Here is a 555,654-nt window from a genome sequence, read left to right as displayed (position 1 = left end):
ATGTCTCATCTATTAAATACTTAATCATAATTAGAAGGTTAAGGCATCGTTCGTGTTTTACACAATTTCAGTATCCCTGTACCACAATGTACTCCAGGAGGACTTTGAAGATACATTGACCTTAAGGAGCTTATATTTAATAAAAAGAAGAATCAATAATATTTTGTGGGGTTTTTTAATTAAATTTTTAAAAAAAGAGACAACATAATTGCGGACAGTCAATTTGACTGGGTTGATAAAATAAGTAAAACAAAAGAAAACTGATAAATTCAGAAAAGAGTATGAAGGGCTAGAGTAATTAGAGAAAGTTTTGGGGGATAGATTCGTTTAAGCCTACGGATAAAGAGAGGGAAGGACGTTCTACATGAGGGTTTTTACATGTGGTATATGTCAACAGTAATTTGGGTTGCTTTTTTTTTTTTTTAATGTATCTAGTCTATGGAAAAAGAGAGGTAGAAGATATGGGAAGGGATGCAACCTTGGGAAAGCAGAATAATTATGGAAATTTCCTAGACCTCAAGTCAAGCAAAACTAACTTTCATTTGAATCCTTACACACTACATCCCATCTTCCTTAGCCAAACCTTTACACAATCTGATCCCCTTGTGAGGAACACATCCTTCTTATTATCACTTCTTGGTCTCTAGTTTCCTTCAAAGTGCATACAGCTGAAATGTCATCTGTTACATGAGGCCTCTCCTGAACCTTTCAGGTGCTAGTGAAATTTACCTAGAAAATTTACCTTGTATTAATTTGGTGTATATTTTACATGTAATTATAGCTATACATGTTGTCTCCCCTAAAGACGAAAGACTCCTTAAGATTAGGGACTTTCATTTTTGTGTTTATGTGTCCAGCATAGTGTCTGACACATTACTGATGCTTAAGAAATACTTATTGAATGATTAGCTGATTTGTTATTTTTCTATTGACATAAAACAAGCTCTTATAACAGAGTTCAGTGACTTTTTACTTACTGCTTGTTTACTGGTTGTTTAAGATGCTTTTCTAAAGGTCATTGGGCAAAAACACTTTGACATAGTTGACAATATCAAGATTGCATTTCAATATTTATCTTTTGCATTTATTCAAAGATTACTCAGCTGTATTTTTTTTTCTTGTGTAGGAGGTATGGTGAGTATGAACATACCCTTGAAACCATAACAAACCAAAATTTGGGGCATTGATTCTGTATCTTTGATGGATAATGTCCACACCCATTAAGGAGACACAAAGTAATATGTTTTTTCACACTTGCACCTTGTTATACTGACCAGGCTATTTCAAATCATGTCTTCAACACGTATCTACATGTGCTTTGGATTTAAAGTGACTGTAGCATGGAAAATATGTTTGGTTTGCCTTATAAAAGACTTATCACAATACTTTAGTTAAATAGTACTTAAATGCATTTTATAAGGGTGAAATTTTAATGAAAAGATTAGAAGTATTATAATTCCATTTTAAATGGCAAATGCTAAGGAAAAAGAGTAATTGAAAGAAATTTCTATTTTAGTAATATCTATTATTTGGTATGAATTGTAGCATTAATTAAATGCATTATCTACAAAAATATCAGTTAGATTCTTATGTTATACTAGAAATTCTTAGATTCATTTGGTCAAAACAAGGAATTACCATCTAACCTTGCTTATCATTCAAAGAAATTGGATTTAGTAGCCCAAAAAAATTCCTGTCAACATGCTTCCTATTTGTGATAAAATATTTTGATCCCATACTCACTTTGATTTTATAGAGAAGCTGATACCTGCATCTCACCAGAGAAAATTGGCTCACATTCCTTTATTATGGAGTCCTAATAGACTTTTAATGAAGTGTGGAACTATTAGAATTATTAACATTCCAGAGTAAAGAACTTTATCTTCTTGTAGTTAATTCCCAGACCCTTCCCAATCTTGATTCCCAAAAACACCCCCAAAAATTTGACCACTAGGGGGCCCTAGTCATATATAAGACCTAAGTCATAGATGCAATCTTACTTTAGAGGTGAGAATTTCACCTGTTTTAATTCTTCTACACATCTTCTCTATTACCAAAGCCCAGGAAAGGAGTAAATGATAATGAAAGATGATATATCACTGAGTCATCCATGTTATGAAATACCCTAGGGAACAGAGTGATTCTACACAAAGAATGAAGAAATGGGACCTTCAAAGCAGAAATTAATATGAAATTTTGTGTTTATAATGCTATTTTGTTCATTAATTGTTTCATGTATTTTATCTTCATAATAAGATTAAAATCTGTATAGGGATTGTGTCTTATCAGTGGAAGTAGTGAAAACCAGATTTGTAGTTAGAGAAGCTTAGTCTGAAGAGTGCTCTGCTACTTGGTATTAGTGTGTGCAATGTAGGTCACTTAACTTCCCTAAGTCTCAGTTTTCTCATTTGTAAATGAATAGGTTAGACTATATGCTATCTGAAGTCTCTTCTAGCTTTAAATTCTCTTCCTCTATATTTTATTTAGAAATTTTTTTTTTTTTTGTATTTTCTTTGTGCCAGTGCCAGGTATGTAAAAATATTTCTTGATTAATTCATGAGATAATAGTAAATATACAAATTTATGAATGACCAAAAAAAATAAGTATTACAAATGTTAATACCAAGAAGTTTATAAGATCAAGAACTTAGAGCTAGAAGGGAACTTAAACATTATTTTTCCAAATGAGGAAATTGAGGACTAAAGAAATTGAGTGATTTATCCAAGATCAATAGTGGTAAATAGCAACACTGGAGTTTAAGTCTAGCTCCTCTCATTCCAAATTCAATAACTCTCCCAAGGTATCTATTATATTGCTTAAGTGTTAAGAAGTGAGCTTAAGTTGTATTTTTAAAAATGGGAAAGGGATGGAATATAACTAGAAGAGAGGGGAAGGTATTACTGTCAGAAGGAAAGATGGCATAAGAATGAGAAAAGGTATGAAAACACTAAAGTGTGAACAACAAAAATTATGAAGAACATAATACAATTCTAATCCATATGCTACTCAGCTACTGATTCACATAGATTGAGTTCAATGTGGAAATATTTCAGACAATTGTAGGTTTCTTTGTAGATCAGGCACTAGATGTAGGATCAGAAACAGTATGGTTCAAATCCCACCTGAGACACTTATTATCTATGTCAGATAGGGCAAGTCATTTACTCTTTCTGTAACTTAGTTTGCTCATCATAAAAAGGAGGGAATTGGACTAATTGACCTTGTGGATCCTTTCCAGTTCTAAATCTAGATTATTATGATCCTATCTATAATTAATTTAAAACTCTGAATTATTAGTGTTAAACTGACATCTAAATATCCAGTGGTCACAGTACTAACAGACAAGAGAGAAACCATACTCTGAAATAGTGAAATATTTAATTGTGACAAAACTACAAAGAAATAGAAAACATATCTCATCATACATTCCCAAGTAAACAGGATAATCTTCCTTTCTCTCCCTTTACAGTATTTGAGAAATAGTTTCCAAAATTTGTGATAGTGTTGGGAAAGGGTTTAGGTTTCAATATAGTCAGTTGGAACAAGGATCTTCTGAAGCTATAGTTGCTAACATTTATTGTTGCACTGTTTGAATACTATTCTAACAGCCCTCTGCTAATCTACTGAGATTAGATATCTTCTGGTATGCTTTGTGGCATTTTGAGAACATGCCAGAATTCCATATTTCTTGGACACTAGAATTCTAATACCTCATGCATCTTACTTTTAAACATCCATCTTCTTAGAATATATTTGAACCTCTAGAGTCTGTACCTCTTCACATAATTATCAGTACACACAGTTTTGTGAGAATTGAAATACTGAGAACTTGTCATACTTGTCTTTGAGAGCCAAAGTCCCATAGGGAATGTTCTTCTGTCTTATCTGCAACCATAAACAGTACTCTTTTCCCTGCCGTGTGCACAGAAGGAAGTTAAGTTAATCTGTTTGCTCCCAAGGAAAAAAAAAATAGTGTCTGCAAAAGACATCATAAGATACAAAATTCAGATAGTATATAATCATTGCCCTCAAGGAGCTTACAATTTAGTAGGGGAACGTTGGAAATAAGTGAAATGGGAAAGGAGGCTATAATGTAAGTTGCTTTAAGTGATTTTTTAAAATGTTGAGAGGAGTCTAAAGGTTTATAATTTTAAGTATTAATTGGATTTGAAAGGTAGTTAAAAGCAGTTGCAGGCACTTAAGAACTTAAATGCTGTGATAACACAAGAAATAATTCAGAATATTATGTATAAGAAAGAAAAACAGGGAAGAAGCTATTTGAAGAAGACAATTTAGAGTCTCTTTTAATCATCTAAATAGAATTAGTTTGTTCATTTAATGTCACAACTGTTATTAAGTACCCATAGGGAAAAAAAAATGTTGTTGTTATTGTCCTTGTGGTGGTGGTGGTTTGTCCTTTTTTCTCAGAGGAACATGACATTAGGGAGGTGATGGCATAACATGCAAGTGAATTAGATTTAAGTGAGGGAGCGTTGTGCAAGTTTACTTGCCTTACTTTCCCCTCCACGGCTATCTAGATCCAGACGACAGATGGCCCTAGATTCAGTGAGAGATGTTGACCTTTCTACTCTAAGGTTTTGAACACCTCTCAGTTTGACTGAGGCACACCCATTTAGTGATTAAGACAAGATAGAAATCAAAGAATGGCCTCTTTTCACCTAGTCAAACACACACACACACACACACACACACACACACACACACACACACACACACACACACAAAATCTAAACAACAAATAAATAAGTAAATAAATAAATAGATGTGGGAGGAGAAAGCCCTCAGGATTTCTGGTCAAAACAGAAATGACTACTTCACTGAGTCAACTTGGGGCTTGGCCAATCTATGAGAATCAGAGTCATTTTGTTTTAGGTCTGGTGCTTAAGAAAGAAATATGGGTTAGTTAGCTATGCGGAAAAAAAAAGAAAGTTTTTAAGAGATTCTGTAGGTAAGGGTATAATACCTTATGTAGCAGAGATTAGGAAAGGAAGGAAGGGAGGGAAGGAAAAAAGGGAGGAAAAGAAAGAAAAAGACCTAGGAGAAGGAAGATAGGGAAAGAAGGGAAGAAGGGAGAGAAAGAAGGGATGCAGGGAAAATATAATTTAAGGAAAAGAGCACTTCCCTAAATTCATAGAATTAAATATCATTCCTACCAATAAATAGTCAAGCAAGAAACCCTTCTACAACATTCCTAGCGAGTAGTAATAGAACTTTTCCTTGAAGATTTCCAGTAAGTGGGGAGGGGGAATCATTAAGAAGCCCTATCCCACATTGTCCTTCATTTGGACAAAAATTCTGCTTTTGACCAGCTCTAAATGTTAGGAAATTTTTCCTTATGTAACCTGAGTTCCAAAATCCATTGGTATGGAGCTCTCTCCTCATTGATGGAGACCACTGTTTTATGCTGACATGAGATGGAATGAAGTTGACTAAAGTGAGAGAGACACCTTATATCTTTGAATCTCTTCAGATTTTTGGATTTCAAGTGCTCCTAGCTTCCAGCTTTGAGAGAGATGATGGAAAATAAAAAAAAAAAAAATTCCAACCACTATAGATAGGTTGCTGAAGAAAAAGATTCTGGGAAGTCTCTATCATAACCCTATCCCCAACTTGCTTGCTACACTAGTGGCTTCAGGGAAATTCCCCTTGGGTAAGATCTGAGACTGTCTCAGGTGAGCTGAGTTACTTAACTCCAAATATAAAAGCTCCTTCATTCCATTGTCTAATATATATTTTCCTATGTATACAATCTTGGATTTCTGTTCAGACTTGGGTTTTTTGGCTAGTTAGCATGTATGTCCATTGTAGAACTAATATATAGTGGGAAAGGAGTCAAGTCTTAATATCAAGTTTAAAATTTTGATCAGAGATTAGCATAAATCTGAAAATCACATACCCTAGATTAACTATTTAATGAATCAGACATATGTATATTTCTAGTCTAGTATTTCCTCTCTCTGAAGAGAGTAGAATTGCCAAGCTTTGGACCCCCCTCCTACTTCATTTCCTGGAAGGAATTAAAGTTTTCCCTGCTGTAAGAGTAGAGAGAGAAGAGGCTAGAGATATCTATTGTCCCTTTAAGTCACACTGTGACACTTCCATGCTACATATGGGTGATAATAATCCTCACATCATTATATCAATTAACAAGCATTTAAGTGCTTGTTAAGGCACTAGGTTAGATGATGGAGCTACAAAGGCAAAAAATGGAATAGTCCTTGTATTCAAGGATTTTAAATTATCTCAGGGAGATTTGTGCATAAATAAATAAGTATAAAACAGATATAAAATAAATTAAAGGTAATTTTGGGACAAAGAACTCTAACAACTGTGGAGCTCAGAAAAGACTAGGAGTAGAAGATATGTAATGGAGTGTGGAAGAATAGTATGCTAGGTATAAAGGATAGTAAATACAAAGGCAAGAGATAGGAAATGAAGTGTAATGTGTAAAGAAAACCAGCTTGGCTAGATTGTAGAGTGCAGTTGGAGATAGAAAGTATAAGACTGTATAAGAATAGTATAAGAACAGTGGTTCTCAAACTTTTTAAATAGGGGGCCAGTTCACTGTCCCTCAGACTGCTGGAGGGCCGGACTATAGTAAAAACAAAAGCCCACACTCTGTCTCTGCCCCTCAGCCCATTTGCCATAACCCAGCAGGCAGCATAAACGTCCTCAGCTGCCACATCTGGCCCAGGGGCCATAGTTTGAGAACCCCTGCTGTAAAAGTTTGGGTTTTGAAAGTCAAACACAAGCATTTGTATTTTATCCTAAGGACAATAGAGATCCACTGGAGTTTTATTAAGGAGGGGATATTGAGTTGAATTGCTAAAACAATGCATAAGGAAAATCACTTTGGCAATCATAAGAAGATTACATTATTTACAACAGAAAGACCAGTAAAGAGGTCATAGCATCACTCAGGTAAGAAATGATGAGGGTCTAAGTTAACATAATGGTTCTATAAGTAGTCAGAAAGGGATGATGAGAAATGTGTAGAGGTAGAAATAGAAAGATTTGACAACTGATTGTATATGTGTGGTGAAGGAGAATGAGTATTAATTTAAATATCTATCTTTCTGAAGCTCCCTGTAATAGCTCCTAATTCTGCTTTCTAGGGACAAGAAAGACATCTAATCCCTCCTGCTATATGAAAGCCCTTCAAAAATTTGAAGTTAACTATTATGTCTCCCCATATTATCTTTTTCAAATATTCTCATTCTAAGTTTCTTGAGCATCAGTTATGTGGCATGGTCTCCAGTTCTCTCAGTGTCACAGTTACTGGCTTTTGGATGCGTTCAATAATGTTCTTCCTTAAATTAAGAATCTGTACTAAAACCATAACTCCAGATGTTGTTTGACCAGAGAAGAATAAAGTGAGATTATTTTTTTCTTTGTTATGGACAGTATCCCTTATTTAATAAAAACTTGGCAGGTATATATTACAAATATATTAAAGGATCTGCTCTATGTGTTGTACATGATCACTCAACTTCTTTCCATAGTCTGGACAATAGACATTCATCCACTGGGTTTTTTTTTGTTTTTGTTTTCCCTGTGTGGGCGGTTAAACTGAACTTTTTTGTGTGACTAAAAATCTAATTTAGAAGACTTTTGATGTTATCAGTTTGAATGCTATCAGCACAATGTCATTTGCAAATAAGAGGATTTGTAGAACCTCACTACTTATAGGCAATCATTTTTCCATTTGGACAGTATACTACCAGTCATCCTCCAAAACAGTGGTAAATACCTTCAGAAACATAGATTTTCCAATTTTATTACTCCACTGATTTTATAATCATAAGCTCATAAAATATCTCCATTGTCATAATATTCAATAAATCTCATATGATTTTAATGTACAAATGTTAGGGAGACATCTTATTGTAGGAGAATCTTTAAGAGAGAATTCTGATCTAACAAATTACATTTTAAAAATAGTCAACAAAGAATAAATACAGTAGGATATCCTCATCATCAATTGTGTGACTGAAAAGATGTAATTATGCTATAGAAAGTATTTCATGAAAGTCTGCCCATTTTTCTCCCCTCTTTTTAAACTTTCACCAAGGATATCCTCAATGTATTAGAAATTTTCTCAAAAAGATTTTTTTAAGAGAATAGGAATTAAATATATAGGTTGGTAGTGATTATTAATGTTTTCTTGATCATTTTTGATTAGTTTAAGAACATCTTTAATTTTTACCAAGCATTTCATACTTTAGATATTTTCATATCAATCTCCTAATGATCTCAAAATTATGTCAAATACAGCATGGACCTCTTCTTGTTTGCTTAATTTAGTTGATTTCCCCCATTATTTCTTTATTATTATTTTTACTTCTATATATAGTATGTTAGGGATTGTGATATTAGTTCAAAGACCAGAAGAGACTAATTTGTTACAATAATCTTGCCAGATTGTACCATATATCTGTATCTTGAATCCACATTTCTACATAATAAAGTGGAGAATATACTACTTTTTTGATCCTTTAGAATTTGCTTGATTATCTTTCATTTCTTTGCTTCCTGACCCCTATTTACCAAAATCATATTCTTAAGTCTTTAAGATTGTTTTTACAAAATTGATAGCTTATACATCTCTCCCAGTTCTGACCAATTCATTCTGCATCAGTTTATACAAGTCTTTCCAGATTCCAGATTCTTGAATATAGATTCAGAGCCTTAACCAATTTCTGTTCCCAATTAGGAAACTCCCTTACCTAAGTGAAATATATATGAATGAACTAGATAATTTTTCTATATCTGGGATTCATTAGGAATTCTCCATCCTAAGTATGGCATCAATAACCTATTTTCAAACAATCTTGAAGGTATAAAATTTTTTCTGTTCAGTAGCCACTCTAAGTATGTACTCCTATTGAGATTTCTGCCATAATCCAAGTATCCCTCACATGATTAATCCTATCTTTGTTTGTGGCCCAATCTCTGTTGGTGTTGTCTAGTATATGTGTGTGTGTGTATATATATATGTGTGTGTTTATTGCTCTGTATAGTAAGAAAACTCATGCTTTTACTAGCTTTCCAAATATCAATTATCTATAAATCCTTGAACTTGGGTCTTTAATTTGAATTATGAGACCAAATAAAGCATTTGGGTAGTATGAAGTGATAATGACTAATGTGAGAAAAATCAGGAAAATAATTCATTCAAGACAATAACATGGAAAGAAAAACAACTTTTAAAAATTTTAAATATTTTGATTCTGAGCATGCTCAGGAGGTAGTCAACATGTTAAAAATACTAGGACAAGTCTCTATTAATGAAGCTGATAGCTCAAGATTTGCCATATCCCCTGGTAGCTTGCAGAGATAATATTATCAACTAGCTATCCATTTGTTTTTCTTGGAGCCATTGTAAACATTCAAGAAAACGTGCCTTTTTGAGATTTTACTATAATAAAATTGATTTGTTATTGGTATCTAATTGATCATCAAATTTAGCTCTCTATTTCCTTCTGGGAAAATTAAATACTGCGTCATAGCAAAGGTATGATTCCAGACCCTCTGATTTCTATAGCACTTATGCTATCTCAGATGGTCATTGCTACTCAATTACATATATTTCTCCAGCAAAAAATGCTAATGGCTAATAGTCATCTCTTTTAGAAAACAGAAACTTTTAACATATGAAGCCACTCTCATAAGAAAAATTGTTACTAATTGACCCAGCTAATTTATAATACAAGGAGAATAGAATCAGCATTACAAACCAGAATTTAGGAAGTAAGTTCATAAGCTTGCTATTTCTTCCCTCTAATAAACATCCCAAACCAAGTCATACAATGAAGGTATAGAGATCAACTAAGGGTTCTTAGTTATGATTTACCAAGAATCCTTTTTCCTTGTTTCTCATATTTGAACCGATTTCTAAATTTTTTTTGAAAATTTAATTTTTCAAAAAAATTGTGAAAGACTTAGTACTCTGATCAATACAATGATTCATCCCAATGCCCAAAGTATAATATGAAATATTATCTACCTCTAGAAAGATAATTGACAGACTCAGAATGCAGATTGAAGCCTTTTTTTTTCATTTATTTTTCTTGCTCTTTTTTTGATGGGGGAGAGAATATGGATAACGAAGAAATATGTTTTGCATCATTGTACATATATAATGAGCATCATATTTCTTGTCTTCTCAAAAGATAGTGAAAGAACTGAAGAGAGGGAGAGAATATATAACTAAAAATAAAAACAAAATTTTAATTAAAAAAAAAAGAGAAATGCTATACCATTCTCTGTACAGAACTGAAACTCTGAATAGGTATACTTGAATCTGAGAATTCAGAGCACTTAAGGCTAATTACCTATTTGATGTGAGACAATGGCTTTATTAGCACATATTTGGATCACGACTCTTCTCATCTTTGGTGCTTGCTGAATGTTTGGTAGTAAGATAATCATAGGTAAGGATTGGAGGGCAGAGGGAGAGAGGTCAGAGTCACTTGGCTACAGGATGAGGAGAAGAAAGGCTAATAACTCCGGACTCTAGAATCCAGGAGAGATCTTTGGCAAGCCTCATGGCAGCTTGTCTGCCTCCTTCACTTCTCCCCCTAAAGACCAAGAACTTTAATTTATCTTGACTGGCTCATCCTGAAGCCCTCCAGGGAGCTAGCCTGTACTTTACATTTGGCATCAAGGACCTTAATGAATGAGATGAGGTGAGATCTTTCAAGACAATTGTGAAAATCAAATAAGGCTTCATCTACTTCAGAGTTTGAGTAGGCCTGAAGGTCTTTGAGCATTGATTCAAGAACATACTAAAGTCCCCTTCCTGCTATACTCCCATAATATCATTTTCTCCCTATTTCAATCAAATACGGGCAACTATGTACTTATTGGTCAAGTTCAATTTCTTGGGTAGTTCCCAAGTTTAGAATGTATGACCCTCATCCAATGAGGATAAGAGTCAGTGGTGGGAGGGGTATTGCGTTATTTTAAGTGTCAAAACTGTCCTAAAAGGTACCTCCTCCCTTCAATTACCTGCTCGAGGTGATAAGCTTTTACTTTGTTCCTAGAAATCTCTCCAGCCTTTTTTTTTTTTTTAAATGGTGACCCCTTACCATTCTGAGCCACACACTAATTTCACTGAAGAAGTCCCTGTGACCAGGAAATAAGGTAAGTATTGAAATAGAGAAACAGGGAACTTACTTTGAGAAGGATTAAACTAGTAACTTTCCTTTTCTAGTGAAATGTGGCAGATATTAGGAAAAGATTCTCTTCCACCCCCATACCCACTCCCTCTATAGCGGGAGCTCTATAGAAAGCATACTTAGGTTAATAAAAAGGCAAGGTTTGGTTGTAACTTGGGAGCAGAGGTGGACTCTTGGATTCATTAGAATGCACATTCTCTTGGTTCTTCAAGGAAGATGAACTACAGGCAGATAATTGGAAACTAGTAGGAGATCAACTATGTGAATATAACAATGATAAAGGTCCTGATTCCATTTCTAAGGAACCATTTTATATATACAACATAATACAATTGGCTTTAAAAAAATCTCACAAGTTATAGAAAAAAGAAAAGCTCTAAGCAGAACAGTCAAACAAGGAAGTATGAGGAGAAAGAGGAAGAGACAGGAGAGGGGAGTAGAAATATCACCGGAGGGTATGAGGAGTTAAGTGAACTTGAAGGGCCTGGCAATTGTCACTCTCACAGCCCAGCTTCAAATCTGCCTACACCCAAGTAGGCTCTTGATCCTCCCCCATCAACTTCACCTTCCTGGGTGAAGGAAGGAGGAGGAGTGAGAGGGGCAGTGATATCACCAGCACCTTCCCCCCAGCAATCATCCCCTCCTAAGACTGGATTGCAAAAGGTACTACTTAAAGCCAAAGAGGAAGGACAGAATACAAATGATTTGAGAATAGAAATTTATCCTGTGATTGAACAGCTTAACTCTTCAGGTCAAGAAAGGAGAAGATACACTCCTTTTAATCTAGAAATTATCAAAGATCTGAAAAAGGCTTGCACTCTTTATGGGGCTACATCATCTTATGTTAAGATGTATTTAGAGAATTTGGCTTATGAAATTTTAATGTTTAGTGATTGGAAATCTATAGCAAGGACATGTTTAGAACCTGGACAAAACTTCTTGTGGCTTTCTGAATATAGTAAGCTCTATAGGATACAAGCCCAACAAAATAGTCAAAGTGGAGTTAATCCTCCAATCACCTATGAACAACTAACAGGTGTAGGTTCTTATGAAGACACTTCAGCACAGAATAATTACTCCATAGTAGCATATGAGCAAATTGCTTCTGCTGCTACCAAAGCATGGGGCTTTATCCCAGGTAAACAAGACAGAGGAGAAGGATTCACGAAAATAACATAAGGGCCAAATGAACCCGTTGCTGATTTTGTGGGACGTTTGCAGACAGCTGTCATACAAACTATTGATGAAAATGCAACAGAAATTATGATAAGGCAACTTTCTAAAGAAAATGCTAATGAGATTTGTAAAAGAATTATACTAGGACTACACGAAGATGCTCCTTTAGAGGAGATCATAAGATGCTGTGCCACAGTGGGCACAAATGCTTTTTATAGCTAGGCTCTGATGCAGACTTCCCAAGATCCCAACATGGGAAGACAGGGTCCCTTTTGGCAAGGGACTTCCAGAGAGACTCATCAATGCTTTCAATGTGGTAAAGTAGGGCATCTGAAAGCTCAATGTTGGCATAAAGACAGAGTGAGAAAACAGAGTGGGAGAACAAGACCCAAAACCCCATGTCCAAAATGCAATAGAGGTTTCCTTTGAGCATCAGAATGTAGGCTGATTCTGGGAAATGGGATGAAGGGCCCAGTCCCAAGGCCCCAAACAAAAAATACTTGGGGCATGATGGAAGCTGATGCTATACCCAGAGAGCCTTTAGAAGTTCAATACCTAGACATAACCAATCAGCCAGGAAGCTATCTGATGGGAGAAAGGGATAACAATTGGGGATAATAGAGTTGTATGTAGCTGGGAAAACTGACATACTTCCTGGAGAGGTGAAATCTGTTCCTCCCTAATCCCTTGCCTCCAGGCACAATAGGCTTGACCATTTCACCTCCTGAGAGTGCTTACAAAAAAGTGTCCATCCATACACTGATGTGGGAAACTGGGGAATATGTAGATAATATCCCAGTCACTGATACAGGTAGACAATGTGTGACTTATCAACCAGGAGAAGTAGTAGCAACAGGTTTACTGATACAGACTCCTAATAGGCAATCTCGTGATAGTTGCCCAGATTCTGACTCCAAGCAATAAAACCCACAAAAATACTGGACAGCAGCTGTGACAGCTGACTGACCTATGCTCATTATCTATATAAATGGCTTATTAGAAGGATGGGTAGATACAGGTGCAGATGGTTCAGTCATTAGAGGTGCCAACTGGCCCAGTCATTGGCCAAAGATAATGGCAGATACCTATATGTCTGGTGTAGGAGGATCAATAGCAGCTAAAATTAGTGCTACCTCTTTGAGATGGACATTTGAAGGCGAAATAGGAATTTTTACTCCTTTTATAGTTGAAAAAAATCCCCATCAATCTGTGGGGAAGAGACATTTTCCAACAATTAGGGTTAAAAATGAGTACTTCAGTTTTTTAGGCAGGGCTGCTGTTGAAGGCCTGCCAACACTCACCTATTCCTATTCAATGGAAAACTGATGTACCAGTGTGGATATAACAGTGGCCCTTAGGTAGTGATAAAATTCAGGCCTTATTAGATATAGTACAGGAGCAACTTGACCAAGGACACTTACAACCTTCTCTCAGTCCTTGGAATTCCCCAGTATTTATGCTGAAAAAGAAATCTGGAAAATGGAGAATGTTGACTGATTTAAGAAAGGTAAATGAACAGATGGAAACTATAGGAACTCTTCCACCTGGACTTCCATCTCCTATACAGCTGCCTAGAGAATGGCCTCTTTGGGTTATAGGCATTAAGGATTGTTTCTATTCTATCCCTCTAGATAAGGAGGATATAAAAAGATTTGCTTTTTCAGTGCCCAGCACTAACTTAGCTGAGCTTTATAAAAGATATGAATGGACAGTTTTGCCACAGAGAATGAAAAACAGCCCTATTATGTGCCAAATGTATGTTGCTGCTGCTCTTACTCCAGTAAGAAAAGCATTTCCAAAAGTAATGTTATTATATTACATAGATGATATATTGGGATGTGCACCTAAGGAACAAATGTTAGAAGCATGTCTACAAAAGACCATAGAAACACTAAGGAACTACAAATTGCATATAGTTCCAGAAAAAATTCAAAGACATGCTCCTTGTCAGTATTTAGGATATGAAGTATACCCTAAAGTGCTTATAGTACAAAAACTCTCCTTAAGAACAGAAAAGCTAAATATCTTAAATTACTTTCAGAAATTGGTAGGAGATATCCAATGGACGCATCCAGTATTAGGCTTGACTACCTATCAATTGCTACCATTATATGACATTTTAAGGGCAGATAGTGCTTTAAATTCACCATGCCAGTTTACAAAAGAAGCTCAAGAGGCTTTGAGGGAAGTTGAACTGGCTTTATCCAATGTGGTTCAAAGAGTCACTCAAAAACCCTTTTTGCTACAAAAGAGGTACCCATACCAGTCCTTCATCAAGGAGATAGTGTGATAGAGTGGGTGAACCTCCCAGCACAACCAGAACAAAGCCTTCCTCCTTACCCAATGCTTGTGGCTAGAATTTTATTAAAGGCCATTAAGAGATTTATTAAAGGCCATTAAGAGAGCAGTACAATTATCTGGAATAAGACCTGACAAGATATTTACCTTTTATACTAATGCACAAATTAATGTATGCTGTGAAACCATCACAAAGTGGCAAATTTTATTGGCCACAGCTGCAAATTTTACACACGAGTTTCCATTAAAGATATTACATAATTGGCAATGGATTCTTGAAGAAAAGGTTTCTGAGGTTCCTCTTAAAGGATCAACTATTTTTACAGATGCATCCAAACATATTATTTGTGCTGTATACTCTAGTGAATTAATTATAAAGAGAGTAGTCAGAATTCCTTTTCAGTCCACTCAGCAGAATGAATTGTATGCAATTATTCTAGTTCTTACTTATTATCCAGGAGATATAAATACAATATCTGATTTGGCCTATTCATTAGGTATGATATAAAGAATTGCCACAGCCCAAATAAAAAATTTAACTTCCAATATATATCAGTTCTTTAAGGAACTTCAAGAGCAAGTGAGGAAAGTATCCAGGTAAGATTTATATCTTGAATGTCCACTCTCATAGTGGACTTCCAGGTCCTATTTTTGATTCTAATTCAAAGGCAGATAGCCTTCTAACTATGTTGGCCAATACTCCTTTATTTCAGAAAGCCCAACAATCTCATTCTAAATATCATCAGGCTGTTCAAACTTTATGTTTACAATTTGGAATAACAAGAGAGGAAGCTAGGAGCATAGTAAAAGCTTGTCCAGCTTGCCTTTCTTTCCATGCTTCTACACTCCCTCCAGGGAAGAACCCTGGTGGTTTGAGACCCAATGAAATCTGGCAAATGGATGTGACCCATTATAAATCTTTTGGTCGTCTGTCTTTTATCCATGTTGTGATAGACACTTTTTCAGGATTCACTTTTGCATTATCAGCAGCAAAAGAGACATCCAGAATGGTCACCGGATTCCTTATATAAGCTTTTGCAATTATTGGTGTGCCAAAAGCAATAAAAACAGACAATGGACCTGCATATACTTTTAAAAATTTTGCACACTTTTGTGCACAGTATAAGATTTTACACACCACTGGCATACCTTTTAATCCTCAAGGACAGGCAATAGTAGAGAGGAGAAACAAAGACATTAAGGCACTTCTCCAAAAACAAAAGAAAGGAGGAGCCACGGGTAACCCTAGAGAACTTCTAAATCTAGCTCTTTATACTATTAACTTCTTTGACAAAGATGAACTGGCTCTGGCAGAGGGGTTATAACCCACCAGAAGGGCAGTGTCCAGTGCAAGCAGCTCCACTGTCTTTAGATAATCACCAGGTGATGTAGAGAGATCCAGAAAGTGGTGAATGGAAGGGACCAGATAGGTTAACTGCTTGGGGGAGAGGGTTTGCTTGTATCTCTACAGATGGAGAAGGAATCAAATGGGTGCCAATGAGCCGTATTCGCCTTGTCCATGGGAGAGAGATGGAGCAGACCCTTGAAATGAAGGAGAAGACCCAAGAAACATCAGGTGGTTCTGTTGGTGACTGTATCCACCACTGAAAGAGCCTGGCAGTTATGCCAATTGACTCATGGACATCAAAAATTGTTAATGAGACTTATCCAGAATTTTAAAATCCTCAGGAATCATTGGATTCTCTTTGACATGATAAGATTGTTGTAAGACTTCAAAATCTGCAGGAATCATTAGATTACCTGACACATGAAGTAATGGACAATGGATTGGTTTTGGACTATCTCTTGGCTGCTGAAGGAGGTGTATGTGTGACGTTGTTTACACACCCTTCTTCTAGGACTTCTGGAAATCTTTTACAACACCATGTTGATTCACATTGTTTGTTATACCACTACTTGCATGCACAATTCATGTTTGTTACACCACACTGAGCCTGTGCCAACTGTGGGGAGAGTCATCACATTGAGCCTATGCGTTATTACTATGTGCTTGTGTAATACCTCCCATGCTGATGGGCTTGTGCATAGTTTCTAGTAAGACACTTCAGCCCAGAAACCCGCCAGCAATTCCCACTCCCCTTTGGTGCTTTTCATCTCCCTTCCTGAGAAGTCAGGGAGGGTGTGATCATCACCTTTTTAGTATTTTCTGTAAGAGAGCCTACCAACTCCCCGCCAGCCTTGGACAGCTCAGGTAATCTGAGGGTATCCTTGTAAGGGTGAACAAGATCGCACTAGGAGAAAGGGGGTCCCACTCATGGCTCTAGCCCCTCATTGCTTGCCTTCTTCACCATTTCAGGTGGACAGGCAGTGCTTCCAATCGGGAGTTGGGGCTGTGACCCTTAACAGTTTTCACCTCCCTTCCTGAGAAGGTAGGGGGAGTGTGATCACCCCCTTTTTTGGGGGGTTCTTAGCTCTCTGAGAGTCAGGAAGGGCGAGACCACTTATGTTGTAAAACAAAGGAAAGCAGGAGATGTAGAGGACTGAAACTCTGAATAGGTGTACTTGAATCTGAGAATGCAGAGAACTTAAGGCTTATTATCTATTCAATGTGAGGCAATAGCTTTATTAGCATATATTTGGATCTTGGCTCTCCTCACCTTTGGTGCTTGCTGAATGTTTGGTAGTAAGGTAATCAGATAATCCTAGGTAAAGATTGGAGGATGGAGGGAGAGAAGGGAGAGTGACTCAGCTGCAGGATGAGGCAGAAAGAGGTTGTGAATCCAGACTCCAGAATCCAGGAGAAATCTTTGGCAAGCCTTGTGGCAATTTGTCTGCCTCCTTCACTTCTCCCCATAAAGACCAAGGACTTTAATTTATCCTAACTCTGGCTGACCCTGAAGCCCCCCAGGGAGCTAACCCATACTTTACAATACTCTCAGCCAAATATAAGTGCTCCCAAATTCCTCAATAATTCCTGGTAGTTTTCTCACACATAATCAGATGATCAGTAATTGTCATCCTCCCAAGCCTCTCCTAAAAGATTATCACTTAACCAAGTAAATATAATGCAGGTGTTTTAAAGCAAGTCACTTAAACCTATTTGCCTCAGTTTCCTCATCTATAAAATAAGCTGGAAAAGGAAATGGCAAACCACTTCAGTATCTTTGCCAAGAAAACTCCAAATGGGGTCATGAAGAGCTGGACATGACTGAAACAACCAACAAAAACAATACTCCCAGTTAGTGCCAGAACTAGAACTAGAATCCAGGTGTCCTGACTCCCACTCAAATATCCTTTCTACCCGACTACCTCTAGTTCAATCTCATGTCTTATAGGTAAGAAAACTGAGGAGCAGAGCAAAATAAGTTAAGTGCCTTGCCTAAAGTTACATAGGAAAAAAGTGATAGGTACTGGTTAAAGATCAAATGAAATTATTAGCATTAATTAAAATTTTTCTAAAAGTGTTGACACCACTGATAAAGATTTCTTCTGTGATCCTCACAAATAGTGTGTTGTGTGTGTGTATGTACTAGTTACACTGAGATGAATTTTGAGGCACAGAATACCAGATGGAATTAAACAGGAAGCCATAAGCAATTTCTACTCTAAATCAGAAAGACATTTCAGAAAATGGATTAAGCCTGAGATTACTTAGGTAGTCAGGAGTATCATTGCTCTATATTTTAAGGAGTTTAGTACCTAAGATAAAGAATTTCTTTCTGGATAAGAAAGGGTTTGTTTTAGACAATAATCAAATCGCTCTTTAAAGATAAAGACTAGGAAGGTTTTTATTTTCTTAGGATCCTGACTCAAGATGTTAAGAGCTTCTCTTTTCTAAAAGAGCTATATATAAAACTCTTGGGGCTTTAATCTCAAAGATCATGATGGAGCACATTCTTCTCATGAGGAAGAAAGAAAATTCTAACTAAGAATTGTAGCTGAAGCCAGAATTTATTAACAGAGAGAAGCTTCACAAGTACATGAACAGTGGAGTTGCTCCTGGCAACAATCAATAGTGGCCATTGGCTAGCAAATCAGTCTGGCAGAGACTACATGGCTTGTAGAACTATGTAATCAGAAGAGATTGTGTACCCTGATAAAACTAAAAGAACAAGTTTAAAATGAGCAATGTGACATGAACACATAGGGTACCTTAAAAGTGAAAAGCCATAACTTGGGGAAAACTTCTGTAAATTTGGTGGAGAAAGTGATTATCACATGCTATACAACATGCAAGTCAAGTCAACAGCATTTACTAAGTACTTACTATGTACCGGGTATTGTGCTAAATTCTGGGAATAAAAATATAAACAAAATGGAAGATAGTTATCTCTCCCTTCAAAGAGTTCAGATTCTAATGGGGATAGCACATAAAAGAAAGCTAAAACGAGGAAGAGGGGAAGGATGATAGAAGTCCCTGAGAAACCATGTTGAAATGTCAAGAGAGTAAGGAATGGAGCTAAGAAAGGATTTGAAGAAGATAGGATGCTTGGCCTGGGACTTGTTCAAAATGGAGATTCTGTTAAGAACGTATCGATTAGAAATAATGGGATACAGAGACAGAGGGATCTTCCAAGGTGAGAAAGTTGCTGGAACCTGGTAGAAAAGTCAGGAGAGTCAAGAGGTAAGCTAGAAAAGAAGTAAAGGAATGATTTATTATGCACACAAAATAAAAATAATGTAATTTGAAAACATAGAAAACACTAAGAACTGATGGAATTGGGTAAGGCTTCAAGACGACCTGCCACCTGAGATGAAGTTCTGAAATGCAGGGACACAGACATCCATGGCAAATGTAACAATGCATGAAGAAGAAAAAATAAACTGGGACAACTAAGTGGTACAACAGTTAGAACATCAGGCCCTATATTCAGGAGGACCTGAGTTCAAATTTGCCTCAGAAACTTGACACTTACTAGTTGCATGACCTGGGTAAGTCACTTAACTTCAATGGCCTCACAAAAAAAAAAAAAAATGGCATGTGCACAGGACTCCTATGACAGAATTTTCTCACATGAAGAGTTTAAAGAGCTTGTTTCTAGTAGCAGCAAATTAGTAATGTGGATGGGTGTGCCTTGGAGAGACTATGCCATAAATATAACCACATGGCTAAGAGAAATCTTTTCCTATTGACTATGTAATCAAAATGAGGGTCATATTTATTTATTTATTTATTTGTTTAATTTTTTTTTTTTTCACAGCTTCTCCTTTATTTTAAGCAAGCATACAACCCAAGAATTGCTAAAGGTTCTTAATGTTAGCAACAGAAAACAGAAAGACACAATAAAGGATTGTAAATAGCTGGAGTATAACACTTGAAATCAAGATTTTGGGATGATAATGGTGGTTCAGTTGCTTCAGTCATATCCAAATCTTTCTGACCTCATTTGGGGTTTTCTTGGCAGAGATAAGGGAATGGTTTCTCCTTTCTTCTCTAGCACATTTTGCAGATGGGGAAACTGAGGAAAACAAGAAAAAGTGACTTGCTCAGGGTCACACAGCAAGTGTCATGAGGCCAAATTTGAACTCAGTCTTCCTTATTTCAGGCCCAGCATTCTATCCACTGAACCCCTTTGCTGCCCTTGAATTTAGGAATACCTAATTCCTCAGAACCTTACTAGATCTGTGAACCTGATTAAACCCATTAACTTTTCTGGGCCTCAGTTTCCTTATCTGTAGAAGAAGGAGATTATATCTGGCTTCTCAAGTCCCTTTCAGTATTAAGTCAATGATCTTGTGCCCCAACTTCCATTTCTTAGGAAAGGCTAATATACACACCTGCCATCATGGTTGGTCTTTGACTAATAATAATAATAATAATTGCCTTTATGTAATGATTTAAAGTTTAAAAAGCACTTTACACATATCATTTTATCCTTATATCAACCCTGAGAGGTTGGTACTATAATTATCTCCATTTCACAGATGAGAAAATAGAGAACATAAAGAACTATGGCCAAATCTAAATTCAGAATAGTCAGATTAATCACTATGCTTAGTTTTTCATTCATGGGATGGGCTGGACCAGTGCTGAACTGGAGAAAGTACAGTAAGGAGGATGGAAGAGGAGGGTGACCTTGAGGAGAAAGAGAATAAGAGAAAGCATGAAAATTTGTTTCTTCTTCCTCTCCCCATTACCTCAACCAATAGTCCTATCAATGAAATCCTTATCCTAATAATGGGATGAAAGTAAAAGCAAGGAACATGTAATAATGAGAGAGGGAGAGGGTCATATTTAAAAAAAAAAAAAAAAAAAAAAAAAAAAAGCTTGAGTCAGCTTTGGTCTAGTTTTTTTTTTTCCCTTACAATCTATTAGATTAATTCTCATAGTGTCTCTATGAAGGACCTGGAAGGGGAAAGTTTGTCTTGAGCATTCTTCCAAAACATCCCCTTGTCTAATTCCAAGGCTATGAGACCCTGTGTATTAAGACCTAGTTTCTGTATCTACCTCAGGCTGGCCTGTATCTACCTTCAGAATTTACCTCCTTTGTTTTTAGGAGAGGAGCATCTCAGTAACTAGGTTTCATAGCCAGCACAACATTGTTGCTCCAAAAAGCAAGGGAATACCATTGGAAAAGACCTTTAGGATTTAGCTCAGTGATATTTGAAACAATTATTCATCCAGTTGTTATTTTTCACCTGGATATGAATCTGATGGGACCAATTCTATAAAAAACATGAAACTTATGCTAAATTTGAGAATAGAATTATATTTTGCTTCCTTCCATATTCTCTATAATACAATCACATTGGAGATCATTTGATTTCCTAGCTTCATACCTTTACAATGGCTAACCTTCATGCTTGAAATGCTTTCTCTTTCCCTATGTCTACTGGATTCTCAGGCTTCTCTCAAGATTCAGCTCTAATGTGAAATTCTTCAGGAGTTCTTTCCCGAACCCAACCCACCAAACTCCAATTGACACATTATATATCTTGTATGTACATACTTGCCTGCATATTGGCTTTCCTATTAGAATGTAAGTTCCTTGAGGACAGGGACTGTAATTTTTTACTTTCTTTGTATTTTCAGCTCTCCACAGAGCCTGGCATTAGTAAGCACTTAAAAACTGTTAAACAGACTAAAGCTCTATTCTAGGGAGGGAAAATCTTCAGCATGGTGTGCCTAAATTAAGTCTCCCTAGGGATCGAGATGGGATAAGAGAAAATGTGACTCTCCCAGGCATATAAGGGAAAATTGATAGCTCTTGAAAGAAAATATGCCTTTATAAAAGCTAATTGATGTTAAAAGGTTAAATGGAACTGGGATACAGTCAGTATAGGTAATAATGAATTAAGGAAAATAGGAAATTAGGGCTTGAGGTGATGAAAACAGAGAAAACAAATATACCTGAATCTGTCAGAATATTTTACAACACCGAGGGGCAGACATAGCCCCCTGGCTCTAAAGGAGAGTTGCAGTTGTCCTAGTGCAAGGAGGACTATGGATTTAAGTGTGTGGAAAATGAATTATTATTGATACTTGAATATCTGCTTTAATAACCTTATTGCCTCTTTTGACATTAGCAAACTAATAATATCTACTTATATTTGTCTGGAAAAAGAGCTTGAATTTGGGACAAGAAATTGAAGAAAGAAAAAAACTTTTTTTATTATAGCTTTTTATAAACAAAACATATGCATGGGTAATTTTTCAACATTGATCTTGCAAAAGCTTCTGTTTCAACTTTTCCCCTCCTTCTCTCTACCTCCTCCCCTAGATGGCAGGTAGTCCCATATAGGTTAAAGTATATGTTAAATACAATACATGTATAAATATTTATACAGTAGAAAGACAAAAACTATGCCAAAAAAGACAGAAAAAATCTTTTGTTTAGATGAACTAGGTGATAGTTACTTCAATCAGTTCATCAATAGACATTTGCAAAATGCTTACTATGTGTCAGGCACTGTACTAAGCACTGGTGATATAAAAAGAAACAAAAGGTAGTCCTCAAGGAGCTCAAAATCTAATGTTTCAAATATGTTGTTATATCATTTTGACACCTAGACCTGTTGGGTAAGTGTTACAGCAACTGCTTCCATTTATGCCAGATAGCCCCCCACCTTATTTATAAATTATATTCCTCCCCTCTGTCTCTCTCCAGAGGATTGATTGTATAAAGGGTTCATTTTCTCACTTCAATCCTTCCAAACTTCCCTCAAAGCTTCTGAGATATTTGCTTTTTTTTAAAGTTTGTTATTTTTATTTAAAGTTTTAAGTTCCAAATTCTATACATTCTTCCATAATCACCCTCTTCCTTTGCTGAAATAGTAAGCAAGCAGATACAAGTTATACATGTGCAACTAAGCAAACCATTTCCATATTAGTCATTTTGTACAAGAAGACTTGAATTTTAAAAAATGAAAGTGAAAAGTAGCATGTTGCAGTCTATATTCAATAAATATCACTTCTTTCTCTTTTGGGTATTTATAATGGTAAAAATGATTTAGTCATTCAAAGTTGTTCTTAAAACAATGGTGCTATCACTGTTTACAGTATTCTATTATTCCACTCATTTCATTTTTTAGTATTTTGCCCAAGTCTATCTGTGTTTTCTTAAGATCATCAAATACATCATTTCTTGTAGCCATAGCAGTATTCCATCATGATCATATACCACAACTTGTTTAGCCATTCCCCAATATATTGCCACCACAAAAAGAGTTGATAGAAATATTTTATAATATATAGATTCTTTTTCTTTTTCCTAATCATCTTAGGAAATGGACCTAGTAGTGGCATTGCTAGGTCAAAGTATGTAGGCAGTTTAATAACTCCTTGGATATAATTCCAGATTGCCCTCCAAATGGTTGGATCAGTTTACATTTCCACAAACAGTGCAGATGATATGATGATACAATTGGAAAACTCAAAAAAGATTCAACAAAAAAGTTAATTGAAACAATTAGTAATTTTTATAAAAGTTATCAAGATATAAAGTAAAATCATTAGCATGTCTCTCATTCTTTCTCTCTCTTATATACACACACATACATATTTGCAAGAAGAGATAATAAAAAATACCCCATTTAAAATAACTCTACACAGTATAAAATATCTGGGACTACAACTAACAGAACAAACCCAGGAAATATTTGAACAGAATTATAAAAAAATTTTTATATAACTGGAGAAATATTCATTGTTTATGACTAAGCAGGTCAATATAAAATGACAATTTTATTTAAACTAATTTATAATTCTATGCCATTGTAATTAAATTATCAAAAAATTATTTTACTGAATTAGAAAAAACAATAACAAAATTCATTTGGAAGAACAAAAAGCAAAGAAGCAAAGGAACTAATGAAAAACATGTAAAGGAAAGAGGTTTAGCAGTATCAAATATTAAACTATCTTATAAGTAATTATGAAAACTATCTGACACTGAATAAGGAATAGAAAAGTAGTTTAGTGGAACAGAGTATACCTATAATTTATAGCAGCAAATAAATATAGTGAGCTTGTATAAGTTAAATCTATGCAATTCTTTTAAACATATTTTCATATTTGTCAACTTGTGCAAGGAAAATCAGACCAATAGGGGAAAAAACACATGAGAAACTAACTAACCAGCAAAAAGGTAAAAGTACTATGCTTCTGTTCTCATTCAGTTTCCATAGTTCTTCTCTAGATGTGATTGACATTTTCCATCCCAAATCTATTGAATTTGCCTTGAATCCTTGCATTGTTGAGAAGAATGAAGTCCATCAGAGTTGATTTATTATCACATAATATTGTTGCTACTGTGTAAAATATTATCTTGATTCTGCTCACTAGAATTCATTACTTAGTAAAATTGTTGGAAAAATAGGAAAGCAATCTGGCAGAAATTAGGCATAGACCAGTATCTTATATTATTTAACCAGATAAGATCAAAATGGATATTTGACCTAGATATATAGAGAGATATTACAAGAAAATTTGAATGATGTAGAATATATTACTTATCAGACTTATGGACATCTAAACAATTTATGAATAAGGGATATAGAGCAGTGTGAAGTGGAAAGTGGAAACTATTATTTCTGTGCAAGGAGTAAAATACTTTATAATTTGGCCAAGTATTTTTGTCCAATTCTATAAATTGGTTTCATTATGCTTAAGTCATATAGCTAGTTTTTGATGGATAATTTAAAGGGAAGGAAAGCAATAAACAGAGAACCAAAAGAACAGAATACACACTAACTACTACCACAAAAAGAAAGTGAGTGGGAATTAATGGACAAACAAGAAGTCTTGATCAAACCATAGGGAGTCATTGAAAACATACATTTTATAATTAAAGAATCATTTAAATGTACATGATTATAAATCAAGTTCAATTGTTTGAAACTATATTTAACATTAATTCTACAATGATTAATTTAAAAAAGAATATAAGTGAGGAATTCAAGAGATTTTTTGGAGCTAGAAACAAGTAGAAACTGAAAAGATATAAGAATTGAGGAAGAAAATAAAATAATTAATATTTTCCCAGAAGTTTAATGCTATCAAAGGTCATAATTAAATAAGACAGCTATAATTCGGAATGATTTTGCTCTGTTGTGGTGATATTAAAAGAAGGAAGAAAAGGGAAAAGAAAAAAGATACATGAGAAAAGAAAGGGGAAAGAATTCTGTTTTTCAAGTAAGAAAGGCATTTTTATTAATCAGTTTCTCCCACTATGGAAGATGGGACAAGAAATTTGATTGGGAAGATACCAACACTCTGACACATAAAAATCCGGTTAGCAGCTCTTTTTGTAGTGGCAAGGAACTGGAAATTGAGTGGATACCAATAAGTTGGGGAATGGCTGTATATGCAATGATATAAATGGTATATGTAATATATTTGTTATATATATATAATATATATGTAATTGTTCTATAAGAAATGAACAGCAGGCTGATTTTAGAAAGGACTGGAGATATTTACTTGAACTGGTACTAAGTGAAGTGATTAGACCCAAAAGAATATTGTACACTGAAACAATAACATTATGTGATGATCAACTGTGATGGGCTTGGCTCAAGGAGGTGATTCAGGCCATTTCCAATAGAGTTTTAATGGAGAGAGCCATCTACATCCAGAGAGAAGACTGTGGCTACTGAACATGGATCACCACATAGTATTTTCATCTTTTTTTATTGTTTGCTTGCTTGTTTTTTTCTTTCTCACTTTTTCCTATCTTGATCTGATTTTTCTTCTGGAGATGATAAATGTGGAAATATGTTTGGAAGAACTGAACATATTTAACCTATATTGGCTTACTTGCTGTCTAGGGGACAGAGAAGTGGGGAGAGAGGGAGAAAATTTTGGAATACAAGGTTTTGCGAGGAGGAATGTTGAAAATCATCTTTGCATGTGTTTTGAAAACTAAAAAGCTATTATTATAAATAAAATACAGCTATATATATACAGGAAGAAAATAGTAAGTGAATTGACAACAACCTGTCTTTAGGATTATGACTGGGAAGAATAGACATTTTGGTTAGTTATCTATAATATCCACTGTTGACTAAGCATTTAGGTTTCAAATCTAAATACTTTGATGATATGAAGTTATTAATGAGAGTACTTCCTTCTATGGTACCAATTACAACTTATGTATACTTCATTATGTGCTATTCTTGTATATTTTTATTCAGATCTGTACTTTGGTATGGGTAACTACTAATATGAAATCTCCTACCACTGGAAAGTAACAACTCTATGTAGTTTATAATATTTAGAGTTGTCTGGGTTCTATGAGATTCAGTGATTTCTCACAGTCTGATATTCAGTACCAATAGCTACTAATCATTAGATAGAGTTCAGTACCTTGAAATCATCTTGCTGAATCCAATGCTGGCCCATTATCCATTAGTTGCCTCTCAACCTTGTCAATGTCTTCCAATTAATCATTCTATCCAATGTCCCAAAGGCTTCCCTCTGGATTTCTTAACACTGCATGCCTAACAGTTTAGTAAATATATCGTTTCTCTCACTTTGTATAATGAGCCACTTTTTCCAATTATCCATCATGCTGATGCCTCTTCTCTGATGATACCAAATCCACATTGGTAATGCATTGCAATATATTTATACATACCATGAACCATTGCCCTTTTGGTGATCCTTGATTTCAGCTCTTTGGAGTCCATAATATTATTTGATTCATAGCCATATAATTTCACCAAAATAATATTGTTGTTTTAAAAAAAGAGCTGGATTTTTGTTTTAAGAAGAAGTTTGGGTTTATTAAAAAGCTAGCTTACATTTTCCCAAAGACAATACAAGGCTCTTTCCTCTTGTTCAATTCTAGGCCCTGTTATTGTTTACCTATAATGGTTGTCAAAGATATATTGTACTAATTTAGGACCAACTCCAGATTGTCCATTCAATTATATTTCATAGTGTAGACAATAGACCTTGATATACTTAGTTTTTGCTGCATGAATAGTCAGAATCTTTTAAATGATCATGGATTTCCTTTTATAAGAGCTGCATTTTTCTTTTTTTTTTATATTTGACCAAAAGGGATATTCAGAGAAATTTAATTGTACTTAAAGACATCATAGACAATGAGCTAAAATAAATACTTGACACATATCTTTAAAAAGGATTTACTTTTTTGTTTTAAAATGACAAATTTTTATAAATTAACCACAAGTGTATACCTTATCATCAGCTTAAACTGATCATGAAAGCCAATTGATTTTTAAACATTTACTAGATATGATCCATATCCTTCCTAGGGTATTTCCAATATGTTATGATTATTGTGGGGAAAAAAGCTTCCCAGATTTTCCACATGGGAAAGTTGTATCAGCCAAGCAAGATGATATGGACTATGTATTTTCTTTTTTTTTAATATTAATTTTATAATTATAATTTTTTGGCAGTACATATGCATGAGTAATTTTTTACAACATTATGCCTTGTATTAATTTTTCCAAATTTTCCCCTCCATCCCTTTACTCCCTCCCCTAGATAACAGGCAATCCCATACATATTAAATATTAGATACAATATATGTGTGTAAAACCAATTTTCTTGTTGCATGGTAAGAATTGGATTCTTAAGTAACCTGGGTAGAAAGACAGCAGTGCAAACAGTTTACATTCCATTCCCAGTGTTCCTTCTCTGGGTGTAGCTGTTTCTGTCCATCATTGATCAACTAGAAGTGAATTAGATCTTCTTTATGTTGAAGATATCCACTTCCATCAGAATATATCCTCATACAATATCATTGTTGAAGTGTATAATGATTTCCTGGTTCTGCTCATTTCACTCAGCATCAGTTCATGTAAGTCTCTCCAAACCTCTTTGTGTTCATCCTGCTGGTCATTTCTTATAGAGCAATAATATTCCATAACATTCATATACCATAATTTACCCAACCATTCTCCAATTAATGGACATCCATTTATTTTCCAGTTTCTAGCCACTACAAAAAGGGCTGCCACAAACATTTTGGCACATACAGGTCCCTTTCCCATCTTTAGTATTTCTTTGGGATATAAGCCCAGTAGTAGCTCTACTGGATCAAAGGGTATGCACAGTTTGATAACTTTTTGGGCATAGTTCCAAATTGCTCTCCAGAATGGCTGGATTCTTTCACAACTCCACTAACAATGCATCAGTGTCCCGGTTTTCCCATATCCCCTCCAACATTCTTCATTATCTTTTCCTGTCATCTTAGCCAATCTGACAGGTGTGTAGTGGTAATTCAGAGTTGTCTTAATTTGCATTTCTCTGATCAGTAGTGATTTGGGACACTCTTTCATATAAATGGATATAGTTTCAATTTCATCATCTGAGAATTGTCTGTTCATATCCTTTGACCATTTATCAATTGGAGAATGGCTTGATTTCTTATAAATTAGAGTCAGTTCTCTATATATTTTGGAAATGAGGCCTTTATCAGAACATTTAACTGTAAAAATATTTTCCCAATTTGTTGCTTCCCTTCTAATCTTGTTTGCATTAGTTTTGTTTGTACTGAAACTTTTTAGTTTGATGTAATCAAAATCTTCTATTTTGTGATCAATAATGATCTCTAGTTCTCCTCTGTTCATAAATTCCTTCCTTCTCTACAGGTCTGAGAGGTAGACTATCCTCTGTTCCTCTAATCTATTTATGATCTCATTCTTTATGCCTAAATCATGGACCCATTTTGATCTTATCTTGGTATATAGTGTTAAGTGTGGGTCCATATCTAATTTCTGCCATACTAATTTCCAGTTTTGCCAACAGTTTTTTTCAAATAATGAATTCTTATCCCCAAAGTTGGGATCTTTGGGTTTGTCAAACACTAGATTGCTATAGATGTACCCTTTTTTGTCCTTTGTACCTAATCTGTTCCACTGATCGACTAGTCTATTTCTTAGCCAATACCAAATGGTTTTGGACTGCTGCTTTATAATATAGCTTTAGATCAGGTACAGCTAGGCCACCTTCATCTGACTTTTTTTTTCATTAATTCCCTTGAAATTCTCGACCTTTTATTCTTCCATATGAATTTTATTGTTATTTTTTCTAGGTCATTAAAATAGTTTCTTGGGAGTCTGATTGGTATAGCACTAAATAAATAGATTAGTTTGGGGAGTATTGTCATCTTTATTATATTCGCTGGGCCTATCCAAGAGCACTTAATGTTTTTCCAATTATTTAAATGACTTTATTTTTGTGGCAAGTATTTTGTAATTTTGCTTATATAATTCCTGACTTTTCTTTGGTAGATGAATTCCCAAATATTTTATACTCTCGACAGTTCTTTTGAATGGAATTTCTCTTTGTATCTCTTGCTGTTTCATTTTGTTGGTGATGTATAAAAATGCCGAAGATTTATGTGGATTTATTTTGTACCCAGCAACTTTGCTAAAGTTGTGAATTATTTCTAATAAAATTTTATTAGACTCTCTGGGGTTTTCTAAGTATACCATCATATCATCTGCAAAGAGTGATCTGCATTTTTCTAAAGAGTTATGCAATCAATACAATGTCATTGTAAACAGAGCTATTTTTCTATCTGTAGGGAATATCTCTTCTATTTAGATTTTTAGAGCTGACATTCTCAGTAACTATATCTTTTGAAAGCATGCATTTTTCCACTTTTATATACTTCTGATATTAATCATCAGAGGATTATTAAATAATGGTATATATGTTGCTATCCATGTCAAAGAATTTTATATGATCTGCATATATGTATGAGAGACATCTGATATATTTTTTTGACTTGTCAAATCATTTTTTTTTACATCTGGTGAATAATAATCACAGTGATAAGTATTTCATCCTTTTCAGTCAATTATGTGACTATAAAAATGATAAATATCATTTCAGAAAATATACCTAATTTCCTTCTGATAATTTCATTAAAGATATTCTTAAAGCATGTATAAATTTTCTCATTAAGATTTTATAGAAATGATAAATTAGACAAAAAGATAAAGTTATTGATAGCTTCTGAATCTTTTTCTAAACTAGTGAGAGAATCTGACTTTTCCAATCATTCTTTGTCATTCTCTCTTTTAGATATATTGAAAAGATACTGTGTACCAGTAAGTATAATGTGAAATAAAATTAAGTTAATAATAGAGGCATGGACAAGGTATAATTTGAATTCTAAGATGGGAATATATTACTCCTTTTTCTAGGATAATTAGGAAAAAATTCACTGAAGAAGTGCCATTTGACTTGGATCTTGGGTAGATTTCAACAGACTGAAATGAGGAATAGGATGCTATATGGATCTTCATTATATGAAGAGGAAACTCATAGTCTAACCTAGTTTTGATACATATACCTAATCTAGATAAAATAGAAATGATCTAGTCATTGAAATGGATAAAGCAGGCAAGAGTCTTGGGTATTTAAATTGTTCTATAAAGTTGGGACATATTTAACATAAAACTTCTGCACCATTCATGTAATTGTGGAAGTCTTTTTTTGTAGAAATTGGGTCAAAGGACGGAATGGGTAGAAAAAGGCTGTTTAGATAGCATGCTAATGACTAACATTCATTGAGTTCTCAATGGTGAATTTGCTGCTAACAAGCAAATTAACAGAGTAATTTAACTTCAATGATTTAATATATTTTTTAATCTTAAATGATAATGGGTGACCATAAACTGCACCAATGAGAAAATAAATACAGAAATGTAATTATATGTACCTGTTCACAACTAGTGGTATAATGAAAGGTGCACTGGCCTGAAAATCAGAAAGTATTTTGGTTCTAGTTCTTCAACTAATAATCTAAGTGACCATAAGCAAGTTGCATTTAGTCTCATGACGTTAGCTTCTAGGTTTAGCTGAAATATTTTATTTTAGAACTGGTTATATTTCCCTCTTTCTGTGTTTGTGTATATACACACTCTGTGTGTGTACATACACATGATATATACCATGTAGAACATATACATACAACATATAACATACATACATATATATATTATATACACATGCCACACATATATATTCCATTATACTATATTTCACATATACACATATATGGAAAAGATCACCATGTTTTTAATAAGAAAAATGGCCACATGGAAGATATTATTACTTATTAATATGCTTTTCTCATTTCTATCAAGTCTTTCTGAGAATGGAATTTCTACTTATTAAGTACATTACCAATGAAGCATAAGAATAGGCTGGGTTTTTGTACATGATTTTCTATAGTGGATTATACATTTTTTAAAAAATCACATATGACAAAAAAGGAACACAGACATATGCAAAGAAGAATTGTCCCAAATATTTACCATTCAAAATCACTAAAACCCAAAACATCATTTAGAGGAAAATTTGAAAATGAACTATTCCACAGTGATTCTCCCCACCCCCACCAATGGTTTCTATTTAGTATTCTATGCTTTTACTTTTCCATATTTCTCTTTCATCTTTTTCTTATTGTTTTTCATATAATCTCTGCATTGTATATACTTGGAAAATATAAACTGATTGTAAATAATGGTAATATTTCTGTTTTGATCATTAATAGCCTGCTTCTCTTGGATCTTTCCACTTTCTTAATATCCAAACATCTTTCTCTTGCCCTCACCTATACTGAGACTAAAAGAGTTCCTGTATTTTTAGTTTAACTGTTTATAGTGAGGAAAGATAACTTATTCTGACAGATCTCATAGGACTAGTTTGCTCAGGTATACCATACAACTTTGTATATATCAGATAAAACAGGGAGTGACCCTGTGATTTGTCCCTTAGTCATTTTGGGTTTATATGGTGCAAGAAGAAGCACTGATCAGACCTGTTATTCCTTTCATGCTTATGCAAGGGCTTATATATGAGAGTTAGCTTCTGTTCTCCACTCCAAGAAGTCTTTCAATATCTATCTATATACAATTAGTGAAATATGTAGTAAGCCTTTGAATAAGGTTAATGGTAAAATGTGATTACACTGTTATTGTTATATAATGCAAATATGATTATATTCCCAGAAAACTTCCTACTGATTAAAATTATGATTATGAAACATTACCAATTTTATTTTTTCACCACATTAAGTCCTTGAACATACCAAAGCTTATTAACAAATCACATCATATCAAGAATGAAATGAAGTTCTTTCTAAAAAGCAAATAGTAGTTATTTCTTATGTTATATTATTCATTTATAATCATTTTTTGCCTCAGTAAATTACAGAAATCTTCTTAGACTAGGAGGATCGTGGATCTAGGACCAAATGGGACCTTATACTCCATTTAACTCAATCCCCTCATTTTATACATCAAAAAATTGAAGTCCACCCAGGGAGTTTGAACAACATCCCCAAATCAGGTAATATTTTGTTATAATATTATCTACATGTTCTGGGCATCATTTATAATTTTTTTCTTTAACCAGTAGAAAACTTCTTTAGGAATATATTGTAATGACCTCTTCAGTGTGTTATGTAAACGTTCTGGTGAAACAAGATTTATCCTATCTATTTACCAACTGTTCTAGACACAACCAAAAATGCTAATTCATGGGTTAGACAAATGGTTGGTTGAATTACTCTAGTTGGAAATGTTATTTTGCTTTACTTATTCTATATAGTCTTCCTTTTCAAATAGTATTGTTTTAAATAGCATATGTTATGAAGTAACATAACCGACATGCATACTGAGCTTCAAAATGAGAATGAAAAAAATTCATTGATGCTACTAATTTACTATATAGCCTTAAGAAAATATCTTAACTAGTTTTCAGCTTAATTCTTCCTTGACAAATGGCAATCTTAAATCAGACCTAACGGGGATATTATGAAATACTTATATGGAGGTGAGTAGGAAAAGAGACACAGACATGGATGATTAATTCAGGATAATTGAGTAACTGGATTTCTAATTATTTTCTTAGAAGTTTTAATTTTACCTTTCCTCTTCTGAATATTTATATAGTGCTTTGTAAATCTATCCCATTTTCTTTTACTCTGCCAACTTTCAGTTTTTCTCATCTTCTCATGCCTTTTCTTTCCCATTTAGTAACTGATTCTACTTTTTTCTTTTTCTATTACTACCTCAACAAAATCGGAAAGTGATAGTAATTGACAGAGATTGCATAGATGTGTGCCTCTCTCAATGCTTGGTGATCATTTAGTTTAAAAAACCTGGAAAATATAAACTGATTATAAATAATAACTAGAACCATTCTAATTATTTAAAATTTATAATGTATGAAACAGAAAAGAAACACATGAAACATGAAAAGAAAAATGTAATCTATTCCTGTAGTGACTCTACAATGTGGTTGAAAGGGGAATAGATATTACTAAGGATTATAGGGGTTTTAGAATATCTATAACAACTCATTTATATATAATTATTCTAAATGATATGCTTGTTCAATTACTAGTGAATCAACATACTACTAGAAGAACTTAATCATATCGTTACTGACATTTTTAAATTAAATTAAATCATAAGATACAAGGAAGCTAATAGATTTCTCTTCTTCCTCCCCATGTAAGTTAGGCTAGTTCCTTGATACAATTTCCTAGTAGCCTTTTGCTAAGCTTCATCTAAGAGTATTAAAACTCCCATGAGGAATTGGAATCCTTTAGAACTGACTGATGTCCCAAGGCCAAAGGACTCACCACCTCCCATCATACTTATCCATCTATGTGGATCAGTTTACACAAGCTAAATAGTACAATATCTTTATTGATGTTACTCAGGTGTTCTGGGATGGGCCTAGCTCAGGTCAGTTCTCTGACAGTTTAGGTTACATATTAGAAAAGAATTAGACACCAGATGATGATCTAACAATGAACAAAAGGGAATTACTTAACCTTAGCAGGAGGATATTCAACAAGAATAATCACTAAAGGCACCTCAAGTTGATTCATCTAAGTAGAGTTACCATTTCTGAGTTGCTCATCATGATTCAAGAACCAAATAGCAAAGAGCTTCTGGAGATCATTGTAACTGCTTTAAACTCATGCAATTAGAAACTGATGTCTTTAGTTTGAAACTTTAATCCCCTGAACGAAGCAATACTTAAGATGGTCTTGACACTTTTTACAGAAAAATTAGCCTAATTTGCATGAGGGGAAAGGTTAAGATGTTACTTCTACCACAACATATCTTTAGCTAAACTTGAGATATTTTGTAAGAGACTCTTCTAATTGGTGCAGAAAATCTAATAGAATACTTTGTGATTGTATGTGTGGAAGAACTGTAGAATCTTTGGGGAGATATTTTTCATGCAAGTATTGAGAGGGTATGCATAATACCAGACTCTCCTAAGGAATGATTTAGAAACATGGAAAGAGACAGATAAGTATACAGACAAATTGATATCTCATATTTGGGACATGTTGGAGAAAACAGTTCCTAAAAATTTCTCTAGGGAATTCATGGTATTTGCCTTTGAGTGAGATTAAAATTTCTGACTCTTGTTTGAGATGAGATACTTTTCTCCCAGCAAGAGCTTATTTACTATATATTTTCTGATATATTCTAATCTGTATAACTTTTCTGATTTCTGCTTATTGTTTAGGTAGATGCTTTACTAGTCTTTTGTGTAACTAGTGTTTAGTAGAAAAGGGTCAACCAGGGAGGTGTAAATCTTGGTTATTCTACTCATTTAAGGGATAAAAAGAAATCATGGAAGTTAGTGGCTTTTATTATGAATATATGTACATCTAAGTCAGCAGTATTTAGTGGGGCAATTTTTTTGCCCTGTTCTTAGAGGGTTTCAATGCCTTTTATTCTGTTCGCTGAAGAATGTGAATGCTCAAAATTTCATTCACCTGGGAGAAGGGTGGGCAAAATTCCAGAAATATCAATGTTGTCCCTGAATCATATCTAGACCACTCATGTGGATATACATATTCTACATGGGTAGAATGTATTCTACAAATTCTATTCTACATGCTTTCCATCCTGTGTATAAGTAAATCTTTGTTAACAGTTGAATGATCTATGAGTATCATGTTTCATTCTAATATCTAAACTAAAAGGATACAGGCTTTAATCACGTCTACCACCACCCCTACCATTACAGCAATTCAAAGGTTCTTCTTTGAAATCCAAATAAAAGTCTTGATGAAGTTGATTTTATTGTAGTCAAGGACAGTGAGACACATCATTTCATGAGACAATTCATCATCTCTCATTTCAATGATAAGCATTAAATTCAAGGAACATTTCTAGAGTCTCTAGACAATGGAGATATTAAGGACAAACTGGAACATTAACTGAATTCAAGGAATTTACAATTAATTGAATATAGATTAAAAAATTTAGAATAAAGATTCACATCTAGTATAACTAATATTAACATTACCCCCCCCCAACAAAAATACCATATTTTTCAAAGACAGGAAATAACAGATTACCAAAGTGGGAGTCATTTCTGAATATGTGCTATTAAAATAAAAAAAAATTAGAAGAAAGGATAATGCTAAGAATATATAGCATCCAAATAAAAGAGCTTTATCCTGACATATATAAACAAATTATTGTTGCTACAAAATAAAATTGGATTAAAAATAGTTGTGGATATGGATGGCCATCATTTCCTGTGGAACTAACATATTGGAGTGTATGGAAAGACTGGCACCTGAGGTGTTAGGGTTTGCTCATTCTTCAGGAGAGCTTTGGTGCCCACCTTTCACCCAGATCTCATTTGTGACTTCATAAAGCTGTAGCATGCACTGGCTACACCCTGGTAAAATTATCTTGGCAAACAGGATAAACCAGGTTGAGGGTAACCAACATGCCTCAAAGCCATTGATGATTTAGTGAGGTGTCTACCCTAAATGAAGAATGGGCCTACAAGAACAATCTGTTCCAACAGCCATTAAGGCAGCGGAAGTAGACATTGTAGAGCACTTAGAGCTTGTTCAAACACTAAAGATGCTCAAGATATTCATTGTACCCTGAATCACTGCCAATTGTCTTGACTTTTGTCCCACTACTGGACTTCAATGACTTTGGAAGAGCTATTGAGGCTGAAGACTTTGCCCAACTCTGCTTCTCTTAAATCCAATTTCAGCGCAAATCAAGACATCATGTAATGTCACTGATACTCTTTAAAAAATGAATGATCAACAATAACAACAATAATAATATAAAATATCCACTATAAGAACTTAGCAACCATCTTATCCAGCAAACATTTGAGCTCTTGTCAAATGATAAGTGAGTTCTTTTAGGGCAAAAATTATTTCATTCTTTTGTCTTTGTATACCAGTGCATGATACACTATATGATACATAGTTAGCCCATAATAAATGCTGATTGATTGGAGAAAGAATGACAACCAACAACACCAATTTATAATTATGAACTCACTTGCAAAACGTTATTCCAGAATATATGCAAAAAAGAAAAAGGGTCTGTAGAAATTGATGCAGTTATTAAACTTGAATTTAGAGGGTAAAGAATGTGGCAGGAAAAAATGGAAAAAAGATCTCTCTATAGATAGATTTGGAGTTTTTCTCATACAAGGTAGATTTCCACATTCTGATGTGCAGTTTCCAATGTTCAGTAGAATAAGGTGCCACTTGGAATAAGCATATCTGGTATTAGCCACATATGGAGATATTTATGTAGATAATATCCTAATAGCATTTTGTTTTATATCTAATCATATTATTTTGCTTAATAATTAATTTTGTCTGCATTATGATCCTCTACTGCAATCTAATCTTCATGAGAGTGGGATTATGTCAAAGGACCACAAGTGAGACCTTGGAGGTCAATTTTCCCAAATAGAATATACTCGATTTCTAGACTTGCAAAGAGCATTACATAAATGGATAGATGAAGTTTGTTCCCTTTCTCTCCCCCCGCCCCCATATGGAGCATAGACTCAAATGAGTTTTGGACTGCTCTCCTGGCCGCCTTTTATGCTTTCTGTTTCCTTCCCAAAGAGGTGATTGCACAGGATTCTCAACTGGATCTGTTCAAGTTTATGAGTTCAAATGGTATCTAGAGGTCTTAAATACAATGTTAGAAACAGTCTGTTGTGGCAGTTGAAGAAGTAATTGATTAAAGAAGTGGTTGAGGGAGAAAGTCAGATTGCTGAGAGCCAAATGAAAGGTTAAATGTTTAATCAGCTGTCCCACAAACTGCTTTTATTTTGATGAAGTATAAGTATCATCCTCTCAAAAATTGCAATAGTTCAAAATAGAGTTTCTGAACACTGTTTTAAATTTGTTCTTTGTAAAAATGCATTCTGAATGTCCTATGCTTAGCATTCCTTTTATGTGTAGTAATAAGTAACTTGTCCCACAGCTGATTCATTTGTGAAAATATAGTACACAGCTTCACCCCTATCCTGCTGCCTCTTTAGGCCACATATTACAAAATAATATTAAAACAGTACTTTAGTTTGGAGTTTTTGTCCAGTCTGAATGAAGAAACCTTTATGTTTGGATTCCAAAACAATGCTCAGAGCTAAATCCTTCCCAAAGACCTATATTCCTAATTATGAATAGGGTAAACAAAACGAAAAGGACAATATGTAGATACAAGGACTAATAATGTAAGTGAAGAATGATTTTAAAATTACTCTTTTTGGTCCTGTAGAAAAAATATGGCAGACCCGGACAGCTGAAAAACTCAAATAGTCCTGAGAACAGTGGACTAGAGTAAGCTTCTCTGAAGCTGGCTTTGACTAAAGGATTCTTCTTATAACAGATCTCCAGGACCTCTGCCTGGATTTCTTCCTATTCCTTCCCTCCCCTTACCAGGGACTACTAACATATTACTCTTCCATTACAGTTTTCTGAAACTGTTCTGGCTGAATTTTATCTAGGGCTTTGTTCTTATACCTTCATTGATGTCGTTAGTTTGGGGCCTGGTTAAGATTTGGCAGACCTCAAGCTTTGTTTCTGAGGAGCTGAGATGGATACAGCTGGAATGCCCCTTTTCTGAGGCCAGGTGCAAGCATCCAGACTTGGGAAAAGCTAGGGACACTGATGGGTTTGGCCTGGAAGTATAGTGCTACATTTCCCAGAATGGCCCCAGCTCTTCTTCTTGCAACCAAAGACCTATAAGGAGCTTCTTACTTGGAGGAGTTCAAGCAAACTATCTTGGCACTGCCTTTGAGGTCTCCACAGGTAGCCTATGCTTGACTCTCAAACTGACCTGGAAATTTATCAATCCAGAGATTTTAACAAATCTCTAGAAAACTTTTTCTGTGGATTTATGGTTTGGGTGGAACTATCTAGAGAGAATTAATTCAATGACCCAGTAGAATGGTACAACTCCAACCTCAGTGGAGCATTCAAGAGTGGATCTGGAATCCATTGCTTTCTAGCACTGAGTTATCTTTTCATAATATCCATCATCAGGCATATATTATGGCCAACTTTGATCACTTATTCATGTTTTCTCACATTTTAACTTAGATATTAAAAAACTGATCATAACAGTCTGTGGTCCTTCTCAGAGAGAGAGCAATAAGAGAGTGCATTTTGAGCCTCAGAGAGAGAGAAAAGGGACACCAGAGACAGGCAATAATGCAAGGGGTGAGAGGTTAGGGGGCAAGAAGGAGAGAGAACAAGAACCATTCTGGAAGGCAGTTTTTTTTGGTGGAATCGTGAGCTTCTTCTCTTCTTCCCTCTTCCCAACCCCCCTCGTCCCCCTTCTCCCCTTTTCCCCCACCCTCCACTTTTTCAGCTGTGGTAGGTGTCTCTCTCTCTCAGGTTTGTGCGCAATGGGTTCCCATTTTAATTAACTCCATTCCAGCAAGAACCCAGAATCCATCATTTTCTCCCAAGTATGAACAAGGACTGACCAGGCCATTATCAGAAGAATTTTTACTTGAGTTAGCACATTTTTTGAACAATTTATCCTGTGACCAACCTAAATGACACAGGAACCAGAGAAATATGGAAATAGGAAGAAATGGATCTTTAGATCCCATAGATCCATCTTTGGATGACAGGGTTTTAGAGGAAATTCCCAGGTTCCCAATTTTATAGCAATAATCAATCGTACTAAGTGGATTACACAACTTACAAAATTGATTCTGACATGCCAGACTGAAAGACTACCAATCAACAATGTCTTCTCTTTTTGCCTTTAACATCCTGCCTAGTAATTGATATACAAGACACAATTAGAAAATTAACTTGATAAACTACACTGTGTAAAGTGAGTTATTGAGACCAGCACATTATAGCAGAAAGAATATCCCCTGTGAGTCATAGGAAATAAATTTAAATAGAACTGTCACTTTCTTATGTGATTTTGGGCAAGGAAGGCCCCATAGGAAGGACTATTTTTCAGAAAGATAGACTTAGATTGTAGGGTCTTTTCATCTGTAAATCTTTGATGTGACACTATTATGCCTGACAAAAAAAGTATACAAATACTTTAAATCTCTAGTTATAACTTTTCATGACGCCAGACCATATCGTTGTTTTGGCTCGGAGAGATAACATTTTCCAGAGTTAAGGCCCAGCAAGCAATCTGTGCCCTGAGCTTGGCATAGCAAGAATTCTTTGTGCCCAGCCTCTTGATGAGTAAATCCTAGAATTGTTTCACTTAATTAGCATATTGCTTTGACCACTAAGGTGTTCTATGAGCTCCTTTTGCATTCATGTTCAGGTCATGAATGCCTGTTACAAGTCAAACTTATCTCACTGTTGCTGTTATCCCTCATTTGTCAGGGATACAGCTCACTGTGTAGCCATTAGTATAAGTACTGAGATTTTCTCACACTAAAGGAGGTTCCCCCAGTGGAGAGGGACCTGAACATATGTCTAGTTTCCTTCCTTGGTTACAAATAATTTCCTACAACATAGAAAATAAGCTTCTGTTTTAGTCTCTGCACGTTGTTCTTGACTGCTCTGTCTATTCAGTTCTGGCCTCTGTAGGCTAAGAGGATCTGTCCAGTTGACAGGCTTTTAATATTGGAAATTTAGTTGTCTCTCACGCAAAATTTGACATCAGACAATAATTTACCATATTTTACATGGATATGTAAACTTCCCAAAAGCCCTACTCATACCTCATCATGTTGTGGCAATGACCCTATTTTCTCAGTGTCTTTGTGAAGGGAACACTTAACTTTTTCAAATTTTACCAAAGCTCAGAAAGTTTCATGTGCAGTCCTGGTGAGGACGGTCTAGAACCTGACAAATAAAAAGGCAATTATGACTAGTGACTAGTGGACCATTAAGTGAAGAATTCTTTGACCACAGTAAGTCATAGAATGAAGATACAGAATGGCTCTCATTTCTATGCAGCCTTTTCTCAATTCTGCAAAGACAGAGGCCAAGTAGTAGAACTAGGGGTAGGAAGATAATACAACATTGCTTTTAGAAAAGAAACAAAAATTTATCCAATGACCAATAAGCTGACATATTATCGAAACATCTAAAATGTACTGATATGAACAATCTCTATGGAAATAAAACCAGAAAACAAAAAGAAGGCCCAAGCAAAACTGATTAATTCAAAGGTTATTCATGAAGAAGTAAATCAATTAGAAGAGCTGATTGAATTGTGCTTGCAAAGTGAAAAAGGTTTTCTTTTTGTTCAAGAATCTATTTTTCTCAAAGAAAATTAAAAAAAAAAAAAAACTTTGTCATGTGTGCAGCAGTGTTGGAATACACAGGAGAGCTGTTTTTGAATACACAGGAGCTACCTAACAGTAGTTGCTGGAAATCCAACCCATAATGGATCTCTTCTTGTGAGAGGATGATACAAGAAGACTGAGAAGCAGTTGCTGTTCTCTGACCTGACTCAGAGGCTATTGCATTGTCTGACCTCTCTCCTCTTCCCTCTGCCTCCAATTTATTTAGTCTACAACACCTGTGTCAGCAAAGGCTTCCTTACAAGGCATCCTTTAGATCACGGGTTCTCAAACTATGGCCAGCGGGCTAGATGCAGCCCCTGAGGACGTTTATGTGGCTGGCTGGGTTATGGCAAATGAGCTGAGGGGCAGAGACAGAGTGTGAGGTTTTTGTTTTTACTATAGTCCGGCCCTCCAACAGTCTGAAGAACAGTGAACTGGCCCCCTATTTTAAAAGTTTGAGGACCACTGCTTTAGATGCTATGATCCACAGCTGTGGAGGCTCTTGGAGAGTTGACCTGTCCCCTTAACACAGCAGAACATCAGGGAGGATTAAAAAATATAAATTTACATTTTAAGAAAGAAATATAATATAATATATAATAGAAGAGATTATCTTTTTTTTTTTTGCTTCCTTGTAGGTTATTCTTTTCTTCTCTGCTGTGCATTTTTCATTTTATTCTTTTTCCCCCTTTTTCATCCCCACCTCCTCTAAGCAGGCTATAGTTAAGTACAGACATTTTATATATACATATATATTTACACATATCCAAACATATACATAGCTCTTTACACACATATCCTTGCAGTTACATGCAAACATACCCACCCAAACAAACCCATAAACTGAGATACATACACATGCATACACATACATACACATACATATGTGTAATGCCCATATCCATTTGTAAATATGCATCTAAAACATTAATATGGCTGACATCGATTGAATCTTTAAGTTTTATTTTGTCTAATATCAATGATTACTAGCCCTACCTTTTTTCTAATAAATTCTACTCCTGATTTTGTTGTACTGTTTATGTATAACTCTTATTTCTTATACTTGATATTTCTTCTACTTTATTTCTACCCCTTAACTTGCTCCTTTATTACTTAACCTTGCTCCACCCATGGATTCCTCTTATCTTCTCCCCTTTCCCTTTCTTTCTCTCTTTATTCCATTTCCATTAATCTATACATCTTATCCCACTCCTAATAATCTAAATACTCTTCTATACCCCATCTTATCCTGTCATCCTTCCTTCCCTTTATCCCTTTCCCATTGATCTGCACATGTTGTCCCTCTGCCATAAATCTACATATCCTTCTAAACCCCATCTTATTCTATTCCTTCCTCTCTTTCTTTATAGATTTTTGGAGGATGCTGTACCCTTCATGGTATGTGTGTGTATGTGTATAAACAAATAAATAAGTAGTGTTCCTGTTTAACCCATTTCTCATGTGAACAGGTTTTCAAAACTACCAAAAAAAAAAAAAACAAAACCAAAAAAACAAAAAACTACCAGCCTTCCTCCCCCTCTAATGTTTCTGTGTTGGTTCTTCCTCTGCATCTTGTTTGTATAATATAATTACTATTTTTACCTTTTCCTACACAATTTTGCTTTTTAAATCAAGTCATACTCAATTCTGCCCCAGTCTTTCTTTTGAGCTACCCAATTACTAATGTCAATCTTAAACATATGGTACATGTTTCCATATTACAAAAAATTGTCCATATTTTCTTGAAATTAATCTTTGAAGCTTTCTCTTGATCTGTTCTTCAGATCTATCATTTTTCTTATGTTTCACATTTTGTTCTACTTTTTCATGCTTTATATGTTACATTTTCTATTAAGTTCAGGTTTGGTTTAAAGTCATGAAAATCTGCAAGTTCATTAAATGTCCATTTTTTTTGTTCAAACTTATGGATAATTTTGCTGGATATGATATTTTTGGCTGAAAGCCTAGTTCTTTTGATTGCTGGTATATATAATTCTAGTATCTTTGGCCTTTTGTTGTGGCTGGTGATAAATCTTACACAATTCTAATTGTAGTTACAGCATATTGAATATTTGTTTCTTGCAAACTTTTCTTTAATCTGGGGGTTTCAAAATTTGGCAATAATACTCCTATGTGTTTTCCACAAAGGATATCTTTAAAATGGTAATAGTAGATTTTTTCTCTTTATATTTTTCCCTCATGTTTTATCAGTCCAGTATAATTTTCTTTACTTCTTGCATTATTGTGTGAAGGTTCTTTTTTTGGTCATAGCTTTCAGGTAGTTCAATTATTCTTATATTTTCTCTTCTTGATCTGTTCTTCAGATCTATCATTTTTCTTATGTTTCACATTCTGCTCTACTTTTTCATCCTTTATATTTTGTTTTGTGTTTTATTTGTCTCTTATAGCTTCACTGGCTTTTCCTTTTCCAATTATAATTTTCAAAGAATTATTTTCTTCTTTTAGATTCTTTTTTTAGTTGGTTAATTTCCCTCCCCCCTATAATTTTCTTTTTCTTGGATAATTTTTGTTTAATTTTTTTCCTCCATTTCTCTCATTTAATTTTTAGCCCTTTTGCAAACTTCTACAAATTCTTTCTAGGCGTGTAGCTATTTAACATTACTCTTTGGGGTAGAAAAGGCTTTTTTTTTTTTTAACTTCACTATTCTCTTCTGAAGGTGAACCCTAGGTCTTACTTATTCCCATAGTAAGTTTCTAAGGTTTTCTTTGCGGGTTCTTTTTTTTTTTTTTTAAATGAGAAGTATTAGTGCAAGTACCTCTAATTCTAGGTTTGAGGGGATGATGCCTCTAGCTTCACTTCAGCTCTTCGCTCTGACCTGGAACCCTAAACCAAAAGTGGTTCTCCCTCTTTAAGTGTCTGCAGTGTCCCTAGATTGTTTCTGCAGGTACCGGCTATGCTGGTTCCTTTTGATCCAGGGATGTGTATCTGCAGATAGCTGGTCCTGCTGTTCCTAATCAGCAGAGGTTCCCTCAGACTTCCTGGATTCAGTCTTGGACTCCTCACGCTGACTTGGAGATAAAAGTTCTTGTGGTTCATGTTTGGGCTTCAGCCAAACCAGTTAGCTCCAGGGCTTCCTACTTGCTGTTTCTTATCTAGCCTTGAGGTGTTTTCACTTCACACTGGCTAATCTCCCGGCTTTAAGTTTTCTTGAGTTATCCCAGGAAGACCCCTCTTCTGCCACAAGTTTTCTCTATTTTTTACTGATCTAGGTTCACCCTAAGGTGAAAATTTGTTGTTTGTGGGGAAAATTTGGAGAGCTTGAAATTTTCTAACTTACAAAGAATATGAACAGTCAATTTTCAGATAAAAAAAATTCTTTTAGTTATATCAAAAAATGCTTTAAATCACTATTGACTAGAAAAATGCAAATTAATTCAATTCTGAGATACCACTACTCTCTCAGATTGTCTAATATGACAGGAAAAGATAATGGCAAATATTGGAGCAGATATGGGAAAACTGGATACTAATACATTTTAGTGAAGTTGTGAATTGATCCAATCATTTTTAAATTTTTTCTTTTCAAACATATCCATGGATAAATTTTCAACATTTACTCTTACAAAACCTTGTGTTCCAAATTTTCCCTCTGTCCCCCCATCCCCTCCCCTAGGTTGTAAGTAATCCAATATATGTTAAACATGTTAAAATATATATTAGATTTATGTTAGATTTAACATAGGTGTATGTATTTATACAATAATCTTGCTGAATAAGAATAATCAGACCAAAATGGAAAAAAATGAGAAAGAAAACAAAATACAAGCAAACAACAACAAAAAGAGTGAAAATGCTATGTTGTTGGTCCAACTATTCTAGAAAGCAATTTGGCACCATGTCCAAATTATGCTATCAAATTGTGCATACCCAAACTGCTGATCTAGCAGTATCTTTACTGGGTCTGTATTGAAAAAGATCATAGAAAAGGGAGAAAGACCCACATGTGCAAAAATGTTTGTAGCAGCCTTTATGTAGTGGCAAGGAACTGGAAACTGAATGGATGCTTAGCAATTAGAGAATGGCTGAATAAGTTATGGTATATGAATGTTTCTTATAGAACAATAATATTCCATAACAATCAGCAGGATGATTTCAGAGAGGCCTGGAGAGACTTACATGAATTGATGCTGAGTGAAGTGACTAAAACCAGGAGAACATTGTACAGAACAACAAGATTATGTGATGATAACACTGATGGATGTGGCTCTTTTGAATCAGGCCAGTTCCAATGGTCTTGTGATAGAGCCATTTGCACCCAGAGAGAGCACTGTGAAGACAGAGTGTGGATCGTAGCATAATATTTTCACTCTTTTTGTTGTTTGCTTGCATTTTGTTTTCTTTCTCCTTTTTTCCTTTATGATCTGATGGCGCAGCATGATAACTGTGGAAATATATATATATATAGAAGATCTATACACATTTAACATATGTTAGATTACTTGCCATCTAGGAGAGGGGTTGGGAGAAAGGGAAGGAAAAAAATTTGGAACACAGGTTTTGCAAGGATGAATGTTGAAAATAATCTATGCATATGTTTTGAAAATAATTAATAATTTAATTTATATTAATTAATTAATAATTAATTTAATAATTAATAATTAAATAATTTTAAAAAAAGAGAAAAAAATGGTAGGCTGAAATCAAACTATAAAGGATTTTAGCTGCATTTTATCCTAGAGCATGTGTGTAACAGATTCCTAAGCAAACAAAAGACAAAGTGACATTAACAAAGTATTCAGCTCCTATACAACACTGTCTACAAGTATAGAGTTTCTTAAGCTTTTGGAGGTTAATCTGACTTTAGTGTCCTCATGTGTAAGATGAAAGCTTAATTAAATGATCTCAGAATTCTTTTGCAATTCTAAATCCTGAAATCTTGATACTTCAAATCCTTTAACTGTAATTCTGATACTAAATGTAAATAGTCCCTGGCCTTGCCTTCAAACCCTGGGGGGTTGGGGTGAGGGGTTGTGGAAAAAGAGAAATTAATAGGGGAAGGAAAAGAACAAACAAAAATCTTTTTTTTTTATATTTTAATGTTACAAACAAAATGACATATACAGAATTGCATTGACAAAAAAACCCAGAATTGGAAAAATTAAGGAAAGAAATTATAATATCTAGAATTTATCTAATACTTTCAAGTTAGCAAAACACCTTACAGCATAACACATGTTTGAAAAGATTTAATGCAGTTTTGAGCTTCAATCACTATTAAAGCTTAAAACTTCACCAAAACTTTTGTGTTACCTTGTCCTCATTTACTCTCTGTCCATCTGGAATTCCTGAAACTTGATAAGGATATATTAAATTAAAACGAGTCGAGGTGAAGTGAGAATTTCAGGTAAACAAGAGTAGCAGCCGGGCACATGAAAATTTATCTAATCATATTATGTAGCAGGTGCAGCGGATAGGATGCTTGACCAAGGCCAATAAGATATATTCTAGATGTTTGTGGCAGCCCTTTGTGGTGGCCAGAAACTGGAAACTGAGTGGATGCCCATCGATTGGAGAATGGCTGAATAAATTGTGGTATATGATTATTATGGAATATTATTGTTCTGTAAGAAATGACCAGCAGGATGATTTTAGAAAGGCCTGGAGAGACGTACATGAACTGATGCTGAGTGAAATGAGCAGGACCAGGAGATCATTATACACTTCAACAATTCTATATGATGATCAATTCTGATGGACGTGGCTCTCAGAGATGAGAGTTCCAATAGAGCAGTAATGAACTGAGCCAGCTACACCCAGGGAAAGAAGTCTGGGAGATGACTATGAACCACTACATAGAATTCCCAATCCCTCTGTTTTTGTCTGCCTGCATTTTTTATTTCCTTCACAGCCTAATTGTACACTATTTTATTCTTTTTGTACAGCAAATACAAGCTGCGACTCTAAACAAGTCATTTGGCCCAACCCCAACCTGTTTTCTGATAGCATTTGTGCCGCTAGTCTGCTGAGAAAGCATTACACAGATATTGTTATTATTACTGAATAACGTGGTCGGGGTGTGTAGGTTCTCTTGGAGAATGACATGAGAAAAGATCTTTAATTAAAGCTACATTGGGGAAGAGGCAAGTCTTGCTTGTGGAACATCTAAGGTTAGCTTGGGGAATGCAGTCGCAGGAAGTTGCGGCAGAGCTGGGGCCTGAGGCCGGCACGCAGGCTCTGCTACCATTTCGCTACAACTTCCGAAGAACGAGTACCCGCACTGGAGAGGGAGCCAGGATTTCACTTGGCAGGGAAGAGAACTACAAGGGCGGGAACAAGACACGGGGAGAGGGGGAGGAAGAAACTCCGTGGTGGGGAAGGGGAAGATTAAAAAAAAAAAAAAAAAGAAAAAAAGATGATGTCACCAAAACGCTGATAGCGGCTTCCTGCTGGATGGCTTTGGGTCCTCCCCAGAGACAAGGTATTGCCAACCACTGTTGTAGCAATGAGACAAAATCCCCCTAAGTCTAAATGATATACCGGCCGTACTAGAGCAGTTCAAAGGCGGAGTCCGTGTGTACGTGTGCGCGCACGTACTCGGTCAGGAGGCAGAACCGGCGTCACGCTTGCGTCTGCTTCAATCCCGACTAGTGCGTTTCCGTTTACCAAAAACTACCAATAGGAAGCCGCGATTTCCATTGCGGGGAAATTCAAACGCCGCGGCAGAAAGTCTGTGTCTGGCCTTCTCCTTTCCTCCCTTATTGTAATTCCCCGGATCATGAACTCTACTTCGTGGGCCCTTGGGGGCCCCTCGGCGTCGTCCGGCTCGTGGGGGCCGTTCGCGGGTGCTACCGGGGACGGTGAGATGGGGCGAAGGGGGTGGGGGGAAGTGGGCACGAGAGGGGGTGACGGCGGCTGCCGCGTCCCCGTTGCCCGTTAGACCAGTCCAGGACCTGCTTGGTAAGGCCGCGGAAGGGTCGGGGGCCTTAGCGCTGGGATGACGGGACAGCAGCGCGGCCTCCTCCGGCCCCGCCAACCCCATCTCAGCAACTTTCTCAGTGGATTGGGCCTGATTTCGGGCGCAGGGGGGCGAAGAGCCAAGTTACTTTGGAACGGACCCGAAGGTGGGTCAGGGACCCTCCTGGGAAGATAAGCTGAGCTTTCTGCTGGGGGAGACTGTCCTGCTGCCGCCGTGGGCCGAGGAATGGGAGCACTAAGAGAGCTGGTTCTCAGTCACTTCATGAGAACCGTGTGGCCCTAGGAAAGCCACACTTCCCTGCCCCCACCTCCGTCCCAGACCAGTTCCTCATTTATGAACTCAGGGAATGGGCCTAGGCGTCTTTTCCAGTGTAAAAGTTTAATGCGAGATGGAGCACGTTTTCCGCAACTGCCTTTGTCTTGCGCTGGCCTTGTGTGGGTGTAGAACGTCCGAGCTATCTGAGGCATGATGTTTGCAGTCCGACCTCACACTAGCCTTGGTGCTCCGCCTTGTAATTGATGGCGAGATTTCTTTTGGAAGTATGGGCTCCAGTCCCTCTGTTTTTGTCCGCCTGCATTTTGGATTTCCTCCACAGGCTGAGTGTACACTATTTCTAAGGCCGATTCTTTTTGTATAGCAAAATAACTGGTCATGTATGCATATATAGTATGTAATTTATACTTTAACATATTTAACATGTATTGGTCAACCTGCCATGGCAGGGGCGGGGGGAGGAGGGTAAAAATTAGAACAAAAGATTTTGTAATTGTCAATGTTGTAAAATTACCCATGTATATATCTGGTAAATAAAAACTATTAAAAAAGAAAGTATGGGCTCTAGATCATGAGCTCTTAACCTATTTAACCAATTTTGTATTTCATGGACCCTTTTGGCAGTCTAGTGAAACCTTAAACTCATAAAATACATAGAATTACAAACAATGAAAATATGAAAAGCAGGTTCATGGTCTCTAGGTTAAGTAGTCCTGATCTAGATAAGCCTCAGAAGACCCAAGAGATATATATTAATACAACAGTCCACTCCCTCTATTTTGCAGTTTTGATAGGAAATAAGTCCCTATATCCTCTCCAACTAATATTTGTAGTCAAATTAGTAGTTAAATGAGACAAATGACTGTTGACCCTATGGATCTTGGAGCATTGCATGGGGTACCACAAAGGACAATTAGGTGACAGGGTGGTAGGCCTGGAAGGGTCCTCAAAGGCTATCCAGTCTACCTCTCCCCACCTTGTTTTACAGATAAAGGAACTGAGATACAGATGGCTAAAGAGTCAGGCATGACCACTATTGGAGAGCCTAGGGGCAGGTGATTGACAGATACTGTGTACCATTAGATAGAAACTGTAAAGAGACATCCTTCATGAAAGCCCTACTTGGATACCTTCTCCGGATGAGGAAGTGATCCTGTCTTCTCTGAATCTATGCCTAGAAAAAATATAAAGATATATAAATGGCCAGCGAAGTGGAACAGTGATAGAAGAATGTTGGCCTGAAGTCAGGAAGACTGAGTTAAAACCCAGGCACAGGCACTAACTCTGCGACCCTGGATGTTTGTCTCAGTTTTCTCATCTGTAAAATGAACTAGTGAAGGATATGGCAAAGCAAAATCTTTGTCAAGAAAACCCCAAATAGGATTACAAAGAATAAGGCATGACTGAAATGGTTGAATAACAAGAGAGTGTAAGTTTTAGTAGCTAGAGGAGTTAGAAGGGCTGGCATATGATCTACGCCAGACTTTGTGTTAGTTGTCAGAATGTCAGCCTAATTAATTTCGGAGAAGTTTATTAACAGAAGATTAAATACAACATTTCATAAAGATTGTTAGTAAATAGTTATGGAGAAGTGTGATGTACATAGATGGCAAAATTATGCATGTTAATAAATTATCTATACTTCAGACATGTTAGAACTTTGTGATTATCAATGCTGAGAAATATTGTGGGCCAATTAATATTGAAGTCATATAGTCAAAACTTAAAACAATTTATCTGTATGAGTATTCTGTCTATTGATGCTAGTATAACAAGAGTTCCATGGGATGCCCTTTTTTGAGAAAATTCTGCATGAAAATTCATATCATTACCAATATGATTATTTACAGAGGCAAGGTTTCTTTAAATCTAACTCAATGCATTTCATGCATTAAATACTCTTTAGATTCTGGGCATTTGGTAGAAGGCTAGAAGAAAGGACAGGAATAGAATCAGACAAATCAGAGGGAGGAGAAGAGAGAATTTCAGAACAATTATGATTGTATAGCTTGCCTATTGCAATGATGTCCAATTAAACCAAATTAGAAAGGAAGAAACTCATCAACACTAAGAAAGACCTAGTTGGTGAGCTATTTAGTTTGGAATATGGATTTACTTCATTGCTTCTCCATATTTAATTACATGCTCAGGCAGTTCTACAACATATATGTGTAAGGGAAAGGGAAGATTTACAAAAGTAAAATGATATTTTAATGGCTTTATTCTCATTTTAAGTGTTTAGGTACAAACTGAAGTTGCTGGAAAGAAATGAAAGGCCAGTATCATACATGGAAAAGATAATCTTCCTACTTTGATCCTAGAAGCAGTATAATTGGATTAAATTAAGCTGTTTTTCCTTTTATGTTTAGAAATGGAAGATGAGGATCTAAGTGGTAAAGAATTGTCAACGATCACTTCCATTATGAACAAAGTTAGAGATATCAAAAATAAAATTAAGAATGAAGATCTTACTGATGAATTGAATTTTAATAAAGTCTCTGCAGATACTTCTGGTAAGCACTTTAAAATTTCATTAACAAGCATGTTATTTAATGTTTTTTGTGGCAAAAATGAGAACTTTTTCTTTTCTTTTCTTTTCTTTTTTTTTTTTTTTTTTTTTTTTTTTTTTTTTTTTTTTTTTTTTTATTCATTTTTCCAAATTATCCCCTCCCTCCCTCCACTCCCTCCCCCCCGATGGCAGGTAATCCCATACATTTTACATGTGTTACAATATAACCTAGATACAATATATGTGTGTAAATACCATTTTCTTGTTGCACATTAATTATTAGCTTCCGAAGGTATAAGTAACCTGGGTAGATAGACAGTGGTGCTAACAATTTACATTCGCTTCCCAGTGTTCCTTCTCTGGGTATAGTTATTTCTGTCCATCATTGATCAACTGGAAGTGAGTTGGATCTTCTTTATGTTGAAGATTTCCACTTCCATCAGAATACATCCTCACACAGTATTGTTGTTGAAGTGTATAGTGATCTTCTGGTTCTGCTCATTTCCCTCAGCAACAGTTGATTTAAGTCTCTCCAAGCCTCTCTGTATTCCTCCTGCTGGTCATTTCTTACAGAGCAATAATATTCCATAACCTTCATATACCACAATTTACCCAACCATTCTCCAATTGATGGACATCCATTCAACTTCCAGTTTCTAGCTACAACAAAAAGAGCTGCCACAAACATTTTGGCACATACAGGTCCCTTTCCGCTCTTTAGTATTTCTTTGGGATATAAGTCCAGTAGTAGTACTGCTGGGTCAAAGGGTATGCACAGTTTGATAACTTTTTGGGCATAGTTCCAAATTGCTCTCCAGAATGGCTGGATTCTTTCACAACTCCACCAACAATGTATCAGTGTCCCAGTTTTCCCACATCCCCTCCAACATTCATCATTATTTGTTCCTGTCATTTTAGCCAATCTGACAGGTGTAGTGGTATCTCAGAGTTGTCTTAATTTGCATTTCTCTGATCACTAGTGATTTGGAACACTCTTTCATATGAGTGGAAATAGTTTCAATTTCATCATCTGAGAATTGTCTGTTCATTTCCCTTGACCATTTATCAATTGGAGAATGGTTTGGTTTCCTATAAATCAGGGTCAGTTCAAATGAGAACTTTTTCTGCAGGGTCTCATGATGGATTTTTGATTTAGCTTTCCAAATGAATAGGGAAAGAGTCATAAGATATAAAGTTTGGATTAAGGGGAGTAATAATAGTTCTGCTGATCTTTACCTTGGGCAGAAAACATCGGGAATTTTATGTTCCTTTCTGGATGTCACTTTTAGGAAGGACAATGATAAGTTGGAGAATACCCAGAGGAAATTTACTTGTATGGAGGACCTCAAAATTATTCCGTACAAGGATTGGTTGAAAGAAATGGAGAAAGTGGAAAAGTTTAAAACTCAAGAAAAGAAGATGTAGGCGAGACATGATAGCTAGCTAATCTTCAAATAGTACTTAGGACCAAGTCCTGATTATATCTTTTTACCTGTGTAATCTCTAGCAAGTTGCTTTAGCTTTTGGGCCTTGGTTTTCCTGTCCATAAAATAAGTTAATCTATAAGGTTTCCTATGACTTAAAATCTTATGTGTATTAACAACTTATTTAATTTGTATATCTGAAAATGTATTGATTGTTCCATGCAATGGATTTTCCAGATACTCAGAATTTATCCTTTAAGTACAGAAAATATTTTGATGCTAGCATTTGTTTCTTCTTCTTGTCAGTTGTCGTCACTTGTGCTATTACTTGTACACTCCTATATACCTTATTATAAACTACTGTTTTGCTATTTTTATAGTTCAAGAAATTGAATGACCAGTTTTGATGGAATGTTATGTAAAGAAAGACTAGTAAGGTCTGAATTTTACCTCTCAGGCTTTCTCTAAAGTTGTATGAACTAACTTTCATAGAATCTCTGAATTAAAGGAATTTTAAGGTCATAGATTTAGAGCTCAAAGAGATTTTAGAAGTCATCTAATCCAACCTCAAAATTAGCAAATTTTATTAATTCCTGGATATGTGATTTTTTTTTTTTCCCCCCAAGAAGAGCTGATTAATGCCTGTATACATGGTAAGTAGAGAAACTGGAGGCAGGTAACCCAGTAGGGAGGCTATTGGGCAATCATGAGTTAAAATTAAGGACCCACAATATAGTAAAAGTAGTGCAACTAAAAGACATATCAGGTATAAGAGACAATGATAAAAAAAGAATTGAAAGATTTTGGTGACTGGTTTAATATGTGGATGTAAAAAAGGTTAAGTTAGTATTGAAAGCATTCTTGACAGCATTAAAAAGTAATAGCTAAAAAGGAGAGTAAAATAAAATATAAAATCAGACACAATCTTAAGAAGAAATGCTATACCCTTTGATTCAGCAGTGTTACTACTGGGCTTATATCCCAAAAGAGATCTTAAAGAAGGAAAAGGGACCCACATATGCAAAAAATGTTTGTGGCAGCCCTTTTTGTAGAGCTAGAAACAGGAAATAGAATGGATGCCCATCAATTAGAGAATGGCTGAATAAATTGTGGTATATGAATGTAAGGAATATTATTCTGTAAGAAAGGACCCACAGGAGGATTTCAGAGAGGCCTGGAGAGACTTAAATGAATTGATGCTAAGTGAAATGAGCAGAACCAGGAGATCTTATACACAGCAACAAGATTTTATGATGAACAACGCTGGTGGATCTGGTTCTTTTCAACAATTCAAACCAGTTCCAGTTGTTCAATAATGAAGCTACACCCAGAGAGAGAACTATGGGAAATGAGTGTGAATCACAACATAGCATTTTCACTCTTTCTGTTGTTTGCTTACATTCTTGTTTTCCTTCTTAGATTTTTTTTTTCTTTTTTTCTAGATCCAGTTTTTCTTATATAGCAAGATAACTATAAATATGTATACATATATTGGATTTAACATATTTAACATATATTGGCTATCTGCCATCTAGGGGAGGAGGTGGGGGGAAGGAGGGGAAAAGTTGGAACAGAAGATTTTGCAAGGGTCAATGTTGAAAAATTACCTATGCATATGTTTTATATGCATATGCATATAAATAAAAAGCTATAATAATAAAAAAATTTATTTAAGAAAAATAAAAGAAATGCTAATAATAAAGCTAGTGGAGATGATGGAATTCTGGCTGAGCTATTTAAAATCCTAAAAGATGATGCTGTTAAAGTCCTATGCTCAATTTGCCAGCCCCCGATTTTTTTTTGAAAAGCTCAATAGTGACTGGAAAAGATTGATTTACATCTTAAATGACAATGCCAAAGAATGTTCAAACAATTGTGTTCATTTCATATACCAATAAGATTATGCTTAAGATCCTACAAGCTAGACTTCAGCAGCATGTGAACGTGAATTACCAAAAGTACAGGCTGGTTTTCTAAGAGGCAGAGGAACTAGAGACCAAATTGCCAACATTTCCCTAGATTATAGAGAAAGCAAGTGAGTTCCAGAAAAACACCTATTTCTGCTTCATTGACTATACTAAAGCCTTTGATTGTATGGATTGCAACAAAATGTGGCAAATTTTCAGAGAAGGGAGTTTAAGATCATTTAGCTTGTTCCCTGAGGAACCTGTATGTATGCAGGTCAAGAAATGGCAGTTTGAATTGAACATGGAACAACTTACTTGTTTAAAATTGGAAAGGGGTGTAACAGGGTTGTATATTGTCACCATATTTATTTAATTCATATCTACAGTACATCATTTGAAATGCTAGGCTGGATAAATCAAAAGCCAGGATGGCTGGGAGAAATAGAAATAATCTCAGATATGCAGAGGATATTACTTGGTAGAAAGTGAAGGATTAAGAACTCTCTTGGTGAGGGTAAAAGAGAGAGTGTAAAAGTTGACTTGAAGTTTAGTTAAAAAAAAAAAAAATTAAGATTATGGCCACTGGTCCCATCACTTCCTAACAAATAGAGGGAGAAGAAATAGAAGCAGTGTCGGATTTTATATTCTTGGGCTCAGAGATAAGTATAGCCATTAAATTAAAAGATGCTTGCTTCTTGGAAGAAAATCTTTGGCCAATTTTCACAGCATACTAAAAAGTAGAGAAATCACCTTGTTCACAAAGCTCTACATAGTTAGAGCTATGCTTTTTTTCAAATACCAATATTTGACTGTGAAAGTTGGATTTTAAGGAAATCTGAACTGTGGAATTGATATTTTAAAATTGTGCTGAATAAGACTTTTTCGAGTCCCTTGAACAGCAAAAAGATCAGATCAGTTCAATACTTAACAGAAATGAATTCAGCCTACTCTTTGAAAGGACAAATAATGAAGTTGAAGCTCAAATACTTTGGCCACATAAAGAGGACCTGGGACTCATTAAAAAAGATCTTGATGTTGGGAAAGATTGAAGGCAAAAGGGGAAGGAGATTCAGAAGATAATATGGGTAGTGTCATAGAAGTAATGAACTTGGACCAACTTTATAAGATTTTATCCACTTATGCCTCTTACGTTCTCAGGGTCACAAAGAATCTGAATGAACTATACTGCTACAAGTGGTACTATTTAAAAGAGGTCAAGAATTTAATATCAACCCCTTTTTCCAAGATAATGATGAAAAACATAAACTCCACAATTCGCTAAAAATTCTACATTGCTTTTAAAAGTTACTTATAGGAGAAAGCAGCCCTGTATACCTGAGTTGCTTCTGAAGATATCACTGTTTTAAAAAGCATAATCCTATACATAATTATACCAAGTCATAAAGAAAAAGGTCAGCAAATCTATTTAAGAAGCCAGCAAAATGTAGTAAATTGAGCACCCTTAATAATCAGTAGAATTGGGTTTGAATCATCATGAGCATGTCTCAGACTCTCAAACCCTTAGCTTCTTGAACTGTGAGACAGATAGTCTTTTGCTATTTTTTTCATACCTTTAAGTACCATAAAATGTGAGCTGATAAAAATAATTTTAAAAATTCTGGGATTAAAATACAATTTTAAAAATTTTGTTTTTTTAATTCTATGTAAATTATCTTTGGGGCAGCTTCGTGACACAATGCATAGAGTGCTGGATCTGAGATCAAGACTCATCTTCCTGAATTCAAATCTGACCTCAGACACTAGCTGTGTGATCCTAGGCAAGTCATTTAACTTTGCCTCAGTTTCCTTCTCTGTAAAATGACCTGGTGAAGGAAATAGCAAACTATGTTATTAACCTTCACAAGAAAAGTAAACAGATAAGAGTCAGGATTAAAAACAGTAAACATAAAACAAGTTATCTAGAAAATTCACAGAAGAAATTCAATCCCTGATGCTTGATAAGTTTGATATATGAAAATTATGATTTACTAAAACTTTTATTATAGACTTCTTTATAAATAGTGCGTTTCTTTAGAATTTTGAGAATTGTGAGCCTCTATAGATATTTTTAAATCTGCCTGCTTAATAAGTGTTTTTAAAGCTATTTTACTTAACACTTTTCAAGAATGTACTGTTTAAAGAAATTCATACCTTTATCTAAAAGCAGTGCCAATAGGGTAGGACAAATGGCATGTACATATACTAAGAAGATCTAGATAAAGGAAATCATAAATAATAAAATATTAGATGAGATTCAACAAGGAAAGAACTATTACCTACAAGTATTTTAATATATTTTAAAAAGTGATGATCCATATTTTGGGTGATAGAAGTAGCCTATTTAAAAGGCACACAAATTCAGAATTAACAATTTTTATATGGTATCTAAGGTTTACAATATATTTTGCATATTTTTATCTTGATAAGCTTAGTTGTCCTCATTTTGCTGATGAGAAAACAGCGAGAGATTAAATTACTTTTATAAGATCTCAATAAGTGTTTGAGGCAGGGTCTCAAATCAAATCTTTGTGAGTTCAAGTCCAAAGTTGTATTCACTGTACTACCAGCTGCTTATAGAGGTAGGGTAGCTTTTTAGCTTAACATGATGGTTTTAAGTGCCACTGAAAGAAGGCTGATACTTATCACAGATGTTTGATAGAGAATTTTGACCAAAGAATTGATGTGTAATGTAATTTTTTGAGTACTATATATGCTAATAATAGTACACCTTGTGTTAAATGAGCTAATATACATAAAAACACTTTACAAACTTAAAGCATTATGTTAGGTTATTATTTAATTGTGTAGTTTTTCAGAAGTTACATATGTTTCTGGAGTTATTATTGGATGTAGTATTGTTTTTTAGAATTTATGTATTTTATATAGCTTTATTTCTCAGTCATAATAGTTCATTTTAATCATTTTGTTCAGACAATTCAGGAACTGTTAACCGAATTATGATGACAGCAAATACTCCAGAGAACTGGTTAAGCTTTTTGCTAAAAATAGAAAAAAAAAGTGTTCCTCAAGATGATGGATTTCTAAATAAATTGATTGGCCGTTATAGTCAAGCAATTGAAGCGCTTCCTCCAGACAAATATGGTCAAAATGAAAGTTTTGCTCGAATTCAAGTGAGATTTGCTGAACTGAAAGCGTAAGTATTAACTGTAGTATTCACAGGTAAGAATAGGGAGTTCATTTCTGACTTTGTGTCACAATTGACATAAAATTCTTCCCATTATGTAGGCAATAATTGCTTGTGAGTTAGTCTGTTCTATGTTATCCAGATAAATTTAGATAGTTTTATTTGTAAATACTATAAATATTTCAGAATATCAAAATAAGTATAAAATTATTATTTACAAATGTTAATGTTTTTATAAGTTGTTCAAAATATATTTTTCTGAAATTCTTCCTTACCTTCCATTTTTAGTATGTTGTTGCTAAGCAGAAAAATTGTAAACTATTTTAAATTTAAGTAAATGATTCTTTATACACTAGGTCTAATTATTTAGGAAGAAAGGCAAAGTTAACAATGCAGTTTTATACAATCATTTCGTACTTAATTTTATTGATGTATTTATATAGACTATTCATAGAAATGACTTGAAAAAATGTTACCACAGAAATTATTTGTAAACAGTCTTTTCTTAAAACTTTTACACAAATGGTAACAAAATCTTATGCCTACTAATGGCTGTTTGTCCAAGATCATTCAGATTTGTCCAAGATATAAAAATACTGGATATACAGTTAAAATTCATAGGTATATACATAATGGGTTGTATTCTACTTTTATTCCATTGCACAGAAAAATATATTATGCTGAAAATCGGTATTCTTAGTAATACCAGTATTACATGACAGCCTGAGAGAACAAACCCTTGAGATGCTCATATTTTGAATAATTACTGATACTATAAAGTTAACTTTCTGTGGCACTTTTTATTCTCATCTAATTCCAGTCTTCATTATGACATCTTACAGTATTCAAGAACCAGATGATGCACGTGACTGTTTTCAGATGGCCAAAGCTAATTGCAAGAGATTTGCTTTTGTGCATGTATCTTTTGCACAGTTTGAACTATCTCAAGGTAAAATAAAACTGGTTATCTATGTTATAAATATGTCTTATATCTAATCTTTGAAAGATTATTTTATTTACCTGTTTATAGTTCAATGCTTTGTATCAAATCAATATAAAATGAAGTGAGTTTTTGAGACAACAGGTATAAAAGCATAATATGTCCTTGAATTTGAAATGCTATTTAAAAGCAAACATCAGAGATATAGGTCATATGGCCAAGAGTCCTTCATCATTCAGGAAAGAAAATAAACATTTGAACCATGAGGATGTTCTTTTTTTCCCAAACCAGAAAAGTATTAATCCTTTTGATTAAAGGAAGCTTCGTGGAATTAAAATAACTGAGTATCTGTGGTGGAAAAGACATGTCTCTCCATTTAGAAATGTAATATTACCTATACATATACTGTCCTTATCTGTTTTAAAGTGTAATTAATCAATTCTCTTAAAAAAAAAATTAGCTTTGACTCCTAGTAGGAGCTGATCCTACCAATTTGGTTCTTTGAGTTATTCAGACTGTATAGATACAGTTAAAGTTTTCTGGTGCCTAAAGACTATTGAACTTAACACAATGCTTGGTATTTATCTGTTAATTTGAATGGTTGTGCCCCACTCTTGATTTATGTATTTTAACTTAAGCTTTGTTCTGTCACCTGTAGTCTCTGACTGATGACTTTCTGATTCCATATTTTCTTGACCAACGGCTCCTAATTCCTCTAATTAAGCTTTCTACTCCTCTAATATCTTTTATGGGATAGCAGCAGGACTGAGGCTAGTGACATATAGCACTCTGGGTCATGGTTGATAAAAAACTCAAAGCACAGAGGCAAACAGGAATAAGACTAGAAAGGGCAGTGGATAACATGGAAAATTGGAGTATTTTGCATTCATACCTTAAGCCTTTCAAAGTTTTCCTTTACAATGTATAAATTGTTTTCTTGGATCCACTTATTTGACTCTTTATCAACTCATATAGACCTAAGTTTTCTCTGAAATTATGCCTTTTGTCATTTTTAAGATGCAGAAATATTCTATTATATTCATGTACCATAATTTATTCAGTCATTCACTAATTGCTAGGTAGCTAGATTCTTTCTAATTTTTTGTTTTGTTATGCCAGGAAATAGCATTGTGAATATTTTGGTATATATGGTATTTTTCTGTCTTTGACCTCTTTAGGTTGTTTTTCATTAGATTAAAAGGTATGAACAATTCAGTAATTTTACTCATGTGATTCCAAATTGTTTCCTAGGAGAACTGAATCAATTGAAAATTCTGCCAGTTTTATATCACTGTGTCTTCCCACAGCCCCTCCAATGCTATTTACATTTTTAAAAATTTTGGTAATTTGATGAATAGGAAATGAAATTCTAGAATAGTTTTAATTCACATTTTTCTGTCACAAATTAGGTGTCTACCAGAATCTCACACAGTATCCCACAATAAGTTTCAAATGGGTGCATGATTTAAATATAAAAGGTCACAATCTAAACAAATAGAGCAACTAATAAGTTACTTTTCAAATATATGTATAAAATAAAGAGTTCATGAACAAAGGATAAGGAGAATGTCAAGATTAAACATCAGATTGGCAAAAATGTTAATTTTGGGGGGATTGTGGGAAAACAGGTACCATTGTTAGTAGTTAGTCCAGCTATTTTGGAAAGCAGTTAGGAATTATGCTCCTTTAGCTTGGTAATAACACTTCTAGGCTTATAGTCCAAAAAAGATTTAAAAAAAAAAAAAAAAAACCCCTGGCATTTCTTTATTGTAACAAAGAACTGGAAAATGAGGAGGTATGCATTACTTGGGGAAAGCCAGATAAAGTAATATATGTTAGAAATCATAGTTTCAGAGAATCTCAGGAGGATTAGCGTGTATTGTTGAAGAATGAAATAAGCACCCAATAAATGGTCAAAGGATGTAAATAGGCACTTGAACTTTCAGTAATCATTTTTTTAAAAAAGGTACAAATTACTAATAGAGAAATGCAAATTAAGTCAATACCCCACATTGATCAGATTAGCAAAATTGACAAGAATGGAAAATTATAAGTATTTGGGAGATATTGGGGAAATGGATCTATGAATGGACTGGTTTAGCTATTTGAATTCTGGAAAGTAATTTGAAATGACCAATTATACCATTACCCTAAAGAGATCAAAGAAAGAAATGCTCATAAAAAAAATAAAATTTTATTGGAAAACCAAAACTGGAAACAGAGTATACATCATTTGAGAATGGTTGAGCAAATGATAGTACAGGAATATGCCATGAGAAATGACAAAACTTTATTTTAGAGAAACCTGGCTTAGACTTTTATGAACTGATAAAGAAGCAAGTAGTACCAAAAGAACAAAATGCAATAATGACATTTTAAAGACAAAAAATTTTGAAATACTTAAGATCTCCAGTTAATGCAGTGACCTATCATGTTTGCAGTCAAAGTACTATTAAAGAATTTTATCTTCTTTCTGAAAGGCAGGTGATGGATTCATGGTATAGGATAAGATGGTACATTTTTGGTTAATGTGGGAATTATTTTACATGACTATATATGTTTGTTATAAGGTTTTTTATTCTTTCGTTTTATTCTTTTCGTTTCGTGGGAGAGAAGAGCAAATAAATACTTGTTAATTAAATAAAATTTAATTTTAAAAATAATTTTGAAAAGTGAAATAAGTAAAGAAAAATAATTTTGAAAGACTGATCAATACAGTGCCCAAATATTATATAGGAGAATTGATGATAAAGCTTGCCTGTTCCCTTCCTGATAGTTAATAACTTCAGTTACAAAATAAGACAGTTTGGGAAAGAACTAAATTGGGGATTTGATTTGTCTGAGTAAGTGTATTTATTATGAAGGTTTATTTTTTCTACTTTTAAAAATTTGTGGGTGGGGGTATGGTTGGGGGTAGACTTGGGAAGGAAGATAAGAATAGAATTATCAGAAAGATAAGTGAAAAAAACTCATTAAAATTTTTAACATATAAGAAGAAAGAAAGTAGATAAGTAGGATAGCTTTAAAAGTTACATGTTGAATTTATTAGATATATTTTAAAAGGAAGCTGTGCATGTTGGACACAGTTTTGTGTACAATGCACTTTTTCTAGTGTATAATATGTGGAAGCATTCAGTTTAATTTTGCTAAAGTCAGAATAAAAGATTTAAAAAACCTTTTAATCATTTGGGAAGAGGAGATAGAAAATAACAATAGAATGGCAAAAAACAAAAGTATCATAAAGCAATTTTAAATTAAATAAGTAAATATAGATTAAACAAGTTAATTTTGTAAGTTTCTTTAAAAAGAAAGCAAGCTGAAGGTTTGCAATTTTGTATACAGTCTTGTATGAAATCTTTTGTATATGGAGATATTTAGTGTTAAAGTTCAAAAGTTTAAAAAAGCTTAATTGCATTTCTTTTATTGATTTTGCATTTTCCATATGAACTTTTGAGTTTATAATTTTTATTTTTTTTTTTTGTTTTCTTAGCATATGGCTCATAAGTGTTAGTTTCTGTTTGAGTCTTCTCTTTATATCTTCCACATCAATGAAACATTAATGCTTAAAATTAATTTTTTTGATACTTTTACTTTATTGTTAATAACGTATACTAAATTAGTTTAAAGGCTCTACACTATTAGTTGTAGTACTTTGTGAAACAGTACTTAATATTTAGTGTTAATCAACATCATTTATTAAGCAACTCTTTTATGGCAGGCATTGTGATAAATGGTAGTGGTAATGATCTGAGGATATTTACATTTTTTGAAATTTGAATTATCTACAAAAATAAGTCTAGTTATCAAATGACTGGTGGGCAGCAATAGCATAGATGGTTACAAATGATTTTTATACTTGACCAGGGGATTATTTGGATTTTTTGCTTCTTTTCCCTGTTATCTACAGAACTATTAGCTATATCTTTATTGCTACTCTAATGCAATTTAGGATTAAGCCATATCCAAAGATGGAAACCACTTTCTAAGGTCTTGTTGATCACTTACAGAAGATTTCCTTAATTGGGCCTTTCATACAACAATAAACCCAGATATAGCACCCCTGAAATTAAAAGAAGAAAATAATAGTTCTTCTATGCTACACAGGAAAAAAAGACAAAGTGTTTATAATTGTTAGGTCTGTGTCACTATCTGTGAAGTAGTTATTGAAGCATATGAAAGAGTAATACATGTGATTTTCTAAAAATTATCGAGTTTTGGTTGCATGTTTAGCAACATTTGTGGATATATTTTGGTTTTGATTTAATAATACTTTCCCAAAAAATCCAATTACAAAGTAGATTCCTTGAAAATAGTTAAATAAAATCATCTAATAGCATGATTGTGGCTAATAGTACATTGATGCATATTTATTGAGAGTGTGTGTGGGGTATGTATAGTGTGGGGAGAATGATGATTCAGGTGACTTCTATCCTTAAGGGCCTTATAACCATATCAATTTTTTAAAAGATGAGCTAAAATTAAAAATTTATGTTGTATGAAGTAGGTGATTAAACTATAATCTATAATGTACATGTTTCTGGAAAATGCTGTTTACATATTATATTTCATAAATTGTAACCTTTTTATAGAAGTCTTAAAATGCATATTAAAATGTATAAAATTTTACTCTTATTAAGTTTTCTGCCTCTTCTGGTTGCTTCTATTCTCTACTTTCACTCTGAAATTACAGATAGAGACCTCTGTTTATTTTCCTATTTTCTGGTTATAAACTAGAACTGACTGAAAGAACTGTAGTTGCCAGGGGGAGGAGGGAGTATAACAAAGGACAAGGTTATGGTCTCAATGTTGTTTTTCATTGCTTGTTAGGCAACTTTAAAAAAAGTAAGCAGCTTCTCCAGAAAGCTCTAGAATGTGGTGCAGTCCCACAAGAAATGTTAGAAAATGCCATGCGGAATTTGAATCTACAGAAAAAACAGTTGCTTTCAGAGGAGGAAAAAAACAACTATTTAGGTAAATCTCAGTACATATTTTCCTTTTTGGTCTATGGTAGGCACTTATAAATAAAAGATTCAGGATTTTTTTTTTAAGTATGATATGTATATGTTTGTGTTTATGTTAATAAGAGTGCATTAGAAACTACCTTTAAAAAGTGACTTTAAAACTTCAATATAGAAAGGACAGTGAATCACAGAGTGATTCTGTGGGGATGAGAATGGGATCATATGTCATTATAAAGCTAGGTAGGGTCATTTCTGAGTTCAGACATTAGCTTTGTGTCCTTGGCAAATCACTTAATTCTACTCACTTTCATTCAAAATGAGCTGAAGGAGGAAATGACAAATCACTTCAGCATTTTTGCCAAGAAAATGGAGTCTTGAAGTTTGGACACAACTGAACAGCAACACTATTGAGACCAATGGAAGCAAATTTAAAATACAGGGCAATTTTCTTGTTAAATTTTTGATGTATAGAAGGGTAATTTGGAATTAAAGACAAAAGCATAAATTATATTCAGAAGTGACATATAGCCAATCATGTGCATATATAAATTAAGCTTTTTTTTTTATATTGTTTACAGCAGTTCCCATTTTAAATACCCAGGAATCATTCCAAAACCCACTTGGAAATTTACAGAATAGAAATATTAATTCTGATTCCAGAAGGCTATCTAATGTGGCCAGATTTTTATATGGGTAAGAAAATTAAGTTATTGAAGATGTCTGTTCATTATGATTTTGCATAGAAATTATACTTTAAAAATTTGGTTTATTTTCTTCTTTAGGGAGAACATACCCCCTCAGGATACAGAAATGAGTAGTAGAAATCCCTTAAAGCAATTAAACAAGTCTAAACCGGTAAGAGTTTTAAAATGTTTTGTGTGGCATGGTAAAGATGATTGTGAGGGTTTGGGCTTTAGATTTTATTTAATTTCACACCTAGTTATTTCATTCTTTCCCAAAATCTCTAGTCATGCCCATTTGGAAGAGTTCCAGTTAACCTTATAAATAGCCCCGGTGGACCTGTGGAGAAAGATGGTCTGGCTGGACAGAGTTCTACAAAAAGGTAAGATGTGTTGTCCATGTCTTCATATGCACATGTACATGTATATATATTTTTACTTCTAATATGTTAAGGAAAGGTATTGAAATGGTCTTGTCTTATAGACTAATAACTACTTTTTTTTTTAAATCCATGTGGATGCGCAGTCAAAAAAATCTGGGTTAAATTCTCCCTAAGTCATTTATTAACTGTATGAATGGACAATTCATTTAATGTCCTTAGATCTCAGTTTTCTCCTCTGCTAACTACTAATGTGCCTTCCAGTTGTAAAGATTTTTGAACTTAGGCTCATATCCTGATTCATTGTTGGAAGTCTGAAACAAACAGTATTTTTATTCATGTGAGGAGTTCACATAAATGCAGGGATCCCCAAAGCTTTTAAAGCTTAAATAACTTTGAATCTATATGGACAGTGCCTAGGATACATCCACCTTTCAATTATTACTGATATATAAGTAGTAGTTGTAATGTCAATCTCGTCACCACCACCTGTTTTAGTAACAACCATTTTTGTTAGAACTCATATAACTAATGTGAATTATAGCTAAGTCAGTGTTAACAGTTGTGTATTGTGTTACATTGAATATGTTATGGCTTTCTTTGGTAATTTATTACCTTGCTAAAATAATGTGTAGGAAAAGAGTGGTATTATTAGATAGACTTTATCTTTTGTGTTTTCACAAAGCTTTGCATCTAATAGATAATTTTTATTCTGTAACTGCCTTAAAAGAAGGAAGTTCTTTTTCAGTACTGGAGTGGCAAATGGGAGGTGATTCCTTTCTAGACCCTGTGATTTTGGGGTCAAGGAAGCAATAAAAGCATATTATTTTGGTTCCAATTGGTTAAATTATATGTGCTAGTTTTTACTGTATATTTTATTAATTAGAGGGGATGACGGTTGAAATAAAAGTTTTGGTTTGAAAGTTAGTCTAGAAGAGCCTTTCCTAAGAAAATACCTTTTAGACTTTGCCTGGCTATTGTAATCAGATCCTCAGATTGGAAGGGTAACAGAAATGGCTATTAGTTCATATTTACTTTCCAGTTTTGTATATAAATATATATATGTGTATATATATATATAAAGAGAGAGTATCTAGGAGTGTACCTCTAAGAGAAACCCAAGAACTATCTGAACAGAACTTAAAACACTTTTGTATTAAATATTTTTTAAAAATTCATTAATATTTTTATTTTATTAATATATTAATTTTAATTAATTAAATTATTATGTATTATTTATTATATGCATGTATATTGTATATAATGTATATATGTATGTATTATGTATCTACATACTCTAAAATATGCAACAGTTTTCTTTGTAGTAGTAGATAACTGGAAATTGACGAGATATATCAATTGGGGTATAATTGAATAAAGTGTCATATATAATTATAATAGAATGCCTCAGTGCTATAGAGATGATTAGCAGGGTTTTGTTTTTTTTTTTTTTTTTTTTTTTTTTTTTTGCATGAAATAATGCAAACTGAAATGAGCAGGACTAAGCATGCTCAATACAATAACAGCAATTTTGTTCAAAGGACTTAGGTATTTTGAGTAACATGGTCATTCAAATCAACTTTGAAGGACTTTTGAAGGAAAATGCTTTCTCCATAGAAAGAACTGATACATGGAAATGTATATTATATAGTTTTGTATGTGTGTGTGTATAACATTGAACTTTCTCTAATGTGATATTGGGAGGAAAGGAAGGAAACAATTTGGAACTCAAAATGTATGCCTTCCCTCTCCCCCAAAAGAAAGAAATGAAAGAAACAATTATTTAAGATCATATAGCCAGAGCTGGAAGAAATTTTGGAGACTTTAATCTAGCCATTTCATTTTTCACATAAGGAAAATGAAGCTCAGAGAGGTTATTAAGGGATTTGCCCAAGATATATCTCTCAATGGAAAAGTTGAGATTTGAATCTGATTTTTCTGACTCTAGATTACTACTCTATAACCTATATCATGCTCCTCTTATTGGGCATCTATTATTTTATATAGTTATGGATATATTAATTGTAACACATTTTGTGCTCAATAGAAAAGAGATGAGTTTCTAAGATGAATGTTAAAGTTGTTTTCTTTCATGGATGACAGACAAAGCCCTGGATCAGAATATCAAGATTTCAATGTGCCAAAACTGGAAGCAAGTGAAGCTGATTCATATGAGTTAAAAAATATAAAGGTATTTCAGATTTTTAGTCTTTATATATTTAAAAAAAATAAAATCCTAAGTTATTAAAAATTATTTAGATTCTTTCTAGTCATAATATTACAAGTTAATTGTTTTTTGTGTTCTGAAATTTACTACAAAAATATTAAATGACATATATTCTCATATCCTATGTGGTCCCCAGCAACAGAATTTGTCCTTTTCTTGAAGATTCATCTTTGTCGAGCAGAGGAACTCTTAATCAAATGGACAGTAAAATGGTCTGGAGTGGCTATTTGAACAGAAATTGTGGGGCAGGGAAAAAGAAAGCTATTTTACCCCTTCTTATATAGTGTGCAGTAATTAAAGACAAGGAAAACAGTTCATCCTGCATAATTTAATATTTTTTTATAGTTTTGTGTTTAATGATAAGTGATTTTAGAAGTATACTATTTAATTTAATGATTTAATATTATATTGACCAAAAAAATGTTCAAGTTAATGTAATTATTTTGGGTGAGGAATTAATACTAAAAAAAAACAACTTAGAACTTGTGGTCATGAGGCACCATATATGCATTAAATTTCTACCCTTTCTTAAAGCTAATATAGTTTAGCCTCAATAAAAATGATTCATCCAATATTAGCCTCTCTATAGCTACAATTACCATACACAGGTTTGTCTTAACTGACACTTTATAAATATGTGTTTGTGTGTATGTGTGTGTACACGTGAAAGTGCTCAATAGTAGATCTTCTGATCTTAAGTTGAATTAAGATTTTTTTAACTGAAAAAAATGATAAAAGGTATGTTTATCAGTTTACTTTAGTTGGCATTTTGAAGCTTTTCAATCATTTCATGTAGATATTTGAAAATATCTACTCTATGAATTTTCAGTTATCCAGTGACAAGGATTCAGAGCTTACAACTGATTCAACAATGACACTAAGGAATAAAACAGAATCTTGTCTTCCAACCAAAAAAGAAGGTAAGGGATCCAAAGTAGAAAAAAAGAGAATGAAATATTTCAACTCATTGTTCTTTATCTTTTAAAAAATAAAAATACCACAGACATTTTTTTTCTTGCCTCCATTAAATGAGGATTAGCTGAAATAACCAGTAGAAAGAATAATTTTTGTCTATAGATAGCTGTATATTCCTTCACCACCCTGTTTTTTCTTGTGTCTTGGTGAGTAGGCATGTGTTGAGAATTGTGGAAGAGTTGGGGGGGGGGGAAGTATTGTGTAAGAATTTCTTGATAATTAGAGCTGCTCAAAAGGAAAATGGCTTTCTATGGAAGTAGCAGGTTATATATTTAGTTTTCAAAGGGACGCTGAATGACAACCACTTGAAAAATTTTAGAAGGGAATGTTTCAGGTACAGGTTGAAATAGATAGCGTCTAAACACACTTCTACAAAAAAAAAATTTAACTCTTTGAGGAATAATCTGAGAGAGAAGTACTGAGGGTTTTATATAAAAGATTATTTAACATGAAGGAAAAAAAGGATGGACAAGTTAGTGCAATGATTCTTGATTGTAGTGCAGTTTGTTTAATGGATTGTCCAGTTGTAACTCTTGTAAAGTACTTGACTAGTATTTGTTTTTCACCAAGAAATAAATCTGATAGTGTGACTGATTTCTGTTTTTCTTTGTGGTTTCTTCTACAGTGTGTATAGTTTGCGAAATGAAAGAATTAACTCTAGGAGTATTCTTTCAACCCAAGTTGGAGGTTATATATTTTCCTAATAAAAAGCACCAAATAGTCCTGGACATATAACACTAAAGGATAAAATATTTGGATCCAATTGCTTTGTCTAGTCTGTATTTAAGTGTTCTGGTTGAGAATAGATTTTATCTATCTAGTGGAGAAACAGGGAGAACTAATGTTTTTATTGGTTTCTATAACAGTGAAACCAGTTGTCTGACATGGTAAGGACTTAGTGTTCATATAGTATCATTTGTGGACTATCAGTATTTGAAAGAAAAATACAATAAAAATAAAGCTATATTCAATATATTTTAATTTTTAGGATCTGGTAGTACCTCAGGGTTATGCTTTTGAATATCAATGATGATTGTTTTATGCAGATGGCAAAATAGTGCCGTATAATAAATATAAGTATAAAATAACTTTGCTGGTTGATTAGAGACTGAAATACTAAGTAATATTTTAAAGTGATAAAATAACTGGATTAACTGGATAACAATTAACCATTGTTTTTCTGGTTATTAGGAGTTTTCTTTGTAATATTATATATCCTTTGCCTTTGGGAATTCTGTAGTGTGTAGGTCAAAATTAAAGGGCAAAGAAAAATAAAGACTTTGTATTTCTTTACTAGTGAAATGGTTGCATATTTACTTTTAAATAACTAATTGGAGACACTCATATCAAAAATAATAAAGTTCTCTTCACTAGTACTTGATCTTTTACATGATGACATGCCAAAGATATATTATGGATTTTTAGAACAAAGAGAAACCTTTGCACAAAATTTTGGTAGCATCCTATTAATGTTGAGATTTTATTGTTAAGTTGTTTATCTAAACATTGTATATTAATACAATTTTCAGAAAACAGAGTGCATTATCAAGAACCAAAAGTACCAGAAAATAACCAGATCCATCGACTGTCTAATTTCAGTAGTAATAGTAACAGAAAATCAGAATCCTTAAACCAAAATCCTGTTGCAACTTCTAATCATTGGCAAATTCCCGAGGCAAACCGAAATGCCTTACCAGAGGTAATCTTTGAACATAATTATTCCTGTTGTGTAACACAAATGTATAATTCTGATAGGCTTTATTTAAATACCATTTCAAAAATATCATAATATTGCAACTGAGATTTCCTTTGCTGGTGTATCATACTTAATGGACTGAGAATTAAAATGGAAAAAGTTTTCAGTATATTGAATAATTAAAATTTTTGCTCCATATATAATGGTCTTGTATGTTTTGGGAAATCTTTAAATTATAAAAGATAGTAAACATAATATTGGGTAGAATATAGAAGTTTTTAGGAATAGATTATTAAAACTAAAAAGTATTTTGTTGAAATCTATATAGTCCTTTATTACTGAGAAATGAGTTTTCAAATTTTTAATTAATTTAAAGAAATTAATTAAAAGTAGAAAATAAGGGGCAGCTAAGTGGGACAGTGGATAGAGCACTAGCCCTGAAGTCAGGAGGACCAGAGTTCAAATCTGGCCTCAGACACTTAACATTTCCTAGCTATGTGATGCTGGGCAAGTCACTTGCTCAGCAAAAAAAAAGAATAGAAAATAAGGGGCATAAAAATAGGTGCAGATTATCATTGTTATGTGTGAGCATTCTTTTTTCTGTTTTTTCTATTTTCTATTTTGATTATGTAGAAAGCTTAATAAGCAGAGTTGAATGTGAAAATCATTTTAAATTTCAAAATGTTTGTTTTTGGTTTAGCAAAAACGTTCCAGTTTTGAACAACCTGGCCTAACTATTTCAAAACAGTCATCACCAATAACAGTTCCTAAAAGAATTGATAACAAATTTGTGTGTAATACACCCAGCAGCAACAGCAGCAGCACATTAAATGACTACATGGCCTGGTAATGCCTTTTCCTTTCATATTTATCTTTTTCAATGAGTTTTCATCTCAGTTTATCATTATTATTATTAATATTATTAACATATATGTCCTAAACCTATACAGATGTTAAACCTTTTTCTTTACGATGATTAGATAGGGGTAGATACTCTTTTTAAAAAAGGTACTAGTGTAAGCAGTGATAGGATTAGTTAATGACTAATGAATTTGATGTCATTTCTGATTGATCTGTAATAGCTTTGCTTTCTTTAAGCTTTTAAAAAATTTTTTTTCAAAACAATCATAAATTATTTTTTATTCCTCCTAAAGCAAGCCACACCAAAAACTCAAAATCAGAAAGAAAAAGTAATTAGCTTTGAAGGACAGGACAATTGAGAAGTGGGGAAAAGGAGGTTCAATTTGAATACTTTCTGAGTACTAACACTGTGCCAACTACTCAGAATAGTAGAGTACTTGACGTTTCTGCTTTGATTAAGACAAAAAAAGTGAGGTTCTTTATGAAGACTATTATAATAGTGACAATTCAGACTGGAAAAGATTAACTGAACATAAGTGAGTAAGAAGAATGGCATAGTGGGGATAAAAATATAGACATGGTGTCAGAGAGACTCAGGTTCAAATTTTGGCTTTATCATTTATTTAACTCTGTTACCCTGGATAAATAATGTAACGTTTCTGAGTCTTAGATTTCTTGTTTTTAAAATATAGGTGATAATAGCTGTGGTAATTCTCACAAGGTTATTATGAGACTCAAAAAAGGTAATGTATATATAAAATTCTTTGTAGATTTTAAAAGAGTCATATAAATATTAGTTATGCAGACAGTCATGACTTGAGTCCATGGTCCACAGAAGGCTACTAAATACAAAGTGTGATATAGTTGAAGAACACAATTTCCAGGACTTAAGCAAGTCTAATACTTTTTTCAAAGAAAATGATCAAAGAAATAATATATTAATTATCAGGGGGTGTGTGGCAGGAAAACTTCTAACTCCACAAAAACTGGCAAATCTAGTCACGTTTTTAAAGCATGCTTTGGAAATAGATTTGAGTGTCACAGTGCCCTCTGGTTTCCAATGCATGTCACTGTAACTGGTCATCCTTGTGAAATTGTTTAAATATAAAATTATAGTACCTTAGCATTGGAATTGAATTTAGAAATTATCCAGTCTACTTTGCCATGGATTTAATGTGCATATACCCCCCCCTCCATGGCTATGTTAAATAAACTTTTCTGAGCATACCTATTGTCTTAGCCTAGTAGTCAGAAATGCTGTATGTGATGTTATATTACAGCTTAAATGATATAAAGATCAGTCAAAGTGATGAATTAACCTGCCTTGGGAATACGTTTTAAAGTGCTAATAACAGTAGGATATTGAAACAAAAAATACATTGACAGATAGTAAATAAACTTTTTAGCTCTTTCCCAAAGCTAAGTCTTTATAAAAAACAACAACAACAAAAAAAAACCTGTTTGTACTTATCTTAGTTGGTATTGTTAAGGGCTATGAAGGGACCCCCTGAACTTTGAGTTGCCTTTTTTTTTTTTTCCCCAAAAACACTGTTTCCAGCACTTGCACTTGGTCCTGAACATATCAAAGATGAAGCTCTCCCTAACCACAGATGATATAATTTGTTGTTTGGATCCCAAATAATACCAAGAATTCCCTGAGTGTCCTTGGGAGGCAAGATAGATGTTAGTCATTTTGACAGTGAAAGTAATTGTGCAGCTGGAATCCTTTGTAGATAAGCTGGCTCTTTTATATAAGCAGTCTAGTGGTTCCCAATAATTCAACCACTCTACCAGTTCAAATTACATCAGGAGCAGTGGTCTCTCAAAAACTGTTTCATGTTGAGGATTGTCCCAGATGCTCAGTCCAGGTAGGGCATGGGTGTGGCTGTGCTGCTTGCTACCAGAGCTTCAGATGGGCTAATCCATGTCTCAGAAGTAAGTCAATACCTGTAATTTGACCAAAATCTAAAACAAAAAACACAAATTTAACAAATAAAGGTCAGAACAGACTGCTACAAAATGTGAAGAGGCCAGCATGAATTGGCCAGCAGCTTAACTTTCAGCAAAACAGGATAAAATAGCTTTAATTCATTTTTACTTCAGTTAATTGTCCCACTAACTGTTAGAGGGTGGAGCTTTAAAACTCTTAAATAGCATTAACCATAATCCCAAGGAATTTTACTTCTAATAATAATTTACTTCAGATAAATCTTAAACAGATATTTACCATAACCTTCTATTTATAACAGTAAGAATTTCTCTCGGTAAGTTCACTTCTTTCATATCTAAGTAGACAGTTTCACAAGTGAATGTTATACATACAAATCATTTTGCTTTTAAAATACCCAATACACAGACAAATATTCCAAATTGCATGTTGTCCATAGCAGAAACATTTTCAAAAGGACAAAGAAATATTTTCAGAGGCTCTTTAAATGACTTTAGGATGACCCAATACAATCAATTAAAACTTAGAATATCCTAATGCCACATAAAAGAATCCTGGAGGTTCTTAAAACTATTAAACTTTTAGAATACCATAACCTCATATTGATAACATTAATAAATTTATTTCAATAAGTTCACAAGTTATCTTAAATATATAACAGAAACATTTACAAAAGGACAAGGAAAAACTTATTTTCAGAAGCCCTTTAAATGATGGGGATAACCTCAGGATACATTCAGTTAAACTTATACGGAATACCCAATTCTTTGTAAAAGAATCTGAAAGATTCATAAAAATATCCTTTAAACAGTAGAAGCAATTAATATTTGAACCAGCAAGGAGCTGAAGTTTATTTAAAAACAACAACAAAAAACCACCATCTTAAAATGGGGGGAGAGAGATTAGATTGTCCCTTTCCACATGGTTGCCCTTCCCCCATTCCACCATGCTTTCCAACCCCAACTTCTCACAACTAACCTGTTTAGGGTTCCATTTCCCCCAGGATCCAATCTGCCAGTTAAAAGACAGGCCCCAACCTCATGGGGTATCGCCATTCCCATGGGAAATGGCAAATTCACTAAGGGTTTATGCCTTTTTGTTCCCTATCTCTGGAAAGCCATTTTTCTCTCTTCCTCCTCTTACACAATCTCTTCCTGTCCCATCTGTGTATCTCTCCTCCCAATGCCTGTTTGTTCAAACCTTCTCCAAAATACTTTAAATACTCCCAAACCGATAATCCTTCTTACTACATGCTCCATTTAAACTTTTAATTACTTTTGCAAATCAATCTCTCTTGTCCCTTGTCTTTAACTCACTTTTTAAAAAACTTTAAACTTCAAGATTCGCAAATAACTGAACCAAATTTCATAAAACTTATACATGTACTCAATAGAGCATAGTTTACAAATTACCCAATACTTCTAGAAAACAACATACTTAGCATTTAAGTAGGGAGATACGAACAAATAATCTATATTTTAATTTAAAACCCAATCAAATACAGCTTTAAGATCCCAATAATATAAAATTGCTTTTCCTGTTATATTTCAAATAATGAATTTCACTAAACAGCATAGTTTCTTGGCCCCACGTGGCCACCATTATTCCTAATGGAGTATTCCTAAGCTCCAACTTTGGCCAGAGTTGGAGCCTTTAGAAAAGTCAGACATTTACCTAATTACCATGTGATCCCTTTCAGGCAAGTTAACAGGACTTCAATAAGTTCATACTAACTAAAATTGCAATATTGAAATAACCCATTCCCAAATTTCTTAATTTTGCAGAGCTCCCAACAGGACAAACAAGTCACACAGAACACACAGACATAGACTGAGCAGTCAAAATGTTTCACACACAGGCCAGGGGTTATCTGGAAACCTTAGAATATCCGAAGGAAGTTGTTGCAGCTCTAGAGTCTTCCCTCTCAGAATCCAAACGGAGCCTTTTTAGCCTTTCAACCATTTGGTGCATTTCTCTGCCTTCAAAACTTGAGCCAGATGGTGTCTTAAAAAGATAACCAGATTTATACTCTAGAATGCCTAGAGTTGTGCCAACTATTACACAGAACTAGATGTGTCTTAGGAGACACCCAGGTAGTGTCCCCTGTGTCCAGAATTTATGCCCGTCAGCATTTCATTATTCTGGGAATCCAGATGCTAGCACAGACAGAACAGAACCGGTCTTAAGACATCTAGACTTGCTCTCCCATGGCCAAAATAGTGTGTCCATTGTTGGGCTTCAGGCACAGTTGTGGCTGGAAACTGCTCTCTTTCCCAGAGGCTTTGGAAAAAAATCCAGAGGGCTGGCCTCTCCAAGCAAAGAACCCAGACCCCCAGCCTCCCTGAGGCTAAGAAGGAGACCCAAATGTCTCTGTTTGCTAATCTTGCCCTCATGTTCTAATATCTCACTGGAGTCTCCAAAATGTAATGTCAGAGAAAATGAGGCAACATAGAGATTAGAGAATATTTGATAATTTATTTAAAGGGAGAGATTTACTGGGACCAAATGGATCCATGGTTTGGTCCCAGGACTGAATGAGACTATCACCTCCAAGAATCCAGCAAACAACGTGTATTCTAAATGACATACATATGGCTCAGACTTGGGGTAGACTGAGGCAGGGGTGTAGTCAGGGTGCTGAGAGCAGGAATGGGACTCTGACAATCTTGTTCTGACAGGGTGAGGGGAGGCATGGGAGATATTTGATAATTGAGATTACAGAATGGGGAGAGGCACCCAACACTCTGATGATGCCTAAGGTAGAAGGTTTTTCTCCTTATCTGGATCATTATGATTAGGAGGAAGGGGTGATTGAGCAGAACAGTTATAAACTGAGGCAGAACAATTAAGAAGTCAGGATATTAGGGAAACAGGACAATAAAAGAGAACTGTGGCATAACATTGATATTATAAGTTGACTTTGGAAATATACTAACTTTTCTAGTATAATAAAACTAAAAAACATATGTAAAACGTTAATATTTTTTAACAATACAATAATTTATGTCCTAGTTTTAGAACTCCAGTTGTGAAGAATGACTTTCCATCCGGACATCAATTTTCTACTCCTTACAGCCAGCCTTCCTACTTACAGCAACAACAAACACCAGTTACTCCATTTCAAAGCTTACAGGTAAAAAGAATTTAATTTTAATTTAATGAGATAATATTTGCACTTAACCTAATACCTAACATAATATAAGTAAGTGCATATTCTCTTTTCTTCTTCCCTTTCCCACCTATGATGATAATTTAAATATATTTTACATGTATTTGTTTTCATAGAATTTTTAGAGTAGGAAGAAAATACAAACCTAATCTATTCTAACTTTCCCAGTATACAAATCACTTCTGCAGCTCCTTGATAGTAATATAATAATAACTTGAATATTTCTAGAAATAAAGCAGTCATTATTTTTATGTATTCTGGTTTTGGACTGTGCTAACTCAAAATCCCCATGTGCCTAAAGTTTATGAACCTAATTGATCTGATTGGCTCTAGTTTTTACTACTTATTTTGATCTATTTTAAAAACACTTAATTAGCTAGTTAAAAACACACTAGTTAAATATTTTTACGTGAGGTCTAGTGAATAGAAAGCTGGACCTGGATTCAGGAATATCCTGACATATACTGTGTATGTGACTTTTCAAGTCATTTAATCTCTCAGTGTCCCAAGCAACTTATTACAATTATACTTTTTATAGCAGATATCTGATTGAATTGGTAATTTTGTGTGTGTGTGTGTGTGTGTGTGTGAAATCACATATCTAGTTTAAAAAAAATTATAGTTAATCTATTAATCTATAGCTCAGGGTTTTTTGTTTTTGCTTTTTAATCTAATGATTTAGTCTTATGTAAATTTTAGAGCTGGAAAGGATTTTAGAGATAATTAGGTTTGATTCCTTATTTTGTTTGCCTCTGAAGCGAATAGAGCTGTTTTTAAAGAGTCTTAACCAATAGGGTCACTGTATTGGTAAAATATAATATTCTGCAGTAAAACAGACAATTTATGTTTTACTGAGTGAAAATAGATTACTAAGAGTTGTCTTTACTCCTTCGGTTTCTCTTTTCTTAAGATTTCAAGATCATTTTCTTCAAATGAATACATTTCAGTTAAGGGAAGAATTTATTCCATATTAAAGCAAATAGGAAGTGGAGGTTCAAGTAAGGTAAGTAATGGAGCTACATTTTAAATCACATTTAGTAAGTATCTCCTAAGTGCTTACTTAGTACTTATTACTTGATACCTCTTCCAATAAGATATGATCCCTTCCCAGAAGGTATGCACAATTGATTGGGGAGTCACATAATATACTTGATAACAACATATGGGGTATAACAATTCTGACTAAGATTAGTTGCCAGACAAATGATGTGTAAATAATTGCTGGAGGATAAAAAACAAAGAATAAAGTTCAAAAGAAAGTGCTATCATTTCTTTGTTGTTGTTGTGGTTGGGTTTTTTTTGTTGTTGTTGTTTTTATAAATTTAGTTTATGATGCTGCATATGTCTGGGAGGCCATGTGATGTAATAAGAGTACTGGGTTTAGAATCCAAGGATGTAGATCCGAATTTTATTTCCCTTCTTCCCTACTCCCATCTCCCATATTTCCTGTTTCTGTCCTCTAAACCTTTTTTCAGAGCTCTGAAATTTTTCTTGGTCCTCATAATTATTTCTTTTTTTTTTTTTTTTTTAATATTTTTTTCTTTTTTCTTAATTTTATAATTATAATTTTTTTTGACAGTTCATATGCATGGGTAATTTTTTTTTACAACATTATCCCTTCTACTCACTTCAATTCCTAATTTTCCCCTCCTTCCCTTCACTCCCTCCCCTAGATGGCAGGCAGTCCCATACATGTTAAATGCGTTATAGTATATTCTAGATTCAATATATGTGTGTGGAACCGAATTTCTTTCTGCACAGGAAGAATTGGATTCAGAAGGTAAAAATAACCTGGGAAGAAAAACAAAAATACAAACAGTTTATACTCATTTCCCAGTGTTCCTTCTCTGGGTGTAGCTGATTCTGTCCATCATCGATCAATTGGAACTGCATTAGATCTTCTTTTGGTTGAAGATAATCCACTTCCATCAGAATACATCCTCATACAGTATCATTGTTGAAGTGTATAATGATCTCCTGGTTCTGCTCATTTCACTCAGCATCAGTTCATATAGGTCTCTCAAAGCCTCTCTGTATTTATCCTGCTGGTCATTTCGTACAGAACAATAATATTCCATAACATTTATATACCATAATTTAACCAACCATTCTTCAATCGATGGGCATCCATTCATTTTCCAGTTTCTAGCCACTACAAAAAGGACTGCCGCAAACATTTTGGCACATACAGGTCCCTTTCCCTTCTTTAGTATTTCTTTGGGATATAAGCCCAGTAGTAGCACTACTGGATCAGAGAGTATGGACAGTTTGATAACTTTTTGGGTATAGTTCCAGATTGTTCTCCAGAATGGTTGGATTCTTTCACAACTCCACCAACAATGTATCAGTGTCCCAGTTTTTTATCATGGTATGTGGTGTTAAGTGTGGGTCCATGCCTAACTTCTGCCATACTAATTTCCAGTTTTCCCAGCAGTGTTTGTCAAATAGTGATGCCAAAAGTTGGGATCTTTGGGTTTGTCAAACACTAGATTGCTATAGTTGTTCACTATTTTGTTCTGTGAACCTAACCTATTCCACTGATCAACTAGTCTATTTCTTAGCCAGTACCAAATGGTTTTAGTGACTGCTGCTTTATAATATACTTCTAGATCAGGTACAGCTAGGCCACCTTCATTTGATTTTTTTTTTTTATTTCCTCCCTTGAAATTCTCGACCTTTTGTTCTTCTATATGAATTTTGTTATTTTTTTCTAGGTCATTAAAATAGTTTCTTGGGAGTCTGATTGGTATAGCACTAAATAAATAGATTAATTTAGATAGTATTGTCATCTTGAATATATTCGCTGGGCCTATCCAAGACCACTTAATGTCTTTACAATTATTTAAATCTGACTTTATTTTTGTGGCAAGTGTTTTGTAATTTTGCTCATATAATTCCTGACTTTCCTTTGTTAGATAGATTCCCAAATATTTTATACTATCGACAATTATTTTGAATGTAATTTCTCTTTGTATCTCTTGCTGATGGCTTGTGTTGGTAATGTGTAAAAATGCTGAGGATTTATGTGGATTTATTTTGTATCCTGCAACTTTGCTAAAGTTGTGGATTATTTCTAATAAGTTTTTATTAGAATCTCTGGTATTCTCTAAGTATATCATCTGCAGAGAATGATAGTTTGGTTTCCTCATTACCTACTCTAATTGCTTTAGTCCCTTTCTCGAATCTTATTACTGAGCCTAGCATTTCTAATACAATATTGAATGGTAATGGTAATAGTGGGCAACCTTGTTTCACTCCTGATCTTATTGGCAAAAGTTCCAATTTATCTACATATGATGCTTACTGATGGTTTTAAATCTATGCTCCAGATTATTTTAAGGAATAGTCCATTTATTCCTTACACTCTAAAGTGTTTTTAGTGGGAATGAATATTAGATTTTATCAAATGCTTTTTCTGCATTTATTGAGATGATCATATGGTTTTTGTTAATGTGATTATTAATATGGTCAATTATACTAATAGTTTTCCTAATATTAAACCAGCCCTGCATTCCTGGTATAAATCCTACTTGCTCATGGTGTATTATCCTGGGGATGATTTTCTGTAATCTTTTTGCTAGTATCTTATTTAAGATTTTAGCATCAATATTTATTAAGGAGATTGGTCTATAGTTTTCTTTCTCAGTTTTCAACCTTTCTGGTTTAGGTATCAGTGCTATGTCTGTGTCATAAAAGGAATTTGTTAGGAGTCCTTCATTCTCTATTTTTTCATATAGTTTATATAACATTGGGGCTAATTGTTCCTTAAATGTTTGGTAGAATTCACATGTAAATCCATCTGGTCCTGGGGATTTTTTCTTAGGGAGTTGATTAATAGCTTGTTCTATTTCTTTTTCTGAAATGGGACTTCTTTCTCTGTTAATTTACAATTTACTTCTTTCTCTGTTAATCTGGGAAGCCTATATTTTTGGAGATAGCCATCCATTTCACTTAGGTTATCAAATTTATTGGCATAAAGTTGGGCAACTTTAACTCCTTATTATTGCTCTAATTTCCTCTTCATTGGTGGAAAGTTCCCCTTTTCATTTTTAAGACTAACAATTTGATTTTCCTCTTTCCTTTTCTGATCAGATTTACCATAGGTTTATTTCTTTTATTGGTTTTTTCTTAAAACCAACTCTTCGTTTTATTTATGAATTCAATAGTTTTTTTACTTTCAATATTATTAATTTCCCCTTTTTAATTTTAGAATTTCAAGTTTAGTATTTGATAGGGTTTTTTTTAACTTGGTCTTTTTCTAGCTTTTTAAGTTGTAAGCCCAATTCATTGATCTTCTCTTTCTGTATTTTATTCAAGTAAGCCTCTAAAGATATAAAATTTTCCCTTATTACGCTTTAGCTGCATCCCACAAATTTTGGTATGATGTCTCATCTTTGTCATTATCTTGAGTGAGATTATTACTTGTTTCTATAATTTGTAGGTTCACCCAATCATTCTTTAAGATTAGATTATTTAGTTTCCAATTACTTTTTGGTATATTTACCCCTAACTTTTTGTTGAATGTAGTTTTTATTGCATTGTGATCTGAAAAGAAAGTATTTACTATTTCTGCCTTCCTGCATTTAATTTTGAGATCTTTATGTCCTAATACATGGTCAATTTTTGTATAGGTTCCATGAATTGCTGAGAAGAAAGTATACTCCTTTCTATCACTATTCATTTTTCTCCAAAGATCTATCATACCTAATTTTTCTAATATTCTATTTACCTCTTTAATTTCTTTCTTATTTGTTTTGTGGTTTGATTTATCTAATTCTGAGAGTGCAAGGTTGAGATCTCCCACTATTATAGTTTTGCTGTCTATTTCTTGCAACTCTCTTAACTTCTCCTTTAGGAAGTGAGATGCTATAGCACTTGATACATATGTGTTTAGTATTGATATTGCTTCATTATCTATAGTACCCTTTAGCAACGTATAGTTTCCTTCTGTATCCCTTTTAATTAGATCAATTTTTGCTTTTGCTTGATCTGAGATAAGGATGGCTAGCCCTGCTTTTTTGACTACACTTGAAGCATAATAGATTCTGCTCCAGTCTTTTACCTTTACTCTGTATATATCTCCCTGCTTTAAATGTGTTTCTTGTAAACAACATATTGTAGGGTTCTGACTTTTGATCCAGTCTGCTATCTGCCTCTGCTTTATGGGAGAGTTCATCCCATTCACATTTACAGTTAAAATTACTAATTCTATATTTCCTGCCATCATATTATCCCCAGATTATGCTTTTTTCCCTTGCCCTCCCTGAATCCCTTCCCCAGTATTAAACTTATAGGCCCCATTTGTGTCACACAGACCTCCCTTTTATAATATCTCTCCCCCTCCTTTTAAATCCCTTCTCCTTTTTTGTATCCTTCCCTTATTATTTTCCTCTTTCCTTTTCCTCTCCCCCTTTTTAATGAGGTGAGAGAGAATTCTCTATAAAACAAATATGTCAATTATTTTCTCTTTGAGCCAATTCTGATGAGAGTACAATTCACACAATGTTCCTCCCCCTCTCTAAATTCCCTCAGATATGATGTTTTCTTTGCCTCTTCGAAGGATGTAGTTTCCCACTTTTTGTCTCCCCTTTTCCAGTTTTCTGACATGTTATATCAGTAAAATCAAATTATACATGTGGACTTTCTGTATATCCACAACAGAAATACAGGTTTCAGGAGTTCCTTTTATCTTTTTCTGCTGCTCTTGAGTCCTGTGGTTGGAGATCAAATTTTTTGTTTAGATCTGGTTTTTTCCTTAGAAACAAATGGTATTCATCTGTTTCATTAAATGTCCATCTTCTTCAGTGGAAGAAAATGCTCAGCTTAGCTGGGTAAATTATTCTTGGCTGTATTCCAAGTTCTTTTGCCTTTCAGAATATCAGAATCCAGGTTAATGTGGAGGCAGCCAGATCTTGAGTGACCCTTATTGTGGCACCTCGGTATTTGAATTGTTTTTTCCTGGCTGCTTGTAATATTTTTTCCTTAATATGATAGTCCTGAAGTTTGGCCACAATATTCCGTGGAGTTTTTTTTGTTTGTTTGTTTTTTAGGGTCTTTTTCAGAAGGTGTTTGATGAATTCTTTCAATGCTTATTTTACCTTCTGGTTCTATTAACCTCTGGGCAGTTCTCTTTGATGATTTCCTGTAAAATTAGAAACTAGGCTCTTTTTTTCATAATTTTCAGGAAGTCTAATAATCTTCAGATTATCTCTCCTAGATCGATTTTCCATGTAAATATTTGACGTTTTTCTCCAGCTTTTCATTTTTTTGTTTTTGCTTGACTGATTCTTAGTGTCTCAATGAATCATTCATTTCTATTTGTTCAGTTCTGATTTTTAATGAGTTATTTTCTCCATTGGCTTTTTTTTTACTTCTTTTTGTATATGTCCAATTGAATTTTTAAATGAGGTGCTTTGCTCTATGGAATTTTTTTCCATTTCACTAATTTTTTTTTTTTTTTTTTTTTTTTTTTAGTGAGTTATTTTCTTTTTCCAATTCACAAATCCTACTTTCTTGGGAATTCTTTGTCTTTTCCAATTCACAAATCCTACTTTCCAGGGATCTTTTTAACCTTTTCCAATTCACAATTCTGTTTCCCTGTACTTCCTGTGAATTATTTATCTTTTCCAATTCACATTTCAGAAAGTTGTTACTTTCTTGCATAGCTTCTCTTCTTTCCTTTCCCCACTTTTCTTTTAACTCTCTTTTGAGGTTTTTAATAGTCTCCTCTAGGAGAGAGTTATGTGATGGGGTCCAGGTAGCATTCCCCTTCAGTGTATTATCTGGAGATTGTATTCTCTTAGTTTCCTCAGGGGTTACAAATCTGCTCTTTTTGTATATAAAAGCTATAATCGTTCTCTTCATTTTTTTTACTCATTTTAAAAAACCTATAAGGTCTGCTTTCAGGGCAAGGAGGTTACCAACTTTCTCTGCAGAACAGGGATAGGTATATGGAAGGCAGCTGTCTTGTTAAAGGGCTGCAAAGGTAAGAGGGTGTTCTGGGAGAGAGTTTTCCCCCCAACCGAAAGTGATTCAGAGCTAGTTAGCAGAACTGGGTTGTGGAAGTGCCCAGTAAAGAACCCCTGCTGTGTGGCCTAGTGACTGCCCTGAGGCTAGAGGCTGAATAGTCAAACACAACCCCAGACCAAAGCCCCTGTGGAGCTGTGGATATTAGCAGCTGAGGAGTAAATAGCCCCAGCACAGAGACCTGAAGTGTCTCTGCCCCCGAAGCACAAATCACTGCTATGGAAGTTTCACTGCCTCAGGCTGAGCCCCACACTGTTCAGATTAGAGGCTGCCCCCCCCCCACCCTGTGTCCCCCTGTTGTGCAGCTTCTTAACTTCCCCAAGGAAAATCCCTGAAGAGCAGAATGGGGCTGCACAGCCTTGCAGTAATCTGTGCTGAGTCACTTCTGGTTTTTTGGTAGCTATAGGCAGACTTTAGTTTCTGGTGTTTTTTAAAGTGGCTTTGATTTCTCTGCTGATATGCTGTTTTGCAAGCAGAGTACAGCAATCAGCCTATGTCTCTGTAGCTTTTCTTACCCCAGAGGCCTCCCCAGCTTGATCTGCATGATATGCTAGCCTAGTTTTAACCCTGTCCACAGCTGGTCTTTTTCCCCGCCCCTCAGGACAGACCTTTTCTGATGAAATTCCAGATTCTCTTCGGTTGTTAAGTTGTACTTCTAATCTTCATGGGTTTTACCAGTCAAGTGCTATTTTTAAGGCTGAATTAAATAGTTGGTAGTGAGGGTAAGAGAGAGCTTAGAAAGTCTTGTATGACTTCTGCCATCTTGGCTCCGCCCCCAGTCCTTATAATTATTAAGGTTATCTATTTCCTTTTCCTTGGTTTTGCTTGTGCTGTGCTTATGTACATGTACCCACTGTATATTTTACGTTCTTGGAGAATAGAAAATTTTCTTTTTAGGCTTTCTGTAACCAAGCACTCAAAACAATACCTTACATTTAGAAGGCTCCTGATAAATGTATGTTTAATTGGATTCAATCTGTTTGGTTGATTTAGATTTAGATACAACAGGCTCTCTTAAAAGAAAAGGCTATACTATGTAGGATGTCAGAATTAAACTATCTGATAGTTTTTACAGTAGTTAGATTAAATACAGCTCAACATATATAGAGATAGTTCCAGATCTGGACATAATTATCAATTAAATTGAATTATTTTATGTCTTATAAAATATTCAAAAGCCACTTTATAATATTATAATATATTGAGACATACAATATCACATTAAAAAATTAACTAGGATCATAGAGTTAGATTTGGAAAGTATTTTAGTGGAGATGTAGCTCACTCACCCCATTTTACAAAACAATGGTTAGATTAGGATTGTGTTACTATTTGCATTACAAAATGTTTTGCATTTAAAAAATTTCCTAGAACTTAAAAATAATAAGAGGTACATATGCATTTATTTTTTGTAAAATATTTAAGGAACCCATCTCATGTTACATTGCCAAATTTTCGAAACTTTGTCCATATATCCTCTTGCTTTTTTTTTTTTTGTTGTTGTTGTTGTTGTTTGTTTGTTTTGTTTTGTCTGCCTAAGTCTTTTTAACTTGAGCTTGTTTATTAACCTCATATTAAATTTTCACACCTAAATGCTGATAATTACTAGGTATTAGGGTAAAAGCAATTCATTCAACTAATTTATATTCAAGTGTAAGTGGCCAAAATAAGCAGAGTTGTTTACATTTTTAAAAGGAAGAAGTACAAAACAAATGAGTCTCTTGCTCATTGTATTTCAAGCCATATGACAATCAACAAGCTTTTACTAATGCCTGTTATGTGCAAGAGGACTATATTTGTCCCTGGAGATACAAAAGAGATCAAAGGCCTTTCTCAATTCTTTCTACTGGTGCCTTTGCCATGAAATTACTTTCCATCTACTATATATCCTTCCTATTAAATGTGGTTGTTTGCATATTGTCTCATCCTTTGAAATGTGAATTCCACAAGGAAAAGGGGATATTAATGCCTTTCTTTATATTTCTAGCACTTAGCACAGAGCCTGTTTGTCATCTGACTGGTTGCTCTCAAGGAACTTACATTCAGTTTGAGTGAGATAAAATATGTATGTGTGTGTGTGTGTGTGTGTGTGTGTGTGTGTGTGTGTGTGTGTGTGTGTGTGTGTGTGTGTGTAATACGTAATAAAGTAAGACAGGGATGTTAGATAACTGGCTAGCATAATGGATACAGTGTTGGACTTAAAAACAGGAAGAATTAGGTCCAAATCTTTCCTTAGGCAATTATCTAGCTGCATGACTCTGGGCAAGTCACTTAACTTCTCAGTCTCAGTTTTCTGTCTGTAAAATGGAAATAATACAAACTTTCTCATAGAGTTGTGAAGTAAATGAGATAACACAAATAAAATGCTTTTGCAAACCTTAAAAAGCAACATCAGTTCTAGCAAATGTTTTTATTGAAAGATCAGGAAAGTCTTTGTATAGAAAGTGGTACTAGAGTTACATCTTGAAGGAAGTGAAGGATTCTTTGAGGTAGAGGTGAGGAGAAAAGAAGAGTATTCCTGTCATGGATGATCAGTACATAGGCATTATGGTAGAAGATGGTTTGCATATATGATAAATAGGTAGAAAGCTAATTTAGCTAGATGAGTTCAGGAAGGGATGAAATGTAGAAAGAGGCTGGGAAGATGTATTGGGACTAAGTTATGAAAGTCTTAATTTAAAAGTCAAATAAGGTTATTTATGTTTTATCTTACAAATTGTAGGGAGCCTTGAAATTTAAAAAAGTATTGCTAGGTTTTGCGAGATCTGTACTTGAGAAGGGAGGAAAGGAGAGAGAAAATATACATTTATATAGAGTCTACTATGAGTGAGGTACTGTGCTGTGATTACTTTTTTTCTTTTTTTCTTTTTTTTTTTTTAACTTTTCATTTAATTCTCATAACAACCCTTCAAGATTGTAATGCTATCCCCATTTTGCAGTTGAGTAAACTGAGGCAGACAGGTAAAATAATTTGCTAAGGTCACACAAGTAGTAAGCATTGGAGGCAAGATTTTTATTCGGAATCTCTTGATTTTAGGCCCAGAACTGTTTTATCAGTGGCATTTTGGCAGAGCAATTAGGAGTTTGTTTTACTAGTCTGGTTTGATAAGGATCTAAAAATGAGAAGGTAGAATTAGCAGGACTATTCTTGATGTTGTTATTAAGATGGGGTCATCTAAGCAGGTTGATAAAGAGGTAGAAGATATGGGAAAAAGAAGAAAAAATAATTGAGGAGAGGAAATGGCCTATTAGGATAAGGGAGATATTAAAAGGACAGGTAGAAAGCTTGCCTTTGACAAAGGAGGTCCATTGTTATGTCTCATCAGGAAATTAGGAGATATATAGAAGATTTGAGTTGAAGAGGAGGAGCTGAGGAAATGTATTAGATGAGTTCAGGCTTTCTAGTCAGTCAAAGGCATCTGCTGAGGAGGAAGGGAAATGATCTAAATAAACTCTAGTAGAGACTATTTGTAGGTAATCAATAAAAGACAAAAAGGTGTTTCTGATCAATGCTGAGAATCCTTACTGAACTGATGATTCTGGTACCTTTCACATAGAATAGATTGAATCTTAGTGGATTTTAAAATGTTTTGTGCTTCTTGGAATGGCATTACCTCTTTAAATGTAAAGCAAATACAAAGGAAAATGAAATGTAAGTTCTGAAATTAAATTGTTTATTTAAAGTGTTGTGTTAATCCTGTTTACAAGGTTGAAATTGCACAGAGGTTGATTCTCCCATCTGTGAAATGAGACATCTGCTAGATGGTGTGGTGTCTTGGAAGCAGTCTTGGATTTAGAACCTGATTTATATTTAAATTCCTACCCCTGTTCCTTAATATGTAATGTTGATCATTTTTCTAATCTCTGTGGACCTCAGTTTCCTCTTCTGTAAAATGAGAAAGCTAGATTAGATCATCTATTTTAGCATTCCTTTCCAGTTCTGAAATTCTAATCCTAACCTATAGTTAGTTCTATGGCTTTGACTTCATAATAACTCACTCATCTTTTATATGATCTTTACAACTATATGTCTCTCACATGTAATACTTGAGTATAAATTTTCAGTCCTTTAGGTAAAATAATCATGCTGACAAATTCTACACTCTTCATTCAGTGTTCTATTTTCTTTTTTTTGAGTGAAGACATAGGCTTTATTGTGTAAAAGTAACTGACGTTTCCAAAGTGATTCTGACAAAATTTGAATTTCCCCATTTCACAGAAATTTTAAAATCAAATAAGTTAATGTCAACAAAGTAAATATTTCCCCAAGAAGTTAGACCCTTGCAAATGTCAGCATTAGGTCACTGATTCTGCACTCAGGTCATATCTAGTTGGCATTAGGAGTGTTGTCACAGATTTGTGATTAAGCCCAATCTCTTAATTTTACAGAAGAAGAAACTGAGATGCAGAGAAATTGGGTGACTTGGCTGGGTCCCCTGAGGTGGGGCTTGGCCCTGGTTTTCCCAGCCCAAGCCCTACCTGCTAGGCCATGCTGCCTGAGGAACACAGAGAAACAAAACAGCTCAAGCCCCCCGTTTTCATGCAAAAGGCCCCCCTTGGAACCCACCTGCAGCATCAAGTCCTGGAGAACCAGGATGGCCTCTTCCTGTCCCACTCGATGAGCCTCTTATCCTGGTCTTCTGCCAAGGGAGTTTTTCCTTGATACAGGACCACCATTCCGATTGTGGGTACCTTATAGGACCTACCCCCTCTCTACTTCCTGATTTGTACCATCTTGTGGCGGTAATGACTCTAATGTAGTAATAACCACAATGGACGTGCTTCAGTTTCAGATGGCCACACTCAGGACACACGTCGATGTTGTTCTTTACTTTAATGAGCTTGTTGGGGTTTCTTCTCCTGCACCGATTGACTTCAATGCTGTGCCTATTTGGGGGGGGGGGCGGCCATCCACACAAAACCACCTAACAGGCCCGGAATCTCAGCAGCCCCATTGGCATCTGTAGGGGCAGCGGCACCCCTGCCAGGGCTGGCCCCCAGGAAGGGCCTGGAAAGCCAGCAAAAAGATCCAAGGGAAGCATCTTCTCCACCTGGGCCCAGCAGTTCTGTACCAAGCACACAGCAGCCTCTGGCCACGAGGGCAGGGTTACTCGCAAGCATGCCAAGGTCATGACCATGGCTGCCCTGTGAAAGCTCATTCAGTATTCTATTAAGAATTTATTTTCATCAAAAAATTGCCTCCCTTTCTTAGGGATGAGAATAGAATTTTGATGATTTGCCAAAACAACATATTTGTATGTGTGTATATATTATCTTTCACAGGTATTTCAAGTATTGAGTGAAAAGAAGCAGATATATGCTATAAAATATGTGAATTTGGAAGAAGCAGACCCGCAGACCATTGAGAGCTATCGGAATGAAATTGCTTTTTTAAGTAAACTGCAACAGCACAGTGATAAGATCATTCGACTTTATGATTAGTAAGAGAAAAAATAATTAAGACTTTGAAAGAAACCTAATTTAATTTTAGTGTAACATTACATTGTAACAATTTTTTTTTTTTTAATAGTGAAATCACTGGCCACCATATCTATATGGTGATGGAATGTGGGAATATTGATCTTAACAGTTGGCTTAAAAAGAAAAAAACAATCAATCCATGGGAACGGAAAAGTTATTGGAAAAACATGTTGGAAGCAGTTCATACAATCCACCAGCATGGTAATTTTAAAATAGATATTCCTCTATACAAAACAGTTCTTTATCAGAATATTAACTCCTCAAATATCTGTGTGTTTATCTAAGGTGACATTGAAATATACATTAGTTAGCAAGAATTGGAGCATTTAGTTGGTGCAGTAGATAGAGCACCAGTCCTGAAGTTAGGAGGACCTGACCTCAAATCTGGCCTCAGACACTTGACACTTCCTAACTGTGTGATCCTGGGCAAGTCACTTAACCCCAATTGCCTCAGACAAAAAAAAAAAAAAGGAAAAGTTAGCAGGAATTTATATTCAACTCTTAATATATTTCAACCTTAAGCATACAAAGAAAGGTAAAATCCACAGCTGCTCTTAAGGAGTTTAGAATTGAATGGGGGACGGGGGAAGGAAACATGCAGATAACTGTATACAAACAAAAGGTATACAGGATAAATTGGAAATAATAAAGGGAAGATACTGGCATCAAGCAGGATCAGGAAAGGTTTCTTGTTGAAGATGAGATTTTAGCTGGGACTTAAAGGAAGGTTAAAAGTAGAGACTTAGAAGGAAAAGTATTGTAGGCATAAGACAGTAAAAAAATGTATAAATAGGAAATAGAAGGGTCCTCATGAAGATCAGTAACCCTGTAGGAAGGGGCGAAGCTATTAATGATTTCAGTACTAAAAAGAGTTTTATGTTTGATTCTGAAAGTAATGAGTCATTTGAGTTTATTGTTTTAATTATTTATTTTTCCAAACATATGTAAAGATGGTTTTCCACATTCATTTTAAAAAAACTTTTTGTTTCAAACTTTTCTCCCTCCCTTGCCTCCCTTCTCCCCAAGAGAGCAATCAATGTGCAGTTTCTTTTAAGCATATATCCATAGTTGTCATGTTGTACAAGAAAAATCAAATCCAAAGGGAAAAAACCATGAAATAGAAAATAAAAATAAGCAAACAAATAGCAACATGAAAAAGTAAATAATACTATGCTTCAATCCACATTTAGTCTCCATAATTCTCTCTCTGGTCGTGGATGGCTCTTTCCATCCCACGTCTGTTGGAATTGCCTTGAATGACCTTATTGCTAAAAAGATCCAAGTCATCACACTTGATGATCACATAATCTTGTTAATTGTGTACGGTGTTCTCTTGGTTCTGTTCACTTTACTTAGTATCAGTGCATGTAAGTCTCTCCAGGCTTTTTTGAAATCAGTCTGCTACTCATTTCTTGTAAAACAGTATTTCATCATATTCATATATCATAACTTATTCAGCCATTTCCCAGCTGATGGGTATCCACTCAGTGCTTTTATTAAAGTTTTTAAATGGTGGTAGGGAATGACATGGTCAGATATGTGCTTTAGGAAGATCAATCTGACAGCTGAGTAGAAAACAGACATATATACATTTAGTGAAAGAATAGAACTTATAAACTATTCTGTCCTGAGTTAGATTATATTTCAAATTAAGTTTTCTTCTCTGTCTCTCTTTGTCTCTTGCTTTCTCTCTCATTTATACACACACACACACACACACACACACACACACATCATATTGTAAAGCACATCTCTCTTCGTATAACAAAATATAATTCTTGTACCCCTTCCTGAGCTAGCATTATAGCAGGATTCCACTTTAAACTTTTAAATAACAGGATTCCATAATCTTTTATTGGAGTTTCTGAGATACTTTATAACAACTAATGGTTTAATATTGTTTATAATCTGTGTACTTAGTTTATTACAACATGAGACTCAAGTCAGATGATTTCTTTTTAAAACTAAAAGGAAAAAAAAACAACTAAAAAAACTAAAACTGTTTTTTTAATGAAAAGTATCCACCAAAGGGCTGTGTATTTTCTTTATTTTGTGAAAATTTCAAATATTCATACCTCTTTTTCTCCATTGTCTCACCAGTCAACCCAAGCAACTATTATTTGTTTATTTTGCGTATCTGCTCACATGATAAAATGACCAGAATTCATTAGTGATAGAAAGAAAGGTATTTGGAAAAATAAGTAAAATTATTGAAGCCATGGCTAACCGGAGTCTATTATGTTCATCCAATTTATTATTGAATCAGAGCTTTTTTTTTTTTTTTTTTTTTTTTTTTTTTTTTTTTTTTTTTTTAGGAGACTAGAAAGGCAGGCAGAAAAGACAGAAGATTCAGAGAAGAGTTTTAGAGTTTTAGTGCATTCTTAATAAATGTATACCATTCTATAACTTCCTGCCATCTCTATTAGGAGCAAATGGAAGGGCCATTTTAAAAATATTTTGGTTTGGATTATGTTTTGATTTGATTTTTCTTTGTGGCAAGGTAAAGATATTGTCAATCTTAGTTGGGGTTTGACTAAATGAATAACATATTCAAGTTTTACCTAATAAATAGAGCTAAAGTTAATCATCTAACTTTCTCTAAAGAACCTTTTCCATTGAAATAGCAAATGTCTAGTATAGTGGAAAAACTGCTGTTGGATTTGGAGTAAGAAAGACCTGAGTTTGAATTTGGCATCTAATTAGCAATGTGACCATGATGAAAGTCACTTAACCTCTTAAAGTCACTATGTCCTTATCTGTGAAACTGGCAGTCATTTATGTAAAATATTTTTACATAAAAAATTTGTGTAAAAAAAAAATAAATATGACATAAATGTCATATGTTATTTTCATTATTAGCTAATATCAGTTTCATATTCTACATGATCAGGGGTTAAACTGTCTTCTAAATCTCTGAAATTGTGTTATCCTCAGGAACAGGTAATAATGTCCCTTCAGGTATTTTTGCATTTACTTAAACAACATAATTATTGTCACTTGTTGGATAATGCTCATATACAATATGATTTTGTTTACTAAGTCTTTGTGCCCTGAATTATCTAGCATAAGGCTGAGGCTAGATAGCAGATACTAAAGAATAAAATACATGATTCATTAAAAAAAAAAAAAGTCTTGGCTTATGTCAGCAAGTGGCACAAGGATTTAATATCTGTATGCATAATTTGTGTTGTCTAATTGTGTTATGATTTTTATTTTGGAGGCATTGTTCACAGTGATCTGAAACCTGCTAACTTTCTGATAGTTGATGGAATGCTAAAGCTAATTGATTTTGGAATTGCAAACCAAATACAGCCAGATATGACAAGTATTGTTAAAGATTCTCAGGTAAGAAAAAAAGTATTGTTTGTTCATAGTATAGGATTAATTAAATAAATTTAGTAACATGAGTTCATTTACAAATTTAAATTTAGATATTTTAGTAACTAGCTTCTCAACTCTTCGTGATTCCTGAGTGCTTGAGCTTATTTATGCAAAAAATTTTAAATTATAATAGGATATTACTTTATTGTTTCATATAAAAGCTGAATTTAAGGTGTTTCATTTTCTACTTTTGTTATTTGGCAAGTAGGTTGGTACAGTTAATTACATGCCACCAGAAGCCATCAAAGACATGTCTTCTTCAAGAGAGAATGGGAAATCCAGATCAAAGGTATTGACATATTTATTTACTTTATTAGCATATATTCACTATAACTAGAACTGAGCTGCTAAGCAAATGAACTTTCTAAATAACTGATATTATTCAAAGTTATCTAGTGATTTTTAAAGCTACTTTTTCTACTACAGAAATCTATTTTGTTTCCTTTTTAAAATTATAGTACTGTGAATAGAACGGTCAGTATAAACAAACATTCAAAAAAATAGCCACAGAATTCAAAAGAATTTTCAAATAGTTGTGGTAATATTAAATTCTGTCCTCACCAAGAATTAAAACAAAAAGTTTCTCCTAAGGGGAATATTTTAAATAATCTGGTCACATCATGTGCATAGTAAAATACAGTATGTAATTGTTTTTAAGTAGTTTCATTGGTGACATTAAATTAGTCACAAAATATCTTGAGGATTTAGCTTTTTTTTAACCTGTAAAATAAGAGCTCTAAGATGGTGATTCTATAATTTCTCTCTTTTTTAATCATCACAGAAAATTGTGATTTATTTATTTCATTATATATATTGGAATATCCAATAGCCAAGTAAAGGTTTTGGTGAACCTTGTCAGGAATTTTGACAAGTTCCACTAATAAATCTTTTTATTTTGTAAAATGTAAATGAAATAAACTAATTTATGACAGTGATGATGTTTCTTCTTGGAACTTATTGGAATTTAATGTTTAAAAATGAATATTTTAAAATTCTGTGACACCTGATAATTCTGGCAACTAAATGGTAGTAAATAGTTTTGAGCTTGGAGTTAAGAAGATCTTAGATAAAGTTCACTCTCAGATCCTTCCCAGTTTTGTAAACTGGGCAAACCATTTAATTTCTAATCAGTTTCTTCAACCACAAAATAGCACCTCCTTCTCAAGCTTGTTATGAGAATTTATAAAATGTACTGTGCCTGGCCCATAGTAAATTCTTATTAAATGCTTGTTTCCTTCCTTCTGTGAAAATGCATTTAAATTGTTTTTTTGTTTTGTTTCTTTTTTATGTGGGGTTGTTTTTTTTAGATAAGCCCGAAAAGTGATGTCTGGTCCTTAGGATGCATCTTATACTGCATGACTTATGGGAAGACTCCTTTTCAGCATATAATAAATCAGATCACTAAGTTGCATGCTATCATTGATCCTAATCATGAAATAAAATTCCCTGAAATTGCAGAAAAAGATCTACAAGATGTGCTACAGGTAACTTTTAAAATACTTTTATTTGTATGTTTTTGTATATATGTATGCTTGATGAAGATTAAGGAGTTTTGATTTGTTGTCTTCTAATTTAAAAACATATGTGATCTATTAGAAATAGCATAACTATTAAGAAGAGTTGGTGATTTACTATATTACTTGATCTCTACCTCCACTGCAGAAAAGTATTTCTGCAAAGATATACATAATTAAATAATTTTGGAGATTTAATTCCAAATTCCTTTCTAGTATGGAAGAAACTATTCACCAATTCGTCTACAATGCATTAATATACCTATTTTTCCATAGCTAAGGCTTTTAACATTTGTCATTTTTCCTTTTCTTTTCAAAAGAATCAGTTTTGTTGTTCTAATGGATGTGAGATTAAACCTCAGAGCAGCTTTAATGTGCATTTCTCTAATTACTAGTTTTTCATATACTTATGGATAGCTTAGATTTATTCCTAAAAAGGTTTGCTTATTATATCCTTTGAGTTGGACATTGGCTCTTGTTCTTATAAATTTGAATCAATTCCTTAAAATTATATGTGCAAATTAAAGATTTATACAATTTTAAAGCTCCTTGAAAGCATTAGTGTGCCATTAAAACTATTGTCTATTTGGAGGCTTCCCAATTAAGATCAGAGTAATCTATCAGCAATATCATCACCACTATCCATTGTCAAACAAACTTGCTGAAAATATTTCTTCCTTAGTTATTTGCTTCCCTCCTAATTTCATCTAAATAGGTTTTAGATAGATATTTTCTAATGGCAATATACTCATATAATTGTCCATTTTCTTTTCTGTTATCCTCTCTTTTCCTTAGTTTGTTATAAACTCTTTCACTATCCATAGATTTTAATAGTGATTCCTGTCTTGGTCCTCTAATTTGTATATGCTGTCATTCTTTATGTCTTAAGTTAAGTGTCTATTTGGAGCATATCATGGTATCTGGTATGAGATGTTGATTTATACAGCTCGTTTCAGCTAGACTGCTTTCCAATTTTTCCAGAAGTTTTTGTAAAATAATGAGTTGTTACCCTAGGTCATTGAATTTATCAAAATATTAAGCTACTGTGTTCACTTGTTTCTGTTGTTTATAGTATATCCAGTCAGTTCTTTTTATTGACCTTTTTTTTTTTTTTTTTTTTTTTTTTTTTACCAATATCAATCATTTTGAGGATTAGTGCTTTTAGAATTATTTCATAGGTACTGTTGGGTCCCCTTCTTCCCTTTTTTCCATTATTTCCCTTGACATTCTTGATGATTTTGTATTCATTTTGCATCCGGAAACTTGCTGGTTATTGTTTCAGTTAATTTTAGTTGAATCTCTAGAATTTTGAGAGAGAACACTCAGGAAGAAAGGATTCAGATTTGGTTTCAGACACTCTTAGTCTTGTGAACATGCTCAAATCACTTAACCTCTGCCTTAGCCTCCTAAAGTATAAAAAAGATAATAATAGCATCTACTTTCTAGATTTGTTGGTAGGATCAAATTAGATAAGTAAAGCACTTGGCACAGGGCCTGGTACATTAGATGTTTAATAAATGTTTCTTTCTTTCTCTTAGTAAACTATTATTATTTCATCTGCAAAAAGTCATAATTTTGTTTACTTCTTTCCTATACTTATGCCCTCGATTTTTCTTTTGTCTTATTGCTACAGTTAACATTTATAACATTTAATTAGTAGTGATAATGGACATCCTTGCTTTACCTATGATCTTAATTGGAAAAACTCTAAAATCTGCATATTTAATGACACATGAACTCTGCTTTTAAAGAAGTTTTTAAATTTCTTGAATGTTTAAAGGAAATCTGCATGTCTAGGAGGTGGTCATGTTATAATTATTTCTCTGAAAGTTAGGGTGATTAATGTTCAGGTAAGCAAGTTCTATAATGTTGAAGCAATTAGTAATTTTTTTCTATGGTGAATTTATGGACTTTACCATATGTAAGAATAATTATTTTTAAAATAATACTTTTTTCTTCCTCCTCATAGTGCTGCTTAATAAGGGACCCTAAACAGAGAATATCTGTTCCTGAACTCTTGGTACATCCATATGTTCAGATTCAAACTCAGTCACAACCAGGTAATAAAATTTATGCTACTATCATGTGTTAATTAAAATATAATTATGACTAAATGTAGAAAATTAATAACTTGCCATTTTCCCAACCTTCCTTCTTTCATATAATTTGATACTTAAGATCTACTATTCATCATTTTAGATACTCTCCCATTGAAAATCATAATCCCTTTGTGCCTTTTTTCTTGAACTTTCTTGAACTTTTCTCTATTTTTCAATAAATCACTTGTAAAGGATCCAGCCATTCTATTTCTTTTAACCCAGAGGTGCCAATGACATTTGGACTCTTCTTGGTAGCTTTCATTCTCACTGCCTGATCAACCTGCTAGACTATTAGAATCTCAATTATTAAGCTGTCAATAAGAAATATGTTCCTATTAGTGCTTGGGGGTTTTCTTGTGCTAATAGTTATTGATTTTAAATGATGTAATAACTTTTATAGGTAGTCAAGTGGCTAAAGGAACCACAGAGGAAATGAAACATGTTCTTGGCCAGCTTGTTGTCCTGAATTCTCCCAACTCCATTTTGAAAGCTGCCAGAGTAAGTATGATTAAAATTAATTGTCATTATAGTTATTTGGTATAGTTTGTCTAATCAAAAAACTAAAAATAATACAGTGCAAAGAAATTGTGTGCGCATTTTCTGACAGATTCTGAAGTCCCTTTTAGCTCTCTCTGTGATCTAATGTTTCTGCATTGAAGTAAGGAAACAGCACAGTATAAAAAAAGGACAAGAGACTAGGAGGTAGGACACAGATTCCTGGATTCTAATAGCAGATTCACCTGTTCTTTGACCTTGGGCAAGGTGCCCATTGGGCCTGCTTTTCCTTATCTGGAATTTAATTAAGTAGTAAGCAGTATATAACCATAAACTACTTTTTAGGTATGGATGCCTAAAATATTTAAATGCTAGAACTTCAACTAAGGTTTTTCTGGTGCTTTATCCTGATGGGTTATTGAGTCTGAGCCCTCCAAGCCTGTGCCAACAGTATAATTGTAGGAATTCTTTACTTAGACAGAGACTTTGATGAGCTGCATATATATTGTCCAAGGGCTAGACTAATAAAGTTCATAGAAGCTAATTATCAGGTTGTTCTCAGTGTGATGAGACAAGAACTCTCAATGATTATTTACCAAATTTTAAAGAGGATTTGTGATCTGCATTGGTGCAAAGAATACTCAAATTTTAAAAAATAATAACTTTTATCAAGACATGAAAAACTAACAGAATGGTGTGAGGCCCTGTGAGACCTCTTTTTATATAAATTGCAGTGTTGCAACTAGTACTCAAAGTCCTAACTGTGGATTTCTACATAGAGAAATGTAGTGCTGTGAGTAGTGTGAAAGGAATGGATATGAAATAGGGAAAGAAAGATTTGGCAACTGGTTAGATATGTGTCATGGTGATGTTAAAAGTCAAGGATAATGCCAAGATTGTAAACTTAAATGACTGAACAAATGCTAGTGCCTCAATAGAAAACTGGTAAGTTTGGGAGAGGAGAAGTCTTGAGGGGAAAGATGAGTTCTTTCTGAACATGTTGAATTTATGATGTGTGCAAGTCATGATGTCTGAAATGTTCAATTGACCGGAACTAGAGCACAAGAGATAGTAGATGGTGAGATCACCAAGTGAGAAAGTATAGAGAAGAGAGAACCCAGAAAATATCCTTGGGGTGTAGTCAGAATTGGTTTAATTTTCATTTTTTATTTACAATGTCCCAAACTTGAAACTGCACTCTTGAAATGCTGTGTATATTGTGTCAGATTCTTAAAAGAACCTTATATATTCTAAAGGTAAAAATGAACCATTTCTTTAACTATTTTTTACTTTAGATAATAGAATTTTTGGTAACTAATATACATAATGCAGAAATTCACATAATTATTATAAGAGGCTATGGTGCATAGAAAATATTACCTCTTTTTTAAAAAAAATTTCTCCTGACACTTACATGAACTTGGTCCTCTCAGTACTTTTAAAGGTAGCAATAAAGTGCCAGAATAGTACTTTACAAAATAGATATTTGGAGAGAAATGTGATGTTCCATAAAAGCATTTTTTCCCATGTTTGACATGTAAAGATAGTTAATTCTGTATGTTTATTTTTTTTTTTTTTCAGACTTTATATGAACAGTACAGCAGTGGTGAAAGCCAGGATTCATCTTCATTTTCCAAATCATATGACCAAAAATGGAAAAAGAAATGATAGGCAACTTCTGATATGTATATAACCTGTCACTTTTGGTAGATATATATATTATATGTCCTACTTGGTTCCCTTGATATTTCTTACAGTCAGATAAATTATACTACAAATTGAATTGTGATTGCCAGCAAAAAATATTCTGTAGAGGATCCTAAACAGAAACTTGTTAAAATAACAACCACTTGTATGTGTGTGTGTATGTGTGTGCATGTGTATATATATATGTATATAATGTTCTAGAAAATTTTTGTTCTTATTTGTAAATCTTAAGTTGTCTTCTGCTGTCATTTCACACTTGGAGTTGTTCTTGGTTGGAAATACAAAATCTTAATGTCAAAAAGCATTTGAAAAACTATGTAAATAAGTTTTTGCTATATAAAGAATGTTTTCAAATTTGTGAATTTTTTTTTTTTTTTCCTTAAACAAAAATCAAAAGTAATTCTTTGCTGAAAAATAAAAGTTGATACTAACAAGTTGGAAAAGTTTAGGTTCGGGAAGAAAAAAAATCATAGCTTAAAACCTCTAATATTTTTAGATAAAATAAAAACAGTTTATTTAAAAGTTATATATAGGTTGAATAAAGAAGGTCTCTGAGGGCCTTTCCAGGTCTCCTATGTTAAAAATAGCTCGGGGAAGAATAAATTGCAAATGGTGTTCCATTTGTTTGCGCTGAGGTAGTAATGGTATGAACTATATCTCTGGAAGCATTCATTGCTCTTTTTATGCACAACCTGTGACTGCAAGATCTTTAATTTCTCTTTTAGATTATGATACTAGACTCTGGAATTACACAATCACATTACTTTTATTGCTTCAAGTCACATTATCTTGAGTACCACTGCTGTAAGATTCAGTGCTTTTCTGTGGGTAAATAAATAATTACTGTTTTTTAATTTATTTATATTTATGAATTCATGTTCAGTTGAAACTTATGGGTTGTCTTTTAAAAGTTACCTTTATGGTATTATTTTATGATACTAATTTGTTCCAGTAGTTGCAAGCTTTTCATTTCACATGCACTTAAGTGCATTCAAAACTAAAATACTTAAAATGGATTCTTCATGCAAGGCATTCTACTAAAAATTTCTTCTGGGGAAAATCCATTTCTAAATAAAGCCATTATGTGAAATTCTAGCAATTGTGTTATATTCAAAAAAAGTTTACCTCTTTGCTTTAAGTAAGGAAACAAGATTATCTTGAACTGCTTTATGTGCTGTTGGGTTTTTTTTCTCCCCTTAATCTTGACCTAGACTTTTAGAATTGCCAAGCTACAAAAATATGCTTAGGAGGTAAAAAGCGAACAAATAAAAACATGAGTATCATTATCTCTCCTGTAATTTTACAGCTTTTTCTTTTTTTTAATGACATCTACCCACTGATCAGGCTAAGGTAATAAACTTTTAACAGTATTCATGCTGTCCCTATCAAGTAGGCAAATATTTTTTAAAACAAGCTCTTATAGATTCAAAGTCAGGCTTTGTCAATGAGCTAGTTATTAGATCATGGCTAGCATTCACTGAATAATTCCCAGTTTCAATATATTTTTCTAAATAGCATATAAATTTAGATGTATTAAAGTCCATACAAAATGCATGAGTTTCAAATAGGGAAAGGACAGAAATAGAAAATACTCATAAGGGCTTTCCATGAAGACTTCCAAATTCACTAGGCCATATTAGCTTTAGAAGAAATGTTTTTCAAATCATTTTACTATAGCAGTTTGTAATGAAAGTGTGGGTAATCTCAATAGTACATATGTTTATAAAATTATAGATCTATAGTTCTCTAGTTTTCCCTGTCATGGCTTTAGATTTCATGCTTATAACTCTTACTCTTTCTTTAAAGCATTTTGTATTTTAGCTTGGAGTAGATCCCAGAAAAAGACCTTATTCTAATTTATAAAAATGCAACTCAGCTTTAGATCTTAGAAGTAACACGTGTAATAGCCTAAATGGTAATTTTTAACAGATTAATCATCATTGAACATGTTTTATAAATTAAAAATGTGATTAACCTAAACCCATAAATTTCCCAATGTCTAACATAACACTTCAGTCAATATTGAATAATGACTAAAGCAACAATTTAATATCAACCTGTGTACAGATTTTTTTTTCCTCCTTTTAATATTAAAGTTCCCACAATATGCTCTATAGGACAGCTAAACACAGTCTCCATGAATTGCAATCACAGCCTTAGGAGAGCTTTGCTTGTCAATCAGGTGACAATTGAGCAATAATATATACCTTGTGTAATTTGGAGTCAAAATCTATGAAAATATATTCATGACACTTTAATAGGTGTTGCAGGCTACTAGGTGTTATTAAGTAGCCTACTGCAAGAGTTTTATAACTGAAAAAGTAATTATTTAAGCAAATCGTTAAGATTTTTTCCTCCCTGGCATCCTATTATGAGCCTCTTATTTTTTTCTCTATTTGGGTTTAAAGCCCTACTGTGTATGATGTCTTCATTCTATTGAATTAAGATTCACATACTGCTAAAATGAGCAGTTTTTGTCATTCTAGCATGGAACTATCTTGCAAAGACCAGTTAAGAGGCTCATCCACCAAAATAATATAAAATGATAGCAATTATGTAGCATTTCACAAATAGTACCTTATTTTATTCTTATAGCAATCCTAGGAGATAGATGTCATGGTTATTATGCTGATTTTACAAAGGAGAAAACTGAAGCAGGCAGAATTTAAGAGATTTTGCTTCAGTCTTAAAGCCAGGAGGTGTCTGAGGTAACATTTGAGCTCAGGTCTTTCTGAGTTCCAACATTAGAAACATTTATTGATTGGGCTTCTCACTTGCCTCAAAAGGTTGGCTCCAGCAACTTATGAAACTATATATTAACACTTAAAAGGGATACATAGAATCTATGTAAGCAGAGTATATACTCATTGATATCTCAAGTTAGGTGTTGAACCTAGCCAGATTTTGACATTCTCTACTGATATTAATAAGGTATATAGGTGACTCAAGGGATAAAATGCTAGGCCTGAAATCAAGAAAACCTGGACTCTATATTAATTTTCGGTAGTCTCAAATGTTTTTACATAAATCAACACATCACTTCTCCCAGGTTCTAAATTCACATTTCAAACAGTACAGTTTGTTCATTTTAGAGTTAAGTAAATCCACACACTCCAATTTCTTCTCCAATCTACTTTGTGATTTCTACATTCTACCTTCCAAGTCTTCAACATGAATAGTAAAAACACAAATTTAGCAGATGGTTTCTTTATATTTGTATGATTCTTAGATACCTTGTAAAGACAGGATGGTAAGTTGGAATGGGGAAAACATTAAATGAATATCTTACATCCACTTGGGGGCACTATCAAGCAATTAATTTCAGAAGTTCATTAAACCTCGTTTCATTGATAGGATTTGGATGAGTAGGCATTGTAGCCACACTTGAAATTGTCTTTTCAGATTGACTTTCCTGTCTTATTTCTGGTTCTTGAGAAAATCCACACAACACAATCTAGCAATTGCATGGAAATTGAACATGAGTGTTATATAATTATTACAAATGAATTCTACACACTTCAGATTTTTGTTTTGTTTTATATTCTAAAATTTATTTTATTATGCTTTAGCTCTAGATATTTTTACTTCTGTAATGAAATAGAACTTCCTGAGAAAGCAATAGCAGAACCATCCACCAACTCACCTTGCTGCAATTGGAAGTGAATTTAGAAGGGCAAATGCTATATGTCTCAATCTCACTTAAATTCAATTCACTTGCAAGTCAAAATATCACTATTGTTGTCATTGGTTCTTATCTAGATGAAGGACCAATAGCAACAGCTACAAGACTGGATTTTAACTCAGCTCTCTGACTCTAAGCCCTGTACTCTGTCCATTGTACTACCCAACAACCTCAAACAGGATAACCAACTTTGCAAACTCCTTTCTTTGTGTGTTCCAGGGCAAAATCAATTAACTTTTTTTTTTCCAGTTTTAGTTTCTGTATTTGGAAAATGGGGATAATAAAACCTTTCTCCCAGGGGTGTAATGCAGATAAATGAAATAACATTTGTAAAACAATTTGCAAGCATTGAAATTAACCATCATCAATAGTAATACAAGTAAAACCTGTAAAATCATCCTTCTCTTGAACGGCAACTTCTTTATATCTTCAGATTTAATTTACACTGAGAATGTCACTATTAATGTGATTTGGTTCCTCTAGAAATATATCAATTTGTTAGTAATTAGCCAATGATCTTACATTTTGAGTACCAAGTGTTCAATTAATATTTATAGATAAAAATCAACAAGTGATCAAAAGCAAAACCACAGTATTCTTTCCTCAAGGAATTTAGATTCTCTCAAGGAAGCTATATACAATATAAAGTAATCATGAGTTTTTTGGTTAGGATTAAGGAAGGCTTCATGTAGAAAATGATGTGCAGTCTTTTGAAGGAAGGAAGGTAAAAATAAGAAAAAAATAACCTTCCAGTAACTAGGGATAGAGCACTGTATGTGAGAAATAACAAGAATGTCAGTTTAGCTTAGTAGTAGAGTAAGGGAAGGAGACTAATTAAGTGATGCTAGGAAGATAAGTTGGGCCAGGTCATGGAGACTCCTGTTTAGAAGTCAAGCAGAGAAGTTTATATTCTATTCTAAATGCAAATAGGGAGCTACTGAATTCATTGAGTGGCAGACTTATGCATAAGGACAATTATTTTTACCACTGGGTGGAGAATGGGTTGGAGATTTGAAGTAGGGAGGTCAGTAGGGTGATTTTTGCTATGGTCAGGGGAAAAGAGGATGAGAGCTTAAATTAAGATGTTGGCTATGCAAATAGTAAGAAAGGGATGGCTGTGCAAATGTGAAATGTTAAGATTTGGTGATTAGATATATGGGATGAGAGAGAGAAGTCACAGACAACAATGAAGTTGTAAACCTGGGAGATTATAAAATTATTAGTGTTTTCAAGACAGAAAAGGGAAGTCTAGAAAAAGATTGGTTTTGAATTTAAAGATTATGAGATTTTTTTGAATGATTTATTTGAGAAATTCCTTTTTAGATTACTTTCCTAAAATTACTACGTTATCATAGATAGATACTATTCTTTATAAATCTATGTATCTGTTATATAATTATTTGTTATCTCCTCCATTAGAATGGAGCTTCTTGAGTGCAGATAACATGTTTTGGCTTTCATTGTATGCTCACTGCTTAGCACAATGCCTAACACACAGTAAGCATTTCATAAATGTTTATTGACTGACATTCATTTCAAATTTCCGAGAGGCAGTGATGATGTAGGACTGGAGCACAGGAGAGAGAGTGAGACTGGATATAAGGATATAAGAGTCAGCTGCATAGAGCTGATAATTAAACCCATAAGGGTCGATTTGATGAGATAATTAAATTGCAAAATTTAGACAGTTTGGATGATCTAAAAATGGATTCTTAGCACCCTCTGAGCCCCTTTTCTTCCAGTTGGTCGTCATCATTGTGACAGAGAAAAGGACCCATATGGGATTAAAGTTTGTATTAAAATTTCTTCTTCAATTCATAGATTGTTATGACCAAAATCTATCATCCAATCGATGTCCACCTTATTAATGAAGTTCCTCTCATCCACTGTTTGTGACTGGGACTTATGGTTTAGAGTAAAAAAAATCCAAGTTCACATCCAGCCTTAAATACCAGCTATGTCACCTTGAGCAAGTTTATTAACATTTGATTCACTTTTCTCATTAGTAAAAGAAGAATAATATCCCCAACCTCCTAAAATTAAAAAAAAAAAAAAAAAAAAGCATCCAATTAGATAAGGTATGAAAAGCACTTGCATAGTGTTTGGCCTCATATAGTAAGTGCTATAAGTAAGCTACTACTGTTATTATCAACTAGAAAAAAATCAGCAGAATTTACATTCTGCAAATATAAATGTTAAGAACCCAAGGTAATTTCCATGTCATAATGAGGTATTAGAATAGAAATTAAAGCTGTAAAATATATCTCCTGGTAAATAAAAGATTGGAAAAGAAGGTGGGTAGGGCAAATTACCAAGATGAGAATATTAACAGATAGTTCAAATGACATACTTAGTACCCAAGAGGTCTGATAAATTGAATCCCTTTCACTGTCTCTCCCTTATTGAACAATGAAAAAAGCAAGGAAAAATAAAACTCTGATAATAGCCCAGCACTGGTCATACCAATGTATGTATATACATGCACCTACACCCTACGTATGCATGTATATATATAAGTACATATACAGGTTTGCTCATCTATGTATGTCTGATCACATACAATATATACATGTCTCACTATATTTTAAGCTTATAGTATATTTTGGTATATTTTATCTGAAGTCTTTTTGACTTATGATTTATCATTGTATTGTTCAATGTTCTAAAGTCTTTTTGAGGTTGTTTATCTTCATAATATTGCCATTGTATATATCATTTTCCTGGCTCAGCTCACTTTGTTTTGTATCACTTTATAGAGAACCTCCCAGTTTCTTCCAAAACTGTCTACCACAGGGCTGAAAAAGATCCAAAGAAAATCCTGCCCCTCAGTGATTGAATCTTTAAGTTTGATTTTGTCTAAGATCAATGATGCCCTACTTTTTTTTCCCTAAGAAATTCTAATCCTGATCTTTGTTATAGTGTTTCTGTATAAATCTCATTTCCTACCTCTGCTTACTCTTCTACTTTAATTTTGCTCCTTAACTTGCCTGGCTATTACTTAACCTCCCCCACCCATGAAATCCTCCTTTATCTTTTCCTCCAACTCTTTCCTTCCCTCTTTATCCCATTCCTATTAATTTGTACACCTTATCCCTCTCCTATATTTATCTAAGCAATCTTCTATAACCCATCTTTTCCTATGCTACTTTTCCCCCTACTCTTTATCCCTTTCCCATTAATCTATACACCTTGTCCCACAACCATTACTCTATATACCCTCCTGTACCCTGCCTTCTCCATGATCCCTTGCCTATTGTCACACTTTGTCCCATTGCCCTAAATCTATACATATTTCTATACCTCATTCTTATATTATTTCCTCCCTCCTTATTTTTTTTTTATAAATTTGGAGAATTCATGGTGTTGTCTATTTAACCCATTCCTGACGTGAGTAGATTTTCAAAACTATGAGCTCTCCTCCCCACTCTAATACTTTTGACTCTATTTTTCTTCTGTATCTCATTTATATAACGTAATTACTATTTTAACCCTTTCCTAGACAGTTTCATTTTTTAAAGTGAGATTATATTCAATTCCGCCCCAATCTTTCTTTTGAGCTACCCAAATTCCTGATATCAATCTTAAACATATGGTATACATTTCCATGTAAAAACATAAACAATTTGTCCATGTTAAGTTCATTGAAATCTTTGATATTAGCTCTTAAATGTTAAATTTTCTATTAAATTCAGGTTTGATTGAGATAAAGTCCTGAAAATCTGCAAGTTCACTGAACGTCCGTTTTTTCCCATTCAATATTATGGATAATTTTTCTGGATATGATATTTTTGGCTAGAGGCCTAGTTCTTTTGATTGCTAGTATATATGATTCCAGGACTTGCTGTCTTGTATTGTGATTGCTGATAAGCCTTATAATAATTCTAATAGTAGTTCTAACACATTTGAATTATTTTGTTTCTTGTAAAATTTTCTCTTTAATCTAGGAGTTTCAAAATTTGACATTAGTATTCCTATGTCTTTTCCACAAAATATTTCTTTGAGGTGGTTATCAGTGGATTTTTCTATTTCTGCTTTCCCCTCATATTCTATTACTCCTCACTTTTTGTTTTTTAATTGGGAAAAATTTTGCTCTTCTCCTGCAATTTGGTTTCTATACTGTTCTCTTGGCTTTTTCAAAGAATGCTGGCTGACAATAGCTTAATAATCATATACCCCCCCCAATATTTTCATTATCTGAAGGTGAAATTCATCTGGTCCAGGTGATGTGAATCTACCATGGTCAACTAGGTGATTCCTTATCAAAAAGGCCTTTCTTGCCTCCCAGTTGTGAATGCTTCCCAATTACCTTGCATGCATCTTGTACATCTACCAGCAAGTATTGGACATGTTGCTCTACACTATGGCAACAAAGGCAAAAACAGAATAATCCCTGCCCTCAAGGAGCTTATGTTCTTTTTGGAATAAGGAAGTAGATACAAAATGTACTTCTTTCTATTTCCATTTAGTTTTCTCCAATGATCTATCATACCTAACTTTTCTAGTGTTCTATTTACCTCTTTAACTTCTTATTTAATTTGTGATTTAATTTATCTAGTTCTGAGAGTGCAAGGTTGAGATCTACCACTATTATAGTTTTGCTATCTATTTTTTCTTACAGCTCTCTTAACTTCTCCTTTAGGAATTTAAATGCTACACCACTTGGTGCATATATGTTTAATGTCGATATTGCTTCATTATCTATGCTACCATTAATATAATTGACCATATTAATAATCAAATTAATAAGAACCATATGATCATCTCAATAGATGCAGAAAAAGCATTTGACAAAATCCAACATCCATTCCTACTAAAAACTCTTGAGAGTATAGGAATAAATGGACTATTCCTTAGAATAATCAGGAGCATATATTTAAGACTGTCAGTAATCATAATATGCAATAGAAATAAACTGCAACCTTTCCTAGTAAGATCAGGAGTGAAACAAGGTTGCCCACTATCACCATTACTATTCAATATAGTATTAGAAACGCTAGCCTAGGCAATAAGAGCCAAGAAAGAGATTCAAGGAATTAGAGTAGGAAATGAGGAAATCAAACTATCACTTTTTGCAGATGACATGATGGTATACTTAGAGAACCCCAAAGACTCTGCTAAAAAGCTATTAGAAATAATTCAAATTTTCAGCAAAGTGGCAGGATACAAAATAAATCCACATTATCTATGCTACCCTTTATCAAGATATAGTGCCCTTCCTGATCTCTGTTAATTAGATCAATTTTTGCTTTTGCTTGATCTGAGATCAGGATGACTACTCCTCCTGCTTTTTTGACTTCACCTGAAGTATAGTAGATTCTGCTCCAGCCTTTTACCTTTACTCTGTATATATCTCCCTGCTTCAAGTGTGTTTCTTGTAAACAACATATTGTAGGATTCTGGCTTTTAATCCAGTCTGCTATCCACCTCTGTTTTACAGGACATTTTATCCCTTTCATGGTTAAAATGACTAATTCTGTATTTCCCACCATCTTGTTAACCCCAGATTATGCTTTTCTCTTTCCTTTTCCCCTTATCCTCCTCCCCAGTATTAAACTTATGAGCACCACTTGCCTCACTCTTTAGTATCCCTTTCCCCATAGTAGAGTCCTTCCCCTTTTCTTAAATCTTTCCTTTACAATTTCTGTATTTCCTTCTATTTAGCCTACTCCTTCCCCTTTTGCTTTTTCCCTCCCCCTTTTCAATGAGGTGGGAGAAATTTCCCTGTAAACTGAATTTGTCTAATATTTTCTCTTTGAGCCAATTCTGATGAGAGTAAGATTTACATTATAATTCATTCCCCCTCCCTCCCTTCTTTCCCTCAGATATAATAGGTTTCCTTTGCCTCTGTGAGATGTAGTACCTTCACTTTTCCCTTTCACTGGTACAATTTCCTTTCTACCTCTAGATCCTTTTTTATATTATAACAGTAAAACCAAATTATACATGTACCTTTTATGTATACCCATAACAGAAATACAATTCTCAAGAGTTTGTTTGTTTGTTTTACCTTTTTAATGCATCTCCTGAGTCCTATATTTGGAGGTCAAACTTTTTGTTTAGCTATGGCTTTTTCATCAGAAATAAATGTAATTCATCCATTTCATTGAATGCCCATCTTCTTTCCTGGAAGAAAATGCTCAGTTTGGCTGGGTAAATTATTCTTGGATGCATGCCAAGTTTGTTAGCCTTTCAGAATATCAGATTCCAGGCTCTTTGATCCTTTAATGTGGCAGCTGCTAGATCCTGAGTAATCCTTTTTGTATTTTAATTGCTTGTTTGTTTGTTTTTTTCTGGTTGCTTATAGTATTTTTTTCCTTGATCTGATAGTTCTGGAATTTAGCCACAATATTTCTTGGAGTTTTGATTTTGGGATCTCTTTCAGTAAGTGATTGATGAATTCTTTCAATGTCTATTTTACCTTCTATTTCTATAACATCTAGGCAGTTCCCTCTGATGATTTCCTGAAAAATAGTGCCTAGCCTCTTTTTTTCCATCATGATTCTCAGGGAGTCCAATAATCCTTAGATTATCATTCCTAAATCTATTTCCAGGTCTGTTTTTTCCCAAGTAGGTATTTAACATTTTTTTTCCTGTTTTTTCATTTTTTTTTTTATTTTGCTTTACTGATTCTTGGTGTCTCCTCAAGTCATTCATTTCCATTTGTTCAATTCTGATTTTTAATGAATTATTTTCTTCATTTACTTTTTTGTTTCTTTTTGTGATTTTCCAATTGAATTTTTAAATGAGTTGTTTTGTTCTATGGAATTTTTTTCCATTTCATCAATTTTATTTTTTAAGGAGCTATTTTCTTTTTCCAATTCACTGATTCTGTTTCTCAGGGAGTTTATTTCTTTATCCACTCTATCTTTTAATGATTAACTTGACTTATCCAGACCTTCATGCAAAACTTCTCTTTCATTTCCCCATTTTTCTTCTAGCTCTATTTTAAGAGCCTTTTTAATTTCTTCTACGAGAGCCTTGTGTGATGGAGACCAATTATATAACCCTTTGGGGCTTCATCTGAAGACAATCTGCTTATAGTCTCCTCAGGGTTTGAAATCATCTCTCTTTCAGTATAGAAGCTCTCTTTTGTTAGAGCCTGCTTTGTCTTTTTACTCATTTAAAAAAAACAAAACAAACAAACACAAAAAAATACTGCAGTCTGCTTTTGGGGCAATGTGGGGTTACCAACCTTCCTCAACAGACAACAGGAAGAAGCAATGAAGCAGCAATGGGACAGCAATGGCTGCACTGGGATTAGCATCTATGCTGGCATTGTGATCAGCCATTGTGTGCTGAGATTGTACGGAGTCCCTCAGGGAGTTTAGTGGGTGTGGCCAGCTTCCAAGAGACTCTAGTGTTTTGGGGTTATAGTCTTTACCCCCTGTATTTATAGCTTCTCTACTGATCTACAGACTTGCTGCTAGGGCAGAGTGGCTGACACTATGGTAAAATTCTCCCCACAAATTTTCAGCCCTCCTCCCTCTGGTCTCTCATTGTGAGCTGCATTCTGTGCTCTCACTGCCAACTTGCCTGATGCTGCACCTAGCCTAACCATCCCTGCCTGTGATCAAAAACAGACCTTTTCTGGTGAATTTTGAGATTATCTTCTCTTGGTAATGTGTTGTACTCCCAATATTTGTGGGTTTTGACAGTCAAGCACTAATTCTGAGGCTGAGGGTAAAGTAGTCTGAGGGTAAAGGACAGCTTAGATAGATGTGTGTATCTTCTCTGCCATCTTCAAGAAGATACAAAATGTACACATAAAGATAAATAGGTATTGACTCTGTTTACTAAATGTAGTCTCCCTTCTTTAGTTCAAAAGTAATTTTACATGATAGAAAAAAAGAAGTAAAATCGGATTTGAACAGCTCTATCTTCTTTTTGTTGTCACTTATTGATTTATTTGGCTTCATTACTCAGGTTAAAGCAAATGTCTAGGTTTGAGATTTCTAGAAAATTAGTACTCAAAAAATGATATAATCACAAGCTTTTATTGTTAAGTGGTGCTGCAAATAAAACATATATACACACCATAACAATATAAACAGAGGTTCCCCCCTACACACAAGACATAAACTTCAGCCTGAGAGTGAGAGAGATGTGGAGGGAGGGAAAATGCTGAAAGTTGAGATTCAAAATGCAAGATTCTATATGTTAAGAATGGGGCTTATTTAGAAACAAGTAATTGATGCCAGATGTAGGAAGGGACATAACTAATAATATCCAGATGTGGTGGAAAAGTTCTTGGAGTCTCTTATTGATGCTAGGCTTGGGTGAAATTTGGGTAGGGGGAATATTTTTTTATTGGGAACACAAACTGGTAAGAGGATGTAATGCTAATAGTCTTAAGACAGCTGAAAGAGAATGATTTAAGGCTGCTGAAAAAGACCAAGGATTTATCCAATCAAAAGTTGTAAACCTTACCTTCTTGATACAGTTAACAGTGAAAATATATAAAATATCCAGTTAGCCTAAGTAGCTTCATATTGTAATCCTATCATTATAAACATAATATCAAAATATAATCACAATATCAAAGAATATGTTCATAATTATCAAAGTTATGATTATCCTGTCCACATTATGGTCTTGTCACCATAATGGTGATGAGAGAAGGATTCTTGTAGGAAGTAGCACTTCAATTGGATTTGAAAGGATAGGGAAGAATTCATTAAGTGAAGAAAGAGAGAATGTTTTAAGTCTAAGAAGCATCTGGAACAAAGGCAAGGAGTCATGAACAGGAGCTCCTATTCAGAGGGGCAGAGAGTTGTCCAGTTTGTCTGGAGCAGAGAATACCTAGAAAATAAGTTTACAATAAGCTTGAAAAGTTAGAGTGGTACCAGATGATGTAATTCAAACTTTACCCAGTAGGCTTTGGAAATCATGGCATATTTTTTTTAAACAGTGGAAGAGTTCTATACATAGAGAAAACTAATCTGGCAGCAAAATGAAAAGTGGCTTCCAAAGGGGATCTATTATTTAAGTTTATGGAACTAGTTTGAGCAAGTCTCTGGATAACATTGTAATAATATTAATAACTAAGGCCTGGTAATGTTTCATTCAATCCCTTGAACAGTGCCACTAGTAGTCTTCTGGAGGAGGTACTGACAGACCATAGAAGTGCTTTGAGGTAAGATACAGCAGAATCCTATTAGTGCAGAATCTCAAAGAGATTACAGGAAGCCATTGTGATCCTTGGGAAGAACTACTGGCCCTTCTAAGATAATAATAATATCAACTGTCTTAAAGTGTCCCTTCCATTCCTAAATCATCCCCTTGGAGATAGAAATTGACAAATGACTCAAGTCCACTGCGTGTCATTCACTTTACTCAGATAAAATTACTAGACATAATTAAGAATTCTAGGCTGGGTCAAGGAGATTCACAACTTTTCTCTCACATCCCTCCTTCCACTCTCTCTTTTTAAAGAAGGCTCCAAAGACTAAGTCATTGGAAGAACATTATACAATCATCTATTTAAATTTCATCTCTTTACTATGGGCTAATTCATCTGAAGAGATCTTATTTTCAACTTGATTCTGTCATTTACTGTATTAGTTCTTTGGTCCAGATGTGTTTAAATTTGAAATATGTGTCCCTTATGTCACCATCCAACTAACTGATAAAACAGAATAAAGTAAAATATAGTATCCTGTGGCCCTGCCATTAAAGATCTGCTTCTAGGTTGATATTGATAAACTCATCAACATTCATGGTATAAGATTATTCAACCTTATAAATACACCTAAGTATTATTGCTTATCCCACATTTTTCCACAAGGATGTTAGAATTTGTTAAATTTCATACTGGATATCTTGATATATCCCTACTCTGCCAGGATTGTAACACTATCAAACAAGGAATACAGTTAGGATGGTATATTTAGAGCAGCACAATATCTTAAAGGTCATCATATCCAACTCTCTGATATTACAAATGATAAAACATATGTTCCATCTAGGAAGCTAGGTAACACAATTGACAGAGCCCTGACCCTGGAATCACAAAGACCAAAATTCGGATCTAGCCTCAGATACTTACTAGATGTGTTATCCTGGGCAAGTCAGTTATCTCTGTTTGTCTCAGTTTCCTCATCTGTAAAATGAGGATAATAATGGCACCTATCTCCAAGGGTTGTTGTGAGTACCAAATGAAATATTTGTAAAACTTTTAGCATGTGGTAAACATTATATAAATGTGAGCTAATATTACATTTATAAAACCAAGATATAAAGATGTTAATTAATATGGCAAAAGAACATAGGTACTACATAGTAGAGCTGGGATTCTCTCTAGGTACTTTGCCTGGCCCCAAAAGCTTTTTCTGCTCCATTAGGAGTTGAATTCATATTAGATAGAGCTGAGGTATTAGAGAGTTATATGTCCTGTCCACCGGGACTCAGTTATTCAGGGAGTCGAGGGGGACCCAGTCTGAAAGAGAAACGGGCAAGAAAGAAGAGCGAGACCAAGCAGATTCTTGTCAAGGTTTCAGTTTATTGCTCTTGGGGTACAGCTTATATAGCAAAAAGCATGAGAAAGAAAAGTAGGGTAGGGCCTGGGAAAGGAGCAGGAGTGATGGAGAAGTAGGGTAGGGCCTGGGAAAGGAGCAGGGGCTATGGAGAAGTAGGGTTGGGCCTGGGAAAGGAACATGGGGATGGCTGGTTCAATGAACAGGAACAGTTTGCGGTTAGGATACAATGTTGGAATATTCTATGGTCGGCCGGTTCTTGAAACTATTTGTCTGAGGGTAAGGCCCACTTAGGGGGGAGAAACACCTGGGCAGGCCCACTTAAGGGGGAGAGACACCTAGGCCGAAGCCGTTGACTCCCAGCATCTCCCCCTTTTCTCTTTAGAAGCAAAAGGTTGTATAACATAAGGGCTGGTGAAAGGCCTGTCTTAGGCTATGTGGCCTGCACCCACGCTCAGTACCTAGATAACCAGGCTCTCAGGGCCAAGGAGGGCAGGGCCCCTGTCTTAGGCTATGTGGGTTGCCTCCGCCCCTCCCCCCCCCCGGGAGTGGACCCACAATAATCCCGTCATTGGGTACCACTGCAGCCATAATAGGTATGATTTTCCGAGTCATGGGGCCACAATATTCCTGTCACTGGCTCTTTCACAGCAATAGCCCACATTATTGCAATTAAGGCCGTGTCCCTTAGAGGTATCGCCACACCCTTAGGTACCACGGGGACTCTATTTCCGTGGCGAGGGTGGAAAATCGAAGCCTCTCGTGGGAGATGGTAGAAGGGGGGTCATCACAGGATCCATTAGCGCTAAGCTGGTGATAAAGAACTGCGACGGGTTTTCGTAGGGCAGAATCGACCTATGACTTGATGAAAGTAGTTAGCTTGTTGAAGGCCCAGGGGCCGAAGGAGAGAAGCAGCAAAACACCTACAAGGGGCCCTAAAAGACTGGGGAGTAGGGTGGTAAGCCAAGGGGATGTAGAGAACCAGTTTTGATACCAGGATTCCTTCTGCTCTCTTTCTCTCTTTCTTTTTTCTAGGCTTTCTTTGACCCTTTTTAGACTATCTTCTGCTAGGCCAAGCTTATCAGTATAGAAACAACATTCCTCTTTTAATGCAGCACAAAGGCCACCCTGTTGCAAAAAGAGAAGGTCTAAGCCTCTCCTATTCTGCAGGACCACTTCAGCCAGGGACGGCTATTGACAATGATCTTCAGGAACTGCAGTCAGGCCTTAAGCACCTTAAAGCTGCACTGAGCTGAGCATATTGCATGTTGGAAGTAATTAAAGAGGCAATTCCTGTTCCTGCGCCTACTGACCCCAGGCCTATAAGGACGGCCAGGGTGAGAGCCGTCAAAGGTTCTCTTTTTTCCCCCCCGAAACCGTGGGTAGGTCCCTCGTTCCCAAAATCTTAGGAAGTCATCTGGGTAATGAATTGTCAGGTTGGGGAAGAGAGAGACTACCACACAATAGTATTTGTTATGAATGAAGGAGGTTGTAACGACGAAGGTGGTCAGACCCGAGGAGCAAGCGAGGTATGAGTTGTTAGGGGCAGCCAGGTGGGAAATGTAGTAATAGTGACAATCTGGTTACAAACCCCTTCTAGCTGTAAGGGAGGCAGCATATTGGGTCCCAAAAGACACAGCCCCAGGCCAGAGATTTTACTAAATGTGAGACCCTGCTTATTCTCAAATCCCCAGCGTAAAAGAGATGAGTTGTTAGTGAATGTGAGATTTCCAAAATGGGCAATGCCTTCATAGAAAGAGGGGGAGGAGGAGTAACAAACCCAGCAATCTTCCACAGGAGTAGTATTAAGCTTGCGAATGGCTTGAACAGAGGCATTAACCAGGGAAAGAACGAGCATGGCAGGGGAGGGGGGTCCCTTAGGGAGGGTTAGACGAAAGGCTCCACTGTGAGAGGGTGTGGGAGGAAAGGGTTGGTGACTTCATGTTGTTTTCTGAAAGAAAGCACAGTTAGAAATCTTCTCAGGGGGATCCCTGGGAAAGAAAGCACAGTTAGAAATCTTCTCAGGGGGATCCCTGGGTGGGTTGTGAAGTTTTATCAGACGCTCTGGGAGCCATCTGGCATTTTGTGCCTGTGAATCATAAATGCAGGCACGTCCTTTGCCCCAGATAAGGACTGGGTCGGGACCCTACCATCTGTTGGACAAAGGGTCTCTCCACATAGCCTATGCATAAGTATTGGCTGTAGATGAATGCCAGAGGCAGTCAGCGGCAGATTTGCCCTCAATATCATAAGTAAGAAAATTCAACACAAACATTGCATGATCTAAAAGGATTTTAAAATTACCTGCTTTAGGATATAACACTTATCCCCCTGATTGTAATTTTGAGATCATATTTTTTAAAGTTTGATGAGCCCTTTCAACAATTCCTTGACCCTGGGGGTTATGAGGTATGCCAGTAATGTGTTTGATTTCCATCTGAGCACAGAACTGTTTAAAGGTGGAGCCAGTGGAGCCTGGACCATTGTCAGTTTTAAGAATTTTGGGTTTGGGGACAACAGCTAAAGAGGCAAGAATGTGACAGATCACATGTTTGGAGGCTTCCCCTGTTTGTAGAGATGCAAAAATGAAGCCACTAAAGGTGTCTATGGAAACATGAATATATTTTAATTTGCCAAAGGATGGGTAGTGGGTAACATCCTTCTGCCATAATTCGCCAGGGACTAACCCACGGGGGTTCACTCCCAAGTGAGGTTCAGGCAGGAGAGTTAAGCAGCCCTTGCATTGCAGGACAATCTGCCGTGCCTGTTCGCAAGTGATAGAATATGACAGTCTGAGAGTATGGGCATTAAGATGATGTAAGGCATGGGCCTGCTGCGCGGCAGTAAGTGGAGTGACTGAGAGGGCGGCAGCCACAAGTTGAGTGGCCTGATCCACCCTGTCATTGCCCTCTGCCAGAATGGGCACGAATGTGACCAACAAAAAAAGGTTCAGTATGGGCAAGGATTAAGCGCTGAAGTTCAGCAAACAAGGGGGAAGCATTGTTTGAAGGGCAAATATAAGGTACTGTCTCCAGAAGGGGGACAGAGTGTGCCACAGAGGCACTATCAGTATATAAATTGAAAGGATCATCTAACAATTCAAAAACTCTAATGATGGCAGCGAGCTCAACCAGCTGTGCAGAGGTAAAGTTTGTTTTGAAACGGGAAACTTGACCATCGACACTGAATGCCGCAATGCCTGAGGATGACCTGTCAGTGAAAACTAGCCGGGCACCTTTGATTGGGACAGACTTTGTTCCCTTGGGGAAAACAACAGGCGTTTTCTGTAAGAATTGAATCAATTTATCAGAGGGAAAGTGGTTGTCAATGGTTCCCTGAAAAGAAATGGAGCTAATGGCCCAACCATAATCATTCTGAACAAGCCATTGTATTTGGGAAGTAGTGTAGGGGGAAACTATATGGTCAGGGTCTCTACCAAAGAGCTTCAAGGCAGCCCCTCTGCCGAGGTGTAGGAGGGTAGCAACTAGGTGAGGATATGTGGGTAGAATTTTGGAGGGGGATGCGGGTAAATGGACCCAAAATAGAGGCTTTTGTTGCCAAAGCAAGCCTGTGGGGGGCAAAGGGAGTAGGAAATATAAGGAGCCAAAAAGGTTGATTGGGGGCATAATATCCTATGTGCTGTTCGCAGATGGCGAGTTCTACTGTAATCAGGAATTTTCGCGCCTCAGGGGTAAGTGAGCGTGGGGAGGAGGGATGGGGTCTCCTCTTAAGATATCAAAAAGAGGTTTTAATTCCCCTGTTGTGAGTTTTAAGTAGGGTCTGAGCCAATTGATATCGCCGAGGAGTTTCTGAAAGTCATTAAGAGTGTGCAAACAGTATGTCCACAATTGGAGTTTCTGGGAAAGGACTTTGTTGGAAAATAGCTCAAAACCTAAGAACAGCTAAGGAGGTTGGGTTTGAATCTTTTCGGGAGAGATCAAGAGACTCCGGGTCTGGAGGGCAGAGACAAGCAGTTGGCAAATTTGAGAGAGATGCGGGGAGGGGCCCACACAATTAACTATGGGAAGGCTAAAAGCAAAGCGTTTGCAATCATGGGGTGAAGAGGGATGGAGAAAAAACAACATTTTAAGTCAATGACAATTTTTAAAAATCCCCTAGGGCTAGCCACGGGATTGTGGCAGAGATTGTAGAGAAGGAGTTAGCAACATCTCCAGCTTCATTAATGATTAGCCAAGTGTAATTGAAAACCTGATAAGTCCCAGAGGAAGTCCAGGCAGAGTTCCAGCAGAGGTAAAAAGGCCAATTTCAGGTTTTTTAATTTGCTAAGAGGGTCCTTCTTGTAAGGCAGCGAAGGGGGAGCAGCCGCTGGGCTTGAAGCCGGAAGGAGGATGGTCTCTTTAAGCAAATTTTGCAAGGAAGAAAGTTCAGTGGAAAGTTGAGCAATTTAGCAGATTACCTGATGATGGGGCTTCCTGAGGCAGTGGAGGATAAAGGTATTCTCTTTGAATGACAGGCATCTCAATGATAATAGAGGGGGGCCTGGAAGAACCCTTCCAAGCCATTGTATTTGGGAAGTAGTATAGGGGGAAACTATATGGTCAGGGTCTCTACCAAAGAGCTTCAAGGCAGTTCCTCTGCCGAGAGTAGGAGAGGATATGTGGGTAGAATTTTGGAAGGGGATGCGGGTAAATGGACCCAAAATAGAGGCCGGGGAATAGAGGCCACAGAGATAAAGGACGGAGGCAATATTCTGTGACTGATAAGAGCTGCTGTTTGTCAGGGTCATTAGATGTCGGATTCTACAATATTGTGAATCAAGCCCCGGTAAGAGAAGGCAGTTGTGGGAACAGCATTCGGCCCTTCCTTGTAATTTATCATTTAGGTCTCTGCCTACTTTCTGCCACTTCTGGGGATGAATCTCTGGCCCATTCACAAGAAACCAAGGACAATTTTCATCTATAAAAATAAAAAAATTAACCAAATCTTTTTTCTTTACTCTAACTCCTCTTTCTCTGAGGGATGCTTTAAGGTCCTTTATAAAAACCTGCTCTTTAGACAACTTATGGCCCATTTCTATGAGACAGACGATTCAAGACTTACCAAGGACTGGAACTCTCATGAGCGGTGAAAGCGGTCCTTCTTCCAATGGGGGTTGCAACGACTTCTCTGGGAGGGGTCCGTCTGGCAAGGGTCTGTACCTCGAGCCCCACGTTGGGTGCCACCTGTCCCGTCCACCGGGACTCAGTTATTCAGGGAGTCGAGGGGGACCTAGCCTGAAAGAGAAACGGGTGAGAAAGAAGAGTGAGACCAAGCAGATTCTTGTCAAGGTCTCAGTTTATTGCTCTTGGGATACAGCTTATATAGCAAAAAGCATGAGAAAGAGAAGTAGGGTAGGGCCTGGGAAAGGAGCAGGGGCTATGGAGAAGTAGGGTTGGGCCTGGGAAAGGAACATGGGGATGGCTGGTTCAATGAACAGGAACAGTTTGCGGTTAGGATACAATGTTGGAATATTCTATGGTCAGCCAGTTCTCGAAACTATTTGTCTGAGGGTAAGGCCCACTTAGGGGGGAGAAACACCTGGGCAGGTCCACTTAGGGGGGAGAGACACCTGGGCCGAAGCCGTTGGCTCCCAACAGTTATACTCCAAGGCAGCTACCCAGTGCAGTGGAGGCTGGCTCTGGAATTATTGTGTCAGCTAAACAGAGTGGACCAGGCACCCTGTGAATCATTGAGAATACAAAAAGAGACAAAAGACAATCCCTGGTCTCCAGGAGCTCACAAGTTACACCCAGGATGAACAGGAAATGAAAGCACTAGAATTGAGAGGGATTGGGAGATATTTTCTGTAGAAGACGGCATTTTAGTTGGGACTTGAAGGAAGTCAAGGCAGCCAGGAGGTGGACATAAGAAGATAGAGTGTTTCAGGCATGAAGGATAACCAGAAGGAAAGGGATTGATTCAAATTCAAATCTAGACTTTTCTGACTTCAAATTATTTCCTCTATTCTCTGTGCAATGCTGTCTTTTCTGTTGATTGGAAATAGATAATTAATTTGTAATTATTTTAATAGGGACAGCTAAATGGACCAGAGTTCAAATTTGTTCTCAGACACTTACTAGCCTTATAATCCTAGGCAAGTCAGTCAATCCTGTTTGCCTTAGTTTTCTCATCTGTAAAATAATTGGGAGAAGGAAATGGCAAATCATTCCAGTATCTTTGCCAAGAAAACTCCAAATGGGGTCACAAAGTGTTGGACATGACTGGAAAATGTATAGGAATGGAATAAAACCAAAATATTTTAATAATGAATATTTTTATATGAAAAGTATCTAGATCAGGTGCTATTCCTACTTTTCTCAGTTATCAACTCCAGAGAAGGTACTAACAGGCACCTCCTAGTAGCAGCTGGAATTATAAATATAATTTTGAAGAGAAAATAAATAACTTCTGTAAAACCAGCTAAATATGTAAATTATAGAAAACATCATGAAATAAATATTTTAGGAATGAAGAAATATCTATTGAATATGAAAGAAATAATTTGCTTCACTATTCTATTTTTTTATCCAACTTTTAGAATAATTTCTTTTGATAAATGGTTGGTTCTTCTGCCTAGCCATTTTCAGCTGGACTAAATTGACATTCATTCCCTGCTTTGGATTTCTGTTGGTAATTTCTTTAATTTTTCCTTGATTCTATGAGTCACCACTTTCATTTTATCTCATTTGATGGGATGATACATCTCTAATGTTCCTGCTGTTCCTATACATAGAAAACTGTTTGGAAAGTCAAAAAGAATCTGTCGGTAGAACTCACTTTTACTTTCACAGGAAGTCCTTAAAATTGTCACTAAGCTCTTTCACATATACTCATATTGAAATAGCAAGTCAAATTCACTCAGTCAAATCCTTTGGCATTCATAAATATTTTATAATTAGAGCATCTTGAGTAAGATGCAGTAAGTTGTAGTTGATGACTCATCTAATTGTTTATTTCTTATTTTCTACTACTCTTAGATGGCTTCTTATCCAAACTATACCTAACAGAAGATATGGTATGTCTTCTTATATTATGAAACACTGGGAATCTATAACATATAATGGTATGGCCTATCCTTAGGATACAACTAAACCAAACATATTCATTTGAGAATTCTATGACTTAGAATCCACATACAATTTGAGCTAAGAGGGACTTTAGAGACTATCTGGATATATCCTTCTTTTTACAAATGAAGAAATGGTGCACTAGAGAAGAATAGTGAATAAATTAGTGAAAGAGCAATTTTCTCAATTTCCCAAACTCGTGTTCTTTCTATTACAATTCCTTTGTTACTTTTATCTGAAGTTAAATAAGAAATTAAGTCTTAATTTGGGGAAACAAGTAGATAGAAGATGGATGGTAATAGACATCAGAGAATTTACAACTGGAAAACACCTTAAAGATCATCTATTCCATATTCTATTTCAATTTTTCCATTCTTATTTCTCTCAGTTATCCACCACTGGGAAAAAATTTATATGCTAGACATTAATAGACATCAACTGATTGCCACTTAGAGAAGGAAACCAGGCCTTAGAAAGATAAAGAATTTGACCAAATTTAAGCCCAGGGTTTCTGGTTGCATTCTGAAAGGCCAGGTTTTTTCCACTATATCACAAAGTTTCTCTTGTTTAGAAAGGAAAAAAATTCCATTGATTTAATTTATTGATAGCCTATGCTGTGCTGCATAGTTTTTCAAGTTATTTATATTCTAAATCAATAACAAGGGGTGGGGACTATACAAAGTTATCTTTACCATATCTGCCATCATGCTTTTCATTCTTACTGGTGCCAATATCTTCCCAGTGTCCTCATACTGTCCCTTTCCTCCTTCCAGCAAAACTCACCTTTATATTTTCAGTAAATAATATCTGTAAGCAATTACATGCCATGCCAAAATACTAGCAGATATGACACACTTGGCAGAGTTACATACTGGCTACATATTCCACATAAGAGTAGTGAAGAAAAAGCCCACAGGGAACAGTACAATGATGTTACAAGATTGTGGTTCATCTTCAGTGAAGAATACTGAAGCAAAAAAAGATGCATGTCTTCTAAAGCATAGCATCAAATGGTCATCTACCAAAAATAATTTATAGAAGAGCTCAAAAAAAAAAAAAGACTTTTAAAATAAAATGAGAAAGATTGAGGAAAACAAAAAAAAATCTGAGAAAAACAAGAAAATTATGAAGAAAAAAGCCACCCATTAGAAAAGGAAATCCAGAATCGTAAGGAAGAAAATGAATCCTTGAAAACTAGAATTGAGGGGCAGCTAGATGGAGCAGTGGATAGAGCACCAGTCTTGAAGTCGGGAGGAACTGAATTCAAATGTGACCTCAGACACTTAATACTTCCTAGATGTGTGAAACTTAGGCAAGTCACTTTACCCAAATTGCCTCTCTAAAACAAAGGAAAGAGAAAACTAGAATTGAGCAGGGGAAGTTGGCAAAGGTATGAGATCAAGAAATAATAAAACAAAATAGGATACATAAAAATAATTCATCTGGAGAACAGATGAAGAAAAGAAAACATAAGAACAATTTGACTACTTGAAATCTGTTTTTTAAAAAATATTGTTATAGCAATATAAGAAATAATTAAAGAAAACTGTCCTGAAGTGTTAGAACAAGAGAGGAAAGAGAAATAGAAAAAAATCCATCAATCACCACTTGAAAGAGATCCTATGAGGAAAAAATACAATGATATCATAGCCAAATTCTGAAATGCCCAGGTCAAGGAGAAAAATTATGAGCAACAAGAAAAAAAAAATTTAATGGGAAATTACAATTAGAATCACAAGAGATCTAGCAATGGTTACATTAAAAAAATCACAGATCTTGTAACATTATATATTGAAAAGCAAAAAAACTGGGATTGTGATTAAAAATGTACCCAGCAAAGTTAAACATAATCCTAAACAACAATAAAAAATGGTTAGTCAATGAATTTTCAGACTTTTAGGATTTTATCACAAAAAACCTAAACTTAATAGAAAATCTTACATACAAAATCCGAAAGAAATGTAAAGTAAACATCAAATACTAATTATAAGGGACTCAATAAGGACAAATTGTTTTATACATGAAAATTTAAACCATATGTTTAAGATTGTTACTAGTAATTGGATAGTTCAAAATAAAGATTGGGATAGAGCTATGATGTGATTCTAAAAAGCAAAACTATTTAAGAAAAAGGTAAGAAAAGTAATTATTTTTACACAGATTCATATGAATGTATATGGGGTAATATCTTGATTTGTGCACAAACTGGATTTAAGTGAGGTAGGGTTGCATAGAGTCACCAGTCTCACTCTTCAAGAGTCATTAAAGTCAAATGGAAGGAAAAAAAATGTCAAGAGCACTATTGATACCTAGGATGCAGTGAATGACCTTGGCATTTTCGATCTCTGACCAATCTCTAAGTGCTCCACAGTGCTTGCTTCAGCTAACTTCAATGGGCATTGGAACAAATTATTCTCATCTCCCATTCTGCCAGGGAAAGTCTACATGATTAAGATAGACACCTTCATAATTCACTGATGAGTTTGAGGCTTGTTTGTCATCCTCAACATAGTTAGTTAATCTGCTGAGAAGGTTTTATTGGAATGGGACTGCTGTGAATGCTTCTTGTAACTACAGGCAAGAGCTTACTACCAAGCAGAGCCCAAAAGGTGAATGAACAACCCTGAAAAGAGTTTGACAAGCCTTCATAACAGAAGTGCTAGTCTTCTCTGAACAGCCTCATGTACTATCCAGATGTGTATAACATTTTGAAACACTGTCTAAATGCTAACTATAACAAAATATATATAATATTTATTTATTATATTATCATAGAATTATATAATATTATTTTATTGTATCAATTAAATAATAATTATTATATAATAACTAAATATAATAAATGCTAAAATAATATTAATCTCTTAGTGTCCCAGGCAACTCTTAAGATTCTAAGTTGCAGAAAAAGTACTGATTTACAGTAAAGTGGTTTCCTCATCAGGGAGTTCCCTGTACATACCAATTAATTCACAGGTACAGTCATAATCCTACAAATTTGTCAAGCAAAAAATGTTGCATACATTTCATTGGATATCATCTATTTTATTTTGTTCCATTGATCTTTTTCCTCTAGGTAGGTGGGATTGATGAGGTTCTGCTACTAGGTAATATGCTAAGAAGACATATTATATGTGAGAAACATTGAGATACAGTTACTTCCCCCCAAAAGGCATGGTGCTTCCACAAATTGTATCTTAACGATGGCAGGTTTTTTTGTGGTTGTTATCATAAAACCATTCAATAATCAGTCAGTCAACATGTATTGAGTGCCCACTATGTTCTAGGCATTGTTTCAAATGATAGATAGAATGAGGAAAGGATTAGGGTTAGGATTACAGAATTAGGGGGTTGGACATGTAGAGATAGCCTCCTGGTTACATATAATTATAGAGAGTGCTATTGAATTCAGAAGTATGAGAGAAGACCCAGTACCTGGACTTAAAATGTTTATACAATTCTTCCATTGATTTTCCAAGACATTTCATTGGTTCTGTTGTTCACTCCCTTGTATTGGCTAATTCAGAAGTAGAGTATCTATATAGGATTTCTACTACTATAGGAGTGAAAAGTGAGCCTCCATGTAACAACAAATGTAGTAATGAAAGAGAGGTAGAGACAGGACTCTGCCTCTGACTCAGGAAGAATTTCCAATGTTTCTTCTTTAAAAATGGCTATAGGGATTTCCAGGCCAAGATGGCGGGATGGAGGCAGACAGCTGCTTGAGCTCCGCGTTTTCTCTCAGAATTTACTTCATGACAAGCCTCAGAATTAATGTTTGACCAGAAAAAACCCCACAAATAATCATCAACAGAAGACATCTTTGAAATTCGCCAGAAAAGGTCTGTGTTTGCTTGGGGGAGGGGACGAAAAGACTGGGTGCAGGCTGAGGGCAGGCAGCAAGAGTGAGGCAGGCAGCTCATATAACACAGACTGGAAGGGGGAGAGGTGTGATCTCTGCCATTTCTGCAAAACGACCTTTAACCCAGTGTGGATATTCCATCTTGGCAGAAAGCCAGGAGCGCAGAGAAGGATAAACACTGGAGGTAAAGAATAAAACCCTGGAAAGCTAGTGTCTCTCAGAACCCCGGAGTGACTCAGTGCATTCTTAGAGCCTCCGAGCTCAGACGCAGCACAGCCATTGCTGTCCTGTTAGTGCCTCAATGCTGTCTCCCGCAGTCTGTAGAGAAAGCCCGGTCACACTATCCAGCCCCTTTCCCCCACCAAAAAACAGACCAATTGTTTCTCTTGTCAATTTGTTTTCTTCGATTCCCAGTCTGACAAAATGAACAAAAAACCTTAAAAGGGCTCTAACCATTCACAGCTTCTGTATGGATAGAGAGCAGACTTCAAACCCGGAGGAGACTAAAAGCAGACTGTCTCCAGAGGAATCCCCTAAGGGGGATATGATCTGCTCCTCAATACACAAAACTCTCATAGAGGAAATCAAAAAGGCTCTCACAAGAGAGCTAGAAGAAAATTGGGAAAAGGAAAGGGAAGCTTGGCAAGAGAGTTTGGAGAAGTCATCCAGAGTGGATAAAGATAAGTGTATAAATAAGTGGATAAATCATTGAGAAATAAAATTAGTGAGTTTGGAAAAAGAAACCAGCTCTCTAAAAAATAAAATTGATGAAATGGAAAAAAAAATTCCATAGAAGATAAAAATTCAATTGGACAATTACAAAAAGATATTAAAAAAAAAGTGAGTGAAGAAAACACATCATTGAAAATGTGAATGGAATAAGTAGAAATGAATGACTCAAGGAGAAACCAAGAAGTAGTCAAGCAAAACCAGAAAAACAAAACAATTGAAAAGAATGTCAAGTACCTTATTGGGAAGACAACAGGCCTGGAAAACAGATCCAGGAGAGACAATTTGAGAATAATAAGCCTCACTGAAAAATGTGAGGAAAAAAAGAGCCTGGACAGTATTTTCCAGGAAATTATCAAAGAGAACTGCCCAGACATTTTGGAAACAGAGGGTAAAATAGACATTGAAAAAATTCATCGATCACCTACTGAAAGGGACCCTAAGATCAAAACGCCAAGAAATATAGTGGCCAAGTTCAAGAACCATCAGACAAAGGAAAAAATATTGGAAGCTGCTAGAAAAAAGCAATTCAGATATGGAGGAGCCACAATAAGGACAACCCAGGATCTAGCAGCATCCACATTAAAAGAACGAAGGGCCTGGAACATGATATTCCGAAAGGCTAAGGAACTTGGTATGCAGCCAAGAATAACTTACCCAGCAAAAATGAGCATCGTTTTCCAGGGAAGAAGATGGACACTTAATGAAATAAATGAATTCCATCTATTCTTGATGAAAAAAACCAGATCTACACAAAATGTTTGATCTTCAAATACAAAACTCAAGAGATTTCTAAAAAGGTAAAAAGAAATCTTGAGAACTATATTTCTGCCATAAAGATATGTAAAGAACACATGTATAATTTGTCCTAGAAACTAGAGGTGGAAAGGAAATTATATCATAAAAAAGGGAAAAGTGGTGGTACTACATTTCATGAAGAGGCAAAGGTAACCTATTACATCTGAGAGAAAGAAAGGAGGGGGGATGAACATAATGTGTATCAATAGACATATTCAATTTATGGTGAAACTTCTTCCACTTCATTGAAAAGTGGGAGGGAAGGAGTAAGCTAAGGGGAAGGGAATACAGAAATTGTGAGGAAAAGGGGTAAAATAGGGGGAGGAATTTTAAGGTGGGGGAGGGATACTAAAAAGGGAGGGCTGTGAAAAACAAGTGGTGCTCACAAGTTTAATACTGGGGAGGGGGGTAAGAGGGAAGGGAAAAAAAAAGCATAAGCAGGGGTTAACAGGATGGCAAGCAATATAGAAGTAGTCATTCTAACCATAAAAGTGAATGGGGTAAACTCCCCCATAAAGAGGAAACAGTTAGCAGACTGGATTAAAAGCCAGAATCCTACCATATGTTGTTTACAGGAAACACACCTGAAACAGGGTGATACATTCAGAATAAAAGTAAAAGGGTGGAGCAGAATCTACTATGCTTCAGGTGAAGCCAAAAAAGCAGGGGTAGCCATCCTCATCTCAGATCAAGCAAAACCAAAAATTGATCTAATGAAAAGAGATAAGGAAGGGCATTATATCTTGCTAAAGGGTAGCATAGATAATGAAACAGTATCAATATTAAACATATACACACCAAGTGGTGCAGCATCTAAATTCTTAAAAGAGAAATTAAGAGCGCTGCAAAAAGAAATAGACAGCAAAACTATAATAGTGGGAGATCTCAACCTTGCACTCTCAGAATTAGATAAATCAAACAACAAAATAAATAAGAAAAGTCAAAGAGGTAAATAGAATACTAGAAAAGTTTGATATTATGTATCTTTGGCAAAAGCTAAATGGAGACAGAAAGGAGTACATTTTCTTCTCAGCAGTTCATGGAACCTATACAAAAACTGATCATATATTAGGACATAAAAACCTAAAAATCAAATGCAGTAAGGCAGAAATAGTAAATGCATCCTTTTCAGACCACAATGCAATGAAAATTATATTCTATAAGAAGCCAGGGGAAAATAGACCAAAAAATAATTGGAAACTAAATAATCTTATACTAAAGAATGATTGGGTAAAACAGCAAATCATACACATAATAATAACTTCACCCAAGAAAATGACAATAATGAGACATCATACCAAAATGTGTGGGATACAGCCAAAGCAGTAATAAGGGGAAGTTTTATATCTCTACAGGCCTACTTGCATAAAATAGAGAAGGAGAGGGCCAACGAATTGGGCTTACAACTAAAATTATTAGAAAAGGAACAAATTAAAAACCTCCAGACAAGCATGAAACTTGAAATTCTAAAAATAAAAGGTGAGATTAATAAGATTGAAAGTAAAAAAACTATTGAATTAATTAATAAAACTAAGAGTTGGTTCTATGAAAAAACCAACAAAATAGACAAACCCTTAGTAAATCTGATTAAAAAAAAAAGAGAGGAAAAGCAAATTGTTAGTCTTAAAAATGAAAAGGGAGAACTCACCACTAATGAAGAGGAAATTAAAACAATAGTTAGGAGCTACTTTTCCCAACTTTATGCCAATAAATTTGATAACTTAAATGAAATGGAAGAATATCTTTGAAAATATAGCTTGCCCAGATTAACAGAGGAAGAAGTAAATAGTCTAAATTGTCCCATTTCAGAAAAAAGAAATAGAACAAACTATTAACCAACTCCCTAAGAAAAAATCCCGAGGACCATCATATGTAATGGCAATAAACTGGAACCTTTCCCAGTAAGATCAGGAGTAAAACAAGGTTGCCCACTATCACCATTACTATTCAATATTGTACTAGAAACGCTAGCCTCAGCAATAAGAGCCGAGAAAGAGATTCAAGGAATTAGAATAGGTAATGAGGAAATCAAACTATCACTCTTTGAAGATGATATGATGGTATAGTTAGAGAACCCCAAAGACTCTACTAAAAAGCTATTAGAAATAATTCAGAACTTTAGCAAAGTGGCAGGATACAAAATAAATCCACATAAATCCTCAGCATTTTTATACATTACCAACACAATCCAACAGCAAGAGATACAAAGAGAAATTCCATTCCAAACAAATGTTGAGAGTATAAAATATTTGGGAATCCATCTACCAAAGAAAATTCAGGAATTATATGAGCAAAATTACGAAACACTTGACACAAAAATAAAGTCAGATTTAAATAATTGGAAAGACATTCAGTGGTCTTGGATAGGCCCAGTGAATATATTCAAGATGACAATACTACCTAAACTAATTTATTTAGTGCTATACCAATCAGACTCCCAAGAAACTATTTTAATGACTTAGAAAAAATAACAACAAAATTCATATAGAAGAACAAAAGGTTGAGAATTTCAAGGGAAGTAATGAAAAAAAAAATTGAATGAAGGTGGCCTAGCTGTCCCTGATCTAGAACTATATTATAAAGCAGCAGTCACCAAAACCAAGGTTCACAGGGCAAGAGAGTGAATAAAAATAGCAATCTAGTGTTTGACAAACCCAAAGATCCCAACTTTGGGGATAAGAATTCATTATTTGACAAAAACTGCAGAGAAACCTGGAAATTAGTATGGCAGAAACTAGGCATGGACCCACATTTAACACCACATACTAAGATAATATCAAAATGAGTCCATGATTTAGGCATAAAGAATGAGATCATAAATAAATTAGAGGAACATAGGATAGTTTACCTCTCGGACTTGTAGAGGAGGAAGGAATTTGTGACCAAAAGAGAACTAGAGATCTATTGATCACAAAATAGAAAATTTTGATTACATCAAATTAAAAAGCTTTTGTACAAATAAAACTAATGCAAACAAGATTAGAAGGGAAGTAACAAATTGGAAAAACATTTTTATAGTTAAACATTCTGATAAAGATCTCATCTCCAAAATATACAGAGTATTGACTCTAATTTATAAAAAATCAAGCCATTCTGCAATTGATAAATGGTCAAAGGATATGAACAGACAATTTTCACATGATGAAATTGAAACTATTTCCACTCACATGAAAGAGTGTTCCAAATCACTATTGATCAGAGAAATGCAAATTAAGAAAACTCTGAGATACCACTATACACCTGTCAGCCTGGTTAAGAGACAGGAACAAATAATGATGAATGTTGGAGGGGCTGTGGGAAAACTGGGACACTGATGCATTGTTGGTGGAGTTGTGAAAGAATCCAACCTTTCTGGAGAGCAATCTGGAATTATGCCCCAAAAGTTATCAAACTGTGCATACCCTTTGATCCAGCAGTGCTATTCCTGGGCTTATATCCCAAGGAAACACTAAAGAAGGGAAAAGGACTTGTATGTGCCAAAATGTTTGTGGCAGCCCTTTTTGTAGTGGCTAGAAACTGGAAACTGAATGGATGCCCATCAATTGGAGAATGGTTGGGTAAATTATAGTATATGAATGTTATGAAATATTATTGTTCTGTAAGAAATGACCAACAGGATGAATACAGAGAGGCTTGGAGAGACTTACATGAACTGATGCTGAGTGAAATGAGCAGAAGTAGGAGATCATTATACACTTCAACAATGATACTGTATGAGGATGTATTCTGATAGAAGTGGATATGTTCAACATAGAGAAGAGCTAATCCAATTCCAATTGATCAGTGATGGACAGAATCAGCTACACCCAGAAAAGGAACACTGGGAAATGAGTGCAAACTGTTAGTATTTTTTGCTTTTCTCCCCAGGTTATTTTTACCTTCTGAATCCAATTCTTCCTTTGCAACAACAACAACAACAACAACAAAATTCGGTTCTGTACATATATATTGTACCTAGTATATACTATAACATATTTAATATGTATGGAAATGCCTGCCATCTAGGGAGGGGGTGGAGGGAAGGAGGGGAAAAATTCGGAACAGAAGGGATTTACAAGGGTTAATGTAAAAAATTACCTATGCATATACTGTCAAAAATGTTATAATTATAAAATTAATTTTTAAAAAAAAGGAAAATAAATAAATAAATAAATAAAAATGGTTCTAAATGAAAGGTTCTTAATCATTTTTTTGTAATGGTCCCCTTTAGCAGTCAAGTGAATCCCATAAACCTCTTCCAAGAATAATATTTTAAATACCCAAAATAAAATACATGAAATTATCAAAAAAACTAATTATATTAAATTCAGCTATCAAAATAATATGAAATTAAAACAAAATCTAGTTAACAAAATCTAGGTTAAGAGCTCTTGCTTTCAAAGGAACCCTGGAAAGCTTTTCCCCTTGTAATGACATGGCCCAACTTTTCCTATACTATTAATTTGTGGTCCTTTCTCTCATTTCCCCCCTTCCTTATTCTCCTATTTCTTTCTTCTCCCTCACCTTGGGTTCACAGATTTTCATTCCCTGGATGTTCATGACTTAGCAGATTGCCTTGTGGCAATGACAAAGTATGGGGAGTTGCTATGATGGCTGTGTCTCTCTGGATTTAAGTTAGAACTTCTGGTTAGGTATAGGTTCAGTAGAGTTGTTGAGGTGAAACAAGGATAGAGTTCACAGAGTGCTGATCAGCCAGGTGAGTAAGGATAGCCTGCAAGAGTTGGGCAATCAGAGGTTACCTAACCTAAACTGTACCTATCTGAAAACATTATTTGTGCAAGATGGCCAATCTATGATCTCCCTAGGATTTTTCCCCCAAATACTTCTCAGTTTCCTCATTTGTAAAATATTCTAGTATGACCTCACCCTGAGAGGTAGAATGTGAGGCAGAACATTTCTGATAAGTGAATATTGCCAACTAGATGAAAGGATCAAGATAAGGGATATCCTCTTCCTTGTGAACTCCTCTGAATCTACAGCCAAGTTAAGGGAGTCTCCATCCTCTATAGTGCAAGCACTCTATGAAAAGGGAGCCTTTCTCCTACTCCCTGGTATTTATGGCAAAGCAGCACATGATTCTAGAGTTCAGGGCAGGGGAGTGGGGGAAGGATCCCTGCTACACTTATTATTAGTTCTCTTATACAAATAATCCCTGTCTCTCCAACAGGATGACAAAATTTTAAGGGAAGAAGCCATGTAGCACCTCTCTTTGTTCTTCCACAAAACAGTATGATTTTAAATAGGATTAGCACTCAATAAGCAGCTTTGGATAGACACAGGTAGAAAGCTATAGTGCGTTTCATCCCATATATACTTGATAATTGTCTGGGACTACAAAAAGGAATTACCTCAGGAAGAAAATGAAGGAATGTCTAAGATCTACATATGTGTGATGCTACCCAAAAATATGAATGAAGAGGTGCCAAGGATTAGTTTGATTTGAGATCTCATCTTGCTGACCCATTTCTAATGTTGACAAGTGATTGAAAGGATGTGGATCACAGCTTAACCGGGATCAATTAGCAGGTAAAATTAAGAGGAGAAAAAGGAGGAGCAAGGAGCTTTCCAGGCCCCTACTTAGACAATTTCTCTTCTAGTCTCCAATAAAGTTATCAGGCTAGAATTGTATTTATTTGCTATCTCTAAAATATCCCTGCTCTAAGGATATGAATCTCGATTCTGAACAAAGTGAGTTCCTTACTAATATCAAATGATAATAGTCTATAGTTTATACTCACAAGCTTAACCACTTTCCATTAAAAGCTTGTTTCATAAAGAACCCTCACAATAGCAAATAAGTAGGAAACCCATTTATTCAAGCAAAATAGTAAATAGAAGTTGAGAAGTTATAATGAATAAAATAGAGCAAACAATGAGTAAAAGAATAGCTTAAACCAAAAGTGAGGGAGAAAGAGCTCATCATGTAGAAGTCCAAATTCCGAGCTCCATAGTCCCATTCAAAAGTACACACACATTACCATCATCTGTCTCTGTCTCTCTGTGTCTCTGTCTTTGTCTCTCTGTCTCTCCCTCTCTCTTTTTCTCTTTCTCTCCCTAACTCACTCTGTTTCTGCCTCTGTGTGTCTTTCCTTTTCTTTTTTGCCTTCTTTTCTCAAAGAATCTCTGCAAACAATTGAACCTGACTGCTAGACTGGGCTACTCAGATATTGAGCAGTCTTATCTGCCACTGGACAGTAGATGGCTTAACCACTGGGTACTTCTTAAATTGTGACATCTCTGTTCAAGTATGTCAATCTTGTATATTTTTTGCACTCACTCTTTGATGATCAACTGCCATCTTTTCTTTGAAGGACAGTAGATAGAAGGAGGAGCCTGAAGTCAAGTAAGTCCTAGTTCAAATCCAATCTGAAATACTAGCTCTAGAACTCTAGGCAAATGATTTAACCTCTTTTGCCTCAGTTTCCTCAAGGGTAAAATGAAGATAACAATAGCACCTATCTCCTAGGATTGTTGTGAGGATCAAATGAAATAATATTTATAAAGTGCTTAACTCATTTCCTGGCACATGTAGCCTCCATATAAATGCTTATTCCTTTCTCCTTTTCTACCTTCAGCTTCTTGGTGGTATTATTCTTTCTTAATTTGGAATGTTAGAGGATTCTTTTATCTGGGGCACTTAATTTAGGATTTACAAGAACCTCTTCCTTTTGCATCTCTCGGGACCTCAGCTCTGTTTGTCACCTCCAGGATTAGAGTCTCTGCACTTTTGCCTTCTAGACCTTTACTGAAGCTTCACCAGGGCACTCTCTCACATAACTTCTCAGTGATCTACCCTTACAGAATCCTTCCTTGCAACAAAAAAAAAACAAAAACACCCAAAACCATGGTTAAGTATAAGAAACCAATACAACAGATTTGGTAGCCACTTTCCAACATGATATCCCAACTCTGATTGTGCTAAAGCTGAACTTGACATTAATTTTAAAGAATATATAATTTATAAGTTTAAATTTAAAACTATGGAGCAGAATTACAGAATCTTAGAGTGAGAAGAGACTCCAAAGAACCTCTAGTCCAAGTCATAGTTAAACAAGGTTCTCCTGTGACAATCTCTCACTGCCCTCCCCACCCAAAGATTGGTCAGCCAGATTTTTGTTCGAAAAATTCAAGTGAAAGTGAATTTACCATTTTTCAAAAGTTAATTTCACTTTCTAATAATCCCAAACCATAGGAAGTTTTTTTTTTAAATAAAGCTTCAACTTTATTCTTTACAACTTCTACCCATTGTAATTCTTGTAACAGTAAAATTGAACTCTTTTAACACAGCAGTTTCAGCTAATTTGTAAATGGCCAAACTGTCCTATTTAAGTTGCTAATTCCTATTGGCACAGGGAAAGAAGTATGATAAAGCTTATATCTTTTGGATGAGTGATGTATTCTCCCATGCATTTTACTGATTAAATGTATGAGAATTATCTAGGAAACCAAGAAAAACTTCAGCTCTGTGCACTATTGAGAATTCTTAGCAATAAATATTATGTTTGTAATTTTTATAAACATAATATTTATTGCTAAGAATTAAAAGTCAAATTATCACTGTTAGATTAGGGAATCTACCTAGGTCTGTGTATTCTTCAAAGAGGCAGATTAGCACAGTGACTTATCTGAAAAGCAGAATGAGTTTTTCTTGAATTGAACTGGAAACATTTTTGTATTTGTTTTATTCTTTAGAGAGAAAAAACATCCTGTCCCATATCTTTGGAAGCCCATTCATTTACAAACTCAGTTAAAGGCCATTTTGGCTTCCATTTTATTAAAAAAATTGTTTAATTTTGTTTTAATGTCACTTTCATTTCTCAATGTTCCTCTTTCCTTCTCGTCCTAAAAAGTTTTTTCTTGTAACAAAGAATAAGAAAGGAAATGGAAAAATAATTTACCAAAATTAACTACACATTAACTAAGCCTTGATAATAATAAATACAACCTCTTTCTTTTACAGATGAGAAAGTTGAATCTCAGAGGGGTTAAGGTAATTGCCCATAGTTACACAGCTAGTAAGTTTCTGAAATGGGAATCAAACCTGGATCTTCATGACAATGAACCTAATATTGTAGCTAGTACACCATATAGATAGGATTTTCAAGAAAGACTAAAACCTCTGGTATGAGGGCTTGTTGAGTCCCTTTTAGGGCGGCTCATCTACCTTTGGGGTCTTCTTGACACCCAACTTTTACCTGTAGCTCCAAGAAGCTGTAGCATGACTAGCAGTCATACCCCAGTAAACCATTTCAGCAACTGGACTAAACTTAAGTTTTGGTAACCAGTAGGCTGTCAGTCAGCAAGTGGGAAGATGTCTATCCCAAGCATATGAAAAATTTCTTCAGAATAATGGATGGATCAGAACAATGGAAGCAGCTGAAGCAAGTGCTGTGGAGTGCTTAGAGCTAGGTCAGGCAATGCAATGCATTCCAAATCACCAGTTATCTTGACTTTGATCCTGCCTCTGGATTTCAGTGCCTTTGGAAGAGAGAATGAGGGTTATGATTTTGTTCAATTCTGCCTCACTTAAATCCAATTCATGAAGTAGTAAAGATATGACCCCCTAATGTCACTGGCCCTTTGAAAATGAAGGACAAATACCACCATTGCATGTGCCTGGGGTTAATAATAATAATTATACTCCTTACTTCATAGGATTGTTTTGAGGAAAACTTTCTGCAAACATTAAAATGCAATTCAGATATAAGTAATTATTTTCTAATCAAAGATAGATATTTACTTTGCATTATTACCACTACTGAAGTCAAAAAGGGTTTTGTTCTTTTTAGAAGGTTGAAAGAGAGCAAAAATAAGTGAGATTTTCATGCTGAGAAAAGATCTATTGAATACTTGGCTCATTTTCTTTGAGTTCTTAAAGCCTGGGGAATCTGCCTCCTAAAAGAAGTATGTTGGACATAGCCTGTGAGGACTGGAATGTTAAAATTTTATTATGTGTATTTCCAAGTTGGAAATTCACAAATGCTACAAATTAGGTCTGGATTTATTATTTTGTTAATTTTCTTGCCTTAGAAAGTCATATGAATTATGCAGATTAAAAATGTTCATGTTGGGGTACTTTTTTCCCTTGAAAATTGGTTTTTAAACATTGATAAGCAGGTCTTTGAAAGGTCATGCAATGCTTAACAGCCTATAGATAGTCATTCTGTTGTCTTATTTAAAACTTATCTTGAATAAAATGGTAACTCAGAGAACTCTTTTCAGGGCTTCTCTTTGATCTCTTGCAATAAGCCAATAATGATTGTGAAATATGGCATTCTGTAACTCACAGCTGTGGGGAAGAACAGGTCACACTGTCCCATCATCACAGAAACAAAACACTAAACTCAGAAGTAGGTAGTCCTAATAATGGAACAAACTAAGGGTGTGGCATTGGTGTTCTATTTCTTCTTCTTGCCATGTTTCCTCATCTGGAAAAGAAAAATAAACCCTCATACCACTATTGCCACAGAGTTTTCATGAGGCAACAAATAGGTAAGATTATATCATAACAAAGTTGATTTTTTTTTTCTCAAAAGTATTTCATTTTTCCAGTTAAGGGTAAAGATAGTTTTCAGGATTCATTCTGTATGTGTGTGTTTGAAAAAGTTTATAATTCACAATTTATCAAATGGCAAGGGAAATAAATTCCTATCAGGAATGGTTCAGATAACAGGAGAATCATAGAGTTCCAGTTTGTCTGTATATATATATTTAATAGCTGTTTATTTTCAAATTATATGCAAAGATACTTTTCAATATTCACCCTTGCAAAACCTTGTGTTCCAATTGTTTACTTCCTCCCCTAGACAGCAAGTAATCCAATATATACTAACATGTGCAATTCTTCTATATATACTTTCACAATTATCATGTTGCACAAGAAAGATCAGAACAAAAAGGGAAAAAAAATGAGAAAGAAAACAAAAGCAAGCCAACAACAAAAAAAGTGAAAATATTATGTTGTAATCCACATTCAGTCCTCACAGTCCTTTCTGGATGCAGAATGCTCTCTTCATCACAACTCTGTTGGAATTGGCCAGAATCACCTCATTTCAACATTCATTTTTGTAAGATTTTTGAATTCCAAATTTGTTCTCCCTCTCTCCTTTAGTCTCTCCCTTCCCCAAGACAGCAAAAAATTTCATATATGTTATATACATATAATCATTTTGAACACATATCCATATTAGTATGACAAAGCTTTTAAAGTAGCTTTTTATTTTTCAAAATACATGCAAATAAAGTTTTCAATATTCACCCTTGTGAAATCTTGTATTCCAAAATTTTTCCCTCCCTCCATCCCTAGACAGCAGGTAATACAATATAGGTTAAATATGTGCAGTTCTTCTAAACATATTTCCACATTTATCCTGCTGTACAAGAAAAATCAAAGGAAAAAAAATGAGAGAAAAAACCAAGAAAACATTACCACCAACAACAAAGATGAAAATATTATGTTATGATTCACTTTCAGTCCCCATAGTCCTCTCTCTGGATGCAGATCACTCCCTCCTTCACAAGTATAACAAAGTTTTAAAAGTTATGAATATTATGTTTAATCAAAAATTCCATTTTTCTCCAAGTCATTTTGTCTTTTGTTTAAATGGAGATGACCCCAAATAGAAGAGGGAAGAAAGGTAGTAAGAAAAATGAGGGTGGGTGTTAAAAGGCTTGGAGAGTGATGAATCAATTTGCAAGAAAGTAAATATCTCACATGACCATTGGCTTACATGTGTAAGCAAAATGTGTAATCATTCCTGTAAACTTCTCCGTGGGAACATTGAAGGCTCTAAATCACCTTTTGCAATATGGATTTAACAGGATTTGTCCCAAATAGAGAAGGGAGTGTCCATATGCATATCCCCAAAGTGAGTTATTTGGGCATCAGCACCAATGTTGATATTCTCATCATTCCATCCATTCCTCTCCCTCCTCCTAAGTGCCATCCCAAGACAAAGAAATTACTTTCTTGGTGGGGTAGACACACTGATATTTAGAATATCTGACATAAGAATCATCTCCCAAGATTAAGTATATTGTTTTTCCACATTTTATCATGCTACACAAGAAAGATAAAATCAAAAAGGAAAAAAAATAAGAAAGAAAAAAGCAAGTAACAACAAAGAAAGATGAAAATACTATGTTGTGATCTATAATTAGTTCCCATATTCCTCTAAGATGGCTCTCTCTATCACTTTGGCCTGAATTATCTCATTGTTGAAAAGAGCCACACCCATCAGAGTTGATCATCACATAATCTTGTTGCTGTATACAATGTTCTTTTGATTCTTATCACTTCTCATCCGTTCATGTAAGTTCATGTAAGTCTCTCCAGAATTGTCTGCAAATTCCATGCATATCACTTGCCAAGTCTCAGGAACATGGAGAGAGAATTACTGAGAAAGTCAGGGATGGCCATGTCAAGTCTTCAGATTCCAGCAGGAGCAGCACTCCAGAGATTCTGACATGAAAGGGAAGCCTTTGGGGTCTGACTGGGGGCACCAGAAGAAGAAAAAAACTGAAAAAGGTAAAGAAGAAAAAGGGAAAGTAAGGAAGGAAAAAGAGAAGGAGGAAAAAGCAAAGAAGGGAGACAAAGTAGAAAAGAGGTTGACCCCCTTAGTTTACATTAAAGACTCCTTGGAGGAAAAAATAAAAGTCAAGGCATAAGATAATACACAGAATAGATAATCCAAATATTACATCACATTGTTTTTTTCCTTTAAATTTAAGCCCCAGGGGCCACTATTGATCAATAAATTAATGCTGTTAATAAGGGTTAGATGCTGGCATGTCAATGTTTAATGAGAAGTTATATACTTCACTCAATAAGAAAAAAATACTTCCAGGAAAAGTCAAGCTATCTATTTTTCTTAGGGACCTCACTCTATTCTTTTTGTGGGTATTAGCCCTCTTCTAAATTAAAATATATCACTCAAATCTAGGAGTGATATGTATAGATTTATTCACTTAGATTCTTACTAGTGAGCTGCTCCTTAACCCATCCACCCACAAACTGCCCTCTTCCACTTCTTGCTATTGTAACTCAGATTGCCAACTAAGCCTGTGATATTTTATATGCTGCTGTTTAGGTATTACTGAATCTGTGGAGAGAATGTTGACATAAAGTAGAATGACTTCATGAGAGAGGAGTTGATGAGAAGAGCTTTGGGGAGGAAAGATTCTTTTTTTAAAGAGTCCCACAAAATTCAAGACTTTCTTTAGGATTAACAATGGGAGGAAAGATAGACTTTGGAGTCTACATATAGAGGGAAGTTGACTCTTTAATATATGCTGATTTCCAAATTGCCTCTTTAGATAAGTCAGGAAACGTCCCCTGAGGTGAGAAAAGGACTTCTCTGGGTTGAGCTGAGATCTCTTCTTAATTTCCATTTAAAGAACTAACCCCTCTTCTTCTTCTTCTTCTTCTTTTTTTTTTTTTTCCCCAGCATATTCTAAGTATATAACCTCAATTTTGGTTTGCTGTTTTGGATGGATAAATGAGTTTATTTTTGCCATTTGTGATGGTCTTTTGTGCAACCTGTGTTTAGCAGAAAGAATTCAAGTGGGTGTGTATAAGCTTGAGGTAACCCAATCTTCCCCTTTAAGAGATAGCATTAGGAAACCAGTTTTTTGTTTTGAACCTAAAAATTTGCCCTTAGGCCAACAAAATTTAGGAAAGCAAATATATCTAATCTTGTCTAGTCTACTTTCAGAGACTAGGAGTGCTCCAGCTTCATGATCCTTTTCATAATTTCCTCAAGGTAGTCATTGATGGAGTAAAATAGGCACCAGGAGTGGTAAATGGAAGTAGATTCAGGAGAGCAAAAAATTGTAAAAAAAATTATATAAACATATATAAAATTTATATAAAAGTTTATGACATGGAACAACCATAACAAGACATCCATCTCAGATTATAAAGTTATACTATTTATTATGTGAAATAATAAGAGGGAAAATAAGATCCCTAATGGAATTTACAATTTATCGAGAGGAAGAAACCATTAGAGGGAAGAGCTATGAAATGGAGAGTACTTCATAATGTTGTGCCACAGTTCCCTTTTATTATTCTGCCTCAGTTTCCCTAAATTGTTCTACCTCAGTTTCCCTAAATTGTTCTGCTTCAGTTTCCTTGAATTGTCTTGCTTCATTCCCCCTGGTTGCAACCTCCCTCCCCCTTTTCTGCTTATTAGAACTGAGAATCTGTGGAGATCTGACATTCCAAAAGATAAGACTCCAGATGTCCTATCTCAGATACCTAATTGGAATTGTCTATATCTCTAAGTTTTAGACTTCCTGGCTCTAATTGGACACCTCCTAAGTCCTCCCAATTTGTAAGAATTTATGGTTCTACTCCCAACCTATCAGAACTGGATTGATGGTCCCCTTCTTGGAGATTCCTGCTCACCAGAGTTGGACTCTACTCCCCTTTGTCTACTGGAGCCTGGAGCTATGAATATATATGTCATGGGAAATTCATATTCTCTGCTGGATGCTTTGAGACACCAGCCCTGGGGGCAACATGCCCCCAGCACAATTTCTCCCTCTCCGATAAAATATTTAAAACTTTCTAATCTCTATCTTGCCTCAGTTTCTCTGGCATTACAATAGCAGGCTTAGTCCTGAAAAAGAGTTAGCAACAATCTTCATCATAAGCACGTATTTTATAGGGAAACTATAACTTTGGGTGCTTCACACCATTTCAGGGGAGGAGGAGAAATAAAGGTGGGAACAAGGATATATACTGAGATGTTGAGATGTTGAAATTGCCTTGAAGATGCTAACAAATACAGTCTGGTTAAGCTTGGATTCCCATCATAGTTATCTTAAAGATGCTAACAAGGCAGTTTGGGCACAGTATGGCTGCCCTAATTATAGTAATAAAACATCTGGGAAACTAAGTTTCCAGAATGAGTGTTTTAGTATTTCATGACTAAGGGAGAAAACAAGTTGGTTTCAGAATTCAAATAGGAATTAAAATTATCATGTAATTATTTTTTCCCTTTTTAATTCCTCCCTCATTTCACTCCCTAGAGATGGCTACTATTAGACACGAATATGCATACTTCTATTCATTAGTTCTTTCTTTGGATAAAGATACTTTTTTCCTTCATAGGTCCTTTGCAATAATTTTTATAGCATTAATTAGTTTGGGTAAAACTTATTTATATTATATTTGTCCTGCCTACCCAGGAATAATTAACATGTCTTCAGTTTTTTTTTTTTGTTTGTTTATTTGTTTTTTGTTTTTTATAATTTTGTTTAAAATTTCCTAAGTTTGTTTTTCAGGTATAGTTCTCAGATATTTTATAGTGTTAATAGTTATTTTAAATGTGGCATCTCTTACTATCTCTTCTTGAAGGGTATTAATGGCAATTTATAAGAATGCTGATGATGGATGTGAATTTGCTTTCTGTCCTGCTATTTAGCTAAAATTTTAGTTGTCTCTTCAGTATTTTTCCAAGTGTATCATCATATTGCCTGTAAAAATAGAGATTTATTACCTCATTTCCCATTATGATTTCTTCTATTGCTTTTTCCCCTCTTATTGCTTTGGCTAAAATTTCTGATACAACATTGAATAATATTGGTAGCAGTGTATTTCCCCTGATCCTATTTTCCTTCACTATTGTTCTTCTCTGACTATCTTTTATCTTATCTCTTCTTTTAAGAGTAACTTATTTCTAATAACTACCTCTCTAATCTACATTCTTTTAAAGAATCCCTTTTATCCTCTCTTCTCTCTTAAATTTTAATTGACATAGTCTTCTAAAAATCCCTCCCTTCTCTCCCCTTCTTCTCTTATTTATAAATTTAGAAGACTTATACCTTTTTAGATGTATAGGATATTCCCTCTTTAACTCAGTTTTGATGGAAGATTCCAGCAATATCAATTCTCCACATCTATGTGTTTCCCTCTATATTATTTTTTCCTTTTATACCTCATTTATATGAAATAATTGTTTTCCTTTTTATGTTTTCCTACCCAATTTTTTGGGGGGTAGGAAATCATATTCAACTCAATCTTAATCTTTCTTTCAAACAATCTACATAATCATGACAGTCCCAAGAATATTAATAACATTTTCACATATGAGAAATAAACAGTTTAATCCCATTAAATCCCTTAATATTATTCTTTAATGTTTTCTTTATATTCCTTCTGGATCTTATATATTGAATTTTGCATTGAGTTCTGATCTTTTTGTCACAAATACCAGAAAGTCCCTCAGTTCATTAAATATCCATTTTAAAAAATTCAGGATTATATTAAACTTTGCTGGGGAAATTATTTTTGGCTGCAATCCCAACTCTCTTGCTCTTCAAAATATTCTGTTCCAAGACCTGTGGTCTTTTAGTGCTGATATAATATTTTCTTCTTAACCTGAGAGGTTTGAAATTTGCTATGATTCTTCATAAATTTTCCTCCTGGTATTTCTTTCAGGTGGTAAATGTGGATAATTTTTCTATTTCTACTTTACCCTCTTGTTCTATAATATTGGGGCAATTTTAAAAAATTTCTTGTAAGATTCTCAGAACTTTCAAGTAGTCCAACATTTCTTATATTATTTCTTTTTGATCTGCTCTACAAATCAGTTGTTTTTAAATTAAATGTTTCTTTCACATTCTTTCCTATTTTTCCATTCTTTTGATTTTGTTATTTTGTGGTGTCTTATGATGACATTTGTCTCCCCTTGCCCAATTCTAGTTTTCAAGGAAATATTTTCTTCCTTAAGATTTTAGATCTCCTTTTCCAATTGACTTTCTTTTTATAACTTTCTTGATTTCCTTTTGTTTTTATTTTTTTTCCTTAATTTTTAAGGAAATTCTCTTATTTTACTTAATTTTTACTCTTATTTCTCTTATTTGACTTTTGAGATTTTTTTAAAAGTTCTTCCAATAATTATTTTTGGACTTGTGATTATTTGACATTGTTCTTTAGGATATGAGTGTTTTTTTTAAACTCACTATTCTCCTTTGAATATGAACCTAGATATCAATGGTTAGATTCTTTCTCTTTTATTTACTTTTTCTTTATTTTCTTTTTAGCAGCTTATTATTCTAATCAGGTTTTAATTCTGAGCTGTAGGTAATGGTGCCCCAGGCCTTGGATCTTTCTTACTATTCTTACTATTTCTTACTATTATTTTCTGAATTCTGACTGTGGTCCCAATCTCAAACACTCTTCTCTCCTCCTAAGTCACAGTAAGAAATGCAAGCTGAGGTATTATACTTACTTGAGCATGTATTCATTCCTTCCCACCCACTGTCACAGCTCAGGATTGCATCTGCTCAACCCCACTAGTCCTGGCATCCTGAGACAGCAAAAGGTCCTTCAGTCTTCTGCTACTCAGCTATAGGATCCATTAGGTGGAAGTTCATGAGGTGGAAGTTCTTCAGGTCGAGGTTGCTTCCTCACTCAGATGCCCCCAGGGTTGGTTTGTTGATTCAGGAAACATCTCTCAATGACTCTGAAGAATCATATTTAGGTAATTCATGTCAACATACATGGACCTACATTTTATATTGCATTTCAGTGGAATTCAGTGAAATCTACACAAGTGTGACTTAAGAAAAGAGGTGAATCATGGCATTAGTATAACAAATTCTTTACTCTTAATCTAGAAGTAAAAGGAAGAAAAGCAAATATATTATAATCATCACCAAATAACCACAGTTCTTCTGAAACTTAGTCATCCTAAAACCTTTTAATCCGGTGATCAAGTCTCTAAACTCATGGATCTAGTTCCAATTAGACTTCAATCTCCTCTACCTGTTTATGTAGGGGAAAATGGATATTAGCCACTGTTGAATGCAGCTGATCCCAGAGCTTTATGATGTTTGAGGATGATCAAAACCAGTTAAAGGGGAACTTTGGAAGCCAGTTAAAAAAGGAAAAGCAGGGGGGGAAAGGAATCTGGCTGGTTTACCCAGATTTTATCACTTCTGAGACTCCATGGCTTTCTCTATGGACTTTTGGTTGCTATGCAAAATTTACCCAGCACCTTTTTAAGACTGTGCCTCCCAAGAATCTCTTCCTGTAAGCCTGATTCCTCCTCCCCTACTTGGGCACACCAGGACTGCTATGCAGCATAATGACTCCATATTACAATTCCTTTGCCTCCATTAAAGATCCTAATTTTTGCTATTTTGATAATCTTTACACCACTTAGAACCAGGACTAGTATCCAGATACTCTTGGTCCTCTTAGCTATTTTTCCACTTGATTATCTCCATTAGATCAGTGAGTGCAGGACTTAAAAAGTCCAGGTTTCTCAGTCTTTCCTAAGAGCTGGAAGGAAAGTTGTGCAGTTAACTTGGAGTCATTTCTCTTTTTCCCTTTATCTGTTTTTGTACCTTCTTGAAATAACCTTGAAATTCTTCCTGCTTCATCACACTGCTTTCTTGGCTCTTTTCAGTACTGCCTTGACAGACAAAATATTGCACTTTCTTCCCTGACTTCCCGGCTCCTGCTCCACCCTCATTCTCCAATAAGCTTTCCTATCATACATGTCAAATATATTTTTCTCCATAACTTTTCTTTGTTCTAGTTGATTCTTTTGATATTGAATCACAGGAAGTAGGAAGTAGATTAGATTTGGGGCAGAGAACTTGAATTCTGCTTCTGTTACCTCCTACCTGTAAGATGTTAGACAAAAAAAACCTCTGGTCTAGAGTTTTTTCACTTTTAAAATGATGTGATTGAATTAGAGAGAATCTAAGCTCTCTTTACAATCTAGATCCATGAACCTGTTTGTCAGTGGGTCCCACTTCCTACTCTTAATGGTTATTATCACCTTTATTTCTTTCTGTTCCATGATTCAATTTGGTAAATATTTATTAAGAATAATAGGTGCTTTCCTAGCTGGGTTCTAGATAACCAAAGGCAAATTAAGTAGAAGGGACTGGTAATTAATACATACGTAGGAAAATAAATACAAGGTAATTTGAGATTGAGATTATTTTATTCTAAAGACTATGCTAGGGCCTGATGGTGGAAATCCAAAAGCTAGATATTTCCTATCCTCAAGGAGTTCATGTTCTAATTAGGGAGAAAACATGAAAACAGTTATATAGATGTAAGATACATATAGAATAGATGGGTGGATCAGAGGAAAGGCCACTGGGGGAAAGAAAGAAGGGAAGATTGAGAAAAATCTTCTGGAGAATTTGGGATTTGAGCATTCAGGCAAGTGTGCCACAGACTAATCAATTAATGAACTAGAATTTATTAAGTAAAAAACACTGTGCTAAGCACTAGAGATACAAAGAAAGACAAAAACAGTCCATGTTCTTAAGGAGCTCAGAGCCAAATAGCTTTTGAAATATCCATTCAACTATTTACCTATGAGGACAAATACTAATTTCTGCCTGGCAAGCAGACATGAATGTCATATTAATTCATTATTAGACTGCCAAAATATATTATTAATGTGGTTTACAGGTTAAAAAAAACTCACTGCAGAAATCTTTTCCTCTTTACCTTCCTTAAATTTGTACCTTGTTAGAAATAACACCTCTTATTTGCTTACTTAAAAAACAATCTTTCCATTCAGGTTCACATCTGATCCAATAAGTTTATGGAAGAAGGTAATATCCACCCTGATATACAGATTAGGAAAATAGTTCTAAAGAATTGGAGCATCTTGTCTAAAGTTACAAAACAAATTTGTGAATGGCATGGCCAGAATTTAGAAAATCAGATCTCTTTTACTTATAAACCAATGTTTTCTCATTAGTCCACATAGTATCTGAATAGAGAATATATAATTTTTTTTTTTACTTGCCCAGAAAGAAAAGATGGGGTGGAGTAGAGAATACTGTTTTCCTGGACAGAAAGTTACCAATATTGCTTTGGTATTAAGTTCCCAGACTGAGGTATTGATATTGAATATTTAAAATCTTAAGTTCTAAGATATCAGTGGAAGAGTAAGGGATTTTATTTTGTAATACTTTGGAGTGCTTGAAAGTCACTCACCCCTGTTTTCTAAGTTCCTCATCTGTGAAATGAGCTGGATAAGGAAATGGCAAACCACTCTAGCACCTTTGTTAAAAAAAAAAAAAAAAAAAAAAAAAAAAAGCAAAAAGAAACAAACAAAAAAACACCAAATGGGGTTATAGAGAATTAGATATGATTAAAAATGACTGAACTTAGGAACTCAAATTTTTAAGTTCATTTTCACCATAGCATATAGTATTTACTCAATAAATGTCTGTGTTTCAGTCATTAGGTATATTGTTTTCTTGATGCTAATTACTTCACTGTGTCAGTTTGTATGGTTTCCTGTGCTTCTCTGATTTCCTCAGTCATCATTTGTCATAGCACAGTGATATTCCAAGAGACTCACAGACCACAATTAGTTTAGATATTCTGCAGTCTTTAGGTGTCTGTAAACTTTGAATTCATGGATCATAGATTCAAAGTTTTGCAGAGCTTCAGAAGTCAGTTAGTTCAACCCTTCATGTAACAGATCAGGAAACTGAGGTGCACAGATATTAAGTGACTTAGCCAACATCATATAAATAGTAAGTGTTAGAACTGGAATTAGAAGCCAAATCTTCCTGGCTCCAAAATGTAATATTCTTGAATTAGACCAAGTTGAAGAAAATGGAATTATTTTTTAATTATTTAATTTTTTTATTATTTTTATATTTTTATATTCAAGTAGGGTTTTTTTGTTTGTTTGTTTGTTTTTTTTTTTTTTTTTTTTTTTTTTGTTTGTTTTGCTGTTTGGTAGAATTTATTTTGCTATACAGCTTTGCTCCATTTGGTTACCCCTTGTATTGTAATTCCAACTTTCCTATATTACCTATAAATTATCCATGGCCTTCTAGTTAGTTGATGCAGAGCACTTAAGTGGAACTCTGGTTGTTTTATTTCTAATTAATTGCTCTTTATTTAAATTTTATTCTTTCTCAATTATATATAAACAAAAATATTTAACATTCAATTTTAAAAATTTTGAGTTCCAAATTCTCTCCCTTCTCATCCCTATTAAGAAGACAAGAAATTTACATATATTATATCTATGCAGTCAAACAAAACATATTTCCATATTAGCAATGCTGTTCTCAAAAAGACCATCCTCTAAGAAAAATTAAAAAAATAAAAAAATAAGTATGCTTCAATCTACATTCAGACTCCATCAGTTATTTCTGGAGATGGATAGATTTTTCACCATAAGTTCTTCAGAAATGTCTTAGATCATTCCATTATTGAGAATAACTAAGTCATTGGCAATTGATCATCATATAATTTTACTATTACTGTGTGCAATATCCTCCTTATTCTGCTCATTTCATTTTGTACCAGTTCCTTTAAGTCTTCGTAAGCTTTTGAAAATATCCTGCTTATTATTTAATATGTCACAATAGTATTCCATCACAATCATATACTACAACTCATCCAGCCATTCCTTCAATTGATGTGCATCCCCTCAATTTTCAATTGTGGGCCACCACAAATACAGCTGCTATAAATATTTTTGTACATGTAGGTCCTTTTTCTTTTTAAAAAAATCTCTTTAGGATACAGGATGAGGTGGTCATTTTATTGTTGTTTATCCTTCATTTTTGAAAAGGACCTTGACTACAGGGAGGGATACCATAGCATACAAGTGAATTAGCTATGCAAGATCACCTGACAGCTGGGTCCAAAGACCAGTTATAGATCAGTATGACTGGAGATGGCTGTGAATGCATTGGGAGACCTTATCCTTTTAAAACCTGGTATTGCTGGGTTGAAGGGTATGCACAGTTTTATAGCCCAATGCATCTACTTCCAAATTGCTTTCCAGAATGGTTGGATCAGTTTATAGCTCCACCAGCAGTTCATTATTTTCCCTATTTTTCTATATCTCTAATATTTACTGCTTTCCTTATATATCATATTAACTGTTCTGATAGGTGTAAGGTTATACCTCAGGGATGTTTTAACTTGCATTTCTCTAATCAATAGTGATTGTTAAGAGACAGGCCAATTCTCTGAGAGTCTCCACAGCTGTGGATCATAATATCTGAAAGAGTTGTAGGGCAGCCTTTGCTGACACAGGTGTTGTGGACTGGGAATGAGATAAATTGGAGACAGAGGGAAGAGGAGAGAGGTCAGACAACACAAGGTTGCCTGTCAGTCAGAGAGGTCAGAGAACAACAACTGCCTCTCAATCTCCTTGTAACATCCTCTCACATGAGGAGATCCATTCTGTAGGTGTGGGTTGGATCTCCAGCAACCACTGTCAGGTGGTTCCTGTGTATTCCAGTGATTTAGAATATTATTATATGATTATAGATATTGATTTCTATTTCTGAAAATGGCCTGTTCATGTCCTTTTAATGAGGGAAAGGAAAGGGGCAACCCCATTTCTTGGCACATAGATAATTCCATGAGGTGCAGTGTCCCCTGTAAAATGAATTTACAGGCCCAAAAACCTAGATTGATAAATAAAAATTTGGAAGTAAAGCTCAGTTACAAAGACGCCAGGGCCAGAGGTGGCCTCTGGGTGGACAGGAACCTTAACTGGCTAGAAGGATACCATGTGTTGGCTGAGAGGGCTCCTGAAAAGAGGGCGTTCTGGCTCACCTCTTTTATACCCAAAAGATTGTAGGCAGTTCCAAGTTCTGGTGGGCTTTTCAGTTAGCTCAGATCAGGTGAGGGCTGGGGGGAGCTGAGCTGATAGTGGGGGCTGGGCCCGGATATTCAAAGGGTGCCTTGGACCAGGATTTGTGAATTAAGGTCAGCCATGGAGTGGGCAATTAGAAAGGAATCTTAAAGGGACCTCAAACCCCATCACTTTGACCATTTATCAATTGGGGAATGACTCATATTCTTATAATTTTTACTCAGTTCTCTATATATCTTTTTCTCTCTGTCTTTTGATAGTTCCCTAGCATCTATCATCACTTTCAACTGATTATTTAGAAGCAGCTAGGTGACAGAATGGACAGAGCAAAGTATCTAAAGTTAACTAGACTGGAGTTCAAATTTGGTTTCAGAGAATTATTAACTGTGGTCCTAGGCAAATCAATTAACACCTGTCTGGCCCAATTTCTAAAATGAAAGTAATTATAGCACCTAAAACCCATAATTTCTATAAGGATCAAATAAATTAATATCTATAAAGCACCTAGTACATTGTAAGTGCTATATAAATGCTAATAATTATTTTGTAGTTATATTGCTCCAATAGAATGTAAAAGCTACTTGAAAGCAGGGACTCTTTTATTTATTTATTTATTTATTTGTCTTTTATATTTTTAGCATTTAGCACAAAATCAATTGACCTATATACAGAGTAGTAGGCAGCTAGGTGGTACAGTAGATAGAGCACTGAACTTGGAATCAGGAAGACTCATCTTCCTGAGTTCAAATATATCTTCAAACATTTGCTAGCTATGTGACCATGGGCAAATTACTTAACTTTGTTTGCCTCATCTATAAAATGAGATGGAGAAGGAAAAGGCAAATCACTCCAATATCCTTGCCAAGAAAATCTCAAAGGCGAGCATGAGAAAATCAGATTTGACTGAACAACAATATTTGGAGTAAACATTTCAAGGAAATTTTACCAAAAATTATTTATCAGAAGTGTAATAGTCTGACACAAATATTTCAAGATTATAGAGGCTAAAAATATTTAAAAGATGAAAGAAAAATATAAAAAAAATGAAAGGAAAATACTTCTCAGATTTCATTAGTGCATTTAAAAGTGTGGTATATTTTCCCTCATTTTATTATCTTTTAGGAGATGAGCACCTTAGGTGTACAGATAATCTCCTTGTTATTTAGCAGGATGTTATTTAGACTGGATGATCAGTCTGAATCAGGTGACTTTGAGCTGCCATGAAGTATTATGATCATTATCAACTACCTTCAAGATCTGATATTTTGCCTAAAGCTTACTAGGGATGTTAGTGTTGGCTAGGCTCTCCCCAACAAAGGAAGGCCACAGTGGTTGTTAGTCAGTTTGGTTTTTTGTTTTTTTTCATATTGATCATTATTCATATCCCTCAGCTGAGATACTTAATCAAGTACTACCTCCTACTCTGTCCTTAATCCTCTGGGGAAGAGGTATTGTGATGAATAAACATCCCCTGTGGGGATGTGGGAAAACTGGGACACTAATCCATTGTTTAAGGAGTTGTGAAATGATCTAACCATTCTGGAGAGCATATCTGTCCATCTCAGCAGTTTCTTTACTGGGTCTTTATCCCAAAGAGACTATTAAAAAGGGAAAAGGATCCACATGTGCAGAAATGTTTGTAGCAGCCCTTTTGTAGTGGCAAGGACTAGATATTGAGTAGATGGCTATCAGAGAATGGATGAATAAGTTATGGTTTATGAATATGATAGAATGTTATTATTCTATAAAAAATGATGAGCAGACTGATTTCAGAAAAGCCTGGAGAGGCTTACATGAACTGATCCTAAATGAAATTAGCAAAACCAAGATAACATTGAACATCCATTATAACATAATTATGTAATAATCAACTATAATTTACTTGGCTATTTTCTTTTTTTTTTTTTTTTTAAATATGACCATGAGGATTTTTTTATTTTTGAACCACTAAGGTTCTGTTGCATACCTTTTATTTAAATGATAGCTTTATTTTCAAAATACATGGAAAGATAGTTTTCAATATTCACCCTTGCAAAACTTTGTGTTCCAAATTTTTCTCTTTCCTCCCAACCCATTCCCCTAGGCAGCAAGTAATCCAATATAGATTAAACATGTGCAATTCTTCTTACATATCTGAACATTTATCATGCTACATAAGAAAAATCAGATCAAAATGGAAAAAAAAATAAAAGAAAGCAAACAAACAAAAAAAAAGGTGAAAATACTATGTTGTGATCCATATTCACAGTTCTCTTTTTGAATGCAGATAGCTCTCTCCATCACAAGTATATGGGAATTGGCCTAAATCTCATTGTTGAAAAGAGTCACATCCAGCAGAATTGATCATCACATAATCTTGTTCCTTTGTACAATTTGCTCTTGGTTCTACTCACATCACTTAGCATCAGTTCAGACCTCTCTGAAATCATCCTGCTGATCATTTCTTATAGAACAATAATATTCTATTACATTCATATACTATAACTTATTCAGCCATTTCCCAACTGATGGGCAACCACTCCGTTTTCAGTTCTTTGCCACTACAAAAAGGTCTGGTACAAACATTTTTGCACATGTGGGTCCTTTCCCCTTTTATATGATCTCTTTGGGATACAAGTCTAGTAGAGACACTACTAGATCAAAGGGTATGCACTGTTTTATAGCCCTTTGGGCTTCCAATTTGCTCTCCAGAATGATTGGATCAATTCACAACTCCACCAACAATATATTAGTGTCCCAGTTTTCCCACATCCCCTACAACATTTGTCATTATCTCTTCCTGTCTTCTTAGCCAATATGAGAGGCATGTAGTGGTACCTCAGAGTTGTCTTAATTTGCTTTTCTCTAATCCGTAGTGATTTAAAGCATTTTTTTCTTCATCTGAAAATTGTTCATATCCTTTGACCATTTATTAATTGAAGAATGGCTTGTATTCTTATAAATTTGAGTCAATTCTCTTTCTATATATTAGAAATGAGGTCTTTATCAAAACCCGTGGATGAAAAATTTCCCCCACTTTTCTGCTTCCCTTCTAATCTTGACCATACTGATTTTTTTTGTACAATAAGTTTTTAATTTAATATAACCAAAATTATTTATTTTACATTTCAAAATGTTCTTTAATTTTTCTTTGGCCATATATATATGCCTTCTTTCTCCACAGATGTGAGAGATACACAATTGCTTGTTCTCCTAATTTGCTTATAGTGTCATTTTTATTATGTCTAAATCACGAACCCATTTTTTAGGATGTTAGTTGTGAGTCAATGCCTATTTTCTGTCATAATATTTTCCAGTTTTCCCAGTAATTTTTGTCAGATAATGAGTCCTTATTCCACAAATTGGGGTCTTTGGGTTTATCAAACACTAGATTCCTATAAACATTGACTATTGTGTCTTGTGAACTCAACCTACTCCACTAATGAACTATTCTGATTTTGATTACTAAATGATTTTGATGACTGCTACTTTATAATATAGTTTTAGCTCTAGTCCTTCATTTTCATATTTTTCATTAATTCCCTTGAAATTCTTGACTTTTGTTCTTCCAGGTGAATTTTGTTATTATTTTTTCTAGTTGTGTAAAGTAATTTATTGACAATTTTATTGGTATGGCACTGAATAAGTAGATTAATTTAGGTAGAATTGTCATTTTCATCGTTCATCCTAGTCATGAGTACTTAATATTATCCCAATTGTTTAAATCTAAGTTTATTGTGTGGAAAATATTTTGTAATTGTGCCCATATAGTTCCTTGCTTTGTCTTGGCAGATAAACTCCCAAATATTTTCTATTATCAACAGATATATTAATGAGATATATATTCATATCTCTTGTTTCTGGACTTTGTTGGTAACATATATGATTCATGTGGATTTATTTTGTATCTTGCAACTTTGCTAAAGTTGTTAGTTTCTGGAGTTTTTCAGTTGATTCTCTAGGATTCTCTGAGTATAACATGATATCATCTGCAAAAAGTGATAATTTTGTTTCTTTGTTACCTACTCTAATTCCTTTAATTTCTTTTTCTTTTCTTATTGCTAAAAAGAGCATGTCTAATACAATGTTGAATAATAATAGTGATATTGGGCAACCTTGTTTCATCCCTGATTTTACTGGGAAGTCTTCTAGTTTATCCCCAATACATATGATGCTTGCTGATGATTTTAGACAGATGCTACTGATCATTTTAAGGAAAGCTCCATTTATTCCTATGCTCTCTAGTGTTTTTAATAGGAATGGGTGTTGGATTTGGTCTAATATTTTTTCTTCATCTATTGAGATAATTATATGATTTTGTTAGTTTAATTATTGATAAAATCAGTTATGCTAATAATTTTCCTAATATTTAACCAGCCCTGCATTCGTGGTATAAATGCTACTTGACCATACTGTAATCTTCTGGTAATAAATTGCTGGTTGCTAATATTTCATTTAAGATTTTTGCATCAATATTCTTTAGGGATATTGGTCTTAATTTTCTTTTTCTGTTTTTAGTCTACCTGATTTAGGTATCTGTACCATATCTGTATCATAAAAGGAATTTGGTAGGACTTCTTCTTTCCCAATTTTTCCAAGTAGGATGCATAGTATTGGAATTAATTGGTTTTTAAATGTTTGATAGAATTCTCATTTAAATGTATGTAGCCCAGGAGATTTTTTCTTAGGGAGTTGATTAATAGTTTCTTCAAATTATTTTTCTAAAATGAGACTCTTTAAAAAATTTATTTTCTTTTCTGTTAATCTAGGCAGTCTATATTTTTATAAGTATTCATCCATTTCACTTAGATTATCAAATTTATTGGCATACCATTGGGCAAAATAGATCTTAATTATTGCTTTAATATTCTCTTCATTGGTGACATGTTCTCTCTTTTCATTTTTGATACTGCCAACCAGTGTAATTTTGCTGTTTATTTCTTCTTGCAACTCTCTTAACTTCTCTTCTATGAATCTGAATACCATGCCACTTGGTATATAAATGCTTAATATTGATTTTACCTCATTATCTATGGTACCCTTGAGTAAGATGCAGTTTCCTCCCTTATTTCTTTTAATTAGATATATTTTTGCTTTTACTTAAAAAAAGCAATGCTGAGATCAGAGTCGCTACCCTGGCTTTTTTTTTTTTTTTTTTTCTTTTAATTTAAGTTGAAGTGTAATAGATTCTGTTCTACACTTTTGCCTTTATTCTATATGTATCTCTTTGCTTCAAATGTGTTTCTTGTAAACAATATATTATAGGATTCTGGTTTTAATCCAGTGTGCTATCCCCTTCTGTTTTATGGGAGAGCTTATCCCATTCTCATTCACAGTTAAAATTTCTAACTCTGCATTTCCTACCATCCTATTTTCCCCAAGTTATACTTTGCTCTTTCCTTACTCTCTTTCTGTCCTCACCAGTATTTTGCTTTTGACCACCACTTCCCTCAATCTGCCCTCTCCTTTTTCAGTCACTCCCCCTCTCTTATCCCTTTCCCTTTCTACTTTACTTCTCTTTTCCTTTCTTTCCTTTCCTTTCACTTTCCCTTTCCCCTTCTTCTTCCATATAGAGTGAGACAAGTTTCTATATCAAACTAAATGTATCTGATATTTCCTTTGAGCCAAATCTGATGAGATTAAGGTTCAAACAGTGCTCATCCCACTCCATTATTTCCCTCAACTGAAATAGGTCTTTTTTGCTTCTTCATGTGATTTAATTTACCTCATTTTACCTCCCTTTTCCTCTTCTTTCAGTGCAACCCATTTTCATCCCAAGTTTCTTTTTTATATCATCACAGTAAAGTCAAACTATATCTACAACCTCTAAATATATCCTTAACAAAGATACAGTTCTCAAAAACTACACATATTATCTTCTTATGTAGGGGACTTAAATATTTTAACCTTTAAAGAACATAGTTTTTTACCCCTTTTTGCCTTCTTATGCTTCTCTTGATTTCTGTATTTGAAAATCAAACCTTTTGTTCAGCTCTCATGGTTTCATCAAAAATAATTGAAAATCCCCTATTTCATTGAATGTCCATCTTTTCCCCTAAAAGATAATGCCTAGTTTTTCTGGGTAATTGATTCTTGGCTAAAGTCCAAGCTCCTTTGCTCCTCCTCCCCACAATGAATATCATTGTCTGGATCCTTTGATCCTTTAAAGTGGAAGCTGGTAGTTCTTGGGTAATCCTGACTGTGGTTACTTGATATTTGAATTTTTTCTTTCTGGCTATTTGTAGTATTTTCTCCTTGAACTGACAAATCTGGAATTTAGCTACAATATTCTTTGGAGTTTTTATTTTGAGGTTTCTTTCAGGAGGTGATGGGTGGATTCTTTTAATGGCTATTTTAACCTTTGATTCTAGACTATCAGGGCAGTTTTCCTTGATGGTTTCTTGAAAGGTATTGTCTAGGCTCTTTTTTTTTCATTGTCATTTTCAGCTAGTGCAATAATTCTTATATTGTCTCTCCTAGATGTATTTTCCAAGGCAGTTGTTTTTGCAGAGATATCTTACATTTTCTTTTCTTTTTCTTTTTCTTTTTCTTTTTTTTTTCTTTTTGGTTTTGTTTGACTGTTTCTATGTGTCACTGAGTCATTCACTTCCATTTGTTCTGTTCTAATTTTTAGTTAATTATTTTCTTCATTCTGCTTTTTTACCTCCTTTTATGTTTGACCCATTGAACTTTTAACTGAATAGTTTTGTTCATTTCATTTTTCCCTGTTTCACCAATTTTGTTTTTTTTAAGGAATTGTATTCTTTTTCCATTTCACCAAATCTATTTTTAAGGAGTTGTTTCCTTTATACAAAAATGTCTATGTTAACTTTTCCAAACTCTCCTGCAAAGCTCTCATTTCCTTCCTCTATTTTTCTTATATCTCTCTTTCAAGATGCTTTTTGAATTCTTCGAAGAGAGCCTTTTGAGTTGGAGACCAACTCATATCACTCTTTGAAGCTTTATCTGGAAGTGTTATGCCTTTAGTGTCTTAAGGGATTGAAGTCTGTTCTTCTATCTTCATAATAGTTATCTAAGGTCAAAGCTCTTTTTGCTTTTAAAAGTTGACATGTGATCCTAGAGCCAATGCTGCCAGCTTTCTTCCTACCTGGGTGAGCCTAAGCAAGTCTCATCTTTTAAGCTGGAGCTTATCACTATTTGTCTTCTCTAGTAGCATTTGAGGTCTCACAACTAATCTGCTCATCCACTGGCTTTTGAACTAAGAGTAGCCAATGCTACTATATTTTGGCTAAATGCCTCCCACTAAAATCCCCAGGCCTCTCCATTCTGAGCTTCTCTACATTGTGCCTGTGCTGGACTGTCTCCCCCTGCCTAATTGAGATGGACCTTTCCTGAAGTCTTTACAAGAAAACTTCTGCTGGAAATTTGTTATACTCCAAGTATTTGTGGGTTTTGTGATTCCAAAATCTGTTCAGAAGTTTGATCTACTGTTGATTTTGAGGGAAGCCAGGAAGACCTCAGGCAAAATCCTGTCTACTCTTTACCATTTTGGCTATACCACCCCACTCCTCCACTTGGCTCTTTTCAACAATGAGGTAATTGAAGGCAATTCCATTAGACTTGGGAAAATGCCATCACATCTGGAGAGAGAACTATGGAGACTTAATTTTTTATGTTGTTGCTGCTTGTTTGCTTGTTTTTTTCTTTCTCATGTTTCTTCCTTTTGACATGATTTTTTTTTTTTTTTGCATAGCATGAACAATATGGAAAGATGTTTGGAAAAAGTGCACATTTTTAATCTATATTGGATTGCTTTCTGTTATAGGGAGGGGGAAGGGAGAGAGAGAAAGAAAAATTCAGAACACAAGGTTTTGCACAAGTAAATGAAAACTATCTTTGCATGTATTTGGAAAAATAAAATACTATTAAAATGTTAACACTCCCTGCAGAAAGGGGCTAACATTCTTCCACTCAATGGTTTAGAAACTCTTCCCCTTAGTCACACTGATTATAGAGATTGAAGATGAATTGACTAAAATCTTATCCGTTCTTTGAACTTTTTTCTCCTTCGTTATCTTTTTCCTAGTTTAATCATGTCAACTTTCATTTGATATACCCACAGAAACTCATTTTAGTTCTAAAACTTCTAAACTATATAGAAAGGTAACCTTGCTTGACTAGGCAAATATCCAGTAAATGACCTTTTCTCTCCTCCCCTCCCTTCTTCCCATGGTCTTTCCTTTTCTTGATCACAGTGTTTGGGCTAGTGGAAAGATGCAGACAATACCTATGACCACTTTCCGACTCCACTCCCTCTCCCCCACCCCAAAATCACAGACTGATCTCTCTACTTTGCATTTCATTTTAGAGTAACATGTCAGATTTCAAAAATTTTCATTTATTTTATAACCTCAATTATCCAAAACACATCTAAGGACCAGAAGTAAAATAGTCAGAAAAATCCTGATCTTTTCTCATGGCATAAAATGGAGCTTCCCTATTTTTCTTTTTTGCTTAAATCTATTGTAGCTTTAAAATTGTCTAAGATCAATGAATACTAGCCCTGCTTTTTTCCCTAATAAATTTTACTCCTGATAATTGTTATTATGTTTATGTATCTCATATTTCCTATCCCTATTGACTCCTCTGATTTACTTCTACTCACTACTTTGCCTTGCAATTATTTATCCCATTCTTCCCTTATCATCTCCCTCTATCCTTTCTCTCCCTCTTTATCCCATTACTGTTAATCTAAACACCTTATTCCATCCCCATTAAGCTATATATTCTTCTATACTCCCTCTATCCTATTCCCTCCCCCTCTTATTTCTTTACAAAGTTAGAAGATTTTTATACACAAATAGACACACACACACACACACACACACACACACACACACACACACACACATATATATATATATATTGTTCTTTCTTTAAGCCATTCCCAATGTGAATAGGATCATAGTACAACCAGCCCTATCCCCCCATATTATTCCTCAATTCTTGCTCTCCCATCTCATTTGTATAACATAATTATTCTTTTTGCTTTTTCCCACATGGTTTTGCTTTTTAGAGTCATCTCATATGCAGTTCTACCCCAATCTTTCTTTCAAATAACCTATTTACTAATGCCAATCTTAGACATTTGGTTTACATTTTCTACATAGACAGTTTGTTCTTATTGAGTCCCTGAGTGGGTGGTGGTGGGGGAACCTTAATAGAAAACTTGAAATAAGATTGAAAAGAAATATAATGAAATGATTTCATATATATATAAGAAAATACACACACACACACACACACACACACACACACACACACACATATATATATATATATATGCATATACACACACACACACACACACACACACACACACACACACACACACACCATGCCCAGCAAAGTTAAAGCATAATTCTGGCAATTCATTGAATATTCATTTTTTCCATTCAGAAGAAAATGAAAGCTATAGAGTTGCAGTCTGGTTACAGCTTTTTAATATAGAAATTCACTTGCCTTAAAAAACTACATTAGTTAAAAAACTAATCTATCTCCACCCACCTTGAAAGGGCTTTATTTGCTGCCAAGGAAACACACCCACCAAAGCTAGCTCCTTTGAAAGTAAAAGAGATTGGGAAAGAGCAATAAAATTCAAATTTAGCCTAGGTTTAAAAGTTTAACTTCTTGAATTCTTTTATGTGGAATTGGACATTCTGTATTAGTTTAAATTGATTGATTGTATTATATTGGGTCAGAGCCTCTAAAATAATAAGTTTTTTTTCCCCTTGTCCTTTTGAAAATGTTTCTGTTAAGGACAATATGCAATTTGGGATATTTTTCTATGTATTGGGTATTTTAAAAGCAAACTCATTTGTATGAATAATGTTCACTTATGAAACATCAACTTGGATATGATAATTGTTTAAGTTATGGACTTATTGGGACAAATTCCTTACTGCTATCAATATAAGGTTATGATAAATATTTGTTTAGAATTTATCAGAAATCTGATTAATGGAATCTGTTGTTAGAGATAAGATAATTATTATGCTCCTGCATTTTTCCTCCTGTAACTGATTTCTAAGATCAGAGCAATAGTCAATAGAAATTGTTAATGCAATTCAATTATGTCATACCTTGTTGTTTCTAGCCTGATTATATGTAATCATTGTATCCTAAATGCTTGGGCAAATAAGTATTTAGCCTGGTCATCTGTCTGTTACTGGACAATTAATAGAGGTCTGTAAGACCAAAACTGATTTCTAACACCTGTTGGTTTCCCTTTATCTCACTAACCTGAGACTTAATTCTTCTCTTCTAACGGCAATTTCTGTCTCCTGAAAAAAACACTCAGAGCAGATGTGCTTTTTTAATACAAATCTCTCCCAGGATCCCATAGAAAAAACTACCTCAGTGAACACCACAGGGGCTGAGCTGCCCCCCCCCCCCCCCAGCATCCTGCTCCCTGGTAGGAAATTGGGGTCTGGCCCTGTTTCCTCTGTTTTCCCACAACAGGGGCCGGTAAGCTGGATAGGCTATGCTGATACTGTGCACCCCCTCTGACTCCTTTTACCCCTCCCCCATAAAGAGGAAACTAGGAAGGAAAAGATTCAGGATCTTTGCTTATTGAGGAACCAACTCTATTATTTTAAAGAAAAGCTCCACTGTTAAAAGATTTCCAAGACCTTAAAGTGCATTCTTATCTTGAATAGATATTAAGGCCTCTTGCCTCCCCGGCCTTCTGAGTCCACACCCTTTAATTCCCAATCAGGAGGATTTAGTGGTGAAAGGGCTAGGCTACATATAATCTTTTCTTTCTGCATTTTCTCCTATTTTTCTTTGATAGTTAGATGGGCCATTAGCATTCTACAAGCAGCCCATAGAGGGGATCTGATACATTTCCTCCATTTCTGAATGTCACTATCTCCATCCTGGATGACTCCCCACTTTTAATCTGCTCCCAAGATCTGTTTTCTCTAGGCTTCAAACTTTGGATTCTCAACTGGCCTTCATCCTGGAGAACACTTACTGGGGACAACTGACTGGGGACAACTGATGGGATACCCCCTAGATGCCCTGATGCCATCCCCCACACCTCACGCCTCACCTCCTGACATGAAATCCCAAATCTCTACGACCCTTGTCATCTCGAAGCAGTTAAGAGGAAATTATCTCCTCTTTTCCCACATGCATTTGGAGGTGACGGTTTGAGAGGGGAACTAGAAGAGGGGACCCCGCTACTCTGAAGATCTTTGGAGAAAAATCTTCAACCTTGCCTCAAATGAGGGACACTGCCCCAAATTTTTTTTAAATGAATTTAAGTCTTAACTGTTTGAGGGGGGAAATGATGGGGGTTGAGATCCCTTTAAGCTAGGATCTTTTGATTCACAAATCCTGGTCCCCTATCCCCCACCAGATCTGAGCTAACTTGGGTTTTCCCACCCCCCACAGTTTAAACCCAATGAATTCTATTCAATACTGACCCTGGCTGAAAACCCACCAGGAGCTTGGGACTCCATCCACCTTCAAGATCACTAAGAGCCCCCATTATAAAAGGGGCTACTTTGGAGTCCACATTTTGCAGCAGTCCTAAGCATGGTATCTTTATATCAATCATGTCAAGGGTTTCTGCCCACCGGACCTATTCCGGTGCCCTTTTATCTCTACCCTCAACTTTACAAACTTTACTTCCAAATCCCTACAATAAACCTTTTTATCAATCTAGGTTTTGGGGCCTGTAAATTTCTTTACAGGGGACTCTGTGCTGTTATGGGACTATCCTTGCAGCAATCCAAAAGGGGTTCCTCCTTTCCTAACTCTCATCACAACCATGCTTTATCATTTGTAAAGTGCTTTACCAACATTAGCTGATTTGTTCTCAGTAGAACAGCTATCATTATTTTCATTTTACAGATCCAGTTTAAGTCAACCAAGATCTTTTATAGCATTTACTATATGTGAGACAACACAGCACCCTATACTCAAGGATATTACCGTTGAAGTTGGGAAAGGTTTATTTGTGTATATAAATAAATGAGATAAAAGGTAGTATGTAATAAAAGCAAAGTTGACAGCCAGATGATATTCTTTTTCAAATGTAAAGAGGAAAAGTGAAGTTTCATGAAAGAACTTGAACTTGATCTGGGCTTTAGAGAATTTCAGCTATCACTGTATGATGAGAGAATTTATGCCAGGCATAGGGTAATGGAAGATGGAAAGAAAATGCCTTTAGTTAATTAAATTATGCATCTGGAAGAGTTCATGATAATATCAGAGAATGAAAAGTATATTTATTATTGCTAAAATGTAGCTTGCAGGATGAGGAGAAATAATAAGGACAGGAAAGTAGTGTATTTAAGTTGGAAGTTCCAGTTGAAAAGAGATTGTAATTTTGGATAAAAAAACCTTTTATTTTGTCTTGTCTCTCTGGGTCTAGATAGATAACTGTTTGTAAACTTATTACAAAGGGATCAACCATGATCTATCAGTCAGGTCTGAATATCAGAATTAATTCCAACAAGCCTCCATTACAATTTACTGTAGACTTAGGGCAATTTATAAACAAAGCAAGGGTCTTTCAAGCTACTTGAATTTTTTCAGTTCTCCAGGGAATTATTTGAGAGCCTGATCAGCTTGATTGTTTGTTGAATCCCCCAACAAAATATGTGTGTGTGTGTGTGTGAGACCTTTTCATATATTTCCTTTTTTTGTCTAACATAAACATGAAAATGCTCATGTTTGTTAAGTTCAAAATTTTAAAAAGCACATTAAAATCGTTTCCTACATGATTACAATGAAAAGTTTTTTTTTTTAATTAAAAGAATAATCTAGCTGAGTGAAATGAATAGAACCAGAAGATCGCTGTACACTTCAATGTTGTATGAAGAGGTATTCTGATGGAAGTGGATATCTTCAACATAAAGAAGATCCAACTCACTTCCAGTTGATCAATGATGGACAGAAATAACTACACCCAGAGAAGGAACACTGGGAAGTGAATGTAAATTGTTAGCACTACTGTCTATCTACCCAGGTTACTTATACCTTTGGAATCTAATACTTAATGTGCAATAAGAAAATGGTATTTGCACACATATAATGTATCTAGGTTTTATTGTAATACATGTAAAATGTATGGGATTGCCTGTCATCAAGGGGAGGGAATGGAGGGAGAGGGGAATAATTTGGAAAAATGAATACAAGGGATAATATTATAAAAAAAATTACTCATGCATATCATATATACTGTGAAAAAAATTCTAAAAAAAAAAGAATAATCTACAATTTTCCAGAAAATTCACTAATGCCAAACTTCTCATTCTTGGTATCAGATTATCAGAGAAATAAGGTACTACTGAACCTATTCTGACTTGTTCATTATAAAATGTATTGAAGGATAATATAAATAATTTTTAAAATATATATTATTGATATCTTATTTTTTACTGCCTCCATTTTTACTTGTATTCATCTTCCTTCTTCTTACCCCTCCCAGAGAGTCATGCCACACAATAATAATTGATTTCTAAAGAGTAATTTTATTTCTAAAAAATTATGTTTTTTTACATTAAATATTTTCAAAATTAATAATTCAATCAACAGGCAAATAATTTAATCAACAGACAAAAACAATGCTAAACAACAGGAAATGGGAACAAAAATTACCATATTGTTTTTGGTTTTGGTACATGGTTACCATTAAAGTGAGAATTATCAGCTTGGAGAGTCCCTTCAGCCACATTGTTACTTATTGGAAATTTTGCATTTCTAAAGGACTAAGAATAATCGTAAAATGCTTGGTGTTTGATTAAGTTATCTTTACTGGCATAAGGCAATGACCTTATGCAATTCTGTATTCCACATAGTGCCAACATAGTTGGTAGTCATGGAGACTTATTTGTTGAATGAATAAATGAATGAGTGATTATCAATCTATTTTACTTTTAAATGTTAGAAAGTTGGCATAGATTCTCTAGAGTTATGACATAGTAAGACTATTATTTTTTTCTGCCTACCTTTGCCACCAACATTTTCTGACCTATTTCCTACCTCATGACATATATACAAATAATTAGCATTGAGCTTTCTGTTGCAAGAGAAAACATCTGTGTCCGCTCGTTACATCATTGTAGAACCCAAAGCATACATGTAATCTTACTAAGTAACTGTTGGGCTTTTGGACCCAGGGAAGGAAGTAGAAAGTAAACAGTCATATGGAAAAGATAAATATGCAGCTAAACCCAGTTTTTCCTGAGTCCAAAGTTTTTACTAACAAAGCCTACTGAGTTACATTGTCTTCCACATTAATGTAGGGAATGCATCTGTTGAAAAATAATGTTTCTATAGATATAGATACAAGACTTGTTACTTAAAACAAGGATTCTTACAAGGTGCTAATTCAGTGGAATTGATGAGACAATAGTTATCTAGTTTAGCATGGTGATTAATAGTTCTCTAATTTTAGTATGATTGATTTTATCTTATAACAAATAATGCTTTCCTAGTAATATAATGATTGGTTTATACTTAGAATAGACCATATAAACTAGGTGGGATTCAGAGCCAGGGAAGACTAGTGGACTGGAGGCGGGAGCTCAGGCTCTTAGACTCAGAGAGAATCATATTCCATCTTCATCAGTCTCATAATGGCTGGCTTCCTGCACTCCCCCCACTGAGACCAAGGCGGATCAGAAAGGCTCTAAGAGAGCTAGCCTGGGCTCCAGGCAAGGAAACTAGATTGTGAAGGAGAAAATAGAAACTTTGGACTTTAACACCTGGCTATTCTTGTGGTGATTATTCTGACTGAAATGAAGGCTGCTCCAGAGACCTCCAGAAAATCAAACATGAACATTACAGCTTGTCATTTCTGGGGTTGTGTGAGAGGCGGAAGGCAGGCAGGAAGAGTGAATGTGCTGAAGTTCCAACTCAAGAGACTAGAGTCCCCTATTGGGTTTCTGAATGGTCTTTACTGTTGGTGGATTTCTTTAACTTCTCTATCTAGTCTGTAGGCTTTCTTTATTATAAGTATTATAGGCTTAGGAGAAAAGAGATACTCTAAGCCATTAGAATCTACCAACCAAATTATGTCCAATATACAAATATTCAATATTCAAATAGTTTTATGATCTCATTATATTGGATTTGCTTCCCGTAATGTCTTCTGTTGCAATACAACTGTGTCTACCCATCTTTTTCCACAAATTTTTTTGGGGGATGAGAGCACTCAAAGTGCTGAGTGCAATCCTCAATTTTTCTTGATATCACCAAGATGCCAAATAAATATATCCTTCAGTTTATTCTTGTTCTGATGAGGGGGCTAATTTGTATTCTTTTTCATTCATGAATTTCTTTGATAACGTACTTTATACCACTTCATAATTCATTTGTTTATAAGATGTTACAGTGGCTCCCTTATACCATGTGTCTTTCTGTTGCCTTTTGGATGATCCCCAATTTCAATTATTTAGAGATTATATTATTCCATGACTCAGCATCCCAAATATGGATACTTAATCACTCCTCCCTGTACCAAAAGATATGGCTGGCATTTTTTTTGTTTGTTTAATCTCAACGAGTAGTTTAGATTTTTCCAGAATATAACCCTCTGTGGTTTCTTAACTATTTTTTCATTATGGACTCTTTTGGAAGTCACATGAAGCTTATGGACACCTTCTTAGAATAATGTTTTTAAATTAATAAATTAAAATACATAAGATTAAAATTGATTACTTAAATAGCTATAAAAATCTTCTAAAACAACCTCATGGGTCCTAGGTTAAGAACTCCTGCTGTATACTTTCCCTTTCAATTGATATTCCTGACTCTCAATTGGGTACAAACACATCATTTCATTATCACTTATGTCAATTCTGAGTTATCAATCAATTCTTAGAACTTATCTGCAACTCATCCTTTTTTGTATGCAGATGACTGACTGAATTTTCATCTTTTCATCCACATCACTCAGGTGCTGGACAAACTCCCAAAGAGCAATAAATAATTTTGATGTATTGTCATTTTAGGTTCCTGGCTACTTTCTAAGGCTAGTTTATAATTGGCAAGTTGCTAGCTATTTCAATTATTTGACATGGAACAGCTTAGTTAAACATGCTAAACTCTCACAGTAGAATTAATCACCTTTCTTCTGAGCTAAGACCATAGGTAAATGTTTTGATTCTTTCAGCTAATCACTCAGTTGAGAGACATCCTGGTTATGGATCTCTGCATTTCCCTAATCTTTTGAAATGTTATAGTACCAATTAATCTCTAAATTACATGTTAATTCCACTTAGCCTTCTACTTAGACCTCAGTCCTTAGCATGTTTAACAAAACGCAGTTAAAACATTTAACACTTGAGTCCTGTAAGTATTAAGGCATGAATTTCAAGTGCCAATGAACTTATACATTTATGGATTCCTGCTAAAACTAACATCTGCCTAAAAATGAACATATCTAGGAAAACAAGAAGGCAGCTAGATTATGGAGTGGATAGAGTACTGAGCCTGGTATAAGGAATATTCTTCTTCCTGAGTTGAACTTAAACTTCAGACACATACTAACTGTGTGATTAAGTGCAAGTCACTTAACCTTGCTTGCCTCATCTGCAAAATGATCTGGAGAAGGAAATAACAAATATAAAATCATTCAGTATCTTTACCAAGAAAACCCCAAAAGGGGTCATGAAGAGCCAGATGTAACAACTGAACAATAGCTGCAATAGGAAAAGAAGGGAAAAGGTCATTTGAGAAACAAAAATCTTTGTATCAAAAATTTCTGATGTTCTAAGATACTCTTATATAAACTATATGACCTAAAATCAATGCCTAATAGAGAGGTATCAAAATTATAATCATGTGAAAGAGTTCTTTTAATCATAAATAATAAGTCAAATGCAACTCAAAATAATTTCTGAAGCTTCACCTCAGAATCAGAATCAGAAAAATGAAAGAGGAGACAAAAGATATCAGAATTAATGTTGGAGAGGTTGTGGGAAAATAGGCACATTTAATAATGGCCTGTTAATTAGTCCAAACATTCTGGAAAGCAGTTTGGAATTATGTGGAGAGATACTAAACTGATTATACTCTTTGACCCAGACATATATTTATTCCAAGGAAGTCAGTGACCAAAAGAGAGAGAGACAGAAACACACACACACACACACAGAGACAGAGAGAGAGAGAGAGAGAGAGAGAGAGAGAGAGAGAGAGAGAGAGAGAGAGAGAGAGAGAGAGAGAGAGAGAGAGAGAGAGAGAGAGAGAGAGAGAGAGAGAGAGAGAGAGAGAGAGAGAGAGAGAGAGAGAGAGAGAGAAAAGAAAAGGGAGAGATCCATAAGCATCTAAATATTTATTGTAGCATTTGTTGTTGTTTTAGCAAAAAATTCTAGAAAAAAAGCAGCTGCTCTTTGGCTGTTATTGGACTTAAATGCAATGGAATATTACTGTATTGTAAGAAACAATGTACATTAAGAATTCAGAGAAATATAGAAAGACAGAAGTAATCTTGTAAAGTGAAATAACAGAATCAGGAATAGGATGTTTAGGACTACCTTAATCACTGCATGGGTGTGGCTACAATTAAATTAAGACCTATTAAAGACCAGGCCCAGGATTCCCAGGGCAATTTCTGTTACTCTAATTTACATCTGACCACTGAACTCAGATGGTTCTGGAGGAGAGAGTGAGGTGGGTGACTTTGCATAATCCCCCTTCCCTTAAATCCAATTCACTTGCCTGTTATGGCTTCACTTTCTTGATGTCTTGGTCCTCTTTCAAGAATTAAGGCAAATAACAACAAGCACAATGTAAGGAAAGAAGAACAAAGCAATCAGGACTGAATGACTAACTGGCTCTAAGAAAGAGATAGGAAAAAGGGATTCTTTCCCTCCTTTTTTGCAGAAGTCTGTAGAAGAAGTATAGTAGTACTATAGTTATGGAACACTGCTTATAGTGTTAAGACATATGTGAACTTGCCAGACTGTTTTTTTCTACCTCTTTTTAATTTTCTATTTGTTTTAAAGAGTTGGTCTTTGGAAAGAAAATAAGAAAGAGATACTTTAGGAAAATGTAGATGGCCAAAAAACAAAAGCTATTAATAAAATTTATTTTAAAGAAAATCTATGGAAGAGGATTCTGGACAATAAGATAATAGAGTACATTAGCAAACTTTCAGTTCACTAAATTTCCTTTCCAGAAAAAGACAGAACATTATCTCGGTGGAATATAGAGCAGAAGAAATAGGCAAAAGTCAAGGTAGAGCAGGTGTTCTTCTAAGAGAACCTAAGACGTTCAGGAAAGACCTGATTCTTAGAGGGAGAGGTTTAGCCTGAGAGAAGTACAAACATATCTGGAGCAACTATGAAGAATCAATAAACAAGCCCTGGAAACAGCTGGGTTTGGGTGGCAGCCTTAGTCTTAAGAAATTTTGTCTTACAGTGTTGGGGGTCTGATGACTCAGCAGGAGATTGAAGGACTCCCCACTGTCAAGGGATGCCAAACATAGTTGTGTCAACCAGATGTAACCTGGGTTGGACTACTGCTGTCAGGGAGAGAAGGAGCTAACCACACCTGACGAATTCAGTAGCAAAAGGTTGGGGACTCTGCTGGCTGTGGATATTTGCAGGTGAACAGAATCCTTGGTTTCAGTTCCAGAAAAGAGAATACCAGTATAGTTTGCAACCACTTGTGGAATGATAGGGAATAAAATCATTTCCAGGACTGTGTGACAGGAGGCAGGGAAGGAAACAAAGTCTAGTTGTGGTACAGGAATGGAAAGGAGAGTCCAAGGTTGATCCTTGGGACAAAAAATAACAGTAAGAAGGATCTGAGGCTTAGGGCATAAGCATAATATCATCTTACATATATGCATATGAATGTATGTGTGTATATATATATATGTGTGTGTGTGTGTGTGTTTGTAGATATCTATGTATGTATATATATGCATGTAACTGTACATGCATATACATATTTCCATACCCATTTCTATATACATACACATCCACACTTAATTGTAGCCTTCTGGGGTGAGAAGATGAAGAAGAAAATAAAGTAAAACATGCATAGCAGAGAATAAATGAAACCTACAAGGAAGCAAAGAAAAGTTGGAAATCTTTGAATATAATGTGTAGTGTTTATTATATAAGCTTTCTTGAGATGGAAATATATTGTTTATATTTTGAATCTTCTCAAATTCTGCTATGCACAAGATACTTTTTTTTTCTTTTTTTAAAATTTTGTATTTAAGTCTAAAATTTAAAAAAAAAAATCTGTTCACACAAATTCCAACATCAGTTTTCTGGTATTTTACTGTCTCTGTATGTAGTAGAATTTGGGAGCATTTTCCTTTGAATGCACTAAGCAGAAGCTTTACTTGATTTTTTATCTTCCTGGGGTAGTAAAAGTTGTTCTATACAGTCATTTTGATGAATTCTATCTTGATTCAAGTATCCAAGGTTGATATATATATATATATATATATATATATATATATATATATATATATATATATATATGTTTTTTTTGTTTGTTTGTTTGTTTGTTTTTTTTTTTTTTTTTTTTTTTTTTTTTTACCAGAGACAGCTGGTGATAGAATAGATAAAATGTTGGGCCTGAGATAAAAAAGAAATCTTATTTCAAATACTACCTGAAACACTTATTAGATGTGTGACCCTTAGCAAATAATTTACCATTTGTCTGCCTCAGTTTTCTCAACTGTAAATCTATAAACATAGCACCTACCTTACAAGTTTGTTGTGAAGATAAAATGAGATATTTTGTAAAAAGTACTTAGCAGAGTACCTAGAACACAGTACATATTATATAAATACTTAACCTTTTTCCCCATTCTACATTAAGACAGAGTGAAATGATTAGAGAAGTAGATGCTTCATGATAGCATGAATGGGAGCAATTATAATCTGGTACAGAACTCCATTATAGAGTTCCAACTTTTACAATTCTCTCAACAGTGTAATCTCTGAAGAAAAAAGCTGTAGTTCTTTTTGTCCAATATTTCATCTATTATTTCATGTAGCTCTGTGCTTCATGCAGACCAAGGACTGATTGCCAAGGCAGAGAAATTCAAGCAAATAATCTTTAGCTTATTTTTTTTTTTTTGTCTTTTGGATATTATATTTAAAAAGCTTGTATTTTTGGTAGAAGATTCTATGTTTTGTGTGAACTTAATTCTAGTTATTTTATATTGAACCACTTTTGGGGGGAGTTGTTTTAGATGCTTGAAGAATTTTTTTCTGAAGCTCTGGATTTTCGCTATGAAAATTCTAGGGCTTTTCCTTTTAGGGTTTCTTCTGTGGATTTTTTCTATCTTAATTTTGTTTTAGGTTTTAATAGACCTGGACAGTTTTCATTTATGGTTTCTTGAAATATTGTCTCTAGGTTTTAAAAATTTTATTATGATTTTCAGGGAATCCAATGATTGTAAAATATATTTCCTTGACTTGTCTTCCTAATCAACTTTTAAAATATTATATTTTCTCCCCCCACCTCGTCTTTTGAATGTATTTTTCTTTCTGTATCATGGAGTCATTCATTCTTGTTTGGTCTGTTCTGGTTTGGGAGGAGTCAGCTGTGTAGGTTTATACCTCATCTAAGCCACTTATTATCCTTTGAATTCTTTCCTCTAGAGCAGCAATTTTAGATCTCCTTTAAACTTTTAGAAATTATTGAAGACTCCAAAGAGTTTTTGTTGATATGTCATATCAAGTGATTTTTACCATGTTAAAAAATGGTTAGAAATAGTATTATAATGAAGAGTTTTGACTTTATTGTTTTCAGATTTCTTTTTTTTCTCCCACCTCCTAATTGATTTCTGAGATTACCTTCCACCTATTCTGTATGTCTTGTGTGTGTATAAATATAAATATCTATAAATATATATATCTATGTATAGATATAGATATATATAAATATAGATATACATAATTGCTTATATGTTGTCTTCCCTCTTAGAATGTGAGAGCCTTCAAGTCAGGGAGTAGTTTTTGTTGTTGTTGTTGTTCATCTTTTTCTTTGGTTTCCTCAGCTTTTAGCATAGTGCCTGACACTTAGTAAGCACTTAATAAATGCCTTTTGGCTGCCAACAAGACAGAAATTCAGTATAAGATTGCTAAACCAGTGGAGAGAAGAGCCCAACATTCACCTTGGATGGTCTTCATTGAAAGGAATTTACCAACTCATGAATTAGGATACTCCACTCCCCCCCCCCCAAAAAAAAAAAAAAGCCTCTGGGTTTAAATGCATTGAGCATAATCCTCTTTAGTGGAGCAGAACTTTAAGGGCTTAAAGTCTATCATGGAGATTTCCTAGAAAACACTGTGAAATAAAGCTTCAATTAAGCCTAGGTTCATACTGAGGTTTCACCAAATATAGGTAATACTTCCACTGTGCTAGAGCCAGATTAAACAAGTTTGTCAGAGCTGATAAATTTTCTCTTTAAGCATTTACAATACAAATCAGGGTTTGATTTATTGTTTGCCGAATTCTAGATTTAAGAAAATTATAAGAAAATGTTAATAATGGAAACTTAAGAGTGTATTCTGCCATTTTTGATAGTTGACTATTGGATAGTTGTATACCAAAGTCTTATCAGAGAAATTTGATACAAAGATTCCCCCCCTGCCCCACATCTCATTTTGTTGAGGACGGTAGCCCCTTGATATTCCTTGTTTGATCCCCAACTCCATTTGGGACTTGGACCTTGGATACAAGATCTGGTCAAACTAGTTTGGGCTACCTGAGCTGGCTGGGGTTTTACAGCCCCCATTCTAATCTGCTCAAATAGACCAAATGCCAGCAGGAAATTCCTTTTCGGGAAGAGACTTCTGTCTGTCCCCAAAAGATAACAAGAGAATCCTTATCTTATTTACATCACTCTCTGGAACCTCCTTACATCACTGCATCTGAATGATTGTGCTCTTGTATAAAACAGAAATCTATTCTTTGCAAAATTGGCCTTGTACTATGCAGCCATTTTGCCCACCGGCTCTCCCGTATTTCCATTCTAATCAATAAAGACTATGTTTCCATACAGCATTAAGTAGCAAATTCCTTTGCTGCCAACCTGGCCCTTGGTTTCTTTGGGGAAGGAAGGAGAGAGAGAAAAGGAACTGACCCATCTCGGTTTAGAGTTCAGTTTACTCCTCATCAATTTGACCATTTCCCTTCTTCATTTGACATCTAGATTCCCATAGTTAGACTAGCAAAGTCTCTTTCAAGTTATCTAGTCTTGTTGGAAAAGATGCAATTTCAGGCCTTAGGGCAGAAGGCTCCCTCCAAAAATGTTAAAGACCTTAGCTTAACAAGGCCAAAATCTATAACCATAGCCATATCCAGCCAACTAGATCTATATCTGGCTGCAAGCCACATACAGCTCTAGAGGAGAGAGTGAGGCTGGTGACCTTGCATAGCTCTGCCTCACTCAAATCCAATTCATTTGTATGTAATGGCATCACCTCCCTGTTGTCAGGGTCATTTTTGAGAATGAAGGAAAACAAAAGCAATTCCTCTCTGTGGAAGCTTTTCACTTTCAAATTAAATCTATCAATTTATCCTTTGTAACTAATTCTCGTTTGGTTAATAATGCATCTCCTATCCATGCTTGTAAGAGGTATATGATCTGCTTCTTTTCTAATAGTTACAATCTTATCTTTAATATTGAAATCACATAACCATTTAGAATTTATTGTGGATTATAAGATTAATTTCTGCCAGACTGCTTTCCAATTTTCCCAGCATTAATTTTTTTATGTCAAATAGTTTCCCTCCAAGATATATTGAACATATACATGTTTTCTGTGTGCTTTGATAAGTCAATCTCCAAATATTTTATGTATTTTGTAGTTATTTGCAATGGGATTCCCTTTTCTACCATTTCTACTTGCATTCTGTTATTATTACATAGAAATGTTGTTATTCTATTATTATATAAAAATGTTCATTTTAGAAGATTTTTTTGTAGCCTGCAAAATCGCTGAAGGTATAATTGTCTCATTTAGTATCTTTGCTTATTCTTTAAGAATTTTTAAGTCCCCTAATATAGTCAACAAATAGGAATAATTTATCTCATCTTTTTCTATCTTTATGACTCTAATTTCTTTCTCTTGTCTCATTTCTACTGCTGGCATTTCCAGAAGTATATCAAATAATACTGAGGGGAATGGGCATCCTTGCTTTACTTTTTATTTTTTGGAAATTGTTCTCAAGTATATATGCATTGTATTCTATGCTTGCTTAGTATCTGACTGTTCATGAATCTCATATGAGATTTTCTTGGCAAAGACACTGGCATAGTTTGCTATTTTCTTCTTCAGTTCATTTTATGAGTGAGAAAACTGAGGCAAATAATGTTAATTGACTAACCCAGGGCCACATAGTTTAGTAAAGCCAAATTTGAACTCAGGTCTTTCTGATTGATTGCAAGCCTGTCGGTCCCTCTATGCCTATATTTTGTAAAGATTGTACCATGAAAAGTATACTTTGTAAAAGTTTTTTGTTGTTGTTTCTTGTATCTCTTGAGATGACTATGTAGTTTAGGATGATGTGGGTTTTAATATGATTAATTATACTAATTTTTCCACCCTTGAATCTTTGGTACAAATCCTAAATGATCATGATGATTTCTTGAATTGCTATAAACTGATTTAAATTTAAATTTAAAATTTAAAAAATTCAATAAAATTTTAATTAAAATTAAAAATATTTACAATAATTATGTTGGCTTTTAGTTTTTCTTCTGGTTTTATCTGTCCCTGGCTTATGTATTATATATATTTATTCTGGTAAAGTGTTTTCTTTTTCAATTTTGAATAATTTTTGAAGTTTAAGTGCCAATAATTTTTAAAAGTTTGACAGAATTCTCCTGTGAATGAAAACATCAACACTAGGAGATTTTTTCCTTTCTTTTAGTAGCTTCTTTATAGAGAGAACTATTTCCTTTTTTGTGACTGAGTTATTTAAGATCTCTATAGTCTGAGTATTTTATGTTTTGAATATATTGCTCTATTTCTTTTGTGTTCTCGTTTGTTAGCCTATAATTGGGCATGATATATTCTAATTCTTTTCATTTCTCTGGTTTTGCTGTGATTCATCTTACTCATTTGCTATTTTATTGATTTGATTTTTCTAGATTCTTTTAAATAAAATTTGCTAAAGGTTTATCAATTGTGCTCTATCTGTACTGCCTTCAACAATCAGAATCATCTCCATATCATATATCATTTTGTGAATTATAATAGGTAGATAGATGGATGGATTATTAAATATTTACTATGTTCCAGACATCATGCTAAATGCTAGGTATACACATGCAATAATAATAGCAAACATTTATATATACTATGCCAAGGCATTGTGCCAGGCACTGTGTAAAATTCTTTACAATTATTATTTTGTTTGATCCTCGTGACAATTCTGGGAGGTATGTGCTTTTATTATGCTCATTTCATAGATAAAGAAAACAAAGCAAACAAAGGTTAGGTTGGGGCTTTGCTCACTATGCCACCAAACTACTATACCATCTTGTACATTGCATTGGAATAGGAGAAGATAACAATATGAAGAGGGAGAAAGAGGGTAGGGTAGGCACCCAGTTATTAAAGTGAATAAGGTAAAATCCCGAGGGTTAGTTGAGAAAGGAAGCAGATCCAAAGTGGCTGAAGTTCAAAGTGAAATGATAGTCCAGACTAAGAGCACACCAGTAAGGAGAGCAGATCTCAATGTGTAGGTTTCTGCAGTGTGAGAAAATATATCTGGTGAAAAAGTAGAAGAAAAGATGAAAGAGACTTTTAGAGGCATCCAGCATAATCAGTCATCTCATTTTATAAACAAAAAAGTTGAGTTCCAGGGTCCTCAGTAGCTTATTCAAAGTTGCAAAGGGAATTAAGTAGTTCAAAACTAGGTCTTCTTATTCCAAATCCAGTTGTCAACTTACTATATTATTTCTTAATGAATTCAATAATTTAAAAAAAAATAGTGATCTCTCTAAATAGTGATCATTAGTGATTTGATTGGGAAGCCATGGATAAAATTGTTTGGAAATACTTCCAACTAGAGATCAACAAATTATGACAATAGGTATCTCTGAAATAATAAACAAAGCATCTCTGAAATTAAATCGACAAAAAAAACACCCAAGAATAGATTGGAGGGTGAGTAAGACATCAAATGGCTTTGAGATTTTAGCATATAAGGATTAACTCAAGAAACTGAAGATGCTTACCCTGGAGCAGAAAAAACTTGACAGAATCCATACAATTGTAGATTTACAGGTAGAAATGACTAATCATCAGGTGTAATCTCCAAATTCCTCACATTAGGTACTTTTAAATATTTGAAAGACTTTCTTAGAGAGTAAAATCTAGGTTTGTTCTTAGTACTTGCAGATATAATTAAATGTAATGGGTGGAAGTGTCAAATAGCTAAATTTAGAATTGATACAAGCAAAGAAAAGGCCTGCAAAGAGCTACACAGAGATAGGTGGGCTGCCTAAGGAGGAATGGCATTCATCCTCATAGAGGTCTCCCAGCAAAAGCTGAATAGCCACTGAAATTCTTGTTCAGATATGGGTTAAGCAAGATGGCCACTTAAGTTCCTATTTAAGTGAAATTCTTTGGTGTTTTGAAGTGAATTTTATTTCTGTGCTTCTAGTCCTCATCTTTGTCCTTCTCCTCTCCACTTTAATCTCCACGGATCTCCTTTCCTTTTTCTGCCATCAGGCTTTCAGGAATAGATATGATTCCAATCATTTAGATGCTTTAAATTCTATGTACATCAAGTTTCTGCACAATACTCTAGAGAGTAGACTTCTAGAGAAGTAGTCATTTTTGTTGGCCTGTGCCACCTAGAGGTGTGATTCGGGTATTACAATAACTGTTTTAAATTTACTGTACATTTTATCATTGTCATTATCATCCTTGCCCCATTGCTTAGGGTATCCTCAGTATGACTTTTATCTACCCTTGTGATCCTGGCTCCCATACCCTCATCTTTAGAATGCTTTCTTTCTTGTGTCCTTGACCTATGCCTGGGGGAGGGGGGTGCCCACAGCCATTAATCAAAATGTAAGGAGAAAGGTAAGTGTGTGTGTGTGTGTGTGTGTGTGTGTGTGTGTGTGTGTGTGTGTGTATGTGTGTGTGTATAAAGAGTACAAGGGAAAAAACGTTAAAGTAAACAAATGACGTTTGTCTTTGGTATCTTTCTTTGCCTTTGAATTAGGCAGATTTTTGCTCCTCTGACCCTCTAGTATCTTCTTTCTTTGTCCTTTTCCTATCTTTTTTGATCTCCTTCCTTTTTTCTGCCATCAAGCTGTCAGGAATTTGTGATGCCAGTCATTTAAAATTATTGCAATACCTCTGTGGGGTACATGAAGTAGGAATGAATGACTTGGTTTTAAAGGAATTAGTAGCAAAATGTGTGTATTTTAGAATGTAAGTTTCCTGAGTGTAGGGATTTTTTTTTAATTCTTTATAGTTATTTCTCCATCTCTAGCTCAATACCAAGCATATAGTAAGAACTTAATGCGTACTTGTTGATTGACTAACTGACTGGAGAAGAGGTAAAAGTAGAAAGATAGGCAATAATAGACCACTAGGTGGCATCCTATTCACCTGTTATGGGCTGGTCCTTTTTTTTTTTTTTTTTTTTTTTGGCCCTATTCTTGCCTCTCTCTTCACATATCCTATTTACTTTTCTAACTCTACTTTAAGAGGGGAAATCTATAAAAACACTTCATGATTGGGTTTGTTTTCAACATTGAAAATTTACTAAAGGAATCAGGAACTGCTTTGCTTCTTCCCACTCTCTTTTTTTTTTTTTTTTTAACTTTTTTTACTTTCTTATTCCTCCCCCCCCCACTTTTTTTTTTTTTTTTAAGAGGAAGGCCAGTTGATCAACTGAAAATAACACAACATATTCTGCAAAGTTATGTGCAAATTCTGTGCAAAATTCTTGGAAGACAAAGTAAAAGCCAAAAAAAAAAAAAAATAGCCCTTTGCCCTCAAAGAGCTTATAGTTTGATGGGAGAGAGAACATGTACCTTAATGGATACAGACAAGATGCACAGTGAGTTATGTAAGGTTACCTTAGAGGATAATGAAAAGGAAGACCTGGAAAGATATCCCACAGAAGATGATGTTTGAGTTGAAATTTGAAAGACAATAGTTCTAAGAGGTTGAAAAAGAGGAAGGAGAGTATTCTAGCCATGAAGAAAAGGCAATGAAAAGTCATTGAGAAGAAAGGCAGAGAACCTTCTATGTGAAGAATCATAAATATGTCAATATGAATGGATAATAAAATGGGTGGAGAAGAGTAATATATAAGAAGAATAGAAAGATAGGAATGAGTCATATTAGGAAGAATTTTTAAATTTCAGAAGAAAGACACTATAATTTACCGAATTGGGAAGAGAACAAAGGGGATATGTTCTGAGGAAAATCAGCTTGGCAGCTATTCAGTGGATGGATAATCCAGAGGAGAAATTATGAGGACCTTCAGATGTTATCTATGTGAGTGGAGAGAAAAAGCTTAATGCTAGAAATATGGGAGAGGAACACAAGATTTGGCAATGGATTGGATATGTAATTTGATTCTAAGTGAGTATCTGCATTATCCTGAGCGAATGAAAATAGGTGATTAGAAAGTCAGTGGTGCTTTCCACAGCTATAGGAAACTTTGGGAGAGAAGAATATTTGGAGATAATGAGTTTTGTTTTAGACATGTTAAGTTTGAGACATCTTTAAATGAAGATTAACCCGACAATACTACTGCAGAGAAATCAAGAAGAATAATGATCAAGAAACATATAACTGGTATCTTTGGAGAGAGTAGTTTTAGGAGAATGATGAAGTTGGAAATCAAATTGCAAAGATTTAGAAGAGGTGAGAAAATGGAGGCACTCTGTTGGGACAGCTCTTTCAAGTTTAAGTGAGAAAGAGGGAAGAGCTAAAGGATAGTAGTTTGCAAAGAAGGTAGGATAGAACAAAAGTTTTTTTTTTTTTAATTACAGCTTCTTATTTACAAAACATATGCATGGTAATTTTTTTCAACATCAATCCTCGAAAAATCTTTTGTCCAAATTTTCCCCTCCTTTTCCCCATCCCCTCCCCTAGCTGGCAGGTAGTCCAATACATGATAAGTATGTTAAATACATGCTAAATCCAATATATGTATACATATTTATAGAGTTATCTTGCAGCACAAGAAAAATCAGACCAAGAAGGAAGAAAAAGAAAAACAGAAAGAAAACAAAATGCAAGCAAATAACAACAGAGAGAGTGAGAATGTTATTTTGTGTTACACACTCTGTTCCCACTGTTCTCTCTTTGGGTGTAGATGGCTCTCTTCATCAATGAACAATTGGAATTGGTTTGAATCATCTCATTGTTGAAGAGAGCCAGACCCACCAGAGTTGATCATCATAAAATCTTCTTGTTGCTGTGTATAATGATCTTCTAGTTCTGCTCATTTCACTTAGCATCAATTCATTTAGGTCTCTACAGGCCTCTCTGAAATCATCCTGCTAGTCATTTCTTACAGAAAAATAATATTCCATAATATTCATATACAATAACTTATTTATCCATTCTCCAATTGATGGGCATCCACTCAGTTTCCAGTTTCTTGTCACTACAAAAAGGGCTGCCACAAATATTTTTGCACATGTGGTTCCCTTTCCCTTCTTTAAGATCTCTTTGGGATATAATCCCAGTAGAAACACTGCTGGATCAAAAGGTATGCACAGTTTGATAACTTTTGAGCATTGTTCCAAATTGTTCTCCAGAATGATTGGAACCATCTATAGTTCTACCAACAATGTATCAGTGTCCAATTTTCCCATATCCTCTCCAACATTCATCATTATCTTTTCCTGTCATCTTAGCCAATCTGATGAGTGTGTAGTGGTATCTCAGAGTTGCCTTAATTTGCATTTCTCTGATTAATAGTGATTTGGAGCACGTTTTTATATGACTACAAATAGTTTCAACTTTTTCATCTGATAATTGTTCATATGTCTTGATCATTTATCAATTGGAGAATGGCTTGAATTCATATAAAGTTGGGTCAATTCTCTATATATTTTAGAAATGAGGCTTTATCAGAACCTTAGAATGTAAAAATGTTTTCCCAGTTTTTTGCTTCCCTTCTAATCTTGCCTGCATTAGTTTTGTTTGTACAAAACCTTTTTAACTTAATGTAATCAAAATTATCTATTTTGTGATTAATAATGATCTCTAGTTCTTCTTTCGTCACAGATTCCTTCCTCCTCCACAGATCTGAGAGGTAAACTATCCTATATTCTCCTAATTTGATTATAATATCATTCTTAATGTCTAGATCATGAACCCATTTTGACCTTATCTTGGTATATTGTGTTACATGTGGGTCTATGCCTAGTTTTTGCCATACTAGTCTCTAATTTTCCCAGCAGTTTTTGTCAAATAGTGAATTCTTATTCCAAAAGCTGGGGTCTTTGGGTTTGTCAAATACTAGATTACTATAGTCATTGACTATATCTATTCCAATGATCAACTTCACTATTTCTTAGTACCAAATAGTATTGATGACAACTGCTTAATAATATAGTTTTAGATCTTGTACAGGTAGGCCACCTTCATTTGCTTTTCTTTTCATTAATTCCCTTGAAATTCTTGACCTTTTTGTTCTTCCAGATGAATTTTGTTGTTGGTTTTTCTAGGTCAATAAAATAGTTTCTTGGGAGTTTGGTATAGCACTAAATAAAGAGATTAGCTTAGGCAGTATTGTCATCTTTATTATATTCATTCAACCTATCCAAGAGCACTTGATATTTTTCCAGTTGATTAGATCTGACTTTATTTGTGTGGAAAGTGTTTTGTAGTTTTGCTCATAGTTTTTGACCCTCCCTTGGCAGATAGATTCCCAAATATTTTATCCTATCAACTGTTATTTTAAATGGAATTTCTCTTTGTATCTTTTGCTGGTAGATTTTGTTAGTGATGTATAAGAATGCTGATGATTTATGTGGATTTATTTTGTATCTCTCAACTTTACTAAAGTTGTGGATTACTTCTAATAGTTTTTTAGTTGATTCTCTAGGGTTCTCTAAGTATACCATCATATCATCTGCAAGAGTGATAATTTGGTTTCCTCATTACCTACTCTAATTCATTTAATCTCTTTTTCTTCTCTTATTGCCAAAGCTAGCATTTCTAATACAATATTGAATAGTAATGGTGATAGTGGGCAACCTTGTTTCAATCCTGATTTTATTGGGAATGGTTCCAGTTTATCCCCATTACATATGATGCTTGCTGGTGGTTTTAAATAGATTCTACTGACTGTTTTAAGAAAAAGTCCATTTATTCCTATGCTCTAGTGTTTTTAATAGGAACGGGTTTTGGATTTTATCAAATGTTTTTTCTGCATCTATTAAAATAATCATTATGGTTTTGTCAATTTGGTTATTGATATAATCAATTATGCTAATTAGTCTTTTTAACATTGAACCAGCCCTGCATTCCTGGTTATGTGGTATTATCCTGGGGATGATTTTCTGTAATCTTTTTACCAAAAGCTTTTTTTTTAAAATTAATTTTATAATTTTACATATATATATATATATATATATATATATATATTTGACAGTATATATACATGAGTAATTTTTTTTTATAACATTATCCCTTGTATTCATTTTTCCAGATTTTCTCCTCCCTCCCTCTACTCCCTCCCCTAGATGACAGGCAATCTCATACATTTTACATGTGTTACAGTATAACCTAGATATAATATATGTGTGTAAATCCAATTTTCTTGTTGCACGTTAAGTATTGGATTCCGAAGATATAAGTAACCTGGGTAGATAGACAATAGTGTTAATATTTTACATTCACTTCCCACTGTTCCTTCTCTGGGTGTAGTTGTTTTTGTCCATCATTGATCAGCTGGAAGTGAGTTGGATCTTCTTTATGTTGAAGATATTCACTTCCATCAGAATACATCTTCATACAGTATTGTTGTTGAAGTATATAGTGATCTTCAGGTTCTGCTCATTTCACTCAGCATCAGTTCATGCAAATCTCTCCAAGCCTTTCTGAATTCATCCTGCTGGTCATTTCTTACAGAGCAATAATATTCCATAGCCTTCATATACCATAATTTACCCAACCATTCTCCAATTGATGGACATCCATTCATCTTCCAGTTTCTAGCCACTACAAAAAGAGCTGCTACAAACATTTTGGCACACACAGATCTCTTTACCCTCTTTAGTATTTCTTTGGGATATAAGCCCAGTAGTAGCACTGCTGGATCAAAGGGTATGCACAGTTTGATAACTTTTTGGGCATAGTTCCAGATTGCTCTCCAAAATGGCCGGATTCTTTCACAACTCCACCAACAATATATTAGTGTCCCAGTTTTCCCACATCCCCTCCAACATTCATCATTATTTGTTCCTGTCATCTTAGCCAATCTGACAGGTGTGTAGTGATATCTCAGAGTTGTCTTAATTTGCATTTCTCTGATCAATAGTGATTTGGAACACTCTTTCATATGAGTGGATATAGTTTCAATTTCATTATCTGAGAATTGTCTGTTCATATCCTAGCAAAAGCTTTTTTAAAGGATTATTTTTCTTTTGTCTATTTTTGGAGGAGTGGTTTTTTCCTCCAATTTTTAGATATTTTCCTTGTATTCCTTCATCATAATTATTTTGGTAATGGATCAGGCCCTTAGCAGCATGAAGGCAGGCATGAATCCAAGGTAATTTTATAACTTTTGTTTGTTTTTAAAATTTGTACATTTATATATGCTGGGGGTGAATATAAGCTCCTAGTCCATCTACATATTAAAGATCTGAGTCATCACAATGTATTATGGATATTGAATAAAATGCATGAATGCTGTATTCTTGATTTTATGTATAACCCTGCCAGAAGCATCTTAATTTGACATTAATTTAAGATCCGAGCATTTCTAATTTCTAGAGAGAAATGTCAACTGTGCAATAGACTCTCCATATTCTGGGACATCTTTCTGCCCCAAGATAGTTTGAGGAATGATAGGAATCCATATCCTAGAAGAGTTTCTAATTATAATGACAATCATCAACTAGAAATATCTAATCCGTCTACAGCTACAATCCTTTTAAAGATTAGCAGTGACTGCTTATTGAGGTCAATATATTATACTATTCTAAGTAAAAGAGGTCACTTTCCTTAGGTGGTCCCAGGCTAGTAGTTTCAGATGGATGGATGAAGAAGGGGGATACAGGAGGTAGTAATCCTAACTTCTATACTAAATATTAGTTTCCATAGTTATTCCAGTTCCTAAGGAGGCAAGATGAGAAAGAATTTTTAAGACAACAGAAATATTTATTTCTAAAATTTTAGAGAAAAATTTAAAAATTAGTTATTAATGGTATGCTTAGTAGAATTATTTGAGGCATAATCCATATTTGTTAATTCTAGGATCATAATTTTGTGTCAGCTAATCTGTAGTAAGATACACTATTCTAGGTGCTTCAAAATATAAAATTGGATGGTTTAGTGGGAACAAACATTTTTGCACATGTGACACTGCTGCATTAAAAGGTATGCACAATTTTATAGTCCTCTGGGCATAGTTCCAAAGAGTCAGATAATATTGATCCCTTCTCCTTTAATGAACAAGAAACTTGGCAAACATTAAAACCTTGCCAAAAGTAGTTAAGAAACATATGAATATTCTCAAAAACATTCAGGTGAAATGTGTACAAATAGAAGCCAAGTTCTGTGAGGAAGCATAAACTCTTATGCTTCTAAAAGACAGTATGCTGCTCTTTACCAGCCATTTTTTTTTAATAAGAGAAGTGAAATCATTAATGCAGTTTATGAACCTAAAAAGGAAGAATGTGAATGGAAACCAGGTGATGATGAAGAAAATTCAGAAATGAATGAGAAAGCTAAGCTTAAAGAGTAGGAAAAAAAGATAAAGGAAAAAAAAAGACTCTAAAGAAATTCCTGAATTTTGGCTGACCTGCTTTTAAAAACACTGACTTGCTCAGTGATATGGTTCACTTATGTGTGAATGTGATGGTTAACAGCACTTGATGTGTGATGTGTGAAGTGATATGGTTAAAGCACTTGAAAGACATTACTTTTGTGATATAAGTGATTAATAAATGAAATTCTCAGATACTGACCAATCTCTGAGTTTTACAATTACATACATTACATATTGTAAAGATAGTTTTCAACATTCATTTCTGTAAGATTTTTTTTTCAATTTTTTTCTCTTCCTCCCCAAGAGGACAAATAATCCAATACAGGTTATATGTGTATAATTCTTCTAAATCTATTTCCATATTTGCTATGTTGTACAAGAAAAAATCAGATTTAAGGGAAAAAAAACTAAGAGAAAGAAAAAAATAAGCAAATAAAGCAAAACAAAAAAGGGAAAATGCTATGCTTTGATCCACATTCAGGCCCCATAGCCTCTCTTCTGGATGTGGATGACATTTTCTGTCCCAAGTCTATTGGTATCATCCTGGATTATTGCATTGTTGAATAGCTGTCTGTCATAGTTGATCATCTTACAATGTTACTGTTAAAATGTACATTTTTCTGGATCTGCTCATTTTACTCAGCATCAGTTCATGGAAGTCTTTCCACGTTTTTCTGAAATCAGCCTGCTCATCATTTCTTATAAAACAATACTATTTCATTACTTTCAAATACTACAACTTATTCAGTCATCCACTCAATTTCCAATTCCTTGCCATCACAAAAAGAGGTGCTACAAACATTTTTGCACATGTGGGTCTTTTTCCCTCTTTTATTATCTCTTTGGGATATAGGCCCAGTAGTGGCACTGCTGCATTAAAGGGTATGTGTAATTTTATAGCCCTTTCAGTTCCAAAAAGCCAGAGAAAACTGGTCCCTTCTCCTTTGATGGACAAGAAATTATGAGTTGCACAAGGAGATTTGACAGGATGATGATGAGAATGAAGAAGGTGAGGAAGCTCATGAAAGGGGAATAAGACTCCGAGGAGGAAAATTATCTAGAATATAATCTGAAGAAAGATGCAAACTCAGCTGAATGAGTAATATCTGCTGTAGCCTTTAGCATTACTGCACTATGTTAGTCTAAGCACAACTAGTAGTTCCTTATATTTATATATTTTGTTTTTTCTTGGTTTAATCCAAGTGAACGATTTTTGTTTAAAAAAAGGGGGGGGGGAAGAAAGAAAAACAAATTTAACAATCAGTTCAAACTATGGGTTCATTTTACCTAGCATTTTAATAGTATAATTCCTGTCAGATATGCAGTGAATCTCCCAATGCATGTCTATTGATACATAGTTTGCATCTTGTGAAGTTTTTTGTAATGTTGTTATTAGACTGCAGCTGCAAAAATCATCTGAACTGCTCTTTGAGACCAATATTAAATTAGAAAAAAGAAATCCTTCTTAAGGACAAACCAAAGTAGTAAAGTGGATTTGTCTGCTTGAACTAGCAGTACCTTCATTACTTTGTTAAGGGAAATGTGGGGATTTGTACTAACTAGGAGAAAAAGAATTTACAAATTAATTTGAGAAGAGATTAGTATACAGACTTTCCAATAAAATCACATCTAATGTTTATTAGCTGTTTGTTTATGGATTTTTGTATTTTAATCTGAAATAGTGATGTACAAAGAAATTTTATCATTTTATTAAGGTCATTGTTTACCAATGAGATATGAATAAAACTAGTATTTTCAGAAAAAAATTGTATTTATTTATACAATACATATATGCTTATGTTATGGGCCAGAACTCTGTTACATGTACACAGTCAAATATATGCACATATGTGTACATATATGTATATGTGATAAAATCCAAGAAAATTAACAGGGGAAGACATAGTACTTAGGGGAATTGGGAGATGGTAGGATTTTAGCTGGGATTTGGAGGAAGTAAGTTATTCAGTATATATCTTATATTTAATTAGTTTTCTACATCTTGTCTTCACCATTGAAATGTAAGCTCTTTGAGAGCAAGAATTAATTTTTTTGCTTTTCTTTGCATCCTCAAGTTTGGCACATAATATGACTTAAAATATTTTTAACCTTTTGATTGATAATAGAAGGATTACAGAGGGCCTAAATATATATTAGATCCCAAAGGCTTATAAGAATCAGATTTATTGGGAGGACTCAGTGGAATATGGACATATAAATGTAAATAAATAAAGTAAAATAAAAATAGGCAGCTTGGTGTTGTTAATTTTGTGCTCTTTGGATCTGCACTTTCATTGTGGGCAAGGGATAACAGAGAATATGTTAATATGGAGTGACATATGTCACCAAGATGAGTAGGCCAACAAGATAGACAAATATTTTCTTCAATCCTTACAACCTTTTAAATTTCTCCAAAACAAGAGAGATAAATAAATATTTTCTTCAATCCTTACAACCTCTTAAATTTCTCCAAAACAAGAATTATGTAAACTAGAAAAGCAATTTCAGCTGTTTCTAAAATCTAGGAAAGGAGGAATCCAAAGGAGGTCTGATGAACTAACACAATATTCTTTAACACTTACTGTGTTTATTCAGCACCTCACTCCATGAAAACATGCTCCAGAAACAGGGCTGCACAAACCTACCTACTTTGCAGCAGATCTCAACTATTATTTCCCTTCCTCCACTACACCCAATGTCTTCAACATCCAAATGGTAGAAATGAATTCAGGCTGCAAAAGCAGAATAACTGCAAGGAGCAATGGTGGGGCAATGCTTTCTGATGCAGCAAATTGTGGAACATAAGGATCTGGGTCAAGACAAATATGTATGCACTTGCCTAATACTGAGGAAAAAAAGAGTCTAGATCTCCCTGGCCTCAGTTTTGTATCCCCAGAAGGCAAAAACTAAGGTATGAATTATCTAGTGTAAAAGGAGGTTGAGCTGGTTTTGAGATCCAGCCCAAAGGAAATTGTCATGAGAAGGAGTCAATAAGTGAGCAACAGGGGAAAATAAGGGGGAAAAACACTTAAATTACTAAAAATCTCAAAAAGGGAAAAAATTTAACTAAAGACTTCAAACATGATGAACCAATAGGGAAGACATTAATAGAAAAGGGAATATGGTCTCCAAATAAAGCAAAGAAATTCAGATTCCTTTGAATAAATATTGTAAGATAAAGAAAAGCAAATCAACACCTCATGAGGCAAAGGACCCTGTTATTCCCCAAAGGGCATAAAATCAGAACATGATGTCCTTGAATTATTTAAAAGAACTATGAATTGTGAAATTGGAAGTTATGGTTTAACATCTCACTCTCTATACCAAGATAAAATCAAAATGGGTTCATGATTTAGATATAAAGAGTAAAACTATAAACAAATTAGGAGAGCAAGGGACAGTTTACTTGTAGGTCTCTGGGAAAGGGAAGAATTTATGACCGAAGAAGAACTAGTAAACATTATGAAATACAAAATAGATAAATTTAAAAAGTTTTTGCACAAACAAAAACAATTCAGTCAAGATTAGAAGGAAAGATGAAAACTGGGAAACAATATTTGCAGCCAGTGTTTCTGATAAAGGCCTCATTTCTAAAATATATAGAGAACTGAGCCAGATTTATAAGAATACAAGTCATTCACCAATTGATAAATAGCTAATGGATATAAACAGGCAGTTTTCAGATTAATAAATTAAAGCCATTTGTAATCCTCTCTAAAACTGCTCTAAATCACTATGGATTAGAGAAATGCAAATTAAGACAATTCTGAGGTACCACCTCACATCTATCAGATTAGCTAAAATGATAGGAAAAGGTAATGTTGAGGGGGTTGTAGGAAAACTGGGACACTAATGCATTGTTGGTAGAGTTGTGAATTCAAAAATTTTAAATAAAATCCTGTCACAAAAATGACTTTGTAAATCATTCAAGAAATCATTTAAAAAAAATGATTTTGTAAATCATTCAAGAAATCATTCATTGTGACCAAGTTGGATTTATTTTAGATATGCATTATTCAATATTAGGAAACAACCCAATATAATTAATCCTAGTAATAATAAGAATATATTGAACCATAAGAATTCCCATAGACTTGTGATAGAAAGAGCCATCCTTATCCAGAGAGAGAACTATGGAGACTGAATATGGATCAAAGCATAGTATTTTCATCCCCCCCCTCTTTTGTTTGTTTGCTTGTTTTCTTTTCCTCTCATCTTCCCCCCCCCCCCCCCCTTTTGCTCTGATTTTTCTTACGCAGCAAGACAAATGAAGAAATATATTTAGAAGTTGTTTAACCTATATTGAATTACTTGCAGTCTCTGGGAGAGAAGGAGGGAGAAAAATTTGGAACACAAGGTTTTGCAGAGGTGAATGTTGAAAATTATCTTTTCATGTATTTTGAAAAATAAAACGTCATTTAAAAAAATACCAGTTGTTTCATCTAACTGAATTACAAACTTTGGGCTGCCCTTAAGTCTGACAATAAGCTACTGAAATTGGTCATTGCTAATTTCAGATATTTTTTGGAAATGGTATCTGATAAAGGAATTTTATGAATTTCATCCCATACTTTTTTACTATGAACTATTTTTGACATTTTAATAGCAACAGGCAACATGAGATCTTCTATTGCATAGAGCTTTTTAGTTTTTGCAAATAAATAGCAAGTTTTCTATGATGCAAGTAAATATATTTTTCTGAAAGCAATAGCTTTCTCAAACCATCATTTTTCTTTATTTAAAGATTTTAAAAGTTATTTAAAATATTCTTTGATTTTTTGCAGTATACTGCATGCTTGGTATTAAGATATCATTTTTAGTTTGGCTGGTTTCATGCTGCAGAGGTAACCAAAATTTCATCACAAATTAAGCAAAAAGAATTTTCCACACAATCGTTATTATTAGGAGTAAATCCATAGTACAAAAATTATTCAGCATATTTTCTTTTTTGTTGTCAATTTAGGTGTACTACAACCTGGTAACAAAAACTCTGTGGCATTGTTATCAGTATTTTTACCTCTTCTGAACAAATAGTACACATTAACATTATTTATTTTGTATTGTATTTTTCTATTTATTTTGTTAAAGATTTCCCAATTACATTTTAATTATCAGTTAAATCAGAAGCTTGAACCTAGGTTGAACCTGGCTGAGATTTTGACATCTCTCCCTTAAGAGAATTCAGACAAGATGTTGAAATGCCTTCAGAGCACACCTAATGTTAGAGTGAAATGGGTTTGCTTAGCTAGGATAAAAGTAGATTTAAGAGATGCAATAACCATCTTCAAATATATGAAAGGTTGTTGGTGTTATTTTTTGTTCTTAGTTCTAGAAGAGGATTATTATTATCTTAGGGAGGAGATGCCATTTACATAGAAATGAATTGGATTTAAGTGAGTGCAGTTACTAGCCTCATTTTCTCCTCCAGAGCCCTCTGGGTCCAGTGACAAGATATAGATCAAGACACTGGAGATGGCCCAGGATGTAGTAGAGATCTCGATCTAGTGAAGACTTTTATTTGTGAGAAGAATTAGACTTGATCTGCTTGATTCTATGGAGCAGAATTAAAAGCAATCTATGGGCACAAAAAGGTAAACAGCGCAACTAAGCACAATTAAAAAAATACAATTGGGGAAAAAAAATTGCATAACAGTTTTTTAAAAGCAGGAACCAGAAGAGTCTATATTTTGATTTTTCTTTTGTCATCTTTTAATCTTCCTCAATACAGAAAAGTGTCTTAAGAATATCTGCAGTTTATTTTTGATTTCCTTCACAGGCTAATTGTACACTATTTCAAAGTCCGATTCTTTTTGCATAGCAAAACAACATATATTGTATTTAATTTATACTTTAACATATTCAGCATGTATTAGTCAACCTGCCATCTGGAGCGGGGAGAAAGAGGGGAAAAATTAGAACAAAAGGTCTGGCAATTGTCAGTGCTGTAAAATTACCCATGCATATATCTGGTAAATAAAATCTATTTAAAAACTAAATAAATATAGTAGGAAAGGATTGTTAGCTCCTCCACATCTGTAACATAAATAAGAGTACAATAAAAAGGCTATAATGAAAATTAAAAAAAAAAAAAAAAAGAATATCTGCCGTTTTTCCTTCCTCTTCCCTTCTTCCTGTTTTTTTTTTTTTTTTTTTTTTTTTTTTTTTAAACCCTATTCTTATAGGGAAGGCAAGTAGGTCTAGGGATTATTTTAGTTCCTTTTTCCTTCTTTCCTTTTTCTTTCTTTCTTTCTTTTCTTTCTTTTCTTTTTTTTTTTTGCATTTATTACTAACACTTTTTTTTTTTTTTTTTTTTTTTTAAATTCTGTATCACAACAGATTTGTCATTCATTGGTAAAGCCTTCATGGCCAGGGACAGTATCATTTTGGCTTAATTTTTGGACACTGCGCAACCTCATCTAAGAGAAGCTATTGAACTAAATCCTTTAAAACATTAACTCTCAGTTTCCCAGATTTTCTGGAAGAGAATCTATATTTGGCTAACCTAAATCCAGAAAAGAACGGGGGAAAAATCAGACTCATAAACTGAGGCGCTTATTAAGGGGCGTTCTCAGGATTTCGAGGAACGGGGCACCCACCCTTCAGGAGTTTATGATAACTCCAAATCAATAACTCCGCTACTTTTTACAAAGTTAATTGCTAAACTGAGTGACAACAGGTGGCAGGAATCAAGAGACAAGAGGGTAAGAAGATGAATAAAGGCATTCGGTTAAAAAGCCGTCTTCTCGCCTTAAAAAAAAAAAAAAAAAAAAAAAAAAAAGAAGAAGAAGAAGAAGCATGCCAGTTGGTACTAGAAAATCGCTAGTTATGCTAGGCCAAGTCCGGACCAAAGCCAAAGTCGGGGACTTTTAGAACCAAGTTCAGAGCAATGACCTTACAGGCCCCGCCTCCACCCCAGTCTTCCTCCCTTTTCTTACTGCGCATGCCCACTCTGGAAAACCACGCCCCGTTTCCTTCCGTGCCCCGTCCCCGCCCCCGAATCCCGAGCTGAGATTGGTTTATCTCACGTGACCGCTCCGTAGATTTAGCCAATCGAGATGCTGCCTCAATACCTCCTCCCTACTCCCCATCCCGGCAGCGTGTATTTTGCTGTACCTCCTGACAGCCTGCGGCGGCTGGTGCGGGAGGATGGCGGCGGCAGCAGTAGCTTCGACCGCGCGGTGGCTGCGAGTGCGGGCTGGGGTCGTGGAGGCAGCCAGGCTCCGTTGTCAGCCGGGGGGCGCTCGGCTCGGGCGGCTTTTCCTCCTACCCTCGGCGGCGGGCGCCGCGGCCCAGAGGCGGCATGTGGCTCACTTCACCTTTCATCCGGACCCGGAGAACAGGCAGTACGGTGAGCTGGCCGGCCTCGGGTCCGGAGCCGGACGCGCCGGGGGGGCCGCTGCCTCCAACCCCCTTTTCGGTCTCTGTCTGTTACCAGCCAGTCCCTCTCTCTCTCTCCCTTATCCCCTCCTCTCCGCTCCCCTTCTCCTTTCCCTCTTTCGCCTTTTTCGTGGCGCTCTGCCTCTCTTTCAGGGTCTCTCCCTCCTCTCGTCTGTCTGTCTGTCTTCCCTCCGCCTCCTTTTCCTTCTCCTTCCTCTCTCTGCCTCCTGCCTTTCTCTCCACCGACTCCCCCGCCCCTCTTTTTTTTCTGTCCGTCTCCCTTTACCTATTTCATAGTTCTACTTGTCCGGTCCCCGCCTTTTACATCTTCTCCATCAAAGTGCAAAGACTTGGCCATGACCACCCAGATCCCAGGGGCACAAAACATCATTCAAAAATTAGGAAGACTAACTAAAACTCTTCTCAGATAATGTTACAGAGGTAATACGGTAACTTTGCAGGTCAGAGAAGAGAACAATAGTTCAGAAAAAGTTGCTGATAAGCAACTTTACATTTCCTCCCAGGCAGAGTCAGAATTCAGTCACACAGTCCTTTGACTCCAGATATTCTGCTCTTGTGTTTGTGACTCAAGGTTACTTTCACTCATCTGTTTTCAACTCCCCTGGAAGAGGCAGTCACACCATCCAGGCTTGTTAAAGTGGGAGTACAGGGCGCTTTCCTTGAAAGCCTAGGAGTTTGCAATTCTTTCTTATGCTGCCTCCTTGCTTTTGAAAAAAAAAAAAAAACAAAAAACAAAAAAAAAACTAGGCCTCTTGGGATTGTCATAACTTTCTATAGGACTTTTGCTAACTAGTTATAGATGAATAAATTAAAAGCAAGGGAACTTTTGATAAGTAGGGTAAAGTGAAAGTATAATCTATAATGGTTTCCCCAGTTACAGAATAAGCCTTCGTTGGGATTGATAGATTTGACCAAATGATTTAATTTCAATAGAAAAAGAAAATCTGAGTATTGCTGAGTGGTCTGAATAATAGCCAAACCACCCCTAATTTGTTGGTGGTCGGCTAATGACAAGAGAATCAGGAATCAAATAGAGATTTAATTTCAGAGTGAGGAAACAGGCTGGGGGCCCTGCCCCTGGCACCGAGGAGACCCACTTTAGTGAAGCTAAACCTCACTATCAATTTCATTGGCAACAGCGAGCTGTAGCCCTGACCATGAAGAGTAACAGCAACAATGAGACAAATTGGATTCATATCAGGGTTTCATGACCAGAACATATCTGAAGTTGGTTGGTGTTTGACCAAACTTAGAGAACACCTGGTACTGGTCAAACTAATACAATAATTATGTGATTTTGCCTGAGGGTAAGTGCAAAGGATTATTGTTAAGCCCAGCTCAGAACATAGCTTGCTTGTGGGACCTTAGTTCAGAAAAATAGTTTCTCTTAACATCTCGATGATTTGATGTTCAGTACCTAAACTTTCACAATAATAATGACTCATTTTTTAAAATTATAGTTTTTATTTACCAGATATATAATTTTACAGCATTGACAATTGCCAAACCTTTTGTTCTAACTTTTCCTCTCCTTCGCCCAGCCCCCCCCTCCCCCCGCAGATGGCAGGTTGACCAATATATGTTTAATATGTTAAAGTATAAGTTAAGTACAATATATGTATACATGTCCAAACAGTTGTTTTGCTGTACAAAAAGAATTCGACTTTGAAATATTGTACAATTAGCCTTTGAAGGAAATCCAAAATGCAGGCGGACAAAATTAGAGGGATTGGGAATTCTATGTAGTGGAATACTCTTCTCTGGGTGTAGCTGGTTCAGTTCATTACTGCTCTAGTGGAACTGATTTGGTTCATCTCATTGTTGAAAATGGCCACATCCATCAGAATTGATCATCATACAGTATTGTAGTTAAAGTATACAACAATCTCCTGGTCCTGGTCATAATGACTCATTTTTACAGAACACTGTATTCTTTACAAAGTACTTTTCACATATTCTTATTTCATCCTAGAACAATCATTATCTTTAGAAGGCAGAGCTGGGACTTGAATATCAGGTTCTCTGATTACAAATTAATTGTTCCTTATACTACACTTATCTCTCCTCTTAAAAATCCAAATATATCATTATATAGTTTATTAAAAAACCAACATATTTTTGGTTGTTAGAATAGCTCATGCATCATTGGACCTTGCAATTTGCCTTGCCATTTTAGCTTTTGGACCTAAGAGCTCCTCCACTTGCAAGTGAATTATCTTCTCCAGTTGAGTGTGCACTTCTTGAGAGTAGCAACCCTCTCATCTTTTTTTCCTTTTAAAATTTTTTCCCTAGTACTTAGTATAGAATTTGACACACAAATGCTTAATACATGATTCATAATTTATTTAAATTCTTCACAAAAATCTCTTTTCCTTATAATAGTTGTTATTGTATTAATTGCAGTTATATTAATGGTGGTCTTTTTGTCAAATGCTCATGATTGGCTCTGCAGTATTACATGGCTTGGTGGATCATGAAATTGTTTCTTGTTGCCTTTAAATAACAAGAAAATCAACTCTGCTAAACTTTTTATTCTGTGAACGATGCTTCCGTTTAGTTTCAAGTTCTGGTTTCTTTAATAGTGAAATTATCAATACTGATCTGATTTATTTCTGTTATAGTATATATGTCTTTTTATGGTCTTTGGACAAAGATGTCATGTTTAGAATAACAGTAGTTAATGTTTGTAGGTAGCTTAAAACTGGTGATTCTTTGCATTTTATGCTTTTTCATCTACCACTCTGCCATCATATTGCCAAGAGCAGAAGTGGACTGCATAAGATTAAAAGGTCATTTTATACTTTTCTTTATTTCATGGGTTATTATGTATTTATCACTAAGCCCCACTCTGTACTGAGCTAACCTGATCCTCATATAGTCTTTGAATCCATACATGAAGTCTTTTCCAATATAGTACAGTTATCCTTTCCACATCTTAGTTTTTCCCATCATGGTTTTTATATATTTATAAAAAATAAGTGTAAATGGGAATTTTGAGGGACTTTTGTGGAAGCCATAGACAACATGCAAAGGCCAGTGGATTACATGGAAAAGTTTAGAAACTCAGTTTAGAAATTCAAATTTTACAAGAAAGTAAACACCATGTAAAAGAAAAAAAATAATTCAGACTTCTGTTGTATGAAAGAAGGGCCAACATATTTACAGAAATTTTTTTTTTAATTATTTTTTGGGAATTTTTTAGATTGCAAGTGCTGAACCCCTAGTCTTCCCCTGTGATGTGGAAAAGATAACCAAAGAACCTCTTTTACTTTCATTTGCAGGTATAGCCCTCTACTTCATCTTGTGTAAATTTCTTGCATATTGATCTCGCAAATCTATCCAAAGTAGTGGGAGCCTTCTTGGGTTTTTTAGTTATTTTGGAGAAGATCAATTTACTTTCATATTGAAGAGGTTGGACTCTGCAATCCCTTCCAGCTCTGGGTATGTGAATAAATGAATGAAACAACATTAATAACCTTGTACTCTGTCTCAAGTACTGGAAATACCAATTCATATACCAAGGAAAGATGTTCCTTTCTCTCAAGGAGAGTGTTGGTCAGGGAAAGATAAAATCATAGGTATAGTGAGTGAACCATTGATAATTGATTTATCTGCTCTTTCCTGAAACAGTAGTAACTTTGATTTGATTATAATTCCAGAAACAGTAGTAAATTTGATTTCATTATAGGTGGAAAGCCAGGAAGGGTTAGTGTGCGTGGCATTGGCAAGGCAGGAGAAAAACAAAATCATATGGTTGAGACTATTTAGATTTAGAGAGCTGTTATCTATCTTTGGGATGGGAGTTCTAGGTCTAAATAAGAGGATGTAAGGCATGAAACATGGCAGGTAAATCTGTGATCTAAGATGATCATTTTGTCAAAGGCCTTGATTTTCCCCCCAACATGATAAGCCCTATTGTATGTAACTTACCTTTTCTTTGAGATTTCCTCCAATTTATTCTGTAAATATTCTGCATGTACATAATTGTTTGCACATTGTCTTCCATTACAATATGAGCTTTTGGAGGGCAGAAATTGTTTTTGTCTGTCTTTGTTATCCCCAGCACTTGGTACAATGCTTGGCATAATACTTGGCACATAGTAAATGTTTAATAAGTGCTTATATATCAAGATTATGATCTGACTTTTATCTTTTCGTAGGTATTGTGCTCTGTCTTATTCTTATTATTAGTCTTGGAGCTGGGCGCCACCTCTCATTTCCCTGAGTCATTTTACATTCTGAGGCCCAGTAGAAGTCTTTATTGCATTTTGTACATGAGTTTTTGGGTCTTATTCTCTCACCCTGTCTTCTCTGTTTCTGTGCCTACATTGAGCTTTCAGATGCCCTACTTTACTACACTGAAAGCATTGATGAGTCTCTCTGGAAGTCCCTTGCTAAAAGGGACCTTGTCTTCCCATGTTGAGTAATCACCACAGTTGAGTAATAACCACAAGAATAGCCAGGTGTTAAAAAGTCCAAATCCTTTATTATCTCCTTCACAGTCTAGTTTTCTTGCCTTTGGCTCAGCTAGCTTTCTTGAGAGCCTTTCAGACTGGCCTTTGTCTCAGTGAGGGGAGCAGGAGGACAAGCCAGCCACCATGAGCCTGATGAACATGAAATCAATTTCTCTGAGTCCAAGGGCTTATGGTGCAGCCTTCAGCCACCACAAAGGTGGATGATGGAATGAATGTGTACCTGGCCCTTCTTAGTCTGTCTCTGGCTCTGAGTCTCAGCTTATATACTCTACACTGAATATAAACCAATCATTATATCACTAGGAAACCATTATTTGTTGTAAGATTAAATCAATCATACTGAACTTAGAGAAGTATTAATCACCATGCTAAACTAGGTAACCATTGTATTTATCAATTCCACTGATTTAACATCTTGTAAGAATCTTTGTTTTAAGTACAGAGTTCTGGCCCATAACATCTCCTGCTTTCGTTTGTTTTAGAACATAGGTGGTCATGCCCTTCTTGACATCTCAAGAAGGGAGATGAAAACGAAAGGAAAATGGGGAATCAAACCAGATTAGTAGGTTTCTGAAGGGTCTCACTTAAAACAGATATACATAAATCCATCAACATGAGAGTTATTACATAAACACATAGCAATATAGCACAGACTAGTAGTGAACATGAATCAACATGAGGAATTACACATGACCATAAGTCCTAGAAATAATCCAAAACCAATCTATTGTCCTTTACTTCATGTGTCAGAGAATTCAATGATTCCTACAAGTTTTGAAGTATGGCAATAGTCTCATCATGTGTATCAGGGAATCCCATGATTCCTACAGATTTTTAAGTTCTGTATCCGTCTTATCATGCCTCAGGGAATCTAATGATTCCTGCTGGTTTTGAAGTTCTGCAACATTTTTATCAATTTTTTATCTCAGGGAATCCAATGATTCCTGCTGATGTTAAAGTTCTGTAACAGTCTCATTATCAGCCATGCTCTTTCAGTGTCAGATGTTTCTTAGGTCTTCTCCTTTATTTTTTTCTCTTTTTCTGTCTCTTTCCAGGTGCTCGTTGGCACCCATTAGATTCTTTCTCCATATGTAGAAATACAAGCAAACCCTTTCCCCAAGCAGTTAACCTATCTAGCCCCTTCCATTCACCACTTTCTGGATTTCTCCTCATCACCTGGTAATTACATTGGAGCTGCTTGTACTGGACACTGCCCTTCTGTTGGGTTAAAAAGCCTGTATTCTCCCCAATTGTAATCCCTTTCTCCCATCTGATTGCTTTTCTGTTGATTGATTATACCAGAGTCCTGAACTTCTAAAGACTTTCTGGGTGTAACCTCAGCTGCTATCATGCCTCACCCGTATTTTGTTTGAAGCCTTGCAGCCTTGGGCTCCACTTCTAATTTTCCCTGAATCATTTTACATTCTGAGGCCCAATGGAAGCCTTTATTGCATTTTGAATATGGGGTTTTGGGTCTTGCTCTCTCACTCTGTCTTCTCACTCTGTTTCTATGCCTACATTGAGCTTTCAGATGCCCTACTTTACTACACTGAAAGCATTGATGAGTCTCTCTGGAAGTCCCTTGCCAAGAGGGATCCTGTCTTCCCATGTTCTGCATTATAACCTGGGTATAAAAGGCATTTATGCCCACTGTGGCACAGCGTCTTATGATCTCCTCTGAGGAGCATCTTTGTGTAATCCCCATATAATTCTTCTACAAACCTCATTAGCATTTTCCTTAGCCAGTTGAATTATCATAATTCCTATAGCTGCATTTTCACTGATGTTTGCAGATATCCCACAAAATCAGCAAAGGGTTCATTTGGATCTTGCTCTATTTTTGTGAAGGCATCTCTTTGATCTTGCTTTCCTGGGAGGGAGCCCCATGCTTTGATAGGAGTAGCAGCAATTTGCTCATATGCTATTAAAGGGTAATTAATCTATACTGAGTTGTCTGCATACTGATCTTTACCTGCTAGTTGGTCAAAGGTGATTTGTACATTAACTCCAGTTTGCCTATTTCACTGGCCTTGTATTCTACATAGTTCACTATACTCTGAAAGTCACAACAAGTTTTGTCCAGGTTCTAAACATGTCTTTGCTATGGATTTCCAATCACCAGGGATTAAAATTTCATAAGCCAAATTCCCTAATATTATCTTAACATAAGACGATGAAGCCCCATAAAGAGTGCAACCCTTTTTAAAATCTTTAATTATTTCCAGATCAAAAGGAGTGTGTCATCTCCTGGCTTGACCTGAAGAATCAAATTCTTCAATCACAGAGTATGCCTTTATTAATCAGATATAACCTGTCCTTCTCTTTTTGCTTTAACTAGTGCCTTTTGTAATCTTACCATAGGTTTCTTCATAGATGGTGCTGATTGTGTTGCTTCCCCTCCCCCTCCTCCTTCTCCCTCCACCCATGAAAGGTTAATTGAGGGGGAAAGGTCAGGGGATGGGGAATGCCCTAATGGCTCCTGCTGTGAAGCATCACACTCCTTAATTTCATCAGAATTGTACTTAACTCTATTCTTGTCTAATTTGTCATGCTTTTCACCCAGTTTGTTAGTATCCTCCCTCTCCTGTTCTTTCTTCTTTTTTCTTATTCTAATACTTATATAAGTCCTTACAGCCAATTGTATTGTTATATGTATAAAATGTTTCTTTGAGAATTGAATCAGAGCTATTATAATATTCACATAGTTTCTCTCCTATTAATTTCTACTCATCTGGATCTAATTCTTTTTCCTTAGAGAACCAAGGAGATGTGTATTTTAATATTTTGAAGAGTTCAATGATCTGCATCCAAGTTACTATCAAACTTCAGTTTTTTATGAGTTTAATTAAGTTTTCGACATATTTTCCTTAAGGCAGAAAGGGCTCCTTTCTAAACTTTTGTCCCATTTTAGCTGAAACACTACTTTAGCCCTTAACAAAGTTTCCTTCTTGTCTGTTTTTGTACTTACCCTAATATCTGATGTAGGTCCTTAGCCCCATGAGCAGGGAACATGAAAATATAATGTTCTTATTTGTTTTTCTGGTGGTCTTGGAGCAGCCTTCTTTTCAGTTGAGCAATCACCACAAGAATAGCCAGGTGTTAAAAAATTCAAATCCTTTATTATCTCCTTTACAGTCTAATTTCCTTGCCTGGGGCCCAGGTAGATTTCTTGAGAGCCTTTCAGACTCCCCTAGGTCTCAATGGGGGAAGGCTGATGAAGATGGAATGAATCTCTTGAGTCTGAGGGCTTATGCTTCAGGCTCTAGCCACCACAAAAGTGGATGATGGAATGAATATGTGTCTGGGTCCCTTCCAAGTTTGTGTCTGGCCCTTCTGAGTCTCTCTCCAAGCCCTTTTGAGTCTGTTTCTGGCTCTGAGTCCCAGCTTATATGCTCTACACTGAGTATAAACCAATCATTATATTACTAGGGAACCATTATTTGTTGTAAAATCAAGTCAGTCATACTGAAGTTAGAGAACTATTAATAACCATGCTAAACTAGACAACCATTGTCTATATCAATTCCACTGACTTAACACCTTGTAAGAATCCTTGTTTTAAGTATAGAATTCTGGCCCATACAATATAGCCTTCAACATTTTTTGCCTTGTTACAAACAACAGTCAATTGTGAAGCCATTTTTAGTATTGTTGCCTTATAGATATCAGTCTGTTCTATTCAGAAAATTGATTCACTTTGGGAAATTTAAGAAAGACTTAAAAATGCTTATTGACTGATCAGTTACACTTAGAGCTAATGTAAACATAGTGGATTTGTCATTTGGAAGAGATATTGAAGATGAGACTTAGATCTGAGAAAAGGAGAAACAGAATTTGGTTTAATATCCTCTGTCACAAAAGGAGAATATTTGACAAGTAGGATTATAGGCTCAAATTAGAGGTAAAAGGGTCTTTAGAAATCATCTAGTCTAACTTTCTTGTTTTAATGTTGAGGAAACAGGCCAAGTTACAGTAACAGAGGGAGTAAGTAGTAGAGCTAGGATTTGAATTCAATTTCTCTGAATTTAAATCTAGTGTCCTTTCCACTACAAAACAGAAGATCCAATGACTATTTTCAAGTAGATGGAGTAGAATGTTAAGCCCAAACTATATAAGATTCTGCAATTCTCAGGGACATGGCTTAACATAAAAAATTGTCTATAAACCCAAGAACCACTTTTTCTTTTCATATTTGGCAGAAACAGTTTTATTTTTTTTTTAGTCTTATCTAACAGAGACTTCAAGCTAATTCTACTGGAATACTGGAAAGACATGTATCTTGCATGAGAGTAGGGGAAAAATCCTTTTTTGACAATTTTTTTTTTTCACAGAAAAGAGTTGCTTCTTGTAGGAAATACTAAGTGAGAAAGTTAGTGTTGTTCCTTAATAATAATGGAATTTATAATCATGTTTTTAAAAAATCAACTTTTAAAAAACTCCTAATATGTAAGTCAGTTGGGCTATTTTGTTTCTTTTGTGTTAGAGTATTTTTTCTCACAACTTTTGGTTTGTGCCAAACTGAGGAATTTTCTTAAGTTCCTTAAGAACATCAGAATTTGGTTAGTAGTGAACTGAAAGAACTCTTCTGAAAGAACTCTTCATTCCCATGCAAGCACTTGGGCTAAATGATATGGGAAAAATTTATTTCATCCATTATGTAAATATAAAAGATCTATAATCCAGTTTATAATCCATTAAAACATTCTACCTTCTGTTTGTTCTTACCTTCTTTAGGGATTCATCAGGTTGCTGTGATTTATGGTTCCCCATTTGGGAAAGACTTTGGGGTTGCTCAATAATTAAGTACTCTTTCTTTCTGGTGAACTGTCCCCCAAGATTTCCATTCTTAATGAACTAAAGTAATGTGTTTTATAATACTAGTGAAGAGTTGGATTCTAGCTACTCTTTAACATCATGTTTCCTTTCTGTTCTACTCTCCCTTTTTCTTCCTTGGGGATTGTGCGGAAAGACCTTTATTACCAAGTGAGCTAGACATCAAATGCTTTCCTACTTTCTGTTGCCAAGGCTCAGTCTTTTTTTTTGTGTTTCTGTCAGACTTCTTTTTGGGGAGGCCACATGAGTATTCAAGCCTGCTTCTGATCGTCTTGTATGTCTCCAATTCAATAGCATTTAGTGTCTTAATTCAGTTTGTTTTTGTATCTCTTGAATATGTATGGATGCATAACTTTTTTTTCCCCAAGGGAATTAAGTTGTTCCTTTATTCTTTATTTTTGTGCCTGATCTCACATCTTTTCCCTTAGGTTTTCACTGCCCAGGGTCACACAGCTAGGAAGTGTTAAGTATCTGAGACCAGATTTGAACTTTGGTCCTCCTGAATTCAAGGCTGGTGCTCTATCCACTGCACCACCTAGCTGCCCCCTCTCTCAATATTTTTGTTTAAAAAAAAAAAAAACAAAACAAAACAGAAATCTATTCTTTCTTTCATGTTCTATTCCATTGAGGAGAAATAGTTTATAAACCTCTTGAAATTTATCATGGAGCTCCAAGGGACCATCTTTTCTTCAAATTAAGAACCTCTGATTTGTAGAAATCTTGAACAAGAAAAAAGTTAAATGGTTAAAATATAATCTTGGGTTAACATTTTACTCCATCTAATTGAACAGTAGTCATTTAATCTTTTGCTTAGATTATTCAATTCCTTTTTTGATCACTCCCTTCAAGAACTGAAAAAAGACTTCTCAGTGAACAATCTAAAGATAATCCCTTCTGGATAGGAAAGAGGAATAAACTCAACTTGAAGGAGATATTTTTTGGTTACCATCCTTATTGCATTTTCTAGAAGTCTTACAATTTTGTTTTTTATTCTTTCCTAAAGTGAAGAGTCTGAAAAGGACCTTAAACTAAATAAATATTTATTAATATTTTCTGTTGAATTGAAAGAAAAAAAGATTTTATTATGCTTTCACAACTTGACATAGGGGAGTTGAGTAGTACAGTGGATAGATTCCTGGCTTTGGAATCCAGAGGACTTGATTAGCATGTTGATTCAGACTTATCCTAGGTATATGATCTTAGGCAATTTACTTCACAGCTCTTTGCACAATTAAACTTGTTAAAATCTATTTAATGGTATCTCTTTATTAGGGTTGACTTCATTTTAATAACATTTACACTTATAAGTACAACCAGTCAAACTTTTAAAATCTTGAACTTGCTATTATTTGATCAATAATATAGACTTCTATATTATAGAATTATATTATATTATCATAATTATATAATATAATATCATATTATATTATATAATTATATAATATATAATTATATTATATATTAATAATATTCTATATTATATATAAAGTCTTCTATAAACAAGAAATCCAATTTTCTCACAAGATAATTACTTCTTTTGTCCAAGCAGTGACCATGTGTCATTCTTTCAAGGGTGTGGCACTCTGGCAAGTCTCTGTCAGTTAGGGCTGCAAAACACAGAATTCAAACACAGAACAGGGGAGTGGAACAGAACCCAGACTATTCTGACCAAGAGTATTACAAATTATGTCTGAGTTCTAATTGGTACTTGATTACCTAAGCTTATGATGAAATCAAAGTTAACACCATTCACATTGTTTTTAAATTGTGTGCTAGGTTTTGGGGGCTATAGGTGATTAGTAGTTGTTTAATAGATTTGGAAGTCATAGATCATTAATAGTTTTTATACATTTTGGAATCACATATGATTGCCAGACTATTTATAATTATTGTAGAACAACTTATACAGTAACTACTTACTTACAAAATGAAGGTTTAAAACAGAGTTTCTTAACATACTATACTATACTAAAGTAGAGAGGTGGGTACCTTACCATTGTACCCTGGCATCTCCTGCATAGTCTTTAGTCCGTTTGGGAATAGAAGAAGCATCATTCCATCTCACCAGTTTCTGGTTGTTGAGGTGTGAGGAGAGGATGCCATTCCATCTAATTTTACAACCTGGTTTCCTGCCCCCTCAACTGACTTTCCCAAAGCTCTTAAATGATTTTACCTGTGGGTCATAATACCATTAACTTTGAAAAAAATCTCTTTAAATCTTTCACTAATGATTAACAAACTCTTACTTGGTCATAAATTCCTCATAAGGTGATTCTGAATCCTTGCAAATTATCCTCCAACCCCCATTCCCTAGTCTCCACCAATCAATTTCTTTTTCCTATCCTCCTTACTCTTCTCTCCAGCCCCCTACTCTTCAAGTCCTAATTAAATGTTACCCATCCTTTCACTATGTCCTCTGGAATGTCTGTTTCAAAGGCAAAGAACTTGTTTTCTTAAATGTTTTCTTTTACCATTCCTAACATTCAGTCTTTCATAGGGTCCTGACTTCCTCTTGATAACACAGTCTCTCTGGATACCTTTCCCAATACTGGCTGTATTTTCACTCATTTCCCCTAGTTGAGGATGAGTAGTTGCTCTCTACTGACACTTCCATGTTCTTTTCCTACCACCATTACTTGGTAATCTTTCCTCCTTTGAGGTTCATATAATCTGCATCTATCACCCTATCAAAATCCTATTAGCTGTTGTCTGAAGACAACAGTATACTCCCCTTTCCTAAACCTCACTCAAAATCTTTCTTTGCTTTTCAACTCCTGAACTCACACTATAGTACCTTATCACAGTCATCAAACTTCCTAACCTCTTCCACTTACTTATTTCCTATAATCTACTCTTTCACCCTACTTCAGCCATACACAAAGTTATTCAAGCCCTTGATGTTGCCATCATTCACAAATTCACTGATTCCATGTTAAAAAGCTTTGAAATTTTCTTATCTCTTCACAATCTATTGACTTTCTACTTCTTTTTCTTGTGAGTCTACATTTATAGTTGGAAGAGGCTTTTGAAGCCATTTGTTCGGCTTCTGGATGTTAATTTTCATTATAATAGTTAAAGTAACTTAGTACCACTATCATCAAAGTCATCTAGATTCTCTTTTTATCAACCCTTATTAACTCTTCTAGGAATTGAGGTTGGATTTGTTTGTAAGCTGCATTTTTCTTTGAAACATTGCTTGTAAATATTTTTGAGTTTTTTGTTTTTTGAGCTTTCTTATCATCATAATAGCCCTTTATGTTACAATACTTCTTTTGTTTGCTTATTCTTTCAGCCTACCTATGTTAAGACTTTAGACTTTATTGTAAGGATTGGGCTCTGTGTACTTCTGTGGGAAATGTCTGAAATGAGTTTCTGTTTTCTTATATTCTTCTATCACTTTGACAGCTTAGATGAGGGCCTGAAAGCTTTCAGTGCTTTCAGAGTGATGTGATCCAAGGCAAAGATTTCTCACTGCTCTTCTGTTTTTCTCTGTCTCTTCATTGCTCCATGACTGTTCACTGCTCTCCTGGTCTGAGTCCTATAAGTTCCTAACTCAGTTCTGGGTGTGTTGGTTTGTCTTTGGATGAGATTTTCTTTCTTTCTTTTTTTTTTTATTTTATATATATATATATATATATATATATATATATATATATATATATATATATTTTATAATATTATCCCTTGTATTCATTTTTCCAAATTACCCCCCCTCCCTCTATTCCCTCCCCCCGACGACAGGCAATACCATACATTTTACATGTGTTACAATATAGTCTAGGTACAATACATGTGTGCGAATATCATTTTCTTGTTGCACAATAAACATTAGAATCCGAAGGTACATGCAACCTGGGCAGACAGATATTAGTGCTAACAATTTTCATTCCCCTCCCAGTGTTTCTTCTCTGGGTGTAGCTACCTCTGTCCATCATTGATCAACTGGAAGTGAGTTGGATCTTCTTTATGTTGAAGATTTCCACTTCCATCAGAATACATCCTCATACAGTATTGTTGTTGAAGTGTACAGTGATCTTCTGGTTCTGCTCATTTCACTCAGCATCAGTTGATTTAAGTCTCTCCAGGCCTCTCTGTATTCCTCCTGCTGGTCATTTCTTACCGAGCAATAATATTCCATAACCTTCATATACCACAATTTACCCAACCATTCTCCAACTGATGGACATCCATTCATCTTCCAGTTTCTAGCTACAACAAAAAGAGCTGCCACAAACATTTTGGCACATATATGTCTCTTTCCGCTCTTTAGTATTTCTTTGGGATATAATCCCAGTAGTAGCGCTGCTGGGTCAAAGGGTATGCACAGTTTGATAACTTTTTGGGCATAATTCCAGATTGCTCTCCAGAATGGCTGGATTCTTTCACAACTCCACCAGCAATGTATTAGTGTCCCAATTTCCCCACATCCCCTCCAACATTTGTCATTATTTGTTCCTGTCATCTTAGCCAATCTGACAGGTGTGTAGTGGTATCTCAGAGTGGTCTTAATTTGCATTTCTCTGATCAGTAGTGATTTGGAACACTCTTTCATGTGAGTGGATATAGTTTCAATTTCTTCCTCTGAGAATTGTCTGTTCATATCCTTTGACCATTTATCAATTGGAGAATGGTTCGGTTTCTTATAAATTATGGTCAGTTCTCTATATATTTTGGAAATGAGACCTTTGTCAGAACCTTTGTTTTTAAAAATATTTTCCCAATTTGTTACTTCCCTTCTAATCTTGTTTGCATTAGTATTATTTGTACAGAAACTTTTTAGTTTGATGTAATCAAAATCTTCTATTTTGTGATCAATAATGATCTCTAGTTCTCCTCTGGTCATAAATTCCTTCCTCCTCCACAAGTCTGAGAGGTAGATTATCCTCTGTTCCTCTAATCTATTTATTTTCTCCCTCTTTATGCCTAAATCATGGACCCATTTTGATCTTATCTTGGTATATGGTGTTAAGTGTGGATCCATATCTAATTTCTGCCATACTAATTTCCAGTTTTCCCAACAGTTTTTTTTTTTGGATGAGATTTTCAATACAATGTAACTGGATTCATCATATAGCCTTTTGGCTCTGTAGGTTCAAACCTACTGAACTGTTTACTCTTCTTTGACTTAGGACTCCTATATCTGGAATAACTCTAGCTTATTCCACTGCATGCTTCAACTAGGACTGGAGGCTAGAACTGAGTTCCTGTTCCCTTTCTGCAATCAGAACCTCATAGATATTCTTTGCTTCTCAACTTTGCTTGCTCAGATCTTTGTTGATTGAAACTGCTCATCTCTACCAACCTTAGATGCAAATAAATCCTCTGCTCATTTGGCCCTGGATCTGTGACCCAGAATTGGATAGTAGTTGAGAGAGCTTTCAAATGGTACCTGTACCAGTTCAGAGACCCCCGGTATCTTTTCTTGCTCTTGTGCTTTTTGTCTTGATGTCTAATCTTAACACTCTTTGAATCCTTGGGATGAATTATTTTGTATACATTAGGCCAGCTCCCACTCTGCTAATCAGTAGATTTCTCTGTTAATGTCTCTAAGCCACTCTGTAAAAATGACTCAATGTGACTTTTTCTTAGGTTTTCTTATCAGAAATCAGTTTGGTGCATTTTTTAGAGCTTTGTAGAGGAGATTTTGTGGAAGAGTTAAGCTGTACTTTTTTTTTTTTTTTTTTTCTGCTTCACCATCTTGATTTTGCCTGGAACATGCAAATTCTCAACTTTAGAGTCATTTTTGACTCTTTGGTCTTCCTTACTTCTCATCAGTTTAACAAAATCTCACTTTCATCTCTTTTCATTCTTTACACTCACATATCCCTCAAATATTTAGACTCCATCATTATTGGATGAGAAATTATTCTAATTGCCTCAGAATCAATTTCCCACTTTCCAGTCTTTCCTCTAATATATTTCCTATGTGGCAGTCAATAAATTTTCCTTTAGGATTCTATTTATGTTACGCACCTGCTAAAATTATTCAATGGTTCTTTATTGTCTCTAGGATGAAATACAAACTCCGTAGCCTGACATTTAAGACCTTCCATAATCTGGCTCCAGTCTGCCTCTGAAACATTATTTCCTATAGATTTTCCATGTTCCAGTCAAACTGGAAAGTTAAATTTTCCCTTAAAATTTTCAGATCATCTGTCACTGCCATTCTATGGTACAAGTAATACTATATGTATTCTTTACCTCTGCTTAAATAGCATTCTTAGCTTCTTTCAAGACTCAATTCAGTCTTGATGGAGGGAGAAAACATTAATTAAGCTGGGAGTATTGGGGAGGACTTTTCCACTCAATCATTAAATACTTGGTTATTGAATGGTGAAGTCTTTTTTAATCCCTTCACATAATAATCTTTCTTCTAAAATTTCTCTGTAGGTGCTTATCTGTGCTCATGTTTTATCTGCCACTAAAATGTTTTTGACCTCAGAGACTTTGGTGTTTTCTTTGTAACCTTAGTTCCTAAAAGTGCTAGGAACTCATTTAACATAAAGTAATTATTTGAAGGTTTAGGAAAATAAAGCATGCCAAGATGTCAAGTAAAAAAGGGCTGCTTTTAGGTTAAAGATCCTGTCTGGACATTGTAGGAGAAAGGAGTAGGTTAGGAAGGGGCCTTGTAGTTATGTTGAGATTTAGTTACTAAGGCAGGGTTGCACTCTAAGGCATCAGGACAAACTGGAGAGAAGGTCGTTCAGAATCAATACACAGAAATTTAACTGGGCAGGAAGCCAGTCACAGGTGTAGTAGTATTCAAGCCAGGAGAAACAAATTGTATTAAGCAATATGAGAGATCCCAGATAGAAGCAGAGGTTAGATGTAAATGCTGGAGAATTTTTGAGCTGAAAGTCACCTTGGGGATCATCAGATCCAGATTCCTTATTTGGCACATGAAAAAATTGAAATACTGAGAGGCTAAGTAACTTGTTCAAGATTATACAGCTCATTGATTCAGTAGCTCAGTCAATGATAAAATCTAGGTTTCTTGCCTCCCAGTAAAGAACTCTATATTCTACAAGGTTGTTTCTCCATACTGTCTCCATAGTTCTTAATTTCATTTTAGTGGATGTAGTTTCCATAATATTTTCCAAGGCTAAAATCCATATTTCTATTACTCTGTTCTTATTTTTTCCTTTTATTGTAATCATCTAGTGATTTTAAACTATCAAATATTTCTCAATGATTGCATTTCATATATCTTTATATATTTTTAAGATAACTTGAATCTTCTCTCTTATGAAGACTTTTTTGGATGCCTGACAGTGTCTTTTTTACTTCCCACATTGTCCCACTTAATAAATCAACTTTAATTATTTATACTGATTTATGTTGTTGTGTTCATTTGTTTAATCATGTCTAACTCTTCTTTATGACTGTTTTTTAAATTTTTTTTTGAATAAAGATACTGGAGTGGTTTGTTGTTTTCTTTTCCGAGGGATTAAAGCAAAAAGAAACTATGTGACTTGACCAGGATCATAGCTAGTGAATATCTGAAGCCTAATTTGAACTTAAGTCTTCCTTACTCCAGGCCCAGCCTTCTAACTACTGAGTTCCATAGGTGCCTCCATATTGACTTGTCCTAGTATCTAACTGTTTCATGTGAGTCTCATTTCTCCAACAAGTTTGTAAATGTGTAGATACTCCCAATTAATTTTTGTTGGATTGATTTGAGGATTTGAATATTCTTTATCTTGAGATTATCTTTATTTTGTAGATTATTCTTTACTCTGAAGGTAATTTTGTGCTTAGCTAATACATAGTTTATTTTAATGTATTTTAATGTGTCTAAAAATGATATTTTTTATTTCACAGGACAAACACAGAAAATGAATCTTTTTCAGTCTATAACAAGTGCCTTGGATAATTCGTTGGCCAAAGATCCTACTGCAGGTAAAACTGATTGTTTCTGTGTGAGCATTACATTAAAAGACTATAGAATAATTAAAGACTTTAGAATTTTTAATTAGAATAGTGGTTGATATTGTCAATATTTTGATATTTGTTCTTGATTATGACCAAATACTACAAAACAAAAAAGACAAATAGTGATATTAATGTTTTTGTTAAACTTATTATTAATTGAATTTTATACTTATTGGATAACATTAGGTCAAATTTTGCTTTCTTGATATCTTCAACTTTAAAGTTTCATTTCATCTTTCTGATTTAATAATGTCCTAAATATGATTTTGTTCCTATGAGCATATAGAAAAAACCTACAATATGATTTGAGTAATAATTTAATCCTAAAATTATAAAATTTAGAGCCGGAAATAAACTTTAAGTATCATTCTGTTCAATTTTCTTGTGTTACAGATGAAGAAACTGAGGCTTAGGACAAAGTGCTAGGGTACAAAATGCAATTCCCTTCAAGACAGAGGCCCTATTCCACTTTAGTTTTTGGTGTTTGGAGGGAGAGAGAAATTGTTTGGATTTTCAGTAAGAACTCCATTTTGTAAGAATATGGGTGCAAGGATGCTGGTAGTTACTATCCAAAAAAGGAGGAATCTACTTTCTATACTTGGCAGTACCAGCAGCAGATTTCTCTTTGATAGGATTTTTTAAAAAAAGATCTTAATATTTAATTTTATATTTTAAATATTTTAATATTTATTTTAAAAATATTTAATATTTTAATTTAAAATAATAATTTAAAAAATTTTTATGGACCCCTTTGGCAGTCTGGTAAAGCCAAACTAATTAGATAATTTGTTCATCAACTATTTATTTATTTATTTATTTATTTTCTGAGGCTGGGGTTAAGTGACTTGCCCAGGGTCACACAACTAGAAAGTGTTAAGTGTCTAAGACCACATTTGAACTCGGGTCCTCCTGAATTCAGGGCTGGTGCTCTATCTACTGTGCCACCTAGATGCCCCTGATAATTTGTTTAAATGCATACAGTTAAATAGGTAAGATTACAAGGAAAACAAGAAATATTGAAATATATTTTCCCCATTCAAGTTCATGGCTTCCCTGTTATACAGGTGGTTGGGAAGTTGTTCCTGGGCATGTCAGCACATATTTGTAATTTTATGGGTTGGGAAAGCCATTTAATTGCTTGAATTTGGGAATTTTGAGATGTGTTAGGGTTCAAATCAATCGGGTGTCTAGACTGCTTTGCATTAACATGGTGAGTTACTGGGAACAGGGAACTATCATACTGTCTAAGCAGGGGCAAATCAGCCCTCATTGGAAAGGGAAGAAGTCAAAGCTTCTACACAGATAAGCAGTGAGGACAAGCCTGCAAGTGGCAGTACTTCAAGCTTGGATAAAAATTGTAAGATGTTAGGAATCTTACAAAGTGTGGACCAATGAGCAAACTCATTTAAAGCTGTAAACTCCTTTAAAGGTTTGAACTCCTTTAAAGGTATGTACTTTTAAAGTACCTTGTAAGAATCCTAACAGTAAGACCCATTCATTTTAGAAAAATGTTTTAAAAAGAAGCTTTAAAAAATATTTTGAAGAGATTCTTCTGCTTCTGGTGCTTCCAGGGAGACCTGGAACTATTTGACATTCTAAATAATAAAAATAGATTTCTATAGTTTTCTCTTCCTCCAATTTGAATCTTGGTTAAGGTTACAGGTATTTTTTTTTGAAAACATGTTTTTAAATGAAAGGAAATGTTACTGAGCTAGATTTAAACTCTGGAAATTTTCTAGCCTGAAAATTTGGAGAATAAGTTATCATTCACTAATGGCACTTGTGTTCTAAAATATAGATGTCATTTGGTTATAGAAAAGAAATCTTCTGTCTTCAAATGACTATCATTCCTTGACTATAAGTTTTGAATTAATTTCTTACTAATGTATTTGGGAGGGATAGCTAAGTGGTGCAATAGATAGAGAGGACTGGCTCTGGGGCCAGGAGGGAATGAATTCAAATCCAGCCTCTCATTCACTTACTAGTTGTGTGGTCATGAACAGATTCTAAATCCCCAATTGCTTCTAAAAAAAGAAAAGAAAAAAAAAAAAGAAAAGAAAAAGTAATTTACTTGGGGTGGGGGAAAAAGAAATTGAGGGGGGAATTGTGATTATGCCCCTATTTTATTAGAGATTAAATTTTACATTAAAGATGTTTCATAACAATCCTATAGAGAAAATTTGATAACCCCGTTTTTATTCAAATATGAGGAAACTGAAGCTCCTAGAGATTTTTTTATTTGCCTAAGTTAATCCAACTGGTGTGTATCATTTGAATATAGGACTGTTTGTTTTAACTCTAGAAGACATATTTTACTATCATGATATCACATTTATATTGTTTATACTTTAATATATTCAACATATTTTATAATTAGAGGCTAAATAAAATTTTACTTTATCTTTGCCTCTATATATCATCAGTTTTCTTTCAGGGGTCCATCAAAGTATGGCTTGCCACTCAAAATAGTCACACTTTTTTATTAAGAGGTGTCAGAAAAATAATTTCTTTGGGAGGATAGGAAATTTCTTATTTTTGGCAAGATCTTCCTTCTTTCTTTAAAAAGAAATCCCTAAAACAAAGAGCCAGAAAGTTTTAAATTAGTATCAGTACTACTTTGACTTGGTCTTGGGGAGAAAATAACAGGACTTAAACTATCACTACTTTTTGCTGCCTGACCAAGTAAAATGTGAATTTCATGAGAGAAGGAGCTATGGTAATTATCTTTTTATCTTCTTCAGTGCCTAGCAGAGTGACTTGTGCTTAATAAGTTCTTAATAAATTTTTTGGATAAGATTATTTTTTAAAAAAATGGTATTTTAAGGCAGAAAACCAGAACTCAAATAATACCATGAAGAAATGATATTTTTAAGATCATTTAAAATCTTGTTTCAGACATTTTCTGGTTGTGTAAACATGGGTAAGTAACTTAACTTTTCATTTCCATATTTTACAATGAGGGAGTTGGACTAGAGGACTATTGTTGTACTACTCCTAGAAGAAAGTTGATGACATCAGAAGGGTTATGTCTTTGACTTATAAGTAAATTTAAGTGGGAGAGAGCTGTGCAAATTCATCAGCCTCACTCTTTTATACAGAGTTAGTGGAATCCAGTGGCAAGAGCTCAGTTAGGATAACTGGAGATGGTCTAAGTTGCAGTGGGAGATCTTGGTCTTTTAAAATTAAAGTTTTTCCAGGATTTCAAATTTGTCTGAAGCAACACCCATTCAGTAGTGAAATGCTGAGTAAAAATGGAGGCAAAAGATAGCCTAGTCTGCTTTCACAAAAGTATCAGTCTTAGAGGGGAATAACCCCTGAGCTTATGGCCTGAACAAAAACCAATGTATTTACACTAACTCTGAACCATCAAAACCCCAGCAATGAGGAAGTGAGCCTTGAGCTGAGGCTTATTATTGGCCAGTGAAAGCCAAGGTGATTTGGGTTTAAAAAGATAGTCAAGTAGCTCTATTTGAATCTTAGAGGTTTTTTCAGAGCTTAGTTTACAGGAGCTATATTTGAAGAAATTATAAATGAAAGCTATATGAGATGAAAATTAATTGTCTCAGTTTTTTTGGAGAAAAATGAGGATAATTAAATAAGGAGAAATAAAATCTAAGCTGTAAATTCCAAGACACCTCGCAAGCTATAGTGATCAAAATTTATTTTTCTGTGGGTGGAGAACCTGCATTTAAGGGTATGACTCACTACTTGGACAGAGCAAGAAGAAGAGGAGGTAAAGGAGAAGAAAAAAAGGAATGAGGGAGAGGATGATGGAGAGTAGGAGAAGAAAGAAGCAGAGGAACTTAAAGTTCTAAAATCTCACTTTCCTCATCTCTAAAATAAGAGTAATAATAGCTATAGTACTTACCTTACAGGGTTGTTGTGAGATTCAAATGCAAGAACATATATAAAATACTTTACAAACTTTAAGGTGAATATATAAATCTCAGCTACTAAATAAAATAATAACCAAGACCTCCAGCAGCCACTGGCAGGTGGCTTCTGTATCACAACAATTTTGAGCTTAAATATTTTGGATGTAAAAGGAGAAAAGGCATGATGAATTAATGTTTTATTTTTGTGTCTGTGTAACCGAAACTTTAAAAAAAATAAAGCTCTTTATTTTAAAAATATATGCAGAGATAATTTTCAACATTCAACCTTACAAAATCTTGTGTTCCAAATTTTTTTTTCCTTTCCTTTCCCCACCCCTTCCCCTAGATCACAAGTAATCTAATATATGTTAAATATGTGCAATTTTTGTATACATATTTCTACATTTATCATGCTTGCACAAGAAAAATCAGATCAAAAAGGAAAAACATGAGAAAGAAAACAAAAAGCAGAAAACAATAACAAAAAATGAAAATATTGTATTGTTATGCACACTCAGTCACTACAGTCCTCTCTCTGGATGCAGATGGCTCTCTCCATCATAAATATATTAGAATTAGCTTGAATCACCTCGCTGTTGAAAAACAGCCACATCCATCAGAAATGATAAACACATAATCTATTGTACAATGAGTTCTATTGACTTCACTTATCATGTGTTCATGTAAGTCTCTCTAGGCCTTTCTGAAATCAACCTGCTGATCATTTCTTATAGAAAAATAATATTCTATAGCATTCATAAACCATAATTTATTCAGCCATTCTCCAACTGATGGACATCCACTCAGTTTTCAATTCCTCGCCACTACACAAAACGCTGCTACAAGCATTTTTTCACATGTGGGTTCCTTTCCCTCCTTTGTGATATACTTTATGTATCCCTCCTTTGGGATACAGACCCAGAAGAGACATTGCTGTATCAATGCGTATGTGCACAGTTTGATAGCCTTTTGGGCATAGTTCCATATTACTTTACAGTATTGGATGTGTTCACAACTCCACCAACAATGTTTTAGTCTTCCAGTTTTCTCACATCCCCTCCAACATACATTATCATTTCCTGTCATCTTAGTTGATCTGAGAGGTGTGTTGTGGTTGCTCAGAGTTGTCTTAATTTGCATTTCTCTGATCAATAGTGATTTAGAGCATTTTTTTTTCATATGGCTAGAAATAGGTTTAATTTCTTTACCTGAAAATTGTCTGTTCATATCCTTTGACCATTTATCAATTGGAGAATGGCTTGTATTCTTATAAATATGAATCAGTTCTCTTTTATAAATGAGGCTTTTATCAGAACTCTTGGATATAAAAAATTTTCCCCAGTTTATTCCTTCTCTTCTAATCTTGTCTGTATTGGTTGTGTTTGTATAAAAACTTTTTGCTTAATATAATCAAAATTATCCATTTTACATTACATAATATATTCTGTTCTTCTTTGGCCACAAATTCCTTCCTTCTCCATAGATCTGAGAAATAGACAATCGTTTGTTCTTTTAATTTACTTATAATATCATCTTAATGTCTAAATCATGGACCTATTTCAACCTTATCTTGGTGTACATTAGGTGTGGGTCAATGTTTAGTTTTTGCCATACTAATTTCCAATTTTCCCAGCAATTTTTTTTTTTTTTTGAGGCTGGGGTTAAGTGACTTGCCCAGGGTCACACAGCTAGAAAGTGTTAAGTGTCTGAGACCAGATCTGAACTCAGGTCCTCCTGAATTCAGGGCTGGTGCTCTATCCACTGCACCACGTAGCTGCCCCTTCCCAGCAATTTTTCATCAAATAGTGAGTTCTTATATCAAAAGCTGGGGTCTTTGGGTTTATCAAATGCTAGATTACCATGATCATTGGCTATTTTGTCCTGTGAACCTAACTTATTCCACTGATCGACTACTCTGTTTTTTAGCCAGTACCAAATGATTTTGATAATTGTTGCTTTGTAATATAGTTTTCGGTCTGGTAGCCTTCCAGCCACCTTCATTGTTTTTTTTTTTTTTTTTTTTTTTTTTTTTTTTTTTTTTGTTTGTTTGTTTGTTTTTTTTCATTAATTCCCTTGAAATTCTTAATATTTTGTTCTTCCAGATGAACTTTGTTATTATTTTTTTCTAGCTCTGTAATACAATTTCTTGGCAGTTTGATTGGTATGGCACTAAATAAGTGGTTAATTTAGGTAGTATTATCATTTTTATTATATTAGCTTAGCCTACCCATGAACACTTGGTATATTCCCAGTTGATTAGATCTGCCTTTGTGTGGAAAGTAGTTTGTAGTTGTGTTCTGACTTTGCCTTGACAGGTAGACTCCCAAATATTTCTTATTATCTATAGTTATTTTAAATGGAATCTTTCTTTGCATCTCTTGCTATTGGACTTTGTAATATTTTAAAATGCTGATAATTTAAGTTGATTTATTTTGTATCCAAAACTCCATTTATTCCTTTACTCTCTAGTGTTTTTAAAAGGAATGTATGTATGTGTATTTATTTCTTTTTTTAGCTCTTTTAACTTCTCCTCTAGGAATTTGGATGCTATACCACTTGATGCCTATATGTTTAATATTGATAGTACTTAATTATCTATAGTAACCTTTAGCAAAAATGTAGTTTCCTTTCTTATCTCTTTTAATTAGTTCTTTTTTTTGCTTTTGCTTGATCTGAGATCAGGATCTCCTGCTTTTTTTTTTTTTTTTTCTTTAGCTGAAACTAATAAATTCTGCTCCAGGTTTTTACCTTAACCTTATATGTATCACTCTGTTTTGAATATGTTTCTTATAAATAACACACTGTAAAATTCTAACTTTTAATCCAGTCTAAGCTCCACTTCTTTTTTATGGGAGAATTCATCCTATTCGGATTCACAATTATAATGAATAACTCTATATTTCCTGCTATCTTATTTTCCCCAAGTTATACTTTTCTCTTTCCTTTCTCCTTTTCCTTTCTTCCTGTTTTACTTCTGAGCACCACCTCTCTCAAATAAATCCTTCCCTTTTAAAGCCTCTCTCTTTTTTCTTTTATCATTCTGCTCCTACTTCACTGTAGATTGAGATAAATTTCTCTATGAAACTAAATGTCTTATATTTCCTCTTTGAGCCAAATCTGATGATTGTTGATAAAATTTTCTCTATTTATACATATGTTTACTTTTTTATTATTATTATCATGGAATTTTATAGTTGGATGAGAGTTTAGAAATCTTTTAGTTCAATCCTTTTTTCTTTCCATATAAGGAAATAGGTCAGTACCTGCAGTAGAGCCAGAGTTAGAGCATAAGATTCTTGACTCTCAGGCCATCTTTTTAACATAGTACAATTATGAAATTAATTATAATAATATAATAATAATATGAAATGAAATTAATAGAGTATGAAATTAATTACTAGCATGATCCAAATCCATTTTTCAAATCTAATATTTAAATATTAACTCATTTTTCTAGAATATGGTGTTTTGAGATGAAGATTAAGGATTTGAAACTTCTAAAAGTTAGCTATCTTTTTTAGCATATAAAAGTTACTCAGGTATATATGTTATTGGTCAGAGCTTAGGGACAGATCAGTTACAATTCATCAACACTACCAGGCACAAAATTCACTAATAATGCTGACTGTTAAGGGCAACATATAACGAATCCAAATTATTATAGGGAGGGTAAACTGGCTAATGCTTTCTATATTAAGATTTAAAACTCTAGAGTTCTGAATTAAGGCAAAATTTATTTACTCCATATCTTCTCCCCCCATCTCTCTACTTCAGTATCTTCACAGTAAAAAAAAAAATGTGTGTTGTCAAGTATTAACAACCTTAGAATTTTTATTACCTTCCTATCTACCTCCATAGAAATGTATTCTGGGATCAGAGTACATTGTCATACAAGCAAATTTCCTTAGTTCCACACTATCTCTCTTGGGTAGTTGGAATTTTCATTAGCATTTTAAGGAAACCCATTCTTCATGGCTTGTAAGGGAAAAGATTGTAAAAAAAACCTTTACTCTTTTAGCTATAAGATGACTCTTTACTCTTTTACCTGACTCTCCTTGAAAAAGACACATACATCCATACACACACAAATACAACAATATAAAATCTTTGACATTATTATTATTATTTATTTTTTCTGAATCAAGTATTTCATGTGTGTCAAGCAGAGGTTTTTCACCTTTTTTTTTTTTTTTTTTTTTTTTTTGTCACAGACCTAAGAAGGTAATCTGGTGAAATCTATGGACCTCTTCTCAGAATCATATTTTTAAAGGCAAAAAAAAACCCCAAACAACAAACAACAAAAACAAAAACATAGGATTATAAAGGAAACAAACTCTAGACAAACACAATTACGAAAATATTTTTAAAATATCAAATTCTTGGATCCCAGGTTAAGAATTCCTGGTATAGAGAGCTTGCTATGCCAGTATAGATGATTATTTATTTGGCAATTTGTATTCTTAGGGAGTTGCCTGGAGCACTGTGACTTGCACAGTTTCACAAACCAGTATCTTTCAGGTGCAGGATTTAAACCAAGTTCTTTCTATCACTAATCCTCACTGCTGCTCTATTTCATGCTCACATTTTGTAAATTGAGTTTTGAAACAATTATGGATAAATTTGCAAACACCTGTAACTATTTGAAGGAGTTATTCGAGATCCTTTTGAAGAAAGGGAAGGAGATAAGCATTTATTAAATACTTAGCATATGCTAGAAACTATGTTAAGTGCTTTACATATATTATCTCACTTGATTGAGGCAACAAGATAGTAAAAAAAACCAAAAAACAAAAAAGAAATTAGGATTCCCTGATTTCAAGTATTAGATTTGCTGCCAAATTATCTATGTGATCTTAGACACTTATCCTCTCTCAGTCTGTTTCCTTACATAAGGATTTAATAAATTCAAAGTTCTATTCCAAATTGACTCATTTAATGAGTCTTAAGTTCTGTTTCATATTGACTCTTTTGATGTCTTAAGTGTAAATATGATTTAGTCAAGTAGAAGTGCATAATATTATATTGTAATGTTAATGTATTATGTATTTTGTAGTAAACTATATTCTTTAACGATTATCTTATTTTTCAGTAATTTTTGGTGAAGATGTGGCTTTTGGAGGAGTCTTTAGATGTACCGTTGGCTTACGAGACAAATATGGTAAGTTTTCTTTATGTTTGCCAGTAATCTTAATGTCTGTTGATGTTGGATTTCTGAGGATTTTCAAAATTCAAGCCATTTGAAGCATATAACACAAAATAAAAATCATGCTAATTTCCTTGAATTTCCACTTCTCCAACAGAGGTCCTCATCAGTTAGTAACTGGTCTACTGCTGCCACCTTCTAAAATAGCAGGAGATTATATTTGGTTTCCAGAATGGCCTTTTTAAACATCATTTTTCATCATATCACTTCCCTGCTCAACAAATCTATTGTCCTTTGTATCTAATCTAAGTTCCCTACTGTACCATTTAAGCTGTTCTTTTAATTATCTTCCTTCTCAAGAGTTCATTTTATTATTTTTCTTCATAATACTTTTGCTTTAGTCAAGTCATTCTTAATGTTCTCTACACATACCCAATTTCCATGCTTTTGGCTTTGTTCCTTGTTCCTTTGACAGTCAAACAGTTCACATTTCTCTAAAGATGGAAGGCCTTTTCTTGCCAGCTATTAGGTGGTATTCCTATCTTGCTCTAAAGTTTTGGAGTGCATTATAGGAGCCTTTTTTCCAATCATTTGATGGGAGTGAGATATGTGTATGTGTGTGTATATACACATATACAAATACATATACGCAAGCATATTTACATGTTTGATCATATATGTGCACTATAGAAGCCAAGAGAGAAATAAATTGGTCATTGCTCTTAAGGAGTTTACATTTTTGTTTCTTAGTGGACCTATGATTTCATCACTGTAGGAAGCTTAAGGAGGAAGTGTCTCTTTGTACTTTGTTTTTTGAAATTAAATATTGTATTTCCCTCCCAATTACACATTAAAAAAACAAATTTTAATGTTATTAAAAATTCTTTTGTTCCAAATTCTTTCCCATCTCTCCTTATTGAAAAGGCAAGCAATTTGAAATAGGTTATACATGTGAAGACATGTAAAACATATTTCTATGTTAGTCATGTTGTGAAAGTAAATAAGATCTAAAAAAAAGCCCAAGAAAAATAAACTTTAAAAAAGTATTCCTTGATCTGCATTTAGACTCCATCAATTCTTTTTCTGGAGATGGATAGTACTTTTCATCAAAAAGTCTTTCTAAAATGTCTTGGATCTTTATATTGCTGAGAATAGTTAAATCATTCAGGATTGATTATAATACAATATTGTTGTTACTGTGCACACTAGTCTCTTGTTTGTTTTCATTTCACTTTGTATCAGTTTAATGAGGGAAAGGAAAGGGGGAACCCCATTTCTTGGCACATAGATAATCCCATGAGGCACAGTGTCCCCTGTAAAATGAATTTACAGGCCCGAAAATCTAGATTGATAAATAAAAGGTTTATTCTAGGAATTTGGAAGTAAAGCTCAGTTAGACACCAGGGCTAGAGGTGGCCTCTGGGCAGGCAGGAACCCTTACATGGCTGGAAGGATACCATGTGTTGGCTGGGAGGGCTCCTGCAACGAGGGAGTTCCGGCTCACCTCTTTTATACCCAAAAGATTGTGGGCAGTTCCAAGTTCTGGCGGGCTTTTCAGTTAGCTCAGATCAGGTGAGGGCTGGGGGAAGCTGAGCTGATAGTGGGGGCTGGGCTCGGATATTCTAAGGGTGCCTTTGACCAAGATTTGTGAATCAAGGTCTGCCATTGATTGGGGAATTAGAAAGGAATCTTAAAGGGACCTCAAGCCCTATCAAGTTCATATAAGTCTTCCCAGATTTTTTTGAGAGCTTCCTTCTTGTCATTTCTTATGGCACAGTAACATTCTATCACAGTCATATATTCAGCCATTCCTCAATTGATGATTCCCATCATTCCCAATCTCTTCAATTTCCAATTTTTTGCCATAACTAAAAGAGTTGCTATAAATATTTTTATGCATATAGGTCCTTTTTCTATTTTTTTATCTCTTCGGTATAAATGTCTAGTATTAGTATTACTGGGTCAAAATAGCTTCACAGAACATCTCTACCAACAACATTAGTGTCTTAATTTTCCTATATTCTTTTCAACATTTATTATTTTTCTGTTCTGTCATATTAATCAGTCTGATTAGTGTGGAGTAATTCAGATTTACTTTATTTTGCATTTCTCTAATAAATAGTGATTTAGAACATTGTTTTTTCAAATAAATATAGATAGCTTTAATTACTTAGACATTGTATAAAACTGCCTGTTAATGGCCTCTGACTATCAATTGAGTAATGGCTCTTATTTTTATAAATTTGACTCACTTCTCCATATTTTGAGAATTTAGGTCTTTATCAGAGAAACTTGCTATAAATATTTTTCACAGTTATGATTACTCTATGTTTACTTTCATCCTTTTCCCCCAGGCTTAAATTATTCTTAACTTATTCTCTCTTTCAGCCTGTCCATTCTCAAAAGTGTTTTGCTTCTGATTACTGCTTTACTTATTCTGTCCTCCTACTCCTTTCTCATATCTTCTTCCCCTCCCTTTTCCACAGGGTAAGAAAGATTTCTGTATCCAATTGAGTGTATATGTTAATCATTTTTTATTCTTACAAGAGGTAGATTCATGCGTTCTCTCTGCTTTCCCCATCTTCCCCTCCACTGTGAAACCTTTTTGATACTTCTTTTGTGTGAGCTAATTTGCTCCATTTTGTCTCTCCCTTTTCCTTTCTTCCAGTGCATTCCTATTTTTCATGCTCTTTTTAAAAAATCCCTTATAATTTTTTAGATATTCAACTCACACCTATGCTCTTTGTTTATGAAAACTCCTTATAACTGCCCTAATAATGAGAAAATTCTTAGGACTTGATTCCCATGTAGGAATGTAAAGTTTAACTTTATTGAATGAATGCTTTATGATTCTCTTCAGTCTTGCCCCTTGTGCTAGCAAAGGGGCTTTTATATCTCCTTCTGACTAGTTACCCAGCCCCACTTACTATGTGTGTACTGAGAGGTCAGGAAACTGTCACTGCTACCATTGATTCAGTTTCCCCAAAGTCTGTTGCTGGTTTCCTGAGGCCTGGCCTGTACTAGCTTAACATAAAGTGGATTATGCTTCAGTGTTACCCTGATGGAATAGACTTTTCTTGCTGATCTTTTATATTGCTTTAGTTGGAATATTGCTTCACCCTGTCCTTTTGTGTGTTCTGCAGCTCCAGAATTCATTATTTAATTCTGTTTGGAGAGGAAATTGTTAGAGCTCAAGTGAATAATTGCCTTTTCTCCACCATTGTGGCTCTTTCCCCTCAACTACTTCTTTTTTTCCCCCCTGAGGCTGGGGTTAAGTGACTTGCCCAGGGTCACACAGCTAGGAAGTGTTAAGTGTCTGAGACCAGATTTGAACTCGGGTCCTTCTGATAGAGCTGGTGCTCTATCCACTGCACCACCTAGCTGCCCCTCAACTACTTCTTAAAATGCTAACTGTTATGTAATTACTGTTATGTAATTACTCCTTATCTCAGTAGATAGCTAAGTAGCATAGGAAATAAAGCTCTGAACCATCCAGAATTAGGAAGATCTAAGTTCAAATACAGCCTATGTCTGCTTCAAATTTCTCAATTTTTAAGTAGAGATAATGATAACACTTATCTCCAAGGGTTCTTGTAAGGATTAAGTGATATAACACTGATAAAGTGCTTAACACAGTGTATGTCTTGGAGCAGGTGCTTAATTAATGTTTATTTCATTCTTTCTTCCTCACTTATCTCATTAGTCAGCAAGCTCTATGGATTCTTACTTCATGAGGTCTCTCATCTTTCTTTCCCTCATACTGCAGTCACAACCTTAGTGTAAGTCTTTATTTCATACCTGGTTTACTTTAATATCTTCCTGATTGGTCTCTTTGGGTGCCTTCTCTAATCTGACCTGGAAATGATCACTGATTTAATTTTCCCCAAAATGATACTATTATCATTACCATAATAGCAGGCATTTTTTCTTACTTTAAAATTTGCAAAGTGATTTACAAATATCCTATTGTATCCTCCCAACTTTGCAAGGTTCTGTTATTCCTAGTTTATATAAAAATGAGGAAATTAAAGTAGACAGAGTTTCAAAGTGACTACTTCCCACTTTCATCCTTCATTTCCACAAACCCAAACCCTAAACTATGAGAAATTTTTGATTTTTTAAAATATTTTGGTTATTATTTAATCCTTTGGTTATAATTTAATCCTTTGGTTATAATTTAATCCTTTGGTTATAATTTAATCCTTGCTTTATTTACCTTTCTATGTGCTTATGCTTTTTAAAATAAGTCTTTAGAATTTTGGTCGCAAGAAGGCATAAAATTAATATTTCTGATTTGAGTTCCATTTTAAAAGTTCACATTTTCAGCCTATTTGAAAACTTTATAGAAAATGTATAATGAGAGGATTAAAATGAGGGAGCTAAGTTTAGCAGTAATCTTGGGATAGTTAATATATTTGGTAAGACATGATTATAATCACTAGATGGCACCCTACTCTTTGGAATAACTCTCATATCTTTTTCCCTTCTGTCTCTCCAGTTGATTAAAAATTATCCTTTTTTTTTTTTTCAGACAGTAATTAAATATTTTTCAGATAGTAATTAAAACTTCAAGATAAGAGGCAAATTAAAAAAAATAAATTTAGGTCAAATTTAATTTCTTACTGACACAATAATATTAAACTATTCAAAAGCGTTTCTTAATGTTCAAAAGAAAAAAAATGTTTAAAAACAGTTACACAAAATAGGGAGAAATTGAATAATTTTACATTCCAAGTAATCTACATGACAACATTGATTTATGATGAGTATCCTCAATATTTTTAATTGCTCTTCTCTTTAAATACATTGGCATAATCTAACTCTTCTTAATATTATTATTATTATTCATTTGAGATCGTGTTGGGTTATGGATATGTAGAGCTGACTTTGGACTCAGATAGACCTGGTTCAAGTTCCACCTTTGAAATAAATAAGTTGTGTGTCCCTGGGCAAAACAATTATCCCTTTAGAAACTGAGAGTTTCATAGATCTGAATAACAACAAATCTGTAGTTGAAAAGGAAAAATAAAATAGTATAATCAAATGTATATGAAATTTATATTTCAGATTTTCATGAAAGTGAAATATTTTTTAGTAGTTCCCCTAGAGGCAGGATTTTTTCATGCCTTTTCACCATAAAGGTCTTAATTTAATTAGTTAGCTTTTGGTGATTTATCTGTTATTTGGTTATACAGATGGAGCTTTGTTGTCAAAAGGTGGATTAGATAAAAGACCTTGAGATATCCCGCTATATTGTTGGAATTGACTCCAAATGAATGCCAACTTTTAACCTGAAGAGTTACAGTATATTTCACCAAAGTTTAGTTCATCTCACATTTTGTCACTATAAGAGTCTTGTATCACAAGCCTCATTAATTTGAGGAATTATTATCCTTTTCATAAACATAAGTGAGCAGTTTTGATGGGTAGCAGAAAGAGCAGTGTACTTAAAGTCACAGGACCTGGGTTCTAGCTTGTGCCTGGACAAATCAAGGGACCCTTTCTTGAATCTTCTTTTCTCTTTAGGGAAGGATCAAATGAAGTATGTCCAACTTGTTTCCAAATGTATACACAAGGAGTGACTAATGAAACTGTTCTTGAAAGCTATGATAAACATCCATCCCACTACACTATAGTGTGACATACTAGAAAATAATGTGGTTGTGAATTTCCTACTGAAACCATTATTGATAGCTTTGAGAGGCTTTTGTTTTCAGAGTGATTTCCCCATCCTGTGTTGTTGAAAGAAGTTCAATTAAGACATGCTTTTTTGGAGACTTTACCTCTGACTTTTCTTATTTGTTCCTGTGTTCAACTGGCACAGAAATTTGAACATGTCATCCCAGTATGGGAAAAATCAATATTACTATTTCCTTGTTCTTGTAAATATTAGGGAAATTGTGTGGTATTAATTTAAACAGACACTTTAAAGCACTGAAGTAAGGAGGGAAAAGTATCAAACATGTGTCCAGGTTTAATTTCTAATTTTATTAAGAACTTTAATTAGGCTCTTTCTTAGTCTTAGAAAATTCATTTCCCATTTCAGAATTATGCATGTATTAAATTTGAAGATTAAAAGACAAAATATTTTGAATTACTTTACAAAAGAGTATATGAACAGTTTTCTTAAAGTATTAGTCATTCCCTTCTCCAATGAATATCAGATGATCTTTAATAATGATATAAAATTATTAGAATTGAAGTTGTGGATTTTAGTTATTAAAATAAGTCATATTTTTAAGCAGAACTATTTTTAGGACATGATAAACCTGGGCAGTTATCTCAGACCTTGCAGACAGTTGGTACTGCCCTCTCCCTCCCCCAAGTGCTCCAACCTGGTGATACTCAAATAACTTTAGAGAGACAAGCAAGGAAGTAGTTTGTAGCTAGTAGTGTTTGTCTACACACACACACACACACACACACACACACACACACACACACACACACACACACACACACACACAGACATATGACTGAGCCTCTATTTCCAAGCTGTCTTCCCAATACAAGGATAGATTTCTTCAACTTTTCCTCCTTTGGTTCTCTATAGACAAAGTATTGTTTTTTTTTTTTCCCCTGAGGCAATTCGGGTTAAGTGATTTGCCCAGGTTTACATAGCTATGGAGTGTTAAGTATCTGAGACATATTTGAACTCAGGTCCTCCTGGTGCTGTACCCATTGTGGCACCTAACTGCCCCCAAAGTATTGTTTTTTTAATGACTTTTTTTTTCTCTTTTACTCTTTAAGTTGTCCTTGATATTCATTTAACTTAATGTCACTTGCATAAAATTATGTATTTGTGCCTTGGTATAGGAGTGCTATAGTGTAAGTCTTTCTAGGTATGATTCTATTTTTGAATTACTTTTTTAATACGAATGATAATGCTAAACGTTTTTATTTGTTATATGATGTGCCTTAATAATTAGCAAGTCAACTTCATTGAGCTACCTTTATTTCTTCATAAGAGTGTTTTATGTTTGTTAGCTATAAGAATTAAGCAAACTTGTTAGTCTTAAAAACAACAAAAGAAAAATTTACTCAGGCATTCTAGTTATTACTTTGATTACTTATTCAATTTTTTTAAAAATTGAAAGTCAATTTGAATTTTTTTTGAAACTTCAATTTTAAAAAATAGAAGTGGAGGAGTAGAAGGAAATGCAGTTTAAATCCTCTCCTCCCTCCCAAATTCACATGTGCTTGGGGAGAGTTAGTACAAAGAACTGAGTGGAGTTTTGGGTGGGAGTGGGATAAGAAATAAGCAACCTTCTTTGAAAGTCAGATTCCCTAGTCTTAGAGCAGCTTGGAATGAAGGTTGAAGAGGAACATAAAAGGACACTTTAGGCCAAAAGAAAGAGGATTACCCTTAACAAACTTTATTAATCCCATTGTACAGATCCAGTAGGAATATGATGTTTCTTTCCTCCTAAGGCTAAACAAAAATTACTGGGGAGGAAGGCCTTTAAAATTTATTAGCAAAGAGAAGAAAAATCAGAATTGGCACCAGCCCAATTTTTACTTGCCAGAACTACACAAAAATAGGTATATTCATTATGCCTATACATGACATATTTGTAATATGGTATCATGAGAGTTAGCCTGATACAGGGGAAAAGAAAGCATTTAACATCATTCACAATATTTTCCTTGTGTGTGTGTTTTGTTGGGGGGAGCAGTATTTTGCTTGGGGTAGGGTATAAACTTAAGCAGTAGATGAGCAACTTCAAAGAGAGAGAATGTCTTATTAAGACTAACACTTCTAGTGAGTTTATAAAATAAAAAAGGATTACCATTTGGACAAGTAAGGACACCAGAAGAACTAATTTAAACAGAATTGTCTAATACTCTAATTAGGATTATTGACCAGGTGCCACAAGGATAATTGGAAAGAGAAAATTCAGTTAGAAGAGGATAGCAGAGTTGGAAATTGACAGGGACAAAGTTGTAGGGTTGGTGTGAGGACCTCTTTCTACATATGTATTATAATAATAAAAAGAAGTAGCTGTGTGAACTTGGGCTAGTCACTTAAATTCAACTGCCTTATAAAATCAAGAAATAAAAAATATCCCTCCTCCCCAAAAAAGAGGTTCTTTGCCTCATGGTTCTTTCTATATGTTGTTGAAACATTTCTTTTTATAAATTGATTTTTGTAGCATTTTACCATTATATTTTCTAATGTTTTTGAGTCTTTTGACTTTATTTTAATATTTCTCGGTATCTCATAAATTAACTTCTATTTAGTCCATTCTGTTTTCAAGGAGTATGTTCCTTGAGTAAGGTTTTATATCTCTTATGCTAAGCTATTCTATATATTCTATATCTTTCCTCCATAATGCTCTTTTCTTTTCCAATTCTTTTCTCTAGCATTCTCATTTCAGTTATAAAATCATTTAACTCTTCTTTAAAACTTTCCATTTCTTTTAGGAATTCTAAATGAATTTGTGCCTAAACTGCTTTGTTGTTGTTTTCTTTAAGGCTTTTCTTGTAGATATTTTGGAATCATTCTTTTCTTCTGGATTTATATCCTGAGTGTCCCTGATAGGGGATACCATAATAACTTTTTAAGAGGAATTCTTGTGTGTGTGTGTGTGTGTGTGTGTGTGTGTGTGTGTGTGTGTGTTTAGACTTTTACCATTATAGCCTTACTTCTGATTTCAGATTTTGTATTAGGACCACACTTTGATTATTTCTGAATAGATTATTTGGGTTTGTGTATATCCTTGTTTTATGATCTCTTTGATCTTTCTGCTACTTTCTTTGAATATCAAATATTTTATTCTTTAGGGATCTTAGGGGTGGCACAGGTTGGGGATCTCTTGAGTTTTCAATGAGTTCAAAATGTACTGATTGAGTGTGAGACTTGTCATGGGTTTTGAATTTTATAAGCTTCTGACCTGGATTTGGTATGGGCAATACAATTGTGAGTTTGCCTCTGTTTGGATCTTCAGCAGGCTCAAGAGTATTATGAGGTACCTGGAAGACTTTAAGTAGGTTTAGTGACAGAACTGCTTATTCCTCTTAAAATGAGTTGAGCTTTCTTTTGCAGGCTTCAAACTAATCTGGGGCTGGACCTTAGAACATGCTCTCTTTGTGGGTATCAAATCCATAAATGCTCAGTATGCCTTTTCTTGTTCCTTGTCCAGTACATAACCTAAGGCCATGACCACTCTGTGTCATTGCTGGTCCACAATCTTAAGCATAGTCCCTTCCTTTAGCCTTGCTGGATATATGATTTCTTTTGGCATGACAGATAGATTTGCCAGTTGGCATCTGTTTCTCTTCTTTTTACTATATGAGGTCACTACTTGCTAGTTCTAACATCCTATTTATTTCATAGTTTTAGCACCTTTATATAGTACCTAACTGGAAGCCTCTGCTCTAGGCCCTCCTAATTAGACTCAGTTCCCAGTTCCTCACACTTCACTGTTTCCTTTTCCAAATTGGCTCAAAAAATGATTCTTTATGATTTTTTGCATGGATTTCCCCAATCAAGACTTGGTTTAGTGTGTTTTCTGGGTCTTTATGGATTAGTTATATTGAAGAATTAGGAAGTACCCCTTCCTCTTTATAAACTTGGCTGGTATCTATAGTGACTTTTTTTCATATGATTATAGCTTATATATCATCTGATTCTTATTTTTAAAATTTGTATCATTTCATAAGTAGTTCCCAGATTTTTAATATTAATTGCCTTTGAATATTACATTATGTTAAAAATGTACAATTTTCCTTAACCAATCCCCAATTATTGGGCATCCATTTTTTTGCAATTACATGATTAATGCTGTTTTGAAAAATCTTGGAACAAATTTTTAGTGTTTTTAATAATACTTTCAAGATATATTCAAAAGAATGGAATTATTGGGTCAAAGTCATTATTTGATTACTTTTGTAACTTATACAGAAAGTGAAAGTTTTCAAAAAGATTCTGGGTGTTTGTTTGCTTTTTTGCAATTCTGCTAGTATTGACTTTTTGACAATTTGATCAGGATGTGAGATGGTACTTTCAAACTGTTTTAACTTGTAAAAATTTTTGTTATTAATGAATTTAAATGTTCTTTCTAATGATTATTAAATTTTTTTTTTCTTATAAATAAATGAGGTGTCAATTTTCTTTGACCAATTATACATTTTAGATGGAGTTACTATTGTGACTTTTGAATAATTCCTTATACATTTTAGATGTGAAAATTTATTTGTCATTTCGCTTCAGTAATATTTATATTTCTGGGTTTACATATGAAGATTGGACAATTATGCTACAGATTTTTTTTCTAAAAAAGAAATAAACCTGATAGAAAAGCTACAATGAAATAAAAACCTTTATTCTGCTTATCAAAGGAATTGGAATACCACGCATTGAGTAAATGATATTGAAATGTTCCAGAAAATTTTATTAAAATAAGTTAAAAAAATTAACACAGTCTTTATTTTCTACTAGGCCAACTTTTAGAGAAAAATCTGTTTTCTTTTTTGCAAAAAGAACCTTAAGGCATCTGGATATATTTTCCCTCTGACCACAGCTCTGAAGAAGGTTTTTTGGCAAACTTGTTTCCCACATCCTGATAGACAGGTGCTTTAAATTGAGTGTGGTATTACAAAAATCTTGTCTTTTCCTAGCTGCATCTATAGAACAAGAAAAGAAGCACACTTAGTATGTCCCTTATTTTATTCCTGTTATTTTACTCAGAGTAGAAATAGCAGTGGAGGGAATTGTTCTTTGAATGAAATTCTTTGCATCTGTCCTCTTTCTCTTTTATTTCTGAATTCATTAAAGAGTCTCATTTTATTAAATCATGACCCAAATAAATAAATGCTTCTTTAATGATTAGTTGGAATGATGCCAGCTCCTCTATGTGAATGGTTTTATAAAATTCAAATTAAACTACTGGAGTAACTCCTTCACCAGTGACTTAGAGGTTAGTTTTTTTTTTCTTTTCTTTTTGTAAAAAGATTTTTATTTTCAAAATATATGTAGAGATAGTTCTTAACATTTACCCCTGCAAAACCTTGTGTTCCAATTTTTTTCTCCGTTTCCTCTTTTCTCTCCCTTTCCCCTACTCCTCCCATAGATAGCAAATAATCCAATATATCTTTAAACGTGCAATTCATCTATATGTTTCCACAATCATCATTCTGTACAAGAAAGCTCAGATCAAAAAAGAAAAAAAATTGAAAAAGAAATAAAAAAAACAAGTAAACAATGAAAAAGTGAAAATACTATGTTGTGATTCACAATCAATCCCCACAATCCTCTCTCTGGGTGCAGATGGTTCTCTTCATCACAAGACCAATTTAACTGGTGTCAATTACCTTGCTGCTGGGAAAAAAAGCCACATCTATCAGAATTGATTATCACATAAACTTGTTGTTGTGTACAATTTTCTCTTGGTTCTATTCACTTCACTTAGCATCAGTTCATGTAAGGCTCTTCAGATTTTTCTGAAAGCATTCTGCTGATCGTTTCTTTCTTTTTTTTATGCTTCAGAATGGAATATTATTGTTTTATAAAAATGATGAACAAGCTGATCTCCAAAAGGCCTGGAAAGATCTACATGAACTAATAATGAGCAAAACAAGCAGAACCAGAAATACATTATATGTAAAAACAGAAGATTGTGTGATAATTAACTATGAAAGACTTTGTTCTTCTCAGTGGATCAGTGATCCAAGGCAATCACAACAAACTTTGGATAGAAAATGTCATGTGCATCCAGAGAGAAAACTATGGAGACTAAATGTAAATCAACACATGCTCTGTTCACTTTTTTCCTTTTTTTCCCTCTCTCATGGTTTTTCCTTTATGTTCTGATTTGTCTCTCCAAACATGATTCAAAAAGAAATGTGTATTTTAGAAATGAATGTACATGAATACCAAGAAAAAAATAAAATAATATGCTTCAGGATGTATTCAAATAATATAAATTCTTTCTTTGGAGGCAGGTAACATTTTTCATCATGAGTCCTTTGGGATTGTTTTAGATTACTGAGAATAGCTAATTCATTCACACTTCTTCATACAATATTGCTATTACTATATACACAATGTTCTCTTCGTTCTGCTCACTTTACTTTGCATCAGTTCATATAAGTCCTTCCAGGTTTTCTGAAATTTTTATTTCTTTCTTTTTTTTTAAAATTAAAGCTTTTTATTTACAAAACATATATGCATGGGTAAGAACCTTGAAAAACCTTTTGTTCCAAATTTTCCCCTCCTTTCTCCCACCTCCTCCCGTAGCTGGCAAGTAGTCCAATTCATGTTAAATATATTAAAATACATGTTAAATCCAATATATGTATACATATTTATACAGTTATCTTTTTTTTCCCCCCTGAGGGTGGGGTTAAGTGACTTGCCCAGGGTCACACAGCTAGGAAGTATTAAGTGTCTGAGACTAGATTTGAACTCAGGTCCTCCTGAATTCCGGGATGGTGTTCTATCCACTGCGCCACCTAGCTGCCCCTATACAGTTATCTTGCTGCACAAAAAAAATCAGATCAAGAAGAAAAAGAGACACTGAGAAAGAAAACAAAATGCAAGCAAATAACAACAGAGAGAGTGAGAATGCTGTGTTGTGTTCCACACTCTGTTCCCATGGTTCTCTCTCTGGGTGTAGATGGTTCTCTTCCTCACTGAACAAGTGGAACTAGTTTGAATTATCACATTGTTGAAGAGAGCCACATCTATTAGAATTGATTGTCATATAGTCTTGTTGCTGTGTATACTGATCTCCTGGTTCTGCTCATTTCACTACCGCTCCTAGTTTCTTATAGAACAATTATATTCTATATCATTCATATACTATAACTTATTCAGTTATTCTCCAACTGATAGGCATGCACTCAATTTCTAGTTCCTTGCCACCATAAAAAGGACTGTTCAAACATTTTTGCACATATGGATCCCTTTCCCTCCATTACATATTAAAACATTTTTTTTAGCATTTAAAAAAAAGATTTGAATTTCAAATTCTGTTCTTTCTTTCCTCCCTGTCTTTTTTCCTCCCTGAGATGGCAAGCAAATAAGGTTATCCATGTACAATCATGTAAGATTTTCTCATTAGTCATTATGTACAAGAAAATTAGAATAAATGAAAAAGAAAGTGGAAAAAAAAGCACTTAATTCTGTATTCAAATAGTATCAGTTCTTTGTAGGTGGATAGAATGATTTATCATGGGTTCTTTGGAATTTCTTGGATCATTATATTGCTGAAAATAAGACATTTACGATTCTTCATTGTATAACATTGTTGTTACTGTATATAATGTTCTGTTGGTTGTCTTCACTTTACATTGTATCAGTTCATGCAACTATTTCCAGGTTTTTCTAAAGTCATCCTACTTGTCATATCTTATAGCACAATAACAGTTCATCACAATCATACCACAACTTGTTTAACCATTCCCTAGCTGAGGGACAGCCATTTCCAATTCTTAGCCACCAAAAAAGAACTGCAATAAATATTTTTGTACAAATAGGTCCTCCTTCCCCCCTACCTTTTTTGGGATATCTTTGGAATATAGATCTAGCAGTATTCAGTATTGCTGAATCAAGGGATATGCACAGTTTTGACATAATGAGCATATTTCCAAATTACTTTCCAGAATGGTTGGATTACTTCACAGCTCCATCAATGGTCCCAATTTTCCCTTATCCGATCCAACATTTCTTGTTTTCATTTTCTGTAGTATTAGCCAACATAAGATAGTACCTCAGAGTTGTTGTAATGTGAATTTTTCTAATCAATACTGAGTTAGATGATTTTTTCCCATATGTCTTTAGATATCTTTTATTTCTTTTTTCTGAAAACTGCCTGTTCCTATCCTTTTTTTAGTAATTGGAGAATAATTTGTATCCTCATAAATTTGGATCAGTTCTCTATATATTTGAGAAATGAAGCCTTTGTCAGAAATACTTGAATTGCTTTCTAGCTTTCTCCTTTCCTTCTTGTTGTAAAAAAGAAATCTAGAAAATGGAGGATTTTGACTGATTTAAGAAAAGTAAATGAACAGATGGAAATTATGGGAACCCTTCAGCCTGGACCTCCATCTCCTACTCAATTGTTTAGAGAATGGCATCTTTGGGTTATAGACATTAAGGATGTTTCTATTCTATCTTTCTTGATAAGGAGGTTATGAAGAGATTTTGCTGAAAAGTACCCAGTGTTTATTTAGCTGAGCCTTATAAAAGATATGAATGGACATTTTTGCCACAGGGAATGAAAAATAGCCCTACTATGTATCAAATGTATGTTGCTGATGCTTTTACTTCAGTAAGAAAAGCATTTCCAAAAGTTATGGTGTTACATTACATGGGTGATATCTTGGGGTGGGCACCTGAGGAGCAAATGTGAGGAGCATGTCTACAAAAGATCATAGAAACATTAAGGAACTAGTTGGTAGAGCATAAGACTCTTAATCTCAGAGTCCTGGGTTATCACAGTTAACCCTAGAGACCTTTTAAATTTAGCCCTTAAATACCTTATTGTAATTACATCATTACAGCATACTGATTATGTGTGAACTAGAGAGCCATTATATCACCATAATTAGTACAAAAAATTATGTGAACTAGAGAACCATCATCTCATCAATTCCACTGAGTTAACATCTTGTTTCAAGTATACTTCTCCAGAGTTTAGGCCCTCTATACCTTCTAATCTTGGTTGCATTGGTTTTGTTTATACAAAATCTTATTAATTTAATTTAATCAAAATTGTCCATCTTTATATCTAGTAATGTTAGCTCTTGTTTATTCCTAAAATATTATCCAAATATTTGATAGATAAATTATTCTTTATTCTTTGGAGTTGCTTGGAGTATCATCTTTTATACTTAAATTATCTACCAATTTTGATCTTATCTTGGAATTTGGGATAAGGTGTTGATCTATGTCTTGTTTTGCCACACTGATTTCTAGTTTTCCCAAGTTTTTTTATTTTTTAAAATCAAATAGTGACTTTTTTTTCCAAAAGAAGAGGTTTTGGAGTTTATTAAACATTACATTACTCTGGTTATTCACTACTATGTTTTGTGTAATTAATTTATTCTGTTGATCCAAAATTCTATTTCTTGACCAGTACTAGGTAGTTTTGATAATTATTACTTTATAATGAAGCAGTTTGAGATCTGGTATAGATAGGCTACTTTCCTTCACACTTGTTTTCAAAATTCTTTATATTTTTGATCTTTTGCTTTTTCAGAAGAATTTTATTTTTCTAGCTTTATAAAATTAAGTTTATTAGTATGACATTTAATAAATAAATTAATTTGGGTAGAATTGTCATTTTTATTATATTTTGAGACTGACTTTATTTGTGTGATAGGTGGATAAAGTACATTATAGACTTTGAATAACCAAAATAGAAGTTTCTTTTTCTTTGCTGTGTTCTGAATAGTTGAAGTTGCTAGATGATAGTCTCCAGATGAGTAAATTATTACATTGCATTCTCATAGTGGGTAGCAAAATTAAGCAAATGATTATTGATAGAACTGACTGACCAAAAGTGTAAATCACTAAGTACTTATTGGTGAAATGACCTTTAATAGATTTAGTGAAATTAAAGATGACTGACTTACTTCCCTTCTTCTGAGGTCAGTGTTATGGAAAGGCAACAATCTTCTCCTCTTGATTGATGGTAGGAGAGATAATACTGGGCTGAATGGATCAATAAAATGATTTAATTAGGATAGTTTTTTTATCCTTTTTATGTTCCTGCTAAAACGTTAGATTATTATTAGATTAGATTGTTATCTTTTACATATGAAGCCAATGACAATTATTTAATTTCTCCCTTTCGGCAAACACATTTTCCTAAGTTTGTTTTAGCTAAGTTTATTTCCCACAAGGGTGAGAAAAATAATAAAAGTAAGTAGTTATAAAGTGAAAGTAGCATGTTTTAAATATCATAAGAGTTTTAGAAGGTAAAATATCAAAAGCTATATTATGATATAAAAATGATGTAAAAATTGAATTTTTCCAGCAGATAGTCCAATAGTATAAAAAATCTTCTATAGTATATGATATTTTCTTTATGGTTTTTGACCAATATTGTTTTGAAGATTGGGTTAAGAGATCATAAAATTACACCAGCCATGTTTATCCTTTCATGTCCAGGCAATGAGAATTGAATGAATTTCTATAGCACTCAGTACAGTCAATATTTAAATTATAATAACTGTATCCAGTTAGTAGATTCTTTTATTTTCTGCTTAAAATTTTCCCTTTTGTAGCATTTTATTAATAATTCTAATATTTAGACTTATTCCAGTATTAACCTTCTATTTAGAAGGGAAGGAGCTCATTTATTTTTTGTACCTTTCTGTCATGTTCCTCTTCAGACTGAGCCTCAATTCATTTAGATGAAGAAGGATGGAATCTTTGTTAAAAACTCAGGTCGTCACCAAAACCATTTGATACTGTCTAAGAAATAGACCAGTTGATCAGTGGAACAGATTAGGTACAAAGGACAAAAAAGGGTACATTTATAGCAATCTAGTCTTTGACAAACCCAAAGATACCAACATTAAGGATAAAAATTCATTATTTGAAATAAACTGTTGGGAAAACTGGAAATTAGTATGGCAGAAATTAGATATGGATCCACACTTAACACCATATACCAAGATAAGATCAAAATGGGTCCATGATTTAGGCATAAGAATGAGTTCATAAATAGATTAGAGGAACAGAGAATAGTCTACCTCTCAGACCTGTGGAGGAGGAAGGAATTTATGACCAGAGGAGAACTAGAGATCATTATTGATCACAAAATAGAAGATTTTGAGTACATCAAACTAAAAAGTTTCTGTACAAACAATACTAATGCAAACAAGATTAGAAGGGAAGTAACAAATTGGGAAAATATTTTTACAGTTAAAGGTTCTGATAAAGGTTTCATTTCCAAAATATATAGAGAACTGACCCTAATTTATAAGAAATCAAACCTTTCTCCAATTGATAAATGGTCAAAGGATATGAACAGACAATTCTCAGATGATGAAATTGAAATTATATCCACTCATATGGAAGAGTATTCCAAATCACTACTGATCAGAGAAATGCAAATTAAGACAACTCTGAGATATCACTACACACCTGTCAGATTGGCTAAGATGACAGGAACAAATAATGATGAATGTTGGAGAGGATGTGGGAAAACTGGGACACTAATACATTGTTGGTGGAGTTGTGAGAGAATCCAACCATTCTGGAGAGCAATTTGGAACTATGCCCAAAAAGTTATCAAAGTGTGTATACCCTTTGACCCAGCATTGCTACTATTGGGATTATATCCCAAAGAAATACTAAAGACGGGAAAAGGACCTGTATGTGCCAAAATGTTTGTGGCAGCCCTTTTCGTAGTGCCTAGAAACTGGAAGTTGAATGGATGTCCATCAATTGGAGAATGGTTGGGTAAATTATGGTATATGAGGGCTATGGAATATTATTGCTCTGTAAGAAATGACCAGCAGGATGAATACAGAGAGGTTTGGAAAGACTTACATCAATTGATGCTGAGTGAAATGAATAGAACCAGAAGATCGCTGTATACTTCAATGCTGTATGAAGATGTATTCTGATGGAAGTGGATATCTTCAACATAAAAAGATCCAACTCACTTCCAGTTGATCAATGATGGACAGAAACAACTACACCCAGAGAAGGAACACTGGGAATTGAATGTAAAATATTAGCACTACTGTCTATCTACCCAAGTTACTTATACCTTTGGAATCCAATACTTAACGTGCAACAAGAAAATTGGATTTACACACATATATTGTATCTAGGTTATACTGTAACACATGTAAAATGTATGGGATTGCCTGTCATCTAGGGGAGGGAGTAGAGGGAGGGAGGGGAAAATCTGGAAAAATGAATACAAGGGATAATGTTATAAAAAAATTACTCATGCATATATACTGTCAAAAAATTTGTAATTATAAAATAAAATAAAATAAAACTATGCAGGTCAATTGAACAGGTCAAGTGAATCTGACAATTCTATAATCTCTTCCTTACTAGATGACACACATTTTGAATGATGTAGATATATTATATTAACCTATTGGAAAGAATCAGGTTGAGATATCTGTATTTTGAACTGTTGTTGAAATATTTCTAAAGTCTAAATTTCATTTTTTATACTAACTTTTATAAAATCTCACTTTGGAGATTGCTGCAGAGGTTTTTATTGTCATATTTCAATTTATCTCCAAAAGGGTTTTATGAAGTGAATGCTTACATTACGTTTTAGGCTTAAGTTAAATATTTTATGTACATGATTTTTTTTTCTGAGACCTTTAAGGTTAAGTGACTTGTCCAGGGTCAGACGACTAACAAGATTTTTTTTTTCCTAGAAAGCAATTTTTGTTTCCTTTTCACATTTGATTCATCATGTGTTAACATTGTTTCACATCTAAATTTGACTATTTGTTTCATTTGTTTCTCTCTTTAGTCATAGGGAAGATTAAAGAAGCTATTTGAAGATTAATTCTAATTTGTAGATCTATATAGTATCGATATTGTAGATTTTCCTTAATGCTTTGATATTAGTATATAATTGAGTTTAATTGTCATCTTATCTGTCCTTTTATGTGTGGGAAATTGATCTTCATGTAGTTTTTTAATGTTGATACTGCCCAGCACATCTCAGAAAGTTATTCATATGCCCTTTTCTTTGGTCACAACTAGTAGGTTGATATCCATTATTGTATATATGTGGTATGGATTAATTTCCCCAAAGTATAATAGCAGATTACCACCATATTTGTCTATAGTGAAGCTGATTTCCATTTTTGCATCCCATTTCAGTTTCACTCTCTCTCCTTTTTGAAAAATCAATTACTTCCTATTTGAGTTCAACTCCTAGACTTGGTATTGGCAATGCCAATTTCTGTGCTCAGAAAAGCTTAAAAGTTAACTTCTGCAAATCTGAAATTTTCCTGCTTAGAAAGTAAGATGGCAAATTGCTTATAAATATGAGAAGTATTTTTATTTGAAGCCTCAATTTACATAAATTTGGAAAGTCCCAGTATCAGAGGGTTATCAGAGTCACTGGTGTTCCAGAAGAGTTTTGAATGGGTAGTGATTTATACCAGTTTTATCAACCTCACATAGAAATGGGGTGGGTGAGGGCACTAATCTATACAAAAGGATCAGCAACACATTGACTTAGTTCTAAAATGCAATTTAATCTATGTATTATTTTATTTTTATTTATTTTGTTAAACATTTCCCAATTATGTTTAATCTGATTTGGGTCGTACTTTAGGAGTATTGTTAGCCTAAATTGATACTGACAGTATGTTTGACACCTCTGTTTCACCTCAATGGAAGGTATATGTACTCTGATGATATATTTCTCTGAAGTGGACACCAAAGGTAGAAAGGTGAAAAAGAGTTGTTGTGCTGACCTTATTGTTCTATGCCTGTGGAATCTGGACAGTATACCAGTGCCATGCCAGAAAACTGAATCACTTCCATTTGAATTGTCTTAGAAAGATTCTGAAGATCACCTGGCAGGGATAAGATATCAGACATTGAGGTACTTTGTTAAACTAAACTACCAAGCATTTCAGCTCTACTGCAGGAGCACAACTCCATTGGGCTGGCCACATTGTTTTAATGCCAAATGTACACTTGGCAAAAAGATTATTTTGTGGAGAACTCTGGCAAATGCTCACAAGGTGGTCAAAAATGTGATACAAGGACATTCTTAAGGTATATTTTAAGAACTTTAGAATAAATTGTAAGACATAGGAGATACTGGCACAGGACCGCCTAGCATAGTGTGCTCTCATCAGAGAAGGTGCTAATGCTCTATTAGCAAAGCAGAATTGAATTAGCGTAGAAGAAATGCGAGATGCTCAAAGTTAGAGAAGCCATTCCAAAAGTTCATAGAGAATATTTGTATACAGCTTGTTACAGAGCATTTCGATCTCATATTGGTCTGATCAGCCACTCAGATATAATGTGACTCCACTGCAAAATAGTGATGCCATTTTGAACCTTTTGAAGAATGAAGGACAACAATCCACCAATTGAGATATTGAAGTGAAATCCAGTTCAAAAGAAATCTCCCTAAAAATTCAAACTCAACACTTTTATCTAGATAAGTACTTTATACCCTTTATTCAGATCATCTGTGACAAAACAGTCCCTTCAACATGAGGGATCTTTCCTAAGTAAATGTTTATTGGATTGATCCAAATTCCAAAGTAGCTCTGTTTATGTTTAATAGTTTTCAAAGTCTTAAGGTATATTCACTAATGTAATGTTTTTATATACTTATTTAACCTATATGATTTTTCCAATTTCCCTTTTGTGTTCTCAGTCAGTGATTTTCTTGTTTCCTCAATTGATCAGAAAAATGAGTTTTATATTAGCTTGTCCTTCAAGGAAGTGTAATTTATTAGTTACCAGTTGCTCAGTTATCTTCTAGCACATTTCTTACTGATAATTTTCTGTTACAGAAGCTGTTGATAATACCAATTTATTCATTTAAATTAAACTTTGAAAATTTTAACCATCACTTTTTTGGGAACAGTTTGGTAGAAGTTTTCTAGTAATAGTGTTAATTGATTTCTAAATGTCAGTTAGGGGTAGAACATTGTGAGCTCTTCAGCAATACCTTAGTTATCCAAAATGGTTGGGAAGTGAAATATTTTATCATCTTTGCCAATTTGCTTGATATGCAGTAAAACCTCATAGTTGTCTTTATTTGTATTTCTCTTGTTAATATTTTGTGGTGATGTCTGCACCATTAGAAAGTTTTATTTTGATCAAGCCTCTTTGTAACTTCTACCCGCTGGTCCCTAGTCCTGACCTCTGAAATGAAACAAATTTAACCATCCTTTCACATAACAATCATGGAATCATAGATTTCCATTCACTGTTGCTAGATAAATAACTCATCTTTCCCCCTTCTAGTCATAGATATTTTTGAAGGTATTGTTTACACTCTTGTATTCAATTTTTTATTTGAAATATGCTTCAGTTCTCATTACTCCTACCGTGCATCTCATCTCTGCATTACTCTTTATGTGATAGGAAATTTGATTATTCAGAGATTGTAAAAAGAAGTAAAAAGAATTCTGAAATAATTAATATAAGGAAGAGTAAGGACTTTAGACATATTTTTTATGTGTAAAAAAAAAGTTAAGATATGTTTTAAAATAATATATTATTTGGCTGAAAAGATAGGAAGGGAGAGAGAGGTTGGTAAAGAAATTTAAAAGTCAAATAGAAGGGTTTATATTTGATCCCTAGTAGGGAGCATTGGAGTTTGTTAAATATAGGAGGGTGACATGATCTATACTTTCGAAAACTCACTTTGACTGGGGAGACAATTGAGGCCAGGAGATGAATTAGGATACTGAGTTAGTTAATAGACCAAGAGAGAGGTGAGGAGAGCTTGAAAGTGGCATATGTGTGAGTAGAAAGATGGGAGGAGTTCTCAGTGACAATTTAAAGACATGAGACAAGATTTGGCAATTTATTGGGTGTATGGGATGACTAAGAATAAAGAATTGAAGGTTTAAAATAATATTATCCTTTCATTATCAATATGAGCCAGCCTACATAGTGATATTGCTACTGTCTTCCTCTTCCCACTTCCAAGGATATTTTGTACTTGTATATATGTACAACTTGAGTGTGTTTTGACAAGTTGATTTTTAGATATTTTATGCATGTTGTGGTTATTTTGAGCATAATTACCTTTTCTTTTTTTTAATTAATTTTATAATTATAAATTTTTTGACAGTATATGTGCATGAGTAATTTTTTTATAACATTATCCCTTGTATTCATTTTTCCAGATTTTCCCCTCCCTCCCCTAGATGACAGACAATCCCATACATTTTACATGTGTTACAGTATAACCTAGATACAATATATGTGTGTAAATCCAATTTTCTTGTTGCACGTTAAGTATTGGATTCCAAAGGTATAAGTAACCTGGGTAGATGGACAGTAGTGCTAATATTTTACATTCAATTCCCAGTGTTCCTTCTCTGGGTGTAGTTGTTTCTGCCATCATTGATCAGCTGGAAGTGAGTTGGATCTTCTTTATGTTGAAGAGATCCACTTCCATCAGAATACATCTTCATACAGTATTGTTGTTGAAGTGTATAGTGATCTTCTGGTTCTGCTTATTTCATTCAGCATCAGTTCATGCAAGTCTCTCTAAGCCTTTCTGAATTCATCCTGCTGGTCATTTCTTACAGAGCAATAATATTCCATAGCCTTCATATACCATAATTTACCCAACCATTCTCCAATTGATGGACATCCATTCATCTTCCAGTTTCTAGCCACTATGAAAAGGGCTGCCACAAACATTTTGGCACATACAGGTCCCTTTCCCATCTTTAGTATTTCTTTGAGATATAAGCCCATAGTAGCACTGCTGCATCAAAGGGTATGCACAGTTTGATAAGTTGTTGGGCATAGTCCCAAATTACTCTCCAGAATGGTTGGATTCTTTCACAACTCCACCAACATTGTATTAGTGTCCCAGTTTTCCCACATCCCCTCCAACATTCATCATTATTTGTTCCTGTCATCTTAGCCAATCTGACAGGTGTGTAGTGATATCTCAGAGTTGTCTTAATTTGCATTTCTCTCTGATCAGTAGTGATTTGGAACACTGTTTCATATGAGTGCATATAGTTTCAATTTCATTATCTGAGAATTGTCTGTTCATATCCTTTGACCATTTATCAATTGGAGAAAGGTTTGATTTCTTATAAATTAGGACATGATTACCTTTTCTATCCTTCCTTTTGGTTCTTATCATTAATAAACAAAAATGCTGATGATTTCTTTTGGTGCTATTTTATATCTGCTGCTTTAATGAAACTCTTGGTCATTTAGCATTTTTAGCCGATTCTCTTGGGTTTTCTGAGTAAGTCATTGCATTATTTGTGTAACTTTGCTTTTCTGTTGCTTTCTTTCTCCTTCCTCTGTAGCTAGCATTTCTAATATTGTGTCAGTAATAGACAATGTTGTCATTCCTGTTTTATCTGTATACTATTTAGAAAAACCTCCAAGTAAATGTTGATTTTAGATATTTGTTTTTTATCATAATTTTCATGATTATTGATCTTTAGGTGTTGGAAAGTATAGCATATCCTTCTGTACTGATTTTAAGAAAGAGTAATGGTCTGCCTATACTGCTTTGTAATTTGAAACTTAGTTTTAAGAGATGTTTTTCATTTTATATGCTGTGTTGGTAAACTTTAAAAGGTAAAATCACATCATTATTTACACAATTCATGATTAGAAGTAAGGACGCCATATTTTTCTCATTGTTAATTATATCTTTTTCTGCAAATTTGGCTAGGATAAAATCTGAGTGATAATATATCCATATTAGTTTTAGCGACTGCCTGTATATGCCTGCATATGTGTGTGTGTGTGTGTGTGTGTGTGTGTGTGTGTAGATAGATAGATAGATAGATAGATAGATTTAGAAAATCCAAGAGAATCAGTTAAAATTTTTAGATGACGTAGAATTTCATTAAAACAACAGGACAAGAATCAGGAGGAAAGGATAGAAAAAGTAATTGTGCTCAAAATAATAAAGTCAAAGTGACCTAATTTTACATATGTGACTTACATTTTGGACTATTTCATTCCTCCCTTTCCCACACCTCTCACCAGTTAGTTATATTGACATTAAATTTCAGTTTGTATTCTACTTTGCTGTGGTGCTTAATTGAGCTACAGTTATCTCTTTATCTTTTGACAATAGGTATGTAAAATTAGCATAGAGTGATAAGCCACATATTCACAATTTAGTGCTTTGAATTTACAAAAGAACAATTCAAATTCTAGATAGGAAAACCTATATTTTTAGAATTATATATAGGAAAATAACATTTAAATTCAATTGATAATGAATTTATAATAGAATTCATAAAGACTCTTGAACAATAAACTCTAATTCAAAACTAAATACAAGTTCTAATTTGATGTTTCCATATAGAGATTTATGTATTTACTGTTCTCCTTAATCCTTTAGGATATAATTGGTTCTTCCCTTTTAAAATTAAAATAATTTAAAAAATTGTTTCTTTGCCTTTTTTGTATCCCTTTGACTTTTAAGTCATGAAAAAGGATGGAATTTACCAGTTATCTTGAGTCTTTTTATTTCTCCTTTCTGTTGACAAAAAGTTGGGCTACTGGATTTTATTTTGACACTTGGCATAAATAGCATTACATATTGTCAGCAGACACTGTTGGCAATAATAAAAAATATGCCAATCTTATTTCTTTTCTTTAAAAAATTACAAAAGATGATCAAAATAGTCAAAAGATGGTATTATTACATCTTTTACTTAAATCTTCATTATATATTTTCTTCTATCTTCACAATTTATTTTCAAAGACTAAAGAAATTAACTAGCATGTTTCATCCATTTTCATTGTTGTATGTCTTTTATAATCTTAGAAGGACATAGTTTAATAAAAAGAAATTTGGAAAAGAGAAGCATAAATTAAGCTAATAAATTTTCATCTTTCTCTACTCTCAATTTGGTTATCCTCAATATTGAGTTTGATAAATATATACGAAATGCTTTTATTACTTTATTCAAATTCATAGGTTCTTATTTCTTGAATTAATTAGCTTCCCCCTTTTTTCTTCCTTGCTCCCCCAAACTAGATGAGGTTCTTTGGTATTGGGATACTATATTGGAAATAGGTAAAGTTTCCTTTTTCATACTTTTGTTGGATTTCTTTGAAAAAAATCCTACTTTTAAAATTAATTATAAAGCTAATGTACTTATATAGTTGTTTACTTTTAAAATCTTTCTGGAACTTATTTTGAACCTCAGAACTGAATTCTGGTATTTTAAAGTTTAAGTCCCTAAAATATAGATTTTTTTTTTCTTCTTGATTAACTAAACTGACAATGTAAGCTATTTTCCTTGGTTTATTACTTTTTTCTTTCTTATTTCTTTTTGTTTTATTTACACTTATTCATTTATCTGACCTTTTCTTCTGATTTTTATTATTATTATAATATAACTTATCATATGTTATGTGATAACATATAACATTAGCTTATTTACAGAATTCCAGTTCTTAACTTCTCCCTATCCTTAGTCTTTTGAGCAAATAATGCAACCTCTTGTCTTTAGTCTGTACAAAAATGAGTAGTGCTGTTGATATTAGTTCCACTTGTAGAATTTTTAGGCTTCTCTAGAAAAGGAACATTTTTATCAACCACTAGATAAATAACCCAAGGTTCTATACCCATAATTTAAATCCTTCGCTTTCTTTTATGAAAATTATAATCCTCTGTGGATTGTTGATCCAGACTTCAAGAATTGAATTGTTTTGTCTTTATTATAAAGAAAATAGCTGGCATACTGTGTTCTCTTTTATGGGTATCATGTTTAGAAAGTACATTGACATTCTAGAGCATTTTTAAAGGAAAGTAACTGGGATTGACAGAGGACTAGATGTTATTCCATGTGAGGATAACTTGAAGAGATGGAAATTGTTTAATCTGGAGAAGAGTATGTGGAAGATGAATTGGTTTTATTCATCTTGGCCCCAGAGTGAAGAACTAGGAACAATGGATAGAATTTGCAGGATGTAGCATTTATTATCCTACTCAGTTTTGTCAACTGATGATCAGGCTGTCATGTTTATTTTGTCAACTGTTCAGTATCTTTAAAAAAAAATTTTCTTTCATCAGCCACTAATTATTATCTCATTTGTTGTTCTCCTCCTTTCTTATCTACCCCCTTCTATCAGTTGAGGCTTTTTTTTTTTTTTTTTTTTTTTTTTTTTGTAGTCACTTATTCTAATGTTCTGGTTTGCTTTCTGGAGGGCCTTCAGACCAGCCTTGGTCTTAGCAGAGTAATCACCACTAGAATAGCCAGTAATAAAATCTCTGAGATAAGGAGATAAAATTATCTCCTTCACTGGCTGTCTCCTTTCCTGGGGCTCAGGTAGATTTCTGGAGGCTTTCAGACTGACCCTTGGTCTCAGAGGTGAAATGCAGGCTGGTCAAGTTTTCTTTGTTAAAGCGCAGGGAGAAAGAGAGCCACCAGGAGCCTGATCAAAGATGGAATATCTCTTCTCCAGCTCTTGTTGGCTCTTATATACTCTATTATAATTACATCATGGTAGGTGTCAATCTTGTAGAATATAGAATATAACTATATTAAGTATTAAGTACATGTAAAACTAGATAACCATTATATTAATTCCACTGAGTTAACATCTTAATCATATTGAACTAGAGAACTAGATAACCCTTGTCTTATCAATTCCACTGAGTTAACACCTTCTTTCAAGTGTACTTTTCCACAGTTCTGCCCTTTACAACTTTCACCTTTTATATCCATCCACATTTATCAGCTACTTGTTTTGATAATCACTGTTGGAATAGACTGTGGTTTAGATCTGGGCAGAGGTCTGGGTTTTCCCCTTATGTTGTATACTGGGGCTTGAGGGAGACAATTATTAAACTTATTCTTCTTCTACATGGGCAGTAGTTTGACAATGAAAAATTTAAAACTTTTTATAGAATTACTACAAAGAAAAAATGCACTCTCAGAGTTATATCATGCAAAGTTTATCAATAAGTACCACAATGTTGAGAGTTATTTAAGATACAATTTCTCCAAAAAATTACTCATGTTTTCTTTGGACTTCCAAAGATTTCTGTTCCATTTGGTGCTTTTTATAGTTGTAGTTTCATCTGGTGTTATGATACCATCTGTTAGATCTTTCTTCTCCTCCTCTATCCCCACCTACATGCTTTCTTTCATTATCATTCTTTAGTACCTTCTGTAATATAAAAGGAGGAGGGTTAGGGAAATGTCTGCTATTTCTTGTTATAAAAAGTAGAAACAGTAGATATTTTGTATAAATATTAAAATGCTTGTCTTATAACTTATGCAGTCATCTACAGAAAAAATATGTGATAAAATTTTTATAATAAAATCACTTAAAGATCTTTCATGGGTTTTGTTGATTTGAAAATAATGGTCAAATATATTCATGAGAGTGAAAAAAAACTTAAAACAATTACATAAGCTTGATCTCAAAACATTTCATTCTTGGCTGAGATAAGTTCTTTTAATTGAAATAAAAATGCTTTTAGTTGTGAATAGGGTGCTTTTGCTGAAATTTTCCCAACTAGAACATTAGAGTTAAAGCTTTTTGTCAGTAGCTATAAATTAAACAATGAACAAGCATTTTAAAGTAGTTATTATATGCTAGGAACTATGTTAGTTTCTGGGGCTTTAAAGACAAAATGAAACCATCTTTGTCCTCAAAAAGCTTACATACTATCTGATGCGACAGAGAATATAAAAACCTTGAGAAATGTAGAAAATAGTAGACCAGTTCAACATTTTCATCTGTTGGCAATATACATATGCTCTTATGCAATCAAAATGAAAGTGCCTCTTCTGAAATTAAGGCAATTTTAAAATTTATTTATTTAAACTAAATTATTAAAATTTTATTTATTTAAGTGTGAAAAAAGTAATTTAAAAAAGTTGCTAATTTGCAGATTCCCATTTTGGCCAAGTGCAAAAATATATCTTTTTCAGTCTCCTGAGGTCCATCAAGATGGGTAATATGTAAGTCATATGAAGACTGAAAAAGTAGGAAGAGGCTAAGTAATGAAGAGTTTTGATTGGATAGTATGTGTTTTTTTTTTTTTTGTGTGTGTGTGTGTGTGTGTGTGTGTGTGTGTGTGTGTGTGTGTGTATGTTTTGAGTGAGTCAGATGAGTAATATAGTTGATTGGGCCTACCTACTCTTTAGAAAGTTTAGAAAGATGAATTGGATTGGATTGGATTGGGGATAACCAATCCCTCAAGGAAAAGAGACCAGTCAGCAAGATCTTCTAATAGTCTAAGCATGGAGCAATATGATGACCAAGATTAGGGGGGGGGTGTTTCAGTATAGGAGAAAAAGGGGTATATATGAGAGAGTTTATGAAAGTAGAAGTGATATATATTGACAAATAATTTGATATCCTCAATTGAGGAAGTAATATAGCCTTTACACTGTTAATTACCCTCTTCTTGATATTCTCTTTTCTAGATTTTTGGGATATTCTTTTCTGGTTTTTCTCTTACCGTATACCTACCTACTACAGCATGTCTCATCTAGAATAAGGATTCATTTTTAACCTTATATTTGAGGTGGACTTCCTAACTTCCTATTAATAGAGAGAACCCCATCCTCTTAGTTCCTCAGATAATCAACTTAGGTGTCATTTTTGACTTTTTGTTCTCTTTCACCCTTCACCTATCCATATCCAATCAGTTGCCTTTTAATTTACTTTTTGTAATCTTTCAAATAACCCCTCTTTTCTCTTCTAATATTGTCAGCACTCTGATGCAGCCCTTAACACCTTATATGGATTACTACAAAAGCCTGTTGGTCTTCCTAGTCTTTCTCCATTCAGTCACCAAAATGCTTTTCCTAAAGCTCAGGTGTGATAAAATGCTGGCAATGATGCAGAATAAAATTGGTTTCAAAAAATGGAGACAATATCAAATTTTATTTTCTCATCCCCCTCTGCTTACCATAGTGACTGGCACTTAATAACTATTAAGTGACTGAGGCATTTAAAAATATTATTATAATAATGGCAACACATATATATATATACACATACCTATACATATATGTATACATACATACACACAGATATATACACACATGCATATAAAGAGTTCTAGGAATGGAAAAAACATGTATTTTTCTTTTTAAAAAATTAAAATTTTATTTTCAGGTCCATATTTTTTTTCTTTCACCTACCTCTTGCCACTGAGAAAGCAAAACACATACACATACATACACAGACAGTTATGTACATATTTATTTGTGTGGATATATATATATATGTATGTATATATATATACACACACACACACACACATACATATACACACATATATTTGCATAGTGCTTACTAATGATTTTTGATCAATTGCTTTACAAAACATTTTCCTCAAAATCATTCTGTGAAGTAATATAATATATATAAGATCATCTCCTTTTTATGTATGAAGACATTGAAGCTCAAAGACATTAAATAGTTCTGAATGAATGAAAGTCTGTATAATTGAACTTTTTAGTAAACTTTACTGAATTTCAAACATATTGTGTCTTAAATTGCAGAGAAATCTCAACTTTTGTATATTAAAAATAACTTACTTTTTAAAAGGTAAAGACAGAGTTTTTAATACTCCATTGTGTGAACAAGGAATTGTTGGATTTGGTATTGGAATTGCGGTTAATGGAGCTACTGCCATTGCAGAAATTCAGTTTGCAGATTATATCTTCCCTGCCTTTGATCAGGTAAGTGTAATTTTTTATTTTGTTAATAAAGTCTGAACAGTGGTAGCCTTCAGATTAAAAAATTCCTTTATTTATTTATTTTTTGCCTGAGGCTGGGGTTAAGTGACTTGCCCAGGGTCACACAGCTAGGAAGTGTTAAGTGTCTAAGACCAGATTTGAACTAGGGTCCTCCTGAACTCAGGGCTGGTGCTCTATCTATTGTGCCACCTAGCTGCCTGTAAAATTCTTTTAAATAAAAGAATGATTGTAATGCTTTATTCAATTAGGGACAGCTTAATCATTTGTTAGAGTACCTAGAGAACTTAATATTACTTTTCTTTGGGATGGTCTATGAGGGTTCGAGTACTTAGGGACTCTCACTTGTGTTTTACCATAAATCCTCACTAGAGAAAATCTAGTATTTTAGAGGCCTTTCTCTCATTCTTTTTGTTTGCTTATGAATTAGACTTATTATTTTTGCTTGCCCTCCAGAGGTCAGTATTAAAAGTAATGAGTTCCAAAGAAACAGATATTGGCTGGATTAAGAATAACTTCCTAACATTTAGAGCCACTTAAAAGTGGAATGAACAAGGGATAATAATGCCATATCACTAGAAGTTTTTAAGCAGAGTCTGGATGACCACATGTAATTTCAATTCAAAGAATAGATTCCCCTTCTGATATAAGTTTGAGTGTATATGCCCTCTGAAGTGTCTTTGAATTTTGAACTGTGATGTTGTAGTACTACTTGGATAAGTCATGAATTGATTTTCATTCTTGCTATGTGGTTGATTTACCTCTTTACTCAATCTCAAATATGCTAGATGATGTTGTGAAATCTACTTTTCATACATAAGGAGTGCATTATTTATGTCTATCATTGTCCATTAAAATGAAACTCTGATCTTTTTTATTTGTGGCAAGAAATGACCCAGGATTATGGCAGATTTTATCTGCTAGAAAGTCTTTGATTTATGTACTCAGTGATGGGCCTAGTGTTTCTTTCTGTCTGCTTAGACTCAGGCTAACCAAGTGATGAATGTGATGTTTAAGGCTCTGAGCAAAATATATGTAGTAGTGGGTCACTGATGACTTATTTTAGCATGTTTTCCTTTTCAGATTGTTAATGAAGCAGCTAAATATCGTTATCGTTCTGGAGATCTCTTTAATTGTGGAGGCCTTACAATAAGAGCCCCTTGGGGTTGTGTCGGGCATGGGGCACTTTATCATTCTCAATGTCCTGAGGCCTTTTTTGCTCACTGTCCAGGAATAAAGGTAAAGTTACCACATTGACTGTGTGATTACTATGTGATTTTTCTTACTCTAAATTCTGTTAATTAAAAGTAGTTTTTATGCTCATCAAGAGGAGGTTGGAACAGGAAATCTTGGACTTAATTTAGTTGCTTTTATTAGACTGAGACCTCAGTTTTTTTTAAAGGAAACACAACCTGAAACAGCATTAGCTTGAGGATATCATATTTTTCATAGAGCTGAGACAATAAAAAAAACTTTCTTTCTTCCCTAGTATAATTCCACAGATTGTTGTTAACTTCCTTATAGTTTAAAGGTTAGACTTTGGAATTACTAACGTAGCAAATGATACAAAGAGCTTATAGTCTTAACTAAAGGGATAACATCCACAAGTGGATGTAATATAAGGTATAAAATGATGATGTCAAAGGAAGGGATCCAGACCAATTGCTACAAGGCATCTTCAGGCAGAAATTATTATTTTTTTTCTGTTATAATTTCTTACTCGTGTGATCCTAGAATAATTTTTTTTTATCCTTGTACTAATAAAATCTTTAAGCCCTAAGTTTGGTTAGGCAAAACTTTTGTTAAAATTTGCTTTCTTATTTTATTTTTAGAGGTAATGAAGAGAATGCTCAGTTTCCTAGGTGAAATTTTCAGTTAGTTCAGAAAGTGGGGTAGTTAGTTTTGAAGTACCTCAGAAATTATTTTCTTCCTCCCAAATTAATATCTCATTCTCTTCTTTGGATTTTGTGGCATGTCAGGCTTGTTATAATAGATGTATTATTAATATATTATTATTAACATAATGGCTGCATTATTAGCATCATTTGGAAACAAGAGTTTATGAGAAAAGCCAGATGCTAAGCAAGAATGACTTTTTGTAACTCTGCTAAATATTATCTCAATCATTTGCAAACTTAATTTGAATGAATTCTCGATCAACTGCTTTCTCTTGAAACACAATTATTTGTTTTGCCGTGAAACACAGGTATTTGAGTTATGCTTTCTAAATTTGAATTCATCAGGATGTATTATGATATACCCTGTTTTACTTAATTGTTAAAATTGTTAAAAATTCGACTCAGGTTGTAAAGTATCACACACTTGATACACTATCAAGTAAGTATAATATGCTTTCCAGAGGGGAATACATTGTAAACAAGGAAGTTTTAGGTCTTATTCTGGTTCTGCTGTTGAATATTGTTAGATACATGTTTGAACCTGTCTATATGGTGATTCTAAGTATCACAGATGAACTTGATTGGGGAAAAATTTGGGCTTATAATATTGGATGGAATTTTGCTAGTTAATTTAAACTGAATTTAATATTCTTTTTAACCAACAGATTCAATTCTTTTACAATAGCATTCCTTTATAAAATTTTAATTTAACTGGCATATGATACCTCCTAAATTGGTTTAAAAGTTTTTTTCTTCTTTTTTTAATTGACAGATAGTTGTACCTAGAAGTCCTTTCCAAGCTAAGGGACTACTATTGTCATGCATAGAAGACAAAAATCCTTGTATATTTTTTGAACCTAAAATCCTTTACAGGGCAGCAGGTAAAATGTTTTTCTATTTTTTCCTATTACATGTATATGAGATGTTTGTTATATATTATTTTGCAAACTTTGAATGGTTTTTCATCATTAGCCTTGATTTTATATTTCCCAAAAGGAAACCCTTTTGCTTTGTCTGAACAAATATAGCCTTTTCTGACAATTTAGGTAAGAGCTAATGAGTCATTTTTGAATTTTTTTTAACCTCATACTTCTGCCAGTGAATCATCAGAATTTTCCCAGAGGCAGGAAAGTATAGTGGAAAGAACAAAAGTCTGGGAGTATGGTGGTACTTCCTGTCTGTTTTGCCATTAATTAGCAGTGTGACTCATGTCATATCTTTTAACTTTTCTGTTCCTTAATTTCCTTACTTGTAAAATAAGCTAATATTGAACTTAAATGATTTCTAATGTTAAATAGATAAGAATGTTTCACATCACAGAATTTTTTATCTGATTGAATATTTATCTTTCAAGCAATCAGAATTTAAAAATTGTATTGACTATAACATATTTAACATGTATAAGACTTCTTGCCATCTAGGGGAGGGGGTGAAGGGAGGGAAGGGAAAAGTCGGAACAGATGTGAGTGCAAGGGATAATGTAAAAAATTACCCATGTATATGTTCTGTCAATAAAAAGTTATAATATAAAAAAAATTAAAAATTGGAAAAAATAAAAATTGTATTTGATGATATAGAATACATCAAGTCTTCCCAGAAGAATATTCAATAGTAGAAATAATAAAATTCATATATGAAATTGATATAACTCATTAAGCTTTAAATTTTGCCATAAATCACAAGGAAATCAATAGATGATTTAAAAACTCTTAAAGTTATATATTCAACATCATGTGATGATCAACTGTAATAGATTTAGCTTTAAGACAATTCCAAAAGACTCATGATGGAAAATGCTATTTACATATAGCAAAAGACCTATGAAGTATGAATGCAGATCATAGATAGCATACTATTTTTCTCTTTTTTTTTTTTTTTTTTTTTTTGCTTTTTGTGTTTTTTCTTTTTGTTCTGATTGTTCTGATTTTTCTTTCACAGCATGATTAATGTAGAGATATTATTAATATGATTGTACATATATAATATATATTGGTTTGCTTACTATCTTGGGGAGGGCAGAGAGGAGAAAAGGAAGGAAGAAGTTTGGAATTCAAAAACCTTATAAAAGTGAATGTTGAAAACAATTTTTACATATAATCAGAAGAAAATAAAATACTGTTGAGTGAAAACAAAAACAAAACCCAAACTAAAAATATTCTTTTAAAAAAGCTGCTTATTGAATGTTTCATTGAAATATAGAATATTTCATTGAAAACTAGCTGAAAGATTTTTTGGGGGGCAAGGCAGTTGAGGTTAAGTGACTTTCTCAGGGTCACACAACTGCTAAGTGTCAAATGTGACCAAAATTGAACTCACATCTCCCTGACTTCAGGAAGACCTACTTAGTTGCTCTGAAAAGTAGATAAAAAATTCATAAAGGAGGCCATACCTTTAAGATTCTGCCTGACAAATGACTTTTTTTGGGGGGGAGATAGATTTGATTTTATGAACATTTTAAGTAATGTCTCTAAATTTCTAAAGTTCTCCTACATGAAATTAATCATTCAATCAGTGAATTAAAAAAAAAAAAAGTCAAATATAAGCTTTGGCTTTTAAAGCCCTTCATACTCTAACCCTGATCTGCCTTTTCAGCTTTAATATATATTAGTCACTTTTCTATATTATGTGGTCTAACCAGAGTATGTGTGTATATATAGTATATATATATATATATTTCTATATATATATATATATATATATATATATATATTCACATATATTCACACACACTATATGTTAGGCACTGTGTTAAATGCTGGGAATACAATTCATAAAAAGAAAAATAATCCATATCTTTGATATAAGCTTTTAATTTAAAGTTTAAGTTAAAGGTGAAAGCAGCACACAAAAAAGCAGGGAAAGTAGGGCAGGGAGATAGAATAGTACAATAGAGGGTATCCAGCAAGTGAGGATATCATCTTCTATAGAGTTGAAACTAGGAAGGACAGGCAAAGTGGAGTGCGGTGAGAGTCCAGTTTCTGCCCTCTAGTAGGAAGACTTTGGGAGGAGTTTGGTATTCTTCCCTCTAGTCCTCCCATCAGATTGGAAAGAAGCCTGAGGAAGGTAGTATCTATCATTAAATTAGCCACATGGTGGTGAATATAAGGTTATCCTGAGAAGAGCATCTTGTTCTGTGGAATTGAAACTAGGCAGGCAACAGATGTAAAGAGAGGTCATAATCATGTTGGCTTTTAACACATAAAATCTTGGAAAACACAACAAACAGGGAAGCAATTTTTAAAAAATTACCCTAACTTTATGCAGTTATTTGTTAGGAAAACCAAAAATTTCAAAGAAATGGATGCTATAAAAGCATAAAATATCCTAGTTAATAGGTCATAAAATAGTTATTCTAAATAACAGAATCTTGGAAAATTAACTTGATCTAACTATAAAGAAATTACCAAAGTGGTGGTGGTGAGGGAAGAAAAAAGGGACCTCTAGTATAGATGGATTTACAGGAGAATTCTTTTAAAGGTTTAAAGAGTAATCAAAACCTATGTTTACATATTATTTTCAAAACTGAAGAAGTAAAATATGATACCAGTAGTTTTTTGTTTTGTTTTGTTTTTGTTTTTGTTAGAAAAGTGTGGTTCTTAATACCTAAATCAAGAAGGAATAAATGAAAGAAAGATAACACTAATTCATTATCACTAATGAATATTGATACAGAAATTTAAAAATTCAAATAAGAAGACTATTGTAATATATTCAAATATTCATTGTTATGGAATTTTAGAGGTTTTTCTTGTGAAGATAGAAAGAGATGAGTTAAATCAGGGGCTCTTAATTTGGATTTTGTGACCTGATTTCAAAAATATTTAAAAATAACTTGATAATTTTATTTCATTATAGTTGTAATCCTTTGTAATCCTGTATCTTTTATTTTATATATTAACCATGCTCAAAAATGTATATCTCATTCTCTATCTGAAGTCCACCAACTCTTTGTCAGGAAATAGATAACATTCTTTATCCTTGGTTCTCACATTTTTTTTTTTATTATTGTTATAAATTTTCTTGGTTTCATTCACTCCCTGTGTATTTAATATATTTTTTTAATCAATGACTTGGGTAGAAGTATATTCATCTAATTGGTAGATGCTACAAAAGTTAGAGAGATAGTTAATAAAATTGATGACTGAGTTGGGATCTAAAAAGATTGACAGGACTGACTAAATCTAATAAGAGGAAATTAAGTAGGAATAATTGTAAAAGTCTTATACTTTGGTAAACAAAAGTCAGTTACACAAACATAAGGTTGAGGAGGCTTGCATAAACACTTCTAGAAAAGATCTAGGCATTTTTTTTAGAGAAAAAAGAAATTATTTAAATGCCCTGTACATTCTATTTAAGTAAACAGCTAAAACTGATGCAATGTGGGGCTGCATTAGCAGGGAGCATAACTTCTAGGAACAAGGAGATTATAACATACTCTGTACTCTGTCTCTCACAGATTATAGCAGGAGTATTATATTTAATATAAGAAAAGAAATGAGTCAAGTTACTTATTAGGTATTACAGTATTCAAAATGTCAACTTAATAAAAATAAAAGATATACATTTCAAATACTCTTTAATAGTTCTGCTGAGAACTTCTAAGTTGTTTTGACTTCATTTTCCATTTATTTATCTTAACTAATAGTAATTAACAGCTGAAATAATTTTCTTATGTACCTATTCCCCTTCTAAATAACTCAGGGCTTTGGTCTAAGATTACTTTAACAGTATAAAATCAAATATCATAATGTTGTTTCTGGATGCTGCAGACTAAGAAGGATTGATAAGGTTGAGAATTTCCAGAGGAAGGTAAGCAGGATGATTAAGCACCTTGATTTCATGACACTTGAGGATCCATTAAAGGAACTGGACATGTTTAGCTTAGAAAAAAAGAAGACTCGGGAGCAACATAATAGCTGTATTCAAGCATTTGAAGAATTGTCATGTAGAGAAGGAATTAAACTTGTTCTGTTTGGCCCCAAAGGACAGATTCAGGAGCAATTGCTAGAAGTTGCAAAGAGGGGCATTTAGATCTGATGTTAAGAAAGGCTTCCTTATAGTTCAGACTGTCCTGAAAGGAACTACTTGCTTTGAGAGGTAGTAGGTTCCCCCTTCTAAGAATCTTCAAGCAAAGGCTAGAAGACCACATAGGTATGTTGCAGAAAGGATTTTTTTTTTGTGTGTGTATGTATGGGTTGGATTGGATGTCTGCTAAGATTGCTCCCAACTTCTATGATTCTGTGTATTTGTATCAGGGATGCAAGAATAATTCAGCTTCAGGAAATAGCTGATATATTAAAAATACCCCAAATCCTGCTGTTATAATATATTGAGAAAAAGCTTTTGAGAAAGTATAATACTCATTCATATTAAAAATCCTACATAGCACAGGCATGAAAGAGTAGTATTTAATATGATTTTAAAGTTCTAAAATCAGAGGCATAGTTTATTTTCTATGGTGAAACATTAGAAACTTTTCCAATAAATATAAGCAAAAAATAAAGATCTTCTGTCTTCCCACTTCTATTTGACATAGTTATAGATTTGCTAATGATAGCATTAAATGAAAATAAATTAAAAAGCATTGATTGGCAAAGAAGAGACAAAATTATCCCTGTTTGAGGCCAACATGAGGATTTACTTAGAACATCCCAGAAAAACAGCAAAGAGAGTGAGACTTTCTTTTAGCGAGTTAACAAGGTACAAAATAAATGCACAAAAATCAGTATCATATCTAGAAAAGGAAATTTCATTCAAAATTATTGCAAAAAGCACAAAATACCCGGAAGTCAGCATGCTAAGACACACTTAAGATTATACCTTGCAATTTACATTGCAAAACTTTTTTTTAAGAGAAAAAAGAAATTATTTAAACAGAGGCTCTTTATTACTAATGGTTTACCCATATCAAAATAATGCAGAATTACTGCTATTGCTATGCTCACAAAGGGATATTTTATAGAGCAAAATAAAATAACAATTCATTTGTAGGAACAAAAGGTTTAGAATCTCAAGGGAAATGAAATGAAAATGAAAAGGAATTAAATGAAAAATAAGGTCAGTAGGAAAGGAGGAGGGAAAAAAAAGAATTTATTTGTGCTTAACATATGCCTAGCACTGTGCTAAGTGCTCTACTAATATCTCTTTTGATATTCTTTTGATACAGGTGACTTGTCCAGAGTCACACAGCTAGTGAGTATCTGAGGCTAAATTTGAATTCTTATCTTCCTGATTCAGTGCTCTATCTACTGTAGCACTTGTTTGCTTCAATAGGAAAAGGGCCCCACTAGTTTAGATACAGGGTAGCTTCTTAGATCAGAAATTGCCAGGGTGATATGTTTTCTTGTAAGGGTGTGTTTGAAAGCATTAGTTTTACTTGCCAGTCAAATTAGATTACTAGCTATTCCCCCAAACTTGTTTTTGGTCAGACAACTTGTTAGAATATTGTCCCAATCTTTGTCTTTTTAAAAAAATCCATTCAGTTCAACTTCCTGCTGTCTGCCTCCTTCTGATTTGCTGCTGCTTCTTTTTTTTTTTTTTTTTTTTAAACGTGTGTTTGTGATCTGTCTTTAGACATGTTCATTCCTTGAGGATAGGGATTCTTTTATTTTTGTCATCGTGGCAGTATATCATAGTATCTTGTATGTCATATGCATTTAATCACCATTGAATTGAATTCATTCAAAAAGATGTAAATAATATTATATGTAAATGATATTATATAAGCATGTGCATCCCTATATAGTTAGAAGAAGTGGCATTCTCTCCTGCTTCATTTTCAAAGTACAATAGGCTTTTTTATGAGGGACTTTCTCATTGGCATCAAGCCAATCAACAGCATTTCAGAACAAAGGATATCTCTGAGGCGTCTGGTATATGTTTGTCCCTTTAAGAAAGCCTGGAAGACTTCAATGCTTGGAAAATTCTAATGTCTCATAGGTTCCTTAAATTATTATGGTTTTACTGAAATTTCAGCCTTAGAAATTCATTTCATTGGATTAACAAGCTATCTCCAAGATATGGAATAGCTTTCAGAAAATTAAAACTTTAGTAATTATTTATACCTTTGTGTAAATTAGTTTAGTCAAGTGGAATTTAAGCCCAAGTGACTTGACTCCAAATTCAATGCTTTCTACTCTAGTGGTAGCAAAGTTAAATAAAACTGATAATATAAGCATCCCTATCACATGGTGACTTAGAAAAAACATATATTAATATTATCTATCTTCTATTATATTTATATACATATATATTATATTATATTATATTCCCAGTTACTTTAATGGGCTTCGTTGTAGGCTTCAGTGATCCACATTTTTGACCTTTCTGCTATCTATACTATATGACTTCTTTATCAGCTGTCTTGAGAGTATGGAAAATTTGATGGCAGGTGTGGAGAAAGAAGAGAAGGAATCAGAACCATTTTTGGAGAATTGGGGTAATTCCCCAGAAGAACAAAGTTATTCAGAGTGCTGAAACTTAGTTTAGCTAGTAAGCAATGGGATTGTAGAAACAAAGGGAAAGGGGACTAAGTAAATGAAAAGAAGTTGAATATCACTTTTAAGTATTTCATAAAACATCAGCATCATTTCTTCAATTCACCTGAGGTAAATTAATCTTAGTGAAATTGAAAAAATGAAATGATATATTTAGAAAATCAAATATAGGTTATGAATTTCCTTAATGAGAGATTATATCTTTACATTTGTTACAAAGGAGAATATTTATTATACAAATTAATATTACATAATGTAATTGTAGGAGAAACTACAGAAAAGTTGTTTTTTTTCCCATTCCAAATAGAAAATAACTATGTTTTATTTATGTCACTCTAATTACATTTGCTAAATGAATAGTAATTATATTTATTCATAGTCTCAGGTAGCTTTTTCTAATTTGGTTCTTTTGTACAGCAAAAATTTATTTTAATGATGTCTTTTGTGTAAGAGTTGCCTATGTGAAATGTACAAAAATTAAAAATGAGAGTTATATAATTTAGATGTAACAAATGACAGTGGAGTGACAATTTTTTGATATATTGTATTGCTGCAAATATAATTTGATACCTATAACCTATAAAAGGTTTGTTTAGAAAATATTTAGGTGACAAGATGTCAGTTTTTTTATAGTTGTTTGCACAGTGGCAAGCATAGAAAATGATTATGAATCAAAGGAGAAAATGAATCAGCATGACATTATCAGATCTAGGCATCTTGTGGAGAAGCTATTTTGATATGTCTTTTGACCTTTTCACTTTCATTTAATTGAACAAATATGACATCAGTGATGTAGTAATAAATCTGACTTTCATCATGGTTGTTATAGTAACAAAGTAGGTAAGACTAAAAGCCTTGTTCTTTCCAGTGTTCAAATTACTCTTTCAGGCAAGTATATTAATAGTCTCAAGGATGTTTTGCAGGAAATAAATTAATTATACATAAATTCTTGTGTTCAGAAGAGAATCAAAATAGCCTTTCTCTGTGGCCTTTATAATGCTACCAGACATAAGAAAACAAGATTTAAGCTTTAAAATATTACATCTATAGTGAGTAGTGGGAAATAACTTTTTAGATTATTTGAATCTGATTTTATTTGTTCTTTATTAGTTCAATAAAACCTGGGAAATTTAACACAAGTGATAGTCTCTGTGAGAAATAAGTGGGATCTAGTCAAAGTAGCTAATTTAAATCATGAACTTTTTCAATTTCTTTTCTGTTGTAGATATTATTTGTTTTCATATGTATATTTGTCATTGAGCCATATGCGCTTCTCTGGCACAATACAAATTATCAAATTTGAAAATTTAGTGAGAAGTTAAAAATAGTGGCAGAGGTCTGTTATCACTCCTTTCCTTATCTTTAAATTTAAAAAAAAATGAGGAAAATAAGTTATCTTTGCTAAGAGTCAATTAGACTATTACATATAGGTAAAACTTATTAATGTTTATCAATTATATGATTTCTAATTATTGACCCGAGAAGATAGTGTTCAGAGAAAAGTAAAACACTGGAAAGCTCTAAGTTAAAATGACAATTGGTAGTTGTAAGCTTGACTGATGTGGAAAATGGCAGAATTTATAATACAAGGCATTTAGAAGAAGAATTTTAGGTTTTGGTTTTCTTTTTAGTTTGAAATTAGCCAGCCAATGTTGGTAATTTTATTGATGCAATATTATCAAAGACTAAATTTAGGAATACTGACAACTATAAGTATTTTTGTTCAATTGTAACTTTTTGAAGGCTCTGGGAAAGTAAAAATGAGTATATTTGTTGAACTGGGTATAAACAAGCAGTAAAAAGTGTGGAATGTTGTTTCACCAACTAGTGATCACAAGGTCATGAATTAATATTTGATAGCTGGAGAGGACAAAAATTTGTTGATTTTAAAAAATATTTTTGCTGAGATAGTTGATAGATGTCCAATATTATTAACAAAAAACTTATTTGAATAAAAGAAAAAAATCCTACAATTTTAAACATCTGGTACTAGGATTAATTAAATGACTTTATTCTGAGATGTCAGCTAAAAGTTTCTTATTTGTAATTAGCATCTTCTAGTCATAACATGTAAAATGCAAAAATATTGTGAAACATCTAGGGGGAAGCTGCTCTCATATGTGTGGTCAGTGGCCTCAACAGATTTAGAGAAATTTTCTAGTTATCCATCAAAAGAGAAAAACTTATTTATAGAACACATTGTAGTTTGAAAAGTAAAGACAAATTTTTGTGAAACTGGATTTTTAAATAATACTATGATTGGGATAAATAATACTATGATTAAATAATACTATGCAAGGACCATTTAAGTAAGGAGATATAATTAGTACTTGTTTAGCCCATTCTTCATAAAGCTCAAAATATGCCCTCTTTCCATTTTTCCTATTTTTACTAGTTTCTCCTACTTTTTTATGTAAATCAGGAGCAGTTTATAGCAAAGACTGACTTCTGACCCTAAAACACAATTAAGTTTAATGTTTTATTTTTGAAAATATATATATATTAATGACATAAGAATTTGAATGACAACTTTGGAATTGCTATCTAAATATTCACCTGTTAAGAAGGTAGAGGCCAATCTGTATTGAAGTAGGTTCAAGTCCTGACACATGCTACTTTTATGACCCTGTAAAAGTCACCTAACCTCTTAAGACATAAACCTTCTCATTCATATCATTCAGTGATGTTCAACTCTTTGTGACTCCATTTCAGATTTTCTGGGCAAAGATACTGAAGTGGTTTTCTGTTTCCTCCATTATAGATGAGGAGAATGAGGCAAATAAGCTTAAATAATATGCCCAGAGTCACATAGTTAGTAAGTATCTAAGGCTGGATTTGAACTCAAGAAGAGTCTTTCTGACTTTAGATCTGGCACTCTACCCATTGTACTAAACCTAGCTGTCCTTTCCTGCTCATGGGAATATTGGTTAGTAGTATCATTTTTTTCCCCAACTCCATTTCTACCTATTCCATTCCCCTTCTCTTCCACTAATTTTTTCTTAATTCTTCCCATTTCTGTTTTGGGGTTTTTATTTATTTATTTATCTATTTATCTATCTATCTATTTATTTATTTATTTATTTATCTATCTATCTATCTATCTATCCATCTATTTATTTATTTATTTTTAAATTACTATTCAATCTGTTCAGCTATGGAGAGGGTATGGTGATGATGGGAGAGGATACTTGTATTTGGAATCAGAGGCTCTCTGTCCCTTTGTAGTTATGTGACCTTGGGGGCAAACTTGTTTTTTCTTTCTAGTACCGATTTCATGTCTGTAGCATAAGAAGATCAGAAAGATAACCTCTAAGTTTCTTTCTAGCCTAAATTTAGGGGTTAACATTCTAGAAATTACTCTTTAATTGGGCTTAGAGTCAAGAAGATTCATCCTCCTGAATTCAAATCTGGCAACAAATTTTTTTTTAGAAATCAAGCCACAAGTATGTATTAAATACTATCATCCAGATATTGTACTAGGTCCTGGGATTGCAGAGACTCAAAATAACTAGTTCTTGCCCTCAAGAAGCTTACCTTCTATTGGAAGACATAACATATGCATAGTATAAAGTGATGAGAATAGGGGAAGAGTCAGGAAATATGTTATGTAGGAGATGGTATTTAAAAACTTGCACTAACCTCCTATATTGATGCTTCATAATTTTGCAGAGATGATCCTGGATTCTAGTGTTGTAAGAATTTTCCCTCATGTAGCTTGGGGGGATGTTTGAATCTTGAATAGAGGTAGAATATACATCTCTAGCCTCTTTTCTCTCCACCCTTTCCTAGGGGTGGATTCTTCCCCAAGGGAAAGCAGAAGGGTGGAACAGAAAGTCCTGTTGCTGACCTTAGAGAAAAGAAATACTAGGTTAGAATTATATTTATCTTCTCTCTTGAATATTATTCATCTTAGGGATGAGATTTTCAAATTCAGATTAACTTTTGATCACTGTTGATTATTGGGAAGAAGGAGGATCCCAAGCTTTATTATTCAAGGTTTCACTCTTTCCTACCTAATCCCAGAAACTGCTTTATCCAAATTAATAGCAATCAGAAAGTATAGATATGAAAATATATGCTAGACAATGCAGAATAAAGATCCTCTCCCATTGGGAATGAGGCAGCTCAACTCAATCAAGAGAAAATCCTAAATCTTTTTCAAGGGGAGGTTCCACAAAGTCTCTGGTATAGCAAGCTGGGGAGGAGAGGTCTTCATGATGCAGACTGACTAGCAACTCCTTTCATTTCAGTTTTTTCCCAAAGTCTTATTTTCCCTTAGCAACTTGAAATTGGATTGTTATCTTCCATGTTCTTTCTTGCATCTAGAAGCCTCAGCAACTTGAAAGAAATTTTTAGAAGTCTAAAGAACTCAAAAAAAAACCTGAAGAGACTTACTGGGGACATTCCTCTCTACCAGAGAGAAGTTCCCATACCAGTGATTTTGGGACAGAGGCTATTTTAGAAAACTCTGCTAGTGGAATAAAAGCTTAATTAGGTCTTAGAGCTTTTCCAGATAGAAAGACATTGAGATTTTTTATTTTTTTATTTTTGATAGTGCTGCCTCCACCAATGAAATGATTTATTTCTGAAGTATTGCTAGAATGAAAAAATGCTAGAAATGTGACTTATTTAATTTTTAAGTGCTTCTTAAAGCCAACAGTAAGGCTTAAATTGAAAAAAAAAATAGATCTAATTTTTTTCTGAATTTATTTTATGTAAATTTTCATCAATCTTACCTTAAATTGTCCCATTTTCTTTTCTAGAAATTGTGATGTTAATAACCATAAGGAGGCACCAGAGAGTAACAAAGGTGGTTCCTGCATTCTAAAGAAACCATTCAGCAGCTCTTGCCTTTCTGCTTCCCTTTCCTATCCCTGAAATTATTTTTTCCTGTTGCCATGTTTTAGAATCTTTGCCCATCTGCTCATTCTGTATTTAGGAAGTGACAGAAGCTGATGTTCGGGCTCCAGTGGCCTCCACTGGATAATGTATTTTCTATGGCTGGGAGAGAGAAAGTACATGTTAAGAAACTAAAACCTCCAAAGTTGAAACATATACATTTAAAACATTGACTAAAATCATGTAGCCATGTCAGTTTTTATACCTTAATCCTTCCTTAAAATCTAGTGATAATATATATCTATATCTATATATATATATATATATATAAAATACTTTACTAAATTCTGATACCTGATTTATATTCATTTTTCTCTTGTGTGATTGTTTTTACTTTTAAAATCTTATGGTCATAACCAGTAGAGATAATCTTTAATCTGGAAGATTACAAGCTTGGGAAAATACTGTCATTTAGTTCACTATTCATTTATTTTAATGAAGTGATGCCAAGTTAGCTTTGTTTAGAAAGCATGTTTATGTGAATGAACCTCAGCCAATTCAATTTGCCTAACTTGGGCCTTGTTGAAGAGCATAGATGAAAGTGGATTAATTAGTTAAGGAAGTCATGTGTATCAAAAATGGATAAACTGATGGTTAAACACAGTAGTGGGTTGCTAATTTGCATGATGTGAAGCTTATTAAAAATTATCACAATTTGTATATTACTGAGAAAAAAGGGAAATTTTAAGACATTTAATAAACTGATTTGTTTTGACAGTTGTGATTAATTTGGCACTATTAGTAGGAAGTGTACTAAAGCATATTTTCAATGGCTTTTGCAAAAACATTATTTCCTTGTCATGCCTGACTTGAGGCTGAAAATGTGATGAATTCATTGTTTTGAAGCATTTTGAAGAGAAGTAGTTTAGTTTATTATATTGGAATATATGAGTTCTATGTTTACATACTACATCTTGAAAAATCAGTCATCTTGAGAAAATACTAAGTTAAGTCTTCAGTAGTTTTTTTTTGCATAAATGAAAAAAGAAAATTTACATATTAATTTGAGCTGAAAAGAATTTAGTTTTTAAATTAAGGTGAATACTGTGCAAGTTTCAGGAGCTGAAAGCCATTTTGGGGGTATTTTATTAGTGTATATTTCTTTTGTAAAAGAGTATTCTAAGAATATTTGACTGAAAAGATGACAGCTTAAAAACACTTTCAACATAATGATTATCTAAAAACTTGTTTTTTTGTTCAGTCACCTAAGTAAGTTGCTTACATGTGAATGTGATAGATGATTTTGACTTTCAAATTATACATTTTATAGGGAGCTGACTTGAGTTAGGGATACTTTAAATGGCCAATGGAATGAAGCTGATAGTAATTGTGCCTAGATCCATGGACCCCATCTATAAGTGATTTTCAAATAAGTTATAATTGTAAAAAATTACTATTTGAATAGAACATTAATTTGAAATAACTATGCAGACAATAGCTGATTATATATCCAAGTCAACACATATTTAATAAGCTTGTACTATTTGCCAGGTATTTGTATTGGGGATACAAAGAAAGATTAAAAACAGTAGTTTTGTTCAAGGACTTCATGGTCTGATGGGGGAGACAACATGTAAACAACTGTGTACACACACAAGATGTCTTTGTATTATAGTATTTTATTAATTATTTCATTTGATTCTTGCAATGATTCTGTGAAGTATGAAGGACAAAAATTATTTTACAGAATAGATAACTTGGGTGCAAAGTGACAAAGTGACTTCTGAATAAATATACTCATAGTGGCATAGATGAAACTTAAAGGCATTTTTTGTTTTGTTTTGTTTTGTTTTTGTTTTTGGCCTAAATGTATAGCATTCTCTTCACTATACTGATGTTGCAAGTAGGGCATATGAAAAACTGTGCAGACATTGGTGTTCTATTTTCACATGTTGTTAATTGACTCCATTCATTTAAATCTTTTAAATTAACTCTAATCTTTTTAGAACTTTCATTCTTAATTCTTTATTCTGCTCAACAACTACCAGCATTTTTCTGGTGCTCACTTTACTAGTACTAATCTTCTCTGATTTTTAAAATATCCACTATATAGTCCAATTATACCAGTTCAATTTTGTATCCCTCTTATCTAGCTGGTCAGCTAGCACTGGTCATGGCACATAGTATACTTGTTGAATTAAATTCAAGGAATTCATCAACTGCCTATGACATGACATGTAAGGCACTATGCTGTGTTTTTGGAATATGTTGAAAAAAATGAAATATTTCTTTGCTTAAAGGAGCTTATGTTTCCTTTGGAAGGTAGATGCATACACATAGAATTTTTATTATATAAGTTAGAGAGTAATGGGAACAAGAGAGAGACCAAGTGCTTTTTTAAGAGACAGTGCTTTTGGAAAATTAAAGATTGAAGAAAGAATTAAGAATTGGAAGATCAGGCAAGATGTTGCCCATGAGGAGGCACTTGAGCTAAGTCCCACATGAAGAAGGGTATAAATAATGCATTTCCTCATGGATGTTCCTATAGAGGACAGCTTGTATGAGTATAGCAAGTTTACTTCAGGGTATAGTTAGTAGTGCAGTTTGATTGTACTATAATTTCTGATAAGGAATATTCTGAGATAAGAATGAAAAAAATTGGTTTGGGGAGGAGAGAAACTTGGAAATAAGAAGATATACTTCTCTTAGGCTATTAGAATACTTGTCAAGAAGTGAAAAAGGCATGTGAATGTAGAAAAGAAGATAGATGCAAGAGATTTTGTATAAATAGAATCAATGAGACTTAGTAACTGATTGGATTGGGGTAGGGGTAAGAGAAGAGTAATAATCAAGGATGGACTTTTGAGGTTAGGAATTTGTGTTCATAATGGTTTCTGAGACCCTCTTCAGGAATATTTTTGAAAGTCTTTCTCATGGTCTTGTGCAGGACTGCTGTTTTTAGTGGAATTATTAAATTTAACAATTATGTTGCAGAGTTTGCAGCCTTGGAGGTTTTTTTGGGGTGGGGTTTATTTGTGGATTCTTTTAATTGGCACTTTGATTTCTGTATTCAGACGTTCTGGGCAATTTCTCTTTATTGTTTATATCATTATAGTGTTTATATTGTTTGATTCACCGTGATTCTTCTATGAGAACTGTAATCCTTAAATTGTCTCTGTACATCCTTCCAAAAATCCTGCTTTCAAAAATATTGTTTTTCTTTTTAAGCCAAGCCATTTGGGAACATGTTCTTTTGGGAATCCATAGAATTCTCTGCCTCCTCAGGCATTGGTTCATTTTCCTTTATCTTTAATATTTATTCATAGATATCTGGACTCTCTCACCTGTTCTGGAAGACATATTTCCTTCTTTAGTGATATCTTCCTTGTTGGTTTATCTGCTTATGTTCAAGGTCTTTAATTGATTTTTTTCTCCAAATCTTTGATCATTTTACTTTTCTTTTCCTCTTATAGTTCTTTTTTGCATGCTTTCTGACTTGTTTCCCCTTTAATTCTTATCTTTCTGGGGGATCTCAAAGCCATCTTAACCACACAGCCAAGAAGTGTTAAGTGTCTGAGACTTGTTTTGAACTCAGGTCCTTCTGACTTCAGGGCTGGTGCTCTATCTATTGTGTCAGCTAGATGGCCCCATGCAACACAATCTTTACACACATGCCATGCCCCAATTCCCTCCCTCTGTTCTTTAATTCTGTTCTGCCACACTACTGTCTCATTCTTAGTAAGGTTTGTCTTTTCAAATTTCTAGATTCTTAGAGCAGGGGAGGAAGATGATAGTGTTGAATTATATCTCACTGGGGCAGCTAGGTGGCACAGTAGATAGAGCACCAGCCTTGAATTCAGGAGGACCTGAGTTCAAATCTGGTCTCAGACACTTAACACTTCCTAGCTGTGTGACCCTGGGCAAGTCACTTAACCCCAGCCTCAGGGAAAAAAAAACAAAAAAAGAATTATTTCTCACTGTACAGTGAGTGAGCTTATGCAGCCCTGCTTCGAGAGTGTGGTAGATACTGAGGCAGGTATCCATATTAAGTGTGTTATAATCTTTTTGTTTTTATTGTTGTTCAGTTGTTTTAGTCATGTTGAATTCTTTGTAATCCTGTTTGGAGTTTTCTTGGCAAAGATACTGGAGTGGTTTGCCATTTCCTTCTTCAGTTTATTTTACAGATGAAGAACTGAGACAAACAGATTTAAGTGACTTGCCCAGGTATGTAAGGTATGAAATTGAATGTGAACTCAGGTCTTCTTAACTCCAAATCTAGTACTCTATATACATTGTACATCCTAACCACCTCTATGCTGTTAGTTCATTGACTTTTTTTTTTCTTGATGTCTTAGGCCAAGGAGACAGGTGAAATTGCTTTATATCTTGTGCATAATTCCAATTTTAGAGAAAAATTAGAAATTATGAAGATTAAATATAATGTCTAGTCTTCCATCTTGATCACATGACCCTTTTGCTTCCAAAAAGTGTTTGGATAATGATCTGAGGATATGAACATAATTTTAGACAATTTGAGTTTGTTGTATCAGTGCATTATTCATCAGATGTCTAGCATGCAGTTGGTAATGTAGAAATAAAGTTTAGAATTGAAGTAAGAGCTGGATATGTGGATTTATGAATTGTTTGTAGAAAGATTGTAGAAAGAAAGTAATTGATTCTGTGTGAACTGATGAGAATATATTTAGAGAGGAAAAGGTATGCCTGGATAGAAAGATGGGAAATAATAATCATAGGGAATAGGACATGGATGATGATGGAGTAAAGAAAACTGAAAAGAAGGGATTATTTAGGTCATTTGGGTAGGAGAAGAACCAGGACAAAGTAAGATCAACAAAGTCATCATTTCAGGAGAGAATGAGTGTTCATCAGTGTTCAAAAGTGTTACAGAAAGGTCAGGAAGATAATTGGATATATGAATATAATGAAATGTTATTAAATGATGAATTTGTTTTTTAATTTATTTTTAATTTTTAATGAATTTTAGCATTTCATTTTCAAAATATGTACATAAATAGCTTTCACCATGCAAAACCCTGCACTCCAAATTTTTTCTCCTTTTCCCTCAACCCCCTCCTTTAGACAGCAAGAAGTGCAACATATGTTAAATATGCAATTCTTCCATATATATTTCCACAATTATCATGCCGTTCAAGAAAAATCAGATCAAAAAGGAAAAAAAATAGGAAAGAAAATTAAAAAGCAAGCAAACAATAATAAAAAGGTGATGCTATGTTGTGATCCACACTCAGTCCCCAGAGTCCTCTCCTTGGATGTAAATGGCTCTCTCCATCACAAATCCACTGGAATTGGCCTAAATCATTTCATTGTTGAAAAAATCCATGTCCATCAGAATTGATCATTATATAATCTTGTTGCTGTGTAGAATGTTTTCTTAGTTCTACTCATTTCATTTAGCACCAATTCATGTAAGTTTCTCCAGGCCTTTATGAAATCATTCTGCTGATCATTTCTTATAGAAAAATATTCTATAACATTCATATACCATAACTTATTCAGCCATTCTCCAATTGATGGGCATCCACTCACTCAGTTTCCAGTTCCTTGCCACTACAAAAAAGGACTGCTATAAACATTTTTGCACACATGGATCCTTTCCCCTCTTTCATGATCTCATAGGGACACAGGCCCAGGAGAAACACAGCTGGTTCAAAGGGTGTGTATAGTTTGATAGCTCTTTGGGCATAGTTCTATATTGCTCTCCAGAATTGTAGGATCATTTTATAACTCTTATCAACAATAGAGTAGTGTCCTAGCTTTCCCACATTCCTGCCAACATTTATCATTGTCTTTTCCTGTCATCTTAGCCAATCTGAGAGGTGTATAAGTGGTACCTCAGAGCCGTGTTTAATTTGCATTTCCCTGATAAATAGTGATTTAGAGCATTTTTTATATGACTAGAAATAGTTTAAATTTCTTCTTCTGAAAATTGTCTGTTCATGTTCTGTTAGGTTCTTACTAAGTGCTAATAAGATAATGAGATATTAGGTTCTTACTAAGTGCTAAGTCGGTACTTGCCAATTCTCTAGTTCTGGCCTTTCCTGGGGAAAAGCTTGCATGCTTAGGAGGAGCAAGTTCATTGGTTGAAGGATAAAGAGGATAAAGAGGGCAGCTCTGGAGGAAAAAGGGAGTTATTTTCTGGATCAGACTTCAGGCTGCTCTCTGCAGGAAGGGAAGTCTGCTCTCTACAGAAAGAAGAATCTGTCCGAGAGATTTGAGTTGACACATCAGATCTCCTCCCAGAGAGCAATCGGCAGCTTCTGGAGACAACAGCACGTTACAATATTCTTTGACCATTTATCAGTTGGAAAATGGCTTGTATTCTTATTTGAGTCAATATTTTAGAAATGAGGCCTTTATCAGAATCCTTGGATGTAAATTTTTTCCCCCAGTTTTCTGCTTCTCTACTAATCTTGTCTGCATTGGTTTTGTTTATACAAAACCTTTTTAACTTAATATAATAAAAATATCCATTTTGCATTTCATAATATCCTCTAGTCTTCTTTGGCTACAAATTCCTTCCTTCACAGATCTGAGAGGTAGAATATACTTTGTTCTTCTAATTTGCTTACAGTGAATAGTGAATTTGAAAAATTCAGAGAAATAGGAAACTTTGTATGAACTGATTCAAAGTAACATAAATATCACCAAAGGAACTTGATGACTAACACGTCAAGAATGTAAATGAAAATATTGTTAAAAGTTTGGTAACTTCCTTCTCATGTCAGAGATAAGCTCTAGTGGTTCCTTATTTCCTTCAGGTAATACAAAAACTCCTTAGTTAACTGTATAGACTTATGACTTATTCTAGTTCACTTGTCTTTAAAACCCTGGAAAAAGGTAGTCTGTCTACCCTACTAGTATTCCAGGGACTGTTAGGATATGTTGATTGTTTTTCATTTCTTTCCCTTTCCTCTCTTTGTATTGTCTACATAGCTACATACTTGTTAAACCCTTTCCCCATACTCACTCCTAAATGAAAATAAACCATTACTGGTTGCCTTGCATCACAGAATTTGAAACTTGATTCTTCACAAATTGTTTCCAGAATGTTCATTTTCTTATTTAAATTGTAAGCTCTTTGAAAGAAAGATATGTGTCATTTGCTTTATTTTCTACAGTCTGCAATTGAGTACTGGTCATATGTTTTGTTGGTTCAATCCTTTCATTTCACTCAAAGGTGCAAAAATTCAGTTCCAGAAAGGTTGAATAATGAGTAATAAGATATCATAACTAGAACTAAAACCCAGATTTCTTGGAAGCCATAAACCCTTTATAAATGGAAATTGTTGTTGTTATTAATGAAATACTTTAATCACTATTACCCTATGAGGCAAGCAATGTATTATTAAAAACCATTTTATAGATTAGATAACTAAGACTCAGAAAAATATAAAATTTGCTCATGTTGCAAATGGCAATACTGAGATTTTTATACACAGGTCTTTTTAGTTATTTCCCCTTAATTTTGTTCATAAGTTAAACATACCATGTCAACTAATTTGAATTTTAATGATCAAAACTGAGAGAATGAATAAATTTAACTTAGAGGACAACTGAAATGATAAGAAATGAAAACAATTCACTCAGAGACTTGTGGTTTGTGAATCTAATCCTCTATAGAATAGGTGTCATTTTCAAAAATTAATCTGTCTACATCATAACCTGGGTATAAAAGGTATTTGTGCCCACTGTGGCACAGTATCTTATGATCTCCTCTAAAGGAGCATCGTTGTGTAGTCCTCGTATAATTCTTCTGCAAACTTCATTAGCATTTTCTCTAGCAAGTTGTTTTATCATTATTCCTGTTGGTGCATTTTTACCAATAGTCTGCAGACATCCCACAAAATCAGCAAAGGGTTCATTTGGATCTTGCACTATTTTCCTGAAGGCATCTATCTTGTCTTTCTGGGAGGTTGCCCCATGCTTTGATAGTAACAGAAGCAATTTGTTAATATGCTGTCAAAGAGTAATTAATCTGCACTAAAGTGTCTGTATAAGGACCTACACCTGCTAGTTGGTCAAAGGTGACTGGTATATTAACTCCAAGTTGCCTATTTTATTGGTCTTGTGTTCTACAGAGTTCACTATACTCAGAAAGCCACAACAAGTTTTGTCCAGGATCTAAACATGTCCTTGCTATAGATTTTCAATTATTAGGGATTAAAATTTCAAAAGCCAAATTCTGTAATAACATCTTAACATAAGGCAATGTAAACCCATAAAGAATGCAAGCCTTTTTCAGATCTTTGATAATTTCCAGATTTAAAGGAGTATCTTCTTTTTTCTTGATCTGAAGCTTCAAACTTTTCAGTCACAGGATATGCTTCTACTCTTAAATCAGATGTATCCTGTCCTTCCTCTTTAGCTTTAATTAGTACCTTTTGTAATCATGTCATAGGGGGTGGACAAAGCTGCTGCATGGATGGTACTGATAGTGTCACTGTCCTTCTCACTCCTCCTCCTCCTCCCTCCACCTAGGAAGGTGAAATTGAGGGAAGAAGGATAGGAGATGGGGAATGCCATAAGAGTGCCTGCTAGGATGTAACTGAGCTGTGAAAGTGAGAAGCACTACACACCTTAAGTTCATCAACAATGTACTTAACTCCTTTCTTGTCCAATTCTCCATATTTTCAGCTGCTTTTTTCAGTACCATCTCTTCCTCCTGTTCTTTTTCCTAATATTTCCTTGTCTGGCTGCTTGTCTTAAAAATTTTCCTTTTTTAAAAACTTATGGGATTCTTTAAAGCCAATTGTATTATATTATACATAAGGAATGTTTCATTAGGAATTGAATCAGGACCCATCGCTTCATAATATTCAATTAGTTGCTGTCCCACTAGTTCCCACATATCTGGCTCTAATTTTTCTTCCTTAGAGAGCCAAGGAGACATGCAAGCTAATATATTTAAGAGTCTAGTGATCTGTTTCCAAGTTACCAACAAACCTTGCTTCTTTATTAACCTAATTATGCATTCTACACACTTCCCTTGGGGTGGGGGAGGCTCTTTTCTCAGTATTTGTCCCATTTAGCTGAAAAATGAAAGTGACTAGTTTAGCCCTTATCAAAATTTTCTGCTTGTCTATTTTTATACTCAACCTATTTCTGGGTCACAGGGACTTCTCCGCTGAGTTTATGTTCATGTCAGTCGAACTGATTTGTGTCCTGCTTTGCAAGGCCCTGTGTTTCTGGCACTCAATGTTTAGGCGCCAAAATGTAACGTCCAAGCTAGTTCTCTGGAAGGTCTCAGGATGGGCCTTGGTCTTTAGGTGGAGAAGTGATGAAGGCAGGAGAGCCACCACCAAGCTGGTTAAAGTTGGAGTCCTGAAACTTCTCTGTATTTGTGTTTGAGACTCTTTTGTGTCTATGGCTGACAGGCTTCTTCAGAGTCCTTCCAGCCCTTAAATACTTAAGTATTTATGTCCCTACAGCACACTGAGCATGCACCTACTGTAGCCATTACATCACTATATTACACTAAGAATATACTTAGAGTGTTTAATCATTACATTACAGTAAGTAAGTGCTTAATTAGAGAATCATTATCTCATCAATCACACTGAGCAGGTGCTTAACTATAAGTACTCTGCTGTCAGTATCTTAAATATACCTTTTCAGAGTTCAGGCCCTCTACATTCCTTAATCTTGGAATACTGTGAAAAATGTCTTCATTATATTATTATTTTTATTAGGGCCTCAAGCCAATCAGAAAAAAAAATTAAACCCACAAATAACATATCTAGACTATAGTTCTCAGAGAATTTGGTTGCTGTTTATGCTATTTCAATGTGAAAATAAATTTTGAATTTTATATCTTGGAATTCTAAAAAACTGATACAACTCTTTTTTTCTCTGCTCTTATTGAAGAAATGGAAAGGCAAGCAGTAGGGAATATCTTTTAAGTATAGCCCCTAAAATTTTGACTTTATTGACTCCCTGTCCCAAGACCTCAGAAGGTACCCTTTGTAATGTCTGAATCAGTCCTCAGGATCGTCGGAGTCAGGAGCAATCAAAGTCCTTGGCCTTTAGTAGGAGAAGTGAAAGAGGCAGGCAAGTTGCCACAGGGCTTGTCAAAGATGCATCCTGGACTCTTGAGTCTGGAGTCTGAAGTCTTCCCTTCAGAGTGAGCTGTGGCAGAGAGACTCTAACTCTCTCCCTCAGCCCTCCAATCCTTTCCTAAGATTACCTCACCACACCACATTCAGAAGGTGCCAATCTTGAGGAGAGCCATCACATCACAATATCATCTAAGTATATGCTTATAGAACCATTATCTCACATTGGATAAGTACTTACCCTTAAGTACTCTGCTGTCTCATATTCAAGTACACCTGTTCAGAGTTCCAGCCCTCTACAACCCTTGGTGACTTGAAAGTAAAGGAATTCCAACTGCTACTGCTAGTCCGCAACAGAGGAAAAAAGAAGCTCTGTATGCTTAAGTGATATAGGGAGGAGAGAAAAAAAAAAGTGAAGTCTTGGGAGAAAAGTGATGGTTGAAGAGTAGGGCTAAATGGGGTAGGATGGAGAAAGGATGTTTGTCATGGTTGTAGGTATGAAGGAAAACAGATATGAGGGTAAAATGTATTTTCCCCCATTTCTTTTCCCTCTTTTCCATTTTCTGCCACTTATTGCCATTCTTTGAATGGGGTTAAGAAAATTAAAGAAAATTATGAGGGAGGTGACATCATTTGAGGAGCTGTTGCTTTTATACTCAAAATAAGTATCTTGGTTTTTTCATATATGAAATGTATAAATATAATAGACATAATATAGTAGACTTTAGGGAGAGTATGGCTTCCAGCATCTTGCTTAAATCAATTTCTTTCAACACAAGATGGGATTAGAATATTTAACTAAGTTTTCAAAAAAATAACTCCCTTGACTTATGAGCTAATTATTTGAACTGTTAGAGTTTGATCAAGTTGGATAGCACCTATTTGTTCTCCTATAGTCCATTCCCATACATTTGCTTGATCAAGTCTTCCTAAAATAACACATTGATCTTGTAATTTTCCTACTTATGAATATACAGTAAAACAGTAAAAATCTGATTTGAAAGGACTTCATAATTTGCTTCTTTCTTATTTATCAACATAGTAATCATAAGAACATTTGATCTGATAGTTGATTTTCCCTTTTGCAAAGCTCTTTTCTTGAAATCTGGACTATCCCTAAAAATATGGAATAAGATTTTCATAATTGTCTACTCGTATTCAAGTCAGATAAGTTTCCCTGTCATTTCCCTAAATACTCATTTCCACTTGTCTTTGTTTATACTTTGTCTCCTGTGTAGAATGCCTTTTCACTTTTTCTCCCTTTTTCTACTAATTGAAAACCATTCTTCCTTTAAATGTCTTACATTTTGAGCTTAATTCTCAGACTTTGCCTGGAATCTTCCCTGGTTATTCCAGCTCATATCTCTTTTTCTGACACACAATAGTCGTTCTTCATATAATACAGTGTTGGCTAGAACTTTTTTTAGCAAGTTTATTAGCTCATTCAAAACAGGAATCAAATCTTCAACTTTTAAAAAAATTCTCAATAGTGCTTTGGATAGTTATATATAAACTATGTAAATCGATTTACTTAATAAGTAAATACTGAGTTGACTTTATCTTCTAGCATCAAATCATTCAATGTAAAATGTAGGATGAATCTTTGACTTCAAATATATTTTTCAAAGGAGTAGTTTGCTCTTTTGGATTTAGCTTCATACACCAAGGTTTTGTTTTGTTTTTAAACATTTCATGCATAATTATAGGAACTTGAATGATGAAGGAAAATATAAACTCTAATATTTTATATCTGGCATCTACTCCTGAGAATACTATCAACTTATTTTGTTAGAGGGATAAAAAAGAGAATTGTTTATAGATTTCTGTACTTCCTTCTATACCTAGAATTCCATATTTTTAAGTAGAATTGGAAAAAATAAAAACTTCATTTTTATAATTTTCCTATTTTATTCTTTCACCTTATAGAGAATATGAGACTTGATTGACATTATTATAGTGTTGGTTCACTAGATAGAAACTTGAATTTTTTTCTGTTGTGTTTTTCTTTTCTAGTGAAATGAAGGTGGGAAGATATTTCTTCTCCTGGAAACGCCTTCAGTTATACTCTGTTGCAATTGTGATACTGTTGTAATTGTCCTCTTTAAAAGATTGTAAGTCAAGAATATTCTATAAAGCAGTGTGTACTTTAAAAAAAGTGCTCTGTAACTAGAAATAAATTATCAGCAATTTCAGAATCCAGCTGTTTTATGTTCCCTATTAAGGAAGTAAATGAAGTCATTATTTTTTCCCAATACCAACTTCACATTCAAAGTAATCCTATAGGATAGATCAAGAATAAAGTGCTTTTGAATAATCCTATCCAGGAAGGAGCCAGTAAATAGTGAATTAATGAAGAGGTATATATATGGGGAAGTATAGGGGTGGGGAAGGACAATTATCATGTTTTTCTTAAGTCTTCATTTCTTTAGGGTAAACATCTTCAGTTCCTTCAGTTGATAGTCCTATAGCTTAATGTCAAGGCTATTTTATATCTGTTTTTATATCCTGCCCCTTTGCTAAAGTTAATCACTATTTCTGATAGTTTTTAGTTAAATCTTTAGGATTCTCTAAGTATACCATCATATCATATGTAAAGATAGATTGGTTTACACATTACGTACTCTGTCTAATAATTCCTTCAATTTTTTTCTTCTCTTATTACTAAAGCTAATATGTGTAGTATAATATTGAATAGTAGTGGTGATAAAAGGCAACCTTGTTTCATTCCTGATCTTATTGAGAATACTTCTAGTTTGCCCCCATTACATCTAATGCTTGCTGATGGTTTTAGATAGATGCTACTTATCCTTGAAAGGAAAACTGCAATTATTTCTATCCTCTTTAGTGTTTTTAATAGGAATGCATGTTGTATTTTGTCCAATGCTTTTTTTGCATCTGTTGATATATGATTTCTGTTAGTTTGGTTATTGATATAGCCAATTATCTAATAGTTTTCCTGATATTGAAACACCTTCTCATTTACTGATATAAATCCTACTTGTTCATAGTATATTATCCTGGTGATAAGTTGCTATTATCTCTTTGCTAATAATTTATTTAAGATTTTTGCAACAATATTCATTAGGGAAATTGTCTATAATTTTCTTTCTCTGTTTTGGCCCTTCCTAGTTCAGGTATCAATTATGTTATAAAAAGAATTTGGTAGGACTCCTTCTTCTCCTATTTTTCCAAATAGTTTGTATCATATTAGAGTTAATTATTCTTTAAATGGTAAAATCTATCCAGCCCTGGAAATTTTTTTCTTAGGGAATTGATTAATAGCTTGTTCAATTTCTTTTTCTAAAATAGGATTATTTAAATAATTTATTTCCTCCTTCATGTAGGCAATAAGTATTCATCCATTTCAGTTAGGTTATCAGATTTATAGGCATACCAGAAGACAAAATAGCTCCTGGTTATTACTTTACTTTTCTCTTCATTGGTGTTAAGTATATCCTTTTCACTTTTGATACTGGTAATTTGGTTTTCTTTTTTCCCCTTTTATAATCAAATTAACTACAGCTTTCTCAGTTTTATTGTTTTTTTTTTCATAAAACCAACTTTTAGTTTTGTTTATTAGTTCAATAGTGTTCTTACTCTCAATTTTATTAATCTCTTCTTTGAGTTTTAGAATTTCTAATTTGGTATTTAGTTGGGGGTTTTAAATTTGTTTGTCTTCTAACATTTTTAGTTGTTTGCCCAATTCATTGATCTTCTGTCTCTCTCTCTATTTTATTCATGTAATTATTTCCTATTTTATTGAATGTCCATCTTTTCCTCTGAAAGAAATGATTCGTTTAACTGGATAGTTGATTCTTGGCTGCAGTTCAAGCTTCTTTCGATAGCTTTTAAAACCTTTGCTTCTAGGACATGAGAGTGGTTTTTCTGATGATTTCTTGAAAAATGTTGTCCAAGTTCTTTTTTATTAATATAGTAGTTTTCAGATAGTCCAATAATTCTTAGATTGTCCCTCCTGAATCTATCTTCCAGGTCAGTTGTTTTTTCCAGTGAGGTATTATAGATTTTCTTCTATTTTTTTTTTCCTTTTGGTTTTGTTTGACTAATTCTTAATATCTCATTGAGTCATTTACTTCCATTTGTCCAGTTCTAATGTTTACTAAATTATTTTCTTCAGTTAGCTTTTTTACCCTCCTTTTACATTTGGTCAATTGCACTTTAAAAGAAGTTTTCTTTATTGGATTTTTCCCCCATTTCCCTAATTCTATTCTTTAAGGAGTTATTCTCTTTTTCATTTTTATCAACTCTATTTTTAAGGAATTGCTCTGTTTTTTCATTTCACCAATTCTGTTTTTCAAGGAGTTGCTTTCTTTTTCTATTTCACCAAATCTATTTTTAAGAAGTTATTTTCTTCATTATATTTTTTCCATTTCACCAAATTTTTTTAAAGAAGCTATTTTCTTTAGTTAATTTCTATATTCCCTTTTCCTAACTTTCCTGCAAAGCTCTCATTTCCTTTCTCCATTTTTCTTTATTTCTCTTTTAAAATCCTTTTAAAATTCTTCCAAGAAAGCCTTTTGTATTGGAGACCAATTCATATTCCCCTTTGAAAGTTCATTTGGAGGTGTTTTGCCTTTGACATCCTCAGGTTTAGAATTCTGTTCTTTCTTGTTTCCATAATAGCTATCTATAGGTAGAGCTTTTTTTTTTTTTTTTTCCTTTTTTTGCTCATTTAAAAAAATTGAGGCTCATTGGGCACAATGGAAATTGCTTTGAGCTTCTGCTATAGGGCAACAGAGTCTTCACACTGAGCTGGGGCTGGTGTTAATGGCTTTCCCACTGTGCTGGCCAGGCCTAACCAAGTCCTGCTGTTATGCTAGGGTTTAGGGGCTCATTATTTTTATTCTTTAAGATGCTTTGGAAATCTCACAGCTAGTCTGCTGATCCATTGGCCTTCTGAACCAGGAAAGAGTAGCCAGCGCTGCTGTATTATAACTAAGAGCCTCCCACTAGATTTCCCACATGGGGCCTCTTTTCCTTGGTATATGTACCTGTGCTGTACCTGTGCTGGACGTTATCTCCCTCTGTCCCCCAATTGACACAGACCTTTTCTAAAGACTTTTCAAGATATCTTCTGCTGGAAATTTGTTACACTCCAAATATTTGTGGGTCCTACCATTCCAAAATCTGTTAGAGGCTTGATCTAGTGTTGATTCTGAGGGAAGCCAGGAAGAGCTCAAAGTCCTGTCCATTCTCTGACATTTTGAATCTGCCTCTCAATTCTCAATTCATAACATTTTAATAATATATTTAGAATTTTGTCAGAAATATTTGAAACCTTCCTGGTCTTTGGTTTGTAAACTTAATTCTCATCTTTTTTTTTTTTTTTTTAATTTTTTTTTTTAGTGATAACATTTTACTTGATCCAGTTTTGAAGAACCTTTCCTGTTTGCTATTATCTTTCAAAAAAGTCACTGATAATGTCTTAGTAATAATAGATGCTAGTTCTTTTAATATCTGAAAATTTAGTTATCTGAGTTCAGTAACCTGAACTCAAAGTTCATAGAGATGATAGATATATATGATCTATAGATATGATCTCTTTCCAATCTCTTCACTTTGGTATTAAGTCCAGATATCATCATAGAGTAATTAAAATCAATAGAGGTGAAAAAAATTTGGGGAAAGCTTTGTGTATAACTCATTCAAGCTATATGACTGAGTTTTTACAGATCAAACTGTAAGGGGATGAACAAATAGATGAAAAGTGGAACAGTTTTGACTATTTCTACAGTAATTCTTTATAATTAATTACATTGCTATCATCATATTTGCATTCTGATACCTCATCTGAGACTATATATGAATTGTAAATGACTTTTTGGAAGATGAAGTTGGGGGAATGAGTAGCTAGATCTATTCATGGAAAGTTGGAAAAAATCTATGCTATAGCAAATTAAATTTTAAGGTACTTAGAGATCAATATTTAATATTTTTTGAAGAAGGGAAAATACCAAAAGGATGAAGAAAATTACAGATGAAATTATTACCTGAAGATCACTGAGAGAACATCAATAGTTATTTATATCCCACTATTTTCATCTTCATCAAAACTATGTGTGAATGGTTTATATTCTTTTTGAGAGCCAGGACTTTGCAGAAGAGATATCCAAATAATTATATATATATATATATATATATATATATATATATATATATATATATATATATATATATATATATATATATATATAAACACACACACACACATATATGTGTGTTTGTGTGTATGTCTGTGTATGTGTGTGTATTTCCTCTATCATCCTTGCCTAATAACTTTGATACTTGGCAAAAACTTTGAAAATTTAATTTTTCAGTGAATTTTAGTGAATCAGAAATCTTTTTTGTTGTATTTGTTGATATTGATGGAGTTATAATCAATATCTTTTATCTCTTTTGATGTATGATAAAAATATTTTAATGGAAATATATTTAGACATTTTATGATGTTTTTAAAATAAATTTCTTTAACAAATATAAATTCGCCCCTTTCTTAATATTTATATAGTGGAACAAGTGCCTGTGGAGCCATATTATATCCCATTGTCCCAAGCTGAGGTGCTACAAGAAGGAAGTGATGTTACTCTAGTTGCCTGGGGGACTCAGGTAAGTAAGCTTCTTCAAACAAATTAATTTTTAGCAATAATATTCTAATAGCATAATTTTTGAATACTTAAAATTTTGGGTTCATTAAAAGTCGCTGAAATGGCATATATTATAGATTGCAACATATCTCTAAGAAAGTAATTTTGTGCAAAAAGTCACATAAAATATTTCATCAAAGGAATTATGCCTGGTATGTGGTGTAGGCATATGATAAAAATGAGGGATGACATAAGTACATTCCACATGCCTAATGGGTCTCCATTTAATTTTAGGAGATCTGTGGAGAATTAATAGGAGGATATGGATAGATGATGCTTGGAAATCTTGCTGTATGTAGCTTTGAAAACATAATTTCACTTAAGAATATAAATCCAACATGTATACATATATTGTATTTAATTTATACTTTAACATATTTAACATGTATTGGTCAACCTGCCATCTGGGGGGGAGGAGGGGAAAAATTAGAACAAAAGGTTTGGCAATTGTCAATATTGTAAAATTACCCATGCATGTATCTGGTAAATAAAAACTATTAATAATAAAAAAAGAATATAAATCCAACATGTATATATATTGTATTTAATTTATAATTTAACATATGTAACATGTATTGGTCAACCTGCCATCTGGGGTGGGGGGGGAAGAAGGGGAAAAATTGGAACAAAAGACTTGGCAATTGTCAGTGCTGTAAAATAAAACATGCATATATCTTGTAAATAAAAAGCTATAATTAAAAAAATATAAATCCAAGATAATCTTTGCTATTATTATGTTCAAAATTTAGGGTAATCTATTAGCCCTTCCTTTTGCAACATAGCATTTGTAGCTTCAGGTGTCAATTGTCCAAAGTATTTTCTGTTAAAAGGAGCTTAGGGATAGCAAATCAGTTTCTTGCTGACATTTGAAAAAACAAACAAAATAAAATTTCTTCAGATAGAAAATAACTATGTTTTAAAGAAATGGTTTCTTCATACTATTACTTGGTATAAAGATACTTGAAAAGCAAAAAGATTTTTAATAACTATGTAATAAGATATATATAATTTAGTGAATCTGGTAGTTTGTATAACATTCTTTTTCATCACAAAATTAAAGTTGACCTATTCACCCAATGGAATTACCTTCTATTTAAATATAATTCTTTGTATATTTTTCCATAAGTGGAAATTAATATTTTACATAGTCCAAATCAATTTTCATTTAGAAGATGACTTTTACTAATATTCATTAATAATATTAATTAATATAAGTATTATCTTAATATAAAGAAAATTATTCACTCATTTTTACTTCATGACATTGATCTTGTTTGTAATTTTGTTCTTCAGATTCTTTTTATGAAAACTTAAGAAGTTAATTATTTAAAATCATCCAAATATTACCTGTGTTTCCATTATTAGTACATAGTCTATTACTAGTGATTCTTTTGTGTGGTTTGAATTTTAGTTTTTATTATTTCTGATTGATTATGAAATAAATTTTAAAAATGAATAATTCTCATAAAATGTTATTAAATACTAAATAAAATATTACTAATTCCCCAAAATATTTTGAAAATAGTATTAATTTGAGGGAGAATATCACAGATTTTTCCCTTTTCCCATTTCAGGTTCATGTGATTAGAGAAGTGGCCAGCATGGCTCAAGAAAAATTGGGAGTTTCTTGTGAAGTAATTGACTTGAAAACTATTCTACCTTGGGATATAGAAACAGTTTGTAAGGTAAGCATAACTAATTTAATAGTGTTTCTATACAGAGATATGATAGGTTGCCATTGGCATCAAACTTTGGTAAATATTGTTGGTTAACTGAGAATAATGATTTTGAAATTAATTTTTGATAATCTTTCCATAGGCCTTTTGATTTCCCACACATGGTCCACTTAATTTTGTATTTGAATAGAGTAAATAAAATGAGAGCTTTAGACTATGCTTTAGAGATTCCTTCTGTTTTTAGCCTGCATAGAATTAGCACAAAATGTGAAGAGTTCATGGAAAAGAAGGAAGTTTAATTATCCCTGTTGCTGTACATGATGTGTAATTCTATTACTTTTGGTCCCAAAGTAATGCTACATTTTTATGATTTACGTTGTTCCCATTAAGTTTTTTTTTTTTCTTTCTTCTTTTTTGTGAAAACAACCATTTAGACTATGTCTACTTGGGCTGGGACTATTCTTAATTGCTTTTATGTTTAAGATGCTTTGCCCTTTTGAGGGTGTGATTTAGTCTTCATTCACCTATTAAAACCCAACATATCTTACAGTTGGAAATTCCCATATCAGTTTACAGTAAATTTATTTCTCTCAATTGGTAAAAATAAGGCAAATGTAATGCCCCTTTTTGTTTTTAAGGCTGTTTTAGTAGTTCTGTTTAGATAGTAATGACAATTGTTGCTTGTTCTAAATTTATTGTTATGGATAATTAATATGGAAATTAAAAATATTAAAGTTTAATTTTATCCCTTTTCCTTTTGACTTAAACATTTTTATAACTTTGATATAGTACTTGGTTATACTAAAATTACTTGATATTGCTTTGAGTTCTAGTAAATGGTATTGTCAAATGGAGTTTTACTATATTATTTGGTGAAGTGTCTATTTATTTACATCCATTATATTTATTGAGATGAATGTTTTTGTACCTCACAGACACATTGTTTCAGAAATAATCAGTATTTATTTTTATAGCTACAATGGTTAAGAACAATTTGCAATAATATACAAAAAAAAATATCCAACCACCTTACTTCCTTCTACTCTACCCAAGTTAGATATAGGTTTCCTGCAGGGGGCTTCAGAAATTTGCATTTCTTTCATTGTGCAGATGGCTTTGACATAACATTCTGGGTTTTCAGGAAGGAGCTATGCTGTGGCATATTTTATTTCCACATATGCTAAAATAGTAATTTGTGCTCCTTTATTGCTTAATGTCATTCTTTCATAGGGTGGTGAATCCTATAGATGTGAAAGAATAGTAAAAATGGTACTTGAAAAAATCACTTATGCCCTATTCTTTCTGGCATTGATTTGGGTTTCTCCTTAGCTCTGATGAAAAATTAAAATATTTTGTTTTCCTATACATTGGCTCCTCCCCCTGGTAGAGGATTCCAGAAGTAGGGAGGAAAACTCTGTATTAAAATTTGGCAAAAGATTTTTTTCTTGCCAGCTTTTATTTGTTAGCTGCCAAGGCTATGTTTTGTATGATCATGGGACAAGTTACTGTTTTTTGTAGTGTAGGCTTCTTCTTTCTTGGGGTAAAGAAAAGAAGACTAAATTAGACACTTGCACTATGTGAAGATAATATGTATTGAACATTAGACAAAGTCTTCTGGTGCTGTTTTGGAAAGAATGAATGAATGAAAAATCATTTATTAAGCTCTTACTATAAGTAAAACATGTGCTAAGTTCTGTGAATATCATTACAAAAGCAAAACAATCTCTGCCCTTAATAAACTGGTTCACTTTCTGTTGGGAAAAATAACACATTATTTAGGGAGAGCACATAGAATCTAGAGAGGTTTTTTTTGTTTTGTAAATTTATATGGATGGTTAGGGAAGTCATAGAAATTTTTTTCTAACAGTGGCTGATGAGTTATGACAGTGAAAGTCAGAATGTGCTTTCTTGACAAGCTTGGAGGCTCTTAATGACTATAGTTTGATTTGACTTTTCAGATCCTGGCATAAGTTGTTATATCTCTTGCTAGAGGAAAAATTAAGATGAAAGAATACCTATTCTAATACAAATAAGAATCTGGACTAATTTTACTTATAGAAAAAGAGAAAGGACAACTAGATTCTTGGCTAATGGTAATTAAATCCTTTCACCATTAATATTACATTCTTAATGAGTAATTTCAAAAATATGTATCATTTTTTTTTTTGGTACTTAAAAAAAATCTCTCTTTTCTCCCTATCTGCTTCCTTGCTTTTCAAAAAGTCAACTCAAACCCTCAGTTTTTTTCCTGAAGAAAAGAGTCATTATCTAATTAATATTCAATAAAATATTGAGTATCTTAAGTAAAAATAAAAGGATTTTTGGATAGCCAAGTTAAGAAAAATTTACTATGGTAAAAAACTTTAAATATATATGTTTGATGTACACAGATTATAACTACTGGTGAGTTATAAAATTGATTTAATTTGATCTTCATTTGATATTTCCAAAGTAAAGTGCTGCACTTTAGATGTTTTAGAAATAAATGTTCAGACTTGTGGCCAAAGCCTGAAAACCTTGCTTATTATAGTTCTGTTGTATATGTGGACATATTTTCTTTGTTATTTTTTTTTCCAAGTGGCAGCCTTTTATCCCTTTGGAGTTATAAAGTACTCCTATTGTAACAATCCTGTAAAATAAATAGTGCAATTATTATTCACATTTTATAGATGAGAAAACTAACACTGGTAGGGTAAGTGATCCCTAGTAGCAGATTCCACATTTATGTTGTGTTTTGGGAGCCACCTGCCAGTGGCTGTTGGAGGTCTAACTCAGATCTGTAGAATGGATTTCTTCATATGAGAGGATGATGATTACGATGATGATACAAGGAGACTGAGAGGCAGTTGCGTTCTCTGACTTCTCCACTGAGAGGCATTTGTGTTATCTGACTTCTCTTCTCTTCCCTCTTGCCTGTAATTTATTTCATTCCCAATCCACAAGCAACATCTGAGTCAGTAAAGGCTGATTTGCAACTCCTTCAAGTATTATGATTCACGGCTGTGGGGGTTTTTGAATAACCAACCTGCCCCATTCACACTTAGGCATGGTCCTTAACAATTCCCCATTTTTTGTTTTATATGAACATGATTGTAAGCTTGTGCATTTGGCAGTTATCTGACTCCACATGCTAGAGGTATCTGAATCCGCATGCTGAGAAATACAAATAGCACTATCAAAGTCTTTTCTGTACTATTTCTCTGGATGGTTGCAGGGTGAGATGCTATATCAGGTTTTGAATCTTGTAGATGTCTTAGAGGCAAACTTTCTGACAAACAAAGAAGTAGGATTGTAGTCATAGTAAGCATTTTTCACTAAGTCCCTCATCAGTCTCCTGGCTTGGCCCTTTGATATGTTGGCCCATTTTAATTACTCTGACTGAAAAAGTCTGACCGGGTCTCTTCTCACTTTCCTTCCCCTTGGATTACCGAAGGAACTCTCTTGGAAGGATCCTACAGTTCTCAAACACTGCTGCTTTTTTGTTTCTTGGGCCCCATGTTGGGAACTGTTTGTTGTTTGTTAGGGGAGCAACCTGATAGTGGCTGCTGGATGTTATGGGAGCCACTTGCCAGTGGCTGTTAGAGATCCAACTCAGACTAGCAGAATAGATCCCTTCATGTGAGAGGATGATAATGACACAGAGACTGGGAAGCAGTTGCATTCTCTGACCTCCCTCCCTTCCCTCTTGCCTCCCATTTATTTCATTCCCAACTCACAAGCAACATCTGTGTCAGTAAAGGCTGATTTGCAATTCCTTCAAGTATTATTATTCACAGCAGTGGGGGCTTTCAGATAATTGACCTGCCCCTTCACACTTAAGCATGTTTTTTTTTTTTTCATTAAAAAAAATTTTTTTTATTATTATGGCTTTTTGTTTACCAGATATATGCATGGGTAATTTTACAGCATTGACAATTGCCAAAGCTTTTGTTCCAATTTTTTCCCCTCCTTTCCCCCATCCCCTCCCTCAGATGGCAGGTTGACCAATACATGTTAAATATGTTAAAGTATAAATTAAATACAATATATGTATACATGTTCAAACAGTTATTTTGCTGTACAAAAAGAATCAGACTTTGAAATAGTGTACAATTAGCCTGTGAAGGAAATCAAAAATGCAGGCGGACAAAAATATAGGGATTAGGAATTCTACATAGTGGTTCATGGTCTTCTCCCAGAGTACTTTTGCTGGGTATAGCTGGTTCAATTCATTACTGCTCTATTGGAATTGATTAGTTCATCTCATTGTTGAAGATATCCACGTCCATCAGAATTGATCATCATATAGTGTTAGGTTCTTACTAAGTGCTAATGAGATAATGAGATACTAGGTTCTTACTAAGTGCTAAGTTGGTACTTAACAATTCTCTAGTTCTGGTCTTTACTAGGAGTTCAACCCCTTTGAATTCCTGGGGAGGAGCTTGCATGCTTAGGAGGAGCAAGTTCATTGGTTGAAGTAATTTTCCCAGAAGCACTTGCATTATCCCATGCCCATTCTCTGGGAGGATAAAAGAGGGCGGCACTTGAAAGATAGAGAGTCTCTTGTCTGGGCCAGACTTGAGGCGGCTCTCTGGAGGAAGAAGTCTCTCCTCTAGACCAGAGAGTGATCGGCGGTTTCTGGAGATGACAGCACGTTACAATAGAGTATTGTTGTTGAAGTATATAATGATCTTTTGGTCCTGCTCATTTCACTCAGCATCAGTTCATGCAAGTCTCTCCAGGCCTTTCTGAAATCATCCTGTTGGTCATTTCTTACAGAACAATAATATTCCATAATATTCATATACCACAATTTATTCAGCCATTCTCCAATTGATGGGCATCCACTCAGTTTCCAATTTCTGGCCACTACAAAGAGGGCTGCCACAAACATTTTGGCACATACAGGTCCTTTTCCCTTCTTTAAAATCTTTTTGGGATATAAGCCCAGTAGTAACACTGCTGGATCAAAGGGTATGCACATTTTGATAACTTTTTGAGCGTAGTTTCAAATTGCTCTCCAAAAGGGCTGGATGTATTCACAATTCCACCAACAATGTATCAGTGTCCCTGTTTTCCCACATCCCCTTCAACATTGCACACTATCTTTCCCTGTCATTTTAGCCAATCTGACAGGTGTGTAGTGGTATATCAGAGTTGTCTTAATTTGCATTTCTCTGATTAATAATGACTTTTCATATGGCTAGAAATAGTTTCAATTTCTTTATCTGAAAATTGTCTGTTCATATCTTTTGACCATTTATTAATTGGAGAATGGCTTGGTTTAAATTAGAGTCAATTCTCTATATATTTTGGAAATGAGGCTTTTATCAGAACCTTTGACTGTAAAAATGTTTTCCCAGTTTATTGTTTCCCTTCTAATCTTGTCTGTATTAGTTTTGTTTGTATAAAAACTTTTCAATTTGATATAATCAAAATTTTCTACTTTTTGATCAATAATAATCTCTAGTTTGTTTTTGGTCATAAATTCTTTTCTCTTGCACAGATCTGAGAGGTAAACTACCCTATGTTCCTCTAATTTACTTATAATCCCATTCTTTATGCCTAGTTCATGAACCCATTTTGACCTTATCTACAGTGTTAAGTGTGGGTCAATGCCTAGTTTTTGCCATACTAATTTCCAATTTTCCCAGCAATTTTTGTCAAACATTGAGTTCTTATCCCAAAAGCTGGGGTCTTTGGGTTTATCAAACACTAAATTATTAAAGTTATTGATTATTTTATCCTTTGAACCTAACCTATTCCACTGATGAACTAGTCTATTTCTTAGCCAATACCAAATGGTTTTGGTAACTGCTGCTTTGTAATATAATTTTAGATCTGGTACAGCTAGGTCACCTTCATTTGATTTTTTTTTTTTCCATTAATTCTCATGAGATTCTTGACTTTTTGTTTTTCTATATGAACTTTGTTGTTATTTTTTCTAGGTCATTGAAATAGTTTTTTGGGAGTTTGATTGGTATAGCATTAAATAAATACATTAGTTGAGGTAGTATTGTCATATTTGTTATATTTGCAAGCCCTATCCAAAATCATTTAATATTTTTCCAATTGGTTAGATGAGACTTAATCTTGTAGTTTTGCTCATATAGTTTCTGATTTTCCCTTGGCAGATAGATTCCTAAATATTTTATACTATTGGTAGTTACTTTAAATGGAATTTCTTTTTGTATCTCTAACTGTTGGATTTTGGAAATATAAGAATGCTGATGACTTATGTGGGTTTATTTTGTATTCTGCAACTTTGCTAAAGGTGTGGATTATTTCTATAGCTTTTTAAGTAGAATCTCTGGGGTTCTCTAAGTATACCATCATATCGATAGCAAAGAGATGATTTGGTTTCCTCATTACCTACTTGAATTCCTTTCATTTCTTTCTCAACTCTTATTGCCAAAGCTAGCATTTCTAATACAATATTGACTAGTAATGATGATAGTGGGCAACCTTGTTTCACTACTGATCTTATTGGGAATGGTTGCAGTTTATCCCCATTACATATGATGCTTAACTGATGGTTTTAAATAGATGCTACTGATTATTTTAAGGAAAAGTCTATTTATTTCTATACTCTCAAGTGTTTTTTAACAGGAATGGATGTTGGATTTTATCAAATTCTTTTTCTGCATCTATTGAAATGATCATATGATTTTTAAAATTTGGTTATTAATATGGTCAATTATAAGTTTTCCTAATATTGAACCAGCCTTTCATTCCTGGTATAAATCCTACTTGATCATAGTGTATTATCCTGAGGATGATTTTCTGTAGTCTTTTTGCTAATATCTTATTTAAGATTTTAGCATCAATATTCATTAGGGAGATTAGTCTATAATTTTCTTCCTCTGTTTTCAACCTACTTGGTTTAGCTATCAGTACCATGTCTATGTCATAAAAGGAATCTTGTAGGACTCCTTCATTCCTTTTTTTTTTTTTTTTTCAAATAGTTTATATAGCATTGGGGCTAATTGTTCTTTAAATATTTGGTAGAATTCACATGTAAATCCATCTGGTCCTGGGGATTTTTTCTTAGGGAGTTGATTAATAGCTTGTTCTATATCTTTTTCTGAAATGGGACTATTTAAGCAATTTACTTCCTCCTCTATTAATCTGGGAAGCCTACATTTTTGGAGGTAGTCATCCATTTCACTTAGGTTATCAAATTTATTGGCATAAAGTTGGGCAAAGTAACCCATTATTTCTCTAATTTTCTCTTCATTGGTGGAAAGTCTCCCTTTTCATTTTTAAGACTAATAATTTGATTTTCCTCTCTCCTTTTTCTAATCAGATTTACCAAAGGTTTATCTATTTTATTGTTTTTTTCATAGAACCAACTCTTAGCTTTATTTATTACTTCAATAGTTTTTTTTTACTTTCAATATTATTAATTTCCCCTTTTAATTTTAGAATTTCAAGTTTAATATTTGGTAGGGGATTTTTAATTTGGTCTTTTTCTAGCTTTTTAAGTTGTAAGCCTAATTCATTGATCTTCTCTTTCTCTGTTTTATTCAAGTAAGCCTCTAAAGATATAAAATTTCCCCTTATTGCCACTTTAGCTGTATCCCATATATTTTGGTATAATCTCTCATCATTGTCATTATCTTGAGTGAAATTATTAATTGTGTCTATAATTTGGCGTTTCACTAATAATTCTTTAACATGAGATTATTTAGTTTCCAATTACTTTTTGGTCTATTTACCCCTAACTTTTTGTTGAATGCAGTTTTTATTGCATTGTGATCTGAAAAGAAGGCATTTACTATTTCTGCCTTCCTACATTTAATTTTGAGATCTTTATGTCTTAATATATGGTCAATTCTTGTAAAGATTCCATGAACTACTGAGAAGAAAGTATATCCCTTTCTATCACCATTCAGTTTTCTCCAAAGATCTATCATACCTAATTTTTCTAATATTCTATTTACCTCTTTAATTTCTTTCTTATTTGTTTTGTGTTTGATTTATCCCATTCTGAGAGTGCAAGGTTGAGATCTTCCACTATTATAGTTTTGCTGTCTATTTCTTCTTGCAATTCTTTTTTAACTTCTCCTTTAGGAATTTAGATGCTATACCACTTGGTGCATATATATTTAGTATTGATATTGCTTCATTGTCTATGCTACCCTTTAGCAGGATATAGTTTCCTTCCTTATCTCTTTTAATTAGATCAATATTTGGTTTTGCTTGATCTAAGATAAGGATGGCTACCCCTCCTTTTTTGACTTCATCTGAAAAATAATAGGTTCTGCTCCAGCCTTTTACCTTTACTCTGTATGTATCTCCCTGCTTTAAATGTGTTTCTTGTAAACAACATATTGTAGAGTTCTGCCTTTTGATCCAGTCTGCTATCTGCCTACACTTAATGGGACAGTTCATCCCATTCACATGGGATTTACGGTTAAAATTCTGGATTTCCTGCCATCTTGTTATCCCAAGGTTATACTTTTCTTTTTCTTGTACCCCCAAACCTTCTTTCTCACTATTAAACTTATGGGCCCCACTTGTCACGTCACTTGTCCACTGTAGGATCCCTTCCTCTTCCCTTTGAATCTTTTCCCCTTTCTTATATCCTTCCCTTATTACTCTTTTCCTTTTCCCTTTTCCTCTGCCCCTTTAAGGTGAGGTGAGGTGAGAGAAGATTCTTTGTAAAACAAATATGTCAATTATTTTCTCTTTGAGCCAACTCTGATGAGAGTACGATTCACACAGTGTTCCTCCCCCTTTCTAAATTCCCTCAGATATGATAGGTTTCCTTTGCCTCTTCGTGGGATGTAGTGTCCTTTTTATCCCCCCTTCCCTTTTTTTCTGAAATGATCAATTTTCCATTTCTATTTCCCTTTTTTATGTTATAACAATACAATCAAATTATAATATAGTCTTTATGTATAACCACAACAGAAATACAGTTCTCAAGAGTTCCTTTTTCTGCTTCTCTTGAATCCTGTGGTTAGAGATCAGTTTTTTTGTTTAGATCTATTTTTTTTCCTTAGAAATAATTGGAATTCATCTGTTTCATTAAATGTCCATCTTCTTCTATAGAAAAAAAATGCTCAACTTAGCTGGGTAGTTTATTTTTGGCTGCATTCCAAGTTTTTTTGCCTTTTGGAATATGAGATTCCAGGCCCTTCAATCCTTTAATGTGGAGGCAGCCAGATCTTGAGTGATCCTTATTGTGGCACCTCAGTATTTGAATTGTTTTTTTCTGGCTGCTATATTTTTTCCTTAGTCTGATAGTTCTGAAGTTTGGCCACAATATTCCTTGGAGTTTTTATTTTAGGGTATTTTTCAGAAGGTGTTCAGTGAATTCTTTCAATACCTATTTTACCTTCTGATTCTGTTACATCTGGACAATTCTCTTTGATGATTTCCTTTAAAAGTGTATAGACTCTTTTTTTCATCATAATTTTTGGGAAGTCCAATAATACTCAGGTTGTCTCTACTAGATCTATTTTCCAGATCTGTCATTTTTCCAAGTAGATATTTGACATCATTTTTTCTTGTTATTCATTTTTTTTGATTTGCTTGATTGATTTTTGATGTCTCAAAGAATCATTCATTCCTATTTGTTCAGTTCTGATTTTTAATGAGTTATTTTCATTAGCTTTTAAAAATTTTTGTATATGTCCACTTGAGTTTTTAAATGAGTTGTTTTGCCCCATGGAAATTTTTTTTCCATTTCACTATTTATTTATTTATTTTTTTAGTGAGTTATTTTCTTTTTCCAATTCACAAATCCTACTTTCTTGGGAATTCTTTATCTTTTCCAATTCACAAATCTTACTTTCCAAGGATTTTTTAACCTTTTCCAATTCACAAATTCTGTTTCCCTGTACTTCTTGGAAATTCTTTACCTTTTCCAATTCACATTTCAGGATGTTGTTACTCTCTTGCATAGCTTCTCTTCTCCTTTCCCCATTTTTCTTCTAACTCTCTTTTAGGGTTTTTAATAGTCTCTTTTAGGGGAGAGTTATGTGATGGGGGCCAGGTAACATTCCTCTTCAGGGTATTATCTGGAGAATGCTTGCTATTAGTCTCCTCGGGGTTGCAAACCTGTTCTCTTTTTGTATAGAAGCTATTGATTGTTCTTTTGATTTTTTTTTTTACTCATTTTTTAAAGCCTGGATTCCAGATTATCTTTGGCTGGAAAGTTGTTGTACTTCTAATCTTTGTGGATTTTACCAGTCAAGCGCTATTTTTGAGTCTGAATTTCAAATTGGTCATGAGGGTATGAGAGAGCTTAGAAAGTTGTGTGTACCTTCTCTGCCATCTTGACTTGACTCTGCCCCCCTCCCCCACTGTTTTTTAAACAGGTGAATTAAACCACCCTCTTTAAGGATATCATTGAAAGGGATAGTCTATTCTTTGTAATTAAATTTTGAAAACTGTAATAAAGATAAAAATGCAATCATATAAACAAGAAATTGCTTGCCTCATAGAATTTTTTAAGAGAAAAAAAAATCCAAAAATATAGTGATGCGGTCTCATTTTCACGGTACATTGAATTTACTTCTGAAACTGTACTTCTGGAAGCCAACTTGTTTAATATTTCATATATATATGTGTGTGTGTGTGTACACACACACACACACACACACACACACACAAACATACATACATATAGTCTAATATATACTAATTTCTAGTAATCTATAGAAATAAATCATTCATGGAGACAGATAGATTCCTATGCCTATATCTAGATCTATATCTCTATGGACATATATGTGTTTAGGTATATTTTTAAAAGCTAGCTTAATTTTTTGGGAAAAACAAAAGGAAGATGTAAATTTTTTAAAATCCATAGCCAGAGTCAAGAGGTAGCAAGCATAGTCTAGTAGAATAATAAGCTTATCCAATGAAGCTGGAAAAATTAGTATGGACCATTTTGTGCAGAACTTTAAAAGCTAAACAGAATAGTTGATATTTTGTCCTAGAGGAACTAGGAAGCCACTGGAGTTGATTGAGTATGTGAGTTAAATGGTTTAGATGTGTGATTAGAGAAAATTACTTTGGTAGCATTGTGAAAGATAGACTAAAATAATGAGAAATTATGTACTTCTTGAGTTATACTTTTTGTGGTTAAAAATTACAAATGTCAAGCAGGCTTCATTTTGGGTTATTCATTTATATTTCTTTTTGTTTGTGCTTTGATGATATGTCCACTCTAATTTTGAAGTTACCTGGGAAAGTTCAAATTATTTGTTTAGAAATATGCAAGCTTTTTGATTAAAAAGAAAGACTGATAGAGGAATACTTCCTTTCGCTTTCACCTAATCAATTATGCATTGTCAGGGAATTAAATCAGAAGAATATATGATCCAATAAAAAAGTAAGGAGTTGTTGTTATTTCTATCTTTTGTTCCTTCCTTCACTTATTATCATTAGAGGAAGGACAAAACATTTATATAGTACCCTATGGTTTACTCATAATAATCCTTTTATTGGTGGAGTCAGCATTAATAAAATCATAATAGCAGTTGCTGAACAGTGAGGAACCAAACCAAACAGCATTCATAGTAGACACTCTCTGCTGCCAAAGCTTGTGATTAGGTTGGTGAGCTGTTTCTAAAAGTATAGATAGCTTGACTCTCCATTACAGAGCATGTTTATGTTTTTGGTGACTTTTTGGAGTAGTGAAAATAAGTGCTTTTCAATTGATTGCTGAGCTAAAACTATGTGTACATTCAAAAGGAACAAACCGTCTATATTATTGTGAAAAAGCTATTTGACATTAGTTGGCTAATAATGATATCAATAATTGGTTAACTTGATATTGGGGAAAATGATTTTAGAGAGAATGTATAGAAGGAAGATTGGTCTTGGCAGCCTAGTTCTAGCAGCATATTCATTGAGCATTACCTGTATTTAACCCATGAAGGGGCTAGTGAATTGTCCCTGGAAGTTTAAGATGATATGATGAGGGGACTTGGTTCTCTGCAGAAGCAGATATATATATATATATATATATTTTTTTTTTTTTTCCATAAGTCTCAACAATCAGGAACTACTGGTTTAGTTCACAAGACTGTCCTTTAGGGGATCACCAAAGCACTCTAAACTCATATGTACTCCTGCAGGTTAGTTCACTAAAGTTTGGCTGGCTATATTTCCTCCCTTAGAGTTCTAGAGGTACCCTAAAAGGCAGTAGGATCCTTTTCATTTTATCTGCTCAAGCCTCTATTCTCACATCTTTCCATGTAGTATCAATCAACAGTGATTACTGTCCCAGTATAATTTGCCTCTCTCAGTATCTCATTATCACTCATATCACAGATTGGCACCATGTTCTCCACTTGTTGGTTAAGATTTCCTCAATATTAATTAATAATCATTTAATGTAATTAGATTTTATAAAGGAATACATATTGAAAAGATATAGCAAGAACTAAAATTCAAAAATTATCCTCTAGAATTGAGCATCCTCTTCCCTGTAGCCCCTTAGTTCCTAAGCACAACTTAAAGTAGATGTGCTAAAATCATTCTCTTGTTTGCAGGGCATTGCTGCCAGGTAGATCCACTGCTGGGACTGCTTATACAGATTGCTTTTCAGGGCTGGCATCTTACCAGGTTTGACTGCTGGAGCCCTGGTGATTCTTCAAACTTTAGAGATCTTGGAAAACTCTGTGCCAAAGAAGAAAAAGGCACAAACAGGAGATAGCGTCATCTTAGACCCAGGCTTTCCTGTGAGGCCATGTGCTCTTTGGCTGGCCCCATGGGAGAAATGCCTTCCCCAGTTCATCAGTTCCCTATCTCTGGGAGTTCAAAGAGTTGTTTTTTTTGCCAGAAGAAAGGAAAGAGATTTGGATTATTGGTTCCTTTGGTATGCACTCTTAGTCCTCACTCAGCAGCCAGTTGAAAGACTTGTCATGTTCATGCAGTTAAGTGGACAGGACATAGTAACATTTTCTGAAATGGAGAATAGGAACCTCCATTAATGCATATCCAAGAACCAGACTCCTTAAGTATCCTCATACATTGACACCAAGCAGAGTTTATCCAAGGACTAGGCTTCTGTTGGTTAGTCCCTCATTACTTACAATGTACTATTCTGAAATCTATAAAGTGTGAATATTTTATATTATTCCTATTTTATAGATGAAGAAACAGGCTCAAGAGATAGTGATTTGCCTGTGACCACACACCTCATAAGTGTAAGAGATGGGAGAAAAACCAGATGATATTACAAAACAGTCTAAAGCATTCCTTTAAAGTTATTATGGCTCATATTGGTAATTTTAACATATTTATGGATATGTGAAACAAAATAAACTTTGAAATATGAATTATTTCATGAATGAAATATTAAATTTAATCTTTTTGATGAATCATGTTAAGAAGACTAAAGTACATTTATGATCTAATGATACCTATCCAACTCAAACCAATCCAGTGGATGGATGATAGCATTTTTAAAGAGAAATTTTCTTATTTTGCTTTTGGAGATTATTCTGAAAAGGTCTGAGCTTTTTATAATTTTGTTGACTTTTAATATTTGGTTTTTATTATTATTTTATATTTTTGTTCAGATTTGTTATTGAAACATCTCTCAACAAATATGAAGTCTAATATATAGAAAGTAAGAAAAATGAACAATAAAATAAAAATAAAAAGATTCTGAATTATTTTTACTGACATAGCAACAGTAATCAAATAGTAGCTATATAAAAAGAATAGCTTGCCTCTTAAGCATGGAAAATCTCAAATTAGAGATATATTAACCACTAGAGGCCTCTCTTAGACCAAAATAGGTGACTGATATTTGGTTTTCACATTTGTTGACTACTATCAATAGTAAATTATGTTTTAAATTCTAATTCTAATTCTAAATAAATACCATGGTGCCTTATGCTTCTAAGATACACATTTTAATGCTATTTAAATATCTTGATTTTATTTTATTTTTTTTTTTTTAGTGTGGCAAAGCAAAGGCATTTACCTGTAGGACTAAAAGCAATGAATTGTGCTTGCTAATGTTTTTGAAGAGCCTTTAGTTAAAACATATAATTTAAAAACTAATGACCACAAGAAAATTATATGTCTCTTTAACAGTAAAATATTGTTTTGGTTTAAAAAAAAAGTTTTTTTAAAGTTGATTTAACATGGTGAATTGAGTAAACATGTTGGGTTTAATTATATTTTAAGACTTGAGTAAAAATATTTAAAAATTTAATGATGAGGATTTTTCTGTGAACTCTTTAATGAATAAATAATTGCCTTTTAAAAAAATTAAAATCAGAAATGACACTATTGTTAAAGTACTTTCATTTGTTAATATTAAGTATTATTCTTTAGAAATCTGATAAAATAAACCACATTTTTAGGTTGAGTTTGTTTCAAAGGGTAGCTTTATATCAGAGATAAGATGGTTGGTAAGTGACATCATCCTTTTCCATACCTTGACTAACATCTACACTTAGAGACCATTTTAGGGTAACTATTTCCCTTAATTCAATATTGTTTTGAATTCAATATTGTTTAGATATTATTTAGTCTCAGGAGGCCCAAGGAGAGGAAGAGAAATGGGGGAATGTCCAAGTGGGGGAAGCAAAACATATAACATCAATTGGGTTTGCCATTTAATTTGGGCTCAGTTTATGGCACTCCCAAATAATTGCAATAGCAACATCACAGATCATTGATCACAGATCACCATAATAGTTATAGGAATAAGGGAAAGGTTTGGAACATTGTGAGAATTGTGACAAAAAGTGACATAGATGTGGAAAAAAAAAAAAACACCCAGCACCTTATCTGATGCAGAGTTGCCAAAAAATCTTCAATTTGTAAAACATATGTAGACTATCTCTGATAAAACAGAGCATGATACAATAAAGAATTATTTATTTTATCAGTATGATAATATCTGAGAGCTTATTGAGTGGAATAGTGCAAACAATCAATCAACAAAGTCTATTATTGTGACAGGTACTGTTCATAGGGGAACCTAAGCATGTTGGCTAGTTGTAACAGAAGCCCTTATGTCTTGAGGATAATTTAATAAGAGAAACCAGAAATAATGGCTATTTGGGAAGTCTCTTTTAAGAGCCTGTTGCTTTTCTTCTAAGATGTGATGAAAAAATAAAGGTAAATCATGAGCCATTTTCCTCTAAAGCAAAAATAGAAATCGTCAGTTTCTTCAGGAAGTTAATCAACAGACATTTATTAAGCATTGACTGTGTGTCAGATTATGGAAACATAACAAAAGGGCGTCTAAGTTGCTTATATTCTAACTGCAAGAATATATATACGCACACACTCATAAGTATACAAGTATGTATGTTTTTTAATGTTAAAATATATGTTAAATACAATATATGTATACATATTTATACAGTTATTTTGTTGCAAAAGAAAGATGAGTGATAGAAAGACGATAAAAATAACCTGGGAAGAAAAAAAATGCAAGCAAACAATAACAGAAAGAGTGTAAATGCTATGTTGTGGTCCACACTCATTTCCCAGTGTTCTTTCACTGGGTATAGCTGGTTCTGTTCATTACTGATCAATTAGAACTGATTTGGATCCTGTCCTTGTTGAAGATAGCCACTTTGATCAGAATTGGTCTTCATATAGAATTGTTGTTGAAGTGTATAATGATCTCCTGGTTCTGCTCATTTCACTCAGCATCAGTTCATGTAAGTCTCTCCAAGCCTCTGTATTCATCCTGCTGGTCATTTCTTACAAAACAATAATATTCCATAACATTCATATACCACAATTTACTCAGCCATTCTCCAATTGATGGACATCCATTCATTTTCCAGTTTCTAGCCACTACAAAAAGAGCTGCCACAAACATTTTTGCACATCCAGGTCCCTTTTCCTTCTTTAAGATCTCTTTGGGATATAAGCCCAGTAGCAGCACCATTGGCTCAAAGGGTATGCACAGTTTGATAACTTTTTGAGTATAGTTCCAAATTGCACTCCAGAATGGTTGGATCTGTTCACAACTCCACGAACAATGAATCAGTGTCCAGTATTCCCACATCCCTTCCAACATTTGTCATTATCTTTTCCTGTCATCTTAGCCAATCTGACAGGTATGTAGTAGTATCTTAGAGTTGTCTTAATTTACATTTCTCTGATCAATAATGATTTGGAATGCCTTTTCATCTAAGTAGAAATAGTTTCAATTTCATCATCTGAAAATTGTTCATATCCTTTGACCATTTGCTTGATTTCTTATAAATTAGAGTCAATTCTCTGTATATTTTGGAGATGAGGCCTTTATTAGAACATTTAACTATAAAAATGTTTTCCCAATTTGTTACTTCCCTTCTAATCTTGTTTGCATTAGTATTGCTTGAACAAAAGCTTTTTAATTTGATGTAATCAAAATTTTCTATTTTGTGATCAATAATGATTTCTAGTTCTCCTTTGGTCACACATTCCTTCCTCCTCCACAAGTCTGAGAGATAAATTATCCTATGTTCCTCTAATTTATTTATGATCTTGTTCTTTATGCCCAAATCATGGACCTATTTTGATCTTATCTTAGTATGTGGTGTTAAGTGTGGACCCATGCCTAGTTTCTGCCATACTAATTTCCAGTTTTCCCAGCAGTTTTTGTCAAATAATGAATTCTTATTCCAAAAATTGGGATCTTTGGGTTTGTCAAACACTAGATTGCTATATTTATTCACTATCTTGCCCTGTGAACCTAACCTATTCCACTGATCAACTAGTCTATTTCTTAGCCAATACCAAATGGTTTTGGTGACTGGTGCTTTATAATATAGTTCTAGATCAGGTACAGCTAGACCACCTTCACTTAATTTTTTTTCCATTACTTCCCTTGAAATTCTCCACCTTTTGTTCTTCCATATGAATTTTGTTATTATTTTCTCTAGGTCATTAAAATAGTTTCTTGGGAGTCAGATTGGTATAGCACTAAATAAATAGATTAGTTTAGGGAGTATTGTCATCTTGATTATATTCGCTCAGCCTATCCAAGAGCACTTAATGTCTTTCCAGTTATTTAAATCTGACTTTATTTTTGTGGCAAGTGTTTTGTAATTTTGCTCTTATAATTCCTGACTTTCCTTTTGCTGTTGGATTGTGTTGGCTATGTATAAAAATGCTGAGGATTTATGTGCATTTGTTTTGTATCCTACAACTTGCTAAAGTTGTGGGTTATTTCTAATAGTTTTTTTGTAGAATCTCTAGGGTTCTCTAAGTATACCATCATATCATCTGCAAAGAGTGATAGTTTGATTTCCTTATTACCTACTCTAATTCCTTTAATCTCTTTTTCGACTCATTGCCTAGGCTAGCATTTCTAATACAATTTTGAATAGTAATGGTGATAGTGGGCAACCTTGTTTCACTCCTAATCTTACTGGGAAAGGTTCCAGTCTATCCCCATTACATATGCTATTTACTGATGGTTTTAAATATATGCTCCTGACTATTTTAAGGAATAGTCCATTTATTCCTATACTCTCAAGTGTTTTTAGTAGGAATGGATGTTGGATTTTATCAAATGCTTTTTCTGCATCTATTGAAAGGATCATATGGTTCTTGTTAATTTGATTATTAATATGTTCAATTATACTAATAGATTTCCTAATATTAAACCAGCCCTGCATTCCTGATACAAATCCTACTTGATCATGGTGTATTATCCTGGGGATGATTTTCTGTAGTCTTTTTTCCTAATATCATATTTAAGATTTTAGCATCAATATTCATTAAGGAGATTGATCTATAGTTTTCTTTCTCAGTTTTCAACCTACCTGGTTTAGGTATCTGTTAGGTTCTTACTAAGTGCTAATGAGATAATGAGATATTAGGTTTTTACTAAGTGCTAAGTTGGTACTTGACAATTCTCTAGTTCCGGCCATGACTGGGAGTTTTACTTGTGAATTCCTGGGGAAGAGCTTGCATGCTTAGGAGGAGCAAGTTCATTGGTTGAAGTAATTTTTCCCAGAAGCCCTTGCATTATCCCATGCCCATTCTCTGGGAGGATAAAAGAAGGAAGTCACTACTCTGGACCAGAGTTAACGGCAGCTGTCTGGAGACAATGGTTTTCTACAGGAAGAAGAATCTGTCCGAGAGATTTGAGTTGACACATCAGATCTCCTCCCAGAGAGCAATTGGCAGCTTCTGGAGACAACAGCATGTTACAGGTATCAATACCATGTCTGTGTCATAAAAGGAATTTGGTAGGACTCCTTCATTTCCTACTTTTTCAAATAGTTTATATAACATTGGGGCTAATTGTTCTTTAAATGTTTGTTAGAATTCATATGTAAATCCATCTGGGCCTGGGGATTTTTTTCTTAAGGAGTTGATTAATAGCTTGTTCTATTTCTTTTTCTGAAATGGATTGATTTAAACTATTTACTTCCTCCTCTGTTAATTTGGGAAGCCTATATTTTTGGAGATAGTCATCCATTTCACTTAGGTTATCAAATTTATTGGCATAAATTTGGGCAAAGTAACTCCTTATTATTGCTCTGATTTCCTCTTCATTCGTGGAAAGTTCCCCCTTTTCATTTTTAAGACTAACAATTTGATTTTCCTTTTTCTGATCAGATTTATCTATTTTGTTGTTTTTTTCATAGAACCAACTCTTAGTTTTATTTATTAATTCAATAGTTTTTTTTTTTACTTTCAATATTATTAATTTCTCCTTTTAATTTTAGAATTTCAAGTTTAGTATTTGATTGGGGGGTTTTAATTTGGTCTTTTTCTAGCTTTTTTAGTTGTAAGCCCAATTCATTGATCTTCTCTTTCTCTATTTTATTCAAGTAAGCCTCTAAAGACATAGAATTTCCCCTTATTACTGCTTTAGCTGCATCCTATATATTTTGGTATGATATCTCATCATTGTCATTATCTTGAGTGAAATTATTAATTGTGTCTATAATTTGGCCTTTCACCCAATCATTTTTTAATATGAGATTATTTAGTTTCCAATTACTTTTTGGTCTATTTACCCCTAACTTTTTGTTGAATGCAGTTTTTATTGCATTGTGATCTGAAAAGAAGGCATTTACTATTTCTGCCTTCCTACATTTAATTTTGAGATCTTTATGTCCTAATATATGGTAAAGATTCCATGAACTGCTGAGAAGAAAATATATCCCTTTCTATCACCATTCAGTTTTCTCCAAAGATCTATCATACCTAATTTTTCTAATATTCTATTTATCTCTTTAATTTCTTTCTTATTTGTTTTGGGTTTGATTTATCCCATTCTGAGAGTGCAAGGTTGAGATCTTCCACTATTATAGTTTTGCTGTCTATTTCTTCTTGCAACTCTTTTAACTCCTCCTTTAGGAATTTAGATGCTATACCACTTGGTGCATATGTGTTTAGTATTGATATTGCTTCATTATCTATGCTACCCTTTAGCAGGATATAGTTTCCTTCCTTATCTCTTTTAATTAGGTCAATATTTGGTTTTGCTTGATCTGAGATAAGGATGGTTACCCCTCCTTTTTTGACTTCACCTGAAGCATAATAGATTCTGCTCCAGCCTTTTACTTTTACTCTGTATGTATCTCCTTGTTTTAAATGTGTTTCCTGTGTACAACATATTGTAGGGTTGTGACTTTTGATCCAGTCTGTTATCTGCCTCTGCTTAATGGGAGAGTTCATCCCATTCACATTTACGGTTAAAATTACTAATTCTGTATTTCCTGCCATCATTATGTCCCCAGATTATCCTTTTGTTTTTCCTTGCCCCTACTGAACCCCTTCCCCAGTATTAAACTTTATGGCCCTCACTTGTGTCACGCAGCCCTCCCTCTTTAGTATCCCTTCCTCCTCCCTTTACATCCCTTCCCCTTTTTTGTAGCTTTCCCTTACTACTCTTTTCCTTTTCCCTTTTTCTCTTCTCCTTTTTAATGAGGTGAGAGAGAATTCTCTGTAAAACACATATATCAATTATTTTCTCTTTGAGCCAAGTCTGGATGAGAGTAAGATTCATACAGTGTTTCTTCCCCTCTTTAATTTCCCTCAGTTATGATAGGTTTTCTTTGCCTCTTCATAGGATATAGTTTCCCTTTTTTTTTATCTCTCCTTTTCCCTTTTTCTGATACTATCCTCTTTCCATTTTTATTTCCCTTTTTCATGTTATATCAGTAAAATCAAATTATACATGTGGACTTTATGTATATCTACAACAGAAATACAGTTCTCAAGAGTTTCTTTGACCTTTTTTCTGCTTCTCTTGGTTGGAGATCAAACTTTTTGTTTAGATCTGGTTTTTCCTTAGAAACAAATGAAATATATCTGTTTCATTATATGTCCATCTTCTTCCATTGAAGAAAATGCTCAATTTAGCTGGGTAGTTTATTCTTGGTTGCATTCCAAGTTATTTTGCTTTTCAGAATATCAGATTCCAGGCCTTTCGATCCTTTTGTGTGGATGCAACCAGATCTTGAATGACCCTTATTATGGCACCTTGATATTTAAATTGTTGTTTTCCTGGCTGCTGGTAATATTTTTTCCTTAGTCTGATAGTACTGAAATTTGGCCACAATATTCCGTGGAGCAATTTTTTGGGGGGTCTTTTCCAGAAGGTGATGGATGAATTCTTTCAATGCCTATTTTCCCTTCTCGTTTTGTTACCTCTGGGAAGTTCTCTTTGATGATTTCCTGTAGAATAGTATCTAGGCTCATTTTTTCATCATAATTTCCTGGAAGTCCAATAATCCTCAGGTTATCTCTCCTAGATCTATTTTCCAGGTCTGTTGTTTTTCCAAGTAAATATGTAATATTTCTTTCTATTTTTTCATATTTTTGATTTTGCTTGATTGATTCTTGATGTCTCAGGGAATCATTCGTTTCTAGTTGTTCAGTTCTGATTTTTAATGATTTAGTTTCTTCATTAGCTTTTTTTTTTTTTTTACTTCTTTTTGTATTTGCCCAGTTGAGTTTTTAAATGAGTTGTTTTGCTCTATGGATTTTTTTTTCCATTTCACTAAATTTTTTTGTTTTTAATTGAGTTATTTTCTTTTTCTAATTCACAAATTCTACTTTCCTGGGAGTTCTTTACCTTTTCCAATTCACAAATTCTGTTTCTCTGCACTTCCTGTGAATTCTTTACCTTTTCCAGTTCACTTTTCAGGAAGTTGTTACTCTCTTGCATAGCTTCTCTTTCCTTTCCCCATTTTTCTTCTAGCTCTCTTTTAAGATTTTTAATAGTCTTTTCCAGAAGAGCCTTTTGTGTTGGGGACCAACAATTGTTTGGAGACTGTCTGCTATTAGTCTCCTTGGGGTTTAAAACCTGTTCTCTTTCTGTATAGAAGCTATCAATCATCCTTTTAATTTTTTTACTCATTTTTTAAAGCCTGTAGGGTCTGCCTTCAGGGCTAGGAGGTTACCAGCTTCCTCTGCAGAACAGGGATAGGTGTATGCATGGCCTGTCAACTGGCTACTAGGAGTGGCCAGGTACAGGAGTGATCAGGGAAATAGTTCCCCAATGGAAGTGACTCAGGCCTGCACAGCCTGGCTGCAGGGGATACCCTGTTTATAACCCGCTGTGCCAATTAACGACTGCCTTGAGGCAAGAGTGTGAGCAGTAAAAGTGTCACTACCCCAATCCAAAGCTTCTGTGGGGCTGTGAATATTAGCAGCTGACCAGGTGAATAGCCTTGCTCGGACTGGAAGTGTCTCTGCCCCAGAAGCACAGTCATGCTGCAGAGGTTCTGTTGCCCCAGGCTGAGTCCACCAATGCAGATTAGAGGTTGACCCAGGCTGCACCCCCCTTGTTGTGTAGATTTGCTGCTGCCCTGTTCCAGCTTCACCATGCTGCTGCACAGTTGTGCGGGTCTATGCTGAGTCACTTCCCTTTTTTAGGGGTGGTATAGTTCTGGCATTTTCAGAGTACCCTGTACCTCCACTTAGGACGCCAGACTTTCCTCTCTCCCTGCCTGCTGCTAGTCTTTTCCCACCCCTCAGGAGAAACCTGCTCTGGCGGTCTTCTAGATTATCTTTGGCTGGCAAGTTGTTGCACCTTTAATCTTCATGAATTTCACCAGTCAAGCATTATTATTATTTTTTTTTATGTTAAATATATTACAGTATATTCTAGATACAATATATGTGTGTAGAACCGAATTTTTTGTTGCACAGGAAGAATTGGATTCAGAAGGTAAAAATAACAGTTTACATTCATTTCCCAGTGTTCCTTTTCTGGATGTAACTGGTTCTGTCCATCATTAATCAATTGGAATTGGATTAGCTCTTCTCTATGTTGAAGAAATCCACTTCCATCAGCATACATCCTCGTACAGTATCATAGTTGAAGTATATAATGATCTTCTGGTTCTGCTCGTTTCACTCAGCATCAGTTGATGTAAGTCTTTCTAAGCCTCTCTGTATTTCTCCTGTTGGTCATTTCTTATAGAACAATAATATTCCATAACATTCATATACCATAGTTTACCCAACCATTCTCCAATTGATGGACATCCATTCATCTTCCAGCTTCTAGCCACTATGAAAAGGGCTGCCACAAACATTTTGGCACATACAGATCCCTTTCCCTTCTTTAGTATTTCTTTGGGATATAAGCCCAGTAGTAGTATGGCGGGGTCAAAGGGTATGCACATTTTGATAACTTTTTGGGCATAATTCCAGATTGCTCTCCAGAATGGTTGGATTCTTTCACAACTCCACCAACAATGCATCAGTGTCCCAGTTTTCCCACATCCCCTCCAACATTCATCGTTATTTGTTCCTGTCATCTTAGTCAATCTGACAGGTGTGTAATGATACCTCAGAGTTGTCTTAATTTGCATTCCTCTGATCAATAGTGATTTGGAACACTCTTTCATATGAGTGGAAATAGTTTTAATTTCATCATCTGAAAATTGTCTGTTCATATCCTTTGACCATTTATCAATTGGAGAATGGCTTGATTTCTTATAAATTAAAGTCAATTGTCTGTATATTTTGGAGATGAGGCCTTTATCAGAACCTTTAACTGTAAAAATTTTTTCCCAATTTGTTACTTCCCTTCTAATCTTGTTTGCATTAGTTTTGTTTGTGCAGAAACTTTTTAATTTGGTGTAATCAAAATTTTCAGTTTTGTGATCAATAATGGTCTCTAGTTCTCCATTGGACACAAACTCCTTCCTCCTCCACAAGTCTGAGAGGTAAACCATCCCATGTTCCTCCAATTTATTTATGATTTCGTTCTTTATGCTTACATCTTGGACCCATTTTGATCTAATCTTAGTATGTGGTGTTGGATTTTATCAAATGCTTTTTCTGCATCTATTGAGATGATCATATGGTTTTTATTAATTTGATTATTAATATGGTCAATTATACTAATAGTTTTCCTAATATTAAACCAGCCCTGCATTCCTGGTATAAATCCCACTTGGTCATAGTGTATTATCCTGGGGATGATTTTCTGAAGTCTATTTGCTAATATCTTATTTAAGATTTTAGCATCAATATTCATAAAGGAAATTGGTCTATAGTTTTCTTTCTCAGTTTTTGATCTACCTGGTTTAGGTATAAGTACCATGTCTGTGTCATAGAAGGAATTTGGTAGGACTCCTTCAATCCCTATTTTTTCAAATAGTTTACATAGCATTGGAGTTAGTTGTTCTTTAAATGTTTGGTAGAATTCACCTGTAAATCCATCTGGTCCTGGGGACTTTTTCTTAGGAAGTTGGTTAATAGCTTGGTCTATTTCTTTTTCTGAGATGGGACTATTTAGACTACTTACTTCTTCCTCTGTTAATCTGGGCAAGCTATATTTTTGAAGGTATTCTTCCATTTCATTTAAGTTATCGAATTTATCGGCATAAAGTTGAGCAAAGTAGCTCCTAACTATTCTTCTAATTTCCTCTTCATTAGTGGTGAGTTCACCCTTTTCATTTTCAAGACTATCAATTTGCTTTTTCTCTTTCCTTTTTTTAATCAGGTTTACTAAGGGTTTGTCTATTTTGTTGGTTTTTTCATAAAACCAACTCTTAGTTTTATTAATTAATTCAATAGTTTTTTTACTTTCAATTTTATTAATCTCACCTTTTATTTTTTGAATTTCAAGTTTTGTTTTTGTCTGGGGGTTTTTAATTTGTTCCTTTTCTAGCAATTTTAGTTGTAAGCCCAATTCGTTGGCCCTCTCTTTCTCTATTTTATGCAAGTAGGCCTGTAGAGATATAAAACTTCCCCTTATTACTGCTTTGGTTGTATCCCACACATTTTGGTATGATGTCTCATTATTGTCATTTTCTTGGGTGAAGTTATTAATTATGTCTATGACTTGCTGTTTTACCCAATCATTCTTTAGTATAAGATTATTTAGTTTCCAATTATTTTTTGGTCTATTTTCCCCTGGCTTTTTATTAAATATAATTTTGATTGCATTATGGTCTGAAAAGGATGCATTTACTATTTCTGCCTTACTGCATTTGATTTTGAGGTTTTTATGCCCTAGTATATGATCAATTTTTTTATAGGTTCCATGAACTGCTGAGAAGAAAGTATATTCCTTTCTGTCTCCATTTAGCTTTTGCCAAAGATCTATCATATCAAACGTTTCTAGTATTCTATTTACCTCTTTGACTTCTTTCTTATTTATTTTGTGGTTTGATTTATCTAATTCTGAGAGTGCAAGGTTGAGATCTCCCACTATTACAGTTTTGCTATCTATTTCCTCTTGCAGCTCTCTTAATTTCTCTTTTAAGAATTTAGATGCTGCACCACTTGGTGCATATATGTTTAATATTGATACTGCTTCATTATTGATGCTGCCCTTTAGCAGGATATAATGCCCTTCCTTATCTCTTTTAATTAGATCAATTTTTGTTTTTGCTTGATCTGAGATGAGGATGGCTACTCCAGCTTTTTTGGTTTTGCCTGAAGCATAATAGATTCTGCTCCACCCTTTTACTTTTAGTTTGAATGTCTCACCCTGTTTCAGGTGTGTTTCCTGTAAACAGCATATAGTAGGATTCTGACTTTTAATCCAGTCTGCTAACTGCTTCCTCTTTATGAGGCAGTTTGCCCCATTCACATTTATGGTTAGAAGGACTAATTCTATATTGCTTGCCATCCTATTAACCCCTGTTTATGCTTTTCCCCTTTCCTTCCCTTTTACCCTCCTATCCAGTATTAAACTGGTGAACACCACTTGCTTTTCACAGCCCTCCCTTTTTAGGATCCCTCCCCCACCTTAAAGATCCTCCCCTTATTTTACCCCTTTTCCTCGAAATTACTGTATTCCCTTCCCCTTAGCTTACTCCTTCCCTTTCACTTTTCAATGAAGTGGAAGAAGTTTCACCATAAATCGAATATGTCTATTGATACACGCTATGTTCATCTCCCTCCTTTCTTTCTCTCAGATGTAATAGGTTACCTTTGCCTCTTCATGAGATGTAGTACCACCACTTTACACTTTTTTATGATATAATCTCCTTTCCACCTCTAGTTTCTAAGACAAATTGTACATATGTTCTTTACATATTTTTTTGACAGAAGTATAGTTCTCAATATTTCTTTTTACCTTTTTAGAAATCTCTTGAGTTCTGTATTTAAAGATCAAACCTTTTATTTAGGTCTGGTTTTTTCATCAAAAATAGATGGAATTCATTTATTTCGTTAAATGTCCATCTTCTTCCCTGAAAAATGATGCTCATTCTTGCTGGATAAGTTATTCTTGGCTGCATACCAAGTTCCTTAGCCTTTTGGAATATCATGTTCCAGGCCCTGCGTTCTTTTAATGTGGACACTGCTAGATCCTGGGTTATCCTTATTGTGGATCCTCCATATCTGAATTGCTTTTTTCTAGCAGCTTCCAATATCTTTTCCTTTGTCTGATGGTTCTTGAACTTGGCCACTATATTTCTTAGCGTTTTGATTTTAGGGTCCCTTTCAGTAGGTGATCGATGAATTTTTTCAATGTCTATTTTACCCTCTGTTTCCAGAATGTCTGGGCAGTTTTCTTTGATAATTTCCTCGAAAATGGTGTCCAAGCTCTTTTTTTCCTCCCATTTTTCAGGGAGTCCGATTATTCTCAAATTGTCTCTCCTGGATCTGTTTTCCAGGTCTGTTGTCTTTCTGGTAAGGTACTTGACATTCTTTTCAATTGTTTCATTTCTCTGGTTTTGCTTGACTACCTCTTGGTTTCTCCTTGAGTCATTCATTTCTACTTGTTCCAGTCTAATTTTCAATGATGTATTTTCTTCACTCACTTTTTTTATATCTCTTTGTAATTGTCCAATTGAGTTTTTATCTTCTATGGAATTTTTTTCCATTTTATCCATTTTATTATTTAGAGAGCTGATTTCTTTTTCCAGCTCACTAATCCTGTTTTCCTTGGAGTTGTTTACCTTTTCCAGCTCACTAATCTTGTTTCTCAATGATTTGATTTCTTTATCCACTCTGTCTTTGAATGCATGGGATGACTTCTCCAGGCTCTCTTGCCAAGCTTCCCTTTCCTTTTCCCATTTCTCTTCCAGCTCTCTTGTGATAGCCTTTTTGATTTCCTCTATGAGGTTCTTTTGTATTGAGGAGCAGCTTATATCCCTCCCAGGGGATACATCTGGAGACAGTCTGTTCCTAGTCTCCTCAGCATTTGAAGTCTGCTCCCTCTCCACACAGAAGCTGTCAATGGTTAGAGCCCTTTTGAATTTTTTGTTCATTTTGTCAGAGTAGGAATCAAAGAAAACAAACTGACAAGAGAAACAATTGGTCTGTTTTGCGGGGGATGGGGCTGGATAGTATTAATGGGCTTCCTCTACAGACTGGGGGTAGGGCAGCAGAGAGCCACTAACAGAACAGCAATGACTGTACTGAGTCTGCACTCTGAGGCTCCGAGAACGCACCGAGTCAGTCCAGGTGGGGGTTGGGGGTGGCCGGGCTCTGAGAGACGCTGGCTTTCTGGGGTTTTAATCTTCACCTCCGGTGTTTACACCCTCTCTGCTGCTCCTGGCTTGCTGCCAAGACGGAGCATCCAGACTGGGGCAAAAGTCCTTTCACAGAAACGGCAGAGATCACACCCCTCCCCCTCTGGTCTGAGCTGTGTGAGCTTCCTGTCTAGCTCTGGCTGCCTGCCCTCAGTCTGCACCCAGTCTGATTGACCCTCCCCCGAGCAAACACAGACCTTTTCTGGCGACTTTCAAGGATGTCTTCTCTTGGTGATTATTTGTGGATTTCTTTCTGGGTCAAGCATTAAGTCAGAGGCTTGTCATGAAGTAAGTTCTGAGAGAAAAACGAGGAGCTCAAGCATCTGTCTGCCTCCACGCCGCCATCTTGACTGGAAGTCCCAAGCATTATTTTTGAGGCTAAATTCAATGATAGGTAGTAAGGGCGAGAGAGGAGCTTAAAGAGCATGTGCCTTTTCTGCCATCTTGGCTCAGCCTTCCCCCAATGAAAGTCAGTTGTTTTTTCAATGAAATATATCACATTCTCTTCTATTTTTCATATTTTTAGATTTGATTTAATTGTTTCTTGAAATCTTAGGGAATGATCAGCTTTCACTTGTTCACTTTTAATTTTGAAGGAATTATTTTCTTCAGAGAGCTTTTCTACCTTATTTTCCTATGATCTATTTAGGTGTGAAAATAAATTTTCTTTTATTGATAATTTATTTGTGCCTTCATTTCCCTTTGACCAGTTCAGCTTTTTAAGGAGGAATTTTTTAAAACCAGTGATCATTGGTACATTTTCCCTTTTTTCTGTTTATCATTTAACCAGTTTTTCTTTTAAAGGAGTACTCTTCAGAAAGGATTTCTATTTTAGTGATGGAGATTCTTGAGGATTAGATAAACCAAATAATTTGCTAAAATTATAGAGAACACCATAAAAAGACCTTAAAATAAACTTTAGAAGCTTAGCAATGGAAGGGACTTTATCGAGAATCTTCTCACAGTGAGCAAATAAGATCTATGTAACTTTTTGTGTAGTAGTTAGAATACTTGACTTTGAGACCTTGCTCAAATTCTATTTCTGACACTTAATAAGTGAGTGATCCTATTTTGCTAAGATGGTAACTACAAATGAAATTACATATTTTAATGGTTTGAATGAATTTCTCTTTTTAAATACTTAAATTTTAAATATTTTGTGTACTTATTTTTAATTTTTAAATACATTTTTGACTTTGATTTTTTCTCTCCCACCCACTGAGAAGACAAACAATATTATATCAGTTATAGATGTGAAATCATGTAAAATATTTCCATATTATCCATATGCAATTAAAAAGAAAGGAAGGAAGAAAGAAAGGAAAGAAAAAAGGAAAGAAAGAAGGAATTGTACGTCTGTAGTCAGAATTTATTTGTTCTCTTTTTGGAGATGAATAGCATTTCCTTGGAGTCCTTGGATCTTGGTATTGATCAGAGTAGCCAATTGTCTCATAGTTGGACATCATTTAATCATTGCTATTACTGTGTATAATGATCTCTTTGTTCTTCTCACTTAATTTTGCCTCAGCTTATATAGTTCTCACCATGTTTTTCTGCAGTCATTCTCCTCATCATTTCCTATAGCACAATAGTATTTCATCACAATTATATGCTACAATTTGTTTAGCTATTCCCCAATTGATGAACATCCCCTTAATTTCTAATTCTTTGCCACTACAAAAGAGCTGCTATTATTATTTTTGTGTATGTAAGTCCTTTCCCTTTTTCTTTGATCTTTTTGGGAAGCAGATCCAGTAGTGGCATTGCTGAATCAAAGTATATATTTTTTAATAGACCTTTGGGCAGAGTTCTACATTGTTCTTCAGAAGGATGGGATCAATTCACAAATCCATTAACAATTCATTAATGGACCATTTTGCCTTCATACCTTCTAGTATTTTTCATTTCTGATAGATGTGAAATGGTACCTCAGAATTGTTTTAATTTGTCTTTCTCCAATTGATAATGATTTAAGACCATGTAAAAATAACTATAGCTTTGATTTCTTATTCTGTTTAAATGTTTGTTTAAATATTTTAAAATTTTTTGTTTGTTTAAGCAAAATAATTTTCTTTAAAATGTTGTTTGATATTTATCAATTGGGGAATGGCTTTTATTCTTCATAAATTTGACTTAGGCTTCCTTTATATTTGAGAAATAAGGTCTTTATCAGAGAAAGGTGCTATAAAATTTTTATATGCTTCATTGTCTACATGGTAGTGATGAGGAACATATGGAACTTCAGCTCATCTATCCTCTCTGTGGCAAAACATATTAAATTGTAAAATAGCTTAGAGAGTCATTGATAGACCATTTTTCCTTGATCTTCCTGTTTATATTGGGACAGGCCCCATTACAAAAGCAAATGGACATTTCTTTTTGAGAATTTCTAAAGAAAAAAAATTTTTTTTAAAGGAACAGACTAAGGGAGAATTTTGGGGATAAAAAGACATTGTTTCATCTTTGCCACAAGATGTAGAGAAAAGTTAAACATTTCTACTCTGATTGCAACTTGTCTGCCCTGGGAAAAAAATGTCCTGGAGGGGTGAAAATGATAAGCATTCACAAAGGGTAATATGTCAAAAACTGCAAGTGTTCCCAAGACTAGGAAGGTCTTGGAGTCAAAGGAAGTATGCGTAACTGTAGAACTCACTGAGCCTTCCTGGAGATTTCTGGGTGTCCTAGTTATTGGAGAGTAACCAAATAAATAAATAAATAAAAATTCTATTCCTTTAGCAATTCTTTTCCCCTAGAAAAATGTTCTGAAGAGGTAACCAATGACCCAACAAGTCTTCCTGGAAGCGTCCCAACTGTTTTGATTATAAAGTTCATTGAGTGTATAAGCTCACAGACAACTCAGCAATAGAAAGAAAATAAAAGAAAGAAAAATGTGCCTACCTTGAAATGGATGAATAAAGTCAGACTGTCCCCATGCAAGGCCAGTAAATGTGGAGATTACCCTATAAGGCCATCAAAATATTGAAATTACAAGGTTCAGTCAAATTCTTTCTGTACCAGGTCACCAGAATGATGGGGTTAGCCACCAAAATGATGGAGTGCAGGGTGGGATTCCAAATATATAATGGAGTTATGGGCTAGTGTTGTGCATTGTCCCAAAAGAAGTTGTAATAATAAACTTACAAATAAAGGGACAAAGCTTTTATTATGCTGCTCAAATTCGATTTACTTACAAGGTGTGCTGAAGACCATGATGCCATGGTTTTCTCTCAGAATGAAGGACAAATAACAACAAATGCTTGTTCCATTTACATTCACAGTTATCACTAAATGTGACTTTTCCTCTACCCCATTTTCCTCTTTCTCCTTCTCTCTCTTTATTGGGTCTCTTTTCAAATGTCTGTCTTGCTTCTGACCACTGCCTTTCTCAATCCATCCTCCTCTTTATCATCTCCTGTTTATATCTTTTATCATTTTCCTTTCATATCTGCAATAAGTTCTATATACTGAGTGTTATGTGTGTATACATGTGTACTCACATATGTATTATTTTTATCAATTCTGAAGAGAATGAAATTCATGCATTGTCCACTATCTTCCTTTTTTCTTCTCCATTTAAAAAAAAAGTTCTGTTGTGCATGCCTTCTTTATATAAGTAAATTTGTCCTCTTCTACCTCTTCCTTACTCCTTTCCCCAGGACATTGCTCTTTCTCAATCCAACGTTCTTTTTTTTTTTTTTTTCCTCCTGAAGGATTATAATTAGGATTAAAACAAAAAACAATCTACCCTGCAAAACTATGTTTCTTTTTTTTCCAGAATATCATATTCCAAGCTTTCCATTTCTGCTAAATCTTGAGTGATTCTGACTGGCTCTATGATATTTGAATGATATCTTTCTGACTGTTTGTACTATTTTTTCCTTTATCTGGAAATTCTCAAGTTTAGCTAGGAATTTTCCTGGGAGCTTTTATTTAGGGTATCTTTTAGGAAATGATTAGTGGATTCTTTCATTTTCTATTTTATTCTCTTAATCTAATGTACCAGAGCAGTTTTTCTTTATAATTTCTTGAAATATAGTATTTTTATGATCTTTTGTGATCATGGTTTTCAAATAGTTCAATAATTCCTAAACTCTCTCTCCTTGATTTGTTTTTCAGGTCAGTTTTTCAGATGAGATCCATTTTCTTCTGTTTTCCCACCATATTCTTCAGTCTTTTTAAAAAATTATTTCTTGAAATCTCTTGGAATTATTAGCGTCTACTTGCTCAATTCAGTGAGCTTTTTACTTCTTTTTCCATTTGGATATCTGTGTTTTTAAGTTTTTTTCCTCAGTGAATTTTTGTACCATTTTTTCCTTTTTTTAAAGTTTATCTATTTTTAATACATATTGTTTTATGAATTATGTTGGGAGAGGAAAAATCAAAACAAAAGGGACAAATTATGGGAGAGATAAAGAAAAAGAAGTGAACATAGCATGTGTTGATTTACATTCAGTCTTCTTAGTTCTTTTTCTGGTTGCAGATGGCATTTGCTGTCCAAAGTCTATTGGGATTGCTTTGGATCACTAAACTACTGAGAAGAACCAAGCCTTTCATAGGTGATCATCACACATTATTAATGTTATCGTGTACAATGTATTCCTGGTTCTGCTTGTTTTGCTTAGCATCAATCCATGTAAATCTTTCCAGATCTTTCTTTAACCACCCTGCTCATCATTTTTTATAGAATAGTAAGATTCCACTACCTTTTTGTACCACAGTTTGTTCAGCCATTACTCAATTGATGGACATCCACTCCTTTTCTAATTCTTTGCTACCACAAAAAGATCTGCTACAAACATTTTTACACATGTGGGTACTTTTCCCTACTTTATGATTTCCTTGGGATACAGACCTAGTAATGGCACCACTGGGTCAAAAGGTATGCACAGTTTTATGACCCTTTGAACATAGTTCCAGATTACTCTCCAGAATGATTGGATCATTCCACAACTCCACCAAATAATGCATTACTGTCCCAGTTTTCCCACATGCCCTCCAAAATTTGTCATTATCCTTTCCTATCATCTTAGCCAATCTCAGAGGTATGAGGTGTGTATCACTTTTTCCACTTGGCCTATTCTGTTTTTAAAGGAGTTATTTTCTTCAGTGAATTTTTGTGCCTCTTGCTATTAAATGACTAATTCTAGTTTTAAGGTATTATGTACTTGCATATTTTTATTGCATGTTTACCAAGCTGATAATTTTCTTTTTATAATTTCCTTGTATCATTCTCATTTCTTTCCTCAATTTTTCTTCTATCACTCTAATCTCTTTCTTTTGCTTTCCCAGAAATTCTTGCTGGCTTTGGGCTTAATTAGCATTTTTCTTTTATATTTTGCTTGTAGCTGTTTTCATATTGTTGTCTTTTTCTAAGTTTATAATTTTGTCTTTCCTGGTGCCATATTAGCTTTTTTTTTTTTTTTTTTTTTTTTGAGGCTGGGGTTAAGTGACTTGCCCAGGGTCACACAGTTAGGAAGTGTTAAGTATCTGAGACCAGATTTGAACTTGGGTCCTCCTGAATTCAAGGCTGATGCTCTATCCACTGTGCCACCTAGCTGCTCCCCCCCCCATATTAGCTTTTTATGATCAAATTCATCTTTTATTGTTACCTTTTTCTTTTCTTTTCTTTTTTTTTTTTTCCACATTTTGAAGAAATTCTTTGCTCTGCTCACCTAAGGGTAACAAGCTTCAGGCTTGTTTTACTGTTGTTTTAGACCTCATTCTGAAGATCAAGTTTTCTGTGCTTTCAAAATAGAAAGGTGTAGTCAGTACTCACTTAGACTTTGCTGCGTGCTTTTTCCAGGAAAGGTTCTTGCTCTTTTGTAGTTGCAAGAACCAGCACTTTTCTTGGCTCCTGGGATTGTAACTGGGTTCTGCTCTTTTGAAGCTACAAATGCTTATATTCCTCTTGGCCTTGAAACTGCAACCAAGATCTTTGTTCTTTTGTGATTGGTCACAAATTCTCCTCTCCTCTCTATAACACAGAACCATTTACAGAATACATTGAGCCATTCAGTTCCAGCTGCATCCATTTGCAGAAAGGCTTCTCTGGAGTCTCCTTCTGACTAGTTGTCCATTCTCTCTATTACATCTCTGGACTGTCTCTATGGTTCACCACTGGTGCTCTTGCTGTGCCCATTCTGGTGTTACAGACCTCTTTTGCAGACTTCCTAAAGCTTTTTTTAGGCTGAAAAAAAGTCTCCTTATGATTCTTCTGATCTAAAATTTGACTTCAGGCATCATTTCAAGATTGTTTCAAAAAGATTTCAACTGGGAGATTTCAACTGAATCCAGCTTTGCTCTGTACCATCTTGGCCCTACCCTGAGAATGAGTTTCTAAATATGACTCACTAGAGAAATCACAAATCTGTTCCCTTCTCCCCCTCTCCCACTTAAAAAGCTTCCATTCAAATCATGGATGAAAATATTGAATGGCACAAATTGAAAAGCAGCACTCTCAGAGCTTTCCGATAAGAAAATATAGATAGACCCCTTGTACAAGTTTCTCAGAAAGAGACTGTTGACAAAAACTTCCAAATCCATTTCACTTTAATTATTTTTATATTTGAACCGTATTAATCAGAGTTTGAAAGAAATCCTAGATGTTATATAATATAAATTCCTTAATTAAAATAACATTGAAGAAAGTAGGACCAAGTGAATTTAAGTGATTTCTTAAGACTTCAGACAAGTAATAAGTAGGAGAGCAAAAATTTCAACCCAGACCCTCCCAAATTCCAAATGCAATACTCTCTGCATTGCATAGTCTTGCTATATAAGATACTTCTAGACAGCCATTTTGTCCTATTTGTTCCCCTCCCATCTTTGTTTTCTCTGGGGTAAGCCCCAGAAGTGAAGTGTCACACACATAAGAAATAATTATTAGTTGAGTGACTGGTAGGATCTGTTATCTGGTTTGGGAATAAACTTTTTGTTGTTGCATTTATTTAGTTTGGGTAATGTGATTATAAATTTGTATTTGCTTGATTTCTGTTTTGGTCCATTTAGTCAACAAGATTTTTGCTTATTTTTTCCCCCATATTGCCTAAGTTTTTTTTGCTTTATAAACATGAGCATTTAGGTTAATCTATTTTTTTTTTAAATGCAAGAGAGTGCATTTAATTTAATTTTGCTTGTGAAACCAAGATTCTTATGAGACTGTTGGAAAGAACGTTGTAAGTCAAAGGCTCAATATTTTTGTTCCTGCTTATTGACTCATTTTTATCTAGTTATTTTGTAGAGTATGAATACCCATTCACCTAATTGATTTAAATGTTTGTAATACATTTAATAGTAGCTTCTTTGTAAATGGATTCTTTTTGGTTAATGCTTACACACAAAGTCAAGTGGTTGCTAAAATGTAACTTTACATTTCTTTAAGAACATCACTAATACTTGTTAATATTATAAGCTATCAGTTGAGAAAATGTAATGAAATGTTGTAGCTCTTTTCAAGAAGCCTAAGAACATTCCAAGATAAGCATTTCTCTAGTAACTATGTAAACAGCATTCCTGCTACTTTACATGGTCTTATGAACTATAATGTATTTGTTACTTTGAGTGGGCACTTTTGTATCTGTGGTGATGTGATCTCTTTAGTCAATGATACATTCTACAAAATGATATTCAAGGAGAAGTTTCTAGTATTACAAAGAAAAGAGTATGAAACCAAAATCTCTCATGTAAATTGTGGTCTGTAACAGTTCCATCCTTGGGTAAGGCAGGCCAATTGAAACTTCCATAGATATTAACTGTGAGAGAGAACATGCATGATATGTTTGGAATGGGGCCTTTGACCATTCTGACAAGCAGAGGCTGGAAAAATTGGATTAATCTGAATCCCAAGATTGTTTTCTCGTTCCCCCATCAGAAGGAAGCTGTTAACTACTTCTGATGAGGTTGTTCCTGTTAAATCTAAACAATTAAGTAAAAACTTTTGACCTCTTTTTAATTTTTAACCATTTTTTCCCCTCTCACACAGTAGTCTCAAAAAAAAAAAAGGGTTAATTTCCAGATATTAACTTCTTTGACGGGTTGCTTCTTTTGGGAAGTGAGGAAAGTCTTCCTGGTTGAGCTGTTAGCATTTCTCAGAGAGTTTACTGAGCCTTTTTTGGAGAACAACCTGCTTAATTTCCTCCCTTCTTCATATGAAACATATGGTCCTGGCCCTTTGCAGATCTCCCAGTCATACTTGCTAATGCAAATTGCCTGATGTAGTATGTAGAGCATTTGGCCAAGAGACAGGCCAATGTAGTATTATCTCTCTAACTGAGTCATTGGGTAACTTTAGCCAAGCAATTCAGTATTTGTCAAAGTACTTTTGGCAAGAATTTTGTAGAATGATGATCTAGAAGTCATCATAAGATTCAAAAAAATCTAAGAATTTCATGTAGGGACTAGGGTGTTCCCTAATGGGGCACTGTATTTCAAGTAACCCTGAGTGATGATGCTTTTCCTGTAGTAGTGTCCCTTTTGGGGAAAAAAATGGACATAATGCTTGCTTCCTACTTGTTTTGAAAGATAATTTTGAGAATTAAGGTAATGTCCCTATTGTTTTAGAGGGGAACACCATCAGTCTCACAGAGTAGCAATCTTTCTGGATTCCTAACTATTTCTCTTCCCTCATATCCAATTTGTTGCCCTTGTTAATTTAACTCTTGTAATATCTCTTGAATGTCTTCTTTTCTCCCCCAACACCACCATTACTATGGTACAGGCCATTATCATCTTATAATTGTGTTAAGACTATTGATGGTTCTGTTTCACTCACTAAAGTGATTTTCTAAAAGTCCAGGTCTGATCATCGCAACTCCCTCACCTTCCATTCAGTAATCTTCAGTAGCTCCCTATTAATTTAAGGAACAAATACAAAAAGCTCTTTTGGGCATTTAAAATCTTTCACAATTTAACCCTCTCTTTATTTTTTTAGTCTTCTTACATCTATTCCTTGACATGTAAGGTTTGATCCAGTGATGTTGGCCTTTTGTTCATCCCACAAATAAGACATGCTATCTCTCAGTTCCAGACATTTTCTCTGGTTGTTTCCCTTGCCCATAGAGCTCTCTTTCCTCATAGAGCTCTCTTTCTTATCTTTGCCTACTGACATCTCTTCCTGGCTTCCTTTAAGTTTCAAATAAAATCCCATCTTCCATGATACTTTTCCCAACCTCTTAATTCTAGTGCCTTCCTCTGTTAGAAAAAATAAGAACCAAATAAAATAATTTATAAACATGGGGCTGATGCAAGATGATATTATTTATATATTTTGATGCTATCAACTTTCAGAGCTTTACTAATGTGAGCTACAGTACTGAGGTTGAATACTTCATAAAAATATTTAGATTAAGGAAATTTATTTCTATGAAAGTTAAAAAATGATATTGCTGAGATAATAGTATATCTTTAATATTACTTATGTTTCTATTTAATATGTATGGGAATGCCTGCCATCTAGGGGAGGGGGTGGAGGGAAGGAGGGGAAAAATTCGGAACAGAAGGGAGTACAAAGGATAATGTCGTAAAAATTACCTATGCATATGTACTGTCAAAAAAGTTATAATTATAAAATTAATAAAAAACATAAAAAATTACTTATGTTTCAAGCTATAATTTAATCAAAACAATTCTGGTGACTAGGGCCATTTTACTCTTTCTTGGTCAGACCACATATAACCTTGTAATATTCTTTTCTAAAATATATTGTTCTCTGAGAGCAGGTTTATTGGGGAGCTTATGGAGGCAGCCTTTGTTTTAGTTCATTGTAATCAACCCAAATGCAGCCAGGGATTAAAGTCCAAATCCTTTATTGTTTCCTTCAAAGTCTTGTCTCTTTTCCTGGGGACGGTTAGCTTTCTTAGAACTTATCTCTCTCCTTGGTTCTGAGAGCTCCTATCACTAGTCCTTTGCCTCTGCCAGCTTCTGCCTCTAGCTCCCTCTGAATGAGCTTCTAGTGGGCTTCTCTTTCCTGGCCCTGAGACCTCCTTCTTATATGCCCCACACTGAATATACATCAATCATTATATCACTAGGAAACCATTATTTGTTGTAGGATTAAATCAATGCTAAACTAGATTTAACAACTGTCTCCTCAATTCCACTTAGTACCTTGTTTCAAGTTCTGGCCCATAACATCTCCTTGTAGGATCAGATCAATTACACCGAACCATACTAAATTAGATAATTATTGTCTCTATCAATTCCAGAGACTTAGCACCTTGTAAGAATCCTAACATAACCCTACTATCATTATTATTTTCCTATATAAACAAAAGGTACTTCTCTTCCTCCTTGACAATTCCTGTTTAGTTTTCTGTGCTGAATCATTGTCTATATCACATATTGTATTTGACTAAACCTCAGGACACTGATGTAAATCATCTTCTCTTCACTTTCTAAGGATTCCCATTAAAACCTATAGATTCACCTATCTCTATGCAGATATATTCCATTTCTAAATCTCCAGTTCTCATGTTTCCCTTAAACTCTAGTCTTGTATCAACCACTTGCCTATTGGTCATCTCTACATAGATTTCTGAAAGACAAATCAAACTTGACCTGTCCAAAACTAAATCCATATTCCTCTTTCATTAGCCTCCCATCTCCTTCTTAATTTAATTATTTTTCTTAAGGGGATTATTGTTCTTCCATTCATTCAGGTTCTTAATTTCAGAGTCATTCTTGGCTCTTCAATCTCCATCATCTCTTTCCCTCATAAACAATCAATAAAAAAAGCTTTCAAGGAGAATGCAGTCTAATGGAGGGCTTAGAGGTGGTGAATGACAGCATGAAAACAACCATATATAGACAAAAACAGAGGGAAGCTCTAAGATTTAGGACTAGGGATATCTTTTTTTCAGTAGATAGGTCTTTAGCTGATATCTAAAGGAAGCCAGGAAAGAGAGAAGGTGATGAGGAAAGGCAGAATGTTTTAGATTTAAAGGACAATTAGTGAAAATGTTCAGAATCAGGAGATGGTTCAAGGAGCCATTAAAAGGTCCAGTGTCATTGATTTCACAGAGTACTTGGATCTAGAATGGTGTAAGAAGACTGGAAAGCTGGGACTAGAGAGGCAAATTAAGTTATCTGAATGTTAAAAAGGTTTTATGTTTCGTCTTGGAGGTGATGGGGAGCCACCAGAGTTCTTTGAATGGAGGCCTAAGGGGGTAGTGTGATGTGGTAGGTTAAATCTAAGTTTTAGGAAGTTCAACTATGACAACTGATTGGAACGTGACCTGGAGTGGGAAGAGACTTGAGGCAATGTGACCAAGTAACAGACTTTTGCAATAATACAGATGTGAGGTAATGAGGGTTTGCATCAGGGTGATTGCAGTGTCATAGATGAGAAGGAAGTGTATATGAAAGATATAAAGTAGAAACAATAAGACTTGACCATGCAGAATAAACTATGGGGTTTTGTGATTATGTCTGATGACTCATTGTATTTCCCTTGTCTGATACAGCAATGAGCCATAGAAAGTACCCACTATTGGAAAATGGAAATATTTCTTCTCTTGGTTGTGGGATTACAGAGAGGCTGCTTTTTCCAACCACTATATGTGATGATCAAACTCTTGGGAATGACATAAGGGAAATCTGAATACACTATGAAAGATTTCTAAATAGAGTGAGAGACAGATGGACTATTGTGCAGTTTTAGGGTAACTTTAAAGTGGCATGCCACACAAAACTGAATATTATGATGTCTGGATTGATGAAGTAACTTTAATTTATAGATAAACTCCCTACTTGACTTCCAAGAAGAATATCTTATGATGGTTAATTTATATTTAATTTTCATTTATAATTGAAATTTTTATAAATCCATGGCTGAAGATTAATCAAAGTAAATATTATAGTTCATAGATCAGTGACTTGAGATTACATATGTGTGTATAAATTCATAAAAATATTCCCATACATAATAACTTGTTCAGGAATTGCCTTATTGATAGACATCCCTTCAATTTCTAATTCTTTGGCACTACAAAAAGAGATGCTATATATTTTTTTCTACATATGGGTTCTTTTTCTCTTTCTTTGATCTCTTTGAGATATAGAGCTAGTAGTATAATCGGTAGATAAAAAGGATATGCACAATTTAGTAGCTTCTTGGTCATAGTTCCAAATTACTTTTCAGATTTTTTTGGCCAGTCCATAATTTCATCAATGGTATTATGCTCAGTTTAATTATTTGATACTTCCTAGGATTAGATGAGAATATTAGAATTTTCTGTTTGTGAACCTTAGTAGCTAAAGGGTTACAGAGGCAGTTCCTGAATTGTATCAAGGAGCCATTATGATATTGTGAAAATAGCATTGACTCTGAAATCAGAATCTCTGGTATTGGGGATTAGGTGAGGATGAAGGGACTATTTTTGTCCATATGACTCTTGAGAATAGGATATTAAGCTGTTTACATCAGAATATGAATAGATTCAAAGTTCAGGTGGATTTTTCTCCAATTTTTTGACATTTTCTTTTTTCCTCAAAGTTCAGCTCTTAGACTACCTTCTCTAAGGAGCCCTCCCTTTCATCCCAAAGTTCTATCCAATACCATTTACTAAGAATTCACAACAGCCTTATTACTTATGGTGATTGAAGCCTGGTATTTTTCATTGACTTCCAAGATGAACCTGGAGGGCCATCTTGATAAGACCTACCTGTGACAGGTAAGAGAGTTGGCTACTCCCTCCGAACCTAATAGAGACATCTCAGGACTCTGAACCCAAGAGCCCTTATAATAGTAACGCCTCTGGCCCTACCTGCAGACATCATGCCAGTAAGCAGCCCCAGTAAAGATATAGTTTGACAACTGCTCCTACAGGAATTCTAGCCATAGGTATTAGCGATCCAGAAAAGAAAGGCCTTGTCATCAGAGTCCTTGATGCTGTCTATTATTCAACATCAGAAACATGATTTTATCATTTGTCAAATTTATCAAATGTTATTTGAAATGATATTAAAGAAGAAGAATTCCATATATTTTGCTCATGAAGAACCATGGGACTTTCCCATCTGACATTCTTTCTCTCTCTCTCTTTCCCCCACTCCTCTGCATATATGTTTAAGTTAATATATATTTCATATGTATATATATATATATGCATATGTTTCTAAAATTGTTTTTTCTTGCCTTTTATTTTATAATAATTACCATGTACCTTTTATAAAAATTTATGAAGAATATTTCCAGAGAACTGGATTTGGAGTAAAAATTCCTAAGTTCAAATTTCAGTTACATGTCCTTATTACAAATCATTTCAACTCTGAACATCAATTTCTTTATCTAGAAATTGAAGGGTTTAGATTAGATGATCTCTATATTCTTTTCCAACTTTAAATCTAGGATTTCATGATTATATGAAAAATTATTTTATATTCATACAGCTTTATACAAAAGTTATTTACCTTATTTCTATAGGCTATTTGGCAAAACTATCTAGCAAAGAAAAGATGGACTGCTTTGAACACAATATGTAGTATTTATTATATAGACTTTCTTGAAATGGAAATTTATTGTTTTACATTTTAAATTCTCTCTTATGGTGTATTTATGAAATGACTTTTTTCTTTTTCTATTTTGCTTAATTTGAAATAAATAAAAAGGAAAAAAACACTTTACAAACATGAAAGTACTATATGATCTATCTATCTCTATCATCATTATTATTACGTTCAAAGGTTTTTTTATAAACAGTACAGAAAAAGCATTGAGGAATACAAGTGAAATCTTATATTCCCTTAAGCTTTTATTCTCTTGATTCTTGAACAATATCCCCCAATTTATTTTTCAATATTTTCATGAACTATACCCCTCTTTGCCTTAAAATCCCTAGGAATCAACTTGTATCTTTTAAAATATATTTTTAATAGTTTTTATTTATCAGATATATGCATGGTAATTTTACAACATTGACAATTGCCAAACCTTTTGTTCTAATTTTCCCCTCTCCCCATGGCAGGTTGACCAATGCATGTTAAATATGTTAAAGAATAAATTAAATACAATATATTTCATGTCCAAATTAAATACAAATTAAATTAAATACAATATATTTCATGTCCAAATAGTTGTGTTGCTGAACAAAAGGAATCTGATTTTGAAATAGTGTACAATTAGCCTGTGAAGGAAATCCAAAATGCAGGCAGACAAAAATATAGGGATTGTGAATTCTATGTAATGGTTCATAGTCATCTTCCAGAGTTCTTTTGCTGGGTGTAGGTGGTTCAGTTCATTACTGCTCTATTGGAACTGATTTGGTTCATCTCATTGTTGAAGATGGCCACGTCCATCAGAATTGATCCTCACATAGTATTGTTGTATATATATACATTGTATTGTTGTCTCCTGGTCCTATTCATTTCACTCAGCATCAGTTCATGTAAGTCTCTCCAGGCTTTTCTGAAATCATCCTTCAACTTGTATCTTGATTTAATTTGGAGTTTCTTCTCAGATTCTTTGCAGAATTTCTCTACTTCTTCAACCTGTGCAACCCATGTCATAAAAGTTGCAATGGTTTTGTGGTAACTTTTTGGAAAATATTTTTTATGAGCATTGCAGTGTAAGATGACCTATGAAATAATTTTTTTTGGCCTTTGGAAATATAGTAAAGTCAATTTAACTAACTTCTTTGTTTCCCTTTCTAAGGAAAGTCTGTGAGCCATCCTATTTAGCTGAAACTTTTGATTTCTAATTTTATGAAGAAGATTGTCAAGACTGATAAAATTCTGTATCCCCAGGATATGTATACTTGTTTGTTGTTTCTCAGTGGTCTTACTCCTTGAGTACCAATAATTAATGTTTATAGGTGCTATAAAAATGGTACATGTCTTAGTAAAATCAGTTCTTATTTCTACCTTTGTGCTTTTACCACCATAAATGTAGAAGGGATCCTCATGGAAATAAAGATCATTTTGTGTTTTCTTTTGTTTAATGGACTGCTGTTAACAGCTTTTTTGTCAGCCTACTGATGATGAGCTTCGTTTTATTTAGCCCTGAGTATTGCCAAAATCATACTTGGAGCACCTCTAGGGCTTTTGCTGTGCATACATAGTTTCTAGAGCTCTCAGGGTCATCTCCAGATCATTATAAAACTTTGGTTTATGTGAATAAATTTGTCTTTCAGAAGTACAAAATTATTTTTAATAAGACTAAGCTTCTTTATGAAAAAAGTTCATTTTTTTTAAAAAATCAGTATTATTCTGGTGATGTCTTCAAATAATGTAACACTATAATTTTTGAGGGCCTCTAGAAGGTGTAGTAGTTAGAATTCTAAGCCTGGAATCAGTAAGATCTGAATTAAAATCCAATCTCAGACATTTATTAGCTGCCCACATCTAAGAAAACCTATTGCCAGACTAGATTATCTGTAGGAAGGTGATCTCACGGAAAGTCTTCAAGCAGAAGTGGTCTCATGTTGGGTGATGTTATAGAAGTGATTGACATCCATAGAGTTCCTCTGAGATTCAGTAAAGTTCTGCTAAACAAAATAATCTTGTTTATATTTAAAGACTAATGAAAAATAAAGTTGATAAACATGTCCACAAAATACTAAGTCATTAATAGAATAGCGTGGTAAAAGGCATACTTAGTGTCAGGAAGAGCAAAGAACATTTTCTACTTTCAAAGAGCTTACATATGATACATATATAATAGATAGATGACAATAAGAGGGAAAGGTATAGTAACTGGGGGGATCTTGGAAGCCTCCTGTAGAAGGTGAAATTTGAGCTGTCTCTTAAAGGAAGTTGAAGTGTTGTGTTTTGACATGTTAAATTTTCAATGCGTATGGGATCATCAAGTTTCAGGTTCTTAAACTCCAGTGGTTGATGCTTGGCTGATAACGTTAAGGGCCAAATAGTTTTTGATTATAAGTTTTTTGTTGTCTTTATGTAGATTAATAAACATGTGAAGAATTTTTAAAAATAATCAACACAGGCAACTCCCTTTGGTTTATTAACCAAGGCAGATTAACTCCATTTAACATGGAGTTTTTGCCCTTCATGATGAGAAAGACCGGATCTGAATAGAAAATTTGATGTTCAAATAAGAATTCAGGAGAAGCATAAGGAGGCAATCAGAAAAGGAATATCATAAGGGATTTAGTAAAATTTATCTAGTTACATCCCTACATGAGAAGATGATACTCAAAATAATTTTCTCATTATTATGGCATATAGAAATATATATATAGAGGATACAGGTGTGAATTGAATATAAGGGGTATTATCAAAAAAAAAGAAAACATAATTAAGGAGTAAGCAATATACTAGGAGAAAGAAAGGGAGATATGGAATGGTGTAAATATTTACCTTAAGAAACAAGAAAAACCTTTTACAAGGGAGGGGCAGAGGGAAGAGGAGAGGAATGAGTGAACCTTATTCATCAGAATTGGCTCAAAGTAGAAATAACATACACACTCAGTATGGTTATAGAAATTTATCTTACCCTGAAGGAAAATAGAAAAAAAAAGGAGAAAAGAAGGAGTGGGTGATAAAAGAAAGGGCATATTGGGGGAAGGACTCATCAGAAATAAAACACTTTTGACAAGGGATAGAATGAAAGGAAAGGGACAATAGTATAAAACAGGGAGGAAATACAGTTAGAAATAGTAATTATGAAAATAATTTTGAAGCAGATTTCTCTCATGAAGCCCTAATTTCTCAAATGTACAGGGAACTGAATCCAATTTATTTAAAAAAAAGTTATTCCCTAATTGATAAATGATCAAAAGATACGAACTATGCCCAAAGGGCTGTAAAATCATACCTATCCTTTGACATAACAATACCACTAACTAGGCATGAATCCAAAAGATTGTTTACAAAAAGGAAAAGAATTGGAAATTGAGGGGATATCCATCAACTGGTAAATTGCTGAATAAATTGTGGTATATGATTATGATGGAATGTTATTGATCAATAAGAACCCTCCATGAGTTCAAGCAAAGTGAAATATACTATATATATATATATATATATATATATATATGTATATATATATATATATATATATATATATATATATATATATATATATATATATATATATATACATACAATTTTGCTATTGTGGGATGATCAGCTCTCATTGGCTTTGTTATTCTAAGCAATACAATGATCCAGTACTACTCTGAAGAATTTATGATGAAAAATACTATCCATACCCAGAGAAAGATCTGATTGTGGCTGAATACAGACTGAAGCATACTTTTTCTTTTTTTTTTTTTTTTTTGGTGGGGGTGGATAGGGAATCTGTGTTTTCTTTTACAAATGGCTTTTATGGAAATGTATTGCATAGCTTCACATATACCTTCTCAATGTGGGGCTATGGGAAGGAAGGGAGAGAATATGGAACTCAAAAAATTTAAAACAAATGTAAAAAATTGTTTTACATATAATTGGGGAAATAAAAATATTAAAACATGAAAAAAAAAAACCAACATGGAGTTTTTAACTATATTACTACATTTTGAATATCATTTATGATTATGGTTTGTTATGCACTTAAAACTCAGATGCCTGAGGTTCTTCTATACTTTCCTTGCTTTTGGCAAATTACTTAACAAGTTTGGTATTCAGTTTTTACTTGTAAAAAGTGGAGCTTGAACCTGAGTTCTGAGGTCCCTTTTTATTCTAACTATATGTTTCTATGGTCCTTTGATGAGTTATATCAAGTCTTAAAATATCTTTTACAAAATTACTTCAATAAATTATATATTTACATTTACTTTTTTGATAATTTATTTTTTTGGTAATTATGAACTACTATTAGAAAAAATTTGAGGGGAGTGACTAGTTTTAAGCATAAATATTTATGCTAATAGAACTCAAACTGATTACCATAATTTTGTAAAAACAAATGTCAAAATTCAGTATGTATATATATTAAAAATTCTTATTTAAATATAAATTGTAAATTAATGTGCATTTTCCTAAACATTAAAAAATGTCTACATATAGCATAAAATAAAGTGAGGCTTGAGATAACTTTCTAGATAACTTAGATCAGAACAGATCTTCTGAAATAGCCAGATTATTCTCAATTCATATTTACATATTGAAATTCATTACCCTGAAAAGTGTTAGGCAATCATTAAGGGAAAGAGCATTAGTTATTTTTTTTTCTCTCACCTTTGTATCAGAAGAGCCTCTGCCAATCACCAAACTAATAATTTTTCTTTAAGAATTTTTTCATCATTGAAAAATTTTTTAAAATCTTTGCAAATTGAAGCTTTAGAGCATTAGGTATAGATTTCATATCAAAAATTTCATAGGAAGTTCATTGAATAAAAAGTTTTTTTCACAGTTGGAATCAAACAAAAAAGGCATCGCTTGTCTGTTCTGCATGTAAAACCATGATATTGTGTGGCTACCTTATAATTTTGTTAAATTTATTACTTAAAATGTTGAACTTATACACTTCCTTGCTTTAAAACTAGTTTCTTACCAGGAAAAAAAAAAGATTATTTCTTTACAAAAACTAATTACACTTAAAACAAATATTAGAAATAAAGGGGAACTACTGTAAGACTGATTATAGGAAGACTATGGTTTTTTAAAGCTACTAAATTCCTTTAAATTGATTTACTGCTTCTTGGGTTAAGTAGTAATATCTTATTTTTAACATTAAAAATTCTGCTGTATTTATTGTTTTCTGAATTTACCTATATAAAACTTATGATTCTATTAATAATCTACAAACTAATGTTTATCTAGTATTTTAATGTTTGCAAATTGTTTTATATATTTTACCTCATTTGATCTGGAAAAAAGCCTGGTGTAAGATGAGATTTGTCATTATCCTTAATTTAGAGAAAGGAAACTGAAGCTGATAGAAAGAAGTTAAGAGACTTGCTCAATGTCATAAAGCTAAGTAAATATTTGAGACAGAAGCTGAATTCTTATGTACTTATTCTAGGCCTAGTTCTTTATTCATCTATCTTCTTCAGTGTTTTTATCATTCCTTATAGTACTTTTAACTTAAAAGTGGTTATTATATAATCATATTTAAACTCCTTATTAGTCCTGTGAAGAAATTAAGGGAGGTGATATTAACATGAATTAACAGATGAATAAATTGAAGGTCGATTAAGTTGTGATTTTCCCATTGTCACACAGCTAATGGACAAAATTCATGTCTCTTGTCTACTGTGCTCTTTTTAAACAATCATACTGTGTTTTCCTTTAAGGACCTAACATTAAATAAATCTATAGAACTTTTTTTTTTTTAAATCTAATTTTTTTATAAATTATATATTGGCACCAATTTTGACTAAAGGATATTTAGAAATCACAAACATTGGTTAATCTTTGACATGGATGTCCTTTTTTCATTAAAGTATACTTACTCAGAATCAGCAAGGAATGATATAAATTCCTGAAACAGGATCTAAATTTTTTGAGCAATATTGCAATGTTTCATCCTTGACAAATGTTATATCTGATTCTCTATATAAGTAACATATGGAACTAGAATTTAGTGATTCATTATGTAATATCTGAAAATAGGAATTCTTAAATATTAATTTGTAATCCTATAATTATTTTATATATATAATATTCTTTGAAATGCTATAATAATAAATATAATTAATACATTTATTTGATATTTATATCATGATATATGTATATGTCATGATAATATATTTAAATCTATTATATTTAAAAATTACCTAATCATTTTTTCACTAGTAAACTGGTACACAAATCATACTTATTGATTACCAATTTAAATTTATATGTGTAAATTCTATACACAATGAACAACTGCAGATTGGTAAAAATGGCAAAAGTTGGGAATAGTTACTGTTGGAGAGGTTATGAAAAGATAGGCACATTAGTGAATTGTTGATTGAGCTTTGAATCAATACAACCATTTTGAACAGTAGTTTGGAATTGTCTAAATAAAATGACTAAATGTCAATATTCATTAACCTTGAACTTCTGTAACTTTATACTGCAAATTCAAATGTCCAAATAGTGCATTTATATAGTACTTTAATGTTTGCAAAGTATTTTACAAGTATCTCATTTTCCTCACAACAACCCTGCATAGTAAGTTCTGTTATTCTTCCAATTGACAGATGAGGAAACTGAAACACTGGGAAATCAAGTGACTTGCTCAGAGCTATATAACTAGTAAGTGTCTGAGGCTACATTTGAGCTCAAGTTTTCATGACTCTGCATCCAATACCCTATCCGTTATCCCACTTAGCTTTTTTTTTTTTTTTTAAATCTTTCTTTTTATTTCCTGCACTTATCACAATATTTGGAACACAGTAGACACTTAATAAATGCTAATTGACAGACTGACTATGAGATATCATAACAAGATAAAAAAAGATTCATGTCATTTGATTTCTGTCTTGACTGATTTGTTACTTAATTAAAACTATTTTATGAGTTAAAAACATTCAATATTTAAGAAATTGTCCATAAAAATTTATAAAACATAATTTAAATCTATTAGCAATCAGATTTTATTGCTTTATATAGAAAAAAATACAAGGCACCTTTGTAGATTCTGAATTCAAAAGGATGGAAATTTTTGAAGCTTCTAAAAGCTCTTTTCACTTTAGTAGAAACTTATTAAGAAATTTCTAATGGTTTTTTTTTTTTTTATGTTGTTGTTGTTTTCTGGAGGTTTAGTCTGTATGCTTTCTATGATCCTAATATGTATTATGTTTTAGCAAATGTGGACATAATTGGTTGTACTTAGTAACCTAAGCATTTTATTGTTTTCTACTCATTGGGTGATAGAAATATAGTATACAATTTTTTAAATCTATTTTTATTTTTATTTTCTTTCTATTTTATTTTTCTTCATATTCAACTTACAAATATTTTTTGGGAGAAATCTAGTATGAAATAAAAAGTTTATAGAATAGGGGGAAAAACCTTTGGAGTTAAGACTTCCCCAAATATTTTATAATGGAAACAAGAAAATATGATTCCTGTTTTTATGTTTAATTTATTTGAAAGTTTAATTTTGATAGTCTTAATGTTCTTGCAAAAATGAACAATATCCTGTTTTTAGTGACTTTGTGTAGTATGCCTAAAATTTAAAATAAATTTAAAAAAATAAATAAAACATGAGAATAACATCTTGTCTTTTACATAAAGGTTCAGCAGTCATTCAATATAATTAAGTGGTTTAAAAATCATTAAGCTTGGAAATTCTGTATTGGACTTGTCCACATTTATTAATGCTTCAAATTCTTATCAGTTTATGCCAGAAACAGGATAATTCTTTTGTGTATGTATGGTAATTATTAGAAGGGTGGTATGTAGATCCACATGTGATTTCATCTGTGTATGGAACCCTTAATGTGGAAAAGCCTCTCATCAATTCAGATTGACAATTTACTTATGATTTTAGATGTTTGGAACACAAAATGGATAAATGACACCCCCATTGGTCAGGCATATGACAGAGTCAGAACCTAGACTTCTTCATTCTAAGGCCAGCCTTTAACCATTGTGTCAGTTTGTGTTTCAATTCAATAAATTTATATCTATAACAATGTAGCTGCATATATTGCATGTATGTGTATTTATATCTATAATCTATAGGGAGTGCGTATTTAATTTTTTTTAACCTAGCCTTAATCACTGAATGGGTAGTTGTAATTCAATGACACTGAGTTATATTAAAGACTTTTATTTTTAAGGTCTCTCACTGCATCTAGAGCCATTTCTGGTCATGCTGATCTATATCTGACCCTGACCCAGATAGCTCCTGAGGAGAAAGTGAGACTGATGACTTGCATAATCCTCCCTCACTCAAATCCAATTCACTTTTATGTTGTAGCACCCCCATCCTGATGTCATGATCAACTTCAAGAATGAAGGACAAACAGGAACAATGACATATAAAACATGTACTTCATTTGTTATTTTTTTACATAAAATTTGTTTTCAACTTGGTGTCATAGAAATTGTATATATTATTTGAAAACAAATATATTCAGGGGTATTGCTGTTCAAAGGTTGGCCCTCATCTTTTTCTGTATTGAAGATTATGGAATTTGCAGAATTATTGCCTTGATATTTCTTTCTTTCTTTCAAGTTTTTCTCTGTGATAAAGGTAAAACAAAGCTATAATATTCAGTTTTCATTTAAGAAAAGAATGAAGGATAATAATATGTGAACATCTGAGTCCTCCACTGATCTCTTCTCCATGGCAGCAGAAAGCAAGGATGTCTACAGCATGTGACACGATATGGATAGGAGTCATACAAGATGGGCATGCATAGATGGGTTGTGATTTGCATTATTGAAAGAAACTTTGAATCAGTGAAGACATAGTTCCACATAGATAAATATAGAATCATAGACAGCAAAGAATTATAGAAGTCAGTGATACTCTAAATCTTAATACATACCTGTTAGGATTTCATAAGACAAATTATCTTAACATAAGATGATGTGGCCCCATAAAGAGCACAACCTTTTTTCAAATTCTTAATTTTATCCAAATTAAAAGGAATGTAACTTCTCCTTTTTTGACCTGAAAAGTCAAGCTCTTCAAACACAGGATATGCATCTATAAAATCACTTACATCCTTTCCTTCTTAGACTTAACCAATGCTTTTTCTAATCTTGTCATAGGCTGCTTAACAGGCAATTCTGTTTGTGTTTCTGCCTCTTCCCCTCCTCCTTCTTCCTCCACCCCTGAAGGGTTAATTGAGGGAGGAGATGGGAAATGCTCCTATTGCTCAGAATTGTACTTAACTCCATTGTTATCTGATTCATCCTTTTCATCTAATTTAGTTGACACCTCCCCCTTTTGCTCCTTCTTTTTCCTTATTTTATAACTTATATAGTTTCCTAAAGCCAGTTGAATTATATTGTATGTTTGAAGTGTGTCTTTGGAAATTGAGTTAGGTCCATTTTTGTTGTAGTATTGACAAAATTCCTCTAGATCCAATTCTTTTTTCAGAGAAAAACAAGGACATATGACTTACACAGTTTTTAAAAGTTCAGTGATCTCCAAAATTATAATCAATCCTTGGCTTTTCATAACTTTGACAATGCTCTCTAAACATTTTCCTTGAATAGAAACAGAAGGCTGTTTTCTAAAAATTTGTCCCATTTTGCTGAAATTCTACTTTAGCTCTTTAACAAAGTTTCCTTGTTACTTACCTTTATTTCTGGGTCAGAGAGACTTTTCCACTGAGATCTGAATTGGAGGCTTTTCCACTGGAATCAGGATCTTGTCTGCCCCACGTTAGGTGCCAAAATGTGAAGTTCTGTTGTCTCTAGATTGTAGATCGTTCTCTGGGGCAGATCTCTTGGGGAGCTTCTGAAGAGTCAGCCTTGGCTTTAGTTCCAGTTCAATAATCCCAAAATGCAGCGTTAAAATCCGGATCCTATATTGTGTCCTTCAAAGTCTTTTCCTGTCAGAATGTCTCCAGCCAGCTTCAGTCTCTAGCTCCCTCTGAATCCAAAGCCTCCAGCCAGCACGAAGGTAGATGTGGGAATGAAATCTTGGCTCTGCCTCCAAGAATGTGATTGTGGGCTTCTGTATGCTTGGCCCTGAGAGTTTCTTGCTTATATGGTGCACACTGAGTATACACCAATCATTTCATCATTAGGAAACCATTATTTGTTGTAGGATTAAATCAATGCTAAATTAGACTTAATCATTGTCTCCTCAATTCCATTCAGTACCTTGTTTCAAGTTCTGGCCCATAACATCTCCTTGTAGGATCAAATCAATTGTCTCTATTCATTCCAGTGACTTAACACCTTGTAAAAATCCTAACACATACCTATCATCATTTCCGTACACATTGAAGATCTGCTGATAAATGAAAAACAAGTTTTCATAGTTGAGACTTCTTTGAAAGTTTGATGTATCTTAAGTGCCAATAACAGAAGTTTTATGGGGCCATTTATAAAATCATTAAATTAAAAGAACTGCAAATTAAGTTCATTTTCTTGTCCATTTTTATTGTGGTTTCAAGTAGTCATCTCAATCTGTTTTAGGATTTAATGGTAATTTTGTTTATAAGTGAATATTATTTACTATATTGTAACATTTATTTGGTTTTCTCAACACCTTGTTTTGTTTAAGGAACTGGCAGTCCTCATTTTCCATAGTGAAAAATATGCCATTTACCACTGAGCTTTGCTGAGAATTTGCAGACTTATGCATTGAAACTCCTTTTCCTCTCTTCTATTTTTCAGGGATCAGGGTAATGCACTGCTTTAGGCCAGCTATAATATTATGTTTTTGGTGTCAATCATGCATAGACAACCGCGTTCCTCTTTCAGATTTAAGTTGGCTCTCTCAATGAAAAATGATACATTTTGTAGCATAATGAAATTTTTAGCGGAGAAATTATATTTTAAATTTGCACTCTTATGCTAAAGTCAGAGAAATTTCATTATTGTATTTTAATTGCAAATCTGTTAGTTCCAGAAACATATGAATCTTTGCCAGTAATGGTTAGAAATTAGTGCAAATATGCATATCTCTTAGAGCAACTTGTGCTTTCTGGTCACCCAGGAGACACTTGTATTTTTTTCTGAAAATTGGTATTTCCTTTTTTTAATGATTTTAAATGATGACTACAAATTGGGAGTAGAAAAATTTAATTTTAGTAATTAGTAATCTTGTAACTATTGGAAAGATCCATTTTCTTAATTTCTTTGAGCAATGTTCTGGACTATCTGGCATCATTCTCACATCATAGGCCTAGTGAAAATATTTCTAAAGCTTGAATTTAAACATATTTTTGTGTATAGTTTTAATGTATGCAACAATACTGTCGAGCCTTGGAAGCTGTTTGGAAAGTTTCCTAGTCCTTATACTTGTGCTTGTTGTCTCATAATACCTATAACTATCTGTATAAAAACAATTAGAAAAATACTCTGAGTTTTTAGGGTGTATTTGAATCTCTGCCCTGATCCCAACTTGCATTGTTTCCTTTTACTATTCTGACTTCTACTTTTTTGTTCATGCTGCTTATTCTTACTGGAATATGACTGGTTTTGCTTGCTGACATTTTGCCACATAGGATGATAATATGGACAAGTGTTTAAAGCTAAAAAAAACTCAAAACCATATTTTCTTCTAAATTACATATCAAAAATAACATTAGTTTCATAAAGAATATAAAATATAATCATGATTCTGGTATTTAAAGCTTTTCACAATTTAATTGTAGGACAGCTAGATCTGCTGGACCTGCAAGTCTGGAAGACTCATCTTTCTAAGTTCACATCTGGCCTCAGACACTTACTAGCTATGTGACCCTAGGCAAGTCATTTAACCCTGTTAGCTTACTTTCCTCATCACTAAAATGAACTGGAGAAGAAAACGGCAAACCATTCTAGTATATTTAATATAAAAAAATTCAAATGGGGTCATAGAGAGTCAGACATGACTGAAGGGATTGAGCAACAATTTAACTCTAACCTATTTGTCTAGCCTTCTTATGCTTTTCTGATACAGTATCTGATACTGTATCGAATAGCTTCTAATTCCATTCTTAACCTCTTCTTCTTTCTCTTGTTGACTCTACATGGGCAGTACCTCCTTTCCTGCTTACTTTGCCATTTTCCTTGTCTTCCTTCAAGGCCCAATTCAGTTACTGCCTTATTCCTGCTGCCACCAGCTAGGAGTAATATCACTTTGTTTCTCATAGTATTTCTCATTTGCTTGTAAGTCATTCTCCTTAGGGCTGAATCATGTATATACTTTTTTTTTTTTTTTTTTTTTTTTTAACCATTAGATTGCAATTTCTGAGATTCTGAGTTGGAAGGAACTTTTAAATCCAGATAGTTTTTTTTGAGATGCCCCTAGTTAGCAATTATTTATTAAGTTTCTGCTATGTGTCAGACACTGAGACACCTTTGAACCACGAGACTGGAGGGGTCGGAGAAAGAGGTGCGGGGGAACCCGGCACGGACCAGACCCGCACACGCGGCAGAGAAGCCACCCGGCAAGAACTCAGAACGCAGCACACATGCGCCAACACAAGCCAAAACGCGGCAACAGGCCGCCCTCATCTCTAGGCTTGCCCCACACTGTGGCCAGCGACGGCCTTCCATAACCCAATGGAAGGGGGGGAGGGGAGCAACCGGAAACTAACTGCCCTCAACAACAGGCATCTTCCCCAGGCAAGCCCGGCCACGGGGAGGCATTCACAGGAAGGCAGCAGCAGAGGCGAGAGCACTGTGCTCATCACCCCATCGGGGCTGCTACTGAACAGAATCGGCCCTAGGAACAGGGCCCAGTCTGCAGGATACGGGCAGGAACCGCCACTCACCCCCCTTCCACGGGTGGAGCAGGGAGGGAGCCGAGAACAGGCCCGAGCAACAAGGGAAGCTGTCCCCATCGCCTGCCTGACGGCCCTCCCTCACGGATTTAGATTTAGAGAGGCAAAGGCCAGTCTGTTCTCAAGAAACTCACATTCTAATGACAGAAACAGCATGCAAAGAATTATGTACAAACAACATACATGTATATACATTTATACCTATTTTTATTTCTATCTATATATGATAAATTGGAGATAATCAATAAATGGAAAGCACTAGTATTTAAGGGGCCTTGGAAAAACTTTATGTAGAATGTAGGATTTTATCTGGGTGTGGAAAGAATCCCAGGAATTGAAGAGGGACAGATAAGGAGGGAGAACATTCTAGACAATGGAGGAAAGCCTGTGAAGGTGCCTGAAGTTAGATATAGACTATCTTGGGTCGAGAGGGAAATACGACATTGAAAATTTGAAAAGTAGAAAGGGACCAGGTAAATGAGGTTTGCATGCCAAACAGAGGGTTTTATATTAATTCCTGAGGTGACTGGATTTTATGGAATATAAAAATATAACAGTCAGATCTGTCTTGCAAGATCACTTTGACAGCTGAGGTGGTAGGATTAGTTGAAATGGGAAGAAGCTTGTGGAATCCAAGTTATTACTATAGTCTAGGGCCTGGACCATGGTGGTGATGGTGTCAGAGTAGTGAGGGCACATATACAAGGGATGTTAACAAATTAAATTGAAAGAACTTGGCAACAGATTAGGTATTGGAAAAGAGAGGTCAAAAGGAGTTAGGAAGAGATACAAGGAAGTAGAATTGCCAAGATATTGCAACTCTACAACACTGGATTTGTGGTGTGAGGGAGAATAAAAGTTGGGAATATCTGAGGTTGCCAACTTGGATAACTGGAAATATAATGATGCCTTTTACAGAAACAAAAGTGCTTAATAAATATTTACTAAATGAGTATAAATAAGTTTCCCAAAGAAAGATAGTTTGTTTTGTTTTATTTTGGGGGTTATATGATTAGTTTGTCTCTGCATTATTTAGATTAATTAAATGATTGCTCAAATCTCTGTTGCACTTTGATGTTATACAAATCTGGATCTATATTTTTGTTGAAATAAAAGGATGAAGTAAAAATTTCACATTTTACTTTGCTTCCTGTAACCAACACAATTTAGTTGTTTCTCATTTGTCCTAAATATTCCTGTGAAGACCGAGTTAGCACCCTGGATGCCTTGGAATCAGCCAGAGTCAGGATAAGCAAAAGTCCTTGGTCTGTATTTTTGGTCTTTAGGGGTAGAAGTGAAAGGGATGGATGCAGGATCTCCACTAGCTCCCTTCTCCTCGTGTACTGCCAAAGTGGTCCTGTCTTGTCTTACTCCACCCCACTAATCCCTGATACAATTATCTATGTACACCAAAAGATTGAGCTAGCACAGAATAGTGGGAAGAGCCATTTTCCAAGTATATGCTAATAGAGTATTGTCCAATTGGTAATTAGCCTTAAGTGCTTGGTTGTCTGATTCCAGCGCATCAACTCAAAGTTTCAGCCCTTTATATCTCCCTGTTAACATTTTTTTTCCTCAAGACTGGAAATAATTGAATCTTTTGGAACTTACCACATGACAAAATAAGAATTGATTTCTAGGTTATGCAACTTATCTGGAAATTAATTGGAAATTGTGCTGAGAAATGTTGTATTGTGTTGTATTGTTTAAGAGCAGGGCACATTAGCAAGTCCACTGGGGGAATAAAACCAACTTAGGTTTCTGAGCTATGAACCTCTTTTTTTCTTGCACATTAAAATTCATCAAATTTTGTATTTGATAAATTTTTTGGGATATGTAAGAGAACTACTGAAAATCTAAAGTTATATATTACTCTTAATTTTTCCTTTCCCCCCTGAGTTATTTTAATTCATCCAATGGGGGAAAAAACCAAAAACATAGCCCACATGATTTGCCATAAAATTCTCATTCATTGCTACTTTGCATAAAGCCAGATGGCTACAAGGAGTTCCTTATCCTTGTTTGCTTTCTTTACTTTTGGATCAGTTTTGGATCAGGCTTCTGAATAAAAGGATAGAATGGGCCAGAACTCTGGAGAAAGGTGTTAACTCAGTGGAATTGATAAGACAATGGTTATCTAGTTTAGCATGGTGATTAATAATTCTCTAGTTCAGTATGATTGATTTAATTTTACAACAAATAATGGTTCCCTGATGATATAATAATTGGTTTATACTCAGTATACTATAATGATGTAATTGTAATACAGTATATAAGCTGGGAACAAACTTGGCCAGGGTCAGAGAAGACTTGATCAGCCTCATGGTGGTTCTCCTGCCTTCATCACTTCTCCATTAAAGACCAAAGACTCCTGACTGATCCCAAGATCCTCCAGAGAGCCAGTCTGGAAACTCTATTTTAATTACCCTGGTCTGGGGGGGGTCTAGAAAGCAATAGCATGTTTTGTCACCCCAACTTGGGGACTCTATAAAGCAAGACATTACCTTTGGATATTCAGACTGCTGATGAAGACTGGGAGACTGAAGGACACAATAAAGACTTTGGACTTTATCACTATTCTCATGGTGATTATTGTGCTGAAACCAAGGCTGGTCCAAAGGCCCTCCAGAAAGCTAGCTAGAACATTACATTTTGGTCCTGAACGTGGACTAAGGACCTAAGGTAGACTGACAGGATCGTGAGTTCAGTGGAGAAGTCCCTGGGACCCAGAAATAGGATGAGTACAAAAACAGACAAACAGGAAACTTTAGTAATGAAACTAATGTTTCAGCTGAAATGGGACAAATTCTTAGAAAAGAACCTTCCCCACCGAAGGAAAGTGTGTGGAATTCATAATAATTAAGCTAATAAACACCCAAGGTTTGATTGTAACTTGGGAACAGATTGGTGGACTCTTAGAAACATTAGAATGCATATCCCCTTGGTTCTCCAAGGAAGAAGAATTAGTGGCGGATAAAATGAAAACTAGTGGGAGAGCAACTAATTGAATATTACAACAATAATGGTCCTTATTCAATTCCTAAAGAAACATTCTATATATATATATACACCATAATACAGTTGGCTTTAGGGAATTACATAAATTTTAAAATAAAGAAAAAGAAGAAAGAGCAGGAGGGGGATGCTGACAAAGCAGCTGAAAATTATGAAGAATTAGACAAGAAGGGAGTTAAGTACAGTGCTGATGAAATTAAGCAATGTGGTGCTTATTGTGGTGGAGATATTAGGGCACCCTCCCTCCTCAATTCTTCCTTTGTGGGTGGACAGAGAAGGAGGAGGGAGAAGGGCAGTGACAAAAACAGCACCACCCACCCCCAACCAAAAATTAAACTTGAAATACAAAAAATTAAAAGGAGAAATCAATAATATTGAAAGTAAAAAAAACTATTGAATTAATAAATAAAACCAAGAGTTGCTTTTATGAAAAAGCCAATAAAATAGATAAACCTTTGGTAAATTTGATCAAAAAAAAAAGAAAGAGGAAAATCAAATTGATAGTCTTACAAATGAAAAGGGGGATCTTTCCACCAATGAAGAGGAAATTAGAGAAATAATAAGGAGTTACTTTGCCCAACTTTATGCCAAAAAATTTGATAACTTAAGTGAAATGGATGACTTCCTCCAAAAATATAGGCTCCCTAGATTAACAGAGGAGGAGATAAATTGCTTAAATAGTCCCATTTCAGAAAAAGAAATAGAACAAGCTATTAATCAACTCCCCAGGAAAAAATCCCCAGGGCCAGATGGATTCACATGTGAATTCTACCAAACATTTAAAGAACAATTAGCCTCAATGTTATATAAATTATTTGAAAAAATAGGGGATGAAGGAGTCCTACCAAACTCCTTTTATGACACAGACATGGTACTGATACCTAAACCAGGTAGATCGAAAACTGAGAAAGAAAATTATAGACCAATCTCCTTAATGAATATTGATGCTAAAATCTTAAATAAGATATTAGCAAAAAGACTTCAGAAAATCATCTCCAGGATAATACACTATGATCAAGTAGGATTTATTCCAGGAATGCAGGGCTGGTTCAATATTAGGAAAACTATTAATATAATTGACCATATTAATAATCAAATTAATAAGAACCATATGATCATCTCAATAGATGCAGAAAAAGCATTTGACAAAATCCAACATCCATTCCTACTAAAAACTCTTGAGAGTATAGGAATAAATGGATTATTCCTTAGAATAATCAGGAGCATATATTTAAGACCTTCAGTAAGCATAATATGCAATAGAAATAAACTGCAACCTTTCCCAGTAAGATCAGGAGTGAAACAAGGTTGCCCACTATCACCATTACTATTCAATATAGTACTAGAAACGCTAGCCTCGGCAATAAGAGCCGAGAAAGAGATTCAAGGAATTAGAGTAGGAAATGAGGAAATTAAACTATCACTTTTTGCAGATGACATGATGGTATACTTAGAGAACCCCAAAGACTCTGCTAAAAAGCTACTAGAAATAATTCAAAATTTCAGCAAAGTGGCAGGATACAAAATAAATCCACATAAATCCTCGGCATTTTTATATATCACTAACAAAATGCAACAGCAAGAGATACAAAGAGAAATTCCATTCCAAACAAATGTTGAGAGTATAAAGTATTTGGGAATCCATCTACCAAAGAAAAGTCAGGAATTATATGAGAAAAATTACAAAACACTTGCCACAAAAATAAAATCAGATTTAAATAATTGGAAAGACATTCAGTGCTCTTGGATAGGCCGAGCGAATATAATAAAGATGACAATACTCCCCAAACTAATCTATTTATTTAGTGCTATACCAATCAGACTCCCAAGAAACTATTTCAATGACCTAGAAAAAATAACAAAATTCATATGGAAGAATAAAAGGTCGGGAATTGCAAGGGAACTAATGAAAAAAAACCTCAGAGGAAGGTGGTCTAAGTGTACCTGATCTAAAGCTATATTATATAGCAGCAGTCACCAAAACCATTTGGTATTGGCTAAGAAATAGACTGGTAGATCAGTGGAATAGATTAGATACAACCTAATCTTTGACAAACCCAAAGATACCAACATTAGGGATAAAAATTCATTATTCGGAAAAAACTGTTGGGAAAACTGAAAATTAGTATGGCAGAAATTAGATATGGATCCACACTTAACACCATATACCAAGATAAGATCAAAATGGGTCCATGATTTAGGCATAAAGAGGGAGATAATAAATAGATTAGAGGAACAGAGGATAATCTACCTCTCAGACTTGTGGAGGAGGAAGGAATTTATGACCAGAGGAGAACTAGAGATCATTATTGATCACAAAATAGAAGATTTTGATTACATCAAACTAAAAAGTTTCTGTACAAATAATACTAATGCAAACAAGATTAGAAGGGAAGTAACAAATTGGGAACATATTTTTAAAAACAAAGGTTCTGACAAAGGTCTCATTTCCAAAATATATAGAGAACTGACCCTAATTTATAAGAAACTGAACCATTCTCCAATTGATAAATGGTCAAAGGATATGAACAGACAATTCTCAGAGGAAGAAATTGAAACTATATCCACTCACATGAAAGTGTTCCAAATCACTACTGATCAGAGAAATGCAAATTAAGACCACTCTGAGATACCACTCCACACCTGTCAGATTGGCTAAGATGACAGGAACAAATAATGATGAATGTTGGAAGGGATGTGGGGAAACTGGGACACTAATACATTGCTGGTGGAGTTGCAAAAGAATCCAGCCATTCTGGAGAGCAATCTGGAATTATGCCCAAAAAGTTATCAAACTGTGCATACCCTTTGACCCAGCAGCGCTACTACTGGGATTATATCCCAAAGAAATACTAAAGAGCGGAAAGAGACATATATGTGCCAAAATGTTTGTGGCAGCTCTTTTTGTTGTAGCTAGAAACTGGAAGATGAATGGATGTCCATCAGTTGGAGAATGGTTGGGTAAATTGTGGTATATGAAGGTTATGGAATATTATTGCTCTGTAAGAAATGACCAGCAGGAGGAATACAGAGAGGCCTGGAGAGACTTAAACCAACTGATGCTGAGTGAAATGAGCAGAACCAGAAGATCACTGTACACTTCAACAACAATACTGTATGAGGATGTATTCTGATGGAAGTGGAAATCTTCAACATAAAGAAGATCCAACTCACTTCCAGTTGATCATTGATGGTCAGAGGTAGCTACACCCAGAGAAGAAACACTGGGAAGTGAATGTAAATTGTTAGCACTAATATTTGTCTGCCCAGGTTGCATGTACCTTCGGATTCTAATGTTTATTGTGCAACAAGAAAATGATATTTACACAAAAAAAAAAAAAAAAAAAAAACCAAAAAAAAACCCAGCACCACCAATGCAGCAGCTTTGTCCTCCCCCTGTGACAAGATTAAAAAATTAACTTTACCTAGTTAAAGCTTTAAAAAAAAAAAAAGACAAGATATATTTGATTTAAGAATAAAAGCATACCCTGTGATTGAAGAATTTGATTCTTTAGGTCAAGCCAGGAGAAAATACACTTCTCTTGATCTGGAAATTATCAAAGATCTGAAAAAGGGTTGTACTCTTTATGGGGCTACTTCGTCTTATGTTAACAATGGTATTAAAGAATTTGGCTTTTGAAACTTTAATCCTAATGATTGGAAATCTATAGCAAGGACATGTTCAGAACCTGGACAAAACTTGTTGTGACTTTCAGAGTATGGTGAACTCTGTAGAACACAAGACTCCTAAAATAGGCAAACTGGAGTTAACATGCCAATCATTTTTGATCAGTTAGCAGGTATAGGTTATTATGCAGACACTTTAGTGCAGACTAATTACCCTTTAATAACATATGAGTAAATTGCTGCTGCTGCTATCAAAGCATGGGACACCCTCCCAGGGAAACAAGATAGAGGGAAAGCCTTCACAAAAATAGCACAAGGTCCAAATGAACCCTTTGCTGATTTTGTGGGATGTCTGTACACAGCTGTCATACAAACTATTGCTGAAAATGCAACAACAGGAATAATGATAAAACAACTTGCTAGAGAAAATGCTAATGAGGTTTGAAGAAGAATCATTCTAGGACTATACAGGAATGCTCCTTTAGAGGAGATCATAAGATGCTGTGCCACAGTGGCCACAAATGCCTTTTATTCCTAGGCTATGATGCAGAACATAGGAAGCAGGGTCCCTTTTGGCAAGGGACTTCCAGAGAGACTTGTGAATGCTTTCAATGTGATAAAGTAGGGCATTTGAAACTCAATGTTAGCATAGAGATAGAGTGAGAGGAAAGGGTGGGAGAACAAGACTCAAATACCCTATGCCCAAAATGCAACAGTGGCTTCCATTGGGCATTAGAATGTAGATTGATTCAACGAAACATGATAGAAGCTGTTATTACACTCAGAGAGTCTTTAGAAATTCAGTGTTCTTATATGATCAATTAGCCAAAAAAGCAATCCGATGGAAGAAAGGGATTACATAATCAATGAGCCAAAAATCAATCAGATGAGAGAAAAGGATTACAATTGGGGAGAATACAAGTTTTATAACCTGACAGAAGAGCAGTGTCCAGTGCAAGCAGCTCCAATATAATCTCCAGATGATGAGAAGATATCCTGAAAGTGGTGAATGGAAGGGAGTAGATAGATTAACTGCTTAGAGGAGAGGGTTTGCTTGTATCTCTAAAGAGGATAAAGAAGGAATTGAATGGATACCAATGGGCCGTATTTGCTTTGTTCTTTGGAGAGAGACAGAAAAAGAGAAAAACTTTGAAATAAAGGAGGAAACTCAAGAAACATCCAGTGTTTCTCTGACTACATGTGCCACTGAAAAAGCATGACTGTTAGCCCAAGGTGTATGGCAATTGACTAATGAACATCAAAAATTGTTGATAAAACTGTTACAGAATTTCAAAATCTGCAGGAATCTAATGATTCAGGAATCCATTGGATTCTCTAATATATGATGAGAATATTATAGGACTTCAAAACTTGCAGGAATCATTGGATGAAGTAATGGACATGAAGTAAAGAGATGGTTTTGGACTGTCTCTTGGCTGCTGAAGGAGATATATATGTGATTGTTATTTATATATCTTTCTTCTAGGACTTATGGACATGTATAATTCCTCATGTTTGTTACATCACTACTAACCTGTGTGGTATTACTATATGCTTGTGTAACAGCTCCCATGCTGATGGATTTGTGTATTACCTGTTTCAATTTCAGCCCAGAGGAAACCCACTAACAAAATATGATTTGACTCTTCAATTCCTTTTGGTGTTTTTATCTTCCTTCCTGAGATGTCAGGGAGAGTGTGATCACCTCCTTTTTGGTGTTTTCACCCCCCCCTTTCTAAGAAGTCAGGGAGGGCATAATTCACCTCCTTTTGGGGGTTCTTATCTCCTTACCGAGAAGTCAGGGAGGTTGTGACCACCTATGTTCTAAAATAAAAGAAAGTAGGAGATGTAATGGGTGAGAACTGGAGAAAGGTGTTAACTCAATGGAATTGATAAGACAATGATTATCTAGTTTAGCATGGTGATTAATAGTTCTCTAGTTCAGTGTGATTGATTTAACCTTACAACAAATAATGGTTCCCTAGTGATATAATGATTGATTTATACTTGGTATACTGTAATGATGTAATTGTAATAGAGAATACAAACTGGGGACAAACACAGCCAGAGTCAGAGAAGACTTAAGCAGCTTCATGATGACTTTCCTGCCTTCATCACTTCTCCACTAAAACCAAGGACTTGGGGCGGGTCCTGAGAACCTCCAGAGAACCAGTTTGTACACTATATTTTAATCACCTTGGGGTGCTCTAGAAAGCAGGACATCATATTTGGATGTGCAGACTGCTGATTGGATGATTGGCTGATGAAGACTGGGAGACTGAAGGAGACAATAAAGACTTTGGACTTTATCTCTGACTATTCTCATGGTGATTATTCTGCTTAAACCAAGGCTAGTCTGAAGACCCTCCAGAAAGCTAGCCAGAACATTACAAAGTGAAGAGGAAAAGATAATTCCATTCTTACCATTATTTCTCATCCCTTTGCGTCTTCCCTCCACCTCCCATTTTTCCTTCTCACTAACATCAGATCAAATACAGATGGTAAGCTGGAAGGAATTATGATTTGTAGATCTAGTAAATGGATAAATATTGTAAAGCATCTGTGAATAAATGCTTCAAAGCAAAGAGAAATGATGAGACAGAGGATCTGTGGAATTTAAGAGCATAGAACCACAATACACTGTTTCTGAGTGATTTAAAAGAGAAATGAGAATTATGAGAGCATCTTCAATGACAAACTTTACAAAAAGTACAAAAGTACATAGGTTGGAAATCCAAATACACAAAAGAAAAGGAGAACCTGAAAGAAGAGAAGCAATAAGCAACAGTATTAAAAGAAAATATACTCATTATGTATGAAAACCATACTGATCTTAAAGACAGGATGCATGGAAACAATGCAAGAATCATATATTTGCCAGAAGACCAAGACAGGATAAAAAAGTTGTAACATCATAATACAGGCAATAAAACAAGACAATCTCTTAGAACCTCTGACATAGAAAATGAATTCCAATTGAAAGAACTAATAGATCTCCTCTAGAAAAACAAAAACAAAAAACATAAGGCTATAGATTCCAAGACTCAGAGTAGTCAAATTTAATAATTCAGTTAAGAAACAAATTCTATAAACTTGAAGTTGAAAGACCTTTAAATGTATGTGAATGAAATTCCAATAATACAAGACTATTCTGCACCCACTAGAAAACATTAAGAGGAATGGATAATGAATTATAAAGAACATTGGAGTTCAAGATAAAGCACAGGGTAATCTACCCTGCAAATCTAAGCTTAATGATAAATGATAAAATGCTGGAACTCTGTCTTCCCATAAATCAGCTGGAGTCAGGATCACTAAACATCTTTATTCTTGATCTTTTATGGTCAAGGTCAGGGGATTAGGCCTAGCAACCTCACACAAACCTTCCTCCCTCAAATGCCAGGAGAGACTGAGTCAGCTTCTGCATCTCAATTCCTCTTCCTCCTCCTCCTCCTCCCACATAGGTCACTTCCCCCTCTTTGTCCCACCAATTAAGTCAGCACAGAACAGCTGGGGAGGGTCAACCTTCAAACAAGTTAATAGGGAACTGTCCAATTGGCAATTAGTCTCACGTGCTTCATTATCTAAGTGCATTACTCAGTTCTAGCCCTTTACATTTCCCGTTTTCTTTTGTTTTAGATCACAGGTGGTCGCGCCATCCCTGACTTTTCAGGGAGGTGAGAACCCCAAAAAGAAGGTGATCACACACCCCCTGACTTCTCAGGAGGGGAGATGAAAGCACTAAAAAGGAGATAATCATGCCCTCCCTGACATCTCAGGAAGGGAGATGAAAAGCACCAAAGAGAAGTGGGGATTTGCTAGCATGTTTCTGGGTTGAAGGGCCTTATTAGAGACAAGTATGCACAAACCCATCAGCATGGGAGTTATTACATAAGCACATAGCAATAACGCAGAGGCTATTAGTGAGGCTATTAGTGATGACTCTCCTCAAAGTCAGTGCAAACTCAATGTGGTGTAACAAACAGGAATTGTATATGCAAGTAGTGACATGACAAACAATATAAATCAACACTGTTTTGTAAAAGATTTCCAGAAGTTCTAGAGAAGGAGGGTATACAAACATCACTCACACATATGCCTTCTTCAGCAACCAAGAAATAGTTCAAAACCAATCTATTGTCCATTGCTTCACGTGTTAGGGAATCCAATGATCCCCAAAAGTTTTTGAAGTCCCGCAACCAGTCTTATGATGCCTCAGAGAATCCAATGATTCCTGAGGGCTTTCAAGTCCAACAGTTTTTGATGTTCATGAGTCAAACGCCGTAACTTCCAGGTTCTTTCAGTGGTGGGCACAGTCAGCAACGGAACCACCTGATGTTTCTTGGGTCTTCTCCTTCATTTCAAGGGTCTGCTCTGTCTCTCTCTAATGGGTAAGGTGAATACGGCCTCATTGGCACCCATCTGATTCCTTCTCCATCTGTGGAGATACAAGTAAACCCTCTCCCCCAAGCAGTTAAACTATTTGGTCCCTTCCATTCACTACTTTCTGGGTCTCTCCACATCACCTGGTGATTATCTAAAGACAGCAGAGCTGCTCACACTGGACACTGCCCTTCTGGTGGGTTATAAAAACTGTCTGCTGGAGCCAGTGCATCTTTGTCAAAAATTTAAAAAATTAATGGTATAGAGAACTAAATTTAGAAGTTCTCTAGGGTTACCCATGGCTCCCCCTTTCTTTTGTTTTTAGAGGAGTGTCTTAATATCTCTGTTTCTTCTCTCTACTATTGCCTGCCCTTGAGGATTAAAGGGTATGCCCGTGGTATGTAAAATCTTATACTGTGCACAAAAGTGTGTAAAATGTTTAGAAGTATATGCAGGTCCATTGTCTGTTTTTATTGCTTGCAGCACACCCATAATTGCAAATGCTTGTATAAGGAATTCAGTGACCACTCAGGCTGTCTCTTTTGCTGCTGGCATTGCAAATGTGAATCCTGAAAAGGTGTCTACCACAATATGGATAAAAGATAGACGACCAAAAGATTTATAATGGGTCACATCCATTTGCCAAATTTCATTAGGTCTCAAACCACGAGGTTCCTTCCCTGGAGGGAGTGTAGGAGCATGGAAAGGAAGGGAAGCTGTACAGGCTTTTACTATGCTTCTAGCTTCTTCTCTTGTTATTCCAAATTGTAAACATAAAGCCTGATGATATTTAGAATGAGATTCTTGTGCTTCTTGAAATAAAGGAGTACTGGCCAACATGGTTAGAAGGCTATCTGCCTTTGAATTACCATCAAAAATAGGACCTGGAAGACAACTATGGGAGTGGACATGCAAAATATAAATCTTACCTGGATGCTTTCTCACTTGCTCTTGAAGTTCCTTAAAGAGCTGATATATATTGGAGGCTACAGATTTTATTTGGGCTGTGGCAATTCTTTGTACCATACCTACCGAATAGGCCAAATCAGATATTTATTTCTCCTGGATAATAAGCAAGAGCTAGAGTGATTGCATACAATTCATTCTGCTGAGTGGACTGAAAAGAAGTTCTGATTACTCTCTTTATAGTTGTCACGAGAATATACAGCGCAAATATTATGTTTGGATGCATCTGTAAAGATAGTTGGTCCTTTAAGAGGAACTTTAGAAAACTTTTCTTTAAGAATCCATCACCAATTATGTAACAGTCTGGTTATCTTTAATGGAGACCCTTGTGTAAAATTTGGAGCCATGGCTAATGAAATTTGCCACTCTGGGATGGTTTCACAGCACACATTAACTTGTGCATTAGTATAAAAGGTGTATATCTTGTCAGGTCTTATCCCAGATAATTGTACTGCTTGTTTAAGGGCCTTTAATAAAATTCTAGCCACAAGCACTGGGTAAGAAATAAGGCTTTGTTCTGGTTGTGCTGGGAGGTTCACCCACTCTGTCACACTCTATCCTTGAAGGACTGCTGTGGATGCCTCTTGTGTAGCAAAAACTGATATTTCCAAGGGTTTTTGAGTGACTCTTTCAACCACATTGGATAAAGCCAGTTCAACTTGTCTCAAAGCCTCTTGAGCTTCTTTTGTAAGCTGGCGTGGTGAATTTAAAGCACTGTCTCCCCTTAAAATGTCATATAATGGTTGCAATTGACAGACAGTCAAGCCTAGCATGGGACGCATCCATTGGATATCTCCTTTCAATTTCTGGAAGTCATTTAAAATGTTTAGCTTCTCTGTTCTTAAGGAGAGTTTTTGTACTGTAAGCACCTCAGAATATACTTCATATCCTAAATATTGAAAAGGAGCATGTCTTTGAATCTTTTCTGAAGCTATGTGCAATTTATAATTCCTTAGTGTTTCTATGGTTTTTTGTAGACATGCTTCTAATATTTGTTCCTTAGGTGCACATCCCAATATATTATCCATGAAAAGTAATAACATTACTTTTGGAAATGCTTTTCTTACTGGAGTAAAAGCAGCAGCAACATACATTTGACACATAGTAGGGCTGTTTTTTATTCCCTGTGGTCAAACTGTCCATTCATATCTTTTATAAGGCTCAGCTAAGTTAACGCTGAGCACTGAAAAGGCAAATCTTTTCATATCCTCCTTATCTAGAGGGATAGAATAGAAACAATCCTTAATGTCTATAACCCACAGGCCATTCTCTAGGCAACTGAGTAGGAGATAGAAGTCCAGGTTGAAGAGTTCCCATAACTTCCATCTGTTCATTTACCTTTCTTAAATCAGTCAACATCCTCCATTTTCCAGATTTCTTTTTTACAACAAATACTTGGGAATTCCAAGGACTTAGAGTAGGTTGTAAGTGTCCTTGGTCAAGTTGTTCCTGTACTATGTCTAGTAAGGCCTGAATTTTATCACTACCTAAGGGCCACTGTTCTATCCACACTGGTGTATCAGTTTCCCATTAGATAGGAACAGGTGAAAGTGGTGGCAGGCCTTTAATAGCAGCCCTGCCTAAAAAAACCAAAGTATTCATTTTTAACCCTAATTGTTGTAAAATGTCTCTTCCTCATAGATTGATGGAGATTTCTTCAACTATAAAAGGAGTAAAAACTCCTGTTTCACCTTCAAATATCCATCTTTAAAGGGGTAGCACTAACTTCAGCTGCTATTGCTCCTCCTACCCAGACATTTAGGTGTCTGCCTTAGTCTTTGGCCAGTGACTGGGCCAGTTGGCACCTCTAATGACTGTGCGATCTGAACCTGTGTCCACCAGTCCTTCTAATGGTATGCCATTTATATAGATGGTGAGCATAGGTCGGTCAGCTGTCACAGCTGCTGTCCATTATATTCCTGGGTTTTGCTGCTTGGAGTCAGAACGTGGGTGACTGTCACCAGATTGCTTATTAGGGGTCTGCATCAATAAACCCAATGCTACTACTTCTCCTGGTTGATACATCACACATTGTCTACCTGTGTTAGTGACTGGGATATTATCTACACATTCCCCAGTTTCCCACATCAGGGTATGAATGAACACTGTCTTGTAAGTACTCTCAGGAGGTGAAATGGTCAAGCCTACTGTCCATGGAGGCAAGGGATCCATAGGTTGGAGAGGAACAGATTTCACCTCTCCAGAGGGTATCTCAGTTGTCCCAGCTGCATACAACTCTATCCTCCCTAATTGTAGTCCCTTTCTCCCATCATGTTGCTTCCTAGCTGACTGATTGTGTAATCCCTTTCTCCCCTCAGATGACTTCCTGGCTGATTGGTCATGTCTGGGTATTGGACTTGGAGGCACTCTCTGGTGGCATCAGCTGCCATCATGCCCCAAGTGTTTTTTTGCCTGGGGCCCTGGAGCTGGGCCCCTTATCCCATTTCCCTGAATCAGTCTACACTCTGATGCCCAATGGAGTCCTCTGTTGCATTTTGGACATGGGGTTTTGAGTCTTGTTCTCCCAGCCTGTTTTCTCCCTCTGTCTCTATGCCAACATTGAACTTTCAGATGGCCTACTTTTCCGCATTGAAAGCATTGACGAGTCTCTCTGGAAGTCCCTTGCCAAAAGGGACCCTGTCTTCCCATGTTGGGATCTTGGGAAGTCTGCACCATAGCCTGGCTATAAAAGGTATTTGTGCCCACTGTGGCACAGCGTCTTATTATCTCCTGTAAAGGAGCATCCCTATTTAGTCCTAGCATAATCCTTCTACAAACCTCATTGGCATTGTCTCTAGCAAGTTGCCTTACCCAAGTGTCTGTTACTGCATTTTCACCATTAGTCCATGTGACTGCTATCTGCAAACGTGACACAAAATCAGGAAAGGGTTCATTTGATCCTTATACAATTTTTGTGTAGGTCTCACCCTTGTAGTTTTTACTGGGGAGAGAAGCCCATGCTTTGATAGCAGCAGCAGCAATTTGCTCAAATGCTGTTATGGAGTAATTAATCTGTACTGAAGCATCTGCATAAGAACCTACACCTGTTAGTAGGTCACAGGTGATTGAAGCATTAACTCCACTTTGACTATTTTGTTGGGCTTGAATACTACAGAGCTTACTATATTCAGAAAACCACAACAAGTTTTGCCCAGATTCTAAGCACAACTTTGCAATGATTTTCCAGTCACTAGGGGTTAAAGTTTCATAAGTCAAATTGTATATTAACATCTTAACATAATTTGATGTAGCCCCAAAGAAAATGCAAGCTTTTTTCAGGTCTTTAAGGACATCCATATTAAAAGGAGCATATTTTCTACTTTCTTGACCGGCATAATTATGCTATTGAATCACGGGAAAAATTTTAAGTTTGAAATCATTATCTATTTCTTTTCCATTTTGGATAGCTTCAATAAGCCCTTTCTGTAATCTAGTTATGGGGATTGGTGATTGTTGGGGGGGAGATGCTGATGATATCACTGCCCCTCCCACTACTCCTCCTCCTCCCTCCTTCCTTGAAGGTGGAGTTGATGTGGGCTGATCAATAATCTGCTCTGTAGGAGGGGTTGAAATTTCTTTTGGATAATTAGAGTCAACACACCCTAATTCCTCATTCAAATCCCCTTGCCCTCTGGTAAGGCCTTGAGTTTGCTTATTTTCTATCTTTTGTTCTTCACTCTTCCTCCTCTGTTCACTTTTCCTTCTCCTATAACTTGCTCGATAGCTTAAGTCTATTGAATCACATTGTATATATAAAATATCTCTGCGGTTATTGAATAAGGCCCATTTTTTGCATAAAATTCTTTCATTTCAAGTCCCACTAGCTCCTAGTTATCTTCACTTAGTTTTTCTTCCTTTAAGAACCAAGGGGATATGTGATTCAATGAGTCTAAGAGACTATCCATTTGTGGGCTGGTTACAAGTATACTCTTCTTGTCAATTATCTTAATTATATCCTCTATAGGATTACTACTAGGGGAGGCTAGAGCAGGAGCAGGGGCTGTGTCTGTGTCGGCTGAGGCCAGATGGAATGGTTTTAGCTAAAACCTGCCCCATCTCAGCTACTAGAGATTGCTGGTTTAGTCCTTAACAAGCTAAGTTCCTTATTTCTATTAGAATACTCACCTAATCTCCTGGTCACCTGAAGACTTCAGTGAAAGTAGGGTGCCGGCCCCACATTTGGACGCCAAAATGCTGGAACTCTGTCTTCCCAGATATCAGCTGGAGTCAAGATCACTAAACGTCTTTATTCTTGATCTTTTACGGTCAAGGTCAGGGGATTAGGCCTAGCAACCTCACACAAACCTTCCTCCCTCAAATGCCAGGAGAGACTAAGTCAGCTTCTGCATCTCAATTCCTCTTCCTCCTCCTTCTCCTCCCACACAGGTCACTTCCCTTTCTTTGTCCCACCAATCAAGTCAGCACAGAACAGCTGGGGAGGGTCAACCTTCAAACAAGTTAATAGAGAACTGTCCAATTGGCAATTAGTCTCATGTGCTTCATTATCCAAGTGCATTGCTCAGTTCTAGCCCTTTACAATAAAAGATTGATGTTCAAGAATAAAGAACTGTCTCAGAAAGAAAACCAGATTATTTGCCTCTCTAGCAACCTAGGACAGCTGAAACACAGGATGTATTAATGAATATAGCAAGTCAGGACAGCAACATCAACAGACAGTAGAGAGACTAATACTTCTTTCTGAATGTATACAGTTAGACAGTAGTGAAAAAACAGTGAAGAGGAAGGCCTGAAGCATTATGGATAGAACCTGCTAGCATCCTTAGTATTTGTGAATGAATGTTATGTGGATCTATGTTGCAAAATAGAAGGATGAAAGAAAAGACGAAGGATAATAGAAAGATAGAGCGAAATGTTTGGTATGCCCAGGTCAAGTCAAAGATTAGGGAAGGTGATGCTTTAAAAGAACACTTATCTGATTTGGGGAAGTAAAGGAGTAAACTAGTACCTGGATAGTGGAAGGGCATGATTCCAGGGACGAGATTTTGATAAATATGTGGAAAAGAAGGTAATTAGGTCAGGTGTGGACTAGTGATGAACTTCATAATCAATGATGTAGTCAAGAGAGTCCTATATAATAGGGCATTTTTCTTTCTGTCATTTGTGGGAATTGACTTAGTGGGGGAAAAAAAAAAAAACAAAACAGAACAAAACAAACAAACAAAAAAACTGTCCTGGGCTGGGGAAGAGAGGGAAGGGAAAGGAAACCAAAATGGATACTTTGGAAGTACTGATTTCTTGGATTTCTTGAAGAATACAGAAAATAAATGAAACTAGATAATTATAGTGATGTAAATTGTGTCCCCTTTAACCTTTAGGGGGGCCCTGAAACTTTGTCCCCTTTTGGGGGTAATTCCTGAGTCTTAAACTCTCCAGCCTCTTGGGAGGGGCCACACCTTCTGTACATAGGGGAAACTCCCAAGATAAGTAATCTATTTTCAGTTGGAAATCTTGGTCCTGGGGCATAGTCAATATTGAGCAGCTCAAAACTCCTATTTAAATGAACTCATTCAATTGGATATCTCATAGTCAAAAGGACTCTATTGAGTGGCTCAAACTGTTCCCCAGCCCTCAGGCCAAAGGTTGGTCAAACCTATCTTAAGTCATGACAAGATCATGTCCACTGCTGAAGATATTTTCTTCTCAATGTTATAGCCCTGACAGGATCTTGCCCTCAATAAGTCTGTCTTCCTAGCAAGTGGCAAGCAAATAAGCCCATCCTTTGCCACAAACCTCAGACCAGTATTCATTGGGGTTTGCGATTCTTTTGCAAAGCCTTTCACCAGCCAAAGGGATCCCATTGCTGTTGGGGTCTCTTTCTCTCAATTCCCATACCTCATCATTTATACCTCATTAATAGGGCTCATGAATTGGAGAATGAGGTTCTAGAGTAGGCAGAAAGAGAAGATGGCTTATGAAGAGAGTGAGAGAAGCCTTTCTGGAAATGATTTATTGGAAGGAATGAATCAGAAGTCTAGATAGAGATCTTAAAAATAACCAAACTCACAGAAGAAAACAGATCTTGCTGTTAAGGAACTACCAAAGAAAAACATGCTTGTTCTGATGGTGAATCCATCAGAATTCTATCAAACTTCTAGAGAAAAACTAATACTCATATTTTGCAAATTATTCTCAAAGATTTAGGAAGCACCCTAAATGAATCCTTTTAAGTGATATAATTCTAATTTCTAAGCTAGGGAAAGATAACATACAGAAAGATAACATATCATCATTTAGTTTGTTGTTGTTCATTCATTCAGTTGTGTCTGACTCTGTGTGACCCCATGAACCATAGTACACCAAGTCCTTCTATTCTTCACTATCTTTAGAAATCTGTCCAAGTTCATTATCATTGTTTCTATGCCACTTTTTATTCATTTCATCTTCTGCCTTCCTTTTCTCCTTTTGCCTTCAATCTTTTTCAACATCAGGATCTTTTCCAGTGAGTCTTTTCTTTTCATTTTGTGGCCAAAGTACTTAGGCCTCAGCTTCAAAATTTGACCTTCCAGTGATTAGCCTGAATCAATATCTTTAAGTTTTAACTGATTTCATTTTCTTGATATGCACGGAACTTCCAAAAGTTTTCTCAAGCATAACAATTTGAAAATATTGATTCCTGAGCAGTTGGCTTTCTTTCCAACTCCCACAGCCATAAGTTGCTACTGGAAAAAAATCATAGCTTTAACAATATAGATTTTTGTCAGCAAGGTGATATCTTTGCTTTTTATGATACTTTCCAAATTTACCATAGCTCCTTTCAAGGAGCAAGCATCTTTTAATTTCATGGCTGCAGACACCATTGGCAGTGATCCTTGAGCCCAAGAATATCCTCTATTTGTCAGTAGTGGGACAAGTTGCCAAGATACTTAAGGTTTTTTTTTTTTTTTTTTAATGTTAAACTTCAAGCCAACTTACATGTTCCTCTTTTACCCTCACCAAGAGGCTTCTTAATTCTTTACTTTCTCTCATCAGAGTGCTGTCAAATCATTAATGAATATTGAGTTAATAATTTTAGGTAAGATCCTCAAGATTACAGTGATTTGTTGAAGAAATCATTTATGATCAAGTTGGATATATATCAGACATGCCAAGATGGTTAAGCATGATAGAAGGCTATCAACATAATCAATCACATCAAAAAACAAACAATCCAAAACTATGTGACCATCTAAATAGTTATAGAAAAAAGTCTTTGGCAAAGTTTTTTTTTGTGAAAATTCTACAGAGTATTAGAAGAGAAGGAACTTTTATTTTTTAAACATCATGAAAAGCATCTATCTAAAACCAAAAAGATATGAAAAGAAGATGACTAGAACCCTTTCTATTAAATACAGAAGTGAAGCAAAGATGCCACCTTTCATCATTATTTAATGTAGTTCTGGAAATACTAGCAACAGTAGTCAGGCAAGAGAAATTGAAGACCAAGATAAATTAAGAGATAACATCTTTATTTTTTTGATATGATAGAAGACCTAGAGAATCAGTAAGGATCCAAATTGAGACAATAGCTTCAGCAAATTTGAAGGCTACAAAAATTTTTAAAAATAAAGGTTTGGAATTGGTTCTATCAGATTGGTAAAGCTTTGAGTATATTCTTGTTGTCCAAGAATCCACCATAGTAAATATGGTGAGACATATCACTAGTAGATGGGCCACTAGGTAATGAATTCTTTTCTCATAGTTTGAAATGACTATATAATTCTGAAGTTAGCACCAAAATATTTGTGTTTTATCAGAAGGAAAAAAAGGGGCTAAGATAAATCTTAAAAATAAGCTGTTCCTTAAAAAAAAAAAAAATCAAAGTATGTTTGATATACTATAAACTTACTAAATATACAAGACAAATTTTAAGTAAAATTAATAAATATCAAAGATAGGGAAATTACTCAACTATAATTTAAGGCTGTTATTTACCTGTAGAAAAAGACTTAAATTAGAATACAGTCTTTAATTTCCTTTTGGGGGGGCAGGAAAGGAAATATATATTTGTGTCTGCCTAACTTCAGTGCATAAACACAATATACAAGCAATCCAAATATCATTGTGAAAACAGGTTTTATGACAAACAATTTTTAATAATACACTTAAAGACAACAGACTTTTGAATCTATGTATGTAGGTAGCTCTTGGTAAGGGGGTTCCCTTATCAAAACAGACAGCTCTTTGTCTTCCATTTAGAGAGGTACTACTGTTTTTCAAGATGATCCCATCATGTGGTGGAAAAAGCGATGGATATACTGTATGGGAGTGTAGATTTGAAACCTAGCACTGTCCATGTAATTGTCTATGGAACGGTTCAAATTTTGTTATCTTTCTGAGCCTGTTTTTTCATCTATTAAACAATTTATGCTACTTTCCTTACAGAGGTGTAAGGCTTTATAATCACCAGTTTTTCATAGAATAAACTCATCTTTACATGCTACATGTGTTCCGGAAAAATTACATGTACATTTTTCTTAATTGATTTATATACTTCCGGTTGACATATTTTTGTTCCAGAGATGTTTCATCTTCATTTATCACTCATACTCAAATGATTCCTCAGATTTTAACTTTTAGTTTCTGTCATCTTCAGCCTCTGTGTGAGGTAGTCACTGATTAATAAAATTACTTTAGTGCTATTTAAAAGACCTTTTTATGGCATCTTTTTCTTGTGAAAAGGATTCCCTCCTAATTTGTATGTTGTAAATTTATGTTCTTATGTAGCAGGTGTATGCTTTATTTTCTCATTTACCTTGAGAATCCTACCATGGAAGTTTTTCTCAAAAACTATGAAAAACATGAAAAAAAAAAAGCATGACATTCTTAGCACTTTACTTATTTAGATTAAGATCTTCTCACTGCTCTTAAAAGCAGAGAAGGGGAAGAGGTTGAGCTATAGGAATAATGCAGGAATTTGCTTTAAATAATGACTCTAAACAAATTTCAATGTATCAGAACACCCAAAAAGTGGAATAGAACATTTTCCCATTGAAGACAACTTGGAAACTCAGCAGAAAAGATCTGTGACAACAGGGTGAGAGTCCAGCATCCCATCCCAGTGCAGGGCATGCCAGTGCAACCCTAACTGGACCTCCGAATCAGCAGCAGTACTGGTGACTTCCCAACCTCTCAGCCTAGAGACACCAGAGAAAACTGGAAGGTCAGAAGAATAGGAACCTAACTCACAATCCCATCACAGAACCATCCAGGTCCCAGCTCTGGCCCAGATTCTAGTGTCAGTGAAGCAGGACCTCTGAATCAGCAGCAGTGCTGGTGGCTTCTGGATTTCTCAATCCAGGGACTTGAAAGGTAGTGGAGAGGGTCTGTGGTGATGAGATAAGAATCTGATGTGCAGTCCCAGTGCAGCAGCAGGAAAATGTTCTATATGTACAAAAATATTCATAGTAGCTCTCTTTTTAGGACAAAAAAAAATGGAAATTGAGGAAATGCTCATTAATTAGGGAATGGTTCAATAAACTGTGCTTTGTATTTATGATGGAATATTATCTTTCTCTGGGAATTAATGAGCAGGATGCTCTCTGGGGGAAAAACAAAACAAAACAAAACCAACCAAACAAAAAACACTTGGAAAGTCCTAAATAAACAAAGTGAAATATGCTATATACAAAGTAATAACAATGTTCTGGGATGACCAGCTGTAAATGACTTTGCTACTCTCAGTAGTACAATCATCCACAACTACTCTGAAGGATTTATGATGAAAAATCCTACTCATATCCAGAGAAGGAACTAATTGTGTCTGAATACAGACTGAAGCATTTTCTCTTTCTTTTTAATTTTTTTTCCTAGGGTTTTTCATTAGAGTGGGAGATCTATGTGCTTTTTTGTTTGTTTGTTTGTTTGTTTGTTTTTTTTTTTTTTTTTTTTTTACAACTTGACTTTTATGGAAATGTTTTGCATAACTAATTGCGCACTATGATCAAGTCACTTAACTTCCCTTTAAAGTGTTACATAAATAATCTCTATTGAAATTAGAAACTACTTTTATTTTCATTACAAAATTATGTTTTTCATTGGTCTATAGCTTATGCAACTATGCAGTCTGTATTTGCACATAAAGAAAACAAGTCAATGTAAGGGATTTATTTATTCAAGAAAGTAAACTCCAATATGTGTCTTAGTAACTGCTTAATATTTTTGGTGAAAGTATTAAAAAAAATGTAAAAAAAAATTCTCTTAAGAGAAATTCCTGGCATACAACCTCAATCATCATCAATACTTTTATCATGTACTTATTGGTTACCTATCATCTTTTTCCCTACAGTGACTATACCTTTTCTCTCTCTCTTTTTTTTTTTAAATTCCTGTCATACTTCCAATCTCTATACTTTCCAGGGAATTAGACAATATTAGTTCATTGAAAACATTGATGCCCTCCATACTGAGCTTCTTCCTTGCTATTTTTTATATTTTCAGTATCATTACCAATTCTTTTTGCTTTCCTTCAGTCATAGCAGAGAAAAAAGCATATTTTGTTCTTATTAAATTAATACTCCCAACTACACTTTTTTAAAGCAAAGTCTTCTGGATATTTTTTGTTTTTAACATTATTTCCTAATGTATCTTCCAGATAGTCTTGAAGAGGGTGATATACTAGCCAAGGGTAGGTCTGTGGTTCTTTCTGTAGAGAGAAATCATATTGCAAGGAGGCATAGCTTGAGATCTTTATTTTATACACAACAGGATAATAGAACAGGATTTGTATCTGAAAAGACTTTTCTGCTTTCATAGGATATGGAGAAGTTTGTATAAGAAAGGAATTTTTTTTCTCTAGAGAATATAAGCTTTTGTTGGTCATTTACATATTGGGCTGTCTGCTTTTCTCCCCCATCATCTCCCCCATCAGACAATAAGTACAGATTCTTTTGGGGAAGGGTCTTTGATCTCAATCTAGCTGCTTCCTGCTGGAAATGGGTGTTGAAGGGGTGCTTGGGGAGGAAAAGCAAGATCTGAAAGCGGCAGCAAGTGGATGTGAAATTTGTACATCAGTTGTCTCAGGATCCCCTGGTCCTATGAGAAGTTGGAAGTTGGCAGCTTGGAGCCTAGAGGAAACAAATCTCACAAGCAATCTGAAAATGCAGGGACAAAATATGAGTAAAAGGATAATAATCAGAAGAGGAGTTAGTATAGGGACCAGTAGGGTCCATATCCAGGAACTGCACTCAAAGGAGGACTGAGTTGGGTGTGAGAAGCTACTCAACTTTCTTTGAGTTGTTAATGTACACATAGCAAGAGGTGTTTGCTAGAGCACAGATACCCTCAGCTTTTCAAGAGTTTATGCAGAAGCTTTAAGGAAGGAGTCCTATTAGGTAAGGCTCCCACCCAGCTACTGAATGGATCAACAAATACCAAAAGCAGCTTAAAACCTCTATAAGGGGGCATATTTGTGCAGTCTAGTTGCCAATCCTCACAAGGGTATGTGCCTCTCCTCTGGACTGGCTTCAGGAGAAGTGGGGGTTTAACAGTTCCCTCAGAGTTTACCTGGATACATATTGGACCCAGCCCACCCATTTGATTGCTTCTCCCAGCTTATGGCCAGTGAAAATGTGCTTTATTTGAAACCAAGCAAAAGGGGAAAGACTATAACCCCATTCTTTTGCACGAGTTGTTTCCTGTGAGCTATAAGGAGGAATAAAAGACTCAGGCACCTGGGGAATTAAAGAAGCTATCAGTGGTGAAAGAGCAGCAGCTCTGGAAGCTAAACCTGCCAGTCTGTTTCCTTTAGCCTGAGGTAAATCTTCCTTCTTGTGCCCTTACAAAATATGACCAAGACATCCCTCAGTTAACAGACAGATTGCAATAGATGCAGAATTTCTCCCGCATGTTTAATGGGAGAGTTTTTTGCTGTCAACAAGCCCTTTTCTTTCCAAATAGCTCCATGAGCATGCAAAATATGAAAAGCATATTTGGAATCAGTGTAACTATTGACTTTCATCCCCTTCCCCAGTTCTAACGCCCCGGTTAATGCTATGAGTCCACTCGAGATCCATTGATACCCTTTGGCTTCTAGAATGCTTTGGACTCTGTGGGAGTTTAAAACCTCTAATGGCTGGCCCAAGGTTAGTTTGGAGGCTTCCTCTATCAACAGGGCTGTGGCAGGTACTGCTCTGAGCCAGGAAGGCCATCCTAGGGAAACCAAGTCCAGCTTCTTTGGAAAATAAGCCACAAAAATGGGATCAGGTCCTAGAGGCTGGGTGAGGACTCCCAATGCCTGCCCCCTCTTCTCATCTACATACAGAGTGAAAGGTTTCTGTAAATTAGGCAAAGCGAGGGCAGAGGACAGTTTGGTTTTCAGAGTTTTAAAAGCCTTGACCTGCCCAGATCCTTGTTCAAGAGGAAGGTTATCAAGACCTTGGATAGAGTCATAGAGGGGTCCGGCAATAATCACAAAATTAGGAAAGAGATTATCTGGAGGTTTAAGCAGAGATTTGGGCTCCCAGTTTCATTATCAAATTTCTACCCATCAGTGGGATGGGATAGGAAAGGGTAGAAAAGAATGTGGAAACATGAAGTCCCTGAACTGGCAAGGCAGGGGGGGGTGTTTCCAAACAATTTCTATGTCTCCCTTCAATTCCCATCACCTTAGGGGGGGAGGGGGGAGTAGGACCTGAATGCTGGAGCAGAACAAAAAAGAGGCTTCTATACCTTTTAAGTTCACAGTTATCCTGGGCAGCTTGGCTTTACTGATAGAGGAAGGGGGACCAGGTCCAGGGGCTTGCCAGTCCAAGTCTGGAGAGGCCTGGAGGGCCAGGCTGGGGGCCATGGTCTTCCCCTTCTCTGGCCAGTTGCTTTTCAGTGTCCTTCCTGTTTGTATCCAGGGTAAGGGCCTGGGGTCTGAGGACAATTCCTTGCCCAGTGGCTGTGCTGACTGCACCTGAAGCACAAACCTTGGGGTCCCTTAGAAATAGCATTAGCCAGAATCTGTACCTGCCCCCTACTTTTTGCTCCAATCTTTTGGTCCACCTCCTGATCCCTGTCATTACATTCCCCAAAGGCACCTTCTAATAATTGAGTGGTGGGAGTCTGGGACTCTAGAGCCAATCTCTGCAGATTTTGTCTTATATCTGGGAAAGACTGATTGATAAAATGCATATCAAGGACAGTAATTCCCTCTGGAGAAGTGGGGTGCTGGTTAGTGCACTTCCTAATAGTCTTTATAAGGCGACCCTGAAATAAAGCAGGATTCTCATCAGCTGCTTGGGTAATTTCTCTAAGCTTCTCATAATTCACCTACTTTTTATTTCCTTTTTTCATTCCTTCAATGGGGCAGATTAGGAGATGATACCTCTTCTCTCCATCCCCACTCAGAACAGCAATGGCCCCTGCCCTGCTCAGTTATGTCATCAGCAAAACTCTGTGTTAGGTCCCAGATCCTTCTTTTCTCCTCTATGGTGCAATAAGAAGAGTTAATGATGTTAACATCTCCCCAGGACTGTGCTGGAGAGTAATAGCTTTAAACCCCTCAATAAACTTGGTGAAATCCTCAGAGTATCTGCCCAGTTTCTTCTTGATGTGGGAAGGGAAGGACATTTGCACTCTAAGCATTTCCCCCCTCAGAGTTGGCCATTTAGACAGCTAAATCAGAATTCTGAGCTGCAGCTATAGTAGAATCAAGCTCCAGGGGAGGTGTTGAAGGGTGGAGGCTCAGGGGCAGGGCAGCCTGAGAAGGAGGCGGGATGGAGCAGGATAAGGAGAAAGGAGTGCCACTTCTCAGCCAAGAAGGACAAAGCATTGGAGTATTCCCAGAGTCCAGCTCTGGGGGCAAGTTAGGAGGATCCTGCAAGGGAGCTGCAAGGGGGGAAGATGCTTCTTGCACCCCCAAAGGAGTGGAAATGAGAGGTTCCTTCAGGGGACCAGCATCCATCTCCATTTCCCCCTCAGTAAACTTAACTAGAAACATCCTGCAAGTTAACCGCAATTTAGGATCCTGGGAGAGGCCCCTGAAGGCCTGAATATATCCAACTTCTGTCCATTTTCCTTGTTTCCTGCAAAATAAATCTAATTCCCTAATAGATGAGAAATTGATTGAGCCATTAATTGGCTATTCCTCATGGCTGTCTAACTTATATTGAGGCCAAACAGCATTACAAAAGTGAATAAGCCTTTTCTTTGAGGCTGCATTTGTCCCTATTTCTCAAGAGACAGCCCAATGGTGAGTCTTTAGGGATGGAGGAGAAGAGCTGACCCATTTTTGCCACCACACAAACCCAAAAGCTTCCCAATTCTATAGGTCAACCTTTAGCACATGTCTCTATAAGGTCCAACAAACACTCTTTTTAATAAGAGGGCTATTTGTCCATATACAGGAATTCGTTTGCATCCAGACTCCCGAGCCAAACGATCCTCAGAGCTACCTAGCTCCCAAGAGTTCTGGCCACAATTCCTGGGAATTTAGAACTGCCACCCACTATAGAAGGGAGATATTTTCAGCTTACCTCCTTTAAAAAAAAACCAAAAATCAAAAAACAAAAACCTCGAGGGCCACCAAATGAAGAGGGTGGGATACTGGGCAAGGATGGGTCTATGGTTCTTACTGTCTCTTTCTCTCCTCCTTCCAAAGTGCTAAGGCTAGGTCCGTGCTGAAAGAATTCACCTACTCAAAGCTGTGACAAGAAAGGCTTTATTGATTAGGAAAAGAACACCAAGATGTCTTGGCGGGGAATATGCTTCCAGAGAGAAATCATACTGCAAGGAGGCATAGCTTGAGATCTTTATTTTATACACAACAGGATAATAGAACAGGAGTTGTACCTGATAAGACTTTTCTGCTTCCATAGGATATGGAGAAGTTTGTATAAGAAAGGAATTTTTCTCTAGAGGATGTAAGCTTTTGTTGGTCATTTACATACTGGACTGTCTGCTTTTCTCCCTCATCAGTCTCTTCCAGAAAGTCATTCCTTATAATAAAAGAGCCAATTTATCATAATTCACCGAACAGCAAAACATCCTGACATTATTATTTAATATTGCAAGTTTTTAATTCCCCACTTATTCAAAGAAGTAGGGTAGGCAAATTTATGACTCTCCTTTGGTTCAGAGTTTGATTGTTATAATAAATCAGCATTCAGTTTTGACTGTTTTACTTGTTTTTTGTATTTCTCTTTTGAATTATTTTCCTGACTCAACTTATTTCATTTTATTTTAGGTCACATAAGTTTTCCAGTACTTCTCAATAGTCATCATTTTTTTTTAAATAGCAAAATAATATTCCATGCCACTCATACTTTGTAATGTTGAGCCAGGTTATGAGAATCTAGTTCATTGCTACTAGAAATGGTGCTACTATAAATTTTAGGTGTCTCTAGTCTCTTTTTTTTATTGTTTTATTGTTGCTCTCCTGCTTTGAGAAACAATCTTTGAGTCAAAGTGTTGTGTATATATATATATATATATATATATATATATATATATATATATATATATATATATATATATATATATATATATATATTTTTTTTTTTTTTTTTTACTTTCTTTGCACAACTCTAAATTGCCTTCCTGAATGACTGGTTCAGTTTCTAGCTCTACTTAGAGTTTATTTGTCATTCTTCAATTCTCCAACAATGACTCTTCTCCTTGCCAATTTTCTGAGGATGGAGTAAAACTTTAGACTTCTTTTTCCTTATTATTAGTGATTTGGAACATTATCTTTTATGGTTGTTCATGATATCAATCTTGATAAGACCCAGATAAGCTCTAGCCTGGACATGTAGACAAATAATTTTAATAAAGATATAATAAAAAAGTGCACCTTCATTGAAAGGTCTACCCTTTGCAGTGCCTCATTAAAATCTGATCCTGATTCCCAGAAGTCTATTTCAGTGGAGTAGATTTAGTTATTCAAAGCTGGATAGGCTTCCCCCAAGATCTGGATATCTGTTGTCCCACTACCAATCTACCTGAATTTAGAAATGTAACATGCTTAGCTTAGATTTAGAGTGAACGCACTCAAATTCATCCCACCTTTGATAATTATTGTGTGTTGTCTTAGGTTGGTTTATTTCTCTGGATTTTGGTTTCTTTTACTGTGAAATGAGGATTTGATTGAAATCAGGGATTCTTTATCTGTGGTTCCTCAACTTGTTATAAAATTATTTTGGTAACTAAGTCTGAGTGTAATTTATTTTCTTTGAAACTTATGTTTTTATTTTTTTATTTTATGCATTTAAAATATTGTGAGAAAAGTTTCATTGGCTTTACCAGGCCACCAAAGACAATCCCTGACATTAAAATAGTTAAGAACCCCTGATCTAGGTAATATAAAGGCCCTTCAAATGCTGATTAGGTCTGTGATTATTAACAGTTTGACAAGGTATCATACATCTTTGACCCCAGTCATCCTCAGTGAACACAAGTTATAAGGGGATTATACTTTATACTCCTGAAAAAGCTAACAACATTAAAAATGCAATTATGAAAATGCAATTGAAGTATTACTGTGTCTAATGTACATGATAAAATAGCTAAGATAGTAATAATAGCTCATATTTATATAATGTCCCCAAGTTTATAAGAGGCAGAATGATATAGTAGACAGAATGCTGACTGTATTCAACTCTTGCCCTGAAGTATTTGCTAAATGATTTGGTGAATGGAGAGAAAGGGAGCCATGAAGAAGAGAAAACAATGGAAAGGAGGAGAGTACAAAAGGGTGTGTGTGTGTGTGTGTGTGTGTGTGTGAGTGAGTGAGTGTGAGAGAGGGGGGGGAGGGGGTAGAGATAGAGGTAGAGATAGAGAAAAATATACAGGAACACACAGAGACAAAGACAGAGAGAAGGACAGAGATGGAGAGAGAAAAACAGAGATAGACAGAGACATGGGGGAGAAAGAAGGAGGGAGAGAGAGACAATGGAAGGAGGGAGGAACGAGAGAGGAATGAAAGGAGGGGTAGAGAGAGAGGGGCAGAAGGAAAGAAGGAGAGGGAGAGAAAGGGAGAGAGACAATGACAGACAGAAAAAGAGCATACACAGAGAAGTTGTAAAGATATAAGAGATCCAAGGATATAAAGGAAGTAAGTAATTGTTAACTTAGGGCAAGATCAAGAAGGCAATCCATGAGAATCAGAATAGAATGGCACATTTTTGCTAAAGGCGTCAGGGAACAAAAATTGGACTTCTATTAGTTCATGACTTATCTTTCTTCAAGGTAAGATTACCTCCCTGAAGACCTGAAGCCTGACACAAGATTATTGAATAAATCATAAAATTATTTCCCCATATTCTGCATTATGGTTGTGGTAAGTCCTTTCAAGAAGCCCCAGCAAATTTACCTTTCTTAGAACTGGACCTTACATCCCGCTCAATTTGGATTGGATTGGATCACTCCAGTACTAAAGTCTGCAAAAAAGGAACCTTGAACTCATTTTCAAATTATATTATATTTGAGATCAGAATGAACAGATAAGAAGCCAGTAATTAAATTTTTTCTTGTGCCTTTTATTACTTAGTAAAGCAATTAAAAATACACAAAAACGCAGTACTATTAGGAGAAAAGAGTGAAACTATATATCCTATTTAGCTTATGGTAACTCCACATTTGGCTGAAGAATTGCAAAGATATTTTGACGACATTATCAGAAAAAGAATAACCTTTAATTTTGGTACAAATGTTTATTATGTTTATTTCATGGCTTCTTTAATCTTCTATCACTAAATTACATAAATTTAATTTTTAAAGAAAAGATTAGCCAAGGAATTAATGTTTCTGAAAACTTCTAACAGCCTACTTCTTCATAAGCATCATTTCATCATTTGTTTGTCTTCTTGTCTTTCCATCGTACAATTTATTCTGTTTTCTCTCAAGTTTTGCTTGTATTCTTCCAGATATTTCCATGTGTATTAAAATCCAAAGGACTCAAAGTGTTTTGTTTTAGTTTAGTTTAGTTTTGTTTTAATTTACACCATTTTCTTTTTTTTTGAAAACAAAGTCACTTTATTATAAAATTTTTGACAGTATATATGCATGAGTAATTTTTTTATAGCATTATCCCTTATAATCATTTTTTCCAAATTATCCCTTCCCTCCTTCTACTCCCTCCCCTAGATGACAGGCAATCCCATACATTTTACACGTGTTACAGTATAACCTAGATACAATATATGTGTGTAAATCCAATTTTCTTGTTGCACATTAAGTATTAGATTCCGAAGGTATAAGTAACCTGGGTAGATAGACAGTAGTGCTAACAATTTACATTCACTTCACAGTGTTCATTCTCTGGGTGTAGTTGTTTCTGTCCATTATTGATCAACTGGAAGTGAGTTGGATCTTATTTATGTTGAAGATATCCACTTCCATCAGAATAAATCTTCATACAGCATTGAAATGTACAGCAATCTTCTGGTTCTATTCATTTCACTCAGCATCAGTTGATGTAAGTCTCTCCAAGCCTCTCTGTATTCCTCCTGCTGGTCATTTCTTACAGAACAGTAATATTCCATAACCTTCATATACCATAATTTACACAACCATTCTCCAATTGATGGACATCCATTCATCTTCCAGTTTCTAGCCACTACGAAAAGAGCTGCCACAAACATTTTGTCACATACAGGTCCCTTTCCCCTCTTTAGTATTTCTTTGGGATATAAGCCCAATAGCAGCACTGCTGTATCAAAGGGTATTCACAGTCTGATAGCTTTTTGGGCATAGTTCCAAATTGCTCTCCAGAATGGTTGGATTATTTCACAACTCCACCAACAATGTATTAGTGTCCCAGTTTTCCCACATCCCCTCCAACATCCATCATTATTTGTTCCTGTCATCTTAGCCAATCTGACAGGTGTGTAGTGGTATCTCAGAATTGTCTTAATTTGCATTTCTCTGATCAATAGTGATTTGGAACACTCTTTCATATGAGTGGATATAGTTTCAATTTCATCATCTGAGAATTGTCTGTTTATATGCTTTGACCATTCATCAATTGGAGAATGGTTTGATTTCTTATACATTAGGGTCAGTTCTCTATATATTTTGGAAATGAGACCTTTATCAGAACCTTTAACTTTAAAAATATTTTCCCAATTTGTTACTTCCCTTCTAATCTTGTTTGCATTAGTATTGTTTGTACAGAAACTTTTTAGTTTGATGTAATGAAAAACTTCTATTTTGTGATCAATATTCTCTTTTCCTCTAATCTATTTATGATGTCATTCTTTATGCCTAAATCATGGACCCAGTTTGATCTTATTTTGGTATATGGTGTTAAGTGTGGATCCATATCTAATTTCTGCCATACTAATTTCCAGTTTTCCCAATAGTTTTTTTCAAATAATGAATTTTTATTCTTCATGTTGGTATCTTTGGATTTGTCAAAGACTAGATTGCTATAGATGTACCCCTTTTTGTCCTTTGTACCTAATCTGTTCCACTGATCAACTGGTCTATTTCTTAGCCAATACCAAATGGATTTGGTAACCGCTGCTATATAATATAGCTTTAGATCAGGTATACCTAGACCACCTTTATCTGACTTTTTTTTTTCAGTAGTTCCCTTACAATTCTCGACCTTTTATTTTTCCATATGAATTTTGTTGTTATTTTTTTTTTTAGGTCATTAAAAATAGTTTCTTGGGAGTCTGGTATAGCACTAAATAAATAGATTAGTTTGGGGAGTATTGTCATCTTTATTATATTCGCTCAGCCTATCCAAGAGCACTGAATGTCTTTCCAATTATTTAAATCTGACTTTATTTTTGTGTCGTGTTTCATAATTTTGCTCATATGATTCCTGAATTTTCTTTGGTAGATGGATTCGCAAATATTTTATACTCTCAACATTTGTTTGGAATGGAATTTCTCATTGTATCTCTTGCTGTTGCATTTTGTTGGTGATATATAAAAATGCTGAGGATTTATGTGGATTCATTTTGTATCCTGCCACTTTGCTAAAGTTCTGAATTATTTCTAATAGCTTTTTAGCAGAGTCTTTGGGGTTCTCTTAAGTATACCATCATGTCATCTGCAAAGAGTGATAGTTTGATTTCCTCATTTCCTACTCTAATTCCTTGGATCTCTTTCTTGGTTCTTATTGCCAAGGCTAGCATTTCTAGTACTATATTGAATAGTAATGGTGATAGTGGGCAACCTTGTTTCACTCCTGATCTTACTTGGAAAGGTTGCAGTTTATTTCTATTGCATAGAGTTTTTAGTAGGAATGGATGTTGGATTTTATCAAATGCTTTTTCTGCATCTATTGAGATGATCATATGGTTTTTATTAATTTGATTATTTTTTTTTTTTAATTTTTTTTTATTATATATATATATATATTTTATAATATTATCCCTTGTATTCATTTTTCCAAATCACCCCCCCTCCCTTATTCCCTCCCCCCGACGACAGGCAATACCACACACCCCACATGTGCTACAATATAGTCTAAGTAAGATACATGTGTGTGAATATCATTTTCTTGTTGCACAATAAACATTAGAATCCGAAGGTATATGCAACCTGGGCAGACAGATATTAGTGCTAACAATTTACATTCCCCTCCCAGTGTTTCCTCTCTGGGTGTATCTACCTCTGTCCATCATTGATCAACTGGAAGTGAGCTGGATCTTCTTTATGTTGAAGACCTCCACCTCCATCAGAATACATCCTCACACAGTATCGCTGTTGAAGTATACAGTGATCTTCTGGTTCTGCTCATTTCACTCAGCATCAGTTGATTTAAGTCTCTCCAACCCTCTCTGCATTCCTCCTGCTGGTCATTTCCTACTGAGCAATAATATTCCATAACTTTCATATACCACAATTTACCCAACCATTCTCCAACTGATGGACATCCATTCATCCTCCAGTTTCTAGCTACAACAAAAAGAGCTGCCACAAACATTTTGGCACATATATGTCTCTTTCCGCTCTTTAGTATTTCTCTGGGATACAATCCCAGTAGTAGCGCTGCTGGGTCAAAGGGTATGCACAGCTTGATAACTTTTTGGGCATAATTCCAGATTGCTCTCCAGAATGGCTGGATTCCTTCACAACTCCACCAGCAATGTATTAGTGTCCCAATTTCCCCACATCCCCTCCAACATTTGTCATTATTTGTTCCTGTCATCTTAGCCAATCTGACAGGTGTGTAGTGGTATCTCAGAGTGGTCTTAATTTGCATTTCTCTGATCAGTAGTGATTTGGAACACTCTTTCATGTGAGTGGATATAGTTTCAATTTCTTCCTCTGAGAATTGTCTGTTCATATCCTTTGACCATTTATCAATTGGAGAATGGTTTGGTTTCTTATAAATTATGGTCAGTTCTCTATATATTTTGGAAATGAGACCTTTGTCAGAACCTTTGTTTTTAAAAATATTTTCCCAATTTGTTACTTCCCTTCTAATCTTGTTTGCATTAGTATTATTTGTACAGAAACTTTTTAGTTTGATGTAATCAAAATCTTCTATTTTGTGATCAATAATGATCTCTAGTTCTCCTCTGGTCATAAATTCCTTCCTCCTCCACAAGTCTGAGAGGTAGATTATCCTCTGTTCCTCTAATCTATTTATTATCTCCCTCTTTATGCCTAAATCATGGACCCATTTTGATCTTATCTTGGTATATGGTGTTAAGTGTGGATCCATATCTAATTTCTGCCATACTAATTTCCAGTTTTCCCAACAGTTTTTTCCGAATAATGAATTTTTATCCCTAATGTTGGAATCTTTGGGTTTGTCAAAGATTAGATTGCTATAGATGTACCCTTTTTTGTCCTTTGTATCTAATCTGTTCCACTGATCTACCGGTCTATTTCGTAGCCAATACCAAATGGTTTTGGTGACTGCTGCTATATAATATAGCTTTAGATCAGGTACACTTAGACCACCTTCCTCTGAGTTTTTTTTCATTAGTTCCCTTGCAATTCTTGACCTTTTATTCTTCCATATGAATTTTGTTGTTATTTTTTCTAGGTCATTAAAATAGTTTCTTGGGAGTCTGATTGGTATAGCACTAAATAAATAGATTAGTTTGGGGAGTATTGTCATCTTTATTATATTCGCTCGGCCTATCCAAGAGCACTGAATGTCTTTCCAATTATTTAAATCTGATTTTATTTTTGTGGCAAGTGTTTTGTAATTTTTCTCATATAATTCCTGACTTTTCTTTGGTAGATGGATTCCCAAATATTTTATACTATCAACATTTGTTTGGAATGGAATTTCTCTTTGTATCTCTTGCTGTTGCATTTTGTTAGTGATATATAAAAATGCCGAGGATTTATGTGGATTTATTTTGTATCCTGCCACTTTGCTGAAATTTTGAATTATTTCTAGTAGCTTTTTAGCAGAGTCTTTGGGGTTCTCTAAGTATACCATCATGTCATCTGTAAAAAGTGATAGTTTAATTTCCTCATTTCCTACTCTAATTCCTTGAATCTCTTTCTCGGCTCTTATTGCCGAGGCTAGCGTTTCTAGTACTATATTGAATAGTAATGGTGATAGTGGGCAACCTTGTTTCACTCCTGATCTTACTGGGAAAGGTTGCAGTTTATTTCTATTGCATATTATGCTTACTGACGGTCTTAAATATATACTCCTGATTATTCTAAGGAATAATCCGTTTATTCCTATACTCTCAAGAGTTTTTAGTAGGAATGGATGTTGGATTTTGTCAAATGCTTTTTCTGCATCTATTGAGATGATCATATGGTTCTTATTAATTTGATTATTAATATGGTCAATTATACTAATAGATATCCTAATATTAAAGCAGCCCTGCATTCCTGGTATAAATCCTACTTGATCATAGTGTATTATCCTGAGGATGATTTTCTGAAGTCTTTTTGCTAATATCTTATTTAAGATTTTAGCATCAATATTCTTTTTCTAAATTTTATTTAGAATTTTTTCCCCACAGTATATATGCATGAGTAATTTTTTTTATAATATTATCCCTTGTATTCATTTTTCCAAATTATCCCCCCCTCCCTCCACACCCTCCCTCTGATGACAGGCAATCCCATATATTTTACATATGTTACAATATAACCCAGATACAATATATGTGTGTAAATACCATTTTCTTGTTGCACATTAAGTATTAGATTCCAAAGGTATAAGTAACCTGGGTAGATAGACAGTAGTGCTACCAATTTACATTCACTTCCCAGTGTTTCTTCTCTGTGTGTAGTTATTTCTGTCCATTATTGATCAACTGGAAGTGAGTTGGATCTTATTTATGTTGAAGATATCTACTTCCATCAGAATAAATCTTCATACAGCATTGAAATGTACAGCAATCTTCTGGTTCTATTCATTTCACTCAGCATCAGTTGATGTAAGTCTCTCCAAGCCTCTCTGTATTCGTCCTGCTGGTCATTTCTTACAGAGCAATAATATTCCATAACCTTCATATACCATAATTTACACAACCATTCTCCAATTGATGGACATCCATTCATCTTCCAGTTTCTAGCTACTACAAAAAGAGCTGCCACAAACATTTTGGCACATACAGGTCCCTTTACACTCTTTAGTATTTCTTTGGGATATAAGCCCAGTAGTAGTATGGCTGGGTCAAAGGGTATACACAGTTTGATAACTTTTTGGGCATACTTCCAAATTGCTCTCCAGAATAGCTGGATTCTTTCACAACTCCACCAACAATGTATCAGTGTCCCAGTTTTCCCACATCCCCTCCAACATTCATCATTATTTGTTCCTGTCATCTTAGCCAATCTGACAGGTGTGGAGTGGTATCTCAGAATTGTCTTAATTTGCATTTCTCTGATCAATAGTGATTTGGAACACTTTTTCATATGAGTGGATATAGTTTCAATTTCATCATCTGAGAATTGTCTGTTCATATCCTTTGACCATTTATCAATTGGAGAATGGTTTGATTTCTTATAAATTAGGGTCAGTTCTCTATATATTTTGGAAATGAGACCTTTGTCAGAACCTTTAACTGTAAAAATATTTTCCCAATTTGTTACTTCCCTTCTAATCTTGTTTGCATTAGTATTGTTTGTACAGAAACTTTTTAGTTTGATGTAATCAAAATCTTCTATTTTGTGATCAATAATGATCTCTAGTTCTCCTCTGGTCATAAATTCCTTCCTCCTCCACAGGTCTGAGAGGCAGACTATTTTCTGTTTTTCTAATCTATTTATCATCTCATTCTTTATGCCTAAATCATGGATCCATTTTGATCTTATCTTGGTATATGGTGTTAAGTGTGGATCCAAATCTAATTTCTGCCATACTAATTTCCAGTTTTCCCAACAGTTTTTTTCCAAATAATGAATTTTTATCCCTAATGTTGGTATGTTTGGGTTTGTCAAAGATTAGATTGCTATAGATGTACCCTTTTTTGTCCTTTGTATCTAATCTGTTCCACTAATTGACTGGTCTATTTCTTAGCCAATACCAAATGGTTTTGGTGACTGCTGCTATATAATATAGCTTTAGATAAGGTACACTTAGACCACCTTCCTCTGACTTTTTTTTCATTAGTTCCCTTGCAATTCTCGACCTTTTATTCTTCCATATGAATTTTGTTGTTATTTTTTCTAGGTCATTAAAATAGTTTCTTGGGAGTCTGATTGGTATAGCACTAAATAGATTAGTTTGGGGAGTACTGTCATCTTTATTATATTCGCTCAGCCTATCCAAGAGCACTGAATGTCTTTCCAATTATTTAAACCTGACTTTATTTTTTTGGCAAGTGTTTTGTAATTTTTCTCATATAATTCCTGACTATTCTTTGGTAGATGGATTCCCAAATACTTTATACTCTCAACATTGGTTTGGAATGGAATTTCTCTTTGTATCTCTTGCTGTTGCGTTTTGTTGGTGATATATAAGAATGCTGAGGATTTATGTGGATTTATTTTGTATCCTGCCACTTTGCTAAAGTTCTGAATTATTTCTAATAGCTTTTTAGCAAAGTCTTTGGGGTTCTCTAAGTATACCATCATGTCATCTGCAAAGAGTGATATTTTGATTTCCTCATTTCCTACTCTAATTCCTTGAAACTCTTTCTCGGCTCTTATTGCCGAGGCTAGCGTTTCTAGTACTATATTGAATAGTAATGGTGATAGTGGGCAACCTTGTTTCACTCTTGATCTTACTTGGAAAGGTTGCAGTTTATTTCTATTGCATAGAGTTTTTAGTAGGAATGGATGTTGGATTTTATCAAATGCTTTTTTCTGAATCTATTGAGATGATCATATGGTTTTCATTAATTTGATTATTAATATGATCAATTATACTAATAGTTTTCCTAATATTAAACCAGCCCTGCATTCCTGGTATAAATCCTATTTGATCATAGTGTATTATCCTGCAGATGATTTTCTGAAGTCTTTTTGCTAATATCTTATTTAAGATTTTAGCATCAACATTTATTAAGGAAATTGGTCTATAATTTTCTTTCTCAGTTTAGCTGCATCCCACAGATTTTGGTATGATGTCTCATCATTGTCATTATCTTGGGTGAAATTATTAATTGTTTCTATGATTTGTTGTTTCACCTAGTCATTCTTTAAGATAAGATTATTCAGTTTCCAATTACTTTTTGGTCTATTTACCCCTAACTTCTTATTGAATGTAGTTTTTATTGCATTGTGTTCTGAGAAGAAGGCATTTATTATTTCTGCCTTCATGCATTTAATTTTGAGATCTTTATGTTCTAATATATGGTCAATTTTTGTATCGGTTCCATGAACTGCTGAGAAGAAAGTATATTCATTTCTATCACCATTCAGTTTTCTCCAAAGGTCTATCATACCTAGTTTTTCTAATGTTCTATTTACTTTTTAAATTTCTTTCTTAATTGTTTTGTTGTTTGATTTGTCTAAATCTGAGAGTGTAAGGTTGAGATCTCTCACTATTATAGTTTTACTGTCTATTTCTTCTTGCAACTCTCTTAACTTTTCCTTTAGAAAGTTAGATGCTATACCACTTGGTGCATATATGTTTAGCATTGATATAGCTTCATTGTTTATGCTACCTTTTAGCAGGATATAGTTTCCTTCCTTATCTCTTTTAATTAGATCAATTTCTGCTTTTGCTTGATCTGAGATAAGGATGGCTACCCCTGCTTTTTTGGCTTTATCTGAAGCATAATAGATTCTGCTCCAACCTTTTACCTTTACTCTGTATGTATCTTCCTGCTTTAAGTGTGTTTCCTGTAAACCACATAATGTAGGGTTCTGACTTTTGATACAGTTTGCTATCTGTCTCTGTTTGATGGGAGAGTTCATCCCATTCACATTTACAGTTAAAATTACTATTTCTGTATTTCCTGCCATTATATTATCCCCAGATTATGCTTTTTTCCCCTTGACCCGCCTGAACCCCTTCCACAATATTTAATTTATATACCCCACTTGTGACATGCAACCCTCCCTTTTTAGTATCCCTCCCCCCTCCTTCCAAATCCCTTCCCTTTTCTTGTATCCTTCCTTTATTCCCCTTTTCCTCTCATCCCTTTTAATGAGGTGAGAGAGAATTCTCTGAAAAACAAATATGTCAATTATTTACTCTTTGAGCCTACTCTGAGGAGAGTAAGATTCACACAATGTTTCACCTCTTCTCTAAATTCCCTCAGATGTGGTATATTTTTCTATGCCTGGGATGTAGTTTCCCTCTTTTAATCACTCCTTCCCCTTTTTCTGATACTACCCCCTTCCATTTACTACTCCCCCCCTTTTTTATATCAGTAAAATCAAATTGTCCATGCGGACTTTCTATATATCCACCACAGAGATACAGTTCTCAAGAGCTATTTTTACCTTTTTCTGTTTCTCTTCAGTCTTGTGGATGTAGATCAAATTTTTTGTTTAAGTCTGTTTTTTTTCTTAGAAACAAATGGAATTCCTCTTTTTCATTAAATGACCATCTTCTTCCATGGAAGAAAATGCTAAACTTAGCTGGGTAGTTTATTCTTGGTTGCAATCCTTGATCTTTTGCCTTTTGGAATATCAGGTTCCAGGCCCTTCTATCTTTTAATATGGAGGCAGCCAGATATTGCATGAACCTTATTGTGGCCCCTTGATATTTGAATTGCTTTTTTTCTAGCTGCTTGCAATATTTTTTCTTTTGTTTGGTAGTTCTGCAACTTAGCCACAATATTCCGTGGAGTCCTTTTTTTAGAGTCTTTTTCAGAAGGTGTACGATGAATTCTTTCAATGCCTATTTTCCCTTCTGTTTCTATTATCTCTGGACAGTTCTCTTTGATGATTTCATATAAAGTACAATCTAGGCTGTTTTTTTGATCATAGTTTTCGGGAAGTCCAATGATCCTCAGATTATCTCTCCTAGATCTATTTTCCAGGTCTATAGATTTTCCCAGTAAGTATTTGACATTATTCTCCAGCTTTTCATTTTTGATTTTTTGTTTTTTTTTTGTTTTGTTTGACTGATTCTTGGATTCTCAATGAATCATTCATTTCTATTTGTTCTGCCCTGATTTATAATGAGTTATTTTCTTCATTCACATTTTTTAGTTCTTTTTGTATATGCCCAATTGAGTTTTTAAATAAATTATTTTGCTCTATTGAATTTTTTCCATTTCCCTATTTTTTAAGAGAGTTATTTTCTTTTTCCAATTCAGAAATCCTACTTTCTTGAGAATTTTTTTATCTTTTCCAATTCAGAAATCCTACTTTCCTGTGATTTTTTTAACCTTTTCTAATTCACAAATTTTGTTTCCCTGCATCTCCTGTGAATTCTTTATTTTTCCCAACTCAAATTTCAGAACGTTGTTATTCTCTATCATAGCTTCTCTTTCCTTTCTTCATTTTTCTTCAAATTCTCTTAACTTTTTAATAACTCTTCTAGGAGAGAGTTATGTGATGGCAGGCATGTATCGTTCCCCTTTAGAGTGTTATTTGTTGACTCTCTGCTATTAACTTCCTTGGGGTTGGATACCCGCTCTTTCTCTGTGTAGAAGGAATCAATAGTTCTCTTCAGCTTTTTACTCATAGTTAAAAATCTTTTTGGGTCTGTCCTTGGTGTAAGAAGTTTATTTATTAATATCTTTACCAGCTTCCTCCCAGACTGGATGGATGCAGTGGCTCTTGTGTCTGAGCTAAGATATAGCTCTGGGACAAAGTTCCCCTCCCCTCCCTGGAATTGCCTCAGAGGTGATTAGTACGACTGAGCTGTGAGGGTTGCCCAGTGAAGGACCCCACTGTGTGTCCTAGCGACTTCCCTGAGGTTTAAGACTGAACAGTAAAGGCGACACAAAGCCCAGCCCATGCGTCCTGTGGGGTGTGGATATCAGCAGCTGATGTGAAAAGCCCCTGCGCTCAAACTGGAAGTGTCTGTCTGGAAACCGCGATCCCTATTTCAAAGGTTCCGCTTCTCTGGGACTTAAGTGGCCTAATTCTATAGTGTCTGGCCAAGGCTGGCACTATATGGATTAGATGTTGCCTCGGGCTGTGTCCCTGCTGTTCAAGCTCTTAACTACCTGAAGGTGAAGCCTGGACAGCTTTAAGTGGCTGCACAGCCATGTTGAGATCTGTTAGGTAACTTCCAGATTGGGGTGGTTCTAGTATCTGACTTTATATTTTAAAGTGGCTTGATTTCTCTTCTGAACTGCTGTTTTATAAGCAGAGAAGAGCTAACATCCTGTGCCAGATTCCTCTCTATCTCAGTGGCTTCTCTGATCCCAGAGTTCTCCCCAGCACGATCGGCACAGTGTGCTAGCACCTAACCCTGTCTGTGCTGGCCTTTTTTCTTCCTCCCCTTGTAACTGACCTTTTCTGTTGAAATTCCTGATTCTCTTCAGCTGGTAAGTTGTGCTTCCAGTCCTTGTGATTTCTATCAGTCCAGCGTTACTTTTGAGGATGATTTAACTAATTGGTAATGAGGGAAGAAGGGAGCTTACAGATTCACGTGTATCTTCTCTGCCATCTTGGCTCCGCCCTCCACCATTTTCTTACTGTACCAAAATACTTGAAACTTCATCCCTATCACATTAGCCAAGATGAACTTTTTGTGAAGCCTATGACTGGTGTGTTTTTTTTTTTTTCCCAGCTTTGGTTTTTCTCCAGTGGAATATTGGCCAATTGTATTGTCATGTGTGTGAAGGTCACCCTGATGAATAATGTTTAATAGACGAATACCAAAACATTATTAGCTTGTGATGATATGTGAGATGTTTTTTGGCTAATTAGTATGAAAATTTAGATAGATAAACTATTTTAAAAAGAATGTGACTTTATTCATTTGGATGGGAATTTAAAGCTGAATAATGATTATGCCTTGTGTTAAGAATTATTTCTCATGATTACTCTTATCAGCAAAACATAAGTATTATGATTAAATCCACTGGGTTTAGTTGTGCATCAGTTTCAACTTTTAAGAGGATATTGGTGGAGGCAGGCTTGGATGCTTTTCATAAGCTTTATTTTCAACTATATAGTGTCATGCAGGTGAAATAAAGAAAATTATTATATTCCCCTTGTAATTATACTTTGCTAATTGGCTTTTAACAAAGTCTCAGCAGGATTTTATTTTTCAGTAAAAGAGTGGAAAAATATATTGCTAAAGGTTTTAATAAAAAAAAAATCTGTTTTTACTTTTCCAATGTCAATGTTGTACTTTCAGACATATGCAAACTTTACAGTCATCCTGTCTGTATAATTTTCTTTTGGAATGATAGTTTAACAGTTTTCCTGCATGGATTGTGTTAAAAATCTTTATAGACCAGATTCACTAAAACATATGTTCAACTTTTGGGCTGCTAACTTTAATGCCAGGGTTTTTTTTTAAAGGTATGCTTAACTTTGGAATTTTGTCCCAGCTGATCCTTTCTATTAATACTTCATTAAAACATATTTAATTTTTATTTTCTTATTCTATAACTTCTATAATATCAGGTAATCTGAAGGTTTTTCCTAAGAAATAATTTCCATATAAACTGGATCATATGAGTGGAGATTAACAAAATAGTTAAGAGGAATGACTATGTGAAGGAACTTTAGTACTTTGTTGCTTTAAAATCTTAATATAAATAGTAATAAAAATGTCCTGATCAAAACAAATGATTGAAATTGATTGAAAAACACATTTCCATGAAACAGTTTCAGTACTAAGTGATATATCTCAGACTAGAACTATCTGATAGCTGCTAATCCATTGTTACTTTTACTGTACCAAGTTGGTCATGCCTTTTAAATTGCTGCTATATTATTTGTTGCTAAATTTGACTGTCACTAGTAAAATCCCATCTAGACAGGACATTTGCAATAAATGGCCACTCCTGTTGTTTGAAAGTAATAAAATCTTTAATAATTGTATAATTATGAGTCTAACTTGAAGAATAATTAATAACATTGTGAAAATAAAGTTCTTAAGAACTCTGATTAACACTGTGATCAACTTGGTTTCTTGAGGATGTATAAGGAAATATGCTACTCGCCTCCTAAGAGAGAAATGATTAAGGTACAAATTTTTAAAAAAATTGTTTTATATATGGTTAATATGGGAATTTGTTTTCTTGACTATGCATATTTTTCATGGATTTTTGAGGTGTCTTTTTTTTTTCCTTTTTGGTGCCCTGAGTAGGAGAAGGTGGGATGTAGAGAAGCAGGTTTATATTCATTACAAAACAAAATTAAAGTATATATTTTAGAATAACTAAAAAGTAATTTCTGGCAATTAGCCTTTTAGTTATGATAGCTTACCATAATTAAATTATTATCTTATAAGCAAACTGTAACTGTTGGTCATAAAGGCAGTATACAACTTATTTTTTTATTATGTGAATAGCTTTGGTTTTCATTGAACTCTATAGCTTATAAAGTTAAATATGGTTTTATATAAGCAAATGAATTTATTAGTATTATTATTATTTCTGTTTGGATTTGAATTCTCTTAGTTAAGGAAGTTTATGGAGGAGTAGAATTTCTGAGTGATTTACCTGAACAACTAGAAATGGTGTCTTAAAGTAGTTTATCAGTTTATGTGGAGGGTGATTTGAACACATGCAAATTACATGGATTCTGACTTTATCCTATAGGATATAATCAAAACTATGCTTGGTGAAACTATTCTGCACAGCAACTTGGAACTATGCTCAAAGGGTTATCAAACTGTGTATATACCCTTTGATCCAGCAGTATTTCTACTGGGCTTATATTCCAAAAAGATCTTAAAGAAGGGAAAGGGAACCACATGTGCGAAAATGTTTGTGACAGTCCTTTTTGTAGTGGCAAGAAATTTGAAACTGAGTGGATGACCATCAATTGGAGAATGGCTGAATAAGTTATGGTATATGAATGTTATGGAATATTATTGTTGTATAAGAAACAATCAGCCGGATGATTTCAGAGAGGCCTGGAGAGACTTACCTGAACTGACGCTAAGTGAAATGAGCAGAACCAGGAGATCTTTGCACACAGCAACAGCAGAATTATATGATGATCAATTCTGATGGGCGTTACTCTTCTCAACATTGAGATGATTCAGTCCAGTTTCAATGATCTTGTGATGATGAGAGCTATATACCCATAGAGAGCAATGTGGGAATTGAGTGTAGATCACAACATAGCATTTTCACTTCTTTTTTTGTTCTTTGCTTGAATTTTATTTTCTTCCTCATTTTTTTCCTTTTTGATCTGATCTTTCTTGTGCAACAAGACAATTGTATAAATATGTATGCCTACTTACAAATATTTTACCATATTTAACATATATTGAATTACTTGCCATCTAGAGGAGGGAGTGTGGGAAGGGGAGAGAATTGAAAAATTATCTTTGCATATGTTTTAAAAATAAAAAGTTTCAATAAAAATAAAGACTTTCTCATTAAAAAATAAAAATAAACTTTCTATAAAGAAAAAAAATATGCTTGGTGAGATAAAGGGAAAGGGAAAAGAAAAATCTATTTGTATCTTCTCCCTTGTCCTAAACTCAGACATTCATATCTTATGATTTTGGTCAAATATTCACTATGGCATTAAATAGATTTATAAAAATACAACAAATGGAGAGTATATTCAAAGAGAAGGAAAAATGGTGAGGAATGAAAAGCGGAATGAAAATTCTAAAGACAGTGAACCAGTGACATTTTCAATAAACCTTTGAGAAAAGTACTCAAGCCCTTGAATAATATGATTTGTCTTTGGAAATTTTTATTGGTGACAATCAATTTTCTTAATATTTTCTCTTTAAGAAGACTGATGTTGTCTGAATTTCAATATAATGAATATGAAGAAATAGGTTTTCAAGATACTGTTATAAGCAGAGATACTTTACAGATAATTGAATTATTTGTTTCCATTTCTGAACATTACAATGCTGATTGATTGCCCCATCTGAAATAGCAGTTTCTATACCAATTTTTTTCAAATGGGGCACCTTGGAGCATCATATTCTGCTTTTTCATATTCCTTAATTCTCCTGAGCTACAGCCATATCTGTATTCATATATTATATTCATGTTTACAACATGAAAAAAAATTGAAAACTTGAGGACTGTCTTTTTATGTGATTCTGACATTTTTCTCTATCTCTGCTTCCTGATTAGGCATGCATAGAAGAAGCTGAATAAAAAGCACACTGACAAATTCAATTCCAGATGAATTTAATATTGGTAGATATAGGAATACATAAGAGCATACAAGGAAAGTTTCATGGTATTTTTTTGGTGTATAACTTTCCTCTGAGCCAATGAAACTACATTAAGAGAATTAATTCACCAATATTTTCAATCTCCTATAAAAGTTATGCCTTTTCCCATCTGTTTGTGTTCCTTTCTAATAGCCAAATAGTATATCAATACAATCCATACAATTGGATCTCCTGGTTTTATTGAAAATGACAGTCTATTGGAGATTCCCTAAAGGCAATTGCAGAATATATCAATAAATATGAATCAATAAGTATTTATTAAATATCTAGACTCAGATAATCATTTAATCTCCAAAGATTGCATATTTGTTTTCAAACATAATTGAAAATTCTGTCTATTTTGCTTTAGATAAGTCGAATGATTTTAGCTTTAGTTACCATAGCAATCATTGCTTTTCTGTTTGCCATTAATGACATTTTAAGATAACTGAGATACTTTTGTTAAAAGTCCCAAATTTTTTTTTTATGTGAAAATGAAGTAGACTTCCTAAACAGATCAAGCCTAGAAAAGCTTTAGCTAATAATCTTTAATTTATCATATTAATACATGCCTTTTTTCAAAGTGATTTTCCTTAAGGTCAGATTATTTTTGATGTTTTTTTTCTTTTAAACATACATTTTTAGCATTATAAAATACTTTTAATAATTAGTAAATTTAATTTTGTACTTATAGTTGGCATACAATGTAATTGACATTATTAAACAAACTAAATAAGAATATACTAGGGTTAGAGCTTTTATTTATTAAATTTAGGTCATAATGTTTTAGCTTGTCACTCATTTGTAATATTGAGCAGATAGAATATTTTGAGTCTTATTTTTTAACATAATTATAGCAAGTGAACCATTTAGAATTTTTAGTGTAATTTGTGACTCTTTCTCTGATCTTTGCTATAAGTTATTTATATCTTAAATACATCCTGTAACAATCTTTAAAGAGGAGATTTATGTGTTCTTAATTTGAATATTCATGTTTGAATGATATAAAATTAAATGAAAAGTTTAGGAAAAATAAAATGAGTACATAGTTGAAAAAATCATTCATTTATCTTTTAAAAATTTCTTAATATAACTCAAATCATGCCATTAATGTGACAATTAAACTTTTTCATATCATCTTGTTCTGTATTATATTCTATATTCTGTATTCTATACCTTTTCGAGCTACTGTACTTATTACTCATTTACAATGCTTCAGATGTGATATTTTACATTAAAATTTAATGGTAATATTCTCATTCATTGTATTTATCATATTTGCATCCAAAATACTTAGAAACTGATTAACTATAATTTTTTTTCCTGTTTTCAATTATTTCTAGTATTCCACTTTTTAGTCTTTTTAAAAATCTGTTTTCTCCATAGCTTTTTTATTCTATTTTGGTTCTTTCTCAACTATGAAGTCTTTATGTTAAAGTTTGAATATTTAAATATAAATATACATAGAAATGAATGAAACATAGCAGTTTTTTTTTCTTTCTATTACTGCAACAAAAAGAGGAAAATTGGCATAGTGATATAGGAAAATGTTTAACTGCAATGGCCTCAGCTGAAAATGATTTGTTATCTCACAAAAATGTTGGGTTAACAGTAGAGTTACAGAATCATGTGTTTCCTCCCTTTCTTAATATATAATGTTATTTGAAAATGTGCTATTTTGTTTTGTTTCAGATAGTGTCAAAATACACTGCCATCATAAGAAAGGCAATTCCATTGTATTTTTAGATTCTAGTCTTGAGTTATGCATATAACTGAACTCAAACCACTGGTAAATTTATAATATCACTAAGTTGGAAAAAATATCAACTCTTAAAAACGGAGTGTTTTGTCTCTCTTTTTCAGTCAGTGGCCAAAACTGGGCGACTCATGATCAGTCATGAGGCTCCCTTAACCGGAGGCTTTGCATCGGAGATCAGTTCTACAGTTCAGGTAGTGTAAGCTTTTTGGGGGACATAAGTTCTAATATTTTATAGATTCTCCTGTGTCTTAGGAAGAAAAACAGCTAATCCCAACCTGCAAAGGTAAGCATTTTATTGCAATCCATGTTTTCAGTTTATCTTCACTGCCTTTTAGTTAATGGTATAATTACATTTTCTAGAAAAGGATTTGTATAAAAACAGGAGCTGAAAAATTCTGTGTAGGGGAAAATTTGAAAACAGTTCAATAAATCACATTTTGTTGTACTTAAAATTTCATTTAAGTAAGCTATCTGCAGTTTTTCACAGTCTTCTCAGTTTGAATTTGATGTTTCTCCTCTAATAAAACCAAAGCTAAGTATGAAATGGTTCATTTTGAAGTTAGTCTTAAATATTTTTTGATTCCAGCTTGTAATAAATTACTTTGTCAAAAAATCAGTCTTTTAAAGGCATTGTGTAATTTTCTGAAACTGGCAACTGCACAGCAAGGAAAAAAGGCTTATGTAAAGATTTATATTTGAGACTAGTCACTCAAAATGTATGTCCTGCTACATGAGAAAAAAATAATATTCCTTTCTGTATCACTTCTGGTTACTAGAGTTTTTACTTAATGTCTATATACATATTTTTTTATGTCATATCATTAAGTTGATAATCTAAAAAGTATTTTCCTTTTCTTTTGTCTATTAAAAAGCAAATTAAATCTAAAATTTTAATGAACTGTTTACTGTTTACTGGAATGAAATGCTTACTGTTAAAATTGAACTTTGTTCTTTGATCATATTGAGAATTTTTTGTTTATTTTCATATTAGACTTTCCTCAACTTTTTGAAAATCAATTTTAATTCATCTTAATCTTACTAGAGATTTCACTTTATTATAAGTTGAATTTGTAGTAATTAATCATAGTGCCTCCTCAAATTAAAATATTATTATTGAGTAATATCAAATGCCACTTTGGTATTACAATCTATAGGAAACTTGAATTTTTGGGAAATTTTAACTGCTATAATTTTATTTGTACTATAAAATACATTAAAGTTATTCAGAGTGTTAGTTGGGGAAGTGATACTGTAAAGTGACAGTGATGAAAAATTTATATATTTTTGTCCTTTTTTGAAACAAAACATGATTACACATCTTTATTGACAAGTTAAAATGAACAGAGTATTATTGCTATTTATAATTAATATGAGCTTACTTAATGCAAAGACATGATGAATGGTTACATACAAAATTTAATAAAAGCAAGTTTTGAGGTTCTTGCAATGTCAATGTTTTTCTTTCTTCCTCCTCTACCCTCTTCTTCTTCTAAGTTGTTGTTTCCACATCTCACCCAGGATGCAGTGGCCTTTCATGAAGCCAAACCCAAATACTTGATCAGTCCCAATACTTTATGTTGTCTTTTTTCTTTTTTTTTAAACCTGATATGGATCAGTTCATCCTTTAGGTAGTCTCATTACCTCCTGCTCCTAGAGATTATCCTGATGATGTGGACACTCAATTGTCTTTTGCCACTTGTTTTCCCATTTTTTAGGAGACATTAGTTTTCTTGTTAAATATGTTATAATATTCTTTGCATCATTAATATTTAAAAACATTAAAAAAATCCTTTTTCTCCTCTGCTTGTCCAGTTTCTATCCATTTGTGTCCATTTGTAGAAATCATCTGTTGTTAAAAGTTGTTAAAGATTGATCGTTAAGATCAAGGTCATATGGTACATCAGCTGGAAAAAAAGAAATTGAGGTTTACATTTTCTTAATGATATATTAAATTCACTCCATCTCACAAGCAACATTGATTAATACTTGGTGCCTATATTTGAATTTCACTTAACTCTTTTTCTATAAATTTGCCCACCAAACACATTGTTACAATAATTTTATCATGAACTTTTCATGATATTTGAATAACAACAAAAAATAAGTCAGGGTGGTGGTGGTGGTGGATTAGAGAAAAATAAGTAAAAAAGTTTGGAAAGTAAAACTATATGGATATTTATTCTAGCTGTGCCCTTAAAATGTGCTTTCATTTGTGTGTTGTGTATACCCACCTACTCTCTTTCTTAGGGAGTGTCAGAAAAGAAAAATTAGATTGTTGGATCAGTTGTTTAATTTATTTACTTTTAGTTTTCTCTATTAAAAATGCTTGACTTGATCAATCATTGTTATTTTAGTTGCTAATAAAACAAGAAATTGACATGATACACATGCATGTCAAACCTCTACATTAAAGAACTTAGGAAATGGAAATTTAATTTTCTTATAACAAGGAAATTGAGCATATACAAGATAAAATTTGAATTATATAGAAATGGTATGTATAAATATGACCTCATGTGAAGGAAGTGAATTTTAATGGGAAGTTAAAACAGTGTTCACAAATATGTCCCTTCATTTTAATGAAAAATATATGCCATGGTAATGGGGGATAAAATTATTTACTGGTTTTATGCAGTGAAATATGATGAGGCTTTTATAGTTGATGATAATGTTTTCTTTGTGTACTTTTGAAGTGATCTAAACATGATGAGAATTGCTTTTTTTTTAAACCCATATAAAAGTTATTGTCAACATCTTGATTTTTAAATAGATGACAAAAATTGAGTGCCTTACATTGTTAAAACTGAAATCACTTAATAATTCTGAGTTGCAGTTTTCCTGTAGCTGAAATAATTAATTTTTCCCACAACTGTTAGTTGCTAGATTTTTCCTTTAATTTTTAAAAAGTAACCTTATTATTTCATAGTTCCTACTTTTTCTTAATCTAAGAAAAATCCATTATTCAAATAAAAATCTAATTTGAGAAAAATTTAGAGACATTTAATTTTTTAAAAATTTATAGGTTTTTTTCTTAAGATAAATGTGTTGTAGATTAAAATACTGGTTTAAATATTCTCCTGATTACCTCAACTAATGGAAATATATATGTGAAAATAAACATCTAGAAAATATTTGCTAATGCTATTTTTGTGGATTCCTAATCACTTTTAAATTAGTGAAAGACAACATAGTTCAGTGAATACACAATATACCTGAGAGCCAGAAAGAATTAAATCAGAGTAAATTACATTACCTTTCTGAACCGTAGGCAATTATCCATCTATACATTAAAAATGATGTTGATTTATATTTGTAGTGGAAATTTCCTTATCTAGGACTTCCCTAAATCAATGAAATTCAAAAGCCTACTCTTCAGTTCTACACCCAGAAAGTCAGTAATATAATAAAGAATATTGATCTCAATCACAAAAAAAAATCCAAAAGGTTGATTATGAACATTAGAGAGAATAATGATTTTTTAAAAATTACTAAACAAATGAAACATCTAAAATAAACAAGGTTTGGACCAAATATTAACATAATAGAATTTTTTCCTCTTCATTTCAATTTTGAGTGGGCAAATATATTATACAAAATTGTATTAGCATAGGATGACTTGTTGTATGCAGGACCGATCATCAAAAATATTAGTATGTTTTATGAAAAATCATTTAATCACATTTTTGTTCTGGATTCATAATTTTTATGACATGGACAACTCTCAGAATGGAAATGTTCAGCTGTAATGTGGGACAATTTATTTTATTTAAGAATAATTTGGGTTACTGATATATTATATGTACATTCATACAACTAGATATTTTGAATTCCAACTGTTATATAATCTAATAAATTCTTACTTAAATTAATTGGAGTTCATTTGAAAGGGGAGGGAGAAAAAGTGTCAGACATAGATGTATTTGACTTCTGTAGGAAAAAATTTATTAATTTCAGATTCAAAGCTTGCTATCTCTTATCTAATTTCTATCTCCATTTGTTCTGACTTTGGGGGAAGGAGTTTTTCTTTCTATTTTCCATTTAAAATGAAGTAAAAGTGAAGATATACTTTTCTTAAATGAAAAGTGGATCACATTCATATGAAAAACTTGAGTGTGTGTGTGTGTGAAAGACATGAAAAAACAGGAATGTTAGATATTATAGTTGAGCAAAATGCAGATTTAGCAGATTCTTGAACAAATGGATTATTTTTGCCTTCATATAATCACAGATTTTTAAGAATTCTTTTCCATCTTTTTAAAAAATACTATTTTATTAACATTAACCCTAAAATTATTTAGTAATAAATATACATTATTTAAATCATATTGTGAAACATAATTTGTGGCAATGAGGAATTCAATATGGCATATTGCCTTAGACATAGTAGAAACTTACCTTTACTAATAATTTGTAACAGAGATTCACATAATGACAAAATAAATTATGAGTCTGATTGAATTGTACTCTAAGAAAAAAAAAAAACACAAGACAAGTAAAATCCTTTCTCCCCTGTCTTCTGAATTTAGTGCTTAATAAGGATGCCAAAAATCTTGGGGATTGTGGTTGGCTTAAAGATTTGGTTTTTTTACACATGGAAGCAATAAGTCTGTAATAAAGCATCCAATTGGAGGCCATGGTAAGTTTCCATACCATTGTTCCATCCTTTCTGTGAGGTCTCTTAGCCTAGAATAAAAAGTCAGTGATTGTTGAATACATACATGTATTTTTAAAGAAATAAGATCATCATAAATATAATAACCTGAAAAGATAAGAAATCATTATATGCAAAGGAAGGTTTTTATGTCTTTTAATGAAAGAACTGTTACTTTCTTACTAGCTCAAGTTGTAATTTTTAAAGGGGTCGTCTAGCCTATAAATTTCTTATGATTATAAAATTAAAAATATGTACTTTTTAGACATTGATGAATTAGTAGAAGAACAAGGTCAAAGTTTTAGAGACTTCAGAGTTTTTGAGGTTATAACATACTTTAGTATATTAAAATTTTAAAGACAGTATTTTTAAAAATTGAGACTAAGTAAAAAGACAATCCTAAGCAATAATATAGTGATTACAAGAGGAGTTTTATAATTCTAATGTGCTTGAGACAACATGGTGCATACTGTTCAGTGGAATTGGATCACATATAAATAATGATACCTAGGGGATAACATAATTAGGCAAGGCATTTAATGATCAGGTATTAGGTGACAAATAATAATTTTGAAGTTATGAAATAAAGAGCACAGGTACTTCCTTTGTCTAAGATAATTAAATTTGTGTGATACAGAGATGATTAATTTGACCCCTTTACATGGACAAAAAGTAAATAAAGAGACACAATAAGAAGTCCATTAAATAGCCATTATTTTTATAAACCAAGTGACAGTCTGCACACAATGCTAATCTATACTCCCCACCCCCTTGCAGATATGCCAAAATACATAGGAAATAAACATCATCCAAAACATTCTCTTTAAAGAAAAATATTTTGTTACATATACATTGTCATGGACCTAAGAACATAGAACTTACCATCATTTTGAAAAATTATGATAATTCCAAAAATTTATTCAACATGCTTATAAATGTTGACAATTATATTTAAACAAATAATACCATCAATATTTATTTTTAGAAAATAAGTATTTTGTCCTTTCTCCCAAGCTCCAGTTCTCTTATCTTCTACTGCTAATAGGATAACTGCCTCTACTTTTTTTTTTTTTTTTCCCTCATGGATACTGAAACTTATCATGCCCCAAATCAGCCTTATTACATTTTCCAAGGAAATCTGTTGTCCTTTTGAACTTTATTTTTGCCATTTGTGCCACCATTTACAATTTAAAATTTTACACATTTAAAAATCTTAGCACTATTTTCTTCTCTCACCCTTGGTATATAACATACCAAGTTATCACTTCCTATTGATTCTGCTTCAATTCTTTTCAATTCAGTAAGCATCTAATGGATGCTTGTTAAAGATTTTGTGTTCAACATGGGGATACAAGAAAACAAAATAATTGTTATTTCAAGGAACTTATATTTGATTGGCAGGAAGGAGATATTTGGACCAAAAGTGTATAAAAATTAAATATAGAATAAGAACAAGGTAATTTTAGGAAAGAGGGCACTAGCAACTGGGGTAATCAAGATAGGCTTTCTTTTAAGAATATTGAAGTTGAGCCTTAAAGGAAGCTAAGAATTCTATGAGACAGAGAATAAGAAGAGCCCACGTAGAGGACAACTTGAGCAAAAGTAGATAAATAGCAGTTGGAATTTAGGGCATAGGGAACAGGAACTGGGGCAGTAGCTGTCCATTTATATTTCAAGCACTGATTAACACTGTATTAGACTTATGTTGCAACCTTTTAACGATTTTTGCTGTCTGTTCAAATGATAATTTGAAGTAACACATATAATGTGGTTTATAAGCCTTAAAATCCTACATAAATATTAGCTATTAACAATTATTAATATTCTCTTCTTTTACTTTTTTATACTTTACAACTACCCTCACAGTATCCTTCATATCAATGCTAGATTTGATTATATTACTCTTAATAGTTAAAACACTTTACTGGTTCCTTTTTGCCTGCTGAATAATTCTGTCTCCCTAGCCTGAAGTTCCAAGAGTGAACTTAAGTCTAATTGGATGCCTTTTTGTCCCATATGGATGCTCAGTACTGTACTCCTTCCTTAGAATTGTTCCCTTCCCTTAGAACCTCTTCCCTTTCTGGCTGTTGAATTCAGAATTCTGCCTTCTTAAAAAAGGTTTTCCCTAATCTCTGAGTTGATAATAATTTTGCCCCTTTTTACCTCTTATATATTTGTCATATATTACTTTGATATAATCATTTGCTTGCATATATATATAAAACATAATGAATATATTATATTTAAACTTCTACCAAGTTGTCAATATTTGTTTCTGAATCTCCTCCACCATTTAGTACAAATCTATATACACAACGCACCCTTTATAAAAGTGTTGAGTTGTGGGATTCTTTGTTTAAACAATTAATTACCTATACTTTGATGATTCTTTAGTAGCCTTCTTCTGTAATAGGAATAAAGAATTATTGTTTTTCATTCTTTAGAAGTTATTTTAAAAATATTAAAGTGAATTAAGGTGAAAAAGTGCAGGGGTCCAGCCTCTGAAGGGGGTACAGGGTATTGCGTAGGAGGAATAAGTTCGATGTCAAAGGAAGATAGGAGTCGTGGGGTAGTTTGAGTGAGGAACTGATGGAAGTGATGCTTCCACTTCTCTCAGACTCCTTCAGGCTTTATTTTATACTATATCATGATCATATACTTTTCTTTATATAACATAGTTTTCAGACATGTGTCTGACTTATTGACCTTTACATAAATATTTGACATTTAATATTTGAGTTTTTTATGGTTAAGTGTTAATTAATGATTACATTGCATGAAGCCAATAATGAAAGGTAAATGTTATACAAGGTTAAATGTCAGTGAATTTTGTAGTTTACTTATGTCTTCTTTGTCAATTCTATGGATTATTTGAGTCCTGACTCAAAACCATATACATAGGCATTTAGGGCAATTTCTAGTTATACTTTAACCATCTTTTGGTTCCTAGATATACTGATCTTTTCTGAGTCTAAATAGGTAAACACCATTATTTCTTAGACCTTTGGATTCTCTCCCATAATGACAATGCTTTCCATGATGTTCTCTCCTTTATCATTTGTCTCAGTGAGAGATTAGTTTTATTAGGACAGAAATATGCATGTGGAATCTTTTCTAGTTAACTTGCCCAAATTCTCCTTGTCACCAGATTTGTTTTAAGATAACATTTTAGTGCTGTAATCAAGCAAGTTATAAGTAATATAGGAAATAGTAGTCTACTAATGAGAATCATAGAAGGAAATGTTGTTCCTGCATGAGTGCTGTGCACATCTGATCTCAGAGCTGGGCTTTGCCAATCAGCTTAGAGATTGCGGCTTCCAACCCCCCCCCCAAAAAAAAAAATTTAGCCTTTTTGCTATGGGACTTAGCACATTGTGCTGAACTTATGATAACCTGATATTTCTCCCCATTTAGGCAAGCAAAGAAAGAATTCCTGGGAAAGCCCCTGGAGCAAGGCAATAGTTCCCTTATGTTTACCACCATCCTTCCTTCTCTACTCGCCCAGTGTCTGAAACTTTGTGGTAGCATTCGTTTTTCCTTCCCTTCATGTTCCTCAGGGATTATTCCCCAGGAAACATTTGTACTTGGTACATGATTTACCTCATGCAAACTCTTAGAAGTTATAACCCCTGAATTAGCAACTACTTCCTTATAAAAGTTTCTTAGGCGCTATCACCTATCAATAGAAATAGGGCTTCAGACCAAGGAACATCTAACTTTATGGTAAAGTTGTAATCTTAGTCCTATCAATTATTCCCTGATTCAACTGTGGCAAATATATATTTTCCCTCTCTTCATCAAGTGCTGCTGGTTTATTGTCACTTGGAAATCTCTTGAAAATTATATTATAGATAGATAAATAGATTCATAGATAATTTGTTACATTGGTTAATTGCTTAACTATTGTCTCTTCTGGGAAGCAAATGTTCCAAGTAAGGTTTATAACCTTCTTCCTCCATGTCCGTACTTATATTCTTCATATTATCCTATGTCTGGCTCTTTGTGACCACTTTTGGGGTTTTCTTAGCAAAGATATTGGAGTTGCCATTTCCTTTTCCACTCATTTTACAGATAAAGACATGGAAGCAAACAGGATTAAATGACTTACTTACAGTTTCATAGCTAGTAAGTATCCGAGATCAAATTTGAACTCAGAAAAATGTTTCTGACTTCCAGTCTAACATTCTATCTACTGTGCCATTTAGCTGCCCACATTATCTATCATTATATGCTGTAATTTATCAAAATGTGTAACTTATGAAATCATACTTTAGATTTTAGAGGTAGTACAATGTAGTATAAATTTTGCTGACACTAGAAGCAGAAGATCTAGATTTGAATACCACTTTCAAATACTACACTAGTTGTGTGAAAGTGGACAAGACAGTCCATTGAGAGATTCTAAACCATAGTTTCCTCAGCAATAAATTGGAAAAATAGTATTTGTACTTCTTGCTTATACAGTTTCTAGTATTGTGGCCCTTATCTTCTAATTTAAACAGCTTATTTTATAGATAAGGAAACTGGTAGCTATGTAACTTCCTCAAGTCATACAGGTATTTGAATCCAGATCCTGTAGATTAAGAACCTGTCCTCTTTATACTTGTACCACACTGCTGTGTAAGGGAAAGGCTTTGTAACCTTTAAAAGAAATGTATGTTATCATATTTGGTGGTCTACCATTGCTCAAAGGTATTTTTTAAAAAATAATAATCAGCAAAGACATATATTAGCTTCTGTGTACATTATATTGATTAAAATATTTTCACTGTAGTCATCAGAGATCACCTTAATTGTTCCAAACATCCATCCAGAGTAAACATAATTGCTAATAATAGCTACCATTTACCTGATGCTTTAGGGTTTACAAAGTGCTTTACATATGTTACCTAATTTGATCCTCATGACAATTTATCTCCATTTTTTCAATAAGGAAACTGAGGCACAGAGGCATTGATTTTTCTCAGTGTCACATGGGTAACAAGAAATGTTTGAGCCTGCATTCAAACTCAAATTTTATTGATTCCAGATCTAGCATTCCATAGACTGTGCCACTAACTGCCACAAAGCCAGTGATTTCCATTTCATCTTTGTATTCTCTTTCATAACAATTGTTAGGATAATAATCACCTTGAAATATTCCCAGGCTTCCTTTATGCTTCCTTTTCCTTTCTGAGTTCACTTTTATTTCCTTTCTCCTTATCTTCACTGTCCATTCTCTTTACACAACCTTTTCCCCTTTTCTTTCACATAGGACCCATAGCATATCCCAGAACTGGAGTCTTAGTTGGGTAATAAATCATATTCTATTGATGCTGTAAGTATATTCTAACAATCATAAATTGCTCTCAATAAAGACGATATTCCTTTGAATTGGAATATTGTTTGGATAATACACCATATTCTATTGAAGTTCTATAAGTATTTTGTAACTATCATAAGTTGCCCTCAATAAAAAAGATATTCTTTAATACACCACTTGAGAAAACCTTTGTGTGAACTAGCTGTCTTTGGCCCTGAAGAAAAAAATAATTCTCTAATAGTCAAGTAGTGATTTGTGAGTAGATTATGTAGTTTTGGAGATGGGAATTGGAACTGTGATTTCATTGATATGGGAATGCCTGGGTGAGAATGTCTACTAGTAGTACTGTTGGCAACTGATAGTTTTAGAGTTGTCTAGGTAACTCTATATGGGGTGGGGGTCACACAACCATCCATCTCTCTGTCTCTGTCTCTCTTTCTCTCTATGTGTGTGTATATATCTATATGTATATCTATCTATCTATCTATCTATCTATCTATCTATCTATTTATCTATCAGTGGTGATAGACTTGAACCCAAGTCTTATGGACTTCTGGGCTAACTCTCTACCCCACTTTCTTAGTTGTTGAATTATTGGGAAGATTTTTTTCCTCTTCTTTCCTGATGTTAGAAATATTATTGCTTGCTAGTATATCTATCAAAGGATAGAGAGTAAAAGGGCAAAATTGAAATGATTATTTTTAAATGATTTTAAATATTTTAAAATAATTTTCGTTTATTCAACAAATACTTGTCACCTATTATATGGAAAGTTTTATTATCACTATAAACAGAGACAATAAAATAAGTAAAATATAGTCTTGTCCTCAGGAAGATTGTACTCTAGTCATGGAGATGTGTGTGCAGGTACACAATTGTAATAAATTCCTATCGTCTGGAACTGTAATAAATTTTAGACATTATATAGAGAAAGCAAGAGGTTCAGAGAATTCAAATGACTTGTCCAAGTTCACAGAAGCAGTAAGTGGCAGAGATACAATTTGTTTTTCCCTCCACTGTACCACATTACAGATTAATAGCAATAATGAAGAAACTGAAGCACATAGGTATTAAATAACTTTATAAAAGTCTTGTTTATTAATAGCAGAATCAGATTCGAACCTAGTTCCATTGACTCCAGATTTAGTTTTCTTTCTGCTATAGCAAATTAGGTTTTTACAAGGTAAAAAAGTATAATATATACAAAAAAAGAAAATGAAGTTCTTTGTGTTCAAAAGAGGAGCAGAAGACTAAATCTAAGACTAAATAAATAGAAGATGCAGTGAGGTGTGGATGTTATCTATAGCTTTCAATTTCCCACTGCTGCTTTTGTCAAAATTGATAATATCATATTTTGTAAAGATGATACATTCTGAAAATTTGAATGTAAACAGAATGCTCTCCAAAAATGTGTTTATAATCCCTAGAAGTGGTTACTATTTAAATTACTCTTATTGTGAATCTTTTTTGTTTGTTTGTTTTGTGAAGGAGATAATCACTCCATAATTTGTATTTGAGTGTAAACAGAATGCTCTCCAAAAATGTGTTTATTATCCCTAGAAGTGGTTACTATTTAAATTAGTCTTATTGTGAATCTTTTTTTTTTTTGTGAAGGAGATAATCACTCCATAACTTGTATTTTATGTAGATATGAACTTTCATATTAAGTACTTGGTAATATCAAAATACATCAATAACCATGTAAATCATAGTAGTTAAGTAGCTCCAAATATATAATGTACACTGTCATAGGGAAGATAAATAACCTGTCTTGTAGATAACAGAAATCAGCAGATTTTCTGGGTATCAGCATAATTAGTTGAATTAAAATAAGTTAAGAGCACATTTTGGTATAGATTTTCTATGGGATTAATTACTGTGAAATCACAGAAAGCTACAAGTGAATGATGATATCTAGAAATATACAACCTAGTCAATGGATAGATCAAGGAAAGTCAAATATATAGTAAAAGACAAAGTTGCCTATTATGAGATTGTGTGTCTAGTTCTGAGAACCAGCATAAATTTGAACAAGCTAATCTCTGAGTGGGCCAAAGGAGGGATTAATTTTTTTGGCTATAGCTACCCTTGAACACTAAGTTAAGGAGGGGTTAGAACCTGAGTTGATGGGGAGAATGCCTAATGACAATTCATCAATCTTGAAATACAGCTGTAAAGTAGTAAGTTTTACATCATTGCAAAATATTGAAATAAATAATATTATTCCTGGCTCACAGTGGTTTCTAAGTCTGCAGCTGTAGTATTGTACTGGAAACCGTTCATTTCAATAGCAATGCAGCATGGTGTAGTGTTTAGAAAGATGGACTCATAATTAAGAAGATATGTGCTTGAGTTCTGCCTAAATCACTTACTGAGTGACCCTGAACAGGTAGCTTAACCTTTTTGAGCCTTAGTTTCCTCATTTGTTATAGGGGATAATGATTGTACCTGTCCCTCATTGCCATTCAATTGAATTACTCAATAAATTTCAGTAACTCCCTATTATCTTTAGAAGCAAATATTAACTCATCTGTTTAGCATCAAAATTTCTTCACAATATCATCTCTTCCTATCTTTCCAATTCTCTTAAACATTACTCATTTCCATGCAATTTCCATTACAATTTCATTAGAATTGACTTATTGGCTATTTTACTCACAAGGTGCTCTATCTGTCTTCTTTATGCCTCTGCACTGAATGCCTTTATGGCTAAGATGCATTCTGTTTTCACCTGTTTCTTTGAATCCCTTTTTTGTTCAAGATTCAGATCAAAGACCTCTTGGTACATGAAGCCTTAATTTGCATCCTTTTATCCATTTCATTTCCCCTCAAACCAGCTTGTATTTATTTTGTATTATATGTCTGATAGAAAATAATGTCTTTGAGGTCATGTTATGTGTTTTGTACTGCTGATGCTTAATATAGTGTATGACATATAATTGATGTTTATAAATGCTTTTGATTGATCAAATGAGGTAATTTATGTAAAGCATCTTATAAAGCTTAAGATACTATATGCCATCTCTTAAACTATTATGCCTTTTCTTTTTCATGTCTACTTCAATCTGTCTTGGGAATTAAATTTTGTTAGCTGATAAAACAATGGAATGAATCTATGTGTACTATGATCCTAGGGTTTGAACAGTTCTCTAGACAGTGGATGATTTTTGAGAAAAGCCTACCTTGACAACTAGTTTGGAGGCATTACAATAACAATTATGGATCATAAAGAAAATTAAAGTTTCATTATATGGTAGTTTATTTGGTTGGTCAGCCTTATTAATGTAAGGATATACCAATGGAACATACATTGGTAAAGAAAAGTGCATTAGTAACTAAGTAGAAAACTGATGTATACCTGAGCTTTACAATGGGTATTAGCCCAGTACTTTGACTGATTAAACTTCTAGAAGTAAAATAACTCTATTTCATCATTCCATAGATTTGATTATATTGCAGCTATATCCTTCCTTATCAATCATGACATATAGGATCTCCCTGTTACTAGAACATGGAAAACTACTATAACACAATATACTTTCTTTTCTGTTATTAACAGTATTTGGGGGCTCTAATAATCTAAAACTTTTCTTTTATTGGTCTGTAACACTGAAAACAATTTTATAATTTTTTATTAATTTATTATTATTATTAACAATTCATTTTTCTATCCTAGTTTGTTCTCTGCATTAGTTTTAAGCTACATCACCAATCATTATTTCAGAAATCTTATTGGAGGAAAGTTAATAATAAAAAAATCATCTAACATTCCATCAACTTACATAGTGATAAAAGGACTTAGGTTTTCTCACAAATTACTTATTATCATCACCAGTCAGAACTGATCATACTTGAATTCAAGGGCATATTCATATGTACAGTCTCATTCTTCCTTCTAACACTCATCCTTTTTTTTTTTTTTTTTGGCCATGTGTTTTTGGTGAGAGCCCAAGTTCTCTCCTGTCCATTCCACTTAACTGACACTGATCTAACTGCTTGTAATATGTGAAAAATTAACTCTTTTCTAGACTTTTTCTGAGAATATACAAGTATACTCAATAAACAGTGGCATTCTAGAATTATAGTACTTAAATATTAGACATGAAATGAAAATTATTGTTCAGTAAGAAGAAGTTTGAACTTTAGTAATTTCTCTGCCTTGAAATCTTTTTCCTAATATTTTTGTTAAGGAAGAAGTTAAATATTAATTTAAAAAAACCTGAATGAATGCAAAGTATTCATTGGGGGAATTTTAGATTGGCTTCTTGTTTTTTTCCTAACATTCTGTGTAGATTGTGAATGTCATCAGAGCTTAGCTAATACTAGTATTATTGTGTACTTTATACTGAATACTTTAAATTTGTTGAAAGTGCATTATTGCACTTCTTGAATTTTTCTCCAAAACTTTGAAAGCACTTAACTGAAAAGCTTGCTGATAATGGTTTTTTTTTTTTTGTTTGTTTCTACTTTGAGTTATTTTGAGCACAAATGAGGTTTTCATTTTGAATAAATTAAAACAATGCTTGAGTTTTGTGGGAACTATAGCAAGATAAGAGTTTATTTCAGGAAAAATTCATTAATTATCAAGTTAATGTAATTTAGGACTATCATTTGTAAAACAGAATGTTTAATAAAATTCTTCATGTAAGTTGAGTTGAACACATTTTTAAATGTAATTAATTCTGAGTTATGGTACCCATCCAATCATTTAATTCCATCACACAACCAACTGAGTTATTTCTTTTTTTCTATTTGAGTAGGTTTCAGATTCAGAACAATTTGGATTGAAGTACCAGCTCTATATGATATTGTTTTATGCACACCTAAGTTTACATTTATTTGTATATTGAGCTATGCATAAGCTATTTTTTTTTAATTTTAGTAGCCACCTTCAGTCTTTGTAAGTCAGTTCTTAAAGCCTCACCTATATCCTGCCATGTGAACAGATAATACACCAATATTAGAAAACAGATATAGAGATGGGGATATGCAAAAATAGGTTTTAGAATTACTGCCATCATCATTCCTACTCTATTCTGCTGCCCATAGTACATCCTTTTCATCTTCAGGTACTTTTCCACTGTTAAAATTTGTTTAGTGTAGAGATCTAATTTAAAGTTTTACCTAAAATTTGTGTGTAAACTTGAGGGTAGGCTTATCCAGTGCCTGACACATAGTAGAAGTTAAACAAGCATTAGTTGAATTGAATTTTCAAAACATTAATGACCTCCTAGATTTCCTTGATCTGAGTACAATAAGTAGACTAATCCATTACTTTCTCTGTAATCTGAATATGTATTATTTGGAGAATATTTCAACATTGTTGAATCAGATGTTTTATTAAAACTAATCTCTCTTTAGTTACAAAAACATAATTCAGCTACATTAAAATAGTATAAAAACATTGAGGACAATTTTAATATGGTAGAAATCTATATAATGCTTTTATTAATTCATCTAGTGAAAGTTAAGTAAGAGTTATATATAACAACATTATTATATTTCCAAAAGTTAATTATATTTATGCTGGATTCCTTTAACAATATTAGGCTTTATTGGTTTATGTTTTTCCTTTTTGTGTGCAGTTGTATGTTAGTTAAATGCTTTCCTGAGCATGCCAAAAAAAAAAAAAAGGAATGTTCTTTCTCCAATTCTTTTTGGTACTTCTAAGGATTTTCTTCTTGCTAACCTAAAAAAAAAATCAGCTACTAATATAGCGGGAAAGTATACATTTGTTTTTAAATCACTCTAGTTTTCCCCCCAAACACTAACCCAAATAATTGCTATGGGGCCAAGAAGAGCGCTGGAAAAATTTAGACTCTGGTGACAAACAGCTTTGAAGTCCTCCCTATATAGCAGATTAAGTATCCTGTTCAGGCTGCCACTACTTATGCTCTAAGATACAATCATCCACCACTGCCCTTCCTTTAACTTACTTTTTGCTTTATGGAAGTTTTCATTAGTTGTAGATAAGTTATATCTTATACAGTATCAGCCTTTACTACCATAATTGGATTTTTGTAGTTAAAAAAGTGTGACATTTGAATTGCTTCCTAGGTGGTGCCCTCACTGTTCTCATCTTGCTTTATTCTACCCATGTACAGTAAGAATTGAGCTCAACAAGTCGCATGAAATAAAAGGGAAGAATTTCAGTTTGAGAAAGGAGACTGCTGTTGGTACCATTATTTCAGAATAAGTTTTTGATACTTTTTGATATCTCCTTGTATCATATCTCTCCCTCCAGTCTATCCTTTCCAATTATGGATAGTACCATATTCTCTTCACCCATCTACAATTAATTGTGCTCTAGTGATTGCTTATTATGTCTATGATTTTCTTTAGGATATTTAAAGCTCCTCACAACCTGATCCCTTCATATTTACTCCATTCCATATACTAATATGTATAATTCTTCTAATAATGTAGATCACAATCTCTCTACAACTTCTTATCCTATATAACTCTTATCTGTTTTATACTATAACTTCCACAGGGAGTCATTCATGGCTTCAGTTTTACATTGTGTGGTCACTGACTGAGTCTGGATTGTCCAGTGAATATCTCACTCTTAGAACATGACCATCTCACTTCTTTTCCCAGTCATTGAGCTTTCTAATGATATCCTTTTTGTTCATTGTACTATACATACATACATACATACATATATATATATATATATATATATATATATATATATATATATATATATATGTTGAAAATGTGGCAGCCTTGTCACAATTGGCACAAACATGACTAATGCCCTTTGGGTTACTCACAACTAATTCTTTGAAAGCTGATGTTTTTGATTCATTACCATTCTACATCATTTGAAGACTATTAGTGATTAAAAGATAAGCTTTTATTCCAGGAAAAAAATTTAGGGTCACCAAAAACACCATGTAGTTTCTCACCTGATTTCATTTTCCCACTACATTGTCTAGCCAAGATATATATACTAATGGACCAGATTATATGGGTATTGCAATGGAATTTTAATTTTTTCTTTCGTGAATAACTAGACCAAACTTTCAAGTGATTATCAATCCCAACTGATTATGCAGTGTCCTAGGGCTTGATTCAATAAGCAAAATGTTAGCCACCACAACGAGGAACATTTTGGAAGTACAGAATCCAAATTAAATTGTTATTTCTTGTCATTGTTAAGATCACTTGAAAGTTTGGTCTAGTTATTCATGAAAAAAATTAAAATATTGTTGCAAAGGCCACCTATCTTTTTCTTCTCATACCTTAATCATTTCAAATGTATATATATATATATATATATATATCCTGTGTACATATGTAGATTATAGATGGAAGATAGATAGATATATATATATATATATATTTAATTATATTAATTATATATTAATTATATTTATGCTGGATTCCTTTAACAATATTAGTCCCTCAGTAACTTCAAAATTGTGTGCTCCCCACCACAAAACTATTCTGTTATACTTGGTATAATCAGACCACCATTCCTATTTTAGTTTTCTTTTGTACTATTTCTGTTTCTTCACAGAATATCCAGGACTAGGATGTCCAAATATGGTGGCTCTACTGTCTAATAAAAATATATATTTATTGGAGGAATCTTATCAGATCTTTTCTATTTTATCTTTATCTCTTTCCAACTTTTCTGTAAACTTAATTTTCTCTCTTCTTTTGGATTTTTTATGAGCGTATACTGCTTTATAAGGGCATAATATTACATCATCCTCACCCATAAAGTTTATAAATGAGTTAACAGGTCTTGCTCCAGGCTGCTGTATCTCTCTGCTTGGCAAGGAAGTTAAGTATTTGCTGGCTGAGGCAATTTGTAGGCATCTGGTATTATTGAATATTGAGTTACAGTGATTCAACTAAGAAATAGTGATATTCTATGTTGATATCAGTTCTTTTATCTATTTCCCATTTTTTAATTATCAAGAACTTTTTTTTTAAAGAGAAGATTAGAGTTTCTTCAGTTAGAGAGTAGGTCTTCTAATTTTTGTTTTTATTTTTTTCCATGGAAGAAACAAATTTTGCCCTCAGTTTTGATTAAAGTCTGTCACTTGTTGATATTATTATTTCAGGAAGATGTACCATGTTGACCTAAAGAGTTTTTTTGCTGCTCACATAGGCCTGATTAAAGTTCCCAGTTTGGGTGTGTGTGTGTGTGCGTGTGCGTGTGTTTGTGTGTATGTGTGTGATAAATATACAAAGAAGTAAAATCAAGAGCTATTTATCTGGATCACAAGATTTTTCTAAGTATAGTTAAAATAATGCTTTATACAAGGAAATATATAGATATTTTTTAAAATAATAATTTATAATTTTTAAAATACTTCATTACAGTAATAAGAGGAAATATCTGGTGATTATAAAAACATTATAAAAGTCTTGGTTAGCAGTTTTGAATTTATAAAGGACTCAATAATTATTCAAATTTTATCCTCAGAATAATATCTTTATGATATATTCTTATAATATCTTTAGAGTCAGTAATGCAGTTAATTAATCCTGCGAGTCTTTAGGCTTCTGAACTTTCAGTTTAGCATTTTTTTATGTCTGTTTAAATAGATTATTGGTTTTACTCTTACTTTGCTGATTTGGAAATGGTTCCTGCACCAATGACCATGTTTGTTATCATTGAAAAAAAATTTTTTTTATTTCTTAAACTATTTGATACTGCTCATCTATGAACACTTGACTTTATTCTGGAAGAACATATTCATGATTTTGTGTGTGTATGTGTGAGAGAGAGACAGACAGATAGACAGAGAACTCTGTTAAGTCACAATCATTTGTTAAGTGCATTTGCACTAAAATAAAAACACAATTAAAAAGAAAGCCCTTTACCTCAAAGAACATACATTCTACTAAAGACACATACAAAGTTTCTGAAAAGTAAGTTGGAGCATTGGGAGGGCAGAAGTTACCCACAAGGGAGCATCATGGATAGGAATGAAGGGTTGAGTATGGCTGACATGAGCACTTTTTCAGAAGGGGAATTCCCATAGAATGTTAGCAATCAGGAAAGAGTATAAAAGAAGCAGATGAATTTTCCAGAGATTGTCACAGGGGCAGAGGCTATCTTGTTCTTTCATTTATTATTTTAGAAGCATATTTTCCAGCATGTGTTTATCGTTCTATCTTAAATCCATCTTTGCAGTGAAGTTACCATATAATAAAAGGTACAATAACTTAATTTAGATGGGTTTGTCTAACTTCCTCAACCTCTGCAATAAATGTTGATGATAAAATAGGAAAAAGAACCCATATGTGCCAAAGTATTTCTAGCAGCTCTTTTTTGTGGTGGTGAGGATTTGGAAATTGAGTGGATACCCATCAATTAGAGAATGATTGAATAAGTTATGGTATATGAATGTAATGGAATACTTTTGTTCTATAAGAAATGATGAGTGGGCTGATTTCAGAAAAGCCTGGAAAAATATAAACTAATGCTGAGTGAAGTAAGCAGAACTAGGAGAACATTGTACACAGTAACAGTAAGATTGTGTGATGGTCCACTATGATAGACTTAGCATTTCTCAGTAAGACAGTAATCTGAGACAATTCCAGTGGTCTTGGGATGGAAAATGCCATCTGCATCCAGAGAAAGAATTATGGAGAATGAATGGAGATTTTTTTTCCTTTCTAGTGATTTTTGCCTTTTGATTTGATTTTTCTTTTACAACATTACTAATATGAAATTTAAAAAATGAGTGTGCATGTATAACCTATATGAGATTGATTGCTACCTTTGCATGGAGAGAGGGAAGGAGCAAAAAAAAAATTTGGAACTCAGAATCTTAGAAAAAGTTGATAGGAAAGTTACAATATTAAAAAAAGGCTAATCCTTTAAAATTATTAAACAGTTATTTTCTCATTGTATCTGTTTCCACTCATTTTGAAAGAAAAAAAAATAAAACTTTTGTAATAATGATGCCTAGTGAAACCTGACAGATTCCCTCATTGGCATAGTTCAGATATGTATGTCTCATTCTAAATATTGAGTCTATCACATCTCTTCAGATGGTATGTAATATTTCCATCATTGGTTTTCTAGTACAAGGCTTAAGCTTTTTCCACTCATGACACCTTTTCACCTGATAAATTTTAAGTTATCCTGAGTATGTAGTCATATAAAATAAGTATATCAGCGAAACATTGACTGATAACAAGCCATAATTTTGCAATCTCCACAGTCAGCTATGAATGCCCATGTAGTGTTACAAATCACAGTAAAAGCTGAGCTATAGTATCATCATTATTGTTGGTTATTATATTCATCAGAAGTCTTAAGTCATTCAAAGTTGTTCATTTTTAAAATGAAACTTTTAATTATATGCATTATTCTCCTGGTTCTTCTTACTTCACTATAAAAAGAAAAAAAAATAAAACCAAATAGGAGGGGAAGGCATTATATGTGTGGGAAAAGCTAAAATAATATAAGTAGAAGTCTAATACATTATATATTTGAAAGTATTCTTAATTCTGCAAAAGCATTGCCAAGCAACAATAACTTTTCTGCCTTAAAATGCAAAAAAAAATTATTAACACTATGCCGCAAATATTGTATAAATACAACTATGATTAAATGTTTTATGAAGTGGCATATCTTCTTTTACCTTTGGATGTTTAACTCAAATCCTTTATTTGCCTATTGAAGGAAACTTATGAACTGTTATTTTTCTTTCAGCTGCAGTATACTGATTCTTTTCATTTCTTTTTAGCAAAGAGAACATTAACATTATGATTCAGTTCTTCCTATAAAATGTGTTTTATTTTGTCACTTGAAAAAGATATTTAAAGTACCTTGAATTAATGCTTTATAGTTAGCCAGTTCAGGGAAAGTAGGAAGGGGGGACAATGAATGCTAATTAATTAGAAAAATAAGAAAAGATTAAACAAACAAGAAACAATGTATAGTAAGCGGTATTATTATTGGCACTCTCTGCATTCATTTCTGCCATTTTGTAATCATCATTGCAGTAGTATAGTTGAGGGTTGTTTTATATACTCCTTCAATCATGGGCTACCATAACTAAAAAGTCATGACTATTTGGCTAGCCAGATTCACTAGCTAGTCATGAATCTTTTAATACTCACCTAAGTTAGATGTTGAAAAGCAGACCTGGTCCATTTTGGGGACTATAACTTTAAGCCTTTACAATGTAGTAGAATTTGCCAGTGTTTCAACTGTACCAGTACAAACTTTGAGAATGAAGTGTCATCTCTTTTCCACAATGCTTTTTGGAAGTAGAATTTTGTGAAAATTTTTCAGGTTTATAAATGAGTTCTTTTATTAGTATAGACATACAGAAAGAAATCGGTAAATTGATTGAGTAGCATTTGAATAATTATATTGATGTCATCCTTTGTGAAGTAAAATTTAATATTTGCTTTGATTGAGCAACTGGAATTACATTGACACTCAAAATATTACAGTACAGAGGCAAGTAATTATAACTAAATCCATTGTCCAGTGAAGCACTTTTAGTTTACATACATAATTCTGGGAAAGAATTTTAGAGGTGATATATATTTTTTTTAACAATGTAGTTAGCTGTTGTGTTAGAATTAGGCTGTAAATAATAACTGATTCTTTTCTTTTCATGAGTGAATTAAACCATAGTAATATCATAGATCTTTTTATAAGATTCAAATCAGAATGTTTTGTCAAAATATCCATCGGTATTCCTTAGGACTCATGTACCAAAATAAAATAAATGACTTTACAAAATACTCATCATCAAATAAAAGCATTTTTAAAAGGACTGAATTAGTTTTCATTTTTGTAGAATTTATAGTGAAATTATAGTAATTTTAGGAGTTTTTGGGGTCTCTATTCATACTTTATGATACAGCATTGCTGTCATTGTTATTTAGTTGTTTTGGTCACATCCAACACTTCATTATTTCATTTGGGGTTCTCTTGAGAAAGTTACTGGAATGGTTTGCCATTTCTTTCTTCAGCTTAATTTATACATGAGGAAACTAAAACAATTTGACTTAATTGATTTGCCCAGGGTCACACAAATAAGTATGTACCTCAGGCCAGATTTAAACTCAGGAAGATTAGTCTTTCTGACTTCACCCTGGTACTCTATCCACTGTGTCATTTAACTGCCTCTTTTACACAGCATTCAGCTGAATAAATAGTATTTAAAATCATAGATATAGACTTATATATATATATGTATATGTTTATTTATATATATGTATATATATTCATACATTTATTTTTGTGTATATGTATTTGTACACATATTTACAGAGGTAGGTAGGTAGCTCAATGGATAGAGTATTGATCTTAGAGTCAAATAAACCTGAGTTCAAATCTGACCTTACATGCCAGCTGTGATCTGGGCAAGTCAGTCAACTCTTAGTGCCTTAGTTTCCTCATCTATAAAATAAGTCCCTTGACCTCTTTTTATCTTAATCCACAGAAGAAGGAAATGACAAATCATTTCAGTATCTTTGCCAAGAAACCCATGGATAGCAATGGTGTGATATAGTCTACAGGGTCAGAAAGAATTGGACATGACAGAACAACTGAACAAAAACAATGCCATATGTGTGTATATAATATACAGATATACACTTAATATTTATATGTTTTATATATGTGTATATAGATATTTGTGTACACACACGCACACACTCACACATATATACACTGATTAAAAACATGTTCTGTTTCTGACCAGAATTTTAGCTTCTCCCACAGAAATGACAAAAGTAAGAAATATTTGACCTAGATAAATGAGAAAAACTCCATGATTATATGAACTTATGTTTTATATAACATGGTGTTATTTTTATATTTCCTCTGTAATAACATATTTTGATTCAGAAGCATCAGCATTTTAGTATGTAAACATAAATAATGTAGATTCAGGCAGTTCTGTGAGATTAACAATCTATTTTTTATGCATAAATGCTGTACTTGGTATTAAACATAACCATGTTTTTTATGGCATTAATTGCTGACTTAACATGTGTTTAACCAAAATTAATTCTAGAAAGTTATTATCATTTTAATTGGTCCAATATTGTTTTTAAATGTTCTACTTTTAATACTATATTGATTGTGCATGACACTGTTTTGGTAATATTACCTTTTGAACTGCCTTTTATTTTTATGTAAGATTTAATACTAAGAAATTGCCTTCTGTTTCATTTGGCAACATATTTATTTTAAAATCACTTGTGGATTAACCTATGTGAACCTGTATGATTAATTCTGAGTCATTTTATACTTAAATAATTTCTATCAAAGACATGATCTCATGGCCTTTCTTCTTTTTATGCCAAATTTATGATTAAGACATGCGATTTCTTGAAAGGTTAAAATTCACTTAGGTCTTTGGTATTTTTTTGATTGACACATTAAAAGGGATACCCAGTAGAAATGGGTTGTTAGCTAAATGGTCACTTACCATATAGATTTGTATTTACCTTATCTTTCATGTATTGATGAATCTTAAAAAAAGAGTCTTCTAAAAATGATGTAATTTAAAATATTCAAAAGTTTTTTTTTTAATTAAAAATACTTCTTTTTAAAAAGTTGAGTTTTGTCATAAAGGGAATCTAGACTGTAATAATAATAAACCTGTAGGAGTAAGGAGTGTTTTAGTTTTGAGCATCTAGCTTTATACAAATGTGATATAATATAATTGACTGATTTTATAACTGCATGAAGCATTTCTCAGTATGCTCAGTATGATAACTATTTGTTATTGTCCTATAATATGACTCTTGATTTTTCTGTTAAGTAACTTCTTTGAAACTTCAGTAACCTTTGAAAGATATGATGATTTATAAATAACATAAATTATTAGCTTAGTAAAAATATTACAAGCCTAGAATAGAACTGTAGGAAGAAAAGAGAAAAACATAGGAATCAGCTAAGAGTTTGATATTTCTCAACAGTACCATTATGCTTTTAGTTGCTGATTGCAACTATTTATCTGTGTATTAGAAACTTGCAAAGAGTCTGCTCATTATTATTATCCTCCCCCCCCCCCCCAGGCTCGGGTTAAGTGACTTGTCCAGGGTCACACAGCTAGGAAGTATTAAGTGTCTGAGATCAAATTTGAACTCGGATCCTCTTGAATTCAAGGCTGGTGCTCTAGCCAATGCGCCACCTAGCTGCCCCTGTTCATTATTATTCAGACTCATCTGGGCTGAAGTACATCAGATAAGATGAACTAACACAGGAAAGCCTACTATAAATAAGCTTCTAATGAAAAACCCATGGCTCAAGGAATAATTATTGAATGAATAGTTATTGTTAAGGCAATTAGCAATGAGAGTAGGAAGGACTTCTTCTAGCAACTCTCTGAAATTGTACCATGTATTTTTTTCCTTATTCAATCAAAGACCATACATGTACTAAACTTAATTTATCTCTTTGGTAGAGGAGAAAGTTGAAGGCTATATTGTTCTGTGGTTTATCAGAGAAAATGAAAGGTTTTGTTTTTTGCTTTTTTGTTTTTTTAAGGTTTTTGTTTTTTGTATTTTTTTTTAAACAGGACAGAAGAAATGTTCCAAGACCAAAGTCAGTAAGAAAAAAGAAATGAGAAGGCAGGGTGGCTATTTAAACTTGTGTCCATAAGCTGAAGGGTAGAAAAATGTGACAGAAAAGAAGTGTCCCTATAAAATCAATGTGGATTTCTTGTACATTCACCCACTCTGATATATAGCTCCCTGTTTCTTTAGGGTGATACAAAGATGGCTACAGTAAAGATACCTATTCTTAGCGCTAGGTTATAAGGGATTCAGGAATATGAAGATGACTATCTGCCAAGCCAAAGGCTTGGCATGACCAATTAGGAAGGATCATATTTATTTCCTGGCCCTTGCAAAGTGTTATGTTTAACATAGATCTAATATACTTAACTATGAACCAGTTACACAACTAGTATATTAGGTGCTAAAGATACAAATACAAAATTTATATCATCCCTAGCCTCCAGATTTTGTATTCCACTAAGGGAAACAGAAAATTAACATACATGTTTACTGATAGATATGATATATGCAAATCATTAATAAAACATATATTTAACACTTTCACCTATTTATCAGACATTGTGTAGGTTAGTTGACTGAAGGATAGAATATGAGACAAAGTAGTACATAAGATTATATGGTGCCAGATTGGGAGGAATTCTAAATGACAGAAGAATTTGTTTTAACTTTAACTTATGTGTGGAGCCACAGAAGCTTCTTGATCACAAGAATAATATAGTTAAACCTATTTTCATAAATATAACTCTGGCAGCTATATGGAACATGGAGTGGTTAGATTTCTTGAATGCAGGGAAACCAACTAGGAGAATATGTCATGGCATCATAGTATATACAGATATAAGGGATCTTAGAGGTCATCTGGGTCAGTCCTTTCATCTTACAAATGACATAATTAAAGTCCAGAAAGGCTATTACTTACCAAAAGTCACACAAATATTAAGTAGCAAATTTGGGATTCAAGCCTATATCATCTGAATAGTAATCAATTAATCAGTAGTCAAATATTTGTTATGTATTTAATATGTGGCATATTCACAGAGATTGTTGTTGTTTGTCTTTCTTTTTTAAGGAGGACCATGACATCAGGGAGGTGATACTATGACATGCAAGTGAACTGAATTTTAAGCGAGGGAAGGCTGTGTTAAGTCACCCACCTCACTTTCCCCCTCACAGTCATCTGGTTCCAGTGGCCAGATGCAGATTAAAATGACTGGAGATGGCTCTGGATGCAGTGGAAGACCTGGGCCTTTTTAAGCTAAGGTCTTTCTTTAACAGGTCTGTTTGTCTGAGGCTGCATCCATTTAGTGATTTAGGCTAGGGAGCAATTGAGGCAAAGAATGGTCTTTTTCTAAAAGATTATGTGGTAAACAACTGTACTAAGCACTAGTGATACTAAAAGAAATAAACAAAAAACTGAAAGCTTTTGTCCTCAGACAGCTATACTTTTCTAAATGCATCCTACAATTGCATTATCTTTTTAAAACACTACCAAATTATACTGCTTGTACAGTCTACCAAAACTCCCAGATTTTATTCAGATTAGCTGCTGTCTATATAGTCATCTTGTACTTATGAATCTGATTTTTTCCCCAAATATAAGACTTAACCTTATTGAATTTTATCTTATTAGACTTGGCCTAGTGCTTCAACTCATCAATATCTTTTTGAATCCTCACTCAATTATCTAGAATGTTAGCTGTCCCTCCTTGCATAGTGCCACCTGCAATTCTGATGAGTGTGCCATTTATACCTTTATCAAATCATTGATAAAATTTTACAAATTTATGAGACAAACTAAGAAGAACAGAAACAATGCTTGTGACTTCTCCCATCTAAACTTTAGTGTGTAGAATATGGATATTAAAGTAAAATAGAGACCTTAATAAAGGATGTAAATATGTTTATACATTTTGTGGGATAAAACACTTATTTAGAATACAGTAAGGGAAAAGTATATCTATTTAAAAAACTTGTATTAGATAAAAAGAATATAAGTCAACATATATCCAAATGATATATATGTATATATATATATATATGTATGCATACATATATATATATATATTTACACACATATATATATATATAATATAATGGGGAAAATATAATAGAAAACATCTATTGAAGTGAAGATAAGAGATAAAATTGATTTCATGGAAGGAATTGATTATAGATTGATTACATCACGATTTGCAGAATAGAAAAAGGAGAACTAAATGATGAATTCCTCATATAGTTTGTCACAGAAAGAGGATATAACTGTGATGGGAGATTTCATCTTTTCAAACATTTGTGAGAACTATTTTTCTAATAAATTACTACTTGTTTTACTGGATTGTGAAGAAGTATTTTATATTGCACTGCATGAATACAAACTATTATTACTAGTCTGGTATTGAAAATCTTCTGTGATATAACCAAAGTGGCCCACTCTCCCCTTATCCTTTTTTAGCTTTGTGTTAGTTAGCTACTATCAAGAACATGTCATATATTCATTTTTGTTTTCCCCAGGTAGCAGGTGGTCAGTAAATAAAATACACAAACTTTTATATTGGGATAGTGATGCTTCTTTTAGGCTAAGAGTTCTTGACTAGGTTCTAATTAAGTGATTTCATTTGGTATTTAATACATTTGATAACTGAATCTAAATCAGTTATCTAAAACTTTTGTTCTCAGTATCTTTATATTATTAAAATTTATTGAGGATCTGTCAAAAGAGTTTTGTTTATATATGTTACATTTATAGATACTTACCATATTAGAAATAAATTTCAGAGATTCCCCAGGGTTCTCTGCCCACCCTTTGAGGGCCACTGATCTAGATGAATAAGGTATCAGAGTAAAACTATAATATAGTAGGATTATTTCTATGCATTTTATTAAGGCAGAGTTTTGGCATAAGGTTTGAATTCTCTGCTTCTTTGATTGTGTATAATTATCCTACATTCCTCTGGTACATGCTTTATCTTTATTGAATATCCCTTCTCTTTGTTGTAAAGCATTCACTTCTCTCCTTGCACATAATAGACAGATCACTGGGTTTGGCATCAATGGGCCCAAGCTCAAATTCGTATTTTTCTATTACCTGTGCAAGCATTGAAGCTTTCTGGTCTCAGTTTCTTAATCTTTTAGATTGAGGGAGTTGGACAAGATGATCTCTGCAGCCCTTTTCAGTTCTAAATCTATGATCCTTTGATAGATCCTAAATTTATCAGATTAAGTACTGATTTAACAGACACAAATCATTCCTAAGAAAAAGAAGAGGATAATTTTGATATAACTATAGGAGTTCATCATCAAATTAGATTCTTTAGGGGACAAGAGGTAGCACATGTTGTGCAAATCAAACTATCACCATCACCTTGACTTCCATGCCCCACTGGAGACAGCTCAGGACAGAAGACCCTTGGAAATAATAATACTTGCAATCCAGTGCCTGTAGCCATCATCTTTAGAAAAAAACCCTATGGGAATGCACCATATGTTCCTACTGGTAATACTGAAGAACAAGAAAAGAAAATCCTTGCCAAAAAAGTTCTTGAATTTACCAAATGGTTCAACATCAGGAACCAATATGATTTTACTAATGGAAATGATACTAATGAAAGCTGTATTACCATCCTATTTGCTGCTATATGCTACAGGACGTTTCTGACTAGCAGCTGAAACCTTACATATTTGTTGTCTCTCCCCTTAGAATATGATTTCCTTCCCAATAGGAACTGATTTACTTTTCTGTTTGTATCCTCAGCACTTAGCATAATGCTTTAATAAATTGAGCTATAAATTAAATAGGAAGATCATAAGGGAGAAACTCGATGGCGTCAATACATTTTTACTTATCTTTCCTAGATAGAGTACATCAAAAGGTGTAGAACAACTTGTTGCTGAACTACTGCTGCTGATCTTTAAGACACTGTGTATTTAAGAAGAGTTGCTTCTATCTTTTAATCCAAAGCTATTTAGTAAAAAAGACAAAATAACTTTTTTTTATGAGCAAGTAAAAATAACTGGACTATATCTGAAGAAAAAAGATTTTGAATTTCTAAGTGGAATGTATTTTTGAAGAGAGGTATAGTTTGAGAAAAAGGTCAGAAATATCATGATCTATTTCTTAGAAAACTCTATACCATGAATAATTATATAGTGATCTTTACAAACAGAAGATTTGAATTGTAGTAGTAACTTTTTCTCTGGCAGAATACTAGAGTGAAGGCTCCAAGTTCAAGCCAATTGAAAACAATAGGCTATTCTTTCATGTTCTATTCTTTTTAGATTTCCATAAAAATATGATCTTATTGTATCTGAAATATATTTTCATAGAACTTTCAAAGGTAGATTCACTTACCTATTGGTAAATACTTTTTTCCCCTCTAATTCTCTTATCTTTTTGCATTTTCTGTGAAAAATCACTTCAGAATTGTTTTTCTGAAGATAGCAAAGCTTCTTTCAGTTATAGATACCCTGTCCTCTAACCCCAAAGGAAGCAGGGCTTAATATTGAAGTTATATTTTTGCTTTCTCTTTTTTTTTATTTCCCAATTTTGCCTTTTAATTCCACCTACAAATATAATTATTCAGAATCAATATTTAGTACAAATATTATCATACTGAATTAAATAAATCTATTACTTTTTCTTTTCTGCTACCAGTGTTTTCATTATTTCTGTTTTTGTTGTTTTTCTTTTTTTCACTCTAATTTTTTATTTTTTTCCTTGTCTGATCTTTATTTTTATCATGGTCTTTTGACTAAAAACAATAACAGAAAACAAAGAACAAAACAATGCCAAATTTTTTGTCTATATAATTTGTGAGATATCTGTGTCTTTTCAAGATATTTATATTTATTTAGTTTTCCCCTCCCTATTTTATTCTGCTTCTCAGCCACATTAGCTGTTAATTTTTGAAATGTTCACTTCTGTGAGGTAGATGACTGAGTTTAACTGAATTTATTTCTTCTTTGACCTTGCTTATCATCTATAGGAGGTTCTCAGTTCTTTAAGAGCAAAAGACTTAATTGGAACACTTCCCGACTTTGGATCCCCAACTCTGGAGATGTTAAGGAGGTAAAAGGCATTTGGGAGCAAGATTAGAAGTTGATGCTGACTTTTTTTCCCAAGTTCCTTTCTTGATCAAAAAGTAGAAAACCTCTCCTTTAATCCTGCTTACAAAATTTATCTCACTTAGGAGTTACATCCAAAATCTAGAATTAGTGGAATGCTGAAATTTGAATATTTTTCTGCCAATCCTTGGTCATGATTTTTCCATTTCATACTTCTGTAGGGGGTCATTTTCTATTTACTCTAAGTTACATAATTAACATTTGCAAGGCTGTCATGGAAAAGGAAAACTTTTATTGAGAACATGGCAACTAATCCTTAATAATTTGAGTATAAATCCCATAGGCCTCCCAACTCAAGCACATGAAGTTAAATTGCCTGTTTGCCAGAATTATTTGAAGGAGTCACTTGGATCAATTTGCTGCCTTTCATTAATTTATTTCTCCCCCGAATTGTAATTTATTTATCAAGCTTCATTTGTGAACAAAATTAACTTATACAAAAGAGGTTCATGCAAATGGAGTAAACAAAGGCAACTAGAAGGCTCAGGATAGTAGGGCTATATCTGGAGTCAGGAAGAACTGAGTTCAAATGGAGTAGACATTCACTACTCTGTTTTTTAATTATAAACATGTAAAATATTCTCATATTGACAGACATGTATAGCAATTTTTATTCCTCCCTTATTCTCATCATTATTGGAGAAATCTACTTTAAAAGTAGATTCTGTTTATATTTTTCTGATAATTAAAATCTTAAAAAAGATTTATAATCAAACTTTGACTTAGAATTTTCATTGATAAAGCATCATTTTCAAGGGTACTTATGACATTAATCTCAGCAGCTATGAATTAAGGAAATGGAAATTATTTTTATTCAGATAGTGGTACTAAATGATAAACATTAGATTTTTTATTTAAAAAAATTAAAGTATGCATTTGAAATGTTTTATATTTCTAATTATGCAGACATTATTTAAACATATGTTCCTGGTTCTACTGCAAATTCATCACTACTGTCATTGTCATCAGTCATCATCATCATGATATTTATGTAGTATTTTAAGGTTTGAAAGTGCTTCATAATACTATCCTACTTTATTATCACAACCTAAGAAAGGGGTTTTTATTATAATCCGCACGTTACAGAGGTGGACAGTGTTTTCCAGGGTCACAGAGCTGGCAAAGTATCCGAGTCCTAATTCCAGTTCTAGAGCTGGATCTATTGTATTACCTTTCTACTTCATATTAATAGTTGTGACTGTAAGCAGATCACTGGACATTTCTGGACCTCTTAAGTTTCTCATCTGTAAAATATGAGGATTAGATTAAAATAGCCACATGGATCCTTTGAGCTCTAAATGTTTGGTTGTTTTTATAGTACAGTCACAGATGAATCCTAGTACCCACAAGGTATTGTGTAATATAATTTAAATAAATAGTACTTTATGAATGTCCACTAGCTTTAGGGCAGTGTGACTTTTGTAAAAAAAATTAATATAGTAGAAAAGTAAAACACTTTTCACACCATTTCAAATCCACTTATGTAGGATAGGGCAAATTAACAGATAAGCCAAACATAAAATGAGAAGAGAGAAGCCCTTTATAATTGGAATAAAACTCGGGAACTGAACAACTGCAGAATTTTAGCATTAAAAGGGACAATAGAGGTTAGAAGATAACTTTCCACCCAAAGTAAAAATTTCCTTTTCAGTATCCCTACCAGTCATTTATTTTCTGAACAATCCTCCTATTGGGTGTTCTATCTTTCTAACTAATTTATTCCATTTGGGAAGAGACATAATTGTTGTATTAAGTAGAATACAAAGCAATTCCTACCCAGAGTTTTATTTTTAAAAAATCAAATGACTCTTCTATATGATAATCTTGCACATATTTTTTGAAGAAAAATATATTATGTATTTCTTTCACCTACTTCTCCCAAGGCTAAACATTTCTAGTTTCTTTAAAATTTTTGTATATTCAGATTTTGTTTTATCCTTCATTTTTCTGCCTTGTCCAGATGGAAACTATGAAAGATTTTGCCAAATACTTTGCTGAATTCAGGTTATCCTATGCTTATTTTTTTTTAACATTTATTAGTATAGTAACTATAACAAAAACAACTTAATTTCATTTGGCTGGGCATGGAAGTAGAAGAGGGCAAGAAGAGATTAAGGAATAAGTTGTAGTCTTATTCTGCAGGAATAATAAGCACCATATAATGTATTCATTAGTTATTGAGGAATCGCCGAAGGCTTTTTTGAATATAAGATAATGTGATCACAGCAGCACTACGATTATTTTAATAATGCTGTGAAAAACGGATTAGAGAGAAGTTCAGACTAGAAATAGGAATACCATTTAGAAGTAGGAATACTGTTTAGGAGGCTTATGCCTTGTAGGTAAGGACTATTCTATGGTATATTCTTTTAAAAGTGTTCATTGGAGAAGTTTCTGTCTTTGTCACATATGTCTCCTGAGATGCTGCTGCCTGTTCTGTCTTATCAGCATCATTTGTAATTATGTCAATGCTGTACTAGTTCTATGTCTTCATTAAGTTGGATATTCCTTTGATGAACTAGTTCGCAGTCCTACTCATACCTATTCATCCATCTCCTGCCACCTCTTCCTATTTGTGTTTACATTGCTAAACCTGTTTTCTATTAATCTGTTTTGTTTTTTTTTTACTAAAATTTAGGAGTTAATTGTTGTTTGGTTTTGAGGTTCTCCTTATCTCATCTAGAAATAGATTAGAAAATACAGTATCCCTCACTGCCTGACTCCAGCATTGACTGATATGGAAACTTCAACCAGGGCCATTTCACCCTTTCTTAGGTAATCTTATTAGTTTCTCTTACTAGAGATTCCTAACGTTAGTGTCTGACTTGATATGGACACGTGTTTTTTCTTCTGCAACTCAGAACTCAAGCAATCCCCTAGCTTCAGCCTCCCTTAGTATATAAGATTGCAAGGATGACCTTCCAGGTCCAGATACCGTTTTTTAAAGATTGTCTCATCTTTCTTCACCAGCTTTCTATTTAAGGCCTCTGCCCAAAACCCTATGCTTTTTTCTTTCCTAAGTGTTTTTGAAATTTGCCTTCCTAAGATATAATTTGAGGTACTGGGTGATGAAGTGGATAAGTGCTAGGCCTGGAGTTAGGAAGACCTAGTCTCAGAGACTTATTAACTGTGTGATCCTGGACACATCTTAAACCTGTTTGCCTCAGTTTTCTTATCTGTAAAGTGAGCTAGAGAAAAAAAATAAACTACTACAATATCTTTATTAGTAAAATCCCAAATGGGGTCACAAAGAGTTAGATGTGATTGAAATGACTGAACAACAGCAAAAAAGTTCTAATATACTTCTCTGGCAATGCCCGACATTCTTTCCTTTGGATACTTACAAGTTTTGTGATGACACTAGTTTTATTACAAGGGTTTTGTCACTTCCACTGCATTCATCATTGTTTTGTTGGTCAGATTCAGTCTAGAGTAGCAGCTGCCCCAGTGGTTTCTTTCATAATTGTTTCTGTAGCTCAAAAATCTTTTCTTTTGACGACAGATTTGTAGAGGATCTTCACCGTTTGTTGTAGCTAAGAAATTCATCAGTCTTTGACCAATCCCAGAGTTTAGGTAGGTCTTTGCACTCCAGAAACATTGTCGACCATTCAAAGTTTCTTCAACTTGGTGGAATCTACCTGAGTTTAATTCCATTAGTATAACCTTTGGGAACCCAGAGTCACTTTAACTTCATGGTGAATCATCAAATTGGACTTTCATGGAATGATTCATTCATAACATTCAGGCTTATTTGACAAGGAAGAGACTTAGAGGATAGGTCTGTTGATATGTCGGAATCTTAATGCATACAGATAGGAAACTTGAATAAAAGGGAATTAATGTTTTTGACAGGGAAGTTGGAAGAAAACAAAACCTACATGATATACTACTTATAAAGTATGGAATGTGAGATGCTTATTCTTTAAAAAGCATATAATTCAAGGTCCACTTCACTATACTTAGTTGTTAGAGTTTTTTCCTCCTTTTTTTTGGATGAAGAATGGAAGGGAAAGAAAACAAATGCTTGCTAATTGAAAAATAAAATTTAAAGAAAAGTGGGAAGATATCTCTCCCCCACTCCAACACAGCCACAGAAAAGGAATATTCTCTTAGGGTAAAGGGATCTGGATCTAACAGAACAAGACTATATTTAGAAAGTGGATGAGACTAAGAATTTACCTCTAAGTGAAGAGGAGTTCAGAAAGGCTATCCAATAGGGTCATCTTAGTGAGAGCAGTGCGTCTACATTACAGATTAAAATAGTGTGAGTAATGCAGTTAGGAAGTCCCAACATCTGTTTCACATTAATAAATAATAAATTAAGAAGTCAGATTGAGTATAGTTTATATTCTCAGACAGTATGAAAGTTCTTCTCATTGTAAATAGGATTTCTTACTCTAATCTCCTAGGGGGATAATGGCCAATTGTAATATAGTCAATAAAGTCTCCAAATTAATTACAAGAATCTTAGGGGTAAGAACAGTGCCTTCCCTCTGTTCCTCACAAAGTAAAATCCCCTATATATTTAATAATTACTATGTGATTGACTAATTGATGTACCTGAACTCATGGTACCCAAAATACTTAAAAGTCCACAATTATGATTTCTAATACATTTACTTAACCTTTAATAGTGCCATTTTTATGGTTTTATAGAAAGTCTCTATTTTCAGGAATATATTAAAAGGGCTGATTGATAAGACTGTGTTATAGAATTAAAAATAGTGAACTTGGAATCAGAGGACTTGATTATGTTTGCATCCATCCTCTCTGGACTTCATTTTCCTTATTTATGAAATGCAGAAGTTAAGATAAAAAAAGTATGAAATGCCCTCCAGCTTGTTATTTTATGATCCTATATTGTCACTTTTGTATAGTTCAACTTTTGAACAGGTAATGTGGAAAGACGTGGTACTTCATTAGGAGGAGAGGGCCCTTTGACTCCTTCTATACCCACTATGTCAAGTAACCTTTCCTACTTAATTATTTTTAATTCTCTTATACTAAAATGATTTCTTTCTCTCTCTTTATCTTCTTTCCTCTCTCTTCTTTTTTCCTTCTTATTGCAATAGTGAACATCATTATAATTAAATACCCAAACTCCCAAAATTCTAAGACATTTGAATGATGTTTTTCTCTACGTTTTTCTTTATCACCCTCATAAAAAATACTATTAAAGGAAACTGGACAATTTATATTAATATAAAAAATGAAGACAGCATGATTGTGATTGTTTTTGTTCAGTAATAATTATTAAAATGACCCTTGCAGGAATTCTTTTGGGGGGATTTCTATACAATCAAAAGGTAAGATAGTTATCTTATCCCCCTTAAGAAGGGAGAAGGGGGGAAAGATGACATGTAAATCTATAGAAATATTTTATCATAGGGAAAATTAGAAGAAATTTAATAAACTCTGTTAGATATTTAGAAAAATTATGACAAATCAAGAAAACAAGAATCTGTTTTAATATTATAAATTTTGGGGTTCTTTTATAGAACATATGTTTTTTGTTTTGTCTTTTGACTAATAAAAGAAAATACCAAAAATACACATTTTGCCATTCTAACAAAAAGTCAATGGGCAGCAGTTTTTTTTTTTTTTGCTTTATTCCATGGTTAGATTTCAGTTTTTACTTGTGACTTAAAATATACAATATCAAGTTTTCCTAGTATGTTAAGAATAATTATCCTTTACTTTTGTCAGCTTTATTTTGGATCAGTATTATAGCTCTGGATTATTAGATTATTTAGCTTTCTTAGTACATTTCAGGGAAACTGGCTATCTTTATTTTATACTTAAACTCTAATGATGGAAGTTACTGAATCTTCTGAAATATCAGAGTGAGAAAATTGGATATGGCTTCAACTTAGCAAATGAAGAAAAATTGGATGCAGTCTGACGCCATCTGCAAATGCCTTTGAGACTCAATCACATGAATTTTCTCTGCCATTTTCCCCTTTTCCTCCCAACTGAAGTCTCCCCCCCCCATTTCTTTTCTAACATTACTTTTTACTGTTCTTCTTTCTTAGACCTTGTCTGTTTTCCCATATACTTTTTGAATATAAAAAATCTTCAGAGCATTTGTGCCAAGGACTAATCTAGGCTACAAGTATTATCTGGCCTTGAAAATTCTCTTTTCTTTTTACTATATAGAACTGCATTTGTTGGGTTCTGAGGCCACTTTGTAAAGCCCTGATTGAAATTGGACATTAGCTTTGTTTTTAAAGATGAATAAATGATACTTCTTTCAAAGATGTCTCTTATTTTTTGAAAAGTTCATCGTTTTATTTCTCCCCAGCCCCCAACCTTCCTTTTGTACAATTTTTATATCCTAAATCCTTTATATACCATTAACAAACAGAGCAAGAAGTCATTTTTCTCTAGGTTTTCTAAATGTTTCTTATTGAGATCAATTACTTATTGTAGTAATTTTAATGGGGAAGGAATCAGTTAGTAACTCTGACATTTTGTGTATGAATAATAATGTTCAGACTTTTTACTATGTAGGTAACCTTCTCATGTCTATTATTTGTATTTAGTTTATCTTTAAAAATTTTTGGGAAAAGAAATAACGTATTACTCAGGTAAGATCTAGCAGATGGAGAAAATTAGAACTGTGATTAGAACTGTGTGATTAGAATTGAGATTTATCAGTTTGATTTCAGAAATTCTCTGTATGAAAGAATAGGGAGGTAATTTGGAACATTGGCAGAGGGAGAGAGTGTTTATACTAAGTGGATAGTGCTGTATAATTCATTCAGTGACTATAGTTAGGATATAGATTGAGGAAGACATGCAATTTTGTTCACATGAAAGTATAATATGATATATAGGATGTGTCTGTTATTTGATATTTTTACATTATGATTCCTCATGAGGTTTTTTTTTTTTTTTTTTTTTTTTGGTAGAGTGGAAATTTTAATTTTGATGTTAAGAGAATTTGGAGCTTTATGGTTTGCATATGTATAAGTTTTATGCTTTTCATTGTTGAATACTCATTTAAGTCATGTCCTATCTTTCCTACCCTGACCCTTTTGGCGAGTTTTCTTGGCAAATATATTAGAGGAGTTTGCCATTTCCTTTTCTGGCTTATTTTACCATTGAGGAGCTAAGGCAAACAAGATTAAGTGACTTTCCTAGGGTCATGTAGCTAGTGTCTGAGCCCAGATTTGAACTTGGGAAAATGAGTTTTTCTCACTTCAGTCCCAGCACTCTATTCCATGTGCCACAAAGCTACCATTGCTACATATTATTATTATTATTATTTTTTGGTAATAGACATAATTAATCCTAAATCAGCTGGTATTTATGATTTGCTATACCTAAATAACACTAAATTTCTTTTAGTTTAATAGGCCTGATAGCATCTTTGATAATAGTTATATGGTGAATATTACATTTACAAGAAGAATCATTTTGTGGTTTCATTTGCTGCTATTTTTAAGATCCAAATTTTTGGATATTATACATCCTTAGACTCCTAATGTAGACTTGTGCAGCATAGTCTAAAGTAAAAATTTCAATTTTATTTTATTTTGATTATTAAATGTTTGGTATTTAAGTCATCTAAATAGTTACAGATTTTTTTATTTTTAAATATATTTTTATATTTATTTTGTTAAATATTTCCCAATTACATGTAAAAGTTAATAATTTTTAATATTTTGAATTTCAAATCTCTTCTTCCCATTTCTGGCCTCTTGAGACGGCAAATAATTTGATATTGATTATACTTTTCTACAGTGTTCTAATAGTGAACACAAATTATTAAGTATATAATTGCACTGCAAGAATTGTGACAAAAATAATGAAAATCAAGTTTCAAGGTGATAACTGATTTTCTTATTTAAAGGATAAAAGAAATAATCTATCTTTGTTCTCTGTTTAGAGTACACACAAACACACACACACACACACACACACACACACACACACACACTAACCAATTTAAGTGTCATTCGAAAATTTGATAAGCAGTTCAGCTATGCCTTCATGCTGTTGCTTGATAAAATGTTCTCAATAATAACTGTTTGAATAGACAAAAGTCGGTTGCTGAAAGTTCAGCTAAATAATAAAGGTCTGTTTTACTAGCATGTAGATTTGGGGCTTAAAAAAAGAAATTATCAGATCTCTCAGCTCTCTTTATTAAAGCTTTATGTAACAGAGCCCAATCTCTTTTTTAATATACAAGATACAATATACAAATCCCCCCCCCATAGGACAGACTCTCTCTCCCCCTCCTTTCAACTTAGCTTACAATTTGCATCCAGTCCTTTTGAAGGGAGAAATGCAATGAAATAATAGATGAGCCATTCAAATGGAATTATGCCCAAATGTTTTTTGGCCCACTTTTTCACATAGATGCAGAATGAACTTGAAAAAAAAAAAATCCAGAAGTAATTTCACTGGTGAAATCATAGATTGCCTTACATTTTCATTAAAATTTTTGAAACATATATTTCTGTAGTTACTAATGAAAGTGTGATATTCTCCAAAGTCTTGAAACTGGGCTCAGATACAAATAGATTGTACCCAAAAACACTTTGTTTTTCAGTTCTGAGATTGATCATGAATTTCCAAATATATAAATGTGGCAGTTGAAAATACTAGTTTCTGAAATCCAAGAGAAATGAAAGATTTTTGTACAACAGAATCCAAGGACAACTTAAAAGAGAATGTAATACTGACATTCTGATGTGAGCAGTATTCCCAGACCTCCGGCTATGTTGTCCCTTTGATCCCTGTGGCCATTATCCAGGGATACAACTTTCAAAGAAATGGGACCTGGAACCTTCCTTTGTAGTCTTCACCTCAACAAGCACCTTAACTAAAGATCTGAAGGGAAAAAGTTCTCACCCAACACTCTATCAGAAACACATTTAATTTTATCATTAGAAATCACATTAAAGATTATATGTGATCAATAGCTTTGAGGTCTTTATGGCTGATTTGAAGTTGAAATCCCTCATGTATAATTGTTCCCCCCACTAGAATATCAGTTCCTCGTGAGCAGGGCCTATCTAGCTTTTTTTCTATTTGTAACTCATAGTGCTTTGCAGGTAGTAAGCACTTAAATGCTTATTCATTCATTCATTCATTCATTCATTCATTCATTCTTTATTTTATTGAAAAGCATAAATAGCTCAATATTAAAACATCTTAAGTTGGACTATGTAATTTACAAGGAATTCTTTTAGTATTATCTCATAAAACATATGACTCAAGTTCCTCCATTTGCATTCTTGAAATGACTTTAGAGAGTAGTAAACATTGAATATTATATTCCTGTATTGAAAACACAAAATGTCTTCATTTAATTTTTAGAGAAAAATCATGAAGTTATATAGTTATAAAATCGTATTTCTCCAAACTTAAAAAATTTTACTGCAGTCTTTCTGGAAGATAAATATGTATGGATTGGATGTTGGGGAAGGATAAGAAGGACAGTAAATATATATATATATATATATATATATATATATATATTTTTTTTTTTTTTTCTTTTCAATGCTACTACTTATTACAGATTGCTTTCAGACATAAATATCTTCAGACTTGTAAGCCCTGGAAGTCTTTGCCTTCAATTACATTTTTTAGAATGTAGGTCAGTCTTCTCTCAAAACATAAACTGCTGCATTTATTTTGTAGGAGTTAAAGGCCACCTATGTCCTACACTTCCCACCTTTGGGATTGGTTTCCTTGTCCTACCAAAATATATGATTAGTATATGAGAAAACCTGTGCTGATATGTCCATTTTTCCCATTTTTTTTAACATTCATTTTAAAATTTGGAGTACCAAATTCTCTTCTTCCTTTCCCTTTGAGCTCCCACTGAGAAGGCAAGCAATATGATACTCATTATGTGAAGTCATGTAAACCGTATTTCCATATCGGTTTTTTTTTTTTCCAACCAAGGATACAATGATACTCCTGACACTAGGCTATTTCTGCTTTCTTGGAGTTGACAGTGGATATATTTTGGGGAAGAAACACTTAACTGTGGTTGGTATTTGGAAGCAAAATTATTTCTCCTCTAAGTTGACTCCTGATCCTCTAAGCTAGTGTTTTTTAACTTTCCATTATTATTAGATGATGTACCATATAGCATAAAGCCATATTCCCTTGAAAAGCCTCAATAAAACATCTGTTCAATACAAGAATGCATTGTATTTTATATGTAGAACATTAAAATGTTTGTTTTGTTCTCTTACCCATATTTCCAATCTAATTTTATATTACTGACCTTTACATAACTTCCATTCCACTCAAACTGAATTATTTACTATTCTTCATCCACAACATCTTCTACTCCAAACCTTTACATAGATTGTTTACCATGTATGCAATTTACTTTTTCCTCCCTCCCTTCTGTGGCATAGAATTCCTAGTTTCCTTCTCAGTCCATGTTAGAAACTACATGAAACATTTATCTCTACTTGAGACTGTTGTTTTCCTCTTAACTTTATTTTTTATATAATTTGTGTTGATTTACTTGCATACAAGTGATATACCCCTTCCCAGAGAAAAAAATGCCCCTTAGGTGAAAATTCTTCATTATTTTTCAATCCCTGTGGTCTAATATAATTGAAGTAATTCTCTTTTTACTTTGACCCCAAAGCTGATGTATACTTGTATATTTACATGTTTACATACACATTTTACGGTATTGTAGCATTTGATTTAGAGCAATTTACATTGATAGTATTTCAACATTTGTGCAAATATAATTTTTTTACATGGAGCCATACAGCCTATGCTCCAAAGAGGAAATTTCCATCCTATGAGGACACAAGCAGCTCTTTGCTCTACTCTTTACCCAATTTGTTGGAGTATAGGTTTCTAGATCTTAGCTGCACTTTTTCAGCTTCTTTTTCAGGTTCTCCATGAATGCTAGTATTATATGTAGCCATTCTTCTAGGTGTTTTCTTGCTCTTTCTTCATATTTCCATAAGTCCCTTTCCATTGATCTCTTAAAATTAATTTTTATTTGTTACCCCCTTAGCTTTTGTAATTTTATACACCTTGGAAAAGTTTAAACAATTGATTTAAATATTGGAAATGAGTAACATCTATTTTCATTTCTAGAAAAAACTAGATGTCAAATTTCTGTTCAGCAACAATATTCTTTATTACAACATTGTTTTTGTATATGGGAGTGGGAAGAGACAAAGTTTGATTATATCATTTTGATTAAAAATATCTTTTCCAAGAATGTCTGTTCATATCAAATTCTTGTCCATATATGAATAAATGAATGAATAATTCATTTGTTAAGTATTTATTACTCACAAAATACTGTACTAACTGCTAGGGATACAAATGGAAAAAATGATAGTCCCTCTTCTTAAGGAGCTTGTGTTCTTATTTATTTAAAACTAAATACAAAATTAGAAAAAAAACAAATTAGAAAATGAAAATAAAAAGCAAAACAAATCTTTGTAATGAATCCAGCAGAACTTTAGGGAGGATTCAAAATATGTAACAATAAACTTCCATTTCAAGAATACATTTACAATAATAGAAGAGATATATTCATGACTTTACATCTTTTCTTTGCTTCTTTGTGTGTTTTTCTTTTATCCTCTACTGTACCCTTTTTATTTTATTTTTTGTTTTCCCCCTTTCATCTCCCACATTCCCCAAGCAGGCTACAATTAAGAACATACACACATATACATACACGCATATATTTATATATACATATATGTGCATATATGTATATATACACACATATCTTCATGCATACATATATGCATAAATATGCATATATATGCATTTATTTATATATATGTGTATATCTATCTATCTATCTATAGATATACATATATCTATAGATAGATAGATAGATATAAATATACATACATACATACACACACATGTATCTAAAACAATATTAACATGGCTGACATTTAAATTCAGGATTTAAATTCCCTTACTCTTCCTGGTCTCAGACCCCATCTTCCTAGGATCTCTGGGAGGTGATAGTTTGTATGATTTGGGCAGAGACCCCTCTGACCCTAGCTTCCAGCTTGCTGTTTTTACAGAGCTAGCTTAGAGGTGGTTTCAATGTACATCTGTTAAACCTAGTCTTGAAATCTTTCTTTGGGTCTTCCTAAGTTGTTCCAGCTATGATCCTTGTTCTGTCCTAAATCTTAATTTGTTTTTCACTGGTCTGTGCTAATCCAGAAGGGAAATTTTGTTTTGTTTGTAGGGGAAATCTGAAAAGTTTGTAATTTTTGATCTACACTGCCATAGAATCCTCTAGGAGAATTTGTATTTTGATGAGAAAGACAATACATAAGGAAGTTTTCAACTGCAATCCAGTTGGAAAAATCCATGGTCCTGAGGGTACAGCAGCAAGGCATGTATTGAATCAATAAATGTGTCAAGGACAGCTGAAAGAAATTTCTGTTTTGCCTCTTCAGTACATGTGGCACCTGTAGGAGCAACTGCCAAGCTGCATCACCATAGGAATTGCTTCCTCTGATGTCTGATGGACCTAGGTTAGAAGCATTGTTATTTCCAAGGATATTGGGTTGAGAGTCCTGTTCTGTTCTCACTAGTGTCTAAAAGGAGATTGCTATATGTTATCTCTTTCTTTCTTTAGATACCTTGATTTCTTCAGATATGTTAGTGTTCTTGCCCTGTGAGTGACAATTGACTGATAGCTGACACATTTTCCATGGGACTTGCTGCCTTTGGATGATTGCTGTGAGCATTGGGCAGAAATCAGTACTAGTGATTTGGGAGGTGATACTAGAGCCAGGGTTCCTGTGTCCATGTGGCAGTTGACGTTTGTTTAGTAATTCTTGCTGGTGATAACAGTGGACTCCTCCACAATGATTTCTCCCCTTGGTAATGTCTCTGGGGCTAAATTGGAAGCTGGCCTCATGGTTCCTAGGTTAAAAATTCTAGGCTATATAAACAATATTTTAAATAGAAGCATACAATGTATTGTAAACATCTTTGTGCAGTTCTGTTTTATAGCTTAAAACTACTTAAATTGAAAAAACAAAAAACAAAAGCTACAATCTTAAGACTGCACTGAAACTTTTGGTATACCCCACATGTATAATTTATAGGTTTTTGTCAGTGGATATCAGCAATTTTGTTAATGTGGGGTAACCCTTTCACCAATATATACCACAATCTCTTCACATATTCTTATCCGTTGTAATGAGTATCCCTAATTTTTTAATAAATCATCCCACAAACGATATGTATGTATCCAGGGCATTGGAAACCTTGATCTTCACTGTGGTAGTGACATTAATGTGCACTAAGACTTGTAATCTGCTTTCATTCTCACTACATGACCTTTTCTGATCCTAATAATTCCTAGATAATAATCTACACACACACTTTTGGGAAGAAGGTGGCAATTTGGACCTATGATGTTTGTGCAGAACTCCTGTGATAGACACTCTTCATTCTTGTCAATTGAAGACTGGTTTGTAACTTCTAATAACAGAGCCTAAGGAATTGATAGGTTAAAAGGCCACACAATAGTAACGTGCCACAGAAAGGACTCTAATCCAGCTTTTCCTAACTTCCAGGTTGTCTTTCCATTCACTGTGCTATAGAGATATAAAACATTTCATTTAATTTGTACTTATTTTAGTTCCATTCAATGTACTGGTATTGCTTTATTTTATTGAATCTCAGAAATATTTGAACTTTTCCCCTAGATGACAGTTTTTAAAGTCTTCAAAAATTGTTTTCAGTGAAAAAAAATATACATATGTGAGTTAACCTCTACTGGACTTTTGATTTCTCATCAGCCCGTCTATGGTATGATCCTATTTATTTGTTGGTTTTTGTATTTATTATGCTATTGATCAACCATAAAATATTTGATATTTCATCCCTACTATGTGCTTAACTTTTTGCTGGGTGCTAAAGGTGAAAGACAAAAATGGAACTCCCATAAAGGAGCTTTCTGTCAATGGGGAGATATTACATATATACATATATATATGTATGTATATATATGTATAATTTTGTGGAGGTTAAGAAGAATCATTAGCAGCTATGCAGTATTAAATAGTATATTTTGCCTCCTATAAATGAGTCGGTTTTGAAGCAAATCCAAACATTTATAGACTCTTTAATTAACTCAAAATGGTAGAATTTCCTAGGAACTTTGTATTTGCATGGTTTTCTTAAATATTGTTTTTACTGAGGTTTAGGAGAAAGAAGTATTGTTAAATTCTCATACTTTAAAGGTGTTCATTTTAAAACCAATATTTATATGTGATTTTTAAAATTCCTTATTATAATGAAAATATGTTAGTTCCGTTAACTCCCCATTGCTTACCCCAGCAGAGGTCAACTGGCTCTTACCTTTTCCTGGTCTTCGGACGCCTTCGGCTCTGATTATCTCAGAGAGCTATCTATCTAGAGGTTCCCCCCAGAACACTGGAGTCACTCAAACATGCGGCAGTAGGTCTTTATTCTATCACTTTACATCACCTTGGAATTCCCTTGGAGTTCCCTTCCCCCATCTTCTGCAACCCCCTTTTTATAGTCCCCAGATGGCGTGTCTGAAAGTCCAAGAGCTAGAGCATGATCAGCAAGAGCGAGGAGGCTTTTCCTTGTTACTGAGGTTTACGCAATATCATCAATGCCTTGTTTGTCAGGCTCAGGCAGAATAAGCCTCTGAATGCCTCTTATACTCTGCACTTGAAATCTGCCTTTTACTCTAACAACTCCCTTTTCTTGTTTAGCTGCGACCACTTAGGGGTACTTTTCAAATGAGTTACCATGCCCTTTATGAGTTATATTACAATTTTACAGATAAAAGGCAATAATAATATAAGTATTAATATGAGAATAGGAGGTGTCAATAATGATCTTTGGTATAATTAAGACCATGTCCAAACACTGCTAGCCAGGTGGTATATGGATAATCATTAAACGTTATATAAGGGCTCTTTTGTGTAGGACATCTGCAAGTTGTAATAGAGGCATTAGTATTCCCTCAAGCCATCCCTAATTTCCAGAAATCATAATGAGGCACACCCCAAGGTTTTTGTCCAGAAGATGTGCCTGTACAATTCAACCCATGTGGGAAAGAGTATAATGATATATTAAGGCTCGTGGGATGTTCAAGATCATACACCATATGGAGACCTGAAGAAAAGTTTTGAGGTTTCAAAGCTATCAAAAATTCATCCCCTTTCCCTGTGGTTATACAAATTGGAGAAATAGTTACAATGAAAGAATATTTATATACAATAGTTTCTTGAATGCTAGTGGCAGGCAATAGAGGGCCTCTCAGGAGCTGAGACGCACTGTTCATCACCCCAAAATGTGGAGTAGGTTCCCCCCATCCTACAAGATGTAATACTGGAGGATGAGGAATTACAGCCCATGTCCAGTGCCCTTTTCGATCAGCAGCAACATCTTTAGCATTTGTTAGCACTGTCCAGTTCTACATCGGAACCCCAGTTGTTCCTGGAATCTTTGAATTCAGCTCAAGAAGTGTAAAAGCAAGCAGCAGTTGTGCCATATTCCCATTATTCTTTATTTTTTAGTGCTCTACTTCTCTTGCCTCTGGGTCTCCTCCACCTTCTTCTCTTCCTTTTCTGCATCTCCTCCCACTGCCCTGATTCTCCTGGTCAGCACCCATTGTTCCTCTCCGGTACCATCTGCAATGACAAGAGCTCATACCCTGGACTCCAAATCTTAACTGTCCCTGGATTTGCCCATGTTCCATCTTCTCTCTTCCATAGAACTTTTTTATTCCCTTTATACTGATTTTTCTCTTTACACTTATCTTTCTGTAATATATAGGCCATTGTTTCTCATAAGTGTGCCAAAATCGAATTTCAGGGGTTAAACCATCATCCGCAAATTGCATGTAATTATATGTGAACACTGCTTTATCCAATGCATTCTGAGTAAGGTACCCTTTGGGCCTTCCCCACAACACTCCCTTTTCTTGTTTAACAAGGAGCGTTTTAAGGGATTTATTGGCACATTCAACAATGGCTTGACTCTTAGGATTGTAGAGAAAAGATAGAATATGCCAATATATATGAGTATGTTACTGTTTATTCATTTATATGGTGTACACTTGAAACTTTGCTTATTCCATTTCTTGAATAATTTATTAATGCATATTTTAAGTGAATTGAAGGAGCACTAAGAATACCAAACCATTTCTTAAGAAACTATTTAATAAGAAAAATGTCCTGATGGTTTCTTGTGAATGTTTGCATAAAATATATTACTAGCCTATTTTCAAGTAAGAGACAGAATAATGTCAGGGATAAAGATCTGATTCTGAAAGGTCACTTGCAGTTTATAAAACTATAAATTAAAGAAGAGTTGCCAGAACTATATTAGTGGAAGGATTTTCCATATTGGGAGTCCCTACCAGAGATGATATTAGAATTCTGGAGCAAAAAGACACATTTGAAGTTTTCTTAATATGTAAAATTTATAGATTACATATGTAAAAATAATGGCAAGGATACAAATTATTTAATTAAAATGAAAAAAGGAAGATTTTTCTTATTCAGTGCCTTTGTTTTAACCAGAGAAGAAAAATTAGAGAAGATAAGTTACAGAAAGGACAAAATGAATGAATTTTAAAGCATTTCTTAAGTGCCTATTGAATATCAGGTACTGTGCTATCATGAACATAATCCAAGAGCAAAACAGTTCCTGCTGTCAGTTCAGCAACAGGATTGATGAAAGGATGTAATAATTCTTAGAGTGCAACTATAGGAGCAAATGGATAGGTAGTGTGGTCTTTAGAGTGCAGTGGTAAACCACAAAACTATACCTGAGAGTTTAGAGGAACTTAAAGATTATTAAAGATTATTGGGTCTCTGTCTTACTGTAATGATGGCTGTTGATTACTTCCCTCTTCATTCCACAAGTGTGAATGGCCCAGTCAGCCAGACAAGGATGGGAGGAAGTGAAGAATTGGAGGTACATATAAATTTATATGTATATATAATATACATATATATATACATTCATATATGCATATATATTATATAGGTACATACTATCACATATATTAGTAGAAAATATATTTATGAGTGTTCATTTTTTCTTCTTTGTAAATTGTTCTTTTGTTCTCTTCTGCACACCTTTTTACTTTATTTTTTTTCCACTTTCATCCCCTTAAGGCCCCCAGCAGGCTATAGTTAAGGATATATTTATGTATACATATATGAATATCTACATATACACACATACATGCATGCACATATACTCCTTAACTCTGTCCCAATCTTGATTTTGAGCTACCCTATTGATGATGTCGATCTTAAACATACGGTATGCATTTCCCATTTAAAAAAAAATTGTCCATGTTAACTTCCTTGAAATTGATCTTTCATGTATATTAATTTTTTATGGAGTTGAAGTTTGGTTGATAAAAAGGACTGGAAATCTTCATGTTGATTGAATGTCCATTTTTTTTCTCATTCAATATTATAAATAAATTTGCAGGATATGATATTTTTGGTCATAGGTCTAGTTCTTTTGATTATCAGTAGATATGATTCTAGGATCTTTTATTGTAGCTGCTGCTAAATCCTATACAATTCTCATTATAGAAACAGTGTGTTTAAATTATTTTTTTCATGTTTCTTGCAAATTTTTCTCTTTGATCTGAAGATTTCAAAATTTGGCAATAATAGTCCTATGCGATTTCCACAAAGAATCTCTTTGAAGTAGTGATTGATGGATTTTTTTTTCTGTTTCTCATGTTCTAATTATACAGGACACATTTAAAAAAATATTTATTGCATTGTTGTGTCAAGGTTCTTTTATTAGTCACAACTTTTAGGTAGTCCAACTATTCTTATTTTTTCTTGGATTGATCTGTTTTCGAGATCTGTTGTATTTCTTAAAATGTTTCACATTCTGCTCAACTTTTTCGTTCTTTATAATCTGTTTTGTTATTTCTTGTTCTCTCATGGCTTCACTGACTTCCCCTTGCCCACTTCTAATTTTCAAATTAGAAGTTTAAGTTCAAATTAGAAATTTGATTATTTATTTATAAGTTTAAATTCAATTTAGAAATTTTCAAATTCCAAAGTTATTTTCATTTTTGACTGTATCTCCTTTTCTAGTTGATTAACTTTTTTCATAATTTTGTTTTTCTTGGATGTTTACTTTTTTTTTTTTTAAGTTTTTCTTCAGTGTCACTCATTTGATTTTTAAATTATTTTTTGAGTTCTTCTATAAATTTTATGTGGGTAGGGAATAATTTCACATTACTCTATGGGGTAGAAGAAGCTATTTTTACTTCAGTGTCCTGAACCCTGGCATTTTCTGTTCCTGTAGTAAATTTTTATGGTTGGGTTTTTCTTTGCTAGTTCATTCTTTTTAAATGAAGGATATTAGTGTAAGCTCCTCTAATAGTATGGTGGGGATATGGTCCCTTTAGGTTCACTTCAACTCTTCCCTCTGACCTGGAACCCCAAACCAACAGGTCCTAATCCCTGCAAATGCACCACAGCCAGCAGCATCCCTGACCCACTGTCTGTGTACTCACAGGTGCTGGTGCCTTCTCAGCCAGGGCTGTTGATTTCTGAATCAGATGTAGTACACTAAGTCTTCCCAGGCTCTGACACCCCCTCCCCCAAACCTCAGGCTATCTAGGAGGTGAAAGTTTCTGTGATTCCCACTGAGGTATCAGCTACCCCAAGCTGGCTACAGGGCTCTCCACTGGGTATTTTTAAGGAGTTATCCCAGAGGTATTTGCACTTTATACTGGTTAATCTTAGCTTGGGGTCTTCTGATCTTCTTGAATTGTATTTAGAGGAATCCTATTCTGTCACAAATCAACTTGAGTTTTCACCAGTCAGTTTTATCCCTGAGGCTCAAATTTATTCTACTGAAGGGAATCTAGACAGATTGAAATTTAGCAATTTACTCTGCCATCTTCCCATAATCTTCCATTTCCACTAACTATAGTGTTAAAGCCTGAGTTATATAACAAGGTAAGCATGATCTTTATAATTTTATAAATCTCTTTAGATAGAAATACTGCAATTCCTTAAGAAAGAAGTAAAAGTACTTTATTCCCTTCCTTGATGTCTCAGGAGAAAAATATTTCTGCAGCAGTTGGGAATTTTTCAGATAATTCTGGGACACTCCCTTCAAATTCAAGACAATTGGCAAGTATAGGGAAGGCAAAGCATATAAATATGCATATTTTGAACTGACAAAAAAGTGTATATTTGATCTGGTCCCAACATTAAATAATAAAACACATTCTTAAAGGAGTTGCTACATTAAATGTTCCCAGTAAATGATAGGCTTTTATGGAGTTGTTTTGTTTTTTGTTTTTTTCCTACTAAGCTTTGAATTTTATTTCTTTCTTGGCATGTAGAACTTTTTTTAAAAAAATAAAAATGTATTTTTATAATTGTACAATATAGGAAAAAGCATACATAGGATATGTCATCTATTGAATTTGATATATTTTTAATATGAAAATAATGTGAGTATAGTCTCTTCTACCCAAGCCCTTGTTTTTAAAAGTCCCTTTTGGAGAGGTTAGTTTGCTAATTGTCTTATTTGACTTTTTTGAGCTTTAGGTATACTGTATAAATCTTTTCTAAGGAATTTTTTAGTATTTTGTTTGAATAGTATATGTGGTAAGTATAAGATATGGTCCCTGTCTGCCAAGAGATTATGTAATTATATAATACTTAAAATTTACAAAACATTTAATGTATGTACCACAGTTTCTCAGTTCATTCTACTAATCCTTAGATTCCCAGAGGATGTGGTTACTTCTGTCCTCATGATTCTAGGGGTATAATCCTGAGAATCTTGTTTCTCTAGCTCACAAGCACCCATTAATATGTTTCTCTTCTCACTTAGTCCATAACAATTTGCTGCCAAAATTTAATTATCTGTTAGAAATGGATTTACTAACTTGATAAGAGTATTTGGTACAAATATTGCCTCAAAATGGGGCGACACACTTTTTCACAAATAAATATAGGGTCTAAGAAAAAATACAATAAAACTTCATACATGACAAAGAGTGACTCATAGATCCTAGATGCCCAAAGTCCCTTTCTTCTCTTTATCACTAAGCTCTCCTGGAATGCGATTTAACTTTGTTCTAGGTTGCTTATAGATTCCTCTAGCTGAAAGCTTTACCTTTTCCCTCTTAGGTATCACACAATGCTTCATTTGTACCATTCTTGGGCACTTATAGATTGTTTTGAACTTTAATTATTTGGTTGTCAACTCTCTCTATTAGAACATTAGCTCTATAAAAGTAATTAATAATTAATATAATCAATTATTTTAAATCAATATTTTATAGTTTTAAAGATGTAAACACCTGTTTTATATTATGAAGAAATTTAAGTAATAGACATATTGCAGAGGACTGAATTTTATGTCACAGTGAAATTCTGTTTTTTCCTAACTCTGATGCTATTAATATATTTAATGTTTAGAATCAGTTTCTTTCACTTCATTTCAAAAAGGTCCCAAAATTACTTCAGTTTGGATATTTTGAATAGAAAAGGCACATTTTCTGTCAACTAAATCTTTTTGGTTTATTTATCTCCCTATTTTCACTTTTATTATCTATCTATCTATCTGTCTGTCTATCTATCTATCTATCTATCATGTGGGTGTGTGTGTCAGTACTCAATAAGAAGTGAAATCACATAAAAAGACTGAATGAGATTAATAATAAAACTGTTACCAGATAAGTATTAGCTCCTGTTTCTTCATGGGGGAGAAACTATGCCAGTATCAATCAGAAAAATTTACAATTGATAAGTATGATAAAGATTTTGAAATCTTTAAGTAATTACATTTCTAGTGATCAGAGATATTGGTTGATACAAATATTAATACTTTTAAGGATAATCAGCTTGCCTTAATCTTTATTAAGCCAAAGGAGACTTGATTCACCAAACATTTGCCAGATTAGCCAAACATTGCTCAGCAAAACTGATTTCATTTACTATTATAAAACTGTTCAGGCATAGATTGTGCTCAGAAATGAATGCTCTGAAAATACTCTCTCAAATATTATCTTGTGATTATCATATTATTTATAATTTTCATATCTCCCTCTTCTTGATCATTCTCTTAGGTACTTGTGTTCTGAGACTTTTGGGGGTGATTTCTACTTTCTCTAGATGATTGAAGGTATTTCATATCCTATCACTACATAATACAAATAACAGTTACTCTATCTCCAATTGTCAATTTATAATTTTTTTTTCTTAAAAGACTAAATTAGTATATCATTTATTTGTGGTAGAAGGGAAGGATGCAATTCTAATTTCATGATGACATCTCTGCCCTTTCTGGAATAAAGGTATCATTCTACATAGGTATGTTGATTTTAAATCATGAGTGAATGAAAAAAAATGTTAAGATCTTATTATGTATCAAACACTAAGGATACAAATAACAAAGCAAAGATAGTCTCCACTTTTAAGGAGTTTCTATTTGGTAGTAATAAAGGGAAATACTTTGGGTTGAAAATTTAGAGGATTAAAAATTGATCCATAAGGGAGAAGATGTAATTCAGGAACAATTGTAAGGGGCTGAAACTCTTGAGTCAATGCGCTGAGGTTGGAAAATCGAGCACTTGAGGCTAATTACTGATTGGACAATACTCTAAATACTTTTGCTTATCCAGAATCCAGGTGATTCTAAAGTACCCAGGGTGCTAACATGGTTGCTACAAACAATGATCAGACTGATTTGATTATGACTTAGAATACCAGAACTGAAGATAGTCTGAAATGCAGTGATGTGGCAGTTAGCAAGTATGCAGATGAAGGAATGAATGGTGCTTAGATTTTTCTTTAAAATAATTATTGGTGAGAGGCAGTCACCAATGGAGAGTAGGCTTGAAAGTTTTGTAGAGAATGATAAATAGGATTGATATAGACAGTAAGACAGTTGGTGAGACTTTGGAAGAAGTGATAAGAGAGCAAAGAGTAAAATGTTTAAAAGTAAAAATTCTGTTTTTGAGTTCTTGGCTAAGCTGTAAGGCTTAACTATCTAGTTGCTCTTATGTCAGTCATTTAATCATTCCATCATCTTAACTTTTCTGTCAAATTGAGAAAGTAGAACTAGTCCATCTGCAATATTCCCTTTCTATTATAATATTCCATAATTTCATATGAACATAAAATTTCTTTATATATTTAAAAATATGAGCCAAGGCTGACATTTTGAATTTAATATTTAAATAACTACATATAAAATTAGTATCATAATCTAAGAAATTTACAACAAAACTGAATTGCTCAAAATCATTTCTAAATTGCTAATTTTTCTTAAGGTTTATTGAAAAGATGAGTAATTCTGAAGAGTTCATTGTCACAAACTTTTTGTCTATTTTGTTTAGTTCAGCATCTGATCTCATTTTTTGTCAGTCCTGTTTTGCTGGCTTGCAAAGATATTATGCAGTACAACCAGACCCTTCTATTACTGTTATTTTGAAGGTTTTCAGGCAAATGCTTTGCCATATTTTTATTCTGGTTGTTATTTTATAAAAAAACTATGTTGGGTCAGATGGGTAGAAGGGGGAGAGAGTCAGCTTCATGAACTCGGAGATCATTTGACTAGAAAATGTAACCAAAGCCAAGGAATATTACAAAATAAAGGTATATAAAAACAGTATATAAAAGACAGTATATAAAAAAATTGAACAAGCAGCAGAAATACAAGAAAGTGTTCTGTAATAGGTCTGAAGGCTGTGTTAAAAATTATATCTTTCCCCCCATCTTTGCAGAGGTTTTTTTTTTTTTTTAACTACCTCTTTTTTTTTTCTTTTCCTCTTTCTCTTTTTTCTTCATATTTTTAAAATTGATGTAAAAAATAGTTCTCTGGAGTGGGGATACTAGAGAAAATTTGAGCAATGTAATAAAAAAACATCAAGTAAACTTAAAAAAAAAAAAAAAAAAAGAAAACTGAATTTATGGGGCAGGTAGGTGGTGCAGTTAGATAAATCACCAGCCCTGAAGTCAGGAGGACCTGAGTTCAAATTTGACCTTAGATACTTAATACTTCCTAGCTGTGTGACCCTGGGCAAGTCACTTAATCCCAATTGCCTCAACAACAACAACAACAACAACAACAAAATCAAATTTATGACTTTTTTAACCTTAAGTTTGATTTGTTATGAAAAAGTCAGAGTTATATGAGCTCTTCATTCTCATTCTCATTCCCTATTCTGGGTATTCCCCAAGGGTTTATCCTTGCCCTTGTTTTCTTGAAACTTTCTTTCTTGATGATCTTTTTCAATCCATTTTTTTTTTTTTACTACTTACATGCATTCCCAAACTAGCATTCCTGACCTCCTCTCTAGACACATCTCAGACTTTACAAAGAATCTTTTTACCTGAATATCCTAGAGCCAGCACTTCAAACACATCTTCCTCTTCCCTCATTCTGAATTTAATTCTGTTTCTGACATCACTTTTTCTGTCTGTGTTTTCACCCTCCTATGTTAGTAATTTTAAGGTCATCTATGACTCTTCTCTTTCCCTCTCATATCCACAGTAATCATGTCTGGAAAAACTACTTATGGTTACTTTTCCCGAATATATCCCTTTCTCTCTATTCTCTTTATCACTATTCAATTTTGAGTCCTCATTACTACTCATTTAGACTATGGCTATCTTATTTAAAAGTATTCCCACTTTGAATCCCATCATTGCTGCAATATGTCCTTCAAACTATGGATTCTATTATCTTTTTCTTACTTAGATCTGGAGGTGCCACAGCTTTGCTAAAAAAATCTTGCTGTACTTTTACCCAACCTATTCTGTGTTGCTGTAATTCCTTCTTTTCCTTTCTTGTTGAATTCTGTCATAGCATTTAAATTCTAACCTAAATGCCATTTTTCCCCAGGAAACCTTCTTTCCCAATCCTCCTGGCCAATACACGCCTCCCTTCCTACTTTAGATTTCACTTTGCTTTGCATCTTTACTGTACTCACTTTGTAATATTTGTTGTTATTTCAAACTGTTAATGTTTTACCTTTTTACTATTCATTTAGCATTAATTTAAATATCCTATATATACTATGCTAGATAATTGAGATGTAGAAAAAAAATAAAATGGTTTCTGCCCTAATTGCATTCTATTTGCATTCTATTGGAGGAAAAAAACACTATGTAAATATAGAAATAAAGGATAGATAGATAGATAGATAGATAGATAGATAGATAGATAGATATACAGACAGACTGGCACATAGACAAATAGTGGTAAGGATGGAAGTTGGGGGGGTATCAGAGCCGAGGGAATAGGGAATGGTAATAGACCTCTGTGAGAAAACAACACTTGAAATGAGCCTTGAAGGAAGTTAGAGCAGAGGAATTACATTCCATTTATGGGGGTGAAGGAATGATCACCCCTCATCAAAGAGCCTATGCAAAGTAGGGATGCAAAAAATGGAATGTCATACCAGAAAAGCATATGGGCTAGTTTAGTCAGATGAAAGAGTATATAAAACAGACTAATGTGCAGTGAGCCTAGAGAACTGGACTGGAACCAGAGGAAAATCAAGTAATATATTACATGATGGGCAAATCCTGTGGTTAAAGGATGAAATTTCATATAAATATCTCTGACATTTGTTGTTTGTTTAATTTTTGTTAATTTGTTGCTAATTTATTAATTTTACAAGTTTGTTTGTAGATTTGCTAATCTCATTGTTAAAAGATATCTGGGTGCTTCACATACCAAGCTTCTTGGCATCTGTTAGGGGATTTATCATCTTATTAGGTTTGATTGTGAAGGAGAAAGAAAAACTGGTAGCATAAAGAAACATGGCCTAATAATAAAAATATAAACTTTCTGCAAGATATGTTATATTCATTGAGTTCCATCTTATCTTAAAGTACTGTTGCTATTAGGCCTCTCAGCATGGCTATAATTATGTCAAAATCTAATCTGCCTCTTGTCTAGCTACCCTGCAACTAATACCCATTATGTTTTTAAATGATTGAATAGAAAATTTTTTTTCCTGAAAAACAATGCAAAAGTGTGCTTTCTTGCTTTTGTGCATAATCTTCACCATGAAAAAATATCTCCTCTTTCTCAGATTGTGTTGTATCCTCCCACTATTATAGATGGCTATAAAAGTCTTAACATTTAGAGATGGAAAATATCATAGATATTGTCTAATTCATATATATGATATATGAATATATATAACATATACATATATATAGTGTCCAAATTTTTGTTTAAGACTAGATCACACTAGCTTGTCCATGATACAAATATATTGACTACTCATTGGCCTGATTCTATTATAATCCACATGGGAACTCTGACCTGCTCCAGGTCTGACCTGGACAGGTTTGTCTCCTCTTGGGCCATTTGAACCCTCTCCATTCTTACAATCTCCCTCTCACCTTCTCCCCCTCCCAGATTTATGTTAATGTCAGATTTATTATTGATTATCCGATCAGCATAGACCACAACAGATCAACATCTCAAGATCAAGGATTCCAAGCTACCTCCCTGGTAACTTAGATAAGGGTTACCTAGTATTATTTATTATTATTTTTTAATCTCATTATTCAGTCCTAACTTTCTTGCTGACTTATGGAATCAATTATTTCTGTAGTTTGAGTTCTGCAGTTTTCTAGTTTTTAGAGATAGAATTTCTTGGGTTAGATTTACTGCTTTCTCTTCTAAGCTACTTATTCTCTCTCCAAATCTTCCCTTAAAAGTTTTTGGTTCATTAATTTATTTCATTTCTGTTAGGTATTCATGTAGTTCTTATAGAAAAGACTTTTTTCTTTTGACATTTGTCATGGAGTTTGATTTACAGCATTGTTTTCATTTTTTTGATTGGTTGGTCTATTCTTTGATTTCAACTCTCCTATTTTTAGTTTTTGAATTGGGTCTTTGTGCCAGACTCAGGTTCTTTCTGAGATGCACTTTTGGTTCTTGCTTAAACCTCCACTTCTAAGATTGCTGGAACTCTGTCTTCCCAGAAATCAGCCAGAGTCAGGCTAATTAAAAATCTTTATTCTTGGTCTCTTGAGCTCACCATCAGGGGATTAGATCTAGTGATCTCTACACCACCTTCCTCTCTCTCCACTGCCAGGAGGATGACTCAATTTCCTCCTCCTACTCCACCCACACACATCACTTCCCCCTCTTTGTCCCACCAATCAAGTCAGCACAGAACAGCTGGGGAGGGTCAACCTTCAAACATGTTAATAGAGAACCATCCAATTGGCAATTAGTCTCAGGTGCTCCATTATCCAAGTGCATTTGCTCGGTTCTAGCCCTTTACATCTCCTGCTTTCTTTTGTTTTAGAACACAGGTGGTCACGCCATCCCTGACTTTTCAGAAAGGTGAGAACCCCAAAAAGGAGGTGATTGCGCCCCTCCCCTGACTTCTCAGGAAGGGAGATGAAAGCACTAAAAAGGAGATAATCACCCTGACATCTCAGGAAGGGGAAGTGGTGATTGCTAGTGAGTTTTTGGATTGAAGGGTCTTATTAGAGACAAGTATGCACAAAACCATCAGCATGGGAGTTATTACACAAGCACATAGCAATAACGCAGAGGCTATTAGTGATGACTCTCCCCACAGTCAGTGCAGGCTCGATGTGGTGTAACAAACATGAATTGTACATGCAAGTAGTGATATAACAAACAATATAAATCAACACAGTTTTGTAAAAGATTTCCAAAAGTCCTAGAAGGAGGGTATGTAAACATCAGTCACACATATGCCTTCTTCAGCAACCAAGAGATAGTCCAAAACCAATCTATTGTCCATTGCTTCATGTGTCAGGGAATCCAATGATCCCCAAAAGTTTTTGAAGTTCGCATCAGTCTTTTTATATGTTAGGGAATCCAATGATCCCCACAAGTTTTTGAAGTCCTGCAACAATCTTTTTGTATGTTAGGGAATCCAATGATCTCTACAGCTTTTGAAGTCCTGTAACAGTCTTATGATGCCTCAGAGAATCCAATGATTCCTGAAGACTTCCAAGTCCTATAACGGTTTTATCACATCTCAGGGAATCCAATGATTCCTGAGGACTTTCAAGTCCAACAATTTTTAATGTCCATGAGTCAAATGTCATAACTGCCAGGTTCTTTCAGTGGTGGGCACAGTCAGCAACAGAACCACCCAATGTTTCTTGGGTCTTCGTCTCTCTCCAATGGACAAGGCAAATATGGCTCATTGGCACCCTTCTGATTCCTTCTCCATCTGTGGAGATATCTCAGTTGTCCCAGCTGCATACAACTCTATCCTCCCTAATTGTAGTCCCTTTCTCTCATCATGTTGCTTCCTGGCTGACTGATTGTGTAATCCCTTTCTCCCCTCAGAAGGCTTCCTGGCTGATTGGTCATGTCTGTGTATTGGACTTGGAGGCACTCTCTGGTGGCATCAGCTGCCATCATGCCCCAAGTGTTTTTTGCCTGGGGACCCAGAGCTGGTCCCCTTATCCCGTTTCCCTGAATCAGTCTACACTCTGATCCCAATGGAGTCCTCTGTTGCATTTTGGACATGGGGTATTAGGTCTTATTCTCCCACCCTGTTTTCTCACTCTGTCTCTATGCCAACCTTGAGCTTTCAGTTGGACTACTTTACCACATTGAAAGCATTGACGAGTCTCTCTGGAAGTCCCTTGCCAAAAGGGACCCTGTCTTCCCATGTTGGGATCTTGGGAAGTCTGCACCATAGCCTGGCTATAAAAGGTATTTGTGCCCACTGTGGCACAGCGTCTTATGATCTCCTGTAAAGGAGCATCCTTACGTAGTCCTAGTATAATCCTTCTACAAACCTCATTGGCATTTTCTTTAGCAAGTTGCCTTACCAAAGCATCTGTTACTATATTTTCACCATTAGTCTGTATGACAGCTGTCTGCAAACGTGCCACAAAATCAGCAAAGGGTTCATTTGGTCCTTGTACAATTTTTGTGTAGGTCTCACCCTTGTAGTTTTTACTGGGGAGAGAAGCCCATGCTTTGATAGCAGCAGCAGCAATTTGCTCAAATGCTGTTATGGAGTAATTAATCTGTACTGAAGCTTCTGCATAAGAACCTACACCTGTTAGTAGGTCACAGGTGATTGAAGTATTAACTCCATTTTGACTATTTTGTTGGGCTTGAATCCTACAGAGCTCACTATATTCAGAAAACTACAACAAGTTTTGTCCAGGTTCTAAGCACACCCTTACAATGGCTTTCCAGTCACTAGGGGTTAAGACTTCATAAGCCAAATTCTGTAGTAACATCTTAACATAAGCTGATGTACCCCAATAGAGAGTGCAAGCTTTTTTCAGGTCTTTAAGGATATCCATATCAAAAGGAGTGTATCTTCTACTTTCTTGGCCTGCAGAATTATGCTGTTGAATCACATTATTATACACAGAATTATATTGTTGAATCTATCTACAAAAGGAAAGTCAGGAATTATATGAGCAAAATTACAAAACACTTTTGATGAAAATAAAGTCAGATTTAAATAATTGGAAAGACATTAAGTGCTCTTGGATAGGCCGAGTGAATGTAATCAAGATGACAATACTCCCTAAACTAATCTATTTATTTAGTGTTATACCAATCAGACTCCCAAGAAACTATTTTAATGACCTAGAAAAAATAACAACAAAATTAATGTGGAAGATCAAAAGGTCGAGAATTTCAAGGGAATGAATGAAAAAAAAAACATCAAGTGAAGTTTGCCTAGCTGTACCTGATCTAGAACTATATTATAAAGCAGCAGTCACCAAAACCATTTGGTATTTCCTAAGAAATAGACTAGTTGATCAGTGGAATAGATTAGGTTAATAGGGCAAGACAGTGAATAAAAATAGCAATCTAGTGTTTGACAAACCCAAACATCCCAACTTTTGGGATAAGAATTCATTATTTGACAAAAACTGCTGGGAAAACTGGAAATTAGTATGGCAGAAACTAGGCATGGACCCACACTTAACACCATATGCTAAGATAAGATCAAAATGGGTCCATGATTTAGGCATAAAGAACAAGATCATAAATAAATTAGAGGAACATAGGATAGTTTACCTCTCAGACTTGTGGAAGAGGAAGGAATTTGTGTCCAATCGAGAACTAGAGATCATTATTGATCACAAAATAGAAAATTTTGATTACATCAAATTAAAAAGCTTTTGTACAAACATAGAGAAGAGCTAATCCAATTCCAATTGATCAGTGATGGACAGAATCATCTACACCCAGAGAAGGAACACTGGGAAATGAGTGTAAATTGTTAGCATTTTTTTGTTTTTCTCCCCAGGTCTTACTTTGCAACAACAACAACAAAATTTGGTTCTGCACATATATATTGTATTTAGGATACTATAACATATTTAATATGTATGGGAATACCTGCCATCTAGGAGAGGGGGTGGAGGGAAGGAGGGGAAAAATTCGGAATAGAAGGGAGTACAAGGGATAATGTTGTAAAAAATTACCTATGCATATGTATTGTCAAAAATTTTATAATTATAAAATTAATAAAAAATAAAAAAACAAACATTATGTTTCAATACTTTAAAAAACATCTATTTCAAATACATGTAGTTTTACCAAATAATGTGTAAAATAAGTATGTTATAGACAATTAAATATAGCATGTACACAAAACATATAAAATACATGGGAAGAACCAATAGTTGGAGGAACATGGAGAAGCTTCTTGAAGAAAGTGACATTTGAGCAAAATCTTGAAAGGAGGTAAGAGATTCCAGCATGCATAAGCAAGAAGAAGGAAAAATTCTTGGCATGGTTAACAGTACAAAGGATATGGAAGATAGATGAAATACTAGTTAATATGGGTAGATTATAGAGTATGTGAGAATGAGTAATGTGTAATCTCCCTAGAAATGTGTGTTAGAAGTAGATTCTAAAGGAAATTAATGAGAAAAATTTATCTTTTATGCTGAAACTTCTTTAGCCAGTGAAATGATAAGGTTACATCTGTGTTTTAGGGATATTAGTTTAGTATCTATGTAGAGGCTCAATTAGAGCAGAGAGAGGCTAGATATAGGTAGAAAAATTAGGAACTTTTAATAAAAGAGTTAATAATGAACACTGAGTAGGGTTATAGTATGAGTAAGACAGCCAGGTGGCATATTGGATAGAGTGCTGGGCTTTGAGTCATAAAGAATTACCTCCCTAAATTCAAATCTAGTCTCAGATACTTACTAGCTGTATGACTCTGGGCAAGAACTGTTTGCCTCAGTTTCCTTATTTATAAAACAAATTGGAGAAGGAAATGGCAAAACACCCTGATATCTTTGCCAAGAAAGCCCCAAGTGGAGTCATAGTCAAATATGAGTGAAATGACTGAACACAGTGATATGAGTAGAGAAAAGGGAACTTGTGCTAGAAAGCAGAAAATTCTTCCCAGCACACACACACACACACACACACACACACACACACACACACAGACAGACACACACAGACACACACCCTTACATTTTTACTCATTAGCAATAATTTGATATCTCAGAAACATACATTAATGTTTAAAAGTTTTCAGACATATAAAACAAAATAAAATATTATACATCATTGTTAACAACATTTTTTATGGTACAGTGTTCTGAAAGAATAAATGTGCTTATATGTCTATCATATTTCAAATTATAGGTAATCCTAAATCACATATTATTTAACATAGTAAGCTGTAGTGACCTAATTAATCAATATCTAGAATAGATATTCTATATCAATATAATAATTCCATTATACCCTGTGTATATTTGTCAGGGCATCAGATGCCTTGGTTATTGATAACCCCAATTGTGTAAATGAAAATTTAAGTTTTGCCTTTCAAAACAGCTAAAGGGTAGAACTCCCCACTTGATTTGTCTTCTTATTATCCTATTAACAATAATCTAATTAATTAACCAGCAAATATTTGTTAGATACTTGCTATGTACTGGAGGCAATTGGGTACTGAATTTGTGTTCAAATTTGACCTCAGACTCTAATTATATGACCCTAGGCAAGTCCCTTAACCTCTGTTTAGTGTAATCCAGAGAAGAAGGAAATGGCAAATCATTCCAGTATTTTTGCCAAAAAAATCTCACAAACAACATTAGAATGCTATGGTCCACAGGGTCACAAATAGCTGGACACTAGGGAAAAAGACACTGCCCTCAAAGAGCTTATCTTCTATTAGGAGATATAACAGTATAAATAAGAATATGCAAAATAAATACAAGGTAATTTTATAGAGAGTAATTATGTGGCAAAATGAATAACATTGTGGAACTTGAGACAGGATGACTTATCTCTGTAAATTCAAATCTGGCCTCAGACACTTATTAGCTATATGATCCTGGACAAATCACAACCCTATTTGCCTCAGTTTTCTCAACTGTAAAATGACCTGGAAAAGGAAATGACAAACCATATTATCTCTGCCAAGAAAACTCCAAATGGGATCACAAAGAGTCAGACATAGGTGAACAACATTTCATTCTCTTGCTCCTTATATGTCAACTTATATGCCATGTTTGTTTATACCTTAGTATATATGTTCAGTGTTTAGGAAAGTGTGTTTTTTCTTTCCCAAAACTATAGGAAGATTATTCTGAGGGAAAGACAGTTTTGGCTGGGACCTGTGATTTCATTGGTATAGAAAACTCAGTAAGGAAATTCTGTCTACCAGAGCAGACAGTTAACTCAGGGGTCCTCAAACTATGGCCCACGGGCCAGATGTGCCCGCTGAGGACATTTATGCGGCCCGCCAGGTTATGGCAAAATCAGACGGGAAGTGACGTTTGACCTAAACTCGCTTTAGCTACTCACACTTCTGGCACTGAGCTAAGGCGATAGAGACAGAGTGTGAGGCGATACCGAGGTGGGAGGTGAGTTCCCAGGCCGGGGTGTATGGTGTGGGGAAGGAAGAGAGATGCAGAAGACGGAGAATGACGGCCCGCAGCCTTGTAAACAGAAGCTACTACAACAGACAGGTGCGAGGGATGTACAGTGCATGCTGCGCATGTCACAGCCACTGCAGGGGGAATATATGGGCTGTGTCGGTGCATGGGTATAGTAACAGTTAGTACTACAAGTCCCAGCTTGACTCTGTCGTTGTCATTATGCTGTAATGACAATGTAACGTCTTCCTCTCTAGCACATGTTGCGTTACTGACTGCTATTGTCACCCAGAGTGAAGTTCCTGGTACCAGGCCGTGGCCCTGTATCCATAGTGACCTCATGTCTGGCTCTTGTGGTCATCAGTTTTATCATTGTGTGTATGTTCTGTAGTTTCATAAAGAGATGGAATATTGCTAACATATGTCATCACCTTATAATCACTGGGGGTCTGATCTTAGTGTGCCCCCACTTATCCTGAGTATGAGGAGGTGCAGACCTGATATACTGCTTTATCCCCCTCCAGATTCTTAAAGTCCCCATACACTTTTGCAACTTCAAGTCACATGATGACCTCCCCCGGAAGCTCCAATGTACAATTTGTCACTGAAGCTCATTCTGCACATACAATATATTGCGCAGTTATATACATATATGCACAGTCTTCCCTGCAATTATGATAAATTACAAGTGCAGCATGTACAATCATGCAGCGCTGGATCATGAGACTTGATCCCCGAATTCAGAGGAAGCCAGGGCATTTGGGAGGGCTGCCTGAGCGGTGACTTGTGTGCAATGAAGGTCTGAAGTGGGAGAGAGTGCGGGAAATGGAGGCATCCCAGCGCAGAGGCAGCTTGGAGGAAGTGGGCATTGCAGACTGTATGTCTCTGTGTGGGCAAAGTTATTGCTGGTATATTGTTTTTTGTAGTGATGTATGTATATATATATATAATTAGTATTTTACTAATAGCAATTTAGAATCCCTTAGAAATAATGATGTCAAGAAAAAGAAAAATTGACTTGGAGTGTACGATATTCAAAAAGCAGTGGACTTATGATTACTTTTTCATGCAGTACAAGGAAAGAGCTGTATGTCTGATATGCCAGAAGATAGTTTCTGTGTTCAAAGAATATAATTTGCATCGATACTATGAAACTCAACATAAAGATAAATACGATTGTTTGGTTGGAGAAGTGAAAAAAAAAATATTAAAACTGAAAAATACATTGACAACTCAGCAAAATATTTTTGTGAAGCAGAAGCACTAAATATTTCATAACTGTAAGTTTTCAAATTGCCAAGTTGATAGCATGCACTGGCAGACCATTCGTGGAGGCAGAATTTGTTAAAGAATGCCTTCTTTCTGTTGCCAAAGAGATGTGTCCAGAGAAGGCCGATTTATTTAGTACAGTGAGTCTTTCAGGACCTACAATTACACAGAGGATTGAAGAAATGGGAGACAATATGCATCAGCATTTGCAAAACTCCACCAAAATTTTTTTCATATTTTTCCTTGGTACTTGACAAAAGCAATGATGTTCGTGATTCTGCACAACTTCTAAATTTTATTCATGGGATGAATGATTATTTTGAAGTCATAGAAGAGCTTGCTGCACTGCAAAGCATCAAAGGAACAACTACAGGAGAGGATATCTATGAAAGGTTTGCCAAACTATGAATGGTTTGGAGCTAGCCTGGGCTAAACTAGGCAGCGTGACAACTGATGGTGCCCCTAACATTGTGGGGTCTAAGAAAGGAGTAATTGCTCACATTAACCAAGAGATGGACAAGCATAACCATTCTCATCCAATAGCCAAACACTGCCTCATCCACCAACAAGCACTGTGTAGTAAATCACTGAAGTGGGACTCTTATGAAAATTGTGGTATCTTGTGTTAACTTCATTAGAGCTAATGCAATAAATCACAGACAATTTCAGGAATTTCTGTCTGAGCTAAATGATGAGTATGAAGATATTCTATATCACACAGAAGTCCGTTGGCTGAATCAAGGGAGAGTTTTGAAACATTTCTATGACAACTACAACTACAACTTTTTTTTTTCTACAACTTTTCTGTTTTCAAAAAACAAAGTACCAGAGCTCAATGAAGCAGAATGGAAATGGTACCTTGCCTTTCTGACAGATGTAATGGCGCTACTCAACAATTTCAATATGCAACTTCAAGGAAAGGGGAAGCTCATCTGTGATTTGCAATCACATGTCAAAGCATTTGAAGTAAAATTAGGCCTCCTCATCAAACAAGTGAAGGAGGAAAACTTCTGCCATCTCCCCACAACTCAAAATCTGTTAGCAGAGAAACCATTGATTGCATTCCCAAACAAAACATGTGTGGATTCATTGGAAAAATTGCAAAAGGAATTCCAATTTAGATTTAAAGAGCTTCATCTCTATGAGCAGGACACCATAACCCATTTTCTATTGACATTGAAAATATGGATACAGTTTACCAAATGGAACTGGCTGAAATGCAGAATTGTGACTCTTTGAAAGACACATTCAAGTCAAGCAGCCTTCATAATTTCTATGCATCTCTCCCCTCTGAGACATATCCTCATCTCTGGAAACATGCATTCAAAATGGCAACCATCTTTGGCAGCACTTATGTCTGTGAACAGACTTTTTCTAGAATGAAACATTTGAAATCTCCAGGCAGATCAAGACTAATGGCTGCACATTTGCATCACTTGTTATGACTAGCAGTGACAAATATGGAACCAGACATTGACCATCTCATTAGCCAAAAGCAGGCCCATAGGGGGCAGCTAGGCAGCAATGGATAGAGCACCAGCCTTGAATTCAGGAGGACCTGAGTTCAAATCTGGTCTCAGACACTTAACACTTCCTAGCTGTGTGACCCTGGGGAAATCACTTAACTCCAGCCTCAGGGAAAAAAAAATAAAAAGCAGGCCACAGTTCCCATTGAAATACTGGTAAGTTTGTTGATTTAACTTTACTTCATTTTAAATATTGTATTTGTTCCTGTTTTGTTTCTTCACTTCAAAATAGGATATGTATTGCGTGCATAGGAATTTGTTCATAGTTTTTGTTTTTACTATAGCCCAGCCCTCCAACAGTCTGAGGGAGAGTGAACTGGTCCCTTATTTTAAAAGTTTGAGGACCACTGAGTTAACTGCTATGCAACTTGTAGTTTTTTAGAAGATTACCTGGGGCAATGAGAGGTTAAGTGATTAGTCTAATGTCACAGAGCTAGGATATGTCAAACAATGTGTAGATCCAAATTTTTTCTGTTGCAGTGACTAAATGCATAGTGTTCATTTTTTTAAATTCCTTTATTGCATATCTGGATAGATCACAATTTCAAGGTATAGCTGCTGAGATGAAGAGTTCTAGGCATTCATATATGTATGTTGTATATGTATACTTAATTTCATATATTGAAGGAAATGGAGCTCAGTATTTGAAATGCAACTATTTGACTTTTAAAATCAACATTGTTTTCCCTACACATAACCCTGCCTTTTTTTTTTTTTTTTTAAAGAAACCATAGAATAGGGGGAAAAAAACCAAAAACAAAACAAACACACAAAAAACAAACAAACAAAAACCTAGTGCTTATGCTTCAGCTTATAAGAGCAATGAAATGGTTTTTTTCCTTACTGCTCCTAAAGTTTCCCTTGCTCTGTAAAGTCCTACTTTGATTGGTTTTGGCCATAACCTGACCACAAAGAACTTAACTCATATACAGTGCAACATCCTCAAAAACTTTGTGACATGTTTGCCATCCTTATATATTTGGAATCAAGTGGCCAATTTTAGGTATTTATGCATGTATTTTTAAGATCCAGTGAATTCATTTGGCAAAGATGCAAACTTTTCATATTAAAACTGTGTTCTGTTTAACGAGGTTGTGGGAGGTGTTGAAAAAGGAGTATTAGTTTTCAGAGCTGTTGCCGATGTGTTGCCATAGAGCTCCAGCAGCCTCTTATGGGAATGCAATCATGACCTAAAAATCTGAAGTTCTGAGCAATCTAGGAAAAAAAAACAAAACAATACTTATAGTGGTCATTTTAGTAATAAAAAAGAAATGAGTATAATTTTATGTCATTTTCTCCTGTAAGTGTACCTAAAAAATAACAAACTTACTTTTAGCAATATATATATATATATATATATATATATATATATATATATATACTATAAGTTGTAATGTTTAAAAGTGTTGATAATTCATAAATAGAATATAGGGTATCTCATATCAATGTTCTCTATATAGTTCTTTTTATTTATTTATTTTTTAAATTCAGTATAATTGTGCCTTTTTATGTCCTAAGAAAATTTTAAAAACACAATCATTGAAGTTGATGGTAGAACATGCTAATCAGATTTTGAGGTTTTAAAATGTTCAGCATGTAGGCTTTTGTGAAGAGGAAACTCATTGCATTTGAACTCTATTCAGGATGCATGAGTAATAATACATGATTTAATTTCCCTATGTCTCCATCAAAAGAATAGCATTCTAAGATCAGTCCTTGTGAGTTTAAAATTGCTCTGAGTTCTGCCTGATGTGTGAACACTATATTTACAGGTCCAGAACCACACATTTGCTCTGCAGCTGTGCTTAATGGTTATCAGTTTGGCACACCAAATGATTACTTTGGAGTATGAATGGAGACTTCCGAGCCCTTTGGCAGCTCCAAAGAAACTGAAGTACCAATTGCTGAAGTTGATCATATGAATTTAATTATGCTGGTTACATAATTAGCATTTGAAGAAATCTGAGAAAAATCCTTTGGGGGACAGTGATTTTGTATTTCAAAATGCAAATGTTCTCATTTGAAGGACTGGAAAGTAAAAATGATGGAACTTTAAGACATTGTAGCCTCAAGTATGTAAAATCTATTTCCAACAACTTTTAAAGAACTAAATATTCATAACAGTATGCCTGAGTTGCATGACCCAAACTACTGGGACTTGTCTGCCTAAGTGTGCATATACGGGCGCATCTGCATACACTTATGTTCAGATGGTGGCACTTAAATCTGTATAATCAGCTTTACACCTATAATGACAGCCTAGAGCTATTTAACACCTAAATGCCAGTTTGAAAATGTACAAGAATTGTGCTAATGATCACCAAATGGATCTTGTGACTGCATATTGAGATGATTAGATGCCTATAGGATATGCCTAACCTTTGGGAAATTCTACCATTGTAAGTACAGTTCGGGTTTTGAAAAGAAATCAAAATTACAATCTTATTTTAATTTCCTACCATTTAACCTGCATTGAAGTATTTGGTTTTACAAATTGAAATTTTTTACCCTCAGTTTTCTTGTACCTTATTGTGGTTCTATGAAGCAAATTAGCTACAAAGAGACTTCAATGAAGATATTGAATATAAGAATAGGGAAGAAAATGCATTTCACAAAACTTAGTAATGCCAGCAAATTGTTTTTTAAGAAATGTGGGTTCCAGTTAACACTAACTTGATGGTCTTTTTGTAATCTTGGGCAAGTCATTTCATAGTCCCCATGTATAAAATGCAGAAAGAAAATGCATCAAAGTAATCTCCAAGGTTCCTTCCTGCTTTAAAGTTTTATGATTCTATATACACAGCCTGAGTTATGGATATAAAATAACTCAAGACCTATATCTATTTTTGATTACAATATTTATTTTGATCTATCAAATTTATCATAATCCAGTTTCATATACTAAACAATTATCTGAATTCCAGTTTTGAAATAAATTGAGAAATTGATTTTATTTTGCACAGTATTTATTTCATAAGACTGTGAGCTCCCTGCCGTCAGAGAGTGATGTATCAGTTTAAATTACTAAGAAAAATTATCTAGCAAAGACCAAATGACCAATTTTTTCCCCCTGTATTTGGTAGACAGGATTCCTTTTTGTATATTGTATAGATTGGACTGCATGGATACTCTCTTAGTTCTCTTTTTTTGTTTCTTTTATTTCATTGTTATTAGTAAAAAAAAAATACATTTACTTGAAATGTGATTTCATAATGAATATGTTAATGATACGAATATTTAAAGGTAAATTTTATAAGCCTGATGTAAATGTAAGGAGATTTTTGTGAATGTGTAATACACAGAATTTGCTTGTGCTTTAGACTGGCACACACATTTATATATATGTGTGTGTGTGTATATATATATATATATGTTTATGTATATTTGTGTATATATATATTTGCACACAATTATACCACATCTTTATTTTTGTCTGTCTCTTTTTTTCTCTCTTCCTGTCTCCCCCTACAGTATTCTAATATCAGATTAAAAAAATAAAGCATCTCTATATTTGTGCCTGAAGTTTATTGTGGGGAATGTGTGAATTGTTAACTAGATCAAAGAGAAATATGTTAAATATTGAAAATAAAATAAAACAAAACATCTTGTAAGCATTTTGAGAATACTGCATTTTAAGAATAAATGCAGCTATAAAATTGACTACATTTTATTATATTATCGGTAGGTCTTTAAAAAAAAAAAACAGAAAACCAAAATTGAAACGGGACCCCTGCACTCAAATAAGCAGTCTGATTTGTAATTAATAGTTTGAACACTCAGGGCAAGCTTCATAAAACTCTCCTGAAATCAGCTTTAAAATCTATGAAGTGAAAATAATACAAAAAATAATTTAGATGAATTCAACAGAGTGTCCCTAACTTCCCATCTGATGGGAATGGAGCACCTCTAGGAAGTAGAGGAGAGAAAGGAAAAGCCCAAATCAGGTAGTTTGCTTGGAGAAATTAGAGGAGTAGGAGGGCGGGAAGGTAGGAGTATTCAAAGTTGGGAAGTTAATGGAGAAAGCACATTATTTTGTAGTTTCCTGTTTTAACTAATTATTCTTATTAAACAAGCCCAATTGTTTCTACACTGTTACTGGTAAAAAAATACCAGCAAAATATAATTTTTATAATTTTAAAATTGCTTAATCTTTTGAAATAATTATTTCACATTTTTTTATTTCTAAATTTCATTCTTCTGAGGCAGCATCCTATCATAAATCCTGGAAACTACTCTGTAGGCTGTAATTGAATAGGCTTCTCTAACAGTACCACACTTTTTTTTTTTTCCTTTTCTGTACTTTTCACCCTTACCCCATACCTCAGAGTTTTTAAGGGGAAAATATGCCAAATAATTTTAATAATTACTGTGACTCCATTGCCAGCTAACTTTCAAAAACCTCAGAAAATGAAACCCTAAGTTAGTTTTGTGATGTGCATTTTATATTGCATAAGAACAGTTTAATTTGTAGAGCAACTTTTGCCCATTTTTAAATAGGAACTTCTAATTGTAATTTGTGGTGGTTTTATTTACATAGGCATGGTGTATATTAGGATTTTTGCCACTGTATGTGTATGTGTGGGGGGAGGGTGTATAACATGATAGACTGTATATAACAAGTAGATACCTTTTTATATAATGTATAAATTCGTAATCCTAACATTTTGCTTTGCACCTTGATAAATTCTTAATTAAATTCACATATTTAACTTTAGGATAAGGTAGACAAATTTCATTGGCTAAATGTTTTTATATTGTTTTATAAAAATAGACATAGTCATTATTGTCCCCTATAAAAACATTAATAAAGCATATCCTTTAGTTTAACTGCAGAATTGTCTGGAACCTATTTCTCATTCCCCAATATCTCCTTTGAAAGTGTAGCTTGGAGTTTGGCTTTGTAATTATATCAAAATGTCTACTAAAATCCAATATATTGAGACAGCAAATACTGAAGGTACTGCCAAATAGCAGTTTTATGTTGACCAAAATATTTGTTGCCCCTCCCCCTAAAAATTTGTTCCCATGTCTTTCTTCCTCACTCACAACTCTATAAATTCCACAGAGTTATAAAGCTAGAAAGGAACTTAAAAATCACCTACTAATCATTTTACTAAGTTAAAAAAAAAAAAACAACTTAGGGTCATAAAATGTCATTCTTATGGTTATTCAGGCAATTAATGACAGAACCAATTTAAGAATCTGTTTCTAAACTTTCAATCCAGTGAGTGCTCTTTCCACTTTATGATGCTACTCTGAAAAAAGTATAGGTGATGATTCTTATTTCTCCAATTGTATCTCTTTAACATCTCAAATATTAAAATTTTTGTAATATACTGACTTCTCAATTCATCATCCTATTGACCTACAAAACCTTTCTGTCAGCACCAAACTTATATTAAGAGGTAAAGTTAAACCATGTGGCATTTAAGGCATTCCTTAATTTAACTTAAATTCACCTTTTTTTAATTTTCTATTATACTATTCCTTTTTACCATAAGATATTCCCTAATATTAGCCCTTATTCTTCCACTTGCATTTATTAACCTCTGAGATCTCATGCTTAGAACATACACATATATTCTCTTTGGTTTTTGAAATATTTTTTTTTCTCCTTTTAGGTACTTCCCTAACACTTTTTAAGATTTTCCTTTCTTCCATTTCAAAATGCTGTAATATCTCAATTTTTTAACAGGTCTTTCCATTCTCTCTTCTTTTGCCCTTATAACATTGTAATTTTTTTTAAACTTATTTATGTTTATTCCTTTCCTCCTTGTTTACTTGTAAACTTTTTGAGTTTCAAGGAATGTGTTTTCATTCTTTGTATCTTCAGTTGCTTCACACAATATGTAATACAAAGTAAATACCAAATAATTCAGATTAATTTGTGGAAAAATGTATTTCTAAATTAGAAAATTTTAAATAATATTTTATTATATTTAAATATATGTAATCATAATAATTAAACATTTAAAAACAGAAATCCTATCACATCTGCTTCAATGAATAGAAAAATCTTTACATATAATGGACCTATTAGTAACAACTTTATTTTAAATACAAAGAATTTGTAAACTATTTATGACTCAAATAGGTTAGCTGTTTCTCCTCCAAATTTGTTTTTACTGTTAACATAGTTTCACAAAATCTTTCCTTGTTGATGATGGAAAGTAAAATTTTGAACCATTGCACATCAAATTATTCTAATTAGTTACTGGAATTCTAAGTCAAAGATTTCTAATAATTTTTACTAATGTTGCAAAGTTTTATACTTCAGCTTTTCATTGTGATTAAATTAGAATATATTTATTTATACAACTTAAATTCTAAATAAATCAATAGGCCTGTCATTTACTTAGAAAAGCCAAACATGAGCCTTACAAGTTTTGAGGTACTTCCTTACTTATCTTTGAATCTTCTCAATATCCTTAGAGACCTATGTAGATTGTTGAGGCACAATAAAAATTTACTGCATTGAAGTTCATTAAATGGACATTATAGCAGTTAATTTTGGTATCTGATTTATGTAAACCAAAAGAAAAATAGTAAAAAAAAAACTTGCATAGGAGATGTATTATATGTATAATACAAAATTTTATCTTATATTATGAATTCATAATGTGAATATTAGGACATTTTATTTAAGGTTTTGCTTTTTTTAAGGTAACTCTCAAACTTAATAGAAACATGGTACAAAGGGGCCATGATAGGGGGAAAGCATTCTTATCACCAATTTGAAACTAATTTGAAAGAAAAAAAAATGGAAGTATGGACAAAGTTTAAAAAGTGAGATGAAATTCTTAATGAAATTTTTTAAAAACATAGTTTAAATTGCAAAAATTTAAAAGGACTCTGAGAATATTTTTGGCATTATAGACCACATGAGGACAATAATATTGCTTTCATTGGTCTTTGTGAGCTCAAGCTGCTAAACTGGTTTAGATAGCACAGCATCATGTGGTGTATTAGAATGCTATATAAATACTTAAAAAGTCAAAAATGAGCATGGAAATTGTAGCTCTTTTAAAAGTAGCTTTATGGAAATATTTTAAACTATTTGCTACTGAACAAATCAAAATGGGGGATTTGGAGGAATGGACTAAATAAACTCCTATCTTTCAGAAAAAAACAAAAAAAAAAAGCAAACTTTATCTCAAAATGACCCATTGCTGAAGAGTCATTCTTGTGCATATAGCTTTTTTGGCTTTTAATACATATAGAGATGTGTTTGTATACACACACACACACACACACACACACACACACACCTATTCTCTAAATAAATTCATTTTAAATTTTTACTTAAAACTTTTTTTATCAGGAAGAATTTTGAAATATAAAATTTGAGAAGCTTTAGTTTCTTTGGAGATTTTTCTGTTTTCCGTTAGTGTAATACACTTTTTTTTTTTTTTAACAAAAACACTTTTTATCACAAAGAGATTTTAAGTGTCAAAATAAATTTATTAAATGCAACTTAAAAGAAATTTAATAATTTTTTTCCAGCCAAAAAACTCTTTTGGTAGTTGATTGCTTCAAATACATAGTATAGAATATGTAAAACAGTTTCTGTTGAGGATTGACTTTGTTTGTTTTAAACTATTAATCTCTATCCAAGATCTCCAAGTGGAAATGTTTATATTTTTATTGGGTTGCTGAGTTGCTGCAGTTCTAAGGGAAAACTATACTAGTGCGTGACAAAACTTATATACAGAAAGAGAGCTTATATCCTACTTTTGTTTCTGTTTTTATACAGCTTTAAAGAAGTTATGTAGACATATGCAATTATCATTATCACTTTAAAAAAAGTTCTATCAAATTATAAGTTTAATGAGCTTTTTATATTTTAAGTTTTGACTTAGATTTACTCTGATTTTATGTCTTCAGAAGTCATTCTTGGGGGAAAAAATGGGAGCTTTTCTCTGAACATACTTTTATTCTTACATAATTGTCACTACTAGTCACCTAACAAAGTTAGATTGCATCTTGCTCTGACAATTGAAATCAGAAATTATAATTTTGAAAAATGTGCTTGTTTCTCATTTTAAGTTATTTAAAATAGTTTTGAATTTTAATGATAACCTAAAAAAAACCTTAATTATATGAATACTAACTCCAAATCACTAGTAATTTTCCATAGGGAAAATTTTTTTATGCTGACAGATATTGAAGACTTCTCAATTATCTTGAATATCAGTGCTCTAATTGTATTAAGATTATAATTTCAGATGAAAGTTGTAGCTAGAATATTCAAATTTCACTTTAAATTTTAAGGTGTACTCTGCTGGACGTATTGTAGTCTTAATATTCTTGATTTTGGTTTATTTTAATTACTACATATTTTTACTTGTTCTGTTTTCAGCAATATTTATTGAGTATATTAGAATAAATGATTTATATTTCTTGTCTTAGTGACACTTTAATTGGACAAATTTTGCATCTGCAATTGAGTTGGGAGGATAGGATATGAGAATCACATATAAAGAATTTGATGGTTGAAAATTTGTTTTAAAGTAAAGCTAGGAGATGCCGTTACTTCTACATCTTTGTAGTTGGGGAAGACTATGGTTGTTAAACACTGAGTATCTCTCTCTCACAGAAGTCATTTATTTTCTCTGAACTTTCCCCCCTTGTTTTAGATCTTTATTATGTAGATGATGTAGAAACAAAATATATCAATAATTTTTAAAAAATAAAAAGAAATGGAATATCTTTTCCATTAGGAAATTTTTTTTAAAATGAACATTATTGAAGATTTAATTCAGCAGCAAAATTGATTTTCCCTTATTCAGGGTAGTATCTTCACAGGTTTCTATGACTCATTTGTTGAAGAAGTGTGATTTAGTACAACATAATCTGTTTCCTCATCTGCTGGCTATTCTGATCATTGGCAAATTTTCTTAACAAATTTGAAATAACACGTCATACTTTATGTATAGCTTCATGTTGGAAATTGATTCCAAAGGGGTGAAAGTTTTGAACTTAGGTAATAGAAACTAAAATGTATTTGATGTACACTAAAGTATTTCATTGTGGAAACTAATAAATGCATCAAAGACTATTAGTGTCTTATAAATAGATCTATGTAGAGTTTAATGCATGTGCTTTTAATTAGGAACTTTACTTCTTAACTACATGTAGAGGCTAAATCTCTTCTTTATATTCTTATTCCATACTAGAAAGCTAGATATTTGGTACAGTAGAGCATTGAGCTGTGAAGTCAGAAGATTTTGGTTATGTTTTTAATCATGTCCAGCTTTCACCACTTGGGTACCTCACTTTATCTCTGTAAACCTCAGAGGCCTAATTTGTTCAATAAGAATATTTCACAAAGGTTTTATAAGGAAACCCAATTTTAAACTGTAATTTTTATATTAATATATGTTATTGATATGGATAAAGATAATGATGGCCATTTACATAACAGAGCATGCATTCATTTTCATAGATTTCTTTAGGTTATTTTATCTAAATGGTTTTCTTCTTCAAGAGAAATGTCTATGTGAATTATGTGACCTAATATATGTGATTCCTCTCTGTGACTGAATTGTTTTTTAGAATCATATTAATGTTCTGATGTTTCACATGGTATTAATAGTAATATAAGAATTATATGGGGCAACTAGGTGGTACCATAGAAAGTTAGAGAACTGGGCTTAGAGTCAGGAAGACTCATCTGTCTGAGTTCAAATCTGGCCTCAGACATTTGCTGGCTGTGTGGCCTTGGGCAAGTCACTTAAGCCTGTTTGCCTCAATTCTTTTAAATGAGCTGAAGAAGAAAATGGCAGACAACTCCAGTATCTTTGCCAAGGAAATCCTAAATAGAATGGCAAAGAGCTGGACATGACTGAAATAACTGAATGATAACAACAATACTTATGTAGCATTTTATATTTTAAAAGAAACTTAAAATATAAATAACTGTTATTGCTGTGCAACTTAACTTTGAGATTATAATTTTCATGTTTACACAGATAAGGATTCAGATTTAGGATTTTATTAAATGCTCCAGTAAACAGTATATGCCCATTTTTGCTCACAGTGTGTTTCTCATTATACCACATTTCATTTATGATACCAGAATTCCAGACTGTATGTTCTGTCTTTTTCTAAACTGGAGAGAAATTGAAAAAAAGAAATACATCAGCTGAAAGCAATTATGGAGACAGAAAATATTTTTTGAATCCCACTTAAAACTTTTTTTCCCGCAGATATCACATTTGCAAGGTAGCTCACATCTAAATAGTGGAATAGTTTAAATGTTAAAATAGTTTAAATGTCTTAAAAATAAGTCAGATGAACATATTTCATTTGGGAATCTACTTTGAAAGAGTTTATTTTCTCAGTATTTCTTGAAATTAAAATGTGATGCTTGTTTTGACACTGTATCAGATTCATTTCCTACCTGTTGGTTGATATGTCAGATATAGAAAGCAGTCCAGTTAAAAAATTCTTTACTTTACTTTAGGATCTCATTTGTCCTCTCTCTGCCCTATCTTACCTAAATATTACCACCTTCACTACCACTGAATAACATTTTGTTTGGCTTTTTTTATCTCTCCAGATCTTGCCTTTTTTCCCTTCCATCTCCAACCTAGACAATTTTAGTTTTCCTAACTCTAGCTTTCCTAGTGAAACTCTTAATTTCACAGACCATATCCTGATATTCCTTGTTTCTTTTTTCGGGCTCCCAAGCCTGACCTATTTCTCTTTATGTTTCTCTTCACCAAACAATACTTGTCATTTTACTTTTCAGTTTCCTGTTTTTTAAAAATCTCCACACATAGAGATTACTATATCAAGAAGTGATTTGCTGTGACCAAATTAAATTCATCCTTTTGAAGCACTGATGGCTCAACATCACGAAGACAATTTGTATGATTATCTCAACAAAAACAAATTTTTAAACCCTAATAATTATTCTAATAAGTGCATAAAAGCCTCAGATTACATACAGTATGTATTCATATAAAAAAATCCAACAAATACTTATAGCAAAGGCAGGGGAAAAATTCTTTAATATAGTCAAATGCACATGCCTGAAACTTAGAATATAAACAGAGGTAAAATAAAAATACTTCCTCTACCTATTGTTAGTTAACATATTCCTAGAAATGTTAGCAATAGCCATAAGACAAAAAAATAAGACAAAAGAAAAAACACATCAGCTAAAAGAAAATAAAATTATTTCTATGAAGACATGATGATGAATCTATGAAGCTCAGAAAAACAGCAAGAAAATTAGTTGAGAGGGTCAATACTTTCAATAATGTAACTAGATACAAGATAAAATTATAAAAATCATACTCATTTCTCTGCAATGTTAACAAAAATCAGAAATTAAAAGGTTATTTATCTATTTGTCAGGTTTTATTAAGTCACAGTGATTATCCTTTGCCATATATGTGGTTTGAATTCATGTCTATTTTATACCTAGTAGAACTATGAATTTAAATAAAATATTCAGACTCGATAGAATTTGAGAAAATAAGTCATGGGTAATGAAGATTACTATCTAAAAATGCTGAGTAAGTGAAAAAATAAAAAGTTTATTAAGAGTTTACAGCAAATTGATATTGCTATTTTATTTATATATTAACTTAGAAACTCATCTTAAAATCTTAACATTTTATAACTTTTACTCTGAATCTAGATCTCTCATTTGTGTAAACTTTATTTTTGAAAACATTTCTCTCTACAGTCCTACAGGAATCGGGAGCACTGTATTTGTTTAATAATTTGTACAATTGGTAACCATTTTCAGATGATTTGATTTCCCCTGCTACTTATTTAAAAGTAGTATAATAACAATATTTTGCTTAGATACTGTTGAAAAATGAACTTTTGGTCAGAAATAAGGAGAATTGGGTAATACTTGGAAATCACTTTGAAAGTGGAAAGTAATATTTAGTGTGAATTTTGAGTATTATTTCTGGCATGGGGTTGGTTTATGGTAGAAATACTAAAATTGGATCTGTATGTATATTATCCACAGACAAAATTGAAAAATTTAACTGTAGAATGCTGTATAATTTTTCTTTTAAATTAACCAAGGACATTTTTAAAGGGGGTAAATCAACTATAGACTTTTCTTATTTAGTAGTTTATCAAAATGCACCATTTCTTAAATTGTGATTTATGTATGATCTTTAAGTTTAAAAAATGAAATGATTAAAATTAACTTCACTTTTTGTTTATAGGAAGAGTGTTTCTTAAATCTTGAGGCACCAATTTCAAGAGTATGTGGATATGATACACCATTTCCTCATATCTTTGAAACATTCTACATCCCAGACAAATGGAAATGTTATGATGCCCTTCGAAAAATGATCAATTATTGATCAAATAGGTAGTATATTTTCTGTTTTTTTTTAAAAAGCAAACATTTGTTATGTTAAATTTTTTGTGAGAGAAAATTTATTTTTATGAGTAAATGACACATGTTGTAAATTAGTGAAATTTCATGTTATCAGCTGTTAGGCTATATTTAATAGATTTCCTTATCTCTGTCAATTATTAAAATACATTAGATTATGTATACAATGTCATTATAATATTTCTTGCAAAAACAATTTGCATTGCATTCTATACAGCACAAGATTTTCAAAAGCAAGTGAGAATTAATTCTTGATGATAATATGGAACCTCTGTTCTTCTAACTTTTAGGTTCAAAAAGTAAATTTATCTAAGCCTACCACAGAAACTATTTGGGACATGAGAAAGCAATGCATGAGGGGAAGAGAATAATATAATGCCTTTCCTCTTTTACTCTATGTACAATGTCAATGGGTCTAGTAATTCTTTGAACTAGGGTTATAGGCATGCATTAGGTTTGGCTAGTAGTTCACACATAATTTCTCAGGAAGAGAATAATATAATGCCTTTAAGACATTCTTGCTTTAAAATGGGTCCTTAAAAAGGGTTAAATATTATTTATACCAAAAGTACAATAAAGGAAAAATAGTTATTCTACTCATCAAGTCAAATTATGCATAAAATGACATAATTGTGGAACTAAGAAGCAAATATAGATAGATAGATAGATAGATAGATAGATAGATAGATATAATTATCCCAGTTGGTCTTAATCTGTATGATTTATTATTGTTTTCTTTTACAGAGGCTAGAAGAATAGAACTAAATGCAAAAGTATTTTAATGGACTTTGATATTTACTCAAATTTGTCTCTTCACATGGACTTCATATGAAACTATCTATCCTGAATATTGATCAAGAGGAAACTAAAGCTCAGAATTCTCTGTATTAGCAAATACCAAAAGAATATGTCAAGTAGTGAATAGTTTCATCTGGGCTTTATAAAATTTTTCATATACTGTGGGTATAAAACTGTTAAATTTATAAAACCTTGCTTGATTATATCATTAAATGATTTCTCTGTAAATAGGGGACAATATTCAATAAAGCTTTTTTAGGTTATCAGGTTTTTTTTCCTCAGAGTTTCTAATAAAATCCCAAATTGTGAACTCCCAAAATTATGAAGCATAAATTGGTTGTTGATTAAGTCATAATAAATAAGAAATAGAGATTGATTTGGGCCTTCTGACTTTAGACTGCTATACCCAGGATTATTTTTTTAACCAATATAATTTTCTTTCTTCAAGATTTCTTTGATATCTGGCCTAATTCTCCCCTGCAGCCTCAATAAGGTGTCACAGTAGTGTCTTTTCTTCCTTTGTCTCTGTCTCTGTATTTCTCTTGGGTCTTTTTGTGTCTTTCTGTCTCTATCTCTCCCTCTTTCCTTCCTTCTCTCCTTTTCCCTCTTCCTCTCTCTCTCCTCCTCCTCCCTCTTTCTCATTCTCCATCTCTCTTTCTTCTTCCCTCCTCCTCTCCTCTCCTCTCTCTCACACACACACAGTCTCTTTGTTCATCTCATAGGCATAAATACACATGAACATGAGTAGCTTAGTAATAACTCTATCTTCTGATGTAGATTGCAACCCATGTATAACTTAAACTTAGTATATGAATCCTCAGGAATATCTGGAAGAATAAAGAGGTTAATTTCAGGAATCCATATCTATTAGGTATCAGAGGTAGGTATTGGAATCCAGATCATATTGATTCAAAGTCCAACTCTGTTATGCCACATTACTTCTCTAAAAATATTATAAACTGAATACACTCAACAAATTCAAATATATCAGTAGTTCAAAAAAAAAAAAAAACAACAACAAACAAACCTGTATATCTCCAGATAAACATGGCCAGAATAAACTTGACAAGCTGTAAAGAATGTATTCCAATTCTTAGATATCTTCTGACTCTATAAACTTTTCTTCATGTATTTAAAATTATTATTTATTTTATAGTATTTTTATTAGTATTAAATATATTAATATTTAGTATTAGTATATAGTAAATGGTACTAAATAGTATTTAATATGCAAAAATAAAAATTTATACGCAGCTTTGATTAGAGGAAAGACAGATTAGCAAATTTTCTAGTACTTTTTTTTTTTTTTTTTGCTTTCTTCCCAATAGAATCTTGTTTCTGAATGGATATATGTAGGCTAGTGGAATAAAAACTATTTTTTGGTTACTGTAAGATTTGGAGAACTCAATACAGACATATCATTTCATTCCTACAACAAACCATATAAAATAGGTTCCATTATCATTCCTATTTTTTAGGTAAGGAAATAGACCCACTAAGATTAAATGCCTTGCCCAACATAAAAAACAAACAAACAAACAAACAAACAAACAAACAAAAAAAAAAAAAACAGGAAGTGGTTATGGTGAGATTCAAATCCAGATCTCTGTGACTTCAAGATCATCATTCTAGTTACTATGCCACTTCACAAAGCAGCCAACTCACACTACTCTCAAACTATGAATCTACTATCCTAACATACTTAAAGAACACTGTTTAAAAAGAACCATGGCCATTGCGCCTCCCCCCTCCCCAGATGTAAACATTAAAAATGAAAACTTTTTTCCTTCATATCAATGGATTTGTTATTTTGTAGCTACAAAGCACCATGAAGAAATATATAAATATAGCTACAAAAACACCAGAAAAATAAACTCACCATTGAAATTTTATACACATATATATATATATATATATATATATATATATATATATATATATTTTTTTTTTTTTTTTTTCTTTTCAATACTGGAGAGAGTGTACTGTCAAGTTCTGTACTAGTATGCATTTGCATGTAATTGTAAAACCTATAGTTGAGGAAACCCCTAATGATTGCATCCCCATTAACATAAGTTTTGAAAGAATATATTTCATGAGGGAAGAAAATTTTTGGCAATAACTTACTAGCCCTAAACCCTAATAGCCAATTTCCTAAGCAAAGGTTCCTGTCACTAACATGTTAGGCAGTTGAGGTAGTCATGGCCTTTTATGAATGATCATTCAGTACAGCAGTTGTTCAGGGGTAATGTATTAGCCACAAACCCTAACTGGATTCAGTGATTATCTAGTGCAAAATTATTTGGTGGTTTGGATGGACAAACTGTCCGTAGCAGTGTTTTTTTTTTTTTTTTAGAATTTGGAATAGTAGCATCAGTCTTTCTTTTTAAAGACAATTCTCCTTCTTGTCCTAGGCAACATGGACACATGAATCACACACAGTCTCTCCCTGAAAGATGAATAGAGAAATCTTTTTTTTGCCCCTGAACTCCTCTTTCTTTTGTTGTTTATTAGAGCAGCAGGAAGTGTATAGAGAAAACTAATTTTGTCTAGTACTTTCCAGAGAATGTGTTGTTCCAACTAAAGCCTCAAATATTTATACACAAACAAATAAAATATGATTTAACAAAGATTCTAGTGCAAGAAAGAAAATTTGGCTTTTTAGGGATCACTGAGACTTGGAAGATAAGACCCATATTATACTGTGGCTCTGGATACTTTATTCAAACAAAAATAAGATAGGTAAAAAAAGGTTTGGAATGGGAGCAGAGTAGCATTATATGTTGAGAACATATGCTGCTGTGAGGAAATCTAGGAAGTAGTGGAAAGCATTTGGGTGAAAATCAAAAGAAGGAGAAACTTATCAAAAAAAAAAGGAAATGTCACATGGAAAAATATAGAAGTTACAGGAAATTTAAATTACATGGGCATCTATTAGATATATTTTCATCAACAGAAGAATACCTAATACCTCCTTTAATGATAATTTTGTCTTTCAAAAAGATAGTGCTGCAAACAAGGAAATTTTACTCTGAGAAGGAAGGATTGGGTGCTGGTAGGGAAATGAAAGTATAACGTGAGAAAGTGACTACCCTATCTTACTGAAGGAAAAGAAAACTAGAAATTATTCAATTTGAATCCTTGTTTTAGATACAGCGTTTTATAAAGAGTTCAAAGGATAGGTTCCCATAGATCAAAATTTGCTTAGACAAGTCAATCCAAGAGGAACAAAGGGAATTTTGATGAAGAAAAGGGAAAGTTATCTAAAAATGATCAAGGAAACTTACCAATTAACTTGCTAAAAGACACATACCAAAAAGACACAAGCAAAGGTAAGTAACAGAATGAACGCAAAATACATATCCTTGTAGGTATCAGGATTGCTTATGATCAGAATGAACTGTGCCTGCTGGAAAAATTAATGATAACAAAAGGGGATAGACTCTATGTGGGGAAAATATATTTGACAATAGAGTGAAACGAGAGCTTCTCAATTCTCCTGTTTTGTCTGCCAAGAAAAAATATTTGACTTAACAAAGATCAGAACAAAAAATTCTGTTTTGGAGTTGATATTCAAGACAAAATATTAATGCCACCTAGAGCAGGCTGTTGAGTTAGGTGTCACTTGGTTCTGATGATTTACCTTTCACTGTATGGAAATATTTGGCCAATGTGAATGTTAAACAACCATTGAAGATTGTGACCTACAAGATGGTAAAGTTATTTTCAACAATCTTTAGTAAATCCAGAATATCAGGGAGCAAAAGGCATATACATGATAGGAGTTAAATTCATTAAACAAGACAAATGCCTCTTAAGATTGTTGTTTTCTCTTTTCTTTTTGAACTCTCATGAAACAATAACAGAAATTCTTCAAATTTCCATTCAATCCTTCTCCTAAGCTCTAACTCATGGCTGTGAGTACAAGCAGATTCACAGAATTGTAATTAAGTCTTCCTGTAAGGATTCCTTTAATTTCTTTCTCCATTCACAGTGATAAACTTAATTTCTCAATCAAAAATAATGGCAGAATCTTCTATAAAATGGCAGAATGCAAAACAAACCATAATATTTTTTAAACTGAAAAAATTGGCAATGAAAATTAAATGTTACAATAAAATTTATTAAATATCAGAGAAATCTAAAAAAAATGAGCATTGCAGTCATTAAGGAAAAACCCTAAAATTTTGTTATTAAAATTGACAAACAGTAAAACTACCTTATATTTATATGAATCATAAATAATGAAACGAGTAAATACCTATACATTAAATCTATATTCATAAAGCAAAAGTTGCTGGATTATAAAAATACACAAGTGTTATAACAGATAAAATGTAACTACAAAAATAGTTGAAAACAGAGCAGAAATATTTGTCATTCTATTAATAGCACTAAATAACATATTTATCAGCATCATGTGCCTTCTTCACGGAAACAGAAAATTCCACATCATACATAGCAGATAACAAATACTAAAGATCTCTTTCAAAGATCATAAATACAATAACAAGTAATACATGGTACACAAAAAAGCCATATGGTCCTAAATAGAAACTTCATTACAATATTCTAAATAGTAAGTGGTTGAAAGGGAAATAATAGAAGTATATATATATCATATGATGACATCACGCCAGTCTTTGTTTTGCACAGACTAAACCTCTTAAAATATCTATGAAAACATAAACAAAAATGGAAAAAAATGACTAGTGGACTAAAAATGAAAATTTTTTGAACAAAAAAATCAATCATGCAAGAAGAAATTATAAAAATTAGAGGAGAAATAGCTAAAGACAGAAAGGTTAAAAGTTAACCTCATTCGTTGAAAAAATCAAGAACATTTATGAATCAACTTGAATCAAAAACAAAGAATAATATTTAAACATTTTAAAAATGAACAAAATGTAATCACAGAGAAGAAATAAAATTGTGAGAATGTACTATGTATTGAGATAGAGCTACTTGCCTGCTTGTGCTGCAGTTGGACTCTGAAATATTCATAGTAATTTGATTCAAGAACTTTTTTCAGAACTTCATCCAGCCATAATTACTACTATGATCTGTTCCTCCTTTTTCAGGTACTTCATCTTTGACAATACCAGAGCTGGCAAATCATTGCTACATGTTACTAAATTCCAGCCTATATATGACCTGACCACATATTAGTATGGAATGTGGGACTCACTTTTTAAATATTGCAGACAAGCAGATCAAATTCCAGTTCTTTGACACAGCTGGACAAAAGTCTTTGTGCTCCATTTTAAGATGCTCTTACTGTGATGCTGGTATTCTCCTTGATAATAAGAGAATTTCAATCCCTTTACAAGCTGACTAGAAGATGCTCATTAACATTCCAACTAGAATATAGTTATGAAATCCAGATGAAGTAAAAAAAAAAAAAAAGAAGGGAAAACTTGTGCTGAAACCATGGACATTTCAGTAAAGACAACATACAAGAAGAGACAAAATGTGTATATGTGTATGTGTGTGCCTTTATCAATGCAACCCAGGGGATTTGTGAGAATATCCAAAAGGATTCTTTGACATAAAGAGTCCAAAATAGCATTAAGATAGATCCCCAGCATTCTTTGCCATCCATTCAGGGAGCCAGGGAGGATAGCTCTCTGAGAGAGGCTTCTTTTAAGCAGATTTGGGCTTAAAAGTTACCTGAATGAGGAAATCCAAAGTTTTTCGTTCTTTACCAAGGTCCAGCTTGTCCAAGTTTGTCCAGCTTGTCCAAGGTCCAGAACACATAAATACTGTGAAGTTATTTCTGAGGCAAAATACTTTATTTTGCAAATTATTGTGCAAAGTTTGCACAACTTTGAATTAGGAGATTATATTCCTATATTTTTCATCAAATGATGTATTAATTTCTTAAAATATATTGAACACTATACTATACAAGTCACCTGAACAATTGATATCAACTTAGTTAGCAAACTTTCTTATTTAGCAAATTTTCAAGGTTCCTCTGCTAGCCTAATGTTTATAACATCCAACTTTACATATAAAAGGAATTTTAGCAGTTAATAATTCAGCAGTCTAGTTTGAAAGATGAAGATGAATCCCAGAGAGTTTAAAATTTAAGTATTGAATGAAAGCAAAACTTCCAATGGTTTAAATGCAATATGTTTTTCATTGAGCCTTATTGTTTATACAACTTCAAACATATATCCACTTTCAATGTTATTGTCTGCACAGATTGTTCAGTAAGCTGCTTTGATTGTATTTGTTTTACTTGAAATCTTTGACTCATCTGTATAAATTCCATACTGCTAAGACTAGATAAACCTACAGAAAGAAGCTTTGTTGGAGGTTGGAGAGAAGTTGAATTTGAAACCTGTTTAATCATTTTGACATTTTTGTCAGCTTGTCACCATTAATTCTTCTATAGCTATCATCTGTACCTAGAAGCTTTGTGTATATGATTGTCCATATGCATGTTAACTGATTTTAATGCCAAAGCTTTGCTTCTTCAGAAATGTTTTCTATTTCCTTTTATGAATTCTCCCTGCAAAAACATAGTAAGGAGTAAAAAATAACAGAATGATGACATGTATTCAAATAGCACCAAGAGGAAGAATTTTTCAAATGTCATTAAAAACAAAAAATCAAAATTTTAAAATGAAGGATTATGTATAATTAACAAAATCAAGAATAGACATCTTAACTCAATCTCAAACTATAAAAGTTACAAACCATAATCAACCTCCAAAGGAAATATTCTTGGCTTAGGTGGCTTTCCAGATGACTGCTATCAAAATTTTTAAAGAACAATCAGTGCACCTTTCTCCCTTCTTTTTAAAAGTGGAAACTAGATATATATGATATACATATATATATATATATATATATATATATATATATATATATATATATATATATATGTTTATATATATGTTAAACAGTTATATATATTGGTTAGTTTTCCTTGTTTTACTGCTTTTTGCTCTCTTTATTCTCGAGATTACTCACTGGGTAGAAGGAAGAAATAAAGATTATATATAAACAAAAGATAAAAATTCTAAAAAACAATTCATACTTACACAACACAAAAAGTCCTCAAAATAGAGAAAGAAAACTCTGCCAAATTATTTTTATGATGCATATACATTGAAACCAGGAAAGCAGAAGACAAATTGTTATAACTTGATTTCATTAATAAACATCAATTTTGAAATTATAAATAAAATCTTTTTTTCCGTTTATTTTTTTAATTAAAGGTTTTTATTCACAAAGCATATCATGGGTAATTTTTCCAATATTGACTCCTGCATAACCCCATGCCTCAAATTTTCCCCTTCCCCCATCCCCTCCCCCATCCGGAAGGCAGTCCAATACATGCCAAATTTGCCGAAATACATGCCAGATCCGATATGTGTATATATATTCACACACTCATCCAATTGCACAAGAAAAAAAAAAGATCAAGAAGGAAGAAAAAGAAAAACTGAGAAAAAAAACAAAATGCAAGCAGATAATAAAAGAGAGAATGAGAATGCTATGCTATGTTCCACCCTCTGTTCCCATGTTCCTCTCTCTGGATGTAGATAGCTCTCTTCATCACTGCACAAGTGGAACTGGTTTGAATCATTTCAGTGTTGAAGCCATGTCTGTCATAATTGTATAGTCTTGTTGCCATGTATAATGATCTCCTGGTCCTGCTCATTTCACTTTACATCAGTTCATGTAAGTCTCTCCAGGCCTTTCTGAAATCATCTTGTTGGTCGTTTCTTACAGAACAATAATATTCCATAACATTCATATACCATAATTTATTCAGCCATTCTCCAATTGATGGGCATCCATTCAGTTTCCAGTTTCTGGCCACTACAAAGAGGGCTGCCACAAAAATTTTTGCATATGCGGGTCCCTTTCCCCTCTTTAAGATCTCTTTGGGCCCAGTAGTAATACTGCTGGGTCAAAGGGTATGCACAGTTTGATAACTTTTTGAGCCTAGTTCCAAATTGCTCTCCAGAATGGCTGTGGTTCCACCACATCCCAGTTTTCCCACATCCCTTCCAACATTTGTCATTACCTTTTCCTGTCATCTTAGTCAATCTGACAGGTGTGTAGTGATATTTCAGAGTTGTCTTGATTTGCATTTCTCTGATCAGTAGTGATTTGGAGCAGCTTTTCATGTGGCTAAAAATAGTTTCAGTTTCTTCATCTGATAATTGTTCATGTCCTTTGACCATTTATCATTTGGAGAATGGCTTGAACTATTATAAATTTGAGTCAATTTTGTATATTTTAGAAACAAGGCCTTTATCAGATCCTTTGGATGAAAAATGTTTTCCCAGTTTATTGCTTCCCATCTAATCTTGTCTGCATTAGTTTTGTTTGTATAAAACCTATTTAACTTAATATAATCACATTATCAATTTTATGGTCAATAATGATCTCTAATTCTTCTTTGGTCACAAACTCCTTCCTCCTCCACAAATCTGAGAGGTAAACTATCTTATGTTCTTCTAATTTGTGTATAGTACTATTTTTATGACTAGATCATATTTAAAATTTCAGCAAGCATCATCTATAATGAAGATAAACTAGAACCATTCCCAGTAAGATTAGGGGTGAAACAAGGTTGCCCATTATCACCATTACTATTCAATATTGTATTAGATATGCTAGCGTTGGCAATAAGAGAAGAAAAAAAGATTAAAGGAATTAGAGTAGGTAATAAGGAAACCAAATTATCACTCTTTGCAGATGATGTAATGGTATACTTAGAGAACCCCAGAGAATCAACTAAAAAGCTATTAGAAATAATCCACAACTTTAGCAAAGTTGCAGGATACAAAATAAATTCACATATATCATCAGCTTCTTATACATCACTAACAAAATCCAACAACAAGAGATACAAAGAGAAATTCTTTTTAAAATAACTATAATATAAAATATTTGGGAATCTATCTACCAAGGGAAAGTCAGGAACTATATGAGCAAAACTACAAAACACTTTCCACAAAAATAAAATCAGATCTAAACAATTGGAAAAATATCAAGTGCCCTTGGATAGGTCGAGTAAATATAATAAACATGACAGTACTCCCTAAACTAAACTATTTATTTAGTGCTATATCAAACTCCCAAGAAACTATTTTATTAAACTAGAAAAAAATAACAACAAAATTCAAAAATTTCAAAAGAATTAACAAAGAAAAAGCAAATGAGGGTGGCCTAGCTGTACCAGATCTAAAACTATACTATAAAGCAGCAGTCACCAAAACCATTTGGTATTGGCTGAGAAATAGACTAGTTGATCAGTGGAATAGATTAGGCTCACAGAACAAAATAGCCAATGACTATAACAATCTAATATTTGACAAACCAAAAAAACCCAGTTTTGGGGATAAGAATTCACTATTTGACAAAAACTGCTGGGAAAATTGGAAACTAGTATGGCAGAAAATAAGCATGGACCCACACCTAACACCATATACCAAGATAAGGTCGAAATGGGTTCATGATCTAGATATAAATACAATCTTAACAAAAAGATCCAGTTTTTTTTCACTGCAACCAACTTGAATTTTTTTTCCAGGAATACAATACTACTATAACATTAGAAAGACAACATAGTTATATTAATTACATATTTATATCCAGAAATACAGAAAAAGTTGCTTACCTATTGTAAAGACAAAAATATATAAAAAAGCTTATATGTAGAAGAACTGTTTTAAATTTCCATTGTGCTACAAAGTTTTTTGAACATTGCATTTTACTTTTTTGTTCTGTGTTATATGATTATTATTGTTCTCTTGTTATGTGATAATCACATAACATAGTTATCTATAAGTATTATCAACTCCACTTAAAGATTGAGGAACAGATTCAGAGAAGCAGTATATAACTGAGATGTGTTGGAGACAGGATTTAAACTCATCTCTCTTCTAACTACAAATCGAATATTTTTTTCATTGTTTTGTGGTTTGATTTATCTAATTCTGAGAGTTCAAGGTTGAGATCTCCCACTATTATAGTTTTGCTGTCTATTTCTTCTTGCAACTCTCTTCTCCTTTTTTTTAAATTAATTTTTATAATTATAACATTTTCGTTGACAGTACATATGCATAGGTATTTTTTTTTTTACAACATTATCCCTTGTACTCCCTTCTATTCCGAATTTTTCCCCTCCTTCCCTCCACCCCCTCCCCTAGATGGCAGGCATTCCCATACATATTAAATATCTTATAGTATATCCTAGGTACAATATATATGTGCAGAACCGAATTTTGTTGTTGTTGTTGCAAAGGAAGGATTGTAGTCGGAAGGTAAAAATAATCTGGGAAGAGAAACAAAACAAAACAAAAACAAAAAACAAAACAAAACAAAAAACAATGCTCACAGTTTATACTCATTTCCCAGTGTTCCTTTTCTGGATGTAGCTGATTCTGTGCATCACTGATCAATTGGAATTGGATTAGCTCTTCTCTATGTTGAAGATATCCACTTCCATCAGAATACATCCTCATACAGTATCATGTTGAAGTGTATAATGATCCCCTAGTTCTGCTCGTTTCACTCAGAATCAGTTGATGTAAGTCTCTCCAAGCCTCTCTGTATTCCTCCTGTGGGTCATTTCTTACAGAACAATAATATTCCATAGCATTCATATACCATAATTTATCCAACCATTCTCCAATTGATGGACATCCATTCATTTTCCAGTTTCTAGCCACTATGAAAAGAGCTGCCACAAACATTTTGGCACATATAGGTCCCTTTCCCTTCTTTAGTATTTCCTTGGGATATAAGCCCAGTAGTAGTATGGCTGGGTCAAAGGGTATGCACATTTTGATAACTTTTTGGGCATAATTCCAGATTGCTCTCCAGAATGGTTGGATTCTTTCACAACTCCACCAACAATGTATTAGTGTCCCAGTTTTCCCAGAGCCCCTCCAACATTCATCGTTATTTGTTCCTGTCATCTTAGCCAATCTGACAGGTGTGTAATGATATCTCAGAGTTGTCTTAATTTGCATTTCTCTGATCAATAGTGATTTTCTCTCTTCTCCTTTAGGAAGTTAGATGCTATACCACTTGGTGCATATATGTTTAATATTTATATATTTCTTTGGCCACAAATTCCTTCCTCTTCCACAAGTCTGAGAGTTAACTATCCTATGTTCTTCTAATTTATTTATAATCTCATTCTTTATGCCTAGATCATGAACCCATTTTGACCTTAACTTGGTTTACAATGTTAAGTGTGGGTCAATGCCTAGTTTCTGCCATCCTAATTTTCAATTTTCCCAGAAGTTTTCGTCAGACAGTGAACTCTTATCTTAAAAGCTGAGGTCTTTGGGGTTATTAAACACTAGATTATTAAAGTTATTGATTATTTTGTCCTTTGAACTGAATCTATTCCACTGATCAACTAGTCTATTTCTTTGCCAGTACCAAATGGTTTTGGTAACCACTGCTTTATAATAGTTTTAGATCTTGTATAGCTAGTGCACCTTCATTTGATTTTTTTTTTTTTTCATTAGTTCCCTTGAAAGCCTTGATCTTTTGTTCTTCCAGATGAATTTTATTTTTTTTTTGTAGGTCATTAAATATTTTGGGGGGAATCTGATTTGTATAGCACTAAATAAATAGATTAGTTTAGGTAGTATTGTCATCTTTATTATATTTGCTCGACCTATCCAAGAGGACTTAACATTTTTCCAATTGGTTAGATCTGACTTTATTTGTGTGGAAAGTGTTTTGTAGTTTTGTTCATATAGTTCCTGACTTTCCCTTGGCAGATAAATTCCCAAATATTTTTATTATCAGCAGTTACTTTAAATGGAATTTCTCTTTGTAACTCTAAATGTTGGATATGCTGATGACTTATGTGGGTTTATTTTGTATCTATCCTACAACTTTGCTAAAGGTGTGGATTATTTCTAATAGCTTTTTAGTAGAATCTCTGGGGTTCTCTAAGTATACCATCATATCATCTGCAAAGAATGATAATTTGATTCCTTCATTATCTACTCTAATTCCTTTAATCTCTTTCTCAATTCATATTGCCGAAGCTAGCATTTCTAACACAATATTAATAGTAATGGTGATAGTATGCAACCTTTTTTCACTCCTGATCTTATTGGGAATGGTTCCAATTTATTCCCATTTCATATGATGCTTACTGATGGTTTTAAATAATTTCTATTGATTATGTTAAGGAAAAGTCCATTTATTCCTACACTCTAAAGTTTTTAATAGGAATGGATGTTGGATTTTTTCTATAGGTTCCATGAACTGCTGAGAGGAAAGTATACTCCTTTCTGTCTCCATTCAGTTTTCTCCAAAGACCTAACATACCTAACTTTTTAAATATTCTATTTACCTCTTTAACTTCTTTCTTATTTGTTTTGTGGTTTGATTTATCTAATTCTGAGAGTGCAAGGTTGAGATCTCCCACAATTATAGTTTTGCTGTCTATTTCTTTTTGCAACTCTCTTCTCCTTTAGGAAGTTAGATGCTATACCACTTGGTGCATATATATTTAGTATTGATATTGCTTCTATGCTATCATTTAGTAAAATATAGTTTCCTTCCTTATCTCTTTTAATTAGATCAATTTTTGCTTTTTCTTGATCTGAAATAAGGATGGCTACCCCACTTTATTGACTTCACCTGAAGCATAGTAGATTCTGCACCAGCCTTTTACCTTTACTCTATATGTATCACCCCACTTTAAATGTATTTTCTTTAAACAACATAGTGTAAGGTTCTGACTTTTGATCCAATCTGCTATGTCTCTGCTTTATGGGAGAATTAATCCCATTCACATTTATGGTTAAAATGACTAATTCTGTATTTCCTGCCATCTTATTATCCCCATATTATGCTTTTCTTTTTCTTACCCCTTTTACTACCTCCCCAGTATTAAACTTATGGCACCACTTGCCTCATGCAGCTATCCCTCTTTAGAATCCCTCATACCCCTTTTGAATTTCTTCCCTTTTCTTATACTTTTCCTTTTCCCTTTTCCTCTCCCACTTTTTAATGAGGTGAGAGAAGTTTCTCTATAAACCTAATATGTCAATTATTTTCTCTTTGAGCCAAATCTGATGAGAATAAGATTCACACAATGTTCCTCTTCCTTCCTAAATTCCCTCAAATATGATAGGTTTCCTTTGCCTCTTCATGGGATGTAATTTCCCTCTTTTTATCTCCCATTTTCCATTTTTCTGATACTATTTCCTTTTCATTTCTACTTCCCTTTTTTATATTATATCAGTAAAATAAAATTATACATGCACCCTTTATGCATGTCTATAATTAGAAATACAGTTATCAAGAGTTCTTTTTACCTTTTCTGCTTCTCTTGAGTCCTATATTTGGAGGTCAAAATTTTTGTTTAGCTCTTTATCATTCATTTTTCATTAAAAATAGATGGAATCCACCTGTTTCATTAAATGTCCATCTTCTTCCCTGGAAGAAAATCTTAGCTTAGTAGTTTATTCTTGGCTGTATTCCAAGTTCTTTTGCCTTTCAGAATATCAGATCCCATGCCCTTTGATCCTTCAAAGTGGAAGCAGCTAGATCTTGAGTGATCCTTGTGTGATGGGGACCAGGTTACATCCTCCTTTGGGGGATTAGTTTCCTTGTGGTTGATAACCTGCTCTCTTTCTGTATAGAATTTTTTTTTCTGGCTGCTTGTAATATTTTTTTCCTTAGTCTGATAGTTCTGAAATTTAGCCACAATATTCCTTGGAGTTTTTATTTTAGGGTCTTTTTCAGAAGGTGTTTGATGAATTCTTTCAATGCCTATTTTACCTTTTGATTTTATTATATCTGGGCAGTTCTCTTTGATGATTTCCTGTAAAAAAAAGTGCATAGGCTCTTTTTTCATCATAGTTTTCAGGAAGTCCAATAATCCTCAGATTATTTTTCCTAGATTTATTTTCAAGGTCTGTTGTTTTTCCAAGTAAATATTTAACTTTTTTTTTCTATTTTTTCATTTTTTGTTTTTTTTTTGCTTGACTGATTCATTTCTATTTGCTCAGTTCAGATTTTTAATGAGTTATTTTTATTGTTAGCTTTTTAAACTTCTTTTTGTATATGTCCAATTGAATTTTTAAATGAGTTGTTTTGCTCTATGAAATTTTTTTCTGTTTCACTAATTTTTTTTAACTGAATTATTTTTTCCCCAATTCACAAATCCTACTTTTCTGGGAGTTCTTTACCTTTTCCAATTCACATTTCAGGAAGTTTTGTGTTTTTTTTTCCACTTTATCACATTTTTATTTAAGTGAATTATATGCCCTTTCCTTACACTCTTGCAGAGCTTCTCTTTCCTTTCCCCATTTTTCTTCTAGCTCTCTTTTAAGATCTTTTATAATTTCTTCTAGGAAATCCTTGTGTGATGGGGACCAGGTTACATCCTCCTTTGGAGGATTAGTTTCCTTGTGGTTGATAACCTGCTCTCTTTCTGTATAGAAGGTATTGATGGTTAGTGTATGCTTGGATTTTTTACTCATTTTTTTTAAAGCCCTTAGGGTCTGCCTTCAGGACAAGGAAGTTACCATCTTTCTCTGCATAGCAGGGATAGATATATGTATAGTAGCTGTCCTGCAAATGGGCTGCTAAGAGTGGCCATTCTGTGAAAGTGGCCTGGGAAGAACTCCACACCAGAAATGTCTCTGCTCTAGAAAGCACAGCCTGCTGGGGAAGTTCTATTGTCCCTGGCAGAGCCCTCCTGCTATGCAGATTTGTGGCTACACTGGGCAGAGACCCCTATGTATTGAAGTGTGGCTGCCCTGGGCAAAAGCCCCATGCTGCAGAATGTGGCTGTACAGCTATGCTGTGGTCTGTGCTTAGTCACTTCTGGTGCTAGGTGGGTGTAGCCAAATCCTGTTAGATTCTGGTGTTTTTTGGAGTACACTGTACAGTTGGCCTTTTTGTAACTTCTCTGCTGATCTACTGCTTTGCAACCAAAGCAGAGCAGCCAACCTCTGGTAGAGTCATCCCTGCAAAATAGCCACCTGTGGAGAGTGGGCTAGCTTCTGCATTCTACCTCCATGCCTGTGCTGGCCTGCCCTCAGGACAAACCTTTCCTGGCAATCTTCCAGATTAATTTTGCCTAATAACTTGTTGCACTCCCAATATTTGTGGATTTTACCAGTCAAGCACTATTTCTGAGGCTGAATTTAGTAATTAGTATTGAGGGTAGAAGAGGCGCTTAGAATGACACGTGTGTGTGTGTTCTCTGCCATCTTGGCTCCATCCTTCTATTTGAGTTTCATACCTTTGATGTAGATAACTTTTAAAATTGTTATCTGTTCAAACTATGATTTTGAATCTGCTTATTCAAGTTAATTTTTTATTGCTTTTGATTTTGATTTGCTTTTTGATTGATTGATTGATTGTGTTCTCATAAAGTATCTTCTGTAGTTCTTGTCCATCTGTTTCCCACCATCCTAAGCATGCTTATTTTGAGGAGATCAATGGTCTCCAATACATCTTGTGAGGAATTGTAAGAACACCAATATCAATGGATAGTAGTACAAGGAAGATGGGGAGGAAAGGCTAAGAAAGGCAAGGAGTGGCCACCATATCAAAGGTTTTAAAATTCAAACAAAGGAAAAACCAATCACTGGAATTTGTTGAATAGTCAGATTAATTTATTACTTTGATAGTTTTTTTTATATACCAATTAAACAAATACACTTGAAGTAAAACTTCTTTCAAGATAATAGATAGATGAATTCTGTTCTGTCTTCATGAAGTTGTGTATTCATAAGATCATTCATTTACATTATTTTCTGAAATTGATATACTGGAAGTATGGTCAAAGCAATTGACTTTTGTAATTTTCACATGCCCACTGGGAAAAGGCTTTTATTATATGTTTTTAAAAAGATCTGAAAAAATCTCAAAATTATTCTTACAGCAAAATAGTATTTTGGGGGGGTATTTTTTAAGGATTCTAGATTAGATAATCTAAGTATACATGGAAAGATGTGTATTACCATTTTAGTCAAAATTAGTAGACATTTTCTTTTGCATAGCTATTCTCTGAATGGACCATTTTTGGAATTAGCTATTTCCTATGTTTTAATAAGCAACCCTTGTCATTTCAAGTATTCAGATAAATATAGAACCTACTCTGTTCCCAATACTAGCATTGGTGGTGAAGATATAGATTCCAATGATTTTACTGATTCATGGAACTCTAATGGAAAATTCCTACCTTCTGGGTGATGTATTGCCTAGAGTAGAGGTTAAGGAACTTTTTTCAGGGTTACACTGATATCTTGAATCTAGCTCTTCCGAACTTTAATGTCAGTTCTCTATCCATTATACCATGCTGCTTTTCTAGTGGGCACGATGTAAAGATGATAAACAAAATAGTCCTTGTCCTTATAAAACTTGAAAAATATTAACAAATAACTATATTGCACATTTGCTAATATTGGTACGTTAGAGAGTCCAAAGTGGATAGCTTGCAAACCCAGAGAGATGAATAATTTCTAGCTGAATGGATCAAGAAAAAAGTGATATCTGAGCTGGTCCTCAAAGGCATTGAGGGAGGATATTAATGGGGTGTGTAGTACAAAAGGATTCAGACAGAAGGTGATGGGATATGTTAAAATATATGTTAAATACAATATGTGTATACATTTTTATGTTGTGTACACTTCTAAATTTACATACTTAGAAAAAAGATGGAGCCTGTGTTTAAGATCAGAAGGCTTTAATTTGACCTAACAAATAAAGAATTCTTCATAATTTTCCTTCCCCCACCCACCTTCGGGTTATTAAATCTTCTTTCATTGCTCCCTTCCCTTTGTAGTCCAACAGACCCAACCAATTCTGATTCTATTATAATCATTATAATCATTCCTTTTCTAAAACAAACAAACAAATAAACAAAACAACAACAACAACCCAGCAGTGATAAGAATCTTTTGATTGAGGCTTATTATTATTATTTTTTGCATTATTCCTTTAAGTTAACCAGCTTTTAAAACATTTAGAAAAAAGAACAAGTACTTTTTTTTCTGCTCCTTATTATTGAATTTTCAATTAAATTCGATGGGAGAGCTACTCAAATCTTCTTTAAAATTTAAATTCTAAACTATTTTTAAACCCTCTTCTTTGACATAATTACTTGAAGGAGTTATTGTAATATTATACTAAATTTTTAAAAAAAGGTATTATTCTGTTTCTTATTTGTGATGAATTTAAAGATCATTTCTCAAGAAAAATCAAAATTTATTAGTAAATAAAGTTTATGTGTATGCTTAGTTGTTTTGTTTTCCCCCCACACTCCTTTTCTTTTTTTTTTTAACAATGCATAAACAATTCTTCCCTTCTCCTCAGCTGAAAAATAACTTAAAAATCTTTATGCTTTCTGGGTTTTATTGTATTATTGTTATTAAAAGGGGGTTATGTTGATATTATCATAGATTTAGAGTTGGAAAGGATCTTAAGCACACTGAGTCCAAACCCCTCATTTTACAGATAAGGAAATTGAGATACAGAGAAGTTAAATGACTTCCCCAGGCTTACACAGATAGATTTAAACTAGACAGTCACTATTCACTATGGTATTCTAACTTTCATCATAGTTTCAAGCCTAACCAAAAGCATGAGGAAAGTAGCTATAAGCTCCTATTGCTTAGAGAAATATTTAGTAGCAGGTACTAAAAGTAAGCAAAGAGATTAACTGCAAGTATAGAAATTGAATTCTTATATATAAACTTTATTTCTTGAATGATTTAGTTAGAAAACCTCTCAAATTAGCATATTGATCCTGTCTTGTTAAGTATTTGGTAGCTACTAAATTTTTACAACCTGCAGAAATGTGTTGGATATTGTCTCCTTTTTCTGCTATGATCAATATTAGTTTCTATGTGAATGCTTCTTATAGTGATGGGGGTTAGGCCTTTTAAGATTTCTTTCTAATTGCCCAACCCATGGCTGACCTTGATTCACAAATTCTGGTCAAAGGCACCCTTTGAATATCCGGGCCCAGCCCCCCACTATCAACTCAGCTTCCCCCAGCCCTCACCTGATCTGAGCTAACTGAAAAGCCCTACCCCCCAAGAACTTGGGTGTTACTGCCCATCATCTTCTAGGTATAAAAGAGTTGAACTGGAAACTCCCTCTTTGCAGGAGCCCTCCCAGCCAACACATGGTATCTTTCCAGCCATGTAAGGGTTCCTGTCCGCCCAGCAGCCACTTCTGGCTCTGGCGTCTTTCTAATTGAACTTGACTTCCAAATTTCTACAATAAACCTTTTATTTATCAATCTAGGTTTTCAGGCCTGTAAATTCATTTTACAGGGGACACTGCACCTCATGGAATTATCTATGCGCAGAGAACCTTTCCCTCATTAATAGCTCAAGCTTCTGTAATTTCTAATCTTCAATTGTAATGATAAACTTCATCTAATATCATAAATAAATCCATATGATTCAGCCATGAATTTAATACTTCTCTGTCAACACGATTTTGGTTGAGTTCATGTGGATATCACCCCTGAAGAACTTCTTGTTTCCATTCTTGGATATTAGCTATTTCATACATTGCATCTGGAGTCAAACTGTTTTTGCTTATATTTGACAAGTCCAGTGGCCTCTACCTCTCAACATTTACTCAGTAAAGGTATGTTGCATGCTTTAAAACTATGTCTATAGACTTTAAAACTGTCATGTGTCCTAAGAGTATCTATCAATATGCTTCTTCCTTTTTCCTTTTTCTTTTTTTCCCCCCATTTTTCCCTCAAATTTATTTTATTTGAAGAAACAGAATAAGAAAACAGAAAAACAGAAAATGAATACCAAAGCAAAACAAAACAAAAAAAGAGATTAGCATACCTTAACCACAACATCCAGAAAGAATCTACCCTGCACTTGTTCCTGTGCTTGAGGGGAGGTATATAAAATTCCTCAAGTTTCTTTCATGATTTTGACTAATTTCACTGCACTTTTCTTTCAATAAAGTTGTTGCATCCCCCCCCACAAATTTTTTTGTCACATTTTGGACACATTATCATGTGTCCAGTGTCACATCAGAGTGGATTCAAAACATATAACAATTTAAGAAAGCATATTTATTAGGAGAAATTATATTCATGAGTGTCTATCTTTTCTTTATTTCTTTGTAAAGTATTCTTTGATTATCTGCTGAGTATCTTTTTTACTTTATTCTTTTCCCCCTTTCATCCCTGTCCCACCAATCCCTAAACAGGCTATAGTTAAGAAAGGATATATTTTTATATACTTCTGTAGATATATACATGCACACACACATATCTCCCTTTCATCCCCATCCCACATACCAAGCAAGCTACAATTAGGAAAAATATATTTATGTATACATATGTAGGTAAATGCATACACATAATCACACCCCACTCCCCAGATACACACACATTTTTCCTATCCCTGCTGACTCTTTAATTAAATTCTGCTCCATAATTTGGCTTACTACTACTTAACCTCCCCCAATCCAGGAATCACTGCTTTGTCTTTTTCTCTCAGACTTTCCTTACCCATCCACCCATCTCTTCTCCTTTATTATTTTTTATTGAATTAAAGGGTGCTATACATACATACATACATATATAAACATATATATATATATGTATATATATATATATATAACATATATATGTATATATATATATATATATACGTATGTATATATGTAGATATATATATAATACGTATGTATATACGTATATATATATTGCCTATTGAACTCATTCTTGATGTGAGTAGATTTTCAGAACTACAAGCCTTCCTCCTCCCTCTAATGCCTCTGTGTCAATTCTTCCTGAGCACCTCATTTGTAAAACATGATTACTATTTTTATCTTTACCAATCTTTCTTTTGAGCTACCTTATTGTTGATATAAATCTTTTTTTAATTTATTTTTTTATTGTAGCTTTTTATATACAAAACATATGCATGGGTAATTTTTCAACGCTGACCCTTGAAAAACTTTCTGTTCCAACTTTTCCCGTCCTTCCTCCCCTAGATGGCAGGTAGTCCCATACATGTTGAATATGTTAAAGTATATGTCAAATACAATATATGTAAACATATTTATACAGTTATCTTGTTGCATAGGAAAGAGCAGATTTGAAAGAAGGTAAAAATAACCTGAAAATAAAAAAAATGAAAATGCAAGCAAACAATAACAGAAAGAGTGGAAATGTTATGATGTAGACCATACTCATTTCCTAGTGTTCTTTTTCTGGTTGTAGCTGGTTCTGTTCATCACAGATCAATTGGAACTAATTTGGATCCTCTCATTGTTGAAGAGAGCCACGAACTTCAGAACTGATCATCATGTAGTGTTGTTGTTGAAGTATATAATGATCTCCTGGTTCTGCTCATTTCACTCAGCATCAGTTTATATATGTCTCTCAAAACCTCTCTGTATTCATCCTGCTGGTCATTTCTTACAGAACAATAATATTCCATAACATTCACATACCATAATTTATTCTGCCATTCTCCAATTGATGGGCATCCACTTAGTTTCCAGTTTCTGGCCACTACAAAGAAGGCTATCACAAACATTTTTGCAGATATGGGTTCCTTTCCCTTTTTTAAGATCTCTTTGAGATATAAGCCCAGTAGTATGCACAATTTGATAACATTTTGAGCATAGTTCCAAATTACTCTCCAGAATAGTTGGATCTGTTCATCGCTCCACCAATAAGGCATCATTGTCCCAGTTTTCCCACATACCCTCCAAGATTCAGCAGTCATTGTTTTTATATTATAGTCATTTCCAAATATAACCCTCTTTCTTTCCTCTCTCAACTAATCCTATAGAACAAAGTATCAATATTGTCATCTTTATTATATTTGCTTGATCTATTCAGAAGCTCTTAATATTTTCTAACTGGTTAGATCTGACTTTATTTGTATAGAAAGTATTTTGTAGTTTTACTCATATAGTTCCTGACTTTCCCTTGGCAGATAGATTCCCCAAAATTTTATACTATTGGCAGTTATTTTAAATGGAATTTCTATTTATATCTCTTTCTGTTGGATTTTGTTAGTGATGTATAAAAATGCTAATGACTTATGTGGGTTTATTTTGTATCCTGTAACTTTACTAAAGTTGTGAATTATTTCTATGACTTATTAACTATATAATATTTCAAGCAAAATATTTATGCTTGAATAAGCAAAGTAATTCATATATCAAATTTATGTAAACAACACCTGCTGCTTGGAAAAGTTTTATTTCTATTCTAATATAATATTCCCTAATAATAATAAAAAAAACCTTCATAGCTGAAAGATTAAACATAGAACTAGGAAAACCTTCATGTTTTTAAAGATTTCTTATCAGGTAGTCTATATAGCAGCATGTATCTACCTAAAACATAAAACTGGAATTTGTGAGCAGTGAGCCTTTTTAGATTCTCCAGACAAATGATCTTAATGCTATGATTGAATCTCTATGCCCAAACAAAAAATGATTATTTTTTCTGTTTTGGAACTAAAATTTTATTTGGCCCTTAAGAAACTAGAGACTAAACAAACAATATGAAAATTAATCACAATTTGACTTTTCAATATAAAGATATCTTTATTTAGTTGAAAACCCTATCAAACTAATTTGATATGATTTGAGGTTTCACACATGAACAGAAAGACTGATTGTCTACATACAATAACAGAGTAAGTTTATGATGATGGGGAACTAGATTGAAGAAAGAGAATCCAAATTGGCTTAGAGCCTCAATTTCTCCTCATCAATGGTAAGATATGCTTCAGGCCTAAGAAAGGAAAGGTATGTGACACTGGAGTGGAGGACTGCTCAGTGATCTTGCATATCCCAGCAGAAATAATGACAACAGTAGCTATGACAGCTTCAGGAAGTTTCAGCCCAATAGATGACAGTAAAATAACACCTTAAAAAAACAGAGTTGACTTAATAGTTAAAAAAAAGCACAAAAATTCAGTGAAGACAAGAACTTAAAGGCAGAATTGTTGGGGGGTAGAGTCAAGATGACTGAGAAAAGGCAGCGATGCATCAATTCTTTTCCAAAATAACTATAATTCCACAAAACAAATTCTGTTACATCAAAATTCACAAGAGAACAACGAATCGATTTTCCAGCCCAAGAAAATGTAGAAATTCATCAGGAAAGGTCTGTTGTGTCAGGATGAAAATGGTGAAGAGTCCAAAGCAGGTCATGCTAGTGCAAACTAAGACCAGACTTTGAGAATGACTGTATCAGCATCAGCAGTGGCTGCTTCTGGAGCTCTCAGCCCATAGTTGAGGTTTTCTGCAGCTGTTTTTAGAAATACTTCTAGGGACTTGTAATCTTTCAGTTTTTCAAAGGAGGTATGACTTAAGGAAAGGTGTGTTTACTATTCTCCTGGCCTGTTTTCTGGTCTGCAAGCAACCACAAGCACTCTTTTCTGCACTGGAACTGTGACCAAGGTCTCTTCCCTATAACTACAGGTTCTGGTGAGCTAGTACTCCTCCTTTTCCTGGGACTACTACCCAGGAATGCAAAACAGATCTGAGTATGGATAATGTAACAGAGTCCTACCCCCAATACTGACAAAGGGACCTGGTAATATCTTTCTGACCAGTTGTCCAATCCCTTGTTGTCTTTGCATTGCAATGCAAATGCAATATCACCATAGTAATTTCCTATAGTCAGATTTTTTTTTTCTGTTGTTCACTCATTTTCCCAGTCTATTCTTTCACTTTTAACTCTTTGTTAAAGTAGGATTTTGCTTGTCGGGTGGAGGCTGCCACTTCCTTAGCTTCAAGGGTTTTGTACAGCTGTCTTTAGAGATAATTCTAGGGTGCTGTAAATTCTCAGTTTTTTCAAGATGGTATGATCTAAGGAAATATGTATTTACTACTCCCCTGGCTTGTGTTATAGTCTATGAGTCAGGTCAAGGAGAAAATATTTCAAGAAAGAAACAATACACTTATTTTGGAGCTCAGAATAACAAAAGATTTAGCTTCTACATTAAATAAGTAGTGAGCTTGAAATATGATATTTTGGGAAGTAAAAGAGCTAAGATTACAAGCAAAAATAACCTACTCAGCAAAATTGAGTATAATCTTTTTTTGGGGGGAAATAATTAATAAAATAGAGGTCTTTCAAGCATTCTTGATGAAAAAACCAGACCTGAATAGAAAATTTGACATTCAAACACAAGAATCAAAAGAAGCATATAAAGGTAAACATGAAAGAGAAATCACAAGTGACTCAATAAAGGATTTCCAATGTGGGAAGATGATACATGTAACTCCTCAGAACTTTATCATTTTTAGGAAAGTTATAAGAGTTTACATAGGCTGAGGAAATGGATGTAAATCTATTATGTTGGAATGGTCTAAAATAAAGAAGGGATGCAAAAGAGGGATGCATGGAGAAAAAGGAAAGGGAGAAATTTTCTCACATAAAATGGGTATAGGAAAAAAAAACTTACAGTGAAAGGGACAATGAGGGAGGGACAATGTTTAAACATCACTCTTTTTAGGATTGGTTCAAAAGGAGAAGACTATACATGCATTCTGTTGTATATAGAAATCTATCTAATTCAATAGAGAGATAGCAGAAAATCAAAAAGAACAAAAGAAAGGTGGGGAAAGGTGGGCTATGATAAAGAAGAGAGTAAGTGAGGCAATGGTTAGAAGCAAAGTAGACTTTTTGAGGATGAATAGGATAAAACAATGGAGACAAAAGAATAAACAAGATAATGGGATACAAGGAAATATACAAGAATCATACCTGTGAATGTGAATGAGATGAGCTCAAGCATAAAACAGAAGTAGATAATAGAATGGATTAGAAACCAGAGTCCATACTTAGAGAATCTTAGAAATTTATACAAAACCTATTTGAAAAAATTAACAGCTTTAGCAAAGTTTCAGGATATAAAATAAACCCACACAAATCATTAGCATTTTTATATATTACTGACAAAGCCCAGCCGCAAGATATAGAAAGAGAAATTCCATTTAAAATAACTGTAGATAAAATAAAATATTTGTGTGGCTACTTGCCAAGACAAACCTAGGACCCATATGAACATAATTTTTAAAAAACTGTCACACAAATAAAGTCAGATTTAAACAATTGGAAAAATATCAATTGCTTAAGAGTACACTGAGTTAATATAATAAAATGACAATTCTGCTTAAATTGGTCTACTTGTTCAGTGCCATACCAATCAAACTGCCAAAAATTATTTTATATAACTAGAAAAAATAATAACAAACTTCATCTGGAAGAACAAAAGGTCAAGAATATCAAGGGAATTAAGGGAAAAATACAAGGAATGGTGGCTTAGCAGTACCAGACCTAAAACTATATTATAATGTAGTAGTCATCAAAACCATTTGAAACTGGCTAAGAAATAGAGTAGTAGATCACTGGAATAAATTAGATATATACAACACAATAATCAAGGCCTGTAGTAATCTAGTATTTGGTAAATTCCAAAATTACAGCTTCTGGAATTAAGAACTCACTAACTGACAAAATTATTGGGAAAAATGGGAAATAATGTCACAAACTTGGCATAAAACTATATCTTAACCCAACATCCAAAGAAGGTCAAAATGGGTATAAGATTTGGGCATAAAGGGTAATACCACAAGTAAATTAGGAGAGCAAAGGAAAATTTGTCTATCAGATCTTTGTAGAAGGGAAACATTTATGACCAAAGAAGAACTAGAGAACATTATGAAAGGCAAAATGGACAACTTCGATTACATAAAATTAAAAGTTTTTTTCACGAACAAAACCAACAAAACAAGCTTAACAGGGAAGTACAAAGCTGACATAAGGGGAAAAAAAAAAAAAAAAAAAAAAACTTTTTACAGCCAGTGTTTCTGATACAGGTCTCCTTTTTAAAACATATAAAGAATGATGTCAATTTTACAAGAATACCAGTCATTCCCTAATTGACAAATGGTCAAAGGATATGAACAGGTAATTTTCATATGATGAAATGAAAGCCATATATAGTCAAATAAAAAAAAAAAAACAATGCTCTGTCACTATTGATTAGAGAAACACAAATTAGAATAACTCTGAAGTACCTTTTAGATTGACTAAGATGACAGGAAAAGATAATGATGAATGTTGGAGGGATTACTGGAAAACTGAGATAATGATACATTGTTGGTGGAGTTGTGAATGGATCCAACAATTCTAGAGAGCAATTTGGAACTACACCCAAAGAGCTATAAAACTGTGTATTACCTTTGACCCATCAGTGACACTCTTGAGTCTTTATTCCAATGAAATTGTAAAGGAGGGAAAGGGACTCACATTTTCATAAATGTTTGTAACACCTCTTTTTGTGGTAGCAAAGAATTGGAAAATGAGTAGATGCCCATCAATTAGGGAATGGCTGAATGAATTGTTGTATATGAAGGTAATAGAATATTATTGTTCTATAAAAATGATGAATAAGCTGATTTTTAAAAGGCCTGAAAAGATTTACACAAACTAATTGAATGAAAAAGGCAGAACCAGGAATACATTATATATAATAACAGCAAGAATGTGTGATCAAGTATGAAAAACTTGGTTCTTCTTAGTGGTTCAGTGATCCAAGGCAATCCCAATAGTCTTTGAATAGAAAATACCATCCGCATCTAGAAAAAGAACTATGGAGATTGAATGTAAATCAACACATGCTATCTTCACTTCTTTTTTCTGTTTTAACCATAGTTTTTCCTTTTTTCCCGATTTTCTCTCCCATCTTGATTCATAAAGCAATGTGTATTTAAAACAAATAATTTAAAAAAGAAAAAGAAAAAAAGAATGTGAGCACAATTGTGGCAAATATGTTTTTATTGGGGGTTGGTATTGTTATTCCTAGCATCTAATGTGATTCATAAAGCAATGTGTATTAAAAATAAATAAATAAAGCAGGGGAAAAAAGAAACCAGAATCCAAAAATATGTTGTTTCTGAGAGACACACTTGAAATAGAAAGACTTACCTCGCTTTAAAATAAAGGACTGAAGCAGAATCTACTATGTTTCAGGTTGTTAAAAAAAAAAAAAAAAAGTAGGGGTGGCAGTCATAATCTCAGGCAATACAAAAGCAAAAATAGACCTAATTAAAAGAGATAAGGAGGGAAATTATATTGTGCTAAAAGATACCATAAACAAGGAAGTAATATCAAAATATTTTATAGCAAATTTCTCTGATACACTCATTTCCCAAATACATAGGGAATTGAATCAAATTTATAAAAATAAGAGCCATTTCCTAATTGATAAATGGTCCAAACAATATGAAAAGAAAGTTTAAAGAAGAATAAATCAAAGCTACCTATAGTCATATAAAAAAACTATTCTAAATAAATATTAAAATAACTGAGTTATATTTCATATCTATCAAAAATGACAAAAGGTGGAGGAAATGAGGTAAAGTAGGTACTCTAATAAATAATTGGTGGAGTAATTAATACATCCAGATCTTGTAGAAAACAACTTGGAATTATAAGACTATTCATACCCCTTTCACCCAGCAATACTATTAGGTCTGTATCTCAAAAAAGATCAAAGAAAAATGAAAACAGACCTATATGTACAAAAATGTTTATAATAGCTCTTTCTGTGGTAACAAAGAACTGGCAAACATCCCTTTATTTGCCAGAGACATTCATCAATTGTTGTAAAATAAAGTGAAAAGAACCCGGAGATCATTGTGCACAGTAACAACAATATTGTAAAAATGATCAACTGGGAAAGACTTGGCTACTTTGATCAATACAATGATCTATGACAATTCCAAAATACTCATGGCCAAATATGCTATTCACCTCCAGGGAAAGAACTGAGGAATTCTGAGAACAAATTGAAGTTTTTTTTTCTCACCCTTTTTTGCCTCCTTTTTTTTTCTTTCTTTCTTTTTTTTTTTTCCATTATGGATAATAAGAAAAATGTTTTGCATTACACATACATTTCACATGTATTTCACATGTATAATTGATATATTGTGATATATTGCTTGGTTTCTCTGTTGAAGGGGTTGGGGGAGGATGGAAGGAGAGAATCTGGAACTCAAACTATAAAAAGAAAATAATTAAAATAACTTTTAAAAAAGGGTGTGGGTTTAAGTTGTGCATGTGATGTGACACCACTTCTGTGAAAATTTTGAGTCCCTTAAATTTCTTGGCCTTTGATATCCTCATTTATAAAATGATCAAATTGGATGGGGTGACATTAAGGATTCCACTCCACTCTAAATCTATGATGCTATTAAAGAAGGGAAATGGATTTTCTCATCTCTTCTTTCAAAGTCAAGCCTTTTTAAGCTAAAGTATAACAGATCTCAGTTTGACTGAGGCAACTCACTAATTAACCAATTAAGTCTTGGTAAGAAATAAGTCAGAGAATGGCCAGGCAGGGTGGCTAAGTGACTAGGGTTGGATTCAGGAAGACTCATCTTCCTGATTTCTAGTCTGACCTCAGAAACTTACTAGCTGTGTGATTCTGGACAAAAGTTACTTAATACTGTTTGCCTCAGTTCCTCATCTGAAAAACGAGCTGCAGAAGGAAAAAAATGGGATTTTGGATTTGAAGAAAATTAAGAGATGAAGAGGGAGAGAATTTCAGGTATAAGACACAGCCAGTAGAAATGATGGTATTTTTCATATGAGGAACAATAAAGAGTTCAGTGTCTCTAAAAAAATAAAAGTTAACATTATGTAGCATCTACTATATGCCTGGCGCTATGCTAATTTTTTATCTTGACAACCATCTTCTTCCTGGTGGAGATAAAGAACACTGAATTTGATGAAATGTGCGGGGGGGGGGGGGGGGGAGTGGGACCTGAGAGAGGGTGACATGGACAGATCAGTATGTCATGAAGATGAATCTGACATCTGATTGGAGAATTGATCGGGAGAAGAACTTGGGCAGGGAGATGACCAAGAGGTTTTTGGAACAACCCAAATGTAAGGTGATGGGAATGTGGGTACTAGGATTTGAGAGAGGAGACCTGTTAAGTATACAAATGTGATAGTTGCTTTTGATGGTGGGTAGTAGAGATGCATAGAGGAGTTTGTTCATCTATCCTGGTTTTTTTCTTTTCCTTTTTGCTATTAAAAAGTGTACCAGGCTGTCAAGTTATTATTCAAGGCTCATGATGCCCTAGCTACCTGTGAATAGCCTATTCCTTTTAAACTGAGATTTGTTAAAGATATTAGTTTAAAAGACCAAGGTCCCTCCCTGTATCCAGGGCTATCTCCCGACATCTCGATTTATATTTTGTCACTGGCCTCAGATGGCTCTGGAGGGGAAAGTAAAGTTGGTGACGTTACACAATCCTCCCTCATTGAAATCCAATTTACTTGTAAGTCATGGCATTGTCTCACTCAAGTCATGGAATGAAGGATGAACAGCAACAAAATGCCATTTTTTACAAGAAACCTTTTCCAGAGCCTCTGAATCCCAGTCTTTTCCTTCTGTGGATTATCTTTAATTTACCTGGGAGGTATTTGTTCATAACATAACATTGCCACCCCTATTATATTATGAGCTCTTTGAGAGCCAGGACTATCTTTAACCTTTCTCTGTCTCTGTAGCATATAACCTGACATATAGCAGGTAGTTAATAAAATTTTATTGACTGACTAAATAACTAAGGTAAAATGAAAATTCCTTAGTAGATTGTTTTGTTTTTTCTGGGGTTTTTTTAGTCATTGGATCTTCAACTCTGAACATTTTTTCCCTGTCAAATAATGTTAATAAATGCTTGTTGATTTGAATGAAATTCAAGAAACTGATATTTACTCTTAAGGATACTCCCTTCACATATAAAGTTTGGAACCCTCTGTGAGCCATACTAGTCTTTCTTCAAGAATTATGACTGAAAAAAAATTCTTACTTCATGTCAAAAACTGAGGACCAGTGTTTTTGAACTAGGCTGGTTCAGGCAAGAGACATAAATAGTCGCAAACTCAAAACCTTTCCAGCTTGGCAGGACCCATCAGAGTTTTATTCCTCTGGGATAGCATTTAAGAACACAAGTTGCAGTGATTCAGAGGGAAATGTAGATGATATAAAAAACAAGAGATATCAATAAAATATTATTTAAAAGAGGGGAGACCAAGAGGACTACAGCTATACCACAGGAGGAAAACTTTGGGGAAAATCATTTTTATGGAGAATGTAGTTTAATAGATGATCCCCTTAAAATGATCATTCCTACTGATTCTGATCCACTATTCAAGGAAATGATCAATTGTTAATTGATATTGTGAATTTGGGAGGTAGAGAGAGGGAGAAACTGTGTCATGGTGCAAGGAGAATAGATTTGGAAAGAATCAGGGGACCTTGTTTTGAATTTTGCTTGTGATACTTCCTAGCTGTATGACTGTGGAAAAAACTCTTAATTTGGGCATGCTGGTAGCTATTTAACAAGTTATTCTATAGGGAAAACATTTTTATATTTTAACGTTTAAATTATTGACACAAGTTCCCTATCACTTTCTTAAGTTTGGACACTCAATAAAACAATAAATCAATGGCCATATGAAAAAAATGACTGAAATTACTAATAGAATAATGCAAATTAAAACAGCTCTGCTAACACTTAAAAAGAAAGAAAGTTGTGAAACTATGTTTTAAACTGCAGAGAGACAAGAGGCACAGAAAGGGATTCCAAGTAGGAGGAATAGCATGGATTACACTTTTGAGAAGGTGGGTGGGAATGTGTCCCAGGTTTTGAATGACACATTTATCAAGGGAAAATGCAGTAAAACACTTGAAAAGCAGAGTTATTGAATGTTCTTTGTGTCAGCTTCGTGACTTGCAATGAAACTTGCATTAGTCAAAAAGAAGGCCTTTAGACATGGCTTTAAATAACACACGTCAAAAGGAGACTAAATTCTATATAATTTGACATAATTAAATGTGGCTATTTTGTCATACTACAATTTACTGCTCTGTTCCTTATGTCTCCAATTTTGATATTTGTCATGGATGTGAATGGTTTATTTCAGTGGATGCTTACCCACATGTGCAGGGTACAGGTGGTAATTATTGTCTTCCCCAGCCTAGACAAAATTTTCAGTTCTTTAACATTGTTCAGAGCATCTCCAGCAGAAAGAAAAGTGGAAGTCATCAAGAACTAAGCATTTTTTAAAAGCAATGCTTCATTTCTGGGTTTTTGACTCAATTTTAGTACTGTTGCCCCATCTCCAACCCACAAACCCTGCTCTGACAACTACCTAGATAACACAAGCAATATCCTCATTTTATAGACTAGAAAACTGAGGAAAAAGAGCAATAGTAAAAATATTTATGTTTGAGTCCTACCTGGGCCTTAGACTGTGATCTTAGAAACTTTGGTTTTTTTCTCTTTATCTCTTTAAGTCCTAACATTCTGGATTTCTGTGGGCTCAATATATATATATATATATATATATATATATATATATATATATATATATATATATATATATATATATATATATATATATATATATATTTACTTTTTCTTGTTCAGTTATTTCAGTTATATCTGATAATTTGTCATCCCATTTGGCTTTTTTCTGGCAAAAATACTGGAGTGGTTTGTAATTTCTTTCTTTAGCTCATTATAGATGAGGAAACTGAAGCAAACAGAATTAATGAATTGCCAAGGGTAACAAAACTAATAAGGTATCTGAGACTGGACTTGAATTCACAAAAATGAGCCTTCCTGATTCCTGGCAAAAAATTCTCTCCACTGTTCCATCTAGCTACTCCATCCTATTTACTTACTAGAAAGTCACTAGCATAATGTCCCAAGGTTTTACCTCTAATAATATGAAGATTAAATAAACATTTGCAAAATAGTTTGAGACTCTTGAAGGGAGGGATTTCCCTTAAAACAAACTAACAATACTTAATATACAAGTTTTGTCTCACGTGGAGTGTTGATACAATTGGTCTGTGCTGCTTTTGACTGCCTTTCAAAATTAGCATAGTCAGTCAGAAGAGTGATTTCTATTCTGCTCTTACAATTTTTGGCTGTGTAACAATGGCAGATTCAGAAATCCAGAGTGTTAGGACTAGAAGAGTTACAGAGATGTTCCTGAGTTCAAAGTCTAAGGCCCAGTCAGGATTCAAACATACACATTTTTACCATTGCTCTTTTTTCGTCAGTTTTCTCATCTATACAATGGGGATATTGCTTGCATTATCTATTTTTTTAAAATTGAAAACAAAGTCACTTTATTATAAAATTTTTTGACAGTATATATGCATGAGTAATTTTTTTATAACATTATCCCTTGTAATCATTTTTCCAAATTATCCCCTCCCTCCCTCTACTCTTTCCCCTAGATGACAGGCAATCCCATACATTTTACATGTGTTACAGTATAACCTAGATACAATATATGTGTGTAAATCCAATTTTCTTGTTGCACGTTAAGTATTAGATTCCGAAGGTGTAAGTAACCTGGGTAGATAGACAGTAGTGCTAACAATTTACATTCGCTTCCCAGTGTTCCTTCTCTGGGTGTAGTTATTTCTGTCCATCATTGATCAACTGGAAGTGAGTTGGATCTTCTTAATGTTGAAGATATCCACCTCCATCAGAATACATCTTCATACAGTATCGTTGTTGAGGTGTACAGCGATCTTCTGGTTCTGTTCATTTCACTCAGCATCAGTTCATGTAAGTCTCTCCAAGCCTCTCTGTATTCATCCTGCTGGTCATTTCTTACAGAGCAATAATATTCCATAACCTTCATATACCATAATTTACCCAACCATTCTCCAATTGATGGACATCCATTTATCTTCCAGTATCTAGCCACTACAAAAAGAGCTGCCACAAACATTTTGGCACATACAGGTCCCTTTCCCCTTTGCCCAATAGCAGCATGCATTATTTATTTCAAAAGATATTTTTCAAGAAAATTCTTTGTAAAGTCCTGCATAAATAAAATAATGCATCATTAATTCCTACAATATTAGTGTTTCCTCTAGATTCATCCTTTGTCTTTGTCACATTGTTTTCTGCATTATACTTATCTTTGTACATGTCTTTCTTCCTCCATCAAGCTGTTAATTCCTTGAGCACAAAAACAGTGTCTTTTTCTCCATTAACTTTTATGCCTCACATAGAGTTGATACTTGATACTTATTTGCTAAATGAGATTGAATTGCCCTCCTTTATTATCACTATCTTTTAGAAACTTTCTTTTCCTTTGTGCCTCAGCTTAGATACCACTTTCTTTAGGAAAACTTCTCTTTACTCCCTCCTGAAAACTTTGCCTTTTTCCTCAAAATTCCCAAGGGTACTGTCTAATTCCTTTGGGTCCCCAATACTATATACCAAGTGAATGAATACTTAAAAAAACATTCAGCAAGCATTTAACTGTAGGCCAAGTACTGTGCTAAACACAAAGATTTTACGTTTTTATGGAGGAAAATAATACATATAGTAGAGTTAAAGTCAGAAAGATTAGAGACTGTATAAGATGAGGTTCTGGGCAAGGTAAGGCTAAAAACTCACCTATTAGATCCTAGGGGGTTGAGGTTGAAGAGCCAAAGTTCTAGTGGAATTATAAGGGAATTATTGGGATGTCTTGTATGATAATTAACACAAAATCTATGAATGCCAGAGTTAGAAGGGACCTCAGTAGCCAGCTAGAACAATCCATACTTAGAAAAGACTCTTGCTAACATACAAACAGATCTTAACAAGCCAAAACATTGTTTTGAACTAATAAGATGAAATGTAATAAGACCAAATACAAAGACTTAAAATTAGATTTTAAAATCTATCTATCTCTATGTTCCTGTCATAGAAGAATAGATATGTCTGGAAGTAATCTCAGAGATTGCCTAGTTAAAGAATGATAAATTTAGAACTGGAAGAATGCCATCAAGTCTAACCTTTTTATTCTATAAATAAAGAAACTGAGATCCATGTTACATGGCTTGCCCAAGCTCACATAATTATTATCTGATTAGAAGTCAGGCTTTTCTGGCAAGTCCTATCACACTGACTATGTCACTTAATTGCCAAAATAATATACTTTAAGACACACAGATAGTAAATGTCAAAGACAGACTCTGATATCCCTATCCTGCCACTGGAATGGAAGCCATCTGAGGGCAAGAACTATTTAATTAAAAAAATCATCTATCCCTAGTACCTTAAAGATACTCTGCCATTAAGAAATATTTGTTGGATTGAAGTGAAAATGTACCTCCTTTATTATAGTACAACCTTTCTCTACTATTCTCACCTAAAGGAAGCTTGGGTAGTATAGTAGATAGACTCTCTCTATAATAAAGAATCTCTATGAAGTTTTGAGTTCAAATCTGGTTAGCTATGTAACTAGTAGACAGAGCCTGAGTGTCTACGAAGGCAAGTTCAAATCAGGACTCAGATACTCTGTAGTATCTCTGAGTGACTCTGAGCAAGTTTTACTTTCCTCAACTATAAAATGAGGGCCATCATAACTCCAGCCTCCCAGGGTTGTTGTGAAGACCAAATGAGATATTTGTAAACCATTTGGCATAGAGTGGATGCTTAATACATGTTAGTTCTCTTCCTTCTTATTCTGAAATACTCTTACACAGAATGTGGTACCCATTTCTAATGTACATATAAACAATATTACATTTGGATTCAGAAAGCCTTGATTTGAATTCTAAATCCACTACTTGCTCTTTCTTTGACCCTGGGATAGTCATTTAATTTCTCAAAACTGAAGTTTCATCATCTGTAAAATAGGGGGATTAAATTATATGAGTTCTAAGGTCCCTTCCAACTCTGTTTATGAGTCTATAAGTCTTTTCACAGTGGCTTTTGGACCTTCTATCTCTTAGTGTGTGGTGTTGGCTTCAGGAGATTTTATCACTACATATTTTTACTTTGGCCATCTAAGAAAACATATAATTATACTGGGACTGAAAAGAGTTCAACCAACTGAGGAAAGGAAGCTAACTACAGGCAGCAGGCTTTATGCCCACCACTAATAACTGGTGTTTCAGTTGTGCTACTGTAAGCCAAATGGTGGCTTGAGGAGGACCTGGTTGCCAAAATGTTTGGACAGATACCCCAATAGCACATTACAATTATAAGCTGCCATTGATTTTGAATGGATTCTTGATAGAGAGGAAAAGGAGGAAGAGATACAAAATTATTTCTCTTCTGATGAGAGGAAGGGAAATTATGACCAATGAAATTGTGGTGAGTGGATCTTGGCTCTGTTGTCTTATTTTCTGCTGTGATCATGAGGCAGATGCTAGTCCTCACATAAATATGTTTACCCCTACAGGGAAGGGAAGATAATAAGTCGAGCCATTAGTTTTATTTCTGTTTGCTTCCTCTGCCTGAGTTTCTGCCGTTTTTTTATCTCAGGAAGCAAACCTGATTTGCTGTCAAGATTCCAAAACTCCTTAGATTTCCCTTCTCCTCATTGAAATATGAATTTTTGGCACCGAATGATAACTGCAACCTGGGCTTATAACTCATAGAAAGATAGATTTGCTCCATCAAATATGGCTGAATCTGTTAAAAGCAGCATTTTAGCCAAGGATTGTCATCTGCAGGGACAGCAATATGACACCTTTTCCTGAAGTAGCAGAGGATCTCTGTATAACTATTCCAGGCTTTCTAGGTATCATTTTCAAAGATGTCATTTATCATTTATAGTATGTAGTTATCCTACTCTTGGAGCTCCTAGAGTCTACTCTGAGTTTCTTCAGACTAATTTCAGTATTGGTGCCAGCATATTTAACTTAATCTGGTTGTGACACAATCATAAATCTCTCTCGTTGTTGCACAGCCTTGAAATAAATGGAAAAAAACCCTCAGAGTTTTTGGCTAATTAGCATTTACTTTATTAATTAGACTAGCTGACAATCAATAAATTGATAGTCAATTTCTCTCAGTAACCAAAAAGTTTCTCCAATGAAAAACTTGTAACTTTAAATACCTTTCTCAAAGATAATTCACCTAACAAATGAAAATCAACTCTGATTGCTGGATATTTAATGAGGAGGAAGACCAGAAGGCTTTAGATCCTCCAGCTGAGAACCTGACTTGATCATAAGCTTCCAACAATCTGGACAGAAGAATTCATCTCCATCCAAGACCACTCAGGTTGGTTTTTGCCTTCATGAACTGAGTTACTCTAAAGGACAAGGGCAAGGATTTACCAGACTGGATTCTATATATCTATATATTTACACTACTACTACTACTATTACTATATATATATATATATATATATATATATATATATATATATATATATATATATATATATACCCATACACACACACACACACTATATTTAATAGACTAGGAAAGAAAGACTAGAAGGAAAGATCATTAGGAAATAATTGTCATAGTCTAAAAGCAGTGAGGACTAGAATTGGAGTGGTTGTGGTGTGAACAGAGAAATAAAAGATATTGTAGAGATAAAATTGATAAACCTAAGGAGGCAGCATGGTATATTAGATAAGACACTGAACTTAGTATTGAGGAAACAGTGGGTTCACATCCCTCCTCAAAAACTTAATAGTTATGTGAGCTTGGCCAAATCACTTAATCTCTTTGGGCTTCAGTTTTCTCATTTGTAAAAATAAAAGGAAAAAGGGAATTTTTGAAACTGGGTGAGAGAAAGATGGGTGATGCCCTTGACATAAATAATAAGTTATATGGGGTGATGAATTTAGAGGGAAAGATAAGAAGTTCTGTGGTTTTCCAATTCCTTCTCCAATTCATTCTACAGTTGAGGAAATTGAGGCAAACAAGATTTAGTGACTTGCTAAGAGTCACACCGCCAGTAAGTGCCTGGGACCAGATTTGAACTCAAGAAAATGAATCTGAGTCTTCTTGACTCCAGAACCTGCAATCTGTCTTTTACACCTCCTAAATGCCCCATCAGAAGCTTAATATTGGATAAAATGACAAGTTGTAGTGTCTTCTGAGTGGAGGTAGTTTTATGCAACTGCAAAGAAATAGAAGAAACATGAGAAACAAAGCTCAAATATTTGTTTTACTAAAGTAGGATTAGTATTCCACAGGACCCAAGGGTAGGCAAAAGTTGATTTGGTAGGGACCTGTTGAGGGGGTTAGACTGGTATAGATAGCCATGAGGAAGAAGAGAGAGATAGGGAAACAATATAATCTGCTTCTCTGAATAACTAGGATCCTATTGGAGCTATTGACTATAGATTGCTATCCTTTTCTAAAAGCATTGGTAATGTGGATTTGATTACTTTTTTCTCTGAACAAGAAGTGGAGAGGGGTAAGGAAGAAATGTGCTGCTGGTGGTAGGTTCAATGACAAGATGTTCACGCTGACTAGATAGAAATTCTAGGTTGGGTGAATCAAGGGTTGAAGTATGGTTGATTTACTAATCACCTAGGCAAGAATCAAAGCAGCTCTGCCCCAAGACCAACCCCAAAGTTACAATTTAAGCAGAATAGAAGACAGTTTGGATATCACATTGTTCTGAACACTAATATAATGAGGTCCTGATTAGTGTAAATAATGAATCCTATGAAGTGGTCACATTTGAATCTGTACTGCATGTTTCTATTGGGTTGGATAGATAGTGTAAATTTGAACATACACAATTCTTAAAAATTCATTTTTTGCACTATTTAAAACTATGTAGCCATATAATCTAAGATTGAGTAGCTGCTATATTTCTGGCTGCCATATTATGGCATATCTGGCATTATACTAATCAACATAAAAAGTTTGATTCATAATGCACTTTTAGTCCTCAGATGGCTGTTGTAGGATCTTCAGTCCTAAGAACCTCAGATCTTTTAAGTTGAACTATTATATACATGTAAATTTGATTTTTAATTAAAGTTTTTAATTTTCAAAATATATGCATAGATAATTTTCAACATTCACTATTGCAAAACTTTGTATTTGAATTCGTTTTCTCCCTCCCTTCCTCCCACCCCTCCCCCAGAGGCAAGTAATCCAATATATGTTAAATATGTGCATTTCTTCTATACATATTTCCATAAATATCATGCTGTACAAGAAAAATCAGATCAAAAAGGAAAAAAAAGAGAAAGAAAAAAAATACAAGCAAACAACAACAGCAACAATAAAAAAAAAGTGAAAATGCTATGGTGTGAACTACACTCAGTCTCCACAGTCCTGTCTCTGAGTGCAGATGTTCATCACAAGACCATTAGAATTGTCCTGAATCATCTCATTGTTGAAGAGAGCCAAGTTGATCAGAATCAATCATGTATAATAATCTTTTGGTTTTGCTCATTTCATTTATCATTAGTTCACTTGTCTCTCTAGGCCTCTCTGAAATCATCCTGCTGATCGTTTCTAATAGAACAATAATATTCCATAACATTCATAAATCATAACTTATTTAGCCATTCTCCAACTGATGGGCATCCGTTCATTTTCTAGTTCCTTGCCAGTATAAAAAGGGCTGCTACAAACATTTTTGCACATGTGGGTCCTTTTCCCTCCTTTAAGATCTCTTTGGGATTCAAGCCCAGTAGAGACATTGCTGGATTAAAAGGTATACATAGTTTGATAGCCCTTTGGGCATAGTTTCATATTGCTCTCTGGTTGGATCAGTTCATAATTCCATCAACAATGTATTAGTGTCCCAGTTTTCTCACATCCTCTCCAAAATTCATCATTATCTTTTCCTGTCATCTTAGCCAATCTGACAGGTGTGTAGTGGTACCTCAGAGTTGTCTTAATTTGTATTTATCTAATCAATAGTGATTTAGAACATTTTTCATATAACTAGAAATGACTTTAATTTCTTCATCTGAAAATTGTCTATTTATATCCTTTGACCATTTATAAATTTGATTTGTTTGAATCCAAATAATGAATTATATCCTTAATATGCTTTTTAATTAGATTCAGTTCCTCATTCCCAACAGGTCAAGATCAATCTGGATGCTGATCTTATAATCCAGTATTTTAGCTGCTACTTCCAGGTTTGAATTGTTTGTATTTTGAAAGAACTTTATATGTGATTTTATCTAAACCATGACTAAAAATATGAACACAACAGGGCAGAGATCTTGAAGTTACTCCACTAGAAACCTTCCTGCAGGTTGACACAATACCAGTTAATTCCAAATCCTGAATTATCATCTAGTCAGCATCTTTTTGTATTATTCACAACAATATTATAAGTGTCAATTACCTTGCTGAACTCCAAATATGATAGGTCTATGGCATCCTCACTGAATTACATTGTAAATGGAAGCAATTGTCTTTTGGCCCATACCCGAACAATAATTTCCTCTGCAGTTTATTTATAAGTTGTCTTCCAATTTCTGCCTGAAGACCTCTGAGGCAACCCATTACCTTCCTAAGAAGCCCATTCAACATTTGGATAGTCCTAATTGTTAGCACATTTTTCCTTACACCAAGTCCACATTTGCCTCTGCAATTTCTAGCCATTACTTTTCCTCTCTGGGCCAAGCAGAAAAAGGCAAATCCCTCTTCCATATGATACCTTCCAAATATTTGAAGACAATTCTATATCTCCTCTGCATCTTCTCTTATCCAGGTAAATATCCCTTGGCCATTCAATCTTCATATAATATGATCTCCAATCACATTCTTCCTCCCCAAACACTCCAGCTTATCAATACTTTCTTAAATTAATACGATCCTCTAAGATAGAGTACATAACATTGTTTCTTCCCTAGTGTTTCATTTGATCAAAGAATACTGGGTTTAGAGCTGTAGATATCTTAGAGTTGTCTAGTTCAACTCCTATTATTTTTAAGATTAGGAAACTAGTGTCCAGTGATTTTCATTTGTCCAAAAACGTATAGTCATGTAAGAGGCAGAATAAGACTTGAATTCACACATACTCACTCAAAATCAGCATTCCTTCCACTGCATTACTAAGTCTTTCAAAGTGTAGTCTAAGATTGCATTACCTTTTTTTTTTTCTGTATCACCCAGCTGACTCATATTGAGTTCATAGTCATCTATATCCTTATAGAGCTGCTTACCTACAGCCTAATAATCTTGTTAAAAAGAGGAAATGACATTAGTTTGATACAATCTGTTCTCTAATTAAATAAATTCAACATCTATTATGGGCAAGGCACTATTCTTTGTATCATAAAGAAGGTTACAAAGGCAAGATCAACACAGCTGCCCTCAAAATATAATTTAATATACATACATATATATCTTACTATATTTATCATTTACTAGGTGTATATATGTAAATATAAAGTGTATGTGTGCATCCTCTTTTTCAGACTGCATTGCATTTATTAAATGAAGCTACAGAACATGGCTAAGTCTCTGGAAAAGATCTTTAATTACCTGAAAACAGATAGGCATTCAGGCCTATGCAACCACATAAAAAAGACTAAGTGGAAGAAGAATATCTATTACTAAGATTTCTTCATTTTTTAATTTACATTTGTCCTCAGTAGGTTCAGCCAGAAAAAACAGTGCAGGTGATCAATAAATAAATAGCCTAGCATTGAACAGAACAGTGAATTGAATTGCTTTAGGACAAACACAAAGCTCTTTTAATGACCCCCCCCAACTTACCATGAAAGCAAAGATCTATTTTTTCAATACTAATAGTTTACTAATAGTGTTATATGACAATGAAATATGGACACCAATACTTCTAAAATGTAAAAGATGTGTATCAAACAAACAGCAATGGAGAAGTATATGGTAGATGCACAGAAGCTGAATCATATACCCAAGAGTAATTCTGAAGAACAGGAGTAAAGCTTATTATCAAGGAATTGTATGATAGGAAGAAAAAACACACTGGTCATCTAAGGCCTTATGGCTGGTGACCTGCATCAGTACTGAGTTCAACTTAGTCATTGAGATTTTCTAAGTTTTCTAGCTAGGGGGAACCTAACTTCTCAATATAGAATGTAGACTCAACAATTCTCATATTCATTGATTTATCACAGCTACCCTAGCATCTTAGAAAAAGTTGGTAATTATAATAATAGTTAAGGCTCTAAGTTTAAGGGATTTCTCAGAAAAAAAGGAAAGTAAATAAATGTACTCAGTGCATAAACATAAATTAGGTAAAAAACAGAACATTTTCTCCCACACTCAAAAGATAATGTAAATACAAAGAAAATAGTTTGTCTTACAGAATGATTAGAATAAAATTTAGTGGTTTATTTATAATTCCTGTTGCAATCTGCTGAAATGATGATAAGCCTATTTAATTCATAACAGATTTTTGTCAATTCTGTTAATTAGCCATTTTACATTTCACATCTGTACCAGGCCTAAACCAGTCAAGCAGCCAATCTTGATCTTCCTTCAAGTGGTTTCTCCTGAGAGTGGTGAACTATATAATAAAAGCATTCCTCCACTGCCATCAGTAAGCAGCTATAGGAAATACTACTGTTATTGCTTTCCTTGTTGGATGTTCACTGTGATCAAAGAGCTCTAGACCTTAAATTTTTACCTGTCTCAAGGGAAAGATCACCAAAAGTATAGACACACTATTTTAAACATTTAAACTATTTTACTAAAGCAGGATATATACTTAAGACTTATGATCAATTAGGAGATAGGGTAATCACATTCTCCTGCCTCCTTGGATATCTCAGAATGATCTTTATGCTTTAAATTCAGAAGGAAAAAAAATGACCATGGGATGGGTCACTCCTTTATATACAGTCATACTCTTAGCTCAGTAAGCTTTCTTGGTACTCAAGCCAGTAAAGAGTCATATAGGGTCAGAAGCTAGCTCCCAAGATTCCTGTGGTAGACTAGAATTATAGTTCTGGAGATGAGGGGACGAACTTGCTATGGAGGGATGCTAGGTGAACAAGAAGAGTCCTCCACAGAATCATCATAATTTCAGGACAAGTGAAAGTCTCCAAAGCATTGGGTAGATACTCTACAATGTACTTTTGAGATAACATGAATGAGGTAGACAGGATGGGTTTAGTTAATTTCATATAAATTCCTATAATTTTACTCATGCCTTTCCATTTTTTTTTGGCAAGGTTAGAATGACAGATTTTTATTTTTGTCATGACATCTGGATAGCAGGGCACAGGGCCCTTTTTGAAATCCTCCAGATGATTACTCATAACTTCTATTGGCCATGACTATAAATGAAAAAAAACATTAATTAAGCACTTATTATGTCCAAATTACCTTGCTAATCACTGGGGATACACATAGAAAAGTAAAATACTTTTTGCTCTAAGAAACCTTACATTCTAATAGAAAGAAACAATATACACAGGTTTAATTTCCACTTAATTCAGGAAGATGAGCCTTCCTGAATTCAGCTCTAGCCACTTAGTAGAGTTAGTAGTCTATTAGTACTAGCCACTTTAGTAGATTTAACTGAAGTAAAATAACAAGTGGTGTTGTTATAAATCCTTCAATGTCTCCTTCAGCCTAGGTGCTGGTAGTTAGATATAGTTTGCCCTTGCATTAGAGGCCAGTGCTGTCTTAATGATGATAGACATTTTAACTAAGAAGAGCATTCCCTTCTTTCCCTTTGCTTGATCTCCTCTTAGGACTGAGGTTTCCTATTTTCTCCTGAAGGAAAATGATTTTTGGTAGCTCTGTAGCCTACTCTGTCATATCACCTGTAATCTGTAGTCTTGGAAGTTACCCAGAAATGTTTCACATGTAAAAACTACAAAAATTAAATTGTAGTTCAAAGATAAGGTATACAATTGCATTTTCCCAACTTCCATTTTACTCCTATGTCACTTTGGCTTAAACCTTGTGAAAATACTTTCACCAATGCTTTAGCTTTGTTTCATCCTTTTCTTTCTCTTTCCCAGATTTACTTGTTAAACTTTACTGCTGGATTCTCAAAACCTTTTCCTTCCCAAACCTCTTTGGATACTGTCTTGCTATTTGTATTCTTTGTTTCAAGAATTATAATTGGATGGACTCTAATTATGGTGTCTCGAGATTTCCAGTGCTTCCCACTTTTGGTTGGGCCATAAATACAACAAGGATCGTCTTTGTGTAGCTTTCTGGCACTTTCAGTACATCCTGGAGCCCTGGGATGGGCTGAAGTATGTTTAAAAGAAAAATTACTAATGGAAGAAAATGGGGGTTTGGAGTCTTTCAAACCTCATAAATAGCATTTGGTTTATGTTTAAGTAACAGTTCAAGTCAGCTCTTATTTTAGGTGACCCCTCTTGCCGGTTCTTAGCCATCTTTTCTTTTGGTTTGGCATGGTACACAGAATGGAACTGCCTTCTTTCCTGACCAAGGTCCATCCAATCAGTATTTGCTCACTCCACAGAGGTAGAATTTCTGTTTCTTTCCTATGGCCAGGAAATCGGAAATACTTTTCTGCTTGTATATCCAAAGAAATACCAGAATAACATGTGGCTTCCATGAATTGCCTGGAGTTCCATGGCCCCAGAATTAGGGAGAGAGCCATCTTGGAACCTGCAGTAAAACATATTGGAATATGCATTCAAATGCAAAATAAGTACCAGTTATTTGGGAAAAGTTAATTAGGAAATTGGAGCCCTCCTGGATGACTCAAATATACTCATTGGTAGAGGTAAAAGAAAGTAAACACTTGATTATTAAAGAAATCTACTCCAAACTTTCTCCAAAACAGCATATTTGTTGTAATTATCATATTGATACAAATGGAGTAATGATGTCACTCAATCAAATTATTTAGACTCACCAAATTTAGAACTGGAAGGAATTTTAGAGTTAATTGAATCCATTTATGGAGATTCTAATTTGCCCAAGATTATAGTAATCACTGAAATGAAAGAATTTGGAGCTAGGAAACACTTCAAACAAACTTATTTCAAATTTCTACTTTTATAGATAAACAAACTGAGACCTAGAGAAGTAAGAGGCAATATGGTACAGTGGAAAGAGCACAAGCTTTTGAGTCAAAAGACCTACATTCACATTTCAGCTCTATTACATACTGCCTTAATAGCCTTGAGTATATTGATCTTTCATTTTCCTTCCAGCTCTAGAGTCTAAGATATTAAGGAATTTCCCTGTAGTGTTATAGCAAGTAGATGCAAATCAAAGAAATATAAGTCATGGATCTTTGTTCTCAGTTAACTTACACTACTATTGGGACTTGATTCATGCAACACATTTAGAGGCTAGTTCACAAACTATTGAATTATCTAATCACAGAATCATGGTAAAGTGCATAAAATCATTTGGTAGGAGATGGAATAAGGGTAAAATAAACAAGGGTCAGTAGTCAAGGTCAATTAATGTGAGTCTCAGTAAGTGGTGAAATTTGTGAAGGATAAGGGATAAAAAAGGCTGTCCTTCTAAGGTGTGATACAATAAGGAGAAGAAAGAGAACAGTTATGCCTATTGTATGTTAACAGTGTGGTAAGCACTGATATTATCTGAATTGATCTTCACAACAATCCTCTGAGGTGAGTACTATTATGATTCCCATTTTGAATGGGAATTCCCAATTTGAAGTAAATTAAAATTAAATAACTTGCCCAAGATAATGTACCTGATAAGAATCTGAGACTGGATTTAAATTCAGGATCTTCTAGACTTCAGGCACAGGATGCTAGCCATTCCAACACCTATCTCCCTCTAAAAGAGAAATAGAAACAAGAATTAGCATAAACTGTGTGGGACAGATGGTATGTGTGTGTGTGTAAGAAATCAGTTTAACTAGAACTGAGAATTCCTGCTTGAGAATCAGCTGAGTACATTGAGAGATGAGGGAGGCCAGATTGGAAACTAGACTTAGGAGCTGACTTGATATGATAGAAAGTGAATAATCATTTTGGGATTTTTTGAGCAATGAGTTTGTATTGAGGGAAAGATTGTGAGTGCTCACATAAGTATAACAAATTGAGGGTGAAGTTTGAGGAAAGCTAGCCTGACAATCATATTTAGGATGAATTGAAGACAAAAGAATTAAAGTTATTATCATCTCTATTTTATTTATGAGATTGAAATGAATCTCAGAGTGGTTGAGCAATATGCCCATGTTCATATTGTTGTGCCACAGTTCCTTTTTATTATCCTGCTTCAGTTTCCCTAAATTGTCCTGCCTCAGTTTCCCTAAATTGTTCTATCTCAATTCCTTGAATTGTTCTACCTTAATCCCCCTGGTTGCAAACCCCCTTCCTGACCATTAATACTGAGATAATTAGGGCTGGGGGCCCTGACCATTAGCATTCCAGCACTCACCAGTGTTTGGACTCCAACCCTTGCCGTTGCTGAACTCTTTGAGACAAAAGTTCAATTCAGCCCTGGGGGAAATAATGGATTCTGATCTGCCCCCCAGAAAATCTCTCTCTCTCAGAAACTCAAATAAAATATTAAAAACTCTACAATCTCTATCTTGCCTCAGTTTCTACTGCATTACAATACTATTAATATCATACTTGGGCTTTCTGATGCCATGCCTACCATGCCATTTACTCTGCTTGTTTCTTTTTCATACTAACATGAACACTTGAAACTAGAATATTAGTTTAGTTTCACCTAAAAATAAATTTTTCTGACTCCTTTTGGAGTTTTCTTGACAAAGATACTGGAGTGGTTTGCTATTTCCTTTTTCAGTCCATTTTCAGTTCTGAAGTAAACAGGGTTAAATGACTTGCTCAGGATTATAGAGCTAGTAAGTGTCTGACGTCATATTTGAACTCATGAACGTAATTCTTCCTAAGTCCAAGCCCAATGTTCTATCCACTATGCCACCTAGTTGCCAATATACATACATATATGATACATGTATACATGCATGCAATATTACATACATATATGATACATGTATACATGCATGCAATATACCACATACAGGATGTCTGGTAATCTGTTTTCCTACTGTTTCTATAATATACCAGGGAGCTAACCATAGAGAGGTTTAATTTATATCTATAAATGTGGAACTAGCCTGACCATAATTTATGTTTGATTATCTAGTTTTCTATTACAATGAAATATAAGCTCCTTGAGAGCATTATCTCAGTACCAGTGGGCACAGTGCCTGGTACAGTGGCTGACACAGACTAGGTATTTAATAAATGAATTGAATTGAATTTGCATAACAGGCACAGATTGTTCTAATTTACCTCCACTTCAAAAAAACAAAAACAAAACCAAAACAAAACAAAACAAAAAACCCTGGGATGATGAGCTTGCTGGAAGGTTTAGCTTGGAACAGTTTACATAAACATTCTATAAAAGGAAGCTTAGGCCACATGAAGTGGATGGCATTCCTGAAATAGCTGTTAATGAAGGTGAATGCAATGGAGAATCCATACTTGGGCCAAGACTCGCAGATAAATTAAGAATAATTCCTGACACTATTTACTTGAGTCAAAATCAGGCTTGTTCTCTGGCACTTTAGATGTTCTCTCTCTGTGAATCAATTCTAATCTCTATGAAAGAGATCTAGAAATGAGCTGTGCCATTAAATTTGTAGATGATCTCCTTACTGTATCTTTAATTGGTTGCTTTGAGATCCATTTTCACTTCCTACCCATTGACATGCAATTATATGTCTAATAAAGAAAGTAGTTAAGGAAAATTATAGCTTGAGAAATGCTTGAGAAATTCTACTTTCTTACATATTCACTTGATTGTTCTAAACTTCTCTTTTCATGAGATATTTGAGAAATTATAATTAGTAATTATCTATTATCTGCTTTTTCCATTTATTTGTAGTAATAGAATGGCACTGGGATCAATAGGGGCTGAAGATGCTCTTTCACACTAATGGGGCTCAAACTATGGCTCACACATAAGTGTGACCAAGTTAGCCAGTCATGAATCAGTCAGTAAACATTTATTGATCTCCTATAACATCCCACGCATAATAGTTTTGTCCTGAGAGAACATAGCTACTAAAGAAAAGGGTCAGGTCACTGTCTTTAAGAGTAAAGAGCACAGGCTTTGGAGTCAGAGAATATGAATTCAAATTTGGTCACTATTATTTGCTAATTGTGTGACTTTAGAAAAGTCATTTTACTTCCATGGACCTGCTTCCTCAACTTTAAAAATGAGAGTATTGGATTAAATGGCCTATATTTGTCCTTTCAGCTCTAGATCTTTGGTTATAAATAATTGTTCGTATATTTTCTATCATACTATAATCCAGGTATAATATGACATAATCAATTCATACCAGCTCATTACTTCTTAAATTTTAACTGTGAGCATTTATGCCTTAGAAATAAGCAAATACTATAAATCAAGGAGTGATTTATTGTTTTATTGATTTCCCAAATGTAAAGCAATGAAGAAAAAATGGAGTTTAAAATTGAAAGTGTATCACACATTCACTTTTTTTCCACTGAAGAATGAGTTGTTAAACTGTTTACCAGAACATTCTGGTAATGCACTGTTAAATTTCAGAGACACAAAGATAGATCCATTGAAGTGGTCTGCAAAGTGCTTACAATCTAATTGATTGAAAGTCATGTAGATGAAGATCATAGAAGAGTGAAATATATGCAAAAGAGAGATGAACAAAAGTGAGACACTTCTGGATGGAGAGATCACTTTTGTTGGAGAGTTGAAGTGGAGTTGGTATGGGTCGTAATGATGAGGTAAAGTTTTATGGAAAAGGTAGCACATAAAAAAGAACTTTAATGGGCTTAGGGAGTCAGTAAATAATAATAATAATAATTAATAATAATAATAAAGAATTGATGCTTTATATACACGCACACATACACACATATTACAAATAATGAATTTCATGAAATGGTGGCAATACTCATATTCACATTGCATATTTCCATTGGACTGGAACCAGTTTTCCTATTTTAGATAATTATAACCCATACTATTGAGACAGTGTCCCATTTTCCTCACTCTTCATCATTCTTTACTTCTTGATTTATTTGGTCATCCTTTTCTTGATGATCTTTTCTTTCTAGGTTTATATAGCACTGTTTATTCTGCTTCTTCTTACATCTGTTCCTTCTCAGGCTTCTTTGCTATATCTTAATCTATACCATGCTCCTTATTACCAATTTCCCCTAAGTCTTTGTATTGGATCTACTTTTTATAATATTTCACTTGGTGGTCTCATTAGCTCCTATGGATTTAATTATTATTTCTATGTCAATAATTGTCAGATAAATTTATACAGTCCTACCTTCTCTTCTAATCTCCAAACTAGCATCTTTAATTACCTATTAGATACCTCACACTTGATGTCCCACTGACACCTTCAACTCAGCAGATATGAAACCTAACTCATTATCTTTTCTGCAAAGCTTTTTCGTGTTCCTATTTTTCCTATTACTGTGAAATGGCACCATTATCCTCCTAGTTACACAGCTTTGCAACCTAGAAGTCCCATTTAATTCCTAACTTTCTTTCACTTATCATATCTAATCAGTTGCCAGATCCTATTTTTTTTTTTGCATTCATAGTATCTCTAGTATATATCCCCTTCTTTTTCCAGTCACAAATAGGATGTGAATGCAGGTCTCTATCAACTCATAGCTGGACTATTGAAGTGCTCTTTTGGTTGATCTCCCATTAAAAGTGGACTTTATTCCACTCCAATCCATTCTTTACTTATCTTTCAAATTGATCTTCTTAAAACAAAGATCTGATCATGTCACTCCATATTCAACTAACTCCTGTGGCTCTCTATCATCTCCACTTTACAATGAAACATTCTCTTTGTTATTTTAGGCCCATTATAACATGGTAACCTCTTATCTTTCCAGTCTTTTTATACTTCACTTCACTCATATTCTGTGATGTAATAATACTGACCTCCTTTATGTCCTTCTAACAACCTATTCCCAACTCTACTCCATGCCTGGAAAGCTCTTCTTTATTATCTCTACCTGTTAGTTTCTCTAATGTTTTTAGAATCTCAAGTAAAGAGAGGTTCTGAGCTAATGGTGAAGTAAGTCAGAAAATTTCATGCTCTCCAGATTTCCCCCATAATCAAACAACATTGTGCCTCAGGTGAACATAGTCCAGTGAAAAAGAAGGAAGACTTGGAGTAGAACAGGATTCCTATGGGACAACCTGTGAAAAACTGAAGAAAGACCCTAGGAGTGGGGTGTGAATTGTAAAAAGTTCAGGATGGCTCCACAGAAACAGTAAGGGGGATCCCTGGGACCAGCTAGGTTTGAAGTGAACAACAACAGGATACTTTTTTCACTTTTTCAATAGCATGGAAAATTGGGGATCTGAGTCCAGGAAGAGGAAACCTCTGTTGATTAGGAACACCAGGCACAGTTATGCAGCAGAGACACAGCCCTGGGCAAGAAGGACCCAGCATACACCTGGGGAGAACAGAAGCAGTGGGACAGGGATACTGCTAGCTGCAGACACTTGCCTGAGTGGAGTTTTTGGTTTGGAATTCCAAGTCAGAGGGGAGAACTGATTCCTCCTTCCCTCCTCCCACATTCCAGGATTAGAAGTAATTTCACTAATTCATTTTTTTAAAAGAAATTATGATAAAGCAAAGAAGAAAGAACTCAACTATAGAAACTTACAATGGGAATAGGAAAGATCAGAGTTCATTTTCAGAGGAGAACGGTGAAGTTAAAAAAAAAACTCTTCTATCTCAAAGAATAATATTAAATGGCTACTATCTAGAAAGAATTTATGGAAGAACTTTAAAAAAAATCAAATGAGAGGGATTGAGGAAAAAAATGAGAACCATCCAAGAAAAACAAGAAGATTATGAAAAAAAGTTAACCAAATAGAAATGGAGATCCAGAGTCTTAAAGAAAAAAATAATTCTTTAAAAATTAGAAAAGAACTCTAGGAGATGACTATGGACCACTACATAGAATCCCCAATCCCTCTATTTTTGTCCGCCTGCATTTTTAATTTCCTTCACAGGCTAATTGTACACTATTTCAAAGTCCAATTCTTTTTGTACAGCAAAACAACTATTGGGACATGTAAAGATATAGTGTATTTAATTTATACTTTAACATATTTAACATGTATTGGTCAACCTGCCATCTGGGGCAGGGGAAGGAAGGAGGGGAAAAATTAGAACAAAAGGTTTGTCAATTGTCAATGTAAAATTACCCATGTGTATATCTAGTAAATAAAAACTATTAAAAATAATAAAAAAAATTAGAATTGGACAAGAGGATGACATAAAAGTCAAATAGCAAAATAAAATATAAAGAACAAAAAAAGTAGAAGAAAATGTGAAATATAAGAAAAACAATAGTTCTAGAGAAGATATCAAGAAGAGAAAACATAAGAATAATTGCAGTACCTGAAAGCTATGACCAAAAAAAAAATATTGATACAAGAATTCAAGAACTAATCAAAGAAAACATATATATATAGACAATCAAAAGAACTAAGCCTGCAGCCAAAAATGTCATATCCAGCAAAATTAACCATTACATTAAATGGAAAAAAGGATATTCATAAACTTGCAGATTTCCAGGATTTTGTCTCGGCCAAACCAGAACTCAATAAAAAATTTAACATGTAAATGCCAATATCAAAGATTAATTTCAAGAGACTCTCTACAAGGATAAATTGTTTTTTTACATGGAAATGTATACCATATGTTTAAGATTGACATCAGTAATTGGGTAGCTTAAAAGAAAGATTGAGGCAAAGGTAAGTATGGTCTGACTCTAAACAGCAAAACTCTAGAAGGTAAAAATAGTAATTATGCTATCCAAATGAGATGAAAAGGAAGCACTGACATAGAGGCATTTGAAGGGAAGGGATGGCTTGTATTTCTGAAAACCTTTCACACTAGGAACAGGTTAAATAGGAAATTACACACCCATACAGCCCCCCTCCTCTCCCCTGCCCCACAATTCTAGACAAAATTAAGTCCAGAATTGCATTGTATCTCTGGTTTGTTGTTAAAGTATGTTAAAAATTTATAGCATACTCTATTTTGAGAGGATGAGACTTTCACCATATTTTCATATAACTAAGTCACACATCACTTCTCTATTTTGCCTAGGAGAGCCAGTTTTGTGTTTTGTATTATGAATGTATTATTTCTATTCTCCATCTAATTAGGTGGTCTATGGTTTTGGATAGTTTGCAATTCTTTTTTTTTAATTATTCATTCTTGTCCCTTAACCACTTATTGATTGTGAAATTGATGAGGAGTAAACCGAGGTATAAACAGAGATGGGTCAGTTCCTTTTCTCTCTCTCCTTCCTTCCCCAAAGTAACCAAGGGCAGGGTCAGCAGCAAAGGAATTTGTTACTTAATGCTGTATGGAAACAAAGTCTTTATTGATAGTAAAGGGATAGACAGGCATTTGGCCTTCTGGAAAACCCAAACTACCTGAAAAGGGGGATGTCAGTTGACGGGCATTTGACTGGTATACACCAAGTGCAAAGATTTCATTTTTCAGCCTTCTTTATATACATACATGATGACTAGAGTCATCAAAACAATGTTTGCACAGAGATGTTATCAAGAGGTTCCAGAGATATTTGTCAATAATACAAGAATTCTCTGTTGTTGTAAATAAGACAAGAATTTTCTTATTATTGTAAATAAGACAAAACTTCTGTATTGTTATCTCCTTCAGTCTCTCCCCAGAAAGGAATTTCAGATCATTAGAATGGGGGCTGAAAATGGAAACTAGCCCAAAGGAAGTTGGAGATTAAACAAGCAATATCAAACGCCCCCAACAAAATGGCTCTTAACTTTATAGCAATCCTCAATTTTCCTGGGGTTAATGTTCCTATAAAATATGTAAGTAAAAAAATGTGAATGCTGATACATTGAAATAATGGGAAATAGAGAGTTGGGTTCCTATGACCATTAACTTTTGTTAGAGATTGTTGAAAATACACTGAAATCATCACTAGACATCTGTTTATTTTATTTGATAAAACCAACTCCTTTTCTCATTTGAGCCTGATGAGAGTTAGGAAAGGGGGAACCCCTTTTGGATCAGTGTAAGATAGTCCAATGATGATGCAAGAGTCCGCTGTAAAGGAATTTACAGGCCCAAAAACCTAGATTGACCAAAAAAAAAAAAAAAAAAAAAGGTTTATTGTAGGGGATTTGGAAGTAAAATTTAGTTAGTAAAGTTGAGGGTAGAGATAAAAAGGCACGGGAATAGGTCCGGGCAGAAACCCTTGACATAACTGACATAAGGATGCCATGCTTAGGACTTCTGCAAAGCGTGGACTCCAAAGTAACCCCTTTTATGATGGGGGCTCTTGGTGATCTTGAAGGTGGATGGAGTCCCAAGCTCCTGGCAGGGTTTTAGCCAGGATCAGCATTGAATAGAATTCAGTGGGTTTAAACTGGGGGTTGGGAAAACCCAAGTTAGCTCAGATCCCGTGGGGTCTGAGGAAAGCCTGGATATCATTGGAATTCAAAAGGGTGCTTTTTGACTAGGATTTGTGAATCAAAAGATCCTATCTTCTTCAGCCACAGTGGGGTTTGGAAATCAGAAAGGAAGCTTAAAGGGACCTCAACCCCCATAAAGCCCAGCCCAGTCACTGGGTTTTATCTTTTTTAATTAGCCCATTATGTCTATAGCTTATTTTGCTTGATGTTATGACCTTTATAACTCTATCCTTCCACTCCCAACCTCTTCTCTTCTTTCTTAATACTACTGGAGTCACTTTCTTTTCTCTCTATACACTCTCTATTCTCCGTATACACAAATACTTTCACATTCCCTAGTCCCTACCCTATATTCCATTTTCTCCCTGATCTTTCTCTTTGTTTCAAAAAGTTTACAATAATGGGTCTATCCACGGAGGCATAAAGCCATCTCCTCCAAATTTTATCATGTAATAGTAAAGATAAGTAAGAGAGAAAGAAAGGATAAGGGAAGGGGAGATGTGAAGAAATCCTAGTGCCCAGATAGTTGGTCTGGAAGTTTGATTTTCCTGGAATCATTTTTTTTTTTTTTTTTGCCAACTTAAATGTTTGCATGCCACAGTTCCTAAAAACAAAGAATACTGTGCCTTGATCAAAAAACGGTTTGTAAACCATTAATTAACTTGACAGTCTTCATTCTCTTTTGTTTATCTCAGATGCAAACTACTGGAAAATACTTAGCCCTCATGATTGCTATTGTTTCAACAATCCTAAGGAACTGGAGAAAAGGAGCTTTATATTCTCCATCTTGAATTTGTAAGTTCTCTTAGCTCTTCCTCAGCTGTGCATTCTCAGATGGAGTACAGAACTCTGGGAAAAATATATTCAATGCAAATTTCAATGAAAAAAGGTCACAGTTTCACAGTGGATTTGAATTCTAGGCCATGTAAAGTATGATTAGATATGGTAGGTGATCTCATAATTGAATTTCCTCAGAGCTTTAACTTTAATATTCATTTGAGACTTGAGTAATTTCCTTCTTTGCTTCCTGGATTTCAATGTTTCTTCTGAAAATACCACATTCAGCAACAATTTTCTGAATGGAAATAAGTTTTTGTCCTGGTTGAATTATAGCACAAGAGTCTGGATATATTTTTTTGTTTGTTTTATTAATTTAGTTGAGGTCTCTATTTCTATCCATCTATTTATCTTCCTCCTTCCTTCCTTCCTTCCTTCCTTCCTTCCTTCCTTCCTTCCTTCCTTCCTTCCTTCCTTCCCGGACAGTGTGAAAGAGATGCATTAACTTGACTACCAAACTGAAGGTCAATAGATATGTTGTACTGACTTCATTGTTGTATATCTATAAAACTAGGAGAGTATATCAGCAACATGCCAGAAAACTGAATTGTTTCTATCTGAATTATTTTAGGACGATCCTGAAGATCACTTGGAAAGATAAAATACAAGACACTGAATCCTTTCTCAAACTAAACTACCATAAACATTCAAATCCCATAGCAGAGAGTGCAAATCTATTGGTCTTGTCATCTGTTTGAATGCCATATTTTATGTAGAACTCACACAAAGCAAGAGCTCACATAGTGGTCAGAACAAGAGATATAAGGTTATTTTCAAAGTCTCTCTTAAGAACTTTGGAATTAATTATTTGACATGGGAGATACAAACACTGGACCATTCAGCATAGCATGATCTCATCAGAGAGTATGAGAGAGTATTTGCTGTATGAACAAAGTAAAATTGAAGTAACCTAAATGAACATAAGATACATAGATTTAGAGAATCAATTTCAAATCTTTACATTGGTTAATTGTGCCCCCGCTGTGGTAGAGCATTCTGAGTTCATACTGGTCTTATCAAACAGTCAGAAACACTGTGATTTGACTCTAATATAATGATGTCATTTTGATCTTCTTAGAGAATGAAAACCAATAATCTCTTTCTGTCTCTCTTTCTCCTTCTCCTCCTCCCCCACTCTCTCCCCTCCTCTTCTCTCTTCCCCTCCACTTCCCTCTTCATTTCCCTCTCTCCCCTCCATTCTCTTTTTCCTTCTTCCTCTCTCTTACTCCTTCCCTGCCCCTCTCTTTTTTTTTCCCTCTTTCTCCCACACCTTTGCACTGCCTTGAATATAGGGTAATTCTTCAAGGAGAGACCTTGCATGTTCATTTTATAATTTGTAAAATAAGATTAGATATTAGTCTTATAATAGACATTAGTCTCATAATAAAAGCTTATGTTTCTAATACACTTTAAAGTTTACAAAATATTTTCCTTTAAATTTTTATGAACATGGGAATGAAATCTAGAGAAAATTAAAACTCCCCAAGGTCATGTTACTAGTTTGTGGCAGTTCAAGTACTTGAACTCAGGAGTTCTTAGATTAAGTGCTTTCATTAATAAATTACAAGATCTCTAAGATTTCTTCTTTCTTGGACCTTCTATGATTCAGGATTTTATGATCCTGAAATTAAGAGGCTCCAAGGTTTTCGACTCGTCAGGAAATCAGTAGGTGTATTTGGTCCTTGGAGAGCAAAAGATTTCCTAGTGGATGGAAGTTGCGCTTAACATCCTCCTCAAGGTGGTAGGAGAACATTCATAACAAGATAGTAAAGTCAGAAGAGTGCTTTTTCTTACTTGGAGACAGTTCCCAGAGGGTGGGAGGGGAAGAACTCACATTAAGCCTATCTGAATGTTTTTGGCCACAATGCTGAGGATAATGAGGATGAGATCTTCCTCCCATTCTCACCTTCTACTTCCCCATGGTGTTTTATGACTAATTAATTGTGTTTATAAAAAGAATGAGCATGGCCAAAATTACAGATGATTGGAAAAGATTTTTCCCAGACCGCTAAATTGGAGCAAGTCACTGATAAAGAGGAGTTAATGAATTACAACTTGGAGGAACTCTAGGATGAGTTTACACTTACTTTGCCACAAAAGACTTCTCCAAATACACAGAGGGCAATGACTAACTCTTGTGTAAAGGATATAACTGTTTTGTGCACCACAGTTTAGGAAAAAGAGGCTGTTCCCATTCCTTAGGCCACACTGGAATTTGAGACCAAAGTGCTTAGCTCCCTTTAATCGTTGAGCAACTCAGGAGACCAACATTGCTGCCAGAACATAATCTAGTTGTGATTTCAATCCTGGGGGCTGCCACAAGACAATGAAAAATCTAAGAGTTTAGTCACATCAGTTAATGAAATTCTGAACTTGGCAGCCAGCTATTCCCAGCACTGGTCATGGTAACCCATCATGTAGTCAGCAATAACACTACATTCCTAAGAGTCATTGTCTGTAACTGAAAATAACTTTTGTGGAAGAGTAGATAGAACAACAGGAGAGTGCATGCAAAGACAACATTTATTTTTTTTCTCTAGCTCTCCATTTGTAACGTGCTCTCCTGGCAGTTACAATTACTAGTCTGTCCTAGACCCACCAGAGTACCTTTGACCACTGTCCTTTGCAGTGTGAACTCTACCCGGCTCGCCTCCTCTGAGGCCTTCTAAGGTCTCTGGCCACAATCTCTTGAATCTATAGCTTAATAACCGGTAGCACACTCAAGAACAGCCACGTGCAATCTTAAAAGCCTTTATTATATACATACTCACATAATGCCCTGACTGATGCCCTGACTTGTTAGTTCCCTAGTGAATACCTGGTCAGAAGACCCACATGTTCACTACCAAAACCCTTACCTCTTTTGGCTATCCATCTTGGCTTGGCCACCCAGGCTAGGACACTATGTGATGGGAGCTTTAGGTGTTCACTCTAATGTTTAACATAAACTATAGGGTGAGTGTTAAGTTTTAGCATGAACTGGGTCATATGTTGGGGCATTTCTTTTTCTCTCAATTGTGATACTTTAGATGTTCAAATTTTAGTCATGTTGTCTTAGCAGTTACAAAATTAGAATACAGCTGCAGTGCAGTGAGGTGAACCTTTTTTCCTGTCAGAGGAATTAAAGGAAATAGTTGTTCCCAAGGCAGATATTTTTATTTTTACATTTATGGAAGTAACGACTGCATGGATCTCTCTTGAAATTATGTATCTAAGACTGAGCTACCATTAAGACTATTTTCACTTGGGGCAAAAATAGTTGTTGGGAGAGCTCCTTAATATCTGAGCACAATACAGTTGTATCTGGACGGGGGAAAATGGAGTTGGATAAGAGGGGAGGATATGCTGTACAGCAAGCAATGCAGGCAGGCAAAAGACTTCAAAGTGAGGGAGAAAGAGGCACCTGTATGATTGTTGGTACCCATGAGCAAATCTTGATTAGCTTTATTTAATTTTATTTCTGTCTTTCCTCAGTCTTTTAAGCAATCTGCATTAGAATTCTAGTGACTCCCTTCCATTCTCAAATAAATACTTGCTCATAAAAAGCCAGGTCAATATGTTCTCTTCCTTTTTATTTCTTCTAGAAACCAGTTATCTAGGAGGTCTGGTAGCCAAAATTGGATATTATCTAGTGTTAATTGAATTTGAGTTCCTGCTCCTTTTGGAATCAGGATTCCTGAGCACAAACCCCTGTTATCTCCACTTCTTCATTTTATTGTTTCATGTACCTTCATTGAATCACAACTTCAGAGTTGAAAGGAATATCAACACTCAATTAGTATTATATTCTCAGATGAGGATGAGGCTTAGAAAAATTAAATATCTTCCCAGTGACACTGCTAGTATGCATACCCTTATCAGACAAAAATAAAACCTACTAATTTTATCCATTTGATATTTAAGTCTAATTTTTTAAATAGGAAGGAAAAGAGGTATAAGTGTTCAGGTTGACTATTGTCTGCTTGCCATACTAGAGATAGGCTAGAGAGAGATATTTAGAAAAAAATTCATTAATTGTTGATTTTGTCTTATTCCTATAGTTTTTAAATTAAGTCATTTTATTTAAAAAAAAAGTTCACATTTTCAATTTAGGTTGCTCACAGATCTCAGAAAATAGACATTCCATATTGGTGGAAAGAAATGTTTTTTTTAAAATTCTATTGTTTTTTCTCTATCATTCTGAGTGATCCTTACATTTATTTTAGAGTTGGAATTATTATAATCATGAATCATATAGTCATAGAATTTAAAGCTAGAAGGCTGTATAATTCTTTTATTTGAGAGAGGAGGAAGATGAGGTTTTGCAAGGTAAAGTCACACAAATTTCTCTTAATTATTCCCAGCTTTTCCCTGAAACAAAGGTTCTACCTAAGACTAGGATCCAGTTCTCCCAAGTCTAAGTTTCAGGTCCCTTTCACTAAATGATTACAGAGAAAATGTGATATTAATACATCAACTAATACTAATTTATATAATTAATTGTGCAGTATAATTTAATTTGAAACATTACTACTGCTAATTTGGTTAAAATGAATCTGTCATCTCATTGACATGGGTCCTTTCCCCAGCAATATAGATTAAAACCCAATGCCAGCACTTTCTATGTGCCATTAGTTCATATCCTTCCATAAATTCTTCCATAAATTCAAACCAGAACATCTTTTTAACATCCTGAAGACTTTCTTTGCATTCCTCTGACATTATGAAGATACCAAGGGAATAAAAAAGATTATGTATATATTCCCCACTTTTACTACATGACTGGCCCATCTTTTTTTTTATTGTAAATTTCTTTGATAACATCTTTCATACAGTTTCTTCATAACAACTGTTTACATATGTGGCAACCTGCTCACACTTACCATAAACTTCTTCACTGCTCTTTGAGTAGACCTCAATTTTTATCATCAGAGACTTTGGGCCTTTGTTTCAGAGAGATACTTGACATCATTATATGAATGTTGAAATTTTTAAAATACAAGCTAGTGTGCTTCTCTTCTTGTTCAATTCTCTCTCTCTGTCTCTCTCTGTCTCTCTCTGTCTCTGATCTGTCTCTGTCTCTCTCTCTCTGTATATATATATATATATATATATATATATATATATATACATATATATATATATATAAAACTATCTTGCTAATCTACTTATATCAATGAGTAAACTGTATAGTTCCTCCACTTGTATATCATAATTTGATAATAGCTACTCTTTGCCTTTTTGGTTTTTCTTATGCGAAAATTTAGGGCAAATTCATCTAAGTCATTCATTAAGAATTTATTTAAGAGACCCTGCAATGTGCTTAGTCATGAGATGATTAGTACAGTCCTACTCACAAACAAAAACTTCTGAAAAATCTCACTATTTTTAGGAAGTTCTTTTCCATCTTGGTTTCATACTGGATCATATAACATGATAATTCATGTTAAATATCTTTGGCAAGCATGTGTTTTCTTGTTTTATGACTTGTTTAATATTAATGATCATAGTGTCACTAATCAAAATGGTCTTAGTTTTTCCATTTTTGTGAAATTTGGACATGTGAGAAATCATGGCATAGGATGTATTTAACTCTATCAAATGAATTTTTTTTTTTATTTAGTCAGTAAGCAAAATAGAATTTTAGATCTTTCAGTCAATTTCCATACTAAGGTAACTTAGTATGGAATTATACTTGTAAAAATTTGCTAAGAGAATTCCCGGTTGGAGCCAAGATGGCTGAGTAAAATCAGCAAGCTGCTCTAACTCTCCCAGTTTCCTTCAAAAACCACATGAAACCAAGCCTGTTAACAGAGTCTGATGGAATAAAACCACTCTCTAGCTCAAGATAGACTAAAACAATTTCAGTGCCACTGAGATGAAAAAGATATTCAGCCCAGGTCAAATATGTTAGGATTACTAAGTGAGAACTCAGGTTGTCTGGATAGTGACAAGGTGAGAATTCAGGTTGGACAATTCCAAGGTGAGAACTCAGGTTGACTTGATGGAAGGAGCAGGCTCATTGGCTGAGGTGGTTCTTCCCAGAAGCCCTTGCATTATCCCACGCCCATTCTCTGGGAGAATAAAAGAGAGAACAGTGGGCCTGGAAAGTGAGTCTGCCTGGAGAAGGATAAGAGCTGGAGGAGATTCAGAGCCAGGATTCAAGGAGAAGACTCTGAATTGCATCAGGCTTGACGGGGCTCTCTGCAGGAAGGAAAGTCACTTCTCTGGACAAGAGTTAACAGCAACTGCCTGGAGACAACGGTTCGTTACAGGAAGAAGAATCTGTTGGAGAGATTTGAGTAGAAGACACAGCAGATCTCTTCCCAGAGAGTGATCCGGCAGCTTCTAGAGACGACAGCTCATTACATTTGGCGTCCACACGTGGGGCAAGGACTTTTGCTTATCCTGACAAGAAGAGCTAGACCAGACCTTCGCAATTTGGCGCCCGAACAGGGACAGACACGGTCCTGATTCCAGTGGAAAAGCTTCCGATCTAGATCTCAGTCTCTCTGACCCAGAACCATGAGTAACGAGGAAACTTTGTTAAAGATTAAGTGAGCGTGCTAATAGATAAATAAGGAACTTAACTTGTTAAGGGCTAAACCAGGAATCTCTTATAGCTGAAATGGGGCAGATGTTAGCTATATTCAATCCCTGGACCTCAGCCGACTCATCCCCAGCCCCAGAAGCAACCTCAGCTCCACCCCCATTCAGGAGTGGTACTATAGAGAGTATAATCAACATAATTGAGGAGCAGAGTTTACTTGTAACCTGGGTACAGATTGCTAAACTCTTGGCTGCATTAAGACGCACATCCCCTTGGTTCTTAGAGGAAGAAAAGATAGATGTAGATAAATGGAAGCTAGTGGGATATGAAATGAAAGAATTTCAAGCAAAAAATGGGCCTCGTTCAATTTCTGCAGAAGTATTTTATATCTACAACATAGTTCAATTAGCCTTAAACTATCAAGCAAGTTGTAGAAGGAAAAGTTCTAAAAATGAACAGAGGAGGAAGTGTGAGGAAAAAAGGAAAGATCAAGATCTTTCCCTAGAGCAAGAGGATTTAAATGAGGAATTATGGTATGATTCTCTTGAAGAAGCTTCAACCCTGCCTAGAGAACAGATTATTGACAGGCCCACATCAACCCCACCTTCAGAGATGGAGGAAGAAAGAGGGGAAGAGGCAGAAACACAAACAGAATTGCCTGTGAAGAAGCCTAAGCCTATGACAAGATTAGAAAAAGCATTGGTTAAAGCTAAGAGAGAAGGACAGGATATAAGTGATCGAAAATACTGACTCTGTAGGTAAAAAAAGGAGAAGATATGCACCTTTAGATTTGAATAAAATTAAGGATTTGAAAAAAGGTTGTACCCTTTATGGGGCTACATCAGCTTATGTCAAAATGTTACTAGATGGTTTGTCTTATGAAGTCCTAACCCCGAATGATTGGAAATCTATAGCAAGGACATGTCTGGAACCTGGAGAAAATTTATTATGGCTTGCGGAATTTCATGAATTATGTAAAATTCAAGTCAGATGCAATTTGGAAATAGGAGTTAACACACAATTCACTTTTGAGCACTTAGCTGGTGAAGGTCAGTATGGAGAGAATTCGGAACAGATTAATTATACCATGCCAATATATGAGCAAATTGCTAAGGCTGCAATAAAAGCTTGGGGTGTCCTTCCTGGACAGAAAGATCGTGGAGAGGCTTTCACTAAAATACAGCAAGGTCCCAATGAACCTTTTGCAGATTTTGTGGGACGTTTGCAAACTGCTGTCAAAAGAACTATTGGAGAAAATTCAGCTACAGAAATAATGACCAGACATCTGGCTAAGGAAAATGCCAACGAGATTTGCAAAAGAATTATATGGGGATTAGACAAAGATGCTCCTTTAGAGGAGATCATAAGACGCTGTGCTACAGTGGGAACAAATGCTTTTTACACCCGGACAATGATGAATGTGGAAAGACAGGGTCCCTCCTGGCAAGGGCCTTCTAGAGAAACTCAGCGATGTTTTCAATGTGGAAAAATTGGGCATCTAAGAACTCAGTGTAGATATGGAGATACAGTGAGAAGACAGGGTGAGAGAAGACCTAAAACTCCATGTCCAAAATGTCACAAGGGCCTCCACTGGGCCTCCGAATGTAGATTGACACAGGGAAATGACAGGTGGGGCCCAGCTTCAGCCCCCCAAGTGGGGCATGATGGCAGCCGAGGTTACATCCAGAGAATTTTAAGACACGATCAATCAGCCAAAAGGCAATCAGATGGAAGAAAGGGATTGAAATTAGGAAAAATAGAGTTGTGTGCAGTAGAGACTACCGAGATACTCCCTGGAGAAGTGAAATCTGTTCCTGTTGAGCCTATGGATCCTTTGCCTCCAGGCACAGTAGGCTTGACCATTTCACCTTCTGAGAGTGCCTACAAAACAGTGTCCATCCATACACTGATGTGGGAGACTGGAGAACGTGTATCTAATATCCCAGTCACTAACACAGGCAGACAACGTGTGATTTATCAACCAGGAGAAGTAGTAGCATCAGGCTTATTGTTACGGACCCCTAATAAGCAACCTAGTGATAGTCGCCTAGATTTTGACTCCAATGAACAAAATCCAGGAATATATTGGACAGCAGCTGTGACAGCTGACCGACCTATGCTTACTATTTATATAAACGGAATACCATTTGAAGGATTGGTAGACACGGGTGCAGATCGTACAGTTATTAGAGGTGCCAATTGGCCCGGTCACTGGCCAAAGATTAAAGCAGACACCTATATGTCTGGGGTGGGAGGATCAATAGCAGCAGAAGTTAGTGCTAGGCCTTTGAGATGGGTATTTGAAGGAGAAACAGGAGTTTTTACTCCTTTTGTGGTTGAAAAAATCCCCATCAATCTGTGGGGAAGAGACATTTTACAGCAGATAGGATTACAAATAAGCACTTCAGCTTTTTAGGCAGGGCTGCTGTTGAAGGCCTACCTGCACTTTCACCAGTTCCTATTCAGTGGAAGACTGATTCACCAGTGTGGGTAGAACAGTGGCCCTTAAGAAGTGATAAAATTCAGGCCTTATTAGACATAGTGCAAGAACAACTTGACCAAGGACACTTGCGGCCTTCTCTAAGTCCTTGGAATTCCCCAGTATTTGTGGTGAAAAAGAAATCTGGAAAATGGAGGATGATAACTGATCTAAGAAGAGTAAATGAACAGATGGAAACTATGGGAACTCTTCAGCCTGGACTTCCATCTCCTACTCAGTTGCCAAGAGAATGGCCTCTATGGGTTATAGACATTAAGGATTGTTTCTATTCTATTCCTCTAGATAAGGAGGATATGAAAAGATTTGCTTTTTCAGTGCCTAGTGTCAATTTGGCTGAGCCTTATAAAAGATATGAATGGACAGTTTTTCCACAGGGAATGAAAAACAGCCCTACTATGTGCCAAATGTATGTTGCTGCTGCTCTTGCTCCAGTAAGAAAAGCCTTTCCAAAAGTAATATTGTTACATTATATGGATGATATTTTGGGATGTGCACCTGAGGAACAAATGTTAGAGGCATGTCTACAAAGGACCATGGAAACATTAAAGTACTACAAACTGCATATAGTTACAGAAAAAATTCAAAGACATGCTCCTTTTCAATATTTAGGATATGAAGTATATCCTAAGACACTCACAGTACAAAAGCTTTCTTTAAGAACAGAGAAGTTGAACACCTTAAATGACTTTCAAAAATTAATAAGAGATATCCAATGGATGCGTCCAGTGTTAGGCTTAACTACCAATCAACTACAACCTCTCTATGACATTTTAAGGGGAGACAGTGCTTTAAATTCACCACGCCAGCTTACAAAAGAAGCACAAGAGGCTTTGAGAGAAGTTGAACTGGCTTTATCCAATGTGGTTGAAAGAGTCACTCAAAAACCCTTGGAAATATCAGTTTTTGCTACAAAAGAGGCACCCACAGCAGTCCTTCATCAAGGAGACAGAGTGATTGAGTGGGTGAACCTCCCAGCACAACCAGAACAAAGCCTTACACCTTACCCAGTGCTTGTGGCTAGGATTTTATTAAAGGGTATTAAGAGAGTAACACAATTATCTGGGATAAGTCCTGAAAAAATATACACATTCTATACTAACGCACAGATTAATGTATGCTGTGAGACCATCCCAGAATGGCAAATTTTATTGGCCACCGCTCCAAATTTTGCACATGGATCTCCATTAAAGATTACCCGGCTACTACATAATTGGTGATGGATTTTTGAAGAAAAGGTTTCTAAGGTTCCTCTTAAAGGACCAACAATCTTTACAGATGCCTCCAAAGAAAATATTTGTGCCATATACTCTCATGATTTAACCATAAAGAGAGTAATCAGGACTCCTTTTCAATCCACTCAACAGAATGAATTATTTGCTATCATGCTAGCTCTCACTTATTACCCAGGAGACGTAAATATAATTACTGATTCAGCCTATTCAGTAGGTGTAGTACAAAGAATTGCCACAGCCCAAATAAAATTTGCAGCCTCCAATATTTATCAGCTCTTTAAGGAACTTCAAGAGCAAGTGAGAAAACATCCAGGCAAGATTTATATCTTGCATGTCCACTCACATAGTGGACTTCCAGGTCCCATTTTTGATGGAAATTCAAAGGCAGATAGCCTTCTAACCATGTTAGCCAGTAGTCCTTTATTTCAGGAAGCACAAGAATCTCATTCTAAATATCATCAGGCTGCTCGAGCTTTACGTTTACAATTTGGAATCACAAGAGAGGAAGCTAGGAGCATAGTAAAAAGCTGTACAGCTTGTCTTCCTTTCCATGCTCCTACACTCCCTCCAGGGAAGAATCCTCGTGGTTTGAGACCCAATGAAATCTGGCAAATGGATGTGACCCATTATAAATCTTTTGGTCGTCTATCTTTTATTCATGTCGTGGTAGACACCTTTTCAGGATTCACATTTGCAATGCCAGCAGCAAAAGAGACAGCCCGAGTGGTCACTGAATTCCTTATACAAGCTTTTGCAATTATGGGTGTGCCACAAGCAATAAAAACAGACAATGGACCTGCATATACGTCCAAACATTTTACACACTTTTGTGCACAGTATAAGATTTTACATACCACGGGCATACCCTTTAATCCTCAAGGGCAGGCAATAGTAGAGAGAAGAAACAGAGATATTAAGACACTCCTCCAAAAACAAAAGAAAGGGGGAGCCACAGGTAGCCCTAGGGAACTTCTAAATTTAGTTCTCTATACCATTAATTTTCTAATTTTTGACAAAGATGCACTGGCTCCAGCAGACAGGTTTTATAACCCACCAGAAGGGCAGTGTCCAGTGAGAGCATCTCCACTGTCCTTAGATAATCGCCAGGTGATGTGGAGAGATCCAGAAAGTGGTGAATGGAAGGGACCAGATGGGTTAACTGCCTGGGGGAGAGGGTTTGCTTGTATTTCTTCAGCAGGAGAAGGAATCAGATGGGTGCCAACGAGTCATATTCGCCTTGTCCATTAGAGAGAGACAGAAAAAGAGAAAGACCTCAAAATAAAGGAGAAGATCTAAGAAACATCTGACACTGAAAGAGCATGGATAATAAGAAGACTGTTAAAGAACTTTAAAAACCAGCAGGAATCATTGGACTTCCTCACACAAGATGAGACTAATGGACAATGGACTTATGGACATTTATAAATTTTCAATTTATGATTATGTTATATACTTCTAGCATGTGTTACGTTACTATGTTACTATGTGCTTATGTAATTTATGTAATTATCTGTAATACTTCCCATATTGATGGATTTATGTTTCAAGGTCATTTATGTAATTATCTGTAATACTTCCCATATTGATGGATTTATGTTTCAAGGTCATGACTGTCCTATGTTCTAAATCAAAAGAAAGGGGGAGATGTTAGGATTACTAAGTGAGAACTCAGGTTGTCTGGATAGTGACAAGGTGAGAATTCAGGTTGGACAATTACAAGGTGAGAACTCAGGTTGACTTGATGGAAGGAGCAGGCTCATTGGCTGAGGTGGTTCTTCCCAGAAGCCCTTGCATTATCCCACGCCCATTCTCTGGGAGAATAAAAGAGAGAACAGTGGGCCTGGAAAGTGAGTCTGCCTGGAGAAGGATAAGAGCTGGAGGAGATTCAGAGCCAGGATTCAAGGAGAAGACTCTGAATTGCATCAGGCTTGACGGGGCTCTCTGCAGGAAGGGAAGTCACTTCTCTGGACAAGAGTTAACAGCAACTGCCTGGAGACAACGGTTCGTTACAGGAAGAAGAATCTGTTGGAGAGATTTGAGTAGAAGACACAGCAGATCTCTTCCCAGAGAGTGATCCGGCAGCTTCTAGAGACGACAGCTCGTTACACAAATAGACTCTGGGAAAGCCTGTGAGAGGATCTTAATCACAGTAAATCAGCAGTTAAGACCCTCACTCCTGGATCAGAAGAGGAGCACACAGTGGGGCAGCTTCCAGTCCCAGCTCAGAAGACAATCCAGGATTTTTCCTGAAGAGAGCAAACAAAATTACCCAATGTAAACCATAATTTATTTAGCCATTAGCCAGTTGATGGGGATCCACTCAATTTCCAGTTTCTTGCCATTACAAAAAGGGTTTCCACAAACATTTTTGCAAATGTAAGGCCCTTTTCCTCTTTTTAAGATCTATTTGGAATAAAAGCCCAGTAGAAATAATGCTGGATAAAAGTGTATACACAATTTGATAACTCTTTGGGGGCATAGTTCCAAATTGCTTTCCAGAATGGTTGGATCTGTTCACAATTTCACCAACAATGTATTAGTGTCCTAGTTTTCCCACATTCTCTCCAATATTCATCATTTTCTTTGCCTGTCATCTTAGCCAGTCTGAGAGGAATGGAGCAGTATCTCAGTTGTCTTAATATGCATTTATCTGATCAATAATTATTTCAATTTCATCTGAAAATTGTTTATATCATTTGACCATTTATCAATTGGAGAATAGTTTGAATTCTTGTAAAGTTAAGTCAATTTTCTACATATTTTAGAAATGAGGTCTTTATCAGATCATTTGGATATTAAAAAAAAAAAATGTTTTCCCAGTTTATGTCTTCCCTTCTAATCTGGTCTGCATTAATTTTGTTTGTGTAAAAAAAAACAAAACAAAACAAAACTTTTTAACTTCATGTAATCAAAATTATCTATTTTGTGATGAATAATATATACAATTCTTTGGTCACAAATTCCTTTCTCATCCACAGATCTAAAAGGTAAACCCTATGGTCTTCTAATTTGTTTATACAAACACTCTTTATGTCATAAACCTATTTTGACCTTATCTTGATATACTGTATTAGATGTGGGTCCTAGTTTCTGCCATATTAGCTTCCAATTTTCCTAGCAGTTTTTGTCAAATAGTAAGTTCTTGTCCCAAAAGCTGGGGTCTTTGGGTTTGTCAAATACTAGATTACTATACTCATTGACTATTTTGTCCTATGAACCTAATCTAGTCCACTGATTGACTACTCTATTTCTTAGCCTATACCAAATGGTTTTGTTGACTGCTACTTTATAATATAATTTTATATCTGGTACAGCTAGACCCCCTTCATTTGCATTTTTTTTCATTAATTCTCTTGAAATTCTTGAACTTTTGTTCCTCTAGATGAAGTCTGTTATCATTTTTTCTAAACCTGGAAAAATAATTTCCTGGGAGTTTGATTAGTATAGCACTAAATAGGTAGGTTAATTTAGGTAGTATTGTCATTTAGTATATTCATTCAGACTAATCAAGAGCACTTATTTTTCCAATTGTTTAGTTCTGCCTTTATTTGTGTAGAACATGTTTTGTAGTTGTGTTCATGTAGTTCCTGACTTTGCCTTGGCAGATAGACTCCCAAATATTTTATATTATCAACAGGAAATTTTCTTTGTATCTCTTGCTGCTGGAATTCGTTGGTAATACACAAATATGAGGATGATTTCTGTGGATTTATTTTGTATCCTATAACTTTGTTACAGTTGCACATTGTTTCTAGTAGTCTTTTAATTGGTTTTCTAGTGTTCTCTAAGTATACAATCATTATCTGCAAAGAGTGGTAATTTGGTTTCCTCATTATCTACTCTAATTCCTTTAATCTCTTTTTTTTCTCTTAATGCCAAAGCTAACATTTCTAATGCAATATTGAATAGCAATGGTAATAGTAGGCAAACTTGTTTCAACCATGATCTTATTGGAAATGGTTCTAGGTGTCCCCATTATATATGATGCTTGCTGATGGTTTTTTAAAAGATGTTACTGATCATTTTAGGGTAAAGTCCATTTATTCCTATACTCTAATGTTTTTTAATATGAATAGGTATTGGATTTTAACAAATGCTTTTTCTGCATCTATTGAGATAATCATATGATGTGGTTATTGATATAGTCAATTATACTAATAGTTTTCCTAACTTAGACCTGTATTTTTTATATAAATCCTATTTGCTCAAGTGTATTATCCTGGGAATGACTTTCTGTAATTTCTTTGCTAATATTTTATTTAAGATTTTTGCATCAAGGGAACTAATGAAAAAAAAAACTCAGAGGAAGGTGGTCTAAGTGTACCTGATCTAAAGCTATATTATATAGCAGCAGTCACCAAAACCATTTGGTATTGGCTAAGAAATAGACCGGTAGATCAGTGGAACAGATTAGATACAAAGGACAAAAAAGGGTAGGTACATCTATAGCAATCTAATCTTTGACAAACCCAAAGATTCCAACATTAGGGATAAAAATTCATTATTCGGAAAAAACTGTTGGGAAAACTGGAAATTAGTATGGCAGAAATTAGATATGGATCCACACTTAACACCATATACCAAGATAAGATCAAAATGGATCCATGATTTAGGCATAAAGAGGGAGATAATAAATAGATTAGAGGAACAGAGGATAATCTACCTCTCAGACTTGTGGAGGAGGAAGGAATTTATGACCAGAGGAGAACTAGAGATCATTATTGATCACAAAATAGAAGATTTTGATTACATCAAACTAAAAAGTTTCTGTACAAATAATACTAATGCAAACAAGATTAGAAGGGAAGTAACAAATTGGGAAAATATTTTTAAAAACAAAGGTTCTGACAAAGGTCTCATTTCCAAAATATATAGAGAACTGACCATAATTTATAAGAAACCGAACCATTCTCCAATTGATAAATGGTCAAAGGATATGAACAGACAATTTTCAGAGGAAGAAATTGAAACTATATCCACTCACATGAAAGAGTGTTCCAAATCACTACTGATCAGAGAAATGCAAATTAAGACCACTCTGAGATACCACTACACACCTGTCAGATTGGCTAAGATGACAGGAACAAATAATGATAAATGTTGGAGGGGATGTGGGGAAATTGGGACACTAATACATTGCTGGTGGAGTTGCGAAAGAATCCAGCCATTCTGGAGAGCAATCTGGAATTATGCCCCAAAAGTTATCAAACTGTGCATACCCTTTGACCCAGCAGCGCTACTACTGGGATTATATCCCAAAGAAATACTAAAGAGCGGAAAGAGACATATATGTGCCAAAATGTTTGTGGCAGCTCTTTTTGTTGTAGCTAGAAACTGGAAGATGAATGGATGTCCATCAGTTGGAGAATGGTTGGGTAAATTGTGGTATATGAAGGTTATGGAATATTATTGCTCTGTAAGAAATGATCAGCAGGAGGAATACAGAGAGGCCTGGAGAGACTTAGATCAACTGATGCTGAGTGAAATGAGCAGAACCAGAAGATCACTGTACACTTCAACAACAATACTGTATGAGGATGTATTCTGATGGAAGTGGAAATCTTCAACATAAAGAAGATCCAACTCACTTCCAGTTGATCAATGATGGACAGAGGTAGCTACACCCAGAGAAGAAACACTGGGAAGTGAATGTAAATTGTTAGCACTAATATCTGTCTGCCCAGGTTGCATGTACCTTCGGATTCCAATGTTTATTGTGCAACAAGAAAATGATATTCACACACATGTATTGTACCTAGACTATATTGTAACACATGTAAAATGTATGGGATTGCCTGTCATCTGGGGGAGGGAGTAGAGGGAGGGGGGGTAATTTGGAAAAATGAATACAAGGGATAATATTATAAAATATATATATATATATATATATATATAATAAAAAAAATTTAAAAAAAAACAAATCCAGAAAAAAAAAAAAAGATTTTTGCATCAATATTCATTAGGAAAATTGGTCTATAAATTTCTTTCTCTATTTTCATCCTACAAGGTTTATGTATCAGTACTAGGCTTGTGTTATAAAAGGAATTTGGAAAAATCCTTCTTTCCCTATTTTTTGAAATAGTTTCTATAGTATTGGCATTAATGGTTTTTTAAATGTTTGGTAGAATTCACATGCAAATTCATCTGGCCCTGGAGATTTTTTTTCTTAGGGAGTGGATTAATAACTTGTTTCTTTCTTTCTTTTTTTTCTTTTCTTTTTTTTTTCTAAAGTGGAACTATTTAAGTAATTTATTCCCTCTTCTGCTAATCTGTATAATCTATATTTATATAGGTATTCTTCAATTTCACTTAGATAATAAAATTGATTGACATAAAGTTGGGCAAAATAACTCCTCATTATTGCTCAAATTTCCTCTTCATTGGTAGAAAATTTTCCCTTTTCATTTTTAAGACTTATAATTTGATTTTCCTCATTTCTTTTTCTAACCAAATTAATTAAGATCTATTTTTTGGTTTTATCATAAAACCAAACCTTAATTTTATTTATTAATTCTTTATCTCCCCTTTTATTTTTAGAATTTCAAGTTTGATATTTAATTGGGGGTTTTAAATTTTTTTTCTAGCTTTTTTAGTTGCAAGCTCAATTAATTGATCTTTTTCTCTGTTTTTTGCAAGTAAACATCTAGGGATATAAAATTTCCCCTCCTTACTGCTTTGGCTTCATTCAATAAATTTTGGTACATTGTGTTATTATTGAAGACCCCAAATATAAAGGAAAGATTTAAATTAGAAAAAGCACTGGATTAGAAATCTGGAGACTTGTCTTCTAATCCTGACTTATTGGATAGTCATATCAGTTTGGGCAAGTGCCTTAAATTCTCTAAGCCTTATCTATGACATGAATGGGTTGAATTAGATGACCTCTTAATCCCTAACTTAAAGTTTCTACAAGTTTTAATTGCAGTTTACTTTCAACCATAAAGCATTGTGGTCCATCCAATCTCTACAAAAATTGAGTTTCTCATGGAAGTTATATCACACACAGACACACATACACAAAAAGGCCACATGGCAACTTGATATTTTCTATTGGGATCTTCTTAGATCTGACTTTATGAAGTTTTCAAAATTAGGGGTACTTAGTAGAAGACTTGATTTCTGGGGCAACCAGACAGAAAACTGATAGAAGTCAGTTTAGTTCCATGATTCCACCCTTTAAGGAGGTAGTCCAGTCTAGGCAAGTTATATCAAACTACTGAGACCCACCCCCTGTAGAAATCCCAGTCATGTCTCTGACGTTAAATTTTCTCTATAAAACTTATGGGCCATCCCATAGCAGCTGCCATGGATAGTGGCTTATAGTGTCTTTCTCCTTTCTGTCCGCCATGCCATGTGATATCTTTGTTAACTCAACTTCTCAACCTCACTTCTCCTCCTTACAGCTATAACTCTTTTAAAGTGCTAAATTCCTCTCAGGATTTAATCTGCCAGCTAAAGATATGCCCCAGCCTCATGGGATGCTCCCTTTCTACTGGATAATTGTGAGTTTCACTTTGGAACTTGTCTTTCATATGCTCTTCTACTCTATTTCATATTTACCATTCCTGGTATATATTGTATCCCTTCATTTTGTCTGTAACTGTAAAGGGGTGGAACTCTGAATAGGTGCTCTGGAATCAAACAACCAAGCACTTAAGGCTAATTACCTATTGGACAATGCTCTATTAGCATATGCTTGGAAAATGGCCCTTCTCACTATTCCATGCTTGGCCTCCATCTTTTAGTGTATACAGATAATTGTAGGAGGGATTAGAGGGTGGATGGAGTAACATAATCCAGAGTCACTTTGGAGGAGAATGAGGAGAAGGGAGATTGTGGAGAACTTGTGACAGTCTTGTCTATTGCCTTCACTTCTCCCCCTAAAGACCATGGACTTTTGCTGATCCTGACTCTGGATGATTTTGAGGTCAACAGGGAGCTAACTTGGACTTCACATGTAACCTATTCCCCTAAATAAATCTACCTTTTGCCAAATGGAATTGCCATTGTGAATTCTTCACATGACCAAAACCCAATTTTTGATGCCTGCCATCATTTGGTAACAAATCCCATATCATAGACCACATAATAACCCAGAAAGGAGAGAATCTAACAGGATGCCAGACACTTGGATCTGAGTTCAGCCAAAACTTTTATCACTAAGTAGTGTTCCCCTTTAAAAGTTAACACAAATGAAAGAAAACTTAGGTCTCAATGAAAAGAAAGCAAACTTTAAGCCTTTCTTGATGCAGGTGATAAGGTCTAGATGATAAGGTCTAGATTTAGGGAACCAAGATGAGATTAGCATTTCTGGTGGTCGGGGAGTTAAATGATAAGGTCTAATGGCAGGTTTAATGTTCAAGGAACTAAATGGAGAGATTTGTCTCCTCTATACCCCCTTGGGATTCGGCACAAGGATAGGGAGTTTTGGGGAGTCCTTTCTGGAGGTGCAGAGGTTCTCTGTAAAGGAATTTACAGACCCAAAAACCTAGATTGATAAAAGAGATTTATTATGGGGTTAGAAATCCTGACAGAGAGGTTAGGGAAATAGGTGAGGGTAAATAGAGGATAATACTGGAAAAGAATATTCCAGTGGACAAATGCCCTTGGCATCTCAAGCATGATATAGCTGGCATGTTTGGAATCTCTGTAAAGAGAGGATTTTTGTTTGGCTCTTTTATAGTGAGTGTCCTAGAGGGGACTGAGAGAGCCCAAATTAGCTTAAACCCATTAGGGGATGGGACAAGCCCAGGTCTCCTATTGAAATTCAAAGGGATGCTTTTTGATCAGGATTTGTAATTGCATCATAGACTCTGGCATCCTGGAAAGATAACTTGTTTAGGGAAGATATGCCTCAGCCAAGAGGGGCTCGGAATCTGAAAGATCAATAGGAAATACAGTTTCTTAAAGGGACCACAATCTGCTTTACTAGTAAGAAGACCTTTAGAGATGCTGTAGACATCAGTTATATTTTCCTGATGTGAGCTCTGCCCATTTTCTCATATGGCCCACTCCCAACTAAGAAGAACTTCAGTTGCCTTTTGGCAGCCAAAAAGGCAAGTACAAATTATAAGATATGATATGTCTAAAATGATTATTAGGTTTTAATGAAAGATGCTCCATAAAAGTTGAAAAATTTGAATACAATTTCAATTTAAGATTAGAGAATTCTCAATTTTTCCAAAAATCTGTTTATATAGCTTCCTAATGGTTCAGTATATGGTAGAGATTACAGGTTTGTGTGTATGCATTTGTTTGTAGATTGGGCATATCCCAATCTACTTCCTTATCTTAAATGTCAGGTTAAATAACCCTGAGGAAGATCAATAGCAAAGTTTCATGGCCTTTTGTTCCAGGACCACTAATATCCAAAGCACAGAGATTTTAAAACAAATCAAGCTACTATTGTGGCTGGAAAAACAGATTTAAATGTCAGTGTAGGTTAATGCATTGACTTTTCACTATAGCTCCAAGGACTGCAATTTGTCTGGGGTTAGAGGGGTAAAAAACTAACCCTCATCCTTCAGTCTTCCCTGGAAATTCACCCATATCAGAGAATTTGCATAGCAATAGGTATGATTTGATCTCACACATTAGTTTGTAGAAGGGAATAGAGTGATTAAAAAATGACAACTATCCTTCTATGATAGGGCTCTGCTCTATATGATAATGACCTATCTTCCATTAGCCAGTATAGTAAAACCTTTCACTTTGGGGAAGCAATGGCTTTCATTTGAATGGAAAAGAATTAAATCTGGTGACTAAAAGGTTGTATTAGAGTCCTGTTTAATAATAAGCACAGTGTAAAACCTAATAGAGTATTACATGTGGGTAATTTTTTGAAAATATAAAAACTCAAACTGAGAGTATAAAAGAATTCCAGTAGTCCATCAGGGAGAAATAGAGAGTCTAATTTATTTCTTTATATGTATTTCATTGATTTAAAGTATTTTCATATAGCCCCAATTTTTCCCACTATTTAGTTAGTCTAGAAGCATTTATTGAGCACTTAATAAGCACTAGGCACTATGCTAAGTGCTGGGAATACAAATACAAATAGAAAGTCAGTTCCCATCCTTAAGGACAGGGGCTTACATTCTTACATTTTATGAAAGAACACTAGAAATACTAGAAGACTGAAAAGCAGAGTATGGGATGGGAGTTAGGGAGAGAAAACACCTATGTAGTTTTGTGGTAGAGAAAGTCCAGAAAATCAGGAATAGGGCTCAGAGAAGAAAGAAGTGTTAGTTGTCTTGGGTGCTTTCATTAAAGTTAGGTCCTGGAAGAAACTTCCCAGAGGTGTGCGAAGTCCAGTGAAGTGAACTTCTGGGTAAGGAAGTCAAAGGGACAGAGTAAACTTCCAGAGTGAGAAGGCTACGTGGCAGGTTGGAGAAAGTCTAGAGAGTCAGGAATAGAGCTCAAGGAGGGATGAAACTGTAGCATTCTTGTTTTGAAAACTGTTCATATCTTTTTGCTGCTTATCCATTGAGAAATGACTTTTGTTCTTAATAGTTATGTTTATATTTTGTATGCAAAATCTTTATCTGATAAATTGATATAAAATATTTTCCCATTTGACTTATTATTGTTTAGACAATTAATTATGTCTGACTCTTCAGGATCTCATTTAGCAAAGATACTAGAACTGTTTGCATTTATTTCCATCTTCAGTTCATTTTACAGATTAAAAAAAAAAAAAAAAGAAAAAAGCTGAGGCAAAAAGGGTTGTGACTTGAACAGGGTCATATAGCTAGTAAGTATCTGAGGCTGGATTTGAACTCAAATCTTCCTGACTATAGGCGCAGTTATCTATTTTGCTGACATTTTCCCATTTGACTAATCCTTTTCTTCTAATTTTTAAGTATTCAGGTCACATAGCCATTTCAAATTTATTGTGGATTGTGGAGAAAGATGTTTATTAAAGTCTAATTTCTGCTAGATTACTTTCTCATTTTTCCAAAAGTCCTTATCACATAGGTAATAATTTAGGTTTTAAGTTTTATTGAAACTGGGGATTTTGAATTCTATTATTTATGATTTTCCTTTGTACCATTGATCTACTCTTCTACTTTTAAAGTAATACTAAATGGTTTTGGTGGCTAATATCTAATATGATAGTTTGAGATCTGGAAGGGCTATTCCTCCTTTACCTGTTTTCACTATTTCCTTTAATATTCTAGAACTTTCATTTCCATTACATAAATGCGGGTATTATTTTAGTGAGTTTTATAAAATATCTTTTTATAGTTTGATATAGCATGAAAAAATTAATTTCAAAAAACTATCATTTTTATTATGTTATAATCTAGCTATGAGTACTGAATAATGCTCTAGCTATTTTAATTACTCTTTATTACCTTAAAAACACTTTGTAGTTAAATCTATTAATTTTTATGACCTTTGGTAAATTGAACTCTGCTTTGTAATTATTTAGAACTGAATTTCATGTTATCATTGACTTCTGGATTTTGCTTTTATTTACATAGAAAGTCAGTTTCTATATAAAGTCAGTTGATTTTTGTGAGTTTATTCTGTAGCTATTTGCTGAAGCATTTGTATTGATCATAATCTCTGCTGACTCTCTAGTTCTTTCAAAGTAAATCATCTTGTTATTCACAATGATAAATTTTTATTTCCTCTTTACTTGTTTCTTCTTTATGTGTTTTGTTTGTACATAGTTGCTTACTTATTGTTCCCCTCATTAGATTATGAGCTTTTTGAGAGCAGGTTTGTTTGTTTGTTGTTTTGTCTCATTTTGAGCCCTAGCACTTACCATACTCACTGGCACATCATATTTGCTTAATAAATCCTAGTTGACTGACTAAATAATTAGTATTGATAACACTTTGAGAACTTTTTCAAGTGAATGATAAAAATGTAAGAATCATTACTTTTGTAAATAGGGTTTGCCTCATGCCCAGACTGCCTGAAATGGAGGCAACCACATGAGAGAGGCCAAGGACCAAGGAAGGCCAAAGAAGAAAGATCTCTGTATGGATATTTCAACTTAGAACAATAATATCCCATAACATTCATATACTGTAACTTATTCAGCCATTCTCCAACTGATGGACATCTATTCAGTTTCCAGTTTCTGGCCACTACAAAAAGGGCTGCCACAAACATTTGAATGTTATGGAATATTATTGTTCTGTAAGAAATAATCAGGAGGATGATTTTAGAGAGGCCTGGAAAGACTTAAATGAACTGATGCTGAGTGAAATGAGCAGAACCAGGAGATCATTATACATGGAAACATCAATATTATACAATAATCAATTCCGATGAATGCAATTCTTTCCAACAATGAGATGATTGAGGCCAGTTCCAATGATCTTGTGATGAAGAGAACCATCTACACCTAGAGAGAGGACTATGGGAACTGAATATGATGTTCTAGGCACTATAATCAATACTGCAAATTCAAATACAAAAATAAAACAATTTCATGCACAGATAAGAAATATAAAAACATATACACACAATTAAAATTAAGGGAATTTTATGGTAGGGAAGACTAGAAATCTGAACCCATGTTTCTTGACTTCAAGACTGACACTTTTTCTAATACCACATCCTGACTCTCTAGAGATTACTTAGAATCACAAATCCAGAACTGGAAGAGATCTTAGAGATCATCTAGTTTAACTCTCTAATTTAAATAAGAGTAAATTGAGGCTTAGAGAGATTGTGTCATGCCTGATATCACCTAGGCAGAATGTGATAGAGATGAGATGAATATGGTTTTCTGATTCTAAATTCATTGCTCTTTCCACTGAATTATACTGCTATCCACCTACTCCCCTGGCTTTGTTACTATTGTTTTTTAGATGTTCTTCTTAAAGATATAGATCACAGCATATTCATGGCTCTTTCTCTTGTGGGATTCTTATCCTTGTTGTTCATTTTTTTTTTTTTTTGTTTTTTTTTTTGTTGTTGTTGTTGTTGCAAAGGAAGGATTGTATTCTGAAGCTAAAAATAATCTGGGAAGAAAAACAAAACAAAACAAAACAAAACAGTGCTCACAGTTTATAATCATTTCCCAGTGTTCCTTTTCTGGATGTAGCTGATTCTGTCCAACATTGATCAATTGGAATTGGATTAGCTCTTCTCTATGTTGAAGATATCCACTTCCATCAGAATACATCCTCATACAGTATCATTGTTGAAGTATATAATGATCTCCTGGTTCTGCTCGTTTCACTTAGCATCAGTTGATGTAAGTCTCTTCAAGCCTCTCTGTATTCCTCCTGTTGGTCATTTCTTACAGAACAATAATATTCCATAACATTCATATACCATAATTTACCCAAACATTCTCCAATTGATGGGCATCCATTCATTTTCCAGTTTCTAGCCACTATGAAAAGGGCTGCCACAAACATTTTGGCACATACAGGTCCCTTTCCCTTCTTTAGTATTTCCTTGGGATAGAAGCCCAGAAGTAGTATGGCTGGGTCAAAGGGTATGCACATTTTGATAACTTTTTGGGCATAATTCCAGATTGCTCTCCAGAATGTTTGGATTCTTTCACAACTCCACCAACAATGCATCAATGTCCCAGTTTTCCCACAGCCCCCTCCAACATTCATCGTTATTTGTTCCTGTCATCTTAGCCAATCTGACAGGTATGTAATGATATCTCAGATGTCTTAATTTGCATTTCTCTGATCAATAGTGATTTGGAACACTGTTTCATATGAGTGGAAATAGTTTTAATTTCATCATCTGAAAATTGTCTTCATATCCTTTGACCATTTATCAATTGGAGAATGGCTTGATTTCTTATAAATTAGAGTCAATTCTCTGTATATTTTGGAGATGAGGCCTTTATCATAACCTTTAACTGTAAAAATGTTTTCCCAATTTGTTACTTCCCTTTTAATCTTATTTGCATTAGTTTTGTTTGTACAAAAGCTTCTTAATTTGATGTAATCAAAATTTTCTATTTTGTGATCAATAATGGTCTCTAGTTCTCCCTTGGACACAAACTCCTTCCTCCTCCACAAGTCTGAGAGGCAAACCATCCCATGTTCCTCCAATTTATTTATGATTTTATTCTTTATGCCTAAATCTTGGACCCATTTTGATCTTATCTTAGTATGTGGTGTTAAATGTGGGTCCATGCCTAGTTTCTGCCATACTAAATTCCAGTTTTCCCAGCAGTTTTTGTCAAATAATGAATTCTTATCCCAAAGTTGGTATCTTTGGGTTTGTCAAACACTAGATTGCTATTTTTATTCACTATCTTTCCCTGTGAACCTAACCTATTCCACTGATCAACTAATCTATTTCTTAGCCAATACCAAATGGTTTTGGTGACTGTTGCTTTATAATATAGTTCTAAATCAGGTACAGCTAGACCACCTTCATTTAATTTTTTTTCATTACTTCCCTTGAAATTCTCGACCTTTTGTTGTTCCATATGAATTCTGTTGTTATTTTTTCTAGGTCATTAAAATAGTTTCTTGGGAGTCTGATTGGTATAGCACTAAATAAATAGATTATTTTAGGGAGTACTGTCATCTTGATTATATTCATTCGGCCTATCCAAGAGCACTTAATGTTTTTCCAATTATTTAAATCTGACTTTATTTTTGTGGCAAGTGTTTCGTAATTTTGCTCATATAATTCCCGACTTTCCTTTGGTAGATATATTCCCAAATATTTTATATTATCGATAGTTAATTTGGGGTTCTCTAAGTATACCATCATGCCATCTGCAAAGAGTGATAGTTTGATTTCCTCATTTCCTACTCTAATTCCTTGAATCTCTTTCTCGGCTCTTATTGCTGAGGCTAGCGTTTCTAGTACTATATTGAATAGTAATGATGATAGTGGGCAACCTTGTTTCACTCCTGACCTTATAGGGAAAGGTTCTAGTTTATCACCATCACGATGTTTACTGACGGTTTTAAATATATGTTCATTATTATTTTAAGGAATAGTCCATTTATTCCTATACTCTCAAGCTTTTTTAGTAGGAATGGATGTTGGATTTTATCAAATGCTTTTTCTGCATCTATTGAGATGATCATATGGTTTTTTATTAATTTGGTTATTAATATGGTCAATTATACTAATAGTTTTCCTAATATTAAACCAGCCTTGCATTCCTGGTATAAATCCTACTTGATCATAGTGTATTATCCTGGGGATGATTTTCTGAAGTCTTTTTGCTAATATCTTATTTAAGATTTTAGCATCAATCTTCATTAAGGAAATTGGTCTATAGTTTTCTTTCTCAGTTTTCGATCTACCTGGTTTAGGTATCAGTACCATGTCTGTGTCACAAAAGGAATTTGTAGGATTCCTTCAATCCCTTTTTTTCAAATAGTTTATATAGCATTGAAGTTAGTTGTTCTTTAAATGTTTGGTAGAATTCACATGTAAATCCATCTGGTCCTGGGTTCAATGAGTTCATTGCAGGAGATCCACCCAATATGATAGAGGTAGTCCTTGTTTTCTCTGAATATTGTAAAAATAATAGTGGAGCACTTGAACTTAGACAAAATCAAGTCCCCCAAGTGAACATTGGTAATTCAGCAAAGGAACAAAAATAAAGTGTGATCAAACTAAAAAGACAGAATAAATAATGAGCTTGATGATCTTAGAAAAAGCATAGACTTGCATTAATTATAAAGAACAAAATGAGAAAAACTAAGAGAATGTTGTATACAATAATAGCAATATTGTTTTAAGAACAAATTTGAGTGACTGTCATTTTGACTATTATAAATTCCTTAATTATACTCAAAAGACCACATGAAGGCAGAAGCTATCTGTATCCAGAGAAAGAACGTATAAATAGAAATATGTATAGAATAGTTTTATATATACACAGTTAATATGTGTGTGTGTGTGTGTGTGTGTATATATATATATATATATATATATATATATATATATATATATATACACATATAGGTGCACAATATATATACATATGTGTATATGTGTGTATGGATTGTGTATACACACACATACACATACATATATATCCCCCATATCTATGTATAATGGTACCTATCTCTGGGTGGGTGAAGGAAAAAAAAAGTTACATAATAATTTTATGATATAGTCAAATGGAATAGCATAGTACATAATAAATTCATAGTTTCAAATATAATAATTTTTTTCTATTCTACTATGTCATAAAATGCTTGTCTTATTTCTAAAGTTCAGAATAAAATAAATAAAAAAGAATAAAGGGGGAAATAAGAAATTCCAAAACTATATTTATTACAGATATTTCAAGCCTTCTATTTCATTCTTTTCTTACTTTTTAGGTATAACATTCAATGAGTAATTTTATTTGGCATTGTCTTAATATTTATAACTGCCTTTTTAGCTGTTCTGATCTTGTTGAGATGTATTTGGTCGGCCTATTTTGTATTACATCTAGAGAGGTAGTATCATCTTATATGCAGACCTTTGCTCACACGAATATTAAAGTTCATTTGTATTTAATGAAATAAGTATTAAAGAGGCAAGGCATGAGGTCACCTTCACAGTTATCTAATGTTGGATACTGCCCATTCAGTTGCTGGGTGGAAGGGGGAAAAGAATGACTGAATATCAGAAGCTTGTATAAAATTTCCTCTGTGGGATTTGAAACCAAGTCATAATAAATCTTGATCACATTTATAGACCTTTTATTGCTGTCATTGCTGTACTGCAAATGCGTCTTGTTGCATGATTGTTTCTTCATGGCCCTTTTAGTAGGGAAAGTTTTCTAAATCTGTCTGTATGCCAGGAAATTCATCATGCTGTGCAAGTGGCCTTCCAATTTTTTGTCTCATCTTCCTGAATGCAATTAGGACTCCAATTAGGACACTTTGTATACACTCTACTAAATGCATGCATCAGTCCATTTAAGAGACAGGTGGGCAGCATCACTGTTAGAATTGAGAGAAAATGGGGTTGTAGATTCCTCCTTCCTCTTGCCCAGCCCAGCTTTAAAATAATTTTTATAGCTCATATTTTGTTGAGGTTTATTTCAGGAGCAATTTATTTATTTAATTTTAATAAGTTAAATTTTGAATTAAACTTAATACAAGTATTTATTAAGCGCCTACTATGTGCAAGGCTAGGGATTCAATTACAAAAGGAGAAAAAATCCTTGCCCTTGAGGAATTTATACTTTACTTTGAGGGAAACAAGATTTACACAGATAAATAAATGCAAAATATATACAAACTAAAACTAAAGCAATTTAAATCAGGGCAGAATAATAATAACTAGGGATATCTGAAAAAGACATCATGTAGGAATTGATATGAGCCTTTAAAGGTGCCAGGGATTTCAAGAAGTGTAGGTGAGAGGAGAATGCATTCTTGGAATGGAGAATACCCTCTGTAGAGACAAGAATTTGGCAGATGGAATATTGTATACGGGACTAGCAAGTAGATCAGTTTTATTTTAAGGTAGAGTATTTGAAAGAAAGTGTAGAGAAAGCTGTCCAGAACATTTGTTTGGAACTAGATTGTGAAAGGCTTTAAAAGCCAAAAAAGGCATTTATTTTCTCTTAGTGCAATTGAGAGTCACTGAATCTTTTTGAGCAAGGAGTGACATGGTCAGATAGATTTATGCTTTAGAAATATCTATTTGGCAGCAGTGGTGAAATTAATGGAAGAAGCGAAAAAGTGGAAGGTGGAAGAACAAAAGACTACTTTAATATTTCATATGAAAGATAATAAGCATTTGAATTAGACTAGTGATTATGTGAGTAAAAATAAGAGGATGGAAATGAGAAATGCTGGGGAGCTAATAGTATCAACAAGACTTGGTAACTAATTAAACATGTGGGATGAGAGATACTAAAGGATGATTCCTCGTTTGTGAACTTATTTGTCTGGAAGAGGACTGGTATCTAAAAGAGAGGAAGAAAGAAAGAAGGGAATAGGATTTGAGGGGAAGATAATGAGTTCAGTTTGTTTTGAGACACTCATGGGAGAACCAGATAGACAGACATATTCAAGAGATAATTCATTATGAAAAACTGGGATTCAAAGAACATATGCTGATTTGGCAGTCTTGTCCATAAAGGTAATGTTATCAGTGATGAATGCACCGAGGGACTGTAGAGAGAAAATAGGACCAAGGACAGAACCTTAGTAATAATTTCTGCCTAAGAGTTGGGACATGGATGATGATTCCATAGTTAAAAGGAAAAGGAGTTTTCAGACAGGTAGGAGGAGAATCCCTGGAAGAAAAAGCACTCAGGTGGAGGGTATTGTTAACAATGATAAATACTACAAAGTGGTCAATAAGAACGAAGACTTAGCCACATCATAAAATGCAAAATATGCTGAACTTGGATTGAAGGACCTTATTCCAGCTTGTTAGATGTGTTAGAGGGAATATTTGGAAATAAGAAATGCTTTGGCCACTGAAGAGACAAATATCAATGAATTTTTATTTTGTCTTTTTTGGTGGAAGGCAATCACTAAATCTTTCAATCTTTATATGATTTCCCTCCAGCTTAGAAGAACATTTTGAGATTTATTGGAAGCCCCATTTAATGAAGACATTGTGATAAGGAGCTTGTTAATATAAATATCTGTATCTAGAAGAACTATTTAATTCTCTCAGAAATAATGATTCTTAAAAAGACACACATAGAGATGCTAGTTTTCTGTTTTCTGAACTTAGTCAACAAGGACACAATAATTGTGAAATTGGAAGAGCTAGAATTTGTTTATGTTAACAAATATATCATAAATACCCATGTATTTCATAACTATGCAGATTTCTATATGTAATCAACAGTAGTCTTACTAATTCATGCAGATGTATTTAGAAAAAATACTGAGGGACAATGCTGCTGATTTAAATTGCATCCGGCAGTGATGATGTCAATGTAAAACACTAAAATCACACATTTTATCATGGGACCAGAAACTCCTTGATGCAAATATTCCTTAATATTAAGTTTCAATTTTGGTAATGTCTTATGTACTACCTTGTTGGGCATGGAAATGGCCTTGAGATCTTACAAGCTATGACAATAGTTGACATGTTTTGGCCACTCCTAATTAAATGAGTATTCAAATAAATGGCTCTGGATCTGTTCTCAGAAGACTGGCTTAGCTTCATAGGGAGAAGCTTATCCTCAGAATGTTGGCTGTTAGGTTCTTACTAGGTGGTAAGTCGGTACTTGGCAATTCTCTAGCTCAGAATTCACACCTTTAGTTCACATCTTTAAAAGGAGTTTACACCTTTAGTCTTCTGAAAGGAGTTTACAACTTTAAAGGAGTTTACACCTTTGGAATACCCACAAGGCCATTCTCTGGGAGGATAAAAGAGGAGGGCAGTCGGGGAAGGAGTGAGTTCTGGATTGAGTCAAGGAGAAGACGTCTCGTGGAGTCGCAAGTCCAGCAATCTCACACTTTTGGAGGGGAAGGCTCCAGAAGCCTCCTAAGAAACCTGCTCACAGAGGAAAAGATTATACAGAAAAGAAACCTCCTCCCAGAGAAGGATTATAACTGAGAGACAACAGGACCTTTACAGTTGGCTATAAGCATTAAGATCTCAAACAGATTTAAGAGTCTCAATCTATTATGATGCTCAAGTCATTTTCTTTTTTCTTTTGAAATTTGTGTTATAATTTACACCATGATGTTATATCTCTATCATTTTCCACTTAAAATTTGTTTTATTTGTGTTTAGAATTTGTGTTGTGGATATTACATAATATAAAAATAGGTTGCTCATGGAATCAGGAGGAATCTGGTACTCATGGCTAAATTATCCTGGACAACCTCTCAGTGCCCAAAACAATTCTCTATTCTATTAAGTTATATGGGAAGTCCTGGTCTTTATTGGGGGAGGAAAGAGAAGGGAAAAGTGTTTATTAAATTATTTCTATATAAGGATAGGACAAGAAGGTGGCTCATTTGATAGAGTGCTGGGCCTGGGACCAGGATGATCTGAAATCAAATCCATCTTTAGATGTTAACAATATGCCGCTACATGAGTCGTTTATCTTAATCCAATGGAGCAGAAAGTGACAAACCATTCTAGTATTTTAGCCAAGAAAACTCCATGGATAGAATTGACATGCTATGACCCATAAAGTCACAAAGACTCAGACTTGTCTAAACAACTGAACAACCACAATATATGAGGTTAAATGATTTACCCAAGTCATACAGCTGGTGAATGTCTGAGGCTGGATTTAAACTCAGGTCTTCTTACTATGGACCTAACCTTCCATCTACTGCTTCACCTATCTACCTCAAGTAGAGAATCTGATTAGGAATTGCTTATACTAATAAAAGCATAGGTCCAATCAAAACTAAAAACAATTTTATATATATATATATATATATATATATATATATATATATATATATATATATTTTAAATCATCTATATTTCAAATAATTACTCTTCTCCCCCAGCAAGCTGTCCCCTTTTAACAAAGAATAACAAAAAAAGGAAAATATAGTTTAGCAAAACCAGTGAACACAGCAACTGCTTCTTATGACTGATATAGCAGTCATAATATTCCTCTAGTGCTATAAAAAGGGAGGGAATATATTTTATCAACTTTGGCCAAACGTTATATAATATGCAGGTTTGGTTCTTGTTCTTTCCATTTACATCGGATGTTTTGGATTATAGACTAAGCTGTGGTCATTATGTAGACTGATTTCTTGGTTTTGATTACTTCATTCTGCATAAGTTCATATAAGTCACCTTATGCTTATCTAAATTTGTCATCATTCTCCATATTCATTTTTTCTATACGTAATAATTTCTATTACATTCATGTAACAATTTGCTTCTCCTTTGTCCAATTGAGAAAATCCATGGTTTTGAAACTAGTTGGTTATCCTAAAATCTGAAATAATCCACAGACCAAAACAAATACCAATAAATAGCAAGAAATGTTAGTAAGTAAATCATAAATTATAGAATTCGGTTGCTGGAGCATCAGATGCCATTGATCTTAATGCAATATAGTCCTATAACCTGCTTGATGGAAGAATTTCAGTGCTTTTCTCATTATAGTATATAACAAATGTTGAATTGAATTGTCATATTCAATATGTAGTCATTTAGTGAGATATTAGTAAAGTGCTTAATATAGTAAGCATCATGTAGTAAGCACTTAATAAATTATTGGTCTCTTACCTTGCTTATTGCCTCTAAATATTTCTTAAGGAGTTGGAAACAAAAAAGAAACCTATTGCTTCATTTTTTAAAGACAAAAGCTACTTCAAAGAGTTAAGCACATTAAATCTATTCCACAATTCAATGTGAGAAGGGTTGATGAAAATGTGGATGTTAGACATAACATCTATTGATGTTAGTCTAATGGGGAGCTATATTTTTATTGCCCAGGTTAAGTTCAAGGAGCAATTGTTAAGAAAATGGCTTAAAAAGATAATGATTGACATGAAAATAGAGCATAAAATTATCAAAATACTTTAGATATGTCATTTTAATTTTTTTGTTATTAATTTAATAAACATTAACCAACAGGAAAATTTCAATAAAAAAAAAAAAACAGAAAAGGTGATAACACATTAAACTGTAAACTTCTGGTACATGGCTTTTTAGAATGTAAATTCTATTCAATACAATAATAAAAAAGCTGCCCTATCTATGTCCCTTTTGACCTTTCTTCTTGACATTTCTTAATGTTTCAATAATGATCTTTGATTACTTTATTTTTTTCTAACTCACATGCTCTACCCCTTAGTAAAAGTAGTTGACTCCTGTCTTTCTGCTTTTTCTTGTTTAGCAGGTTTGTTCTTGGTCTCCATATCTGCTGTCTTCCACTCCTTTCTCCCTCATATCTCGTCATGCAGAAAGAGGGCTCAGCCAAAAAGAATACCAACTGATATGATGAGATAAACTAATGATTATTATTTTTACCACAAATGATGATTATCCAGAGTTGTGAAGATCAGTGGTTTATAAAGTACACTACAAATCAATTGTTAGTATAAGAAGGAAACTTAATAGTCCAATTAGTCAATCCTCTCACTTTTCAGATAAGGAAACTGAGACTCAGAGAAGGGATGTGACTTATCTAGAGTCACTCAATCATACAGTGATTGGCTTGGGAAACATTTTTAGCTTATTCACCAGTATTTGGTGCAATTTAAATTGCTTTTCCTTTTTCCTTAGGAAGTGACTCCTCTTTATTGCTTTCCTATCACTTTATTTAGGAAGAGAAGGTTATTTTTCTTTCCAAGTCATTGGTAACTTTTGTACTGATGGGGCAGCTTAAGAGTTCTAAGGTATATATTGCCTATTTTTTTTTCATAATGTGGCTAATTCAAGTATGTAGGTCTTTTTTAGATACAATCTGCAAATGCTTTCCTGACATACTTAAAGTTTATACCTTTCTCCTCCTTCTTTCTCCATTTCTCCTTCCCTTCATTGCTTCATCCTTCTTTACTTCCATTTCTTCCTTCCTTTCCTCTCTTTTACTTTCTTCCTCTCTGTTTCCTTCCTTCTTTTCTTCTTTCCTTCCCCTCTTTCTTCCTTCTTTCCCTATCTTCAATCCTTTCTTCCATTCTTCCTTTTTATATCTCTCTCTTTCTTCCTGCACTTCCCCCTTCCTCTCTTCCTTTCATTCTGTTTCCTCCTTTTCTCCATCTTTCTTTTCCTTCCTTCCTTGCTAGCTTCTTTTCCTTTCCTCTCTTTGTCCTTTCTTCCATCCTTATTTCCCTTTCTATTCTTTCTTCTTCTCCTCTTCCTTTTTGCTCATTTTTTCATTTATCCGTCCCCATTTGTACAGTTATAAGGCTGCAGGTATAATTTAACTATAAAATGTATGTATATAATTATTAGCTAAATGCCTATATGTGATGTTTATATGCATGCTTATATAATATTTTATTTCCTTTAGAGGAAAATGTTTTCCTACAGAAAAAGAAAACATATTCCTAGCAAAGGAAGCTGCAGCTGCATAAATGCTTTGGGGATAATAAATGATTTGATTTTGTTTTGCTCTGCTCTCATGATTCACCCATACTGTTCACCACCTTGCTCTACAGATCCCACAGGCTTTATAAAGCTTTCTAGTAAACAGGATAAGGAATTTCTGGTATTTTTATTAGATGTGGAAAAAGAAATATAACAGATGCTTTTAGAAAATCTTATAATAGTTGAGATTAAAAACTTAGTTGCTTACACTTCTTTTTAAAAAAAAAATACTGTACCAAACTACTTAAAGTTTGCTCGATGATCTCAAATCTCTAGGGGTCTCATAATGAGTATTCTCTAGTGTCTCATTTCCATAAGGAATAAACCTTTCTTCTGGGGGAACTCTCAATAATTTCTTGTAATTGTCCCTATTGCACTGATAATTATGGTCATCTGCCCTTTTCTGTTCTCCTAGGAAGTAACTCTTCTGCATTGTGCTTCCATCAGCCTATGAAGTGGGGCACATTGTTCTTTTCAATAAGTCTCTGTATTGTAAGGGTTCCTTAAGAGTTTCTCTGGTAATTGAAACTTTGGGGCTCTGTTTGAAATGATGTTGTTTGACCTTCATTCTTGAAAAGAACCATGAAGGTAATGACTTGACTTGCAAGTGAATTGGATTTAAATAAGGATAGAGTTTGCAAAGTCACCAGTCTTCTGGAGCTAATGACAAGAACACACAGGACCGCATTAATGCTGAGGAAAACAGACCTTTCTGTCACTGCATGCTCGCACTATCATTTGGGTAGGGATTTCATATACTAAGAAGTTTTCCTTTCTGCCCTCTGTGGGATGTGGGTGAGAGAAGCTGTTTTACACAGGGACATTCTGTTAGAAAATCTTTTATGTGTCACCAAACCATTTAAATATCATTGAATTTAAAGATATATGCACTCAACAAGATTCACCTTCCTTTGCTAGGATGTGTTTGCTTTCTCTTCAGGAATTCCAAACGAATATTAAGATAAAATATTACACACATATGCATATAAATATCATATATATTTTTTCACTTAATAATTATATACTTTATAGTGAAATTTATATGGAAATTAAGAAAGCGAACCCAATTTCAATATAAATTTCACTATAAAGTATAACAACTGATCAGAAAGAGATTACAGAGATCTTTTTGTTAACCCTGAGGTAGGACTCTGTTACTTTGCCATATTGAAATCCAGGTTGCAGTTCTAGGTGGTAGTCCTAAAGAGTGAAAGAGCACTCATACATTAGAGTTTGCAGTCATAGTGTAGTAGAGAAATTCCTTATAGTTTCAGGGTAGAAAAGAATGCTTCAATCGCTCATAGACAAGAATAATAAACATACCTCTCCTTGGATCATATCATAAACTGAAAATTTACAAGTCCTTAGAAGAATTTCTGAGAACAACTGCATAAAACCTCTGGTGTTTGGAACAGTGTTACCTCCACCCTGTATGCAAAGCCCTACTTTAACAACAAGTTAAAAGCCAAGTAATAGGATAGAAAAACGAGCAAAAAACAGAAAAAGACTGAAAATAGAAAGATACTATGGTAGCAAAAAGATCAAAATATACATCAGAAGATAATAAAGTGAAAAATCCCACAACCCTAAGCTCCATGAAAAATACACATTGGTTGCATGCCATGGAAGAGCTCAAAAACTATTTTGAAAATCAAGTAAGAAAGGTAAAAAAATGTGAAGAGAACTGAGAGTGATGCATGAAAAGCAAGTCAACAACTTAGTGAAGAAGACATAAAAAATACTGAAGAAATCAAAAGCTTAATGTTAAAAGGAAGTACAAAAAGCCAGTGAGAAGAATGCCCTAAAAAGAAAAAAATGACCAATTGGAGAGTTCCATTCACAATCTTGGTTACTGCTTAAGCACATTCCTCTTTCCCTATGCCACTATTTCCCTATGTTTTGTAGGCCACTATCATAAAATTTCTGTATATATACAGAAGTGCTATCATTCTTAGAAACAATACTTGGTAGTAACTGTGAAAAAAAATTGAAGCAAGTTTTTCTAATGAAGGCTTTGTTTCTCAAACTTATACAGAACAAATTTATATATTTATAAAAATACGAACCATTCCCAATTGATATGAACAGTTTTCAGATGAAGTAATCAAAGCTGTCTGTAACCATATTTTAAAAATGCTCTAACCTACTATTGATTGGAAATTAAAACAATTCTGAGGTATGAACTCATCCTATTAGAATGACTAATAAGATAGAAAAAGAAAATTTAAAATTTTGGAGGAGATATGGGGAAAATAAGACATTAATGCTATATTAATGGTGTTGTGAACTGAGTCAACCATTCTGTCAAACAGTTTGGAATTATGCCCAAGAGCTATAAAACCATATAGACCGTGCCAGCAAATCAAAGAATATTGTTTTCACTTTTTTTGTTGTTTGTTTTTTCTTTCTTAGAGTTTTTCCCTTCTGTTCTGTTTTTTCTTTCACAATATGACTAATGTTTAATTTGTTTAATATGATTGTACATATATGACCTATATCATTGTTTCTGTCTTGGGAAAGTGAGAGAAAAAAGAGAAGAAGAAAGGGAAAAAATTGGAAATTGAAATCTTATAAAAATAAATGTTGAAAACTATCTTTACATGTGATTGGAAAAAGATAAAATATTAAGTTGATGCCCATTATTTGGGGAATGACTGGACAAACTGTGCTAGATGATTATGATGGAGTATTATTGTGCTATAAGAAATAGTGAATAGGATGCTCTCAGAAAAAAAAAAAAAAACCTGAAAAGATTTCCAAGAATTAATACAAAGTGAAATTAATGGTGTACAACAGCAATATTGTAAAATGATCATCTATGAATGACTTAGCTATTGTCAGTAATACAATGATCCTAGGCAACTCTGAAGAATTTATGATATAAAAAGCTATCCATCCACAGAGGGAAAAAAATAAACGTATTAGGAGGGCTTTGGGAGAGAACTGGAATGAGTTTACTTTGCCATCTTGGTTCCATCTTTCTTGAATGGAACTCTAATGGAATTAGCTGTTATGCTCCTCTAGAAGCAATAAAATAATTGATTTAATTAAAGTTTCTAGAGCAAGAGTAATTGGATACATGGTATGAGTCCAGGAGCAGGGCAAAAGATATGATGCCTATCTATACTTGTTGAGTCTTGGTTCCTAGTACAGACTTGGAGGAATGGGAATCATTCCAAGCCTAGTGAGAGATATAGCAAATAAGATGCATTTTCCATTATTCACTAATCATACACATCCAAGTTCTATTCCTCTCTTTATCTCAATTCTCAATTTCCAGGAGTGGTTTGAATCCATAGTTGGCTCTCTTCTCTGCTTCCAGAAATAATACTTTTTGCAATTGCTTCTTTCTTTGAGTCACTATTTCTTTGTATCTGTTTCTGGAGTATACCTGTACTTTATCCTTGCTGGATATTTCTCAACTATGCCTTTTTATATTAGGAATTATTTCTGCTTCATAGCACCATGGCAAATGTGGGTGATGAAAAAAAAAATCCTTCTTCCTTCTACTTCTCTAAGGAATAAGCATAGGGATCACACTCCAGAAAGTTTCTTCTAAGATGTTTAGTTCAGTTTTTCAAAATACTTTTGGAGATATGGCCAAATTTTGTCTAGTTAATGGCTTTGTCCTCCTAAATTCAATCAAAAATTTTTTTTCATCCTTTATAAAAGAATAACAAGGTACTAGAACCTTTTTTGCATAGTTGTTTATACAACTTGTATACCCCTTGTGTTATTATATCAGTTTCTATGTATGTATGTGGAAGTCAAACAAATCCAACAATTATTATATTATCGTCATTATTAATAATTTCAGTTGTTTAATTTTTGGTTCATTGTTCTTAATATATTCTTGGAAGGTTTTGTGGCTTTTTTGAAGACTTGGAATCCAAAGGACTTGAGTTAGAACCCTGTCTCAGATATTAGCTTTTTAACTTGAAACATATCACTTCATTTTTTCTTGATCCTCAGTTTTTTCCATCTGTAAAATGAGAGAGCTGGACTCTATAGCTTCTAGGGTCCCTTCCAGCTCAAAATCTATAGTTCTTGCTGCAATGACTTTACAAGTATCAGGCAGCTCAGCGAGGAGAATGACCTTTGCAGTTGCTAGAGGCAAAAGTGTCCTTATAAACCCAGGAAACAGCAGAAACCCATTGGAAACTCCCCAGACATATTCCTGAAAACCCCAAGTGAATCAAAAGAAAATTGTGTCCCTGGGAGGCATCTTAGGCAAATCCAGAACTTCATCACCACCAGAGAAGTCCAGTGTTTATTCCATAACTATGGTGTCCCTAGCCCTTATCCCTGATTCTTGGCTGCTTGGCCTTTGGGCTTGGTGCAATGTGGTACCATAATTGGCATGTGTGGTGCTATTCTACCACATTGTTCCAGAATATTTACAGAAAACACTTTAAATAGTTTTCCACTCCACCCCACCCCCATTTTTGGAAAAGGAACACATTGGTCCCAGAGCTACAAACACTTTCCTTGGGAGAGTGGTGTGGGCTAAATAAGACTAGCCTGGGGGTAACTTGAGTCACTGACCTCCTACTGCAGTCTGGAAACTATGGTAAATTAGTAGTATCAGGTTTAAAGCTGTAAGGAAGAAACTTCAGAAGTCATTTAATCTAACCCCTTCATTTTTCAGATAAGGAAACAGAACCTCAGAAAAGGAAAGTGATCAATGGGAAATCCTGAAACTACTACTGTGTAGTAAGTAACAGAGTTGAGATTCATAGTAGGGTTCTTTGACTCTAAAGTAGGCTCAATAATGAGAGTTCCCAAGGGGTGAGCTGATGAAAAATTTGTGTTATCTGGGTTGGTTGGGAGGGGTAGTGTTATTGGGAAGAGTATGGTTCAGAATATTTACCAATTCCATTTAAATTTGAATCCTAGTCCTGCTATTTACATACTGTGTGATTTTGGTCAAGTCATTTCCCCTCTTTTTACCTCAATGTTCACTGCAAACCAAGGAGTAGATGAGCACTTGTCCTCCCTGCCTCCTAGGATAATTGTGAGTACCAAGTGTGATATCATGCATGAAAGCCCCTAAAAGGGTTTCAAGCATACTACTGATAACTCTGTTATATAGAAATTGTTATCCTCATCTCTACTAGAAATTAGCTGAGACCTCAGACTTCTAGAAATAAAATGAAGTCTTTTGAAGAATCAATTTATATGTCATGAAACATATATACTTTATTTTTAGGAGAGGTCTTCAAGTCCTCTTTCAGAGATGATTTTGTCTTTAAGATGCATTTTAACAAGTATTGTTATTTAGCTTCCTAGCTTCAATTCATTGGATGGAGCTAATAAGAAGGATCAGGGGAGAACATTTGCTACAACAAAGGCAAGAAATAACAGGTGACAGTGAGGAAGGATATTATACAACCATAAGAAGTAGATTAAGAATTTAAAAAACACAGCAGTTTGGGGCCATTTAGTGAAGGGGCATATAGTGTTGTCCTTCTTTGAAGGACTCCAAGAGCATAATATTGTTACATATAAGACTCGATCTGTCTCAAATATCTTAAGATCATGGAATTATTTTTTATTCATTTTATACTTATAACAATTTTTGACAGTACATATGCATAGGCAATTTTTACAACATTATCCCTTGTATTCCTTTCTGTTCCGAATTTTTCCCCTCCTTCCCTCCACCCCCTCCCCTAGATGCCAGGAATTCCCATACATATTAAATATGTTATAGTATATCCTAGATACAATATATATGTGCAGAACTGAATTTTGTTATTGTTGTTGTTGTTGCAAAGGAAGAATTGGATTTGGAAGATAAAAATAACCTGGGGAGAAAAACAAAAAAATGCTAACAGTTTACACTCATTTCCCAGTATTCCTTCTCTGGGTGTAGACTATTCTGTCCATCATTAATCAATTGGAATTGGATTAGCTCTTCTCTATGCTGAAGATATCTACTTCCATCAGAATACATCCTCATATAGTATTGTTGTTAAAGTGTATAATGATCTCCTGGTTCTGCTCGTTTCACTTAGCATCAGTTGATGTAAGTCTCTCCAAGCCTCTCTGTATTCCTCCTGTTGGTCATTTCTTACAGAACAATAATATTCCATAAATTCATATACCATAATTTACCCAACCATTCTTCAATTTATGGACATCCATTCATTTTCCAGTTTCTAGCCACTATGAAAAGGGCTGCCAAAAACATTTTGGCACATACAGGTCCCTTTCCCTTCTTTGGTATTTCCTTGGGATAGAAGCCCAGGAGTAGTATGGCTGGGTCAAAGGGTATGCACATTTTGATAACTTTTTGGGCATAATTCCAGATTGCTCTCCAGAATGGTTGGATTCTTTCACAACTCCACCAACAATGCACCAGTGTCCCAATTTTCCCACATCCCCTCCAACATTCATCATTTTTTGTTCCTGTCATCTTAGCCAATCTGACAGGTATGTAACATTGGAGTTAATTGTTCTTTGAATGTTTAGTAGAATTCACATGTAAATCCATCTGGTCCTGGGGATTTTTTCTTATGGAGTTGGTTAATAGCTTTTTCTATTTCTTTTTCTGAAATGGGACTATTTAGTCTATTTAATTCTTCCTCTGTTAATCCTAGGCAAGCTATATTTTTGAAGGTATTCTTCCATTTCATTTAAATTATCGAATTTATTGGCATAAAGTTGGGCAAAGTATCTCCTAACTATTGTTCTAATTTCCTCTTCATTAGTGGTGAGTTCTCCCTTTTCATTTTTAAGGTTATCAATTTGTTTTCCCTCTTTCATTTTTTTAATCAGATTTACTAAGGGTTTGTTTATTTTCTTGGTTTTTTCATAGAACCAACTCTTAGTTTTATTAATTAATTCAATAGTTGTTTTTTTTTTAACTTTCAATTTTATTAATCTCAACTTTTATTTTAAGAATTTCAAGTTTCGTGTTTGTCTGGGGGGTTTTAATTTGTTCCTTTTCTAGCATTTTTAGTTGTAAGCCAAATTTATCGACCTTCTCTTTCTCTATTTTATGCAAATAGGCCTCTAGAGATATAAAACTTCCCCTTATTACTTCTTTGGCTGTATCCCACACATTTTGGTATGATGTCTCATTATTGTCATTTTCTTGGGTGAAGTTATTAATTATGTCTATGATTTGCTGTTTCACCAAATCATTCTTTAGTATAAGATTATTTAGTTTCCAATTATTTTTTGGTCTATTTTCCCCTGGCTTTTTATTGAATGTAATTTTCGTTGCATTGTGGTCTGAAAAGGATGCTTTTACTATTTCTGCCTTATTGCATTTGGTTTTGAGGTTTTTATGTCCTACTATATGATCAATTTTTGTATAGGTTCCATGAACTGCTGAGAAGAAAGTGTATTCCTTTCTGTCTCCATTTAGCTTTCACCAAAGATCTATCATATCAAACTTTTCTAGTATTCTATTTACCTCTTTGACTTCTTTCTTATTTATTTTGTTGTTTGATTTATCTAATTCTGAGAGTGCAAGGTTGAGATCTCCCACTATTATAGTTTTGCTGTCTATTTCTTCTTGCAGCTCTCTTAATTTCTCTTTTAAGAATTTAGATGCTGCATCACTTGATGTGTATATGTTTAATATTGATATTGCTTCATTATCTATGCTACCCTTTAGCAAGATATAAGGCCCTTCCTTATCTCTTTTAATTAGATCAATTTTTGTTTTTGCTTGATCTGAGATGAGGATGGCTACCCCTGCTTTTTTGGCTTCCCCTGAAGCATAGTAGATTCAGCTCCACCCTTTTACTTTTATTCCGAATGTATCATCCTGTTTCAGGTGTGTTTCCTGTAAACAACATGTAGTAGGATTCTGGCTTTTAATCCAGTCTGCTAACTGCTTTCTCTTTATGGGGGAGTTTGCCCCATTCACATTTATGGTTAGAATGACTAATTCTATATTGCTTCCCATCATGTTAACCCCTGCTTATACTTTTCTCCTTTCCTTCCCTCTTACCCCCCTCCATAGTATTAAACTTGTGAGCACCACTTGTTTTTCAGAGTCCTCCCTTTTTAGTATCCCTCCTCTACCTTAAAGTTCCTCCCCCTATTTTACCCCTTTTCCTCACAATTTCTGTATTCCCTTCCCCTTAGCTTACTCATTCCCACCCACTTTTCAATGAAGTAGAAGAAGTTTCACCATAAATCGAATATGTCTATTGATACATACTATGTTCACCCCTCTCCTTTCTTTCTCTCAGATATAATAGGTTACCTTTGTCTCTTCATGAGATGTAGTACCACCACTTTACCCTTTTTTATGATATAATTTCCTTTCCACCTCTGGTATTTCGGACAAATTATACATGTGTTCTTTACATATCTTTATGGCAGAAATATAGTTCTCAAGATTTCTTTTTACCTTTTTAGAAATCTCTTGAGTTCTGTATTTGAAGATCAAACATTTTGTGTAAATCTGGTTTTTTCATCGAGAATAGATGAAATTCATTTATTTCATTAAATTTCCATCTTCTTCCTGGAAAAGGATGCTCATTTTTGCTGGGTAAGTTATTCTTGGCTGCATACCAATTTCCTTAGCCTTTTGCAATATCATATTCCAGGCCCTTCATTCCTTTAATGTAGACGCTGCTAGATCCTGGGTTATCCTTATTGTGGCTCCTTCATATCTGAATTGCTTTTTTCTAGCAGCTTCCAATATTTTTTCCTTTGTCTGATGGTTCTTGAACTTGGCCACTATATTTTTTGATGTTTTGATTTTAGGGTCCCTTTCAGTAGGTGATCGATGAATTTTTTCAATGTTTATTTTACTCTCTGTTTCTAAAATGTCTGGGCAAATCTCTTTAATAATTTCCTGGAAAATAGTGTCCAGGATTTTTTTTTCCTCACATTTTTCAGTGAGGCTTATTATTCTCAAATTGTCTCTCCTGGATCTGTTTTCCAGGCCTGTTGTCTTCCCAATAAGGTACTTGACATTCTTTTCAATTGTTTAGTTTTTCTGGTTTTGCTTGACTACTTCTTGGTTTCTCCTTGAGTCATTCATTTCTACTTGTTCGAGTCTAATTTTCAATGATGTATTTTCTTCACTCACTTTTTAATTTTTTTTTGTAATTGTCCAATTGAGTTTTTAAGTGAGTTTTTTTTCCTTCTGTGGAATTTTTTTTTTCCATTTTATCCATTTTATTTTTTAAAGAGCTGTTTTCTTTTTCCAACTCACTAATTTTATTTCTCAATGTTTTGTTTTCTTTATTCATTCTGTCTTTAAATGTGTGGGATGACTTCTCTAGACTCTTTTCCCAAGCTTCCTTTCCTTTTCCCATTTCTCTTCTAGCTCTCCTGTGAGAGTCTTTTTGATTTACTCTATGAGAGTCTTGTGTATTGAGGAGCAGATCATATTCCCCTTAGGGGATTCCTCTGGAGACAGTCTGCTTTTAGTCTCCTCAGGGTTTGAAGTCTGTTCTCTATCCATACAGCAGCTGTCAATGGTTAGAGTCCTTTTAAATTTTTTGTTCATTTTGTCAGAGCCAGAATTGAAGAAAACAAATTGACAAGAGAAACAACTGGTCTTTTTCTTGGCTGGGGGGATGGGGCTGGATTGTGTAACCGGGCTTCCTCTACAGACTGTGGGAGACAGCAGGGAGGCACTAACAGGACAGTGATGGCTGCACTGCGTCTGCGCTCTGAGGCTCTAAGAAAGCACTGAGTCACTCCAGGTGGGAGTGGGGTGGCCAGTCCTGAGAGATGCTAGCTTTCTGGTGGTTTTATTCTTTACCTTTTGTGTTTACACCTTCTCTGCTGCTCCTGGCTTGCTGCAAAGATGGAGTATACACACTGGGGTAAAAATCTTTTTGAAGAATGGAAGAGATCGTACCCCTACCCCCTCAGGTCTGAGCTGTGTGAGCTGTCTGTCTCGCTCTAGCTTGCCTGCCCTCAGTCTGTGCCCTCCCTCAAGCAAACACAGACCTTCTCTGGCAAATTTCAAGGATGTCTTCTGTTGGTGATTATTTGTGGGTTTCTTTTCTGGTCAAGCATTAATTCCGAGGTTTGTCATGAAGTAAGTCCTGAGAGAAAACGCGGAGCTCAAGCAGCTGTCTTCCTCCATGCCACCATCTTGGCCCGGAAGTCCTAGTTTATTCCAAGATCATGGAATGTTAAATCTATAAGTGTTGTTATAAATAATATGTGGAAGACAAAATGTTGCATTCATAAAGTCTTATGTTTTAATCCCATCTAATTTGTATACTTTTCTAATTTATAAAATGGAGATAATATAACTGTACACTGACATAATGGAGTTGTTGTTAAAATCAAATGAAATAATGTATTTATGTACATGGAGAACTTTTCAAACATTGAAGTGTAAGAAATGTCAGTGGTATAGATTTAGAGATAAAAGGGATCTCAGAGAGCATTTAGTTTAATCTCCTTTTTTTTTAGCTGAAGAAATTAAAGTCCAAAGAAAATTCCAAATCATATACATGCAGGATATAGTAGAGCCAGAGCAAGAGCCCAAACCTTCTAACTTCTAATGTAGTGCCCTTTCCATCATCTATCTAGGCCAGCTCCCTCTCTTGAAAAAAATGGAAATGGAAGCCCAGAGGGGTAAAGTGAGTAAAGTAGGTAAATAGAACCCTAGAAAGATGAAGTAGATAGAATAGAGGTGCCTCCTCTTCCTTCTGTAACTCAATGACCGCATATTGGTAATATTGTAGAATAGATTCTTGCTTTATAATCCCTTAGACTCAAGTGATTAGGGATCTTTCATTTCCCTAATAAATTGATTGATCATGTTCAGAGCTCTGTATCAGTGACTCTTGTTGCAGAATGAAATTTTGTGGTCCACAATGTGAATACAAATGAAAACAAATACAACAACAAATTCATTCAGAAAGTGATAGGAGAATAATTTGTACATGACTAAGATAGTGTCTAGAAAGATAGAACATAAAGACTTTAGAACTCTGATTAAGTCAGTGGCTTAGCAATGTATGGTACAGTAGAAATAGCCCTGACTCTGAAGGTAGAATACTATATTTAAATATCATTTCTGATGCCTGTGGACCTCTTGGCCTATAAAATGAGGAAATTGGATTAGGTAGCCTCTGAAGTCCTTTCTAGGTCTTCATTTTTGATAATCCTAGGATTTCAGAGGACTGAATGCTAAAACATTCTATTGGCTGAGAAATTATAAATTGCATGTGCAGAATAAGGTAATACCTCTTCAGACATGTTTTGCTTGATTATACTTATTTGGAATAAGGAAGAATCCTATTGGAGCGAAAGGTACATATTAATAGGAAGTGAGAATGACACAAAAATGAATATTAAGAAGATATGTACTAAAATATATATATATATATATATATATACATATATATATATATATATGTATATATATATATATATATATATATATATATATATATAAAGATGGATAGGGAAGAAGAAATTAAAAGGATGAGCATTATAGGCAGAGAAGAAATAGAGGCAGGCAGCTCCCCATAATGCCCTCCAGAATGGCAAAAACTCCATCTATTCAGTTACTTAAAACTACTTATTAACTTCCTTTCCTCTCCAGTTCTTTTCCCCATTTTCCTTCCCCTCCCACAATTGTCAGCAGGACTTTCCAAATCAAGACTTGACTGGGAACATCCTGGTTTCCCCAGGGAGCTTTGGCAAACTTTCAGGACAAAATTGGCATGTGCTTCCTTTTCCTCACTTGAGTGACTCACTGAATAATCAGAGCACATTCTCCCTATGTTGGCTGCCAGCTATAGCAGTTGGCTCACCTCTCTTTGGTTCTCAGAACATTGCCACCACCCTGGGCTAAGGAATTGATGGTTGCTTAATTGTGCTGATCTCTACAGAGCATTAACAAACTCATTTCTTAGAGAAACTGCAGAATTGGCATTGTACCAACTGGGATACACTGGGAGAGTGGTAGCATTAATTCCTACCTTTTTCCACATGTGCTTTGGGACATATTCTTTATATCTGTGTAGAACTTGTGGCTTTGTAAGTATGTTGGAATTCCACTTTCAAATTATAGTTGCAGGATATTAATAAATATGAATATGATAGGCAAAATGATTTTGAATATATTGCAATATCTATAATCCAACCATTTTGCATTGCATTCTTTAGCACTAAGAAGCAATTTGTATTAAAATCATACAATTTACATACTTTTTTTTGTGATCCTGGAATAGTGGGAAGATCTCCAGATTTAATATCAAAGGACTAGGATTTAAATTCAATCTCTATAATTTAGTACTTGTGTGACATTGGGCAAATGATTTCCTCTTGTTGGGTTTCACTTACCCATCTATAAAATTAGGATAATACTCCTTCTTACTTCCATGAGTGATTTATAGGATCATAGATATCTAACTAAAAGGGATCATAGAAATAAATGTCACTTGAGTCAATCATCCCCAACCCTGTCTGTCATTTTACAGATCAAGGAGGTTTATAGAGGTTAAATGGCAGCTAGATGGTCCAGTAGCTAAAGCCAGAAGTTTGATTCAGGACAAACTGAGTTTAAATCCTGCCTCAGATCCCTCAAGCCTGGACAAATCAATTAACTTCTTTGTGCCTCAGTTTTCTTATCTGTAAAATAGTAATAATGATAGTACCTGCCTCATACAATGATTAACAAATTATAAGACATTTTGCAAATCTTAAAACTATTGTTGTTGTTGTTACTCAGATAATAAAACTGGTAAACTTCAGAGGCAGAATATAATTATATTCAGTCTTCCTGACTCCAGCTCAACACTCTATTCACTCTTTCCTGCCTCTTACTACCCTACTTAGTTGCACCACTTCCTTTCCTCTCACTTGGTACTTTGTACTCTGGCTTCCAGCTTCACCATTAAGTTGAAACTGTCTTCTTCAAAAAAGATCTCTTAATTACTAAATCCAATGGCCTTTTCTCAGTCTTCATTTTTCTTGACCTCTGAAGCCTTTTGTATTTTAGTTTAACCTCTTTTCCAGGACACTTTTTTTTTCTTACTACTTTTCATGATTCTGCTCTTCCCTTATTCTGATCACCTTTTCCTTTGTGTCCTTTAGTGGATTTGCCTCTAGTCAAGCCAATTGTGGGTATCCCTTAAGAGTCTATCTTAGGCCCTTTCCCTTTTTTCCCTCTGTACTAAAATACTTGGTGATCTCATCAGTTCTCATGTATTCAGTTATCATTTATAGGCTGATGATTTCTACAGAAACAGAGATGTATATGCATATACATATGGGGCTAAAAACAGCACCTACTTTATAGGACTTTTGTGAGGATCACATAAAATTATATTTGTAAAAATAATTTAACACACTGCTTGGCTAATTGTATATATGTAGATAGATAGGTAGATACATATATAGACTTATAGTGAGCTACAATCTTCCATCATCAACTACCTCTTGCACATCTCAAACTGGAGGTGTTTATACTAATGTGGTGCAACTCTTAGGAAAAATGTAGCAATATCCCTAATGCCATCTGGTCTTGAGAATGATGTAGTTAGACATAATATATTTCTTCCCTTGGTAATCCTACCCCAGTATATTCTATGTGACCAGGATGTAGAGCCACAAATATTGCTGGCTGTCAAATGTAACTGTTGGTCAATGATAACTGGGTTTCTGAAACTAATGAGCAACAATAATGAGGTACTTAAAGGTTATACAAGCACAGAACAAAACTGGATGTCTACCATTTAATTTAGTGACTTTTCAGGTCACAAAAAACACTCTTGGAAGGTTTCTCCATGAACTCTGCCCAGAGAACTTTGGGTATTGCACTTGCACACAAAGTTAAAACTAGACTACTCCTCAACTCCATCTGTAAACCATTAAATTAATGTATGATTGACATGAAGCAACTCATCTCTCTAACTCTTTCCTACATCTTCCTACTCTTCGTTCTTTGCTAACTTTTTTTTTTTTAATTTAGACTGCTTTAATTAGTGTTACAATTATAATAAACTTTACCCCTTGACTTAGGGATGGGCCTACAAATTCTTTGGAGATACCCTCATGATACTGGTCTGAAATCCCAATATTTTTGGGATCCCTTTTGAAATTTAACAAAACCAAACATGATATATCCAAAATATAGCTCATTTCTTTCTCTCCAAAACTTCCTTTCTTGAATTTCTCTGTTAGTCTTGAGATCATTCAGATCTTCCCAGTTATCAAAATTATGACTTTGATTTTATCTTATTCTAATAATCAGTCTCTTGTCAAATGAGAGGGAAGAGGAAGAAAATAAGTATTTTATAACACTCACTATATTCTAAATATTTTGTTTTATTTTAATTTTACAAATATTTCATATGATCTTCACAAATGCCCTAGAAGATAGGCGTTATTATTATCCCTTTTTAAAATTGAAGAAATTTAAGGCAAACGGAGTTAAATATCTTGCCCTCTCTCATGCACTTAGTAAGTATCTGGGGCAGGATTTGAAATCATCACTTCCTGACTTTTAGTCTGGTGCCCTCTCTACTATGTCTTGTCTTTCACCAAGTATAGAATTTTCTAGCTTCATCAGCTACTTTGTTAACAGTTTTGTTTCTAAATAAGTAATAAAAACCAGATACTTAAATGACATTCCTAAGGGAGAAATTTCCCCTCTATTACTTCTTAGCAAAGGTAGAAAGAATACTGCGCAGTGAAAGCAGGCTAGATTTAGAATCAGAGGATTTATATTCTAATTCTGGCTTCGCTCCTTACTTCATGTATAACAATCAACAAGTCTTTCCCCTTTTTGGGATCTCAGTTTCCTCTTTTGTAAAATGAAGAGTTGGACTAGATTATCTCTAAGTTTCTTTTTTAGTTCTAAATCTGTTATCTGTGAATATTTCTATTGCTTCTCATGATATCTACTTTGAAGACTACACTCATTTGGTTGTATACAGTCTGGTATATTGGTTAAAAAACTCATATACATTACCTTATAGTCATGTTTCATATCTATAATTACTTTATAATTACTCCTATCTCTTCCTATCTCTCCCCAACTCTCCCCATCACTAAAGCCAAAAATCCCAGTGGGGAAACTATGGATGTATTCCAAAAACCTTTAACAAGTTTTGAATTTTCATATAATAACATGATCCCTGGGGACTCAAGACAATCTTAGAATGAAACATTAGAGTCACATGGACCCCAACCATGGGGGTCATTGAACTTAGCTTAGAATGGAAAAGCTCAAATCCCAGAGTGCTGACAGGCTTAGCTTGCTCTCACTAGTTCATTATGAATGCTTTCTCTAAGAGGAGGTTGCCATGATAACTGGTCCTGTGGAGCTCATGGCAACATCTTTTCAAATGGTCTGTAAAACATTACCTCTGAAAACTTTCAAAACTTGAAGTTTAAACTAAGGTAAGTACCCAGAACTCCTTATTTAATTGAACTATTCCAATTCATCATAACTGTTTCGATCTCAAAATCATATCCCCAGCCATTTCAAATAAAGATCATCTGTCAATAAATCTGAGACTTGTTCTAGAGAATATTTGGCAGGAATTATACATATATATATATATATATGTATATGTATATGTATATGTATATGTATATATGTATATTATGTGCTGGGAGATGTTTTATATTGTGCCACTAAAAAAAATTCCATTCTAATAGCTTAAATAATAGGAGAGATATAGGAAATAGATTCACCACTTGTACAGTATTTCAAATCTTGAAAATATGTCCAAAATGACAAAAAGTTGTACTGTAAGCAGACCTAAACTTGCTAGAGAAAATATTTCTTTTCTTTAAAAAAAAACTTTTATTTTCTTTTCAGTTCCAAATTCTTTCTCTCTCTTATTCCCTTCTCTACCCATTGAGAAGGTAAGTAATATAACCATCATACATATTGTCATGCAAAACATATTTCCTAATATTTAATTTTCCCAATAGAAATTTCAAAAGTTAGTTGGATTGAATCCTAGAGAACTCTACAAAAGGCAACATGAATTAGTGGATATAGCAGTGACCTTATTTAGTAAGACATGTGTTCAAATCCTTCTTCCAGTACTTAATAGCTGTGTGATTATAGGTACTTTGTTTGCTTTCTCTTAGTCTGTTTCTTCATATGCAACTTGGTAATAATAATCCCCATAATCTCTAATTTACAAAATTGTTATGATAACATAAATAAAGATATTAAAGATTCTGGAACAATTATATGACTATAATCAGATACCATAAATAAAGGGCTTTGTAAACTTTAAATGTCTGCATAAGGTATTATTATTATTATTATACCAAATTATAGAATTTTATCTAGATAAAAGTTGCAAAAATGTGCATTAAAACCAAATTTACATGGAGGTAGAGAAAGCCTACATTAAGGACAGATATTTAATCAGAAAAATAAAATTTGACCTAATGTTTTAACAGAAGCTCTCATATTAATTATATTTTCCAGTTAACTTTATTTGACCTTTAATACAAGGACCTTCTAAGGGAAGGCTTAGCCAATCAAGTCTTGAATGTCCCACCCTGAATGGTTCAGTCAGTCCTTCATTACCTCACCATTTAAAGAATGTCCAGGAGATGCTTTGCTTGGTCAAAGGGAAAATAACAATGCACATTGCTGATGGTAATTTCACTTTAGAGTTTTAGTTTTTTTTCTTCCCACGTTGTACATGTGGGGATTTGTAGTTTCACTATTTTTTTTCTGCCTTTCAATTTTGAATAGCTGAAAATTTGAAAAATCATGGCAAATTACCGAAGTTACTATCAGGAAAGTTTGACCTAATTTCTTGTCCTATGCAAACTTCATATTTAGTTGAGATAATTTTTTTGGACCAAGCCCTTGGCTTTTGCTTGAAACTATAGAATTCTTTCTTACTAAATTGATCTGAGATTCTGGAACAATTATATGGCTATAATAAGATGTAGCAGACTGACCTTGATGCCAAGTCACTATGCATCTGCTAATTTCTCAAGTGACTGAGGAGATTCTGGATAGCCATTATGAGAGGCAATAGTGTCAAAACAGTGACAGAAACCATCAATCAGGTTTCTATAGTTCCAATATAGTTTTGAGAAAATTGTAATACTATTCCCAAAACATTGAGTTCCTTGAACCTTGTCCGTACTCTTCATCATTTTGTAAAGCTTTGTGTATCATGCCATGATTTTGAAACAATGGAGTTTTTTATATTCATACTCAAGGCTTTCAAGAATACACAAGACAATTTGGAGCTTCTCTATGGATTCATGAGGCTTTGGACATTGCAATGAAGATTCTTGTCCTGATAGGATTCAAAAGTCACTTTTGAGGTTTTCCTTCAGTTTCTTCACCTAGTGGAAGCTAGATATTAATCTGAGTCTCATAGCCCATTTGTAGGAGATTCTCCTCACTGGTCAGTCTCAATGTCCTTTCCTCCATGAGAGGTGGAATGAAATTAGGGAGAGTGAGAGAGAGGAGAGTTCTAAGTTCTTCAAGTGTTTTTCAGTTTCTATGTGTTTGATCTCTTCAGGCTCTCTGGTCTTACTTCAGGTGCTTCTGGCTTCCAGCTTCAAAAAAAGAAGATGGAATAAACAAACCCCATTTCAGGTTGTTGAAGGGAAAATAAGAGCATGAGGAAGTGAAAATGAGAAGATCTGGCAATACCTATCATATCCTTATTTCTAGCTTGCTACATGAGATTTCAAGGAACTTCTTTTTCAGGGATATTGAGAACTCTCTTTTAGTTGAGCTATTAGTCAACTCAGCTTCCAAGGGAAGAGCTCCTTAACCTTGTATCATCTCATCTAAATTATCCTACGTGTAATTTCTCTGATTTCTGTTTGGCTACTGAATTAATAATATTTCTTTGCTAATTGCTGTGTGTGTTATTTGTGAAGTTGACATTTAGAGGGAAATGAGTCAAATGTTAAATATATAGCTTGGGGTCCTCCTTTGTACAATGAAGAAACTATACTCAAAGATTGGTTTAAGCCTGAAAATCACAGACCCTCTACTAATAATATTGAAGGGAACAGATATAGTTGATCCTTGTCCTTTGTTCTCATTATCTATTTATTTCAGTCTTGTCCAACTTTTCATAACCACCTTTGTCTTTTTTGGAAAAGACTTTGAAGTTGTTTACTATTTCCTTCTTCAGTTCATGTTACAGGTTAAGAAACTGAAGCAAACAAGTTTACATTACTTGCCTAGCTAATAAGATCTGAGGCCAGACTGACTCTAATTTATAAGAAATCAAGCCATTCTCCAATTGATAAATGGTCAAAGGATATAAACAGACAATTTTCAGATGATGAAATTGAAACTATTTCCACTCATATGAAAGAGTGTTCCAAATCACTACTGATCAGAGAAATGAAAATTAAGACAATTCTGAGATACCACTACACTCCTGTCAGATTGGCTAAGATGATAGGAAAAAATAATGATGAATGTTGGAGGGGATGTGGGAAAACTGGGACACTGATGCCTTGTTGGTGGAGTTGTGAAAGCCATTCTGGATAGCAATTTGGAACTATGCCCAAAAAGTTATCAAACTGTGCATACCCTTTGATCTAGTAGTGCTACTACTGGGGTTATATCCCAAAGAAATACTAAAGAGCGGAAAGGGACCTGTATGTGCCAAAATGTTTGTTGTAGCTCTTTTTGTAGTGGCTAGAAACTGGAAAATGAATGGATGCCCATCAATTGGAGAATGGTTGGGTAAATTATGGTATATCAATGTTATGGAATATTATTGCTCTGTAAGAAATGACCAGAAGGATGAATACAGTGAGGCTTGGAGAGACTTACATGAACTGATGCTCAGTGAAATGAGTAGAACCAGAAGATCACTATACACTTCAACAACAATACTGTATGAAGATGTATTCTGATGGAAGTGGATATCTTCAACATAGAGAAGATCTAATTTACTTCCAGTTGATCAATGATGGACAGAAACAGCTACACCCAGAGAAGGAACACTGGGAATTGAATGTAAACTGTTTGCACTACTGTCTTTCTACCCAGGTTACTTATACCTTTGGAATCCAATTCTTACTGTGCAACAAGAAATTTGGTTTTACACACATATATTGTATCTAGGTTACACTGTAACACATTTAATATGTATGGGATTGCCTGTCATCTAGGGGAGGGAGTAGAGGGTGGGAGGGGAAACTTTGGAAAAATGAATACAAGGGATAATGTTGTAAAAAATACTCATGCATATGTACTGTCAAAAATTATAATTATAAAATTAATAAAAAAATTTTTAAAAAAAGGTCTGAGGCCAGATTTGAATTCAGGATGATAAATCTTTCCAAATACAAGCCTGGTGATCCATCGACGGTGCCATATAACAACTCTTCATTTGCCATCGTTATGTTCTATAAAATATAAACACACACTCATCAGTGAATTCTGAACTTTTTCACTGGGCAAAATACAGGGTTGGATTCCTGCCAATCTCTGGTCATAACATTTATTTTAGCATTTACTTTCTGGAGCAGCTTCACAAAACTGTGCAAGTAGTAAATAAGATATTTTTTTTCCTTTTCTACATCTGCTGTATTATTGATTCATTAATATTGAACTCTGTATAAGGGACATCATGGTTTTCTTGTTCTTAGGAATACTAGTCAGCACTTCAGCACTGCGTGGGGGCCTTTTTAAACATCAAAAGTACCAACAAAAACAATGCAAAAATGCAAAATGCAAAAAAAAGGCTCTACAGTATGACAGCTGAAACAAGAAGGCATAGCATCACTTTGTACAACCTCAGCTGGGAAAAATAGGTGCTGGGTGGCTCATTTTTCATGGCTCTGTGCATGTACATGCATGCCTGCAAAAATGTAGTAAGCATTGATTTTGAGATTGAAAATGAATTTTATCAAGTAGATGAATTCTCAAATAAAGAATCTGTAAAAAATGAAGATCAACTGTAAATTTACCCTGGTACTCCCTCTATCTGGGCAGAACAGAGTGGTCAAGTTTCTAAACCACAATTGCTGGAAGGATTTAAAGTTCATCTTAGAGAAGAGTTGGGGAAAAAGAGAATATAAATATATATTCTGCCTCCTTTTCAGCCCCACCACAACAGTCCTATGCTAGATGTAAAGAGACAGACCTCACTATAACATTCTAAGAATGTGATCCAGACAGTCCCAAGTGAAATGAGTCATGACTTTCAGTTACGTTCAATGTAGTAATGTCATTAAGTTGAATGAAACTTTAGAAACATATTACAAACCAG

At 34.0% G+C, this 555,654-nt stretch overlaps 2 protein-coding genes and 1 pseudogene across 7 annotated transcripts; 2 read left to right on the top strand and 1 right to left on the bottom strand.

The window, feature by feature from the left end:
• Positions 1-47,312: 47,312 nt before the first annotated feature.
• On the top strand, positions 47,313-96,833 carry TTK (TTK protein kinase). Of its 3 annotated transcripts, none has more exons than XM_074310445.1 (22): positions 47,313-47,482; positions 50,244-50,387; positions 56,646-56,868; positions 57,702-57,808; positions 62,627-62,770; positions 63,339-63,453; positions 63,543-63,615; positions 63,729-63,823; positions 65,924-66,011; positions 66,877-66,967; positions 68,552-68,721; positions 69,419-69,564; positions 74,540-74,660; positions 75,607-75,699; positions 87,006-87,163; positions 87,253-87,404; positions 90,424-90,548; positions 90,793-90,873; positions 91,892-92,068; positions 94,068-94,158; positions 94,598-94,695; positions 96,274-96,833. In XM_074310445.1, exons 1-22 carry the CDS (start codon positions 47,401-47,403, stop codon positions 96,358-96,360), a joined length of 2,661 nt encoding a protein of 886 aa, XP_074166546.1. In that variant the 5' UTR covers positions 47,313-47,400; the 3' UTR covers positions 96,361-96,833. The 3 variants fall into 3 exon arrangements, with proteins under 3 accessions (XP_074166546.1, XP_074166545.1, XP_074166543.1); XM_074310444.1 differs by lacking the exon at positions 47,313-47,482 and adding an exon at positions 47,559-47,746 and having other exon boundaries at positions 63,342-63,453; XM_074310442.1 differs by lacking the exon at positions 47,313-47,482 and adding an exon at positions 47,559-47,746.
• Positions 86,298-86,860, bottom strand: LOC141566206 (large ribosomal subunit protein bL32m pseudogene; annotated as a pseudogene).
• An 87,771-nt stretch (positions 96,834-184,604) lies between the features above and the next one.
• BCKDHB (branched chain keto acid dehydrogenase E1 subunit beta) lies at positions 184,605-450,437 on the top strand. Of its 4 annotated transcripts, none has more exons than XR_012489252.1 (11): positions 184,605-184,899; positions 202,079-202,156; positions 211,154-211,222; positions 240,423-240,556; positions 241,655-241,810; positions 243,242-243,350; positions 271,425-271,522; positions 273,135-273,245; positions 372,839-372,925; positions 449,201-449,405; positions 450,079-450,437. XR_012489252.1 is itself a non-coding variant. In XM_074310453.1 (11 exons), the coding sequence occupies exons 1-10, from the start codon at positions 184,698-184,700 to the stop codon at positions 449,339-449,341; spliced, it is 1,185 nt and encodes a 394-aa protein (XP_074166554.1). In that variant the 5' UTR covers positions 184,605-184,697; the 3' UTR covers positions 449,342-449,349; positions 450,121-450,437. The 4 variants fall into 4 exon arrangements, 3 of the variants coding, with proteins under 3 accessions (XP_074166554.1, XP_074166556.1, XP_074166557.1); XM_074310453.1 differs by having other exon boundaries at positions 449,201-449,349; positions 450,121-450,437; XM_074310456.1 differs by lacking the exon at positions 184,605-184,899 and adding an exon at positions 188,227-188,390 and having other exon boundaries at positions 449,201-449,349; positions 450,121-450,437.
• Positions 450,438-555,654: the final 105,217 nt, after the last annotated feature.

Source organism: Sminthopsis crassicaudata, chromosome 4 (genome assembly GCF_048593235.1).
Source record: "Sminthopsis crassicaudata isolate SCR6 chromosome 4, ASM4859323v1, whole genome shotgun sequence".
NCBI classification, from domain to species: domain Eukaryota; kingdom Metazoa; phylum Chordata; class Mammalia; order Dasyuromorphia; family Dasyuridae; genus Sminthopsis; species Sminthopsis crassicaudata.
Note: the sequence above shows the minus strand (reverse complement) of the source record. Positions and strands in the feature narration are given on the sequence as shown.

What these genes read in the sequence shown, in the direction of transcription:
- TTK (XM_074310442.1), top strand. Translation starts at nt 47,620, where the DNA reads ATGACGGGACAGCAGCGCGGCCTCCTCCGGCCCCGCCAACCCCATCTC. An exon ending in AGATTTGCTGAACTGAAAGC is followed by an intron (nt 56,869 to 57,701) that starts GTAAGTATTAAC and finishes GACATCTTACAG; the next exon opens with TATTCAAGAACCAGATGATG. An exon ending in GGAAAAAAACAACTATTTAG is followed by an intron (nt 62,771 to 63,338) that starts GTAAATCTCAGT and finishes TATTGTTTACAG; the next exon opens with CAGTTCCCATTTTAAATACC.
- BCKDHB (XM_074310453.1), top strand. Translation starts at nt 184,698, where the DNA reads ATGGCGGCGGCAGCAGTAGCTTCGACCGCGCGGTGGCTGCGAGTGCGG. An exon ending in TGGCTTACGAGACAAATATG is followed by an intron (nt 211,223 to 240,422) that starts GTAAGTTTTCTT and finishes ACTTTTTAAAAG; the next exon opens with GTAAAGACAGAGTTTTTAAT. An exon ending in AATCCTTTACAGGGCAGCAG is followed by an intron (nt 243,351 to 271,424) that starts GTAAAATGTTTT and finishes ATATTTATATAG; the next exon opens with TGGAACAAGTGCCTGTGGAG.